General features: G+C 39.3%; 29 protein-coding genes across 53 annotated transcripts in view; 19 read left to right on the top strand and 10 right to left on the bottom strand.

Annotated features, from left to right (window-relative positions):
- Nucleotides 1–3,483: 3,483 nt before the first annotated feature.
- arid3a (AT-rich interactive domain 3A) lies at nt 3,484–44,173 on the top strand. Of its 2 annotated transcripts, none has more exons than XM_058637773.1 (9): nt 3,484–3,737; nt 16,374–17,124; nt 17,633–17,915; nt 35,435–35,507; nt 37,180–37,363; nt 37,673–37,920; nt 39,596–39,883; nt 41,655–41,744; nt 41,981–44,173. In XM_058637773.1, exons 2-9 carry the CDS (start codon nt 16,766–16,768, stop codon nt 42,130–42,132), a joined length of 1,677 nt encoding a protein of 558 aa, XP_058493756.1. In that variant the 5' UTR covers nt 3,484–3,737; nt 16,374–16,765; the 3' UTR covers nt 42,133–44,173. The 2 variants fall into 2 exon arrangements, with proteins under 2 accessions (XP_058493756.1, XP_058493757.1); XM_058637774.1 differs by having other exon boundaries at nt 39,599–39,883.
- A 5,080-nt stretch (nt 44,174–49,253) lies between these two features.
- Nucleotides 49,254–57,444, top strand: ctdspl3 (CTD (carboxy-terminal domain, RNA polymerase II, polypeptide A) small phosphatase like 3). Its single transcript, XM_058637775.1, has 11 exons — nt 49,254–49,533; nt 51,050–51,167; nt 51,264–51,404; nt 52,106–52,220; nt 52,409–52,520; nt 53,202–53,288; nt 53,832–53,894; nt 53,997–54,076; nt 55,006–55,132; nt 56,453–56,548; nt 56,915–57,444. Exons 1-11 carry the CDS (start codon nt 49,411–49,413, stop codon nt 56,978–56,980), a joined length of 1,128 nt encoding a protein of 375 aa, XP_058493758.1. The 5' UTR covers nt 49,254–49,410; the 3' UTR covers nt 56,981–57,444.
- A 2,729-nt stretch (nt 57,445–60,173) lies between these two features.
- LOC131466172 (transmembrane protein 79-like) lies at nt 60,174–70,151 on the top strand. The gene is made up of 5 exons (XM_058639355.1): nt 60,174–60,468; nt 62,849–63,133; nt 65,399–65,965; nt 66,558–66,771; nt 67,782–70,151. Exons 2-5 carry the CDS (start codon nt 62,860–62,862, stop codon nt 68,035–68,037), a joined length of 1,311 nt encoding a protein of 436 aa, XP_058495338.1. The 5' UTR covers nt 60,174–60,468; nt 62,849–62,859; the 3' UTR covers nt 68,038–70,151.
- A 1,653-nt stretch (nt 70,152–71,804) lies between these two features.
- On the top strand, nt 71,805–76,874 carry ndufs7 (NADH:ubiquinone oxidoreductase core subunit S7). Its single transcript, XM_058637406.1, has 8 exons — nt 71,805–71,891; nt 72,392–72,428; nt 72,971–73,042; nt 73,134–73,254; nt 74,695–74,874; nt 76,059–76,105; nt 76,367–76,455; nt 76,652–76,874. The coding sequence occupies exons 1-8, from the start codon at nt 71,876–71,878 to the stop codon at nt 76,747–76,749; spliced, it is 660 nt and encodes a 219-aa protein (XP_058493389.1). The 5' UTR covers nt 71,805–71,875; the 3' UTR covers nt 76,750–76,874.
- Nucleotides 76,875–79,248: 2,374 nt separating this feature from the next.
- On the bottom strand, nt 79,249–82,782 carry gamt (guanidinoacetate N-methyltransferase). Its single transcript, XM_058638439.1, has 6 exons — nt 82,535–82,782; nt 81,184–81,329; nt 80,972–81,035; nt 80,669–80,736; nt 79,906–80,016; nt 79,249–79,484 (listed from the first exon to the last, which is right to left on the bottom strand). The coding sequence occupies exons 1-6, from the start codon at nt 82,710–82,712 to the stop codon at nt 79,344–79,346; spliced, it is 708 nt and encodes a 235-aa protein (XP_058494422.1). The 5' UTR covers nt 82,713–82,782; the 3' UTR covers nt 79,249–79,343.
- An 8,123-nt stretch (nt 82,783–90,905) lies between these two features.
- Nucleotides 90,906–108,856, top strand: dazap1 (DAZ associated protein 1). 5 transcript variants are annotated; one of them, XM_058637725.1, is made up of 13 exons: nt 90,906–91,042; nt 92,434–92,474; nt 93,741–93,907; nt 94,309–94,374; nt 95,343–95,450; nt 95,661–95,709; nt 98,601–98,683; nt 101,479–101,626; nt 101,837–101,869; nt 102,836–102,985; nt 103,705–103,869; nt 106,220–106,312; nt 107,970–108,856. In XM_058637725.1, exons 1-13 carry the CDS (start codon nt 91,011–91,013, stop codon nt 108,140–108,142), a joined length of 1,308 nt encoding a protein of 435 aa, XP_058493708.1. In that variant the 5' UTR covers nt 90,906–91,010; the 3' UTR covers nt 108,143–108,856. The 5 variants fall into 5 exon arrangements, with proteins under 5 accessions (XP_058493708.1, XP_058493704.1, XP_058493705.1 ...); XM_058637721.1 differs by lacking the exon at nt 106,220–106,312 and having other exon boundaries at nt 103,702–103,869; XM_058637722.1 differs by lacking the exon at nt 106,220–106,312.
- Nucleotides 108,857–109,609: 753 nt separating this feature from the next.
- LOC131465249 (dipeptidyl peptidase 9-like) lies at nt 109,610–122,814 on the top strand. Of its 3 annotated transcripts, none has more exons than XM_058637719.1 (21): nt 109,610–109,801; nt 111,140–111,230; nt 111,808–112,052; nt 112,803–112,915; nt 113,114–113,281; nt 113,759–113,927; nt 114,021–114,131; nt 114,288–114,416; nt 114,685–114,746; nt 114,845–114,945; nt 115,825–116,002; nt 116,141–116,300; nt 116,928–117,007; nt 117,476–117,646; nt 118,592–118,727; nt 118,823–118,968; nt 119,806–119,952; nt 120,132–120,284; nt 120,528–120,670; nt 120,873–120,984; nt 121,690–122,814. In XM_058637719.1, the coding sequence occupies exons 2-21, from the start codon at nt 111,175–111,177 to the stop codon at nt 121,780–121,782; spliced, it is 2,673 nt and encodes an 890-aa protein (XP_058493702.1). In that variant the 5' UTR covers nt 109,610–109,801; nt 111,140–111,174; the 3' UTR covers nt 121,783–122,814. The 3 variants fall into 3 exon arrangements, with proteins under 3 accessions (XP_058493702.1, XP_058493701.1, XP_058493703.1); XM_058637718.1 differs by lacking the exon at nt 109,610–109,801 and adding an exon at nt 110,444–110,948; XM_058637720.1 differs by lacking the exons at nt 109,610–109,801; nt 111,140–111,230 and having other exon boundaries at nt 112,027–112,098.
- Nucleotides 122,815–124,375: 1,561 nt separating this feature from the next.
- On the bottom strand, nt 124,376–127,074 carry LOC131465658 (angiopoietin-related protein 4-like). The gene is made up of 7 exons (XM_058638514.1): nt 126,512–127,074; nt 126,285–126,395; nt 126,104–126,188; nt 125,576–125,689; nt 125,367–125,462; nt 124,984–125,259; nt 124,376–124,869 (listed from the first exon to the last, which is right to left on the bottom strand). The coding sequence occupies exons 1-7, from the start codon at nt 127,001–127,003 to the stop codon at nt 124,703–124,705; spliced, it is 1,341 nt and encodes a 446-aa protein (XP_058494497.1). The 5' UTR covers nt 127,004–127,074; the 3' UTR covers nt 124,376–124,702.
- A 35,828-nt stretch (nt 127,075–162,902) lies between these two features.
- kank3 (KN motif and ankyrin repeat domains 3) lies at nt 162,903–191,477 on the top strand. 3 transcript variants are annotated; one of them, XM_058638381.1, is made up of 12 exons: nt 162,903–163,040; nt 179,734–179,806; nt 181,170–181,256; nt 181,524–183,323; nt 183,418–183,520; nt 183,708–183,947; nt 184,073–184,163; nt 184,400–184,619; nt 185,121–185,263; nt 187,046–187,246; nt 188,692–188,856; nt 190,628–191,477. In XM_058638381.1, the coding sequence occupies exons 3-11, from the start codon at nt 181,220–181,222 to the stop codon at nt 188,812–188,814; spliced, it is 2,958 nt and encodes a 985-aa protein (XP_058494364.1). In that variant the 5' UTR covers nt 162,903–163,040; nt 179,734–179,806; nt 181,170–181,219; the 3' UTR covers nt 188,815–188,856; nt 190,628–191,477. The 3 variants fall into 3 exon arrangements, with proteins under 3 accessions (XP_058494364.1, XP_058494362.1, XP_058494363.1); XM_058638379.1 differs by having other exon boundaries at nt 188,692–188,793; XM_058638380.1 differs by having other exon boundaries at nt 181,174–181,256; nt 188,692–188,793.
- A 2,349-nt stretch (nt 191,478–193,826) lies between these two features.
- LOC131465690 (GTP cyclohydrolase 1 2-like) lies at nt 193,827–195,110 on the top strand. Its single transcript, XM_058638556.1, has 6 exons — nt 193,827–194,091; nt 194,213–194,322; nt 194,431–194,486; nt 194,571–194,602; nt 194,691–194,775; nt 194,981–195,110. The coding sequence occupies exons 1-6, from the start codon at nt 193,827–193,829 to the stop codon at nt 195,108–195,110; spliced, it is 678 nt and encodes a 225-aa protein (XP_058494539.1).
- A 4,966-nt stretch (nt 195,111–200,076) lies between these two features.
- Nucleotides 200,077–201,606, top strand: LOC131465691 (GTP cyclohydrolase 1 2-like). Its single transcript, XM_058638557.1, has 6 exons — nt 200,077–200,341; nt 200,463–200,572; nt 200,681–200,736; nt 200,821–200,852; nt 200,941–201,025; nt 201,231–201,606. The coding sequence occupies exons 1-6, from the start codon at nt 200,077–200,079 to the stop codon at nt 201,358–201,360; spliced, it is 678 nt and encodes a 225-aa protein (XP_058494540.1). The 3' UTR covers nt 201,361–201,606.
- A 4,168-nt stretch (nt 201,607–205,774) lies between these two features.
- LOC131465732 (GTP cyclohydrolase 1 2-like) lies at nt 205,775–207,245 on the top strand. The gene is made up of 6 exons (XM_058638601.1): nt 205,775–206,111; nt 206,233–206,342; nt 206,451–206,506; nt 206,583–206,614; nt 206,703–206,787; nt 206,993–207,245. The coding sequence occupies exons 1-6, from the start codon at nt 205,850–205,852 to the stop codon at nt 207,120–207,122; spliced, it is 675 nt and encodes a 224-aa protein (XP_058494584.1). The 5' UTR covers nt 205,775–205,849; the 3' UTR covers nt 207,123–207,245.
- Nucleotides 207,246–212,680: 5,435 nt separating this feature from the next.
- Nucleotides 212,681–220,438, top strand: LOC131466118 (phosphatidylinositol 3-kinase regulatory subunit gamma-like). 3 transcript variants are annotated; one of them, XM_058639273.1, is made up of 11 exons: nt 212,681–212,904; nt 214,339–214,479; nt 214,958–215,060; nt 215,176–215,274; nt 217,133–217,313; nt 217,688–217,813; nt 217,901–218,043; nt 218,220–218,396; nt 218,744–218,815; nt 219,191–219,352; nt 220,236–220,438. In XM_058639273.1, the coding sequence occupies exons 1-11, from the start codon at nt 212,727–212,729 to the stop codon at nt 220,423–220,425; spliced, it is 1,572 nt and encodes a 523-aa protein (XP_058495256.1). In that variant the 5' UTR covers nt 212,681–212,726; the 3' UTR covers nt 220,426–220,438. The 3 variants fall into 3 exon arrangements, with proteins under 3 accessions (XP_058495256.1, XP_058495257.1, XP_058495258.1); XM_058639274.1 differs by having other exon boundaries at nt 217,691–217,813; XM_058639275.1 differs by lacking the exon at nt 218,744–218,815.
- A 5,670-nt stretch (nt 220,439–226,108) lies between these two features.
- On the top strand, nt 226,109–230,580 carry LOC131466120 (gamma-interferon-inducible lysosomal thiol reductase-like). Its single transcript, XM_058639276.1, has 7 exons — nt 226,109–226,683; nt 227,250–227,438; nt 227,536–227,607; nt 227,693–227,782; nt 229,054–229,206; nt 229,659–229,727; nt 230,411–230,580. Exons 1-7 carry the CDS (start codon nt 226,543–226,545, stop codon nt 230,468–230,470), a joined length of 774 nt encoding a protein of 257 aa, XP_058495259.1. The 5' UTR covers nt 226,109–226,542; the 3' UTR covers nt 230,471–230,580.
- Nucleotides 230,581–231,409: 829 nt separating this feature from the next.
- On the bottom strand, nt 231,410–325,126 carry LOC131466117 (cAMP-specific 3',5'-cyclic phosphodiesterase 4D-like). 5 transcript variants are annotated; one of them, XM_058639268.1, is made up of 17 exons: nt 324,885–325,126; nt 315,685–315,724; nt 307,881–308,071; nt 251,135–251,326; nt 249,286–249,322; nt 248,556–248,629; nt 248,422–248,471; nt 248,018–248,130; nt 244,419–244,512; nt 241,255–241,427; nt 241,073–241,171; nt 240,710–240,874; nt 240,477–240,576; nt 239,383–239,537; nt 237,692–237,814; nt 236,002–236,184; nt 231,410–235,626 (listed from the first exon to the last, which is right to left on the bottom strand). In XM_058639268.1, exons 2-17 carry the CDS (start codon nt 315,697–315,699, stop codon nt 235,078–235,080), a joined length of 2,313 nt encoding a protein of 770 aa, XP_058495251.1. In that variant the 5' UTR covers nt 315,700–315,724; nt 324,885–325,126; the 3' UTR covers nt 231,410–235,077. The 5 variants fall into 5 exon arrangements, with proteins under 5 accessions (XP_058495251.1, XP_058495253.1, XP_058495252.1 ...); XM_058639270.1 differs by lacking the exons at nt 307,881–308,071; nt 315,685–315,724; nt 324,885–325,126 and adding an exon at nt 305,076–305,478; XM_058639269.1 differs by lacking the exons at nt 307,881–308,071; nt 315,685–315,724; nt 324,885–325,126 and adding an exon at nt 279,837–280,242.
- Nucleotides 325,127–327,821: 2,695 nt separating this feature from the next.
- LOC131465692 (integumentary mucin C.1-like) lies at nt 327,822–331,764 on the bottom strand (the record flags this gene model as incomplete). The annotated part of the gene is made up of 3 exons (XM_058638558.1): nt 327,822–328,332; nt 330,887–331,050; nt 331,242–331,764. Coding segments are annotated over 3 exons (732 nt in total), but the record flags the coding sequence as incomplete, so codon positions are not given.
- A 7,929-nt stretch (nt 331,765–339,693) lies between these two features.
- Nucleotides 339,694–344,347, bottom strand: mpv17l2 (MPV17 mitochondrial inner membrane protein like 2). The gene is made up of 6 exons (XM_058639133.1): nt 344,071–344,347; nt 342,827–343,047; nt 341,999–342,160; nt 341,635–341,711; nt 340,458–340,586; nt 339,694–340,265 (listed from the first exon to the last, which is right to left on the bottom strand). The coding sequence occupies exons 2-6, from the start codon at nt 343,014–343,016 to the stop codon at nt 340,176–340,178; spliced, it is 648 nt and encodes a 215-aa protein (XP_058495116.1). The 5' UTR covers nt 343,017–343,047; nt 344,071–344,347; the 3' UTR covers nt 339,694–340,175.
- A 989-nt stretch (nt 344,348–345,336) lies between these two features.
- On the top strand, nt 345,337–361,155 carry LOC131466076 (ras-related protein Rab-3A). Its single transcript, XM_058639154.1, has 5 exons — nt 345,337–345,408; nt 352,905–353,129; nt 355,222–355,340; nt 356,355–356,479; nt 357,928–361,155. The coding sequence occupies exons 2-5, from the start codon at nt 352,905–352,907 to the stop codon at nt 358,116–358,118; spliced, it is 660 nt and encodes a 219-aa protein (XP_058495137.1). The 5' UTR covers nt 345,337–345,408; the 3' UTR covers nt 358,119–361,155.
- A 1,002-nt stretch (nt 361,156–362,157) lies between these two features.
- On the bottom strand, nt 362,158–364,135 carry jund (JunD proto-oncogene, AP-1 transcription factor subunit). The gene has a single exon (XM_058637533.1). It carries the CDS (start codon nt 363,886–363,888, stop codon nt 363,055–363,057), a length of 834 nt encoding a protein of 277 aa, XP_058493516.1. The 5' UTR covers nt 363,889–364,135; the 3' UTR covers nt 362,158–363,054.
- A 7,111-nt stretch (nt 364,136–371,246) lies between these two features.
- On the bottom strand, nt 371,247–373,455 carry lsm4 (LSM4 homolog, U6 small nuclear RNA and mRNA degradation associated). The gene is made up of 5 exons (XM_058638636.1): nt 373,337–373,455; nt 372,741–372,782; nt 372,465–372,563; nt 372,056–372,263; nt 371,247–371,786 (listed from the first exon to the last, which is right to left on the bottom strand). Exons 1-5 carry the CDS (start codon nt 373,337–373,339, stop codon nt 371,656–371,658), a joined length of 483 nt encoding a protein of 160 aa, XP_058494619.1. The 5' UTR covers nt 373,340–373,455; the 3' UTR covers nt 371,247–371,655.
- Nucleotides 373,456–374,636: 1,181 nt separating this feature from the next.
- Nucleotides 374,637–381,973, top strand: LOC131465758 (pyroglutamyl-peptidase 1-like). The gene is made up of 5 exons (XM_058638635.1): nt 374,637–374,800; nt 376,636–376,688; nt 377,937–378,053; nt 378,309–378,541; nt 379,591–381,973. The coding sequence occupies exons 1-5, from the start codon at nt 374,767–374,769 to the stop codon at nt 379,784–379,786; spliced, it is 633 nt and encodes a 210-aa protein (XP_058494618.1). The 5' UTR covers nt 374,637–374,766; the 3' UTR covers nt 379,787–381,973.
- Nucleotides 381,974–383,657: 1,684 nt separating this feature from the next.
- On the top strand, nt 383,658–398,565 carry upf1 (UPF1 RNA helicase and ATPase). Of its 2 annotated transcripts, none has more exons than XM_058638036.1 (24): nt 383,658–384,059; nt 384,406–384,548; nt 385,856–385,945; nt 386,701–386,868; nt 387,688–387,868; nt 388,103–388,264; nt 388,345–388,429; nt 388,785–388,883; nt 389,021–389,129; nt 389,602–389,761; nt 389,867–389,985; nt 390,104–390,268; nt 390,544–390,658; nt 390,913–391,056; nt 391,454–391,667; nt 391,810–391,927; nt 392,291–392,447; nt 392,570–392,712; nt 393,024–393,198; nt 393,502–393,583; nt 393,684–393,848; nt 394,126–394,340; nt 395,175–395,297; nt 395,633–398,565. In XM_058638036.1, exons 1-23 carry the CDS (start codon nt 383,889–383,891, stop codon nt 395,292–395,294), a joined length of 3,300 nt encoding a protein of 1,099 aa, XP_058494019.1. In that variant the 5' UTR covers nt 383,658–383,888; the 3' UTR covers nt 395,295–395,297; nt 395,633–398,565. The 2 variants fall into 2 exon arrangements, with proteins under 2 accessions (XP_058494019.1, XP_058494018.1); XM_058638035.1 differs by having other exon boundaries at nt 383,659–384,059; nt 388,345–388,432.
- On the bottom strand, nt 398,563–404,584 carry ddx49 (DEAD (Asp-Glu-Ala-Asp) box polypeptide 49). The gene is made up of 13 exons (XM_058638037.1): nt 404,323–404,584; nt 403,789–403,912; nt 403,405–403,490; nt 403,130–403,251; nt 402,556–402,743; nt 401,552–401,692; nt 401,316–401,391; nt 400,671–400,747; nt 400,401–400,498; nt 400,223–400,297; nt 399,729–399,817; nt 399,463–399,534; nt 398,563–398,823 (listed from the first exon to the last, which is right to left on the bottom strand). The coding sequence occupies exons 1-13, from the start codon at nt 404,435–404,437 to the stop codon at nt 398,647–398,649; spliced, it is 1,440 nt and encodes a 479-aa protein (XP_058494020.1). The 5' UTR covers nt 404,438–404,584; the 3' UTR covers nt 398,563–398,646.
- Nucleotides 404,585–408,081: 3,497 nt separating this feature from the next.
- On the top strand, nt 408,082–447,535 carry homer3b (homer scaffold protein 3b). Of its 2 annotated transcripts, XM_058638794.1 has the most exons (11): nt 408,082–408,537; nt 412,356–412,401; nt 426,644–426,800; nt 429,355–429,486; nt 429,782–429,889; nt 434,422–434,430; nt 435,894–436,033; nt 438,216–438,372; nt 444,079–444,189; nt 445,220–445,300; nt 447,172–447,535. In XM_058638794.1, the coding sequence occupies exons 2-11, from the start codon at nt 412,379–412,381 to the stop codon at nt 447,355–447,357; spliced, it is 1,104 nt and encodes a 367-aa protein (XP_058494777.1). In that variant the 5' UTR covers nt 408,082–408,537; nt 412,356–412,378; the 3' UTR covers nt 447,358–447,535. The 2 variants fall into 2 exon arrangements, with proteins under 2 accessions (XP_058494777.1, XP_058494778.1); XM_058638795.1 differs by lacking the exon at nt 412,356–412,401.
- Nucleotides 447,536–450,635: 3,100 nt separating this feature from the next.
- On the bottom strand, nt 450,636–452,633 carry uba52 (ubiquitin A-52 residue ribosomal protein fusion product 1). Its single transcript, XM_058638517.1, has 5 exons — nt 452,538–452,633; nt 451,998–452,110; nt 451,503–451,589; nt 451,129–451,231; nt 450,636–450,789 (listed from the first exon to the last, which is right to left on the bottom strand). The coding sequence occupies exons 2-5, from the start codon at nt 452,098–452,100 to the stop codon at nt 450,696–450,698; spliced, it is 387 nt and encodes a 128-aa protein (XP_058494500.1). The 5' UTR covers nt 452,101–452,110; nt 452,538–452,633; the 3' UTR covers nt 450,636–450,695.
- A 15,704-nt stretch (nt 452,634–468,337) lies between these two features.
- arrdc2 (arrestin domain containing 2) lies at nt 468,338–478,662 on the top strand. 2 transcript variants are annotated; one of them, XM_058638784.1, is made up of 8 exons: nt 468,338–468,474; nt 469,210–469,464; nt 475,531–475,748; nt 475,849–475,951; nt 476,042–476,298; nt 476,410–476,572; nt 477,015–477,175; nt 477,292–478,662. In XM_058638784.1, exons 2-8 carry the CDS (start codon nt 469,212–469,214, stop codon nt 477,343–477,345), a joined length of 1,209 nt encoding a protein of 402 aa, XP_058494767.1. In that variant the 5' UTR covers nt 468,338–468,474; nt 469,210–469,211; the 3' UTR covers nt 477,346–478,662. The 2 variants fall into 2 exon arrangements, with proteins under 2 accessions (XP_058494767.1, XP_058494766.1); XM_058638783.1 differs by lacking the exons at nt 468,338–468,474; nt 469,210–469,464 and adding an exon at nt 473,834–474,252.
- A 31,897-nt stretch (nt 478,663–510,559) lies between these two features.
- Nucleotides 510,560–516,362, top strand: LOC131465199 (interferon-induced protein 44-like). 3 transcript variants are annotated; one of them, XM_058637625.1, is made up of 10 exons: nt 510,560–510,875; nt 511,897–512,021; nt 512,805–512,856; nt 514,020–514,093; nt 514,235–514,283; nt 514,710–514,905; nt 515,228–515,374; nt 515,472–515,643; nt 515,877–515,977; nt 516,061–516,362. In XM_058637625.1, exons 2-10 carry the CDS (start codon nt 511,910–511,912, stop codon nt 516,259–516,261), a joined length of 1,104 nt encoding a protein of 367 aa, XP_058493608.1. In that variant the 5' UTR covers nt 510,560–510,875; nt 511,897–511,909; the 3' UTR covers nt 516,262–516,362. The 3 variants fall into 3 exon arrangements, with proteins under 3 accessions (XP_058493608.1, XP_058493607.1, XP_058493609.1); XM_058637624.1 differs by having other exon boundaries at nt 510,562–510,875; nt 515,222–515,374; XM_058637626.1 differs by lacking the exon at nt 510,560–510,875 and having other exon boundaries at nt 511,937–512,021; nt 512,805–512,839; nt 515,222–515,374.
- Nucleotides 516,363–517,130: 768 nt separating this feature from the next.
- On the top strand, nt 517,131–527,374 carry LOC131465212 (uncharacterized). Of its 2 annotated transcripts, XR_009241292.1 has the most exons (13): nt 517,131–517,593; nt 518,617–519,033; nt 519,603–519,941; nt 520,385–520,798; nt 521,244–521,657; nt 522,141–522,191; nt 523,424–523,479; nt 523,567–523,659; nt 523,743–523,887; nt 524,526–524,633; nt 524,720–524,768; nt 526,010–526,165; nt 527,147–527,374. XR_009241292.1 is itself a non-coding variant. In XM_058637646.1 (12 exons), the coding sequence occupies exons 1-12, from the start codon at nt 517,195–517,197 to the stop codon at nt 527,227–527,229; spliced, it is 2,568 nt and encodes an 855-aa protein (XP_058493629.1). In that variant the 5' UTR covers nt 517,131–517,194; the 3' UTR covers nt 527,230–527,374. The 2 variants fall into 2 exon arrangements, 1 of the variants encoding a protein (XP_058493629.1); XM_058637646.1 differs by lacking the exon at nt 526,010–526,165.
- Nucleotides 527,375–532,345: 4,971 nt separating this feature from the next.
- Nucleotides 532,346–545,236, bottom strand: part of rabgap1l (RAB GTPase activating protein 1-like) — an 87,154-nt gene continuing 74,263 nt past the window's right edge. For all 4 annotated transcript variants that reach the window (XM_058639344.1, XM_058639342.1, XM_058639343.1 and 1 more), the window contains 7 exons: nt 539,820–539,912; nt 536,593–536,703; nt 536,236–536,340; nt 535,492–535,575; nt 535,314–535,385; nt 534,126–534,326; nt 532,346–533,924 (listed from right to left, as the gene is read on the bottom strand). In XM_058639344.1, the coding sequence (XP_058495327.1) occupies nt 533,769–533,924; nt 534,126–534,326; nt 535,314–535,385; nt 535,492–535,575; nt 536,236–536,340; nt 536,593–536,703; nt 539,820–539,912 (822 nt within the window). In that variant the 3' untranslated portion in view covers nt 532,346–533,768. The remainder of the gene's footprint in view (nt 533,925–534,125; nt 534,327–535,313; nt 535,386–535,491; nt 535,576–536,235; nt 536,341–536,592; nt 536,704–539,819; nt 539,913–545,236) is intronic.

A 545,236-nucleotide genomic window follows, 5' to 3' on the forward strand; every position in this document is an offset into this window, starting at 1 on the left:
TAATGTCCTCTGAAGATAATTTTCGAATGTGGCTGTTGGTTTTTACAGCTTTTCAAAGAATCTCTTCTCTTTCTGAATATGACCCACATTAACGTCCTTGTGCACGTTCAGAGTGGTATTATGATATGAAGGTTCCACTTGTAGAGAAGTGTTGATTTGTAGTTTGTTAAAAGGTTTAAAAATGTAAACCTTGAGGGATTTGGTTTCCTGTTGAAACATAAAATACAGCATGAAATGTTGGCGCACAAAATATACACACATAAGAACATACTATATACTGTATATGTGTGTGTTTTTCTTCTTCTGTGTTTTGATGCGTCATCAACCGATGTTTAAACTCCACTGCCCAGCAAAGCTCAAGAAGAAAACACGGTCACGCTCATCTTCAATTATTATATGTGTGAATTTATCAGTTTCAACATGTCTCACAGTGTCAGGGACGCACTTCTCCCCAGGAGCCTATTACATGTGATGAGGCAGAGGGAGGCTATCATTTTTCTCTTTTAAATATCTTTGAGCTCTTTATTTGCGTAAACAGCTGCAGCCACTCAGCACTCATTGCAAACTCAAACGTGGGAACAGATAATGTGGCCTTTTGGACGCTGTCAACATCTAAGGAGTCATGACAGAGGAGTTTGCAAATAATTTGTTTTCTTTTAATTAAAAACACTCTAATTCTTTTTTTTAATTATATCTGGTCTGGTCTAAGTGAAAGGGGAATCAACCAGTCTTTTGTTTGCACTGTGTTTTATTTTTTGTTTACACTCCAGAATACTCTTTGTATTTCAAACTAAAACGGTCAACATGTGACGCCCAAATACAGGTTTATGTCAATGCAAAATGTGTTGTTTTATGGCTGGATTCATGTCCAAGTGGAGACACTTTCATAATTTCCTCAGCATCCACGAAAAACTACATAAAGAACTAAACTCCTAAGTAGATGAATTCACTAGTTGATTGACAGAAAAATGACACAAATGTGCACAGTTTCTGTTTCTCTCGCACTGTTTGGCATCCTGACAGACAGCTGCATATGTCGCATTTACTTAATACTAATGTATTAACATATGGACTTTAATTTGAAGTGATGTGGGTATGTGTTTCGAAAAGCCCTCATGTTTTTACAAATGTTGTCTTGTTGTGTTTGTTGTGAAACATTAGTGTTGATAAAGGGCCGTAAAAGGGGACATTGTGTTTTTAGAGTGTTTACAGTCTCTGGGCCGGCGCTGGCTGTGAGATCACAGTAGAGTAACTATATTTAAAAGAGGTATTGGCGATGCAGTAATGTTTCTTTACTTAGAAGGTAATGTAATGTGACTAGTTACTTTTACCCAACACTATGTAAACATGACACTGTGTTTCAGGGAGCGGTTTATTGTTCACTATTAGTGAAGTGGTGGATCTATTCTATTTTTATGTTCATGAAATTAAAAACAAACAGCACACAACATGTCCTTTTGTCAAGTTATTAACTGCAGGATTTAAAATATTTCCAAAACCAGCCCAACACACAAGTTAACAAAGCAGCCTCTGGTTCTCTGCAGCCACAAAGCAAATAGTGCTAGTTTAATCAACTCCTGCTGGACACTGCTATTATACAGTGTATTACTTAGTGATTAAACGCTGACTGAAGTATGTGTAAGTGGTTGTGGTAAAGGCGTGTGGACTCTTAAACTTCAGAAGCTGTCACGCAAATGTATCATTTTCTTGTGACGTGGACGTCGTCAAATTTTCTAAGATCGCAGCCATTACCTAAAGTAAGGGCCGCGGAGGGCAGTGATGAGCTGTGGCCACATTCTTACTTTCATTCATGCAAAAATAAGGGTTCACGTCAATCTAGTTTTTTCTACATGCAAATTTGATCTCCTATTCCTTTCCAGTGGGTGTGGTTTCTTGCCAGGAGCTGTATGTCCTTGTATTCCTAATTTAGCGATGTGTGGATACTGCTGGACTTAATCACATAACCTCAAGCATGCAATCTTTTTTTTTGTCCAAAACAACGAGACATGGGCAGATGGCAACATTTACGTCACAGGAACCTAGTGGACCTCTGTGGATGTGGAAAATATGCGAAGCACAAAATGGTCGAAGCAGGTCAGGTCATGGTTATGTCATGTCACATCTCAATCACATCTGGGATCATCTGATGTGTAGAAAGTGAACCTCATAATAGACCAAAAGATCATGTAGTCTGAAAACAGCATTAGCATGTTCCCCTGAGTACAACACGAGACACCTGAACATGTCAGAGAGGATTCTAGGGCATATAGCAACCTCTAAAGCTGTGTTTCCATGGTACAGTTTAGTTTGGTACAGTACGGTACGGTTTGGAACAGTAAAGTGACGTGACGTCACACCCGTGCGATGACAGCCAACAACGACATCTAATCCAACAACTCGCTTTTTCCTGCTCAGTTTGTGGCTGTTTGTCTCAACAAGACGTCAAACTATATGAGAATAGACTGCAGGTGTTGGAGAAACTCCGGTTGCAAGGGAGTGACACCTTTCGTGAGTGGAGCCAGTCTCGCTCCACCTGTACCATACCATTACTCTGGAACACCAAGGGAAGGGTACTGAAAAACTTAATGTTTGGGGCTGGTTATTTTTGGTACTATTTGGTATTATTCCTAATTCCTACGCCAAAAAATACGTACTGCACTGTACCGAACCAATCCACTACTACAATGGCACTACTTTTGATAATAGTAGGTTGTATACAGGCATGTCGATGATTTTCCAAGCAAAAATATTTACAATTAAAACTTCTGTTAGTGTCCTGTCGTCGCCAACAGGATTTGGCATGCATACTTCTCATTACTGTAACTCCTAGACTGTTTGTGATATCAAGAAAATTCCAAAACGTTGGACTGGCGATCTGTCCAGGGTGTACCCCACCTTTCGCCCTACAGTATGTCGGCTGAGGTTGGCACAGGAAGGCAGAGAAATAGAGCTTTGCGGATTGTCGTTTGGCGGACCGTCCAATCACAGACAAGATTCACCAGTGCATCACATGTTTGTGACATCCGCTTGTCAGTTCTGTAGTTCCAAAATGGTTGAATAACTGCCAGAAATTGAAAGGGAAGGGGGCAGAAGCACTCACTCATTGAACACTTTTTGACAATTCTACAGCCATAAAATCAAAAGAAATCCAGGCAACGTGAATATCATGATGCTCATAAGAGGGTCAAAACAGTAAAAGTTAGTTTCTTATGCCACTGGGACTTTAAGGAGGACCAGATCAGATTCAGCGCAGGGCCCCATAAACGCTTGTTCCAGCTCTGCTCACTCACACCCTTTCGTTTACCGACATCCCCCTGCTCTGTGCTCGGGGGGGCGGTGTGGCTGTACGGAGGGCTGGCCCTTGCTGATTCAGAGGTCAGGAATTTGCATCTGATTGCTGTTTGTCAACCAATGATATGAGTTAGCAAGCCGGAGTGTCTCCACGCCTCCCGCCCTCCTCCCCTCGCGTCTGTCTGTCTGAACGATGCTCCCTCTCTCAAACTGTGAAAACACAATCACACGCAAACGCCGAGTGCATGGATATCATGCTGTCACGTGAAACCACATTATTTCTCGCCGATAAAAACACGAATCGCCTCCCCTTGTCCCCGTTTTGATGCTATTTTGTCACGTGTGTAACCCGAGTGGAGACTGGAGTCAGAGAGACGGGGGGCACAACAGTCAGGAATGTTTCTTCCGGTTCCAAAGAGCGTAAAAAGCCAGCGGAAGCTAATGTGGTAAGTTTATAATAATGCCTGCATTAATGTCATGTTTGTGTGTGTTCATGATTTCGCTGGTTCTGGATCTCGGTGTTTCTTCTGTGTCTTTTGGTGCGTGTGTTTTAACCGTCGCCTCCAGGTCACAGTTGTGTGTCTTTTCTTTTTCTTTTTTCTTTTTTTATCGATACGTTATCACGCCGCCAGATCAATTGGATAATGCTAAGTCAGGGAGCGGATGGACATGACTGCAATATGTCACACATCAACGTTAATTCAGACAGGGACAGTAATGGTACTATTTCTTTTGACAGGAGCCAGTGATTTGATTTTTTACGTCGGTTTTTTTGTCGGTTTTACCGAATTACACAATATTTTTCGTAGTAGTGTATTTAGCCAAAGGCTACCGTCGTTAAATTAGTGTCACAATTTTAGCTAGCTACTTCACTTACTATCAGCTATCTCAGTTCATGTTTGTTTTATTGCCCTAGTTGTGGGATAAACTAATTATATTTGCTGACACTTGGGGACATTACCTTACAAGAGATATATCAATCAATATACTAATATTTTGATTTCACACATGATAGGATTGTGGTAATTGGTCTATAATTGTATAATGGGAAAATAATTAATAAGTTGTCAGATGGAAGAATGTGTCATTAAATCAGTTACATATTCATGAAGTTTTGGTTGGAGGAATTGCTTCAAATAATAATAATTTGGAACAGTGCAACATGAATGCACTTGCTGTTTTACGGATGTTGAGTAAGAACTGCTGATTGAAGTAATTTTACAAATGTTCAGGACATGCCAGAACTCTCTCTTGAGTGTTGGCACATCCTGTGCAGTTTGAATCCAACATGGTTGACGGGCTTACTTCAACAACACATTAAACCTTCACAGTGTGATTGAATGACGGTTCACAACTGGACAACTGAAGATAGTTTGGCCAAAAGGACAAGTTGGGGTGGTTTTAAATTTACCAAGTATGAAGCAAATGTCAAACAAACAACAAACAAGTGGTCAACCAACTCCACAGTGTCCACTAACTCTACTAAAATCGAATACGTTTTTATTTGGCCCATTACCTACATCCCTGGATCCATAATTGCCTTTTTGAGTTACATTGCTTACAAACAACAAATAAATCACACAAATGCTGAGTGAAGCATAACCTCTTTGGTGGAGTTGAAAAATGCAGCTCTTCAATAAATCCTTGACAATATTAGTGGGATTTAGATCACTGTTTGGGCAAACAACAGCACTTAACAAACTACAAGAAGATGTTGGAATAAATCCTAACGTCGGAGCAAGTTTCAGTCCTTTCCAAGGTTTTAACAGTCAGCATGTTTCTTAAAACATGTTAAAATATTACAGGTGCAGATTGGTCCCTCTCAATCCATTATTAAATTAATCTTATTTAGCATATGGGTTTTGGTCTGTGCAAGTAAAAGCCTGTAAGTTGTTCAGTGGAAATGCAGAAACAATGGTGGAGTAGGCATTTAAGAGTCTGTCACCGTCTGTTAGTGACTGACAAGTCACTCAAGACAAGTGAGGAACAAAACATCCAGAGGAAAATTCCAACAAGTCAGGGGAGTGCTAAGATTCCTTCAGTACTACAGAGTGATAGAGAAAATCCACCATATGTGTTTCTCTGCATGATGTCAACAGACATTAATACTCTATTTTTGTTTTGTTTATTAACAAATAGATCAAGAGTTGTACAATATTCTTGAGCAGTCAAACATACCTCACAACCAAAACCAAACTGACTAGCATTTGGTTTGTGGTTGATGTAGTTTCTTACCATGTACTGGGGCTGGGGAAAAACGGGCACAGGAAGCAGGTTGGATTTTAAAGCCATATATAGTGCTTTGTCTTAATGACCTTAAAGATATATACAGTACTTGAGAGTCATTTGTCTAACAGTCTAGTTTCAGTGGAGAGTTTCAGTGTCCTGCCCGGATCTAAATATGGTTTATGGGGGTTTTCCCACACTATACAAAAAATGAAATGTGCAATTCAAAGAATGCTAATATTGCGTTGACATTCAGAGACACAACTGCAGTGGTTTTGTCACTAGAATCCAAGATATTGGCCCATCCTTTCTATGTAATGTGTAACAGAGATGCCAGTTGTGACATGTTGACATGAAGAAAGTTTATTTAACATAAGGTTTTGACAGATGTCACTAATAAATGAGGAAGTTAGATTGAGAGTTGAAATTACATGAAAATCTAACTAGGAGTCTGAATGGCAGGATGAAGGGGAAGCATAAAGGGAGTCTTTTCAGTTGGAAGTTTACGTTAAGATTTTTATGGCAAAGGTATTTGAGAGGAGGCTTTTCACTCTGAGAGGATTTACCACCAGTCTTTAGTAGCAAACTGGTAAGGATTAACTTCATGTTATTTCTTCTTAAAAAACAATCCTCTGCTGGTGTTATTAGGTTTTAAATCAGTCTGAAAACATATTTACCAGTGGGCCTACTGCTCTTCAATGCAACTTATCTGTAAGTTGAACTTGTTAAAAGTTGTGGTTGACTAATGGTAAGGAAGTGTGAGATGTTGGGAATGTGCCACCTGTGGTTTCACAATGTGATTATTAAGCACTGAAATTCTTAAGAGATATTTCCAAGCCCCTTTCACGCCCTGTACCTCACCATCATCCAATCACACCGTAGGCCTGCCTAGATATTACCTCACTAATCTGATTGGACCAATCTGGCATATGGTTTCCTCTGACCAGCACCAGCCAACTGCACCAGATAATTTATCCCCAACGGAGAGAAGTATTGCTGCAACTAGTGGGTGGGTGGGGGTAGGGAAGTGTTGCAGATAAGAAATGTATGGCCAGCGATGAAGTTCAGATCTTAAAAGGGTCTCCTCATAATGTAGGCTGCCCTAAAGGAGCAACACCCTTTGTTATGAAACCAGGTTTATGTTGTTTGTTTTAGCTTTTTATTTGGTGTTAATGGTGTCGTTATTTCCTGTCAAACGGGCATGTTGAAATAAACCTTTACCTTGCAATACATTAATAGGATATTAATATTGTAATTTCACATTTCATAGGATTTTGTGGTTATTAGTTTTTCACAAATTAGCTTCTCTATTGTGTCTTCCCAGGCTTAAAAGCTGCATTACTCTGTTGAGGCTTGGCCCCTGGAAGGAAATGTATATAATTGCCTCTCAGTCATCTTATCACGAGCAGCAATAAGGACTACAGGTCTTTTAGATTGTCAATATTGATAGAAGCCGATGTCAAAGTGAATATGTCAATATCTAAAGATACCAAAAGTTGAAAGTTTTGCCTCAAGAAATATGTTCTTTTCAAGGAAGATACCATATGCTTCTGTAACAGTTGACATATTGCAACATACTAAAATTGCTTCCTTTTAAGTAATAATAATAAAAAAAATCTAATTTACAGAAATAATGAAATCGATGTTCAATATTTTGAAGTGATTTTTTTTGTTTTATGTTTTTATAAAAAAAGTCACCATTCAGACTATTAACTGCTTTATTTCAGATTTAAATAATTTTGTTTTGAAGTGGTTACACTGATATTTGGAAAGTTTGGTGGCAATGTGATCTATTGTTATTGACAGTTTAGAAGCCACATTGATGAATAACAAGTTGCAGGCCCATTGCGATCCTTGTTTAGCGGCTTTTGCATCTAGTGAGAAACTACGTCTTCCAATACATAAATCTTTGTTTGTCTGCTTGATATCAGTCATGCTGTAGTTGACACATTTCTGCTTTGTCATCTGTCACATCAGATTTCTTTTGTGGTAGTATGTCTGCATTCTGTCCCGTCATCCTGATGTTGTGTCTTTGTTGTTACCAGTCTCCTTTGGTGTAACCGCTCCTCTCTTCACGTGAAACCTGCATGTCGTCTTTTCTCTTATCAAGCGTTTCAAAATATGCTTAAGAGAGCCGATCACAAGTGGACAGCATTAAGTCACCCCTGTTGTAAAAATGCGTCCTTACTGTGTCTCCTGTGACTACGTGTGGTCATTCGATGCGGTTACACCCGCGCTGTATTCAAATACACTGATGTCATGTCTGTTCGCAAAAACAAAGTAGTGTTTTAACCAGTCTGACTTTACATAATGTGTCCGTCTTCAGTGTGTCATTGTCTGCCCTGTGTCACAGACCTGTGTCTGCATATCAGCACAGAGAGCCATAGAGAGGGGAGAAACGTTCAGATTTCTCTTTTGACCCAAATAATTAACATATGAAAGCTAAATTGTGTAAAATTTGTGTAGTTTTCCAGTGGGTCAGAGGACGTCAGCTGATTAGTCGGTTTCTAATCCGTCCTGAGGACAGATGGTGTTCATGCATGCTCAGGAATGTGGTTACATGCATCTTCAAACCACCAGCAAATGTGGTTTTGTGATCAGATCTGGGGATACACTCAGGATGGATTGGGTGCGTCCAGACTTGTACTTAATGCTTTCCACATTTGGTTGGATCACGTACAGTAGGAGAGATGGCATGTTAATACCATGTCTGAATGTGACCTGAGAGGTTAGCAGTATTTGTCAATTCATAGCTTGGCGTGTTTGAGATGATTAAATGTACATATCAAAATGCACGGCAGACCTTGTTATCATTCAACCGTGTACAAGCTTCCTGTCACCTCAGATGTCTGATCTTGCCTCAGAGGTATTTGAACAACATTTGGAAGTGTAATATGTAAAGAGCTTGCTCAGTTTGCCTCTGAGCGACATTGTGGCGTGAGCGGCAGTCACTCGCAGTTAGCCACTGAACCTGTTAGTGGCTGTAAATTAATGATAGACAAACATGTAGAGACAAGACAGACAGGTCTATTTGTTTTCTTATTCACAAAGATTAATCCTCTACAGGTTTATAAAGGCTGCTTTTATGTTGTCACTGTGTTCAGATCTCTCATAAAGCTTAAGGGTGTGTGCTCAAGGTCTATACTGTGTCATCTGATTGTTTTAGTAATAACCATCTGTAAATATCAGCATGAATTGTATTACTGTCAAAAGTTCTGCCAAACACACCACAAGTTTTCCTGCTATTGAAGTAGTGGGAAGCAGTGTGGCTTGGCTGCCTTTCAGCTGTTCCGGTGCCAAAAGCTACATTTCTGAAAGGCCTGTGCAGCACGTGGGGCTTTAACTTTGTTATCCTGCCAAAAAATGCAGGAAAAAAACCTCACAAGTTACTTCACTGCTTGGACTGGAGCCATGGGGGAATCCCAGCAGTGCTGGAGATGACACAGGCAGAGTGCAGAGTAAGGATGCATCTTGGGATGCCCTACAGTTTCTTATCAAGGCTGCAAGAACAGTTGTAGGGTTTATGTATGCATTCAGCAACTGACACCGTGCCACCACGATCTATCCTGGTACTTGTCTGCCTGGATACCAGCACACAGCTGCAACATGCTGACATGTCCATGAAACCTGAAGCATTTGTGCCTAATCAGATTCACACCAATAGATGCACATCCTTCATGAGCACATGTCACAGCCAGGTTTTATTAGGCAGAGCTCTAGCTCATGGAACTTTAACCTTAGTTTAACACGCAAGTGACCATTTTGTACTGATATTTCCATGTAACCGCGCAGAACGCTTTATCTAAGATGTTCACTCGTTCACCTCTATGCAGACAAAAGTCCTAACCCTTCAATGACGCGACCACACTAGAGCATGGATACACAACCTGAGCCGGGTTCAGTCATGTCAGACATGATTATGTCAAGTTTTTGAATTTGATGAATTCAAAGGGTGTTTCTTTATTGCTTTACATTTTTTAAATGTGTTTGACCTTGAGTTTCTATCTCAAATCGAGTTAAATAAAAAGTCTTTAATGTTGCGTCTGAAATTAAATTATAGTCGTACATGTTGGTGATAACTCATAAGGTGTGTGTCTGTGCATGTGTGTGTTTATCGTGGGGCTATAATGATAACTTTTGTCATTTGCCTCTGTGACAGAGTGACTCATCACTGACAGAGGACACACACACGTATGCCAATAGAGTGCACACAATCTAGCACCCATAACACACTGACGCACACACTTCTCTTCTCCCTCTCACCCTGCTGTCCTGACACCATAAATTAATTAAGGCCTGCTAACTCTGTCTGGCTATTATAAAATAACACAGAATGCATGTTGGGCTCAGACAAAAAATGGGACACCTTTCAGGTTCAGGTTCAGGTTTGGTTAATATTTTAATCAAGTTTTGGCCATTCATGCCATGGTCATGCTCCCCACCCCACCCCCATCTGTTGCACTAGAGATACTATCGTCATACCACCAGTCTAGAGTTACAGTAGCAAATTTATTGAACCATGCATTGTACAAGCAGCGACATGAAACCTGAATCCTCACTTTTTATGGCCTAGTTATGTTTAACACTTTTTTTTTTTCTGCAGGTCACATTTAAAAAGAATACTGAAAGTACTTATTTTAATATGAAGGTGTTTAGAGCTAAAACAGTAGTGTGAGTCATTAAAGTAGTTGAATACACCATTTACAGAAAACTGTAATGTGCATCTCCTCCTATCACATGATTTATTTTTTTGTAAAACTGATATAACACATTTGTAGATAGCTACTGAAATGAGTAATACAGGAGTGAAGAGAAATGTAGAGGTAATGGACATCTGATGTCTGACATGAAACAGCTCAGTGTTTAAGCTCCATTCATTCAGAATAGAATTGACCAGAAGGAAAACTGACATGAACAGTCATTGTTTGACTTCAGTATTAACTGTCCGCCTGTTCCTGCACCAGAGCTGTCATCACATGAGATTTATGTTTGCTGTCATAATAGTGCTGTCTTCATCTGAAGCTATAGATACAGTGGATTTGTGACATGGTGAGGCCAATATCCACCCTTGAGGACTTGAAAGCTACATGCATTTCAGCAGAATTAGAGGCTTTTCTTTAGTTTCATTTGAACATTTTTCTGACATAAATGTACATATATATTCCCCCAAAGCAATGATCATCATGAACCAGTAGAGCTGATCATTTCCCCATGCATTTCCCCATTGTATTAACCCTTAAAAAACAAACTTAAAATTTAATAAACCAAAAGAGTCAGATCACAGAAGTAACAAAAACTACTTTGAGCTTAATTTGCCTTTGCAGCTGACTCCTCTTACTCAATAGAAGACCACAGATTTGCCACTGAAAAGTGGATCAGTGGATTATTTTTGCTATATGCCCACTTAATTTATGGCATAGCTGGGGCTAATCAGATTTGGCTTGCCGCTTTTCTTTGGCTCACTGGAAGAGGTCAGTGGAAAGTGCGTGACCAGCCTGTACAACACTTCCTCAATGATCTTATTGTTGGTGCAGTGGGGCTCAATGGAGCCTGTGTTATTGCCTTGCAAGGTAATAGTGCAAGGAATGTGTGTGTGTGTGTGTGTGTGTGTGTGAGTGTGAGTGTGTGAGAGAGAGAGACTCATAATCAAGACCAGCACCACTTATGAACTTCTCGTTTTATCCCTTTTCCTGTTTTAATGGGGAAACGATCATGAATGGCCACTGTTTTGCTGCAGTGATATTAAATGAAGCCACTGCCATGTATGAGCAAAACCTTTACCAATAAATGACATGGCCTTTATCAATTAATAATAAAGCACATGGAATTTTAATATATTAATATCAATTAAGAAAATGAATACTTGATCATAATGGTGACATAACAATCCAGAACATTGGACTGTATGAGGTGCACAACAAAGCCCTGAACTGCCAATATTTGTCTTTAGAACATTTTCCAGGTGCTTTGTGACAGGTACTGCAATTTTAAGCTATGGTTATTTAATAAGACAGGGTTGTTCAGCATTACTTCTCATAAAATGTAAAAAGAGTAGTGCAGAGTATGCTAGACCAACATGCAGCAATACTGCTTTGACATGAAGCCAGTCTGAAAAACTGACAACAGTGGTGGATATAGCAAAGATCTCTAAAGCACTTTGTGAAATGAATAAATGACATTGTCGTACTTCTCAGGAATTTGTTCATAGATAGCATCTTTACCAAGCCTGTTTTTCTTCTACCAGGAGTATAGTATGTACTGATCCAGGGTGCATGACAACACTGCTGAGTGATTAAATGATACCAAAAAAAAAACACTTGGGTGAACCTGTACACTACACTACACAGTTAAGCTGGCACAAATACAAAACTTGCACAGATTGCAAGTCAGGTTAGGTGTCATCTTTTGTTCAATTAAGGTGAAGCACGACCATCGGTATCAGCAGGTGATAAAACAAACTCAGTAACAGAACTAGAAGTACAAAAAAAATTGCCAGGAATCAAAGAGTGACCACACAGTAACACGCACACTGATGTAGAGAGAAGAGTGTAGTAATACCCATAATGAGCAAAAGAGCAGAAGCAGCAAAAGAGCAGAGGTAAAAGCTATGAATTACTGCAGTCTAGTCCTCTCTCTTTTTTCCCGTCCTGCAGAACAGACAGACATTCATTTTAATACCCATTTTCACAAGGCCTCACCCAGCTCTTCTGAAACTGACTTGGCTTTATCTGGTGTTTGCTCTTTCAGTGCTTATTAAGACATAAGGACTCATGATTTGATCCTCCGCTAATGTTGGCACATGGAAACAAAACTTAATGGTTAGAGTTTGTGTCTGTTTTGTGTTTTTGAGAGGTTGTTCACTGCATTTGTTAAATGTTTTAAAAAAAATTTTTTTGTTTTTTTTCTTATGTATGAATCATACCAGCAGTTTGTTCTCATGCCCAGTTAAATTGAGTATCCACTTCCATGATGCTAGGTGACAATATGGCTATCAGCTTGTTTGTATTAAGTGTTCCCCTGTTGACCAAAACATTAGGCAGCTATTTGTTGGTATGTGTAGCACCATTCCAAGTCTTGCCACCATCTACAGACTTATTAAATTCTTAAATTGTGTAAGCTGACGGAGCATAAATTCGACTCCTCATAAACCCAAAAATGTACCTGCCGAGATTTTGTCACATTTTTCTCACTGCTTCAAAATACTCACCAGTTGTCTCCCTTTTCTTTAGCACTTGGTTCTCCTCATCATCACTGAAGTTTCTGTTATTTCTGGATCAAATCTCATGATGGGATCATTCACTAATTCAGTTTTGTTGTTTTTTTCTAACATCATATTAGCATACATGAATGTTTTTGTGGCATTAAAACGCTTTGATCATATATGGACATACATGCACACATATGTGGGGCCATGTGGATCTCTTTATCTGACTGGAATTAGACCCTTAGCTCATGTTCTTATCACTCAGCCATGTTTGCTTTGACCCAACAGTCTTCCACCTATCTCATATGTTTGTTTAGAAAAAAAAAAGAAAAAAGAATGAAGGATCAAGCCATTAGCCCGAAGAATCTTAATGACAGCTGGGGTTTTCTTCTACATTGTGCAGAATTTGTATAAGGCAAATTCTTTATCACCCCGAGGGGAAACTGAACTGAGCTGATCGTGTGAACACCCATTGCAGGTAAAATGCAAATGTAGTGGTTTGAAATATGAAAGTAGGGAGAAAAGATGAGACAAGATTCATCTTTGTCGTCTCATCAAAGATGAGTCTTGTCGTCGAGTCTTGTCGTCTCATCTTTTCTAATAGATGAACAGGTAGTGTTGAGGCGGAGCAATTAACGTCAGTCAGATAAGAGACACTTTCCTTTCTTTTTTTTAACCAAACACTAGGGCATTTTTATTGTGCATAAAAAATGGTCTTCAAAGTCACTGCAATGGATGGTCGCCTTTAACAGAAAATCACTACATGTCAATCATCACAGCAGGATTTCCATTTGTCCTTTGGTCATTGGCAAACACAAGATGCAGAGTAGCCATATTGATTTGGAGAAAGACTATCGCATTCAGAAACCCTTCATAAAGCTCTGGCAATAAATTGTGCAGCAAAACATCAAGTCCTCTTAATGTCTCCTTTGAATCCCAAAAAATTCTTTCCTCCAGTTATATGTTGAACTTTAACCCTGTGATGAAGCAGAACCATTTAGATTCTGTAATTTTTGACTGTAAGAACAGAGAGAACAACTGCAGACAGACCATTAAACCTGTTTACTCCTTATCATTATAGCGATGTCCTCTCAGAATTTGTTCCCCATGCATTTTGGAAAAAAGCAGGATTTCTAAGTCACAGCAGGCAATTGTCCCAAGAATTTAATGTCAGGCAATGTAAAGAAATTACCCCATGTACAGGTGTTGTCCTGCCCTTGTTACAGTTTAGAGTAGACCCAGCAGGAGTTTTCAAGGCCCTTGTCCACTGAGAGCACATGGGTTCATAGTAAGATATAGTTTAGATATTAAATGCCTTATCACTATGGCCAAGGTCTGGTTATTTGTAAATGTGTAAGAATAAGATACCAAAAGGCAACCTCCAGCCATTTTGCACAGAAGAGGTACAATCGTGGAGGGGGGTGGGGGGAGTTAGCTTCACTCTATCAGTTGTTTATACCTTAAATCCCTGTGTAAATCCATCTCTGGCTTGCTGGTTGTAATATAAACCAGTAAGGCTATGTGTCCTGAGAAGTGATAAGATCCAAAGCTTTATGGACTGTTTGCAATTCATAAATAATTCTGGTGCAGATTCAGAAAATAATATATATTTTTTAATCCTATCCCTGCTATAGTGTTTTGTTGGGATCAAAAACCAACAAACTTGGTCATGATCAAACCATGAAAATCATCAAGCTGGACCTCCGGGCAGCACATGCTCACACACAGAAAAATTTGACCCTCTCTATTTTTGCCATCGCGTGACAATTTTCACTGCCATACCAAAGGTTTCATCAAACGTGCCTCATCATTTAGGGAAGCAGAGTGGTCTAGTGGCGCAATGTAATTTGCACCATCTAGCATATAGGAAATCATGGTGCATGTGAACAACGTCGGTACAAAAGAAATCGACCACTTCTCCTTCCCCCTGCACAGGAAGAGTCAACAGAGCTGCTTTGTTGTCGTCACTTTTGTCTCGAAGACATGCAGTATCAAAGGGCATTTTGTTTTTGGCTCTAACTAAAAATGTATGTCCAAAGTGTGACTGTTCAATATGTAGAGTCCAAATAACATAGTGTGTAAACATGTAGGCAGTGCATGTACGGGCTGGTGCAATGTCACACTGGTGCAATGTCTTTCCACTTTCAGCCGAGAATGTAGAACAGAAAGAAGTTCTCTCAGTCGAACCAGATCCAGCGAGGTGAAATGGTTTAATCCTGCTAATACTGGTGCTGTTATCCATATGACAACTGCAGCCGCTCACTTTTCCCTCTATCGCCTGGCGAGAATGTAGTGAATCAATATTGAATATCTGTCGGCTGACTCACTATATGTGCTCCGTCAGTTGTCACTTCCTTCACACACAGAAGAAACACAAGTTTCACAGCTCTTATTTCCTTGCGCAACATTTTTTCTCCTGCCCGTTCTGTAGTACAAACTTCTGCAGAACGACTTATGCTCCTCTGGGATTCATGTGTCATTGCTCTCCTTTTATTTTTTTGAGGTCATTTACTCTTTAGACTAGAAGTTACAATGGTCAGCAAATCAAAAATAAGGCAAAACCAGAAAATTTTCACACCAACAAATGACTGAAGCGATTCATTCTAACAACACTGTCATTCGGAATCTATGAATGCAAAACAGCCATGTGAAACCAGTAGTGTGTGAAAGTACTGGATCAGGGCAGGCAGGTGCTTACAGAGGTCTGTCTGTTCCTGAATTAGTCAGAGTAGCTGAATGAGTGGTGACATACAGTCACTGCTGCCTCCTGTCATGACTGGCATTTCAACATATGCACGCCCCGCACTCCAGATCTACTTGCCCACGTGCTGATGCATTGGCGTGCAGCTCTGATCCATTAATGGCAACAGATGTTTTGGGGGGGGGGGGGGGGACTCCCTAGTGTGTATTTTTTTTTCCTCATTTAATCTTTTATTTTGGGGAAAACATGCCAGTTATAACTCACCAGTCACTCATCTTAGAATTAATTGTGTGTGTTTGAACAGACAGCGTTGACTCAGTTTTGCTGGTGGGCTCTTTTTTGTTTGGCTGTGAGCCAGTCAGGTGAGGAAAGTGGCAGTTCTTCCTTTGATTTCACTTCCTCTACTCTGAGATTAAAAACTTCATCCTGTGTGAGGTGAGTAGAGTAGTGTGTCTGGTCTGCATTTGTGTGAGTAATCCTGCACATGTTAGATTGTAGACATGACCTCCGTGACTGCTTATTTATGCTTCACGTAGATTTTAGGCTGAAATTTTCATTTTTGTGTGTGAAATTGGGAATTTCTTTCCCTGTCACATTGTCTGAACATGTGATTTGAGTTTAAAAGTGCAGTGCTGTAGTTTTCTGCTCCTCATTTTTAAAGTGATTAATGAAGTTCCTCACATATTAGAAGTTCAAGCAACAAAAATACAACATGCACTAAAAATACATGCACATTCTTGCTTTATGGCTTCAAATGGGATTGAAGAAGATAGTGCTGCAGATGTTGATGCAAGTCCGGTGAATCGAAATTGAAACATGTTTTTTTCTGATCTGGTTCTTTGAGGAAATTGTTTCAACAACAAAGTTTTTGCCCTTCAGCTGAAGATACTGATGTGTACAGACAGTGGGGAAGTAGTCATCTGACACTCTATTATTCTCTCTTTCCCTCAGCTCTTTGTAGACTGCTTGTGCCTCATTGAAGCCTGTACGACTCAGCTCTGCTGCCGACATTGGTTTCCTCCCAGCTGCAGGAATAACCATTGAGACAAGCGAGGGGCCTCTGTCTCCAGAAGTGCAGCTAACCACTGACTGCATGTCTCAGAGCTTTGACCGAACCCAGCTATCTTTCTCCTCCTCCCACTTTTACTCAAGGACCCACATTTTCACATAAACATAACCTACAAACTTCAAACCAACTGCTAGTTGCTTCGTCACAGGCACAGTTGGTAATTTCTCTCCTTGGCCAGAAGGATTGTCCCGCAGCTGGCCCCCAACTGGTGCTCCTTCAGTGGGGGAGGGAGGGGAAGGAGAGCAGCTGAACGTTGTTTCGTTTTTTCCTTGCAATGAAGCTGCAAGCTGTCATGGAGAACCTGCACAGGCAGCAGAGGGCCAAGCTGCTGATGGAGCAGCAACTACAGCAGCAAGCTGCTGGCCAACACACTCAAGTGCGCATAGGTGGAGGAGGAGGGGACGAGCCGATGCGGAGCCCGACCACTGAAGCAGAGCAGGCCCAGATGGCTGCACTAGCGGCCATGCGTGCTGTGGCGGCAGGGCTGCAGAGGGTGTCAGACAGCCCCATGTCAGAGCGCAGCAGCGGTGGTGAGGAGGATGTTGACGACGACGACGATGATGATGATGACGACAACGAGGAAGGGGAGGAGCAATACAAGGACATGATGGGGTCAGATGAGGAGGAGCAGATGTAAGTAATGAATACTTTTTGTATAACTGTAGGTCATACAAAACTAACTATGACTATAAAGGTCTGTTACATTCAAACTATTGTTAAATGCAGATTAAGCCTCAGTATAGCAGTGTTCAGGTCTTGCGTTGCCCTGTGACATTCCTGCGTTGCACAGTAAGGAAGGTGACATTGCATCATTGTGCTAGTAAAGTGAGACAACTGAACGCGTTCATGTACGACTGCAAAACACATAGAAGCACCCATAAAAAGTTTCTGAAGTGAATCCAACTGCTCAAAAAACCTGGTTGTTTAGCAATTTGGTGGGATAAAGATACCTTGCCCCTGCCCACCCATGTGCTGCCCCTATATACACACAAACACTCCATCAGTCAGGTCTGATAGTATTGCTTTAAAGAGTCATGTTTAGATGAAGGACACAGCATACAAAAAATGTTACCTACAACAGAGTTGCAGCATCTAAATGTCTTATCATGACATGCGATATCACTGCGTTTTTCACTCACAGCAAACAGAAATGGGATGAGGAAGACTTTGAAGGCGAGATGGAGGAAGACTTTGATGATGATCTCAGAGAGGAAGGTCTGCCAACAGGCCATGATGCTGTGGCTCCAGGGAAAGGCATCCTCCTGTTGCCCCACCGCCAGCTCCACCCTCACTCTCAGCTACTGAAGGCTCGCCCCAGTGTCGACCAGGAACCCCGGGTTGCTATCCTGCCTCCCCACTCCACACACGGCCATCTGGGCGGACAAGACCATGGAGAATGGACCTATGAGGAACAGTTCAGACAGGTAAGATCTGTTTGTGTCTTTGTGTGCAATAATCATTTTTAAGATCATCTTGTCTCTGTTTACAGGTATGATGTGTATAAGCGCACGTTATTATTTAATGTTGTTGTTGTTATTATTAATAATAATAATAATAATAATAATAATAATAATAATAATAATAATAATATAAATAATATATTATTGCTAATAATATTCTTATGCTGGTTTTAAATTTTAATGTTGTTTTTTAAAAATAGAGATATTGTATTTACAATATAGTGCAGCGGTCTCAGTCCTGACTTGTTCTGTAAAATCTGGGTCTTGGTTTTTGTGGTCTTGAATTACATGTAAAGTGACAGTTACTGGAGATTCTGTAAAGTCAAATTTTCTGCTTTGCCTCCCTCTGACTGTATTGTGTGTATTAGAAATAGACATTATCTGCTCATAGTCATACTGGCTAAAACCCTCTGATGTCAGCTGCTTCCTCGCACTGAGGAGGTGTATAAGTCGGAAATGCTGTTTGTTGAGGAGGGAGCCACATCTGTCCTTCACAACCCCTCTCATCAAAACTGCCACTTTCACAGCTGCAAATGAGTTCATGTGATCAGGGAGGGAAAATAGCATCTGCCACAATCCAAATGTTCAATATACTGTAAGATAAGGCTATAAAGTTGGACTTTGCCACCTGAAGGGAATGGTACTTTGTGTCCATTTTGGTTAGTTTCAGCTCAGTACTGTGGCCTTTAAAGGAGAGAAATACTAGTTATTTCCTGTCATGAACAGGACTGAGATCTGAGGGAGGGAGGCTGAGGGCAGCTGCAAGAAGAGGGGGAGGGGTTTGGGTGCTTTTTAAGTGCTTTACCATGCTGGCGTTTACTGTAAACATGCTCATAGGCTGGATATTATGAGGGAGGCCTCAATGGAATAAGACCGGCTGTTTACATAAAGAGATTTATATCTGTCAACAGACAAATTCAGATGGAGGTCTGCTGCCAATGAAGAGTGAGGGGCGTTGGAAAATTGCTTTGCATTTTCTGCCTTTTTTGCTACACACAGCAATGCCACCTTAAAGTATAACTGGATTATTCCACAAATTAATTTCTTTAACTTTAACAAAAATAGAAAAGGTAAAACACCTGGTGCTGGTACTAAGATCTGTCTTGCGTGATTCAATAAGTGGACATAATCGCTCTCCATGTCTGCCAGTCTGTACTAGAATGGTGGCAGTGTGTGTGTGGGTGTGTGAGAGAGAGAGGCAGAGAGAGGGGGAGAATAGAGCCATGAGGGAAATAAAATCATGTGTTGGCAGGTGTTGATTTTGTGATGTTGGTCATAAATTAATACATTTATGGGAAACCCTGAGAAGTGTATAAATACTTTTGGTTCATGATGAAACAGTAGCTGGTCAGAAGACAACAGCTGAGTGATCCCTCGGTGTGACTCAGCATCTGGCCACAGAATGTGAGTCAGTACGTAAGAGAACACGTTTAGGTTGTTTACTATTTATTGTGTTGTCTTTCTCCTCTCTGACGTTTAGAAGAAGACAGTTTGGCTGTTATGTCCCTCATGTCACAGCTTGTCTGATTGTAAACATGTTATGAGACTGGCAATCTTTCTTGTAAGAGAGACTTTTAACCTGTTATGTCATACTTCTGTAATAGTAATTTTATCTTCACGCAAATGTAAAGTAAGAACATCAAGCTGTATTTTTGAATTCTTAATTAGATTGGTTTGTCAGTGAATCTCTTAAACTGGGACATGCGGAACCACCATTTCATGTGAATGCAGTTTATATGACTTAATGGCTGCCACTATTGCAGTGCAAACATGTTTGTCGATATCACGCTCTCTCATTGTCTCCACCTTTATCCTCCACATGAGGGTCGCAAGGGGCTGGAGCCAATCCCCAGCTGACACAGGGCAAAAAGTTGGGGTGTACCGTGGAAAAGTTGCCAGTCCGTTTATGGGCAAACACACAGAGACGAACCACACACTCTCACTCACCTGTAGCAATTTTTCAAACCATCAAAATGTGCCTGAGTGTAGAAGCGGCAGCTTGTATGTTGTTTTTTGCGGAAAGTAAGTTGGTTTAGCAAGAAACGATTTCAGTCATGTTCGTCGATGCCTTCAGTAAATGTAATTCAGCTTCATGCTGTCCATGTGCTTCATTTTAAAACTCAAACCATAGAATCTGTAATTTGAGGCCCATTTCCTTTTAATTACAGAGCGTTTATTATATAACTTCCCTAAAACCTCTATGTTGCTTCTCTAAATAGCTCTCTCCTCCCTCTGTAAAGCTTTGTGTGAGTGACTTGAATTGATGCTTTCAGCAGATGGTGGTTGGTATGTGAGGTAGGAAACGCAACATTTTTATCATGGCGTGTTTGTCAGCAAGGATCATCAGAGCATGAATTTGCAGTAACTGATGCTGATATATTCAAGCTCAGCCAGCATCTTGGCTGTGTTGCCCAATCCAATTTTGGGGTTTGTACATCAAAGAAATGTTTGAATTTTAAGTTCACTTCATGCATTTCAACTTTTATCAGTGGGCATATTTTAGAAATATTATTATAAGGCAAAATCAGGAGAGGTGGAGTCATCAGCGGTAACAACAATGAGCAAGTCGCCAAGAGGTCTTGACCGAACGCTGAGTCTGTGTGTTTACGCTGTACATCCTGGTGTGTTTTAATAGCGTTATGATGAGATGCCTTTTTTGTTTTTTCTGGGTTATTATCGTCTGCCAAAGGTTCCATAAGCATTAAATCTCGTTGATATGTACGACTGTAGACATGTAAATAAGTAACATAGTTTTGGTTGAGACACATGAGCTCACACTGTGGTTTGCACAAATGCAACACATGATCCTGGTGACTAGGTTGCAAACTCTGGAAAAAAACAAACCCCAACATGTCCTTTAAAACCTCCTGCATATTTATACATTGGATGGAACCACCTTGCTGCTGATAGTTTATATGAATCCAGGTTTTTTGTCCTGCCTATCATTCACACAGGACTCTCTTTGCTCATGGATGATTACAGTGATTAGTAATAATTGCTGCTGTAGCCTGTAATTAGATTCTTCTGTAAAACTGCTGTGTCTGCGGTGTGTATTGTAAAAATGACCGGCCTGTTGCGATGAGCATGGTCTGTGCCTTGGTAATTCCTAACCCCATGCAAATCAAAATCAGTGATTTCAACCTTAATTTATATTTATATTTAGTGTGAGCCATTTTTTCCTTCGCTGCTTCTTTTTTTCCTTGTGAACCAGACATTTTGTGGTTTCTCCTTGTTATTTGGAAGAGAGACAGTTCGTAGATCCACAGACTGGATGTTTAATGCATTTTCAGAGCAGGCTTTCAATTTTCCTTTGCTTAATGAGGAGGTTTCTTGGCATGTCGAGGAAAAATACAAAATAATAACAGAGGCTGGATAAGATCCACAAGTCTCAGTCAGCCTATTTCATCACTGCATGATAGCAGGTCACTGTAGTGTCCCGTGTGCTCTGAAGATGTAGCTCGGGGGCATATTACATCCTTGTGTCTAGTAAATATAACAGTTACATGTGGCATCTTTAAGTCTGTTTTCAATATGAACAAACTGAACATAATGTGCCGTATCACATAGGGCTGCGACGATGAAGTGATTATTAGTCGATCACTAAATTAAACTAATTTCATAATTGGTTTAAATGTTTTTTTTCTTAAAAGAGAATATTTTCTGGTTTCTTTGCTGAGAATACAGAATCATTTCGGTTTGTGGACGAAACGAGATGATTGAAAACATCATAATTTTGAAGTTTGAAAAACACTGGTCAACATTTGACATTTTGTGGACTAAACGATGGCTCAAGATAATAATCGACACATTATTCGAGAATGAAAACAGTCATTAGTTGCAGCCCTAAAACCATATTTAAAGGAGCTTTAATGTAGCAGCATATGGGTCTGTTGGCATAAAAATGTGATTTTGAGCAGAATGGTGAAACCCCCGTAAACTTAAACATACACTTCTGAAGTTTAATTATCTGTAGTGTTTTGGAGGGCTGTGGTCAGGGAGGAAAGGGTTAACGCTGTACAGTTTATTTTAGGCAGGTGGGTGGAGGCTGTTGGAATGTGCCTGAGGGAGGGTGATAATCTGGCCGCTAGGAACCCCAGATTCTCAGCAGAAACCTTGTGAGCCTCTATCAGCCTGCAGCAGCTGGAGCTGCCCTAAACTGTAAACTGTCCTTTTTTTCTGTTCATGTCATATCATTCATGTATGTGTATGTGTATGTGTGCCATGAAGACCCTAACCCTTGTACTACTGTCACAAAAACAGACATCCTCCTTCTCTTGCCTATGACAATTCCATAGGCTCTCCTGGCTTTGAAAATGGCAAAAAGAAATACTAACAGAAGGTTATTGATGTTAGAAGAAATGTACAATGCAAAGACTTATAAACCATACTTGATATACTTGTATGTCCAGAGAAGGGGTCCAGTAGAAAGGGACCAGTAAAGGGTGTCCATTAAAATAGTCCAGGAGAGTCGATGCATAACTATAACTATGGATTCCTCACACCTAACCATCTTTTAAAGCTAAGGAAATAAACTAATGGCAAACCCAGCTTCGTGTTGTGGCTGTGTCTGGCTGAGATTTATCAGCTGAACCCCAAACTACATCTCACAGTCCACATCCTCTCTACCCACTGTGCATTGAAAGGTCAGGCTAAATCAAACCATGCGGAGTCTTCTGATTACACTGTGGTTTGAAATGAATTAATCAAAATATTCAAGGCGCTTTGCCAGCGGTGTCATATCTGCCCATGGCAGAGAGCAGCAGAATTAAATAAAGGCCAAGGATTTATACAGATATCAAATTATGCCGACATCATTGGATATTTTTGTAACCAAAACTGATTAGGTGTGCTGGTGGTGTGCCTTTCTCCACGGAGTTATTTCAGTGATGCCACGACCATCCTCCTTACCCTGATACCCCTTAAGCACACACATGCACGCACACACGCACACGCATCTGTTCCTTGAAAGGCACATATCAATAACACTTTTTGTATTGCACTCTGCAGTTTTATTTTCAGGAAATGTTTATCCTCCATTTGAGGTCAGTCCTACAGTGCCTGTTCCCAACAGTCACCAGTCAAATGATGGAAATGTTTTTTCCAATTAATCGATTATTAAATTAATTACTAACTACCAATTAATCGGTTTGAACGTTTTTTTAAAGAAACAATGGATTTTCACATTTTTAAATGTATATTTTCTTGTTTTCAACTAGAAAAACGTATGTTGTTGTAGGACATCTGAATTGTCAGGTTTAGGAGACATTGATAGATCATTTATATGGACCAAAAGGTATTTGCTCAATGTATTGGCTGCAGAGTAATGAAAAAAAGTATTTCTGATACAGGATAAGACATTTTCCACATAAGTGAAATGATCGTTAAGAATTGCATTGCATTGCATTGTTTCTTGGGCCTATCTTTGTCTTGATACCAACCCCAGATTCAGCCATTTTGTGTTACCAGTTTGCTGAACATTATGAAGGGACGAGAGGTTATGATAAACTGTGCCCCACCTGAGTCCGTCCCCCCTAAACAGTGCAGCTCTTTGCCTCCAGAGCAGCGCTGTGTCCAATAAATGCTTGCGGACGTACAATTACAATGTGGTTTCATTAACGTGCGGTCTCTTAAAAATGCTATCTTATTCATCTGAGATAGCTCCCCTGCCCCCTTTATAAACAATGTCCTCCTCAGGGCAGAAATTGTCCAGAGGCCACGCAGGGCCTTTGAAGTCTCCTCTCCTGTGTCTCTACCGGCTTTAAACACCAGCAGCTGGGCAGATGGAGCCCAGATGGACAGTAAAGCAGGGATGTCTTTAAAAATTCATGGCACTCACCATGATCAGGGTGAATGGGGGAGTTGGCATTAAACATTAAATTGCTCACACACACACACACACACACGCACACACACACACACCGGAGTGGGGGAGGGGGCTGTTAGTGACTACAGGAAGTGTAGCACGTACCAGAGCCAATTGGGAGTGACACTTATTGGGATTGCCGTCAGGTTTTTGCTGATACAGCTGTCTGATAAGTGCTTGTTGGGTTTATATTCCACTGTGAGGCCTTTTGATCTGCCCGAGGGTGGTATAAACAGGTTGGATCATGTTGTTCTGCATTTCCACAGCGGAAGATTTGTCTGTCTGCTCAGACAGGTATTTCGAATTCCTAAATGTCCGTCATGCCTTGTTTTGCACCCAATCTCTGTTCTCAGCACTGTTGAAGTGTCACACACAGTAACGCCATGGAGTAGTTGTTAGGATTCAAAAATTGAAACTTTATCGAGCAGCATGTTTGCATAATAGTCTAGATCTTTCTATGTATACCAATTTGCTTGGAGGTTATTCAATATTTCCTACAAGCAAATAGAACATTAGAAATCATATGGGTCAAATTAGGGCTAATTCAATTACAACATACGTTGCAATGTTTTATTTAACATTCACTCGCAAAAATCTATCTTGAATTATGTGACATTTATCGTGATAATTATCTATTGTGATAACCTTTTCTGGTCATATCGACCATAGGGCTGGTATGAATAATGAGCATGGGCTGGTAGTTTTACTTTATAACTTGTACCTGGAGAAAGTGCTCTGTGCAGGGATCTGTGATTACCAAAGAGGACGTTAATGGGCCCTGTTCATGCTATGAAAACAAAGACCGAGGTAGCAAAGGAAGGCTGCTCAGTCTTCCTGTTAAGAGGAACACTGAGAGGGGAAACTGTAGGTGTGACCAAGGGAAAAGGAAAAAAAAAAAACTGTCAGTTGGCGCTTGGCTTTGAACCATTGCCAAGTGGAGTGTTCGGTGCATGCTCATTTTGTCTGTGACGCACTGTGGAGCACTTGAATTGTGTCCAACACTGAGCGTACAGCATGGAGATGATGTCAGAAAGTGTACAGCCATGGGGTTTCTGGAAATTGGCAGGCGCTAGGTATGGAGGAGGAGAAGGGGGTTGAAGAAGGAATGTAAACAAAGATTGCGTAAAGGCTGAAATCTAGCTCTTCTCTTGTTGGCTTTTGTATTCCATTTGAAGATTATCATTTTATTTGGTTTATTTTGATTCCCCCTACAGCTGCTTCCTCCTGATTTTAATTTGCCTGAATCTCAATATAGAATAAGGAAGTGATTAATATTGTGAGCTGGAGAGACTCATACAAATGCCTTTAGTTATTGCCTTTGCCATCATTAAATGTGAATCCTATTTTTGTTTGCTACTTCCTTCCACACTTCTTGAAAACAAAAGGGTGTGTTAGTTATAGTCATGGACACTAACAAAAATACCTCTCTGCATTTAGCACTATAATTCAACTACACAAACAAAACAGTTTTAAGAGATGTTAAACTTTATAGACTTCATAAAGGCATGGTTTGTTGAAGGGATTTTGCCATGGACGGCTTAATCGCTAGCAGTAATTGTACCTAATAAACTGGGTGTTTATCAGCACTGAGTGATTGGCAGCAAACAAACCGTTTCTGACAATGTTTCCTACAACAACATGATGAAAGGCATTCATTTGAACAAAAGCACTGCATGTGTGACTTCACCTTCACACGCTTTTGAAAAGGTAGAGTGTGTGGAAAGCTTTCAGTCTTGAAAGAATCAATTCAGAAATAGGTCACACATAGATAAAGATTCTTTTCCTACATGTTTCTCAAGGTCTGAATCTCTCTTTGTCCTGCTGTGGGACAAAACTGGATTGGATAGCTGTGGATCAAATCTAATTGTGAGACTCTGTGTTCAATAGCTCAAACATAATGCAGAGCAAGGCATGTCTATCTGACACTGAATCATAAAAGACCCTGTCTGTTTTTAATCCATAATCTTCCAAAAGCACATTTCCCTCTGGTGACAACACTCTAGAGCTGCCCTTTCTTGTATGTGTGATTGTAAATGAGTGTTTACAAGTGTTGATGTGGCACGAGGCTCTGTTCACACTGCAAATACAATGAGTCTTCACTTGAGATATCCTGACATGTCTTAGCAAGAATACTGCAAGAGTTACTAAATGACTAATAGCAGCTGTGTTGGATTTAGATTCAAGGCCTCCATTGTTTTGCACAATGGGTCAGGAGCTAGGCTTATTAGTTTGGTTAATTAAGATAGAGCCACACTATAAAAGCAGATGAAAGCTTGTGTGTGTGTGTTTTTTTAACACAATATTAACTTGCATAGAGCAACACGTCTCTGGCAAATTTTTATTTTGAAAACTTTTCTTCAGATACGGCTATGTTGTATCGTTTCACTGAGTAACAGCTGGTCGAGAATATTACTATTTGTAGTGATGCACCAACGAAGAGAATGACAAAAGACAGAAACAGCAGGTCAGAAGATCTGTAAAAGTAGAGACACTCTTTTTTTTTTTTTTATCTATGCAAACAATACGGTATATTTGATGGGGAACAGTAAAGGTAAACTTGAAAATGCAAACAAAATGATCTCCTTGGGGCAAAACTTTATCACCTGATGTTTTGTCCCCAAGTGTTCCCAAATTCAAATCTAAAGCTAAATGCTTGAGGTCAAACTGTCGTCCTATTGATTGGGGCGGGTTTTGCCACATGGCTACAAGCTACTATCTACCCTCCACAGGGCCATATAGACCAGGTTTATTTTTTTTAGGCCAACCATTCTATTCACTGCCCAGCACATCCATTGCTCCAACTGGCAGGACAACTCCTGATCATGCTTCTGCATTCTGAGCACACTGAGATGCAGCAGCAGTGAAGCAGAATATTTATACACTCATTCCCTTTGGTCAAATGTGTTTAATCAGCATTCACTCCAGGGTCAAATGTTTCTGTAGCCCACATGGGTTTTTAATCAGCCTTGGCTGCTTCGTTTTTAGCGGCGACACAATTCATCTCCTAGGCATTAGCATAGCCGTTACCAGTGTTTCTAAAACTTGGAACAGCACACACTTTATTTATTCTCCCTTCATTTTTTAAATGTTTCACTCACCGATGAGTTTGAACGAGAGACCGGAGTAAAAGATAACAAATAGTATGACGACTGAAACATTGTTCCTGGGCCTCATTGGCTTTTTATTCTTCATTTATTCTTCCTTTGACTCATTTTGTTGTTGAACTGTTGTGATGTCCCATTGATAGCACGTATGAAGCAGGGGTGAAAAACTCCCCACAGGGCAGATCAACTGCTGGCATCCTCAACATAACCACTAATCTTAAGTCTCTCTTGGCCAGATTTAATATCTGTCTTCATCCTATTTGTATACAAAATGAGAGTTCAGGCATAGGTCTGAACAATCTCCGTTTCCATCTTTCTGCCTGGGGACAAAGACCTTATCACAGCATCTGCCCTGGTGCTGAATGAATAACTTTGTAACTAATTATATTAGCCTTTTTTCTTCCATTTTGAGGGAAAGCTGATGAAGATGAATATATGCTTTACAAATGGATATTTGTAAGGGAGATACCACTTTGAATCAGTGCCAAGGACCAGTTAAGCACACGATCATTAGTTTGGCAGCGTGCTTCAAACACATCATTCCATGACATTTCTGAAATCCTGCCTCACCCACTTCCCCTCATTCAATCTGCTCAGCTTTGGGCAGTCATCACTGTGATAGTACTCATTAGCAGAGCGGTTAGAATAGATTGCCAGCAACTACATAAAACTCTCCAGGGCCCTGTGAAAGCTGGCTGCTATTTCTGATTCTTATCCAAATCTACAAGCCATGGCAGCTCACAGTAGCAGGCAGGAATGGCGTGCGTGTGATGAGCACAGGATAGTGCTCGTTCTTGGTTTAATGTCCTGTCTTTATCAACTGCTGCTTTCTGCCATTTTCACATCAGTAGGGGATACTTTATATCCAATTATATTCAACATGAGCTGACCATTAACATCCTCTGGCACAGCCCCACAGACAGAGACCCAATCTACAGCCTCTCACACCATAAACAAAGCATATCTGCCAAGATCATTGAACTTCAAGGCATGGGTGATTTCTCCTAGGTGTTGTCTGGCACCACTAAAGTTCTCTTGTCAGCTGCAATGTAAACTACCCGAGTTTCTAACTCAATCTTCACATTGTTAGTTCAGAGAAGACAATGGCCTTGCTGAAGTTAACATGTGTTGCGTTGGGGATCCGATCACAAGTGGACATGTACATCAAGTCACACAAAGGTTAGAATGTGTCTCCACACCCAAACTCAAGAGAGCACTTACGATCAAATCTCAACTCCTAAAATGATCTTCTCGTGGCCGTTCTTTAATGTGTTTAATGTGTTCACACTGCTAGAAAAATGTTTACCTCCAAGTGTGGTCTGAGTGGTCAAATGTAGCTTCAGTGCAACCTGGGTGCACTTAAACCTGTTCACTTGTGATTGCATTACCAAAGATAGAGGTTGTTGTTCCTTGCATCTACATTTTACAGCCTTCTTTCCTTAAAGGCTAGTGATTTCTTCATTGCAAGCATGATGACTGTGTGTATGTGTGTGTGTGTGTGTGTGCGTGTGTGGTCGAAAAAACATTAGCAAAATGATTAATGACATAAAAACCCCTTTGGTGAAACCTATTGATTGCATGGACATTGAATCATCCTTTTGAAGAAGAGCCATCTTAAAGATGTGTTGCAAACACGCACTACAACAGGCAATGTTGACAAACTAGCAGGCCTATGTTATATGATGTAATATAGGTTTATTATAAGGTTTTCTCATAGATAGTTTGATTAAAAACTAGTACACTTCAATACGACATTGGATTAAAACAAAGGAAAATTAAAATACCCTTTATTTATGTTTGTATAAAACAAATACACTAAACTTTTATTGTTGCATGTCTTAATAAAATCAGTAATACTTATCCTGATCGGTACGCCATGAGTTGTAATTGTTATCAAACCATGATCTTTGAAAATAAAGTCAGTAAATTATTTTAGTGAGCAGAACAAATACCTTATTGTACAGAATCATTTTAACTTACAGTCTCAATATAATGACACCAATAATAAAAAGAAACCCTTCTTAATTCCACGCCACAATGTTGTGTATTTATTTTCCTGAAAAACACACTTTAAATGTCTCGTGTGCACCTCAACATATAAAGGGGGGGTGGGGGACGCTCATCTGTGAAGGGATTCAGCAGCAGTTCTGTTTATGACCTCGCTGTGATGAGTATAATCCACATACTGGCTTAGAATATCACATTTATTGCCGTGCAATTGAATCATGGACTTGCATGTAAACCTGCCCCCATAAACTTCCTTCTGTACACAGAGGAAACTGCGAGGCCAGATTTATGTATATGACGAAGCTTAATGAACCACATTATCAATCCACAGTTAAGTTTAGTGTTGGCCTCAGCCGGTTTCAGCGAGAACATGCTAATGTTCTTCATTTTCATCCGTTCAGCAGATGTGAATAATTGATTAAAAAAAAAAATTATTTGATAATGTTTACTTATTATTGTTCAGCTATTAAAATACGTCTCTTTAAACCATTGAATGCATTTATTGCCTTTCCTGGCGTTACATAACATTTAATGTTTTGTGGACTGTTGGACTGAACATATCATATAAAATAAGAGGCCTGGTGAGGGACACCGTGGTGGGCGTTAATAAATATTTTTGGACTTTGTATACAGATAATATAGATGCAGGCTCGGCATCATCACGCTGGGTAAACGATCATCCTCCTGTGATATGGTAACTAAAACACGCAAAAAGAAATAAGGAGTCATATGTTTTCTGTTAATTCAGTCATATTTTTTTAATGTCACACATCCTGTACCATGAGCTGTAAACTAGAGCTGGGCACTGTGTTGTAGATACTAATTTCCAAGTATGAAGGCAGGGCATTACGATCCAAGAGTGCGTGTGTATTTTCAGTGATACTGTGTGAGGGGCTGTGCTGGCGTTGGTACATTAATGACACTCATTAAAGGGCTTTTGGCCATGTCGTGTTTGAATAAGGCTTATCATGTGTTCATGAGATGAATCAGGACCCTCCCTCCCTCAAACCCTCACTCTGCTGGTTGTAACCTCCCTCCCCCCTTCATATATTCTTTATGTTTATGTTGTGTGTTATGGACTGGCTTTCTGTTATCTTTTTGTGGCAGTCCACCATCATCATATTCCATTTTTAACAGCAGGTATCCCAGGTTAACAGACTTATAACAATTCCATGTATAGTTACTACGCTGTTCACTTGTGCTTCTGCCCTTGCACCAGTGTGCAAGTGCTTTGGAATCGGAATCAATTTACAATTCTTTAAGCTTGCAGCTTCTTGTCCCTGTTGTGTTATTCTTCTGTGAAGTGGCTTCTTTTATTATTTCCTGTTTTAAGTCAGGGAGTGGGAATTGTGGTGCATGCGCAGGGCAGCCAGGCCAGCTTCAGTCCAACTGTAATCCTACTAAAGGTACACATGCGGTAGATGCACGTCTAATTGCATTATCTGTGTGTCTTAACCCAACTTTGAGAAACTCAATGTCGTAAAATTCCACCTGGACTAACATTATTAAATGTATTTTTTTTAAAGAAAACTATTTAATTAGAGAGCAGCCTTTCCGTTCAAGTCAGACAGAAGGGTATGAAAGAAAGTGTGTTCATACTAATCTCTCTCATGAGAAGTAATAACTGAAGGACACAGATTAATCTGAAGTTGTGAAACTGGTCCTTCAGCATTGGATTAAAGGAAGTTGAGTCTCTGTGTAACTAGGTTTCTGCTGCCTACAGCCAAAGGACAAAAACATAAAGAATTATTATTATAAAATACAAAAATATTGTTATCACATACTGTAAATTCACCTCAAAGCTGTGTTGACATATCTGTTTATCTATACTTTCAGTACTTACAATACACTTCACAAAATACTTAACTGTACTATACACAGCATAACGAAGGAATTGAAGCCTGTCTATATAGTCTGCATGATGACCTAAATGTTGGCACACTGGTACATACACACGCGCGTATGGCTACACAGGAACATATAGTGTATGAACACCTGTGTGCTGGAGATATCGCACTTCCTCTGAGAAGTAACTGGATGATCATTTTCAAAGAAAATGGAATAAATTCATCCAGGATTAAATTTACGGGAGAATGAAGTGAGGGCTTATTTGTTGTTGTTTTTTTAATGACCTTCACACTGATTAAAAATGTTTTTTAATACTTTAACCTCTGGTATCAGCTTCACCTAAAGGTGATCATGGTGACTGGCAGGTGTTAAGAGGACATGTCGTAGACGATACCCCGGTCTCCTCACAGTTAAGGTTTTCAGTTGCAAATCCTTTATTATGTGCTATGTGACACTTGACGGCCACTGACTCACTAACTGCCACTTGCATTCACAGAGGTGCAAACCCCTCCCCCCTTCACACAGACACCCACCCACCCCTACAACATTACCTACCACCATTGCAACAGGCTGCTCTTTGGTTACTGAATATATGCTATACAAAACTACTTTCTGTTTATAATTTATTTGTGGACAGGCTGTCGCTGACCTTCATTACGCAGCAAGAGTGGGACTTTTTTTTGGGGATATCACTGAATACTCGTGTTCAGCGGAACACAATTATGTCTTTAATGCTGCCAAAGAGCTCTATAAATCTTCAACTACCCATATAATTTGCATTGACTGCTATTTTTCTCAACTATCTCTTTAGTGCGTGCTGAATAAAGTTCATGAAATGTCCCGTTTTGAAAACCCAGCAGTCTGTTTTAAGGATCGATACATTGGTAGATGTCTCCTCAGCTCTGACGTTTCCTGTTTATTTTAGAAGATTTGGTAAAGGGGTGGTAACTGGCTCCCTGCGTTACCAGTTGGCCCAGTATGAGTCGTTTGTCTAGTTTCTTGTTGTTTATTTGAACAACAGAGCTTTAATCCAGGAGGGGCCCCTGCCCCAGTGTACTTACTATAGACATGAAAACATATATGAGCCTACAACAACCACACCCACCTCAGCCTGATAAGGTCTTTATGTAATGTGGCTGGGTGGGTGGGTGGTTGCAGCAGAGGGGGAGTTATAATGTAAGCTTATAAAGAGGAGGAAAATAAAGGGACAAACTGATCAAATTCAAGGGTCAAAAGGGTAGAAAGGTTGAAAATTAAAAAAGGAGCCACTGGATACTGAGAATAGTGGCGGAAAAAACAGAAATAAAGACAGACAGACAGAAAAAAAGGATATAATGAGGGGTTGGGTGGGTGGCAGTGGTCTTGCTGGTTGGACAGGATTCTGATTGGCTGCCTTTGGCATATGAGAAGCTCTGGACAAACTGGCGTCACACTTAATATCACCCTCTCTTATCTTATTTGTTTTCAGCTACTTTTGTCTTTAGGGCTGCAACTAATGATATTTTTTTTAATCTATTAATCTTCTGATATTGTTCTAGAATATTTTGATAAACCATTGGTATATAAATGCCAGAAAGTAGTGAAAAAAGCCCATTATAGTTTCAGTTTTCATTGAATTCAAAAGTGAGATCATCAGTTTGCAGTAAGATACCAGTAAGTTGCAGCTGCACCCTGAAGACAGTATGTCCTCTGCTGGAGGCAGGGATAACTCGGAAACAACAGCTGAACTGGAAAATCCTGAACTCACTAGTGTGGCAATATTGCTTTCATCTGCTGTGAAGGAGTGCAGGCTGCAATTTGAAGAGGACTCACTAGATTCATGGTTTGATTACATGGGATTAGTGTGGTACATTCGGCACAGATCAGTGGTTATAGCAAACATGACATTGTGTCTTTTTCAAGAGCAAGAACAATGATTATGAAGATTTTTCCAAATCAAGGCTCAAAAGAAATTACATTTTGTCACTAGTGTGTAAAATAAATTATATTTTATCGTTATATACATTTCTGTACTTAGTCAGTTCTCTTTACAGCTATACTGTAAATTTGAGTAGAATAAGATGGCAGAGAATATTTAGAAGTTTATTGAGACACAAAGTGCCATGGTCTGCTCTCAGTTGGGATATCTAAAGCTGCATTATGTAATGTTTTGTGATTTTTGTTGTTGTGTTGCGACTGTTAACCTTTGTGAAGAGGACTGATGTCGATAAATACTATCGGATCAAGCACCACAAATTGTTTTCTAAAGCTATTTCTTTTTTTTATTATTATTTCTTTGATCGTCGGAAAGATCCAAGCATTGGCCTCCTCGTTTCCACTTGACAGCGCAGCAATCATGCCACTAGGGAGATGTTTGTGTGTTTTGGACAGAGAGAGGGATAGAGGAGCAATAAAGCCAGATTGGGGGATGGGAGTTAATGGGGGGGGGTTGATTTCCAAGATTTATGGCATGGCACTTCAAGAAATGCATGCATCCTGTAATTAAAACTCCCCCTTGCCTCCAGCAGTGCCATACATTACTGGCATCCCCCACCACCCCATCCACCACAGCCCATTTCAGGTTAACAGTCCCCACCCCTCTGCTCCCCCTTACCCACGATAATAAGATCATATAGCAGCTTGACATCACTAATGAGCACTGAATGGCACAATGAGGTTTCGCGGTCAGAAGCCTACTGTCACCGTTACACCACACATCAGCTGAAAGAGCCTTTCATTTGGATTTTCTCAGTGCCGGTGTAAAGCAAACACATCTTTCAGTAAGGTGACAGCAGTTTGCTGACTGCTGAACTGCTGTCATTGGGCAGGAAAAGGTGTGTTAATCCCTTTCATTGATATGGTGGCAGAGTGGCTCAGTGCTGAGGAATCAAGTCAGCATTAATCCCAGTATGCAAATTCCACATGTCAAATGAACATCTAGCTTCTGTTTGTTTACGTTCAGCACAAAGAGGCTTCTTTGTGGAAGAACGTGACGTGTGCGGAGTAATCACAGGTCACAGGATGATCATTCAAACATAGAACAAAGCTGCAACAAAAGAAAACAAATTAGAGGTTTTCTCTTTACTACATGAATTTAAACATAACATTTTAGGTTGCGATATACACAAGAACAAGTTTAGGAGAATCAGCAAAGGTTTTGTATTGTATCAGCTTTTTGAGAGCCTTAAAATACTATTTTTGCAATCAAAACTTATTTACTATTTTTAGGTAATGTACTGATTAAACGTTAATTCAATGAAGGAAAATTGTTGTCAGACAAAATGTAGATGATAATTGCTAATGAAATGGATATTGTCAAATATAATATGACAACATGCAGAACTGACCACGCACACTGACAAAACAAAATAAAAGAGGCTTTGAAATTGCAAAATTTGGAGTAATGAATAAAAAGAGACACGTGAGGAAAAAAAGGCCATAGAATAGAAAAACAGAAATAGAAGAGTGTTGGTATAGATAAATGGTGGAAAACTAAGTCACCGAAAATAAATTGCAACAAGAAACGTGTCAAACTATTAACAGAATCGTTGGAGATTTAGATTTCAGCGTTTCCTTTTATTGATGTTTTTTTTTTTTTATCAGCTACATGTTGAGTTGAATGGTTTCCTGTGTTGTGGAGTTTGCGCTCCATTATGTGTACAACTCTTTATGTGTGTGTGTGTGTGTGTGTGTGTGTGTGTGTGTGTGTGTGTGTGTACAACATGACTATCAGTAATGGCCTGGCCTGCTGTCTGTGAGCTGGGTTCTCTGTTCTCTGTGGTTTTGTTTTGTGGCATTCAGGTACAATGTGTTTCAAAATCATTGTCAATAACAGACTGTGAAACCATGTGAGCTCACAGAGCTGTGGCGTGTCGTTGTATGTAGCTGTTGCTCAGAAAGTAACAGAGATTTTACTATCACACAGCAAACTATAGCAAACTATCCTAGAAAAACCACTAGAGGTTCAATGGATTCACTGTACTCCCTGTTTTGGTGCCCCACTTTTACTGCTAACTTTGACTCAACTTTCTTGGGACCTTGCTAGCGACTGGACCAACATCAGGTTCTCATCAGGCCAGACTGGTCACTGTGTTTCTCTAGTTCCCTTGCTTCCTGTGATCAGAAGAAGGGAATCTGCTTAAGTTTACCGTCTTGGCCTTTCATCCACACACAACTGGCGTTTTGGGAGCACTGAAACTTCTCTCATGCACTACACTGTCACTATCTTCTTGTGTTTTATGATAAATTTAGTTTTCTTCTCTTAGTCCCCCTGGCTTGGTGCATTCTGTTTCTGTGTACATTGTAATGTATATTTGTCCAAATAAAGCTTTATTTAGAGTCTTTTTGGGCGTGTTTCGTGTGGATAAAGACATTTCTTGAAACAGTGGCATGTTTTTACAGAAGCCCTTTTAAGAACAAAAAAGTTGTTGAGAGATGTTTCCGTGTGGTTTAAGTCTTAGATGCTGTGGTCATCTTGCTGTTGCACATTTTCACACTGGCTGTCACAGTACCAGCGCTGAGGTTATGGGTGTGTTTTTTTACAAAAGCTCAGTGTGCTGGTTTAGGAAATTCTTGCGTAAGATCTCAAACACATTCTGTGATAGATAGATAGATAGATATATAAAAACGTGAGTTGTTCTCATCCATCTCTCTCCTCCTCCTCCCCCTCCTCCTCTCTGCAGCTGTATGAACTGGATGGGGACCCAAAGAGAAAGGAGTTTCTGGATGATCTCTTCAGCTTCATGCAAAAAAGAGGTACGTAACAGTGCATGTATAAATCACAAACAGCATATTAGTAGAAAACAGATGCTCTCACAAAAAATTCTATTTATCCACAATGTGTAATTTTTCCCCCAATATTCAAATGACAGCTCTCAGTCACATTAGATGTCCTCAGTTGGTGTCACAGAGAGGCTTTTAATAGTTGGTAAAGAGGGAACATATTTTGGTCTTTCTGACATAGGCTACACAGGCTATAATTGGAGGGAACACACTGTATCAAATGCTTGGAAACCTTCCAATCTGGCTCACTGACTTTGTGGCCCTGCCTGCACTTCCAGCACCTCTTCTTCTTCTTGTTGGGATGCTGCATTGACTTTATTTCATTTGGACAGGCTGACCAAAGCCTTATTCCTAATCCTAACCTTGACTGCAGCCTGTAAAATGCCTTACCTCTAATTTTAACCTAATCTGAATTTTTACCAGATCCTCAGAAATTGGGTTCTGCCGCAGTAGAACCAGGCTTCTTGTTCTGAAAAAGTCATTGTTTATACCAGAAAGAGGAAGCCACACACACACACACATACACATATACACATACAGACATACAAACACTAGCACACTCTCAGAAACACTTACTCGGCTACCATGAAGGACCTTCACACTGGTTATGCAAACAATGGCAAAACTGGAAACATAAAGTTAATTGTAGGAAACTGGGACTTGTGCAACAATGTGTATATATGTATTATGTCTCGCCCGGTCGCTCATTACAGAAGATTATTTTATAAAATGCCAAGAAAAGCTTGAGCCATGCTTGATTTATTCAGATCAGAGGGTGGGAGATGACATGCGTGTGCTCACAACTGAAAAAAACAGTAGTGGATATTTACAGCGTCAGAGCCAAGGGGCGGGTCCGCCAAGTCATGTGTGAGAATCTGACAGCGCCATCTGCAGGCCACATTCATAACTGATGCATTAACCTCATTATGTTATGTTAATACTTGCCCTGAGGACTGTATTTAGGACTAGTCTTTATTTGAAGCAATATAAATTGTTGACCTAATTATTGATAGCTTATTGTTTTACTCTGTGGAAACAATTTGTCACAGGTTTGTATAAAAGTGTTGGTGTTGACAGATGAGAAAATAGCCATGACAGGTTATATAAACTAGACAGAGACTTGTAAGCATATTGTCTGAGGGACATTTAAACACTCTAAATTTTTAAATGCTGGGTCTCTAATTATAGATTTATGTGTGGAGTCACTGTGTAAAACGTTTCTCTGGTCCTAATGTTGGGCATGAATTAAGGCTCCGGTATCATGTTTCCCATTTCAGTGAAATGGTTTTATGTTTTGTACAATCCATAAGTCACATGACCAAAGACTCACACTGTTTCGGTACTTGATGTAAATCCTCAGTGTTTCCCGACCTTGTTAAAGTAAATGTCATATTTTTTTAATGTAATAAATAAACACCAGCTAGATTTTAGATTATTCTAAATCTAAATATGCACTGCTACTTATTTCTTTAACACTTATTAGAACTGTTGCTTTTTTGGTTTATGTTATCTTAACTGGTATTATTCATTTACCATGTTTTTAAAAAGTAAAAATAGCTTTTTTTGTTCTCTGCTGCCTGTGTGCACAATGCTGCATTCTATCTGTTGACATTTCCCATATGTGTGTGTGTGTGTGTTGTTCTAGGAACCCCAGTGAATCGTATTCCCATCATGGCCAAACAGGTCTTGGATCTGTACATGCTCTACAGGCTAGTGACAGAGAAGGGAGGCCTGGTGGAGGTCATCAACAAGAAGCTGTGGAGGGAAATCACCAAGGGACTCAACCTGCCTACCTCAATCACCAGTGCAGCCTTCACCCTTCGCACACAGTCAGTACACACACACACACACACACACACACACACACACACACACACACACATTGTGCAGATATTGTTCTTGGCACACTGCAGTAGAAGTACAAGTACGCACACAGACACGCGTGTTATCAGATATCTAGTCTGTGAGTGACCTTAATCTGTTGTCTATCATTGTATGTCTTGTATGAGTAAGAGCTGCTATGCCAGGCATCCCGTCATAGAGACACAATCTGCTTTTTAAAGGGGCCATTCTGCAATGTAGTATTCCATTTTCTATAGAAGAGAAACTAAAGAAACTGCCAAATATGTTCCTCTTAGATACATGAAGTACCTGTACCCATATGAATGTGATAAGAGGTGTCTGAGCAACCCCAATGAGCTCCAGGCAGCCATCGACAGTAATCGGCGGGAGGGACGACGACAGAGCTTTGGAAGCTCCCTCTTCACCTACTCGCCCAATGGGACACCCACCATGCTGTCCTCGCCAAAGCTCCCCACGTCCAGCATGGGTCTGACAGTGGGCACCAATGGGGCCTCGCTGACTGCCATCCATAGGATAAAGAAAGGTGAAATTTGTTCGTTATGCGGCTAATAATGTTTTAAACCGAGGTCCCGGGATACATGAATGAGGTTATTCTGTGACGTCATCATGAGCCATAGCAATTGTTGTCCAGGAATTATTATCGCTGTCTAAGCCGGCTTAATCCCAAACCTTTTAAAAAATGCTGACTCATTTACAGTCAGCAAGATGTTTAGGGTAAATACTAAATAGAACCTACTTTCAGATACAAATGTCTCAACTACTCACTGTAGTTGTGGTTTAAGATGAGTACAAATGTCGAACATGATAAACAAAATAAAAATCCAGTTATACTTTAGTTACAGATGAGAAGAGAAACTCACATCATTCTGTTACAAGAAGAAGAACAAAACGTTTAACTTTAACATTAAAATAAACTTAAACAATAAATGTTTTAACAAAACTCTCATCTGGTATACATTTATTGATTGGTTGCAATAAAAGCTACTTGTTTACATGTTTTAGAAAGGTTTCATTTTCACAGTAGAAGAATTGATAATCACTTAAAAGCTTCTTGCACATCCATTAGGGAGAAATTTGCCATTAATGCACCATTATTTGAGGTCCAACCGCACTGACTGGCAATAACTGATGTAATGCGGATCGAAGTGTAGAAACAGAAGAAACTTTTTGGAGCTTAATGTAGAACAAATGACGGCTGTACAAAAAAATAATAAAAGCACACAGAAGCTAGGGGACAGGACCAGTCCCTGTATCAAAAATTTGTCATAGATTTTAATAATTGATTTTTACTGTCACACTTTATCATACCTCCATACCATATTTTTCAATTCTAAACATTCACAAAATAGTCAATAGCGGCTAAAAATTGATTTCAGAATAGAGTACCACATGATTCAATAAATACATTTGATGTATATTTTTTTAATGGAAGCAGCTCTTTCTGAGGCTCACACATAAAAGTGTATATAACATTTTGTCTCTCTCATGATGTTACACTAGAGGGCACATTACACTGATTGGCTCTTTGCCACCCAGGAACCCGAACAGCCTCATTAGCCACCTTCATACTGCTTTTCCTACCATATAGGTGTGGAGCAGCATATTAGTTTGAGCCCAGAGTTTCCATCATTGGCGATAAATATCTCTGCTATCATTCAAATAAAAATCTTCCACGTCCTCTCTGCTTCTGGCTTTCACACTGCAAAAACTGATTTTCAAGGAAGCAAAGTAAGCCTCGTTTCAGGGAAATATAATCTTGGCAAGCAAGTTTTGCACTAGAAAAATAATCGGATTTTAAGAAACAATATCTACTTTTGTCTTAAACAGATGATACACCTTGCTTTATGCTTTAATCACCAGTAATCCCAACTACAAAGTTAGCTTGATCAATTAAAGTTAGACTAATTTCTTCAACTGACTTTCTTAAATTCTGGCCAGTTTTGTCTAGTTTTTGGTCCGTCTCCTTGTTTTTTAAGCACATTAAGTTCTAAAAGTGCTTCTAGCCAACAAATTTTGTTTACCTCATTGGCAGATTATTATTTTTTAAATCAATATAAGAATATTTGGTTTATTTCTTGTAGGGCTGTTTCTGCAGTGCATGACATTTTTCTATTGGGCTTTTGACTTCTTCATTAACATTAAGTGCAAGATTTCATACTCACGTCCGCCTTCTGTCCCTCTCTGTACTGTCTGACCAGAAGAGGGGGGCCAGTCGCTGCCGGGGGTCGGTATGGCTCGTTTGCCAGCAGGAGCCCTGGTGGGTCACTCGGTGGCTGCCGTGCAGGCAGCGGCAGCCCAGGCGGCGATGGCGGCTCAGGTGGCGGCTCTGGAGCAGCTAAGGGACAAACTGGAGGCTGGTGAGCCTCCAGAGAAGAAGATGGCGCTGCCAGCCGAGGATCACCACCGGCTTCTGCAGAGAGCGCTGCAGCACAACCTGCTGGCCATGACCGCCCAGATGCCCATGAACATACGCATCAACAATCAAGGTACCAAACACACATGCCAGTTTCATACCAGGCAACATGAGCAGAAGAATACAATGAGTCACGCATGGTTTTCATCAAATGAAGTGTCTTTATGACAATGGTGAAAATGTTCATTTAAATCATTTACAACCTTGTCTGGATCAGTTTCTGGACTGGGTTGTTTTACACCCAACTTCTATTTTTCCACTATGTTCTTTTGTCAAGTATTTTTCTCATTGCTGTTTTATCGGGTTTAAATAGAAAACACACTTTCGTATTACCACACTGCATCTGCATTTCACTTTTATTCTCCAGCTTATATGTAAGTGGCATTTCACACATTCTCCCTCTTCCTGGCAGTTAGTCTCTCAACATTTTCTCATAATCTTGTAACAAACCACAACACCCAGAAGTAAGGAAGTTACCCACTGTGAGCCTATACGTTGACCTGCTTAGCTTATAGAAGCACCATGCATGTTCGTCTGTGTGGGGATTCCCTAATGCAAACACGCACTTTGATCTTATAGCAGAGTTTGTCTGGGTTACTGTCTGACTATCTGATTAAACACACAACCTGTTTCTCATTACTGATAATCCAGGTGACTTCAAAGAAAAGGCTAACAGGACTTGTGTGCAAATTCAAAGTGGCTTTTCTGTGAAAGATTATTGTAAATCTGAACGTGTTTGATAAGTTAAAGAGGAGTCAGCATTGGACTAGTGTGGTGCAAGTGTAAAGATTGCACTATATACTGTGTATACCTGTGTATATACTGTACAGTATATAGCAGGAGTGGTCCGTTGAAATCCCGAGAGGCCCAGAACTGTCTGAACTGTGGAAATGTCTAATGTCCAATATATGGTATATTATATATCATATATAAATATGTGCATCAGGATCTGTGTGTATTATTAGTAAACAAGAAATTGAAGATGACTATGACCTGGATGTCTGAGAATCCTCACAGACATATCAAAATAATCTTAGGGACTTTTAGGGAAAAGGTGTTAATTCATTTGACTAAATGAAGTTCTGCACTGTCTACATTTCTTTTCTCAGATCACATCATGGGAAGTTACTTCTCTCTGATTATCAGTCTATTTTCCCTCCCTCGTCCTCTCGTACTAAGGTTTCACTCACCGATGTTCACACAAGGAGCTGCTGCTATGTTATGATAATGCCATTATATATTATGTTGAACCATAATAAACACTCAGTGTGAAGCTGTGCATCTGTGCGTCATGCAAATATCTCACAATAAAAGCCTTGTTTGAAAATGAATAGATACAGGGAACTGAAATGGAAAAGTGCCTTTATTCTGGTACAAAATAGCAAGTGTTGGATTTGCCGCATATATGACAGTTCGCTCAAGTTGACAAGTGTTTCGTCATAACACGGCAGTTACCAATGATTTTAGGAAGTACTGTAGGTCAGGGCACGGATAGGACGGCGCCTGGGTCTGGATCCAGCCCAGAGTCTAGCATGTAGTGACCCCTAGTAACGACAGACTGCTTCTCCGCAGCTGAAATTGGTGACAAAGAAATTCAAGCTACAAATGACCTATGATATTGGCTGCATTTGAAGGTCGAAGTTTTCCACCCAGTCTCAATTATGAGTCATGCAAATAAATCAGTTGTTGTCTTGACTGGCGTTGAGTCAAAATCCAAAGTCTTTCATATCAGAGACGGAGACAAGACCAAGTGAAAATGTGTCCCGAGACGAGATTGGACCAAGACCAGTCTCCAGTAATACAGCACTAACACAAACTCTGTTATTTGTTTGTCTTTATAACAGAAGGCAGACAGGACTCGGCGCTGAATCTCACCACCAACGGCACAAGCAGCATTAGCATGTCAGTGGAGCTCAACGGCGTAATGTACACTGGTGAGTTTAACTCTGAGTTTAACACCAATCACAGGCATGATAGTAGATGGAAAATAGCTCTGGTCCATTTACAGATATGTTATAATTGTGCAGAGATAAACCACTAAATAAATACACCAACCACTTAGTTCCCCCTAGCGAAGACAATTTCTCTCCACGTCAAATCTCAGACAGAGAGCCAGTGATTACATTTAATTGAATTTAATTTCTGTTACTTTTCTCTCTTTTCTCCCCAGGCGTTCTTTTTGCTCAGGCAGCAGCGGGAGCAGCAGTGGGGTCAGCCTCCTCTGGTGCGTCTGGATTGTCTGTGTCCAACAATCATGCCGCCGCTCCTCAGCAGCAGCAGCAACACACACCTACCTCAACCTCCAACAACCTGTTGTCTTAACAAACCCCCGGCCTCCCCCCCCCCCCCCTTTTTTTTTTTAATTACCACGCTAAGTAAAGCCAAAAACCAACCTCATTTTCTATGTTGTCTATGCCAAAAAGAGAAGACCCACAAACCTTACAGGAAGACTCGGATCACTTGAAGTACACTATCTCAGGTTTTCTCTCACAAACTCACCTCTTTTGTTCTTCGTAGCCAAAATCATTTTGGAAAACAAATTCCAACTGCGAGTCAGTATCCACGAAACAATGCACAACTTGTGAATTATTTATTTCTACATAAATGTACAGATTACCGGAGAACAAAAGAGAAGGTAATAACTAGAAAGGGCAATGCACTGTTTACACATATACACAGCTACTGACTGACAGTAATGTTTTATCCTCTAGGGGAGTAGAGTTTTTTTTTTGTTTTTTTTCTTTTAATCTTTTGATTGTCATTATTATCTTTATTGTTATTCTCTATTGTGTTTATCATTTAAATCTTTAACAATCCTCTCACTGCAGGAAAAAAAAGTCTATATATTTAGAATTCTATAAAAAAAAAAGAAAATATGAATATCCTCTATTTTTAATCAGCAAAGCTTTAAAGGTATATATGTTCAGGGCATATAACAATGTACCGCTGTGACCTCATTTTATGGAAAAACCTTATAACCTTATTCACATGGCAGCCAGTTTGTATCTCTACGAGGAAGAAGGAGTCTGGTGCACGTGTGCACTGCTGTTTTGTACCGAGATACGCGCCATATCTATGCCTCAAAGTCACCAAGGAAACGCAAACCAGAAATGGCTGCATGCGCAGAATCTGCATGGATGTTGACTTGTGAATATATTCGGTCCATTATCAGCTGTGTGGTTGTTCTGCCTGAACAGCTAGCCCTTACCTGTGTGTTGACATAAGGCCAGTTGAATACATATCTATGCCAAACATGCAGGTATATTGTATGGCTGTTCGTACCATTAAGGTGGAAAAACGAACTAAAGCCTCTCGTTACACGCTGGACGTCCGGAGCCTCGATGGCGGCATCGCCGACTATTGACGCTTGAAGTTCAGGCTGTATGTGAATATCTCGTTTTCCATTGTTCTCAGGTGTTTCTCTGCGCATCGCTTTGTACTATATCCCGCAGTCTTCTTTTCAAAGGCTCCCCACAGAACGGTCCGTTTTTATCTTTTCTATGACTTAGCCCTCTCATGGAGTGATTGTCTCATGGTCAGATGCATGCACGTGTTTGTCGGTGAGAGCCGTCAGTGCGCAGGAACACACACTTTCCTGCCACGGATTTAAAGGAATGTAGCGTCGCTAAATCCTTGTTTTGGGTGGAAACACTTGTGACAATCAGGGGTCAGGAGATTTAGCTGAGCTGCAAAAGAAACCTCTCCTGACAAATACTTCGGCTCATATCTAATGTTTTGTCGTTTTTATTTTTCTTGTATCTTAGATTACGGATGCTTTTGCTTTTTTTTTTAGCTTTGTGGGTGTTTTTTTTTTTGCATGACTTTAGTGCTTTGCCTGATCCAAGTGCTTCTTATCCTGTGCTGTGTCGTGAGGATCATTTCTCGCTGTCTGTCGGCACAGAGAATGTCTTGTAATCGTCTTTGACTGTTTTTAGATGAATTGCTTAATTGGGGCTTTTGAAGACGTGAGATCAGAGATAATCATAGCTGTGGCTGAGCACTTGTCCGTGCAGTTCACAGCAGAAACACCCTGTCACCTCATACATAGTCGTAGTTGTGTGCCTGCGTTTTGTAGTAGATTAATCATTCAGCTTTTTGAACTTCAACCTGTGTTACCTCTCTGGTCTGTTGGCTGTTAAAGATTGTTACTCATTCTCGACCCCACCCCAAGCAAAGCAGCCTCATTCCTAGCAATGTTAGGAAGTAAATCAGGCTTTGTGTGTGGGTTCTGATGTGAGGCCTTAAGGCCACAGCATGAGATGACCAGAGAGCAAACAGTACCTCCACCTAATCACTTTTATTGACCCTCCCAAATATCACCAGATGGCTGCAGATGCTATGATTGTGGTTCTTTTTCTCTGTGTGAGATGCACCGACTGCACCGACACTGTTCACTTTTAGATGGGGCTCTTGATGCTCAGACAGCCAACAATCAAAACCCCCACCTGCAGAGGCTGTCCTTCAAGCTTAGTCAAATTTTAAATAGAGTCTTAGAGCCTTACTTGAAACAGAAACAGGTTCTCATTGACAGAAAACTACACCTCCATTGTGTTAGAGGAACATTTTTACTGAGAAATGTGACAGAAATGAGTCATCTATTTGTGTTAGATATAAATAAGCCTCAGCACCAGGCTATTCAGATGCTAGACAATGCACAAACTGTCGGTTAAATCAGCTAATAATCATAGGACAAGTGAGCAAGTCTCACAGGTGCACAGAATAACAGTGTTGGTGTTTTACTTTAACCCACAGTGGAAATTAGGTTTAACTCCGCTTCCAGTTGCGCAACATTAACTTTGTTCTTAATTAATTTTTGAACCTTTTCAGGCACCTTGGCCTAAGAGTGAGTGAGCGTAATGTTCGCTATCTTACCAATAAATAAGATCATGTGATACAGCTTAAAGCTCCAGAACAGTCACAGAGAGTAAGATTAGTTTTTCAGCCGTTTGCTATCATTTGCATATTGTTTACATTGATTTCACATGTTCCCACCTTGGAACACACAAGAGAGACCGTGGCTCTCACAGGTGGCGCAGCTACGACTGGTGTTGAGTTCACCGTCATATCTGAATGTGCCTGTTTTTTTTGTGGGTTTTTTTGCATTGCATCAGTGGCACTGTGTGTTCTTGTCCATACAAAAGGGTTAAAGTGACTGCTAATGAATGGGGAAATCAGTAGACCAGCCAGACAACTGAACTCAGTAACCTTGTCACTCATGACCTCTGAGGATGAGCCTTCTTCTTATGCCAGAGAAGCATTTGCAGAACTGAAAGTGACATCTGTGCAAGATTTCAGCTTTCTGTCAGCAGCCTTTCATTGTGGTAGATAATGCAAAGCTCTCTGCATCATTACAACCTTTTTTTTTGTTACATATACAGGTCTGACAGAGACTTCATCAAAAACATTATCGACATCAGTCAGGAGACCAGTCAAACCCCAACCCTTTAAAAAATAGTGGCATTTATGCATTCTTGAATTGTATAATAGGGGTTTGGTATCAACGTTCACGGCCCACTTCGAAATATTGTGCAGGTTCTCGGGGGAGATTTCTTTTAAGAGGAAGTCGGCTCATTTCTACAATGAAAAATGTAGGTAACAGGCCTTGCCTTGTGGCTGCTTCCTGTTTGCAGATGATTGTACAGACGCAGGAAGGTTAATCTGTCTTCTTCGCACGTGACATACACATTTATCCAAAGCATTATGCAGTGAAATTTAATATATCTTGAAATCTAATAGTGTGATGAAAAACAAATACTTGCATTTGTCCTAATCAGCTGTTTAGTAATTGTGAATTAAAGGAGGATTATGATTTAAATAGAAGCTTCTGTAAATGTCTTATATTACATTGTATAGAGCTGTATGTGCCCATGTGACTGGGTAGTCTGTGTCTTCATTAGTAGCAGATGTCACCGTGGCTGGTACAATCAAAAAAAGGCGGAGGGGGGGAGGCTGTGACAGAAAGCAAAATTCAATCCATCCACATCTGAGGGATCAACGTTCTGTCTTAAGATTTGACCCTGTGACCCCTTTGGCCCCTGAGGCAACACTCAAGCACCTGGCACCTTTAGTGGATCCATGGTTATCGTTTATCCATTAACTCAGCTCTGTGGAATATTTGCATTTGAATAGTGGAGGTACTGCAGCTCTCTCTTTCTGGGTGTGTGTGTGGGTGGGTGTGCACGGCAGCATCTTCAGTGAAGGCTTGGTACGGACAATCGGACGATGCTATGACAACACAGTATACCTCCAGACACTTGGACATCCCATCATGAAAGCCCCAGCCCCACTTCTGCCTCTAGTTAGAAGCTTTGAGAGCAAATTTTTGTTATTTCAGCCACAACAGAAATTCCTATTGAAGGCCGTGTTCCCGCAGGAAAATCAATCAAACTGTTGTTGCTGCTGATTTATAAGTAGTTTGGTTTGACTATGAAAGACCATAGACAATCACCGTAAATCAATACCCATTTGAGTAATGTCAGGGCATGGGGTAGTAGAGAAGCTTCAAGCTTTGCAGTAAGAGCTCCCCCCAGTGGTGGTTTTTGTTATGATGCACAATCAGATTTCCTGAATGGAAGGAAGTACTTGGATTTATGAAAGGGTGTATATGAATTTTGTGGCAAAAAATATGCCTCAATTTCAGTGTTCACATCTTCATTCACTTCCAGTGTTTCCAGATTTTTCTTTTTGTTGACGTGAATTGGTGTTTGGATTGTCACAGAACACTGAAATAATCATTTGAGTTGAGCTCTTTTTTTAATGTATTGAAACCAAGCATGAGTTTGATAACACAGTCCGGAAAGAATCACTCATCGGACGTCCCTGTCTTGTCTGTTTCTCTGTATCTGTTCTCAGGCAGCTGTCCCTGGTGTCAGAGGGAGCTGATTTGATATTTAAAGAAACATTGAGACAGTTTAGCTGTAAAACTGTGTCAGCCTTAACTCTGTCAGTGTGAATCCCAAGGTTGTTTTCAGAAGCAGATATTTTTCCTGACTACTGTCAGCTGCATCTGTTTGTCTGTGGCTGCTTCCTCTCGCTGCACACGCACATGGTTTTCATTATTAGATTAACACGTGACTTTGCATCTGAAGCTCTTATTTCTTTAGTTGCATTTGTCATAGTTACTTTATTGTTGTGTGGTATTGTAGTTAAAAGCTTGGATTGATGTCAGTTGTCTGCTTTGGCTTTTGTGCAGATCAGAACAATGATTCAGCCGGATTCATTCGCTCAATGCAAAAAAAAAAGAAAAAAAAAAAGCGTCGCGTTTGAGTGGAGTTTGATCTCCTGATGTTAGAAGTCATAAATCAAGTGGTGTTTAGGAGTTGACTCCCAAATTCCAGATGTTGGAGCTTCTGATCAGCACAAACCCTCTGTCAAAATGCCATAACCGAAGAACGTCAAAACCTTTGGGTGTTTTATCTTGAGTCCTGCTGCTTTTACTCCCACCAGAGCTGTCGCTGAAATGACCTCTTAACCAGAGCACCTTGTGTGGAGAATCGACTGCGACTCACTGTTGCCACACATGGATGTTTTGCCATAACATTTACGGTTACGGTGTTTATGGGTTTCGGGGGCTTTTGACTGGACTTCACCTCTGACTTTTACTTCTATCAAGGACTGTGGTGGAGGGGAAACGATGTCGATAAGGAGATAACAAGATGCCTTCTGCTATGACAATTATTGTATGAATTACCCTGTACTGCTATGATTCATTAAGTAGATTATTTCTGAAACGTGGCCTCTCACAGCTCTGTTGCATATTATGTTAATATGGTTTTGTTTTTGCTGTCTTTGATTTGTTTTTTTTTTTGTTGTCTTTTTTTTTAATATGCTATAGCAACTGTGACACACAGAGATTACATTTAGAGCAGATTTATTATAATAGTGATAATCATGATGAGAAATGTAATTATTTGTAGGGAAGTGCGTGTGTGTCTCGTGTCAACTTCAGAGATGAAAAAAAGGCTCTGTCTTTTCAGGGACTTCTCAGGAAAATCTACCTCTGCCTCCAGTTTGATTCATTTAACCCAGTGAGCACTCACGTTACAGTGTAGTGGGTACACACACACACACACACATACACACACAGAAGGCATGAGGACAAACACCAGGGTCCCAAATGTAGAAGAATATACCAGAATACCAGTTTCTGGGGGTTAGATATAAACACAGCGTCCGATTTTATACACAGGATAAAACATGGTGGTGTATTTACATCATTTTATTGGCCCGATATAAAGATATTATTAAAAAGCCTCAGAGGAAAATCTTTTCACCCTGGTTGGTGAAGTGAAAGGTTTATTGTGGACACAGCGACGGCTTCCTCTCTGTCTCTCTGCTTCTCTCTGTGTTGCATTTTTGTGACACGTCTGCTGTATATTTAAGTACCGACAACGGGTAACCTCACGCTCAACAGTTAAATACTACTAGTGCTAAGACAAGTACTGCTTCTAGTACCGCTGTTCGTTCAGCAAAGTCGTTTTGGTTTCAGTCTGTTATTGTAATGTGTGTTTATTCCTCCTTTTTTCTATAAACAATTACATTTTTACGATGAATGGGATGTTTCCCGGTAACCACGTCTAACAGTAGTGGAGGCGGGCAATGCAACTATTTTCTCTTGTTTTTTGTTTTTCTTGAAGGGTGAAGAGCTGTTCTTCTACACATATATTTACTCAATATGTGTTTGTGTGAATACTTTTATTTTGAATCTGAAATTAATAAAAAATATCACCTTTCTTAAATGTCAGCAGAGCTTTGTGGGATTTCTTTTTTTGTTTTTCAATCTTTAAGCTGAAGTGTGTAAATTTCTCAGTATGAACATATTGTCAAATGAGCTTACACAATGCTGATTAAGTCTTGTCGGCTCCACGCGATTGTCCTGTGTTTCTACTTACAGCAGGGTTTTGTTTTCCGTGTCTGTGGTGACACAGGGTGATGGATGGCGGGAAGGCTGAAGCATAACAGCAACACTAGAAAGGTGAGATGGCAGCGACCCTGAGGCTAACGAATCGTCCCTGGCTCTCTGGAACATGAGTGAGCTTTCGTTTCAAATGTCTTAACGCCCAAAATGAAAGTACATAAATTAAATCAAAATGAATTACTTTAGTTTACATGTTAATAGAAATGGTAAAATAAAAATGTTTGCATTTGCTCCAGAGTGAAATTAAACTTTATCTTTGTTTTTGGTTAAACTGTTGTTATGTTTATTGTTTGTTTAATATGTTGATGAGAGTCGGCGTTTTAAAATTGTTAAAATTGAAATATGTTTGTTTGTTTTTAAGATTTGGAGCACATCAATAATCGAGTGCTCGGCCTGCAACGTGACTCGCGTCTCACGTTGACGCTGGAGTTTCGTGAAGCACCGCCCAACAACGGTGTCCGCAGTGGTGAACCTATCACACCCGGGGATATTTAAACTCACTACGGTTATATTCGAGATGGGTCGAGGCTGAGCGGGGTGGGCGGAGTCAACTTCTAAAACTACTGAACCCAGTCTGGTGTGGTGGATAAAAAGAAAACATCGAACCTCAAGGCAACTGGAAACTTGCAGCGGATTTTTTGGGGGGATTTTTAATGAGTAAAACCCTCACTTAAAGAAGCAAAATGAGACTCCGGTCTCAGAGAACGGTTTCACCGTGTTCGGAGACGCCGAAGAGACGCAAGAGCATAAAAGCGACTCCGAGACGAAGGCGCCTGTCGGTGACCGAGAGCCCGCTTCAAACCAAGGTGATGGACGGTTATTGTTTTTATTTGACTTTGCCCTGGTAGTGTCCATGGATACAGTCACATATTCAGGAGCAGAAATACTCGCCTGGCGTCGTGATGCTCGTTAAACCGGATGGTGTTCGCCAATGCTCCCGTAACAAAACAATGGCAGCTAAGCTAACGTTAGCTCTCTGTTGTGATTGTGGACGATGGGTGGCCTCTAAACTTCACCTCACATGGAAACGAAGACTTTAAATACATGTGTGCCTGTTGTCAAACGCTACTATACCCAGGGCTGCAATGATAATTCGATTACTAAATCAGTCAACTATTTTGATACTCGGTTTTAATCGGAACCATTTTTCTGACCTCAGCGTAAGTGGGAATGTTTTCTGGTTTCTTTGCACCGTATAACAAAGAAATCATTAAAATGTAATCATTTTGGTTCGTGAGCAAAACAAGACATTCGATAACAGCATAATTTACAGGTCTGGGAAGCATTTTCTGACATTTAATGGACCAAACAATTAACTGATAATTGAGAAAATAATCGACAGATCATTTGATTAGGAATGTAATTTGCAGCTCTCTAAACAAAGCATTATCGCTGACTTTAACCATAACCAATGTCTCACCCTAACTTTACCCTCCCCTCGTGTTACACGCACGTGCGGAAATTATAATAAAATGAGAAATGTGATTGCCAAGACAAAAGTGATAACATTAAAATAATAAATTATAATGTGTGTGTGTAACTCGGAAATGGCCAAGTTTAGGGGCAAGATTGTGCTTAGGTAAAGGTCAATGCTAGATATTATTTGGTTCTGGTTAAGGTCAACGATAAGGCTTTGTTTTGGCTGTCCAGATGAATGGGGGTCAATGAACTGCTCTGAGTGGAATAGCTGCGCAAACCTGTGTGCATAATTGCATGTTTTTGTTACTTGTGGAGGACCTGTTATGGTTTTAACACTGACCACAGCCGGGTCCTTCAGAATCTCAGAAATTAGACTGGTTATTCATTCAAGTTATGGGTTGCAGGTACATCTGACCATTAATCTCACTATTGATAGATCTACTCTGCTGATTATTTCCTGAACTTGATGTTTAGTCAATATTTATACTGTTTATACTTAGACATGAGCTTACATTACATACTCACTTGTTTGCTTTATGGTTCACTACTTTTGGGTATTATCCTTTTAGTATGACCATGGCATTACTATGAGCATCTTTTCACTGCAGCAGACATTTAAGATCTGAAAAGATTCAACTTTGTTTAAAAGGTCTTTTTGTGTCTGTTTTGCATTTAAATTAAAGTTATTGGATGACATCAGTCCACGTTACAGTCACGTTTATGATGTGTCTTAATGCAACAGAAAGAAGGAAAGCAAAAAATGGGATGTTTTGGTTATTGCAGTTTGAGATTGAACTTAAAAAATACATGCTAAAAGGTCAGTTTGTCATTCAGACACCTTGATGAAATTGAACAAAGTTTTTTCTTTTTTATGGTTTACTCTCTTTTTTTTTTACTATTTAGGTTGAAGAGGCTAATGATTCCCATCTCTCAGATGATGAAGTCCCTACAATGACAAGGCGCCGGCTGCCACGTCGCCGGGCAAGGAAGAGAGCGGTTGCCGTTGACAACAGTGAAACAGGTGTGTTCAGCAGCGTTAAGTTATTCAGTCCTCAACCTAAACTCTTGACACGTTTCTGCTCTTGTTTATATTTATCGTATTGATTTTCCTCTTTAGATTTGGACTTCAAGACCCCGATCAGGTCCATCATGCGGCATCAGCGCATACTAACTGAGATCAACTCAGCGTCGCCACCCACCTCAACGGCCAGAAACATCTACTCGCCAATCGTACGTTTCCTCACACCCAGCAAAGAGAGTGAGTGCAGCTACTTATTGGAGGAGTTCAAATCATTTGAAATTCATGAATTTAAGATTTGAAATAGTAAAAGTTGTTGTCATCACCGCTTTTGATAAATCCTGACTAGTGGCATAAACTGACTCACCAACGGCATAAACTGTACTAGAATCTCTGTAGTGACCTGTGGTCAATTCCCACTGTAAGTAGGAAAAGTAAGAGCAGGAATTAATTTTATTGGACTAACGCCAAGGTGTGTGGGTTATAGAATTATAACCCACATATAGAATACGATAATAATATGATATAATATGATATAGAATTACTGTATCACGGTGTTGGATTTCCATGCTTGCTCAGAGTTTAAAACTTGTGTTTCTTACAGTTTGTTCTGTTTAGGCCCGCAACTTATCATTATTTTAGTTAATGATTAGTTGTTTGGTCCATAAAATCCCAGATGATGTTGAAAAATGTTGATTGGTGTTTCCCAAAACTTGAACTTGTGACGTTCTCAAAGGTCTTGTTTTGTCCACAAACAAAAAAATATTCAGTTTCAGTGATTTCTTTGTCATATGGAGCAAAGAAACCAGAACATATTATCCCAATTAATTGATGATCAAAGTAGTTTGAATTTTTATTTAATAATTGGTCACTAATTTATTTATTGATATTGAATGTTTCAGCCCTAATGCTGATTATGGCTTGTGTGTTTGTGTTTGCAGATAGGAAGGGTGCGCGACGCAAAAACAGCATTGTGATGAGCCCAGAGCAAGGTGTATTTGGTTATGGCTCCATTGACCTTCTTGCTGGTGAAGAAGAAGATGACGTCTTTGATCCGTGAGTCTGTGGCTGCTTTGACTGCAGATCATCCCACATAACAAAAATAAACATGTGGAAACATGATAATAAAACTGTTCATCTCAATGAAATAAAGATGCTTTAGTCATCACTGAAGGAGCAATTGGAGGCAAATGACTCTATAAACATAAATACTTCCATTCATTAGAGGATTATGTTTTTTCCAGATTTACCTTCATCAAGAACATACCGTCACAGTCTCAGCATTCCCAACCCCGACTCCGAGATATTCCACCTAAGACCCGGAGCTGTCCAGAATCCACGCTGGTGGTCGACCTGGTGAGTGTGTGGCTCTGTGACTTACTGCCACGCAGCACATTTGAACAATAATTCACATCACAACAAATACCTGAACTTTGAGTTGAAGGTTCATCCAATTATTCATCCAACCTTTTTTCTGAACTTTGAAACACAACTCCGTTGTCTTTAAATGGGTTCAGTTGTAGTGATAATAAAATATGTCTATAATAGTAATATATTCCATTTATTTTATTTGTTTTTAACGCATGGATTATCATGATGGCATGTGTCACACACTTGGGATGGTAGACAGAAAGATGTATGAATAATTTACTGTAGCTTATTTATCAACATTAGCAGGACATCAGTGTTTTTGCATGTTTTTACAATAGCTGCATGTTGTTTTTCTGAGTTGGGGTCAAACACAGCAGCTGTTTTTGTCCATCTGTGTTTAATCTGGCTCTTGCACATCAGCATGTTTTCATTTGCTGTCACATCATTCATAAATTATGGACCGCATATTATAATCAGGCCTTTTTGTGAGATAATTTTAACTGGTTTGTAGGTATGCATAAAGTAAATCTGAGAAAAGTGTTGCAGTTGTAGGCAATGGGTGCTTTTCATGACTCAAACTCAGTATTGTTTGTTTTGTGGTGAAAATGTGACGTAAAAGCATTGACAGTGCACCAATAATGAGAGGAGTGATTCGTGTCCTTCCAGGAGGAGACACTGATGTTCAGTTCTCTGAACGTGATCGAGGACGCAGAGTTCACCTTCCTCACCGTGTTCCAGGACCATCAGTACAAGGTGACCACTCACTGCCCGCTACCAGTTGCAAACCTGTCTGAGCAAGCAAATCATCTGTTAGTGATAAAAAGTAAACATAATAACTAGCACAACTAATATGTGGACAGTGTGAACCTGTCCATCCATCTTCTACAGCTTTATCCATACAAAGATGAACGTTTTAACAGTTTGGCAACATTTCTGTAATGTCCCTGGATTACATTACATTACATTACATTACATGTCATTTAGCAGACGCTTTTATCCAAAGTGACTTACAATAAGTGCATTTAAACATTTGGGTACAAATAAGAGCTAGAAGTAAGTAAGAGCTTCAAGTAAGCCAAACTATGAAGTGCTAGTCATAAGTGCGATGTATACGTTTTTTTGGTTTGTTTTTTCTGTATGTTTGACAGTAGTTGACGGCGCTACATGACCTTTCATTTTGTACAATGCTAAGTCCACAGTATGTGTAGATAATTAAGAAGGAACTGAAGAATAAAATGAAGAATTTGTTCATTAACATGTCTGTTTTGTTCTTTTATCCTTCCTTGTTCTAAACAGGTGCACATGATCCTGCGACCACATGTGAAAGAATTTCTGCAGTCCATGGCAAAAGTCTATGAGGTATGTGTTAAATAAGTGAGTTAATCTGAGGTCAAATGAAATTGCCTTGTCATTTATTGTTGTGCGGAATTGGTCCCAGCTGCTGTTTGTGTTCCGTTCCAGCTGTTTGTTTACACATGTGCAAAGAAGGAATACGCTGAGAAGATACTGGACATCCTGGACCCGCAGAGAAAACTGTTTCGGTATGTGTCTCTTGACGTTTCCTTCCACTTGTATTTCGTAAACTCTGAGCTTGGGTTTATCAGACTCAGTCAGTGAGTGTCGTCTTGCTGTTGACCCGTCTGCGGCCAGTTTGGACGACGCTGAAGAGCACCAGATGGTCGCACCATTAGTCACTCTTTGTCTCTGTGTAATGGATTTCTTTGACTGCCACTCAGAGTAAATTAAAATGAGTGCAGATGTGTTCTTGTCACGGTGAGGACTGGAGGACAGTATGAATTACCCCCCCGGCTTGTTTGTGTTTGTAAACACAGCTGCCTCTCTATCAGGTAAACCTCTCTAATCCTGTGTAGGATCTCTCTCACTCTGCCCCAGCACAGACTTCTTGGTGGCATTGATTCAACAACATGCTTGAAAAAAAAAAGCCCTTTAAGATTCTGATCCATGTTCTAATAGCATCACATAAATCCTGCAGGTTTGTCAGGTGCATGTTTGTGTTGTTTACCTCCTGCTCCACCACGTCCTAAAGTTTTTCTTTAAGATCTGGTGACTGTGGAGGCCTCACAAGGTCACGGCCAGTCCGAGACAACATGCCGTGCATTAAAGTGACAGTTCAGGGTCTTTTTTGTGTGTGTGGTTATATAAAGTATCATCACAATCAGCACTTAGCCAGTAACCAGCCTCAGAAACTGAAGCTCAACCTCACTGAAAATGTTCAGTTGCAGTGGATTAAAATCTTTTCTTAATCTCTGATGACATGTCCTGAATCAATACATTTTTAACATACAGCTCCTTTTAAATAGCTAAATACTTTTGTCCTTATTATTCCCAAAGTTAGTGCTGACTGTGACAAATACCTCACACAATCAACACATTTAAAAAAAAAAAGCGGAAGTTTGCTGGAAGGAAATGTTTAATAATAAACTAGTTAACATTTTTGTTTTTCCTACAGACATCGTCTGTATCAGGACGACTGTGCCTGTGTCCTCGGCCACTATATCAAAGACCTGAGTGTCCTGGGGAGGGATCTCTCCAAGACGGTGGTTCTGGACAACGCACCGCACACATACCCGTACCATGTAAGCATCATCAAGTCTGTGACATTTCTGTAAAGTGTGAAGCCGTTTAATGTATGGTGAATTAAAAAATCCTATTTGGACGGGTTTACTTTTACATGGGGGAGTGGGGTGATGTCATTTTACCACACGACATGTGTAATATTAATGGCCAATTTGCACTGGATAAGAAATCTCCGCAAGACTACCGCAACTAAATCGCTCCGCCTGTCCCAGGAGCCCTTAACTAGGCCCAGTCGCAGAGCGGGGGGGGGGAAGACGAGTAGTGCATCCAGCGATCTCCGACGCAGGAACCGGCTACACACAAGCAACTTCACCCCTGACGATCATTGATATCACACGTCAACACACACATCAACATAGCGCCTCGATCCATGCTTGAAAATCTGTGAAAAACTACTTGTAAACAGGAGATGACGGAATATTTATGTGCATACTTCTGGTCTGTTTGCATGGGATTAGTATTAGTCACAGTAATATTTACTGACATTGTCCGGTAATGATTACTGACAGTAATCTCTGGTAATAATTATATATACACTCAGTCACTGAGTCACTACAATGGATTTCTATAGCTGAGATTCCAGAGAGGCTCTGTTTGTGTGAGGTCGCTGTAGATCTGAAAGGAGAAGAAGGTGAGGGGAAGGGATGCAGCTGTATGAAACCCTTTACGTGTAGAATGAAATCTGTGTGAAAGATAAACAGAGCGTTAACGACCCAAATGCAAATATCCACTGCGGCTTGGGGCACATAGCTACATGTCGTCTGCTTTATCTCACGTACAATCCATACACCATAGAGATTTCAGAGACAAAGTCGAGCAACTACTTTTTTATTTAGTCAAATAATGTTCATAGGGTTATGAAAACAGAACAGAGAGTGGCCCTTTGTGAAGCGTTTTTAAATTTAGGATTAAAGGTCCACTGAGCAACCTCTGACCTTTCTTTCTGGAGTTTACTCACGCTGTGTGCCGCTGTCGTCTCACCTTCTGTGTGTGTGTGCCGCTGAAATGTCGTCGCAGACACACAAAAACAAACCGCTAATTTAAGAAATGCAGAGAGTCACGCGGAGCTAATCGACTGAACTCATTTGACAAACAGTTTTGAATGTAACAGACATTTGCTTGTCCAGAAAACTCCAGCTCTGTGATGTGTTTTAATCGTATGTAAATAACAGTGGATCTCTACAAGTGGAGTAAGATCTACACGGCCGTGGATACACAAGGGGTTTTCACGGTCCTGCTTGTAAACAGCAGTGGTATAAACTTGCAGTTGTCTAATGAAAACATCATTTACAGAGGGGTTTTCTGGTGTTTTTTCGCAGCTGATGAACGCGATTCCCATCAAGAGCTGGTCTGGCGAGGCCGAGGACAGAGAGCTGCTCAAACTCATCCCTTACATGGAGAAACTGTCTGCAGCGGTACGTCTGTTACACACACACACACGCACATTTGTTTTTTTCTGAAAAGTCATCTCACTTTCATTAAAGATTAAAAGACAACTGATGATTATTGTATTGTTGTGTTGCATGAAAATGATTCCCAGGCTGTGAGGATAATATATTCTATAAAACAAGTTTTTCCCCCTCATCAAACAAAGGTTATTTGTGCTATTAAAGATTTTTTTTTCCTTTCTGTTATCATGTGGAAGTGTTTTACTCACACTCCCACAGACAAAGTGCGGCTGTGAATGAAACAGCTGGTTATCTGCAGCAGCATCTGCTTGCTGTCTTTTCCTCCCTCGGTTTCATCGTTCTGAGCAAATATCTGCGGCGGTGTTTTTTCAGGAGGATTTTCGGGAGGTGCTGAAGAAGAGGAAGGATCACTTCCACAGGCTGCTGACGGAGGACTGACGGCACTGTTACTGCTCTGTGTAACCTTCACAGCTCCATTTCCTGCTTTGGCTTTAAAGGAAAAAAAGAGAACCGGCAGTCTATCTGGCATTCTCCCACCTGAAGCCCGTTGTGTTGTGTTGTGATGTGTGGTGAACGTGCTCACCCTCCTCTTTTCCCCCTGATGACTTAAGAGGACGCCACGTCGGTATTTCAAACATGCTGCCGGTCATTCATCACACCAACCTCTTTTCTCCCAAGACTCATTCCACAGAGCAATAAAGTGCAGGCCCCCCTCCCGCCCCTTCCCTCCCTTGGGTAATGTTTATTCACATACAAAGCTTTGAAATGTGTTGTTAATAGAAATATTTGTTTTATTTATTGATTATGTTGCTGCTCACTGGCTGTCATCTGTGTATATTTCTAGATAATGATTTTTAATACAATAAAATCATTCTACTAATGCTGGGAGAATGAAACACCTATGTTTTATTATTGTTATTAATAATATTCATATCACAGACTTTATTTAAAGACACAAAAAGGTCCATCGCGCACACACACACATTAAAAATAGCAATGTTAAAAAATGAATAATAGCGCATACAGTGCTTATCAAGTGTATTAGACCACCACTCAAGCTGCCATAAATGAACAGTCTTGGTAATTATCAGAGTCATTTTTTATGTTTCTGTAATGGTTAATACACACCAAAATTATATTTTTAATGCTAAAATATAACTATTATTGTTGTCTATGACTTTTCAAATGTCCAGTTTTACCAAAGAAAACTGAAATAAAAAATAGTAAAGCACATTACAATTTCTTGATTAAGATGTCAAATTATACAAAAAAAAGTTAGGTTAGTTTTAGTGGTTGAATGTTATGCTTGATTAATTTCTGACTTGTCAGAGAAGAAGCCCAGTGAGCTGGTGAATTCAGTTTATTTGCCAAAAAATAACAGCTACGTTCTTAGTTTAAAGCAAGTTTTGGAAAGATTTCTGAAGTATGTTTTCTCGGTGGTTTAATACATTTGTTAATAACTTTATATACATAACAAATCATTTCAATTAAGAAAAGTCTCACCACCTTGTACAACATGTACACAAACAGTAGTGCCAGTGTCTCCACAGCGTGAACACGAGTAAACCTGACTGAGCTAAATCAAGTTAAGGCCTAAATAATACAGTTTTTCTGAGTCTGTCGTGCTGCGCGTAATACGGTAGATGTCAGGTTTTTTTCTTATTGGCATAAGAGGTCGGTACGTCGACACTGACAAATGTTTGGCATTTTTCCATCTTCACAGTTTATGGATCAGTCTCGTGTCGCCATCATAAGCCACATTAAGTCTCTGCATGTTAGTTTTTATTTTGTCGTGGCGCTTTAAATGAAGGAAGTCCACAGAATGCTGTGAATAAGGAGGCCTTCACAACAACACGATAAATCAGATAAATCATTTGCAGTACGGCGGTGATATTTAGTGTCGTCGCACACTTTTAAAACTGGGTAGAAAAGAAATCTTGCACACAGGAGGCAGATTTATTCCCAATAAGATCATTTGCTCTCTCTCATCCTCCTCTTCTTCACATAATATATATAAAGTGAAATTAGATTAAGATGGAGCGAGAGATTAGGTGACTCTAATTATCATCATTTTTATTTTCAAAATTCCTCAGCTCCACTCCATCACATACCCTGATTTATACAGTAGAATAGTATTTTTATTTTCCTCAAGTAGCACCAGAGGACGCTCAGTTTGAGAACCCTGGTTTTAGTTTGTACTTGTGCAGTGAGTGAGTGTGAGAGCAGAGCAGCATTTTGTAAGTCAAATCTGCAACAGTTCAGACTGAGGAGGAGGAGGATGTTGAAGTGAACAGCTGTTAATATCGTCACTGAGGTAACAGTGATACAGCAGAAATTCATTCGTATTCCACTCGTACAGGTCTGCTGGTGTGATTCTCGAGTTTTAGTCAAAGTTCTATGATTGGGACAGAACTGATTGTGACGTGTAAACCACAGGTTACTTTTCCAAAAAAAAAAGAAGATAAAGAAAAATCTTCATGCTGTTTAAACAAAACTCGTCTCTTCCTGTGCAACAGGAAAGCAAACAAACAGACGAGCAAATGGAAAAGATTTGTTTAAAAAAAAAAAAAAAAATGGTGGCGTTTCAGTGAGAGGAAGAAGCTGTGTTAACACAGGAATACCATAATAATAATAACCCCCTCATTCTACATGTCACTTTAAAATACATCTCATTTCACCTTTGCTGCTGTTTCAGCTTCGTCTGGGAAAAACTTTCCTCGGAATTAATTTTGTTTCTGAAGAAACTATTCATATTTTTATAAAAATTAAATTGCTGTGAAACTCAGAAATATAATATACACAATCTGCTGGAACAACAATTCAGTTCTAATGCCAGGATATAAACACAATCGAGTGATCCTTTCAGTATAAGTACAGTGTTATAGTAGAATATTAAGAGATATAACAATATAACAATGTAGAAAAAAAACAATATGTTTTCAAACTCGGCACTAATTGTCACCAAACTTGTTTTTATTTCCAAAACACTTTATGGAGAAATTGTTTGGGAAATAGGTGGTATAAAAATAAAGTGACACCTTAAGCTGCCGATTGAGAAAAGTGTCATAATAACTAGGGCAATGTGAGAAAATTCATATTCATCTAATTCTCCCAGCAAAAATGTAGAATTACAATGGTTTAAATGAGGCCTAAAGTTTATTACATTGTTTTTAATATCTAAGTCTCGTCTTAAAAGTAACTTTATCTATCTATCTATCTATCTATCTATCTATCAATCTATCTATCAAAGGGATAATTTGGAATAGTCTTAGTTCATTGATAAGACATCAGGTAAAACAGTAATCTTAGAAAGAGATGAGTTATCACAGTGTTACAGATGCACGACTACAGTCAAATAAACCAGGTTAAGGATTCTTTTCTTTTTTTTAAAGAAGCCTTTTGTTAAGGTAATAAATGGACTAGTGATGTGATTATTAGAGCCTGAGTGTGAATATCAGAGGAGGAGAGCAGTTTAGTCCTGAGTGTAAATGTTTACTGTTGTGTTTACATAACGTCATGTTGCTGATGAGGGGACTGTTAATGTTGAATGTGGAGGTAAACTCAGATTCTGAGGGAGGGAGGGAGAGAGGGGGAGCCTCCTCCTCCTCCTCCTCTCTGCTGCTGCTGCTGCTCTGGTTTTATTTGCTCCATATGGTGTTTGACATGGTACCCAGGAAGAAAAAAAAAAAGAAAGAAAAAAAGCCCTCGTGTGGGCGGAGGAAAAGCCTCGTATTTTGTCCGTCGTGAAATTTGATTCAGAAGTTCGGGATCCTGGAAGACAAAAAGCAAACGGAGGGGGAGGGAAAAGAAAAAGCAAAGAGACTCACGGAGGAGAGAGAGAGAGAGTGAGTGTGTGTGTGTGTGTGCTTCTTTTTGTTTTTTATTCTAAACTCACCACACAGACTCTGCAGCAGCCCGCGACTCAAGTAAGTCCGTTTCTACGTCTCATGTTGTCTTTGTGTCCACGCAGTGTCCTCGTGTATATGTAGTGAATTCTATGTGTGTGTGTGTGTGTGTGTGTAAGAACTCTGACCACATATCTCCACAATGACTTTTGTGCCCTTTACGCACGCGTTCATTCTGGCTTTGATTTAATGTATCCACTGAGGAACGTTCCCTCCAGCGCTGTGTGCTAAAACCACACATTATTTATTTCTTTTTGCTTTGACAAAGGGAATTTTTTAAAAAGTAGATTGTTCTTGGGAAAGTTGCTCAGCAGCGGGACTTAAGGTATTTTTCTCTCCTGCGCGCGTTTCCACATCCTCGCCACAGGCACCGACATTTACTCCGCTGCTGAGTCTGAGACCAGGACTCTGGAGTCCAGACTGCGCTGTGAACACGGTAGAGTCCGCATTGTTTGGAGAATTGTTTGTTAATTGCGCCCGCAGATAATTTTTTTTTGTTAGTTTTTTTGCGTGCGCCACAGCTGGATGTGCGCCAATAGAGGTTGGAGGGGAGCGGAGGGGAGCGGGGGACGCAGAAGAGAACGCACATGTCATTAAGAAAAGAGCCAGACAGTTCAAATAACGGCGACGTCACACTCTGGTGGTCAAAGGGTCACATGGAAGAAGAGCAGGTTTATCTTCATCTGTAACAACAACACTTGCACAAGTATTAGCAGAAACAGAAACTTTAAAGAAAGAAATGCAAACGTTGCCCCTTTGATTAAAACTACTGCAAATCATGCATTCAAAATTAAAATTCAACTTTCAAGATAGGGGTCTCAAATTTAAGGCAGAGTATTAGGGCCACATGTAAAAAAAAAAAAAAAGACATAATTCTGACCATTTAATCTCAGGATTAATACACAGCCCTATTCTATTCTAAAGTATGAAAGTACTAGTATCCAAGTTACTGGGTCTTACTACTGTTCTGTGTAATGTGGGAATATAAAATAATACTTTTTTGGTACCTAAACGTTTCTGTTCAGACTCACAAACTCAATTTAATGGAATTGTGTTTTTTGTTTTCTCCACTTTACCTCATCCGGCCTTCTGTCATTGATTCATCCTCTTCTACCGCTTTGTCCTCCACATGAGGGTTGCTGGTGCCGATCCCAGCTGTGACAGCCCTATGTCAGCTGGGTCACCAGTCCATCACAGGCAGTGCCACATGTAGACACAAACAACCATTCACCCTCACACCTACTGTCAATTCAGAGTGTCCAGTTTACCTAATCCCCAAATCTGCATGTTTTTGGACTGTGGGAGGAAAACCCACACACACACATGGAGAGAACATGCAAACTCCATGTTGTGATATTATTCCTCCCCATCATTTGGCCTTGGATAACTGTGAAGGGTAATCGCATGATTAAATGAATTACAGAAGAGAGAAAAGAAAACATCTTTAACTGGAACTGTTTCTCTTCTTCTTCTTCTTCTTCTTCTTCTTCTTTTCTCTTTTTTCCCCTCATGACCACAGTGAGGTCACAGCCTGAGTTAAGACTGGGATGAGCCAACACAACATTCAGTTTCAATATCCACAGAAAAACATGAAATGTGATGGGATGCAAAAAAGCTTCACTGAGCACAGGCTGTTTAGAGAAACATGCGACACCAAGGTCATGTGATCTGTGTGGATTTATTGTAAGATAAAATGAGAAAACAGTAAGCGAAACAGATTGAGTGTGATTTTGTAAAATCACTGTACTGGACTGATTGATGGCTGTGATATTGGTATCAGGGGTCATCGTCCGTCACAAAGGTCAGGAACCAGTGTGCTCTCTAGCCTGAAATCATATGTCCAAGCTCCTCCATCATGCTATAGATTTTTATGCATAATTTACATAATCCATCCACCTAAATGAGATCATTTTGTGTATTTAAACTTCAAAATGCAGTTAAATGATGTTCTTTTTTCTTCTTTGTTTGTATCACTGAACATTAAAATGCAGCTTTAGAAGAAAATTATTATTTTCAACTAATTAATCAGCATTGATTTTATTTTTATTCCCTTCACCCGTTGTTTTCTTTGAAAAGCAAACAGAGTGGCAGCAAGAGGCTTTACACGTTTTCAAGGAAAACAACTTTATTTTGAAATGACTTGGCCTCTGCAGCTTCTATGACCCGCTGGTAGGAAGTCAGGATTTGTAGTATCATTTTATTTCAGAGCAGTTTTGTGTCTTTTTTAGTTTTCGTATTTCTGTCCCATTCTATGTTGATGCCTTTTGCATTTTTCTGTGCTTCCAGTTGTTTGAATAGGTCACTTTATTTGATAAAGAGTAAAAATAAAATATTTTTTTATATTTGTAGGTGATTTTATTCATTTTACTAACTGTATTTCTAAACCTCCTGCTTGTTTAAGGCTGTGTGACTATGAGCACCTCAGGGCTTCAGGTCACCAACCGGCAGAACGTGAAGGAGCTCGACAGCATGAAGGAGTCCATCAGTGATATTATCAACCAGCTCCAGGACATAGACCCGGCCAGACTCTCCTTCTCCCCCTTCCTGGACCTGGACACTCAGATCTCTCTGGCGCCGGTGTCAGACAGCCCCGAGTCCTCGATGGAGGAGCTGCACTCGTCCTCCCACTCTGTCACCGGCTCCCAGCGTTCCCTTGAAGCACCACCAACAGCACATCAGCCAAAGAGTGAGTTATTGTCGCTGCAGCATTTTACTGTCTATCTGATGCTGGAGGATTTGAGTGGAGGCCAAAGCAAATTAGCAGTGGGCATGTGTTTGAAAGTCAGGAGACGGTTGTGATTATCCCGTGAGAACGAGGTGGAGCATTCACTGGGGCCGAAAAATTAAATCAAGCCAAAATGTGTGTCAGAATATCATTTTGGATTAATTATTGTCTTGACCTATACAGATCTTGTTCTACAGACTGTAGAGAACATGTTTGTTTATCATTTTAAATGATTAGAATTAGCATTTTAAATTCCTGTTAGAATAATCATTAGATATTTATTCAAAATCCTTCAGCCCTAGCATCCACTACATCAAATCAAAGTTTTCTGCATTTTTGGCGAGGAGGAAGCAAAGTCAGATGAAGTAAAAAAACAAGGTTTTGTATTAAGAAACAGGTTTAATGTTTATATTATTAGCATCACACACAGACATAAGGCGCTGGCCTCTTAAGCCAGGGAGCGATTGTGGGTTCAAATTCCATCTGGCATGATGCGCCCGAGCCAATGACTCTAAAGGCAGAGTGGGACCAAACCAAGTTGTGGTGCAGCTCATGGCCAAGAGGAAAGAGAATTGGACTTGTGACTGGTAATTAGGGTTGCCAGTTCAAATCCAGGGACGGGTCAAGGTCAAAATCTGCCACTAATCCCTGGGCATAGAGAAGGTCCTCTGCTCCTGCGCCTAGTTTATGTGTGTTTATTACTACTGTGTAAAAAATCATTCTAATTATGATTTTACTGTATTGTGTGACTTTATTGAGATTGAATTCCACTGAGTCTTTCATACGATGATTTAGGTGCCACAGGTTTTTAGTAAAATATCACATTTTCTAATCCGTTCATCACAAGAAACGCTGTGTGTGTTACATGACGTTTGTTTGCAGGAAACAAAGTTACATGTTTGCTTTTGTTATGTTACGTGGAAAGAAACTCTTGTTCTTGTTAACTAATGTATCACTGCTGCATCTGTGTGTGTGTGTGTCAGAATCAGAATCAGAATCAGAAGAGCTTTATTGCCAAGTACGATTTGCACATACAAGGAATTTGTTCTGGTGTCATTGGTGCATAACAAGCATACAACATTTAAAAAAAAAATGTGTGTGTGTGTACCTGGGATTCCACATGTTGTGGGGACCGGAATCTTTTCACATTATGGGGACAATCATGTCCCCATAATGTAAATTATGATAAGGAGAAGACATGTGTTAAAGTTAGGATTAGGTCAGGGTTAGGATTAGGCCAGGGTTAGGATTAGGTCAGGGTTAGGATTAGGCCAGGGTTAGGATTAGACCAGTAGTAATTATGGTAAAGGTTAAGGAGTAAGTCTCCAGGGAATGAATGGAAGCCAAATACCTCAAAGAAAATGACTTTGGTAGAAGTTGGAGTCCCTTTTTTATAATATTACTTACGTAAAGCTCTTAAAGTACATAACATTTACTGTTTTTAAGTATCAAAAGTAATTTTCTGATATAAAATGTACTTAAAAAGTGTGGAGTAAAGATTGAACCATGGTGGCTCAGTGGTAGGGTGAGTTTTCTTTCAAAAGGAAGGTTGTGGGTTCAATTCCTGGCTCTGCTAGTCTATGTGTGTCCTTGAGCAAGACATTGTGTGTGAATGGTGATAGAGGAAAATGTAAAATGAAATGAGTAAAATTTGCTAGAAATATAAATAACAAAGTAAAGTACGGATATGTGAATTTTGTACTTCGTTACATTACAACACTGTGTAAGTCAATACTATGTCCTCTGAAGTGTGTGTGTGTGTGTGTGTGTGTGTGTGTGTCCTTGAGACACACGCGTATGTCCATAACACAAAAACTAAAAGCGACCATTGGTTTCAAGTCAAAAAAAGATACCAAACAAACGCGTTTTGAGAAGTTGAGAAGGTTTACTGGTCTGTTGAAGGAGGAGACCTCGTCCCTAACAGGAAATTGGTGAATAAAAATATAGTGAGTATGTAAAGCAGCAGGATGTTGAGCAGCATTGATCAGTTGCAGTGACGCCTGCTCGACTGCACAGAGGAGGAACAAGGCCAGGTTCAGTGAGATCAAGTCGTCACTTGTACGGCTCTCTAAAAAATAAAATCTTGTCACACTTGTTTTTCCAAAGCCTCATGAGAACCTCTCCGACAGTTTACGAGACCCATGGTTCTGCAGCTGAAACCTGCAGGTGAATGTGTGCAGTGTCTGGTTGTGGATGTTGTACTAACATGAGCTCTGCTTTGTGCAGAGTCTGCTCGCTGCCACCAGCAGCCCAGTGACGGCCTCCCACCAGAGCCACGAGTGGATCAGACAGAGGAGGGGGAACTGGATCCAACTTTTTCCAGTCCGATCATCACAGCGCACAACTTGGACGCTGTCACGGAAAACTGCGTCAGCACTCCAAACCCAGCCTCTCAGGGAGACCTTCCCAACGGCACAGACACACCGAAATGGAGTCCAGAATCCACCAATCTGGACTGCACCGTGGACGAGGGTCGCCCGCTGTTAGGCCCGCCTCCAGAGAGTGTGGAGCTGACAGTGTGGAGCGCAGACGGACGGCAAGAGACTTGTGACGCCACAGAGGAGGTTTCAGAGCGGGGACGATGCTGCTGCCGCTGCTGTCAGTGTAAATGCTGTCAGAGCGGCCGAGTTGCCGCCTTCTTCTCTGCCCTGGCCTCTCTTCTTTGTGCAGCTGGGATCCTCTATGCACTCTATTTCTACGTCCCCATCAAACCTCCAGAATGCCCTGACATAGCCAGCCGCATCATCTTCACCTTCTGCTGCTGTGTGGTGGCAGCCGTCCCCATCCTGCTCGGTACGTTTTCAAACACCTGCAGCCCGACGTTCAAAGACAGCCACAAATGAAAGATAAAGATTAAGAGAGGATTTGGTTTTTGTCTGGCCGCCTTGTCTCGGAATGCTTCAGTGTCTCCTGTCCTCTTTAATTTCATGCGCTTTCAACCTCAGAGCAGCAGACGTCTCCTCAGGCCTCTGGAGAGAAGCATAATTTCCTTCTCCTGCACATAGCTCTAAATGGAAACTACTGTAAGACATTGGCTGTGTTTCGTGTCTCCCAGGCTGTGACCTAATTGTTTCAGAATATTTTAATCATTTCCCAACCTGGGCAACCAGAACCAGAGGGCAGGTGGCTTTAAAGCAACCAAAACTAAAGTCTATCCAGACCGTTTTCCTCTCAACTCTTTGTCGAGCTGATGACAGAGAGGGGGATTTGCATGCGGGCTTCTCTGCTGGCAGTTGCTCTGTATTCAAATGAAGAAAATAGGAACGCAAAGTAGACTGTCAGACATGATCAAGTGCAGATGGAAGTGGAACGCTGAGAGTTATATGTGGAGAAGTGACACAGATTCACTATGTTAACTGACCTGTCGCTCTTTTATCCCTCGCAGCGATGCTCGTGGGCACAGTGTACCAGTTCTGCGCTGGCTCCTTCAATCTGCAGGAGCCGTTTTCAGGAAGACGGACACTTCAGCGGCTGTTTGTCACATCATCCTCGGAACAGCTTCTCCTCTATGTCCTCAACCTCGTCGTCATGGCAGCTCTGCTGCCTCAAGACGAGCTGAAGTTGGTGCCAATAGCGGTTGCCATGTTTATGTTTGGAAGGTGAGGCTTGAACGTGGACCAGAGGAGAATTGTGTAAAATAAGGCTCAGAAAACGTCAAATGAAAAGTCAGAGGATGAGAAAAGTTAACTTGCTTCCTGCGCTAAAGTTCAGTAGTTGGTGAGATATTTAATTCTGGCAGACCAACACTGTCGTCTCGTACGGCCAGGCCGCTCTCATGGCTAAAAACAAACACTGCCACTGTCATTAACAAGAAACTTTGGCAGAATATTGTAGATGCAGATTTGACCCAAGTAAAGATGAACTCAGCTCCTCCAGACTCTCACTCTCTCTCTCAGTTTTCCCAGTTAGTTTCAGTGCTTTACTTCTATTCAACCAGTCAGTGTGCATTTAAAGCCAGTGTGAGTCACGTTAAGGTTTGGGCTCCAAATGATATGAAAGATAGTAAGAGAGAAAGATAGTGTCCAACTTGGTTGGTTATTTTACAGGTTTTTTTTTATAAATTAAACACAATAGAATATATGAAATAAATGTTAATGATTGAGCTTCAGAGACCAATAAAGACAGAGCCAGGTTAGTCACGTTTTACCTGTTTACAATGTATCTAAGCTGAAATAGGCCAAATATGATTATGTGACATATAACGTTGTCTAAACTGCACTTTTAATTGCTCATATATATATATATATATATATATATATATACATATGTATATATACATACATACATATATATATATATATATATATATATATACATACATACATACATACATATTAAGAAAGTGCTGTGTAGCATTTGTAGTTTTACTTAAAGTTAAATCTGGTAAATTGGTTGTTTGAAATTATGCTTAACCTATAATCTAGTCTGACCTAACCTAGGCTAATTTGAAGGGAAACGTTTCCATGGTAACCTCGGTCAGGCTTATGAAACAGGATTTGTTGAAGGTAAACTTAATTGGCTGTCCTGTTTCTGAAACTGTGATCAGAGATGTGAGGCAGTGAGGTTTGAACTTGATCGGCTCTGTTTTGGTTTCTCTAATCATCCACAGGCTCGTTTACTGGGTCAACCTGCACGTGTGCAGCTTGTGGCGAGGCTTCGGCTCAGGCCTGACCGTCTTCCCGCTCCTCGCCATGGTGGCTCTCAATCTGTTCCTCATGTATAACCTGAATCTCAAAGCGCCACTTTTCGTCTCTCAGGACGCCCTCTATAATCAGGTCACCCCCTCTTCCTGGTCAGGGGAGACATCACAGAGGCCGAGTGGCACACCAGACGTCCTACCCACAGACATCCTGGACTCTCAGTGAGGAGGCAAGCTGCGCCTTCTTCTGTCAGAGGAGGAGAGCTTTCCAAAAATAGGCCATTCCTGTGGTCCACAGTTCAGCACAGCTACACACGCTGCCACTATAACCTCCAAATCTGTGACGGCTCAACTTGTTCTTTTGCTCCTCCTACAGGACTGTTTTTATTTTTTAATGTGGATTCATGCTTATTATCTGTAATGTAAGAGCTCTTTGCCCACAAGCGGTGGACCAACCTTTTGAACAACGCTGTAGTCCTTTTAAGCTATTCCAGTGCCTATATTTAATGTTTTGAACTCTTAAAGTGCTTAAAGCCTCTGCGATATATATATGTGTATGTATATATACATATATATGTATATATATATATATATATATATATACATATATGGTTGAATTTGGCTTGACCTTAAAAAAACCCACAAGCAATGCAACTTCAATTCTGAGACTTTATTATTATTTTAACTGTCCAGAAAAGATTATACATGATGAAGGAAGAATTAAAGCAATTTGTTAAAAAAAGAAAAAAGAGAAGTCTTTTCATCTTTCCCATTTTTTGGCCACTTGCTTCCTGGACTGAGCAGCTATTCCTGGAGAAGCTGCAGCGTGTGTTTTCAGCGCTGGGACTATCATTATGTGACAACATGCTCTCCATGTTCTCTGGTTGTTCTCCATCTCCACCCTGCTGGCCTCCTCACTTCTGCTGCTCCTCCTCACTTCTGCTGCTCCCCACTGCTGCTGCTGCTGTTTGTGACACCAAAATGAGGCCAAATGAAAAAAACAAAACAAGAAACAAGAGGTTGTTGACAGAAAGATTAATGAGATTTCCAAATTACTGTAATCAAAGGCAAGTCATTTGTCTAAAGGTAATTATCAAGTAAAAATAGACATTTTTCAGCCTCAAATTACATTCTTTCTTCCAGTCTAATGAAAGAAAAGGTCGGCTCCAGTGTGCGCACACACACACAGTGCACAGTGACTATAAGTTCAATCCTTCTTTTTTCACTTGTCTACCAGGTGTTCATAAATAGCACAGGTGTTAGTTCTGGCTGCAGGTCAGATTAGGTCATCAGTCTCAAAGGTTCAGCTCATTACTTTGTGTTCAGTAATGAGCAAAGAGTAACATATTGTAGAACTTTTAATGTTTCATTTTAAATGTGTCAAACTGAAAGAAAATTCACTTCAGTACAAATGTAAGAGATGTTTTTCTCTATATATCTTTATTTTTCTCCATATCTCCTCTGTCGTCCAATTGCTGATCGTTCAAACTGAATGTGTAAGTTGTTATAGTGACAAATTAAAGCAAACACATCAACACATTAAATTAACTTACTGATACATAAGTATAGTGAATTTAGTCAGACAAACAGGAAGAACAACAGCACAACTACCCACTAAGTAATCAATTGAGTAATAAAAACAGTCCATAAAAGGCAGTACAAACTCTGTGCTCTGGTTTTCTGCACCACACCTCTCATCCAAATGTACTTTTGTAATCAATGCTGCAGGACAGAAAGTTTAATGAGACACCTCTTGTTTTTATTAAGTGATTCTTTCAAATCTTTCAAACTGTTGTAAAATAACACTTGAATGACAGTTTGGAGAAAACCACCTCATCACAAGGTCCAGTCAGTAGCTGCGCCACAGTTTTGGACTGAATCATTCTTTATTAAAGGTCAAGTGTGAAAGGATTAGTGACATCTAATGGCAAAACAGCAGAATTGCAACAAGCTCACTCCTCCCAAAGCCCGTCGAGGAACTACAGTGGCCTCCGCATACCATAAAGCTTTTAGCTTCAAAATGCAAAACGCATGCACTCCATAAAGCAAGACCCTTGCCAAGACATACAAAAAGCTAATTCTAATGGCGCTTTTCCACTACACAGTCCCGGCACGGTTCGACTCAGCAAGATTTATTTATTTTTTTTCCATTAGTGATAGTACCTGGTACTTTTTTTAGCACCTGCTCTGGCGAGGTTCCAAGTGAGCTGAGCCGATACTATACGTGATGTCGAAAGACTGGTCAGAGAGTTTTGTTACTGGAAGAGTCATGAGTGCAACGTTCCGACACAAGAATCAAACCAAACAATGCCGAACTGTAGATCAGTTAAAAAGACTTCAAAATCCATTCAGCAGGAAATGTCTAAAAAGTCTGGTGTATATAGCAATATAGTAATGGAAAACCTTACCAAACTGTGTCGTGCCGTGCCATGCAGGAACTGTGTAGTGGAAAAGCACAGTATATGACTAAGAAATCCAAACAATTTTTATTTTAAAGCAATGATAAACTTATAAAACATACTTATGGGGTAGTATATCCAATGTCTACTAATACACCCTCCAAATATTACAACAAGATGTCTACAAATTCTCAGAAAACGGAAATATGAGCATCTAATTTCTGTGAAAATCTGCTGATTGATGATGTCACAGATATTAAACAGACCAGCTTCCACAGTCGAGAATAAACTTTCATTCTCAACTCTGAGTTGTTGTTGTTATTGTTTTTTTTCCTGTTACATCTGTGGCCCTAAAGTAATCTGATCTTGAATTCCAGTTGTAGATTTATTGAGTCATCCAAAAAATAATTGTTGGATTAACCTACTCTTCTTGATAGCTGTAGCTTAACGGGATTTAGGAATCAGATTTTATATCTGAGGAAAGACAGCGTCATGGTTGCTCTCCTCAGCTCTGCTGCTGTCAGCCTCTGATCACTGCATCGTGTTGTTGCTGTACAGCTTGAATATATGAATTATTATTATTGTAAATACAAGTACAAGGTATGCTTCCACCACATTAAAGCAGCTTATGCGGATATTTAACGTTCACATGAAAAAAATCACAATTTTTCAGAAAATCGTTTAAGATAATTATTGCTCTACTGGTCAAATGCAGTCATTCAAACTGATTAAACACATATTAATAACACCACAAAAGAGGTGAGAGGTAGAGATTTTTCACATCAGAAGATTCATATCTGGCCGTTTTGGCTGACATGAAACTGATCATTAGGAGTAAATAAATGTGTTTGTTGTGACAGCACCTGTCTGAATGTAGCTCAACAAGTCGAGCAGCCTTCGCTTTCATTATCTAGGTCAAACTCTAACATTTCTTATCAAAGTGAAAATCACACTTTATGGCGTCTCAATGTTCAGTGCATGAAAAGTTTTGTAGAGTAATAAATGGAATATTCTCAGAACTGGACCACAAAAATCTTTATTGTATTTATAGGACCACATCTGTACTCTATGTGTATACTGGTGGACAGGCACTTTAAAGGGACAGTCCATGTTGTTTGAAGAGTGGTTGTATGAGGTACTGACACATTATCAGCACTGACGTCACCAAGACGTTTCACCAATCACCAATTTTACATCATAGCACACAGGAATTGCTCATCTACTTCTGCTTCCCCCAGTCAACGAATGTATTCTCTTGTGACTTTAGTGTTTTTATTCATTTGTCTAGATTTACCTAAACAAAAAAATCCCAGACCATCAGCTCGTGTTTCTGTGCAGGCTCAAAAAACATTGATTTTCTTCATGGAATTCAAGGTAGTAGACTATAAAATTCAGTTTCCACACAGAAACAGGTGTCTAAGGGTGAGACAGATATCATAGCCATGAGCAGTTCACCTTGTGTCCCTGCTGACAGCCATGGTAATACTTATAGAAAATATCCACATCACTAGCTGTTCACAAAAGTTATTGCATGTAAAGCGAGGTCAGTGTTGCAACGCTAGAGGGCGGTAATCACGGTAAAACCGGGTGTTGTCGGCCTTCACTAATCACCACGAAGAAGACGCATCAAGCCAGGAAGCACGTTGACGTCATCAGGATCCAAAGATGGCGGCCTTGGTCGGTAGGTGATGTTTTGGATTAAAAATAAGACGCGTTAAATAAACATTACAGTGTGTTTACACATGCGCTCTTTATTGTGTTATAAGTATCAGGCACGCAGGCCTGCGCCACCACTTATGAAGAACATGTCGGTAGTCGGGTTTGTAACTTTTACTGAATGCGCAAGCTGACCTTGCTCTGTCTGCGTTAGCATGACGGCTAATCGTGTTAGCTTACATAAATTCCAGCTGCGATTATTTCACATTTATAACGATTACATGTAAACTTCTAAACCACACACAATCTTTGGCCTTTGCACCACTGGTTTTGATTATGTTAGCCAGCGATTGTCATCGTTGTAAATATTGACGATCTTGTGTTAACCCTTGTGTTTACAAACGTCTTTTTCACTACTGAGATATTACATGTACGTTGTTTTCATTATATTCTTCTCTGACAATGAGTAAGTGTATGGTTGTATTAATAAGTTATATTCTTCTTTGTTTGATGGTCTTTTTGCAGCATCTCGCCTGGCCATGTTTGGCTCTTTTTCAACAAGGTAAGAACCTTCCAATTATGTTGCTTGTTTCAAAACGTATCTTAAATAAGCTCCCACTGTATCCTTCATAGGTAAACTCAAATTTCAAAAATGGTTTTGTACAGTTGCAATTAAGTAAAGAAAAACGGTATCAGTAATTTTGTTGATGTTAGTTGAGTTCTCAGTTAACAACATTTCAAGATAAACCTGTTCCCTTCAAAAAACCTTTTCTTAAACATTTGCTGCAATTGTTTTTTTTTATTGTGGCAAGAGCAGAGTGCAGCCTGTCTCCTGTTCAGACAAACAGTCTAGTCAATCCTTTAAAACATCATCATAGGAGGCTCAGACAAACTTCACAAGATTTCATTCTTCACAATGAAATCTGTCCATCACATCACAGTAATACATTTTAATGATTAAATGAATGAGCCACAATGTCAAAACTAGTTTGATTTACTTCAGTGTTGCGTTTTAAATAATCAGAGATTTTATTGTGCTTTATTGTTTCACTGATTGTTTTTCTCTGTTATTTGTTCCTCTAATTCTCTCCCTCTGTCCAACAGACCCATCTCTTTATTTGCTCTTCAACAGAGGAGTCTGCACAACAGTGCTAAAAGTGAGAACACATGCACTAGGTGGGTTGAGCAAAAACTATCCTGGTATAGATAGTGTAGTCAATTTGACATTCTGCACATAGTAAAGCTTCTCTCTCTCCTTTTGATGCAGTGTGGTTCCAGTCAGAGAGAAGAGCACGGCAGTGGCAGCAGCCAAACCAGCATCTGTAGCCAGCAGCAAGGGGGAGTATGTTATAACCAAGCTGGATGATCTGGTAAACTGGGCTCGCAGGGTGAGTTCATGAGTGCCAGCTCATTGGTCATATCCAGCATGTGTGGAATAGATTGATGCATTACTGGTTTCTGCCGTTTCTTCAAAGACATACTATGTGATTCAATCATGGAGTGTTTTGACAGATGCTGGTGGTCTAAAATATCACACGTTGGTCAGTGTTTTTGGAATTAGTCTTTGACTTACATTGCTGCTGTTTGATTGGTCATTATGTGAAACGTTTAGATTTTTTTTTCTCTGTACTACTCTATTGGTGCGGCTGTAGGGGAGACTGGGGTAAGATGAGCCATTTTACATAGTTAGGATCACTACATCAAGGCAATCATAGTTTTGTCACTAACTAATATATCTGCATATATTTTAGGATGTTGGGCATCCGTTCAAACAAACAGAATGAGTGTAAACATAACTGTTTCAATAATATAGCATGTCCAAAAATGGTCTTGTGCCACAACTTACCCCGTGTATGGGGTAAGTTGAGCATAGGAGCAGGGTAAGTTGAGCCGTATGCCTATCCTATTGATCTCCACTCATACAAATGCAGAATCTTGATTTAATATTTAAGACATATAGGCTACAGCTAAAATACCAGTGGCTCAACTTACCCCCACCGGATCAACTTACCCCTGGCCAAATGGCTCAACTTACCCCAGAGCTACCATTTTGACTTTATTAGTCCCCACAGCTAAAATGGTGCACTTTTATGCTAGCTTTATGACCTCGTGTTGTAGCACATAGATACCACAATTGATGTATAAAACACATTTAAAATTATCTGTTTTGGTCTAAACACAATTCTCACGAAACGTATGAAAGACTAAATTCACTTTCAAGAGTGAAAAATGTTTTTTTGGAAATAAATGTCTAACCACTTTACCCATGTGGTTCTTACCTTCACATACTCCATTAAATGATGCCTTCCTCCTAAATATTTGGTCACATGATCAATGTTTTTTTACCGTTTCCTAGCAACAAGGGGTGGCTCAATTTACCCTTTGGCTCAACTTACCCCAGTCTCCCGTATAGTGGAAAAGTGATATATGTTGCTTTCGTACATTTACTGAAGTGCTGGCATTCATCTAAGATTGTCTGTTGAGAGGTTGTTTCTGTGAATGCAAATGTCCACAGACGTTAATCTGGATATTCTCAGGAGATTGTTCTGCTGGCTTTAATCTCCAAATAAGTAAGCCCATGTTAGAACGCAGCAGGAGAGATTTAGGATAATCCATAGTGAGTCTTTCTCTTGCATACTCAAGCTAGGTGCTACACCCTCACTGGGATCCTTTGGACATTTCCTGCTTTTGTGGATGTGACTCACTCAGACGACAATCTCCTGCTGCATCTGCCATTTGTGGATGACAAAGTCTAGAAATCTGTGCACATAATTGTTCAGAGCTCACATCTGTTTTGCTCGCTTATCATTGCTGTACTTCCTTCTCAGAGCTCTCTGTGGCCTATGACCTTTGGGCTGGCATGTTGTGCAGTGGAGATGATGCACATGGCTGCACCCCGTTATGACATGGACCGTTTTGGAGTTGTGTTCAGAGCAAGTCCTCGACAGTCTGATGTCATGATCGTGGCAGGAACTTTGACCAATAAGATGGCTCCAGCCCTGCGAAAGGTGAGAGTCAGAATGTAACAGCAGCAAATGTAGACCTTGTTAAAACTTGTGCAAGACACCGCTGTGTGGACCTCCACAGATGGTGTGCACACTGCAAGCAGCCACGGAGGCTTTTATGGTCGGCGCACACCGGTATATGCTCCAAACCTCAAGGCAGTTCACAAAGAACACACTGGAACCGTCTTATTTTAAATTTTGTTGTCACACACCTCACATATCTAATGAGCTACATCAAAGCAGTAAAGGAGATGTGCGATAGATGTGGGAACTCTTGGTTACTCACACAGTATTGGATGCAGTAATTTCTTACCTTTACGCCTTAAAAATTCCACTCCAAGACCCCAGAGTCATCTGATCTTCTCAAGTCTTCAGAGGTGCACAATATAGCTCAGAACATCACCAACTCCCCAGTATCAGGCCGGAATGTCACCTTTACCTCTCGCAGCCTACAGAAGTCGTATAACATCCTCAGAGACTCTTTTCATCCTGCCCATCACCTTTTTGAACTGTTGCCCTCTGGCAAAAGATACAGGTCCATCAAAACACTCATCACACGATTCCTGAATTACCTCAGAACCACAATCACACTGAGCATTGAACTCCCAACATGAGCATTATGTTTTTTACTGCAGTGCTATTTAAGTGAATTCCCTCTCTTAAATGCATACGTCAGCACAGATTGAATGATTGTGGGGTTAAATGAATGTATTTTGGTGGAGTGCATGAATGGATATATTCATTACTTAATTTATGAGTCCACATCCTGACAGTGTGCTTGAATTTCATTGTATATTCTTAGAATGACAATAAAGTATCTAATCTAATCTATCTCGACAACTTTTGGAGCCCTAGTGCACAATGAGCTTACGGTGATAACGACGTCATTTAGAAAGCCCTGCATTGGATGCGCTGCAGCGAGTATAAACCAGGCTGTAGTCTCTGCAAATAACAAAACATTTGCTGAATCATCATGTTTGAATCAGGTCTGTGAAAAAAGTTTGGACTTGTTTTTTGACATAGTCAGTGCAGTGCTGATAAGAGAACAGCTGTGTAAATGCCAACTGGATCATGAGCAGCCTGTTGGCGGCTCGGTAGATTGAGCTGAAAGGACAGACTTGTTATTGAGCTGAAAGGACAGACTTGTTCTTGAGTTAAACATTATATAACTGCTTTCTTTCCATCAGGTGTACGACCAGATGCCTGAGCCTAGATACGTCATTTCCATGGGAAGGTAAGTTTCCACCAGCAGACATTGATTTTAGTGACAATCCCCCTTCTCCTCCTCCTCACCTGTCAGTCGTTTTGATCTTTAGGCTCTCCTTTACTCCACAAAAAAAATGTTTTGTGTGCATCTGTTACACTTAAATGCTCGACCTTATGATGTATTTCAGAAATTCACTCTGGTTTTGCCATTGTGTGTTTTTTGTGGTGTGCTTCATATTCACAATAATTGTCTTTAAGTAATTTAAGTGTACTTGTGTTCATCTCATAGTTGTGCTAATGGAGGAGGCTACTACCACTACTCCTACGCTGTGGTCAGAGGCTGTGACAGAGTCATACCAGTGGACATTTATGTTCCAGGTGATTAAACATGTTATTTAAAATATTCAGACCATGAAGATGTGTATTTTGTGATGCACAAAGCTAAATATAATTGGATGAATTATACAATTTAATTGAATGTCAGAGAACTGCTTAGACTGATTTTGTACCTTTTTAAACTGCAATAGTTTAAAATCCCTCACTGATATTAAGAGTTTTTCTCTTCTGTCCTCAGGTTGTCCCCCAACAGCAGAGGCTCTCCTCTACGGGACTTTACAGCTGCAGAAGAAAATCAAACGTGAGAAGAGGTTGAAGATCTGGTATCGGAAATGAATGTGTAATATGTATGCGTGTATCTATCTGCTATGTAAATGTTGTATTTGAGTTTCATTTCAAGCTCTGCTCCTCCTTTATGTAGAGCTGCGGGAACTTACTTCATTAAAATTGCTGTAAATTTACTGGCGGCTCAGTGGTGCTTATTTTCAACCAATCACAGCAGCTGCAGTTGATCTTTCCCTCTTTATACCAGCACTGGTATCTACGCTGTTAAAGGAAAATATACAGCATGAAAAATTACTCCCCACAATGGATGTGAGACTTTAAACCATATTTTTTTCTTGTTTTAGTTGAATTTATCTTTATTTAAGTAGCCATGTGTTGTTTTTTTTCCCTAATTTTTAATAACAAACTTGGTCATAATGATAAGCTTTGAGTGGCACACTACAGTATCATCTTGTTCCCAATTTTTTATTTTTTATTTTATTTCTCCTTTATTTAACCAGATAAAAAGACCCATTGAGATCAAGATCTCTTTCACAAGGGTGACCTGGCCAAGAAAGGCAGCAGCACACATCATAGTTAAATAAAAACAGGAAGACAACAACTACAATACAAACATAGAATTACAAAAGTACAACTAGACAAACATAAAGTGCAAAAGTTTTGGTCGCAGTAACAATTTAAGAACACAGGCACTAAATAAACTGAGCCTACATGAAAATACATGCATTATGGCAACATAATTTGTGTCATTAATGATTCAGTGTTGAGGATCTATCAGCAGAAATATTAATCTTATACTATATAAGTTATATAGCTTATTTTAATTTCTACATCCAGAGCCAGTGCAGAGTCTGTCCACTTGTTAGTTTTTCTTGTTAATAGACCCCACACATTCTTCAACTGCCATTCAATCAGTAGCAACTAAATCCACTGCTCTTTTAAATGCTCTAAAAGGAAGTCTGGTTTGAGCCACTAGGTGGCATAAATGGTGTGCAACGGGCTGGTAATAGAAATAAAATCCATTGTTGTTGAGGTCATCTAATGCCATCATTTCTGGCCAAGGGTGAATTTCTGTCAACACAGCCATGTTTGTTTGTTCTTCAGGGCCTTTTTAGTTGACTACTAAATTAATCACAATCAGTGTTTGTGTGACACTTAATCCTTACTTTTCCTTTAAGTTTTTTCCAGATGATATGCTTTTTGATTTTTAAAAAAACAACAACAATCCAGGTTCTGGGACTATTTCACACATTTTCCAATTCCACACGTTTTCCAAAAAGCAAGGCATCATTTAACTACATTTTAAAGCCTGTCAGACTCACTGTGGGTTTAACTGGGATGAGCGCTTATGTATATAAGTACAAGTAATTTGTTAAGAGCTGAAGTTAGACAAATCAATATATTTATTGATTGGAGAAAAACACTACTTTTCGTGTTCAGAGAGAAAAATGCAATACTATTGCCAGTCTATCAGCAAATCACTAAAATAGAACATAAACTATGTGTGATTTGTCCCATTCCTACAGGTTACAGACTACAGTAGGTTAGCACTTGGTAGGTGGCTGCATGTCGGTGTTGTATAGGTTTACAGTAATTGTATTTATCATTATCTAATCATTTTTGTTGATTAATTTTGTTCAACACTGCAAAACACAGCATTCTGTTTTATTCTAGTCCCACTGTCCATTTAAGTACCTGCATCTCTTGTTTTATTGAACCACCAGTCCAAACTCCCGAAGATATTCAGTTGATGACATTACAGGTCAAATAAAAGAAGATTTGCTTCTTTCAGTTTTTTTCTATTACTGCAAACCCACTATCTTGCCTGGTCTGTTTTTGCCTCTTTCCAGTTTCTCTGTATCAGAATTTTTGTCTAACCTCTTAAAAACCTAAGTGTCACATGCTTGCAGTTCAGATCTGAGTGCCAGCAGCAGCAGCAGCAGCAGCAGCAGCTGCTGTAGTTTCCCACTGTACTGCAGCTGAGTGTTGCATCACCCATCCGTCTAATGATTAATGTGACCTCACCAGGTGGGAATGGGTGCCTACGTGTACAGATAACATGCTGTATAATCTACATCCATAAATTAAAACATACTGCTCTGTGCTGCTTCGGTGGACTCAAAAAAACATTTTAAAACGCTTGTAAAAATGATTTTTGTAGGTTTAAGTGTTCTTGTACTTTCATCAATGATGGGAATAAAACAGTGTTTTCCCTTAAATATTGGTGGATATTGTTAATTGAGGGAATTGGACATCATGTTTGGAGAGCTGCCATGCAAACTATCTGACAATTTTGTACTGATTTCTGCTGAATTTGGATTTTGCATGTCAACATACAGTAGATATATCCACATGCATTTAAATATGTAGTGATAAACCTCGCTCAGCCTAAAACTGGGTAATGTGTGACATAAATGATATTAGGCGTTGGAAAGCTTAAACAGATGTTCCATGAGGTGTAAATGCATTGTTGGTGGTTTCAGTTGCTTGGTTGTCTGTTACTGTAAAGGTGTAAACTGCAAAAAAAAATAGAAGCACTGCGAAACAGTGTTGGGAAGGACTACAGTTTATTGAGAGGAGGGCAGGAGGGTCAGGTGAAAAGGCACATTGGGTTATAAAAAAGGTTGCTCCAGTTTCCTTGGACTTTACTCTTTAAGAATGGTGGGAGTGATCATCTTATTGAAGGAATAGTATTTGCAATCACTGGGTGGTGCAATGTCCATGTTTGTGGTGCTAATCTTCTCCTTCTTGAAGCCGGCTTGGAGTAGATGAGGCACCTGGGTCTCCTGCAAATCATTAACAGAGTGTGGATCAGTGTTAAGTGGCTGGATGCTAGTTCAGCCTGTACAGCCTTGAAATTATCACTGCATGTAATAATTCAAGTTGCACTCAATTCAACTCTGCAGTGCTCGCTGCACTGTGGTTCACTGATAAAACATGAGTTTTGACGGTCGTGTTGAAATACAGGGAGAATAACCAAACTCTAAATGCAAAAAACAAAAGTAGTTCAACCAAACTGCCTTTATTTAATAGTGCGTGTCTTTCTTAAGTTGCAGTAATTTTTGTCAGCCAATATTGTACTTATCATGAAATACTCTACTCTTATAGGTTATAACAGAACACTTGATATATTATGATTTTAATATTGTATTGTTCGTGGGCTAACTTAGACATCTAATCCTTGAGGAGGTAACGACGGTGACAAACCTCAAACATCTTTTCAATGTTGTCGTATTTGGTCTTGAGCAGCTCGCCCCAGGAGGTCAGGTTGCAGTAGGTGAGGACGCCGCCGGGTTTCAGCAGCCTGTGAGCATGACCCTGCAGAAACATGCACCTATTAGCAAATCAATCAGTCCACATGTGATCCTAAAGGTCCAGAGTGCAACACTTAGGGGCGGTTTATTGGTTGAATTCTAATATAGTTTGATTGTATAAATGTATGTTTGCTTTAAAATTCAAAATGTTTTTTCGTTTATTTTTTTTTTTAAATGTACTTTAGGAAAGGGCCCTTGGTTTACAGAGGCTACCATCTTGTGGTGCGATTTCTACAGCAGTATGAATAGTCGAAACAGCCAGACCCTGTGTTTCAAAACAGAAGCTTACTACATAACCAAAGAAGAACTGCATCCTTCCTGGTATGCAAAGGCCACCGTAGTTCCCTGATGTACGTAGGAAAGAGAGTGGTAAGTGGAGGAGTCCTCTGTTTGTGTCATACTTTCTGTGTCAACTACACATGCTCCGTGTAGTTCAACACTCTCCACTCTAGTCTAGTTGGTAACACACTCATGTCTTGGTCAAAAGACACAACCCTTATAATCTGCAGCCTAACCATTAGATGTCACTAATGGCGTGTTTCCACCAGCAGTACTCGAACATTGAACCGTTGTTGTACATGCTTTGTTAATGTGAGTATTCAGAATACTAATTAGGCCACACACTGAGGTGTTGTATGCAGATATTGACAACCAACCTTGATGAAGTCAAACTGGTGAGTGTGCCATGTGTCCTCTGACAGAGGGTATGTGTCATACAAAATACCTGAGAAAAGAGCAACGCTGTTAGTCTCGTCTAAAGAACAAGGTAAATCAAGCCACATGGTTATTATTGCTGCTTTAGTAAACATCCTTGTATGTTTGAGTGGGGGACACATACTAAAATGCCTCAAGCTGCTCCCATCTGTTACTCTATTCTTTAGAAAATGAGTAACAGAAAGGAAAACATGAATAAAGTGAATGTTTCCCCAAGTTTGCTGAAGTCTGGATTCAATTCTTACCATCAAAATGGTTGTTAGGCAGAGTGGGCACAACATCTTCCCAGAGACCCTTAAGAGGGACGATCTGCAGTAATACAAACACAAACTTCATTCATTAAGATCTTTGCATTTAAGGAAAGGAACAGTAAATACAGCAGCTGCAGAGGCATTTACACCACAGTCCGATCAGAGGCATAGTGGCCAGCAGATACATGAGTCCAGGGTCCCCTGACCTTGTGTGGCTGAGACTTGGCCCAGTTCTCCAGTCTGGCAAAGACACCGTCGTTACACTCGATGATCCAATGCTCCTCAATGGGGAAAGACTCAATCTTAGTGGCAGCGATGGCCATGCCAAAACCAATCTCCAGAACCCGACCACCTACCAGACAGAAAATACAAATCAGTGCCAGGTTTCCAGGGTTTCTGAGTGAAAATGTCTCTCCCTCTCACTCTCTCCCAAGTCCTTGTATAGTTTGTTTACCGTGAGTCTGTAAGTAAGTGTTTTTATGTGAGAAAATGCAGTTTTGAGTAGTACTGTTATACTGTTGTTGAAGAGAAGGCCAGAAGGTTTCATCTCCCTTGTTCAGATGAGGAATGTTTTGATTTCTTATCTGGATCTATAATCTATAAATTGGTGCAAATCAGAAAAAAACAAACCTAAGTAATAGTATAAACTGTAAAATGTCTGACGTGATATGCTTTATCAAACTTCTGTCGTAGAGGACAAGATTAATATAAAAGGAATTAGGTACAAACACATTTGTGCATGTGTGTGAGTGAGTCTATTTTCACACTGAGCAGATGAGCTCTTTTCCTCAGCCGACGTCTTTGACCACAGTGTGACAGCTGCACTATGCCCCCCACACTCTCCACACGTGTCCTCAAGATACTTAACCGTGTAATTGTAAAGCTATAAGCAAATAAGAATGTATCAAACCCTGATACTTAGAACTTAGTAGACATGTATTATCACTATACCATTGTGCACATACCTTAATAATACTGTGTAGGCGAGGCAAGGTGAGGCGAAGTTTAAGTGTATAGCACTATTCATACACAGGGCAACTCAAAATGCTTTTCAAAGGCATAGAAATACACAAATAAACACAATAAAACCATGACATTAAAATTACATTATTCATAATAAAGGCAAGACATTCAAATCAACATTAAAATTAAAATAGAATTGCTATACTGTGTTTATATACTGTATTTTTGATTGTGTGGTTTCACACTTCAACTGAACTTTTATTTGAATGTTTTTATTCACCATACTGCACTGAAGGAACATTTAGGATCCAGTATGCTGAGTATGTATACAGCTGCAGGAATGTTTTGAATTGTGTATGTGTTTACATTATTTCTCTCCCTATTAAATATGCAAACATAACTATTTAGTAGTATTTTAGAACAGTTTATGACATTTGCTTGCTGTTGTACTTCTCAAAAACAAAATGTTTCTGATGAGCTGTCACACTCGGGTGGAGTGCGGAGCCCAATTTTCGGACATAGCTTCTTTACAGAATGGCTTGTCCGATAATGGACACAGCCTCAGCTTCGCGTTTTGAACACAAGTGGTTTTACCTTTTGAGGCAGCGACGGTGGCCAGGGAGTGCATGTACGGGGTCTCCCAGCGCTCCATCACTGGTTTACCCATGATCTCCAAGTGTGTGTCGGCCTCATTATAACCGGCGCTAGCGTCGTGCCAGGCGACCTTGCAGTCCTCTCCCTTTGAGAAGATGGGATCAGCGGCGGAGGTCATTTTGTGTTGTGATGGGAGAGGTAGTGGTTATTGCTTGATTCAATCAGAAGAGGTTGACGGGCAGGAGCAGACAGTTTATATTCGGCCCAGAATTGCTGACCCAGGGATACACCAGAACTAGATAGGCCTCCGCCCCCTATGATAGAGCACCACCCCCTCTGCATTGAGGACATTTTTTCCCAGTGGCCGCTCATGGTACTGCAACATAAAATACTGATTTGCAGGACCCAGGTGCCTCATCTACTCACACCTCGAGACGTGGTCATAGGCATTTATAGATCTTTATATTCTATGTTTTTAATTAATGGAGTTTCATATCTGTGAAACCTTCCTAAAGGCCATAAAAAGCCCATAAACATATTTTATTATTTCCCAGCGTGACGTCACAGCTGTGCACGAGCAAAGCGCGGCCATGGAACGGCGCTACTGTAAGGGAACGATATGAAAACTTTATGGGAAATGTGAAATAAATTATGCCGATGGAGTGTTTTTCTTTTACATTTTTTTTTTTAAATATTACGAAAAAGCAGGTGTTAGTTATTTATAACGAGCTGCTGCTGTGTCATGTAGGAGAGTTGACAGTTAGGAGCTGTGACCGTGGGAGACCTGCGGTTACTTCACCAGTGATTCCCGGGGAAGCTGGTTGTCTTATCATCACTATCAGTTCATAATTCTGATAAATGTGATGAACACATGAATTAGAGTTGAAGATAAACAGGTTAGGATGAACACATGAATTACAGTTGAAGATAAACATGCTGAATGAAAGTTATAAAAGTTATAAAGCTGTTTTTTTGTGATCATTATATTTATATAATATCAATGTAAGAATGGTATTAATATAATAATGATAATAATAATAATAATAATAATAATAACAATAACAATAATAATAATACTATCAATAATAGTGAGCTTTATTTATAAACATCACAATAATATGCACTTGAATTGTACAGGAGCTGGAAAAGTACTGCTAACACTTTAAAGACGATATCAACAACATCAAAACATCAAAAACATCAAATTCACCTATGAGGATGTCAAAGATAACATCCTTGATTCTTGGACTGTGCCAAGGATCAAAATGGTTAATAACTGATGTGGTTTTCGAGTGATGATAAGTGTGAAAAGTGAATAATTAATAATATATTGTCACTGTATAATGTACTTTATATTTTCGTTTTCATTTGCCATGATCTGTATTTGCTTAAACTCATTTCTTATGGTTTATAACTTAGGTTATTTTATGTGCATATTTATGTTCACTACATTTTTTAAATTATAATTTGTGTGTATTTGTCAGTGTCTAAGGGGCAGTGCTGTCCGCTTCTTATAATACATCCATGCACCAGACTTTACTACGGGTCACACATATCAGTCAGGAGAGGTGAGGGTGTCAGTGGCGCTCGAGATCCTCTGTGGACAGGATGTTTCACTCAGTGACGAATTTCCGACTAATGTTTTAGCACAACATTGGCGATTATTGTTGACGTTAATTCAAGAGCTCAATATTTTCTACAGAGAACTGCTGCCATAGTTAATGGCAGGGGGAGGAATAATCTCTGTCACCCTGCCTTTTATGCTCTAGATGGCATAATTAGAATGTAGGATGTTGTAAATGGGCAGTATATATTGACAGCATTATCATATGAGCAAACAGCTGCCTTATTACACATGCAGGAGACACAGACCTGATTACAGTTGTCCCGAGTGATCCAGTCTCCAGTGGACGCAGGTCTAATAGCTGTTTTCTTTTTTTTTTTCAAGCATGGACATGATCCTTCCCCAGGACACATTAGAGGTCACCTCCTCAGCTGATGTCCTCTGACCTGACTTAATTTCACAGTATTTTCACACTTTTTTATTGATTTATTTGTAGCCAGTTCTACAATATTAACACTTTTCGCCACATGCTTTCTTTTTTATAATGATTAAAATCTTACTTTATGTTACAGGAGTGGGAGTTGTAACTTTGAATTGCTGATATACACATGTGCACCTGTACAGTCAATCTCCTTATACACATAATTTTTGTTTTGTTGCATACCGTCCATGGATGTGAGATTAGATCCCATTTCAATGCCATGTGGGAACAGTCATACTTGGAGCTATTTACTTCTAATCAGATCTCTCTCATTTCAGATTTGTGATATTGGCCACATAATCAATCTAAGAGTTTCAGCTCTTAAGCCGCAAAATGATGCACTACAATGTTCACCAGTTGAGCTGGCATTTGGTGCTCAGCTGGTTTGTTGTTAGTCTGTGCTTTTGCCACTGAAAACAGCAAAAGTGACTAAAAACAGTACACACACAGGCTGTGAAGTCAAGTCTTTTTGCTGAAATTCACAAAAAAAATGGCCATTTAGAGAAAGTGTTCACCTTCTACTCTCAGCCGTGCAGTTTACTCTGGAGTGTTTGTGCAGTACTCGGAGCTCACAGCAGAGTGAGAGCTCTCTGTTTTCTACACTCTTCGTGTTGGCATGAACAGCTGAAGTCAACCAGTGCACTGGATCTCATTCAGACATGTTGTGCATTTGGTCTTATTGCATAACATAACCTGAGCTGCCTGATCAACTGGACAGGGAGCAGAAATACAGCGTTTATTCAACCACCGACAGTATTCACACTTGTGACTTAATGCTACTTTACTTAGGAGTATACTTCCTTAAAATATAACAAGTCAGCTTAGCTATCTTGTACACTTGTTTCATTCCTACAACTGTATGTGGGATGGTTGTATGCAAATATTTATACCTGTGCAGCAAAACTTGTCATTAAGTTTGCAAGTAAAACGAAGACACTGCAATAAACTGTAATAAAAGGTCTAAACAAAAAACACAGTTCACTTAAAATGTATAGACTACCTTAAAATGAGGCCCCCAATTCCTTAGGTTATATTTTTCACTGCTACTTTGCCTTGTGTAATTTCACAGGACAGTGAGAAAGCATGCCACTCCAAATGAATCATCTGATCATTTTCACGACATTCAGCCCTGGTTACCCATCATCCACTTCACTCCCATTAGGTGAAGCTGAGTGGGACTGGCTCCTCAGTGAGGGTCCTCATGGAATTACAGGTTCTCATCCACCTACCACTCTTACACAAGGCTCTTTACTCACTCTCATTTGCACAGGAACCCATTCATGCTGCAAACACAGCTTCCTTACATGGGACACACACGCAAAAAACTAATTCTGTGGCGCTCAAGTGTTGAGTCTTTTGCATCATTTGCAGATTTATGGTCCCTGGAAATGTCTCCATGTCTGTGGTAAATGATGATGATGTTGAATTGCTGAACCACTTAAGCATCTGAGAGTAAAAATATTACACGGTTGCTACAAAATACGACACAGTTGCTGACGTTTCTTGCCAATATTAAAAACCCATACTGTCCTGGAACTGATGACTCAAGGTCTAAACTAAAATATAAAGGTGACCCCGGATCTGCTGCTGTTTTTAACTCCTTGGAGTACACCTTTCTCAAAGCCACATGAGGGCTAAGTCGCAGTGAAAATATCTTTTGAAAAAGCATCCTAAGACTTGACTATTAATTGTTGTGCATATAACCCTGTATTTATTTTTTGATGTGTTCAGTTAGCATGTAGGGTTATGTAGCTAAAAACACAAACTCTCCCTTTATGATGGCTTCAGTGCTGCGTTTGTTCAACTTTCTGCTCAGTTTACTACTTGCATTTGACTTAGTTTGTATTATGTAGTCATCGGATTTTAGTATTTTTATCTACCCAGTCTATTTCAAAGAAGACAGACTGGATTACAGATATCTTCACTAGCACAACACACTAAATTCCCCAAAAACATGTCTCAAAACAATGTATGTTAAACACCATAATCTGCTTGAAGGCCTTATCTTTTATGTCTAGGTTCAAACGTCTAACTTTTTTCATCATTGAAGCAAAATATAGAAAATGAAAACAAATACATTGAAACACCCAAAGGATCCACAGAATAGCTCCTCTTTATCTGTCTTAAAACCTTTCTTATTTACTATAAAAGCATATCAATAACAATATAATATTGCTATACAACGCTCTGTTGATACGTGACCAACTGTTTTATCGCGTGATGTGTCTCTCCCATGTCCTGCTTTGCTCTTTCACAGTTTTGTCACTGATATTAAGAAGGCGCTGGCCTCAGCAGTTCTTCATCAGCCTCGAACTAAAGGTGCCTCCGTGTTATCAGAGTCAAAGGGCAGAAGCACGGGACCATCTTCCACAGGTCAGCCAGATTAATCCTGCACTTCATTATCAGAGGTCCCTCAAGTTTTTCAACTCACATTTCAGCATCAACAGAAGTTGATGCAAAGTGATTTTGTATTTGTACAGCAAGAGAGTCATTCTCTTTGTCCACTAAATTGTATTTTTACCCTTTAATATAAGTTAAAAGTCTAAAGCCACAAGTTAATGGAAAAATGGTTTGAAGTTAAAAACTTATTGCACATCTGAATTTCAACTCCAACTGGTAAATTATGTTCTTAAGCCCCCTAGTGGCATTTAACTCTAATTCATGCGTGTGGTTTCACTGGTTTCCTCTTCAATTTTTGAAAATATGTCCAAAAAAATCAAATCAATGAGCCTAACAGTGAAATGTACCAAACTTAGGAGGAAAAGTTATTTGATAAAAATGATCCGATAAATAATTGATATCAGTCGATATTTGTTTGTAGGACTTACACAAATATAAGTGAATATAAATATTTATAATTAAACATTACAATCAAAATTCCATGGTGCAGCATTATAGTCCTTTGTTTTTATCCATGTGAGTGGACAAGGATAAAAAAAAGAAAGAAGCTTCTTTCATCTGAAATCATTTTACCTAATAAATAGAACAGCCATATCTTAGAGGGAGATTGTCATTATCTTTACTTTAAATAATAAAACAGTTTAAAACAAGTTAGTCAACTGCACTTTATACCATGTTTTTTTTTTTACCAAGGTGAAGTCACCAAACTGCACTGCACCAAACAGAGTAAAACAAAGTCAAATTATTTACATATACTATTTGAATACAAGGTGTGCCACTGTGTCTCTTCACTGCCGCCTGTCCTGCAAACAATTGGACTAGATCATGACACGTTACACTGTGTAAGGGGCTGCTGCAACAGTAGAAGAATAAGCAGCAGTTTGACTGGTATTTATTTGTCTGTTATATCATGTTTGGGCTGTGTATAATTGCCATGAGTTGGTTATGTTTCACTCTCTAATTCATTTTACTTATATATCTAGTTTAGTAAGTAAGACAGTATAGACAGTGATGCCCCATAAGTTAAATCACGTTCTTGCATAACATAATTCAGTTTCTAATTTGGTAGTCTATTGATCAAATTATTTTAACCATAGGTTATAATACATATATAATTTGATAGTGCCTCAGTCTCAGAGTTACTGTAGTTAACCCTGCATCGTAGTTGATGTTGCTCGGATTTGGAAGGACACCTTCCGCATGCTGTTTTGCAGATAACAGGAAGAGGCCGCTGTTCTGTCTGTGCAATTTTCCTTGGCGACAATGTCAAATGACATTGAATTGATTTTCATGGCACCCTTGCCTCTAGGTCACATGCCTTTGGTTTTGTTACGGATCTGTGTGTAGCACAATCTCACATCAGATTTGAAGTTTAAAAATGGGACTCAAACCTTTTAACCCGTGTCACATGAGCAGAATCTGACTCACATCCATCAAGCTAAAATGAAACACATGGTCACAATAAAAAAAGATATACAAAATGAAGCTGAGCATAATTTCAGTCATAATGGCTTAAATGAAGAAGGTAATCACACCATCAGGACATTATTCGTCCTGCTCTGGTTTGGTTTGGTTTGGTTTGAATACAAAGTATAGGACACATTTCTGTTTCCCTCTGAGAAGCCTGATCAAGCTGTTTTCCCCATGTGGTAATTTGATGGACTTCAGTCCCAGTGGAAAATCTCTCATACATCTTGACACACTGATGTGTGACCTCATTTTGTCCTCTAAAATGATATTACAAAGACTTGCCTACATAGCAGACAAACATTACACTGAAGGAGAAGGTGAAGTCATTTTAACACACGATTCCCAATTGGACAGAAGGGAAAGCTTTGGGAATACTAAAATATATATTTGCATTTCTATTTTTATTGTTAATTAGTTTTTTTCCCCAATAATTTCCGGAAGTAGACGACTGTAGACATGTGACTTTGCATATGTCTCAAATATGACACTAAATGTTCAAATGTCACTCTCTAGTTTTCCACAACGCGTTTTTATATGAACTGGAAATTTTCCTCATACATCTTACGGGTAAACTAAGACAACCTCAGTATAGAATCTGTGCCATAAAAGCTGATGTATGAGCCTACAATGAATGTCCTACTTCTCTGAACCAGCAGAGACTGATATGAATGGCTTTTCATGGCAGAATATGCTGTCACTAAATCTCACATAACACGAATGCAGGTATTGTTGAAACGTCAGTAAATGTTGGGGGTTAATTCATCTACGTAGGATATGGATCTCTAAAGCTCTTTTTTTTTAATATGATGTGGGTTTTTCGCAATAATAAATCACAGTTTCACTCTTAAAATGAAAACTAGTTTAGTTTAAGTCATATTGTTGATTGGTGATTACATTTAATACAACAAGAATCAAACCAGGTTAACGTAAGATGTATTTAGTACTAGTAGTAGTAGTAGGCCTTATACACTTTAATAAAGTAAAAGCAACAATGCTACACAATAAACAAATATACCCAATCACTAGTGAAAGTCCTGCATTTAAAATCTTAAATAAAAGTCCAGAGGGATCGACATAAATGTGTTATTCAACTGCTGAATCACTGTTACTGAGCAATACAATCTACAATCACCAGTAGGATGGATGCTGCTCAAGAAGGAGCTTATTAACGGATATTGGGAATATTTATTTGAGACTCAGCTTCATGTTGACATGATCATAACATAATTTAGGCAGATTTATCAGCTGCACATTTAAACTGCCGGAGCTCGCGATTGTTGAAGGATTTCAAAGTTGACCAGACTCTTTGTCATGTTCATGATTGAAACCAGTCTGGGATGATATTGGCATGTGGCATGTGGTGCATTATCAAACTGAAAATAACCATTAAAAAGATGAGCAGACTGTGGTCATAAAAGGAAGTACATGGGCAGACTGCAATAGCCCTTAAATAAGCTGGGGCCTTCAAACAATGATTGGTTGTATTATGGGACCCAAGGGTATGAGAAGTCATCCATGCAAGGGTCATACCACCACCAGGAGCAGCCGAGACAGTTAACACAAGACAGGTGTTCCATCTGCAGCCTTCAAATGTACGTATGGAGGTGGACAGCATTTTCAAGTTACTTCGGTGATATTTTCCCTATTTATTATTATCCTTATAATAAAAATTCAACACGGTAGAGAGCTTTTTATATGCAATAATATCATATCAGGTCATATCAGTATTATTATAGTAATAATAATAGTAATAATAATAATAATAATAATACGTTTATTTTTCCCCCCCAAAAAATTGAGCCTAATATTCACTTCATCCTGGTGTCAAGACTTGATTTTGCTGTTGGTTAAATTTTGGACCAAATAAGTTTGCTAACTGTCCAAGTCGTCCTCATTGTCTTACTAATAGGAATTCATGTACCCATTCATTCATTCATCTTTTATTTAGGGTTGCACGCAGTACACTACTTAAAGTAGTGCAAAATCCTCGTACCTTGAGAAATGAGAAGATAATTGGTCAGACAGTATATGGGGTATAAATGTAAATCAATATGTATTAAAAAATGTGCAGATTTGTATTTATTTTTTTAATCCAAGTAGTGAGTGGTGTTTTATTTTTGAGAAGCAGATGGTTGGTTTAAGGAGGCATTAAGATGTTAAATGATGTTTTAAATTGTTTTTTAATAAAACCATTGTGTTGGATTGGAAATAATGCACTTATAGGATGCTAACACTCTGGGTCTATGTTAGTACTAAATAGTCTCACAGCAGAAAGACACTAACATTTGTTTATTTATCACAGCTTGTCACATAACCCTTTTCCTGAAAGAGTTACTCAGAATCTGACTGAGCTGATTAATACTTGAAATAAAAAAAAAAATTGGTGTTTGTTTGGGTGTAATGTTCCTTTAAAGACTGATTCCCCTGCAGCTTCGTCATTGCGCAGAACAGTTTGAACCAAAAAGCGGAGTGACCTTCCTCCGCTCTCAGTCTGACAGGGGCAGCACTGAAGCGATAAGCCGGTCTCAGCTCCCACCGTCAGCCGCACTCGCCTCAGAATAATGAACAACAACTTAGTCGGAGATGAAATCGGGTAAGAGCCATTTAATAACGCTTTCAAGTGTAAACAGCGTAGTAACGGACATGTAGTCTGCTCTGCTCTGTGGTCAAGCTGTCATCTGACAGCTAACGCTAGCTAACAGGCTAAGCTAACCGTAGAAACTCGCTAGCCCGAGCAAAGACGGGCAAAAAAGTGAAAGTAGTCAGTGAAGTAGTTCCGCGGTTTGTGGTGTCATTAAAGCAGCAAAATGGCACATTTTACTTCAGCGGTGTCACTTCGCTTGTCATTGGGACTCGCGAAAGTGCAGTTAATTGTCTCAGTGTTGTTTTCATTTAGCCGCAGCAGCAGCTCCTCACTAGCATAGCTGCCGCTTGCCAGCGAAGCGAAACTCTCCTCTTCTCGTCTCGGGCACAGTGCGAGGACATTTAGCGGGCACTGCCGGAGGATGGAGCATCGTCGTCCGCAGTGACCCTCCGCTTTTGTCACAGTCGCTGCATTTGCGATGGCTGCGTTTCAGCAGGGAACCAGGCGACACGTTAATAAAAATCGCTTTACAAATGTGGCACCATAGTGCCTTTTAAAGCTGCTGTTAAACTTCCAGCACCGGGTTCAGCGGTCCGCATGCAGCCGCAGAGCCCGAGCAGCCGCTCTCCTCTCCCCCTCTCCCACTGGAAACACTCGGGTTACAGTGGTGGAGGCTGAGTGCTGCAGCATTTGGAGTCCGCGCTCAGTCCTGTGTTAGCCCTCTAAACACTTTGGCTCTGTCCCGGAGTAACTTACGTGGCAGAAGGTTCATAAAAGACCTTTATTGCCGAGGTCATTACATATGAGAACTTAGGTGACAGCCACTACCAGGACTGGATCTGGACGGAAAAACGTGTGTATGAGCTGTGGCTGCAAGATATTTTTGCATATTGCAAATAGTGATAGATCTACACATTGTTTGAACGACTAATCAAGCTCGGTTTTTTTTTTGCCTTTTATTTTTTAGTTCTGTTACAGCTTATTATTGTGTAACTTTATTTTTTCATTTACGAGTTTCCAAAGCTTACCTTTTGATCTTCTGTTTCATGTATTTACTATTTAATTTGTGCATTATTATATTATTATTTATTATTAAGAGTATATTAGTGGACTCCAGTGCAAACAAAAAAATACAGATTGGAAAGACATGGTCAGTCAATACATGCATAATCTTTACAATTATTTCTCAATGCACTATTGGTGTAGCTTTGTTATAATTGGGAAATTGTTAATCTTCACCCCCAGTGCTTTAAAACCTGCCACTGGACAGACAGCATTTCATATGGCTTCTATTTTACCTTTGTGTGAGACACTGTAATGATGCATAAGCGGTTATGTCTAACACTGACTCAGACTAATGATGAATGACTGACTGGTGGTACTTTGTCTATTGTTCCAAGGAAACTTTTTGTGGGTGGATTGGACTGGAGTACCACACAAGGTAAGCGACACTTAAAAGGCTCAGCAACCTCATCCAGTTGTAGTTTCATCATTATCAGACTGGAGAATGTTTTCTTGTTCACAGACTTGTTAGGACCCTAAGTAATTAAACCCTAACTTCAGGTCACATTTGGTTTGCACTTGGATGTGAAATATTGGGTTCTTGGATTATACCTGATTCTGAGTAATATTTTGTTTTATTTAGGGAAAATTATCATATGACTGTGCAGAGACACACACAAATAGTGTTTTTGTAAGGCTTGGTGAATAATGTAAAATGTAAATGTGTCCTGTGGAAGGTCATGTATGCAGCACTTGGTAATGAAGGTTGAAAGAGTCATATTGACGTCAGTAAAATACTGATGCATGTACCTTGCAGGTTACTTTCTGCCACACAATCACCCTAATTACAGATGCTACCAAATGTTGCGTGATTAAACTGATACATTACTATGTCATTGAATGGAGAGTAGCACATCAGGGTTATATATTTATGTTTATAATCAAAAAATCACTGTAGTGATAATGTATAAATATTATGATTTAAAGTAAACAAAATTGCTTATTCTCCTTTTTGACATTTTGTAGTCCGTGATGCTCAGTTGCACTGCCCTTGTGGTAGATTCTATATGATACATTAGGCCTGTGTATACATTCTCCTCTCAATTGGAGCTGCCCAGAGTAGGTCTAGTTTGTATCAAGCCTTCGTCTCGTGCTTGGCTGGACATTGTGTAACTTTGCACAAAGGTTTGTCTGTGAAAAAGCGCTGTTAACAATAAGATCTTACCCACAGCGCTGTGTTACTCTGCTTGTTTCCCTGGCGAAGCCCTGGGGCTTCTCAGCAATGAGCGAAGCAATTTCGATAACTCCAGTGTGAATCCTCATTTGTTCAAACTTGTACACTTGTTTCAGTAGGCGTGTGCAGGCATTACAATAGCTGGTTGCATGTTTGTTGCCATTTAAGATGACAGTGGGCCAGTGCTATGTTTTTATATATGTATCTTTATGAATGTCAATATGTGACATGAACACAGACACAATTCCCAAAATTCTAGCACAAGACAATAATCAGTAAACCTGTAAAAATGTTAGTTTTATGTTCAGTCAGGTTTTGGTCCCAGTTACAGTTTTAGCTCAGGTTGGTGATAAATTAAAAATCATTATGACCCTTCCTTGTCATAATCTTGGATTAAGTTTGCATATTTGCCACATTATTGTTTACATTTTTGTGAAGCTCCTCTCTTACTTCATCTCTCTCTTGTCTCAGAAACACTTAGGAACTACTTCTCACAGTATGGGGAAGTAGTAGATTGTGTCATCATGAAGGACAAAACTACAAATCAGTCACGAGGCTTCGGCTTTGTTAAATTCAAAGACCCCAATTGTGTACGGACGGTGTTGGAGACAAAGCCACATAATCTTGATGGAAGAAATGTGAGTATTTTAAATCAAAGAATAGAATAATCTGTCGGTCCTCTGTGTGAGCAAGGCAAATTAGTAACAGTATTTCATTATTAACAGTAAGTAGAAGTTATTCAAGGAGATATACAAGTTTGAGTTGGGTTGCACCTTACTGCAGTCATTACAGATGATGTTTATTGCCCAACAAGATGTTCCTGTTCACAGTTAAATTAGCAACATTGACAGTTAAATCTAGATTGCCTTGCCTTTGGAGGAGGGTATAAACTCTTGCCACATATGTCAATTAATACAGGCCGTTACATATGCTGACCTGTATTGTGAGGCGAGCAAATATATGTACATGGAATCAGTGACAATGAGCATTTGAAGGTACTTTTACTAAGAGAAAATGTTTTATCTCTCTCTGCTCTCAGATTGACCCTAAACCATGCACCCCCAGGGGAATGCAGCCTGAAAAGTCTCGAACCAAAGAGGGCTGGGTAAGAGGAATCTGATTTCTTCTGGGAAGGCTAGGTATTTCTCCTGGGCTATGGCAAAGGCCACTGTCATATCAACCCTTCCTCCTCTTGAGGTTGAACTCAGGCATCAGTTCAAGGGCGATGAGGAGACCTTGAGCTTCATTCATAAGCTTTGAGGACCTTTGAGGTCTTGTCCATGCGCGTATATAATGTTTATTAGTCTCTATCTATTTGTGACTTAAGCAATGCAGTATCAGCAGATCGCCTGTCTGTTTCACCATGTTAAACATGTTTTAAAAACACATTTGCATTATCTTTTTTAAATGTTCAAATTTTTTCTTTACATTAATGTAGTTGTTCTAGCAAGTGTCTTATTTACAATTACATTACATACATTAAATTCAAGATACTATAATATATATCATAGAAAATATCTTTCAGCAGTGAAGTTTTTGTCAGGCAGAAATCCCTTCACCAACTATGGGTCAATCAGCGATGCTATCAAACCCCTGCAGCTCTTTTATATTCATTTTGTTCCAAGCCAAGTGTTAAGTTATTGCTGTCAATAAAACATTTCTAGAAGTCGCACAATTTGCTGTATGCACAGATTTTATATGTCGAAGGCTTTTTTAAATGAGACCCTCCTCTTCCTCCAGGAATTTAAGTCGTACGGTTGGTACAGAATATTTTTACTGACAAAGCAAAAGATATAATTGGTAAAATCATTGTCGCTGTAAGCAGCCTCCAGCATATATAGCAGCAGTGGAGTGCACAGCAGTGCTTACTAGATGAGAGTAAGTGGAGGAAGCAGTGTTCTCTGATCTGTGGAGACCAGTGTTTGCATTGACATGACATGTTAGGAATTATACCCCAGGGCAAGAGAAGAACCTAATTTCTTCAGCACTGTTTGAATAGATGATGGCTAACTGGCCCCCACCTAAAGTAATCCCTCACATACATTGATATCCATACACTCCGTTTTCTTTCAGAAGGGCAGCAAAGCTGATAGCAATAAATCAAAGAAGATATTTGTAGGTGGAATCCCCCATAACTGCGGCGAGCCTGAACTCAGGGACTATTTCAATAGATTTGGAGTGGTGAGTATTGTCAAGTGCATGATACAAATAAGTTCATATTGTGATTAAATTGCTTTAATGACATAACATTGAACACAGGGTCAATACTACAGTGTTTTTTTAGTGGGGTGGGATAGGACAATGATTTAATTGTCCAAATTCAGGCTTAATATTTAATTGGAATTAGAAGGGAACCTGACTGAGCCACTGTTTCCCTTTGTCCCATTCAAGGTCACAGAGGTGGTAATGATCTATGATGCGGAGAAGCAGAGGCCCCGAGGTAAAAGCTGATCCCATTTTTTTCTCTCCGCTCTCCATACCTTACCATCTTAAATCTCATGACAGACTATTCTTGCCCAAAGAGAAAAATCCATTCAATTAAAACACTGTAACAATTAAAAGGAATTTTCTGTATGACAAAGAAACATAATGTGTTCAATGAAACACAAACAGTCATGGCTGTGGATATTATATAGAGTAAGAGGTGAAAAGATATCACAGCATATTTTTCTTGAAAGTAATGGCAGTACCTTTTGGTTTATGCTAATTTGTTCAGTATTACGTGTAAAAGTCTCACATTAAACAGTGGCAGGTGGTGTCTTTGCACTGTCTTTCATGACCTTGTGGGACATTGTCCCCTTGTTTCATACACACATTTCTACTCACGACTACATTTTCCTGAAAATAAATCATTGTCCAGCCACTGTTACAATTTTTCTAAATCCACTCTGATATAGTCACATCAGTGAATGATTTTCAAATGCTCAATAATTTTCTGTTGCATGGCTTTTCAGTTAATTAATGCCTTTTTTACCATTAGCCTTAAAATGAAGAAATGTCTTTTTCAGAATATGGCATGACAGTTCTAATGTCCATTATAATACTTTCAACTAAATTTAACAACTGCAAATAGGGAAGAGACACACTAACTGAAGCATAGAAGCTCCAAAATTCACAGTATTTTATCACAACATGCAACTGGCACATTGAGAACACTTCCACTATCTATAGACATTAATGTCTGTTGCTTCGCGATGGCTGAAGGTGATTATAATTAAACATTTAAAATGTTTCATGGTCTCTTTCATAGTTCGGACATGACGTTGACAGACATTAGTATCTCGCAGGAGTTTTATGCAAATAAGTCATAATTGTTTAATGAGTGTGTGACATGACAGCATGGATGGCTTCACCGGGAGTCGGACCCATGCTACCAGCAGTGTTCCGGTCAGACTCGGTCTGCTGAGTTCCAGTCACACAGTTGCATTTGTCCTACATAGCAACAATGCAGTGGCAACTGACCCTAAACATGTATTACTGCTTCCATCAAAACACTATCCATTCTCTGTTGGGAGAAACCCAGAATAGTTTGTCATTGATATTTAACATGCTGTATCAACCATTACACAATTTTTAATAGTATAAATGATTTGTCATACTAAAACCATTAGACGTTGAACATTGGTGTAAGTTTTCTTTACCTTGATTTAGATGTACTTGATACATTATCTTAAACCACATAGGGTGTGTTTTCCCATATGTAGAAAGTTAAGTATTTTTGTAAGTAAGCCCTTTTCTATTTTTCTTTCTTCTGTGTCCCTTCTCCTTGTGAATGGTTTGAATGTGATTAACTGTCTCTTAAGATTTGTCTTTTCTCCTTTAGGTAATTGTGCATTGACTGGTAGCACAGAGGTACAGGCCAAACGTAAAAAGTACCCAGGTTTTTTTTCCACTTGATCAAAACGGGGTTTCCACAAAGTTGCATCAAACTATCAATTGGGCTAAAGGCATAAATGTTTCTTCAGAACTTCATATTATTAGAACAATTTCAGTCTGTATTTCTAATCTTAGTATTTATTTTTGATGGAAAATAGACATGTTGGCCAGTCAGTTGTATAAAATATTAAGAAACTTTATTGGTTCATTTATTTTAAAATGTTTGCCATTTTTGCATAGAAACAAACATTTGGAAATACATTTCCTAATTATGTCCTAGTTCTATAAAGTAGCCTGCATGGTAATTGGTTCATAGTTTTATTTGTATGTGGAATTATTTAGAGCCTGTTGGTTCCATTTATAGCTAATTTCTAGTTTGAGTACCATGCCAGATATTAATTTGTGTCGCCAAGCCATGTCTCTCTAACCGAGATATGTCAAAATCTTTTATGTGTCAACTTGGCTTTGAATTTAGATCAAGGACGGGTCAATGACAGATGTTATTAATGGTGCCAGATCCTGAGGTTTGGGAAATGGTTGACTTGTTACTAGACGTCTCTAAAATCTCTGTTGTCTCACAGGATGTACAGTTGGATTGAGGTTAAGTCCCCAAAGTAGAGACTTACAGACAACCCAATTCTGCCACAGAGGAAAGTTAATCAAGTTGAAAGTAGATCACTGCAGCATGCTGTGGCCTGTTGCTAAAAGTTTTGTGATAGATAGAGGAGTTTACTGAACAGTTGGTGCAGCTGCTGGGCTTTACCTGTGTGTTGATGAATGTTGTGTATCCCCTTTGAAAAGTCTTTAGCCAAATTGGCAACTTGTCACATTGGGTAACAGTTATGGCCTATATCTTTGTGTTATTGTTGAGAAATATTCTAATTGTCCATTTTAGGCTTATCCTGGCTGCCTCAAAAGTAAAATACTGAAATTGGGAAAGCTTGGAGAAGGCTTTAGGCATTCTACAGTTTATGTTTCTTCATATTTTGTGATGCATTAACAATGGCTGTTGCGAGTGTGTGCTCCAAAGCAATTTACCAAGGGACAGATCAAGGTGGGGTTTGGATGAAACGGCATGAAGTAACACAATGTAGTACTGGTTCAATTGGCATTTATCAGTGTTGGAGAATGAACGAGAATTGAATTGCAATTGAAGTTATGCATTTCTCTTTTAATCAAATGCTACACCTGTGATTCTGCATGTTTAGCAGGTAAACACTCTTGTATTGTTATCTTTACAAAACATTTCTCTGCGCAGTAAAGAGAAGTTTCCCTCAATTCCCCAGGCTTTAGTCTTGGATTTGTGTTGTTCTGCAAGTCTGCGACATCATCCGAACCCCAGGAGCCTCTTGCTCAGTCTTGACGGATCCTCACTCTGCTGGAGCCCAATACTGTTCTCCATCTTGTGTTGTCACAACCCCCTGCTACCTTGATTCACTCTTGGTCGTTGGCTAGGTTTTGGATTTATTACTTTCGAGGCCGAACAATCAGTGGACCAGGCTGTCAACATGCATTTTCACGACATCATGGGCAAAAAAGTGTGTAGTTGTAGTTTTATTTTACCCTTAATATCAAACAGAGGCTTGGGCGACAGAAAGAATTGTACTATTAAGCTGTTTTGTTTGTTATATCGACTTTTCCAAGGGCTGATTGCAAAAACATATAGTAGAAATTTACCTTTTAAGATGGTAAAAATTATAATAATCAGACTTCTGACAACCTTTGGTACCTAATCGACACCATTCCTTTCATAATTTTTATGTAACTCATCCTCAATAAATGCCGTTATATTACAGTTTCAGCTGTCACCCAAGGCTTTGTTTCAACTGACCACTCCTTTAGGATGAAGTGTATTAGATAGTACTCAAAGCATTTATTGTGGCATTTTATGTCCCAGTGAAGTGAAAATGAAATAAAAGATAAAGCTTTATATTATGTTGAATTTCACAGACTACAATTCACCTAAAGGATTGGTCCACTCTCTCCTGTTTCTTTTTTTTTTCTGATATTTTTTTTTTTATTTTATTTTGTTTTCAGGTCACTTACACATCAACATACACATATATAATTTTTTTTTTTAAAGCTAAAGAAAAAAAAACTCAGTGACCTTAGTTGAATCTCCATACTGTGTCCCCTAGTTTTACCAATACACAAATCAAAAGGGTGTCAGTAAAATGCTCCTTAACACGAGACATTAGTCGCACAGTTGCCGCTACAATTAATTTAGAGTTTACTTTAACTCGCTGTATGCACCAGATGGATGGGGTTTACAGCTCAAAGACAATCCAGATGATGTCATATACAAAAACAAATTAACAAACAAAAAACAATGGTGTAGTATTTAAGCAAACTTCATAAACTTCGAGCATCCTTTCTACTCTTCTGATGTGTGACAAACACCACACACCTGCCTCCTCAGCTGAACAAACTGAACCAAAGGCTCATTGCATATGCAGTTTTCTTGGATACGCTCATTAATCAACAAACCCAAATATTTTCCCTAATAAAGATAGTTTGCACTTGGCAGCTTTTAAACTAAAATACTGAGATACCAGAAGAAAGAGTTTCCATATTGACAGTGTAGTAATTTCTGGGCATAAGAATATGATCTTAGTCAAATGCAGAGTACTTATTTCCACCTTACTGTATATCCTGTTTCTGTCTTTGACCTTTAAATGGTATCAGAAATATTTTATGGTCAGTCTGGCGTGACCCTTGTGTATATATTTTAATATTAATATTGGGTTTTATTTAAAGTAGTGTCCATATTAGGTAGTGATTGTTGTGGCTTTTCCTCACATCCATGATAGTGCTGCTGCATTTCAGTGATTTTTCTTAATGGAGCATGAAGTTCATTTAGTGGTGCTTATGATCATGATTTTTTGGAATATCTGTTCTTTTATTGGAGAGTAGACAGTGGAGAGATGACAGAGAGTCAGATTACAATCCCACTTCATTGGTATATTGATTCAGTCTAACCTGTGTATTCTCCGATGGTATCTCTCCCCCTTGACTTTGTCCTGGTTTTCAGCAAGAATCAAGGCTTGACTTAATCCATTGTTCTTGACTTGACATTACCTTACACTGGGATTTGAGGGAGCCTCGGAGATATAAGTTACAAAATTAGAAATTGGAGCACATCAAACTGTGGAACAAATCCCAGCTCTGCTGTTGGGGACCATACAGAAGTCATGGTATCCATCACTCGTAGCTGTGATGCCCACGGGAGAACATGCGCAGGTAGCTGCCGGCGGCAGCGAGGCCACTGCCGGAAACATGTGCATGTAATTAGGTCGACAGAGAAGGAAGAGGAGGCTTGGGGAAGGTGGCAACACCTTAACGCAGGGAGGAATTTGCAATCCGTTTTCCTCCTGCAAGGTGACCCCAATAACTCAACCGCTCATTCTATTTCGGGTAGGCTCCCCCTTAGTCTCAGCCTGTTTCCTTGCTCTGGTTAACTGCTGGTAGCTTTGCCTAGTTACAGACAAGAAAGTTTTTATAGTGGGGCAAAACCTTAAAGTCTCACTCAAGGCATCAAACTTTTTAATAGGATGCTACAGTATTATTTATAAAGGAGGTAATGATTAAAGTCAGACTCTGAGCAGAATTAAATCAACAGTGTGAGACGTTAATTTTAGTAACAATTTGGCTTTTTGTGTTTTTTATGTGTATATATTTGAAAAGAAACACGAGGTCACCATGCTGACTTTGTAGGCAATGTCCTCAATTTGACATATCACATTTTTTCACCATTGACACAGTATGAATATTCATTTTTACATTTCAAATACAGTTAATTTGTTCTATCTGCATGTTTACTTTGTTCTGTCAGAACTTAGATACAAATTCTTTTCTACAATCCCCTCAAAAACATATTCCAAATAAAATTTTAAAAAGTATATGTTCTTTATAAGCAGTAGCAGGAAAAAGGTAAGTCATGTCCTTCCATTAGATGTCTTAATCATATACAGGGCAGTTTATTTGAGTAAAAAATAAATCTATGTCTCTCAGGTACATCCTAAGAAGCTAAAATCTATATTTAAGAAAAAAAAAAAGCTTTATCATTTACATGTGCTGTCTTTGCAATAGGATTTTATTAACCCTAAAATGCTAAATAATAGGTACCTGAGACACATAGCTGTGCATCTCTCCTGGCTACACAATAATATTAATTAATTTAGTTGCCCCACATAACTCTTATAAACATAAAGTGATACAGTTCAACCTGGCCCAAAATATTAATTTCCAGTAGGTAGGACAGGTCTGTCTAGGTGAGGGACGTCAGGATCCTACACTGGTGTTGCCAAATGTGTCCTCCTTGTCCTTTGTCCAGGTGGAAGTAAAGAAGGCTGAGCCTCGTGACAACAAAGCTCCTGGCCAGCTTGGCCCTGGCCAGTGGGCACCCAGGGGCATCTTGAGTGCAGCTAATGGTTGGACAGCACAGCCTGCCCAGGGCTGGCAACAGGCGTACGGGCCACAGGGTGAGTGGGAACAAGTCCCAGAGCAGAGCGTGTGAAGCTTTCTGTTCAGAGGAAAGCCTAGTAAAGACTTTTGAAAATGTATTTAATCCTCTGTTCTGACATTAACCTTGTTCGTGCTTGTTACTGCTTACATTGTTTGAATGTTAAATTGATTTATATGAACACTTGATGTTTCAGGCACTCAATCCATTTTTTTTCTTCTTTTTACAGGAGTGTGGGTGTCGACTACTGGACAACCTATAGGTAATGCATTTGACTGCACACAAAAGATATTTAGTATTTCCAGTCCAGTATATTTTTTGTATTTTGTTTAACAGTGGATTGATCAATCACACTGCAGATGGATGTGTGCTTGCCATGTGATTGTGGTCTTATCTTGAAATTCTTTGTAAAGGAAAAAAGTGCAACGAGTGAGGCCAAAATGCCGATGACAGTTAACAGCACGTGTTATCACTGATTCATAATGGCTGAGGCTGCTGATAATATTCTGCTCGAGACAGATGGCAGCCTTGAATGTATTCCAGTCTCCCTCTGCTATTGGTCAGACTCAGTTTCATATCCCCACCTCCGGGTCAACCTGCAGGACTTGCTGCAGTATCGGCATTCATGCTCACTCAAACTGTTCCTCATGTACCATTAAGTACTAGATAGCGTCCTGTGAATTCAATTTTTTTAAACCATTTGTGATCTTTTCTGTGACAGCTGTTTAGTAAGACTAAACTAATGCAATTCAGACGTAGTGTACACAGCACTGTTGATCGCATACAGTATGCTGCCCAGCCAAAAAAAAACGCTTCGCTTAGTGCCTGTCATACACGCCTGTGGGGGCAGTGTTATGATCTGGGGCTGTGCCAGTTGGTCGGGGTAGGTTTAGCAACATTTAGTTCCCCAAAATTAGGTCAGCTTACTCTCTAAAAGTGAATGAACTGAATGACCAGGTTTTTCAGCATACATTTCAAAATCACAGTGCTGGGATGCACCACTTGTGTACGGGAGAAGACTGAACACAGCTTAAATATTAGCAAGTTGTCAATGATTCATATATATATATATATATATATATATATGTATGTATATATATATATATATATACATATATGTATATATATGTATATATATATAGTTTAGAACCTGACAGTGTATATAAAGCATGAACTGATGTTTATTTTACCCATGTCTATGAAATGGTTCTGTTCTCTGTTGGTGCAGGCGGATATGGACCTGCATTGACTGCGGGCCGGGGGACACCCACACAGCCTCCATCACCTTTCAACGCGTTCCTGGTCACAACACCCGCAGGTGGCTTTGCTGCACCTCAGGGCTACCCTCAACAGGGCTACAGCACAGCACCTCATTTTGGTCAGTAGTACATGACACACTCACCCATCACACTATGACATTTAGTTGACATTGCTACAGAGTGAGAGTCAGATAACATGGCATATGTAAGGATACACTGTGATTGAGGCAAAATATAATAAGTTTCTGAAAAAAACCATTGAGGTGTTTTTTTGGACATTTCAAATGTGTTAGCTGAGTCAGTGTCAGGTTAGCCTGGCAGCTTTGCTGTTGCTGTGGTCAGGGAGGAACCTTCATCTTATCAGACATGGACAGATACTGTGTGAGCTGCACGAAATGCTGCTAAAAAGGCTGTGGGGAGGATTTTCAACTTTCTCCAATTAAGGTTGTCATCAGACCAAGCTACTGTATTGCATATCATGAACAATATATTATTAAAATATTAAAATAAAATATAACAAAAATGCGCTGAGCAGATAACTAATTAATCTCATAGGTGCTACATTTGGTTTGGTTACTTTTATTCATGCAGACTAACATTAGTTAATTTGTTGGTGAAACTGATCAATATCTTGACTTGTAATGGTTTTCTTCTGTTAGTATGTTTAACTGGATTTTTCTTATGTTTAAAAAACAAAAAAAAAACAATGCCATGTGTTTTGCTTGAGTCTAAGATGACTTCTCTAGTGCTTGACCAAGGTCATGGTATACAACATAATATTTAAAGCACTAACAAAATGTTCATTATTGGTGACAGAAGTTGTATTATTATCCAGCAGGTTACAGTTTTGGCACACCCCAAGCAGACCAGTATGCTGCACAGGTTCCTCCTCCACCCACCACTCCAGGAACTGCACCTCTGGGCTTTGCCCCCGCCACCACACCAACTCAGGACTTGAGCAAAGCTCCCACTGGGCAGCCTGACTTCTCTTATAGCCAGTATGGTAAGAAAAGCTGTGTGCATCAATATGTTTGCTGCCTTTTTCTCTCCCATTTTCAGCTCTCTGCCTTGTCCATCTCCCTTGATATTAATGGTTTCAAGTACAGTCCATTTAAGTTCACATTTACAATCCTAAAACAAACTGGAGGTTGCTCATGGTTCCATTTAGCTTGAACAGCTACACATGCATACATGCTTTTTGCATACATGAACCTCTCCGGCTCTACCTGAAGATGCTGCTCAGATTTCACCACATCCAGGAGTCTTCAGCAGGCATGTCTGTCAAGTGTTTCCAGCTGGGCTATGGATTGGTAAAAAACATTGGTAGGTTTGAATTAGATCATCCTGCCTTGCAGTGTTTTTTGTTTTGCATTCTTATTTCAAATTGTTTTTTAAGGGCGTTGCAACCTTCTCCTGACAGACTGACTTAATTCAAGTACTCCTCCCTCTCTCCTTCCCTGTGTATGACTTTGCCGGTTTCTTTTCCTTGACTTGGCACAATCGCCATAGAAGAGCACCAGCATGACAGTGTTGTGTTGTGTCCAACCTGCCAAGCTACCTATCAAAATGTTTTAACATTTCCATCACTTTCTCACTCGCAGCTTTGCATGCTCTTTTTGCTCTGGAGGTAGGGTCAGATATTAGAGCCTTGTGCAAGTAATTTTTTTTGACAAATTTCTCTGTAGGATTTGTTTTTGTGATCTCTGAAATGTTTTTGGACTGTTAGTCAAAAGATATTACCCTTGACTGTGTTAATGCTAGGATAATTATTTCTCCAGGATTGCCCTTAAGTTGACAAATTGAGCCAAATTTCAGTCAGCATGTAGGGAAATTAGATATTTCTTCAAACCACTTCGATATACATGTAGATAATTATGTGCCTCATTATGTTCTATGGCTTAAAGAAGTCCTATGTTGATTTTCAAGTTATATACTGTATACACGTGCAGAATTAAGAGGCCGAGATCATGCTAAGAGCACAACTGGAGGCTGAAGGTTTTTAGCTCTGACCCAGAACAAAGATCCAGGGATCCTGGGAAAAAGGAACAAGCTTCGTCTTCACTGAACATTTCACCCTTTCAGCAACATAATCACACTTTCAGACGAGAATCAAATACTCATTGAATAGCTACATGCAGTTTTCTGGCTGGCTAGTATTTTTCTCCTGACTTTGCTTAAAGCAGCTTCACACTGCTGGATCTGTAGTCATGTGATCACTGTCAGTCATGATAGGTGCCCATTTTGTTAAGTGTTTCTTACTTGTGCTATCTGCCATCCAGCTTTTCGTCTTTAGGTAGAAAAAAGACAGCAGAGAGTCACGATGGTTTTGTGAAATGAGCAGAAAATCCGAAATTCTAATGTAATCTCACATCCCAACAATAACGTTAAGACACTGTATACAACATTTTCAGTTGTGTAAAGTTAGCAAATGGTTGATGTTAGATAAGATAAGGTGACGTGAGGTAATCCTTTATTAGTAATCCCCATTGGGGGATATTTATAAAGGCAAATTAGGTGAGTTTGATTCAGTCAAGGTTCAGTTTGGCTGATGTAGGTTTAGGCTGTAAAAAATTGGTTATGCGTAAGGATTAAAATCCGTCTTTGATAATGTTTTGTGAATTGTTCCATGAACTACTTTTTTTGCTGGTTTTAACAAAAAAAGATCACTAATGGAGTACATTTGGCAACTTTTGGATGTTTAAATGTCATTTAATGACCCTAAGTTATTGTGCTGCTCCTTTTGATCTCATGCGACTCAGTGAACTATAGACCTGTGCCTTTCCAAGAAACTACTCTCAACAATGCATTTGTGTGATGAAAGAATAAAACTGGCATTATGCCCATCTGAGAGGTTTCAAGATAACATCTTTCGTGCTGAAATGAAAGATAAGCTGTTGTGGCTTGTGAGATCCGAACTGAATCCAAAAATTGATGGTATGCTTTGGAGAATGTCAGTGACATGTATTCAAGACATATTTTACTCATTACAACATGCAGAACTTATGGCGTTGTTGTTTATAGTCTCCTCATAATATTGTGGGGTGGAAAAGCACATTTATCACGTTATTGAAATCTTAGTGCACATTTCATTAGATTTCCTGAGACCAGGCTGGCATGATTAAAAAGTTAGGTGTGCTAGCAGATAGCTCACACATTCACCCTCCATTTTGTTTTGACGTTCCAGATGATGCTGAGCAGCGATGCCTCACCAAGTGTAGTGCAGGCCCATTAACCTAGTATATACCCATTCTAAATGTAAAGCTCTGTTAGCTCAGTAAGGGGGGGGACTATTTAAAGTAGGTGGCCAGCAGCATCTGGGTTTAGTCAACCTGGTCTCCTCATCTCATTGATAGGCTTGGGTAACTACCCACAGGACCCCTCTGCCTACGGACCAACGCGTCCTTCTCACAGTTATGGTCAGGATGAGCAGGGAGTATATAGTGCAGGTAGGTGCCAGCATCGTCTTCTCCACCCACAAAAGTAGCTTTTTCAGTACTGTAGTGTTTATAGAGCAGCAGCCTGGTACTGCCTTTTTTTCTTTTTTTTTGCTCTATGTTTAGTATTTTGCATATACATTTTGCATGTACATACAAATTACTCTCTGTACTCTTGCGTAGTAGAAACACAGCCCCTCTCTCTTTTTGCTGAGTCCACTTCAATGCTGTTTACATAGAAATGAGGCGTTTTAAGCTCTAAGCATGTTATCCATCTTCCTCAGGGGCTGTAGCTTTACTATACCAAAAGTGACCACATCCCCTTTTCTTGTCTTTTTACTCACGCTGACTGCATTGCTTTGCTGATTATAAAGGGATGATCTAATTGTCAGAAGTTGTGTTCATGGTTCGGTTGTCTCTATGCATCAACAGTCCAATCACCCGTTGTTTTTTCCCCCCATGTACTGTCTCCACATTGTAGCTGAAGGGGTGAGAAAGGAAAGAAGATTTAAAGGACACAATGCCAGTAAATTGTCAGCTTCTCTCAGATTCGTCTGACTGATGCTCCTGTTGGGACTGTTCCCTGTTATCAGACTTTGAGCACTCAAAAAGACATGTTTTTCTTTCAAAATGTCTCCCTTTTCTTTCACCTTCTCTCTCTCTTTCAGTTATGTATGACTTTCTGTGCTCCAATATGTATGGTGACATGTCAAAAAAGGCTCTGTTGCTACCAGGATTTTACCAGGGAAGGGAAATAACCGTTCACTTGTAAAATGCTGTAAAGATTAAGCTGCAGCTTGGTTCTGCATTAAACCAGCATTCCCCCCCCCCATTTTTCCAGATAAGTTTCCCTCCCTGGTGTCCCTTTTCTGTTTGCACTGAGGTGGTGCCATCTAGTGTCTAAATAGGGCGACACTGTGCTTGTTGCACAGATTAAAACCTTGATATCATCCTCAGTTGATCCACTTTTAGGTTTAAATACAGATTTTGTCTTTGTACCATAACAGTACTATTCTTATATGCAACAGTACAAGAGTAAAAATCCACCACAAGCCATGCAAAACTTGATAGAAAATCAGCTGAACAAAAATTACCTGAAATGATCACCTTATTTTATTGTTTTATGATTTATTGTTTGATGATATTGATATATTGTTTAGAATTTGAAAAATGTGTGAAAATTATGAAAAGGTGGCTCATGAAAAGTTCCCAACACATAAGGTGAAGTCTACAACATGTTAGATAATAGAATTCTCTATTTACAATGACAAACAAAAGTTATAAATCCTAATTGCTTCAGGCTCTATGTTATGTTTATAGATACAGGAGCATAATGGTAACGTTAATGGTGGTGTTGTGATATTAACAGTAATACTTGAATTTCACATAGATGGATGTCATATCTTGGTACTTTCAGCTGCATCACAATTGTGATTCATTAAAAATAAAAATGCATCACCTGCAAATAACAACATACTTTTCATCATGTACCAGTGGAAGGATACGTGGTGGATTTTTCCTGTACTTCAAACTAGTGAGAATTTGACACTAAGCATGTCATGTAATCCATATTTTAGAGTAAGACCTCTCCTTAAATGATGTATGGTTACTCTTGACAATAAAACCCTTTTTCTCTCCATCCCCCCATCTCTCTTCTTGTCCACCTCAGGGTACGGCCAGGAACTAACAGCTTTCGGCCACAGTTTCGCTGACCCCAGCCAGCCGACAGCTTCGTACGGGCCACCAACAGCACAGCCCGCCGCTGGACCACAGTCTGCAGCCACTGCATTTGGCAGAGGGCAGAATCACAACGTACAGGGCTTCCACCCATATCGACGCTGACCGCCACTTCTGGCCATTGGCGATGTGTAAAATTGAGTAACAAAAAAACAAAAAAAGAAGTCAGGGAAATGTTTGTTTTTTGCGAAAAAGCAAAACTGGAATTCTGGATCGTTCTATGGGAGTGTTGAATGCACACAGTTTGTGAAACGGAACCAATTATGAAAGCAGGGATTCCAGTAAATTCAATGGGGTGTAATGACCCCCACCCTTTTTTTTTTTGCCTAACTTAAAGGAACATTCAGCAGAAAGAAGCTTTTTACCCCCCCTCCCCACCTCCTACCCCATGTTTTGTAGTAGAACTCAACTACTTTGCAATAATTTTGATTGTCTGGTCAAACACTAGCACAGAGACTATGTAACGAGACTTGCATATAAATATGTATATTTATGGTGGACACAAATGAAAACAGGGTCTCAAGTTTCCTCAGCTTTAAATTCTAGGGAAAAATGTTTTTATTTTTCATTTGGTGAACTTTGTTTACTTTCTGAGCCTTTAAAGTTTGTTTAAAATGGAGAGTATGAATATATATATTATACACAAACTGTGCAATTTTTTAAAAAGAGAATTTTGTACTATAAATGTACACTTTGCTTGTTTTTTTATTTAAAGATGTAGACTTCCCTCAGGTGGCTGTTTTGGGTGCATTTTTGCACTTATGCAAAAAGAAAAAAAGGACAAATTATTACAAAAATAAATGTTTTATTGATACAGTGCTTGTTATGGATGTTGGGTGAATTTGCGTCTGGTGTTTTAGTGGAAGGAGGGCTGTGATAATAATCTCTGTAATCAATCAGTCAGTCAGCTGTAAAACTATGAGCTACAACAAATCATCTTCTAATCCAGGCTTTTACAATTACAGTTTTGGGACACCGGTGGCTTTTGGGTGGTTTATTTTTGTTTTAGGATCAACCATTCTACTTGCAGAGTTTAGTCTAGACTTATACTTTAAATAATTGACAGTGATTTACATACCAAACGTCTTGAAAAATTTAAATTTTCAACTCATTAGTTTGGACAGAAATGGCAGCTATTGTAGAAACATTATTGAAGACGTTATGTGTTATTGTTCTAAAGTTATTCTACAAAATGTACTGTTGTCATACATTTAAATGTCCACAGTTCTTGAGCAGTGCAGAAATCACATTGATAATTGCAGTAATCGCATCTGCCAGTATGGGGATTAGCAAGTTTTCTCTGGTTTAGATCATTATTGTTGCTTAGTTATTCATAGACTGAACAACTAAAGTAAAATAATTGATTATTCAAATGAAGATAATCATTTGTGAAAACAATCAGTTGCATGTTTGATGTAAGGAGCTGAATCACTGGCATATATAGTGACTGATCATAACCAACTCCTAAGAACTTTATTAGATTTTTAAAAGTAATTCATTCTACAAATCGAGAAAGACATGACTGCCTGCGGGTAATGTTGAATAATCATATACAGTCCCAAGATTGACGGACCATATCCGGGTTAGAGGTTGTTCTATGTTTGATTCCCCAAGTCATTTCCTAGTTCTTAGCATGTTAGCACCAAGCTAACTACCTTCCCGTATTGAAAATAGTTGACTTCTGCTAATCTTACTGAGATTTCCACACGGGCGTTTCTTCGACACAGGGACAGTGGAGTCTCGACGGGTCTGCGGCTAGAACGCGTAAGCTGTTAGAGGTGTTTTTTTACCTGCATTAACTGAATGTGGCATTAGCTATCGAGTCGTTATTCTCCGTTTAACGAGAAGCTAACGTGTTAGCATCATCACAGCAGATGAGGGATTGATCATGTCAAATGGAAATAAGATTCGAGTCATTTCAGTCACACTAGTGAATTTAAAGGGCATGCACTGTGCATTAGCTGACAGGACGCTGCCAGAGATGATTATGTTTTAAATGTGATGAAAATATCACCAAGAAATCGACTCATTATATTGTGTTAATGCTGCTTTATAACCTCAGCACACTGCATGTATTTGACATCCTTGCTTACTTTGGATGGTATTTGCGTTAATCATACCTTTTTTTCAAAACAAACATCAGCTGAATGATGATGCAAAAAATCAGTCCTGGTGCCAGGATTAAGTGACTAAGGTGGCTTTTAAAATTGTCATAATATAGTATCAATCAATTAAAACAGGATCGTTTTAATAAAGGATGATTACTGGTAAATAATAAATACTGTGTAAATACTTATACAGCAACTAAATAGTTGATTGTGTTTATGAGCAGGGGTGTTGCCCTGTAGGCATAATATGTATCTCATTCCATAATTTTATTGTTCTTAGGTGCACAAAATGGGCCACACGGTTGGTTTAGTGGTTAACACTCCTGCCTTTGCAGCAAGAAGACCTGGGTTCATGACCTAGTCAGAACAAGTGCCTTTCAGCATGGAGTTTGCATGTTCTCCCCGTGTTTTCTCCAGTTTCCACTCACAGTCCAAAAACATTAGGCATTAGGATTAGGCAAATAGGACACACTAAATTGACTGCAGGTGTGAGAGTAAGTGTGAGTGAGTGTGAATGCTTGTTTGTCTCTATGTTTGTCTCTACAAAGTGAAGGGAACTGTGTAGGCATCAAAACATCCTGGCCTACAGTATAAGGTCTGCAGTAGAATTTAGAGTAACAGTGTAACATTTGCCACAGTCATGGCACAGACGTTGCAAGGCCACGAAGAGTCTTGATGCCGTGTCACAAAGAGGGAGATTTCACATCAGAAGTAACTCACAGCTGGATAAGCAGCGGTGAACAACAGCGGCTCATCAATGAAGCAGCAAAGAGACGTCTGCTCTGAATGGGGCCGTCACTTCAGTAATAGTTTCACTGTTGATAGCATGGGAGCTTTGTGTAGGACAGGATCGCATTTTTTGTTGTTACTTTTTGTTTTCCAGTTTTGTTAATGTAATGTCAGTTAGACCAGCTGCTGCCACGATGAGATCTGGAGCTACTGTGAACTTTAAATAGACATTTGTTTCACATCTTTATTTCTCTCCACATACTAGGGTGTCAGATCTGGCCCTGGATAGTTGAACAGTTAATGCACAGAGTAAAGAAGAGGAAAATCGTTGACAACGCAGAGGACGGCGTGGAAAGGTATGAAACATTTTTTACTTGCAGTTCCCTAAACCACATTAATTTAGTTTATCAATTGTCTTTGCTTGATCAAGCCATAAAGAGCAAACACTTTTGGCATTTGGATTTCACTATTTATGTATTGTAAAAAATGTTTTAAAGTTGGAAAATAGACAACTACACAACTACACAAGAACTAACATCCTTTTTTTTTTTTTTTTTTTTTTAACAAAAAAGGGACCTTTCACATGCAGTGCCTAAATGCTTGGAAGACGTCAGACGTTTTTTAACGAGGCGCTTGAGTGTCTTGCCCCTGTTATGTCACTCATCACTAAGCAACCAGAACCTTAGAGCTGCAGAGACGAGCAGACTCACTACATTAATTAACGCATTAAACTAAGAAAAATAATCAGAATTGATGTATAACTCGTGTGAACAAAAGACACTGCATATTAAGGCTGCCAGTGTCAAATCCATTTGAGAATAAACCTCAGGTTTAAAATGTTTATAAAACTAGCTTTGCAGATATTTATTTGGAAAGTAAACATGCACATTCATAGACCTGTAAATCCTGATCAGCGTGAGCGTCTGTCCTCAGCATCCGAGAAGCAGCAGTAGGTATGACAGGGGTGGACGAGCTGTCGGACAGCATGGAGGTGGTGGAGATGGAGGACGTGAACCCCATCCACTTCCAAGTGGGGAAACACACATGGGATGGCCTTCGGAAGATCATTCACAACAGCCGCCAGAACACTGGCATGTTCATCAACAAGGCACCACATGATTTCCAGTGGATCCAGAGGGATGAGTCCAGCTCACACTCTCATCGTATCTACTACCTTGGTGAGCTGGGAGACGTGAACCCAAGGCTCTGTGGATTAATTCACAGGCAAATAATCTCACTTTCTACGATAAATGTCAGAAAATAAGAACGTCGGGCAGAATTTTGTCGTGTAGACGTTTGAATTGTGAGTTGTGGAAACCACAGTCAGATGCTTCAGAAGTAGCATGCTTCTGTGAATAATCTGTGGACACAGCTGGTGAGTCAGAGTTGCCAGCCAAGAACTTTTTTCCTGCTCATTTGAATTCTGAAGATCTGCAGTGAATGTATTCAGTGTGTGTGTGCTGGAGATAAAAATGAAAGTCAACACCATTATACTCTGTACATACTGTATTTCTGTTGCAGCTGCCTTGCACAGAATGTCTGCAGAATGGTCTCAGTTTCTTAGCTTCCACATCTCAAGCAGTTACATCTGATGTGTGATATTAGTTTACAGACCAGTATTGAATTTTGTAATGTGTGCCCGGTAGAGTCTGTAGAATCTGTGATAACTCACTTCCTGACTATACCACTTTAGAAATGATAAGTTGAATTTATTTTTAGCTTAAATCAGATCATCACTTTTTGCTAATCAATCCTTATAAGCAACATTACAAAAGTTATTTGTCTTTATGACCTCGTTTTGACCTGGCATTAACATCCATCCTATGTGGTCTGATCACATGCTGTCTGATCTAAACTCGGCTCAAACCCGAGCTCGTCTACAACACAAAAGCTTAGCTTCACTTGGACTTGTATTTTCTTTCTAACAGGAATGTCGTACGCCAGCAGAGAAAATGCTTTGCTCTACTCAGACATTCCGAAGAAGATCAGGAAAGATGCACTGCTGGTTTTGTCATGGAAACAGATGCTTAATCACTTTCAGGTGAGGAGAATTCTTCCTCCTCGTCCTCCTCTCTGATGCTATTCTCACCAGATATTTCATTCTTTAGACAGTGATTGTGAAGCTGTTAATCATGGTAGAATTTCTGGGTGTGTTTGCCCTGACCAAACTCTCTCTGTCCCTGTACTTGCTTGGCCAACATCGTCTTGTTATGCACCCTCCTGTCATCTCTGACCTCAGGCCAGTCCACACAGCAGGGGGATCTCCCTGGAGGAGGAGCTACTGCGAGAGAGGAAGCGTTTGGGGGTTTCTGGTATCACCTCCTATGACTACCACCGACCCAGTGGCCTCTTCCTGTTCCAGGCTAACAGCAGTCTGTACTACTGCCATGAAATCAGAAACAACATTGTGAGTTAAAGGACAATAAAGTGTTTCCCAACCCTGGTCCTCAGGGAACATTGCCCTGCATGTTTTAGATGTTGCCCTGCTCCAACACACTTGATTCAGATGAACAGCTAGTTACCAGGCTTCTGCAGAGCTTGGTGACGAGCTGAGTATCTGAATCAAGTGTCATAAGGTTGGTATTAGCACACTGTTTAAGCTCTTTTTACACTTCATTAATAACCAAATATTTGGGAATAAATTATTTTTTTAAATACAGGTTTATTTGCTATCTCATTGATTTATCTTTAACATATAAAGCCTTTAATAAGCTAAGAAGAATAGTTCTTAGTTTAGTTTATGTAAAAAGGAGGATAAACCAATGTAAAATCAGTTATCAGTGTTATTTTAGAAGAGGAGTTGATGGGTTATTAATCTTTTTTATGTCGTCATCGTAGGTGATTGAGCTTTGTTTTCCTCTGTTTTCTCTGCATGTATGTGCAGACTGCTCCAGTCAGTCCCATAGAGATTAAAAGCCAAAGTTCCGGCACACGCATGGACCCCAAGATTTGCCCTGGGGACCCCGACTTTATTAGCTTCATCAACAACAATGACATTTGGGTGACCAGTATCAAGACAGGTGAAGAGAGGAGGCTCACTTTCTGTCACAAAGGTCAGGAATGAATCATGTCACTCACACTCCGTCTCATCTGGTATTCTGGGGTTTTTTCACAGTGTTTTCTAATGATCTATTTGTAACGTTCAGGTATCAATAACCCAAAAGAGGACCCCAAATCTGCTGGTATAGCCACGTTTGTTACACAGGAGGAGTTTGATCGCTTCACTGGATACTGGTGGTCACCAGCTGCTTCAGAAGGTGAGCGAGGAGTATAAAATATTAGTCATTAGTAAAATTTATTAGGAATTTCATGAGGGGGGATATAATATTTGAGTCCAAAAGTGGTCTTTAGTGTAACTTGTGTAAATCTTTCTTTTAATTTGTGCCTGTTCTCCTGTCGTGTGTTTGGCTCAGAATCAGATGGAGGTAAGACTTTACAGATTTTATATGAGGAGGTGGACGAGACTGAAGTTGAGATCATCCATGTCCCGTCTCCGGCTCTGGAGGAACGTAAGACCGATGTCTACAGATACCCACGTGCAGGTATGCAGCAACTAACAAAAAAAACTTGGTGTTATGTTTAGAGCTGCAACAATTATTAGTCAACATTAGATTAGTTTGTCAACAGAAAAAAGTTATGTTGTTAATGCAACAATCTTTTTATAAACATAAAGATACTTTTTCCAAAAGGGGGATATGTGTGTTTTTAAATAAACAAGTTAGTGTTTAGGTTTATAACTGTTTTAAAGAATTTACCAACTCCTTTATTTGACAGTTCTTTTTTATATTTGTATTTTTTATTTACTTTCAGGTAGCAAGAATCCCGATATTACTCTCAAACTAGCAGAAATCAGGATGGATAATCTCGGCAAAGTGAGTGCTCATCTGTTGATTAATCCACCTACAGTGAATATAACACTGAAACAGTTTGTGCTATAGTGAGCTTTGTGGTGTGTTGTTTTTTTACTCAGATAATCAGCACGCAGGAAAAGGAGCTGCCTGTATCCTTCACCAGTCTTTTCCCTGGTGCTGAATATATCACCAGAGCTGGATGGACAAAAGATGGCAAATAGTAAGTTTCTTCTTCTCTTAATGCTGGACTCACACATATGTGGTAGAGGTGTCAACTGAAACACTTCTCATTCACTTTGAATGGAACAACACCAAACTGCACTGTGGGTCTGTTGGTTCATATTGCTAAGAAATCACATCACTTCATAATCACTTTAACAAAGCCCACTGTCAAGGATTAATGTGACTCCTACATAAGAGTATGTAATGTTCAGTGTGTCTATGTATGAGTGCCACATCATAGGAAACAAATATTAAATACAATAATAGAATAAATGTTGAATCACATTTAAGATCCATTAAGAAGGCTGATTACTGCAGGAATAAATGATGATTTGAACCTGTTTGTTCTGCACCTGGCCATGGTGCATCTGCACCCCGATGAACATGAACTGGTCCCTCAGGTGATGATTCAGGTCAGCCAGGCTAGAGTGAGCTTTTATCAAGCAGCTGACCAGATATAGTTCTTGCAGGTCATCCATTATCCAGTGACCCGTGCCAGAACAGAGATTCAGATTTGGTAAATCAAGAGTAAAACCTTTTCATAAAAGTAGTGTCCATGTTAAAATGTATGTAATGTAATGTAATATATATTCATTTAGATTCATTATTATTATTATTATTATTATTGTTATTATTATTATTATTATTATTATTGTTATTTTTCATATATATTTTTATGTTCATATAAAAGCACGTCAACTCAACCACTATATTGGTTGTGTAATTAAAAAATTAAAAAATTGGCTGTTCAAAAATCTATATAATTTTCTGTATTGTATCTACTGAATGGAATAAAGTTTGTTTAAAAACAAAAGTGAACCTCTAAAACCCAGACTGAGGTAACATGGTACACATTTCACACCTCTCCCTGTGTCAGTGGGTGGGTGGTTCTTATGGATCGACGACAGCAGCATCTCCAGTTGGTTCTCCTCCCTCCATCACTCTTCGTCCCTGCACATCAGGATGAAGCCAGCAGAAAAAAGAGTCTGGAGGACCTGGGAGACACGATCCAACCGTTCATCATCTACCAAGAGACCAGTGACATCTGGATTAATGTAAGGCTTGATCTTTAACTCCTTACCTGTTATGTCTGACACAGTCTGTTCTTATCAGTGTCAGCTGCAATGACTGTTTTGCTTTTGATAAATATTTATCAAGGGGGAAAAACATAATCATTTCTGTTTGTCCTCCAGGTCCATGACATCTTCTATCCTTTCATCCAAACCAGTGACGACGAGATCACCTTCATCACTGTGAATGAGTCTAAAACAGGCTTCTGCCACCTGTATAAGATTACGTCAGTGTTACAGCGGGGCAGTTATCACTGGGCCAAAGGCTACACACACTCTGAAGGTAACGCTGTGTAAAGAACATGGCCTCACATGGCAGGGTCCCTAGAAATATAGTTGATTGTCCAGTTTTAAAAATACCAACAAAAAATCAGTTTCTACATCTTCAAGGCAAGATGAATGTCTATTAAAGCTGGGTCATCTATGTAGTAGAAATGTGAAATAATATTTGAAGCAAGTTCTTGGCTGAGAAAGGCAGAAAAATGTAATTTAGGCTCATGAAGATGAACGACAACAACTCTCAGCATAGGGCAAAATTGGAAAGGGAAAAACTGATTTTTTTACAACTCACTGGAAAACTGAGGGAGGGAAGCACAATTTAAAAAAAAAAATACTACTGATACAAAGCCACAGGCAAATTGGTGAAGTATTCCTTTAAATTTTTAACCACATTGACTTTAGTACAAAGCACAGTGTACTTTTGAAAAAGTTTTCCTACCTTATCCTATAACGTCATTAACAAGTCCTGTATTTTCTGGGAGTTTTCCCCTCTTCATATTAGTTTTCTGGTCTGTATTATCAACTGATAGTGTTGTGATCCATTTAGTTGTTAATTATATAGTGATTATGGATGTTAAATGGGTGGACTATTACCACAAACACATGACATTTGTGCTGCTCTTGTGTTCAGATGACTTCAAGTGTCCAGTCAGAGAGGAAGTGACTGTAACCAGTGGGGAGTGGGAGGTGCTGGCCAATCACGGAGCAAAGGTGAAGCATTTTACTGTGTTACTGGTTCAACTGAGTAGTTTGAAAATGCACTGCATCATGGGAAAACAAGATGCAGACATGGGACAGGTTTAGGCTGCAGTTTCTAAATGCAGACATTTTGCACATCTTCAATTGACAGTAAAATATTAAAAAAAATACATAATAATACATACATGTTTTTGATGTGGGTGGTGCCTAATGTTTTACATTCTCGCATTTATGTGTGTGAGGAATATCAGAACATTACTATGAAATAAACAAAATAGAACATTTCAATTCATTTGATTTTAAGATAATCCTTTTTTATATTACCCGAAAAGAACATTATTTTTCAAACTGTGAAGAAAGGTAAACATAACATTAGATGTGGATGTACAATGGAACTTATATAAATAAACTGTGCAATAAAAGTGCAGTTCAGAAAAAAACTTACCAACCTTCTTTCTTCCTCTGTGGTGTTTGCTTTAGCGTTCCTCTAGTCCTCAGATTTGGGTGGATGAGGCAGCAAAGCTGGTTTATTTCCAGGGAACCAAAGACTCTCCTCTGGAACATCATCTGTACGTGGTGAGCTACGACTCTCCTGGTGAAATCGTCAGATTGACCAAACCTGGGTTCTCCCACAGCTGCTCCGTGAGCCAGGTATCCAACCACACACACACACACACACACACACACATCTCTGTAATGAGTTATAGTATGGTTTGACACACGTTTCCTCTGGGTTTGACCTCTGCTGAGACGCATGTTTTCACATAGAAGGCTACTCAGGTCACCTGTAGTCTTGAACTTGTTTTAAAGACACTTAAAGGTTAAATATGTAAGAATTAGTGACATCTAATGGTGAGTGTAGACTGCAACAAATGGATGGATGACTCCACTGCCAGGGAATTATGGTGGTCTTCACATAACAGAAAGGTTGTGAACCAGGGCTCTCCTTTTTTTGGAAAAAAGCAACTATTTTGTAGGAGTACAGACGATATAAGCGTAAAATTATATCGTTATTGTACAATTTTACAATATTATATTGCCATATCGCAAATTACATTGCGATATGGCAATGACAGATATTTCACAGAATTTCAGTATAAAAGTGTCTGGGTTGATATTCAGCGACACATAGTTCACAATAACAATGTATTTACAACGCGAGATTAAGCCATTACTAAAAATAAGATACAGAAATAACTTGCATAACAGTTTGAGACCTATGTTGTACACCACTGTGTCCACTCTCTCTTTAGGACTCTTTGGGATTTGTGGGTAAAGCCATTAAGCATCACTTGTGTTGTTTTGTTTGGGCTGCCCTTAAAACACATCAGCCTTAGATGGTAGCCTCTGTAAAGCAAGCCTCTTATTTTAAGTGCATATAAAAGGGGTTATTCTAAGGCTACAAAGGATTTTAAAGGGATTATATACCACCATACAAACTTACTTATGGGCAGTGTATTCAGTTTCTTACAATAAACATTAGAATCTAATGTGCATTAGGCGTTTAAAATACACGTGTAAACACGAAAACAAAACCATTGCAAAATAATATACAGGATATTAATCAAACTGATTTTTTCTGTTTCTTCCACGCAGACATTTGACATGTTTATCAGCCATTACAGCAGCTTGTCCTCCTCACCCTGTGTCCACATCTTCAAGCTGACCGGCTCAGACAGTGACCCGCTACACAAAGAGCCGCAGTTCTGGGCGAGCATGATGGAGTCTTCTGGTACCGAGCGGTTTATCTGTTTATCACGGCCAGCACGGTGTCGATCGACTGTGAGACGTTCTGAAGAAATTCTGCACTTGTTCATCTCATTTCAGGTTTTCCGTTCGACCACAGTCCTCCGGAGATTTTTAACTTCACGGGGAAGTCGGGCTTCAAGTTGTACGGCATGTTGTACAAACCACACAACCTGGTCGCCGGCAAGAAGCATCCCACTGTCGTCTTTGTCTATGGTGGTCCGCAGGTTTGATCTCTTCCACTTTAAAAGCAGACAATTGATTGGTAAATCAACTGTTTGAATTGATTTGCAAAACAATTGCCGTTGTTTTATTTGTAAAATATTTAATTGATGATGGAAAAAAACAGCAAAAACTAAGGACAATTTTACAGTACACTTTAGTGTTTCTGCATCTACCTACGTGTATTCTCTTATTGCTTAAAGTTTGCAAATATGATCCACAAATGCATTACAATGTATTATAATAGACCACTGACACATTGGAAGGGAATCTCACACACTACTGTTTTAATGTAAACATAATAATCCAATCCAATCCAACTTTATTTATAAAGCACTTTAAAAACAACAGCAACAGCTGAAACTGAAAGTGCTGTACATCAAAGATAAATAAAACAAATAAAATATAAAAACGTGAGGTGTATTAATACACCTAAGAACAAACAATAAAATACTGTAGAAAGTATAAAAACATCACAAATAAACAAGTCATACAATGAAACTATAAAAAAGATAAAATCAACGTCTCATCCTGGGTCAAAAGCCATAGAGTAAAAATGGGTTTCAATAATAAGGATTATTATCCAATAATATCCAGTAATATTACAGAATCTTACATGATTGTGTGTAATTTAAATGTACTTACTTGCAGTTTAGTTTCCCTATAGTGCTTGATAACAGTGCTGAACTGACGTTACACACAGATAGAAAATACTGTTCAATTGTTCAACTATGTACAATTAAAGCACTACATACAGTTCAGATGTAGTGCAGGTTAACGATCAGGAGTGTGTTGCAGTGTGCTTTTGTGAAACTGACGAGAGTTCACTCGTCTTCTTCCAGGTGCAGTTGGTGAATAACTCTTATAAAGGAGTGAAATATTTGCGGTTGAACACTCTGGCGTCTCTGGGCTACGTGGTGCTGGTCATCGATGGACGAGGTTCGTGTCAGCGAGGACTCCGGTTTGAAGGAGCTGTAAAGGACAAAATGGTATTTATAGCACATCGAGCGTCTATAGTGATGAAGTCGGAGCAGTTTCCTGCTTCCTAATGTTTGACAGATATAGAATAATGTAAGAACGTGGAGGTTTTTAAGTGCAATGTTGTTGAGAGAAATGCTTTATGTGCATATTGTATGAAGTGAGTACACTTTTGTTTGCTTGTGCGCAGGGAAAGGTGGAGATTGAAGACCAGGTGGAGGGTTTGCAGTATGTAGCTGACAAGTACAAGATTGTGGACCTGAGTCGTGTCGCCATCCACGGCTGGTCATACGGAGGCTTCCTCTCACTCATGGGCCTCATTCATAAACCCGACATCTTCAAGGTCAAAACCATGCACACTTTTTTTTATTAACAAACTGACAGTGGTGTATTACGGGACACGTCAGGACATTTGGTTGGGATTCAAATGCAAACTTTATCAAATGAATAAATGGAAAATATGCATACTTTACGCCTCCAGTTAATGAAATGTGTTTAGTTTAAGGATTTAATCATGTCAATTCTCAACTGTTTGAAGTAAGAAATAAAAAATGGTGAGTTTGAAATCCCTTTTTTCTTTTTCTAGGTTGCCATTGCAGGAGCACCGGTGACGTTGTGGATGGCCTACGACACCGGCTACACAGAACGATATTTGGACACGCCTGAAAAAAACCAGCAGGGATACCAGGCTTGTTCTGTTGCCCTGCATGTTGACAAACTCCCAAATGAGTGAGAGCCATGATTTACACATTCTTATATTGAAGCTTTTGATTCAGTGTCATGTTTGTGTCCATCAATTAGACTGCAACTTGATTATAGTAATTATAGTGCAGTCTTGTCATGAAGGGCAATGTGTGTAAGTGTACATTTAAATTCTGTCTCTGCTGTTCTAACAGTTAAATGTTGTTTTTTTTTCCTCTGTACATCACAGGCCCAACAGACTGCTGATCCTGCACGGCTTTCTCGATGAAAATGTGCACTTTTTCCACACTAATTTCCTGGTGTCTCAACTCATTCGGGCAGGGAAACCATACAGCCTGCAGGTAGGAGGATTTACTTTACTGCTGTTACTGGTTCTGATTCATCGCTCTCTCTAGGTGTGAGAATTTGAACGGGTTCATTGTACCACTGCAACTAACGATTATTTTCATATTTGGTTAATCTGTCGATGATTTTCTGGGTTAATCGAGTATTCGTTTGGTCCATAAAATTTCAAACCTGGAAATTAAGATTAAGATGATTAAATGTTTTGTTTTGTCCACAAACCAAAATGATTCAGTTCTAATGATTTATTTGTTATATGGAGCAAAGAAACCAGAAAATATTCACATTTAATAAGATGAAAAATCAGAAAAATTATAGTATTTATCAATTATCAAAATAGTTGATGTTTAATTTAGTTACTACGTTTAGTTTAGTAATTGATTAATAATCAATTATTAATCCATCAAGTAATTGTTTCAGTCCTAGTTCTTTGCGTCATCAAGCTTTTTGTTTTAATTCAAATAACTTGTTAAAAAGAAGATTTATGTCTGTGTTAATGTGAAACTGATTTTTTTTGTAATTCAGTCCAGAAAAGTTTTCAAATTCAAGCATTTTTTTTTCTTTTTAATATGCCATTAGTCATGAAAAGAACCTTACAAACTTTGAAATGATCATTTCTTTAGAGCTAAAACAATCCCACAAAATCTATCCAGATATTTTCCCACGTTGTTAATCTGTGCTTTTGTGCGTTTCCATTCTTCCAGGTTTATCCCAACGAGCGTCACAGCATTCGATGTCCAGAGTCTGGAGAACATTACGAGATTACGCTGCTGCACTTCCTCCAGGAAAACCTCTGATAAGCCTTTTTACACAATCTGACCTTTCCTTCCTTGCACCCTGACCTCACTTTCCTCGTCTCCTCCTCCTTCACATTCCTCCATTTATTGAAACATTTTTTCACTTGATTTTATTAAATCCTCAATAGAGGCTCTGCCAAACCTCACCACACCTCAACAGTCGTTAAATCAACGGTGATGTTTCTTTTTAGCGTCACTGAATCATGACATAAGATTAGTACGATATAGATGTTAATGTCACTGTCATAAATGAGTGTCTTTTGGTGTTGAAGCTTAGTGTTATATCTGCGGAACCAGCAGAGGGCGCTGTTTAATGTAAACAAAGAGACTTGAGGCTTTCTGACTTGGCGGCAGACTGAGTGATAGAAAACTTATATTATCGCATTTTTTCTAATGCATCTTTCACATATCCAACTTCAACAATGCAAACAAAAAAAAGAGAGAGAGAAGCTGTGTTGAACTTAACACTTTTGTTGACTCTCGCCTTGGTTTCCTTTTTCTGTGAAGAAACACTGGAGCAGTAAGAAAACATAAACCTCCACAAGTACATATATAAACAAGCCTCTTTTGCCCTTATAGATGATTCTTTAAGACAAATGTGTATAATTTTTTTTTTTTTTATTGTGTATCATTCCAAAAATCTTTTATTGAATTTTGATGCATCCATACCTGGTGGAAATATGTTGTGAGCTCTTGTTGTTTCCCCCATGGCTGCTTGCTTTGAATCTGTGGGAACTTCTTTGTTTATCCTCTGCTGCTGACGACCGACTTTTGCACATTATTTGCCCCTGGTGCCAACAGACTGAACTATGAGAAAATAAGTTCCACAGCGGTTGGTCCGAGGTGCCTTGTAAGCGCTTATGGGTGCCTGCTCTTATAGTTTATATCAGGGAATCTATCCGAGGCCCTGCAGTGATTTCAAAAAAAAAAAAAAAAGCCTTTTTTATATGTGGGCGTCTGATGACCATCGACAAGATGAGCTACCATCATCTGTACTGAAATCAAGAAGAAATAAACATGAAGTGAACAATATTTGAAAAAGTGGTCGTTTTGTGGACATGTATTTAACCTTGTGACAACCTTCTGGTGTATGTTTTGAGTTTGGAGCAGGGATTTAAAACTCAAGTAAGTTAGTAAATGAAAATAACCTCAGCAAATGAACTGGAAAATGCAAATGCAAAATGCAAATGTTTTGACTAAAGGTGGTTCTTATCAACACTGACACATCCTGAGTCAAGTCATGTTTATTTCTGCATCCCCGGCCCTGTTAACACAGCAGCTCTTGTTATCGTAGTGGAAAGTGTATATTTTGATCCAAACGGAGGTCGAACCCCGGATGCAACAAAACAACTGAACATTGCATACAAAGAAAAATTAGACGCTGTTTTAGTTTGAAGCAATCCAAGACATGTGGAGGTTTTTGCAATCATTTTTCCAGCAGGTGGCAGTAGTGCTAAAACAATCCTGGTGTTGAGGAAGCGTTAAGGTTCCTCTCTTGTTTGTTTATTTTGACACTAATGAGAAGGATAAAGGATAAGACATTTGAAGTTAAAACCAGCATAAATATTTTTTCTGCCAGTTTGATAGCTTTTGTTTTTAGTAGTAATGAAGACATTTGAAGGAATGAAGAAGAAAAAGTACTACAGTATCTTCTAAATACTTGGGTGTCATGATTGACCTTGCAAATGATCTATTTCCTCTGACGCCTTGGGTCTTTTGGGACAAGTAAACAAGTTGTTGTAGTCTTACAGTACTGCAGAAGACATATAAAACAAATACTTTGGAATCAAAACTCTGACCCAAACCATGTCCTGAACCATGAGTACAGACTAGCACCACCAGACCGGAGGTTCAGGGTTCCTCAGTTTAATAAGGTTTGACTGAAAAACGCCTTTGTACCTTTGAGTCAATCTTGAAACTAAATATGGAACTTTAAGGAGCTGTGACCATCATCTTCTGCTCATCTTATAATGTATGTATTTATGTCTGTGATTGTAATGTTTAATGTCTGTAGTTGTTTTTCTGTAAACAAAGCTGCTGTAGTACAAGGCAAATCACAGCAGACGGTGGTTTGTCCATCTACTGCTACCTCCATCATTTAGTTCATATGTATTATTTTGTGACTTAAGTTCCCAGCTGGAAAAAGGCTGCTTTGATTGTCAGATACAGCAGCAAACACAGGTGTAAGATATCACACACTTAGGGAGATGTTAACCTTATCAGTTGGGCTTTTTGTTAAATGTGTAAATCTGTTGTTTTCAGTGTGTCTCAGGTTGGTTCATAGCATTAGCAACTGAAAATGCACTTTAAAGTGTCCCGTAACCTTGAGAACCACAAGATGCTCATCTTCTACCCCTTTTATCCTTCACATGAGGGTCGCAGGGCTCACTGGTGCCAATCCCAGCTGACGTTGGGGGCGAAAGTCGGAGTACACCCTCCCTGGACACGTCCATTCCATCATAGGGGGATTTGGTGATTATGTTCATAGAATGTCCACTGTGTCACTCATCACTCGTTCACGATAAGAAAATGTCTTCTTTATTTATATGTCATATTTCAAGTAACAGGTCTGTGAGTCAAGAGCCACACTTAATTTACCCTTTTAAAAACTTTATTTTCTTCCACATCATTTAAATGAAATATAGAAAATGAAATTCAAAGTGTATGACAGTCACAAACTCTATTTGAATAAAAACATACAGCAGTATAAAAACAGTATATATATATATATATATATATATATATAACACCCTTACAAAGGGAATAAAGTTGCTTCAGTCAACATGACTCGTTATCATATGGCACAGCATAGAAATATCAGAACCTCAGGAGAGATTATTCATCTTCTTACTACTCGAGTGTAGTCATTTCAGTCTTTTTTTTTTTCCTGTCGGAACATTATTGCGACAGACTGAGCAGCTTATTGTTTTATGGTGACAGGTGTGATCTTCATCAGCGTGGTCCTCAGAGAGCTGCTCTGTCCTCTTGTCGATGTCCAGAACATTGTCTGACTCTGGTCCACGTTTGACTCTCCAGGGAATCTGCCGTTGAGATTTGACTCCCCACAGCTGCTGAACCACCATCCACCTGCAACAAAAGAGCGTCCACGTTAAAAACACGCCGCTACTTTCTCATTTCATTCTCATTTCATTCTCTTTTTTTCCCCAAGTTTTCATGTGCAACAGGATGAGGCATTCGTACCTGAGAGCAGCTCAGCACAGTTGACGCCTGCAGCGAGGTCGTTGTCCTGGTCAGCGGTGGAGAAGGGAAGACCAGTGGACATGACATGTTCCCCCTGATGTCCAGGTGACGTCTCCTGCTCCAGGTGGACGGTGAACTTCTTCTCTTCTCCGTCCAGACGGAACTGATAACGCACCGTCTGTCGCTCTCCCGCCTGATCAGAGAGCTCCACCTGCAGGATGTACTGGCCTTGTTTGGAGAGAGAGTGAATGTTCTCCAGGCCCAGCCAGAACTCACCTGAGGGACGACAAAGGTCAGGTTAAATTTTTGCCGCTAAAGAAACATTAACAACTTATATTTATTATTATTGTTGTTGTTGAACATTTTGATGTAACTATACTGACCATCGACGCTGCCAAAGCCTTTCTTATAGCTGTCCCACTGCTGATTAAACTTCTGGGATCCATCGTGACGTTTCTGGATGATAGTCCATCCTCCTTCTGCAGAGAGAGCAGAGCAAAGGTTGAGTCAAAAAAGCACATCACACATAATTCAGAAAAAGAAACATATTTCATGTGTGTGTTTGTTGTTTTCTTTTCTTTGTCGAACTCACCTGAAGTGATTTCACAGAGGACTTTGAACGGCGGGCTGTTGCTGGGTTGGATTGTGTAGACGCCGCTGGCTCGCTGTCCTCGCACAAACACGTCGTTGCAGTCTTTGGGCAAATCTGAGAAGATCAGAACACAGAAAAACCAGATTAGACTGATCTCAGTATAAAGAATGTGTCCTAAAGAAAAAAACTACATGAGGTGATAAAAAGTCTCGCTGTGGCCTACAATCATAAAGTACAGTAGGTGTGTGTGTATGTTTTTCAGTTGTCCTCATTCTCCTGATCTTTGGACTGTGAGCTGCTCTGCCAGCGAGTCACGTATCAAAGAAATCAGGTGCAAAGGTGAATGTTTTTGCTTTTATGTCACTGGCACTGACTGTAAATCATTTGTCGCTGGCTGACACAAACTGAAAGAGCTGTTTGTTTAATGTGACCTGTAGACTTGTGCTGGTATGTGGTCATCAGTTATTTAACTCTTTGCTTTGTCGCTCTTAAACCATTTCAAATCCCGCATCAGCTTGTCTTTCTTACCTAGTATTTCTTTGATGAGCTCCTTTTCTCCCTGCAGCGCCGTCCCCTCTCTGTGTCTTTGTGATTTCACTCTCTTCTGTTTCACCTGAAGGAAACACAGGTGTTAATTTTAGTATCGATCGCCTCCGTGTCAGACATCAGAGAATGACACAGTGTAAGTCGTGTGATGACTGTGACTCACTTTGCTCTGCAGTGCTTGCAGGTGCAGACTCTGCTTCTCCAGCTTCTCTTGCTGCTGCTTGATTTTCTCCACCAGTTGGTCGATGCGTCTGTTCTGAGCTGCCAGCAGCTTCTGGAAACGGCAGGGAGACAAACAGCTTTTTATTCAAGTGTTCACTGATTTGTTCTTGGCTTTGTCTTCACCTCAGCACATAAACTCATGACACGACAGCAGTCGTTTCCACTCACCTGGATAAATGGAGCTCCTGAGTGATCGCTGTAGTTGCTGTCCAGGTTTGGCATAGTCAGGACTTCATCCACCTTCTCCTCCAGCCTGTCCATTCTGGAGTTGATGTCCTTGTTCTGCTTCTTTACCTCCTCCACGTTCTCCCTCACCTGGTCAGCGAGTCCTGCAACCATCCTCTCCCTCTCCTCCGCTCCTGCACCTCTGGTCTGCAGAGCTTCTTCTTCTTCTTGCTGCTGCTGCTTCTTCTCCAGTTCGTCCACTCTGCTACCGAAGTCTCTGAGCTTGGCGTTGACTTCTCTCATCTGGACTTTGGTCTTGTCCACGTTCTCCTTCAGAGCCTGGCCCAGCTGCAGGAGGCCATGAGCCACCACGTTGACATCGTCCCAGGCGGCATATATTTCCCGGCCTGGCACAGCTCTTCCACCAGAGGGGAAACCAGAAGCTGCGTGCACCAAAATGGTGAAGAGGAGGACAAGGAGCTGTGGCATCTTCATCTTTTTTTTTTGCGTCTGCTGAGAGTGTCAGTGTCTGATGTGATGTGTCTCTCTGTGTGTCTGTTTGCTGATGAGAGACATGGTGAGGCTTTTATAGCTGCAGTGCTGCAGCAGAGGTCCTCTCTGATTGGCTGCTGGAGCTTGAGTGGGGGCGTGGACAGTTTTTCATTGTGGTTACCCTTCTAGGGACGTGTGAGGACATGATGCAATGACACATCTGCTTTACTCGTTACAGGGATGTGATGTGAAGTCAGGTTTTTTATTTTTTATTTTTTTATTTTCAAACTCCATGTACATTTCTTTTATTCCACTCACACACAGCTGGTAAAATGACAATTCCTTGTACAAACGTCTTTTGTTATTGCTGATACTATGAATGTACTGTATGTATGTATATATAAATATATATATATGTACATATAAATATATATGTACATATGTACATATATATACATATGTACATATATATGTACATATATATAGAATAACTGTACAACTCAACATCGATCAATTAGCCAATTATGATCTCATTTGATCCACTGTGTTCAAAATAGGAGTGAACAATGCTCATAAATCAAAATTTGACTCCATAATGATAAATGACAGTTTGTCTTACAGGACATCAGGATGTCCTTTGTTGTGATGGCTCAACTAGAGATTTAATTTACTGTAATGTGAGAACAAGAATTACGAGTGGGTTACTAAATCTGCCTAAAACAGGCTGTATTCACAGCTTTACATGTGTGAATACTAACACGGACACTCTGACACTCTGTTGTTGTTTATCTCAGTGAGCGAGGACGAAGTCAGGACACTGTGTGAGTCTTCAGCGTGAATGAGGAATGCTGGAGAACATCGTGAAATGGAGGAGTGACTGTGAGAAGTAGGGGAAAGTTCAAACCTTGGGCTTTTTAACACACTCACTCCTGACAGTGAAATCAAATGTCTCTCTCTCTCTCTCTGTCTCTCTCTCTCTCCCTCCCTCACACACACACACGTGCCCAGACACAGGGCACGTGATGCGCTGATGAGACACAGATGATTTTTTGACTTTGGACTTTGGTCAAGTTGTATTTTTAGGCTTTTTTTAACAAACAACTTTTTTCACAAACTTTGTACAAACACTGTACACGGGTGAAAAACCGGGCACTTGCACTTTAACCTTTAAAGTCTAAAGTTTAGACTTAAAATAACTTTGGATTATTGTTTTTAACAGTTAATCATTCATTTGAAATGTTATGTCAGTTTCTCCTGCTTTTGAGTGTATGACATATTTGAGGTAGTTTCTAGACAACACTTTTAAATGTGTTCGTTTTTTGGCTTTTTATTGAAGCACACAATCACTTAATTAATGAGCAAATGAATGAATAAATAGTGGCATGTATTTTTGCAGCTCTTATAATCAGTGGCACAGCAGTGACGTCTGCTGATAGGAATAAGAATGTTTGAACCAAGTCATGATCATACACTATTATACTTGATGCAACATTTCACTTGCTCATTTAAAGGGACAGTGCCATTTATTAGTGAAGTCATAGCTCTTTTCAAGTGAGTTAAAAACTCCAACGATGCTTAGTTTGATTTCTGACAAATGTAAAAACTCACTTAAATTTTTACTCACTGGGCCTTTTAAGATTACTACTAAGTAGGGGTACATGAATATCTGAACCATATGTAATCTACATCTTACAATAAGTGACGTTAAGTACATTTAAATACTATTTAGAAATAATCTACTCAACAAATACAGGAAGGACATGTGAACATCACACCATTAATTGTTAATTCCTGTATGGCTGCATGTATTATTTTCTTTAATTTAATAAGGACATAGATTGCGGGATATACTGTGTATTCATATAAAACAAAAATAGTTTATTATATAAACATACAAAGCAGGTGTAGGCCTCAAAAAGGTCTTCCCACAAGGATTTCTCTGTTGTTCTTTTATTGCTCGTCTTGTTTTCATCATCACGTTTGACAATAACAATACATTTATACATTTTTGTTATATTAAATTAAAGGCCTGTTTTTTCTTGTTCCCCCGTCATCACTGAAGTGCAAGACTAAAACAAAGAGTGGCACGATGCCGTAATGACATGATATCATGTACATTTCTGAACATAATTCAGCCCGAGGGACTTGTTTTTTTTTTCATAACCAATTTTCATGACGTTCAGGTCCGAGCTCTGCCACTAAACAAGGCACCGCAGGGCGTACTTTACTTTCCACGTCAGGACAGTGTAAGTGTAAGAACACTGCAGTCAGTGCACGTCACTGAGTTGCAGGCTGCTGATCTGCACGTATCCTGCAAACTCCTGCGCTGAGCTGACGTGAGGCCGAGCACAGAGTCATAGTCTGTGGCTGCGGCCAGGAGCAGCTGCATGACGCTGCTTTCCTTCCTTTTTCTCACTCGTATCAGAGCATAATTCACTGATTCCAATTTGAGACAAAACTTTTGTACTGCATTCAAGCTTCCTTTGATTCATTAGTGCGAGAATCATTGTTAAATAAAGTACCTTAAAGGGTCTTACCAGAAAATTACTTTGTTAGAAGTTTAAAATCAATATTTATAATATTACTTAAGTCAAGTCTTAAAGTATGTGACACATACTGTACTTAAGTATCAAAAGTCCATCCATCCATCCATTTTCTACCGCTTTATCCTTGTGGGGGGGTGATCTGTTATCCAGTTGTCTTTCAACTGCAAGGTTGTGGGTTCCATTCCTTGCTCTGCTAGTCTATATGTTACCTTGAGCAAGACACGTAACCCCACGTTGGAAGTGTGTGATCATTCAAATCAAATCATTTCACTGGCTTCCTGCTCTAACTGGTCTTAGCCTCATTTGAACAGTCAATAACCTTCTGGTCCTCAGGAAGCAGTCTTTTAATTATCCCCAGAACGTTTATATTATTATTTATTTGTACTCTTTTATTTAATTTAAGGGTCTGACACAAGCTTTTGATTCACTTCATCTATTTTTTTTTACATTTTATCTGTTATTACTTATGTTTTTAATTTTCTTGTTTACCTTCTTTTACCTCCTGCTTAGATCGCCCATTAGTATTTTAGTCTATGGTGTTTTTCCCTCGCTGGCTGTTTGTGAGTTCCATATAGTGTTTCCTCACTTCCTACCTTCCATTCACTACGCCTTTTTTTTCTTTCCTTCTTTTAAACACAATACCAGTCATTTGTCGGTGCGTTGCTTTTTTTGATTATGTTTCTATCCTGTGATGCACTTTGAGTTTCATTGCCTTGTGTGAAAAGTGCTATATAAATAAAGTTTGATTGATAGTCCAAATCAAATTATCCACTAATTCTGTAACTGTAACGATGTAAAAACTGCATAAAAATGAACAAATAAATCAGTAATATGTCTGATAAAAAGTGCATTTCTGTATCTTTACAGCAGGGACGAGGATGACACTGAGTGACGGATACAGTGTCTGATAAAGAGGAGATAATGTCCCTAAAACCTCGCACTGAAGATTGTGCAGAGCTCTTCATACTGTGATGTTGACAAGGTAAGGTAGTTTTCCTCTTTGAATGCCAGCGCAAATGTTCCTCAGCTGTTGATTAATCCCGAGCACGACGCAATTGAGCAGATTATGACAACACAACATGTCCCATCAGATCTGCACATGTACAGTACATGAGCTTCCCTGGTGCTGCAGGGTGGTGGGGGCGTTTTTAGGCACCAGTGGGTTAGTGTGTGAAAGGTGAAGCTGGGTTTGGTTGAACACAACTCGTGGGTGTTGTCACGTGCCTGGTATGTTGCATCAGCTTCCTCCTCCCCCGCTGTGGAGCTGTCGGGATCAAATATGCAGGAAACCAAATCTGAAGACAAAAAACAAATAAACAAAGAACATCTACAAGTGCTGCTGGATCTAGAACTGTTTTGTTTCCTTCAACCTTGAGTGTGTTTAGTAATCTCTCCATCTCCAGTTTTGATCATTTCATCCACTGCAGCAGACGTATTTAAGTTTTCGTAGATTTGAAGGTTCAGCCATAACTTGAACACATTATACCTGTAATGGTCACATGGTGTCTACGGGTTTCTCAAAAAGTCAATGTGCACACAGGTTATGTTTACCTCAAGTATGTTTGAAATCGACTTATTCAAACTTTAGTACATGTAGAGAGAGTTGATGAAGAAAACTGATGCAACTCTACAGTGACTGATGCAAAGCCTGTGAGCTGCATGTCCATATCCACAAGTCACACCTCACACTCTTAATTTGGTGAGCTATTTACTCTATTTAAATGTTCATAGCTCTTCTTCCTCTGACTGTCAGTGTTACTGCTGCCCTGCACTGGTGTCTCTGCTTGTATTACTTCACCCCATGAAGTGGGAGTAAAGTATTGTTTTTAGTGGCTCTGTGTGTCTGTCTGTCTGTCTGTCTGTTTGTGTTTCCGCACTTGCCAATATGACCACTAGTGGCCACTAGTTGTGTGAATGGGGTGAAGTCTGCCATCTCTGATTGCCTTATTTTATGCTGCATCTTCACTCAAGCATCCACCTGCAGGCTCTGACTTTTACATCGCATTTTTAGTCGCCATATAAAGTAGCGATAATTGTGCAGAAGTCACACAAAATAGACTGTTTTTCCTTTCTTTTTGTTCATAAAAACGAGCCAAGTGAAGGACTGTAACATATTTCCAAATTTCACAATTTTGAGGACTTTTTTGCTCAGGTGTGTTCATATATTCGATTGCCTATAGGTTGTGCTGAAAAAAAGGACGCTACATAATATATAATATATACACATTCTTACAGGCTCTGTGTGTTTTAACATAATAATGGAAAAAAGCAGCTGAAATGCTCTGTGTTCTAAGAGTTAAACAGAAGACATTAAAACCAGAAGGATGTAGAATATGTTAAAAACAGTCTTCGCATTGTTTGTTGTCTATTGGTACCTGACAAGTTTATACATGTTTAGAGCAGCAGACACTGAGGGAAACACACAACACCATGCACTAACACATTTTTATCACTGTTATTGTCAAGTGTGCATTAATAATCCGGTATTTAATGCTCAGTAAATGTAAAACATGTTGCTTTTTTAAAGATGTATAATAATGTATTTAAACTAATTGGTGAAGGCAGCAGTGGAACAACAACTCCTTTGTGCCATGACGTAAAAATCCCTCATTTTTCCTGTGTGGACTTTGTGGCAGAGTTGATATAATGCATGAGACAAACAAACTTTATTGCACGTAAACATGCTGGTGTTTCTCACAGAGTACAAAGCTGACATGTAGACTTTTGTGATGATGTTTTGTGGAGTAAATCCTGCAGATTTATTGATTTTAAACATTGGAATAATCTGACTTTGCACATTAGACATTAAGATCTCGTCTGTCTGTTTTTTAAAGCTCTTCTTAAATCTCATCTCTATTCATTGGCCTTTGACACTATTTAAGTTGTTGACATTTTATGTTTATGAAATAAATAAGAAGCAAAGTGTGAAAAATAAACATCACAATTCATACAATTCTAAGGAGAAGAATCCTAGCCAAGATATTGAATTACTGGCTTAATTTAGCTGTTTTCCATGATGTTAAATGTGTTTTACTTTCTCTTGCTGTCATCAACAAAACATGGGATACACAACTCTGATCCGTAGTTAGCAGGCTTTTGGGAAACACATCCAATAAACACAGTGTATAGTCCATAGGGAGGTCTGCTGTCTTGGGCACTTCCTCCACTATTTGTAAGTCGTACTGGTTTTGGATGTAAATGTTGTCAGTGGGGTTACCTTACAGTCAAAATCTTTTTTTTTATCAAATGTATACATATATATAATCCCAGTCATTGGTGGAGTGATGTTAATTTGTTAAACAACACATTAATAAAGTAGTTTAATGTTGACATCTTCATGCGGTTCAAAGTGTAGACGTTACTTTGTGTCCGGGCTTGACTCCTCGTGTTGAGTAAATTTGGCAGCACAGAGAAGTGTGTGAAAGGTAGCTCCCGTCTTCGCCGTCTCATGAGGACGGACGTCATGACGGATTCATGAAAAGCAGCTGTTATTTACAGTGCAAAGTTTGATTCGCCACTCATTCCACTGACCTTTTACCCAGATTCGTCATCCGTGTAGCATCTGTATCCATGTGTTCTTCGTGTTTGGACCTGTTGCCTTTTTTCCTTTCATTCTTTTCCTTTTTTTTTTTTTACAATCCAGTTTTTTTTTTGGGGGGGGGGGGGTTTGAACTTTAACCTAGAGAAGTTGTTTTTTCCCATCAACTTTATTACCATCAAAGATATTAACAGAGATAGAGATAATGAGTCAGAGGTCGGCTGCAAACCGCCTCATTTATCTTTTCTCAGCGTTAATGACTAAAGCTATTGCTACTGTAAAACAGGAAGCGTACACACTGTCATTTGTGTCACATTTTTCACAAGAGCATAAACTGTAAATACATTTCAAAAGTACCAAAACAAAACACGTATCTGCTCTGTCTCTGAAAATAGAAACCTCACCAACCTTTTTTTGTTTGTTTGTTTAGGTATAAACCGCTCAGTCCACATATTTGTCCACATGGGTCTTCACTGCTGGACACGCTTTCTCATTCTGTTACTTAACTGGTTTGCATGACCATGACCTGAGCTGTCTGTCAGGTCACTGAGTGCTCAAACACTGTTCACCTTTTACCCAGAAACAGCAGAAAAGCCTGAGGTGTGATGAGAGAGAGAGGGAGAGAGAGAGAGAGAGAGAGTATGGGAGAGTGGGACAGAGAGAGGGAGGGGTATTCTCACATTCTATACAAGAAACTGTTTTCGTGACCAGTAGTTGCAAAAAAAGTATTTATAAAGTGTATAAATGTCTCTAAGTAGTACTTTTTTATTTTTATTTTATAGATGATTTGCATTTGTATAATTATTTATATGAAAACAGGGCCAGTGTTGCAGGGCTGCAGCCAACGATTATTTTCATAATTGTTTAATCTGTTGATTATTTTCTTGAGTCATCGTTTGGTCCATACAATGTCAGAAAACTTGATCAGTATTTGTCAAACCTGGAAATGATGATGTTCTTGAATGTCTTGTTTTATCCACAAACCAAAATTATTCACATTTAATGATTTCTTTGTTTTATGGAGCAAAGAAATGAAGAAAATCAAATTTACATTTAAGAAGCTGAGAAAAAATCAGAGATCTTAATCGAGATCTTAAAAAAACTTCAAACCGATTATCAAAACAGATTAATTTTGTAATTGATTAATTGAGTAATTGTTTCAGCTCTACATTAATCCCACACACGTATGTAAACTTGTTTATTCTAATCTACTGTAATTGGTTGGAAAATATTTATCTTATAGCTCTAATATTATTTTCATGGAGTAGTCATGTTGTCAGCAACATACCAACAGTTTAGTTCTACATTTTGTATTTATTGAAATTGCATTGTTTGAAGTTGATGCCAATCACTGATCCAAACATGGAGTGGGAGTGAAGTATTGTTTTTGGTGGCTCTGTGCTCACTTGCACAATGGAGGCCAACAGAAGCTTGTGGTTAGACACACATGTTGCCTAAGAATTTTCACTGTGGCGTGGATTCGAACACACAACCTTGTGATGTGGACTCAGACACTCTATCGTTGAGCCACAGAGTCTGTTACACCAACAGGCCGACAGAGGCTTGTTGCGTGAATGGGGTGAAGTCTGCCATCTCTGATTGCCTTGTTTAGTTAGTTAGTTAAAAAAGTCAGTTTGTCGTCCAAAATTTGACTAAAAAGTCATAGGTTAGTATGTCGTCCAAAATGTGTCAAAAAGGTCATAGGTTAGTATGTCGTCCAAAATGAGACAAAAAAGTCATAGGTTAGTATGTCGTCCAAAATGTGACAAAAAAGTCATAGGTTAGTATGTCGTCCAAAATGTGACAAAAAAGTCATAGGTTAGTATGTCGTCCAAAATGAGACAAAAAAGTCATAGGTTAGTATGTCGTCCAAAATGTGACAAAAAGGTCATAGTTTAGTATGTGGTCCAAAATGTGACAAAAAAGTCATAGGTTAGTATGTCGTCCAAAATGAGACAAAAAAGTCATAGGTTAGTATGTCGTCGAAAATGTGACAAAAAAGTCATATGTTAGTATGTCATCCAAAATGTGACATAAAAGTCATGGTTTTGTATGTCGCCCAAATGTGACAAAAAAGTCATAGTTAAGTATTGTTATGACTGTAGTCATTATTTTAATTTCAAACTGCTGTGGGTGCTTTGTGTGTGCCCTGTGTTTTTTTCTTCCTTCAATCTCCTAGGCAAATAGGTGTGTGCCATAGCTGTGCCAGGATTAATGGAGTGGTTCTGGGCCCTGGCTCTCGATTGGCTGTACTCCACCACCACCTAATACATAAGGAGCCAATATGGTGGACGTCAGATGGCACAATGGCAGCGTGGCAGATGGCAACACGCACTTCCTTATCCTCCTCCTCTCCCAATCAGCCACACTTCAGTTTTGTTGACCTTTTGTGTAGTTTAGTTCTTGTTCGAGTAGTAGGGGTAGACTGCCAGTTTTGTTGCAGCGTTTTCTCCTGTTTATTTAGTTAGGGAGGTAAGTTTCCTATCATTTAGTTTCCTTAAAGTTAATTAGGTAAGGTTTATTGTTTTCTATACAGGGACCATTTTTGTTTTTTATTTTGGTCATAGTCAACCCTGAAGCCTTTTCCTCAGGTTATCTAATTTTGTCATTTAACTACTTTTGTAAGGGTCACACGGTGGTATAGTGGTTAGCACTCTCGCTGCAAGACCCGGGTTCGAGCCCCGGTTGGAACAAGGGCCTTTCTGCATGGAGTTTGCATGTTCTCCCCGTGTGTGCGTGGGTTCTCTCCGGGTTCTCCGGCTTCCTCCCACAGTCCAAAAACATGCAATGTGGGGATAGGTAAATTGGACACTCTAAATTGACCATAGGAGTGAGTGTGAGAGTGAATGGTTGTTTGTCTGTCTCTGTATGTGGCCCTGCGATGGACTGGCAAACTGTCCAGGGTGTACCCCGCCTATCGCCCGATGTAGCTGATATTGGCACAGCACCCCCCGCGACCCTCTGGTGGAGGATAAAGCGGTAGATGATGACTGACTGAACTACTTTTGTAAATAAATCCTTCTTTTTCTGAATACACAACTAAAATCGTTTGTGGTCACTTGGGACTTGGGGAAGATGAGGTCTTATCTTGTTATGTCCGAGGCTTCCTAGACTGGGGCATAACAAGTATGCTGTCCAAAATGTGAGAAATAAGTCATAGTTTAGTACCTCATCCAAAATGTGACAAAAAAGTCATAGGTTAGTATGTGGTCCAAAATGTGACAAAAAAGTCATAGGTTAGTATGTCGTCCAAAATGTGACAAAAAGTCATAGGTTAGTATGTGGTCCAAAATGTGACAAAAAAGTCATAGGTTAGTATGTCGTCCAAAATGTGACAAAAAGTCATAGGTTAGTATGTGGTCCAAAATGTGACAAAAAAGTCATAGTTTAGTATGTGGTCCAAAATGTGACAAAAAAGTCATAGGTTAGTATGTGGTCCAAAATGTGACAAAAAAGTCATAGGTTAGTATGTGGTCCAAAATGAGACAAAAAAGTCATAGGTTAGTACGTCGTCCAAAATGTGTCAAAAAGGTATGTCGTCCAAAATGAGACAAAAAAGTCATAGGTTAGTATGTCGTCCAAAATGAGACGAAAAAGTCATAGGTTAGTATGTGGTCCAAAATGTGACAAAAAAGTCATAGGTTAGTATGTGGTCCAAAATGTGACAAAAAAGTCATAGGTTAGTATGTGGTCCAAAATGTGACAAAAAAGTCATAGGTTAGTATGTGGTCCAAAATGAGACAAAAAAGTCATAGGTTAGTATGTCGTCCAAAATGTGACAAAAAGTCATAGTTTAGTATGTGGTCCAAAATGAGACAAAAAAGTCATAGGTTAGTATGTGGTCCAAAATGAGACAAAAAAGTCATAGGTTAGTATGTCGTCCAAAATGTGACAAAAAAGTCATAGTTTAGTATGTGGTCCAAAATGAGACGAAAAAGTCATGGGTTAGTATGTCGTCCAAAATGTGACAAAAAAGTCATAGGTTAGTATGTCGTCCAAAATGTGACAAAAAGGTCATAGGTTAGTATGTCGTCCAAAATGAGACGAAAAAGTCATAGGTTAGTATGTCGTCCAAAATGTGACAAAAAAGTCATAGGTTAGTATGTGGTCCAAAATGTGACAAAAAAGTCATAGGTTAGTATGTGGTCCAAAATGTGCCAAAAAGGTCATAGGTTAGTATGTCGTCCAAAATGTGCCAAAAAGGTCATAGGTTAGTATGTCGTCCAAAATGTGCCAAAAAGGTCATAGGTTAGTATGTCGTCCAAAATGTGACAAAAAGGTCATAGGTTAGTATGTCGTCCAAAATGAGACGAAAAAGTCATAGGTTAGTATGTCGTCCAAAATGAGACAAAAAAGTCATAGGTTAGCATGTCGTCCAAAATGAGACAAAAAGGTCATAGGTTAGTATGTGGTCCAATATGAGACAAAAAAGTCATAGGTTAGTATGTGGTCCAAAATGTGACAAAAAAGTCTTAGGTTAGTATGTGGTCCAAAATGTGACAAAAAAGTCATAGGTTAGTATGTGGTCCAAAATGTGACAAAAAAGTCATAGGTTAGTATGTGGTCCAAAATGTGACAAAAAAGTCATAGGTTAGTATGTGGTCCAAAATGTGACAAAAAAGTCATAGGTTAGTATGTGGTCCAAAATGAGACAAAAAAGTCATAGGTTAGTATGTCGTCCAAAATGTGACAAAAAAGTCATAGGTTAGTATGTCGTCCAAAATGTGACAAAAAAGTCATAGGTTAGTATGTGGTCCAAAATGTGACAAAAAAGTCATAGGTTAGTATGTCGTCCAAAATGTGACAAAAAAGTCATAGGTTAGTATGTCGTCCAAAATGTGACAAAAAGGTCATAGGTTAGTATGTCGTCCAAAATGAGACGAAAAAGTCATAGGTTAGTATGTCGTCCAAAATGTGACAAAAAAGTCATAGGTTAGTATGTCGTCCAAAATGTGACAAAAAAGTCATAGGTTAGTATGTGGTCCAAAATGTGCCAAAAAGGTCATAGGTTAGTATGTCGTCCAAAATGTGCCAAAAAGGTCATAGGTTAGTATGTCGTCCAAAATGTGCCAAAAAGGTCATAGGTTAGTATGTCGTCCAAAATGTGACAAAAAGGTCATAGGTTAGTATGTCGTCCAAAATGAGACGAAAAAGTCATAGGTTAGTATGTCGTCCAAAATGAGACAAAAAAGTCATAGGTTAGCATGTCGTCCAAAATGAGACAAAAAGGTCATAGGTTAGTATGTGGTCCAATATGAGACAAAAAAGTCATAGGTTAGTATGTGGTCCAAAATGTGACAAAAAAGTCTTAGGTTAGTATGTGGTCCAAAATGTGACAAAAAAGTCATAGGTTAGTATGTGGTCCAAAATGTGACAAAAAAGTCATAGGTTAGTATGTGGTCCAAAATGTGACAAAAAAGTCATAGGTTAGTATGTGGTCCAAAATGTGACAAAAAAGTCATAGGTTAGTATGTGGTCCAAAATGAGACAAAAAAGTCATAGGTTAGTATGTCGTCCAAAATGTGACAAAAAAGTCATAGGTTAGTATGTCGTCCAAAATGTGACAAAAAAGTCATAGGTTAGTATGTGGTCCAAAATGTGACAAAAAAGTCATAGGTTAGTAGGTCGTCCAAAATGTGTCAAAAAGGTATGTCGTCCAAAATGAGACAAAAAAGTCATAGGTTAGTATGTCGTCCAAAATGAGACGAAAAAGTCATAGGTTAGTATGTGGTCCAAAATGTGACAAAAAAGTCATAGGTTAGTATGTGGTCCAAAATGTGACAAAAAAGTCATATGTGGTCCAAAATGTGACAAAAAAGTCATAGGTTAGTATGTGGTCCAAAATGTGACAAAAAAGTCATAGGTTAGTATCTGGTCCAATATGAGACAAAAAAGTCATAGGTCAGTATGTGGTCCAAAATGTGACAAAAAAGTCATAGGTTAGTATGTGGTCCAAAATGTGACAAAAAAGTCATAGGTTAGTATGTCGTCCAAAATGTGACAAAAAGTCATAGGTTAGTATGTGGTCCAAAATGAGACGAAAAAGTCATAGGTTAGTATGTCGTCCAAAATGAGACAAAAAAGTCATAGGTTAGCATGTCGTCCAAAATGAGACAAAAAGGTCATAGGTTAGTATGTGGTCCAATATGAGACAAAAAAGTCATAGGTTAGTATGTGGTCCAAAATGTGACAAAAAAGTCTTAGGTTAGTATGTGGTCCAAAATGTGACAAAAAAGTCATAGGTTAGTATGTGGTCCAAAATGTGACAAAAAAGTCATAGGTTAGTATGTGGTCCAAAATGTGACAAAAAAGTCATAGGTTAGTATGTGGTCCAAAATGTGACAAAAAAGTCATAGGTTAGTATGTGGTCCAAAATGAGACAAAAAAGTCATAGGTTAGTATGTCGTCCAAAATGTGACAAAAAAGTCATAGGTTAGTATGTCGTCCAAAATGTGACAAAAAAGTCATAGGTTAGTATGTGGTCCAAAATGTGACAAAAAAGTCATAGGTTAGTATGTCGTCCAAAATGTGACAAAAAAGTCATAGGTTAGTATGTGGTCCAAAATGTGACAAAAAGGTCATAGGTTAGTATGTCGTCCAAAATGTGACAAAAAGGTCATAGGTTAGTATGTGGTCCAAAATGTGACAAAAAAGTCATAGGTTAGTATGTGGTCCAAAATGTGACAAAAAAGTCATAGGTTAGTATGTGGTCCAAAATGTGACAAAAAAGTCATAGTTTAGTATGTGGTCCAATATGAGACAAAAAAGTCATAGGTTAGTATGTCGTCCAAAATGTGACAAAAAAGTCATAGGATAGTATGTGGTCCAAAATGTGACAATAAAGTCATAGGTTAGTATGTGGTCCAAAATGTGACAAAAAAGTCATAGGTTAGTATGTCGTCCAAAATGTGACAAAAAAGTCATAGGTTAGTATGTCGTCCAATATGAGACAAAAAAGTCATAGGTTAGTATGTCGTCCAAAATCTGACAAAAAGGTCATAGGTTAGTATGTGGTCCAAAATGAGACAAAAAAGTCATAGGTTAGTATGTGGTCCAAAATGTGACAAAAAAGTCATAGGTTAGTATGTCGTCCAAAATGTGACAAAAAGGTCATAGTTTAGTATGTGGTCCAATATGAGACAAAAAAGTCATAGGTTAGTATGTGGTCCAAAATGTGACAAAAAAGTAATAGTTTAGTATGTGGTCCAAAATGAGACAAAAAAGTCATAGGTTAGTATGTGGTCCAATATGAGACAAAAAAGTCATAGGTTAGTAGGTCGTCCAAAATGTGTCAAAAAGGTATGTCGTCCAAAATGAGACAAAAAAGTCATAGGTTAGTATGTCGTCCAAAATGAGACGAAAAAGTCATAGGTTAGTATGTGGTCCAAAATGTGACAAAAAAGTCATAGGTTAGTATGTGGTCCAAAATGTGACAAAAAAGTCATATGTGGTCCAAAATGTGACAAAAAAGTCATAGGTTAGTATGTGGTCCAAAATGTGACAAAAAAGTCATAGGTTAGTATCTGGTCCAATATGAGACAAAAAAGTCATAGGTCAGTATGTGGTCCAAAATGTGACAAAAAAGTCATAGGTTAGTATGTGGTCCAAAATGTGACAAAAAAGTCATAGGTTAGTATGTCGTCCAAAATGTGACAAAAAGTCATAGGTTAGTATGTGGTCCAAAATGTGACAAAAAAGTCATAGGTTAGTATGTCGTCCAAAATGTGACAAAAAGTCATAGGTTAGTATGTGGTCCAAAATGTGACAAAAAAGTCATAGTTTAGTATGTGGTCCAAAATGTGACAAAAAAGTCATAGGTTAGTATGTGGTCCAAAATGTGACAAAAAAGTCATAGGTTAGTATGTGGTCCAAAATGTGACGAAAAAGTCATAGGTTAGTATGTGGTCCAAAATGTGACAAAAAAGTCATAGGTTAGTATGTGGTCCAAAATGAGACAAAAAAGTCATAGGTTAGTACGTCGTCCAAAATGTGTCAAAAAGGTATGTCGTCCAAAATGAGACAAAAAAGTCATAGGTTAGTATGTCGTCCAAAATGAGACGAAAAAGTCATAGGTTAGTATGTGGTCCAAAATGTGACAAAAAAGTCATAGGTTAGTATGTGGTCCAAAATGTGACAAAAAAGTCATAGGTTAGTATGTGGTCCAAAATGTGACAAAAAAGTCATAGGTTAGTATGTGGTCCAAAATGAGACAAAAAAGTCATAGGTTAGTATGTCGTCCAAAATGTGACAAAAAGTCATAGTTTAGTATGTGGTCCAAAATGAGACAAAAAAGTCATAGGTTAGTATGTGGTCCAAAATGAGACAAAAAAGTCATAGGTTAGTATGTCGTCCAAAATGTGACAAAAAGGTCATAGGTTAGTATGTGGTCCAAAATGTGACGAAAAAGTCATAGGTTAGTATGTGGTCCAAAATGTGACAAAAAAGTCATAGGTTAGTATGTGGTCCAATATGAGACAAAAAAGTCATACGTTAGTATGTGGTCCAAAATGTGACAAAAAAGTCATAGGTTAGTATGTCGTCCAAAATGTGACAAAAAAGTCATAGGTTAGTATGTGGTCCAAAATGAGACAAAAAAGTCATAGGTTAGTACGTCGTCCAAAATGTGTCAAAAAGGTATGTCGTCCAAAATGAGACAAAAAAGTCATAGGTTAGTATGTCGTCCAAAATGAGACGAAAAAGTCATAGGTTAGTATGTGGTCCAAAATGTGACAAAAAAGTCATAGGTTAGTATGTGGTCCAAAATGTGACAAAAAAGTCATAGGTTAGTATGTGGTCCAAAATGTGACAAAAAAGTCATAGGTTAGTATGTGGTCCAAAATGAGACAAAAAAGTCATAGGTTAGTATGTCGTCCAAAATGTGACAAAAAGTCATAGTTTAGTATGTGGTCCAAAATGAGACAAAAAAGTCATAGGTTAGTATGTGGTCCAAAATGAGACAAAAAAGTCATAGGTTAGTATGTCGTCCAAAATGTGACAAAAAAGTCATAGTTTAGTATGTGGTCCAAAATGAGACAAAAAAGTCATGGGTTAGTATGTCGTCCAAAATGTGACAAAAAAGTCATAGGTTAGTATGTCGTCCAAAATGTGACAAAAAGGTCATAGGTTAGTATGTCGTCCAAAATGAGACGAAAAAGTCATAGGTTAGTATGTCGTCCAAAATGTGACAAAAAAGTCAAAGGTTAGTATGTGGTCCAAAATGTGACAAAAAAGTCATAGGTTAGTATGTGGTCCAAAATGTGCCAAAAAGGTCATAGGTTAGTATGTCGTCCAAAATGTGCCAAAAAGGTCATAGGTTAGTATGTCGTCCAAAATGTGACAAAAAGGTCATAGGTTAGTATGTCGTCCAAAATGAGACAAAAAGGTCATAGGTTAGTATGTGGTCCAATATGAGACAAAAAAGTCATAGGTTAGTATGTGGTCCAAAATGTGACAAAAAAGTCTTAGGTTAGTATGTGGTCCAAAATGTGACAAAAAAGTCATAGGTTAGTATGTGGTCCAAAATGTGACAAAAAAGTCATAGGTTAGTATGTGGTCCAAAATGTGACAAAAAAGTCATAGGTTAGTATGTGGTCCAAAATGTGACAAAAAAGTCATAGGTTAGTATGTGGTCCAAAATGTGACAAAAAAGTCATAGGTTAGTATGTGGTCCAAAATGTGACAAAAAAGTCATAGGTTAGTATGTGGTCCAAAATGTGACAAAAAAGTCATAGGTTAGTATGTCGTCCAAAATGTGACAAAAAAGTCATAGGTTAGTATGTGGTCCAAAATGTGACAAAAAGGTCATAGGTTAGTATGTCGTCCAAAATGTGACAAAAAGGTCATAGGTTAGTATGTGGTCCAAAATGTGACGAAAAAGTCATAGGTTAGTATGTGGTCCAAAATGTGACAAAAAAGTCATAGGTTAGTATGTGGTCCAATATGAGACAAAAAAGTCATAGGTTAGTATGTGGTCCAAAATGTGACAAAAAAGTCATAGGTTAGTATGTCGTCCAAAATGTGACAAAAAAGTCATAGGTTAGTATGTCGTCCAAAATGTGACAAAAAAGTCATAGGTTAGTATGTCGTCCAAAATGTGACAAAAAAGTCATAGGTTAGTATGTGGTCCAATATGAGACAAAAAAGTCATAGGTTAGTATGTGGTCCAAAATGTGACAAAAAAGTCATAGTTTAGTATGTGGTCCAAAATGAGACAAAAAAGTCATAGGTTAGTATGTGGTCCAATATGAGACAAAAAAGTCATAGGTTAGTATGTGGTCCAAAATGTGACAAAAAAGTCATAGATTAGTATGTGGTCCAAAATGAGACAAAAAAGTCATAGGTTAGTATGTCGTCCAAAATGTGAAAAAAGGGTCATAGTTTAGTATGTGGTCCAATATGAGACAAAAAAGTCATAGGTTAGTATGTCGTCCAAAATGTGACAAAAAAGTCATAGGATAGTATGTGGTCCAAAATGTGACAATAAAGTCATAGGTTAGTATGTGGTCCAAAATGTGACAAAAAAGTCATAGGTTAGTATGTGGTCCAAAATGTGACAAAAAAGTCATAGGTTAGTATGTGGTCCAAAATGTGACAAAAAAGTCATAGGTTAGTATGTGGTCCAAAATGTGACAAAAAAGTCATAGGTTAGTATGTGGTCCAAAATGAGACAAAAAAGTCATAGGTTAGTATGTCGTCCAAAATGTGACAAAAAAGTCATAGGTTAGTATGTCGTCCAAAATGTGACAAAAAGTCATAGGTTAGTATGTGGTCCAAAATGTGACAAAAAAGTCATAGGTTAGTATGTCGTCCAAAATGTGACAAAAAAGTCATAGGTTAGTATGTGGTCCAAAATGTGACAAAAAGGTCATAGGTTAGTATGTCGTCCAAAATGTGACAAAAAGGTCATAGGTTAGTATGTGGTCCAAAATGTGACAAAAAAGTCATAGGTTAGTATGTGGTCCAAAATGTGACAAAAAAGTCATAGGTTAGTATGTGGTCCAAAATGTGACAAAAAAGTCATAGTTTAGTATGTGGTCCAATATGAGACAAAAAAGTCATAGGTTAGTATGTCGTCCAAAATGTGACAAAAAAGTCATAGGATAGTATGTGGTCCAAAATGTGACAATAAAGTCATAGGTTAGTATGTGGTCCAAAATGTGACAAAAAAGTCATAGGTTAGTATGTCGTCCAAAATGTGACAAAAAAGTCATAGGTTAGTATGTGGTCCAAAATGAGACAAAAAAGTCATAGGTTAGTATGTGGTCCAAAATGTGACAAAAAAGTCATAGGTTAGTATGTCGTCCAAAATGTGACAAAAAGGTCATAGTTTAGTATGTGGTCCAATATGAGACAAAAAAGTCATAGGTTAGTATGTGGTCCAAAATGTGACAAAAAAGTCATAGTTTAGTATGTGGTCCAAAATGAGACAAAAAAGTCATAGGTTAGTATGTGGTCCAATATGAGACAAAAAAGTCATAGGTTAGTAGGTCGTCCAAAATGTGTCAAAAAGGTATGTCGTCCAAAATGAGACAAAAAAGTCATAGGTTAGTATGTCGTCCAAAATGAGACGAAAAAGTCATAGGTTAGTATGTGGTCCAAAATGTGACAAAAAAGTCATAGGTTAGTATGTGGTCCAAAATGTGACAAAAAAGTCATATGTGGTCCAAAATGTGACAAAAAAGTCATAGGTTAGTATGTGGTCCAAAATGTGACAAAAAAGTCATAGGTTAGTATCTGGTCCAATATGAGACAAAAAAGTCATAGGTCAGTATGTGGTCCAAAATGTGACAAAAAAGTCATAGGTTAGTATGTGGTCCAAAATGTGACAAAAAAGTCATAGGTTAGTATGTCGTCCAAAATGTGACAAAAAGTCATAGGTTAGTATGTGGTCCAAAATGTGACAAAAAAGTCATAGGTTAGTATGTCGTCCAAAATGTGACAAAAAGTCATAGGTAAGTATGTGGTCCAAAATGTGACAAAAAAGTCATAGTTTAGTATGTGGTCCAAAATGTGACAAAAAAGTCATAGGTTAGTATGTGGTCCAAAATGTGACAAAAAAGTCATAGGTTAGTATGTGGTCCAAAATGTGACGAAAAAGTCATAGGTTAGTATGTGGTCCAAAATGTGACAAAAAAGTCATAGGTTAGTATGTGGTCCAAAATGAGACAAAAAAGTCATAGGTTAGTACGTCGTCCAAAATGTGTCAAAAAGGTATGTCGTCCAAAATGAGACAAAAAAGTCATAGGTTAGTATGTCGTTCCAAAATGAGACGAAAAAGTCATAGGTTAGTATGTGGTCCAAAATGTGACAAAAAAGTCATAGGTTAGTATGTGGTCCAAAATGTGACAAAAAAGGTCATAGGTTAGTATGTCGTCCAAAATGTGACAAAAAGGTCATAGGTTAGTATGTGGTCCAAAATGTGACAAAAAAGTCATAGGTTAGTATGTGGTCCAAAATGTGACAAAAAAGTCATAGGTTAGTATGTGGTCCAAAATGTGACAAAAAAGTCATAGTTTAGTATGTGGTCCAATATGAGACAAAAAAGTCATAGGTTAGTATGTCGTCCAAAATGTGACAAAAAAGTCATAGGATAGTATGTGGTCCAAAATGTGACAATAAAGTCATAGGTTAGTATGTGGTCCAAAATGTGACAAAAAAGTCATAGGTTAGTATGTCGTCCAAAATGTGACAAAAAAGTCATAGGTTAGTATGTCGTCCAATATGAGACAAAAAAGTCATAGGTTAGTATGTCGTCCAAAATCTGACAAAAAGGTCATAGGTTAGTATGTGGTCCAAAATGAGACAAAAAAGTCATAGGTTAGTATGTGGTCCAAAATGTGACAAAAAAGTCATAGGTTAGTATGTCGTCCAAAATGTGACAAAAAGGTCATAGTTTAGTATGTGGTCCAATATGAGACAAAAAAGTCATAGGTTAGTATGTGGTCCAAAATGTGACAAAAAAGTCATAGTTTAGTATGTGGTCCAAAATGAGACAAAAAAGTCATAGGTTAGTATGTGGTCCAATATGAGACAAAAAAGTCATAGGTTAGTAGGTCGTCCAAAATGTGTCAAAAAGGTATGTCGTCCAAAATGAGACAAAAAAGTCATAGGTTAGTATGTCGTCCAAAATGAGACGAAAAAGTCATAGGTTAGTATGTGGTCCAAAATGTGACAAAAAAGTCATAGGTTAGTATGTGGTCCAAAATGTGACAAAAAAGTCATATGTGGTCCAAAATGTGACAAAAAAGTCATAGGTTAGTATGTGGTCCAAAATGTGACAAAAAAGTCATAGGTTAGTATCTGGTCCAATATGAGACAAAAAAGTCATAGGTCAGTATGTGGTCCAAAATGTGACAAAAAAGTCATAGGTTAGTATGTGGTCCAAAATGTGACAAAAAAGTCATAGGTTAGTATGTCGTCCAAAATGTGACAAAAAGTCATAGGTTAGTATGTGGTCCAAAATGTGACAAAAAAGTCATAGGTTAGTATGTCGTCCAAAATGTGACAAAAAGTCATAGGTAAGTATGTGGTCCAAAATGTGACAAAAAAGTCATAGTTTAGTATGTGGTCCAAAATGTGACAAAAAAGTCATAGGTTAGTATGTGGTCCAAAATGTGACAAAAAAGTCATAGGTTAGTATGTGGTCCAAAATGTGACGAAAAAGTCATAGGTTAGTATGTGGTCCAAAATGTGACAAAAAAGTCATAGGTTAGTATGTGGTCCAAAATTAGACAAAAAAGTCATAGGTTAGTACGTCGTCCAAAATGTGTCAAAAAGGTATGTCGTCCAAAATGAGACAAAAAAGTCATAGGTTAGTATGTCGTTCCAAAATGAGACGAAAAAGTCATAGGTTAGTATGTGGTCCAAAATGTGACAAAAAAGTCATAGGTTAGTATGTGGTCCAAAATGTGACAAAAAAGTCATAGGTTAGTATGTGGTCCAAAATGTGACAAAAAAGTCATAGGTTAGTATGTGGTCCAAAATGAGACAAAAAAGTCATAGGTTAGTATGTCGTCCAAAATGTGACAAAAAGTCATAGTTTAGTATGTGGTCCAAAATGAGACAAAAAAGTCATAGGTTAGTATGTGGTCCAAAATGAGACAAAAAAGTCATAGGTTAGTATGTCGTCCAAAATGTGACAAAAAAGTCATAGTTTAGTATGTGGTCCAAAATGAGACAAAAAAGTCATGGGTTAGTATGTCGTCCAAAATGTGACAAAAAAGTCATAGGTTAGTATGTCGTCCAAAATGTGACAAAAAGGTCATAGGTTAGTATGTCGTCCAAAATGAGACGAAAAAGTCATAGGTTAGTATGTCGTCCAAAATGTGACAAAAAAGTCATAGGTTAGTATGTGGTCCAAAATGTGACAAAAAAGTCATAGGTTAGTATGTGGTCCAAAATGAGACAAAAAAGTCATAGGTTAGTACGTCGTCCAAAATGTGACAAAAAGTCATAGTTTAGTATGTCGTTCCAAAATGAGACGAAAAAGTCATAGGTTAGTATGTGGTCCAAAATGTGACAAAAAAGTCATAGGTTAGTATGTGGTCCAAAATGTGACAAAAAAGTCATAGGTTAGTATGTGGTCCAAAATGTGACAAAAAAGTCATAGGTTAGTATGTGGTCCAAAATGAGACAAAAAAGTCATAGGTTAGTATGTCGTCCAAAATGTGACAAAAAGTCATAGTTTAGTATGTGGTCCAAAATGAGACAAAAAAGTCATAGGTTAGTATGTGGTCCAAAATGAGACAAAAAAGTCATAGGTTAGTATGTCGTCCAAAATGTGACAAAAAAGTCATAGTTTAGTATGTGGTCCAAAATGAGACAAAAAAGTCATGGGTTAGTATGTCGTCCAAAATGTGACAAAAAAGTCATAGGTTAGTATGTCGTCCAAAATGTGACAAAAAGGTCATAGGTTAGTATGTCGTCCAAAATGAGACGAAAAAGTCATAGGTTAGTATGTCGTCCAAAATGTGACAAAAAAGTCATAGGTTAGTATGTGGTCCAAAATGTGACAAAAAAGTCATAGGTTAGTATGTGGTCCAAAATGAGACAAAAAAGTCATAGGTTAGTACGTCGTCCAAAATGTGTCAAAAAGGTATGTCGTCCAAAATGAGACAAAAAAGTCATAGGTTAGTATGTCGTCCAAAATGAGACGAAAAAGTCATAGGTTAGTATGTGGTCCAAAATGTGACAAAAAAGTCATAGGTTAATATGTGGTCCAAAATGTGACAAAAAAGTCATAGGTTAGTATGTGGTCCAAAATGTGACAAAAAAGTCATAGGTTAGTATGTGGTCCAAAATGAGACAAAAAAGTCATAGGTTAGTATGTCGTCCAAAATGTGACAAAAAGTCATAGTTTAGTATGTGGTCCAAAATGAGACAAAAAAGTCATAGGTTAGTATGTGGTCCAAAATGAGACAAAAAAGTCATAGGTTAGTATGTCGTCCAAAATGTGACAAAAAAGTCATAGTTTAGTATGTGGTCCAAAATGAGACAAAAAAGTCATGGGTTAGTATGTCGTCCAAAATGTGACAAAAAAGTCATAGGTTAGTATGTCGTCCAAAATGTGACAAAAAGGTCATAGGTTAGTATGTCGTCCAAAATGAGACGAAAAAGTCATAGGTTAGTATGTGGTCCAAAATGTGACAAAAAAGTCATAGGTTAGTATGTGGTCCAAAATGTGACAAAAAAGTCATAGGTTAGTATGTCGTCCAAAATGTGACAAAAAAGTCATAGGTTAGTATGTCGTCCAAAATGTGACAAAAAGGTCATAGGTTAGTATGTGGTCCAAAATGTGACGAAAAAGTCATAGGTTAGTATGTGGTCCAAAATGTGACAAAAAAGTCATAGGTTAGTATGTGGTCCAATATGAGACAAAAAAGTCATACGTTAGTATGTGGTCCAAAATGTGACAAAAAAGTCATAGGTTAGTATGTCGTCCAAAATGTGACAAAAAAGTCATAGGTTAGTATGTGGTCCAAAATGAGACAAAAAAGTCATAGGTTAGTACGTCGTCCAAAATGTGTCAAAAAGGTATGTCGTCCAAAATGAGACAAAAAAGTCATAGGTTAGTATGTCGTCCAAAATGAGACGAAAAAGTCATAGGTTAGTATGTGGTCCAAAATGTGACAAAAAAGTCATAGGTTAGTATGTGGTCCAAAATGTGACAAAAAAGTCATAGGTTAGTATGTGGTCCAAAATGTGACAAAAAAGTCATAGGTTAGTATGTGGTCCAAAATGAGACAAAAAAGTCATAGGTTAGTATGTCGTCCAAAATGTGACAAAAAAGTCATAGTTTAGTATGTGGTCCAAAATGAGACAAAAAAGTCATGGGTTAGTATGTCGTCCAAAATGTGACAAAAAAGTCATAGGTTAGTATGTCGTCCAAAATGTGACAAAAAGGTCATAGGTTAGTATGTCGTCCAAAATGAGACGAAAAAGTCATAGGTTAGTATGTCGTCCAAAATGTGACAAAAAAGTCAAAGGTTAGTATGTGGTCCAAAATGTGACAAAAAAGTCATAGGTTAGTATGTGGTCCAAAATGTGCCAAAAAGGTCATAGGTTAGTATGTCGTCCAAAATGTGCCAAAAAGGTCATAGGTTAGTATGTCGTCCAAAATGTGACAAAAAGGTCATAGGTTAGTATGTCGTCCAAAATGAGACGAAAAAGTCATAGGTTAGTATGTCGTCCAAAATGAGACAAAAAAGTCATAGGTTAGCATGTCGTCCAAAATGAGACAAAAAGGTCATAGGTTAGTATGTGGTCCAATATGAGACAAAAAAGTCATAGGTTAGTATGTGGTCCAAAATGTGACAAAAAAGTCTTAGGTTAGTATGTGGTCCAAAATGTGACAAAAAAGTCATAGGTTAGTATGTGGTCCAAAATGTGACAAAAAAGTCATAGGTTAGTATGTGGTCCAAAATGTGACAAAAAAGTCATAGGTTAGTATGTGGTCCAAAATGTGACAAAAAAGTCATAGGTTAGTATGTGGTCCAAAATGTGACAAAAAAGTCATAGGTTAGTATGTCGTCCAAAATGTGACAAAAAAGTCATAGGTTAGTATGTGGTCCAAAATGTGACAAAAAAGTCATAGGTTAGTATGTCGTCCAAAATGTGACAAAAAAGTCATAGGTTAGTATGTGGTCCAAAATGAGACAAAAAAGTCATAGGTTAGTATGTCGTCCAAAATGAGACGAAAAAGTCATAGGTTAGTATGTGGTCCAAAATGTGACAAAAAAGTCATAGGTTAGTATGTGGTCCAAAATGTGACAAAAAAGTCATATGTGGTCCAAAATGTGACAAAAAAGTCATAGGTTAGTATGTGGTCCAAAATGTGACAAAAAAGTCATAGGTTAGTATCTGGTCCAATATGAGACAAAAAAGTCATAGGTCAGTATGTGGTCCAAAATGTGACAAAAAAGTCATAGGTTAGTATGTGGTCCAAAATGTGACAAAAAAGTCATAGGTTAGTATGTCGTCCAAAATGTGACAAAAAGTCATAGGTTAGTATGTGGTCCAAAATGTGACAAAAAAGTCATAGGTTAGTATGTCGTCCAAAATGTGACAAAAAGTCATAGGTTAGTATGTGGTCCAAAATGTGACAAAAAAGTCATAGTTTAGTATGTGGTCCAAAATGTGACAAAAAAGTCATAGGTTAGTATGTGGTCCAAAATGTGACAAAAAAGTCATAGGTTAGTATGTGGTCCAAAATGTGACGAAAAAGTCATAGGTTAGTATGTGGTCCAAAATGTGACAAAAAAGTCATAGGTTAGTATGTGGTCCAAAATGAGACAAAAAAGTCATAGGTTAGTACGTCGTCCAAAATGTGTCAAAAAGGTATGTCGTCCAAAATGAGACAAAAAAGTCATAGGTTAGTATGTCGTCCAAAATGAGACGAAAAAGTCATAGGTTAGTATGTGGTCCAAAATGTGACAAAAAAGTCATAGGTTAGTATGTGGTCCAAAATGTGACAAAAAAGTCATAGGTTAGTATGTGGTCCAAAATGTGACAAAAAAGTCATAGGTTAGTATGTGGTCCAAAATGAGACAAAAAAGTCATAGGTTAGTATGTCGTCCAAAATGTGACAAAAAGTCATAGTTTAGTATGTGGTCCAAAATGAGACAAAAAAGTCATAGGTTAGTATGTGGTCCAAAATGTGACAAAAAAGTCATAGGTTAGTATGTCGTCCAAAATGTGACAAAAAGTCATAGGTTAGTATGTCGTCCAAAATGAGACGAAAAAGTCATAGGTTAGTATGTCGTCCAAAATGTGACAAAAAAGTCATAGGTTAGTATGTGGTCCAAAATGTGACAAAAAAGTCATAGGTTAGTATGTGGTCCAAAATGAGACAAAAAAGTCATAGGTTAGTACGTTGTCCAAAATGTGTCAAAAAGGTATGTCGTCCAAAATGAGACAAAAAAGTCATAGGTTAGTATGTCGTCCAAAATGAGACGAAAAAGTCATAGGTTAGTATGTGGTCCAAAATGTGACAAAAAAGTCATAGGTTAGTATGTGGTCCAAAATGTGACAAAAAAGTCATAGGTTAGTATGTGGTCCAAAATGTGACAAAAAAGTCATAGGTTAGTATGTGGTCCAAAATGAGACAAAAAGGTCATAGGTTAGTATGTCGTCCAAAATGTGACAAAAAGTCATAGTTTAGTATGTGGTCCAAAATGAGACAAAAAAGTCATAGGTTAGTATGTGGTCCAAAATGAGACAAAAAAGTCATAGGTTAGTATGTCGTCCAAAATGTGACAAAAAAGTCATAGTTTAGTATGTGGTCCAAAATGAGACAAAAAAGTCATGGGTTAGTATGTCGTCCAAAATGTGACAAAAAAGTCATAGGTTAGTATGTCGTCCAAAATGTGACAAAAAGGTCATAGGTTAGTATGTCGTCCAAAATGAGACGAAAAAGTCATAGGTTAGTATGTGGTCCAAAATGTGACAAAAAAGTCATAGGTTAGTATGTGGTCCAAAATGTGACAAAAAAGTCATAGGTTAGTATGTCGTCCAAAATGTGACAAAAAAGTCATAGGTTAGTATGTCGTCCAAAATGTGACAAAAAGGTCATAGGTTAGTATGTGGTCCAAAATGTGACGAAAAAGTCATAGGTTAGTATGTGGTCCAAAATGTGACAAAAAAGTCATAGGTTAGTATGTGGTCCAAAATGAGACAAAAAAGTCATAGGTTAGTACGTCGTCCAAAATGTGTCAAAAAGGTATGTCGTCCAAAATGAGACAAAAAAGTCATAGGTTAGTATGTCGTCCAAAATGAGACGAAAAAGTCATAGGTTAGTATGTGGTCCAAAATGTGACAAAAAAGTCATAGGTTAGTATGTGGTCCAAAATGTGACAAAAAAGTCATAGGTTAGTATGTGGTCCAAAATGTGACAAAAAAGTCATAGGTTAGTATGTGGTCCAAAATGAGACAAAAAAGTCATAGGTTAGTATGTCGTCCAAAATGTGACAAAAAGTCATAGTTTAGTATGTGGTCCAAAATGAGACAAAAAAGTCATAGGTTAGTATGTGGTCCAAAATGAGACAAAAAAGTCATAGGTTAGTATGTCGTCCAAAATGTGACAAAAAAGTCATAGTTTAGTATGTGGTCCAAAATGAGACAAAAAAGTCATGGGTTAGTATGTCGTCCAAAATGTGACAAAAAAGTCATAGGTTAGTATGTCGTCCAAAATGTGACAAAAAGGTCATAGGTTAGTATGTCGTCCAAAATGAGACGAAAAAGTCATAGGTTAGTATGTCGTCCAAAATGTGACAAAAAAGTCAAAGGTTAGTATGTGGTCCAAAATGTGACAAAAAAGTCATAGGTTAGTATGTGGTCCAAAATGTGCCAAAAAGGTCATAGGTTAGTATGTCGTCCAAAATGTGCCAAAAAGGTCATAGGTTAGTATGTCGTCCAAAATGTGACAAAAAGGTCATAGGTTAGTATGTCGTCCAAAATGAGACGAAAAAGTCATAGGTTAGTATGTCGTCCAAAATGAGACAAAAAAGTCATAGGTTAGCATGTCGTCCAAAATGAGACAAAAAGGTCATAGGTTAGTATGTGGTCCAATATGAGACAAAAAAGTCATAGGTTAGTATGTGGTCCAAAATGTGACAAAAAAGTCTTAGGTTAGTATGTGGTCCAAAATGTGACAAAAAAGTCATAGGTTAGTATGTGGTCCAAAATGTGACAAAAAGTCATAGGTTAGTATGTGGTCCAAAATGTGACAAAAAAGTCATAGGTTAGTATGTGGTCCAAAATGTGACAAAAAAGTCATAGGTTAGTATGTGGTCCAAAATGTGACAAAAAAGTCATAGGTTAGTATGTCGTCCAAAATGTGACAAAAAAGTCATAGGTTAGTATGTGGTCCAAAATGTGACAAAAAAGTCATAGGTTAGTATGTCGTCCAAAATGTGACAAAAAAGTCATAGGTTAGTATGTGGTCCAAAATGTGACAAAAAGGTCATAGGTTAGTATGTCGTCCAAAATGTGACAAAAAGGTCATAGGTTAGTATGTGGTCCAAAATGTGACGAAAAAGTCATAGGTTAGTATGTGGTCCAAAATGTGACAAAAAAGTCATAGGTTAGTATGTGGTCCAATATGAGACAAAAAAGTCATAGGTTAGTATGTGGTCCAAAATGTGACAAAAAAGTCATAGATTAGTATGTCGTCCAAAATGTGACAAAAAAGTCATAGGTTAGTATGTCGTCCAAAATGTGACAAAAAAGTCATAGGTTAGTATGTCGTCCAAAATGTGACAAAAAAGTCATAGGTTAGTATGTGGTCCAATATGAGACAAAAAAGTCATAGGTTAGTATGTGGTCCAAAATGTGACAAAAAAGTCATAGTTTAGTATGTGGTCCAAAATGAGACAAAAAAGTCATAGGTTAGTATGTGGTCCAATATGAGACAAAAAAGTCATAGGTTAGTATGTGGTCCAAAATGTGACAAAAAAGTCATAGATTAGTATGTGGTCCAAAATGAGACAAAAAAGTCATAGGTTAGTATGTCGTCCAAAATGTGAAAAAAGGGTCATAGTTTAGTATGTGGTCCAATATGAGACAAAAAAGTCATAGGTTAGTATGTCGTCCAAAATGTGACAAAAATGTCATAGGATAGTATGTGGTCCAAAATGTGACAATAAAGTCATAGGTTAGTATGTGGTCCAAAATGTGACAAAAAAGTCATAGGTTAGTATGTCGTCCAAAATGTGACAAAAAAGTCATAGGTTAGTATGTCGTCCAATATGAGACAAAAAAGTCATAGGTTAGTATGTCGTCCAAAATCTGACAAAAAGGTCATAGGTTAGTATGTGGTCCAAAATGAGACAAAAAAGTCATAGGTTAGTATGTGGTCCAAAATGTGACAAAAAAGTCATAGGTTAGTATGTCGTCCAAAATGTGACAAAAAGGTCATAGTTTAGTATGTGGTCCAATATGAGACAAAAAAGTCATAGGTTAGTATGTGGTCCAAAATGTGACAAAAAAGTCATAGTTTAGTATGTGGTCCAAAATGAGACAAAAAAGTCATAGGTTAGTATGTGGTCCAATATGAGACAAAAAAGTCATAGGTTAGTGGGTCGTCCAAAATGTGTCAAAAAGGTATGTCGTCCAAAATGAGACGAAAAAGTCATAGGTTAGTATGTGGTCCAAAATGTGACAAAAAAGTCATAGGTTAGTATGTGGTCCAAAATGTGACAAAAAAGTCATATGTGGTCCAAAATGTGACAAAAAAGTCATAGGTTAGTATGTGGTCCAAAATGTGACAAAAAAGTCATAGGTTAGTATGTGGTCCAATATGAGACAAAAAAGTCATAGGTCAGTATGTGGTCCAAAATGTGACAAAAAAGTCATAGGTTAGTATGTCGTCCAAAATGTGACAAAAAAGTCATAGGTTTGTATGTCGTCCAAAATGTGACAAAAAAGTCATAGGTTAGTATGTCGTCCAAAATGTGACAAAAAAGTCATAGGTTTGTATGTCGTCCAAAATGTGACAAAAAAGTCATAGGTTAGTATGTCGTCCAAAATGTGACAAAAAAGTCATAGGTTAGTATGTGGTCCAAAATGTGACAAAAAAGTCATAGGTTAGTATGTCGTCCAAAATGTGACAAAAAGGTCATAGGTTAGTATGTCGTCCAAAAATGTGACAAAAAGGTCATAGGTTAGTATGTCGTCCAAAATGTGACAAAAAGGTCATAGGTTAGTATGTCGTCCAATCTGAGACAAAAAAGTCATAGGTTAGTATGTCGTCCAAAATGTGACAAAAAAGTCATAGGTTAGTATGTGGTCCAAAATGTGACAAAAAAGTCATAGGTTAGTATGTCGTCCAAAATGTGACAAAAAAGTCATAGGTTAGTATGTCGTCCAAAATGTGACAAAAAAGTCATAGGTTAGTATGTCGTCCAAAATGTGACAAAAAAGTCATAGGTTAGTATGTCGTCCAAAATGTGACAAAAAAGTCATAGGTTAGTATGTGGTCCAAAATGTGACAAAAAAGTCATAGGTTAGTATGTCATCCAAAAATGTGGCAAAAAGGTCATAGGTTAGTATGTCGTCCAAAATGTGACAAAAAGGTCATAGGTTAGTATGTCGTCCAATCTGAGACAAAAAAGTCATAGGTTAGTATGTCGTCCAAAATGTGACAAAAAAGTCATAGGTTAGTATGTCGTCCAAAATGTGACAAAAAAGTCATAGGTTAGTATGTCGTCCAATATGAGACAAAAAAGTCATAGGTTAGTATGTCGTCCAAAATGTGACAAAAAAGTCATAGGTTAGTATGTCATCCAAAAATGTGGCAAAAAGGTCATAGGTTAGTATGTCGTCCAAAAATGTGACAAAAAGGTCATAGGTTAGTATGTCGTCCAAAAATGTGACAAAAAGGTCATAGGTTAGTATGTCGTCCAAAATGTGACAAAAAGGTCATAGGTTAGTATGTCGTCCAATCTGAGACAAAAAAGTCATAGGTTAGTATGTCGTCCAAAATGTGACAAAAAAGTCATAGGTTAGTATGTGGTCCAAAATGTGACAAAAAAGTCATAGGTTAGTATGTCGTCCAAAATGTGACAAAAAAGTCATAGGTTAGTATGTCGTCCAAAATGTGACAAAAAAGTCATAGGTTAGTATGTCGTCCAAAATGTGACAAAAAAGTCATAGGTTAGTATGTCGTCCAAAATGTGACAAAAAAGTCATAGGTTAGTATGTCGTCCAAAATGTGACAAAAAAGTCATAGGTTAGTATGTCGTCCAAAATGTGACAAAAAAGTCATAGGTTAGTATGTCGTCCAATATGAGACAAAAAAGTCATAGGTTAGTATGTCGTCCAAAATGTGACAAAAAAGTCATAGGTTAGTATGTCATCCAAAAATGTGGCAAAAAGGTCATAGGTTAGTATGTCGTCCAAAAATGTGACAAAAAGGTCATAGGTTAGTATGTCGTCCAAAAATGTGACAAAAAGGTCATAGGTTAGTATGTCGTCCAAAATGTGACAAAAAGGTCATAGGTTAGTATGTCGTCCAATCTGAGACAAAAAAGTCATAGGTTAGTAAGTCGTCCAAAATGTGACAAAAAAGTCATAGGTTAGTATGTCGTCCAAAATGTGACAAAAAAGTCATAGGTTAGTATGTGGTCCAAAATGTGACAAAAAAGTCGTAGGTTAGTATGTCGTCCAAAATGTGACAAAAAAGTCATAGGTTAGTATGTCATCCAAAAATGTGGCAAAAAGGTCATAGGTTAGTATGTGGTCCAAAATGTGACAAAAAAGTCATAGGTTAGTATGTCGTCCAATATGAGACAAAAAAGTCATAGGTTAGTATGTCGTCCAAAATGTGACAAAAAAGTCATAGGTTAGTATGTCATCCAAAAATGTGGCAAAAAGGTCATAGGTTAGTATGTGGTCCAAAATGTGACAAAAAAGTCATAGGTTAGTATGTCGTCCAATATGAGACAAAAAAGTCATAGGTTAGTATGTCGTCCAAAATGTGACAAAAAAGTCATAGGGTTAGTATGTTGTCCAGAATGTGACAAAAAGGTCATAGGTCATAGGATAAAAAAACCCCCCGCAAATTCTGTTTTTTTTAAAGAGGCAGAACGTTTGGTCTCGCTGTAAGCTGGACTCATTTAAGTGCCGTACCACAACATAATCTACACTGGTGACAAGGTTTGGATAATAGAGAAGTTTCTGACAGAGGCAAAAATAAAACTGTGCAATGTTTCGGAAACTAACAACAAGCCAACGTCAGCTGAACAGAAAAATAATTCATGTCACCCAAAACCCAAGACGAGAAAATGCAAAGAACTCTCTGTGTGTTTTGTCTCAAAATATTGGCAAGGGACAGCATTTATATTGTTAATACAAAAAAATGGCTTTTGCACAGCAAATAACTGATATTGGTAAAGTATTCATTGTTATCCAAATGTATTTATTGTTTAAAAAATGACACTATTAAAGTTATAATTCCACATTTCAAATTTTTGTTTGAAAATTGCTTTCTCATGAAGCAATATTGAGGTTATTTGTATTGCTAAAGCAAAAATGTTACTTGCAGAACAAATTATTGAAAGAAAATATGTAAAAAAATGAGTGACAAAAAGTCATATTGTGTCTGTTTGTGTTTCCACACTTGCCAATATGACCAGAGGCCAACAGAGGCTTGTCGCATGAATGGGGTGAAGTCTGCCATCTCTGATTGCCTCGTTTGGATTGTTTTAATCCAATACAGTCATTTTAGAGCTGTGTAACAAATATTCTTCTCTCATAACGAAGATATAAAAAACATGACAGCTGAAATGCTGTTCATGATTTTTATTTACTTTTTTAAACAGTCTGTGAATAGTGAAACATGCGATGTATGGGATTTTTGGATTTTGTCGGATTTTACATATTTATCTGTTCGATATACGATCCAGTGATACTGAGTATCATATCGGCTCATCCCAAGTTACAAGCAGATTAGGTCCTGGAATAGAAGTTGGACAATCAGTGGACAAACTTACAACACATTTAATTTTGATTTTTGATTTTGATCCATTTGGATCATAAAATATGCACAAAAGTATTGTATTGTATTTACACTACGGTCAATTATTAATAGATTCAAAAGAAAAAAACAAAACAGAATAGACAAGGAGTACACTTCCCTCCTTTAACCACCAATGGAAATGTGTTTGTGTCTCTGTCCCACGTGCCCTCTCCCTGAAGAAAACATGTTTTGCTGCCACTGAGTCTGGACTTTGATTAGTGCTCAGAGGTGATGGACAGGTATCCAGATGTTACGACCACTCACTGCTTTACAGGTCATTGTTCTGATAAGATTCCGCTCATGTTTGGCCTCTAACTCGATCCCCATGTGTCAAGGTTTCGACAAAGTTAGAATTCACCTCAAACTTTACTCCAGTACAAGCACAGCTGATTTCTGGTGCTTTTCTTTTAATGTTGTTTTTGTCATGAACTGGCAACCCAAAGTGAAATTAGCTGTGTCATTTTTTTATCTATTAAAAAGAGAACTACTTATTAAAAAGTCATCATCAGTTAAACATTATAATTTGTATCGACTAATAATTTAGATGTTTTATTTATTTATTTTAGTAAAACAGCAGCCAGATTAATAAGTTCCTGACATTGTGAGTGTTTTGGTGTGAATAAAACAAAAACAATGACTCAGTCATTAGCACACCTCATGTCCACACTGACCACTTTCCTTTTTCTCTGCAGAAATGAACAGGCCGTTCAGTTCTGTACGTGCATGTGAGGGTTCATATGGAGACAAAAGGAGACCTCAGTCCTGAGTTAACATAAGTGGAGGAGGGGGCGGAGTTATTGTGAGGAGAGGTTATGCAAGACCTGGGTGTGTGTTCAACCATATCGTCTTTGTTTGAAGACCACACTGAAGGAATGGTCTGATCTGCAAATCATCCATCCATCCCCTAAACCTCACAATAAATGGTTAAATAGTTCTTGGATCTCGGTCACCTTAAACAACCTGAACCTGATATGCAGTTGTTTCTTATCATAAGGGCGTAAATATGTAACTGGTAAATATAATAGGTTTCATATACGAACAGGATACTCAGGAACTCACTAGCTTATAGAGCAATACAGCGCCACCTATGGAGGCGGAGTCACACATATGCGGCCCATGAATCAATTTTCTCCTCCGGACGGACAAGGCAAGTTGTGCGATTGCCAATGTTAGTTTTATAAAATATTAAAGGGCATGTAATGTGATACAAAGAAAATGTTTAAAAAATGGTTTTCAAATCATGTAAATTAATATAAAATTCCAGTATCCAACCTCCGGTTCAGAAGCTAAAAATGTTCACCTGTTAGTTGCAGTTTTACAACATACCGTGCACAAGCACATTTCATCTTCATGCAACTCACAAAGCCACACGTCAGGATCACTTGAGAAGCAAAACAGACGCGTCCAATTACAACTGTTGAACCCATTTTCGCTGGGTCTGTGGTCGTACGGGGCTGTTGTCAGTGTGGGGTTGAACATTGAACCATTCATAGTGAGATAATATTGTGGGTCAGTGTCCTGTTGTGTGAGCTGGGTCACAATGACCTGCCAGATCCTGCATGGGAACAATGCAGGTCACCGGCAGGAAAACTCGGGCCTTCCTTTTGAACAATGTTGCAAAAGCTGTTGCTGCTGTTGCTGCTGTTGCTGCTGTTGCTGCAGTGTTAGTGTGTTTAGTCACATCCCAACACCTACATTTAAAAAAAAGGAAGGTTGTTAGTGCAGTTGATGTATTTTTCTTCTGCACTAATGAAGCCTAGTGAGATGTTAGTGCTACAGACTACAGAAATGGTCTGTCTTTATTTCGTGCTTCTCTAGTCTTGATGACCACTCAAAGCTGCTGTACACTACAGTTTTCCCATTCACACCCACTCACACAGTGGATCTGGGAATCTAACCCTCTACCGCTGAATCACCCACCATCAAAACAGCAAACATTAAACAATGCAAGCTCTAGTTTGAAAATCTAAATCTAGTCAATCATTGTTTTTTTTCTGAATCTTGGTGTATTATTTCACCTTAGTTTGAAACAAAGCAAAACCAGTAAAATAACTCAAAGATGCAAGCCGCATTAATTAGGCTCTTCCACAATTGTGTGACATGACACTGATCTCACACAAAACATCACATTTTTATTTTAGATTTTGTTTGCATGAAAACATGCTGTTGTATGCTGTAAGAATGTCTTGAGGATTTGAGCAAGCACATCTTAAGCGGTTCCTTTTAACGCAAAATAAAGATTTGAACATTCAAAATGTATACCAAAGCATATAAAATTATATATATATGTATATATATATACATTAGAGCATCAATTTAACACATTTGTAAGACTTTTTAGAATGTGTCTCTTGACGTGTGCAAATAAGACAAGTTAAAGATTTAAAAGTAAAAAGGTAAAGACAATAAAGTACTCTGCAGTGATTCATTCACTCATTCACTAATACACAGATTTTTTAATTTAATCCTAGTCCTGCTGTGGTGACAGTAACAAACAATGACAAACAATGACAGTGTGAGTGCTGATATTATCAAGATTCAAAGTGTTTATTGTCATATGCACAGTAAAGAAACACATTTCCCTGTACAATGAAATTCTTACTTTGCTGTCCACTCAAAAATACCAGCAGAAAGTAAAAAAAGAAATAGTATTAAAAAATAGTATATAAATAAACATATAAAGAAAAATAATAAATATTTAAATATATATATATATATATATATGTGTGTGTATATACATAAAAATATATGTAGATCAAATCTGCCTTTTCACAATGAAATTCAACAGGTCTTGTGTCTGCTGGTAGAAATGTCCTGACATGAATTTCAACTTTGGAGACAATGGCGCCCCCAGGTGCTTTGAGTCAGATAATGCAGTTTTATTATGGTATATAAATTAAAGCTTGAACTATTTGTTTCTATATTAACATGTACTTTATCTCTAACACACAAAGCTGGCGAACACTGAGCGGCCCCAGTCCTCCATGTTTCCTCCACAATATTTAACTCTACAAATTTAAACAAACTTGAATTTCTTATAAATTCAAGTTTGTTTAATATAAACATGACCGAGAAGGATCCCTGTCTCAAAATATAGTTGGATTGTTGTGGTTTATAGGAAGTGGTTATGATTTTCGTGTTATAATAGTCAATAAAAACGTAATTATCAAGTACAATTAAATCAAGAAAACATTAAATTAGCTCTCTTTATTAATATTTAATATTTGATTTTCAATTGTTCTAGCTGTAAAATAACAGGGAATAAAGCAGGGCCGTTCAGTTTATTTATATAGCACATTTAAAACTTAAAATAAAGTTAAAATACATACACAATAAAGAACACACATGTAAACACTGTGACTCAATTTAGGCTAAAGTATCTTTGAAATAAAACCTATGAGCACTGATTGATTTTAATATAACAAATGTGTTATTAAGACTTTATACTTTGCTTTGAAATATATACAGATTAAATGTGTGAGGTCCATGAATTATTATCTCATAATCTGGAGTAAAATGGATTATAGAGTCTTTGTAGTCACTTTGGCGCCATATGAAATGACGGGTAAAAGTCCCGCCCCCCTGTTGTCGTCACCCAGAGGCTCACGATCTTGTTCGTCATTGGTGGATTGAGATGTCTCTCATTGATTCCTTTAAACTTGACTCAGTGGCAAAGTCTCGGCAGCTCAGTCAACTGCAACACATTCAACCAAGACGTTACTGTAACAGGCAAGACTGTGCTGTCACAATAAAAGCACAATAAAAGGACATACACTTTAAATTTTAATCCAACAAAACTGAAACATCTAATTAGTCTTCTAGTTTGTTTTGTGCGTTTGACTTTAAATACCTTAATGTATTGTTACCGTGGTTGACAAAAAATCTTATTCATATTGTTGTGAAACAGAAAAAGTAGAGGTTATTGAAAGATTGGAGAAACTATAAATAATTAAATTTAAGACACACACAACTGGTTTTAAATGTGGCCATGATTAGTATCATGAAGTAATTTATACGCATGTCTACAGGAAACAAGGTGAGAGAAGTTTCCTCTAATAAAGCCACTGTAAAAAGTGACAAAATGATTGTGAGAGTGTCTATTTTGGAAAGTAAATCCCATCAGGACACAGTGAAGCAGAGACCAAATAAAATGCAATTTTGACACTGAAGACAAATGTAAATGGAGATAGACATACGATATACACAGAGACAAAAAACAATAACAAACTAATCAAACGCAGCTACAAAAAGGACCTCACAAGTACCTGAAAAGATTTATTTTCTTTGTTCTTTGTTCCCTTTGGGCTTTACAAAACATTAGTAAAAAATAATAAATTGTACATTTTCTTTTATAAAACAGAAGCAGGAAATGACAGCTAACATATTGCTGTTTACCGAAACAACTTACGAACAAAAAATGAACACAGCAATGAAAATAATTAAAAGAAAAAGAAAATATCATAATTAAATATATTGAAATAAACAAACATACATACTACTTCCACCACCACCACCACTACTACTACTACTACTAGATTTTTAAAATAATTTTAATAAAAAAAATATATGAAATTCCAAGCATGCTCGTGACTTGAAACCCAAATAAGTGATTTAAAAAAAGGTGAATCAAATGAAGCTAAAATTACTGAAAGGTCTGAGTATCTATCATCACGCGTTACATGAAGTTGTTGACGAAAATGGAGAAAAACACACTGAATTATAAACGTTTTAATGTGCCTCACGTGGGACACGTGGCAGTTTTATTTTGAAATCAGCAAACCGGTAATGGTGTTTCAAATGTCGAGTCTCTTGACACTGGTGGTCCGGTCAGTCACTAGGGTGGGATTTTTTTTTTTTCTTCTTTCCTTCTCCTCCCAAACTTTGTCTACCTCCTCCCAAAGTCATGACAAGTCTCAGTGTGACTGAACGAAGAGAAGCCACAAGGTAAGAACAAACAGCCCGAGGGACACACACACACACACACACACACACACGACACTGACACGCATCGATTAGTGGATTAGTGCCTGACTGATCGACTGTCTACGCAAACTTCCGAACGATGTATGGTCCTTGTGCTGTGAGTGCAGCTTATGGTGATAATAAGTGATGTTATTGTCTGACAAATACATACACATTTACGTTATTCTGAGTAGTGACTGTAGAAAAGTTAATATCTTTTTCTAGTACGTTCAGTATTTTTATTTATTTATTTATTCATTTTTACTGTAGTTTTTGCTTTATAGTGTTTTTAATGTCTGTTTGTTGTTGACACAAGGTATTTTCTTAATCTTATTTGTCACAGTAATCTTCATCTCTTCGTTGTACTTAACTCCCCATTTTCCACTGTTATTTAACGTGACTGTCCTGAAACTGGTGTTTTCGGTGCGACAGAGAACAGACATGTAGTCAAATATATAATCCCAGATTGTAATTTCTCCCAGGAGATGGAAAATATTGTGCTTTGTGATTATTTGCTCCTCCATTGAAAGTCCTGACAGAGCCACACATTCTTAATAATCGTCTCAAATCTCATGATATTTGGAAAAAAACAAAACAAAACGTGTTTCTTGATTGATATTGATTTTGCTGTCAGATGTTTGTTTGTTGTGAGATCTGTAGCACATTCACAAGAATGCTTTTATGTTGTCAGACACGGTTGTGGGTGAGGCTGTTACAGAACCTTGGACGGAAATCCCCCCAAACACTGTTGTCAGAAGTGTTTATTATTACACGGAACATCGTCACAGTTTTCCCGAGCATCTGTGGATGTTTAGATGTACTGACACTAGTCTGATGACCAAGATCTTTAGCAAAGGCCACGTCTAAGGCTGGCCCAAGTATGAGAAATGGTATTCATAATGAGAATTAAATATTAAGTTTAGCGCTGATGTGAAAGTTGAAGACAGCTGTCCGTAAACTACAACATTTGTTAAAGAGAAAAATGTTTCACAAATCCGAGGCAAGTCAGTTAATAGTAATTGTTTTTGTTTTTTTGTTGTTGTTTGAGAAAAACAGTGTAGAATAAGCATAATACTGATGATTTGATCAAGGTTAGAATGAAGAGAACATTGAAACTGAGTGATGTTGTTTGACAGTTTTGGAGAATCTTAAGTGTTGACAGCTTGTTGGTTCTGTCAATGAAATTGAGGCAAATATCAGGCTAAAAGCCAGAGATACAACCTGCTGTAAGAGAAGCAAACACTCTACCAATCCTCAATTTCACATTTTTGGATACATACATTGGTACATTGTCCCTGAGATTGACGTTGTTATAGCACAGAGTTAGGAGTGTAGTTACAGTTCAGTTTTTTTTCTTTTGCTGTAGCTTTGATCTTCCCACAACAACCTTAATAGTTGCTTGACCTTGCCTAAACTTTAATCATAGTTTATTTCCCTAACCACCATCTTTCCCCAAACCTTCAGTACAACATACTGTAGTGTTCCTGCACAGATATCGTGGAAGAGCAATCATTTAAAAAAAAAATATTGGTTTTGAAGGCCACAACAGTTAGGTGGGGTTTTGCTGTATCACCCAACATCAACATTCAGCCTTTTGATGGTGTGTTTTCTCAGCTAAACTGGAAGGTTCATAACAATAATAATAATAAAAAAAAAATGAGACTTCACTTTTGATCATCACTGCAGTTTAATGAGCCGAGTCGTGCTAGAACTGTTTAGTGGAAAATCCCAGCAAATAAAGAGCAGGTCACACTAAATACTGGACACTTTACTCTGTTGAGCCTGTTTTTTTCCCCGTGTTTTCTGGACGTGTTCCAATAAAGTGATTGAGAAATATAGAGCGGTCATGATAGCGTTGCTAAAACGACCGGTGATGCCCCTGAGTAAGAGAATAATTCAGGGGATAAATTGATTATTGTGTTGAAATTATCACGTTAAATCGGTTTTAAAGCTCTTAATAGTTTTCCTCAGCTTCCCCCAGGGGAAACTGTATTTTTGCAACAGGACCCCGGGGTTTGACTTACTGCAGTCGCCTCAAAAATAGATGCTCAGTATGAGGTGAGCGGGGGTTACAGTGACACTCCTGTCACGGTCTGGATGTTTCCTCTCTGCAACTTCCCAGAACAGTGTTGGTGCTCGTACAGTTTTTTTTTCTTTTTTTCTTCTCTGACAGACACACTCCTTTCCTTTCACACCTTGTTTACACTTTGGAGCTGATTGAGAGTTTATTAAATTACATCTGAATTAGATTTAGGTCTGCGCATATGCTCATGAGTTCCCCGGCTTAATAAAATACATGCTGCCGTATTTTTAGAGCTATTACAAGTGCATTTAAATTTAGCCCCACAAGACTGCGAGTTACTCCATGTGCTGCAGTGACATGATGCAGCCGGCAAAAGAAAAAACAAAAAACAAGAAATAACTGCTGGACTTGCATTAGGTGCACAGATACAGAAGTGCTAGACTCTAGTCCTAAAGGTAAAGTGTGAGACATTTTCTAGGGTTTATTGCCATGAATTGAATGTTTTACCCATATGTATGCTTACATAAGTGTATATTTGCTTTAAAATAAAAATAGTTTGGTTTGCATAGCCTTTAGGCAAACGTTTTGCTGTGCAGAGGCCGCCATTTTGCACCACCATTTATTTTTTATTTTTTACAGCAGCCCAAAAGGACAAACCAGCCAGTGCCTGCATTTTGAAGCAGAGGTTTACTACACAAAAAAGAAGCAAAGCAACATCCTTTCTGATATGCAAAGGCCACCGTAGTTTTATAGTAGTCCTTTTCCACTATGGTCCCGCTCGCCTCGGCACGGCACGGCACGGCACGGTTTAGGTTGCATCTCCACTACAAAAAAAGTTCCTACTCAACGAGTCATCACTGCACGTGAAACTGCGGTGACTTCGTTTTACACGCGACACACACACACACACACACACACACACACACACACACACACACACACACACACACACACACACACACACACACACACACACACACACACACACACACACAAACTAGTGACTTGTAAAGCAGTTGTTTTCAGTGTAACTGAATCAAATCACTAGAATCAGTTAATTAAAAATATTTATTCAGTACTTCCTCCATGACCAGAGCCCAGACTGAAATCCAGCGGCAGGGTTTGTGATGCCGGTCGCGATCAACAGTGCTGTCACTAAATACACCAGCCCTCTGTTAAATATTGAGATTTTAGACATTTCCCTGGCAGTTATTGGAGATGAACCCACGTTTTTAGGATTGCTAAGTCTTCGTGACTTGAAACTTACATGAAACCAATCTACATTTCAGCACTGTTCAGCTTGATTCATCTGTCGGACGTCTCCGGAGCAGTCCATGGACTGAAATACAGCGGCAGGGTTTACATCTATAATGATTTGTGTCCGTCCATGTGTTTGCAGATGTTAGGTTGCAGTGGCAGCCGTTTGCTCTTTCCATATATTCTTTGTCATCCATTTGTTGCAGACAAATACCTGCAGTATCATCTGAGTTTGTGGTTTGCTTTGGACACTCAACTGTACTTTTGTTGCTTTCTCTACTGTTCCACATGACTCTTGTGTAGGTGATTTCATCACATTTGATGTGAAAGCAGCATGAGTTTAGCTGAGGTTTGTGTTGTTTTGAATTTTATTTTTCCTCCTTAGCTACAGCCCTGCTATTTTCCACTGGTCAAAACAAAACCTACTAACAGCTGCTCACATCTTGCTTTTGTCTGCAGCTGGAATGGATGCAATCAGTATTCACTCCAGGGTCAAATCACTCTGCAAATGACATGACTTTTATTGCATCTGGCACTGATTGTCAGTAATGTGAACCTCACACCCCGTGAGCACGGGCATTTCATCTTCCACGACTCTATTTTGGCAAATGAGCGTTCGCAGTTTGCGCTGGCCTGCACCTTGTCCTTCGTGACATTATGACACACAACTTTCAAGCAGCGATCAAAAGTCACTCAGTTTGAAAGAGGGGCACAAGTGAAAGATACAAAGATATACCATATCTAAAATAGACACAGTATAAGTTTCATTGCTGTAGTTAAAACAGATCTGTTGCACAGTGTGCTAATATAAGAGGCCTTGTTTAACATTTGATATAATTTTTATACTATTTAATGCTTAAATAAACAGTGATTGTCTAACACACCTTTCAGTTAAGTTAACTTTTCAGTAAAAGAAAATAATAATAAAAAAATTTGGTTGCCAGTGGCTGCGGAGGCGTCGTTCAAAAACACAGCCGTCAAGTTGAACACTTTTTGCTCCTTGTTGTGCGTCAGCTCGCTTGGAACCTCGCCAGAGCAGGTATTAAACCTCTCATGACCATCGTGATAATCAGGCCGTCTGGATTTATTTTGATTTTATGGCTGTAGAATTGTCAGAAAATGTTCAATGAGTGAGTGTTTCTGTTCCTTTTCCCAAGATAACTTTCATTTATTCAACCGTTTAGGAAATACGGTACTGAGAAGCTGACGTCTAACACGCTGGTGAATCATTACGTATGACAAGTATATGGGCGCAAAACTCTATTTCTCTGCTTTCCGGTATCCATCCATCCATCTTCTACAACTCTATCCTCCACATGAGGATTACGGGGGGTGGGATCTGTGCCAATCTCAGCTGACAACAGGCGAAAGGTGGAGACATACCCCGGACAGCTCGCCAGTCCATATTTTTGGAATTTGATGGCAATCAGACCTCCATACTGATGAGGTCAAAACCAATGTGCATCAAGTGAGTCAGTCCCAAGGAAAACACCCAACATCTGTTGTGTTGCTGTCAGATGAAGATGTTTCCCAAGCTCGAAGCTAATAATGAAAGTGAGTCAATGCACAATAGACTCTGAGAGTGACGATACCTCTTTTGTTGAGATGTTGGAGGGGCAAACGGGATTTTTACTGGTTGCAGTCTGCAATTAATGTAGAATGTTAAACATGCTAATTCAGCACTGAATGTATATCAAGGAGGTTTGTTTACATTTTCAAGCAGTTCTTTCTCTGTGGCATCAATTCATTTTAAGTGTTAAGCCTCTGGGAAACTTGATAGCACAGGGCCTTCATCGTAATTAGCATGCATTCAGGCTTTGAAAGTGAAACTGAACTCTTTTCCTGATTGGAGTGGCTTCCCAAACTGCCAATGAAAGGAGAAGATCTTTGGAGGTTTAGCTCATGCTTGAGAGCGTTTCTACATGCAGCTGTTGTTTTCCGAGGGAGATGAACACTGGCCTTGATAATGATTTGTCTGGGTTTGTCAGTTTGTGTAGAAGAAAACTTGTACAAGCTCAATAGGAAGTACACAGACATCACAATACAAGGCAGCTGTCCACGTCAAAGTAAGACAAAGGTAGTTGTGGATGATTATGAGATGGTACTGCAGGCAGAACAAGTTCTAGATAAATAAGCATACTACCATGCTTATTTTATCATCAGGCCATTCGTCTTGCCTTTTAAATAAATTCAATCAGTCCTTTTGATATTACACCATTCTGTCATGGTAGTGTCATACAGTCACATTGCACCTCAACAAGATTAGTGTGGAAAAAAACAACAATGGTTTAATTGTTTGGTAAGTGTGTGATATTGCACTTAAAATAAAGAAGAGGGTTCTAAGAATGTTAGTGATTTGAGATAAAGCGACTGAAATTGTCGTTAAGTCACATGACACTTTACACAAGTAAATTGTGGCACTTGTTGCGATTGTTTTATCATTTATTTTATGTATTCACTTATTAGATATTTGATATTTGAGAGAATACAAAGAAACTGATGTTACTGCTATAAAGCTGACAATGGTTAGGATGTGGTGGAACAATGCAAACCACAGCAAATCTTCTTTGTACATACCACAAACTGGCCCACCAGTATTTCAGCCGTTGAAGATGTTTTCTGACAGTGTCTCCACTTTGCTGCAGACACGCCCTTAATACTGTCTTTGGGACACTTGAGTAAATATATCAGCAAAAAGCAGCTTATTTTTGTTAATGAAATTACCGTTTGTTGAGTGTCCCATTTCGAAAGGGTAGATTTTAACCAATACCTCATGTAACCTCATTAGTTTTTGAGTAATCCTGCTAAAAGACAACACCTAAAACACAATGTTTTCAGTTATGATGTATCTTTACTTTAGTGACAAATAACAGGAATGAGCTAAATGTAATGGAAGATGAACTAATTATCTCTCTGAATGAGATATAAGATACAGTATAAGTAGGCTCTGGTCTGCTTATTACACGTACTGACCTTTTTAAACTGAGTGGACGCAACTTAATAAATAGATTATTAGTAGTGACAACATTTATTTATTTAATTTAATTTATTAATGGGCATTTCAGTTACTGGACAACCTTATCATTTGATCCAAACCAAATTACAAGTGACATACTCAGCTTGAAGTTAAGTGTCTTACTGAGGGACAATGTCCATGTTAATTGAAGTACTGTAGTCAAACTCTCTGTGCACCAACACCTGGGTGAGAAAACACCAAAGAAACCAAATGCTGCAACATCTGGTAAACTTCTGTACCAGGCACAAACACTAAAACTTCTTCTTAGTGATAAACTGGTAAAGTGGCAGACAGACAAGTGCTGAAATCAACAGATTCCTACTCTGCCTAACCCAACTTTTTCTTTTTCTTTTTCTTTGTCCAAAAGAACCAAACCACAATTACTTTTGGAAACCGTTACTGCGTGCCACTGTGGTGCCAGTTCATTTTTGGAACAAACAATGAAAGTTTTGTGCTTGTATTGAGACTTTGTGTGTTGCTGTCTTGAAAATGTGCGTATGGTTTCTGCTTATGAATCTGATGCCTGAGAAAAGACTCGTAAGGGGCGAAGTGAGTGCGAGGCCTTGAACTCCTGTTTCCTTCTTCAAAACTGGGGCCTGTTTTCCCAAAAGCAGGCAGCACAGAGATCACCTCTGTTCACTGGCTCATAATGGAACAAATGTTGTGTTTAGTCCTGAAATGCCTGTGGAAAAGCACCCCTGCCCTATGAAGTCACAGAGGAAGCCATGTTCTGTTCCCAGTGCAGCTAAAGACTCTTTATTTCTCTTTCTCTACTTTGCATGTTCTTTCAACTTTTCCTCTTGTGTTGAGTTTAATTGTATGTACAGTGTATCAGTCACTCTGTGAAGTGTATCTTGGCGCAATAATTGATCATGAAAATGATAGTCAACTAATACCTCCTTCCTACTGTAAAGAAAACAGGTTTTTTATCATCTTTGGCTCCTAATGGCATCAGTGGTTCCCACTAAAGATCTGAGTAAACATGTTAATTTCTTTCCTCATCTCATGCAACGCTACACATCACTTTAGTTTTCTGGCAGTTGAAATGGTTGTTAGCCTAGCCATTATTCATGAATGTTTTTACCATATGTTATTTTTTTCCATCTTGGGACTGCACTTCAATTTATTATTTCATCAATCAGATCAGTTGTATGATTGATTGAGAGTGTAACTAAGTGCTGTTCATACACATTTAACACAGACATCATGGACAATGCTATTTGCAAATACAACCCTTTATCTTCAAAACACATTTGTTTTCCAACATAAATCTGAAGCCAAGGCGGTGGTAACAGCGTCTGCAAAACACAGCCTCATGTTCAGAGCGGCCAACTGAATGTTTGAGGGGAACCGAGGCTTTACAAACGTTTCACAAAACAGAACAATAGCGGAGAATGAATATGAATTCAAAAGCTACTACCAAAAAACACAAAACTTTCAAGTACTTAAAGACATTTACCGTTAAGTGTATTGTATTTCAATTTTGTAATGTACTCATTTTATCAATTTGTCATTTATTACAAAGCCATTACTTAACACTAACTATGTGTACAAAGGGTGCTTTAAGACCTAGAGTAAAAGCACCGTTCGAAAATCATGGAACTATAAAAACGAAGATGCAAAACTGGCAGTTTCGTTAATAATCTCAAGCTTTAATTAAGGCAACAATACACTGGACAAAAGTCAAACTTGATGAAAACATTCTCCTGACCATCGACCTTGTCAGGGAAGTTCCGTAATACCTGACACTGAACTGCGTCTCTCTGAGATCACAGCAAGAAAAAGCTGCCTAATTATGATGGGCTAACTAATTTGGGGCATTATAGAAAACTGAATTAGAGCCCACAAACATGGATTTTCCACAGGAGCAGCCGAGTGATGATGGTTTGTTCTCGGGAGACATTTTCAAGGTGTTTCAAAGATGTGTACATATCTTCTGCCTTGTCATTAACCCTGTGCTTCTTCATCAAAGAGACACTGAACTGGTATAATTTCTAACACTGGCGCAAGTAACACGACGACAGACAAGCTTTAAAATTGTACTTGGCAGAAAACAGCAGAGGCTGACATCTGGTCTTGTTCTGTAGTTATGTGAATCAAACATCTGGAGGCTCCAGTTGCTACTGTTGTGATGTTGACAAATGGGTCACAGTCTTCTCCTCGACACAAATCTGCAGAGCAGATAAGTGGGTCAGCTTCACAAACGTTGACATGCTTGAAACTTGTTCCCTTTTGTTATTTGCTTGGCTAGGAAACGAAAAGAGCAGATGTGATCGAAAGAAAAAGGAAATGAACAGTCATTTTTCAGTTGAAATTCTGGTTGAGGCAAAAAAGGCTTCATGAGACAAAATACAAACCTTTATTCTAATTCTACTAAGGTGGGGTTTGTCATCTTGGGCAAATAAACCAGGTCAACTAAGTGCATTTGGTTCGAAAATGCAACCTGACATCAGAGCTGGAAACTGGCTACTTGGATGAATACTTAATTTATGAGCATTTCTTTGTTCCAGGGAGGGACGGCCAGCCAGCAGACATGGGACTGCCTCAGTCTCAGTTTACTGGATGCTGCTGCTGGGATGCAAAATGTGCAGTTTAAATCTTTTTGGGCTGTAAAATGATGCCAGCGTCATTGTTTCCACAAGTCAGGTTGTGTGGTTTTCCATGTTTACAGGATGAACAACAGTGATGCAGTTTCCCCAACAAATGTTCACTGATGGTTTTTACTTTCTTCATCCTTGTAGAGAATCCATACAAAAATACCATCTCAGCATTTTCTGTCTCGGTGATACTGATTTCATGGCTTTGTGGAGGTTGAACGAGCAGCTTCAGGTCTCCTTGTATTTCTTCATGCACTGTCATACTGTGTGATGGATAAGTCTTGTTGGTTGTGGAGCTGCGTGAGTTCTTCATTTCATTTTCAGTGTCACGTCGTCATCAGTCTCATAAAAGAAACCCCTGCTCTGACTCTTCACCTTTCACCGTTAGTAGTACTTTCTGCAAACACAGAAACTAACAATACAGAAGAGATGATACACTTTTTATACATGTCATTGTGGATGCAGATTCGTGCTGACATGGAGCTGAAACACTTTTTTGTTTTCATCTGTAAATGCTGTACTCAAATGAAAACGTAGTAATATGGATGTAGCCTCCGTTTCTAGTTAGGAAATGCTGTCTAATGGTGAGATGAAGTGGCGGAAATATTGAAGTACACTGGTACAGAATTGGCCTGAACAACAGGGAAGGATTATTTTGCAGGGTAACAAACAGTACACACTGAGGGTAAGGGAACTTTATGGGGACAGAGCTTAGAAATACATTTAGAAATGTTCTGAGGGACTTCTGCACTCCACCATGCTGCCACCTTGTGGTAATATATACTACTAATGAGGTGCAACAATAATAAGTGCTGCTGCCTGCAATCACTAGTAAAACATTGTTCAGTTTTGTATTTAAAAAAAATATTTTTATTCATTATCACAGATTCCCCTGTAAAATAGTTACATATACTGTATATAAGCTTATATTGCAACCCACTGGTTTCCTGCTTTAAACTGAATTCCAATTGGTACGACCATATGATCATGGTTCCTGAAACCATGTCCTGTTTCAGAAACCTGATCAAGTCTCTTCATCAAGAAGACACTGATAGACACATAAACCTAGATATATATAAAATGTGGAAGCAGTGTTTTGGTTTGCAGGGTAAAGCTAATCAGGAAGCGAGGATATGTTAAATGGCCACTAGGGGGGGGAACTCTCTTGGTTGCAGTAAACATTTTCCTGAGGAGTTAAAGGTCTCATTCGCTAGTTTAAGGTCTTTTAAATCTTTTAAATTTTGAAAAGGATGTTCCTGTTTAGTGGAAAAAAGGCGATAAATTAGGGCATATATGAGTGTGTTGCAGGTCACGCGTCTGAACTTTCAACATCAATATGAAGCCGGTCAGGTCGTAGGTCTGGGCGCTTCAAAACGTGTCTTTCTGAAGATCAGATTCACGGATGACGTCACAACCAGTTTTTGGATAGGACTTATGACCTATGTGACATAAAAACAAAGAGTTTATGTTTTGGCTAATTTTCTGCCATGTTCATCATCATCATCATCATCATCATCATCATCACCACGTTATGTGGTCAGACTAAAATTAAGACTATGAAGGCACTGGTAGTGATTTACTGACCACTGCAGTAATGCTGATAATAAACTGATTCGCAGCTCTTATTTTCCTTGTCCGGTGATCAAATTAAGAAGCGAAACGAACTATCACAAGACTCGACTTCGTTGCGTCAGATAATAGTTAGTCGAGAAACTGTGAAACTGCGATGTGGTTGGGTTGAGGACACGTCGCCCTGCAGTAATCAAATAAACTATAATATTATTATAATCATGTGTTCAAGTGGATAAGTAACCGTGTTTTTCATATTTCATGCATTGGAGGAATTTAAGTGGATTTATTCACATCATGTGTGTTCACCAATCGCATTCAGTCATCAAACAACTCCTCGATTGTATTAAATATCCGGGATCGGGGCGATTTGACAGCAGCAGGGTTTTCCTGTAAAAGTTGTCACTGCATGTCAGCCTCCATGTTCTGTGGTTTCTCTTTGTTTTCCATTCATAGCTTTGAGCCTTTAACTAGACACTGCCTGCTCATCTTGAAACTGTCCAAGTGCTGGACGTTCTCCAGTAGGTTTGTCGAATTCACTTTGTCACATTTTGTGACATGACGGGGGGGGGGACGGCGAGGCCTCACTAAACTTTCTTTCGAAAAAAACGTTGCCACAAAGAGGCACAATGCCTCATTGTGGAAGCTGAATGTGCCTGATTGTGTTCGCTGGAGAATCTGGAAGGAAGAAGGAGGGGAAGCAGGACACATGTGATGTTTGAAGTCAACCTGATTGTGATTAAGGCAAAAATTAAATCTATTTTTCCCCACACAGTTAGTAGGATGCAGTTGGCTGTAGCGGGGTGGCAATTTGTGTATATGATGATGAGATTAGAGGGAGATGGTGTGGGGTGATCATGTGTATCATGATGTTACTGAATGTGTGAGCTTTATCGCACACAAACCCTCTTAACCTTGAACCTGATGCATCATGTGACCTCTGTGCTAAAGTGTGTGTACATGCCTGTATGTGTGTGTCTGTTGGTCACTAGTTTTATTTGTTCAGCTTTCAGTTTTTTGCTTGTCTTCTCTCCAGTGTTTTCATGCTGCCTTCAGGAAGCAGCTTTCAGGATGGCCTGATGGGTTTCCTGGCAGGACCCCCCCCCCCCCCCCCACCTTTTCTATTGGGAGACAATGGGGGGTCTCCCAAAGGGCATGTATGTGTGTGTGTGGTGATAAGGGGGATTTATTGGGGGAGTAGTATGCTTCCCCTCAGGAAACTGCAGATTTATCCCAGTAGCAGCGAGGCCCTCCTGTGTCTGTGCATGTGTACACTTGAATTTTGCGTCGATTAGACCAAAATGTTCTCAGACATGAAAGAAACATTTTCTTTGTCTCCAAGACTAATGAGGTTTTGGCAAGTGGACGTCTGTATTCCAACAATGGTTAGGACCAAAATACGTTTTTTTTTTCATTTCATTATTTATTCTGTACACTAAAAAATAATATCAGCCAATTTGGTTTTATATTGTTTTTATCTTGTGTTTTGTATGTTTGTTGTTTTATTCAAAAATGTCTATCACGCTGAATCAAAAATATTAGTATAATAATAGTACTATGACATGATTACATTCACTGATTTGCCCAATAAGATTTGAACAGTTGAAGAAAAATATTGGTAACAGTTTAACTGAGGCCTGGGAATTAAAACAGGGAAGGTTGTGTGTGTATGTGGACATGCTGTGAATGACTGTAGGAGGTCTGGGTTTGTTTCTGTTTCTGTGTGTCCAGTTTTCTGAATGGGCTTTTTTCTCATGTAAAGTGGTCAGAAAGTTGTTGACAGTGTGAGAGGATGTCAACTTTCACACTGCCCGTTTCTCCTTCTCTGGTTTGTTTGTCTTCTTGTGAAAAGGGTGGTGTTGGGAATGAGCTCACGGTTTCAAAACAAGGCTCCATGGAGTGGGACAACTCCTTGTCCTCGTCGTTTCTAATATCACATCATTGACTCCGCTCTGTGATTCCAGCGTGCTCGTCAAATGTTCCTACTGAAGGGAAGAAAAACTGAATCAATGACCAGTTATTCTGTTTGATATCTTTAGGGAAATACTTTTGGTCACTGAAATTCCATTCCTGATTAGTTCTAACTCCACAGGTCTTAGTCAAGCTCATTAAATCTTAGATGACAAAGAAAACATATATGAACAATACAATGTACTTACTGTATGCTATAGCAAGTACCAAACCAGTATTTAAATATTGTGTATAAAGTAATCTCAGATGACCCAAAGATTGGATTCCCTGCGTTCAGTTTTCTCTACCACTATCATCTTTAGTTCATCTTTAGTCTAATTTACATCATTTTTTGCATTTGATTCCTTTCCAGTAAAGCTTTGTTCATTTCTCAGAACAGGGAACACAGTGACGATACATCTAACAGGGCAGGAAACACGAGAGTTGTGTGTGCGTCAAAAGTCCTGATTAGCCACACCCACGGTTCCATTATCACCAGGACTGTTGTGTTATAAAGACACATCAAAGTTCACTTCCACGCTTAAATAAGTGTGTCCAAAAGGGTCGATTAATTAGTGGTTTTTCTTGTAGTCACAATTACCTCTGAACTATTACCATTATTAATACAAAACAAAAATAGGGACGACAGCTACTCCTATAATTCACTGCATTTGACAAGTTAGCAAACATGACTTATCACATGGAGAGCCTCATATTGTAGTGCAGTCATTTTACCGATTTTTAATTCTTCAGAGACATCACAACCACAATGGAATTTATTTCTAATGTTAAATGAAATGTATGTGAAGAGAAGTATAAACGCACAGTCAGTGGTTATATGTTGTTTTTAAACCACATGCCATGAAAATACATAATTGAATAATAATATAATGATAAACTTTAACTTAACTTTTATAAAAAAATAAACTTTTATATAGTCCTTTTCTTACCAATGTTACAAAGTGCTTAACATTCAGAATCAAGTAGGCTAAATTAAACCAAACAAGCTGCTGATTAAAAGTACATTAAGACTTTTTTTTTTTATGACACTGCTCTGGTTTAATCTGCCATCAGGTTGTTGATAACTGCTCTGAGTAGCCTCCCACTTTCCAACGTTTAGGGACCAAGTTCAAAGAACTATGATCGTTCCTGTGCAGTGTGGACACATGCGCAAAAAAGGGTATTTTCCCCAACATTTCTATAGAGGTACAAAAAAGGACCTCTGCTGCAAAAGCCCCTATTATGAAACACTCCAGTTTGTGAACGTGTGTTTGTATGAGTGAGTGAGACATTCAGCTGGTCGGGACTTGGGGTGTAGAGAGAAGGAATGCGGTGTCTCACTTCAGTCTGTAATTTGCTGCCTGTCATCAAATCAGAGAGAAAAACAGCGGCTTTTGAGAGGATCTCTGTGTGTGTGTGTGTGTGTGTGTGTGTGTGTGTTACTTCTTTAGAAACTTTTCTGGCTTAAACACTGACCTTGTCAGCACCAGTAGTCCTCATGGAGTCCTAATGAGGCCAAACCTTATGTCTGTGGCACTATTTAAGTTTAGGGCTAATATTTGAATTGTGGTTATTTAAAGGTTAGAGTTAGGCCTTAAGTGGTATGTTTAAGGTTCGGAATAACACTTAGTTTATCTGTGTGTGTGTGTGTGTGTGGAGAGTGAGAGATGAGAGTCATATGAGGAGAGGAGAAATGACAGTCATGTGATGAGAGGGGAGGAAATGTGGAGGGGAGCTGATGAAGACAAAAGGAAAGAGAAGTGAAGAGTTGAAGAAAGAGGAATGAAAGAGAATGGTGTTGGCAGGAGAAGAAGAGCAGAGCAGGGTGTGTGTGTGTGTGTGTGTGTGGGGGGGGGGGGATCGATGTGCTGTCAGTTACTGTTGGTTTACCAGTTAACTGAGTATGATTACATTTTCTCTTTTTTATACCGTGTGTCTCTTGCATTTGTATTGTTTCTTTAACACTGTTGCTGACCACAGACAAAGTGAATTTATGATGCCATTTTAATGAAATAATGCTGTAGATACCATCAGTCTAGAGCGGATAAACCAGAAATCCATCACTGAGAACAGTCAGCATACTTCCCATACCATGAACTTTGAAGAACAGGAGGCTTTGCTGTGAGACAGTGCCCTCTGTTTCCAGTGTTGTTGTGTAGTACTGTCTGTATACTGAAACGCACATCCTGTCTTATTAAATGTGGAATGTGGCATTTAGTACCGCCTTTACAAATGGTGCCAAAATTCAGTTTCATAAAAGACAGAAAAATGAATAGTGGGGGGAAAAAAAGCTGACTCTGTGACTGCGGTTCTGTCTGTTGACACCCAGGTGGCCGTATCAACACTGGAGAACTAGATAAGGTTTTTTTATTTTTTGTTTGCTTCGTAAAACGTAAAAGATGCTGTTTATTGTTAACCGACATTGAGAAACAAAGAAAGCAGAACAGAACAGAACTTTTCCAATAATAAAAAAGGGCTGAAACTGATTAGCAAAACAGTTGGTGATTAGATTATCAGTTATTGACCATTAAGAGTTCTCTTCCCAGGAACACAGGTTTTTTAGAATATAATTTCTTCTGTTTTTTCATAACATGTTGTGACTGTGAAAAATCTGCCTTAAATTCTGTAACTTGTTCTGCTGAAACCTCAAATTGAAAGGATTTCCTGCAGGTTTTCTTTGGATATTATGTTAACAAAGTAAGTATGGCTAGTGGGGTCACAGTGACCTTGGTCTATGACCAGCAACAAATTTTAATCAGTTCTCACAGGAACATCTTTTCCTTATTTGAAGAAAATCAACCAATCTTGAGAAACAAGGATGGGACAGAAGGACAATCCCATGGCCTCTGGCTGTCACCAGGCACACAGGCATAAAAAGGCACATTTGTGTGTCTCTGTTTGATGGCACAGTGAAGGAGAAACAAGAGATGGGGTGAGAGAGAAGGGAATGATAAGCAGGAAAAGGTCTGGTCAAAGAGTCAAAGCACTGACATGGTATGAGGTGTATGCAATGAAAGTTTTCATCCTAACACTTTTGCCTTGGCGTCACCCCAACTTTACATAGTTAAAAAAAATATTTTAACTTCAACATCTCAACAACTGCATGTTTCCTGAAGTGCCCCATAAACACACTACCGGCGACCTGTGTGTGTGGTTATGAGCTCTGGTTTGCTTGTTTTCATACTAAAATTAAAACTCAAACTGCTCCTCTCTGATTTCGACCAATGTAAACCACTCTAGTCAGTTCACATCCTTAACGATAGTTGTGCCCTTGTGTGACCGCCTGGTGTGTGATTAGTCCAGATGCTGCTGCACCACGTTTACTGTGGTCTGACCTGAGGGAAGCTGCTGACACAAACACTGAGCAGCAACAGAGCAGCAACTGATAACAGCAGAGCAGGAACATTGTTTTCAGTTAGAGATGACTTCTTTTTTTTTTTTTTGCAAATTAATTAATTAATCAATTGTCCCTACCATCCCATAATATAATTTGTGCTAATTGGTATTCTGTCTGGCTGAATGCCTATGGTCTTTGACAATCATCTGTCTGTCAGCTGGAGACTGAGATGACAGATAATCTGAATGTGTGTGTGCGTCTGTGGGTTATCAGTAGTGAGTCAGTCATAAGGGCGACCAGCGTGTTGCAGCAGCATGTGTCACTGAAGGAATGTGCCTGAGGCTGCTGAAAATCTGTGCGAGAGTTAGGCACAGAATGAATGATTGCATGTATCTAGGGTATAAAGTGCATGTGTGTGTGTGGAGGAGGTGGGTTCAGGTTACTTTATCTGCGACTGTATATTTTCATGTTTCAAAGACTAAGTGGAGCGTTTTTGTGTAACATACACAGCTGTTAGGGCTGAACCAGAAGAAGTGCCATACATACATACGCACACACACACACACACACACTGGCTTTTTAACAACCCACAAAGACAAAAATCTCTATAATTTTCTTCGTAAAGTCACACACCTGTGATTGTGAAGTCTGTCGCAGTGCAGGTAGAGGTTCACCCCTACTGTCACACTTCACACTGATGTCTTCACATTGAGAGGACACACGATTTGGTGATGCTGGTTGAGATCCAGTAACTGCGAGGAACATGTAAAATGATGTATGTGTATCATTTTCATATTCAAACCGTTCTCTCCATCGCTTTTTGCATCTGTTAAACCACTTTATTTCAGTTCAGTCTCCCCCTCGATGCTGTTCTTGTGTTGTGTTTGCAGTGTTTTAAATGATCTCTTCCTCTGTCTCTCTTACAGGGCTACATGGAGCACTGAGGAGGGAACCGGCGTGAAATCCATCTGCATGAGTCCTTCACTGAGTAGCTGAGAGGTAACCTGAACAAAGCACAAGTTGTTTGCATTTTCGTTATTAATAATATTTCTTGTGATTGCAATACTCTAACCAAATGTCCCGTGGTTCATGCAGTGCTTCATTTTGTTGAAATCATGGTCTCTATGACTCTGTGGTTAAAAAAAAAATCATTCATACTTCAGCACAACAGATGTTTTCTTTTGACATTCTTGATGTGAGAGCACACGTGTTGTCATGGAGATCATATGGGGACATAATGCAATTTAAATGCCTCTTATTCAAGAGCATTTATTTTTCTCAGTAACTGGTTACTATTTACTTCAGTAACTGGTTACTATTTCCTTCATGCAAAGGTTTTCATCTCATGTCAGGGACACTTACTAACTGGTTGTTTTTTTTCCTGCTGTAGAGGAAGTGATTTTAGTTTCCTATTTGGAACAAGACAAAGTTATTAACAGGAGCATATTGCATAATGTTGTTAATGAAGCAGTCTTGAGGTGTAGGTTAATGACCAGCTCTTTGTTTTTGAATGTTTTTCTTGGATATTTCCTATGACTGTTATTTTTGCATTTAGTGTACACACACGCTCTTGAATGCACACATACACACACACTCATTCTTAGGAATGAATTATGTTTCACTCAACATCCATCAACACCTCTGAGGAGGAAAAGCAAACACATGATCCTTTTAACAAAACCTCTTTATCTCTGAAAGAAGGCAATTCACCTTCTTTTGAATTGAGTCATGGGTTGTCACAAGTGCTAACAGGCCACAAGAAAGCACACACACTTCTTCAGCCCGTTCTGCCTTTTGTAGCAAGTTAACAACTCCTGTTAAGATGCAATGAGAGGTGGAGCCACTTTCGAGGTTGTGTAAATCTGTCTCCTATTAACAAAATATGCTGATGTGGAGCACATGATGTTCATACTTTAAAAAAAAGTTATATGTCACCTAAAAGCCTGCATACTGTACATATCAAAATATGTATAAATATCAAAAGAGTTTTTATCCAATATTCCTATTAGATTTCAATCAAGTGCCATGCGATTCCTTCGATGCTCCAACCAGACTTGGATGGATTTGATGCATCTGTATGATACATACAGATGCATCAAATCCATTGAGGGAATGAGCCTGCATTCCTCAGCAACCGCCCCAGCATCAGCCATCAGTTTAAACATATGTCTTCATTCCAGAAATGTCTGTAAAAGCTGTCATGCCCTTTCACTGCTAATGGCTTCTCCAAGCAGGAATCAGTACAGTGTACGGACTCTCCCTTACAGCTCATTCAAATCAGAAATACGTAAATATGTGGGCAATTCTAGTTCTTTGAGAGCCATGTCATAACAATGTATTCCTGTCACTGTGTTTTCTAAAGCCAGGTGCTGATTCAAAGCTGTGCGTGCTAAGAAGTTCCAGTGCTGAAAAATGACTCAGTCGGTGCAAGTTAACCCAAAGCTGCCTGGTAGGAAACCATGAGAAGATTTCTCTCTTTCTGTATTTTCAATTTGTACCCCAACTTTTTACATGTATCTATTTTAAGCAATTAGTGGAGAAGATGACAACAATTTAGGAAACATACATGTAACAAACAAGCAAAGGAACAAAAAGCAATTTAAATGTGAAAATGTCTTATCGGTATTGCAAATACTTCAATGTTCAATAATCAGTTTTATTTATTAGTTGCCAATGGTTTCAGTGTTACCAAGAGATCTGTCTTCTTTCCCTTCAGAGTTGCGCTCTCCATTCATCTACCCCAGTCAGGAAGAGGCTGACCAGCCTGTGTCCTACTCTGTCCAAACACCATATGGTTTCCAGCTGGATCTGGACTTCCTCAAATATGTTGAAGAAATAGAGAGTGGGCACAATCTCCGTCGGGGACCTGTCAACTCCCGCCGCTTGGGCAGAGGGGTCAAACTCTCTCAGAGGAGTACAAGTGTGGGTGGGCGTACCAGTGGCTGGACCTCCACAGAGTCTCTTGCTTCACCGGGCAGTGAAGATGGGAGAGTACCTCCACCTCCACCACCACGCAACCGCCTTGGCTCAGCACCCTGTGAGGGACTTTCTGTCTCTCCTGTAACCCTCCTCACTGTCCCTCCACTGTCTGCTGGAGCCAAAGTGCCACCTCCTCCACCACAGCGCAACCCTAGAGTTGAACGGACTCTCCTGGAAACCAGCCGGCGACTACAGCAGGAACAAACCCACCAGCATCAGAATGGTGGGCGATTCCAGCTCGCAGATCCTCCCAAACAGCTCTTACCCTTCTCATCCACTCAGCCCCTACAGAGTAACTGGACTAAACCCAGTCCTCAGACCTCTGGACACAGCACACCAGCTGCTGGCAATTCAATGACACCGATCCCTCCCAGCCAGCTGCAGACAGTGAGAGAGCAGATGGCTACAGCTTTGAAGCAGCTTAAGGAGATGGAAGAGAGGGTAAAAGGTGTTCCTGCACTGGAGAAAGAGGTAGCCAAGCTCCGTGCTGAGAAAGACATGCTCTTGTTAGCCCTGCAAGAGAAGAAATTAGCCATGGAGGAGGCCCAGAAGAAGCATCAGTCTACAGAGTCATCTACCCAAACCCTGGAGACCCTTCAAACACAAAGTGACCACCGTATTCTCGGCCGTTCACCAAGCTCTCCAGGTCACAAAGGCCTTGGAAAATCTGGTGATCTGAAAAAGTTGTCAGAGAAATTTGAGGTTAAGGAAGAGAAACGTACAGAACCTTCATCAAAACTTTTAGTAAAGGCTCCAGAGAAAGTTTCAGTTATTGAAAAGAAATCAGTGGCTGCTGGGGATGACAAACCAATGGACTCTGTCATTTTCTACCACAGTCAGGGTGTGAAAGATGCTTCTGTTGGCACCAGAGTGAATGTTTGTGACAAATGCACAGGAACAGAGGCCCCTCTGCTTCTTGAGAAGGGGGAACAGGTCACAGTGCAGACAAAAAATGCTGAGGTTTGGGTCATGGAGTCACTGCTTGGACTGACTAGTGAGGCACAACGGGAGATTGACACCTTACAAGACACCATTAAATTCCAGCAGGAGACGATTGTGTCTCTAGAGGATCAGCTAAGTGTAGTTGATAAAGATCTTGGGACGCTGAGAGCCCAGATAGAAGAAAAAACCTGCAAAGTTAAGTTTGAGAGAGGGGTTCTTGCAAAACCAGAGACAGCAGATGCCCAGGTAGAAACTCTGGCCTCTGTGTTAAAGCATGTTGGAGTTTTATGCCAGCAAACGATGACTGATGCATGTGTAGGGGAGAATTTGATGGTAGATCAGATTGAAGAAGGGACCCAGACAGAGGCTTTACAGAAACCAGCAGAACCAGCTCCTGTAGCACTGGTCAGCACTGGGTGTCAATGGGAGAACTTGTTTGGAGAAAAGACTGAAGAGCAGAAAGTTGTAGTGCCAAAAAAGAGACAGTTGACGATTGCAGAGTACAAGGTTTCTCCAGAAGTAGAGGTGGTCAGCACAGCCAATAAGCAAGAAGAAAACCAAGGACATAAGACTGCACCCAGCAACTCCAAGACAGGTTTGGAACTACAGTAATTACTTACTGTTTACATTCCTTTGTGTGAGGCATGTGTTCCTATTGTTTGACTATTGGGCTTCCTTCATGGCAATAGGTATGCTGAAATCAATCATGAAGAGGAAGGATGGGAGTAACCCGGGCGAGAATCGCACCACTGGCAAGAAGAGCCTTCAGTTTGTTGGTATTCTAAATGGAGGGTGGGTAATATGAAACCTACATTTTTATTTTTTACCACAGCGACAGAAAGTCTAGAGGTTCAGAATGTAACTCTGTCCAGGTCACAGATTTGACAAGCAAGAAACAATAGCTTAGTTGTTTTTGGAAAGAGAAGATGGTTAAGTACACATGCAAGAATTCTTGTATGATGTTTGTTACACCTTCCAGGTATGAGTCAACTTCCAGTGAGGAAGAGGAAGAGGATGAGGACGAGGATGAGGAGGAAGAAGATGGGAGTTCCTCTGAAGAAAGTGGAGACGGCGAGTGCTTGGATAGCACAGAGGAGGATGAGGCAGCTCTTGAGGAAGAAACATCTGAGGAGGAGAGAAATGTCAACCTAGACGAGAGTGACACTGATGAGGAAACTCTGAGAACTGCAAGTTATTCACCTGATGCTGTGAAAGAGAAGTAGGCCATTATTTATGACTTGCGTGGCAAAGAGTCATTACCTTTTTTTAAGACAGACACAGACGCACTTAAGGCAGTGACATGTTTTAAGGTAAAACTCCGTACATTTGTGTTTTTTGTCACAGGTTTGAGCTGAGCTCAAAAATGCGTGAAGCTTGCCTCATTCTGAAGAATCACCTGAATGATGACAGTAAATCTCTGAAGAGTAAGGAAGTGGTGCGTTCCTGCATGCTTCTTCAAATAACTATCATTGTGCTTCCTTTACTTCACCACTGGAATAATGGAAAGTAAATGATAGCAATATAATGCCATAAATACTTAATGTTGAATTGATGATAGCTGTGTGACTATGTCTTATTGTTTAAATAATAATAATGAACACTTAGAACTTTGAGAAAAATGCTTAGAAACAAAAAAAAAATAAGATTACAACTTTGCAACCTCACCCTCAGCTCTCCAGCACCCACACTGTGCAGCTCGAGTGGTTTCGAATGTCCAGTGCAAAGATGGCTCAAACCTCACGGGTCTCTGACTACCTGATGGTGTTCTCTGAGGTGTCCTTGGTGCTGCTAGAACATGTAGTCAACATGATTGATGGCAACGGCAACACAGCTCTCCACTACAGTGTCTCCCACTCCAACTTTGGAGTGGTGGGACTGCTGCTAGACACAGGTCAGCGATGAAGAGTCTTCACACAAGAATCATATCATAGTACACAGAAATGGTCTTGACCAAAGTGCGTGACCAAAATCACGGATGGATTCATGAAACAACTGTTTCCATTAATTTGTGTATGTTTGGATCACAATCTGTTCGGATTTTAATTTATGGTAATAGAAAGGAAGTCATTTTATGGTATTTTAATACATTTGGAAAATGCATTAATAAATTACAGTTCAAAAAGTAGTATGAATTTTGATAAAACGTGTGTGTACTTACATATTCTAGTACAGTCAGGCCTACCAAGAGACTGTGGATGAACAGCCACATTTTGGACATTTCCATTGTCATATCAAAACCTCAACTTGTGTTGAGTTACATACTGTGAAAAAACATGACTAGTACTACTCATACTAGTATTGCTAAGAATTAAAAACTGATGATGTTTATGTGGTCAGGTGAGAACTGGACCTTTGTCACTTACTTACAGTAAACAAAGCCTATACTCTACAGGTGTGTGCAGTGTGGATAAGCAGAACAAGGCAGGCTACACAGCCATTATGCTGGCTGCTCTCTCTACTGTGAAGGAAGAGGAGGATATGGCCGTGGTCAAAAAACTCTTCAGTCAGGGCAATGTCAATGCCAAGGCCAGCCAGGCAAGTGAACGTCACAGTTCAAAGTCTCTTCTTTTATACACACATAATGTATCATAATCAGAATGATATTACACTCATGAGATTGGGGTAAACTGATTTTGGCATTACTTAGGTTTTGTTGTTTTGTTTGTTACATGTTTAATTTAATGAGGTGTGTTGGTCATTTCCTGTTTTGTCCTCAAAGTTGCTGTCCAGAGAAATAATTGATTAACAGTTAAATTTGACTGCAGAGCCTGACGCAAAAGTCATTACTGAGAATCTGTTGACTTGTCGTGTTGTCGTGTTGTTGTCTGGCTGATCTAATTTGGATATGTAGTGTAGAGTATGTGCTTGGACATGGTGCCTGACAGGATTCATACCTAGTCATAGGACTTAATGACTTAATTTATTACATCACAAATCAAATTACTGTCACTGGTTATTAAAAAAAAAAACCACTGGGCATGCAATGCTTGTTTAGAGACAGGATTTTAAGTAATAGAAGGTATAATATATAATTTATTAAGTCTAACAATTACCATTTGGAGGAAGCAGGAGTAGGCTTGTGACATAAAGATGAAAAGTTAAATTAAGTGCCTAGGGTGAACTGGCCTGGGTAAATGAATGAATAGGAAAGCACTGCGGTCAGTACTTTTCCAGGAAAACCACTCAGTAAAGCACATTTTACAGTAAAGGTGTATATGTACATATGGGCCCCATCATGCACCCAGGACAAAACGGTGCAAACACAGCACAGCAGTCATTGCTAGTTTTCAACTGGTGCAGTTGTCATTTTCATGCAAAGCACACAATATTGTGAAGGTAGCAAAGGCACTTGTTCTCATCAGTGCATTGGTGGGTGTATGTTGGTCTTATAATTAGGTATTGTCAGGTGCAATGTTGGCGCATTGCTATCTTGAGGAAACAGAAAGCCACTGCACCATTGACCAACAAAAACCTGGTCTAAAGTCATACATAGACAGATTCATGCTTCGCATACACTCAGATAAGTAGAGGGTGGAGATAGAGGGTCCACCAGGGAAGAACCATATGCGCATTAGCGTAAGGGGTGCTGCCTGCTGGGACTGCAACCTAAAGCAGAAAAAAAACAGGCACATCCTTCATCCTCAATGGTGAGATTACAGAACTCATATCTGCTACTGTAGTTCTGTCTCTTCCTCCCCTCCATGACTGAACTGTGATTCAGCTGAGAATCGAAATACTCACATATTAATGCCGATGTTATATGTCCTCTTACATGTGAAACAACAATCATTTGAATCACAGCTGCACATCATGTGAGACCTGTCTCATTACCATCGACTTCGGGCGCTTGTTCTTAACTCAACAAACAAGTTCCTTAAATGTATCCTTTTAAACACTGATTTTCATCTTTTTTTTTGGAAAAAAATTGCATTTATCAAAGCAAAATAATCACTGCCATTTTTTTTTAACCAGCAATGCGCCAGTCACAGGCACACCTGAAACTCTAATTGGCTTGATTGATGTTATGCCCAAAACACACCGACAAATAATTCACATTCACTTTAGACAATGCGCTGTAGATCATCTAAGGAGGGCCCCTAAAGTAGGACAGTGCTGAAAAAGAGAATCATGTTTGCTCAAACAGTCTAAAAATAAGGAACAGAGTAGAACAACAGGACTGATGTCAAAAGATTACTGGTGTTGGAAGACTGTCATATGAGATGTACATGACATTTTCTCATTACTTCTATCCAGTGAAACAGCATTTGAAAAATATGTTCTAAGAGGAAATATGTTTATTCTTTACTTCCTTTACAGGCGGGCCAGACAGCATTGATGCTAGCCGTGAGCCATGGTCGCCAGGAGATGGTGCGGGCACTGCTCGAGTGTGGTGCCGATGTTAACGTGCAGGACGACGAGGGCTCCACAGCTCTGATGTGTGCCAGTGAACATGGTCGAGCTGAGATTGTCAAACTGCTCCTGGAACAGCCTAGCTGTGACATATCTATTGTGGATAATGTAAGCTATTTATATTTTAGCATGTAGATAAAGCTGCCGTTGCGATAAACCTCTAGTGACCTTTTTTGTCGGGGGCAAAAAAAAGAAGGAAAAAAAACCACCATCTGCTCGACCTGACTGCTGAAAACGTCTGAGCATTTTCTCATCTGGGATTCAGCTAAATTTGAGCTCAGGAAATGGCTCCTCATGGGAAACTTATCTGTGCACTCTCCTCGACACCTCTGTCTCGCCTTCTTTTAAGGTCTTGGAAGTGGGAAAGATAGGCTACAGGCTAAAGAGTCAATCGTTTTCATCTGTCTCCTGTTCAAATCAGCACTGTTTACAGGAAATCCAGCCATTGGTCTACCCTACAAGCCCCCGAGGAGTGAATTAAAAACAGCTCTTCTGTTCACAGCCAGACTTACAGATTTGAGACACAGTGTCCTGCAAGCTCTTGCTCTGACATACAGTACATTACCACATGGCTCATGCACAAGGCAACAGCAATTAGGTTAAACAGAAGATGCGTCTATATGTACAATGCCCCACAAACTTAAGCCTTCACAGTGAATTTCCTGTAACGAAACTCCTCTCATTTCCTCTCAACTGCTTTTTAATCTGCGTAGCTGTGCATATAAACTGATTTTACAGTGGAGTGGTTTGAATGCTTGAAGAGAGGCCAGACAGACAAATATTTGTCGAGCATTCACATCTGTAGTAGAATAAGCTGGGCATTTGGCACAGGCAGCTATCCTGGATAGCGTTTCATTTCAGCACAGCTGGACCCAGAGGGGGTGGCAAAATATTTGGAAAAGTCTGCACCTCCTGTGCTACTAAAACTAAGAACAGCACGACAACATGTGACTGTAAAGCACAGTAAATATACACTTGATACAGGCCTGTAAGAATTCTTCAAACATTTTGGTATTAATGGTAATAAAACTATCTGCACCAAATTTGGTAGAGGGATAGGACATGGGCCAATGAAGACACTATTAAACATTAGTCTCAGAAAGTGATGTATGAGTCATGTGCATTTGATATAAATTCAAATTAAGGTAAAAAGAAGTGGTTCCAAACCTGAAGCTTTTTTTTAGTTTACCTTAATTTTAGTCTGTGAAATTCAGTGTGAAGGCTCAACTCTGAAAGCTTTGGCAGTGTAACAGTTAGTTACATGGACGTGAAGACTTTAACTAAATTAAATAAAGGAATTTTTAATTTAATAGGCTTTGCATGAAGATATTATCAATAAAAGCAAGAGCATGTTGATATAATATTGGATATTTGGTTAGAAACTGACTTGGGTCAGAAAGGTAACAACCGTGTCCAATGTGGCTCACATGTCCCATCTCTCATTCTCTGTTCTAGCTGGAAACTCAGTCTCATGTTTTAAGAGTCAGTGAACCCACTCTGCCTATCTGATTGTCCCTCTCTGTCTCTCTCTCTATGTCTCTCTCTTTCTGCAGGATGGCAGCAACGCTCTGTCCATCGCACTTGAGGCATCTCACAATGACACAGCTGTGCTCCTTTACGCCCATTTGAACTATGCCAAGACCCAGCCTGCTCTGGTGAGTCCAGCCTCCCAATGACCTCCACCCTCATGAGGACTGAGACACAGGAATTTAATTTGGGTAAAAAAATACTTGTATCTAATTTGGGTCAGGAAAAGTATTATAGCATAAACTTATCCTATTATTGATGTTATCTTGGACTATATTATGAAACTGACAGAGTCTCTTATGTTGTAGGGCTGGTCAGTTCCTATGCAGTGCTGTTTTTACTCTGAATAAACCAAGAGACAAGAATAAATGGCCACATCTACAGTCTAACATTTCAGCCGATGTTGTTTCCTTTGTTGCATGCCACACTCACAGCATAACTGTTCAGTGAGCTATGTCTCTTGTATTTAAAGTAAGTCAAATCAGTTCCAGGGCATCTCTCCAAGCTTGAGTTTGGGTGTGGGCAGCACTGACTGAATGTGCTCTACTGCCTCCTGTAGCTGTCTTGAATGGGTCCTCACCTTAGGCACATTGTTAATATGTTAATACTAAAATCATTTTTAGTGCTCAGTAATGTCCCACTGTCTGTTCTTCATTTCCACATTTAGCACTTCATCCCCAGTTGTTGAAAAGTGGTTAATTAATAAAAAAAAATGAATTGCTCACTTTAACAGTTACACCAGTTCAGTGTAATACAATCCAATACATGTGTGTATATATATATATATATATATATATATATATATATATATATATATATATATATATATATATACACATACATACATATATATATATGTATATATATATATATATATATATATATATATATATATACACATATATACACACATATACATATACATATATATATACACATACATACATCACCTTTAACCCTCTTATGACCATCATGATATTCAGGCTACCCGGATTCATTTAGATTTTATGGCTGTAGAATTGTTAAAACATGTTCACTGAGTGAGTACTTCTGCTCCTTTCTCCAAGATAACTTTCACTTTCAATATATGGCAGTCTGGCCTTTAGGAATTATGGTACTGAGAAGCTGACGTCAAAAACCTGTGACGTGTTGTTGAATCTGGTCTGTGATTCCTGAGAGCTACACAAGTATATTGGTGCAAAGCTGTATTTCTACCGCTTTATCCTCCAAATGAAGGTCATGCAGGGTGCTGTGCCAATCTCAGCTGACATAGGGCAAAAGGCAGGGTACATCCTGGACAGATCGTCAGTCTACAGTTTTTGAATATTTTAGCTATCACAAAAGGTCTAGGAGTTACGCCAAATCCTGTCAACAACGATGTGATGGTGACAGATGGGTTAAAGGTGATTTATGCAACAGTGACCTTTAGTGTCCAAATTAAATATCCACTGACCAAGTGAAAGAGAGCGGGAGAATGTTGCGAACCTTGGCTGACATTAACTGTTTTGCTTCCCTGTCTGGGAGAAAATGATCCACTCTGGAATGTCTGCCTACAACGTCCTCTCTACTTTCAGCTGTCTAAATTTGAATACGTCTCCACTGCAGACCCTCATTTTGCTTCTACTTGGGTTGAGACATTTTTGAGAGGGGTTAAAGGGAATTTTAAGGTCTGGTAACATTCAGCAGCATTTCCAACGCGTCTGTCTGTCTGTGTCTGATGAAGTGCTATTAACTGTGTTTTTGGGTGGGCAGTGGTGGGTGGTGCAACAGACCAAAACATTTTATTAATTTATTTATTTTTTGAACAGTGGCAGCTCCATTGTTGTCAGTGGAGACAGAATTTAGGGCCTGAACACTCACACAGTGGTGTGAGGACATATTGGAATTCTTGGAATATTTATTTATTTTTTCAATTTGTGTTTCCTTAATCCCTGATGACGTTGTTTACATTGTGTCTTTCAGGGAAGTCCAAAGGCACAGCCACGAAGCCCCACCAGCCCCAACAAGCCCTGGCCTGCATACTGACCTGATCACAGCCACTTGCTGAGGCAGACACATCAGCAAACATAACTGGATATGAGCTGAGTAAAGCTCCACTGGAATTTACTTAGATATATATGTATTTATATATTGCCATATGTCCTGCAATTATAAGTATTGTTAATATGAAAATATTATTTTTCCATAAAAGTTTTGAATGGTATATTATATACTTGACTAATATGAGCTTCTAGCATGTCCAAATAACAATTTCAACACCTGTTTCTACTGTGACAGGAGATATGAGGACTTACATTTATTATTTGCACTCCACCACTTGTGTTTTTGCTGTTACAGTGGTGGCATATAATGCCCCCCCCCCCAGCAAATAATATTGTCCATGACAGCCCACACACACAGTCACAAATACATGCATTATAACATGTCAGTTTCCTTATTTAAACAATGATAATGCTCCAGAAAATATAGTGCTCCACAATACTTAAGGGATTAGGGGGACACCTTAATCATACATTAAATAATTCAGTTCCTTGACAACATAATAAAACCACCATCCACCAACCACTTGAGGGCTGGTTTCAAGGTGACTATGACCTGAATGTCTGAGAATATTCAACCTTTTTTGGCACTGTATATCATATTGACTCCCTGAATCTGCTCCTTACTCCTCTGTATGTAACCTTCATGTGACCTGTTAACATTAAATGACAACAGCACAGCTGTTCACAGTCTGCACTAACTGTCCATGCATTGTATGTTCATATAAATACAGTATATACATATCAAATAAACATATTTACCTAAAAGCTGATTTGAAATGTGTGGGGTTTTTTTTCTGTTGCAAATGATTTACATTCATGATAAACATCCTTGTACTAAGTGCAGGTAGAGTTTGTGAAGTATGAAACATTAATCCAATCTTATCATGAATGAGGTTTAATAGAATGAGCTGGAAAACACATGTTCACTTAAGGGTTGAAGTTAAGATTATCTGGAAATAAACTATTAGTGCAGTGGTTGAACTGTCATTGAAGCCAATATGTATAGCACCAATGTCTTCATTTATGTATAAATGTGTTTTAAAGCAGCTCAAAACACTTTATTTGAACCTCTGTCCTTACACTAATGTTGGTGAGACTGTGTAAAGAGAGTTAATGATGGTCACTAATCAAACTGCCACAATCAGGCCCTGCAAGCTCAAGAGTGACCCCATAAACAAGTAAGTTAATGACTCAGAAGACATTAAAAATATGCCTTAACCAACGTAATGTTGCTTTTAAGTAAGGTCAGTTTTTCTTTTTTTTTTTTCTTTAAATTAATAACATGCTATTTAATGTATTGTTACTGTCACTTATTTATTTTGGTTTGCCAACATCATTAAGGTTGGATTGTTTTAGGGAAAAGAAAAAACACAGCTGTAGCACTTTGGTGCAGAATAACATTCAAACATGTAGAGTGTAGAACTACATCAGAGGCCACACTGTTTATACATTATTAAGGTATTTTATATAACATAACTAATGCAAAAACCTTACTGATTGGTACCTTTCAAAAAAGTTATGTACATTTAAAACGTAATTTAACTGATTAAAAACTAGTTTGTTTAAGAACATTGGAAGACTGGTATAGATTATTTTACCGCATAAGGGCTTTGATGCTTTGGTGCTCAATAATGAAAATGACGTTATAAAAATTGCTGCCTTCGTGATGAATTTAAAAGTAAAGTGAGACATTAGGTCAATAACAGCACTCTTCGCAAGTGCAGTGGAATGAGTTGGGTGAGGTTTGATCTTGTCTTGTGTTGAATAAATATTTTATTTATTCTTTGTTTTATAAAGTAACATTTGAATCATACTCAAGCCAAAAAGTTTTCAGTTTGTAAAATATCAGTTTTTCAATAAATAATAAATTATTTTCAGTTTTCCTAAAAAATATATAGGGTAATATTTATCATTATATAATTTTTTATTTCTCTTGTGAAGCTATACAGCTTTATAATAGTGCAATAAATTATGTTAATATTTTTGAGGTGTTATAGGACTCTGCAGGCAGTTTTGTAATTTGGTAAGTAATACAATGTATACTTTATCAAAATACAGAAGTATAACCAGTCATGACTTGTTTATGATTATCTCAACACTGTGTCCAAGAAAGAGATGTGATGTTAAGCCTCATGACTGAGTGTAAATACATATATAAAGAATACGCATGCAGGTCCATGAAGAATAGATTTTCAGTCACAACAGAAAGACACAATATAACGTTTGAACACCTCACTTCTCACCAGATCTGTTTTCGAATCAATTAGGCTCAGCTGAGGCACTTGAGGTATTCATTTTATACATGTTGACTCGTGGTTTATTTACGCAGCAGGGGTCCACTAGACTGTATGCAACAATATTGGTTGACAAAACCTTCGAGTGAATAATGAGAATGAATGAATGAGAATGGGGGGCGGGGGGTGGGGGGGGGGGGGGGGGGGGGGGCGGTGGTAACACCATCACATCACCTCGAGCAGGAGAATTTAATTTTAAATTCTTGCTTTAACTGCCATGAAACAGCATCTGACTGGTCCCCAAGACACAAGAGAGACACAGAGAGAGTTGTGTGGAGTTTAAAACCTATATACTACAGTTTTAACATATTCATTAAAGTACAACACAATGAGGAATGTTCAATGACTGTGATTCTAGGTGATTCTATGAAAAATAGGTGATATACTGTATGTGCAAAACAACATGGAACAATCTCATAAGGGCCAATGGAATGAGGAAATAATTAAGCTGACAGACAGTTTTTGTTCTTTGCACTACTTGGGTTTCCAATAGATGTTTAATTACATTTATACTTAGCTTAAATAAATTAGCTACTGTAATGTGAATGTTCTTGACAAAACTCACAGGGAACACAAAACAGTTCACGATAGTTCTAGTAAAATCACGGGACCAGTCAAATGCTGTTCCTGGCATTTCATGCAAAACACCTTGAAATTGATTTCTCCTGCATGAGTGTCTTGAGGCTCCCATGAAGCTTCTGGGCTCCTCATCAGGCTTTATAAACCAAGGGGACATCCTTCCTCAGCCAACAGAGTACAACTGAGCTTGCTTCATTGTATTTCATTGCATTGTTATCGTCTCTGAAAGCAGAACTACAAGCCAGAATGGAGTATCACCATGCCTCAGAGATGAACGGAGGCGTAGCTGATTACCTGATCATCGAGTCTAAACGTAATTGTACATGCAAACAGGAAAAGGAATCCAAGGAGGCTGCTGATTCCAAAAAGCTGGCTCTCATTGAGAACGCTTACAGTACCATACTGACTGGGCTCGGAGAAGATGTGGACCGGGAGGGACTTCTACGGACACCACTGCGTGCTGCCAAAGCCATGCAGTTCCTCACCAAAGGCTACAAGGAAACCACACAAGGTAAAGGAAAAGTACTGAGCTGTAACAAGAGTCTCATTGGCAGTTTAACTACACCGAAACACTACTTATTGAAGATGTGCTGATGACCTCATTGTTAAATGTATATTTAATTCCCTGACAGACATTTTGAATGATGCAATCTTTGATGAAAATCACGAAGAAATGGTGATCGTCAAGGATATCGAGTTGTTTTCTCTCTGTGAACATCACCTGGTGCCCTTCTTTGGCAAGGTAACGTCACATCAAAATCACTGAGTATTTAGAAAACTAAAAAGGAACAAAATGGGGCCTGATAGAAAGCGTTTGCACATGCTACATGATTTGTTTTTATCGTTTCAGGCTCACATAGCATACCTACCAAACAAGAAAGTGGTTGGTCTGAGCAAGCTTGCAAGGTAAGAGACACAGACACACACAAGCACGTACGCTCGCACGCACACACACACGCAAATGTTTGATTTATGTTCATGTTCTTTCAGAATTGTTGAGATCTACAGCAGGAGGCTTCAAGGTAAAACAGTTGACTAAACTTTATTTCTTATTTACCCTTTTATTTCTTTTGTTCTTCAGTTTCATTTAAAGTGAATCTCTCTCCACAGTTCAGGAGCGTCTGACCAAACAGATTGCTTCAGCCATCTATGAGGCTTTGGAGCCTGCTGGAGTTGCAGTTGTGATTGAGGCTGTGTGAGTATTCAGCTCTTTTCTGTCTCGACTCTGAGAGCTCATGGAGCTCTTCTCACAGAATGAAATAATATCTAAGCAACCAAAAACTGTAAACATAAGGTTGTTTAGTATTTGTATACATCTGTATTATATGGAATCTGTATTAAACTTTGTAAAACTAAACTTTCACCTTCATTTAAATAACTCTTTTCTGTCACATTTCCAGACACATGTGCATGGTGATGAGAGGTGTGCAGAAGATGAACGCCAGTACTGTTACAAGTGTCATGCTGGGAAGATTTCAGGATGATAGCAAGGCCAGGAAGGAGTTCCTTGCTCTCACACTGAAGAAGTAAAACATTTTTACCTCAACACTCTGTTACAGAGGGAATTGTACAGTGTTTTAACACCAATGTATTCTTTTTTTAATTTAAATTTGACATATATATGTATATATATTCTGTCTGTATTTTATCAAGTAAATTGTTGATTGTCAAATTCATGTCATGTGTATAGATTGAAATATCACATGAAAGAAATGTCCTACTAAAAAACACTGCTATGTAAAATTATTCATTGTCTAATTGATTAAATTATTATAAGATGTATAAATGTATACCTCTTGTGAAAATAAAGGAAAAGCTCAATCTTAAATGTGAGTATTCTGGTCAGTTTTGTAAAAGACTTCCACCTAAAGCAAGTGGTTATAAGGTTATAAGGTTGTTTCTTCTTAATAGAACTGGAGAAATGTGCCTGATTCTTTGGTGTGTTTCAGTCTGTTGTCTGATCCTTGGTAGTTTGTTATTCACTTCAGCACCAACCAACATAAGGTGTCAACAGGTATCAGCAGAAACTCTCATTCACATCTTAGTTAGAACACATTAGTCAAAAGTGGTGCAAGTAATCACCTGAGCAAAAATTCAGAAATTAGAAGTACTTTTGACAAAGTCTCCTCACTGCAAGCCACACAAGGCCTCACTAAATGTTTTATAGTATGTGTACCTATAGTGAGGTTTCACTTTCTTTTAGAGCATATTGGTGGGGGAAAAAAGTGGATTCCTAGATGCACCATACTTCTCTTTTGAATGACTATGACTTGATTTAGAAAATACAATTTAAAAAAAGCTTAATCTCAGCTGAATTTGCTACTGCTCAGGCACACTGATGTCGTGGAGCAGAGTAACTGTTAAATATATGAATGATTTTCCATAATAAAATCAGCTGAGGAAGAAACAGCTCTTTGTTCTCTCGTACACTCCTCTCCCTCTCTCTTCCAGCTCTGTTTCAGACACTGCAGTGTCACGTGTATATCAGCCATTTTGTTTTAGTTGTTCTCATTTTTTTTCAATACCTGCTTGAAGCTTAAAGAAAAAGAAAAACACATCCATGTCTGGGTGTGACCCACTACCACTAGACTGATTTAACAGTGTTGTAAACTCTGCTTTTAGAGCCTCACTGTTGTTGTTTTTTACTGCTTTCCTCATAAATATATTGTTCCATTCTTTTAAAGCTGTCACTTTTAGAATGATTTGTAAAGGACATAAATAGAGCACTCATATCCCTGATTCTCAAGTGACTAGATGATGTGTGCCATCAAGTCGAATGCTGTAGTTCCTATATGTGACATGGACCCAAAACCAGAAGTTACACAGTGCTAAAACAGGTGATCTGCTCAGGCTTTAACAGGGGATGCATTTCCTGTTTTAGGTTGATGCACCATCAAAATAATCTTGGAGACGTTATGTGAAGGTTGAAATCTTACAATATGCCACTTTAAAGGGATCATTCAAGTCTTTGTCACTTTGTCACAAAATACACATGAGATGTGATTTTCCCAAAGTTGAATCAAACCACATACAGAGGTGTCGGAGTTTTACAGATCTGTTTCAATCTGAACGTCTCGGTCGCTCAGATAGGATTTCAAAGTGTCTTCTGCGCCACTCGCAGTGTGACTCGAACGACGATGACAACAACAATGACGTAGATACGGACGGAGAGTCGGAAGTTAATTGGAAGGTATGTTAAAGGATCAACACAGTGGAAGACAGTAGTTTAAAAAAAATGGCATAAAAGTATGTAAGACAACAACAGACTGTGGGTGGACCAGGAGATTGCTCCACTGCCATTGCAGCAGTGACGGCAGCACGAAAGGTAGCAGAACTCAGCTTTGCGCCGAGGCTACACATAACCATTTTGGACAGAAACAGGCCCAGATTTCTATCGTCCATATTATTTATTTTGTTTAGACTACATTTTTTTACGAGCCGTGGCCTGCAGAAATCCATGTGGAAACTAGAATAGACAATGTCAACATGGACACAGGCAGAACAGATCTGATCACTTACAATATGTAATGTGAACAGTTGGTCAGGAAGATCAGATTCTGGTTTGGTCCATATAGTGAAAACATGGCTTCCAGCAAGAACGCAGGGACATTTGATTTTAGAAAATTAACACAAGATTCCCCTCATAAAATGTATGCCAGCTCAAGTGAACACTGTCCTAAGCACTTTGTCAACCACTGTGCTGCAGCAATCATGTGATCATCAGACTGGCCATGAAAAATAATCACATTCCACTTAATTGGTACGGAAATTGAATGTTAAGCTTTGCTTCAAACAGCTCTTGTTGAACATATGGTTGTGGTACAGGTGGTAGGCCACCATCTGATGGAATTTATTTTTCACATTTAAACAAAATTAAAGATATAGTTGGGCAGCTAAAAGAAGTGGCAATGCTCACCACAAAGATGGATTCATGCTTGAAGTGCAATTCACTGAACTGACACAAGAAACCATGAAAACCGAGTTATGCTGATCTAACAGTTTCTGATTGACACGAGACTGAGAGCAGTCGAGGAAGAGCTCTGTTCTTTTCTCCTGTTCCTGTCAGGATATCATTTATGTTGAATTATGCACGTCCAGGTTAGGTAGGCTTCTAGGATTTCTTTTTGTTACATTTGGGATGCTGTGCCATGATTTTTTTATGTAAATAAAATGTGCTGTGGCATAAAAAATGTTGGAAAACACTCATCTTAAGAATATTTTGCTACTTTATCTCGCTGTTACGAAGGATTCTCCGTCAGGAAACTAAAGATTGTGTCGCTTTGGAAATCTCTCTATCACCCACACCAGAGTCCATATAGAAAATTCAATTTAGGATGTCAGACACAGGAGTGGGTCACACAGCATAAAGGTCAATAGTTCGGTGTGGAGTTTGTATGTTCTCCATGTGTGCGTGGGTTCTTTCTGGGTACTCAAGCTTCCTCCCAAAGACAAAGACTTGCAGATAACCCTAACCCTAACCCAGCACCTCCCGTGACCTTCATGTGGAGGATAAAGTGGTAGGAAATGGATGGAAATATGATTTATAGTGGCATAAATTAAATTGTGTGTGTTTTACTATAATTATTTTTATTGTAAATAAACAGATGGATTTTACCAGGAGGCAACAAATGTCAAACTTTGGTATGCTCAACCACAATTGCCAAAAGTTGTCATGGTTAGATTGTTATATGCCTCTGCTTGGATGGGAATTATAGATATAATCCATTCAACTACCACTGTTTACGTCAGGAAATATCACTCACTTGAACCAAGTCAGAGCGTGAAAGTTCAAGATAGTTCTAATAAAATCACGGGACCAGTCAAATGCTGTTCCTGGCATTTGATGCAAAACACCATGAAATTGATTTCTCCTGCATGAGTGTCTTAAGGCTCCTTAAGGCCACACTGTTTATACATTAAGGTATTTTATATAACATGACTAATGCAAAAACCTGAGTGGTACCTTTCAAAAATGTTATGTACATTTAAAACATATTTTAACTGATTAAAAACTAGTTTGTCTAACACTGTAATTTAATAATGGTAGGTTGGATACTGCTGGTCTGTAGTTGTTAAGCACTGAGGAAGACTGGTCTAAATTATTTTTCCACATAGGGGCTTTAAAGCTTTGGTGCTAAATAACGGAAATGACGTTATAAAAATTGCGTCCTTTGTGATGAATTTAAAAGTGATATTAATTGTTTGTTTTATAAAGTAACATTTTAATCATACTCAAGCCAAAACGTTTCCAGTTTGTAAAATATCAGTTTTTCAATAAGTAATATATTAGTTTCAGTTTTCCTAAAAAATATATATGGTAATATTTATCATTATATAATTGTTTATTTCTCTTGTGAAGCTATAAAGCTTTATAATAGTGCAATAAATTATGTTAATATTTTTGAGGTGTTATAGGACTCTGCAGGCAGTTTTGTAATTTGGTAAGTAATACAATGTATACTTTATCAAAATACAGAATTAAGTATAACCAGTCATGACTTGTTTATGATTACGTCAACACTGTCTCCAAGAAAGAGATGGGATGTTAAGCCTCATGACGGAGTGTAAATACATATCATTCTTGGAAGTAAAAAGTGATATAAAGAATACACATGCAGATCCATGAAGAATAGATTTTCAGTCACAACAGAAAGACACAATATAACGTTTGAACACTTCACTTCTCACCAGATCTGTTTTTGAATCAATTAGGCTCAGCTGAGGCACTTCAGGTATTAATTTTATACATGTTGACTCATGGTTTATTTACGCAGCAGGGGTCCACTAGACTGTATGCAACAACATTGGATGACAAAACCTTCGAGTGAATAATGAGAATGAATGAATGAGAATGGGGGGGGGGGTCGTGGTGGCAACAGCATCACATCACCTCAAGCAGGAGAATTTAATTTAAAATTATTGCTTTAACTGCCATGAAACAGCATCTGACTGGTCCCCAAGACACAAGAGAGACACACAGAGAGAGAGTCATATTGAGTTAAAACAATAGAGGAATGATCAATGACTGTGATTGTAGGTATGAAAAATAGTTGATATACTGTATGTGCAAAACAACATGGTAAAATCTCATAAGGGCCAATGGAATGAGGAAATAATTAGGCTGACAGACAGTTTTTGTTCTTTCCACTACTTGGGTTTCCAATAGATGTTTAATAACATTTACACTTTAAAAATAAATTAGCTACTGAAATGTGAATGTTATTGACAAAACTCACAGGGAACACAAAACAGTTCAAGATAGTTCTAGTAAAATCACGGGACCAGTCAAATGCTGTTCCTGGCATTTCATGCAAAACACCTTGAAATTGATTTCTCCTGCATGAGTGTCTTGAGGCTCCCATGAAGCTTCTGGGCTCCTCATCAGGCTTTATAAACCAAGGGGACATCCTTCCTCAGCCAACAGAGTACAACTGAGCTTGCTTCATTGTATTTCATTGCATTGTTATCGTCTCTGAAAGCAGAACTACAAGCCAGAATGGAGTATCACCATGCCTCAGAGATGAACGGAGGCGTAGCTGATTACCTGATCATCGAGTCTAAACGTAATTGTACATGCAAACAGGAAAAGGAATCCAAGGAGGCTGCTGATTCCAAAAAGCTGGCTCTCATTGAGAACGCTTACAGTACCATACTGACTGGGCTCGGAGAAGATGTGGACCGGGAGGGACTTCTACGGACACCACTGCGTGCTGCCAAAGCCATGCAGTTCCTCACCAAAGGCTACAAGGAAACCACACAAGGTAAAGGAAAAGTACTGAGCTGTAACAAGAGTCTCATTGGCAGTTTAACTACACCGAAACACTACTTATTGAAGATGTGCTGATGACCTCATTGTTAAATGTATATTTAATTCCCTGACAGACATTTTGAATGATGCAATCTTTGATGAAAACCACGAAGAAATGGTGATCGTCAAGGATATCGAGCTGTTTTCTCTCTGTGAACATCACCTGGTGCCCTTCTTTGGCAAGGTAACGTTACATCAAAATCACTGAGTATTTAGAAAACTAAAAAGGAACAAAATGGGGCCTGGTAGAAAGCGTTTGCACATGCTACATGATTTGTTTTTATCGTTTCAGGCTCACATAGCATACCTACCAAACAAGAAAGTGGTTGGTCTGAGCAAGCTTGCAAGGTAACAGACACAGACACACACAAGCACGCACGCTCGCACGCACACACACACGCAAATGTTTGATTTATGTTCATGTTCTTTCAGAATTGTTGAGATCTACAGCAGGAGGCTTCAAGGTAAAACAGTTGACTAAACTTTATTTCTTATTTACCTTTTTATTTCTTTTGTTCTTCAGTTTCATTTAAAGTGAATCTCTCTCCACAGTTCAGGAGCGTCTGACCAAACAGATTGCTTCAGCCATCTATGAGGCTTTGGAGCCTGCTGGAGTTGCAGTTGTGATTGAGGCTGTGTGAGTAGTCAGCTCTTTTCTGTCTCGACTCTGAGAGCTCATGGAGCTTTTCTCACAGAATGAAATAATATCTAAGCAACCAAAAACTGTAAACATAAGGTTGTTTAGTATTTGTATACATCTGTATTATATGGAATCTGTATTAAACTTTCTAAAACTAAACTTTCACCTTCATTTAAATAACTCTTTTCTGTCACATTTCCAGACACATGTGCATGGTGATGAGAGGTGTGCAGAAGATGAACGCCAGTACTGTTACAAGTGTCATGCTGGGAAGATTTCAGGATGATACCAAGGCCAGGAAGGAGTTCCTTGCTCTCACACTGAAGAAGTAAAACATTTTTACCTCAACACTCTGTTACAGAGGGAATTGTACAGTGTTTTAACACCAATGTATTCTTTTTTAATTTAAATTTGACATATATATGTATATATATTCTGTCTGTATTTTATCAAGTAAATTGTTGATTGTCAAATTCATGTCATGTGTATAGATTGAAATATCACATGAAAGAAATGTCCTACTAAAAAACACTGCCATGTAAAATTATTCATTGTCTAATTGATTAAATTATTATAAGATGTATAAATGTATACCTCTTGTGAAAATAAAGGAAAAGCTCATTCTTAAATTCCTGTGAGTATTCTGGTCAGTTTTTGTAAAAGACTTCCACCTAAAGCAAGTGGCTATAAGGTTATAAGGTTGTTTCTTCTTAATAGAACTGGAGAAATGTGCCTGATTCTTTGGTGTGTTTCAGTCTGTTGTCTGATCCTTGGTAGTTTGTTATTCACTTCAGCACCAACCAACATACGGTGTCAACAGGTATCAGCAGAAACTCTCATTCACATCTTAGTTAGAACACATTAGTCAAAAGTGGTGCAAGTAATCACCTGAGCAAAAATTCAGAAATTAGAAGTACTTTTGACAAAGTCTCCTCACTGCAAGCCACACAAGGCCTCACTAAATGTTTTATAGTATGTGTACCTATAGTGAGGTTTCACTTTCTTTTAGAGCATATTGGTGGGGGAAAAAAGTGGATTCCTAGATGCACCATACTTCTCTTGTGAATGACTATGACTTGATTTAGAAAATACAATAAAAAAAAAGCTTCCTCTCAGCTGAATTTGCTACTGCTCAGGCACACTGATGTCGTGGAGCAGAGTAACTGTTAAATATATGAATGATTTTCCATAATAAAATCAGCTGAGGAAGAAACAGCTCTTTGTTCTCTCGTACACTCCTCTCCCTCTCTCTTCCAGCTCTGTTTCAGACACTGCAGTGTCACGTGTATATCAGCCATTTCTTTTAAGTTGTTCTCATTTTTTTCTTTTAAAGCTGTAACTTTTAAAATTATTTGTAAAGGACATAAATAGAGCACTAATATCCCTGATTCTCAAGAGACTAGATGACGTGTGCCATCAAGTCGAATGCTGTAGTTCCTATATGTGACATGGACCCAAAACCAGAAGTTACACAGTGCTAAAACAGGTGATCTGCTCAGGCTTTTACAGGGGATGCATTTCCTGTTTTAGGTTGATGCATCATCAAAATAATCTTGGAGACGTTATGTGAAGGTTGAAATCTTACAATATGCCACTTTAAAGGGATCATTCAAGTCTTTGTCACTTTGTCACAAAACACACATAAGATGTGATTTTTCCAAAGTTGAATCAAACCACATACAGAGGTGTCAGAGTTTTACAAATCTGTTTCAATCTGAATGTCTTGGTCGCTCAGATAGGATTTCAAAGTGTCTTCTGCGCCACTCGCAGTGTGACTCGAACGACGACGACAACAACAATGACGTAGATACGGACGGAGAGTCGGAAGTTAATTGGAAGGTATGTTAAAGGATCAACACAGTGGAAGACAGTAGTTTAAAAAAAATGGCATAAAAGTATGTAAGACAAAAACAGACCGTGGGTGGACCAGGAGATTGCTCCACTGCCATTGCAGCAGTGACGGCAGCACGAAAGGCAGCACAACTCAGCTTTGCGCCGAGGCTACACATAACCATTTTGGACAGAAACAGGCCCAGATTTCTATCATCCATATTATTTATTTTGTTTAGACTACACGTTTTTACGAGCTGTGGCCTTTAACTGCAGAAATCCATGTGGAAACTAGACTAGAAAATGGCAACATTGACACACGCAGAACAGATCTGATCACTTACAATATGTAATGTGAACAGTTGGTCAGGTAGATCAGATTCTGGTCGGCTTTGCTTACAAATCCGATTTGGTCCATATAGTGAAAACATGGCTTCCAGCAAGAACGCAGGGACATTTGATTTTAGAAAATTAACAAAAGATTCACCTCATAAAATGTATGCCAGCTCAAGTGAACACTGTCCTAAGCCCTTTGTCAACCACTGTGCTGCAGCAATCATGTGATCATCAGACTGGCCATGAAAAATAATCACATTCCACTTAATTGGTACGGAAATTGAATGTTAAGCTTTGCTTCAAACAGCTCTTGTTGAACATATGGTTGTGATACAGGTGGTAGGCCACCATCTGATGGAATTTATTTTTCACATTTAAACAAAATTAAAGATATAGTTGGGCAGCTAAAAGAAGTGGCAATGCTCACGACAAAGATGGATTCATGCTTGAAGTGCAATTCACTGAACTGACACAAGAAACCGTGAAAACCGAGTTATGCTGATCTAACAGTTTCTGATTGACACGAGACTGAGAGCAGTCGAGGAAGAGCTCTGTTCTTTTCTCCTGTTCCTGTCAGGATATCATTTATGTTGAATTATGCACGTCCAGGTTAGGTAGGCTTCTAGGATTTCTTTTTGTTACATTTGGGATGCTGTGCCGTGATTTTTTTATGTAAATAAAATGTGCTGTGGCATAAAAAATGTTGGAAAACACTCATCTTAAGAATATTTTGCTACTTTATCTCGCTGTTACGAAGGATTCTCCGTCAGGAAACTAAAGATTGTGTCGCTTTGGAAATCTCTCTATCACCCACACCAGAGTCCATATAGAAAATTCAATTTAGGATGTCAGACACAGGAGTGGGTCACACAGCATAAAGGTCAATAGTTCGGTGTGGAGTTCGTATGTTCTCCATGTGTTCGTGGGTTCTTTCTGGGTACTCAAGCTTCCTCCCACAGTCCAAAGACTTGCAGATTGGTTAAATTGGGCTCCAGCACCTCCCGTGACCTTCATGTGGAGGATAAAGTGGTAGGAAATGGATGGAAATATGATTTGTAGTGGCATAAATTAAATTGTGTGTGTTTTACTATAATTATTTTTATTGTGTATTATGTCAAACCTTGGTATGCTCAACCACAATTGCCAAAAGTTGTCATGGTTAGATTATTATATGCCTTTGCTTGGATGGGAATTATAGTTATAATCCATTCAATTACCACTGTTTACGTCAGGAAATATCACTCACTTGAAAAAAGTCAGAGCGTGAAAGTTCAAGATAGTTCTAGTAAAATCACGGGACCAGTCAAATGCTGTTCCGGGCATTTGATGCAATACCCCATGAAATTAATTTCTCCTGCATGAGTGTCTTAAGGCTCCTTAAGGCCACACTGTTTATACATTAAGGTATTTTATATAACATGACTAATGCAAAAACCTGAGTGGTACCTTTCAAAAATGTTATGTGCATTTAAAACATATTTTAACTGATTAAAAACTAGTTTGTCTAACACTGTAATTTAATAATGGTAGGTTGGATACTGCTGGTCTGTAGTTGTTAAGCACTGAGGAAGACTGGTCTAAATTATTTTTCCACATACAGGCTTTGATGCTTTGGTGCTAAATAACGGAAATGACGTTATAAAAATTGCTGCCTTCTTGGTGAATTTAAAAGTGATATTTATTCTTTGTTTTATAAAGTAACATTTTAATCATACTCAAGCCAAAACGTTTCCAGTTTGTAAAATATCAGTTTTTCAATACAAGTAATACATTAGTTTCAGTTTTCCTAAAAAATACATATGGAAATATTTATCATTATATAATTGTTTATTTCTCTTGTGAAGCTATACAGCTTTATAATAGTGCAGGACTTAATTAACAGAATTAAGTATAACCAGTCATGACTTGTTTATGATTACGTCAACACTGTCTCCAAGAAAGAGATGGGATGTTAAGCCTCATGACGGAGTGTAAATCCATATCATTCTTGGAAGTTAAAAGTGATATAAAGAATACACATGCAGATCCATGAAGAATAGATTTTCAGTCACAACAGAAAGACACAATATAACGTTTGTACACTTCACTTCTCACCAGATCTGTTTTCGAATCAATTAGGCTCAGCTGAGGCACTTGAGGTATTCATTTTATACATGTTGACTCATGGTTTATTTACGCAGCAGGGGTCCACTAGACTCTGTATGCAACAACATTGGATGACAAAACCTTCGAGTGAATAATGAGTATAAATGAATGAGAATGGGGGGGGTCGCGGTGGCAATAGCATCACATCACCAGTCATCAGTTTTTGTTCTTTGCACTACTTAGGTTTCCAATAGATGTTTAATTACAATAAATTAGCTACTGTAACGTGAATGTTGTTGACAAAACTCACAGGGAACACAAAACAGTTCAAGATAGTTCTAGTAAAATCACGGGACCAGTCAAATGCTGTTCCTGGCATTTCATGCAAAACACCTTGAAATTGATTTCTCCTGCATGAGTGTCTTGAGGCTCCCATGAAGCTTCTGGGCTCCTCATCAGGCTTTATAAACCAAGGGGACATCCTTCCTCAGCCAACAGAGTACAACTGAGCTTGCTTCATTATATTTCATTGTATTGTTATCATCTCTGAAAGCAGAACTACAAGCCAGAATGGAGTATCTCCATGTCTCAGAGATGAACGGAGGTGTATCTGAATACCTGATCGAGTCCAAACATAATTGTATGTGCAAACAGGAAAAGGAATCCAAGGAGGCTGCTGATTCCAAAAAGCTGGCTCTCATTGAGAACGCTTACAGTACCATACTGACTGGGCTCGGAGAAGATGTGGACCGGGAGGGACTTCTACGGACACCACTGCGTGCTGCCAAAGCCATGCAGTTCCTCACCAAAGGCTACAAGGAAACCACACAAGGTAAAGGAAAAGTACTGAGCTGTAACAAGAGTCTCATTGGCAGTTTAACTACACTGAAACACTACTTATTGAAGATGTGCTGATGACCTCAGTGTTAAATGTATATTTAATTCCCACACAGACATTTTGAATGATGCAATCTTTGATGAAAATCACGAAGAAATGGTGATCGTCAAGGATATCGAGTTGTTTTCTCTCTGTGAACATCACCTGGTGCCCTTCTTTGGCAAGGTAACGTCACATCAAAATCACTGAGTATTTAGAAAACTAAAAAGGTACAAAATGGGGCCTGGTAGAAAGCTTTTGCACATGCTACATGATTTGTTTTTATCGTTTCAGGCTCACATAGCATACCTACCAAACAAGAAAGTGGTTGGTCTGAGCAAGCTTGCAAGGTAAGAGACACAGACACACACAAGCACGCACGCACGCACACACGCAAATGTTTGATTTATGTTCACGTTCTTTCAGAATTGTTGAGATCTACAGCAGGAGGCTTCAAGGTAAAACAGTTGACTAAACTTTATTTCTTATTTACCTTTTTATTTCTTTTGTTCTTCAGTTTCATTTAAAGTGAATCTCTCTCCACAGTTCAGGAGCGTCTGACCAAACAGATTGCTTCAGCCATCTATGAGGCTTTGGAGCCTGCTGGAGTTGCAGTTGTGATTGAGGCTGTGTGAGTAGTCAGCTCTTTTCTGTCTCGACTCTGAGAGCTCATGGAGCTTTTCTCACAAAATGAAATAATCTCTAAGCAACCAAAAACTGTAAACATAAGGTTGTTTAGTATTTGTATACATCTGTATTATATGGAATCTGTATTAAACCTTCTAAAACGAAACTTTCAACTACATTTAAATAACTCTTTTCTGTCACATTTCCAGACACATGTGCATGGTGATGAGAGGTGTGCAGAAGATGAACGCCAGTACTGTTACAAGTGTCATGCTGGGAAGATTTCATGATGATAGCAAGGCCAGGAAGGAGTTCCTTGCTCTCACACTGAAGAAGTAAAACATTTTTACCTCAACACACTGTTACAGAGGGAATTGTACAGTGTTTTAACACCAATGTGTTATTTTTATTTAAGCTTTACATACACACACACACACACATATATATATATCTATATATATAGATATATATATATAGATATATATACACATACTGTATATAAGAATATAAAACTGCAAGTGTTTATGTCAATATTTTATTCAGTAAACCGCTTGGTTAATTGTTGAACTAAAATTGATGTCGTGTGAAGATTGAAATGCCACATGAAAGAAATGTGTCACTAAAAAAACACTGCCATATAAAATGATTTGTTGTCAAATTAATGATTTTTTGAATTAATTACTACAAGATGTTTCAATGTATAAATGTATAACTCTTGTAAAAATAAAGGCAAAGCTAATTCTTAGCTTAGTCAGGAGTCGCTCAGGTAGAATAGCGCCCCCTGTCCATCATCTTAATTACATGTGAGGTCTGAAGAAATAAAAAACAAACCAAAGTAAACATAAATTGTCAGTAATTTGTTTATGTCTCAACAGTATTTAACAGACTATTAAAAACATTAATTATTAACATCACAAATAACTGTTGTTATTCGAGGAGCGGATCTGATAATCTGATTATCTAAGAGCTCATTCAAAACGGATCTGAGGCCAGGCTGCGCTCAGAGTGCCCTCTGCTGGACCATATGGTAATTACTTAAAACAGACTAACTTGAGGTTCAAATTACATCAGTAACTTAGTAACAGACCTCTATCTACAGCAAGTAGCCGAGCAGAAAATGTCAAATAATCATGTGGGACGCACTTTTGTACATTGAAGTTCATGGAATTGAATTAGACAATAAATATTTTTAAAAAGAATTTTAACTTTGGAGAATTATCTTTTACAAGTGTTGAAACTAGCAAGCAACCAGTGTGGCCCTTTTTCAATTGGCAAAAAAAAGGTCACTGCAATAGTGTTATCGTACTCCCCGTCATGTGACATGACTGAGGAACAGATGGAGATGAGACAGAGGTGAAACTAATGAAGGAGCCAGCCAGAGGAAGGCAGAGGAGATAGCTCAGAATCCATGTCAGATTATAATTACCACGCTAATAATAATAATAATGAAGGAGAATATGATGCAAAATAAGTTGCAAGTTACAAGTCCATCTGTAAAAGTTATCATGACAGAAATGTATGGTTCACATTTATGGGAAATGTGATCAAGTATAATTATAGGGTATCTTCAATTTGCATGTCATTGGCTTTCTTGGAAGTGGGTGAGTGTGTTTTAAAAGACAAAAAAATAAAAATATAAAAATATTTTATAGTAGTTATTATACTAGTTATGTTATATTATTATATGTTTTTCTATCAGCTATTTGATGAATCAAGGAACTGTTGCTGTGAGATTGTTTTATTGTTTATATATGTATATATATACATTTTTTTTAATGTATGTGCATTAAATTAGAGCGTTACTTTCTCCACAGTTAAGGAGTATCTGACCAACCGATCTGCTTATCTCTGAGGCTGCATGTGTTATATTGGTAGTTGAGGCTGCTGGGAGTATTCACCCCCTATATCATTCAGATTATACTTCATTTCTGACAGTGTCTTTTTATTATCTTACTCTGTTCTAGATGAATGTGTTTATCATGACTACTTTTATAGTGACGGTAACACTGGCCAAACAGAATGTGGTACATATAATATAAACCCTTCACCATCTTTTCTGTGCGCTTCACAGTGATGAGAGGTGTGCAGAAGATGAACGTGAGTACTGTTACAAGTTTGGAACAAGCTTGGAAGATTTCATGACCACCTGAAGGCTAGAAAGGATGTTCCAGTAAATATTATAATAAACTTTTTTTTACTAATTATTCAATATTATTTAATGAATGAATACTTATATCCAAACAGTCACAGCCCAATATATAATCTAATATTGTTCAATCATTATACAGCGGGCATGTGCTTTACATTTAGTTTATTTAATCTGATAAATATAACTTGCATGATAAAGTGCAGACAGGCACAGTCACTGAAACTGTCATTCAGGTGAATCTGTGGTTTTTTTTTGTTTGTTTTTTTTAACAATTAGTAATACAGACAGTGAAGAGGATAAAAATAATATGAGAGGTTTTAGAAAATCAGGTTGGAGGATAAAACGCCCCATACATCAGCAGAGAAATTACAAGGATGCAATAAATAAATGGCTTTTTAACTTAAAATGCATGGAGGTACATCAAAAACTGTTAGTATAAAATTGGTAGAAACTGGCTTTTTTGTCATCATATTTCACGAAAGCATTTGATAAACTGTATGTTCTACAAACACAATTTTAGTTGAACCACATTAGGTTTGTGTTACACACAAATGCCAGGAATCCAAACAGGAAATGCCTGTCCTCTCCTGGTCTGCCTGGTTATAACTGCAATAGCTGGGAAGGGGGAGGGATGTGTGGGGGCTGTGTCTCCTGTTTTGTCTACATTTTTATAACCTTTAATTCCACACCACTTCTTTCATTATGCTGATCTGTGAAGTGGAACACAACACTGGCAGAGTTGAGAGGTCAGAGGCTCCTGCTGCCTGGATACATACAGTCTAATATTAGAACATTTCTTTGATTTGTTAGTAGCATCTCTGCTGACTCCTGAGCACATGGCAACGAGCCGGCCAATAGGATTTCAAGAGACCACTAAGCCCCTCGCTCTGTATAGCAACAGTGGCATCCTTCCATTATTTATTTATATTGGACTTTTTTTTCCCACAGACTCATTCGCATGCTTCTGTCCCACCAGTGAGCATCCACACTGTGCTGGCTTGAAACAGTGAAAAAAGGAGGAATGGTGTGAGGAATAGTGCTTTGACTTTTGCTTTTCCTTTACCTGTAGAAGCTCTAAATCTTACACAGGGATTCAGTTTTTTCATCTTGATAGGTTTTTACAAAGCACTTCCACAGAGCAGAGGAATTATATCAATTTGAAAGAGAGCAAGTCAAAGTAAAAAACAGAGTGGACAAATGTCTTGGAAAATGCTCGATTTCTATGAAGACATGAGATGTATTGGTGAAGAAGGGAAATACGGAGAGGAATGGCATCGTGGGAAAAAGTGCCACTCAGGGGATGAACCAAGTTTACAGGACCTTTAAAAGATGGAGGACACAAGAGGCGGCACGGAATAGGAGGAGTGGGGAAGGAGGGAGGGGACACAGGATGGCGTGAGGACTGAGACCGGTGGTTGGTTTGATGTGAGCCACGTGTGTGTCCAGCCACATCTCTTCGCCGCTTTATGGACATCAATGAACTGTTGGCTTCCCCTATCGCCCAGTCGATTCGCTTTTGGCCCAGGTAGGTGCCTAAAGTCCTGTACTGAGATTCCTGATGTTTCATTTTTCAGGCTGTTTGGATTTTATCTACGACAGTTCTTTGCATGTTCAGTCGTCATATCGCTGTCATTCCAAGCTTTGGATGATGATAAGCTTGAAGCTGGTTCAAATATGGCGTAGGTCAACCATTAATTAAATTTTTTTTTTAAATGCAACACTGATAAACAAGAAACTTATAAATTTAACAAACACACGTTCAGGACAGTCACCATCAGCGAAATAAACACCCTCAGCATTAACAACAACATAGGAAAATAATGACGTTTCCAACTTCTTCGTGAAATAAACAGTTTACTTTGTTTTGATTAGGTCGTCAGTAAACAAACCTACAGAACAACATGTTCGACTGACTTAACAAAAATGTTGATGCCAACCATTTTTTCAATGACTGTCATTACGAATTAAAATTTTAATGATTGAGGTTTTTTTGCATAAAAATGGGACTGTTACGCGAGATAATGTTCACCATCCCACGTCGTCTCAACAGGAACGGGACGACTGTATGTACTGTGAACATCAAGCTGCAATCGTAACTAAACAGCTGCATAACATTGGAAGCATTTTGAAGGCGACGCCATTTCTGATGTTTTGATATCTGCATCACTCACATCACATCACACTGAATTTATTTATGACCATCGCCTGCTTTATTTTTCGGATCATTTTAAGACCAGTATAATTCACTTTATTTTACCATCATTAGTGGTTTTAATTTATTTCAACAAACAATTAGAGCAAGTAATATTTTTCTAAATGTGTTTTATATATACACACACACACACAAACACACACACACATTATTATAAATATATCTATCAGATTTTATTAAAATATTTGAGATCATCATTTTTCTCCGGTAGAGCAGCTGATACATTTACACCCTTCTGGTCATCACATGTAGTAGGGATTTCTCTGCAGTCAAAAAAAAACATGAAATGAGATTTTTCATTTCACCCATTTTCAAAAAGCTAAATTAGAAATCCCAGAATTAGGATTTTCAACATGATAAAAATAATCTGCTTTATCTTTTTTTCCGTTAAGCATATTGTGTCGGTTGCGCTAAAGAATAGCAGATGTTATATAACAAGATTAACCTCTTTCATGTTTAATGTTTACTCAGAAGTAAACACAGTCATTTCTGACTTTAATTAAGCCACCAGCTGTGTCAAATATTCATTAGTGGTAACAATGTGATGGAACAATTGTTTTTTACGTAATTATCAAATGAAAATGGCAGATATGTTGCATCACTGTTTTATTCTATGACGAAAAATTTTAGGAAGAGTGCCGTTTAGAAAAAAAACTGCACATTTATGATTATGACCTTGCATGCTAGCAATTTATGCTGCATTTTCTGTCATTTTATAAAAAAGGTTTGTAGATTAATTGAGAACTTATCAGCTGCAGTCTTCGGTCTTGTGATTTTGTGCAAGAGTGGTACAATTCATTACAACATCAGTGTTTATGCCAGAAAATATCCTGAAGATGTAACACACGCAAAAAGGGTACAAAGATAATCATGAAACGGTGACCAACACAGGTGTCACTGACGCCCCGAAAAATGATCAGTAAGAGAGAAAAGAGAAAAGACTTAACGTTCTGTATTACACAATTATAGTATTTGGTGCAACTTGCAGGGTGTAATAAATATTCAATATATAAACTATATAAAACATTCAAACTCTACACCTTTTCTGTTTCAGGTAGGCAGACATGGAGGTGATGCGCAAGACCTTGGCGAAGAGTCATGTTTGAGTCTGTCACTTGCCAGTGGGTTTACAGCACAATAACAAGAAAACCAGGCACTCAGCTGCTCAGTAAACAATGGTGACTGCTGTAGGTGACTTCCAGGTGTGGATCCATTTAAGCAAATGACTACCAAGCAGAGCAGAGCTCAAATACCGAAAACTCCTCATATACAAGTAAAGGAAGGAATATAGGTGATCTGCTTGCAATGTCATCACTAAATCTGGGAAACATGCTCCATCACTACAACACTGGACATCCATGAACTCTGCACAGTCACTCTTTTCTCCACCATGAATGTAACGGTTAGTTGATAGAATGTGATAAACAGTGCGGTGGTATCTAGCAACTTGCCGTTTCACCCCCTCAATAAAACCAGGTCTGAGGTCTGTGTTGTGAAAATGGCAGAGGAGTCTTTCCAGCTGTTACGTGTCGACAGCAAAGACCACACAGAGGACGACAAGCTCCATCCAGCTGATACTCCAATGCCATCACTAGCATCCATCCAAAGTGACAAGGCTGTGGTCATCAAGAAGAGCACCATTAAGAAGGGAGATAATCCCCCATCTGTATTTCCTGTGATGATGTCATCAACTGTTAACCAATCACTAAAGAAGAAAGACATATCTATGGCTATGAGGCCTGAGCTGTCACCAGATCAAGGTAAGATTAAAGGTGCTCTATTAAGCATCAGTACAGATAATCCTAACTGTGTAAATGTTCGTGCTCTCGTACCTCTTACCCAAAGTGCCTGAGCAAACTATGGTGGCCTTCACATACCAGAAAAGATGTCATTCGTCCATTTATGTAGTAAGCATCCACTTCAATGTTGGTTTATCCACTCAGGATAAACCAACACATATTAAACATATTAACGAGAAGTACATTAAGTTTAGGCCAGGGGTGTCCAAACTCTTTTTAACGAGGGCCAGATTTCCAGGGGCCAATGGTCCCTTCAGACCTTTTTTTTTTAAACACTAAAAGCTATCATTAAGCAACGTAACCAAATCTAAGCCACGCAGGAGTGAAACAATTCTGCCTTTGTATCACATCTTGAGTCAGATATCATAATAACAATAAAAGATCAATGGATGCATCTGTCTGTCACGGCTGAGATTCAAACACAGGACTCTGGTTTGTGCAACTCCTTATCAAATAAGCTATTAAGGATGACATGTAATTTGGGTCGATTATCTGTTTGACTCCGTCCCATGACTCCGCCATAAATAATACATTATAAAACCGAAGCTGTGGGCCATACAGAATCTGACACGGGCCGGACTTTGGACATGCCCGGGGGTTAGGCAAATAAACCGTCCTAAATGTGACACACTGGACCTTTAAAATGATGACGTTTTTCACGATGCACAGGTTGTTATACCAGACAAGATTTGACAGTTTTTGAGTTTCTGCCCCTCCTAATTTTTACAACGGTACACAAATGATTCCTCCAACATATAACTCTGTCTGCAGCAGCAAGTTAATGCACTCATGCCATCGGGTCACAAGTGTTGAAGAGATGATTTAGATCACGTACCCGCATACCTCTCATGTTCGCTTGTGTGCATGGATACACACTGGTAAACACAAACAATTCACAAAAAAATGCCATGCTCTTGGGAAATGCTCGACAGGCAGGTCCTCACCTTTCCCATTTTCCCGAATGCCACATTCACACATGGACAATAAACATAAAGAGAAACACTGGAGAAACACTCAGCTCCACTCCTTCGGGGCTGACATGGCATCTCTCTGCAGACAGCTGTTGTTTGTTAAGCGAGGCAAGGCGAGGCAAGGCGAGGCGAGGTCGGGCACTAAGCAGCACTGAGTCTGGCTGAATGTGCCTGAGTGTTGAGGAGTGCCAATTCTGGTATTTTAGGCAGTCAGACAGTGTCACCTGTCAGCAGACTAGTCTGGACAGAGTCTCCCACATGGTGCAAGACTGAGCAACACAACAGTATCTCTCTCTCTCTCGAGGCCTTGTCAGTGGGCCAGCAGTGTGTGCTGAACAGCCACAAAGTGCACATAACCACATACACACTGGTCCAAAACTGACATCAGGGGTAAAACTGGGACGTTGTATGGTGGATGTTTCAGAGTCCTTGGAGTCTGAGGTGGACCAAGTCGACAGCGAGGTTCAGTCTCACACTCAGACAGCGATTGTGCAGGATCTTTCTTCCCTTGTTGATCACAATGATGTTTATCCTGCCCTGAGAAACAACACAGCGATGGAAGGAGGTACTCTTCAACATATTTTGAGACTTATTTAACCAATTTTGCTCAATAAGAGAAAAAATGCACAACCTTATGTCATGATGATTTAGTACCCTGCATTTTTCTAATTATTTACTCTTTTTTTTCTATACTTTTGTAATTTTTACAAAAATAACTTTAACTCTGGTCTGTAAATTAACTTTAAGTGCCAATTGTCCTTCCATTTGGTTTTAGCTGATCAACAAAAACATGATGCTGATGTTGATTATGATAGCTGTATTTTAGACTTAAAAAATAAATATATGTATATATATATATATATATATATATATATATATACATAAAAAAATACCTTCTATGTGCAGATTATGCAGTCTAGATCTAGATTGTCATCTTACATTGACCAACAAAAACTTGGAAACCAGACATTTTGTTAAAAAGAAAAAAAAAATCCCAATATTTTAGCAAACAAAAATAATTTTGTTTCTTTCTTTGTACTCAGAAAAACCCAAGAGTAACACAACCAAAGTAATGGCAGCATGTGAATGCAGTGCCGATGACAACCAGCTGTCCAATGCAGACTGGTACTGGGGCAGCATCTCAAGGTATTTAATCTTTTAATATTCATCAATGTGGGATATCTTGAAGCATGTGCACCTCATTTTGTTTGAGTTCTACATGAACTGCTAGGAAACCTCAAGTCCTTTGTGTGCCATCTAGAGAGGAAGTAAATGAGATAATGAGAAACACTCCTGACGGCACATTCCTGGTCCGCGATGCTTCCAGTCGGGTTAAAGGGGAATATACTCTTACACTAAGGTAAATATGGTTTGAATTATTTACTCTTCGTTGAAGAAAGTCACATTTTTCCCATCAGGATTTTGTGACCAGAGCACATTATGTGTTCATCACAATCAACTGTGTTCATCAAAAAGGTTAGCCAAAAGTTTTAATTTAAGGACATATAACTCTCTGCCTCATCAGTCATCTATATTTTTATGGGTACAAATATCCTACATTGAAAACATGCATCAGTCCGATATCCTTTATTTCCTTCTTTTGCATTTGGTGTCTCTGGTTCTGAAGTCAAACTTTACACATTTCTTTTTTTTTATTGAGAAAAAAAGCACTACACACACACATATATATATATATGTATATATATATATATATATATATATTTATTTATATATATACATATACACATATATATATACACACATATATACATATATATATATATTAAACTTAAACTACATTTCTGAAATCTGTTTAATTTTAGCAGAATGAGGACAGACGGGTCCTGAGGTTTCAGATATTAAGCTTTGTTGATTAGAATTTGGCATGAACTCCAACAGTAAGCAACATAACACCGTCTGCACAGTCAAGTCATCCAGTCATCTCTCTTAAACTGGTCTGAAGAAAAAGACACTTCAACTTAAATCAATGCTGTCTATTCAGACACTTGTCTCTTTCAAAACTGTGACCTTAAGTTTGTATTCAAATCTCTAATCTGTTTTAGTAATTTGATCAAAACCTGATACTTTGAGTACTTATTACTTTATTCACTGTGGATGACCAGATGCACTATAGAGTGTCACAGATGACTACTACATTCATACTCATACACATACTACATACACTTCACAGCTGATGTAGACCAGGTGTTAACGTGGCTTGAGACATAAAACAGGCTTTGTTGGATGATTGTATCCAGATATAATTCTTTGCAGTACAGTGGTTAGATGTTGAAGACAATGCACGCACACCAACAGTAAAACCTTGCAAGGGATGTATATTCATTTCATATATGTAATTTCATTCTACATGCTTGACTGACTGCCCCTGCCTACATCAGAGTAAATATATCCCACTCCCAGAACATTTGTGAGTCCAGCAGTAGATATGGGATCTCAATCATATTCCAAACCCTTGAGATTTTTGGATCACACACTCACACAAGTGTAACTAAACACTGGTAGGACTTGATGACCACTTGGAATTTTACTTGCCACAACGTTAAAAGCTGCTGTCAGTGAATTACTTAAGTTAAAATACGTGTTAAATAGTTTTTTGACAGCTGTCACTAAGTGTTTGGTCACTTTATCCATCTCAGGAGCTAACACTCCACAAAGAAGCAGTGCTCTCTGCTCATTAGATTAGGCTGTTAATCTGTGAATAAATGCTCTCCCTCATCAAATGTATTCATGAGGTGACATGGGAGGAGGGGTTATAGTTCGAGTCTGTAATTCGTTTATGAAACACTTCAACTTACTTCCATTTTTCACATTGGCATTGTTTAGTGTTTTCTTACGGGTGAATCAGATATGATGTAGTCCTTGTCAACACGCCTGAACTCAGCTTCTAGCAGCTGTCAGCCAGTGTGTGATCAGGTCGAGGCTTTGACGGGAAGGCAGTCAGATGGGGGCGGGATGTATTGGTTGCAATTTTTCTGAGTATTATTTTTAGCTTTAACAGAAACATGCATTGTACTGAAATATAAGCCTGTCTGACTGAACGCACTCAAGAAAAACTAGGTTTATCGAAATTTTAGCTCTGCTTTCTGATTTGTTAAAAAAAAAAGCAGGTGTTGTATTATAGGTGGTGAACGATAACAGTGATCTGAAGTACTGGTCTATATGCTTTCAGTAAGTCACTTTTTTTAAATATTTTACAGAAAAGACGGTACAAACAAGATGATAAAGATATGCCATCATGGGGGGGACTATGGCTTCTCTGAGCCACTGCTCTTCCCCTCAGTGGTGCACCTGATCCAGTATTACCAGAACAAATCACTAGCCCAGTACAACACCAAGCTGGACACACGACTACTCTACCCCATGTGCAGATACCAACAGGTGAGACCTCTAAGAACGTGTGTTGTCTAATCTTCATTGTACTTTTATGTGTACGACTAGAATTACGCTCTTGCAGCTGTTCATGTTTATGTTCAATGTTGTATAAATCCTTAAGTTATGGCCATCAAAATCCTAACATTTGTGCCAAAGAAAGAAATTAACTTAAAGGGTTCTTGACTCTTAATGTTAAGTGTGAAGACTTTTGCTGATATCAGACGAGTATCACTTATTTCAGGTTCATTTCAATAATGCTATTAACACTTTATCAAAAGGTAATGAAAACATGTTATGGTTCCAAATAGAGTGTAACTTTATACCAGACCCATATATGGTTGAATTTGGTCCTAAATCTCCTTAAATTATTCTCTGTACAGCAGCAGGTTGGAATGGAAGTTAACATTGAAGCAGTTGGAGAACAGCTGAGGATATTTCAGAATCGATTCAAAGAGAAAAGCAAAGAGTACGACCGTTTGTTTGAGGAGTTTAACCAAGCATCCCAGGTATAACAACAGTGAATATTTGTTGTTGTTTTCAAATGTTGGCAAACTTAAGTAGGAAGGTAAACATTTGTTCTTTCATCTTCCCAGGACCTGCAGAGCAAACGCACAGCCATTGAGGCTTTCAGTGAAATCATTCGGATCTTTGAGGAGGAGTGCGAACCTCAAGAACGCTACAGCAAGGAATATATCAACATGTTTCTAACGTTACACAGCAGTAGAGAAACTGACAAGTATGTTTCAAATAACTCTCTTTTATACAGTCTAAACCTGAAAAATCACTGTGATTAATAATTCACAAAAGTGGGAAAAAATGCCTCCAACAGGGAGGGCTAAAAACACTATGCTCATTAAGCAGAATAAACAGGTTCTGAATCTCTACGAACATTATTCTGTCTCTTACTCCTAGGATACAAAGCAATTCCGGTGAACTGCAGTTGAAAGTGGAGGAAATCCACAACAGCAAGAAGAAGCTGGAGGACGAGCTGAGAAAGAAGTCGCTGGCTCACATGGAGGTTGACAGAAAAATTAACAGTCTGAAGCCCGACCTGATAGAGCTTCGAAAGATCAGAGATCAATACCTGCTGTAAGTTTTTAACATTAGAACATCATGTTCTCAATCATGACTAGTAGAGGTTTTTTGTATAATGGAACGACTACATAAATCTTATTTGCTTCTAAAAATAAATGTAAATGTACAGATGATATTTAAAACCTGTGCCAATGGGTTACTGTCACTGCAATCTCACTGCTGTGAATCAAACCAATATAAGGCACATTGTACTGCTTTGTATATTGCTTTTTGTTCAGCTTTCCTATTTTGTTAGTAAAAGCATCCATCATATTTTGGTAATTCAGAATGACATTAAACTCACACTCTAGTAATGAGGATCCATGTACTGCAGTTTACTAACTGTTATGTCCATGTTTCAGCTGGCTCACCCAACATGGCACGAGGCAGAGTCAGATTAATGACTGGTTGGGGGTCAGGAATGAAGACGAAGAGTGAGTGTGATCATTTAAGCAGGCCAACTGAACTCACTGTTACACAAACCCAGAAAGGTGCAGAATATGCACAATTTCATGCACCTTATGAAAGCCAAAAATATGTTTCTACGGCATGTGCCCATGTCTGTGTTAAAATCCCATGCCACATGTATTGTAAGTGTGAAGAAGAATGGCAGCCAAATTTCAACAAAAAAAATGGCATTCATTTAGACATATTTTTCATGTAGCTCTAATAATGCTACAGGCCATGGCACTCACCCATCAGTCGTGATTGATAACCATGAGCTGCAAGAATATTGTTTTTAGAATCTGTGCATTTCTAAAAATGTCTTCTAACTAATCTAACTGTCTAACCCTCACATTGTCCCTCAGCCTGTACACGCTGGCAGATGATACACATGAGGGGGAAGGGACCTGGTATGCTGGTGGTATGAGACGAAAGGAGGCAGAGGAGCTGCTGAAGGGCAGAAGGGATGGGACTTTCCTTATCAGAGACAGCCAATCTCAGAGAGGCTCTTTTGCCTGCTCTGTTGTGTGAGTACTTTTACATTTGTATATTTTAGGTATTGAGGTCATATATTTGCTGCCTTTTGAATGTCTTGGTTTTGTACACATGGGTCGAGCTCCACAACACCACTGCATTAACAGGAGTTTTGATGTCTCATCTATTTTTTACACACGATGCGCTCATTTCTGAGCAAATACACAAGAAAAAATGGCAGCACATGACCCAGAAATGAAAAGTGTAGATGAAATTGGCTATAGGGATGTCCAGATCAGAAAATGCTCTGATGTATTACCTCGATGCAAAAACACAAAGAAAAGTTATGCCACTTTATTTTAAATTCCTAAAGATAAGAAAATGAAGCACAGAAGAACAGACAGACGTTTGTTCACAGTCAATTCATCGCTAACAATAGAATTATAAAATTATAGAGACGCAAGCCAAAATTTCAAACACTGTATATTAGCTGCACATAAGTTATGTCAGACTAATAAAACAACGAGGCGGTTGCTTGAAAGAGATACTCACGTCGCCCTGTAGTTACATTAGGTTGTAGAGAATCTTATATTGTGAACGTTTAGTTTAGTAGAAGTGTGTGGAGAAAGTGGAGGGTACAACTACAGGAAAATCCTATGTAGATTATAATTTTCTCTCTCCGACTAAACAAAAATCACCTTTTAAAGTCATTAACAAACTGGTGGTGTTCACCACATGCAGACATGCTGCACGTGAACGTGTGCCCTCTGCTGGAATAAGTCATAACTACTTATGTCATGTAAATAAATTAATAGAAGGCAAAGGGCAGCTGTCTGCTTTCTGGTATTGCCCATCATTTAACACAATGCCAAAAAAAAAAAAAAGATAGGGCTGGTTAAATATGGAACAGGAAGTGATGGGTCTCTTCTCATGCAGAGTGGACGGGGATGTGAAGCACTGTGTGATCCACAGGACGTCCACAGGGTATGGCTTCGCTGAGCCCTACAACTCCTACTCATCACTGACAGAGCTGGTTCTCCACTACCGACACACATCCCTGGTCCAACACAACCAGCAGCTGAATGTAACCTTGGCCTGGCCTGCTCTCAGCCAGCAGTCCAGCTGAGAAACACCAGCATGTCGCACTGATGGAGCTTTTCCAAAGCTCCACTGTGCACTGAAAATGCACCTTATTGAATACTGCTACCAGGCTCCAAGACTACAGTACTAGTTAGTATCATATTTTAAGTTTCATGCTGCACTGGTATGACATCATAGCAAATACACAGCATTATTAGGTTGATCATGTCTGTCATTGTCAGCTGTGTTAGTTCAATACAATAGTTTCATATTTAGATCCTGGTACCAGTCTGTCAACTAATTCAAATGAACAGGGATGTAGTTTAATATACAGAGAATTATATAAAAATGAAGCTCTGTTCTAATCCATTTTATTTTTTATGCTTATTACTGGGGTGGCAAGAAAAAGTATGTGAGATATTATGACTTTTTGTACATTTAGTGCTCATAAAAATAAATCACACGTATAGACGAATAGATGGATATTTGTATTAAGATGCAAATATTAAGACCATTCTGAAGGGTTCACTACTTTCATGCCACTGTGTTCCTACTGATAAAAATCCTATTTACTTTCCATTTAAAGTTTGTGAAACTGAATAATTTACAGAATAAACACTGAACTGAATCTTTTACAACAAATCTCTCAAAACTGTGCTGATAATAAACTAGTTTATAAAAGCAAAACTATGGAAAGACAAGAACCTAGCATCAAACATTTAAATTATTATTACAAACTTAATAAACACAATCCAACATGATTTGTTTTGCCCATTTCTAAGATATTAATGGATTTTATCTATTAATCTAAGAGTTCCATATATTTTTATAATACTGAATTTGTTTTTCCTCAAAGAGAAGCACAAAAATCATAATTCTCTAATGCACCTCAAACACTTAAAACATAGTTTTCCAACAACCCACATCAACACTCCATAAACATACATAACATTATACTCGTCCAAATATTCAGTATAGTAGTAGCACAAGTATACAATGAGGGAAGTAGAAGCTGAAGACATGCAGCACTTTATTTTAAACAAAGACAACCAGCCTACATAGACGTGGCTAGTTCAGAAAGGTAGATTTGTGAAGATTCACTAGCCGTGATTTAACATTTTGATCGTTGGTTTTCTGGATTTCTGTCATTAGAAAAATACTAGTTAGATTCTTGTTGGCACTGACCGAGAACACATTCTCCTGTATTTTTCTTTCTCGCACTTTTAAAATGAAAATTATTATTATTTTTTGGTTTGGAAAACATGTGACAATCAAGGCACATTTTGCCACTGTATGTTGCTTAAAGCTCACTCATTAACACCTCAGTTATTTGAAGGGGTGTTTACTGCCACAGACATTGCTTGCAAATAAGTGAGTTGTGTACAAGCAAATCTATGTTAACAGATGTTAAGTGATTATATACTTGCACACTTGCAGTTCTGTACAAAGTGCCTTGAAGCACTTCTATTCCAGTGATAGTTATTGTATGCAGCAGTTATGATAAACCAGGCAGAGAAAGTATCGAGCTAGATTTAACGCCACAATAGTGTGTTACAATGCCACTTTGGATTTACATCGTGTGTGAAGAGCCAAAATGCCAGAAATTCAAACTTTGAAAACATTTTCATAATGGTGCAAAAATTACTCTCTGCTATGGAAATGTAAAAAATTAAGTTAGCAAATAAATGATGTACAAAAACTATATGATTTAAATGCCCTTCAAGCTTATGCTAAAGGAAGCATTACCTGAAAACGAACTGCAAAACTGACAACAACATTCCTTATATTAATATAAGGAATAAACGTATGTGTTCTCCACCTACCAAGCTTTTGATCATCATAGTACATACTGTCGATGTTTTTTCTTGGCGTTACCTCATAATGCTTTCTTTTTGTACCATACTGGAGAATTAGTGCCACCTATTTCACCATATGCTAATTGTTGAATGTCCTTTCTTACTGAAAATTCAAGCTAAACCACACATTTAAAACATAAAATTATTTTACATGAAATAATTACAAAAACAATTGCACTCACCTGTCACTTTGGGTCTATTCTGCAGCAGTTGTGAAGTCCATCTATGGCAGAAAAAGAATAATGATATTTTATTATTACATTTGCTTGTTTGATAAAATGTTGACAGCAGTAGAACATACATTTTTCTTCTTTCATAACTGCAGAACATTTTCTTTTTTGATATGTGTGAAGTATACATGGTGATCAGAGAGTATAATAAACATCACTCTTATCAAGAGGATATGAGTGAGGGACCGTGGTGCTTATGGGTTACAGTGAATCGTTAAAACTCATTAACCTAAAATAACACTGCACTTTTTTTTTTTTACTTTACGTTTCCCATCAAAGACAACCAAATAAGTTAATTTTAACATTTTGTTATTGGTTTGATCAAAATATTGTATTGTATTTTGATCTGTTCAATAGTCACTTAATGCACTTATCGCTTAGTGATACAAGTTATCCATTTTGTTAATTGCCCTTGAGGGAAATTGTCCTATTCTTATACTTTGTGGCAGTGAAAAGGTGTACAGTACATGTTTGATTCTGCATGCCATCATTGTGTAACAAGTATTTGTATATTACTAATATCTTTAATAGAGACATTGTGGTGGTTCTGGTACCAATTCCACCACCCGTTAAGCAAATGTTTTGCTACCCACTCTTTAATGGGGTTTTTTTTGTTCTTGTTTTAGTAACATTTTTATTTTCTTTGTCTCAATGTTTGTTTCTATAAATGCTCCTCACTGAGATCAAGGGTTAGTCACTACTGCAAGACTTCTAGTAACTCTTCTATTACGTCTTCTTTTCCAAATCAAATGGAAAAGCTTGTCTGCAGTGCTTGAATCTACATAAATATGTGATATAGTGTTGCGGTGAAATGTCACACTTTGGAGCAGTTCATGCAGTTTTGTAACACCCTATGTAAATGGACAAAAAGTCAAAGAAATTACAACTTAATTACGATTAAAAAGTCAACTGAGCATGCTGTCAATTTAGCAACAGAGAACCTTTAAATTATTATCAACCCTACACTGTTGCTCTTTCATCTTTCATTTCAAAGCGTCACTGTATGGTCCAACCAAAAATGTTTGTCTCATCATTCAAGCTGTCTTTTTTTAAACTTTGCACAATGAGTAGATTAAGTGAGTGTTTTCGTAAGTGCATCATGATATGGAGACGTTTATTTATTATTGTGGATTTATTTTCTTGCTTTCTTTTTAATGAGACATTACTGAGTTAGTTTTGTAGTAGGAACAGTAAAGTTTAGAGTGAAAGCATAGCATTTGCACATACAAGTATCTCATATGAGCTTGAGATACAATGACGGTCTTCATGTCCATCCACCCTTTGACTGAAACAGGTGGACATGTGGTGGTGCTACATATAGACATGATGTTGATATAATGAATACAGTATGTTGTAGCACTGATAAAAGCACTGATGTGTTTTGTTTTGTTTTTTTCCTGTGTGGTATCTTCAATGAACTGACCTCTTAACAGTCCTTCCCGTATGTGCAGGACATATTTTAATTATTTGTGCATTATCTGGTCTTTTCCTGTTACTGTCAAAATTAGATAACCTTTGTGTTTCATCACTGTGGAAACAAAACTGAACAAAAAAAATGCCAAAAACACTTTAGAATGGCATTCAATGTTTCATAGCAAAGTTACTGGTGTCTTATGTCATCAAGTATGTGTCATTGTGTAATTTTAGTTTATTTTTTTAATTATTGGATCATTTTATTTGGAGGGCATTTGTTTTCAAAGTTGAAGACGTAATGTCAGGTAGCTCTCTGCATTAAGTAACTTTTCATAAGTCTCTCAAACACTGTGCGTATGGAAAAACATGGAAAAACGTGACATGAAATTGCAGCGAGTCAACTAAAACTTTCCTACCAAGGTGAAGAAATTTAAAAAAAAATATTTTTTCTTTAAAAAGCACCTAGATTTATTAAAAGAATATGCTGGATGCCATGGGTTTATGGCCTTTATTTTGGTTAAGATAAATTAGATCAGGTCAAGTGATTTAAAGAAAGACTGCACAACTAGGAGTTTTAATTTAGACAATTAAGTTGGATTGAGGAGATTGATAGAACAGATAAATGTGTTTAGGTCAGTTTCTCTGTGGTGAGGGATATATTTTGACCTTCTGTCTCTCCAGAATTTACCGTATTTTCATATTTGACGATTAAACAGTGTGTACTTGTGGGTGGGATATTGCGGTAGCACTTGTCAAACAATCTAGCTCAAGTTACATAAGACATATTAGTTAACTTTTTTAAATGTTTGCAGTCGTGTGACTTGATGTATTCAGAAAGGTTTATTTCACTTTGAGTTGTGCTTATAATGAAATACCTCTACTTGTCTCTGCATTGCACTTAATGTACCTGTAAAATCATGTTTCTGTAGCTTTGACTTTCATTTTTGTTTTTAATGTGACTTTATGGATCAGACTTTGTGCTTTAGTTATACTTTGTCTGTAGCTGTGAGAAAATAACTATTGTAAATGTTAATTTGCTGTAATGATTATGCATCAACATTCAGTTATTTGTGTTTAATCCACAAACCATGTATTCACTGTAAGTTAACAATAGTTTTACTTTTTTGATGTAAGGCCTACTTTCTGCACTTTGAGATCCTAAAATAAATCTGAGATGATGGTTTAAACGACATTTGAGTGAGTATTATTTTATAATCTGAAGATTAATATTTTATGGCAAAGCCAGACATCTTTGTCTAATTCAGATTTAAATGTGATTAAGACTGTAAGATATAACAGACTACAATTTGAAGATTAAATCTTTGACACTGATATAGTTATAGTGGAAGATATACATATAAATATAAGGTTACTAAACTTTCTCCAAAGTCCAAATTTCTTTGAATGTTTTGAAAGTCTCCTATTTATTAATCTTGACACATGTTTTACAATGATTGCATTGATGAAAGAACATACAGTACATTCTATGGTTGATTCACCATAAAAGGAAACCATATTTTTTACAGTAGCAAATCATAGATATCATTTATGAAAACACTGCTTTGTAAATGTACAGTTAAACCACCTTAGAAAATAACATAGAAAATGTAATTTCCACTGATAAACGGAACATCTGTAACCGGTACCGTACCGTTAGACCTCAAATGAATGAGCATATTTTTTTCTAGTAGCTAAAGCTAGCTTGATCGTGGTTCACTTCCTGGCATCATTTAAACTCAATTGACCACAGTTGTTCAAGAGCATGATTTAAAAAAAATAAAAAAATATGTGGATAAAGTGTGTGTAGATTATGGTTTATGATTCAGATAAAGCAGCTTTGACAGGTAACGGTAACTTATGGGCACAACTCCTAGCAGCAGCGTTAGCATCATAGCTAACTTAATGCTAATAACAGCCTGGCTTCTGCCCACAGCACCTAACACGGATTTATTACTTACTTACGAGTTTAGCCAAACTGAACCGACGTGGAGTGAGTGGTCGCGTTTGATTCCTACAGCTGTGACAGGTTGGTGTCCTCAGCTGTGTCTCACTGTAAAGTTTGACTCGAGTCTAAAATCCCTCCACAACACGGTGTATAGAGCTGTGCAGTATGGTTTAATTGTTTTTATATTCCTATTTCTCGATAGAGCTCTGGAGTAGGTCAAATTCTGCCTGTCACTGTGCTGCCGTAACCCAGGGAGTGAAAACAACTATCTATCAGTGGCGTTCACAGACATTTGGAAGGGCAGATGCGAAATTAAACAGGTGGAGCAGGTGCCACTCGTAAGCATAAGGCAGGCATGTCCAAAGTGTGACCTGAAGCCAAAAGCAGCCCGGCCCTAGGGACTGAATTTTATATGGACCTCCACACATTATTGTTTAATTAATTTCTATCACATCTATATACACATATGGCAGCCGGTCGGGCACTTCCTCATGTTTTTACCACTCTAACGCGTACTTCTGTGTGCGTCTTGTGACTAGAGAGTGAACATTTTTGTCCATTAGGGTATGCCACTGGTGGGAATTGTCCGAGGATCCCTGAAGGCAGCAGCATTGATTCAAAGCTGAATTTAATTATCTGGTGATGAGGCAGAGGATAAACTCTAGTCTTCTCTCTCTGTGCTCAGTGTTGTTTGAACGCTCTCCTGTTTTCAGACAGATATGAAGTTGTCAGTGCTTCTGCCTGTGTTTTTATTCCTCTGCATTGACAGCAGAGGTTCTGGGATGTCTCACCCCAAACCTGCCTGCCGTTATCCTCCATCTCAGTGGTGTCGATCACTGGAGATAGCGATTGAGTGTAAGGTGAGAAATAAAAAAAACACTTCTTTTTTTTCTTAGGTGAAAATGCTTACATGCCTATCTTTTACTGTAATATATTCTTTTTATGGAATTAATTTAGACTTGTAGTGTTTTTCAAAATTACTGTAAATGTCCAGAATTCAGACACATACTTGCATTAACTTGTGCCCTTATTTGAATTACCAAATGTTTTTTTTTTTTTTTTTTTTTATTATTATTATCAGGTGGGAAAAAAAGGAAATTCTTCAAACTGAACTGTTCTGTGTTAAAATGGGCAAAGAGTATTATCAACAGTGACATATAGAAACCTTGGGAAATTAAAGCTTCCATGGTTTACATCTAAATGAGAGTCAGGCTTCAGAAATTAAACACCAGAGGTTTTTCATGTGACTGGCAGAGTTGCTCTGGGTCACAGTTAATCAGTTTAAAAATGTCTGAAGGCTGAAAAAAAAAACCAGGGCGTTCTGTCATACTTTGTGTTATAATACCTAATATTCTATATATCATAGCTAATTTCATCCATCAAAACTTTATCAGCACCACTGTCTATTACATTGTGTGTGTTTTAGGTTCAGAAGCAGTGTATGGAGGTGAATGCTACCAGACCAAAGCAAGACGTCCCTCCTGTATCTTTGACTCTGTACTATGAGAGTTTGTGTCCAGCCTGCAGAGTCTTCATCACACAGCAGCTGTTCCCCACCTGGACGATGCTGCAGGACATCATGTCGGTCACTCTGGTGCCCTATGGAAACGCTAAGGTGTGCTCATCCAAGATTTGGTGTCATCTTACCGACTGAGAAGATCTTGACTTGTGTTAAATACAGATTACACTTTGACTTTGTCTTTCTCTTGTAGGAGATTCCATCAGGAAATTCTCCTTTCACTTGTCAACATGGAGAACCAGAATGCAGAGGAAACATAATTGAGGTAGTTTTTCCATCACCAGTTCTTCTGTGATTATTTTTTCATTACTAAGGCACAGTGAGTTTAGATGAACTGTTGTGCTCCTCAGGCCTGTATCATCCATTTAACAAGACACTCGGCGCTTCACATCATCTACTGCATGGAGTCGGCAGCAAATGTCCTCAGTGCTGCACAGTCTGTGAGTATCTGCAGCGTGGGGGTCACTGAGTGTCTAGTTTGGTCAGATGGGGGCCGGACAAGTGCAAGGAAAAAGTCTGACTTTTTCAGAATAAGACATTGAAATAATTATGATATTTCAGAATAAAAGTCTTTTTTGCTAAGGAATGATCAATGGTTAACAATATAACCTATTAAAACAAACACAGAAACATTTCTATTAAGTGGTGGGCCACATGAAATTGATTGATGCATAGATTAGCTGCTAGAAAAAAAATTGAGGACAGATCCTCAATGTGTAAATTGAAGAGGAGTAAATGACTTTTTTTTTTTTTTTTTTTCTTTTTAAGGCAGATCCAGGTGCAGCAGTTGATCAGAAAAAAAATTTCAGTAGCTTTCAGTCCATCTTTTTTCAAAACCTATAAGATCTTGTGATGATTTCCTGCTGTTTTAGTCTCTCAGTTCATTGAATCAATAAACAAGTCCAGACAATATAATCTATACATTACTGGACTCTTACGATTTTTAGAACCACTGACCCATTTAAAAAGATGACAGTGGGAGAAAGACTTCGAATTAGAACTTTCTGACGTTATATGGCAATTAACACTAGACCAGATACAGTTTATGGTTTTTCACAGACTACACTGGTCTAAAGCAAGGTTGAATTTACACCAAATATCAACCCTAACTGACTGCTGTGGATGTTTTGGTTCTGTCACATTAATAGACTCCTGGCAAGCTATATTTCTTTTTGTTTTTCTAACATGTTAAACATTCATGGAACCCAATGACATCACAGCATCTACATTTCAAAAATTGTGGCAAAAATATAATAGCTTTTGTGAGGAAAAATCCCCTCAAACTTTCTATCTATGGATTAGAGATTTTATGTATCATCTGACTCTCGAGAAAATTCTGTTAAGCTACAAGAGGCTGTGCTCTTAAATTTGACACCATCTGACAACCAGTTCTGGATCAGGTAGAAGAGATGGATGCTGTACACACATAAAAACTAATAAAGACACCCTGAACACAAATATTCAGATTGAAAAAGCTAAAGCATTAAATTCCTAATGACTCGGATGATTAAATGGGTATCAAGTGCCAAATTATTTTGTTATGCAAATAATCTTTTCAGCTCTAAACTCAGTTTATTTACAACAGCCGAAAGAGGAGAAGTGTGTTGGAGTTTTTACAGCAAACGGAAGAAGTGACTGATTTTCACACTGATGTATGAATATTGTGTGTATATTCTGGATGAGCTTGAGCTTGTCTGTGCTGTTGTCTCAGTGCCTCCAGCTTTACGCTCCCGCCGTCTCCTGGTCAAGTGTAGACTCCTGTGTGACAAACGGACTGGGAGACCGGCTGATGCACGCCAATGCTGCCATGACCCGAGCTCTGAAACCACCTCACACCCACGTCCCCTGGGTCACTTTCAACGGGGTAAAACAATTGTTTTTATTTTTTTTAAACTTATTTAAATACTTAACAGTATGCTTGATGTACAATGTTAATACCAATATAATTCTGATTTACATGAGTTGGCTGCATAATAACTGCAATGTACATATTTTTGAATCACTGATAATCTAATCCAAGAAACCATGATTTTATTTTTTTGCTTTTCCTACACAACTAAATTTAAGTTCTTTGTAGTACTACACAGGTTTAATAATTTTTACAAACTTTTCTTCAGACTTGTACTGAAGTTAATTTAGACGAGTGACAGTTGGGGAAATTAACAGATCTATAAAAGCATCGACTAAATTAATTCTATTTCTGCTGATGGAATGATTGAAAGACTTAAACTCACTGTTTTGTATTTGTACATGCATGGATAGCAACGCAGGTCCCAGGAATTCTGCTAATGTTTAATAAAAATAAATAAAATGCAGGAATACACAGAGGAGAATGAGGACATGGCGATGTCGTCCCTTTTCCACTTGATCTGTCAACTTTACAAGGTGAGGACTTGTTTGCGAGTTGTGTTCAGTATAAGTTCATGTTGGACGTAGGCATGGGACGCTGTATGAAAATTTCCCACCATTATTATGCTGACCGAAATGATTGCGATTCACACTATTCTTGTAATGACTCAAATTCAAACAGGCCTAGCCTTCCGTCTCCACTTTCGGTGGTCAGAAACATCACAGATGGGATTTATTTTTTCTTTTTTTTTTTTTAGGCCTGAAACTAAATTAATCGTCAGCTATTTTAAGCATTAAACCTTTTCATGTTTTTTTTAGCTCCTACATGTGAATATCTTCTGGTTCTTTGCTCCGTATAACAAAGTAATTATTAAAACGGAATCATTTTGTTTTGTAGACGACACTAGACACTTCGTTTTCAGGTGTGAGAAATGCTGATAAACTTTTTTTTTTTTTTTTTTGAACGAGTACTCGATTAATTGAGAAAATAATAAACCGATTTAATCAATTATGAAAATAATCGTTAGTTGCAGCTTCAGCACTTTTTATCACAATGAGCGATAATCTCCTACATCCTCCCATCACTACTTGTAAGTGTCTCTTACCTTGGCTACCATTGCTTCTACATAACTTAAGTCTCCATTTTTGCACTTGCTCCGTCACTTTCTTCTGCTTTAATGAGCCACGCTCCGGTTTTGACTGACTGTTTTCATCCACAGGGGGTGAAGCCTCCGGCCTGTAATGGAGCCCGGGTCAGACTAGATCGAAGTTTCTGCTGAACACAACCGTAAAACCTCTGTACACTTACCGCCTGCAAGAGAACAGCAGATTATATTACATATACAGGACAATATACCAAATAACACCATTAAAAACATGTTCAGTTTTAGAGGATGTCTGTAGTCAGTGATGTAGATGTGGCTTTTTTCCTGTCTCTTTGATTGGACTTTTGGGACCAGATTTGATAATGGGAGTATTATTGGTTTATCAAAAATGTAGTTTTATATTTATTTGAAAACTGTTCATTGGGAATAACTTTGTACAGCATTTCCATAAATTAGACCACCACAACAAATATTTTAGAAATCTTTCTCCAGAACTTATTTAAAACGAGGCAATCAGATGGCAGACTTCACCTCATTCACACAACAAGCCTCTGGTGGCCTCTGTTGGTCATTGACAAGTGCAAGTGGGGAAGCACCAACAGACACACAGAGCCACTAAAAAAAAAAATACTTCACTCTCGCCGTGGGATGAAGTGACTTGGTGGCTCTGTCTGTGTTTCCGCACTTGCCAAAGTGAGCAACAGACGCTTGTTAGAATTTGTGATAGACACGGGCATGTTGTGCCACAGAGTCTGTTACACATATAAAACATATCAGAAAGGTTAGGTCTAAACCCAGAATATTTAACTTTAACAGCAGAGGCCGACAGAGGCTTGTTGTGTGAATGTGGTGAAGTCAGTCATCTCTGATTGCCTTGTTCTGTTCAGGATTGCAAGTAAATGACTTAATGTGACATCTTAAACAAGAAATAATGTGCTTTACTACTTGACACTTGAACAATATTATCATTAAAAATTATTTTGGTTAAAGAGCTTCTACATACAGAAACAAAACATTTTGATAACTACCAGTGCTGATAAATTTAGGGCAGCTGTGGCTTTGGGCAGTGGTCTAATGAGCACTGTAAGTTAAAAATAAATAACCAGTCTGATATAAATTTCCATATAATTTATTGGCATTTTCCACTTAAAACTCTCAAACTCCTTTGGCTAAAAATGAGAAACAAAAATATATTTGACAAAAACATTGGAGTGGCATACATCTTTCCATACTTGTAAAGTATACTTGATTTTTAGGCTCCATGACAAAGTCAATTGTCCAATGTTACAGTACTTTGTCTCCACAGAAGCATTTTGAGGAATAAATAAAGATTTTTTTTTTTTTTTTTTTTTACAAGACGCACATATGCTGAGAAAATGAGACGGCTTGAACGTTAATGACGGGGGGGGGGGGCGGCAACGACAACGCGACACATTAACGGAGCGCAGAGCAGCGACTTTGCGGCTGCTCGGCAACACATTTAACACAGTATAGCACTGATGACTTCCTGTGAAGAGCCACAGTTTAACATGCTGATGAAGACAAGTTCAAGAAAATGGTGAGGTTTCTGTTCAGGGTACTTTTAAGAAGAAAAGAGCATTAGTGATGATCACGTCGTCCTGGTCTTGATGTTCACTTTATGCTTTTCTGGTCACGGCGTGTACAAAATATCCAGTGCTTCAGTTTGTTTCATACAAACTGGGGAAGTTAAAAACTCCCTGTGCTGCAGGTTGTGTTTAGAACAGAATAATCAACGGGAAACAAAGTACACGATGAGGAAAAAGCAGATGAGGTTCACTCTGAAGAGGCAGACATTGTAAAAGGAAGAATTTCCTTTCCTTGTTTCTTTTTATATTGCTGAATGACTGCCTTGATGTTTTGGACTGAGTGTAATACATGTTCATTTCATAATATTACTAACTTGCTGGTGTTTGAGCTACTTTCCTTCCTAATAAATATCACCACAATGTCAAATATTTTAAATCACCTGGGGATTTTTCTATAAAGACGGCGTTGACTAGAAGTCTACACACAATGAATTCTTTAGAATTAAGTTGTAACTTGATGGTGCAGTGATGATAAAGACATCACTGAGCAGCTTTTCAGGCAGTGAACATGGAACGCTCCACTCGGCTGCAATATGACAACATGATGAATGTAAAAAAAAAGAAAAAGGTTTAGTCAGGCAGGAAGGCCACAGAGCATTCATCATAATTGCTTGACATTTCTTGTGTGTGCAAGTATGAACTTTGTCCTCTTGATGGCGCTACAGGAAAGTCTGATAACCCAGCTGCTGAGGTCCACATGGTGTTTTCATTACATGAAGGCATCTACGGTTGATTCATCAAATAAAGTGTGCGATTGCGGACATGAAAACTAAACGGGAAACTGAATCTCTCCAACGTTTTCATAGCAAATATTTATTCTGTCAAATGCCAGAATGTCACTGCTGTCACGAGAAAACCCCCTTTTTTCAGCTACGGTTTGATGAATTTCCAAACCATTGAAGGCTCTTTATGGATGAATGACATAAAATGATTATGCTAAACACTTCTCCAGTTTCCAGAACTGAAGGAACCTACGAAACATGAAGACAGAACTGTGAATCAAATGGCGTTCTGAGACTATTAAAATCGGCAAAATTGTCTTCTTTTTTTTTTCCTCTTTTTTTTTTTTACATCAGGTTCCAATCACATGTAAGGCTTATCATTAAAGCTTACTAGCTGAGTTCATGTAATACTGTTAGACTAGTGTTTTCTACCACTGCCTGACCAGGATGTACATCATGTCCTATCCTAACTAGTGCTTGTTTACTTCCTGGTCAGTTCTAACTCAGTGACGGCGACTAATCCTGATCTAGACGGAACATGTACTTGGTACAGAAAGAGTCATGGAACTCCTGAAACTAGACACATTCTCTGGTCGCAGCTATCTGATTATGAAAGGGCTGAACCGACGACGACGCCTACGCTGCACAAAATCTATTAAAATTGTCTGCTTTAAATAACATCGTTGACATCTATCATTTGTAAAACCTAACACTACAAAGTCTGAGACTTCGATATACAATCATCGCGTTAAAATCTCTAGTGTAATAATGTACATTAATCATAGGCTGGCAGGTGTTTTGTGAGTTTTCAACACTCGTGGCACACAGTTATCCCAGTCGAGATTTCGTGATGACATGAAGTCGGCTTAGCAACTACAGGCGAGTGATTTCTCTCAAAAACATCTGAAAGTGTGCTGCTCCTTGTGATGCAGATCCTGTGGTCAGCGAGTAACACGAGTCAACTGGGAGCGATTTGTTTTAGTTAAGGAGTTATAAATGATGTCATAATTGCTTAATTCAGATTATTTAAAATAAAAGGTTGTTTTTTTTATGCAGGCATTTACCAAGTGGGGAAATTAGTTTGAATACAAGGATCAAGAGTGCAATATTACATTACTGGATTACTCCTTTAACATTAGACTGAGGTTTGATATTTAAAATCACTGCAGCTTTACTTATAGGGTTCAGTCAGTTTAAAAATGTATTTCCAAAATAACTGAACCCTGGTTTTCTGGATGGTTGAATATCATATCATATAAGTTTCTTAAAACACAGACCGCGTGTTAGCTGACCACCAGATCCCCGGCTTTCCCGCCCTGCCTTATGGTAGCCAGCATCAGAAACCCTCTACTGCTGCTGATCACTAGGTCTACATTGGGTGAAGCCCTTAGTATGACTGAATGAAGGAGCTGTACAGCAGAGATGGTAAAGTGCTACTGCGGACTGGAGGCACCCTGATAAAAAAAGAGAAGCTTTTTAAGCTCATAAACACAGATGAGACCAGCAAACATACAACAAAGAACTGTCCACAAATCATTTAAAATCATCTTGGGTAAAAAAAAAAAAAAGACGAAGAAGCTTGAACATACCATACAGGGGGTGAGTCTTTTGGTTTTTAAACACATGGGATTGGGGGTATGCCTTCAGTCTTTTTCAATGTTCCATCCTTGTTGTGCTACGCGTTGGTTTTAATCATTTATCTTTGATTGCTTACTTTGCCAAATCGCTCATTAAAGGGTTTTCCATTAAACACAGACACACGGGTTAAACATGTTTGGAGGTAACTCAGAGAGTTAGGTCCAGGGAATCGACTACATTCATGCTACATTAGTTTGTTTTTAGTTTCTCTTCATACCCTGAGCTTTTTAATTCTCTCGCCGCTCACCTACATCCGGTATTTGGTAAAAGTGTCTGTTTCTCACATCATTCTTGAAAAAAAAAAAAACTTTTTCTCCACTTGAACTGACCTAATAATTTCATAAATTAAACTAAAAACTAAACTAAAAATTTCCAAGACCCTGTTCGACCACTGTGATGCGCCTCCGCCGCTCTTGTCCAAAAGTGACAAAGAGTTGCTGTGCTGTGTAGAAAGACGTTTCCTTTTATCTTGTGTAGTAGTTAGAATATCGTGCCTCAGCTCCACTCTTCTTCTTCTTCTTCTTCTTCTTCTTCTTCCAGTCAACTGCAGCAGAACTGAGGCTACAACGAAGCAGGATGGGACACAAAGGCCTATCAGGCACCCGAAGAGAGGCTAAAACAATTCATCTTCTGCTGAAAAATCAAATAAAGCAGAGGGGGACGGGGGGACATCCCTCTGTTCTCCAGAGAGGGTGTCTCCAGTGTAAAGGGACTGTGGTGATTTTACAGACCTTATTTGAAAATGCCTGCCCTGCCTCCTTCTTCCTACACCCAGTGCTTTGTGTATATTAGGCAGGGCAGGTTGTGCTGGTTGTTACGTGTCCATTCGCAGACAGGTCACACCGTCGCCCTCCTGGCTCAGTTCATTGTCCCTGTCTTCGGCCAGCTGTCTTTGAGAAAGGGAGCTCTGCACCGACATAGCGGCTAAACTCAGGGTCCGTGGGGGGTGAGGCGAAGGAGGGCGGTACCTGGTGTTGCTGCTGCGAGGGTCCGGGGACAGAGAAGGGGAGGAGGAGTCCTGCTGCTGCTCCTTACCCCATTGGGACTCATCCTCTGTGGGGCTCTCTGAATCAGACTCCATCACCTCCTCCTCCTCTTCCTCAAGTGTGAGTTCAAACTGGAACTTGTCCCCTCCACCTCCTCCTCCTGAATGGACAGATCCTCCTGCTCCCAAGGCTCCTCCTCCAGGCTCCCCCTCAACAAGGTGATCCTCTGGGCTGGAAGGCGACGGGCTGTGGGGGATCATGCTCTGGTACCACTCCCTGTTGTCCTCCAGAGTGTCCAGGATGTCCTGGGCATCCGGATGCACCAGGTCTGCCCAGGTCTCCCACAGAGGATGGACAATGTAGTCGATGAACCCCACCTGGTCATGAAAATCAATAATAATGACCAAACTTACGTTACTGGAATGAAATATAAAAACATTTGACAGATGCACAGCTGGAGACAGACGGTGTTAATTTGAAAATGTTTTGGCTGAAGATGGAAATTAGCCACTGGCTATAATCGTGTATATTTACATGAAAATGTCTAGTAATATGCCTGGTCACAATTTTAAATAGGGAGGTTTCAGAACTTCTGTTAAAAACCTAGACTTTCAGCAGTTTGATGGGATCAATGCTTTTTGAAACAGTGTAGAAGGAGGAGGGTGGTGAATACACCTAGGCACCAGATGTGTTTTGGTAATTGCCCAAAATTCCAGTGTTCCACTGTTTCTCTGTGCGTCGGCGAGTGTTACCTGCGTCTTCTCTATGGAGGCGTTCTGTTTGTCACACATGGGACTGATCTCCATGCCCTTGTCCCGCTCTCGGTCTCCCTGGGTAAAGAACTCCACCATGATGCGGTCTGTCCACTGCCGGTACAGCTCCAGCGGCTTGGTCGGGTTGCTCAGGTCAGCACAGTGGACCATGTTCTGCAGAACCTGCAGGGGAGACGACCTCAGTGAGGCTCTGCTGGTTGTGTTGTTACATGGACTTGTGTTCAGGCCATTACCACTATGTGGGTAGGACTGTGAGGTTCTGTTGATGATGACGATACGTTCCTCCAGACTTTTGTTTGTCTTTGTCTATGAAGACTGTATACAATATAAAGTCCAGCAGGGGCAGTTACAGTCGCATAATGATTTTTATATCAAACAAACTGGAAATGTAAAAGGAGGTGATTCTTAGCAGAAAATATTTCGATTTTACTTTTACTTTAGAAAGTGTCCTGCAGTTTGGTGTTAATAACTGGAAAGTGTGGCTGTTATTAGGCTTAGTTATCTATTTTACAACAAATAAGCGATCAAATTTAAACACAAGTTAACATGTATTAATCATAACATTATTTAATAATGTAATAATTAACAGAGAATGACAAACTGAAACCGGGGGACATTTTTGCTTCATTTGATTAAACAGCAGCAAAAGACAATTTTCATAAACGTATTCATAATTCAGCTGATAAGTTATCTGTGTTTAGAAAGTGCTTTTCGAGTGTCGATGACGACTCAGCAGCTTCAAACTACAACTTCTGCCATTCACTCATTCACACCAAGTTCATAATAGTTTGGGATTTTTCATAAGTTTTTATTTCATTTGACTTTTTGATAATAATAAGTATTGTGTCTCAAATACAACCTCTCAAAAGGATTATGTATGAAATAAATTTACAAAGACAAAAACTAAGCACACTTTTTACTACAATTTGAGTTTGTTTTGTAAAAAACAAACAATTCAGTTTCAGTTATTGATTCACACTTTCACTCTCATTCACTCTCACACGCTGCCGGCACAGCCACCAGGAGCAACGTGGGGTCAAGTGTCTTGCCCAAGGCGGACACATCTGCATGTAGCCTAAGGAAGGAGGGAATCTAACCCACTACCCACACACTGAAAGACAAACCTTGATAACACTCGGTAACCACTACAGCGGCACTAACACACAAACTCCCCGGTGGATTCTGCACTGACCTGCTCCATGGTCAACAAAACAGCTGCTCAGTGTTTTGTGTACAATGGAGCAGTGTGTGGGAACACGCTGTCAAATTACTGCCTTAATAATCATTTTATTGTTAATAATATTTTTTTTTGATTTAGGTATAAATCCATCCATCTTCTCCCGCTTTATCCTCCACATGAGGGTCACGCTGCCAATCTCAGCTGACATCGGGTGAAAGGCGGGGTACACCCTGGACATTGCTAGTCCATCATAGGGCCACATGTAGAGACAAAAAACCATTCACTTTCTGTCTGTCAATTTAGAGTGTCCAATTCTCCTAATCGCCATTTTGCATGTTTTTGGACTGTGGGACGAAACTGGAGAACCCGGAGAAAACCCACGCACACACGGGGAGAACATGCAAACTCCCTGCAGAAAGGCCCTTGTTCTGTTCCCACCTACATTGATAAATCCCTGGATGTGAAATGGCCAGCAGGGGGAGCTCTCACCTGAATGCGGTCAGAGTAGTTGTCGAGCAGCAAGACTCCCAGACTTGTCACTTTCTTGGTTTCCACCATTGTCTTCATGTCCGCCAAGAAGTTCATGTGTTTGGACATATCTGTGGCCAGCACCTGAAGAGTACAGCACACGTTCAGCCGCTCATTTTAACCAGAGGATGTGTTCTGAGTGTGTTCGCTGCTTTTCTGTAGTTCTACAGGTGTTTAAAGCTTTCTCTGTGTGTGAATGTAAATATGATATGATATCTTTTTTATGAATGACATTATTTGTCACCAAATCTGATCACGACAAAGGAAAGACACGCTGTCGTATCATCTATCTGCTTCACTGCAGAAGTCCAGAGCTGCTCTGGACCTCAGTAGTGATTCAGCAGTGATTAAATTATAGAAATAGGATTGTCTGTTGTCTGTTCTGCCTGCTCATCTCATAATATAATAAATCCTCTTACACACACACACACTGACCACCTCTTTAGGTATTATGGCTACCTAATAGTGTCTGGTGTAGTGTTCTGCTACTGTAGACCTTCTGCTTTACGGTTGTGACGTGTTGTGTGTTCAAAGATGGCCATCAGCATGCCTCAGTTGTATGTTACCGTGCCTTTGCTTCTATGATTTCAAACCAGTCTCTACTGTGTATATGATTCTCCTCTGACCTCTGGCATCAGATAACTGCGGCTCACTTATCAGCAGATTCTGAAAAACTCAGAGCAGTTTGTCTTGTCACGTTCAGAGTCACTTAAATCACAGAAGGTCGTCTTGACCGTAGGCATGTAGACGTGCTACATGCCTACATGCTAGGCCTGAATGGTTTTGAATAAATATCTCATTGCGATTGGGACATTTTTATGTCATTATTCTCATTTTCATTTCAATAAAATATTCAAAATGAATACTGTGTGATATTTGAGGGGATCTGTGAGAAATAAAGATGTTTTCTTCAGTCTTTCGATCTAAAAATGGTAATGTGACACACATTTTTGGCTTTAACCCTCTTATGACCATCAAGATAATCAGGCCAAACTTCATCTGCAAGGTTTTGTATTGTATTTTTTTTGTCATTTCTGGTGTGTTGTTTCTTTCTTAATCCTATTTGACTTTGCACTTTGTTTTGTCTCATCCAGCTGAACATGTTTTTAACAGCCCATCAGTCATAATGTGATGTTTTGCCAGCAGCGTTTTTCAAACTAGGAAAAAGGAAAGCAACTTTATTGTCATCATACTGGTATTGTACAACAGATGTCGAGGTCAGATGGAGGGTTGATCAGAGAGCCGCTGCGACTGAGCGCGCCGCCACAAGGGACCAACCTGACCGAACGTAACTAACATTCTAACATGTTTTGATGGTGGGAGTAAACTGGAGAGCCCAGGGGAAACCCACGCAGACATGGGGAGAACATGCAAACTCCACACAGAAAGGTCCCAGACCAGGAATTGAACCCAGCACCTTCTTGCTGTGAGGCAACAGTGCTAACCACCACTACTAACCACTGCGCCACCATGCCGCCCTCTAGTCTGTTACCAGAAACATGAAGCTGCTCCATCAGCATATTTTACTGTAAATCGTGTGCAAAAATGCAATAATGATAATACTGTTATCATTATTAAGCTAAAGTTCGAGTGCAGTGAGATAGTGAGAAAAGGAAATCCCACTGCTGTATGAAAAGGCGCAGAAGGCTCACCATGTCGATCACCATCTTGCGGAGGGAGTCTTTTAGTTTCTTGTTGAGGTTTTGGAAAATGTCACAATTGTCTTCCTGGAGCAGTTTAAAGCCCACAGCGAGGTGGTGGTTCTCCAGCACCGAGGTATCGTTATACATCAACGCCAACTCTGAACCTGTGGAGATGTAAAGTGAAATGTTTAACAGGACATTTAAAATGTTATGCGCGCTTCTTTAATAGGGATGGGTGAAAGTGCAAATATCGATATTTTCACTCGCTGGGCGTCACAACCCCATGTCTCCTCACAGCGGCGCTGCTCAAATGAATGAGGGAAGTTACCTGGCTGAAGAAGAGGGAGCTTACGGCGGCATAATGGTGGTTAAAAGCTACGTTAAGAGATGCCCCTTCCGTGTTCAATAAATAGACTTTATGCCCTTTGTTCTCTATGTTGGGAATAAATAGAGAAGTCCTGCACTTTTAACTTTTGACAGACGTTTTGTTTTCTTCAGTTAGGACAGATATTGTGTCGTATCGATATATGATTGTCTTGCAGTATATTGATTATCACAGAATCGTTGCACCGTGATATTATTGGTATTGTGGATCATGTATCGCGTATTGCATCGTGAGGTACCTCCCTATTATTTATCATTCTGCTGTCTAAATGACATCATTTATTAAATAAACTCTGCAAAGCCTGAGCCATAATGGGTACAGCATGAACCAACGCCACCACTAAATATGCGCTTTAATAATAGCTTTACTTATAATTACTGATTACTTAAGAGACTGTCCTTTAGACACAATGTCCTTTAGACTCAAACCACTGTCACACAATGCTGATGAAGCCTTTTACTACCAGCATAACTCTCCGTGTTTCTGTTTTTAGTGTTTTGTTGTCAAGCACAAGGGAATTGGGCTTGTCTAGGGTTCAACACGAGCAGTGTTTTAGCGCCAAAAAGTTACACACTGAGGCTTTAAAAGGTCTATAGTTTTATATCGTGTTTGAAGAGGTGTCGCAGTGTTAACATATTCTTTGCAATGGCAGCAATTTCTGCATTCAAATTCTAGTAAAACTGTGCTTTAAATGAATAAAAAAAAAAAAGGAACCTACTGGTGTTTATTAGGAACTGGTTTGTGACTCCTGGGTGGTCGACATCATGAATGGCACTTGCAAAGAGAGCAGCCATAATCTCCAGGTCTGTAAACACGGCCTGTGTTCAACAAGACAGGTCAAACATTCATTCCAAACCATTTTCATTGTAAATAGCATTTATTTTTAATGCGGTACTGAAAGAGGGGAGTGTCAGTCATGTTCACATTCATATGAAAGTAACCAGAACTTGCCTCTAAAGCTGGGGTGGACAGGAGAACATGGGTGGACTGCACCACGTCAGCTGCATGGATGTTGTTGTGATAAGCTACGTCAGCATGGTAGTGGTCCTCCAAGGTCATCATGAAGGTGATGAAGGTGTCGACTGGGATTTTAAAGGTTTTTAAAAGATCTCTCTCCTGGCAGGGCGAGGAGATAAACACCACAGTCACATCAACACCAAACTTTCTATGAACTATATTTCTATAGTTCTATAGTTCTCTTGTACTGTGCTTTTCATTTGGCTGAAGAAAAAAAAGTTCTAATCACATCATTTCATTATTACTTTTCCTCTATCAGTTAAAGTGGACAGATGTCTCGCTGAGAGATCCTCCTACCTGGAAGACGGAGTACATGATCACTGTCAGAGGACGGTTTCCCGAAAATTCTGCTATCTTGAAAATATCCAGGCCCCAATGATTAACGTTCTCGATCTCCTGGAGAAGTAACACAGAGCATCTATGGCTGCTTTTGTGTGTGCGAGCGTGTGGATCTGTGAGTGATTATGAGCTGAACCCACCTTGGCCAGCAGACTCTCTTGCGGTGTGCTGACTCCGAAGCGAGGGATACAGGTCGGTGCTAAGCTGGGACTCTGCGTGGCCTTTTTCACACCACTGATCTGAGACATTGGCCTTTTCTTCTTCTCCTTCTCCTTAGAAGGTGGAGACAGGATCTCCACATCATGTTGTTTCTCTGTAACATGGACACACAGACAGAGGGGTGCACTGTTAAAGGCTGATGAGTGATTAATTATTCAAATCCCATTACTGATGGCCGACTTCCATTTAGATTGCTCAGTGATGTCCAGCATACACTGTATGATTTTAGACTGTCCCATATGGAAGAGGATGAGCCACTTCAGTCAGTTTAGACAAGTTTAGATGACAATTTCACAGTGTGTGTGCAGCCTTGAACTGAAACTGCCTGGTACTACATTTAATCTTGTACACTAACTTGCATCATAACCTATGATTCAACAGGTGCTATTATTGCACAGTCTACAAACATCACATCTCATGTCGCATCCGGCTGTATTGGATTGGATTTGTGATGATTTCATGCATTTATTTTTTATTTTTAGCAGTGACACTTGTGCTTTTCCTGCTCAGAAGTGTCAACACATCTGCTGCGAGAAAGGTCAATACCCGTGACTGCTTACGAACAGAGTTCATTTGGACGTATTCCTCTTAAATATAAGACTTTTTCTAAAAAAAAAAAAAAAACATTATGGAGATTGGTCATAAAATAAGCTTTTTAGGTTTGTAAGTGTCTTAAAGTGTTTACTCTTGCAATCATGCATAGGTATGAGTGTGAGAGTGAATAGTTTGTCTCTATGTGGCCAAGTGATGGACTGATGGTGTCCCCCCACATCTTCTTATAACTATTATTATTTGCCAAAGTCAGGTTCACTTTGAGTCACAGCCTGTAATTCCCTCAGACTAATCCAAGACTGTAGGAATAATACGGTTGTGCTTCTTCAGCACAAAACAATAAGTGACCTTGTGATAAAGAGGACTTTGCATCGCTCTCACAGGTAAAAATAACATTTTCAACATAAATTAAATTCGAAAGACATCATAAACACATTGAAATGCTCTATATTGAGAAAGTTAAATCATATTTCCAATTCAGTCAGTGCAGAATAACCAGCAGTTTCAAACTAAGCATCATGGGTAAAACCTTTTTTTTTCTTTTTTCTGCTAATTCAGCATTGTTTGGAGCTTGATGATGACGCACATGTCATGTCTTTAGGGTTTCTGATGTATTTTCCAGCCCTTTTGAAGCATTTAAATCCATACCCAAAAAATACAAGACAGTAAAACACTGACAGTATCGACACAATCGACACAATCTCTATTCGATCTTTTTACACAGAGGTGCTTTCGCCCCGGACATGACGGTGGTGCTGCTGAAAATGACTCATCTGTTTTTGATTGGACTCCAAATAAATGAATAAATAAACAAATAACCTGCTTTACCTCACATCCATTTGTATTTCCTAGCTCAGTGGAAACAATTCCTTAAGAAGATCCAGATCTCAGGGCGAGATATAAACACCAGCCGTCATAAGGAGGCAGAGCAGCCTGAGTGACAGCGTCACACCAGGCGCTGTCTGGCCTCTCTCACCTCTCTCACAGTGCCTCCTCTTCCTCACACCCAAAGCCATGGTGTTTGTTACCAAACGCAGTCATGCTCGACTCTGAGGTTCTCATAAGAAAACGGCAACCGGCCGACGGCTCCATCGTCATCTGTCTGGACCTCCATCTTGCCAACAGGGCTGGTGAAGACTGAGCCTCCTATTGATGCAACACGCTGTCTAATAATATTGCACCCTGTTGCTACGACAACGCCACACAGTGTGTCAGGGAATGCTGTCTTTGCACCTCCTTCTCTTTTAAAGACGGACAAATCCCCCGCCTTCTCCGTCCATCCTCCTCTTTCTAAAAAAAAAAACAAATCTTCTATTCATATTTAAAAAAAAAATATCCCCTCCTTTGTTCCAGTAAAAATCCACCGTCCTTTATGTTTCTGTCTCTTTCCTATTTTACCTCCCGTCTTTCAAAACAGGTTGTAATTTTAAAAGATATTTAGCTTTCCAGCCCATGTATACGAGTGAAACATCCTTTAATTGAACAGTTGAACAGCACAATAGACATAAAAATGACCATAAAGTTGAATCAACCACTGTAAAAACCAGCTAATCAAACTGAAAACTGAGGATATTTCCATTAATACATGACATTCATTTAAATATTTATTCCTTTTTTTAGGCTTGCAGTGAGCAGCAGCAGCAGCCTACATTCTTTCATTTGTTCACTTCTTTATAGCTGCTTTAAGACCAACAGTTAAATGCAGGCATTCAGACAGATTCTCCAGAGGGGCAGAATGTCACAATGTGAGAACACACATGTCTGCAGAAGTTGCTCTAGACCAGGGGTCTGCAACCTGTGGCTCAGCCTCTCTGCAATGGCTCCTTTGAAGCTTGTTTTTTTTCCTCAAAGTGAACACCAAGTATTTTGTGCGTCACATCCAACGTCTATGTCAAATGTTATTTTGAAAACCAACCCAAACCCCAAATGATTATGGGAGGTGACTTAGAGTCCTTGGGCCCACATGCTGTATGCCAGGCAGGTTTTCTCAATCATGAACTACATAAATACGAGTCAAATATTACTTGTGGGTTACTTTCAATTTCATTAATTTTGAAATGACAAACAATGGAAGGACTCGGTCTACATAATTCTGTGAAGTAGTTTTTTCCACAACGTTACGTTTTCTTATTGTAGTTCTTAAATGTCATAAATGCAACAAACCATTCTTTTACACATTGTCTATCTGTATGAAAAACGTAATATGCGATATTATCTTAATTTTATGGGTCAAGTGGGTTTTGCGGGTCCAGATTCATTTTATTTGGGGTGGAGAGGCGACAAAAATGGCTCTTTCCGTACGTATGGTTGCAGACATTCACAGGAGATTCTCCCACCAATGTCCCAGTGAGCTCATGTGAGAACACAGCAGGAGAGACTCTGGACAATCCACAGGAGATGCACAAACACGTCTCGCTCACTGACAATCCCCAGCTGCATTTCACACAATGTGCACGACAAACCTCCAGACTCACGATGCGGCGTTGGTATCTGAAAAAGGGCTTGTGTTGATTATTTGTGTGTGTAAACTCACCTAAGAAGGTGTTAGCAATGAACTCTGACACTTGATTCCCTGAGCGGCTTGTCTCTGAAAGCTGCGTCAGCTCACGGTTCAGCATCCTCTTAAACTGTGTGGACACACACACACACACACACACACAGATACAAGCAGAGATGTGGTTAGTCCTTGTAGAAGTCAGATAAACATGTTAACATTCATACACTGGCAACATCCATACAAAGTCAATATGCTAATATTAATATAGCAGTGAAATTAAATCAAATTACCTTCATGGAGCAGTAAATAAATAATGTGACACTTAGTGGTGGAGACGACGCGCATTGTGGTTTTGAAAACGACTCTAAGACCACAATAATAGGATCCAGAATTACCAATTAAAATAGCCTTCTATGTGCATTCATCTTTGACCATGGTGTTTTTGATCAACAAGGATTATCACTTTTCGTTTACAGGTAGATTATAAAATTATAAATAAATTGGGTTTTATTCTATTATCAGATTAATTGTCAACTTTAATTTAAACGGAAAAACAAACACACTCTTGTCTGTTATTTTATATAATTCACGTTCACCAAATCTGAAATGCTTTCAAAGTGAAACTGTGCAGCATTTCTGTACTTGCTTAAGCCTGTTTTCAAACGATTATTAATATGTTTTTCTTTCAGCTGCTCTTTCTCGCCACAGCAAACATGCGCATCTGCATATTTGATTTTTGAAATGACGATTAGGTACATTGCTCAGGGGTGGCCCAGCCCTTGACCTGGCAGGGATTCAAACTGGCCACCCTCTGGTTACCAGCCAACGTCCCTTTCCACTTGGCCATGGGCTGCCACACACATTATGTTTTCTCAAATAAAGGGAAAAATGCTCTGACGCCTATGTGTTGTTGCAAGAAATTTACAAAGCCAGAATGAATTACACACACAGGCACAAACGGAACGAAAAAAAGAAACAAACAAAACACACAAAAGCCTGCTCAGTGTTTCCCCTTCTGACTTTTATCGCAGCAGCTTCCACACTGATTATGTAACAGCCTTGGCACATGGAAGCTGAAGGTGTAGGGAGGGGATCTGGGAGAAAGAGTGATGCTGCAGTGGGTCCACACACACACGCACACACACACACACACATACTGACATAAAAGGAGGTGGAGCTACAACCTGAATTATCTACTGATTATAGCTTCTCACCACAACAACTGAACATTATGTTATTTCACCTTCTCTCTCTCTCTCTCACACACACACACACTCTTTCTCCAACACTTCACCAGATCCCTCACCATAACTGCCAACTACTTGCCAGTTCCTAAACTTTAACCTAATGCTCCAATACCAAAACATGTGTTCCCCTTAAAATCGAATGATTTTAACTTGTGGACAACTACTTCTGTCAACCATAAGAAAGACAATACTAAGAAGTACTAAACAGATTTAGGTCCTCACAGTAATGAGTAAAACCTCACCACATACACACGTTTGCGCAAGACATCCAACATATTCCTGCTTCTATAAACAGAGGCAGTTTTTTTAAGAATCTGCTTGACTGGACCTGGATCACAGCTGTTACCATGCTTTGACACACACACACACACACACACACACGCATGCACGCACAAATACAATTTTCAACATTCACCCGTTGTTGCAGACGCAGTCCTGACTCCCGAGTCAGATCAGACCCACTCAGCATTCCACCGACAGAGACCACGCTGCCAATCGATCGATCCCAGTGTAAACAAGGAAGCACCGACAGAACTCCCTGTCGCTCACTCGCTCACCTGTCCGAGTCTCCAGCACAGACAAACCCAGAGCAACGACGCAGGCATGTTAACCTCCGCATGTTGATGTTGGAGGTCGGTAAAATCCCCCCCAAGAAAACGTCAAGCAGACAGCCTGCTGGCTCAGCGACAGGGTACAGTCCGCTCACTTGGGCACTTGAATCGGAAAGAAGGTCACTTTGAAACGAAGTTCCCACAGTCCCATGTGTCATCCTGAAGGTGGCGGGGGGGAGGGGGGTGGGAGAGTCGGGGGGAAGGGGTGGGGCAGGGTGAGGCTGGGAATGTGGTCAGCCATCGGAGGGAAGACGGGGTGTGACTGCAGACGCTCGTCCCACTACTATCACACTCTGTTAGTGAGAAACATGAGGAGGGAGACGGGGAGGGAGAGGCTGCGAGAAACCCCCTCCTCCAACGCCCCAGACGCTGTTGCCTCCTCACTGTCCAATCAGATTTGTCTGGCTTCAGGGGCTGGGTGGAGGAGAGGCGTGCGATTGGCTGACGGAGGGATGGAGGAGGTTTGAGTGTAGCAGCCAGACGGTGCAGAGAAGCAGGAAGGAGTGAAGCGAGCAAAGAGGAGACGCTGATTAATTATGCCATTCATGAATCCTCGTTGCCGTCGTCACATTTTCTGTACACACAAACGGTGTCTTCCTCTCATACCCACGTCACATATGTTTCAGTGGTGATCTGCACATTCCTGTTTAATGTTTAAAAGGTTTATCAAAAGGGAATTACAAGTGATGGGCAACAAAAAGGCTTAATTAAGAAAACATTTTCTGCATGTTGAACCTATTCAGTTGTACAAAATACTGCAATAGTACTAAGTGAATGCTAGTCTTAGGGGGTTAGAGGGGTTAGGGCAGGAGTTGCTCTGAGAAGAGCTAAAAAAGAAGAGCCGCTCTTTAAGACAGAGAGTGACGTCCTTGTGCTGACGGCTTGTTTCACCAGCGAAGAAACCACAAAGAAGTAGTTATGATTGCTTTGGTGCAGGGGCAACGACTTTCCGACAGAGTCCAAGAGTTGCTATGAGTTCAAGTAGATTTGTGCAGACCCAGAAGATCACTCATCTTTTGACACTTTATCCTCCACATGAGGGTCGCGGGAGGCGCTGGTCCCAATCCCAGTCCTCACACTCACCTACAGTCAATTAAGAGTGTCCAATTTGCCTAATCCCCAAATGTTTTTGGACTGTGGGAGGACAACCCTCACACACACGGGGAGAACATGCAAACTCTGTGCATGCATGCATGTCTCGATGAACCTCAGTGACTCAAAATTTGATTTAGGTGACCATGGTTAGGTGGTGGGTTTCAATGAGCTACAGAGTGGCGTGTGATCTGGAGCTTATCATGGTGACAAGATACAACAATGACATAACCACGGCTTGTGCCAGGAGCTGGACACAGATGCACCATGTTCAGAGAACAACCCAGTTTTCTAATGTGACTAATAAAGATTATGATCCTGACACTGCCTTGGAATGACTATGAGTTAAGTTTAAAAGAGGTGAGGTTGAAGGTAACACTTGTTTATCCAGGTAAATCTGTCATCTGGCAGGAATGACACATAAAGTTGGATGGCATCTGCATATCCATGAGCTTTATTGCTTATATGATTTGCCCCATCTGACAAAGTGCCATCAAGCGTTTAAACAAAGGTGAATCCGTCTTTAATCACCTTATTATGTCAATATCAGGTGATGGCAGAACAATGTCAGATAAGCCTTCTGGCATTATAGTCAATCACAGGGGCTGAACACCACTCACACTCACACACACACACACACAGTGATTATGTCTGGAGACAACTTCTCAAGCGCAGGAGTCCTCACCTTATTGGACGCCATCTCGCTGACAGAGTGTCTCGTCTGCAGCGTCTCCAGCTGGTCCAAACACCAGTCCAGCTCTTCCAGTGTCTCCATCGCAAGCTTCTGGTAAGGCTCCTCTGAAAGGTCAGGGGTCACACAAACACAGGTCATATGCTGGTACGTAAGTGTGCGTCACCATAACACATGACAACTTGTGCATATCTGTGCTACTCGGAATACAACTTAAAAATGCCACTCTGCAGCTACTCTACAGAGCAGTATTGACATCACTGACTGTAATCTAATCTTCAAGAAATGATAGAAGATTAAATGTACAGCCCCGTGCACAATATTTCCACAGAAACACAAACACGGTGGGTTTTTAATCCCTGAGAGTCACGTCATTATACGTCGATGTTCACACTAACCTGCGAGACATGGCTTACACATGGACGGCTGGTTGCTGCTCGAAGGCCGCCTGTAACGGGGAAACAGGTCAGGTGTCAGTAAACCAACAAGGAAACGACCGGTTAGTCATCTTCTGTGTTTTTCCTGCTCTTACTTGCTTCCCACGCGATCTTGCAGATGTGTCAGAGCGGCAAAGTTACTTCGGACTGTTCGCAGACTGGCAAGAACCTGCGAGGAGGAAACACAGTCTGACGCCCAGAGGTACGGATAAAGACACCTTTAACCAACTGCTGGAAATATTCAGCAAAGGTAAAAAATACTACATCCAAATGTTTTATATCGGTTTTGAAACACATTATACGAGTGGATTTTGTTAATGGACTGACATTAGTGACAAATAAAGACTCAGAATAAGCTGTTCAGATCAGAGAGAGGGAGAGTGTGGGTGTTTTCTGTGAGAAATGATCCATCTCTTTTTTAAGTAAGGGACAGTGAAAGGTCATGTGAATAGCGTGGACAGACGCACACACTTCAGTTCATTTCAATGGGAACACGTCACAAATGTGTCCCCCGGAACACACGATCGATTTCGAGATCGAAGGATGACTGCCAACGACACCGCGCACGGATAATAGCAAGTGACAGTGCATGAGACCGATTTGGTTCTCTACTATATTTTGACAACAACAAAAAACAAATGGTGAAATCCTGGAGGGACTGGTTATATACGTTGAGAAGGGCTTGCAAACCTACACCGTCATGCTTGCCGCAAACCTACACCGTCATGCTTGCCACAAACCACTACGTCATGCTCTCACATAATAATGATATTAAATACAACATTAGATCAACACTCTTGAAGTACATGTGTAAATGCCACTGACCTGTGCAAATGGAGTCACGATCATGTCTTCTCCATGTCTGCAAAAGCACAAACAAACTGTGACACGATGTCTTACAGAGAAAACCACCTTTAACCAAAGTCTCAAACATACACAAATAAAACACACCAGCAGTGACAACCATTAGGGTTTGTTGTCTCTGGTATCTTCGAGGACTGCAGAGAGAGATTATGCTCATCAGGGTTGGTTTTCAAAGTAAAAGTATAAAAGTATACAAAAGGAAAGTAGAGTTTTTGTTTTTGTTGGAGGCAAAGATAGAGTTTGGAGTTAAACCTCAATGGGGCATAGCTATAGATCCACTAGATTCAAATAGAAATGAAGTCTAGCGGAGAAGAGGAACGCTAATTAAGGAGTACAATACATTAAAGGGAGTCAAACCTAAAACTGGTGAATGCCATGGAAGGAGTTATCTATTTTGCATCCCATGAGGTTTAACTAACCCAATCTTTAAAAATCTGCATTAGGTGAAACCTTTTTTTATTATTGTAAATACATTTAAATAAAATTACTAAAATTCTAGGACACAGTATTTGTTCTCTGGCCAAAAAAAATAAAGCAAATACTGAAAATCCCCACAATAAGAGCTAATGGAAGAAATGAGATGCTACAGTTTTAGTATAACTATAATTCAATGATGTATAAGGATTAAAATATCTGCTCATAACATGATGATGATGATGGTGACAACTCGGTGTCAAAATCACTTAATGCAGATTAAGGTATAGTTTTGCAGGACGCCTCTAAGATATACGTGCGTATTGGTATCACTGGAAGTGTACGCAGCCCGGGTAAGTAGCAGTGTTCATGCATCAGGTGCGGAGGGAGCGAACTGTTGGAGAGACACAACTCTTTGGCAGATTTAAGGGCACAGCATGCACCTCATAACCATCCAGACTCCAGGGGAAACCCATGCTGCCAGTGAGAAGGAAAGAGCCAGTCAAGACTGAACGTCCCTGTGTCCAGCAAACATTTTAACTTTGAATTACTACAGATATGCCAGTGTTACTGCGGCACTTGTTTCAAAATACGTCAAATGTGTGTGATGCCAGATCATCTTCCGTCAAATGCTTGCTGGGACTTTTTAGCATAAAACTTTGATAGTGATGTCCACAACGCTCAGTTCTCAAAGTTGTGTTCAGGGTAACGTGGGGGGTGGGGACGGGGAGAAGAAAATGGAACACGTTGTAAAGAGGTGGACGGAAAATCCTTCACACTTTCTCTCACCGAGGCAGCCCATTGACTTCCCAATTCTTCAATCCCTCCTCCCTTCAAAACAAAGGAGCAACAGCGATTGGTGGCTCCGTTCACACTGTGGCTTCAAATAGACTGTCAGCTGCACGGAGAGCTCTTTAGTTGTATCAACACAAGTTCTGAACTTTGGACTGCAGTTCAGTTTTTGTGGACAGTGAATGAATTTGATTTCCCTGACGTGTGCACGAACAAAGGGAACTGGAACGCCTCTTTGAAGCCAGATGTCACAGATTTACAGTGTGAACGACAAAAATAGCTACACAGAACAGGTAACGATATAATCCACGAGTTCTGACGCTGAGCACAGATACATGTGCATTTGAATCAAAAGGAGGCATGAAGTACACAATAAAGATTCACCACATTCTATATTTAATATATAATATTTGTTTCCATCAAATGGCCATTAATAAATGAAACACTACATTATCATCATCTTTCAAAGTGTGTGGTGGTTTCTACTGGACCAGCAGTGGCCTTTTGTGCAAAGAAGCATATCAACACAAATGCAGAAGTCTAAAGGTGAGTGGGTTTATTTGTGTCAAGAAAAAAAAAAAAGAAGGATTTCTGAAATACTCACAGGTCGCTGGCAGTGGATGAGTTGCGTGACATGGTTTTGGGCGAAAGGTCGAAGTCGGAGTCTGAGCGGTAGAGAAAAGACTCACGGCGCTGACTGTGGGGGAAGTTGGCCTGAAGTACCAGACCAGATCCCGGACTAGTCTGAGAGTCCAGTGGACTGCGACCCACCGACAGGCCATTCTCCAGGTCAAAACTATAGGGAGACAAAGAAGAAATACATAAATACAACTGTAAATTCCTTATTGTCAGTCCTGATACTATGGAGATCCCCCACTGATAGAAAAATCACACAGACATACACACAACGCTCACTTCTTCTAATCAAACACACTCACACCTTCACTACATCTGTGTGACGGCATCACTGACTTCATGCACGTTACGTCAGTGGAGGTTCTTACACCCCCCCCAGCTATTCTCTTCTTCTCCATAACAGCTAGAGAAAAAAAAGCAACCCTATGACTTATGTGGGTGCACATCATTATTACGATTTAGTGTTTTTAAATTGATTTCATTTGTATTGTCAAAACAAAATCAAAAATTCCCGTCTATTGTCCCGCTGGATTTACTCTGGCTGAATCACAGTTGGACTCGATCCGGATTTTAATCCCATTGACATCCTTCCAGCCATGAGGTCAGACTGCAGCCTCTGAATTGCAGGGTTCAGAATTGCCAACATTCATTCACTAAATTCCCTTCGAAATCCAACATTTTCTTTGAACCAAACTAGATTTTGTTTTTTGTTTTTTTACCACAAAAGAGCAAAGATGGACTTGGCACACACACACACACAAGGTTTGTAGCGCGTTAAAGCTTATCATCCAGAAAATGATCCACATTCCCTCTGTGAAGCTGTGGTTGTGGTTTGCACCAGGACACTATGACTCTGCAGGTCAGTGAGTGTGGTCACTATTCCCTCTGATGACAGGACTTAAGACTCTAAAGTCATCCACCAGAGTCTTCTGAATGATTTCATAAAACGTGGATATCTCATGAATGAAATTACACTTCAAACCATGATACACCGTAAACAACAACAAGAGAAAACAGAGCACCTGCAACGCAAGGTGGCCTCTGTGTCTATTTTTAGCTCGGCCTGTCTCCGGTGCTCCAACAATAGCGCCGTCTGATAAATGAGACATGACTGTTATGCATTCGATGCTGAATGAAACAGACCCGATTCACAGGAGCTGAGAGGGAGAAGACAGCTCGAGGAGGAGGAGGAGGAGGAGGAGGAAGGCTGTATCCAGCACAGTGATGTGGTTCCACATCTCGCACCTGATTGGTGTGACCGTGCAAAGAGAGAGAGAGGGCTACAGCGGGGCTTACCTCAGCAATGACAAACCCCATCTCCCCACCACCACAACGCCTCACCCACCTCACCCACCCACATTTTACCCCCCCCCCCCCCAGCTCAGTGTAGTCGGCTGTGACGAGGCTCTATCAGAGGAGACCAGTGACGTCAGAAGCTAAAAATAGATTTTCCTGCCAGGAAAGAGGGGGGGAACTGGGAGACTTATGACAGAGCTTACATGGACGACCCTCCTCCCAGACAGGGTGCAGATGATTTGGCCCCCCTTCTCATGAATATATATATGTTGCAGTCATACGTCGATGGAGAAGAGCTCCCAGCAGAAATATAGTATTTCACATCATTGTACACAGATCATTCTTTTTATCTTTTATTCTGGGTGAGTGCTGTATAGCAAGTATGTCACAGACGAAATGCACATAGTATATATATACACATCCTTAAATAATATAAAAATGTTACCGTAAAGGATTAAAAAAAAAAAGTATGAATTAGTGTGATTCAATTTAACCCCACCTCTCTGTTTCCCCTCAGACGTTCAATCAAAAACAGAAACTAGAGCATTAACAGGAGAGAAAAAAAAGAAAGTAGAAAGAACACAGTAATCAACATGCAACTCCATTATAATGATATTAAATCAGCTCATTATCACATCAGATCAATAAAACAGTAAATTCATGGGACCGTGTCATCACAAAATGTGAGAACTACCACTGGTTTTACTGGATTATTATTGTTTATAACAGACTCCCCACGTTTTTACTTTCCACAATCTCTCAAATCACAATTTAAAGCAGGTGCCGTTCACTCCACCTTGTTGCTCTTCACTTCACTGCTTTATGAATGGGAATGAAAACCCAACAGTCTTCTGACAGGGAGACAGCTCCCACTACTGGGGACAATGTGATACTGCACCGTCTGTCACTGAACAAGTAAAGGAAGGGTCCCACAACACAGAGAGCGGCAGTGATTCTTGTTAGCAGATCATTGTGGAGAAACAAACATCTATTCAAAATAAAATGTGATTTTTAAGACGACAAAGAACACCACAAGTTAAACTGGATTCATGCTTTAAACTTCAGCCACACCTCTGACAACGAGTGAGCAGCCAGAGAGTTTGTTATGGCGAGACAGAGAGATGGATGACTGAAGGTGGATCTGCTCATGATGACAGGAGCAGCAGCTCAATACGCTGGGAAATGCAGTTACTATAAGCTGTACTGAGCTTCCCTGATGGGAAGTCCAAAAAAATGTAAACACAAATGTGAATATCTGCCGAATATATTTCTTATTAATTTCACATATACAAATAAAACAATGAACCAAAAAAAAAACACAGTTATTACCCACAAATAGATCAATTTACATACACAAACTGCACGTACTCATGAAGCCTACATACTTTAAATTGGTGAGATAACGAATTACAAGGAAGTTAAGAAAAAAAATGATATCAGGAAGGTTAATCAAGTACAGGTTACCAATTATTATAAAACGAATTGGTCTTACTCTTTAATGTTTATATTTGATTAGATTATTTATTGTCATTGTACACATGGACATGGAGCTAAAGAATTTTTGGAGCACTTTCGCTGAAGGTGCATACATTCATTCATCCATAAACACATTTAAAAGAAGTAATAACAATAAAACTATGTACTAAATCGTAATAAAATAAGAAATATAAATAAAAAACGGGGTATTTACATGAGGACATTACGACATGAGGGAAAAAGTAATGAGGTGCTCCATAGGAAAAACTATTGTTAATGTCAATGTGTGCCTATTTTAAAAAGACTGTGTATGAGTATTTTCTGAAGTGTTTTACTTTGGACTAGACTTTTTAAACAACATCAAACTGTTGATCTACTTCAGCTCATTCTTTCTGATAACTACCATTCTACTATTGACAGACTGAGACAGATATTATCCCTTCAAACAGACAGACATCTTGTTCAGTCGCGGGCACACACACACACACACACACATACACACAGTTGACCTTGGTTTGCCTCCTGCCTCCAGCATTGTTCTCCGTTTCTCTGACGTAAGTGACAGCTCCCTTTTCTCTCTTTAACTGTTTTACTGAAACTTTTCTCACACACATCCCCTAACACCCACATCCTAACCTCCGCTTTTGTTCGCAGGATGTTTAGTTTGTGCCTCAAAACCATGCTGAAGATGAGGAATCCTTAAAAAAACACCCCCACACAGACACAGAGCAAACTGTAATTTAACAAAGTTTTCCATTACGCCATGACTCAATTCTAAGTGTTTGGGCACAAGTCCTCCCTGGAAGATAAGTGATTAGACAGAAATTGTAAAACAGTTTAAAGAGAATTGGCCAAATAACGCAAATTAGTCAACTGACAGGAACATGAATGACCAACTAATTTAACAGGTTATGAGTTGTTATGGTCATTTCAAACAAAAGGGGCAAACAATGAATATGAACTGTTGGTCAAACAAATCAAAACCACTGTTAATCACTTGGCTAGCCGTCTATTTTCTATCATGGTTTATTAAAATGCTTCTCAGAACAATAAACTTCTGCGGCTTAAATGAACACAGGCGACTTCTCGCTGCTGTTCGTGCATGTGTGGCGAGCGCTCTGTGCCGGGAAACGGAGCCGAGGGATTTAAGGAACTTTTGATTATGTAAGTGAGACTGACACTGATACAGAAAACAACTATCAAGGCCAGATGTTTTTGATTGGCGATGACACAAGGCCCAGGGTTAAAGTCAACGCACACACACACACACACACGCACACACGCACGCACACATGCCCCCCTCCTGTTTTTCTCCTTGTAGCGTGGGAATTGGCCGAGGGGCCTCAAACATCACACCAGGAAGGAGGCGAGAAGTGAGGAGGAGAAGAGGCTAGTGTGTGTGTGTGTGTGTGTAAACCATTAATACAGAGCAAGAGTGGAGAGCTTAAATATACAAATGACTTCTCTGAAATGAGAACAAAAACAGCATAATGCAGCTGCAACGGCATTGTGTGTGTGTGTGTGTTTGTGTGAGTGAGAGAATTCAGGGAGTGAAGAGGGTTTGTTTGCTTTGCACCTCAAGTCTATTGTACATTTGAGCTGAAAGCTCCAAAAAAACAACAACAACCCCCTTCCTCGCCCCGTCTCACCCTGCAAAGCAGAGCTTTCCTTTCGCCGTCACTGTGTGAGGTTTTTGTACGTGTATGTGCATGTGGCCGTGCATACACATCCCTCCACGGTCGAGTGGACACAGTTTTTTTTGCCTGGAACCATCGCTGTGAGGGCTGTGAGGGCGACTTGGCCCATCTTCACTGCCTCAAAGGGGCTGTTTGAGGAGTAAGACTTGCACTACGTCAGTGAATGTCCTCACAATCAGTGTTGTATTGTAAAGTACAAATACTGTGCTTTTGTACAAAATTCACATATCTGTACGTATTTGTATTTCTGGCAACTTTTACTTTTACTCCACTGCATTTCCTCTAACTATCTTTGTTACTACCAAATAAAATCAGAAGAAGAAGAGTTGGTCATGGTCTGTTTTACACTAGAGTTTTGCCATTCACACACTGCAACATGAGGTTACGTGACACATATAGACTAGTATAGCCAGGAATTGAACCCACAACCTTTCAGTTTAAAGACAACTCGCCCTACCACTGAACCAATATGGCTCAATCCAGTAAATGTACAGTAAATGTCATGAACTTTAAGACTTCTACTTAAGTAATACTATAAAAAGTGATTGCTCACAATCACAGAGAGTGTCTGCATGAGTGCGTCTCATGCACATGTCCTTCTGACGACACATGATGGGGAGAGGAACGAGCAGGAAATGTATCCATGAAAAATGCGAAAAGAGAGAAAATCTACTTCCTGTATAAAATAAAAAAATCCAGACCCCATGTCTGCACTGTGTGGAATTAATCCACAGAGTGGATGAGCAGAAACATACACGACAGCTGAGCCTTTTTTTGCCTCAGTCCTGTGAGGATTTTGTGAGGGTCTATCAGTCTGCAGAAAGATAGCTGCTCGTTGTGTGTCATTTGCGCGGTGATATAGATCATTTTCATTTGTACATATACACTATACTCTTTCAAAGACCAGCAACTGCTACTGGTACTTTTGTAGTGCATTGCTATGTTCTCACATTTCCACACCCTGTTCAGTTTCCTTAATACTGTACACGCATTCTTCTTTTGACATCAGCTGTGCAGCTTCCATCCTGAGATAAGGAACTTTCACTTTCTCTAATTCTTCTCCTCTGAGCTGTATTTTTAGCATTTTCCCATAGGCTTCCATGCAAATGGAGATGGAGTCGCCTCCTGGTGGCTTTTCAGTGAATTCTTACATTCTGATTAACTTCACCTGCCAAAATAGCAGACTAGCTCCAGCTCTTAGATATGGTGTATGATCACAGCTGACAGTGGACATGAGGTGACAGGGTGCCTGACCACACGTGGGCTGACAAACTTTAAGAGTTTCATTCATGCTCACACCTATGATCCATTTATCTCCTCCCATCTCTCCCATCAAACTAACCTGCATGTCTTTGGACTGCGGGTGGAAACCCAAACACACACACACACACACACACACACGATGAGAACATGCAAAGTCCACAGAAGAACAGACAAAGGCCCAGGTCACTCGGCAGGTTTGACCCTGCTGCAACCCTCTTCCAGTGACAGGTTGTGATTCAACCATCAAACATACAGTATCACATGGAAACTGTATTTGATTTGTAATAGAAATGGCAGTAAAATAGTCACAAATTTGCCTTTGTCATAATCGGGAATTGTCATCTTTTAAAAAGTGGATCCCCATTGAGAAAAAGGTTTGGGAAACACATAGAGCGCTTGAGCTGAAGACCGCGCCTCCCCGAGGAAACAGTTGCTGTTTCCCTTCACCTGACCGGCCACTGTGGATCCCTGTCCAAACAGCAAACTCTGCATCCAACATCAACATCTGATCTCAGAGCAGCTCATGTCCCTCTAAATATAGCCAAGGGGAGGAGAAGGTTGCACAGAGTCAAGTCAGCTGGTGTGTTTATTATTTTTCTGCGTGACCTCTGACCTACAGGCAGAGGAAGGACGGCTGCCTTCGAGAGCAGCAGAACTCTATAGAGAAAGAAGAAGAAGAAGAAGAAAGACGGTGAAGGCACAAAAGTTACCAAGGCCCTGATGTCAAGTGTCTGAGCGCATCTGTCTGCGGCGTGTACATTACACACTGCAGACGGAAGGAAAAGGAGTTCTATCTCCCATCAAATATGAACGACATCCACTGAGCTTTTCTTTGCTCATTGGCGGGGAGCTTGTGGAGCGTCTGGTATGGTTTTATCACAACCCAGAACGGAGCAAACACTCACTGAACCTTTTTTCGCCATGTTCGAAATTCGCCAGTGACGTAATTAGTCAACGAAAGTGCCTTTCCGCTTTGTAGAGCTCAGGAAAACAATCCAACCCTGCACTCTCAGCAGTGGCTGAACTGTTATGGACTTTTAGGGCTTCATAGACGAGGTAATGACGCAGATACACACACAAATGCAGCGTTAATTGGCACTTCCGGGCTATGGCCTCTTTAATATTATACATAAAATATTCTGTTAGCATAGGGTGTTTCAACACTAGCTTCATCATCATTTGTCATTTATCATATGTTGTGATAGATTCTGGGCTAAAGCTCCAACTCTATTCTACTGCCAGGTTGACTTTCCCTTCAAGTTAAGATACATTCTGGTTACACTGAGCACAGTAATCAACGTACTACCTTTTCTGATTCATGTGCCGCAGCTACGGAACTACAGAGAGAATTTGGGGAGCCTTTATTTGGGGAAACAAAACGGTCACTTTGCTTTTGGATTGAAATATCGGAAAAATATTTTTACCTGCTACAACGGGGCAGATGTTTTTACCGTGCGAGCGCCTCTGTGTGTGTGTGTCACACACGATCACCTGTGTGTGACACGTCCTGTTTTGAGTCATTTGGAAGGTGTTGAGATGTCAGCGTGTCTGTGGACACAACAGCGTCCCAACAGTGCAAAATATCACGGTACATTACAGGTGTGCATTTGTTGTGTTGCTGCAGTTTAAGAATAGCCTGCCAACGTGACGAACCATGAAGTAAAGTGACCATAATATCAGACTGACCCTTTAGATGTCAACGCTGTTATGAATATTCTAGGGATGCAAGATATTGGACTTTTTGACAATTTATTGGGAGTGTTTGTGCCGATTTCTTTAAATACTTTGCCTACTCATGGCACAGCAGACTCTTGCCTTTGCAGCAGGTTAATGTTTATAAATGAATGTACAGCTGGGTGAGAGGGGCTTCTGTGTTTGTCATGAGCTTAAGTGTTCTCCTTATGGACTCAAATCTGTGCTGTACACTTTTTGTTTGTTTGTCTTATTCTTGTATCCATGTTCTTAAAATGCCTTATAGAAAACTTGTCAAATCTCTGGTACAGCGCTGAAGAGGTTAAATTTTTGGAGTCCAGGGTGCCTCAAAGGTTGATTCACAAGCTGGAAGAGTATTGATCCTGGAGTCTATGTGCAGTGGTTAGCTCTGTCCGTCCAGCCAGGGACAAATCCATACAGTGGCTGATCAGCATTAACATCATTAGAAACTGGTTAGAGGAGATAACACACTGGGCCAGAACCACCAGAACCACACACACACACACACACTCACACACACACACTCAGTGTATGATTACTGCCCCAGCAGTAGAGATCTAGATTTGGCTCCAGCATCGACCTGAAAATCGAACCACCTTACATCACACTAATGCACAACTGGACAGGCTGGTTTAGGACACACGCACAAGCACGCACACACACACACATTCACGCACACACACTCCTGTCTTTGCACAGCAACAGGCCATGTTGTGTGTTGTTCTAATCATGTTCATATGGCACTAACTGGCGCCTTTCAGTGATTAAATCCAGAGGTGAGGCACGAGTGTGCCACTTCCTCCTTTAATTAGGCGAGGGCAACCCAGGAGCAGCCAATCAGATCACTGATCAGTGGGACAGGACAAGATGGAAACAACAGAGTCTGTTTTTAGGCTCTTACTTGATGTATAGCCTTGAAGTTCTACTCATCGTTAAAAAAATTGTCGGATTAATATTGAATAGAATAATAAGGCACTGGATGAAACACTAGAATGGTGAAAAACACCTTTTTCTCCCCCGGGTGTCACGTTGTGCCATTCAGTGTTTGCGTCGCCACTGAGTTACTGTGGTCTAGTCGAGCGTGTTGGTTTAAGTTTGGTGACACAGGAATCTGTGTATTCAAAATGATGAGGGGTTTCATGCAGTGAGGTCTGCTAAAAATTACACATCTGGAAAAAGTGTTGTAGTGATTTTGTTTTCTCTACGAGCAGATGCCATGGATTTTGTAGTGTAGGAGAAAGAGCTGCATGACCCGTACATGATATTTAAACACACACCGGGTAATAACAGGGGGTTTTATAAAGATAGAGGTTCAATGTGTAAAATTTAGAAGGGTTTATTAGCAGAAATAAATACACTACAGTTGTTTGTATAAGTGTATAATCACATTTTCATTTTCATAGCCTTATAATAAGCCTTTATGTATTTAGGGAAGGGCCTTTACAGAGACAGTCATCATGCCAGCGCGTGTGTTGTAAATGTAACATTTTAGAACACAAAGACGAATAACAGTTTGCGTGCTTTAAATAGTTCTTGATCCATAAATGTACACTGACTAGAATGGTTTTTTTTTTTCACTGTTGATATTTTTGTGCCTGGATGGATGGATAGATAGATATGTACCTGTCATAAAAGTGAGAAAATATTGTTTAGAAATCTTCCAAAAACCTGCTAAAAACTAAAAATCTTATCGTTACTTATTTGGCAAATAAAGTGAATTCACCTTTTCACATCCAAATTTAAGCCGGCTCACTGAGAAGTTGGGAATTAATCAAGCATAACATTCAACCACTAAAACTAATTTAAGTAAACAACTATACTTTGACATCTCAATCCAGAAATGATAATATGCTTTACTATTTTTTTCAGTTATTTTGTAAAACAGTACATTTCAAAATTCATGGATAACAACAATAATAGTTATATTTTAGCATTAAAAATATAATTTCACTTAAAGAGCGTCTACATACTGGTGTATTAACTACCTAGAAACTAGAAACTGACTGACTTTGATATTTACCAATGCTGTTAATTTAGGGCAGCTGTAGCTTTGGGGGGTGTTAACAATAACAACAATATCCCAACCTGGCAACCTGCTGTGTGGGTGGAGCCGTGAAGTCGATGTGAAGCTTTGCCTGAGGGGGCTACATTTATTTACATTGTTTTTTGTTTCATTCATTCAGTTCAGTCCACTGAATGTTACTTTTGTCCTAAAGCTACAAGAAAATGCTAGAACACAGCTTCTAATGTGGAGCGTCTGTCCTGTCCCTCAGCTGATCATCATTTTGGGAGTCCCAAAGACGTCAAGATTGCATCCAGTCCACTCTTGCAACACAAGCACACACAGTCACGGTCGCGCTCGTCTACTGACGTCAGTTGTGGTTTCACGGCAGTCACCGCGCTGCCAGCAACGCAGGCCTGCAATTACTCCCAGCCCAATGCCGCTCGCTGCAGCTCCTCGCATTTTTTCCACCAAATAAGAGACTAGAGAATGCAAAGGATGCTATGAAACACGCTATAAAGATATGAGCCGGAAACCAGCTGGCTGAGCTTGTGGACGCAGTGGGACTTGTGTTGAGACATGTTTGCTGAAGGAGCCGAGCAAATGTGACTCCAGGGGGAAGGAGCAGAGGCTTCCTGTGGTTCGGTGGGTTGAGGCGTTAACTGGGATTTGTCAATGATTTGGGATCAAGTCCAGGGAGCAGCCACTGACACATCAATAGTTTTGTCCTCACGAAGGGTCAAACATTTCTTTCATTATTATTGTTAAAGGACAGATTCCTGTTAACGATTTAGTGATGTTGACCTGCTGGATTGGAACAGCTGGATATGACAGACTGTAGAATCACAGGCATGTGCGGTGACAGGAGAGGGGAAAACTAGCTGTATACATCTTCTAATAGGACAAGGACCCTGGACAAGAGACCCATCATCAGTTGTCTGAGAACAGAAGAGTACGACCAATCACAGCATACACACGCGAAGGGTGAAAGTCAGTGACACGCAGCCAGTGGATGGGAAAAGAAGATCAAGGAGGACGTTCACGTCTGACGCCAGAGACACAGATCTGTCAACATACTGCATGTTTTCAATCAGCTGTTAATTGCTCAAAAATCACTCATAAAAACTCAGAAAACATCTTTACTGATATAGTAAAAACACTTTGGATCCTGCATCGAAGTAAAAATCAGTTTATCTGAATGTATTAATAATAGGTTTCTTTGCACCGACAGCTTCAGAGACAATAATAAACCACTGAAATCTTTATATATCAATTTCGTGGGTACAACTTAAAATTATTATCGTCGTCCAACCTAATCCAACAACCTAATGCCCACCGTTATTCACTTCAGCATCTGTTCTGACAAAGAAAAGCAAAGAGTCGGCACATTTGTCAAACAAGAACCAGCAGATGCTTCAAAATAACAACAACAAATCATTGCAACTGTGGTTTCCACGGCAGGGACCATGCAGATAAACATTGTTATGTAACTATATATCATTAAAGATGTAATGCACATTGGGAATTTACATGTAAAGTGTGACCTACATGACCTAAACTTGACGTTTTAATGGATCAGAACATGTTTTTTAAATCAAAGGAGGAATAAGAATAGCTTTACCATGTTGTTGTAGTTCAGAAATCTCCAGACTATTTCCCATCTCTTTATAAACAGAAACAAGTGAAGCTGTGCCACAAATCCCATCTTCACATGTAACCTACTCCATTAGCCAGCCTCTCTACGAGTGGAAGCACTTGCATCAGAAAACACAGCCCAGTGTGCTGCACTGACAGTTCTGTGGCAGATGATGCACAGTTCTGGTCCCTGCACTGAATCAATGCTATTGCACAACCGCCATAACCAAACCAAACCCCAGAGACACACATACTGTAACAGCGAGTGATGCAAGTGAGTTAAACAGATGCAATGCATCAGCGCTGTCAGGACAGGTGAGTGAAGTGGACAGCACTCACAGTCACAGTGAACGTGACTCTCCATTTACAGTATGTTGCAACATTCTGGCAACCCGCAGGGACCTTTGACCCCATGGAAGTGAGCTGTGCGTCATGTTGCAGTGTGCTGACACGGGCTGAGGCCCCGAGGGCTAGTCAACCTGCTGTGACACCAGCAAAGGTCAGGTGTGATTCCTGTACGTATGGAGGAGCCGGGCTGTGAGCAAGCACAAAGAGGCAGAACATACCTGTGTGGAAACGACGACAGAGAGTGTCTCAGATGCTTGGCTTCATTCAAATATCCATGCTGATCTGATATGATGGAGGTTTCTGTCAAACAGACTCAGCAACAACCTGTCCTTTCTTTGTTCATTAGTTCAGGTAAATAAACAAGGGACGTTTCGATCTCAAGTATCAGATCAGAGCCGATCTGAGTAGTTTCTCACTATTTAGAAATCGCCAATCAAACTCATGACCTCTCTCTAATCTTCTGACGTATTTCCACCATGATACAGTTCAGTTTGGTACAGTATGGTACACACAACACACAACAATGGCTGTTGGTTTGTGGCTGTTTGTCTCAACTTTGTCAAACTTTGTATGAGAATGGACTGCAGGCGTTGAGTAAACGCCTGTCGCAAGGGAGGGGCGCTTTTCTGTCGACGAGGGTCTAGCTCCACCTGTACCGTACAATTACTCTGGTACCACAAGGGTATTTTGGTTATTTTGGTACTATTCTAACAGAAATGCAAAAAAATTACGTACTCATGTGCGACAGAGCTGTGCACATGAGCAGGTCCTTCATGTAGCTCAGCTGTAAACTGCAGCAGCGGCTTTATTTGGGTCAGACTCATCTTGGCATTCACTTGTGCTTGATATAATTGGCCCAATTTTTAATACGGGGCCTTCTTTTGATCAGCTCCTTTCTGTGCCCAGTGCACTGCAGCGTGTGCACACACACACACATTTACACACTTTAGTGGGGACCGTAGCAGGTGAACATCACTGCAGCTCAAGTTTACAATGAAACTCATCCATGTTTGTACAGAATATAAACGTAAATGATTTGAATGAAACCGCCTGTTTTACAAACATGTACAGAAGTGACATTTTTCACTATTTTGGTGCCAGTTTAACAATATGCTGTACACACCCACCCACACACACACTCTCTACCTGTAGGACCTAAATCCTAAGAGCAGGATTTCTCTCTAAACCTCAGTTAGAAATATTAGTGATTTTAACGACAGTAAGCATTTTTCAAAAAAGCAAAAAAGTATCTCGGATCAGGACACATTATCTGCACATACTCAACATGGAACAGGGGCCAAAAAGCTGAAATCATCAGAAGTCTTTTATCACCAATGATCAAATCTCAGAGGGGGAAAAAAAATCGAACTCTCTTCACAATGAAGTGCAACGCACAAAATGTGTCATTTCAAACACAATTTGTTGTCCGTTGTATGTCTTTTATGTTACATGTTGTATTGATCTTTGACCTTAATAGTGTTTTAATGTCTTTTTTGTGATTTAAATAAAAACTAATAAATATAAACTATATATGTATATAAACTAAACTGTATATGTATATATGTATATATATATATATACACATATACATATATATTTACATATACATATATGTATATATAAATATATACATATATAGTTTATATTTATTAGTTTTGATTTGACCAGGAAGTCACATTGAGATCAGAGAGAGCGAAATATATATATATATGTATATATATACACATATATATACATATATATGTTTGTATGTATGTACATATACACACATATATGAATATATATCTACATGTATATATTGTCATTCCCCAACCCTAATGACAAGATGAGCAGAGGGTTTGTGGGACATGACGTGACAACCGTTCCTACACAGATGTTTATGAAACGCCTCTTCTGCCAAAGCTAACCATCTAACCTCTAACTTCTTTATGAGGTGAATCTATGACGAAGGAGGCGGCGGCGGCGGCATGTTTTCATCCAAATGAAAAGGAAACTACAAGGGAGATAAAAGAGAGTATGACGGTTACAGCGCCGTAGACGCTCCTCTCTGCTGCTCTTCTTCTGCCAGTGTTATTACACACATGTGGTTAATCTATCAGTCCTATAAATACAACTGACTCGCCGTTCATTAGCAATCTCTGTTTGAAGATCTTTTTTATTGGTGGTTTGACATTATAGAGACACTTTGATCCCCCCCCCGCCACACACACACACACCATCCCACCCTCCCCCGTCCAAACAAGCTGACGCCGGCATGTCTTTCTCAAAATTAGTCCCTTTTTTTATCTCTATGCGACTCTTGATGGAACAGTGCACTTTCACGTACACTGAAAATGTGAATGTGGTGTTTGAACTGAACTCCAGCTCATCTTACAGTATGTTTTTGATGTACTGTGTATTCTATACGCAGGCTACTATTCGCCTTTGGCACTGAGGGGTTACACATAACACAATCAGCTCAAGAAAAAAGAAACCATTAGCAATTGTTCTCGATACAAAGAACTGGCTGAAATCCAGAGGGGGGGAAAAACTGTTTACAGTATCCATTGAAAAACTGGAGAAGTGAGTTTAAGGTTGTGAAACCCCAGGAGCAAAAACAGCGATTAAAAAGTAATGTTTAAAAAATATATATATACATATACATATACATATATATAAAGTCACTAAGATTTGAATGCTGATTCATATCTTCCTCTTGGAACACATCAGTGTGTCTGACTCACCACTCAATAAGACAAAAACACTTAAAAAGCCAAACTGACTCATTATTAAGTCAGTCTGAGCTCAGCTCGGCTCTCTGTCAGCTTTATTTCACGGCAGATAAACAACACCCTGGATTAAAATAATTCTCTGACGAGTAAAGAGCGGAGGCTTTGCCCGAGTACACATTCTGTCTCTCTGACCTTCTTACACCTGACACACTGTGTCAAAGAAAAGTGGCTGGAAGTTTGTTTCCTGATCACAATCAGTGTTGGATTAAGGAGTGGAATTACTTCAGCTGCTGGCACCTACATGAGCTGTGATTTTCAACACGTTAGGGGATTAAACCAACACATTAATACATATTATTAAGTACTGTACTGTAAAAATGAACATCACATGGACATGTGCTGCAGAAGCAGTCACGCTCTCAAAGTGTAATTAAAACAGTGCAGTAAAGTTGGGGTGACTTGTTTTATATTTGAATAATCACACGATTTGCGTCAGAGGACGAATTGTGAAACTCTGCTGTAAAGGAAAACAGACAGCAGTGTGTTATAGTTGTGCAACATCTGGACTGAAACCACATCTGGCCTACCGCCTGCGCTTCTGCACGATGTCGATGGGTCGGTTGACGGCGCACGGAGAGCCGCAGATATTCCCGTTCCGCGCTTTCAAGTAGCGATCCTGGGCCGAGAAGGCCGGAAACATACAGTTAGTGGGCAAACTCATGTCTGTAGTTTGTTGGGTTGTTTTGTTTGTTTGTTTGTTTGTTTTTGTCTCGCGGCTGCTTTTGTTCCTGCGCGCTATTCTTCCTCTTCCTCCTCCCCCGTGCGCTCCTGTGCTCCTCGGCTCTGGTGCGATCTGTCCTCTCCCTTCTCGCCGCACCACGTTTCCATTGACGCGCGGACCGACGGAGGAAAGCCCTCCTCGGCGTATTCCAGCGGCATAGCCTCGACTCCGAGGCGAAGAGACGGCGAAGAGGAGACGAGGGGATCGAACACAGAGAGAGAGAGAGTGAGATGAAGAGAGGGAGAGTTACTTCCTAACTTGCACAGTAGGGGCTGGCGCAAGTCGTGGCTGTTTGGAGATCAAATCCACATGAAGGAGTTCAGGGCTGGACGCTCTCTCTTCTCTGGAGACACACTCCTCCCTCTCTCTCTCTCTCTCTCTCTCCCCCCCCCCCCTCTCTCTCTCTCCTTCCAGCACATGGACTTCTGTGCCTTTGAAACAGACACGAGCCACGTGCGTGTGTGTACAAATGTTTATGAGCGAGTAAGAGCGACATGGAGTGGGTTTGTGTCTATGTGCGTCTATGTGTGTATTAAAATACAGTATATATATCTGTGTGTGTGTGTGTGTGCAGTATATAATATACAGTGTGTGCAGTGTATCAGGGAGGCCAGCTCTTTGAATAGGGGAACTCCCTGAGGCTGTGCCATGGCCTCCTGAGAACATTTTAACTATTTACTTGCCCACTTTACCATCTTACACACACACACAAACACACAGGCTTAAAAGACATAGAAAATAAATGTATCATCAGTTTAAAGTCCAGTGTGAGAGATTTAAGAGGGTTTATTGGCAGAAATGTTATGTTTGGACAAGGAATGGGACATAGCACTTTTTTGTGTCCAATACCGATATCACAAACTCGAGTATCGACTGACGGTTCACACTCAAACTATACGTTAGTTTGATTGATCGTTGGCTACGGGAGCGGGAGCAGTGAGCAGAAGGGTTCCAGGCATCTGATAAAACAGCAAAGCTCAAACGGTGACGTGTCATTACTGATTTATTTTTTTAGAGTCACACCAACTGTGAGTTCACTGTAACTTATTCACATGTTTCTGCTGTCACACACACGGCGTGTATCCCTCACACACTAACATTCATAAATACAACAACTTCATGAACGCATGAATATGAACGTACATGTTTACAGTTGCCTATAACGTCACGTGTACAGTAGTTGCATCACCTGCAGCAACAGAAGCATGGACTCACCATGGACTTACTGGACCCAGTGATATTATCAATGGACTGTCTCACTGCTGGTGACATCACAGACAAATATTTGTCTTCTGAGACTCAGGCCAAGCAGTGGAGTCGGATATGTTGGCATGAACATGGAAGTGTGGGGGACTTTGAAAATGCCACATAATTTAAAAACCGAGTTGGCAAAAAAATCCAAGCAGAGGTGAAGGCGAGAGTGATGAGAAGGTCAAACATCCTGGACTTCACTGCAGCTTTACATCCTCATTTATCATTATTAAGTTCTCGCTGACACACTAAAACGGTTGCATTCCGTTTTAATTCAACATTGAACTTAATTCAATTACATCAAACGTAAACTTGCTTCCATTTGATTAGCAGTGCATGTTGTTGGAGCTGTGATCTGTTATTGGCTGATCTTTGTGCCAGCTGGGTAACATCAATTAGTACCAGCTGTGGGCTCCGATAATTCAATTTCCACAGTGAGTGGGGCACAGTGCCCAGATCTGCACCATAATGTCCCAGCTGTTCACAGATATGAAAGAAAATTAAGGTCACCTGGCAAGGATTCCACGGAATCTGTGGGGACAAACGACGCTCGCTGCCCGTTCTAAACGGACTCAGGCCTCTCTGCACCCCACGACCGGTTTTAACTGTTATCCTGAACTCTCTGTCCTCCTGTGTGACTGTACTCATTCGCACTGACTCCCATCTCACCTTCAGAGAATCTTAGTCAGACCTCGACAGTAAATCAAAGTGAACAAATCATATACAAGACGTCTTCATAAACTGGACCCTGAAACGTGTTCACTTGAGGTGAAATTGTCTGGTCACCATCCCAGCAGAAACAGTCCAGAGTGTTGCAGCCTCGTCCTTGGATTGGCGTCATCAAATGCAAACAAAGAGTCTGCATACATGTTTTCCCTGCAGTGTCCCACAGTGTCACGACACCAGGATTCTCCAGGCGCATTCAGTTCCAGAGTGGCAGCCAATCCCAGATGGCGATAGAGCGTGACACACCCCAGATGAGATGAAACTAATAGTGACGATGATAATTGTTATTAATGTTATTGATTTTTGCAAGTTTTATTGATTCAAGACTTGTTTTTTTTTTTTTTTAAAGCTGCCTTTGGGTCCTCCATTTTTGCACCTCTGTTTCACACAGCAGCCGGAGTTAAGTCACTACACTACTCCGTATCGCAATCAGTCCGATAAGTAAATTCCTATATGATAAATGAACTCTTACAGCAAGAAGGTCGCTGGTTCACGTCCCAGTACGAGTCTGCCTGTGTGGAGTTTGCATGTTGTTCCTGTGTGTGCGTGGGTTTTCTCCAGGTTCTCTAGTTTCCTCCCACATACACATAACATGTAGAGATTAATTGGACACTCTAAATTGCCCGTAGGTGTGAGTGAATGGTTGTTCGTCTCTATATGTCTATTGTCTGTCCAGGGTGTGTACAGCATTATGTTTTTCAAATGGCGCATTTATCACCAAACTAGTCATTTCAAAAACACAAATGTCTTATTAACAGCAATTTATTTAAAAGAAGATATTAGAGAAAAGGTGTTTTCATACCTGTATTTGTTTCCGATTCAGGGAGTTATGTTACAATACAATAATTGCACTTTAGTCCGATTCATTTTCACACTGCCATCTCGACTCGACATGCCCTCAACGCTACATGTCTATAAACAGTTTTGTAATTGGTCAGAACTTTGTGGGAAATTTGCCATTTGCCGTTATCTGGATGGTGATATATACCAGCGTTCCATATATGTGAGCGAGCAAATAGGATACACCGAGGAAACAATGCCATATATCCGACGATAAGAAGACGCACTCCTGTTGCATTCAGACACTGAAAAACTGTGTCTGAAAACTGGTTGAGTCAGTTTTGCTGAAGCCAAATATCAAATTCAGTTCAAATTCAGTTGCCACCACCAAGACCACTGCTCTCACCTGAATCCTGTGAAAACTCACTGCACGCACCGTCGCTTTGATTAATGTGCGCATTATTATTATTATTATTATTAGAATAATTATTATTATCAACCACTTAATCTTTCTGGATGAGCACACGTTACTGGCCCACATTTCACTCTTTAATGACACTCATTTACAAACCTTGATTTGTTTCCTAAATGGGAGGAGGAAGCTCTAACGGAAGTAAGCGCCTCGACAACACGTAAAAAAAAATAAAAAACGAGGACAAACAAGGGGTGATTAAAGTTTAAAACCGCAGGACTCATGACAAAAATTGTGCTCAAACCCCACAATACGGTTAATTATCTGCTGCGTGAAACACAAGCACATGCCTGTCACACACAGTCTTACTTGTATACTTCCTTGTGGCCATTTTTACACTGAGAAACAAATGTTTTGTTTATCTTGCTGTGATTCGTACTGTCATATTTAGATATTTTCACCCTCTGGTAAACCACCCCCCTCTCCTTTTGCAACACGACCTCGAGACAGATGCCACCGCTGAGGTTTGCTGGGAATGAAGTGTTTGTAAGGCCGCTGTGTAACAGAATCCACCGGCCACATGACGTCTTCAGTCCAGCTGGCTGCTGGCTCCTATGACAACATTACCCCTGCTAATGAGAATAAGCTGTGAGGGAGGAGTGTAGAGTGTGTGTGTGTGTGTGTGGGGGTGGTACAGAGGGAGTTCTGACAGATACAGTTTGTGTGTCTGTAACACATTCATATTTGGGCATTCACTACTTTTTTTTTATTCTGCTTTTTGTTTTGTGTTCGTCTTACAAACCTGCATTAAAGGTTCAGTGTGGGCGAAATACTGACATCTAATGGAGAGACTGCAGAGTGCAACAAATGCTTGACTTTCCCCAAGTGTGTCAGGTGCACGGCTATGATGGCCTTCACATACCAGAGAGGATGGGAACACAAGTGACTTTTCCTTCTTCTCCGTTGGTTTATGCATCATTTAGGTTTGTTTGCATTATAGACTGCAGCTTATAAATGTGAAACACAAACATCCAGGCTACTGCAGACACATGACAGCGTTTAAAGCAAGGCCTTTACTTACTTCAAAAAAAAACATACAAAAGCCTTTTATGATTAAAGTAATCTAATACTTTTTTAAAAAATAATACAATATTCTTATACAAACATACTTTTCTGCCAAAACAAACTATTCTGTCTGTATTTTTCTGAGTATAAACAGTCCAATGAGGCAGAAAGATTATTGCATGGTCACACAAGGTCACTTATTCTCTTTAGACTATGAGCTACCATGCTTTCTGTCAGACTTCACTTATCCTTTTCCCTCTGGCTAATGAACAACCATCCACATTATGCAACCACAGCAGCCAGTGTGACACTGAAACAAACTTGACACCATGTGTTTTCAACACAATAAGGATACGTTTTCAGTCAGTTCAGCTTAACATTTCACAAACCTCAACATCCTGTCAGTACAAGCAGTATAGTAAGTGGCATCAGATGGTCAATGTGATGCCACTGACTTCAAGGACAGAATGTTATTGGCTCTAAAATGATGCCACACGAGTTATGAAATGATCCATAATTGTGACTTCTTTAAAGAGCTGGCAATCACATTTACTGAAGAGGATGTAAGATGAAGGTTTAGAGATGGTCTTGCGACACCTTGTGGAGAACTTGTATTACTACTTTGTATCATTTCACTATGTTTACAAAACCTTTATTTAACCAGGAAATAAACCAACAAATTGAGATTAAAATTCTCTTTTTCAAGTGTGCCCTGACCAAGACAGAGAGCAGCACAGTGAACATGTTAACATTGAAATATCATCATAGAGCTGCTGCAGTCTCTAAGGATTTGCACCAATAACACACACTGCTATCCTAATCTTTTATACATGTTTAATGACTCAGTGTTACCGTAGCTTTAAATCACTCTAAGGTCTACAAGAGGAACTACTGGCCTCATGCTGATGTGTGTGTGTGTGTGTGTGTGTGTGTGTGTGTGTGTGTGTGTGTCGCGCGTGTGTCCAAGATATGATGAGCAAGCATGCTGCAGATTTTTTGCAGATTCCCACTCACTGGGACTGATAATATTGATATTTGGCAAACACACAGGTTAATACTGCTGCAGACAGACAGAGGTCGCTCTTTGCCAGTTCACGAAACTGACACACAGCAGAGAGCACAACTACATGGGCTCCTGTGGCCACAGTTAACACCATCATAAAATCTCTTAGGTTATTGTTTCTCTGTGTTTTTGTTTTTTAAACTCCGATGGATCAGAGGGAGGGTGTCATGAAAGTGGAACTTTTTCACTGGTGGTGAATAGGTCGCAACTTGCAACAGTAATTCTCTGGTGCAACAATCAATATGTATCCTGTGAGTGTGTGACTGGGGGAGGGAAGACAGTATACATGAGAAACAAGTCACATGTGTCACAGTCACGTGTTAAGTGTAATACATGCAGCCATGCTGGCGAGGTGGGAAAGTATTCCAGGCATCGGAGGTTTTATTTTGGGGTCTGTTGTGTTATTGTCCCTCTCCAGCTCCTCCTCTGCTCTCCTGCTCTTGTTTGTACTCAGCTGTGGCTGCACTGAGTCAGAATTAGTCTCTCACTGTGTTTGCACTGCACTGTAATTGCAAATAAACTCTTTAGCCTGTGTCACACTTCATTTTAATCTCTCAGAGCTGGCATTTTGGAACACTTTCATAACACATCGTCGTTATGATGTCAAAACTGGTTGCTACCGCAATGTAATTGCGGTAGAAAAACAACACTATCTGAACTCATAACAGACTTTATAGCCTTTCCTGTTTCACTGTTGTTCTCTTTCACCGAGACATGATCACTGAGAATTGATTTATGACCCAAAAGGAACGGTGTTGTTCTAAATATCACATAAATGCTTCCCTATGCACAGGTTGTAATGGGATACATGCGTCACCAATGGCATGTGACCAGAAAGTGAGTGAGTGATGCACACGTCTGACATGCTACAGTAATATTTTGAGCTGTGAGGACTGGTTTTAGGATAAAAGAAAAAAAACAATTTAAACGAAAAGATTTTGGTAGACATTCAACGCTGTGATATCGATATCAAGTGGTATTGAGCCAATTCTGTTGGAAGAGCTGGGGGGACGTCCACTAGTGTCCCAGCGCAGTTTAAAGCTGAGCAGCATGAGGACAGGAACTGGCATGAGCTGGTAGTAAGAGTAAAAACAAAACACAACACACCACATGCAGGATCCCATCCAGTCCCAGCGTGTGCCTGATCAGGCTTTGATACGTGCAGCTGGACTGTATACATGGAACGTGACCATGAAGAGATACATCAAAAAGCGGAATAATAGTCACCATTAATGTCAGAACTTCAAAAGAAGGTATCAAAGGAGGCCAGAGGGCAACTGGGTTTCATTTACCCATTCCAGATATTGTACAAGTTCATATATATTTTGTCAAGTTTGCATGATCGCAATTCTCTAGAACTAAGATGAAGAAAAAATGATCGAACCTCAAAATCGCCACCACTGAGCCAGACTGAGGAGTGTAGCAGCACTGAGGAGGGTCTGCTTCAGTGTCGGGCATAAGTGACAGAGGAGACACGGCACAGAGGCCCAACCTGTGTCTGAGCCAGTGATGGTAGATATTTAAATTTGCCAAATGTGCCAGCGTTCCAAAAATGAGGAGCAGTATGTGCTTGCCACACATGCAGAGACACAGAGACACACAACAGGGTGTGTGTGTTTCTCAGTGTCACATCACTCGATGTGTCATCAGTTCGGGACAGACGAGGGCTTCCCACAGTATACACAAACACTGTCCTTCTGCTCTGTCTGGCATGTTTGTCGCCAGTCTTGTAGGCTACATGTACATCTGTTTTTTATGCTCTTTTTATGCTCCAGTAATTGTCTTTAGGCCATCAAACTGAAACCTGTCTCAGGAAAATCCATCCATCGCTTTATCCTCCACATGAGGATCGCGGGGCTGCTGGTGCCAATCTCAGCTGACGTGGGGTAAAAGGCAGGGTACACCCTGGACATGTAGCCAAGGACAACCATTCACTCACGTACTCACACCTGTGTCCAGTTAACCTGGAGGAAACTGGAGAACCTGAAGAAAACCCAGGCACACACAAAAGGAGAACATGCAAACTCCACAAAGAAAGGCTCGAACCAGGACTACAGTGCAAGCCACGTGCGCTGCCATCTCTTCTCTTGAAGATGTTCAGCGAAAACAGGAAGTCTGATGTATAAAAGTTGCCACAAACATGCTTCCTCTCCGAGCTTGTTGGGTAAAATGTCAGCAGTACTGGTCTCATCACTCACACACACACACACACACTCAAAAAGATCACATGTCAACTACCTTAACATGTGACCTTGCCGTGCGTCTCAGTGAAAACCGTGCAGCTCACTAATATTCGTGATAAACCAGACTCGACCTAGCTCCTGCTACTGCCACATGCCACGACAACATTAATGCAATTATCCGTTTTCGGCTGGCGAACAGCTGCCATGTCGACATGTAAGTTATAATTATAAACCCGTGGATGCCTTGTTCATCTGACGTTCAAGGTCGTGGAAAGCTAAATGGACAGGTCCAGTGTCAAGTATTTAAAGTCTCACAAGACAAAGGTTGCAACAGACACCACAGTCCGATCAGGTGAATTCTTCGACCATCCATCCCAGAAGAAACGAACGATGGAGGCGGTCACACAAATAAAGCTAATACAGTGTGAATAGAAACACGCTCCCCTGTATACAAACTGGTTCACTAAGCACCCCTTTTGAACTTTATGTACTGATGTAAACAGTTCAGATTTCCTCAGGATTAATTAACCAAGTCCATGTCTGTTCACCTTGTCAATATCACATTTAGATTTGTTTTTCGGGCGAGTTACCAGAAAACAACAATGAGGCTCATTCTGCGTTATATTATCTTCTTAATAAAAGATAAGGGATGTACTTTTGTAATAAAATGCTTGGCTTCAGTGAGGAAATCTATAGAGACATTTTATTTGTGAAATCGAGGAGAAAAGGCAGAATTCTGTATGAATGTGAAATGTAAAGAAACACAGGTTTTAACTCCTGACACGGTCATCTTTCAGCCTCAGGTCTATAAGCAGTGATGTAATATAACAAAGTAAATGTACTTTACTGTCATTTCTATTTCTAGCAACTTTTACTCCACCACATTTCTCAAACTATCATTGTCACTCATTACTACCAAATAAAATTTAGAAGAAGAAGAGTTGGTAATGGTCTGTGTTTATATAGAGATTTTCTAGTCTTGATGAGCTGCTTTACACTACAGTTTTGCCATTCACCCATTCACACACTTCAACATGGGGTTAAGTGTCTTGCTCAAGGACACATTGCAGAGCCAGGAATTTAAACCACAACCTTCCAGTTGAAAGACAAATCACCCTACCACTGAGCCACCACGGTGCAATCCTAACTCCTCACCTTTTCAATACTTCTAAAACGTATGAACATTTTATATCAGAAAATAACTTTTGATACTTAAGTACAGTAAATCTCATTTACTTAAGTAATATTATAAAAAAAAGTGACTTCAACTTCTACCAAAGTCATTTTCTGGTAAGATAAGGTACTTTTACTCAAGTATCCCTTCCAGGTACTTTATATAAGACTGTCTATGAGGCACCTTAAGGTCCAAAAATTAAACCTATATAAAGTCAGTCACAGCAAAGACCAGAGCTCAAGTATAAATGGTGCACGACTCACTCAACGCAAAGTTTAAAAACAGCCGCATACACTGTGTGTTTTCACCGCTGTTGCCGGGACAGTGAGTGGAACAGTGTTTGTGGAACAATGCTCTGGCGCAGCGTGAATGAACGTGAGAGCCAAAAAGATGCAGCTAACACAGCTGAGAAACAAACATACCCCAAGCACGAGTGTCTCCGACCGTGTCCAAACCCAGTCAGCTCCACTTTCCTCATCAATCGCAGGTCTCTGTCCATTGTCCTTTGAGATCCTGACTTACATATGAGACCGTAGACAAATTAAGTAACACATCTTCCAATGTCGCTTGAGCTGTTCTTGTTTACCAGCGTGGACCACCAGCTGATCCTACGTCAACTCCAGTAGAATCCAGTGAAAACAAAATATTTACAGTGACTCGGAGGATGGATCTCATTCACGCTCAGCGCCTCAGGGTTCAGGAAAAAAATCATTGAAGGATGGTGGACACAGACGAGCGAGCAGTCTACGATATTCGATTAGTCTGTCCAGAAGAAAGCAACGGTTGTGACTGAGGAGGGACTGCCTTGAAGGATTTTCCACAGTTGTCTGTCGGCTCTCACTGGTATGTTGTCGTTGTTGTTGTTGTAAATACCCAAACTAATCCCAGACATTACATTGACGGAATTTCCTGAAGGGATTCCTCGCAGCATACAGTAGCTTCAACTTGTCCGGGAGCAAACAGTAGAGAGAAACTTTTACAGTGTTATTCTGCTCCTCACTCGCTCTGCCCTCAGAAAAAGAGGAACAGCTGAGTCGCTGCTGAGAGAACTAACACTGCAGGGCGGTTTCAACAAGGCTTGACCTCTTCCTCTAGCAGTTTGAGAGTTTTTTTTTGGTCCCCTGAGGTCGGTGTGGGTGCTGACAACAGTCCACTAACGTACATAAGGAGCTGTCACGGTGTCTGTGTTGTACAGGCCTTTACATAACGCAACACCGGAGCTGCTGCAAACTCTCTGCGGGTTTGTGAGAGTGAAAATAATGCAACATTTAAGAGGAAAATTGTGTTGTGTGTGTCCTAACTGTACAAAGGGAGATATGACTCCAGTGTGTTTCTGTTCGATGGCACGTCACATCAACAGGCCACATAGACCCGACACCTGCCTCCTGCTGCCCCACAGCTGCATAATTACAGAGGGATATTGTTAGAGTCGCTGCCGGACATGGTGGCACTAGGGGTGAGCGGGGTGATAAGTGCACGCACATAAACACATCTTGCACAGAAAAATTACGACACATACAAATAAATATTTCCTATGTCGCACGATGGTCTAAATTACCAGTGAAAGCTATTTTTAATTAAAGTGGGCGTAAAGCAAATACAGGGATTCACCTCTTTATGTTGGAAAATAGTGGCTGGATACACAATTTCTCTCAGGATTTATTTTTTCTTTTTTTAGGCGAGTCTAAAAATATGGCTCGATGATGCACAAGAGCCATAGTTAGCGTCAGTCCTCCTCAAGTGCCGTAACAACATGAAGACCCTCATGAGTAACTGCACCTGCTCCGACACTGCTGCCTCAGGTTTGCCAGCTGGCTGAGACGTCTTTGTCTAAAACCTCAACACTTTATTTTACATCCCTAAAGATGAGGGAATTTACAGAACAGAAAAAGAACAGACTGAAGCTGTGAGGCTGCAGGTACCACAGAGAGAGAGAGAGAGAGAGAGAGAGAGACAGAGCTCACGACTGTAATATTTGTTTTGATACCAGAGCGTTTACCTTAACATCCTGTACCAACACTGACTAACAGCAACGTTCGCCTACTTTGGTCCCCACCTACAGTATGTGTGTGTGGGACCTTTTCCAATTTTCTGGCATAAACACTGACCTTGTCAGGACAAGTAGTCCTTAGAATGACCAAAACCTGGTCCTAATGAGGCAGAATCTCATAACTGAGAAACTGGTTTACATGTTTACAGCTACAACTTGCATTGTGGTTAGGGTAAAGTTGGGGTTAGGTAATTTACTTGATATGGATGATGCTTTTTTTAGGATGTCCAAATGAATGGATGTCAATGCAGTCAATTTTTTTTCATTCATTCATTCATTCATCCATCCATCTTCTACCAAATTTTTTGAGGTATGACAAAAGAAGAGAAGAAGAGATCTTTTTTTCATTACTTTACCAGGACAACAAAATAACACATTGTTTAGTGTGTATGATATTACAAAAAAGCCTTATTCTGTTCAATCAACAAACACACACCTCCTTTTAGGCTTCAATACTCTCGCTTAACTAGTAAATAGCTGCTCATCTCACAAAATAGTGTCACGACTCATGATAATAATAATCACAATCTTTCAAATGTTTTTTAAGAACCTTGGATGAAAAATTAAAACAGGAGAGAGAGGAAGGCGAGGAAAAGTGTGAAGGTACATTTCACAACTCCTTTTCACTCATTATATGATAATTCATGCACAAAAAACCCAGCAGGATAGTGTTTAAATCACCAGATTACAGTCTCTCAGAGGTGAGATTAAACCCCTACTGCTCACACGTAACACATTCTCCATTTGAAACCTGACAACAGATCTCCAGCAATGACATGTTAACCTGAAAGAGACAGCAGAGCTGTTTAGGTTATGAGCTTGGAATAAAGTTTTACGGTTTAGCTGTTCCGTAAAATCTAAACGGTTTCACAGCAGCTAATATCAGACAACACACTGTGTACTGAAAACTCTGATAGCCATGCTGCCTGGTCGTTGGGAATGCTGTAGTTGCATTTCAAAAAAATATTTTAGAGGCTTATAATCCCTCTGCAAAGAACAAAGACCATGCTCCAGGCAGCTCCAGTTTTTTATGCTTTTACCTAATTATTTTCCACTGTGCTGAGTAATCACGTCTTATTGGTTGGCGGTTACCTGCAGGGTAAAAGTAGTCGACTCTGTTAAATCGATGGTGAAATCTGGTTGAATGCGACGACTTTTTCTCAGCGCTGCCCGCGAGGCGATTTTAAAGAGGAGCTTTTCTATTTAGAGTTTAATAAGAAATGTGTTGGTTCACCGAGCTTACGCTTTAACTGGATTAATTAAGAGTAATGAGATGAAACAAATAAGATTAGTGTTCCTCTGGTTTCTAAAGATGGAGTAACTGCACTCTTGTGTGTGCGTGTGTGTGTACTTATTTCAAAACTGAAAGTGCACGACATACAACTGCGGTTTAAACCCCAGAGAAAGAAAACATCAATTTCTACATGAAAGAAATCTCCTGAACCACATTAGCAATAAAATATAAATAATATAAAAAATAAACTTGGCAGTGGCCTGAGATGAAACAGCTATCTGCTCACTGACACGCACCAACGCTTTACACAAATATTTGAATTGAAAAGTTGTTTATAAACATCAGTCCACACTTGGCACATAAACATGCACTTTCATGACCCTAAACATACTTTTTCCTGTGTTGAACTTATCCTGTGGCTTCAGACAGCAGGGGGATTTTCCTTCCCTGCAGCGTTCTCACAAGTTTGCTTAAATGACCTACAGGTTGTTATTGGGTGTGTGGAACATCTACGACCGACGTCACTATCTGGCAACACTTCACTGACACCGATATGGTTGGTTTCTAATTTTTATCAAAAGAAAATGACTTTGTGAGTTCCTTTGACGTTTATAATTGACATTTAGCTCAGGAATGACTTATGATCTTCATCTATCACCTCATAGCTTCACTGCAGAACCTCTATCACACCCTGTTAGCGTAGACTAATTACCAAATCAGTCTGTGGTCTCTAAGACCCTGCGGTGTGTGACCTAGTTTCCTGTCCCGCACCCCAACCCAATCTCATACATGTACACGCACACATACAGAGCGCGTGAGAGAAAGAGAGACAAAAAAAGCCTTGCAGTCTTCTGATGTGTGATGTGTGTTTCCAGGAAACCAAATTGGAGCTGCTTTGTGAAGGAAACAGCAGTAGCCTTGACTGACTATGCAGGCATATAGTTGGGCAGCAGTTCAGGGAACAATTAATTGCTGTTGGGGGAGCATTCATCATCAATATTACACTCAGGCGAAGGGGCCACACGGTTGGTGTCGTGGTTAACACTCTTGTCTTTGCAGTAAGAAGACTCGGGTTCCTGACCCGGTCAGAACAAGGGCCTTTGTGCATGGAGTTTGCATGTTCTCCCCATGTGTGCGTGGGTTTTCTCCGGGTTCTCCGGTTTCCCCACAACAGTCCAAAAACATGCAGATTTGGGCTACATTGCATTTCAGCATAACATCAAAAGTAAGAAAAACAACCTGTTTTTGAGATTATAAGACAATATAATAACTCCTTCAGTGACAACAGGGTCCTTCACAACCAAACCCTAATCATGAAATAACAAACCGTTAATTAATTTTCAGATTCAATTCAATAAAGAAAGAACAAATGATACATAGATTAGGGACACTACAAGACTTGTGTTTAGCAGTGTGTCTGGTGTAATAGAATCCTCTCTCCTCATACGATTTGACTTCTGCCCGGGGGAATGCAGCAACAATGAACACCTTGGGCCCAAAACAAGAGCGTCTCTTTCATAATAAGAACAAGGAGATTCATTGAGATGACACGAGCCCTGACGTCAACAAAACCACGAGTTCCCACAGTTACCTTCTCATCAGAGAATACAGCTTTATTTTCCACAGTTAACCCATGGCACACGTGTTGATAATGTAGGACAATTTCATTTAGCATTTTATTGTGATAACTTTTTTCACCTCGCCCTAATTCTGAGCATTCAAGTCAGAAAACTTGAATCAATTTATGTGCAACATTAAAACACTACTACTATGTGACACCCATGCCAAAGGATTCACAGCTTAACTCAACCTGGGTGTGTATGCCACGGTGAAGCGCCTCTGCAGGGCGATGCTTCGGTTCATCAGGAGTTTGCGGAACAGCAGAGGAGAGTGGGACATCGCGGGGGACGCGCAGGGTGAGCTGGACGGTGACTGCGCACTCAGCTTGACGGGCTGAGCGCTGCTGCGTGGGAAGACAGCAGCTTCCCCAGAGTCGTCCCAGGGGGCTTCACTCATGTTGTCGTCCAAGGGTTTAAGAAAAAGCCTGACGCTCCAATCTCTTGTGGTAGTCCAAGTGTTCCATAACAGATGTATTCCTCAGGGGAAATCCTCAGACAGCTATCAGGTCTGGTTTTATAATAGTGCTGTGCATGTCCACACAGACACTTGAGAACATCTGATCTTCTCCAACCCACTTTTACTCCACAGCTTGATGACTTTGAGTCATCACGATTCCCAATAGACAGTTTTGAAATGTTGTTGATGGACACGGACATGAGTGTAGGAGTGAGCCCTGCCCTCAGCACTAAGCTCTGTTTACACAGCATTGAGCCCAGTCTAAATATGGCCAGGCCTGAATTATAACATTGTTAGCTCATATCACTGGTGAACTAATCATGTCCAGCACTCCCTCCACGCAGGAGCGCACTGGCAATGACTAAGCACCAAAGTGTTTACATTTTTCCTCTTCCTCAGCCCATCAGTGTGCAAATATTAACCAGTGATTAGTCTTAGTCCGTGTGTAGACAAATACCAGAGCTGTGCTGCCGACACAGGCTGCATCCTGGACTGATTTTCATTTCACTGAGTGGGGGCCCCACTCTAAAAACAGAGCCTGCTTCTGATCAAAGATAACAGCAATCCTGGAAATGTCACTTAAACTTGTCCTTGTATCTCAAGTGAATAGTGCTGCTTTCCCAACAGAGCTGGAGTGTGATGGAAAAACAGAGCTCAAACACGGAGTTGCATCTTTGACCCACAGATTATCAGTCTCCAAAAAATTCCAAAACAAAACCCTGTAACTTCAGCCAAAACAAACTCCAGTCTTAAATCTGCTTGGACTGAAACTATATTGTAAGTAGAACGTAGCTGCTACCATTCAGAGCTAATTCAGTCAGTCAGCAGACTTTACATGGAAATACCTGCTCAATATCAGACATCAAAGAAAAAGGTTCACGGTATCTTCATTTTCAGGGATTCAGACAACGTGTCTAAGATTCTAATATGCATACATGTTTTGATGGTGTGATGTTTTCATTACATCAGCACATTTCCAAACCCCACATCAGCTGAGAAACATTATGCAAAGGTAATAACAATATTTCATGGCATGATACTGTATTGAGTCTCTGAAGAGCTGAATCTATGTAGAAATATCTTTAACGGCGGTTTTTCCGACGGGGGTTCTGTGTTGTAGTTAACCCTCTGACCACTAGTTCGCAGCAGGCTTTCGGCCATTTGACTCTCTTCCTCCCCCTTCCTCTAACTACACAAAGAAAACTGTTTATTGTTCATACAAATTAGCCTTACACTGTCACTGTATCTGGATGTGTATTGTATCACCAGTGTGTGCTGTGTCGGCATTGTTATTATTACAATGATCACCTGTCAATCAAAGAGTGTGACTACAATGTCTTAATGCTGGGGTTTTATGTTGACTATGATGAAGTCTGGGCGTGTGTGTGGGAAGCGCTCGCTCCTTTGTCTTTTCAGTTACAGCAAAATGAGAGCTGAGCCGTTCACAGCAGCAGATGCTGAAGCTTTAAATCACTAGTTAGTGGCAACATGCAGTGTCAGCCGGGCTCAGAAACATACTTATACTCAAATAACCTTCCTTTTAAAGATCATTAACCTCCTTACATAAATCACAAAATGATTTTCCAATTCCCTGTCATTGGGTTTTGGTGTCACTTGCAAAGGTAGACGAACTCTTGAGCCTGAGGGTCCGAGTGCCAAGGTACCGATTTAACTTTATGAGGAGTCACTGCACTGAGCTCACAATCAAAAACACAGTTGTTGTAGGACGTGCTGCCGAATGAGACCAGCAGATGGTGCCCACACCAAAAAGAAAGAAAGAAAAAAAACAGACATAAATGCTGACAAAATGTACAAAGTAAAGCTTGGGAGGATGTCCAAGGCTTCTGTGACATTTTGAATGGTTTTTTTTTGGCATCAGGGAGAAATGTTTGTCCACATTTCAACTATCTCACTTTACCCTCAGCTGCAGAGTCGCAACTCCAAACAGTCAACACATCATGTGTGAACATAGTTATTAGTTATTAAATGGACAATTTTGTTCTCAGAAGTCATTAAAACAATTTTATTTTTCATTCAAAGTTTTCATTTTTTTGAAGATCTGTTTAATGTTTCATGTATTTAATATTTAGGTATACATATTTTTTATTGAAAATCCTGTATATGATTGCACTGCAGTGCACACATTAAGTGTGCATTGGAGCGACAGACCATTAGTGTTGATTAACAACTGTATTTTTCCTGTATTTGTTATCATTAAAGAGTTATATCTAAACAGATGGTGAGAGAAAAAAAAGAAAATCAGCAAACTAACAATAATAATAATAATCCTCATCAATTCTCAGCCATGGGCTTCCCTGATGTAAAAAAAACCAAAATGATATCAGTCAATCTTGGCTACAGTAACACATAATATGACTCAATAAGGGATTGACTGAGTGGGAGAGAAATAATAACGTCTGCATTGGCCAAGAAAATCCAACAGCTGTTATTATGAGTCAGTGGGGATGAAAGACAGGGAGCTGACTCCCATATCGTTTCTTTAAAACGACAAATACTGTATACGTTCAAGTCACATAATGTTCTTCCTCCCACCTATAGCACTAGCTCAAACACACACACACACACACACACACACAGATCAATTTTAAAACACACACAGGCAGAGCCACCATTAGAGACCTGAGCAGCCTTGAGAGTTTACATAACAAAGTGCAGTTTGCTGTACCATTAGTCTCCAGTATCTGTAGGAGTAGCTGTATTATACTATCTGTCACATACTCAACCAAGGGCATTAAATAAATAAAATTAAAAAAAAAACGTGCAACAACATAACTATATAAGTGCGATTTTAATTCATGTCCTCCTGAGCATTGACACATATCGACAGCGGCTTCTCTCTCAAGGCTTTGTTTTTTAATAAAAACAGACTTCCCATTGAGGTGTGTGTGTGTGTGTGTGTGTGTGTGTGTGTGTGTCTGCTGTTAATCACACAAAGTGAATGACACTTAAGTGACAGTGCGGTGAGTGAGAGCGACGGTTTGACAGAAGGCGAAAGCAGATTTGGCGATTATATTATATTATATGATAATATAGGATAGGAAGGGCTTCCAGCGTACACGTCTCTGCTAAATTTAATATGCAGATCATCTGCTGTGGCGACTCCTAGAGAGGGAGAAGATTTTATATTATACTATATTATATTATATTATATTATATTATATTATATTATATCATATTATATTTAAATGCATGTGGATGTACAAGTTTAGGCAGTACATCAATACAGAGCAGTTTTCATATTGTATCATATAAAACAAAACTACTGAGCATTATTCTTACATTATGTATAGCATCTTTTTATTTATTTTTTCACTAATATTTCTGGTTTTCAGTGATTTCAGTGTAGCTTTTCTGTGATATAAACAAGCACAAGTGGTTGTTGTAGAAGATTCTTAAATCTCTTAGCATACTGTATTTAAAAATCATTAAAACCTTAAAACCATTAAACATTAAAAGCAATTTTGAGCTATGAGGAATGACATTGACTGAGGAGAGGTCAGAACAGTCACGTTAATAAATATCTCAATAAATGTCTGAGTGAGTGTTGAAGAAACCCGTTTATTGTGATTTCAAACATCTTTTGCATAAATGCACAATCCTTATCTTGATACTTCTTGAACATTTCTTTTATAAATATAGAGGAAACCTTTATCACAATATATTGTCAATGCAGCCCTAAATATAGCTATTTTATACCACAATTTCCTACAGAAATCAAAGAGGACACGGTATACCAAGCACCAAAGGACCCTTAAGTGCCTTGCTGTGTATCCTTGAGGTTACATGCAGCTGTAAAATAAAAAACACTCCATACGACACGTCAACCATCAACCACCAGGTTATTTTAAAACTATTCTGTGTTCACTTGAGCGGGTAATTGCAAAGTGTGCTGCGTGTAGGCAGCCGTATGTATGATCATCAATGTGACTAACAAGTGATGGGAGTGAGGAATGAACTTCTCCATGAAGGAGGGAAACTGCACCAAAACAATATTTATTATCACACCGAAGTACACTGAACATTCATCTACAGGGTCTCGCACTGTAAATGCTTCTGATGCTGTTGCTCAGACTGTGACTGTAAACAAATCACTAACTATCATTAGAGGACTACTTGCATTTAGCTTTGTATTACTAGAATAGGGGCAGTATTTTTGAACAAGTGTGCTTCCCAACCTCAGTTTCCCCTGAGTCGAGAAATATCTCCATTCTTGTTTTTTGTTACGTGCCCACAAGTGACACTTGGTTCGAGCCTTGGTCCAGGGCTTGAAGCTGCAACGCTGACAGAACCCCATTCCCAGAATGTAAACAGTGTCCGCCATCTTTGCTGACAGTTACGCTAACAGAACCAAGTGTCACTGGTGGGCACGCAACAAAGAAAAGAATGAAGATATTTCTCAACTCAGGGGAAACTGAGGTTAGGAAAGACAATTTTTTCAAAAAATACTGCCCCTATTATAGTAATACCAGGCTAAATGCAAATCCTTTAACATTAGCTGGAGATAACCACAAGGTTGTTACCGAAAAGATGACATTGACATTATTAATGAGATTCAAACACTGTGTCCATAAAACCAAAGATAAAAAAAAGATAAGTTATTATTGTTGTTGTTGTTGATAATAATGATAATGATAATAATAATAATAATAATAATAATAATAATAATAATAATAATAACAATAATGATAATGATAATAATAATAATAATAATAATAATAATAATAATAATAATACTCTAATAAAAATAAAATCCCTGATGATAATACTGTATTTATTTATCAAGCAAAAAGCAGAAAGTCAGGGTAAATGTCTTTATCCTCCTTTTTCCAGGGATGGGAAGAAAACCTTAACATGCGGTCACAGATCACACCATGTGCATGGTGCTGTGTCTGAAAGAGCACTAAAGGAGGACTGTAATTTCACTCATTTATTGTCAACCACTTTATCTTGACACAGGGTGAAAGGCAGGGACAGTGCAGCCTGGACAGGTTGCCAAGTCCACCCGACTGCAATCCGTAATCGTCATTTTCCAACATTGTTCACCTCACCTTTAGTCAATAATGAAAATCACTAGCTGGTTGGCCCATCTACTGTGTATTACATTGCTACTTCTTGATCTGCAGATGAACTCCTTGAAAATTACTTAAATAAGGCTATATCCAGATTCAGGGCTGTAACTAAAAGCTGAGTATTTTCATAAACAATTATTTCTTGGTTAATCAATACCTCGAAATGATGAATTTCACAAATGTCTTGTTTTGTCCACAAACAAAATGATTTTGTTTTTATGATTCTTTTGTAATATGAAGCACAGAAATCAGAAATATTCACTTTGTTTAAGAAGCTAAAAAACCCATATACATATGTATTTAAACAACCAATGGAGGAGAGAGACGTCATCTGGAGCTAAATCCCAACCGAAAACCTGCTGCTATAGCATCCATTTCTGAATTTCACTACAGGGAAACAATAAAGGCAATTTTATCTTTTATATGTCCTGCTTTTAAACAGAGTTATTTTTGTTTGAGTAGATGATGCATGTAAGAAGGGTTTTTGTTTGCCTGTGTGCTGTTTGAGCCGGCATGTTCAGATACAAGTGATCTAATCTGTAATTAATCAATTGGATTTGGTTTGTAATCTAAACGTAGCCCGAGTCCAACTATTGAATCTGTTAAGCATGTTCAGATACAAGTGATCTGATCTGTAATTAATCTGATTTCAATTGGATTTTGCTTGTAATCTAAACGTAGCCCGAGTGCAACTATTGAATTCCGGTAATGAAAAGGTGAAAAGGGAAAAAAAACACATAAGACTAGGTTACAGTGTGAGGAGGAGAGAGAGGCACAGAGCTGCACGGTGGTTAGATTGTCCAGATGGAAATGTCCTTGCCAGCTCCGAGAGGAAGAGGAGCCAGGAACATGAAGAGGCTCATTCTGGACAACTTCCTCTGGAAAAGGCCAGGAGCTAGGATCAAAGCCAACATCCCATATTGTAAAAGCTCTCCAAAGGCTTTCAACATGTTCCTGCGATCAATTAACTACGGCTCACATCCTCCAAGCAATATCTGTCGGTGTCCGTGTTCACATCAACCACAAGCTTGACTTGTTTTGGTCCACAAGGCAACCGTCGTTTCAAAAGACGTCAATAGTTCAGAGAAACACAAAGTTTTCAATTTGATATTCAAAAACATCTTCAGGAAATTATGTTCAATCACAGTCACTTTTTATCCCTACGAGCAGCGTATCTGTGTGCTGAAGGATTTTTCGGAGTCATCGGTCACATGTGAAAGCGATGTTTGCATTAAAACAACAGGATGTTTCCACATCAGCACCGACTCTGCAGCACAGCTCTGTTACCGGGTTCATGTTCCGTCCAAACTTTCATTTTGAGAAACACTGAACACATGTGAGAAACTTTCACTCAACACAAGACTGGCTCCCTTTACGCCTGGCATTAGAATGTGTCTTCTGGGATCAGATAGCGCTTCACCGCATGCATTTACACCTGGTATTATCATGCATCTCCAGTGTCTACATCAAGATCCAATTGCTAGGCGATCACAGTCATCCCTCCCCTTATGTCACCTCTACCTTTTCTTCTGCAAAATATTTCCAGCAGCAGACTACAGCGTCACATCCTGTATGCCGCCGTATCAGCAACAGCGTTAGCTGCACGTGAAGAGGCGCTATTGTACCGACTCATCTTTGCGGGGGAAGAAGTCGCCTTCAATGAGAGGGAAACAGACGAAAACAAAGGAGATTGTGCAATTTTGTCGCTGCTTTCATGTTATCTGTGCTCGGAGCCACCAACGTATTTCTACTCACTTAATTGTTGTGAGTGGTGCGGAGATACATCGGAGAATTATTGCATTTACACTTCTGTTCAATGTGATCACAATGCGTCTCTGACCACCTCCCGAAGTGGTTTGGTAGATCGGATAACAATCCGTCCTTAATGCATCTCAGATGTATTTACACCATTACTTACAAATGGTCAGGTGTGATTCGATTATAATCCGATCACAATGTTTTATTTATTTTTTTTGCCAACAACTTATAGCATAAAGTATAATATCCACTTCCAGTGTCATTATTAATAGTGGGATACCACTTTTTTGTATCAGATACTGATACCGATATCAAAAACCTGGGTATCTACTGATACCGATATCAGTCCGATACAGTCATTTTTAGACTACTTAGGAACATATGAAACTGTTAACAACGCATTTGTGCTGAGTCATTACAAAGACATAATTCTCCAACTGTGTAACAAATATTGTTCTCACAAAAAGAAGAAATAAACAGCCCAAACATGACTCAACTAAAATGGTTTTGTACAGTGAAGCATGCGATATTAAGAACTTTTGGATTGTATCTGATTCTACATTTTTAACTGTCCAATATCCGATCCAGTGTTTTTGATCAGTATCGGACAGATACTGATACCGATACTGACCGATTCCAATCCCTAATTTTTAAATATTTAGTCAACACCAGACTTGGGTGTGGACCTTCACATTAAATTATGTTATAAGAAAACCTCAGCAGGAGGAATGTAAATGCAACTGACCCATTTTCTCTGACTTCATCTTTAGTGTGAGCTGAGGTGACTGTGATGATAAATGCCTGGGCGAGACCCTCATCCAGGAAGAGACTGAGCCATCAAATCCTTGATCACACAGCATATAAATCTATCTCTGTCAAGGTCCAATGCATCACCAAGGAAACGGGGAGCTCCTCAAAGGCAAACAGAACCTTGTTATTCAAACAGGACATCAGTTAATACTCTGCCTCCGGTTGGTGACCTTGCCAAACCCCTGAGGCTGCAGGCACAGAGGGTTAAAAACAGATGATCATGGGATTATTATCCAGGTGAGCACAATCAGAACATACCATCAGTGAGGTGGGAGAATCTTTAAGAATGATTGTGATTATACTGACTGCGTAAGGTAAGATGTCCCACAATTTGAGTTATAACCCTCCTGGTAGGACTACGTGGGACAATGACTCAAGATATCATAATAAAATTTTCTTCACTATCAATTTAAGGAGACACAGGGTTCACAACCTGGTCCTATCAGCATGTTCTCCCTGTGTGTGCGTTTCCTCCCACAGTTTAAAAACATGCAGATTGGGGGATTAGGCAAAATTGGACACTCTAGGTGTGAGTGTGAGAGTGGATGGTTGTTTGTCTCTATGTGACCCTGTGATGGACTGGTGACCTGTCCAGGGTGTACCCCACCTTTCAGCTGGGATTGGAGCGCCCCTCGCAACCCTCATGTGGAGGGTAGAGCGGTAGAAGATGGATGGATGGATGATGGATGGACATCAAAAACAATGAATATCTTCAAGTTCTCAAACTTGCATTAGAATGTCCAGCTGTTAATACTTAGATATTACATCGCAAATCAAACTGTGATTGGAAAATTCAATATTTTAGGTCCATACATAGTTGTTTCTATTTCTATTTCTATTGGTTTAATCAACAAACATGGCACATCTACTACTGCAATCACCAGGCAGAGGACAACAACCACAAAAGCCTGCACGATGATTGCACGATGATGAAATGGTGACTCAACTCAACCACTCGCCATTAAGCCTTGTTCTGTTCATGTCCGATCCCATGAAATGCTGTTATAATTGTTCCTGTCAACAGAGTGTGATCCTTCTCAGCCTGCCTTGTGGAACACGTTAAGATTATTATAATTGTCAAGACAAAATCCGAATAGTACTGCAATAAGAAATTACACCCGTCTTAACACACTCGGTCAGTGGTCTGTCTTCTTTGTGGCTCTGCTATAAAAGAGTGTTAAAAGTGTTAAAATATTATACAACTTGTAAATGTGATGTTCTGCTGCTCCACTCACCAAACCCAACGGTGTCTTTCCTTATAGCTTATTATCTTTTCTCTCTTTGCAAACACATCTGAATTAATGCCAACAATTCAAAATGTTGTCGTCACATAATGCGACAACAAACAAAAGCGATGCAGACCAAAAACCTGTGAGGACGTTTGCGATAAAGCACAGGAGGACCACCGTTAGAGAGATAAAGAGAAGCTCAAACAGTTAAAGATACAATATGTAACACGTCTGCATTAAAATATCAACAAACTAAATATATATACACACACATCTCGTTGAGTAGTGCACTTAGGACTAGCCAAAACATTTCCAACACTATTTAAATATACATTTAAAATCACTGAGTCAGCGCCACATGATTCTCTCTCTCTCTCTCTGTTTCTCATTACTGAGGTGTTTTGTTTCTGTGTCTGTAAAGATATAACAGAAAGATATAACTGATGTAAAACCTGATGTTTAAAATGATGTTTATAGTGTTAAAGAATTATCCATGAACTTTCACACTGTCTTAATTTATATCCTTCACTGCTGGGAGGTGATCTGTTTGAACACTGGATAGTGAGGAAATTAACACCAGATTGTGTTACTAAAGCTGAGGAGAGTTCATTAACACATGTCCGAGCTGCCACAGTGACTCTTCCACTACACTGCTTCATCAGTTCCGGCTGTAATCAGACGACGTTTTTCAGAGACTGTGACATTACACAGACCTTACAAATTTACAGCAGACAGGATTAGGGATGTCCCGATACAACTTTTTCACTTCCGATAGGATACCGATATTGCAGCCAGAGTATTGGCTGATACCGATACCGATATCGATACGATATCAGCACGAATCATACATACCATAATTACTTATTTTGTAGTGTGGAATGTTAGAATAGGCTTGATCAAGTGATATTACTTAAACAGAGAACAATAGTCAGCAACATGATTTTATTAACAAACTCATTGGTTAATAATAAATGGGTCAGTTTTTCTCATGCCTACCATGAGAAAAACTGACCCATTTATTATTAACCAATGAGTTACATAAATTTAAACCTTCAACATAAGAATATTCGATTTTTTGACCATGTTAATTTCATACAGTCTATGGTTAATTTCATCAGGAGGAAAGTACCAAGTGCTAATGGGGGTGTTTTCAGAGAACACCCCCCTTGTTTTCACTATTTTGGATTAGCCCAACCCACACACAGGGTGAGTGACTCGTCCCACAGACGTACTTAGCTCTGTGTGTGGAGCTTCAGGACACATTTAAAACTCAGAAAGCTCTTGGCATGTCTGGTTTTTGGGGTATAATTAACAAACTGAGGCTGTTGAACAGTCGACAGGTGGCGCTGGTTTATAAAAAATAATGTTGTTTTAGCAGCTCGCCTCAGGATGAGCTAGCATGGTGCTAACAGTTAGCTCGCACTCACTGTGCAGCTTGTAGCCTCTGATTTCAGAGGTTCAAGAAAAAAGTTTAACCTCTGAAATAGCAGTAGCACACACGCTGTTGTTGTGACCATGTGGGCTCTACATCCAACACATAGAGCCCACGTGATCACAACGGGCGCTGCTGGATAGAAGTGCTGGAGTGGAATGGACTGCTTGTATCGGAGAGCTTATATCAGAGAATTTAGAGGCAGTCCAATAAAATCTGATACCCGTTTTTTGGCTGATATCGGACCGATATCAATATCGGATCGGGACATTCCTAGACAGTATTAAATTGCGTCAGAAATGATCTCTATAATTAGTGCTTATGTGAGTTGAGTTAATCTTTATATGCCAACAGAGGGTACAATTTTATCCAAAAGGAACATGAACAAAGGCATGTCGGAGTACAACTTTGCAGCGGTTTGTGCTCTCGGAAAAATTCCAACGGTTTCTGAAAGCTGAGAAGTTGCATGTGAAAGCCAACATTGTGGTTATTACGATCATTTCACTCACACTTTGCAGGAAGATGGCGAATCAGCATCTTTGTCGCCACACAGGAGAGGGTTGGAAAAACGTGTGTACATAGTTTCCACAAAAAATATTGCACAAAATATTTATAGTAAATGTTTTATTGTGTTCAGAATTTTATTTAACATGCAAAATCTGTTGTTCATGAACAACTGCAGTGTTTTTCTCTAAAAGCAGTGTAAATAACTGCCGGATATTAAAAATTATTCTGGTAAAATCACGTTTTGAGGCTTCGGGTTAAGGCATCAACCTTTGAGTGTGAGTGTCTTGTATCTTGTTTGTCTAAATGTCTCAGTTATATGCGATGTTTGCCATCCATCAAATCCAATCCTTAAGCATGTGTTCTGTGCCAATACTCCCATAAGTGAGCAGTAGGCTCTCAATATAATTCACAGTAAAGGTTAAGAACTCATTCATTTGCTGATGCAGCAAAGACACAGCAAACACGAACTCACACTGAGTATGAGCGAACCCCTTTGATGGCTCCAAGAGTGGCAGGTCCCTTGATAACATTTCAAAAGTGAAGGTCACATTTCTGTTTGCCATTCCAAAATGAAGTTCATGGATGTGACTGTGAATCCAACTGTCATGGAAAGGTCAGGACGTTAGAGGTTTCTCAGCCTTTTGGGAGAAGGATTTTTACTCCACCATCACTTCCTTAAGTTTGATGGATATTTCTGTAGTTTCTGTAAATGAACAAATTTGGGTTTTAAAAAAAATGTAATAAAACAAAATATTTTTGTTGAACATATCTTCAGGTGTCAATGCAAACTTACACAACACCAGATCCTAGTGGATACACCATGTTATACAGGGGGGGGGGGGGCTCAACAAGCCACACACCACGACAGACCAGCGTGAAGACGAAACAGTAAAACATAGAAGAAGTCACTGCAAAGTCACAATCCCCAGCTGAAGAACAACAAACACCTGCATCCATCATGTAGACACTATTGTTTGATCAATTACAAAGACTTAAAAATCCTGTAAACATGCTAATCTCCAGTGAAAAGACCCTTTCCTGATGTATACTGTGGTAATGAAAACAACGATGCACATATTCAGCTGAATGTACACTCAAAAAAATAACATCAAAAACAAATACATTCACCCAAATCTTACACACTGGACAACTTCCATATTTCAACAATATCTCTATGTCACCTTATATTAAAATGTATTGACATTTGACTTTTCCTCAAGAGATAAACCTGGTAAACCTCTACATGTGCACTGTGGAGAACATCATTACTCACCACATCACAGCATGATATTCGAGCTGCACCAGGAGGGAGCAGATGGTTCTACAAAGACTCATTCAGATGGCAGAGGACATGATCGGGATCCCAATACCTGCAGTCAGGGGACATTTACCAGGCTTGGTGTCAGGACAGGGCCATGACCCGACACACCCTGGCTACCACCACTTCCAATTACTCCGCTCCAGATGCGATATGGGACAACTCAGACACGCACCACAAGATTGAAAAACGGCTCATTCCCTCCAGCTGTTAAACTAATGAACAAGGCCTGAGACATCATTTCTGAGATGCCAAGGCCAGCGCAGTTACCTGGTCTGTGTGGGAAAGGGGGGGGACGTGAGTTAATGATTTCTCTGTTAGATGGAGCAAAGAAACCAGAAAATGTTCACATTTAAGGAGCAGAAAAATCAGAAAACTTCATGTTTAATAATGGATTGATGGAGTAATTGTTTCACATCACAGGTCGTTAATTCTTGCATACTGTACGTTTATTTCGATCATCGAGGCTTATGCGGTGAATAAAAAAGTTTCTAAAATGAAAGGTATTTACTCTACATCGTGACGTAAAATTAATACAGTTTGTTGATACTAGTATCAACAAAGAAGTAAATCAACAATTGCAACAATGTAAAGATCATTTCCAGGACAGCATGGTTGATAAATAACATAAAAACACACACTGTAGTTTTACAGCACAAAAAGGTTTAGGCTGCTTTTTCCCCATTACTATGTTAAAACGCAATTTACCAAGAGTGTGCCTGCGGCATGGTGAGAACTAAGGGTTAAAACACAAAAAACTATACGTTTCCCTTTTCCTTTGTTGTGAAATATAAAGAGAAATGAGAACAGACACTGTGAAGAAGATTGTGTTTACATTTTCTTTACATATGTCATTCTTCTTTCTTTGTGACATACATTACATACATTAGTTATCTGGTTTTAACGCTGTGGCTCATCAGTATATACATTATCTTGTGTAAAAGTCCTCTTGTGTGTGTGTGTGTGTGTGTGTGTGTGTGTGTTCCGCTTTGTTCTCCGCATGCTAGAATTTAATTAGATCTGATTAACAGCATTAACCAGGGGCAAGGTCCAGCCTTCCCTCTACAGTGTGACATTCAGGCTGTTTATATATCTAACACACATTTTAATTGCTCTTTTAATTCTGTTTGGAATAAAGGAAACATAACACAAACATTACTTTCCTTAAATGTAAACAGCCTCTTGAAGCAAAAGGCTGTCAGTGTGATTGCTATTAGTGCAAAGACCATCTGTGGATACAACACCATCTCCAGTTGTGCCCACAGTTGTGCCCACATTTTTAAGTCTTTGAGTGACACTTAAAAAACAAGAGCTACATGTAGTTTTGCTTAGATTTTTATGCAGAGAAAAAAAAACAGCGTTCACTATTTTGGCCCATGAGAACATTTTTTGAATGAGACACAAGACGGAGGTTATTAATCATTTTCACCATCACCTCATTGTGTGTGTGTGACAATTAAACAGATGAATCTCGGTTAATATGGCTGTAATAAAAAGATAATTAACACGCTGCGACACGACTGTTGACGCTGCGCTGCCCGGCGAGTTGACCAGACCTCCCTCCTCAAACAGGATGATAAATCCCACTCAGTGGTTGTTTGACTAATTGCCATGGAGATTCCTCCTGACTCAACACACCAGCAGATGTGCATCGGTGTGATGAATCAGAGTCATTATGTCCAACCCGCCTCCTGTTTGCTCCTGTAATGAACCTGTTGTCCTTGCCTTGCCTCTTGTATTACCTGTCAAACTAAAGCAATTACAAAAAAATTACAGATTTATTCTCTCTGTGTGAGGCGACAAGAGGTAGGGCATCGAGGGAACGAGGAGGTGAAAACGAGCGAAAAAGCGGGTGAGGAAGCGCGGCATTCATCAGTGATGTTGCTCACAGTAGTAGGTGTTTCTGTCAGTGCACGCATTACTGCCAGACTTTTCTTTTATTAAAAATGTCAAAAGCCAATGCAAGTAAATGCAATTTGTATTGACCAATAACTGCTTTCTGCCTCTTGAGAATAATCTTCTCAAGTCAAAAACACTTTCCGTTTTTAGACTTAAACCTGTTATTTCTTTTTGTAGGATTGTTTTTGCTTCAATATTTTTTGGAAAATGTTGGAAAATGTTATTTACTCAGACTCGACTTCTTTGCATTGTTGAGTCAAATTTATAATGTAGCATTTTTAGTAGTGATATAAAGTAGCAATAATTGTGCCAAAAATCACAAAATAGACATAAAAAGGAGGTTGAAGTGTGACTTTTATATAGTTGCCTAGGTTGTGCTGAAAAAAAGGATATAAGAAACTCTATATTGCACATTCCTTTAGCCTCTGTATATACTGTCCGTTTAAACAGCAAAAGGCTCTGTGTTCTAAGGATTAAAGTACCTGTTTTAAACTCTAGTTGCATAACTTACACACAGCCCATTTAAGACTAGCACAGCACTTTAATTATAATTCACATGTAATTTAATGTTCTGTATCTCGGACGTCATTTCATTCTGTTTTAATTAGTATTGGCATGAGTTATATCTGGACCATATCTTTATTTTAATATGCTCACATACTCAATTAAATGCCAGGACTACATGCAGAGTCCTGGTATTTTAGTATTTCACAACAACAATAATAATAATAAAAAACCTACATAACAGACGTGTTCTTTGAGTTTAACACCGCTATAAAGACTGTGGTGAAAGATAGTTTTGACTGAAAACAGAGCAAATAGGCGGGCGCTGTGTTCTTCAGAAGAGCACTGTGGCTCACTCACAGGTGATGCACTTGTCATGCAGGCAGAGTGGCCGCTCTAAACTGATAATGTATGCCTAAATTAACAGCAACAACTTTACGTGCTTAGAAAGAAAAGACTTACTATTTTCTGAAATGAGATGCAAAACATACGAACACACTCCTTCCAAAATGATTTAAAACATACCTGTGTTTTGTTGTAATATATATGTCTATTAGCTGAAATCAATCCCTGCTTTTTCTGTAGTATTATATACAGTATGGGAGTTTGCAGTGTGGAGCTACAGCTATGAAACAGACAGATCAAGTGATCTTTGCATTATAAAGAGTTTAAACCATTGACGATTACTTTAAGACAACAAGTGAAGCTTAGCTTCCTCTACACTACATTTCAATATTAAACGCACGCTAGAACACGATTAGAACGCGTCACTAGTTCGTTCAGAATCAGCTGTTTATCGCGGATGGCGGATCGTCTTACGTGATTTCCACTTGAAGCTTCAACTATGTGACGACACAGAATAGCTTTATTATTTCACTGCAGTGAGCTCGGCGGTTATTGGACAAAAACTCCAGGGAAGCTCAGCTTCTGTGGGAGTCAATGGAGTAGTGGGCGGGCGCGGACGCTGGGCTTCTGCATGACGATTGAAGGAACTGTCTGAAAGGCAGAGCCAGTTTTTGATTGACAGCGTTGCATAAACATACACGACAGAGGAGCCTTTTTTGCCTCAGTCCTGTGTGGATTTTGTGAGGGAAGACTGTAGACGGACAGCTGCTCATTGTGTGTTATTTGCGTGTGATATAGATCATTTTCATTCGTGAGAAAACTATTATAGCATTTCAGCTTTACATAATTATTGGGCTTCCTTGTTCTTTTGTTGTTGTTTGTTTGCAGAATATATGTAAGAATTTATGCATAAATAAAGGTTTCAAACACCAGCAATCACCACTGGTTTAAATGTATCCTGACATCAGCTGAAAGTGCTGGGATTTGGCACACGTCTGTACCATCTGAGAGCTCAGTGTGGACCGAATGTTAAAAATATTAACAAGGGCATGGCATCATTTCCCCACTACTGGTCCACTTAAAGCCACAGTGACACAAATGGAACTTGCACGCACACAAAATTAAGGTCAGCGCAAGGACAGGGGTACAAATCTCTATGCTCTTCACTGAATATTGTTTTGTAATACGATAGGGTTTATCATGTGGAAGCATATTTATTTATCTGATCTGCTGTATATCTTGACTGAATCAGTGGACCATCAGTCCACCTTGAGAGGAAGTGCTTTCCTCATCTCCTGTAGAGTTCAATCACCAGGATACTGCAGTGCTGCTGCCAGACAGATCAGAAACCTTATTTGCTTTTGTTCCTGCCTCAGAAACGCACGACATGTCACGTCACAGCCCACACTGCTGCACAAAAAAGGGCATAAACAGCCTTTAGACTTGTCTATATAATAACAACGAGCTTGTTTAGAGGCCAAAAATTAATCGAAATTTTATGGAAATCGCAACACAGCCTACTGCAATTTCTCAAATCGCAGGGGGCGCAGTATTTGTTAAAGCCAAATATCTGCTTAGATGAATTATTGTCTCCATCTACACACATCTTATTCTACAGACTGTAGAGAACAGCTTTGTTTCTGACAGATCTGCACAAATATCACACAGTAATCAGTAATGATTCCCATTCCCTCCGATATCGGGAATAATTGCAATTAGATATTTATCCAGATATTCCCTTCCTAAAGCAGGAAATTGTCAATTTATTAACAAAGCGGACCCATTTCTCAGTTGTAGACTGGGTTTGATAAATCAGTTCAATCAATTGATGCTTTTTATTAACCAAAAATGTAATTTTGATTCCAGATACTTCATCTACCCACCCATCCTGCACATGAGGGTCATAGTGGAGGCCATATCTTTGAATTTGCACTGCCAGGTTTGCTGCTAAGAGGGCAGAGACTCATCCCTCCAATAAGAGTTGTTGCATCGGAATGGTACGTTAGGCTGTGTCGGGGCATTGAAATAATCATACAGTGCTTGATTGGATGTAACTACAAGTACGTATACTCCCCCAGAGTACAAGATGAGTCATTTAATACTCGATTCAAGGTCAATGCTGCCTCTAAAATCTATTAGGGATATTAGAAAACAACTCTTTTGATATTATTAGGTTGTATATGGGTGATTCAATCAATATAATTTGTATTTTGTAATCATGGGGACTTTAAAGACAGTGACTCCGTCAGCCAACTTACTGTTTGTGTCTTTTGAGAGCGTGCCAATTACTGACACCATGATTAAACCTCCTGTTAATGCCATTTAGATAAAGTTTACTTTGCCTCTCATGAGTGGGATGCCACCAAGGAGATTTGTTTTCATCACAGATTGTGTCTGGTGACTCATTAATATTATTCCATATCCTGTTTTCTTGGCATCAGTGGCATTCATGATTAACTGTTACAGGCTGTCTGGGAAGAATTCCACTGGGTGCCTTACCTTTTTTTTCTTTTTACACTAACGTAGGTTAGAGTGATTTAGATCCTTTTTTTCCAGCACAACATATAGGCAATTTTTTCACCAACTATATAAACACATCTGAGCAATTCAAAATGTTTAAAATCGGATGGAATTTATGAAATTTGTAAATACGTCACAGTTCAAAGTTCACATGGCTCGTTTTTATGAATAAAAACAAAATAAAAACGGTGTATTTTGTGACTTTTGCACAATTATCGCGACTCCTGTTTTTATTTGCGTTATAAAATGACATAAAATGCATTTTGTAAAGCCTGAAGATATAACCTACAAACACACACCCCCAGGATGTCCATATACTGAGTTGTGTATTATTACTGTGGCAATTTACCAAGGGTGCACCTGCAGCACTAATCTGTCCTGTGTGATGACTGAGGGTTACACAAAATGTCTGATCAAAGAGGAAAATACTTTGAAAGCATTAAAAAGTGGAGCCAAAGTTGGTTGTTTTGTTGAGTAATCCTTGAGGAAAACTATGTATTAATCATCTTCACTATGATCTCATTTGTGTCTGACAAACTTTTTTTTTCCATTTCCCTCAAAATTAAATTACATCACAGTTGCCTCTTTTCTTCAAACGCAACTTTTGAAAATCTGGTGCGATCGCAACTCGGCGTGAATCACTCTTGTACAAACATGTGCCCGTGAGGATTTGACTTTCTGATGATTCATATCAAACGATACGGTCGTGCTGAGCTTTCGACGGTGTCATTTATTGTTCTGTTGCAGCCGGAGAGGCAGTGACATTTATTCTATTAAAAAGAAAAAAAAAATAACAGGACATCACCATCAGAGCCACATCGAGTATCAATCCGGAGGAAAATTAGCAAACAAATTTATAAAGCAGGCAGCAACAGCAGTTCCCATGACAGGCCTGACTTTTTTGTTTGTTTGTTAGATAGATAGTTTGATTGTTTTTGCCACCGGCGACTGGTCTGCCTGGGAAACGTTAAACACTGTCAATTCTAGATGACTCTTGCTACCAGCTGCCGGCAACTGCACAGACTGCAAGAAAACACATATATTTTAAAGTTTGTGCATTTATATCAAAGCTACGTGTAAAGTTTCAAACAGTTTAGAGAGTATACAATGTCCTGGATGTCAGGCTAACACAAAAGATAATCATCTTAAGAAATGCTTGAAATCTATTGATAATGTGTATTAAAGTCAATTGACATGATTAATGCTTTTGTTAGATATTACTTTGTTTTAGAGTCGTCCATAAAAGCATCAGCAGTTTGTTTTTTTTAATAACGCTGTTTCACAAACCATACTTTCAGTGATACTAATTTATAATGTTCTCAGTTTATTACTTTTTCTTTTTCACGTTTAAAACCATGTAAACATTGATCCTCTTCCAGTAAATTGCCTTCTTTCTTTTCTTTTTTTTTTTCAGCTTTAAACTATGATATTGGCCATGATGACATATGCTCAATACTGCATCTAGATGTTGTTGCTTTAGGGCGTAAGCCTCGTATGATGGTAGACATGCTTGTTTTCACAGCAGATCACGGTGAAGTTGATGTAAAGGTGACAATAGACGATAAGATAACTGGTCAAATATAACGTGTCAGTCTGAAAGCACATGCACTGAAAACAGCAAAAATGCAAATGCAGGTATGCAAATGGAGCTACGCTGCTTCTCCTGAGTGGTTTGGAGAGCGACTGCATGCACACACACACACACACGCACACACACCGTCACATACAGTCAACCGTAGGTATTTTGCATGTGCACACTCTGTATTTGTTTGCTGTACTGGTTATATTGCTTGGTGAAATGGCCTGTGTGTTTTACAAAGGGGAAAAGTCATTATTAGTTGAGCTAAACACAGGTGGAGCAGCTGGATGACGTGTTTAAGTCATCTCAGAATATCCATCCACCCATTTTCCACCGCTTCATCCTCCACAGGGTGCTGTGCCAATCTCAGCTGACTTAGGGCGATAGGGGGGGTACACCCTGGACAGTTCGCCAGTACACCGCAGGGCCACACATAGAAACAAACAACCATCCACTCTCACACCTACGGTCATTTTACAGTGTCCAATTGACCTAAACTATATTGCATGTTTTTGGACAGTGAGCGGAAGCCGGGGGACCCGGAGAAAACCCACGCACACACGGGAGAACATGCAAACGGTTTAAATTTTGATGTGTGTTGCTCTGTTGTCAGCAGAGACAAATCAAAGCTGTTCATGAACCTCACGAGTCTGGTTGAAAGAACATAATGGATTATCACGTTTTCATGACTCAGCAGAGTTGCATCGTAATGTCTTCAGTGCGACTACGCCTCTCTGACACAAGTCATATTTGTTGTGTCGCTACCATGCGAGGAGCATTTCTCTTCTGATGTGTATACGTATATGTAGTATTATGGGCTACAGTACATACTATATACATACTATACTGTTTACTGTAGTACAACTGCATGTTTGACACAGATGGCAACAGTGAAATGTAAAATTCATGTCAAAACAGGAGAGTTGGAGTTCTTTAGAAATCTATATTCAAAAATGGAATGACAGCTTTTCAACTTTCTGATTTTCTATCTCAACTCATGAATGGATATTATCAAAACTACTCACTAATACCATGTGACATTGACACTTTTTCACTCCTCGCAAAGAAAAATACACCCGACTGACTGCTTCAGCTCTCTGTGAAAACATGATCCACTATAAAACCACACATTAAGACTACACGTGTGATGTTTGTGTTCACAGCGGCTCTGCTGAGGAAAGATGTACCGTACGTCTGATCAAGTGAGGAACGCGGGTATTGAGTTTCACTGCACTCCTCGTTCTTTCACTTCCATAAATCTTAGGGTAATGATTTCTTGGCCTAGGATTCCATTAGAGAGCTGAAGTGTTCCTAATGAGGTTTTGTACAAATAAAACCAGACATAAACTAAAATCCAGGGTAAAAATAAAGGCCTGCTCTAGGTGTATTAGATGCCAATCATCTAGAAATGACCAAACAAACACTACCTAAACTATGGAACAAGTATTATACTCAACAAAATCTCTTTGGTACGTTTATTGTTGCCTAACCATTTTCATTTTATGAGAAGGATGCCGGCAGAACAGACAGAAACTATAAACGGTCTTTAATTTACCTCCCCTGCCGTGGTCACAGCGGCGTTAAATGAATGGATTAAACTTAATAAAAGCGACAGCCAACAGCTAACACCTGCAGGTCACGCCAGCACATGAAACACGGCGTTTTAATCCTCCCTCAGCGAAAAGTGTTGTCTTTTCTTCATGTGAGATTAGAGGTTTGATAACATTATGCACATATGTCTCAATAGCTGCCCCACAACCCTTCCTATCAACCTACTGGGCAACCATTGAGGTCATTATCGCTGAATAAACAGATGGGCTCCATAGCAACAGGGGTGATTTTGTGGAACCCTAATTAATGTTACTGATAAAAACTCACAGCATTCCAATCCAAACGTCAATGACCACAGACATAAAAACAACGAAGCTGTAATTAAACCTTTGTTATATTGACATTGAAGAAAATTCTTTTGAGATACATACACTTATTGACTTATTTCTTAGCTCCGGGCCCTGATTTAAACCCTTAAAACCGTTGAGGTGTCCTTGAGCAAAATAGTGAACTTCTGCTGGGTAATTTCGCTTTGCAGTTTGCCTTTTGCCAGCGTGTTATGTGACCTTAATAAGCCTGTCAGCATGCCTGGGGTTACACACATTAACATGCAGATAAAACAAGGTGGATATTCTGCAATTCCAGCTCTTATAAGTCTTCTGGTCTCAGATAGTTGTTTCTATAAAAATAAAGCTATATAAGACAAACAAAATATCATTAAATTAATTGTTTGGTTAATCCAAATGTAGACAACCCCCAAAAAATGCAAGAATGTAAAGTGGCTGTTGCATTATACTGTATTTGGCGGAATAGATCGATAATATTCACGATAACCTTTCAACATAATGTCGATTGGGGCTGGGCGATATCTCGATATTTTAATATATATCGATATATTTCTAAACGAGATATAACACGGGACAATATCGCTTGTATCGATATAGTTCATTTTGCGTTAAAATGACAACACACACACACACACACTAAAATTGTAACATTATTGTATTTTTTAATTAATGACTGTATATTATTGAGCATTTTTATTTCAGTGACCTCTGACATTTGGCATGTGGCTTAAACTTATAATGGACTGTTCTAATGTGCTATAATGCTTTGGGGGAAACCCCAATTACATCACAGAAAAAATATCGAGATATATATCCAGTATCGCCATTCAGCTAACAAATATCGAGATTTTCAGTCCATAACGTCCAGCCCTAATGACGATCAAGTGATCCGAGAGAGAGAGAGAACTACACTTCTGCACTTATTCCAGGCCGTTTACTCCCTCACAATTCCAAATACAGATAGATTGATTATGAAAATAATCATTAGTTGCAGCCCAAATTATATTAAAACTACAATGTGTATGGCCTATAAATGTTACTGTGAGATTTTTAAATAAAAATGACACAGACTGTCGGATGAAATATGTCACACAGTTATTTTTTGCACTTTAAGATGGAGTTACCGTTTATTTTTCAACGTTCCTGTTTTGAGGACGATCTATATTTAACAGTCATATGAGTAATCTGGAGTGAGGCGTTCAGTGAGGAATAAAAATACTGTACGGTGCCAGCAGTGGTGCTGCTGCCGTTGGTGGACATGAACCTGGGTGACTCAGTGCTCTTACTCCTACTTACAGCTCAACAACATGTTTCCATTTCAACGGTCGTCATTTGGCAGCATGATTCACAGTGGCTCTAATAGTGTCCACAGAGAACTGAAGAGATGAAATTCAAGAATCAAACTGACGCAGAGCCGGAGGGAATACCTCGAGTGGAACGACGAGTTAATATGGATTTTTATTCAAGCCCATTCAACTAAATCAGTCAACTCAGACCATTTATTTGTTCGTCTGTGGTCACACTGTCCCTGTAGTCCATGTATATTCTTCTCTTTTATTATGGTTTTCCTACACTTCTTCATGAAACGTGACGTCGCGCACACACATCAAATTGACGTCGCTGATAAGAAAATCTTTCCATATTGACTTTTTTTGTTGAGTAAAACTGTGAACTCTCGACTTTCTACCATCTCTTTACTCTTTACCTTTATTGATTTTTCCTTCAACGTGGGCCTCTTAATTTTCCCTCGACAACACTGACACTGTCCAAATGAAAAAAAAGGTCAGCATTTGTTGATAACGTGTTGTATTTTTCGGACACGTCGACAATGGAAAAGCAAAGAATGACGCTGTGAAACAGAGGGAGGTTCACTCAGTTATTTCAGGGGCTTTTTCTTCCAAAATACCCTGCAGTGCAGTGTCATCATTAAATTTGCAGCCTCTTTCGTTTTGTTACATGTCGGAAATGTGATTCATTATAATTCATAATATTGAATTACATGTTTGCTAAGCTGTGGTATTTTCCAAGAATGTAGACACATGACAGTAAGGTTACTGCTCTCCTCTGCCCCGCTGAGTTACACGTAAACAGGTCAGCATGAACAGCATGAACATTAAATGTTACCTGAACCTAAGCCTTCTGCCGTGTTGACACAACACATCAAGCAACGAGACGTTCCCAAGGATACAGGTTCACGGCTGCAATTTGTGCACAGTTTCATCAACAGCCGAAACCGGTGCTGGTCAATGTCCACCGAGAGATAACTGATAACTGGTAACTGGTAACTGATAACTGATAACTGATAACTGATGATGGCGATGATCTCCGAGAAGACTCGCAGGTACACAGAGACTACACAGAGGTACCAGACACGACCACTCGTAATGAGCGCGGGTGTCACGATGGCAACCGTAAATCAAACATTGATAGAAAATGACGTCACAAAGGTGGTATCGAGGATGTAACCACGGTCGTAGCCTTTGTAGCACGACGACACGTCACTTCCTCCTGCTAAACCAAAACTGCTGCCAACTAATGGTAACCATGGCAACTGCTGTTTTGGGCGACACATCGACCCACATTGACCCACTCTCGATTCTCTCAAATCGTGGTGTGGAAATATTTTTGCGTTCCCCGTCAATTCTGGCAACAACATTAGCGCGTAAACTATGTTGTGCACGTGTAGCAAAGCACAGGACATCCCCGCATACGTCACAAGGACAGAGACGTAACTACGAAGACAACTCCGTGAACAACTCTTCTGTCCTCATTTGGAGCGAAACATCCTCAAAATTCAACTAGCACTATGGGCGTGTTTGTAGCATCAGACATGTGACCTTATTCAGTGGTGGAAATCCCTGGATTTAAACATTTAATTAAGGGGCCAGAACCATGCTACTGAATGCCAAGCAGGTCACATCTTACAATGAAGTGTTTTCCTCCATGTATGATAACGTTACAGGAGGTCAGAGGTCAGATTTAATGACCGTAACAACAAATTGCTGGACCTTCAGAGCAACACAGAGAATCTCTGTGACTTATCTTCTTTATACACTTAGATTCCAATTGACTGGTTATTGTTACATTCATATCATAATTATTATTATTGTTATTATTATTATCATTGATTACTATATATTAAGCCTAGACTAAATTAGACTAATACAGCGTCTCAAGTGGCGAGAAGAGGACAGGTTGGACCATCGGTCCCTCAAAGAGAAATTGACTCCTCTTGCACTCACTGGTCAATGTCAGTAACATTATACAACATAATCTCGTGGAAAGCAGGAATTATAATCAAACTGGCCGTACTTTCTGTCGTGACTCGGTTCCCAGATCAGTCATTAACTGACGGTCACGATGACACACGGTGCAGAATAATGCTGCGTGTCTCGACAACCTAGGTCTGTCAGATAATTGTGCTAAAAATGTGCAGTCAGACCTCGGCATCAGGCACATCTGTTCATCTGCTAGATGAACTCAAACACATACTCAACCAATCACATGACAGCAACTCACTCTAAAATGCAAGATTTTTAGGGCCAGTTAACGTCAGCAGCACTGCATTATTTCACCATTATTTTTTTTTCATTAAAATAATTGCAGTGTCTTTCAACTGGGAATGGTAAGAGAAAAAGAGTGAATTATGGAGTAAGCAGCAGATTTCAGGGAGAAAATGTGCCTTTTTGATGCCAGAGTCAGAGAAGAATCACAAACAATATCATCTGCACATCCATACTGGTAGCACAGGACCATTTATTGTTCCTGCTGTGCTCCAATAAAACAAAAAACGTGCTGAATGTTCTTGAATACATTTTTAGAAGAAAGGAGAATGAAAAATTTAACAATTTCTGGCAGGTATAATTAAAATATAAACTATTTCATGGACGTTATTCCTGTGTTTATTGTTCATGTTGTCTGCCATACCATGTGAACATATATGCATATGAATGAAGTAAAGATAGAAGGTTTGTAATGTCACCATGTCATCCTACATTACTTTCTCTCCACTCTTGTTTTCAAGCAAAAACACTGACAGTTAAACCAGAGTTTGGTTTACTTGACAGGGGGAAATGCGGTTTACCGTTTCATAGACGAGGGCCAGGACATGCGGGGTTTCCTCAGCCCGGGTCGCAGCTTCTCCAGAGTCCGGTTGCGGCACAGGTAGCGCTCGGTGTCCGAGTTGAAGCGCTGTTTGATGCGTATGTGAGTTCTGGGCTGTCGCCACAGATGTTTGGGCGGTTTGGCGAGTCCCGCTCCGTCTCTGTTCAGCGCGGCACACTCCATGTTTTTTGTTTTTTTTCCCTTTAACAGCACTTTGTTCGCTCTTCTTTCTTTTGTCTTCTTCTTGTTTTCTGAGTGGACGCGGTTTCAGCAAGCGTGGAAGTCCACGAGAGAGGAGGAAACTCTGCGCTTCACACGTTGTTAACGCACACAGAGAGAGACATAGTGGCGCACTGTTCACGCTGCTGCTGCTGCTGCTGACGTCCACGAGCTTCAACTCTCACTGACAGCAAACCACTCACGCTCTGAGCCTCTCTTCAATCCCACCTCCCTCTCCCCCCCCCCCCCCCCCCCCCCCCCCCTCTCTCTCTCTCTCTCTCAAGCCTTTATCATTGAACCAATGGGCTGAAGGAGGAATATGTGAATATTCTCAGTCACTAAAAAGTAGTTTATACCAATAAAAATATTTAAGCCCGAGCCTTTATGGGGCCCTAAGCTGAATTTGATTCATTCAGTGCTTGACTATTATTGATGCAAATGTCACACTATGAATTGCGTTAATTAAATGTGCATTATTTACACCGAATCTGTGTAGAGGGCAGTAAAATCACAAAAGAGGCCGAGTATTAATCTGCACATAGAGTAGATACTTTATTGATCCTGAGGGAAATTCAAGCATCCAGTAGCACTTTACAGCAGCAGTGTAGTAGGTTAGTCAGAAAGTTAACAGACAAACAAGGCCTAACTGTTAGTAGGAGAAATTTTAAAAATAGCCCAAACATTAACTAAATAAAAACATATATAATACATAAATATAATAGAATACAAAGTAGACTACAGAATAAAAACAAATAACTTAAGATAAACGCTATTTAGATATCTAAATATGTCTAAAGATATTGAGATTTCTGTAATTTGTTAAAACGTTTTTGGGGTTTTTTCTATACACACATTATTGGGGGCCCAAGCAGCAGCTTAGTTTGCTCATGCCTTGGCTCTGCAGGAGTCTACTCCTCTATTGTTACTGTCTGGGCAGCACACATTTGTCACTTCAATCAGCTGATCATACAGAAACCCTTCAGTTTTCACGAGAGTCTGACTGGACTTAGACAAACACGGAGCGCTAATGAGCGAAGGTAACTCTGACCTTACCCTGAGGACTAATGACACAATGTCACAGTCGTTACACACAAACCGACTGTTATCAGACTGTTATTTTTTTATGACGACTGAAAGACTGGGCATCACACATTTCATGACTGATCACAGACTACGTGGAGAGCGACAGTTTAAAGGATAAACAAACATTGCCATCGTTGTTTTGATATTCCCGCTACCTCCTGTTGTCTTTGTCTTCTGACGCTATTTCCTGTGTCCTACCAACTCTTTTTAATTTTTCATTGGCTATAATCCGTTGTCAGTCCTCACTACCCAAATGCGTCCAGAGTCGGCTCAGAAAATTCAAACATGTTTGATTGACTGCGACTGAGGTCGGGTCGGGTCCGTTTCCCCCTCACACACTACAACAGATTTCTGTGCCGAGCAGCCATGCCGACTGTCCCTAACTAGTGCTGACTGGAGCATACTCTGCCCAACTGTGAATCGTGGGTAAAATTGGATAAAAAATCTTGTAGTGTCTCTCCAGCTTTAGAGAGAGAAATAAACAAAGAAAGAAAGAGGGTTTCTGAAGTCACAAACAAGAGGAGTCTAGTCTTAATGGATTTCCACTTGATTGAACAACGATCAACCTGCCAAATACACCACACACACCAGAATAACAACACCCGCTGATGCATTCTAATGGATATGGGGACAGCAAAGAAAGACAACAGGTGGAGACACAGCAGCTCCATCTGTTTGACAAAAAAACAGCATGATTGTGCACTTCTCATCATTCTCCCCAAGTGTCAAAAGATATAACACATCAAAAATGTCGTCCCATATCCCTTTAGTCGAAAAAAAACCCAAACAATAAGAAAAAAATAAGAAAATCCTGCTGACAGTATGGGCAGAACACTGACAGTATGGGCTACTGTGGCGTCACAAGCACTAAGAGCACAGAGAATGACATGAAAATAAAAGTACTTACCAGGGACGCAACAATACCACTTTTCTGTGTGCGATACCGATATCACAAACTCGATACCGATATCAGTCATTTTAGACCATTTATGTATGACTCTGTTAAAAACACATTTGTGCTGAGTCATTCCAAAGACATCATTCTCCAACTGTGTAACAACTATTGTTCGCCCAAAAAAAGAAGAAACAAACAGCCTAAAGATGACTCAGCTAAAAGGCTTTTGCTGATTTCTATTTACATTTTTATAGTCCGTGCACAGTGAAGCATGCGATATATATATAGGATTTTTCGATCCAGTGATTTGGACCGATACTGATACCCATCCCTAGTATTTACAGTACACTATCAGTATTTATTTTGTAAGGGCCAAATGTAACCTACAAAGAGAGTTGAGGAGAGAAGAAACCCACAGAAAGAAAGCCTTACTTGGTCTGGACCTCTCTTCACGCTGCAGCCATGCTTGCCAATGACATTTCTCACTCAACATGTCATGTGCCAACCCGCTTAAACCCAATAAAGAAAAAGGCAAGAAGAGAGAAAGAAACAGCAGAGAGGGGAAAAAAAACAAACTGCGACACTAACCGGTGCTCGTCATGGCTGGCCAATGCTCTTCTGTACAGCACTTCGAGTTGATCCAACGGCACGCCGTGTGCCGTAGGCAGCCGCGTGTGCTCCTGGCACGAGTGTCTTCTCCTCAATGGAGGCAGCACCAGCGGGCCGGAGAAACGCCGTCGCACTGCCTGGTTAACCAGAGGGAGAGAATCCCGGCGACTCTGTGTCAAGAGAGAAGAGGAAAAAGATCAACACAACATAGTCGTGAACTAAAATAAAGGAAACAAGCTGATAACTGAATCAGCAGAATACACATCTACCTGGTTCAGTTTTGGAGGCTGAGACAAAATAGACTAAATATTATACTTCAGCCATATATTAAAAACACAAATAATACATGCTTTGTATTACTAGAATAGGGGGAGTATTTTTTCCCTTGAGTTGAGAAATATTTTCATTCTATTTTTTGTTACGTGCCCCCCAGTGACACTTGGTCCGAGGCTTGAAACTGCAACGCTAATACTGCACTTTTTAGACCCACTCGTAGGGGGATGGGACCTCATTCCCAGAATGTAAATAGTGTCCGCCATCTTTGCTAACAGGTACGCTAACAGGACCAAGTGTCACTGTTGGGCACGTAACAAAGAAAAGAATGACGATATGAAGATAAACACTGTGACAGGTGATTCACATGAACATAACAAAGAAAAGTGTGCACTCCATTATATAAGTAAGCGAATGATAACACAAATTGCTCAAACGTACATTAATAAAACATTCGCGATGGGTCTTTACTGTGCAGATGTTTTGAAATATCACCTAATGACCTACAATTACGACCACCGCGGTCGAAGCGTGTATATGTTCCGCACACATACGTGATTTAATAGTGCTGCCATGACAAACTGACTGATGAAATCATTTTGTTGTCTCAGTTGGTTCCACACAAATCAGCCTGTGTCATTACAGGGACATGTGGCAACCGTCCGATCTATCTGCCCCGTGGGCATTGCAGTCGTGGAGCATACACTTTTCACATCTGACACAACCAAAGTCATTTGTTTGATTTCACTTCTCTGAACATTCAAGTCTCGCTTTTTCTTTCTTTTCTTTTTTTTGCGTGTTCTTCTTGTAAATCCATTTAATACCCACTGATGCATTAGCGATGAGAAACAACAGGTGGAGACACTGCAGCTCCATCTGGTTGACAAACAACAGCATGGCAGTGTGCGCGTGTGTGTGTGTGTGTGTGTGTGTGTGTGTACATGTCTTACATAAGCTGTGTGGACTAATTGTCAAATAAACCGATCTTTGTGAGGACATTTTTAACAGGCCTTTTTAGGATTAAGTACTGGTTTTAGGGTTACGGTTAGAATTAAGTTTAGGTTAGAGTTAGGCATTCAGTTGTGATGGTTAAGGTTCGGCTAAATGGCTAGGTGTGTGTGTGTGTGTGTGTGGAGGTATGACCCGTGTTGTGGGGACCTAAATCTGTTTCCACAGGCGCACTTTTGGGAGTTCCTTATGGGGAAAAAAGCAAGTCCAGACGGTGTGTATGCGTGCATGTGTGCGTGTGATACTGAAGCAGCAACTTAAATTCCAAAATCCATGTCCATTTTGGCCAAGGCCCCAGCTTTATCGAGGAGTATGTGTTCAAGGAGTCACTGGCCCCTTGAGAACTGATGGATATTGATCTTCCAAGAAGGAATTTAATTTCCCTGATTGGTGCTGTAAAGCATTAAAAACTAAACATGCCTGACAGTCTCAGACAGTCTTTGTCCCCACCTGTGCTCCTGGACATGGACTTTTCCTTGTGAATCTAAAGATTTTGGGTTTTTTTGCCTGCTACAGCTGCTGGTCCCAGTTAGTATAAACAAAGGATTTCATGTCATGAATTGTAAATAATGCAGCAGAAAATGCAATTGTGGACTTGAAATTGCATGTAAAGGCTGGTTAATATATTATTATTTGATTTTTATTTAATTAATTGGCAAATGAAAAGTAAAAACACAGCAGTTCAGCCCATTTGTAGTAGGAAATCTAAGGTGATTATCTGTGATTTGTGTGGAGACACTCAAAGAATGTAAATCTGGTGTTGCATCCAAATTACTCTGTGATGAGATTATACTGTCCAACAATAGAGTGTGCAGATTTTCCACATATCCTGGCCTGCTGAGATTAGCAGTACAAATGGGCATCGAGTTGTGGCCAAGAAATAACTGTGAAGGCTCAGCTCATTGAGTGTGTTGAATAAGAGCTGACAACTCTACTCTATAGTATTCACTGTTTTTACATTATAATTTTTACATTAAACTGTAATTTAACCCCCTTTTGCTGCAGCTAACTCCGCACAAAGAGTTTGAAAATGCCAAAGATTTGCATCTGAAACGACAAATAGCATTACTACTTTACCATATACACTGGTTTTTACCTGAAGAAAAGTGGTTTATTTACACTTTAATTGGCAGATGTGGTTGACACTGTTGTCATCTTCTTAAAAATGTGTGATTGGTTGATCCAGAGAAAATGGACAATGGACATACTGTAATTCACATATTTTGTGTTTTGTTTAAGTAGCCTAAACACATAAATGTGCCCGGTTCTCCTATTGATAGTATTTTTAATTATTATTCATATTATTTACTAGAGTTTAGGCAAAGGCTTAAACATTTTAAGGAAAATTAAGTCTCACTCTGATCTTACAGCACATAGAGGAGATAGTAGAGTATTAAAAGTAACATCATAATGCTTTTCCTCCTTTACTTCAGATTCTCTTAAAGCCTAGAGCGAATCCTTTTCTATTCCTCACAGTTTTCAGGAGGGATAAGATGCTTTGTGAGTATTTTTTCAAGACTCAATCTTAACTGTGAGGGTAAAATCCAAACTAAAAACTGCTTGTGAATGAATACGACCCAGGCAAGTGTATGTTATTTTCTTTCTGTTGTGGCCACTATTAACACGTTTTATTCCTATGTTGTACTGTGTTCAGACAGAAACCAGATTACATAGAGTAATCAGATAATACCTAGTTTTTTATGCAACCAGTCAGTAATCAAATTTCTTCCCAACCCCAGTTTATGTGTGTGTGCGCGTACTTGTATGTGTTACCTCTTTCGGACCTTTTCTGGAGAGTTTTTTTTTTTTTTTTTTAATTTGTCACATTGCAAGTACAATTTTTTTCATTTAATTTTTTCATTTTCATTTAAAAGACGACCCAGTTAACCGAGTGCACACAAACAATTACAGTGTTTACATCCACACCTGTAAGAGGAAACTAACTTAATCTTACGCACTATGGAGGCTGTGAAGTTAGACTGGATTTACAAACTCTACATGTCAAAAAGTCCAAAAGCAAGACACTAAACCTCATTTCATAAAGTTTATTTTACTAAGTTGCATGAGAGCTCCACTACAATCTGAGAAATAGGTCAGTGACAAATGACAAACTTTACTACTTGTCTGTTAAAAGTTAAAACCGTTTTCTTCCCCACTGTATCTTCAGTACGTTGCTGATTTTTAAGCTTTTGCATTGATCATATTATTATTTATTTGTTCATTTGCTTCAACAGCCTCTGTCGCTCTCTCTTCTGAATAGACACAGTTTCCTCCAGCCAATCAGCAGCCAGCAGAGAGGAGGCAGCTGTCTGTGTTATCACCTGGCTGTGGTCCCCCCACCATGTCATACAGGAAGTGCTAATGAGATGGAGGCCGTGGGGCTGGTGTGTGATGAGGTGGGGGACGGTGGAGTCTCAGCAGGCCTCTGCTCTGCCTCTATAAAAACCGAGCGCGCTCGTCTCTGCCACACGTTTCTCCGTTAATCAAGAGCACTGAGCGGCAGTCAGTGACTCGCGCGATTTCAGACATCAGTGTCTGTCTCGTTTTCAACACGGTGGGACAGGAGGACACAGTGACACGCAAACGCATTCACACCAGCCCTTCTTAATCGAACCCTAGTTCGTTTGGGGAGGTGTGAATGTGCAACTCAACTCTGAGGCGCACCAAAAAAAGTGAACTCTGGTCAGCCTAAAAACGTAGGTCTCGGTCCGCTACAACACAGGGCATTGTGGGTAAACACAGCCAACATACACGCGTGGAGAAATAGCTGAGCCCATTGTTGCAGCATATATGTGACGTACGTTCACATAAAATAAAATAAAAAGTCCACGGATTAATTTTGACGCAGCTCCCTGTTTTGCTCTTATGTGGAGGAAACAGAAGTTGCCCTGCATTTGCCAGTAGATGAGTTGTGATGATAGTTTTCTTGTTTATTGTTTGTCTCGTCTTCTCCTTCAGTAATTCTTGATGGTTTCTCTCTCAGGCTTCCTCTCACAGTTCTAAAAAAATAACATCTCTGTACGTCTCTGTAGAGCTAGTAAAGCGGTTCAGTTTTGTTCAGTACATATTTTTTTTCGGGTTTCCATTAGGAATAGAACCAAAATAACTCGCCCCAAATCTTTGGAACCTTTCCATTGAGGTACCAGAGTAAAAATGGTACGGTACCGTCAGGGTGGTGGCTAGACTGGCATCGGGCACAGCCCACACCCTGCCTACCAAATAAAGACACCGTTCTCAGGATTTGACTCCCCCACAACCCTCATGTGGAGAATAAATCAGTAGACAATTAATTCATTTCTCCGTATTAATTTGTTGTCTTGGATTTAGTGATTTGGTGACTCATTTTCTCTCTCCCAATCTCGCGCCCTCTCCAATCTCATTTCTGCAAATTGGTTGATTAGTCATGTGAACGTGGCATCTGCACTCGCCTGCATCAATCAAAGCTCTTATGTCATTAAACAGAACCTTACAATGGGACTCACGGCTGATCCCCTTCTCGTCTTAATGCTCAGAAAACAAACAACATGGTACACTTGTACGTTCTCTGATACTGACACGATACAGTCTCAGAGGCTGTACCTCTTTAGACCTGTAGTCCTCATACGGCAGAACCTCACTTCTGAGGAAGTGGTTAAAGGTGGGGCTAAGATTTGAATTGTGGTTTAGGTTAGGGTTAAACATTAAGTCATTATGATTAAGGTGTAGATGTGAGATGTGTTGAGTGTGTACAGTGGGAGCTCAGACAGTATTTTGATGCTTTACAGAAAAGTTCAACACAGTAGGTATCCCACAATGCACTGCGCATCCATCTGCTGTATCCTCACACATATGTTTTCACACGAGTGCAGGAGGAACAGAGTTGACACTTTTTTATGGGAAAAAGGTGTCAAACACACACACACACACACACACACACACACACACACACACACCCACAGAGCGAGACACACAGAGAGACAGTGCATTTCATCAGGAGACACTGCTCCTTCATAAACTCATGAGACAAAACACAGCTGCTGCTGATTTCCTAATTGGCAAAATGAATAATAATTCTTCATAACGATGCTGGATAAACCAGCCCGCTGTGTGAGCGATGTGTGATTATGTGTGAATGTTCCCCATTAATGCAAAGCTGTAACATTTACCTAGGGTCTAAAGTGCATAATGACACCCAGGACCGCAAAGACAGTGATTGGCATTGGTCTATAAATAACCGGCATCTGTAGGTGTGCTGTGATTAACTCCACAGGCACACGGAAGCGCAATGTTTTCACGAAGGCTGAAATGTTCTAAAGAATACTCAAAATACCACGGAGGAAGACTGTGGGTGAGGGTGATGAATCAGAGAAGTCAAGAGGTGACTTCACCTTCGGGCATCTGATCTAACAGATGATGGTTTTTTTTTCTTCTCTTTTCACATTCAGTACTAATTTTAGACGCTAAAATTTTAAAGCCCACATAGACCGGAAGCTCCAATTAACGCTGCGTTTGTGTGTGTATCTGCGTCATTACCTCGTTTATGAAACCCTAAAGTTTCAGAACAAACAGTTCAGCCACTGCTGAGAAAATAGTGTTGTATTGTTTTCCTGGGCTCTGCGAAGCGGATCGGCACTTCCTTAAGTTGATGTCGTCATCAGAAATCCTCACCACTCCTCTCACCACCGTAGCGCCTCCTGGTGTGGGCACTAGTCCGGGCACATCCGGTTGCGTACATTCAACCGCAGAAGAAGAAAAACTACTCTCGTTGTAGCTGCTGAGATGCAGAGCATCCACCGTGCCAGAGGGGGAGCTGTGTATCTGAGAGCTGGCCTATCTATTACGTCACTTCCAGGTACCTGGCCAATCACAGGACAGTGGGAAAGCTCTCGTTGGCTGGCCAATCACAACACAGTCCACGTTCTGCAGGTGTGGTTTTGGTCTGAAACAGCGCGGCTGACGAGCGCGTCAGTGAGGAGATATTTTGATCGGCTCGTTTGCAGCGATGAGGACGTTTTTAACCGTGAAAACAAGTTAATATATGTAAGTAGACCTCCATAACTAACATATATGTGTGATACAAGCATTCGATGTCACCTTTAAGTGAGGATGCTCAAAAGTACTGACGTTCACTTTTTAAATGTTTCAGTTTATTCTGGGCAGGTATTTCATAGCAGAGTGAAGTCACTCATCATCCGTTGAGTGCTACATTCACTTTCTCTAACTGTGTCAGTCGGTTTTGGGGCTGACCCGGTGGCATTTTTTTGTGGTAAAACAGCTGCTTCTGTGTCGGAACACTGAGCTATAGACTCTTATAAAAATGGACATAGCCCAGGAAGTAAGACAGAAGTAGCGGTTAGCCACCAGGGGGCGAATCTGCTTGCTGGTTACAAAAATAACTAGACTTGAATTATAATCTCAACAGCTGGTTTCAGGTCTTCTCCAGTAGCACACAATGTCAATTTTATAGATTTTGTTTTACCATTTAGAGAAAAATCATACACTAAAGCATGGCACATAAGAGTGAGAAGAGTGTTACAAAACTATCAAGGTAATAGTTAAATCACAAATCTCAAGGCTTTAGACTTTTATATACAGTCTGTATATAGTAAGTAAAAAAAAAAGGTGATAGTTCTCTACGTTCACCACTGTGTGTCACCACTTTGACAGTGTCATCTTTCTTTTATTGTCATTTGAGGATGCAATAAACATCTACAGTTGCTCATGTCCTGCATGCACTGATGAAGAAAAACATTTACGTAACACGATAATTGATGTAATAAAACAGGCAATCATAAAAACAATGCACTATGTAGCACCATTTACAGTTGTATAGAACATTAACGTGCATCCATAACCAGTGCTTAACACATTTATTAGACCACCACTCAAAGGCACAGCTGCTTTAAATTAACCGCATTGGTTAATTATCAAAATCTTTTTATATATATATATTAATCAATTAAATCATATTGGTTTTATATTTGCCAAATAAATAACAATAACAGTTTTAGTTTCTCTTTAAAAACCACTGTAACCTTTCTATAAGAACACATTATATACCACGTGTACAGTATTTGTGTGTACAAGTATTACTAATGTTATGGGGACCTAAATCTGTTTACACAGTCACATTATGCAGACTTGTCTTCCTTATGGGGACAAAAAGCAAGTCCCCATATCGTAAATGACTAAATTTTTTTAGGATTAGGCCAGTAGTAATTATGGTTAAGGTTAGAGGAAAGTCTCCAGGAAATGAATGTAAGTCCCCTGAAGTCATGTAAACCTGTGTGTGTGTGTGTGTGTGTGTGTCTGTGTGTCTTAATTAATGTGAACAAAGCCCTGAGTCAAGATTAAACTTTAACAGCTGTGAGGTAATCCAAGTCCAAACAGAGTCATCATTTGACAGTGGAGCTTATCACCAAACTAAATGACTTGATAATAAAGGAAGGGAACTGTGTGTGTGCGTAACAGCGTGTGTACACATGTGTGTGTGTGTGTGTGTATGTGTGTGTGTGTTATTTACCTCAAGCCAAGACATGGATGTTGGTTATTTGTTGCAGCAACTGAAACAAAGGTAAAACAAGGCAATCAGAGATGGCAGACTTCACCCCATTCACACAACAAGCCTCTGTCGGCCTCTGTTGGTCATATTGGCAAGTGCAGAAACACAGACAGACAGACAGACAGACAGAGCCACTCACACTCCCACTCCGTGGGCTGAAGTAACAACAGAAAGAGGAGGCTTTAACAATGTAAATCACGACAAGACAAGTTATTAAAAATGCCTTTATCAACTAACTGAACAAACTAATCCCTTAAAGGGAAACGGGGACAGCCAGCATCTCAAAGGACTGTCACTTTAAACTGTCACTTTGACTAACTGAGTGTGTTACATTAAACATAAGAAGAAGCAAGAAAAAGAAGCAGCAACATCAGTCTCAAAATCAAATCATAAAGTTTTTAAAACTCATCCATAAAGCTTACACAGACAGATCTAAAAGGACACAAGAAAGTCCAACGAGCCTTTTTATCCAGAGAGAAAAGAACACGACGAAGCACTTTTATTACTTCAGTGAACAGATTTGTTTATTTTCAAGTCACTCACAGAGAATAAGTCCACACAGGCTTATAAGATGCAGTGATTAAACAAACACTGATATAATATTATAATAATAATAATAATAATAATAATAAAATGCTACTTTTAATCAGCAGCCCGGACCAAATGTGCTGTCTTTCAAGCTAAATTAAATATGGAGATATTTCCATGCTTCATAGAAAAGATAGTAAAATGTAATTTCTTTCAACACTCTCTAGATAAAACTTTGTCTTGTAGACACGTAGCTAATATGTCTGGTAGTCAACAGTGTTATCAAGTAAACATTGTGTTTTGACTTCAAATTTAAGAGAATGCAATTTATGACAAACGTATTACTGTTTTACTGACATTAACGTAATGAAGTTTTACAGCCGTCGTTTCATTGACACTCACTGTTCAAATCAAGACTCATAAATGTGCACTCGTGCTTTCTGTGCTGCCGTCGGCGTCTGTGATTTCATGTCACTACAAGTCAAATAAAATTGTTTATTAAAGCGATGAACACGTGATGCTTGAATGTGATGTTACCTGCACCTTTTTACAAGAGAACATTTGAGTTTGCTCACACATATTTGACACTGTGTTTTTCTTGAGTGAGTGGAGTCTGATGTAATGGACGCTGGGAGAATAATTTGAGGAACATTAATTTGCAACATTATTAGAGATAAGTTAAAGGGGAATATCTTTAGAATCCCATTTTTTATTTATCCTTTATTTAGCCAGGAAGATCTCACTTAGATACAAGATCTCTTCTTCCAGGGAGTCCTGGTCAAGATAGCAGCACAGACAGATACAAATAGTTACAGAGACAAGACAATTTCAGATATAAAACTCACTACAGGACATAAAAGTTAAAAGGAGGTCATTAAAGGAGAGTAAAAAAAAAAAGATAACCTTAATCCGAACGCCTCAAAGAGGTAAAACAACATGTTTCTTTTTATGACAGTACATAAAATGCCTTTGAACGTGTTTAAAGAAGGCAAGTGTCTGTCGTGAAATTATGTTTTGCAGCTCATTCCATGTCCATGGTGCAGAGAAGGAGGAAGCAATTTTACCAAATTATGATTTCATTCTGGGAACATTTAAATAAAAGTCGACATTTAAAATGAATGAAATGTGCCTGTGTCAGTAAGCTCTGAACTCCAGCTCCAAACTAATCTACTATCATTCAACAGTCCTGCAATATTTTAATGAAAGTTATGTTGTGGGGTTTTTTTTGCTGATTGAGTTATACGGTTGTTCTGGGGGGTTTGTGACATATGTAAACGTGGAGGGTGTTTCTAATATTCTGTTGCATTCCTGTACTTTCCATTTTATCCAGCTCCTCTGATACCAGGACTGTTAAAAAGCAAATCTGGATTACCTTTACAGTTTATGATAACATTTATCACTGCTGATGACGATGTGCAGGACGTGTGTGTGACTCATAAACATCTTTGACCAAGTTAAATGCTTACAGAGGACGTCTTGTTTTGTTGAAGGACTTTGTCTGTGCTGACTTAACACAACTCAGAGCCGAGCTTGTTGGCTGACTGTTGATCCGGAGTTTATCTGCCTGCACTTATGACTGACTGTGGGAATGGAAAACAGGCTTGTGCACCTGCTGCCTATTTATCTTGTCGTATATGACGTTTATCTGATTCATAAAACCGATCTGTTAATGTCTGCAGTCTACATATTTGTACGAATGCCTCTGAAGACTATGGGCTGATCACGTCAATAAAGGTCCAGTGTGTTAGCGTTAAGCCGTGTTTCCGTCATGGTACAGTTCGGTTTGGTACAGTGCGGTACGGTTTGGAACGTTAAAGCCCTCGGTAAAGCTTGTGTTTCGACTGAGAACAGTTCCTTTACTTGGTAGGCGGGGTGTGCGCTGTGCACGCTGGCCACGACAGTGAGATATATAGCGTGACGTCGAACATGAGCTCAGTACTTCTCAAATAGTGGAGCGGGCCCCCCTGGGGGAGCGCGGTGAGGTGTCAGGGGGGCCATGAGAGGCAGGGCAGGACAACGCATACAGTGGTTTATACAGATAAATAAAAAATGATCAGGTTCTCAATAGTATTTCAATTCAGGGGGGGGGGCGTGAAAATAATAGAGAACCACTGGTCTAGCTCCACCCGTACCATACTGTACCATTGCTCTGCTACACCAAGGGAAGTGTACTGAAAAATGGAACCGTCAAAGGTGTATTTGAATGACTGAATAAATGAATGAATATCTTCATCAATCACTTAACACAAATTTGCCAAAAACCGAAAAAGGAATAGGCTGAAGCTTGTGGCTTCAATTTCAATTCAATTTCAATTTTGCATTGTAACTTTTAATTATTTTACATTTCAAACTTTTTTTGAATAGTTTTACACAATTTCAATTCACCATTGAGCTCATTCCATAACTCCACCCCCAAAACTGACACAACTTTTGCGAAGATTATTTATGTTTTCAAACTGTCAAAGTGAGAACCAATATGAAATAATATTGGTCCTCACTTTGACGGTTTCAAAACATGAATAATCTTCGTAAAGTTTTATTCACCACACACATAGAAAAAAGTTTTAGATTATAAAATGTCTAGACATTTTTAACAGAAAAGATGCTATGAATTATTTTTGGTACTATTCGGTTCCACTCAGTGGAAACACGGCTATTATGACATCTAGAGGTGAGACCGCAGATTGCAACTACAGTGGCCTTCATATGCCAGAAAGGATGTTGTTTTTCATTTGTCAATGGTTAATGGTTCATTTGCACTTTCCATTTGAGCTGCTGTAGAAACATGGCAGCACAAGATGACTCAGAGAAGAACATCAGAGAATTAGTTCACCCAAAACTGCTGCTCCACACGCTGAAGTCACATCCTAGACTGCACTTTCTCATAATATTGGCACAGGGGATTACCAATGAACTATTCAAGGGATGTGGTTGGTTATACACTAACAAGTCTTACTAAGGAAGGTGATGGGAAAGTACCTCTGTACAGCCACAATGGCTTATTATCAATAATAAATCATCTGTAGTTAGACAACTCCACCTCAAATGCTGAACATTTACCGTTAACTCATGAGTTAACGACCTGTGGTTTGTGACAGCTGAGATGTCTTTGTCTTGAAAATTACTTTTAGCTTTACACACAGAAAAACTCTGACGCTTTATTTAAAAACATCCTCAAGATCAGGAAATGAAGTCTAGTCTGATTTTAGACGAAGACAATAATTTGGTTTTCTTTATGTCATGTAAACAAGTTAGTCCAACTAAAATCAAGCTAGTCTTAGTCGGACTAACGTACCTGGATAATGGGAATCATAGTCAGATTACTCCTGCATGTATGCACTTAGTCGGACTTGGCGTTTTCAGCACTCGCACCAGAATTTCCTCTCCGGACTTTGACCCGGAAGTAGAAGGAGAAGTGTATTTCGTACTCAAGTACAGGAACAAAGTATTTGTACTTAGTTACATTACAAACACTGAACATAGTTAGTAGCCAGGAGCAAAGGCAGGAGACAACCAGATTTTCTTGACTTTTTCTGAAAACCTGAGAAATGGCACACGAGGAAATCTACAACTACAAACTGCTTAAGTATATCACCACTATTTTCAATTGATTCCATTCGGCTTGAAAATAATAAATGCTCTGTATTTATACAGCTTTTAGTCTCAGTCTAGTGATGATCATTCAAAATACTTTTCCCTAAAGTTCTGCCATTCATTCGTCAGTACTTTCTCTGTCATACATCATTCATACATTCATCATCCATTCATTCACGTGCCACCAGCAGCAGTTTGGGGTTAAGCCCAGGTCGTCCACATGATAATCATTTAGTCATCTGCACATTTCTACGGTCGTCCACGTAGAGACCCTTTGGGTATGAGTGTGTGCAGACTGACTGTCCGTGTAGGACAAACGTTTTCCTGTCCACGTGGAGACACTTGTTCTGTTGAAAAGAGACGGACTCCAGATTTCTGAAAATAAGAAATCATAATTTGTCATATTTTCAGTACAGCAGGTGAGTTACATCTGTTTTATTTAAGATGAATTAGCAGTAAAGTGAAAACATTCTAGTTATAACTATAATACATGAACTCTTACAACATATTTTTGAGGAAAATAGGCTTTTTTTTTACTTTCCCTGAAAGCCTCTGCCTCCTGATGTGCTCCATTACAGTCTGCCACACTTTAGATTTTTGATCACGACTCTTCTCACAGCTTTATAATGCTTTCTGGATGTGTCAGCCCCCAGCGCTGTTACAATACTTTGAAATGTGGGTCTGGCTTTTTTTTTTTATCACTTTTTGCAGTATTGCAAAGTGTGTGACAAGTTTTCAGTCAACTTTTTCTTTTCGTTCTAACCAAAGGCAGAAATCTGTCCCGAAATAATTTAAAATAGAAGATATTTTGACTTTCTGTTTCTGTGCACATGAAAATTGTAGTTATTAGTATCTACCCTTTTTTTCCAATGGTAATTTATGTCTGCAGTGTGGAGAGTCTCTTTAAGAGCCTAATTGTTGAGTTCTCAGGCAATGATGAGCGTCTGATTAGTGCTTCATTAACATAGGCGTACTAAGGTCAAACCACTACAGCCTTAATGATAAAAACCTGTAAACAACAGTGTTCCCATCAACAAATACACACATTTATTGATGGTATATTCTTAAAAAATAAAAAAACGCTCCTAAATTAGTATTGTATTGTATAAAAGTATTGATTGCCATAATGTTTTATTTCAATGATAAAACAATGATCAATGATCTCATCATCGTGAGCTAGACCACCTCTTCAGTGTGGACCTGGAGGAGTCTGTAATGATTAACTGTCTCAGCTCAGCAGTGGTGTTCTTGTTTAAAATTCTCCAATCCAACGTTGTAAAGTGAAAACCCAAGGCATCTTGTGATGCATGTGGTGACGCACGGCTGATACAAGATAAGGCTTTTTGAGCTGATAAGAAAAGCACCAGAGTCTGGGCAACGTTCAAGCAGGCTTCAGTGTAGAAATGGCACAATTGTGATTCACAAGCATGATTCACACTCGCCCCTCATTATACACACACACACACACACACACACACACACACACAGGCTTGTGGAGCTATTCTACTTAGGACTCTTCAAGACTCATTTCTAACCTTAACTTAATGGACAGAGAAAAGCTCTGTGACATTTTACTAATGCTAGTTGTTAGGAATTGGCCATAAAATAGATAACTAAACACATTTGATTTTTATTTCCTGCTGAAAACACAACAAGATAGCATTTTGTAGACATCTCCAACACCAGTCTAGTTGGTGAATTACATCAGACACTGATGTAAAAGTCAATGCTAAACAATGGTTGGTTGCTTAAAAGGATAACTGAAAATTGTTTTGATAATTTGGTGTTTGAGACCACCAAAATGTATCATTTTTTGAAGACTAATTAAGCATCTAACTAGTTGTTAATATTTTCCTAAAGGGATGAAATATTTTATTCCTGACTTAATTCAGGGTTCCCATTGGTCCTTGAAAGTTTGTGACTTAACTCTGACCCAACTATGTCCAGTTAATGTCAGGTGTGGAAAGAGTACTAATCATGCCAATTCACTTGTCCGTATCATTCAATCACCTGTCCTCAACATTGACTCACCTGTCCTCATCATTCACCTGTACTCAACATTTACCTGTCCTCATCATTCGCCTGTCCTCATCATTCACTCACCTGTCCACATCATTCATTCACCTGTCCTCACCATTCATCTTTCCTCATCATTCGCCTGTGCTCAACATTTACTTGTCCTCATCCTTCACTCGCCTGTCCTCAACATTAACTCACCTGTCCTCACCATTCATCTGTCCTCATCATTCACCTGTCCACATAATTCACCTGTCCTCATCATTCACCTGTCCTCATCCTTCACCTGTCCTCCTCATTCACCTGTCCTCATCATTCACGTCCACACCATTCATCTGTCCTCATCATTTACCTGTCCTCATCATTCACCTGTCCTCACCATTCACCTGTCCTCATCATTCACCTGTCCTCATCATTCACCTGTCCTCACCATTCACTGCCTAAGTTTCCGGTGCGTGATTTATTAATAATTTTTTACTAAGTAACGGATACAAAATGTACATAAAAATCCTACTCAACTACAGTAACGTGAGTAAATGTGTTTCATCACTTTCCACCTCTGGTAAATCCCTACGCTAACCACAATTCAAACCTTTAGCTCTGAACTCAACCATGAGGTTCTGCCTCACGACCAGGTTCCATGAGGTCTACTGGTCCTGACAAAGTCCATATTTAATCCAATGGCAAGGAGACTCCTGCACATTGTCTGAACTTGCAAGGGAACTTATTGAGACGAGACCTAACCGTTGCAGCAGTAAAAGTATTTCTGCAAGTTCAGACAGTATACAGCGACGTCAGTGTTTATGCCAAAGTTTCCTAGACAGCTAACAAATACAAGTATACACGCACAGACACACACTCTTACACATAAAGTAGTTTTGCTGCCCTGATCTCCTTGTTTTAAAACCTTATATTTAACCAATGACAACTGTCTTGGGCCATACGCTGAACCCAGGATGCAACAATGGTTGCAAACACCTCTAAAACTTTTTAAAACGGTTGTTTTCGCTCTAGCTTCATGAACAGAAACAGTTAAAAGCAGTTGCAAATTTACTTATCAATTTAAATTTGGCCTTGTATCTTATTTTCTTTTCTTACAGCACTCGATCACTAAGTAGGCAAAGATTATTATTAGCAGGGGCAGCAAAATGTAGCACAAAATGTAGCACACTTACAGTAACTACAGAAGTAACAACATTCTAGTTTACTGTTATTGTCCTAATTTAGATAAATGTCAGACGTGAGATGCTGAGTTTGGAAATATGACTCATGAGTTAGTGACTCAAGAAATGTATCGTTCAATTTTGGTTTACGGAGAAAAAGATGACAGTGACAAAAGCATTTTGTCTCTAAAGGGACTGCTCCAAGCCAAGACTTGTACAAGTACATATCATTTATATTTATATTAGAAGTAGAGCTGAAACAATGAATCAGTTCAAAGCTTTTTTCATGATTAAAACAAGATTTCCGATTGTTTAAGCTTGTTAAATGTGAGTATTTTCTTCATTTCTTTGCTCTGAATAACAAAGAAATCATTAAAAGTTAATCATTTTGGTTTGTGGACAAAACAAGACATTTGAGAACATCGTCATTTCCAGGTTGTTGACCAACACCGATCAACATTTTTTAAGGTTTTCTGATATTCTATGGACCAAACGATTAATGGAGAAAATAATCGACAGATGAATGGATTATAAAAAATTTCGTTAGTTGCAGCTCTAATTATGAGGCAACGGCCACATAACATTCCAAAGTAGAGAAGAACACTGGCAGTGCCTCTGCTGTGTCGTTCTGTATTTCAGTGATGTTTTCTCAAGGTTTCTTTTCTGTCTCTGTCTGCATTCTAAAGAACCTGCTCTTCAACACTGATTTCTGGGGAAGAGACAATTCAAAAGGGGGGGGGGGGACGGATGTAGGCACTGGCTCTGCAAATGTTTGCCTCAGATAAACCTGGGGGATAAAAGATAAGACGAAGAAAAGGTGTCTCCAGGAGAGGGACACTATCTAATGGTCACTGACAGGACAGACATGTCTAGTTCCCCGTGTCTCCTTTTAACCTGAGGACACGGACCGAGTGTCACTGTTTCCCACAACACAGAAATCTGGTCCGACAAGGCAGATTCATCCCTGATAAGACAGCGAGAAGCTCCTGTGTTTTTACAAATCTCCCTGCAGAAACCTTACACCTCTATCTGATGGGATGGATAGACAAAAAAAGGAAGGCACAACAAAAAAAAGGGGATGACACAGGATTAAATGAACTCATGTTTTAGCCAAGTCTTCAAGAAGACACATAACAGGTCTGTCTGTGGGGGGGTTATAGAGACAGAATGAAGGAAGCAGATATGGAGGAAGGAAAGAGATAAAGACAGGAGGAGGGTACACATAAATATTTGGGGAAATACGTTTTTAAAATGGTTTGGAAGCTCAAAATATCCCAGCAGCTAAACGGAAATGTCGATGCATCTGCGAGAGGGAAAACAACTTCAGAACACATGCTGCACTGCTCAGTAGATAAATACTATGGAGTATATTATACAAATATTACCACAGGGCAGGTCCATGTGGGAGTGCTGCAATGACACTTTAACAAATAATAATAAAATTCACACTATTGTGTTTTTTTAACAGGCCACGTCGTGGGAAAGTTGCAGAAAACATAAAGTTATAGCATTATAGTGATTCATTCATTCATTTGAACATTTATCCCTTAGCAGTTAAAGCCTAACCGTAAACTTAAAGGGCGGTTTCATACATGTGTTTCCCCCATTGGATCACATCCACTATCTGACGATAGAATAACACATTTATCTGTGGAAATTAATTAAAAAAATTTATTTTGGGTGGGTGAAATAGCCCTTTAGCCTGATTACAATTTAAATTTAAGTCATATACTTTAAAAGTTCCTCAGAAATTAGGTTCTGCTTCATTGAGACCAGGTTTTGGACTCAATGAGGACTACTGGTCCTGACAAGGTCAGTGTGTATGACAAAAAGAGCGAACAAACACCTCGTTTCACTCACCTCAGCAGCGTCTCGTCTTTTCCCTCGTTGTTGTTTTGTTGTAGGAACAGAAAAATGCAGCCTCGCCAGTTGTAGGAAGCTGTGTGGGTCAGTGTGTGTCTGTGTGTGTGTCTGTGTGTGTGACAGTGTGTGTCAGTGTGTGCGTGTGTGTGTCAGTCAGGTAACGCTGCAGCAGCTGTCGCTCTTATCCATGTTTTCATTGCTGTAAACTTTTTAAAGTTGTCTCGTTAGTCAGTCAGTCAGACTTCAAACGCCTGCAACCCACACGCCGCTGCGCGAGCGCCCGTCACCGTGACGTCGACCGCCGGCGTCACGTGACAGGACATGTTGCTGCGCGAGTATAAACAACTTTACTACACCAAGCACGAGGTTTGCTGAAGCCGCCTTTTCTGCCGCTGCTGCTGCCGCTGCTAGTCTGCAGTTACACAGTCGGAATGTGACACCTCTCACACACATTATCTATTTATCTGCCCATCTATTATTTATTTATGTTATGCAGCAGTATCAATGGCCTGCAGTGTTGTAATATAACAAAGTACACATACTTTGTTACCGTTTCTAAGTACAAAATTCATGTATCTGTACTTTGCTACTCATGTTTATAGCAACTTTTACTTTTACTAAATGTCCTCTAACTATCTTTGTTACTCGTTACTACCAAATAAAATCAGAAGAAGAAGTGTTGGTAATGGTCAGTATTTATATAGAGCTTTTCTAGTCTTACACTACAGTTTTGCCATACACACTCATGCTCAGGAATCAAACCCACAACCTTCCGGTTGAAAGACAATCCATGCGCAATCGTAACTCCTGCCTTTTTTATTACTTTTACTTCTAAACCTTAAGTACATTTTATATCAGACAATGACTTTTGATACGTAGGTACAGTAAATGTTATATACTTTAAGAATTTTACTTAATTAATATTATAAAAAAAAGTGACTTCAACTTCTACCAAAGTCCTTTTCTGGTAAGGTACTTGTACTAATACCTTTAATTATCCCTTTTAGGTACTTTATACAACACTGATAACCTGTCCTAGACACTACTTGTCCATTGCCTTGTACAGTCTCACCATTATTCATCGCTTCTAATATTTTCTCATGACAAAACTCGTTTAACGCCAGTAAAAAAAGACATGAGCTCAGCTGCGGAACTCAGCAAATACTTGAGTGTTAACAAAATCCAAAAGATGAGTCCACATCACAATTAAACCAAAAATGAAAAATCTCTAAAACAAAAAATATGAAACAATATATGAAAACAATCTTTCACTGTTGTATGTGGAAAGATACAAGGAGAAAACTATTTAAATCTGTGAGTTTTAGCCAAAATATGCAGAATGAGTTTTAACAAAATCCAAAAATCTCTAAAACAAAAAATATGAAACAATATAAGAAAACAATCTTTCACTGTTGTATGTGGAAAGATACAAGGAGAAAACTATTTAAATCTGTGAGTTTTAGCCAAAATATGCAGAATGAGTTTTAACAAAATCCAAAAATCTCTAAAACAAAAAATATGAAACAATATAAGAAAACAATCTTTCACTGTTGTATGTGGAAAGATACAAGGAGAAAACTATTTAAATCTGTGAGTTTTAGCCAAAATATGCAGAATGAGTTTTAACAAAATCCAAAAATCTCTAAAACAAAAAAATAAACAATCTATATCAGTATAAATTAACTATTTATCTACTATATCACCATTGTATGTGGAAAAATACAGACTATTTCGTTTAGGATCTGTAATCATTTATTTCGTAAAGTCAATAAGCAAAGTAAGTGGTTAAAATGTAACAGTTTAACTCAAAACCGTTTTTAAATCTTTAACCAAAGGATGGTAGAAGATGGGTTAAATGCAGGCATTTCACTAAGATATATAAGATTGATTTAAAAAAAGCACAGGTAAATATTGTATTTCCTGTCTGTCAAAGAAATAAGCAAACACTATTTTCTTAACATGTCAGTTTTCAGGTCTGATATGCAAACAATGTTTGAAGTCGTGCAGGAGACAAAAACCGTTCACCTACATATTTTCCATCTTTGTGTCACAGGTTTGCACTTATTAGACAAAGCAACCTTGGTCAACCTGCGTCACTTCCTTTTCACACCTGCGCCTCTCTGCTGTTTTTACTGATAAAGTGTTTGAGTGGCGAGGTCAGCGCGTGATCCATAAAGTCCACGGTCTTACTCAGACACACGTTGAGTGAGTTTAGTCGCCGCGTGATGTCATCTCTGCGTCTCTGACCTTGCTTTGTTGACTGTCACCATCAAACCCCCGCTGACATCGTGCTTCATCTCTGCAGACGCAGTTATCTGTGTGTGAAGTGTGGCTGACGAGACAAAGGATGCCAGAGTTTGCAGGGCTTGCTGGACGGTGGTTCTCCTCAGTGTGACATCGATATGCGTCAGGTGTCACAGCAACCACAATACCGGCATACAAGAAATTTAAAAAAATATTGTGCTCTGGGAATTTAATTGCATTTTAATCTACTTTGTTATTTATATTTCTAGCAACTTTTACTTTTACTTCACTACATTTCCTCTAACTGTCTTTGTTACTTGTTACTACCAAATAAAATCAGAAGAAGAAGAGTTGGTAATGGTCTGTACTTATATAGAGCTTTTCTATTCTTGGTGCAACATGGGGTTAAGTGTCTTGCTCAAGGACACATATAGACCAGCAGAGCCAGGAATTGAACCCCCAGCCTTCCATTTGAAACAACTCACCCTATCACTTAGCCACCATGGCTCAATTCTTACTCCTCACCTTTATAATACTTTTACTTCTAAAACTTAACTACATTTTAGATCAGAAAACTGCTTTTGATACTTAAGTACAGTAAGTGTACACATGAATTGTGTTAAATGATGTAATCTGATAAATGATTGCGTGTCACCATTGTACGTGGAAAGATACACAGCAGAAACGATATCGTTTAGGGTCCGTAAACGTTTATTTCATGAAGTCAGAAAGCATATAATTGGTTAAAATGACAGTTAGACTGGACTCAATTGAACAAATTTGTATGTTTAGCCAAAATCCAATTGCACCACCGCCTGTTGATGTCCAAAGGATTATAATTATAATTATTATTTAAACACAAAATAATGTACTTTTAGTAGCAATACCTGAAGTGCTTTGGACATACGGTAAAGCACCAGTTTGGAAGACATTACATTAGCATTTTCACCTTTGAGGCAGAAAAGAACGAATTAAATGATAAGCAGATAAGCAGAAAAAAGTGCTTTTTGAAAACAAGTTTGAGCTTGACCAGAAACATATAGAAGCATCGTTGTTGTTTTTTCTTGTGTGCCTAGAGTTGGAGTCCCAGCTGCTTCCATGTCTAAAAGCATCAGACCACGATCCTCCTGAACTTCGGCGACTGAAATCTCCTCCCTCACTTGGAGTAATGAGCAAACGGAGACTGCTCGCTGACTTTGTTCTAGAGAGAAACGAACAGCAAAGGTGTTAAAAGAGAGAAATAACAATTCATATAACTATAAGTACAAATACTTTGTTACTGAACTTGAGCACAACATTCTCTTATCTGTACTTCACTTTGTTATTTATATTTCTAGCAACTTTCACTTTTACTCCACTACTTTGTAACTCGTTACTACCAATTAAAATCAGAAGAAGAAGAAGAGTTGGTAATGGTCTGTATTTATATAGAGCTTTTTCAGTCTTGAAATGAGCTGCTTTACACGACAGTTGTCACACATTCACACATCTTTCACACGCTGCAACATGGGGTTAAGTGTCTTGCTCAAGGACACTTATAGACTAGCAGAGGCAGGAATTGAACCTGCAACCTTCCAATTGAAAGACAACTCGCCCTGCCACTACCATCCTAACTCCTCACTTTTTTAATACATTTACATCTTTTACTTCTAAAACGTAAGTACATTTTATATGAGAAAATTACTTTTGATACTTGTACAAACAGTACAGTAAGTATCATATACTGTATTGCTTAAGTAATATTATAAAAAGTGACTTCAACTTCTACCAAAATCATTTTCTGGTCACATATTTTTACTCAAATATCCCTTTTAGGTACTTTATACACGACAGCTTGCGACCAACGCGCAGTAATGCTCTGTTTGTATTGGACATCTGGTTCCACAGATCTAGAACGTACTTCAGTGATGTTTCAGTGTCGCAGTGACACATTCTCATCTTCCCTTTTCTCTTATATACATAGATTGTGAACCATTATCTGTCAGCTCATTTCAGCTTAGCATAACCAGAGGCGTAACGCTCGGCTAACTCCCCCCCGAAAAAAATCAAGTGTCTATAGCATTCATATGCTAATTTGGTGAATGTTGAAATGTGAACATGCGTGATCCTGTCAGGCCGCGCCACAGGCATCCACGATGAGTCATGGCACTGAGAGGCACAAATTGCCTTTGCCTCTTGTAAGTTATGGAGGACACGATTATTTATTTTTATAGCTACCCTATAATTTGTATTTCTTCCAAAGGAAAAAAAAAAACCCACACAAATGTACTTATTTGCTTAGAGAATAAATCAGGCATTTTGAAAAGGAAATGTCTTGGAAGTTCTCTTCATTCTGTCTCCACTTAAATCAGCTCAAATCAGCTGTTTTGACCTCATGTTGTGGACCATTACAATCCAACATAATATCCTTTACAGTGGTGTGGCTGTAAAGATTTAAAGATAGAAGTCACCGTAATAATAATTCTCCTGTTTTGCTTACTGCGCTCCAAAAACAGTGTTTTTTCACACGGTGGAGCCCTGATTCTTGGTTACACTTTAACCTAAAATGTCATCTAAGGACTCGAGGAAGCGGTGCGTAAATACCTGCTGACACACTGACGGAGTGTTAATGATAAGCTTTCATTTCTTAAGGAAACTAAAAAAAAAACTGTCCCGTCAGTAACACTTGTAGTCAGCCTTCCTGTTTGTGTCAAAAAAAAAGAGCAGAAAACCACGAGTGATGACGAGAAAGAAAGAAAGAAAGAAAGAATACAGAAAGAAAGAAAGAAAGAAAGAAAGAGATGACTGGCAGCTGAACACACTTCAAATGCAAGACCTTTACTCACTGCCAGTGTTCAGTAGCCTGTGGAGTGAGACATTGCTGCTGCAGGGGTTCTGCTGTCGTATCATTGTTTACTATGTGTTATTTTCTCTTTTTAATATCATGCATTTGATTGTTTTGTTCTTTGTGTGGAAGTTTGTGACCCATCTAAATGTGGCATAGACCCCGCCCTGACTGTGTTTACACATGGCAGCAATAATGTCCGTGTGTCCACTATCTTGGTATGTGCAAGACAGTCTGCCCCACACAAGTACACATCAAAACTGTGTTGTTTTGTTTTTTTGGACTAAGACGCACTATCATTGACATTTAACTCATTTTGAATTGTTTTTATAATTAACAATTTATATTAATTTCATACTCCACAACAGAAAATAATTATTATTACACAGGCTACTACTTGCCACATTCAACCACTTTTCATGCATATATGTATGTATGTACAGTATGTGTATATATGTATGTATGTATGTGTATGTATGTATACATATATATATATATATATATATATATATACATATATATATACATATATATATATAATGTTTGTGTGTGTGTGGGCACGTGTGAGTATGAGTAGGACAGTTTCAGGGGAACTGGTTGTCAGTAAGGTTAAAACGTGCTATTTCCTTTCTGAGTCTATAATAGACGTATGTTAAGTCTGAGTAATAAACATGAACCCCAGCAGTTTGTCATATTACCACAGAAACAACGAACACCAAGCCCATAAGGTTGATGGAAAAGGTGTTATCTGCAGATCTCGACCTTTCAGCCAAAACTGTTACTAAAGAACCATCTACCAGTACCAGCATATCTAGAAAATTAAATAAGTTACCTACATTTTAGTTTTATTCACATGTCCCCTAACAATTAAATGGTTAAAAATGTTATTTTACATCTCTAATAAAACGCCAAACGCTCTTTTCGACCTCACCAATGGCACACCGTCGAGCCTCTCAAAGTTGGACCTCGACGATTTGAAACATTTCATGATGAAGACCACCACCGTGAGCACCAGGATGATGCAGAAGATGCAGAGGATGGCCACGAGGCCGGGGTTCTTCACAAAGCTGTCATTTCCCCAGTCGTGTAAATCGGCTGAGGGACACACAGACACAAATGTGAACTGAAATTTGTCATCGTCAGTTACTGGCAAATCATTTTCAAAGTCACCATACTGCATATTTGGTGTTGAACATCAGCTCATGGTTAAGTCAAGGGTTGCCAATCGTTTTGATCAATTTTCTATGATTCAAAATAAAACCATAAACCTTCAGCTATAGTCTGACCTGGACTGGTTGAATTAACAGTGGTTTCCACAGTGACGTTTGGTAATCCTGTTGTTGTTGGTGGGAGTGTCAAGCCGGTGGAATCTGTCTCGTTGGACGTGGGGTTGGTCGTTGGAGCCTCAGTAGTGCTGTTGAAGTGGGGTTGAAGTGGCGACGTCGTGGGTGGAGCTGGAGACGACGTTGTGGGGTTCTGGGGTGTTGTGGTTTGACCCTGTGCCGAGTTGTCGGTGGTTTTCCCAGTGGGCTGTGTAGCAAGTGTGGTTGACTTGCTCGTCGGTGGTGCTGCAGTGGTGATGGTGGTGGTGGTGGTGGTGGTGGTGATGGGGTTGATGGTGGTGGTGGTGGTGGTGGTGATGGTGGTGGTGGTGGCGGTGGTGGTGGTGGCGATGGGGTTGATGGTGGTGGTGGTGGCGATGGGGTTGATGGTGGTGGTGGTGGAGATGGGGTTGATGGTGGTGGTGGTGGCGATGGGGTTGATGGTGGTGGTGGTGGAGATGGGGTTGATGGTGGGGATGTCTGCAAAGGATCATATAGCAGAGACTATATGATGATGCACATCATTCAGACCTATGGGGTCATAACTGTTGTTTTTTCCAAGACCGATAACAACGGAAACTCCACTTAAGATAGCTTCACTGGATGACACAGCAAACACATAGAGTGTAAACACTAATACAGGGGTGTATAAAGGCCACAGAAAACAACAACAACAACAACAACAACAACAACAACAACAACAACGTGCAAGAAAAATAAAACAAGGGGTTTGAGAGGTTTTTTGGTTGAGTAGCCATTCTCGAGCCGGTCTTGTTTCTGCTGCTTATTGCAGGAGCAGCTGAGACTTTTCACCACCTCATTTTTACTCTCCCAGCTTTATTCAACTTCATCCTGTCAGAGTTCACACCACAGCAGCAGCAGCAGCAGCAGCAGCAGCCTTGATACAGACACCCAGCTTTTACCACAACAACAGATAACACCATGTGATTTTGTTGCAGTGACCTGAATTACCATCCTTTTCATGTTTGACTGGCACTCCGACTGGCATAGTACCTTTGGGGCTGGGACGCTGCCCTTTTTTTTATCTTATCCCACAGAAATACTAATTCTTTACCTTCCAAATATCTGAAAATCCATATAGTTTGCTTGTTTTACATAAAGTCAAATAAACTAGGGGGAAGGGAAAATAGGGAAAATACTCCTGCATGGTAAAACCATGACTGCAAATGTGTACATAGGGCGGTTAATGAATGAAAAATTCAAACATAACACATCAGAAAACCAGGATTCACAAAAAGCTCTATTTGATAGAGAAAAAACCCAACTTTTTTATATGATTAGAAAAATCAATAAAATGTTTTTTCCCTCTTTCGTATTTACCTTTAGTCTAAGTATCGCCATCATCTGCAGCCGAAAAGGTCACAATCTGCAACGACTCGGAAACTGAGCAGTTGTGAGTCAGAACTCTTACTTTGTTTTTTGACATAGTTAAGGACATATTTGAACGAAGTTTTGCATGTTTCTTACGTTCATTTCTACCTGATTTAACACATGCTTTCAAAGCACTTGAAGTCTCAGCATTAAGCTGTTTTACATAATTCAATCTCACCTTTTTTTTTTCCTGTTTTCAGTGTTGGTTTGACTTGTTCTGACCTAAGTGTGTTTGCAGGGGGTCTCCGACACATGGATTTGTTCATCTTTCTTCATTATCAGTAGATCCCCCCCCCACACACACACACACACCATCACCTCAGCCATCTTTTTCTGTATTTTGCATTTTAAACCTCTGGTGTTCATTTCTGTATTGAATGTGTCCGTTTTATCTTATCTTAAATTCTTTATCATTGGCTTTTTCATTTGTTCCTTTTATTTTATCTTAACTTTTGTCTCTTTGATTTATCTTGTTGTATAATATGTAAAGAGATTGAGTGAAAGGCGCTTACAAATAAATTATATTACTGTATTGTTATATTATATAGTGGTAGTGGTAGTAGTAGTAGTAGTAGTAGTAGTAAGAGTAGTAATAGTAGTAGTAGTAATAGTAGTAGTAGTAGTAGAAGTAGAAGAAGTAGTAAGTAGTAGTAGTAGAAGTAGTAGAAGTAGAAGGAGTAGTAGTAATAGTAGTAGTAGTAGAAGAAGTAGTAGAAGTAGTAGTAGTAGTAGAAGAAGTAGTAGAAGTAGTAGTAGTAGTAGTAGTAGTAGTAGAAGTAGTAGTAGTGATAGTAGTGGTGGTGGTAGAAGTAGTAGTAGTAGTAGTGGTAGCAGTGGTGGTGGTAGTAGTAGTAGTAATAGTAGTAGAAGTAGTAGTGGTAGTGGTAGTAGTAGTAGTAATAGTTGTAATAGTAGAAGTAGTTGTGGCAGTAGCAGTAGTAACAGTAGTAATAGTAGTAGAAGTAGTAACAGTAGTAATAGTAGTAGAAGTAGTAGTAGTAGTAGTAGTAGTAGTAGAAGAAGTAGTAGAAGTAGTAGTAGTAGTAGAAGTAGTAGAAGTAGTAGTAGTAGTAGTAGTAGAAGTAGTAGTAGTGGTGTGTTAGTGTCTCACATTTCCCCAACAACTGAGACATGAGTGCATTTAAATGTTTCCTTATCTACAGTTTCCTAACCTCTGTTGTGTTTCCTTTTTGCAGTTATTGTAAAATATTTCATATTATCACGATAATCCACTATGTTCACATCCAGTTTGAAGAGAGTCAAAGCTTGTGTGCTAGTGCCCCCCGTAGGCTGTGCACAGCCGGTTTTTTTTAATTTTATTGTATTTTTTAAATTTAAATGCACAAGAACTACATTTACTGGGGGAAAAAACATTTTCCTTCTTACTTTGATTTATCTTTATTAAGAGATCTGTACATACCACCATATTTATTTATACTCACACCACTCCATAATCATTTGTGTTTGATTAGCACATTCTGCTGCCATATTGATACTCCTATCACTTCATAAGCTCTTTTTCTACCTTCTTACTCTTGTCCATAATCTCATATTTTATACGGCCATATTTGTACTCTTTCATCACAACGATATGTACATATTTGCGTCTATACCTCACTGCTATGCCGTCTGTATTTCGTTGCCTTGTGACACGTGTAATGTCTATAAAGTTGAATCTAATCTAAATTTAGTTCCAACCTCACTGATCCTGAATTTCTTGTCGACACACACAAAGGGCAAACCATCAGGTATGCTTATATTTACATAAAGGGCAACAATCTAGAATACGGTAGGGATTAAAACTTGTATAAGAACTTTCAAAAGCTTAAATTGTACTGTGTATCGCTATCAGTGGATATGTGTATAATGTGCTATATATACACATACATAAACTGACATGTTTTAGTTTCAGAACAGCTATTGTAAACTTCGAATTTCAAGTTTTAAACTAAAAGATATGATCATTTCCTTAAAGTTTATAGCAAAAAACATATACACGACAACCAATCAGTGCCCAGCAGCTGCTGTGGACTGTGTTTGACGGAAAGATCCACATCAGCCTCTAATTTAATGGATGTTTGATCAACTAATGGAGCTTCTGTCTCCAGTTCAGTTGAGTTTAAGTTTCAGATGACGCTGATGTGGACTCTGCAGTGTGTTTTGGAAAAAAAAAAAAAAAAAAAGGATCAACAGTCAGGAAGTGTTCTGTGCTTCGTGGTGATGCTGGGAGAAAAGCTGAATGTCAGCTTGCAATGTGAAGGTGTGTGTGTGTGTGTGTGTGTGTGTGTGTGTGTGAGAGAGAGAGAAAAGAGAAGAGAAGAGGAGTGTTTGCACAAGTAGCAGACATCACAACAGGTTTACACACTCTCACTCTGCAAATATTTGCTGGTTTCCACCCAGACGCATCTTTCCATTTACATGTACTTCATGATTTACTGACTGGGCTTCAGTATCTCACTGTAATTTGTGAACAAATGAATACATAAAGTAGAGAAACACGACACAGTAACACAGTCACTCATGTGGTGTTCTAATACAGATACTGCTTCGGTACATACAGCACATTTCAAACACTACAAATACAACATTTCCTGCCTGCACAGACACAAACCCCGCTGAACCTCTTGTTTCACATTATTTCACACCTTCACAACATTTCAATGAAACATTTTTGGGAAATACTTGAACAGGGAAACACGTCATCAACATGAATTCATGTGGAGAAAGCTGACTTACGTGTACAGACTGCCACTGCGAACAGGGACACCACCAGGGCGGTGAGGCGCATCACTGCAGGCATGTTACGAGAAGACTGGCACTCATGACGAGGACGACGACGACATTAAGGCACAAACACACACCACATCCTTGACCACAGGATGTGTTGAATGCCTGAGGCGGAGTGCCCTGACTGCAGGGCTGGTGCAGGTTCAGCCCTTCAGGCGGCTGCTGCTTAGTCAATGTTTGAACAGGAGCTGTTATTGTTATTGCTTTGCAAAGCTGGGCGTGAACTTTTACTTTGTTCCTTCTAAATGCCACTTCACTGCGACGACTTCAGTGCAACATCAAAAACGATGAAGTTATGTCTTTTCAGTCAGATTTGATGTTTAAATGTTTATCGTGCGGATGATCTAGAACAGGGGTGGTCAAGTTTGTTTGTTTTTTAACGAGGGCCAGATTTGATCATGTGAATATTTCCAGGGGTCAATGGTCCCTTAAGACCTTTTTTTTTTTTTTACAGTAAAAGTACATACAAATACATAATCGTTTTATTTTCATTGCCACAATTTTCATTTTTAAATGGCAATGTAACAAAATCTAACTCATGCAGGAGTGAACAAAACAAAACATTCTGCCTTTCTTTCACATCTGGAGGCAGATATCAACATGTTCTGTCCCAGGCCATCCCTGGACATAAATAATACATATAGGATTGTAATGCCTTATAGGTCATACTGTGTCGAAATTTGTGTTTACACTTGGATCCTATAATTAAACTTCAGAAAAGAGCAACTAGAACAATAAATACATAAAGCTGGACATCTGGAATCCACTCATCAGTTTTTCATAGGATATTCATTGTTAAAATTTCGAATTTTTACGTGTGGTGAATACAATTCTGTTTGCATTCAGACATTCTTTAAACTATGAGGAGGAGATTGTAATTTACCAGGATTTATTTATGTTTGAAACAAGTATTAGACACAGACATGTGTCAGTTTTGGGGGTAAAGTTATGGAACAAATTGATGAAATGAAAATTGTGTAAAAACTCACTTACAATGCAAATTGAAAGTCTAGTAGTATAAATGTAAGTGCAATGTTTTATATTTTTTAGCCTATTCCTTTTCCGGTTATTGGCATAATTGTGTAAAAATGATCTCGCTTTATGTTTACATTTTTTTATGAACGTAACCAAAATAAAGATATTCATTCATTACAAAACCAAAGCTGCGGGTCGTACAAAATCTGACCGAGAGCAGTGATTGTCCCGCGCGCTGGACTTTAGCCATGTCTGCTCCAGAAGAGAAACATCTTTGACATTTCACATTCTCTTAGGGTGATATTGATGTGGCGCTTTCTCACTTAACTTACATGACACAGCTGAAACCCCAATGAAATGCTGAACAGTCATTCTTGTGTAAATACAATCAAAACCTTTTTACGCTAGAATATACCCGGGGTATAATCTAGCTTAAGCTGCTTAAAACCCCGACTGGACTGGGGGTATACTATGGCCTGTCACGCCAGGTCTTCTTGTTCAAGAGTAAATATAAAATGAACATTATTCTAAATTAGGAGCAATTAAAAATCACGTACTGGACATTCGGTTGAATTAGTTTTATTCAATTTAAGCACATTATTATCTATTAAATAAATGACTGTATTTTATACACACATTAACAATTCGATGGCACCTAACGTACAGTATGTTGGACAATAAATTAAAATTAAACACTGCTCTTTGGTAGTTTCACAAAAAAATGTTTTTAATCTTTCAAAATGTCCCGATCAAGCCTTTTTTTTTTTTTTTAATTAGTAAGAACATAATAATAAGTTACCCCAAGAAAATCATCACATACAGAAAATAGAATTTCTCTTAAATTTGTTTTGTATTAATAATCGGTAAAAAAAAACAAAAAAAACCACTGATTCTATATTTATAGAATAGTATGTTAATGACACTGGCGGCTCAGATTTCCCTGCAAATAAAAACAGCAGCAGCATCAAAGACGAAGTCAACACGGTGAAATAATACACATTCGCCGAGCACTTTATCAGGAACACACCTGCTTATTCATTATTCATGTGAAATATCGTGTGGAGACACTGTGATGTGACCGGATTTGATACGACATGATTGTCGGTAACCAAAGTGTTTCTGAAAGAGTCTCTGGAGTTGACTTTGACTGAGTTTGAAAAATAAGAAAAACAGTCTGCAACCACTTTATGTTCCTTTTGTGCGTGGAACTACAGGATGGGTAGAAAATATTATTGGTCACTAAAAGAGGAAAAACCTGGTTCCAGTGGATTTTATGAAGCATTTGGGTGTCTATTCCTGCAGTGTAGTTATAGACGGCAGGTTCTTTCTAGGTCAGACAGTTCCCACTGTCACTTCCTCTGTGTTTGACATGTGTTGACAGCTGTTGGAGCAGCTTTCAAAGCATGAAACTGGATTTTCACGCAAGCCAATAACAAACAAATAAACACAAAAAATAATACACAAAGTGAAGCCACTGCTGTTAACTTTGTGCAGCTTAAGTTAAAAGTGTGTTGATGTTTCAGGATACGTTCAGGTTAATAACGCTCTTCCTCAGTTTTGAACTGAAGCATTCTCGTTGCTTCTAGCTGCCCCTTTCCCTAACTTTCTCAGAACGAGAATATGGAATGTAGAAATGTGTCACACCAAAAATAAATAAATTCAAAATAGCAACTGCTACCCAGTAAACAAGACGCCCGTCAACAGCTCGTTCTGCAAATATCAACTCTATTGCCAGTGTTTGCACAGGTATCCTTTAGCACGATGGTTTCCAAACTTGACAAAACATTGAGCTCTCGAAGTAACACCATTATTAACCGACGTCAAAATACAGTGGATATAAATAGGTCGAGCAAAGTCAGCTACAGACTTTTCACAGGAGGCAGATTTATTCCTCAAGTATACTTCACACACTGGTGTAGTGAAATTAGATTAAGATGGAGCGAGAGATCCGGTGACTCATTTCATTTCGTTTCATTTTCTACACACTCTGATCAAAAGGCCTCAGCTTGGTATATAACAGTAAACAATACTTCTGATTTTCCTCCAAGCACCAGCAGAGGAAGCTTGCGTACCGTACAACTGTTTGAGAACCATGGCTTTAGAACATAAACCCACCCCGGGTGAGAAACTGGAAGACAGAGATCATGTTCTAAATTCAACAAACAAGAGAAACGTGTAAGCAAACAACAAGCTTGTAACCGAACACTATAGAAATCCCTCACACTGGGTTCATTTAACCCATTAAGTCGTAACTAAAGCATTTTGAACAGATTTGCTCTTGTAAAAATGTTTATAGGTAAATGTACCAACAAAAACACGGTCAACTTTCACCACAGTGTCTTTAGCCATCTGGCTAACTAGTCAAAGGTGTGGAAAAATACAGTAGAAAAGACATTCCCCTTAAACAGCAGGCGTACTGTTCATATCCTGATTACATCATTAAACAAACTTAAAGCTTATTATACAGTCGTATATTGTACAATGCTGTGCAAGTTTTATGTTGGTCCAGTCTTATTATACCCCTTAATGTTCTAGTGTCGAAGTTAAATTATAATGATATTTTGTTTGTGTCACTTTTGTTTGTTTGTAATTGTCGTTTTCATTACCACAGAATAAGCCTCTCTGTTGGATCACCGTGTGTTCAATGGACAAACTTCTCCAGAGAAATTCAGCTGCAACAAACAACATCACCAGTAGATGTAGCCAAATCCTACACAATGCAACTTGAAGCAATATCCAACTCTTGTTCCAGGTCAACTCCACCAAAATCATATGTCAACAACACAGACTTCATACATCTGATCTGTGGCATTTAACGGGAGTCAGGCGAGCAACAACAGGAGAGCATGTCAGGTTCCACATCAGTCAAACCAGCACAGACATCTGACACTGGAGTGTGGACTCACTAAAACTGGACAGAAGGCGGCTGAAAAAAGCAGTCTGGTCTAATAAACGTGGTTTCACAAACTTCAGTCACCAGACTCGTCAGACCAGAGTCTTTAAATCCATGTCGGGAGGATCTGAGGCCATTGTGAGGGAGAACCTCCTCATTGTTTGTAGGGTGTTCCTAATAAAGTGATAAGTGAGTGTATACAGTGATTCACAAGCTTCCACTTTCATGTTGACACCATCTAAATGCTTGTTCTATCATTTCACACACTGCTCTATCACCTGAGCCACCACAATAAATAGTTATTTATTTGTATATATATATATATATATATATATAAAAAAAAAAAAAAATAGAGTACAGCATATCATGTTAAATTTCAAGTCCCTTGCTGTTTACTCACTTCAATAATATTTGTTCCATGTCTGAGAGAAATTACACTCTTCTGATTTCTGGCACTTGAAGGTTTTGTGTAGAGTAAAACAAAATAACATGATATCGTAGAGACGTTTTTGAAATGAACTTCAAAACTGGACTGCTGGCATTCTGAACTTCACACTGCAACAATCTCAACACGAGCAAATGTGGATTCACATGTATTGCTTTAGGGCAGTGAAACCGTTTTTCATCCCTAACTGGACAAACGAGACATTCGACGCATTAAAACCTTTGCTGATACAAAGGAAAGGAGTGGTGTGTGAAAAAAAGTCATCAGAATAAAACAAACTCCTGTGCACGTGATGGCCTCACGGCATTTTGCAAAGTCGATAAATGAATTGTAGCGGATTAAAAAACAGCTAAATGTTCTTTTGCCTTAGATGTGCGATCCAACGAGCTGAGCAGGAAATCCGTCTTTAAGTTTTCTCCTTCAGAGGTTTGGGCACTTCCTGCTGAACGTGCACAGCACTGTTGTCCGACGTCAGGTGACTTTGTGGTCGATCGTCCTGGCGGCACAACAGAAAACAGTTAACACAACATGTTTTTTTTTGTTTTTTTTTAAATCCTAAACTAGTGAGCAAATTAAAATCACACAAGCGCACAATAAGCGCATGCATACACACACAGACTCAAATATGAAACACTTGGTGGACACAATGAGCAGAATATTCTTTTAAATCCCTGTGTGTTTGACTTACTCTGTGTAGGAGGTAGGAGATGTAAGTATCCCACCCTAAAGTGATGACGTTGATGTATAGGACACGGAATTTGGGCGAGAGGAAGTAGAAGTTGATCAGCTGGGCGGCGGGCCAAACACACAGGTCCATCTGTTCATTAAGAACAGAACAGAGCAGCATTGCAAACTCAGATTACTCAGCACAAAGAAATTGATTTGTTTAGAGTGAAACTGTGAAACATTGCACAGCACAAGCACTACTGAAACTGTGAGGAAACAAAAGAGGCCTGCTTTCCAGATCACAGTAGCAAATGTAGTTGTATTTTCTCCATCAGTCAGTGTAAAAGCAACCTAAAGGTTTTGGCTTTTTCAAATTAATAAAAAATTACCAACAAATTATTCTCTCAAATATTTAAGTATGTAAGCAAACTCACAGTCCCAGAATATTATACAACAAAGAATTAAGTTTTGTATGATTATTAAACATAATCTATTATAGCTGAAACAATTAATCGATGAATTGATTATTAAATCATTACTAAATTAATTGACAACTATTTTGATAATGGATTAATTGGTTTGAAGCTTTTTTCGTGATTAAAACAAGATTTCCGGTTCTTAAAGCTTCTTAAATGTGAGTATTTTCTTCATTTCTTTGCTCCAGATAACAAAAAAAAATCATTAAAAAGTTAATAATTTTGGTTTTGGACAAAACAAGACATTTGAGAACATCATCCAGGTTTGATGATCGAACACCGATCATCATTTTTTAAAGTTTTCTGATATTTTATGGACCAAATGATTAATCCAGAAAATAGTCGACAGATTAATCGATTATGAAAATAATCGTTAGTTGCAGCTCTACAATCTATATCAATTTATGTAAGGTCCCCAAAACAACAACATGTGGATAAATGTCACAACACTTGGGAGAAATGAAGTCAAGTGTTATCCAAGTTAAGACACTTTAATTAGCCTGAGAACGACCTAAACTTAGCAATTGAGGGAATAATAAAGTTTAATTGAACTATACAAGTGTTTGTTTTAAAACATGACCATGCCACTACATTAAAATCATTTTAACAGTTTAAAAAGGGAGTGTCTAGGAGTTTTTCTTCAAAAAGGTGATGTGATGATTGAACAGTAAGATGAATACATGTGCACTGATCTGCAGCTCTGACACCGACACGATTACTTGCCTTATAAAATTCCCAGAACTTCCCTTTGAACTCCTCCCATCCTCTGGATAACGTGTGACCTTCTGTGAGGTTCACACCTGCAGTGAGCACAAGTAAACAGTCAGATGTGCGTCAGAGCTACATGAAAATAAACTTGGAGAAGTGTTGACCTCATACAAAAACATGATTACTGATCAAAAACAAACCCTCAATCAAATTCACAGTTTATGGCAGCCAACCCTTGAACTTCACCTCTGATACTGACAGAGACAGTCTATTGTTTCACTCCACCCACAACCTTTGACTGCTTACATGTATGTGCACTAAAGGCTGAAAAGACAACATTCTGCTTAGCGCCAATAAACTCTTTAACATTTTTCCTCACCTAAAAAAAACCACATCCCAATTACTGGCGACGCCACCACTTGGTCCACCAGAACCTTCTTGCCGACCGTGCGCATGGCTTTGCCCACGAAGGCTCTGTCCAACCAAGAGTACCAGTAGTGCATTAGAGGGCCCATTGAGCAGCCTACCAAAAACATGGAACCTTCCGGGAGGAAAAGAGAATGTGTTAAATAGTTAAAGACAATAATCAGTCATTAAAAACATCTTCTCAAAACTACCGTTGTCACACCCCTTCTCTAGGGTGCCTTTAATGATGCCCATGAAGGAATTTCACAAGTCACAGATAGGGTTGGCAAAACACCACTTTTTTTGTGTCTGATAAAGTCATTTTTATACACATTCACATTTGTGCTGAGTCCTTTCACGTAATTTCAAAGACTTTTCCAACTGTGAAACAAATATTATTCTCCCTTTAAAAGAAGAAACAGCCCACAACATGATTCAGCAAAAATGCTGTTGCTGAATTTTACAGTCTGCGATCTACAGGATTTTTTTGGATCGTATCAGATTTGACATGTTTATTTGTCCAATATCCGATCCAGTGATTTTGACCGATTTCGGACCGATAATAAGCATTGCATCAACTCATCCCTAGTTACTTTGGCTCTGTACAGAATAAAGAACAAGTTAAAAAAAAAGACAATTAAAGCTATCAAGGAATAAAAGGTCTATAATGCTAATAATTGCAGAAAAAAAAGAGACAGTAGCTTAAAGAAAATTACACACAGAATCACTCAAAGACACAATAAAATACAGACCACTCGCACACACAAGTCCCAACACCTCACATGTCACACATAAATATCACCTGTCCTCTTCCAGTTGCGTACTCTGCTGGAGTCTTTGCTGATCTCCCGGCTCTGCTGCAGAGAGTCTCCAACCGCCAGCATGCCCCCTGCACTCACAGTATTGGTGAGCAGCAGGTACCGACCCTGAAAAAACGGTCGCCAAAAGAACCGTACCCTGACCAAAAACTCTTTACTGGCCTGGGGAAGCATGGTGTTTGGAGAGCACAGAGAGTATGATCATCTACGAAAGGAAAAAAGAAAAAGGCTCTCCGTCACTTTCTGTGTGAAGACTTATTTTCAAAACAAGGCAGCCGTGTCTTGTGCTACATACATTAGATGAGTTTGATTCAACTTTATTACACACTGTATACCTGTACTGTGTGTAATTATATGCAGTTTGGCTTTTTTCTCGTCATTCTAAAGAAATGTATATGATCTTGTTTAGGGAGCAAACTACATCTGATCAATGACAGTAAAATAAAAACTTGATGAATGATTGTTCAGCTGTCTGGCTACACACAAGTGTCTTATAGTGAGTGATTATTCTGCCAGTTATTTTTGGAGTTATCCGGTCAATCCTTTACAAATCTATCCATCAAACATCCCAGAAGTATAAAGTGACATCTTAAACCCATTTAATAAAGCTCTAACATCAGCAAACAGGAATTACGCAGACTTCATCAAGTCAAATGTTAAAACATGGAATGTCAATGGGTCCATACACTGTAGATACTTTAAAACATGTGTGCATTTAGCTTTTCCTTTGCATCTTTATAGAAGAATACACAATATATCAATCATTTTCTTCCAAGTATTTGAAATAAAAACACAAGACAGGTTTTAACTACCGACCATATTCATTACTGATTAATCAGAAACAAAAGCCAATCAAAGTTATACAGTGTTAAGAGTTAATGTTTAAACAATCTGAAAACCACACGAACATAAAACATAGGCGCACTGTAATTAGTGTGTGGTAGAATTATGTTTTGGTGTTAATTCACAGTCACAGAGAAATCCTGGTTTAAAATGTTCACTAGACTGTTTCATCATCTAAATCACGTTAGCCACATGTTAGCTTTCAGGGTAGTTAAAACCAGTATCGACAGCTCCGATACTCTGACTGTGAAGCCGGGGACATCAGTGACATGTACATTTCTTTCCATGACACACAATTCAATTGTTGACATCGAATTCTACATACAAAATTATAAGAAACCGTTTCTAAATGATTTAATATGAAAGTCACATGAAAAAGACTGACCGGTAAACCTCACGAGTAAGCGTCGATGTCTGAGCGTCTGTTGTGAGTGCCGAAGTCCGTTTCACAACCGACGACCGTTTCCTCCCCGGCTGTGGTGGAGCCTAACCTTATCCCAAACACTAGCTCGACGTTATGCGGCCCTTAAACCAGATCACAACATGAATTCAACCTCAATCTGTGAAAATATATAACCCGTATTCTTAAATTTACGTGACCATTGACCACAGTTTACACGAGGAAAAAAAACCCGAAGGTGAAGCCGACTTTAACCAAGACAGACCAGATTAACAGAGTATAACAAACGTTTGTGTGACATCTGGTGGCGCGGAGGAACAACGTTCACACACAGTGACTTCAGAGGCTGTACTGTACTGTACTATAGGTGTATTTTATTTTCTGTCTTCTTTTTTAATGTTGTAATGGGTGTCTTTGTACATGACGCTTTAAAAACAAATAATAACGTTTGGGTTGCCAGGTTGTGGTGACTTCTCCTTCAACCTGATGCTTTGCATTTTCTTTAGCCTACTATTTGAGTCTCTCTCTACTGGGGAAAATGCTGGACGTGACATGATCTATAATAGACATTAAATGTGACCAAAATACTGAGCAAAAATGTAGATACGTAATTGAAAACCGGAATGGGAGTGTAGTATGTACATGTTTATGCAGTTATATTTTTGCAAACATAAAGAAAAGGTCTGTTGTTTGGCAAAAATTAAAATTAAAAAAATGGCAGCAGTGGTTACTGACGACTTCCTTATCAATAATTCAGTCTCTCCGGCAGCGGTCATCAACAATTAATGACAGGTTGAGCATTAGCGGTGGGACGTTTCTGGACTTTTGTAATGACGGGTCCTCGGATTCGTCAGACGAACTGTCAATCTTTCACGCAGTGCCGAAGCCCCGCCCATCGGTCATTCACAGTAGACCCGTATTTCTGCCTGCGTAAAGATAACAGAGTTACAGAGAGGCACTGATAATTTCAAAATAAAACGCGTTGAGCCCACTTCCGGTCTCAGATTTGACACATCACAAGCGGTGGCATGTGATGTCCAAGTCCAGGAGACCACTGGTCCTCCAGGTTTGATAAAACACTATTTTAGAAAGAAAAAAAATAACACACACACACACACACACACACACTGTCTCTAATCAAGAAAACGACAAAAACAACATAACAATTCGCATTTATTCTTGTTGGTAACGGTTCGTAATGATGATTTTATTTTTGAAATCCTTATCCGGATATTGTGATGCACAACCTTTCTGACTTGTTTGTGGTAGTGTTTCTGCGGGTGGTGGACGCGGTGGACAGTAGCCGGATAGAAATTTGTAAAGGTAGGGATTTTCGTCGGATTTTATTCATCTATTACATTGTTAAATTATTGTATGTGTACACACACACATATATATAGATAGCATACATTTATATGAAACTGTAGCATGTTGTATCTTGTATCCATCGCTGGTTTATTTAGTATTAAAATATCAAGTGAGGGATTTCAGTAGAAAGAGCCTCTGGCATTTTGCCTTATGGTGAAAACTATGCATGACATCTTCACAGATGTATGAAATAGCTTGTTTTGTCGTGTGTGTGTGTGTGTGTGTGTGTGTGGATGTGGATGTGCAGGCTGCTGCTGGTTTGGTGACTCAGGGCCTGTCCTGCAGGAAAAGGCGTTATCGCACCATCCGATGTCTAAAATAAAATATATATGAATAAATAAATAAATACATGGTCCTGGGTCAGGACCCGTTAGATATAATTTAAACACCTTTCTCTCGATTCATATATAATATCATATGTCATTCAATGGCTATTTTCTATTTTCACGAGCAGCCGAATATCATCATTATTATTATTATCATCATCGTCATCATTATTATTATTATTATTATTATTATTGTTATTATTAGTATCAATAATAGTAATAACCATAATAATAATTTAGATTATATAGACTTTGAATTTTATGATAATAGGATTATCATTAAAGTGGAACACAGCCACATGGAGGAGAGGACTGTTGTGTTCATGTGGTTTGGTCAAGATAATCTTGCTCAATGATGCCTACATATATTATGTGTGTGGGGAAATTATGTGTTAAACAACAAAAAAATTAAATTTATGTCCGATACCAATACCGATATTATTCCTATACGGTCATTTTAGACCATTTATGAACATATGAAGCTGTTAACAACTCAGACATAATTCTCCAACTAACTAATATTGTTCTCCCAAAAAGAAGAATGAACAAACCCAAACACAAGTTAGCTAAAATGCTTTCCCTGATTTGTATTGACTTTTTCACACTCGCATAGCGAAGCAAGTGATACATAGGATTTTGGGATTGTATCAGTTACAGATACCGATACTGATACCAATTCCCATCCTTAAAAATACCACACACAATATTTATTGTTGACATCTCACATTGGTGAGTTATAAGACACAATCACAAATACCATGAAGAATTTCAAAATGGGGGAAATTCAAAATGACAAATTTACTAAATAAAAAAAACACAAAGTGGACAAACACTATATAAACAATCCAACTTCATGGTATCAGAGTGATTCTTTGATCTGTCTGTGCCCAGCACATTCTTTCATCATCCCTTCCCTCCATTCTTGTGTAGATGTTTTATCGTATTTAAAAGAGAGTGTGAACAGTAGCTCACAGTCTGCAGGATGAATGTGCTTGTCCTCTGCTGACAGTGAAGTCATGGCAAGTCAGTCCTGAAGGCAAGCGTGACGCATCTGCTGTTTCTCATGGAGGAACACGTGGACGTCCATGTTACATGTGAGGAGCTGCTGCAGCCACAATCACACACATTCTAAAAGGATTGCATTTTTGAGGCAATAATGATGTTGCGAAATGGCGAAAAATGTTATAAAATAAGGGTAGTATGTAAAAATGAATGCAGAATAGCTCAGTAGTCCCCCCCAAAGGTGAAACCCGGTAGCACTAAGTGAAAAACTAAGTGGGACCGGGACAAGGACATCGACTCGGGAGATGAAGTGAAAAAATAAACAAACCTTTATTTTCAAAGTGCATACTGGCAGGAAAACACAAGGGGAAGGGGCAAGTTACCTGAAACGAGAGGAGAGAGAAATTTCAAAATAAAACGGGAACCACGAGACAACATTGACACAAGACAACAACTAAACACCACCTGCTTTCTTGGCCATGACAAGCCCAAGACAAACAAAACAGTTTCTTAGGACCACCTCAATAGCAATCGGCCATTTTGAATCTGGCGTCCATCTTGGCGATTTGTGCGTTTTGTAAATGAACAAACTCGTCTGTGCACGTCAATCTTAAACAAAAAAAAACTGCAACGGCTTCAGACAGTGAAATACTTATCTAAGTCTTTCTTGTGTTTCTTACGTACAAGCTTAAAAATCACATCTCTATGAAAAAAGTGCATGAAATGCTTAATGCATGCAACACACGTATATGTAAGTTATCATCAACTGACTTGAACTGGATCTTTAAATAACTTAAAAGTCAGTGTGTTATTATTATTATTGTGAGTCATTACCATTTACAAGAATCTGTTTCTGAATGAAAACAACAGACAGACAATGGATTCCCCTGTAGACTCGACCAAAAACACCTCCCGTCTTCCTGCTCTGAAAAAAAAGAAAGATGAGATAGAAGAGATATTTTTAGCTTTTCCTCTGCTCATCTGCATCCCATAGCCTCCCTGAACTGGAGACACGTCATTGGAGCAAAAAAAAGGGGTGGGGGTGGGGTGCCACCTCAGGAAACTTGGAAGCAGCTAAACTGCTTTGCCACTGAGGAGATATCATTTTATCTTTTGGTGAGTGATGAATAAGTCGGGTGATTATAAGCCTCCACTTGACTGGAGAGAGGAAGATTTAGTTTCTGCAGTAATTCAGTAAGTTCTGAAGATATATTAGGTTTAAACGTTATGTACTACAGCTTTAAAGTCCTGCATTTAAAACACATACATAGCTACATAAGAGGAGGAAAAACGATGGCATTCATCTCCTTCCCGCGGTGGTTCAAATCTGTTTGACCTTCACGCTGGGACGTAATGACACTCATAAATGTCCAGACAATTTGAGACCGAGGGTGAGATTACAAAGTATTGATGTGTGTATCTGAGGCAGACAGTGGATCCAGGCAAATGCTGCATGACGACGGGTGCAAACGTAATTCACAGCAGATGGAGAGTAAAGTGTATGATCTGAAGATTTATATTCTTCACGTCATCTTAATACTCTTCATTACGGCTGCAACTATTATTCGAGTAATGGCAGTGAACCTGGTTCGGATTTTTCAGCTCATTAAAACTGAATAATAAAACAAGACATTTGAGAACATCGTCATTTCCAGGTTTGGTAAACAACATTTTTCAACATTTTATGACATTTTATGGCCCAAACAAGTACTCAATTAATTGAGAAATAAACTGACAGATTAATCCTATATGAAAATAATCGTTAGTTGCAGCCCTGTCATGCAGTTACATACCGTCTGTTCTCTGACAGACAGTCAAATCTGGACAGAATTGCTTGATTTGGTGTTTGGTGTGGAGCTAAACAATATAGTAAGTATTTTATGAGTGTTTGGAAGGAACTGGTATATAACAAAGACTTAAGTGGGTAAATTATGGTGGAAATACTCAAGCTTCAGAGACATTTATCCTTCTTTCAGGACTCTAGATTAAGGCTGACATCACAGATTGAAACAACAGAATTAATCAATTTCAATTTCAACAATCTAATCAATACGTAATCCATAAATGAACAGTGAATATCTTAAAGTTTCATCCTTGTACTAGGGCATAGTAGTTCATATTTTGATGTCACCTCAGGTCGTCATGGTCCATCTTGTCTGTAGCAGGTTTCTCTTGAAGCAGGAAGGTGTTTGGGTGATCTGGGATCAGCTGGAGATAAGCTGTGAGTCTGCAGGAAGCTGATTAAATGTGCCTGACTCGCTGGCCAAAGCAGCACCACTTAGCCGTGGATCAATTCAGCCTCTGTAGGTCGTCAATCCTCTTTAGGTGACAGGTTTAAATGAGTGTGATGACGACACTGCCCAGCACTGAAACTCTCTTAGTCATGATTAAATTAGGAAGAAAAAAAAAAAGAGACTCCCCTCTGGCTAAAGACTGAATCCAGATGGAGATTTTAACGATATGCTTTGTGCTCAGTAAATCAGATAACACCCAAGTTTCCTTAAATGAGATGAGTGGGTGGTTCGTTGATGACAAAGAGCAAAACTGGAGCTCACTGCTAGCTCCATTGAGTCATTTTCAGGACCATGGGTGAGAGAGATGTCATTTTACAAAGCCACAAATATTTAAGGCCTGATCTTCCTTCTCCTGCTGCCACCACATTGTCCGGGCACGACTAGACTCGCCTCAGCGCGGCTTTTCCATCAGCGATAGAACCTGGTACTGTTTTTTTTTAATACCAGCTCTGGCGAGGTTCCAAGCGAGCTGAGTAGTTACTACGTGTGACGTCATCAGGCTCCCGGCCACTGATTGGTCAGAGAGTGTCGTCACTGGAAGAGTCATGAGCGCGTCGTCCGACACAAGAATCAAAGCGGACGATGCCGAACTGTAGATCAGTTAAAAAGACTTAAACGTCCTGAAAACTTGCGTTAATAGCCAACATTTAGCACGGAAATGTCTAAAATGTATAGGAGTCTGGTGCATTTAGCGACAGCACTGCTGAAATCACAACCCCCTTCCGCTGTATTTCAGTTCAGTGACTGTGTCAGACGGAGTCTGTGCTCCAGTTATGCAGGAAGTACTGAAGTCATCTTTTTAATTGACTGATTCTAATGATTCAGGTACACTGAAAACAACTGCTCTACAAGTCACTAGTGTGTGTGTGTGTGTGTGTGTGTGTGTGTGTGTGTGTGTGTGTGTGAAACTAAGAATGGACCATTTACCGTTCTAATATCATTCTTTCTTCTTGTATCAACACATGTACAATGAACATTATGTGAAAAATAAAATAGCAAAGAAGACGAGGAGAGATGCAGAGTGAGATTTAGTTTGAAACATGAAGAACAGAACATGAAAAGAAACGACAGTAGTTGTGGCTCAGCAAATGAAAGCGTAACAGTAGCATCCTGCAGGCTGGAATACATGTGTGTAATGAGAATTGGTTCATTTACGGTTAAGCTCAGAGGCCTCAGTCTGTAAGATTCTGTGTGAAATGAGTGTCAAGTGGAGGTGAAGCCAGCTCTGCTAATCTGTGAGACACAGAAGAGAAGGCTGCAGTAATCTCACCACATACAGGAGACACTGAACAGCCTCTTCTGAATAAAGACAACAAAGGCTTGACGAAAGACAGACTCCCAACACGACCCTGCTTATTTTAAACCTCTTTCAATCACTGCCACTGCTAACTTTTTTTAGGTGCTTTAGGCAATCGATATTCCTGAAGTATAGAGACATAAATGAACAAGAAAAGAAAAGGAGATTTAGAAAAACTCAGCTGACTCAGCTGAACGGACACTTTGGTGCATCAGTAACAGAAGAAGATCCATTTTTAATAAAGCTAGAAATCCAACACCACACTCTGGCTTTGATCAAGTGTGATCTCGAGAGCATTGTTTGATTTGTGCTAAATACAGTCGACGAGCTCAAGACATACAATATAGATACGCTTATAAATACACTATGTCCTACTTCTTTTAGTCTCAAGTTCCAGTAGTCGGTTAAACATTGAGTGATTTTCGGAAACGTTCCTGCCACGTGACACCGTTCAATAATACTGATCATATGTGTAAAATATAAATGTTAAAAAAGTGTTGTTCTCTCAATCAGCTCCCACTAATAAAAATACATGGTTTTTTTTTATTCATACAAATCAGACCCCAGTGGCAGCTAGTTAAGTTAACTCTGTTGGGTTTTAGTGCTAGTTTGAAGTCACAGGAAGAGGAAGAGTCCCAGCTTGTTTATTATTTAGCGAGCATCTCTCCGTTCCTCCGTGTAAACTGATAGGCTGCAGTCGTGATGAGGACGATGCACTTGTTGGTGTTTGTGCCTCATTCCCTGAGAGTTGCAGCGTTCCACTGCAGTCCAGTCGAGATAAAGGTCTAAATATAAAGCAGCCGCACGTGTGTGTGTGTGTGTGTGTGCGTGGAGTCCAAGTATTGCGTTTGCGCTCGAGTCACTTCAGTTCAGATTTTTCAAACGTTTAATTAACTAATCTGAGAAATTTGTATGATGCTGTGCAATAACTGGACAGATCAAGCCCTTAAATTGCTCACCATTTAATATAATGCGTTTGAAGGGGGTCATGATGATCAGAATTGTTGTTGATTTATAATTTTATTACAATTATGAGGGCACAAAGGTGTTTAGAGGTGTTTTTGTTCAGTGTGAGCATCCGTGGCCCGTCACAGCATTTTGGTTAATGCAGAAAAGAGAGTTTTAGTCGTCGTGTGCACAACAATGAACAAGGTCTGGGACGATTTGAGTTTACGACAGTGTGATCACCCCAAAGTTAAATATTATAGAATGACAGTATTGCGATTACAGCTCTAAAATCTCTCTTCCTTCCACCATCATACGTTTGAAAACACAGCCTCAGGGATCTCTCTGTTTTTGTTGAGTCTTTAAAAGCAAACCTTAGGCACAGTATGACAGAATTTTGTTGTTGTTGTTTTTTTTTTTTACCATCACATTTAGTTAATTTACTGTATATGACTTTTTAATACTTTTTGGACCATGCCTACAATGTACAAGATTAATATAAATGCCTCTCCAGCAGTGTTTTCTTTCAGAAAGACCCTTCAGTTTTCACACAAACATATTGAAAGCATGACTCAGGTCTGAATATAAGGCAGAATGACCTTTGGTCACAAGAACAGTCACAGTCACTTCTTCCCTCGAATGTTTAAAGCTGTCTTGCAAACAGATACATGTTCTGGCTGATTAAACTAGGGGATGGGACAATACCACTGTTATGTGTCCGATACTGTCATTTTAGACCATTTATGAACATGTGAAGCTGTGAACAACACATTTGTGCTGAGTCTACTGAATCCAATCCAGTGATTTTGACCAGTATCTGACCGATACTGATTCCCATCCCTAGATTAAACCACCTACCATAGTTGTAAGTGAGTGTGCAAGTGACTAAATCTTAAGTTACCACAGTCACGTATACTTACCTCTGGGCGGTGTTATTGTTGGTGTAGATGTCAGACTATGTCAGTGATCTTGTCTCGTTTGTAACCCGAGCTGTGAGCATATGATTCCTGCCAATAACAACATTTATTAGGCCTGTGGAGAGCAATAGTGCACACAAATATAATCAAGCTTTATTTGTGTCTCACTTAGCGCCTTATGTCTCAAATCAACTCAAAAACAAACCCAGAAGAAGCAACAGAAATTGAAGAAACTGACTAATCCCACTGGGCGATGTTACAATTACAGTCAACATTTTTTAAAATGGTGATTAAATGTGTTACCTTTTTGTTCCACTCCTGTTTTTGTTGTGATGGTTTTCTTGGTTAAATTAAAGAAAACAAAACATGGTGGTCATTCATTCAAAAGTGCTTATAAAGTGTTTATACACAACCAATTTCCAACCAAAAATGTTTTGTGGGAAACCAGATTATATTTTCTAGTAATGCTATGAGAATATGTTAATTTGGACTACATGTGTCCTTACGTCCTGTCATGGTCCATTCATTATCACCAAGGGGTTAAAATTAGGGATGTCCGGTAATATTGGCGCGATATTAGCCTATTATTGTAATATCGGTTTGTATCGGCTCTTTGCAGTATTCCAGGTCTGCAATTATTTAATTTAAGATTTTGTTTTTTTCTCAATAGATGGCATCGGCAACAGCAACCTATGGGCAGAAGGAGTCTTCAGACCAAAACTTTGATTATATGTTCAAGATCCTCATCATCGGAAACAGCAGCGTGGGCAAAACCTCCTTCTTGTTCCGCTACGCCGACGACTCCTTCACACCGGCGTTTGTCAGCACAGTGGGCATCGACTTCAAGGTGAAGACCATCTACAGGAACGACAAGAGGATCAAACTACAGATCTGGGTAAGGAGTGTCAGGATATTCAGAGTTTTTTGTACTCATGGATTGATTGGGTATAATCTTCAATTTCAGCCACTGAATGAATGTTACACACTGTGCCTTTAAATCATTTACATCTTTACTAATCCTGTGCATGTTCTGCAGTAGTAGTGAGCAGAGAGAGTGTGTGTGTGTGTGTGTGCTCTGTTGTCAGCCTTTGCCAGGTCTTGCCTCTGGTCTACAGAAGATGACACCGACCAATCAGATCACGACAAACCACTGCCCGGTGTGCTGCTCTCCCCTCCCCCCCATTACTACACATCTATGAGAGTAGATGTCTCCTCCCCTCTGTGCACACACACACACACACTTTTCATACAAACATGCAGTAAAAAATCCCCCATCCCCCACTATGGACATGTGTTTCGCAGTACAGAATCTAGTGTATACACTTGTTTGTGTGTGTGGTACACTGTCACTTCCTCTGACATCCTGCAGCAAATACTGTGGAGTCGTTATGCTGCATTTATACAATTAGGTGTTGGGCTGCAGCTAAAGATCCTCTTTTTATTATCAAGGAACGTGCTGACTGTTCTTAAAACAGTCATTTAATCCCGGGGGGTGAACAAAAACAAACTATTACTATTACTGCTGAGAAATGTACATTCAGAGATCCTCACGGACACAATTCTTTCGCTGTTTTCATTATGTAACCGCTTTCAGTCAGTGTCGAGGTAGAGATGATGCGGCACAATGAGAAGTGGACGCACAGAGCGGCAGAGCAGAGGAGTCACAGAACATTACTAACAGTGTACAGAGTGAAAAGGTCAGCGCTACAGGATTCTAGTCATACAACGTCCTCATGACCTGAGTGATGTGAACAGTCATGTGTGATTGAATGAATAGACACATTGATTGTTAGAAAAATAAAGTCTAAGAGGTGATTGTGCGTATATGTGTGTGTGTTTTACTTTGTTAGGACATTTTCTTGCATAAACTTTTGGTCCTGGAACTGGTTGAGGTTAGGGCTAAGATTTAAATTGTTGTTAGGGTTAGTCATTAAGTGGTTATTTGTTATTGGTAGTGGAGATAATGCTTTGTTTAGGCTGTCCAAGTGGACGGAAGTCAATGCATTCACCTGAGGACAAACCTGTGTGTGTGTGTGTGTGTGTGACAGAGAGAGAGAGAGAGAGAGATAGAAAATGCACTGGAGAGATACAGGGTGTTGGGTATCAGAAGTGCTGAGCTTTAATTCCCCGAGCATTCATTAGAGTTTAACGCTGAAATTCAACCTCACCGGGCTTTTGAGCCAAAGAGACAGAGCAAGAGAGAGACAAAGAGACAGGATCACTCTAGTCTTTTGGCAAAGCTCAAAGTTTTTATTGAAATTGGGAAGCCGTAGAGTATGACCTGGAAACAGAACCTCACCTTTTTCCACTATCCTTCTACTATTGTTTTTCTTTTGGTCTGTAAAACAATTATTTATTCAGGACAGACATTAGGTATACAGTCCAAGGATTAAGAGAGAGTGCAAGGATTCATGAAACTAGTCTTGATAGATGACATTTGCCAAACTGGCTGATGTATCTGAAACTTTACTTAAATCGAACACAATATAAGCCACTATTTCTACAATATTGGCTGAAATGCCTTTGCTGATGCAGTAAAACTGTAAATGTGGGGCACAATTTATTGTCAATTACTGCACTGTATTGTTCAGCAGCTCTCCAGCAGCTACACTGTACGCTGTATTGTTTTCATAGCATAGTTAAACTTAATCATGACGCTGAATCAACATAACTGTCAGCTGCTCTCAGCTTTACAGTCTCTCTTCAATAGAAGAGTAACTAATGCACATATTATTGACTATTTTATGTGTATGTTTTAGACGTTTCCCTGCTCCAGGACACCTGATACAAATGAAGGTGTGCTGGCGCAGGGAAACGTCTAAAAACATGCAGGGCAGTGAGTCCCCAGGACCACTATTGAGAAACCCTGACCTAAACTAACTTCTGCACAAGACCTACAAGTTTATCTTCACCCATATTTATCGAAGGTGAGCGTGCAGTGGCGTTATGACATGTGAAGACTTTTTGTATTCCTCAATCTGTTGCAGGACACGGCGGGTCAGGAACGTTACCGCACTATCACCACCGCGTACTACCGAGGAGCCATGGGCTTCATCCTCATGTACGACATCACCAATGAGGATTCCTTCAACGCTGTCCAGGACTGGTGCGTAACTGGGGGTGCATTAATGACCAATGACGACCTAGAACTTTGTGGATCATGGATCAAGTGGCACCAAGTGCGGCAGGGATCACTGTCTTTTAACCTTATTGTCCTCTGAGGGGACTTTGGCTCAGACACAAGACCTTCTGTCTTATGTGAACTGTATCTTTAAATGCATGGTACTTCACTTTCCTTATAAGTATTGTGCCCATAATTTTACAAAATGGACAAAAAAACAAAGCTAAGACAAGCAATTTAGATCATAAACCCCTTGGAAGAATGTTTACTGACATTATATATGAAGTGAGTCACTATCTTATACTGTTTTGTTAGCCGACTAGTCATTAATTATGATCCTGACATTATAAGCATAGAAACACATCTGAAGCAATTACCAAGTTGTCCAGCAGAAGGTGCTGTGACTGGAGTCTTGGCCTGCGTCCATGTCCAGTTGAGCAAAAGCAGCATGTGGAAGACGTACTTCTGGTTCTACAGCATCAATGTCTGTCGTCACATAATTATGTCTCCCTGAGCAGAGATGGGTGGACAGCCAGATGACTCACTCTGTTAAATGATATGGTTGCCAACTTATTTTGTGTCAAGACACTTCCATGTTGGCTTCAACCTCAGGACTGAGAGTAGACCACATCCATTTTGAGTATTACGGTCTGTGCTTGTGATCTCACTCTGCACCCAAAAGCCTGCTCTTGTATAATCTGTATAATTTTGGTGCATTGGATGATCCCCTGCAAGAACTGGAGGACAGTCAGCAGAAAGATGGAGTGAATCAGCGGTGACACTCATTAAAAATGCTTAAATTAAATTTCTTCCACTGAGTTAATGAGGATGAGGGTGTTTTATTGTAGAGATCATCATTTTTTATTCAGTCTGACTCCACCTGGTGTGATTTCATTCACGTTTCAGGATCATTGTTACAACTTTTTCGTTGAATCAGTGCAATCTCCTCCTGTGCACACACGCGTTTCCTCTCTGACGGCTTGCGTGTTTGTTTTCCAGGTCCACTCAGATTAAGACGTACTCGTGGGACAACGCTCAGGTGCTGCTGGTGGGAAACAAGTGTGACATGGACGACGAGCGGATGGTGAGCGCAGACAGAGGCCGGCAGCTGTCTGAACACCTCGGTGAGTTTACACACGGACGCTGTTCAAACACGCGATACGTATCTCTGACTCACAGTCGTGTGTACTCACAGAGTTTACTGGAAGACTCCTGTTCCTGTTATCACGTAGTTTATTTAATACTGTACGATATATAAACCTTCCAAAAGTCATTGTTTTTTTAAATAATGTTGGGTAGTTCTGTAGTCATATGCTTTAAAGGCCTAGAGTGTAAGAATTAGTGACATCTAGGTTATTCTCTGCTTCAAAACATTCACAAGACGACGGCCTCCATTCACAAGGGCCCTGCCTAAGGTACACAAAAAGCTGTGTTTCCACCAAGTGGAACAGTTCGGTTTGGTGTGTATTTTTTTGTAGTTTTACAGCCCACATGTCGCAAAATGCAAACCTGACCCAGGGCTTTACCATTCCAAACCGTACCGTACTGTACCAAAGTGAAGTGTGCCATGATGGAAACACAGCAAAATAGGCTTATATTAAGGCTGTGAAAACCAAATGTTTTTTTATTATTATTTAAAGCAGACATCCTACTTATTAGTAGATCAGAATGAAGTCTGAATTCTGCCAACAAAACCTTCACAATTTTACTCACTGGGACAATTTATTAACGATTTATTTGATTTCAATCTTGTGGTTTCCAGGCAGAATTGCTGGGCAATTAAGTTATATGAAGTAAATAATTACTTTTGATCGGAACCATGCTATGCTAAGCTAAGCTAAGCTAAGCTAATCACCTGTTGATGATTCCAGTCCTGTGTTTAAGGCTTAGCATACACTGTATGAATTTAACTTGTTTTTGACACAGTTCTGAGTCAGAGTGACTCATTTTAAACAGAGGTTTACTTTGTTATTGCTGTAAGGTTAGGCTAAGGGGTGAGATAAGTGTCTGTCATCTTTGTCAGTATGACATTTTCAATCCAGGACTCATGATAACATAATTTGTGTTTGTCTTACAATGACCCTGACTTATTGCCCAGCTGTTAGATGTATCATCTCAGAACCTGCATGCGTGTTAAGTACATTTCTCACAGTGTTCTTTTGTGTTTTGCCTAAAATAACTATTTGTACACAGTATGTTAGGCTCAAAGAATAAGCAGTAATTCTTAAAATTGAAATGATGAAAGGACGATAAATAGTACAGTACAACAGTATAACAGTACAAGTATGTATCTCACACACATTTGTCTTTGTAACAAGCTGCTGATTAACGACAACTTCCACATTACTGTTAGCTTAAGGCCACAAACGTGGCTTTTTGTTTGCGACTGAAGACGTTTTAACGCACTTTGCCTGATGAAGATACGACATGTTTCTACCATGGCCAAAAACATTTGTATTTCACTAGATTTGCTCTGCTACAGCTCCGTCCCTGTACTGCAGAGATCCATGAAGATCCATGTCCTGATTCCTAATGAGACCTCTCTGATCCTCATACACTGTTTCCCCTCCAGGCTTTCAGTTTTTCGAGGCCAGTGCCAAGGACAACGTCAACGTGAAGCAGACCTTCGAGCGCCTGGTCGACATCATCTGTGAAAAGATGTCCGAGAGCCTGGACGCTGGGGATCCGGCTGTCACAGGGGCCAAACAGGGGCCCCAACTGACAGAGCAGCCCGCTCCACCACACCAGGACTGTGCATGTTAAAGCTGACTACTCCCTCAAAACCCTTTTTCCTTCACCCTCTCTTCCTCTTCTTCTTCTTCTTCTTCTTCTTCTCCTCCTTCTTCAGCTGGATCTTAAGGCCCCCAGATCTATACTCCATCAAACCGTTTTCACTTCCTTTCCTGCTTTTCTGTAACTCAGTTAAGGATCATTGAATGATGGTCAAGAGAATCGGGTTGAAAAATGTCTGAAATGCTCTGAGATTCTCGTGGACCGGTGCGTGACATGTGTTTGCCTGTGGTTCCTCCGCATTAAGAGCTTAAATTTGTCTGTTGTTTTGATCTGATGCCAAAGCAAGTCCAGTTAAGTGTCTCAGACTCTTTGCAACCTGTGTTCTTCCTCAAGTTTTCCCGTTCCACCGCCCTGTTGTCTGCCTGTTCCTCGGTGTGGCTTTACAAGAAGGATTTGACGGCGTCCGTCCTCAGAGTGCCATTTAAATCCTTCCAATGTTTACAGTGCTTTGTTTCATGTCAGTCAACCGTTTTGAGAAGATGTCAGTCTCGGTTTTAGTGACCATAAAGGTTGCAGGGGAGTTAAGTGGGTGGTTTGATTCAGCTGAAAACTGTTCCTTACTGATGTGTTTTTGTTTCTTTTAAGATTCTACAGAATCTATAGAAATCAAATGCATACATGGGGTTTCTTTTTGTTGACTCACCTGGTATCTTCACATAGATGCTGCCGGTGTTATAGTTGTGTGTGTGTTTTTTTTATTATTCATCTTTCCATTTGACCTTTTTTTATTTTATTTTTTACAATTCTTCAGCAAACCTTTTTGTAGTTTGATGCCCCATTTATTCTTTTCTTACATGAAACACCAGGTGGGGAGAAATACGAACAACATATAGCTAGGTTAAAATTGTAAAAAAAAGAAAAGAAAAAAGAAAAATGAAGAGACAAGTTTTATTTAATTATATTTATTTCAAATGTACATTTAAATGTTGTGCAATACATATATATATATAGTATCTACAGGTATGCATTTCTGGAAATGAATTTTAAAAGGTATGAACTTCAATGAGGATAGCATCAAATATAAAAAAAGGTATCTGTTGTTTGGAAGATGTGTGTGGGTTGTGTGTTATTTTCCTGTTGGTTTGAGCTCATGCTGCTTCCCAGTCATGTTGTCACAAGTCAGACATTCAAAATCCCCACTAAGAAACAGTGTGATGGATGAGTGTAAAATGACAAGGTCAGAAAGTTAGTAACACCGTTGTCAACCGCCCACCCCCCCGTGATATTCCACGTGTGATATCCCAGCCGTGTTTCTGATGAAATATTAGAGGAAGGTGCTTTTTGCAATTGATGTCATTTTGGCCCAAGTGTCGTGAAGCTGGTGTAAGGTGTCATCTAGGTGTCATCTAGGTGTCATCTAGGTTTAGCAATACAATTGTAACTAGGATGATAAAAAATGTTGGTGTGAGGATATATCTGAAAATCACTCGATGCAACACAGTTCAGCTGCACCTGCTAACAGTGTTCATGGTGATGTTACAGTGTTTATGTGAGGCAGGGAAAAGAATTTGATCAAATATCAAAATTACCTTTAACATTTGTCATTCAGGGATTGTAATGTTTTCAAAAACGTGGAAATGGGCTTGAGGGAGAGAATGCAAACGGGTCATTTGTATGGTATTTATCCTTTATGTGAAAGACCATTGGGCTACTACGATGTGCAGATGTGATTTCAATATTAAATCCACCACAACAATAGCAGTTTCTTTCTAAATGAATTCAATTAAAAACCAGAACCACTCTGATCAACAACTGCATCTGTTACTATTTTAAGATCTATTCGCCCACATTTACTTTCGATGTCATCTATCTAGTCTGGACGTCATGTAATATCAGTATTACAGAGCAGCTTCACTGGATGCCATTGGCTTCTTGTGTGTGTTTGTGTGTATAAATGGAGAGGAAAAAAAAAAAGCATGTGGTGGCTGACTGTTCACAGACCTGACAACTGCTGAGTGTCCACCACACACTTGTTCTTAATCAATACAGGTGTTAAAGGTTCTGCTCTAAGGTTGCCGTGGTTCTGACAACAAAGCAAACTCTGGACATGCATCGCCCTGCTTCCTTCAGAAACTGTTTAAATGGTTCCCATGGCTTCTTCACACAGGACTGCCATGTATTTCTGCATTTCACGTCACCAAAGATTGCCGTAGAAGCAACTCACTGTGCTGTTTGGACACTGGACCAGTTTTAAATCTGTAATACTGAAATGAACACTTTGAAGCAATCTTAAATTTTGTAGTAAAATCAGTGATCAGTGAAGAAAAAAAAAGGAATTCTCTTATGGATTAAGAGGGAAAACGCTACTAACGTTACTAATTCAGCGATTTATTCGAAGAGTAAAGCAAATCTGGTCAAACGGTCAAATAACTTTTGCAATAGTTAACTGTCAAGAATAAAATACATATGAACCACTGGCTTTTAAAGTTGAGTTAAAATGAGGCCTCAGTCAAAGTACTGACACAGGAAGTGATGATTTGGGGAAAAATGATAACAACAAACCCGGTCAATGACTTTTTTTCTGCATTTATTTGACTTCTGACTGGTTGTGACTGAAACTGTTCACCAATGAAATATGTCTTCCTCTACATAAACCAGATCTGTAAATATTGTATCTCAGAGTTGTGTGTGTGTGTGTGTGGATTGTGTTGTATCAACTCAGGCTTGCAGCGACAACAGCAACAATAAACAGAGAAAGAAGTGATTAAAAACCTCAAAAGAGCCATGCTGGACTGCATCTGCGTTCATTTCCCGGGCCTGCTTGTGAATGAATGTGTCAAAGCAATACACGATATACACAAAAAGAAATGTCATCAAAGCTCGGTAGATGTTGCTGCCTTTAGATCTGCTACTACATGAAACGTCTAACTTTACTTGGTCTCACATCACTGCCTCTTTAAATCCTCCCCGGTTTTAGTCATTAAGATGAGAGAATAATGCTGTGGATGTTTTTATCTATACTTTGTGGTAAAACAAAAATAATAAAAAGAAAAGTTGCTAACAATCAGCTGACTAGTGTTTAAGATGATTTTACTTGAGGAGTCGTGGTGTACGTGTTCAGTTGTTACTGACATTCTGAGAAACACTGAAGCACATGCATTTTATTCTTAAAATTAAATGAAATAAGTGAAAACGTACAATATTTTATGGGGAATCCAATCTGAAAAAATGTGTTACTGACCTAATAAAAAAGTCAAACATCTTTATTACATGCTGAATTGTAGTAAAAGTGACACAAGTCATGTATCTGTACTTTACTTTGTTATTTATATTTCTAGCAACTTTTACTTTTACACCACTACATTTCCTCTCACTATCTTTGTTACTTGTTACTACCAATTCAAATCAGAAGAAGAGTTGGTAATGGTCTGTATTTGTATAGAGCTTTTCTAGTCTTGATAATACTTTTACTTCTAAAATGTAAGTACAATTTATATCAGAAAATTACTTTTTTGATACTTAAGTACAGTAAATGTCATATACTTTAAGACTTTTACTTAAGTAATATTATAAAAACAGTGGCTTTAACTTCTACCAAAGTCATTTTCTGGTAAGATACCTCTACTTTTACTCAAGTATCCCTTGCTTTATACTAGACTGGAGATATTGATGAGAGATTTAGCAATCTCACAAAATTGTCACCGAGAGGCTGCAGTTAAAAAAAAAACATCCAGCAGAGGGCGACATACACCATGGAAGATACCAGGATACAGAGGAGAGCAGAAACAGTGCATTCCAAATCCTGTTATTGAGCAACACTGGCTTCACAAATTCATGCTACATAACCTAACCTACAAGACATTTGTACTGTCTTGATTCTAATACACTTTTATTATTATTCATGAGACGATTATAGTCCAAGCAAATTCATCAGTTCACCCACTTTACCTTTATGTAACTTGACATATCCGTCTTCACAATTATGGTTTCACTGGATCTGCATCTAAAACCTGACACCATTTATTTGGATCAACACACTGTGAACACAAACACTAAAGATTCACAAAGATAGAGGGGAAAACAGTTTTATTGTCAAGCAGCATTTAATTAAACACAGTGGCATGAAACCAAATAACTGGAGGTGACACAAAACAGTCAGTGCAACTTAAAAAAAAAAAAAGGGCATGACTCTCCACATGAGGACACACTGGAATGGACCAAAGTAGAGTAAACAATCAAGTTTGCAAACTGTTTACCTCCTGAGATGTATGGTAAATATGTCAAACATGTTGATTAGCACATATATATATACATATATATATATATATATATATATATGCAGCCAAAATAACAATGTTCTTGTCAAAATCAGCTTGGTCCACGGTTTAAGACTAATTATTTCCCCAAAAACATAAAACAGAAGTTAAAGTATATAGCCCATCAACGTGCTAAAGACCAAATGTCAATGAAAAAACAGCAGTTTAAAGGTGCCTTGTTCACAGATCACCAGTAAACACAGAAGTAAAACACAACCATATATAAATAGAATATATCAAAGGCAAACGCTCTTGACTTCGCCATAAATCCAAGACACCATTTTTATTTTTTATTTTTTGTAAATATCACATACTTGATGCCGACGTGTTCTCTCTCAGGCAGTGGAGGAATATGGATTATGGTTAATTTGGAAGAAAATCTGTCCAAATGAGCTGCCGAATTAAGCAGGAGGGTCTCATTAAACAGTATCTGACAGTGTGCCGTGCCATTGTATGTTTACATTACACCGGTACCCAAACATTTATAAAAACAGCTCATTATTGATACAGTTGTTGGCCTACGTGGCCTGGCATTCATCCCACCAACCACTGCAAACATGATGGCTACATACAGAGAGAAGAATAAACGACAATAACAAAGAAGTCCATGAAGCTTATATGCTGGTCAGCAGCCACTGGAAACTCTGTCCCTAATGCACTTGAACCTCGTGTGGCAGCAGCTGACAGCCGCTGTTCACGTGCGACAGGACTTTCTGTTTGAGCTGAGACACTTGCTCTCTGAGCAGACCGGCCGTCGACGCCAGGTCGGTGTTGTGGCTCTTGAGCGTTTTCACCTTGTCCTCCAGCCTGGAGATCCGCTCCAGTTTGCGCCGCCGGCACTTGGAGGCTGCGATGCGGTTCCGGAGCCTCTTCCTCTCGGCTTTGACGTTCTCCTGCGTGTCCATGTCAATGGGGGAGAGCGGCGGACTCTCCCCGAAGCTCTGCACGTCGGGCACTGTCTGAGGCTCCTCCTTCAGCAGCTGCAGCGGCGGAGAAAGCTCCGTCTGCGGCGGCGGAACTGCTGCCGCTGCCCCCAGGTGATGAGGCGGAGGCGGCGGGAAAGGGACCGTGTCAGTGGAGTAGTTCACAGTGGTTCCTAGCGGCCCGGTGCCGTAACTGTTCAGGTTCGTATACACCGGTAGGTCCGGCTGGATAGTGACCGGAGCGATGTTGGCGCCCAGGTCCAGGCTGTTCGTCTGCGCTTCTCCGCTCAGCTGGTTCTGTTTGTGCAAATCCTCCAGCGCCTTCACGAAACCCTCCGCGAACTCCTGCTCCTCCGTCACCGTCTTCGGGTAGAGGAACTGGGAGCTGGTGGGCGTCGTGGTGACCATGCCGTTGGACTGGATGATCAGCCTCTCCAGCTCCGGAGAGGCCAGCTTGAGCAGCCCCAGGTCCGGGGAGCTCAGCATGCTCTCCGCGTCACGGAGATGGGGCTTGAGGTCCGCGTCGTCCTCCAGACTCAAGTTAATATCCTTCTTCATCATTATTATTATTATTACCTCCGTGAATAAAAATGAAGTAGATCTGATGGACACTCTCTCACAGCGACGTCCTGTCCATAACCTCACAGAATCAACCACGCGTGTTAAATATGCTGCTTTAAATTATTTATGCAATTTCTATAATCGTCTAATACAGCGTGAATTCAGAGACTGAGGACAGTCTTCTGCTCTGGAGCTGGATCTGAGTGAAGCGCACACCCGCGCGAGCTTTTCTAGCCTCGCACGTTCCATTATGTCACGTTAGAGCGCGCACGCATTGGGCAGAAATGATATTTTCCACAATTTTATAGAAATCAAAAAAAAAAAAGACAGAGGCAGAGAGAAGACAGGAGCTCTCACTCTGAGCCTCAATTCAGTGACCCAGTCTTAAAAACAGTGTCCATGATTGTAGATTAATAATAATTTTGATTTTATTATCTGTATGTACGCTATATCTGTCCATCTACATCCATGCATTCATACAACAATTTTAAATTAAAAGTTGTCACCATCAATAAGGGATCATGGGACATACCACTTTTGTGTGTCTTATGCCAACACCGATATGACAAACGAGTATCTTCCAATACCAATATCACAAATTGAATATCTACCAATAATGATATCAAAAACTCAAGTATCTAATGGAGTATCTACACATACATATATCACAAACTGGAGTATCTACACATACAGATATCACAAACTGGAGTATCTACACATACAGATATCACAAACTGGAGTATCTACACATACAGATATCACAAACTTGAGTATCTACTAATACCATTATCACAAACGCTGTCATTTTAGACCTCTTAAGACTCATCACAGGTGGACTGTCAAAGGTACGTGAGGCTTCTGGGCCTGAACTATTCAGAGGTTTATGGAGAGTCAGTTCTTGTAAACGCTCATGAGTAGTGTGGTAAGTAGTGAGGCTCCGTTTTTTTTAGACTTTATTAGCACCGGCAGTGATCGGGATCAAGTGGATTTGACTTCACTTTATTTTTCATTTGGTCTTGGTCCTGTTTACAGCCGCAACTAAGGAATATTTTCATCTGGCGAATATTTTCTCAATTAATCGAGTATGTGATTGGTGAGTAAAATGTCGATCAGCGTTTCCCCCAAACCTGGAAATGATGTTGATGTTCTTGAATGTCTTGTTATTGTTCAAAAAGATTCAGTTTTATGGATTTCTTTGTTATACGGAGCAAAGAAACCAGAAAATATTCACATTTAAGAAGCCTAGAAATCATACTCAACACTCAAAAATAGTTGACGTTACATTTTGTAATCCATTAATAATGGAATAATCATAGCAGCCTTAGTCCTGATGCCATTGAGATGAAGGACAAACTACAAACAGGGAGACGATACATCAAGGTTTGATGTGAAAGTGACAAATGACTGCTGGTCATGATAGAATAAAACCTATAGTTACAGAAAGAGCAAGAGCTGGTGTTTTCTCTGGAAAGGTTGGGCTCACGTGAGTTTCCTGCTAAGACGCTGCTGTATCAACCAAATATGGAGAAGTTGAATCTGAAACTGATGAGATTTCAACACTTCCTCTGGTCGGTTAACAATCTGGATCTGCCTCTGTCTGCACCATCTGACAAAACACATGATTATTGCGTAGTTTGTGCGTTTTAGGTGCATTTTATTTTGTCTCTGTGTCTCTTAAGAAGTGTCTTCAGTTCAAAGTTGATTTTGTCAGGATTTACCAGACTTTTCCCTGATTTATGCTCATATAAACCCAATACCGTTCTACACGCTCACGTAAAATCACCAAAATGTGTGTCGAAATACATGAAATAATACACATAACCTGTTCCTTTGCCCCTGTTTTCCCTCCCATATCATGTGATAAATATGCAGATCCACAGAGCAGGGCAGCAAATCAATATACAAGGAAGTGATCTAAAAATAATCAGTCATCGTGTGGTGATAATGTGATAACGCACCCTCTGGCTCGTAAAGGGTTACAGAGAGGATGTATGTGCGTCAAAGGAAGATCCTATCCATCACTGCAGAGCGCTCTGCGGGTGGATCACATGACACAGACCCTGTGACGTCACATCTCCTTATGCTGTGGCGGAAATGGAGGTGGGTGGAGGTAAACCAAGAAAGGGGAGATATTTTTGTCTGAAAGCTGAATATTAAGTGTAGAGTGCACGTGGGGTAACTGAGAAAAAGAAACTGATAATGGATTTCATTCTCCCATTCATTCACTTATTTAAATAAGAAAAATTATCTTCTGTGTGGGTTATTCATGACTTTCAACCGATATTTGTGTCTCTGTGAATAAAGGTGTACAGAATGTTAAAAGGCCCAGTGTGTAGGATTTTGGAAGGCGACTATCAGAAATAAAATAAATATTAAACTCAGAATGATGTTTAAATCAGTATATACTGTAATTACATGAAACTGTAGGAATTGTATTTTCGTTCCTCAGAATGAGACTTGTGTGTACCACTACTTTCGGAGTGTTGCCTCTCCTCGTTATACTATACAGTACTTAAAAGGCATACTTGAGTAAATGAACAATCTTACCAGAAATTGACTTTCGAAAAGCTCTATATAAATACAGACCATTACCAACTCTTCTTCTTCTTCTTCTTCTTATTGTATTTGGTAGTAACAAGTAACAAAGACAGTAAATGTAGTGGAGTAAAAGTAAAAAATACAAATAACAAAGTAAAGTACAGACACATGAATTTTGTACTTAAAGACAGTAACAAAGTATTTGTACATGGTTACATTACAACACTGCGTTTCACACATGTACAAGCTCACTGTACATATTTACATTGTCTTTTTAAGGTCACCTTATGACATTAGTCATTTTGACAGAGACGTAATGAGGAAATTTGGGTCGTTCTCCTGCGAGCAGGTTATGTTTTTACTTTTTCTATTGTCAGTTTGACGACATGTGAGCAAAAAACCCCTCACAAATTATGATTCTTGTGAAATTGGGAAGAAGAAGAAGTGATTTTAGCGGTTATTTGGGAAACTGAATCGCCTCGGTGAAGGTCTGCACTCACACGTTGGTATCTTCTGTTACAACAACAGGTCTTTTGTTGTTTTTGTTGTGTCATGAGTGACATATTATGTGATTCATGGAGAGCAAATGAAGAAGCTAAGTTGAAGGTTTTAAGAGTGAAAAACGTCGACAACTTCATCAATGCAGACGTGAAGCAGATGCCAAACAAAGCTTTGCACAATCTCTTAGTTTTCTTCTGCGGCACTCATTTATTGAGAGCCTGTGATGACTTTTGAATCAGAAATATAATGTCAGGAAATACATCTGGAAACGGTCCCAGGGTTCATGTGAAGTATTTTATAGGTGTTGAGGTTCAGGATTTGCTCTCTCACTCAAGCTCTTATCATTCTTTAGCTGCTTCTGTTACTTGTTGTTACATGTTTTCCCTCTCACCCGAAATACTTTAATTATTAAAGGAGAGACAAATACTCAGATCTCTTCAAAGAGAATGAAATCAGTTTATGGTTAAATCTATTTATTTTTGAGCGTTATATAACTTCATGCTCACTTTGAGACTATGTATATATATACATATATATATATATATATATGTATATATATATATATATTTGCTGGTGTTTAAGTGCATGTGTTTGTGGCAACCCACCAGGCTGCTCCACTCAGCGTGATGACGTACTTTCACTATGTAGGTGAGGTTCCACACTCATGAGGGACGTAGAAACCCAGGATGTGAGTGTGTGTGTGTGTGTGTGTGTGTGTGTAAGAGGCTGTGAGAACACATTTTGATTCAAACCATCTTTGTAAGGACATCCTGGCAGTTCGTCATAACTCTAAAGAACTTTTTCATGGTAAAGACCTGGGTTTTAGGTTTAAAGTTACAATTAGATGTATATTAGGGTTAGGTGTGATGTTGTTATGGCTACAGTTAGGGTAAGGGGCTATGGAATTCATTATATTTATGAATGCATGTGTGTGGGTATTTATCCCACCATACCTTTACTGGTGTAAAAACACATGTGCATGTGAAATAATACAGATAGACCTAAACATTTATGATCCTTATGACTCAGTTAAGGCCAAGAGAGTGGTTTCAGGATATGTTAAATATGTGAAATATTTGTGCAGAACTTAATTTTGCTATTTAATGATGTTTCGCACATTTACAGGACATAGACCCCAGCTCCAGTTTGTTACTTGTAGAGCAGGGGTCTCAAACTCATATAACCTTGGGGCCACCAAGCATCTGGTCTGGCCAGTCAAGTGTAAAAAAAGTCAATTTCATGGAAAAACAACTGTTCAGTCGGGGTGGGCAACTAATAAAATTATATCATAATCCATCATGATATCTCTATTAACATGTTGGCAGAGTTTGCTGAATTTCAAAATAAAAGTGTCTGTGTTGATATGGAACAATATATAGTTCACAATAGAAATGTAGTTATGATGCTAAATCAATCTACCACTCAAAAACACCTCATAACTTGACATGTTAACTATTGAAACATCATAAGAAACAGCAGAATTTATTGTGTTACTAGTTGGTTTTTTTTTTTTTTTTTAATATGAGTAGATGTTGAATATAGGCAATTGAATTATGGCTGATTGTGGCAACGGCATGATTAAGTACATTAACCTACTATAGGTGCACTCAGTATACTGTTGATATATGGTAAGGGCAAGTGCAATAGTTTGGAATATTACCTCAAATTATTGACCCCTATACTTATGACATTGCACCAACAGGAAGTACAATAATCCTGATTTCCAGTCTGAAACCTGTAGGTGAATTCATGCTGACTTCCTTTACAGTTGTTTTACAACAGGCCTTGTGTAAGTAGTTCTGCCAGCTTCCGAGCTGTGATTCTCCCTAAGGGACTGGGATGAGTGTGAGTGTAAAATATCACACACAAAATCAAATAGAGCAACAGACAAATGCTGCCATTTCATTTCAGGCGAAAACAAATGAATCAAAGAGAAATACGATTTTGAGATGAAATGAATGGAGAGAGAGGAACAGTGATGCAACGTGTCAGGAGAAATGTTTTCCGGGCAGCCTGGGATTATAGACGTGGATCCATAAATATGCCGGGTAGCTCGGTATGCTTTGTACCCAGTGGTAAAAATAGGCCTCCTTCCCAGGGGAAGTGATGACGTCTGCAGCCCTGCCTGCATCACCAGCCACAAGCCAGCCAGCCAGCCCTCATCCTCAGACTGGAAGCAGCAGAGAGGCAAAATGTGGGGGGAGCATCAGTCATTACCATGGCAACACATGCAGAGTGACGCAGGTAAACGCAGTAGAAAGGGAAAGGGGTGTGATTGGCTGGTCAGTGCATTGTGTGTGTGTGTGTGTGTGTTAGAAATGTGTAGGCGGTAAAGAAAAGGAGGAGGACTCAATGAACACACACACACACAGTCCAAGCCTGTTACCATGGTCAACAATACAGAAGTGAGATGATATGATTTAACACGCTCTCTGAACACAGACCTCAGAGGAATGGGAAATAATGTTAATTTCCCTCCTCACAAATGCCATTTTGGATTTTATGCATGAATGTATTTTTATGTTGAAATTCATGCCCTCATATAAATGTAAACTATCTTGATGTTTCACTTCATTGACATTAGAAAAAAACAACCTTTGGGCATTGCAGCTGCGCTGGCAAAGACTTAATGTTACATTTGAATAAAATGCAAATGTTATTCTGCCCTCTGGTCTTGTCCTTTTCTACTTTACCACATATTATTCCAGTTGTCTTCTCAACGTTCCAGTTGTTTTGTCTTTACATACCCAGAGCTTACTTGTCACTTGTGAATGTCTTGACGCAGATTGAGTATGTACTCAATTTTGTGTTAGATTGGACAACCTTTGGAGTGGTGCATCAACATTTACTCCCAGTCAATCATATTTGGTGAATGATTGGGGATTAAATTGGAAAAGTGATGTATTTGAGTGTGAACTCATTAAGTATAGTTTTACTCAAATGTCATGTGCAGTCTGTAGGAGTAGCATCTCATGCCGGCAGGCACTTACATCATGTGTCCTCATGTGTTCAGGAAAAACATTTTAAAGTCACTGCTTTACAGTGTATGTGGTTTAACACGTCTGTCCTGTTATTAATGCACCAGTAAACTTTAACAACACTGTCATCTAAATCTGTAAATCTAGAACTTCACTGCAGGTTTGGAGGCAAACAAAATCTGAGCAACAGCAGTCAAGTCCAAACAAGCAGCAACACAAAGACACTAGTGAGGAACACATGCATGTGCTGTTGCGGATGACTGAGGCAGAGAAGCTCAATAGTGCCATCTGCTGGGCAAACAGAGAACAACGGGAATTAAAAGGACAGAAACGAGAGAAAGGACACAGAGGAACAGAGACATTTTCATCATGTCTGTAAAATGTGTGAAAGCCTGAATGTGGGACTGTTATTCACTGACATTTTCCATTATCAAAACATATAATCTTAACTCAAGAAACAGGAGCAAAACGTCTCCCAATTCTTATTAATTTAACAACTTAACATAATGTGGTACTTTCTGCCACAATCTACTTTCATGGCTGACTAAAGCAGATTGTGGCACAGATATCTGATTTGGTGTACACAGTACACAGCTTATTTTTTGTATTGTATTCAAGTTTCTAGACAGATTTCCTAATTCATTTACTAATTGATTCATTAATATCCAGTATATAATGTGTTTTTTTTTTTGTGGTTTTGTCCTTAAATGCTAAACTTGTTACGGTATCAATAAATAAAGTTATTTTTGGTCACATCTGGACTTGACAGACTAATCCAGTTCAACATTTAAATGGGTTTGAAATTATTTTAATTTGTTAGAAACTTTAAAGTAAAAATTTTCTGAGCTGATTTTGAAAAATCCTGTACCTGGATTTGTTACTTAAATCCTAAATCTCCAGAAAGTTCATCAAAATATGTGCTTTAATCTTGACTTTGGCTGCTCACAAACGTGGTCAAAAGCAGAACCTCATTGGCAGAGATAAAAAAATTATTATGAGCTGATATTTTAATGTATTTAAAATTTTTACAATTAAGGTGATCCAAAAATTCTTTATACAGATGATTTCTTAAGAAACACTAATGCTTTAACAAAGTTCTTTTATTCTCATGTTTTTGTGTAAATAAATTACAACAATGTTTTTTTGTTACAAAAATAAAATGAAATCCAACCAACGGGACAAATGTTGGATTGATTCATATCAGACTAATGAACATGAGACACGTCATCCACATGAACCATTATTAAACAGAAGAGTTTGAAGAAGAGGACTGAATTCTCATCTGGTGACTGCTCGTTTAAAAGTTCACCTGCTGCGATTCAAGCCCAACAAAAAATGTTGCAAACAACAGAAATAAAGCGCAAATTTAAGGAATTAAAAAAAGTTGGGGCTGTGCAGTCCTTTTACCAATCTAAACTACATGGAGGAGAAAAAAGAAAAGCCTCATTCCAGTGTACCAACTGACCAAAAGCTATGTGTTGAATAACTGCATGTGGTTTATGATATTTAAGGACACATGTTACAGATTGATACTGATCCCCTGGTTTAGGGCCACAAAAATGTTCATACCAACATAAAATTGCTAAAAAACAAAATTCAGTGCAAATGCACAGCTTCTCTTAAGTTCTCCCTGTGTGGTTTCTGCAGCCGTCAGTCCTGACAAACATCTGAGCGGAAGAAAACACGTCATGTACTGAAGGAATAAAGGACTGAATAAAAGGATGTGCTGTTAAAGGTGTAATGTCATCGGTCAGTGCTGGTTCTTCATCCCCTGTGGTTTGCCTGGTTTCTTATCAGACTGCTGCGGCTGCTGCTGTTGCTGCTGCTGCTGTGGTGGACCGCGGCCGGTGCTCATTCCTCTACCACGGCCACCAAACAGACCTACAAAGAGACATTTCAAAGCAATTGAAATTGATATCTGCGACAAATGTTGTTAAGGTAGAAGCTCTTTCAATTCGTTCTGCTATTGTATGAAAAATGTCTAACATATATAAACTATTAAATAGAGTCACATTGTTGCCATCTTGCCAACACAATCTCGTATTACTTCTGAGCATTAGTGTGGCTCTGTGCGTCTCTTTTGTAGACAGACCCGTCCAACTAACATCCATGCAGAATTCAGTCTGATCAGTAGTCGAGTTATCACTCACCTCGGCCGCCGCCGCCGCCTCCTCCTCCTCCTCCTCCTCCTCCCCTTCCTTTGCCCTGCTGTTTGTTTTGTTGGGCACCACCACGCCCACGGCCCTTTGACAAAACCTCCTCCTTCACCATGTCGATGATCTCATCTGGGATTCGCAGATACTTGATGGTGCTTCCTCTGATATAGCACTCAGGCATCCTCCAGAATTTATCTCCATCCTGTCAGAGAAAAGAGAAACCCAACAGTTCACAATGGGCAAGCGCTAAGCGTCAGCGGAGAGAAAAAAACAACTCAAACTCAGAGATTCAAAGAGTCAGTTAGGGTGAAATGAAAAATGAACCACAGCAAGGTCTTCTATGCCCTCTTTCATTGCGGAAACATTGTCAACAGTGAAATACGAAAGCAGAGGTTAGCTTTACCCTGGAGGTGCAGATGACTTCTCTCAGGTTGATGTTCATCCAGTTGTCACAGCTGACCAGGTGACCGTTATACGTTTCCCCGTTCTTCAGCTCCACCAGCTGAGCACAAAAGGTATGCAGTATAAACATTAACATGCATGGGTTTATAAGGGTACCTGCTTTACACCATGTTGTCAACTATTTTAGTTGATACAATGAAATCATGCTAGATTATAAATCATTTAATGTACATATATGCAGGTTTTTGACAGCAGAAACAATTCAGAGTCTCCTTACCATAGGATGGTTCTGGGCGGTCTTAAGCAGAGATAGAGGAAGCTGCAAAATGTCAGAAAAAAGGATTCACTTTCTATCAACATTTTGGAAAACCAGGACTACAATTAAAACAGGGCAGTGGTCAACCCAGCTGTATGACACAAAAAAATAAATATATAATACATTTAATTCATACAAGTTTCTGTTCTGTTCAAAGCAGCATTTAAAAACCGAAACTAGTACAAACCAAACATAGGGTGATAAAAACCAATAATAAGAATTCAGAATTATTTTCAAGGACTCTCAATAGTCTATAATTTGGACCCATTTAGTGATTATTAACGAGGGTCCGGTCAGCTAACAAAATTAAGGCACTTATAATTGTATATTATTGACGGAGCTTAATTACTAGAATATTAAGACAGGCATGGTACTCAAGATCTGTTTTTAAATTAGCTTTAGAAGCTAAAGTCACTTAGCTCGCGTAGCGTTACCTGGTACCATAAAGACACGGGGGTGTAATTAGGACCCATCCCTTCAATCGTTATGCGCTACGGATAATCAAAAAGACAACAATAACCGTCTTTGTTTGTACTCCCCACCAGTGAAATACTCACCATTGTGATACGGTATATTAATGTGTTTCTGTCTTGGCCTTTTTTCCCGACACGCTTTTTTTTTTTTACCACCGTTTTCCGACTCACAGTGAGCTTCCGGCGCTGCAGTGTAAAAATAATGCACTTATTTGAAGATGCTGCCCCCTACAGTCAAACACACGCAACATTTGTTTTTGTGTGAGTTATAATGGAGGTTGGTAACAGCTAGGCTGGGGTGTGGAGCAGGGGTGAAAAAAATAGTAACAATTCAATTTGTATTAGTTTTAGTTTTATTAATGCTATATTATAACTCAAATTTGAAATCAGTATATTTACTGCAATTCAGGCTACTGCTTAAGTAAAAGTCTTATATAACATTTACTGTACTTAAGTATAAAAAGTAATTTTCTGATATAAAATGTACTTAAGTTTTAGAATTAAAAGTATAAAAAAAAGTAAGGCATTAGAATTGAGCCATGGTACTCAGTGGTAGGGCGAGCTGTCTTTCAACTGGAAGGTTATGGGGTTCAATTCCTGGCTCTGCTAGTCTTTTGTGTCCTTCAACGAGACACTTAACCCCATGTTGAAGTGTGTGAATGGGTATAAAAGATGGGTGAATGGTAAAGCTGTAAAAGCTCCATATAAATACAGACCATTACCAACTCTTCTTCTTCTGACTTTATTTGTAAGTAAGTTGTGAGTATGAGTAACAAAGATATTTAAATGTGGAGTAAAAGTACACAACTTATTTCAAAAGTAAAAGTTGATATTCATACAAATAACAAAGTACAGTACAGATTTTGTACTTAAGTACAGTAAAAAAAAAAGTATTATATACAGGAGGAGACATGGTAGCTCAGTAGTAGGATGAGTTGTCGTTCAACTGAAAGGCTGTGGGTTCAATTCATGGCTCTTCTAGTCTATATGTGTCCTTGAGCAAGACACTTAACCCCATGTTGCAGTCTGTGAATGGGTGAATGGCAAAACTGTAATGTAAAGCAGCTCATCAAAACTGGAAAAGTTCTATATAAATACAGACCATTACCAAATCTTCTTCTGATTTTATTTGGTAGTAACGAGTTACAAAAGACAGTTAGATGAAATGTAGTCGAATAAAAGTTGCTGAACACTACAAATAACAAAGTAAAGTACAGATGCGTGAATTTTGTTCTCAAGTACAGTAACGCAGTATTTGTACTTCGTCACATTACAACACTGAGTATTTGTGGGGTAAGAAGAAACAATTTCTCCTGGTCTCGCGCTCCTCTGTCATTGCTGACGTCATCACGTCACATCTCACGCAACCTGCTGAAACGGGGGGACACCGGGCGATTCAGCAGCTTGTGCTCGAAGGAGCCGTCAACTGTGTCGCCCGTCGAGCCTCTTCACGGTCGTGGATCAAAATAGAGACCGACAGCAGAAGCAGCGGACGCTCTGTCACGGGACGGGAGATGGACAACAATAAACGAACGGTGGTCGTCACAGGTTTGTACGTTTCTCTCACGCGGCGTTGTGGTCTTTTGTCGCGGCCGAAGTGGAGGAAAAGTTGTGGAGATGACAGTAAATGGCGTCAGGCAGTCACTGCTTCTTCCTGCTCCTTTTCATAAGACAGCTGGAGAAACGCGCTGTGTGCTGTGTTAATAACGTAACACCGCTGTGTTCAGGTATGTTGTTTGCATGTCGACAGGCTACTGTCAGCCATTGAGAAATCCTTTTTTTTGTTTTTCCTCCTTGTTTCCTGTCTTTTCTGAGAAAAGGCCAAGTGAAACAATGCAGTTGACAGAGGTAAACACACTGCGTGTGTGCAACAATAAACGTGTAACATGATTCGCCAGGGTTGCTTTAACTTTGTGCTGCATCTGAACGTACGTTTTCCCTCACTGATATAATAAGAAAGCTGTAAATTCCAAAATCTCAATGGAAAATCTCAGTTATTTGCTTATAGCGTAAAAGCCACAATTTACAACTATATATATTATGTACGTGTGCATTAATGTCTACAAAAGACAACGAATACAGGAGAAATTGCATTGTGGGCTTTAGTTGTTAAGCTGACAATAGTTACAGTCACATGATAGTGTAACTAGAACATTTAATAACTTCTAACAAAGTATTCTTTCACTGCCTTGCATTGAGACCTTTATCTATTATGGCACTTGCTCTCAACACTCTTCAACCAGTGTCCACAGAGCTGTACACAGTGGTTAATAAGGCTAATAACACATGAACCAATAATAAATGAATTGTTGTGCCCCCCAGTATTGATCTGCCATTGTTTCTTATGGATTACTATAACTTCTGTAACTTTGCACTAAAATATGCAAAACCTGTCTCACAATTGCCAGTTGTGTCGTAGCAGTATGTTTTTATACAAGCAGTTTGGATTTTTAGAAAGAATAAACAGTCAATACTCAAACAGAAGTGAATATCCAGAGTTAAGTCTGCCCCCACACAGTTAGAGACAGTGACTTGGTGTTTTTCAGACACAAAGGGGTGCAGAAGCTGGCAGTCCCAGCTGATCGAAGATGTGGAGATTGCCTGGGAACAGCACCTTCACAATAGCTGGCCGCCTGGCAGCTGCTGGCCCCTCTTTCTGCTCCTTTTCAGCAGCCTGTCAGACAGACTGATCCCCCTCCACCCAGCCCCTAGGGACCTGCTGACCCTAGCAAATGTGGCGGTGGGGGGATCAGTTATAGATTCCTGTATAAACAAGCCTTGGTGAATGTCCATCGTCTGCTGCCGCCACTGCTGCTTTTTATTTGGTGTGTCAAATAGAGTTGTGCAGAGAGAGAGAGAGAGAGAGAGAGAGAGAGAGAGAGAGTGAATTTGTTCTGTTAGTAGTTGATTTCACACTGAATGTTCAAGAAGAGCGACATGCTTAAGTAAATATCATGTTGCAGCAGCTCAGTCTATTTGAATAGAAAACAATAAGGATATGTTAGTGATAAAATATTGAAAGAGACATGCAAGTATCTGGCTTCTGGATAAAAGATACAGCATTGCAAATGCCTTTGACAGTCAAATTTCTGACTTCATCGGAAACAGTAAAACCAAAACATTTAAATATCCCTAACAAGCCAAGAGCTCTTTCAGCTAAAGTCAACAGTGGACTGGGTAGAATTTGCGTGCTCTTATTACAACAGAAAACAGAGCCATTGTGCACATAATCCTTTCTGCAGAATTAATGTTTTTGTATTTGCAGTAAAAAATCATATTTTAGTTTGTGAAAATATGTCCCCCTTAAATCAACGGAAACTTTACCTGCACCTGCACAGTATGACAGCATTTCAGCTATTGAATTAACTCCTGTGTTTTTATAGGTTTTGGGCCATTTGGAGAGCACACAGTCAACGCCAGCTGGGTAGCAGTACAGGTATGTTTAATCCCTCTATTTCTGTCTATTAAATAACGACCTTGACAAACAAACAATATCATTTATCAGTTTACGGTGAAAATGTCTGGGGATTTGAATTTGCAGTCAGTTTATTGGTAATCCGCTCTAGACACGCTCAAACTGGGATATTATTTATTGTTTTTAAGGGAAAATAATTCCACTAACCAGCTCCAAGATGTTACGCACACAAAATATCAAAAGTCTTGTCTGTAACATTATTAGTAAGATTTGATAATGCACAATGTTTAAATGATGCCCCGATGCTCGCTGGCTTCACACCACGCAGCAGTGCGTCTCAGAGGCTCCCTGTGCTCGTGCTGGGGAAACTGCATGTGGGGGATGATGGTGGTTGTCAGGGTGTCTAGACGGACTTGATAAGGATATTAAACGCAAACAAAAGGCCGCTTTGTGACAGGGGGTCACAGACGTGGTCAGACAAGCCTCTGTTCAATACAAGTGGGGGTCAGTGTCCAGAGCTATGTGTCCTGCAGGGAGATTGGGGGATGTGTTGGTCAAATGGCTTTGATTTAGATACAGATTAATCTTACTTATACTATGTATGATTGCATCTTTTATTTGTTGCTTTTCTCATCCATAAATGTGGTTGAATATTTAAGTTTAAGATTTTTTATCATATTGTTTAGGTTAGAAGTGCAAAAATAATATTTAGGAAAAGAGCAAAGCAACTGACAGATATCAGTCTTTTTAAGAAGAAAAAAAGACAGTATTATGCTGTTTGAAGTCTTGAGATATAATGCTAACATAGAATTTGGATCAGAATCAGCTTTATTTGGCCAAGTTTGTGCGCACAAACAAGGAATTTGACTTTGTTCGGCTTTGCCCTCTTTGTACACAAAATAAATATATAAAAGAGAAGACAGAAAGTTTTTTGATGGGGTATGCATAAAAAAACCCAAAAAATGTGAAATCAAATACATAGTTGTTCTTGCAAACATAACTAACAACAATATCCCATCACAGCTTCTGACTTTCATTTCTGAAGCTTTAAACCACATGTCATAACAAGGCGTTCTCCATGTCATAGAGAACTATACTCCAATGACATCTGGGTCACTCCATCAGCTAAAAGATGTTTTTTATTTTGTCTTGTTTTTCCTCCAAAGGCTGCAAAGATAGCCTTCATCCTGACATTTTGTCAAAAATGTCATATTTGTTATTGTTAAAGGACTTTTAGCTTTTTATTTGTTCCCCTCTTCACACCATTAGGAACTAAAGAAGCTTGGACTGGGCAGTGAAGTGGACTTGCATGTGTACGAGGTTCCTGTAGAGTACCAGACAGTCCAGAGTTTGGTACCATCATTATGGAAGCAGTATCATCCACAGGTAAGAGGAGAGCATTAGTTTGAGCTGTTCACATTGTGTGGTTACTGGTCTCAGGTCTGTGTAAAACTGTTACCGACAGGCCCAGAGAAACTGACTGTACGAAACAAAATGACCACATGCTTTATTTGTCATGATTGAGCTTCATATAATGAGTAGAAACAGATCAGAAAGAGCAGCTGCAATTTCAAGTGTGATTGATAACTGATATTTTAGCCATTCTGACTGTGTTGTTGTTGTTATGGTGTCTTTTGCAAGTTGGTAGTTCATGTTGGAGTCTCGGGCATGGCCACCACTGTCACATTGGAGAAGTGTGGCAGAAATCATGGCTACAAGGGTCTGGACAACAGCAGCTTCTGTCCTGATTCGCAGTGTTGCATTGTGGGAGGCCCAGACTGCATCGACTCAGTTATTGACATGGAATCGGTCTGTAAGAGAGTGACCGCCTCAGGGCCGGGAGTAACTGTGTCCGTCTCCAAAGATGCTGGAAGGTAATTTTATTTTTCTAGTTCACAGCGTTTTTGTTTGGCACTTCACCCTCTGAACCACACAATTCAACTGTCAGGGAACAGAGGCTGTTAAACGGAGGGATATTTAACACACGAGTCAGCCAGACACAGTATTTACTGTCCAAATTGAATTACATGGAGTAGAAATAATATGTAATATTGCTAATAAGGCGAAAACCATTGAATATGTCATCTGTATTAAATCAGTGTAATCACTCTGAGAGTGTGAAGGCTGCTCGTTTTTCCCCATTGGCATTACATTCCCCTAGCTTGCAAGGTTAACCTTTTGTTTTTTTTTTAAATATTGAAGGTAATAATATCTTCCTTGGGCCATAACATATTGTATATCCTCCGGTGGAGGTAATGAAACAAATTGAAAGAACGTCGAGTCATAATTATTAGCGGTGTCATGGACACTGTCCACTGTCTCTCTCCGCCGTTGACAAGACGTGATGTCTGGGAAATGCAAATTCACGTGTCTGTCAACAATTGTTGTCTTATTTTTCTTACAAATAATAACATAACATCAACAGACATTTTTGACGAGACAGTACCACAAGATGACACTAAAAACAAATATTAAATGGGACAGCCGTGAGCATGACTAGCATCATTAGCAATGCCACGCCATGCTGCATGTAGCCTGTAAAAATATGATGTAGCAAACCTGAAGGAAGGATAAAGAATGAGGGAGGCAGTTGTGCAACATTACAGAAGAAGAAAAGAGTAAGATGTATGTAGCTGTAGGGAAGTGTGACTTCAGTCTCTGCTTGGGAAAGATGTAGAGAAAGAGTTGTTGGCTGCTGTGCTAATGCTAATGTCAGTGTGACATCCTGTAGTTGGACTATTAATGATGCACTCAGGTGTCAAGGCAACATTTGTAAGTATACTCCAAGCAATGTACTTTTGGCTCATCTGCACTTGTTTCTTATTGGTTGACATGTGGTGATACTGATACAAAATGAGCTACAATCAAAAGCTAGCATCTGCCATGGTTCATGTATGTAATGCTCTACTGTCTTCCCTGACAGATATCTCTGTGACTTCACCTACTACACGTCTCTATACCTGAGCCGCGGTCGCTCTGCCTTCATCCACGTGCCTCCTCTCGGAAAGCCTTACAGCGGGGAAGACCTGGGTCGCGCACTGAAGGCCATCGTCCAGGAGATGCTGGAGCTCCTTGACCAGGCTGAGGAGAAGATACACTGCCAGCAGCATTTCCACTAAGTGACCTCCAGATGCCAACGAGCCCCTCCAGCACTCGCCACACAAGAGAAATTGCACTTAACCACAAGTAGCCAAACTTCTTTCTATTTTTTAAACGTTTGTTTCAATTAAAAACGTCAGCATATTGGGTGTTTTAAGCTTCTGTTAGTCTTAGGTTTTTCCTTCTTGTTTTGTTTAGCCTGATTTGGTTTTTGTTTTATTGTCTCCCGATAGTTAGAAAATAAACTGGGAGTCTAAAGACAACCTTTTGGTCACACTGTAACCTAAGCTTTCCTCCCACTTCAAAGGAACATGAAACAGCATGACTTTGGAGTTTTAAAAAACATGGAAAATACAAAAATAGGTCCATACGTAAACACAGCAGCAAAGTGCCGATATTATGACGTGTAATCCCCAAAGTGGCTGCTATTATTGCACCTTATAGGGTTAGGGCTATTGAAAGTCACATTTGGGGAACCAGCAAAATGTACTCCATCCTCTGGTCCATAATCTTTCAGTCAATGGGTGTTTCTATGTGGATGTCTATAAATGGTTAATGTTTATGATACATTGTTGTTTAAGTAGAAATGTTTAGCAGTAACCTGGTAGTGTCAGTTCCCTCCACATGTCTTTCCAGCGGCTCTAAAGCCTACCTGTGCTGTTTCACAATTTATGTTGAATTATTTCTGGAGTCCTTTTTCTTTATAAGAAGTTGTGAATTTGCCTTCTTTTACAAAGGTTATTTTAATCAGGGAACGGGTTGGTTCCAGCTCATTCTCCTCTCCCAGTTTGTCAGCCCAATTCTGACAGAGAACCCCAAAGTGACCTCACTGAGATCTGGCCCCAGGCTGTGCAATGTTGTTTTAACAGATCTCAAGTCGGTCTGATCAGTTCACATCATGGTAATGTCAAATATATGTCGCTGCACATTTACCTTAGAGATTTAACGATTAACTGCTTTAAAACAAACGGCTCCTCTGTGTGAGCCGTTTCACTTCATAATCTTGTTTTTTTCATTGCAAAATTCAAGCTATTGCAGGAAACTAGGTTTTTCTGTATTCAGTAATTGTGCAGTCCTAATTGGCATCAGTAGTTTAAAAATTTATTTTGCTTCTAGCATTGAATCAAACGTAGTGTGGTGACTTTAAACTTGGTTCAGTCAGAGTTGGGCCTAGACTTTAGTTTCTGCACTTAGTTTTTTTTCTCTCCATTTTTACTAAATCTGGAATTTGGACATCATTTGAATAGCATTTATTTTTATTTTTATTTTTCCCGTCACTTTAACTTTAAGATATGTAGCTTTGCGGACATACACACACCCATTCCATTTTGAACTCCCCTCCCTCCAAGAATGATCATTATGCATGTGTGTTATGCTTTATAGGTGACTTGTGCTTTATTTTCCCTGAGCTTTAGTTTGTTCTAACCTGTTAAAACAAACAGTGTGTATTATTTTATTGTGTCTGACAGTGCCACGACAGATTTAGATGTTCTCCTTACTGGCATTGTCCTTTTCACAGCATTTCTGTGGCTGCTGAGTCGTCACTGAGGACTGCCAACAATGGTGGCATTTAATTGTCTACAAACTCTGTGTATCCCCAACCAAACTGTCTGTATCTACAGTAAACTGTGGGAAACTGTAGTAGTTAAACTGTCAAAGCTGTATAAGCTCAGATGACATTTTTATCTTAGCCTTACTCGGCTGCGTGGTTTAAAACTAATGGAATTATTAAAATGATGGGCGGGTTTTAGATTTAGAGTATGCAGGTGCTGATATATTTTACCGTGTGGCTTTATGAGTGCTGAGAAATGACAGGGTTGTGGTAGAGTTGCTCCTAAAATGTCTGCTCTCAAATGTGAAAGCCTCAAGTTTACATATAAGGTGAACTCTGGCCCTGACTCTTTCCTGTGCCTTGCCATTGTTTATGTATGCTATGAAAAGGCCTTAAAAATGCTCAGTGGGTCAGTTCAGAGATATATTACTGATGCTGTCCAGTCAGATGTGTGGCTACCTCAAAAATACTTTTTTAAGTGTGCTCTGTTGTACAATAACATAATGGCTCTGTGATTATTGTTAGTTCCTGTGTTTCGGGGTATCCTGGGAAAAGGTGTCTCCTACCTCTGACATTAACAAAGCATTGTTACAACATGTAATCTTGGCTTTGTAAAAGATACGTCTTTGAATTAAAGAGAATCAATGGATCACAACGTGATGTCTTTGTGTCTTTAACTAAATTATAGGAAAACATCCAGGTGGTCTGTGTCCGTGTGGGCATCCAGAGACAAATTAAACATGCTTTATTTCCATGTGGTTGTTTTTTAAACCCGGCTGACCTAGGGCTTTTGTGTTTTTCCTTAAAATCACTTTTATTACTTATTGCTTATTGTTGATTATTATATATATGTATATATATGTATATAAATAAACATCAAATAATAGCAAAATAAACACATAATCACATTTTAAACACTAAACATTGTATATATTAGTTTTAGCTGCCTTTTTGTCCTTTTTTTGCTTCTTGTTTGCAATTAAGAACGTGAAATTTGGCAAGAAGTTTTTTGTGATCATAACAGTATAAGTCAGAGAAAACATTACTAATAACGTTAAATTAGTTATTGTCTTTACAAAGTAAAATTAAAATGTATGTAAAAGTACTTTTTTGAGGAGGTAAAAACAACTCGAATTGGACTTCTTTAGTTTTATTTCGTATGAAAAACTTTTTTAGGGGGGATAGACCACAGTTTTCCCTTAGCTAATGTTATTGACAAATGTACTTTCAGACGAAGTAGAGATTAAATCAGCCTTAAAAATAAAGACCTAAATATAAGAGTTGCATAGTTTATAGAAGTAAAATAATAATATAATTTATAGTATCGTCAAATTTGTGAGTTTCTCAGTGGTACCCTGGCCTTAGTAAGAGCTGTTTGAATTCTCTGAATGCAAAGGAAGACAAAATATAAATATATAAATATAATAAAAAAACTACAGATATGGCAAGGACACCCCACAATTCCTTTCGGCAGAAAACATTTAAAGTGACGCAACTGCCACATACAAGCACACAAGAAGAGCGACAAAGGCAATGGTTGTGTTTTATGTGACTAATAATATTACTGTTTTTGTTATTATTATTTATTTAGTTTACTTCATAAACACAAAATTGCAGTGCAAAAACGAGTTAATCGTTCGCTTATAAAGCATATTCCGTCCCATGTCATATTAATATGCTTGTATATTGTGGACTTTTAGCCATAAATCAAAAACCCCTATCACAATTAGAAAATGGGGGAACATGAGGTGTAATCTTCTCCTCTAACAGCAGAGGGCGCCCTCAGCCCAGTTAAGATCCACTGTTGACTGTTGACGATCTTCAGACAGTTTGAGATACAGTATTTCCTCAACCTTTTTTTTTAACCACATCAGTATTCAGAACTGAAGCTTTTATTTTTGCATAATCTCTGATTAATTACACAAAAACAGTCAACCTGCTCGCCTGTTTGTGTTTATAAACAGTTGTTATAACCTAATTTCTCACACCAGTTACTTTGCTGCCAAAATGTATTGAAAAGACAAGGAAAACCTAGATAATACGTGGGAGCTGAAAGAGAAGAAATAAGAAAGCAAAAAAAAAGCCTTTGAAGTATGTTCTACTTACCCTGACAGCCTTTGTGCTGGAGAGATAATGCAGAAAAACGTGGAAACATCGGAATTCTGCTTTAGAATACATACATTTATAGGGTGCAGTGCATCAACTTTATTCGTTTACTGGTGTTTCTTCTTTACCTTCCACTGGTTGGCCTGTCGCTATTTCCCCAGTGGTTCCTGAATGTGGTTTGAAAAACTATCAGAGTGAGAGGTCTTCCGTTTACTAACCTGTCTTTGGTCTTCAGCCTACAGTGTGCGCACGTCACACGTTGAGTGGCGGCGCAGGAGTCTGACCGACGCCGCCTCTGTTGGACCTGACGGATCTTTCGAGCTGTTGGTCTGTTCCGTTTGTGGGTCCAAATCCAGACCCTGAGCCTAGGCCCGTTGACCGATTTTCGGTTACAGAATACTGAACTAGTTCACTTATAAGCGAATACCGGAAATCGTTCAGTAAAGCGAAAGTATAGAGCCGAGATGAGTGTGGAGGCGTACGGGCCGAGCTCCCAGACTCTCACCTTCTTGGACACCGAGGAAGCGGACTTGCTCGGAGCAGATACCCAGGGCTCCGAGTACGATTTCACTGATTTCACCCTGCCAAGTCAAACGCAAACTCAAGGCCACACCCAAAGCCAGGTGGACAGCCAGGTCAGAGGCATTTATTTTTACGGGAAGTCACGTTACAGGGCGATTTACTGGTGTTAGCTGCAGTTAGCTTATCTGCCATCCCGCTATTATTGCATGTTAGCATCTAGCGGTTAGCAGCTAGCTCGCTGCTGCCCAGAAAACCCGTCAATTAAACACCTCAAGTGATGCCATGCATTTAAGATTGTTGTTTTCAAGTCGCGGACACAAACCCGGATGTCCTTAAATACGCCCCAGGAGCACTGACACCCAGTCAACTCACAGTTTAGTACCTGGTTCTCCGCGCCCCAGCGGCTAGCTGCTAACCGCTAGCCCCAGTTTGTTTGCTAATGCCTGTGTTGTGCTTTAGGTAAACGGTCCTGATGACGGACTCCTCAACGGTGGAATAGAGGACTCTGTTGCTAAAGCCAGCCAGCTGTTGGCCGAGCTTAACTTTGAGGAGGATGAAGAAGACACATACTACACCAAAGACCTGCCTGTTCACGCATGCAGGTACGAGAGCCACACCATGTCGGTGTGGGTCATATTATTAATATAAAAGTTGTGCAGTAAGTTCCCCTTTCATGAATCTTACCATGTTCACTTTGTTGTGATGTGGTTCGAGTAGACTGTACGATTGTCATCACTGATATAATTAGGTTGAGATGTTGTGAGTCTCATCCTTATGCTGATACACTATTCAACACCACCACAAACTACAACCAAGACTGTCGAGTTGGGAAACAGTTTCAACATTGATTCGATTATTACAACCACCAGGGAGGAATTACTTTATATGAAATATCGATTTGATCCACTCATACGTTGCAAATAAAATGTCAACTGAGTGTAGATTACTGAGGAAATACTGCAAGTAACGATTATTTTCACAATTTATTAATCTGTAGATTATTTTCTCAAGTAATCGTGTGGTCCATAAAATGTTTTTCAAATTAGAAATGATGATGTTCTCAAATGTTTTGTTTTGTCCACAAACCAACACGATTCAGTTTTAATGATTTCTTTGTTATATAGAGCAAAGAAACCAGAAAACTTGTATTCAATCTTTTTAATCTAATCTCAATGTTTTGTCAAAGGCAATGTCATATATAATATATAAACTTTACTGGTAACAAACCATGAACCTGTTTAAAATACACACATGTACTGTAAATCATTATTCAACAAACTTTTATATTACTTAACGTAATTAAAGGGTATGAATACTGTTTTAGAAGATATGAAGAAATGAAATCAACCTTGAGGACTCAAATTCTCACATTTGAGAAGCTGGCATTTGTGCTTGAATGTAAAGGGTTAAAATGTGTCAATTAGTATATAGTAATATACATATGAAATAAATGTGTTCTTGTTAAAGTTCTGAGGTAGTCTTAAAATAAGTGAATATGTTTTTAGTGTATTAAAAAAAATGTGATCGTCTATAAGCCTTGTGATGGCTGCTGTGGTTAGATTAAGAGTTCCTAAACAGATCTAGGAGTGTCTACAAAATAAGTGTCTGTAATAAAGTCACATTTTTCATGCATGATCCTGTTCCTAAGATGACATCATACGCCACTAAGTCTCAACAAGTTGTAATATTGTTTAGAAAAGACATGGCAGAAATAAAACCAGCCATGTGTAAAAGTCCTGCCTTGTTGAACGTCCTAAAATCCCATTGATTACATTTAATACAGTTATACTCACCGTCTTCTCTGATACTAACTCAGACTGGTGTTAGACAGTTTGACAAGGCTTTCCTTGACAGAGTTTGGATTAAATACTGCAGTAACTTTAACAGTTTTGAATGTGCCCTTTTTCAGCTACTGTGGTATCCATGATCCAGCATGTGTGGTGTACTGCAATACCAGCAAGAAGTGGTTCTGTAATGGACGTGGCAATACATCTGGCAGGTGTGTAACCAAACCCCTTTCATCTGATCATCTCATCTACACATGTCAAACAATATGAAGCCAATGAGCAGAATCAGGAATGAATAAACAACAAACACTGATTCTGAAATTTTTATTTATCTTTTTCATATTTTTTTAAGCTTCACATTACAGTATTACATTTTTCAGTCACGTCACAATCAGCCAGCTGTGGGTTATGTTGTACGGGCAGGAAGAGTGATCTGTCTGGTCAAGAGTAAACAAGGCCTTTCACTGTATTTTAACCACAGGCCTTTTCAGTTTAACAGAAAAGTAGATTTCCTGTCAGCTGTTGAAGTACACTAACCCATTTGTTTAAAGCTGTGAAATAGTCAATGGTGCGTACAATTTTAACTGCGTGTAAAGTGAAGAAAATAAATAAATCTGACTTTGTCACCCCACAGGAAATGTGTTCTTTACCATCATGGCAATTTAATTGATTGAAAAAAGTTGTGTAGGTTTCAAATCATAAACTTCAGTAATATTCTATCTTCTGAAATGTTGGGTACATGTCCACTGGAGCCAAACACACACACACGCTTTTCACAGGTTCGGAGCTACTATTTTCAATTTTCACGTGTGAAAAGAAGAATCTCTGTAGTTGCTTTACACGCCCTTTAAGTCAACACACAGTGTAAACTAGATGATGCTGTGCAACGGCAAAAAAGTGTCACAGTGGAGACTGGACTGTGTTGAATTTTCACTTTTTTCACTAACTCTCATTCTCGTACTCACAGCCACATTGTGAACCACTTGGTGAGAGCCAAATGCAAAGAGGTGACACTGCATAAAGACGGCCCGCTGGGCGAGACTGTGCTTGAGTGTTACAACTGTGGCTGTCGAAATGTCTTCCTGCTTGGTTTCATCCCGGCCAAGGCTGATTCTGTGGTGGTGTTACTCTGCAGGTAAGTGCTGGAGGGCCAGCAACCCGGTTACCATTGCTCACAAATCCACTTTGTTTGGTCAACAAATGTCCTTAAGAACAGTGTAAGACAACATAAAACCTGCATGAAAAGTATGAAATAAGAGCAAATCTGAGAAAGTCTTGCTTTATGACAGAGGGCCCTATTTAAACGATGTATAGCGCATGGTTTCAGGGCATGAGCAATGCGTTCGTTACCTACACGTCGCGTGCACTGGGTGGGAAAATGACAACAGAGTCTGTTGTAAACTAGCAATGACACTTGCACTGCTTGGTGCCTGGTGTGATATGGAGCTCAGAATGTTTGTTATGAAATTCAAAAACTATCACCAAGGTTGACTTTTAAGTTCAAGTACTTTGGATGAGTTGTTGTGCATCTTGGTAGTAAAAGCAGTTTTCCTCCGAATTTTCGTCTTCAGTGAAAGCAAGCAAATATAAATTACAAATATAATAATTTTTGTTGAAGCATAACTCTTCTCCATAACAGTTGTGCTGTACATTTTCTCACTTAAAATCTGATTATACACCTTGTTATACATTACAAGATATCTATGCAGCCTGACCTATGAGAAATGTGTGAGTTCAATTGAGAAATAAACTTGTCTTAAACTGTGTTGCTGTAATATTTTTGTATGTTGTTGCTATTATGTCAAAAAAAAATTTATAGTTCTTGCTCTTCAAATGTATACAAGAGTGTTGTATGTAGACAGATTGTGATAATTCTGTTTCAGGCAGGGAAACCTGTAAAATCCGGTTTGTAATATTAACATTTTGTCTCTCTGAACCTTGTGTTTTCTTGCAGGCAGCCATGTGCCAGCCAGAGTAGCTTAAAAGACATAAACTGGGACAGCTCTCAGTGGCAACCACTGATCCAAGATCGCTGCTTTTTGTCCTGGCTGGTTAAGATCCCGTCAGAACAAGAGCAGCTACGAGCCCGTCAGATCACCGCTCAACAGATCAACAAGCTGGAGGAGCTCTGGAAGGTATGCACCTGACATGCTTGAAGGCTGTTTTCCGAGCAGTGTTGTGACCAGAAGATTGCAAACTAGACATAACTAGCACAGGGTAAAGGGCCATCAGTCAGAGCTGCTTAGCAGGATTTGTATCAACTTGTTAAATTCTGTTTTTAAGAGGTATCCACTTGTGACCGATTGAGAGTTAAGAGTGTCCAATATGATTATAAATAGGGCTAATAGTTGCCTTGACTGTCCTTACAGGACAATCCCACTGCCACCTTGGAAGACCTGGAGAAACCGGGCGTCGATGAGGAACCTCAGCATGTGTTGCTGCGCTACGAGGATGCCTACCAGTACCAAAATATCTTTGGCCCTTTGGTCAAACTGGAGGCCGACTACGACAAGAAGCTTAAGGAATCCCAGGTAAATGAGCACCATTTTTAAGCTGGAAACTGTAAAATACATAGATTGCACTATGTTAAGCTGTCGTTTTTCATTTACAGACCCAAGACAATATAACAGTCAGGTGGGACCTTGGGTTGAATAAAAAGCGGATTGCCTATTTCACACTGCCCAAGACGGATTCAGGTGGTAATTCTCTTAGTTTGACTTCCTCCCTGTGGTTCTGTGGTGCAGATAGAGAACTCCTTCCCCGTCCCTCTTCAGTTCTCAGAATTGCACGCAACCTCCCCCAACCCTGCATCTTTTGGCGGCATGTGTGTTTGGTTGTATTCTTGCCTCTGTTTTTTTGGGGGGGGGTGGGGTTGTGTGCTTTTTTTTTTTTTTTTTTTTTAACATATTTATTTTTGTTAGCTTTTTTTAAATAAATTTTTTAATTTTTTTGCATTTTGCAAGTGTAAAATATAGAATAATTTGGTTTTTAATTCACCTTAGTTTAGGAACAGTTAAGGCTTTCCACCTGACTATACTTTTGTCATCTCAGATATGCGGCTGATGCAGGGTGATGAAATCTGCCTCCGGTACAAGGGAGATCTGGCTCCACTGTGGAAAGGCATTGGCCATGTCATCAAAGTCCCTGACAGTATCCTTTACGATCATCTGTCTTACAGAGTCCTCAAGTCAACGCTCTAACAGAAAAAGATAACAGACAACGTTGGTCTGCTGTGATATATGATTTACAGATGATGTTTGACTTCTTTAACAGCCTGTGTTTTTAAGACTATGGGGATGAAATTGCAATTGAGCTGAGAAGCAGTGTCGGAGCACCTGTAGAAATCCCGCATAACTTCCAGGTGGACTTTGTGTGGAAGTCCACTTCCTTTGACAGGTAAATCTTATACTCTTATACACATTTAACATTTTACTTAAATGTACATTTTTAATTGCATGGTGCAGCTGAATATCCCTATTACCCAGTGTGTTGGATGTACGTAGCCTCCGAATTAGCATCAAAACTCAAAAGATATTTAGTTTGTCCATTGTGGGCTACTGTAAATACATGGTGGTCCACAATGGGGGGCCCTCAGTAGAGCTGATCAAGCTCCTGATGTATAATGCAAAATGGGGTAATGCAAAACAACAACTCATACACTAATAAAAAAAATAAAGTATATTATGTTTCTGTCAAAAAAATTATTCTGCCTAAATTTTCCTGTATACTGCTGTCAGTTAAATGTGTAAGATTTCCACAAGATCGTTTTCACCCCTTTTGACATTTGTAAACCCAAAGATGTTAATGGCAATGTACACTTTGGTGAAGACAGGTTTCCTGATGATACGGCTGACATTTGTGTTTGCAGGATGCAAAGTGCCCTGAAGACATTTGCAGTGGATGAGACCTCTGTGTCTGGCTACATTTACCACAAACTGCTGGGCCACGAGGTGGAGGATGTCACCATCAAGTGCCAGCTGCCTAAGCGATTCACTGCCCCGGGCCTGCCCGACCTCAATCACTCACAGGTCAGACCTCACTGACCGGATTCCCCTCTGATTTGAAAGATTCCCATGGTAGGTAAGATTCCTCTGTATTGTGCAACAGCTCATAATTTCTACTTGTGTATTCAGGTGTATGCTGTAAAGACAGTGCTGCAGAGGCCTCTCAGTCTGATTCAGGGTCCTCCCGGCACTGGGAAGACTGTGACGTCTGCCACCATTGTTTACCACCTGTCCCGACAGGGAAATGGGTAAGACAGCGTTTTTACAGTGGAACACAAAACCCCCAGTAATTTAACTTTATTTTCCTTTATTCTGGTAACCATATTTGACCAGTTTTTAATGGTTTGTCCCGATTGTGTCCTGCAGCCCTGTTCTGGTGTGTGCTCCCAGTAACATTGCTGTGGATCAGTTGACTGAGAAGATTGACAAAACTGGGCTGAAGGTTGTCAGGCTGTGTGCCAAGAGCAGGGAGGCCATCGAGTCACCAGTGTCATTTTTGGCACTGCACAACCAGATCAGCAACATGGACAGGTCAGTTGTACACACTAGACCCGAAGTTGTTTTTGCATAATTGTTGCTTTGCACAAAACCCAATTTTTGTAAGGAGGAGGGCAGCTGTGCTTGGCATACTTTATTATAATTATTCTTGTCAATTTGATGTTATATTTCACCTGGTTTCACTACTCTAACTGAAAACGTGGCAAACTGGATCAATGCAAATCGCTCAAATTATCCATCTAGGGTAATAAATAAAAAAATATATAAATATTAACCCTAACCCTAACTGATGTGTCTTTGTGTCATAGTATGCCAGAGCTTCAGAAACTGCAGCAGCTGAAGGATGAGACTGGTGAGCTGTCATCTGCTGATGAGAAACGCTACAGGGCTTTGAAACGCACTGCTGAGAGGGAGCTGCTCATGGTGAGGAGCTTCTTTGTATCTCAAGAGTTGTGACTTGTGCTGTATGTGCAGGGTTATTTATTTTACAAGGCAGTGAGGTACACTGACAGGCAAATGGTTTCAGCCAAGGAGTCAAAATACATTTTATATTCTGTGTTAAGTATTTTGTTAAACGGTACAGACATGTGTTTGTAATTCTAATATAAACAACACTATCTGACACTATGATCTGGCATCATTGAGGAGTGTCAATTATTTTCCTCTTTGTTGTCCAGAATGCTGATGTGATCTGTTGCACCTGTGTCGGGGCTGGAGACCCCCGCCTTGCCAAGATGCAGTTCCGCTCCATCCTGATCGATGAGAGCACCCAGGCCACCGAGCCAGAGTGTATGGTGCCTGTGGTGTTGGGAGCCAAGCAGGTAACATACCATTTCTGATGTTAAAGTTGTCAACCCCTTAATGTTTAAACAAATGGTCATGCTGGTCATATTCAAATATCACTTTAATTGCTTCATTTGTAGCTGTAAAGTAGAAAACTTTGAATCTTAGCTACTTACCTACGTGTGTAGCTAAATGTAAATCAGTGCATCAGTCCTTCCAAGCCCTAACATGACTCCATATTCAACAGTAAGAAACCATAGAAACTGGAATGCTCATGTCAGTGTAGTAACAACCCGAGTAATGGCAAGTTATAAAAGTAAACGTAGTCATATAAGAACAAAAAAGTTAGTAACATCTACTGTCTACATACATTTGTTAAACTGTGGCAATTGTTTGGAAACTTGTTGTACATTTGCAACTTGTGTCTCCTCTCAGCTCATTTTGGTTGGTGACCACTGCCAGCTGGGTCCTGTGGTGATGTGTAAGAAGGCAGCCAAGGCAGGTCTGTCCCAGTCCCTGTTTGAACGCCTGGTGGTTCTGGGGATCCGGCCAATTCGCCTCCAGGTCCAGTACCGTATGCACCCAGCTCTCAGTGCCTTCCCCTCCAACATCTTCTATGAGGGCTCCCTGCAGAATGGTGTCACCGCAGGTTTGTCAGGATTTAGCACTTCATTATTTGGTTTGATGAAGGAGCAAATGAAATTTCACTCGAGCTGCTTCATCGCCATGTGAAATAAATTCTACAAAGCCTCATGTAGGCTAAAAATGTAATAACTTTTTGTTCTCCCCAGCTGACCGCATTAAAAAAGGCTTTGACTTCCAGTGGCCACAGCCGGACAAGCCCATGTTCTTCTATGTGACTCAGGGCCAGGAGGAAATTGCCAGCTCTGGAACCTCCTACCTCAACAGGTAATTTTAATGAATTGGATTGTTGAATAAGCCAGGATTGAGCTGTAAAGTAGATTTTTAAAACAGAAAACAAAAAAATTTGAATCTTAGCTACTTACCTACGTGCGTAAGTGTAAATCAGTGCATCGGTCCTTAACCAGTGTGGCAGGCAACATTTTAGTAATCAAAGAAATCAAAAGTAATGTCACATTAACTTCCACTGTTCATTCAAAGGGAATTTTGTGTTCTGTTCAATGAAAGCTGAATTAAAATCACGTAAACAGGCAGGTGGTTGTTTATTTGCTGGTATAGAAAATTAAAATCTTTTGCTTAAAACAAATCCCATTCAGTTGAATATTAATATTCCTTGTTGATGTTTTAAAGGACTGAGGCTGCAAACGTAGAGAAGATCACAACCAGGCTGTTGAAGGCCGGAGCCAAACCCGACCAAATCGGCATCATCACCCCTTATGAGGGTCAGCGCTCTTACCTGGTCCAATACATGCAGTTCAGTGGCTCCCTGCACACCAAACTGTATCAGGTACCACACATAAAAACCAAAAACAGGCATCTCAGAGAAAAAAAAAAGAACCTTTAAATCCTGTAAACTGTAATTTCACTGTCTCTTGCACTTTCCCCTTTTTGTGTCATGTTGCACTGTAGCAAGTGGAAATTGCCAGTGTGGATGCCTTCCAGGGAAGAGAGAAGGACTTCATCATCCTGTCTTGTGTTCGTGCCAATGAGCATCAGGGCATCGGCTTCCTGAACGACCCTCGCCGTCTCAACGTGGCGCTGACCAGAGCCAAGTAAAAACCTCAATAAAACTGTTTTGAACCTTTGAACCAGATGACTTGACACTGCACTCAGCCAGCTCGTTAGTTTGTGATGGATAGATTTATTTGTAGAAGCTCATGAAAAGTTAGGTAAAGCTGATGCATAGGTAATTATCTGTGTAGAATGCAGCTTTTAACTTGTGTTCATCATAGGACAAATGAAAAAAAGAGTAGAATCAAAGTCTAATCAAGACCATTTGAAAGATGCTGCACAATCATTTCAGAAAAAAGTCTCATCTCCACCATCCCTAATCAGTGTGTGTGTTTGTGTAATGTGAATGAAGGTATGGTGTGATCATCGTGGGGAACCCCAAGGCCCTCTCTAAGCAACCGCTGTGGAACAACCTGCTGAACAACTACAAGGAGCAGAAGGTCCTGGTGGAGGGGCCCCTCAACAACCTGAGGGAGAGTCTTATGCAGTTCAGTAAACCACGCAAGCTGGTCAACACCATCAACCCTGTGAGTAGGGACAAACGTTTTGTCAAGTGGAGACATTCATTTATTAGATATGATATTTATCAGGCTTAAGTATTTGTTTGGTGCATACATGTATGAAATAATCCTATAATTTCTCCTCCTCAAGTGTGTGTGTTGTTGAACATCTTCCACAGGGCCGACAAAACTAGACTAAGGGAAATTGTGATGAAAAATGTTAGATTTTATAGATCAACTGACCGCGATGATACGTCCTCGTCAGTAAAATTATAGTTGTTATTTCAATTCAGTATTCTGCCACTGAATTGTGATGTATGATGTTTCCAGGGAGGACGCTTCATGAGCACTGCAATGTATGATGCCCGCGAGGCCCTCATCCCTGGCTCTGCTTATGACCGCAGCAACACTGGTATTTATTTAGTATTTTTATAGTACGACTCAAGACTTTAACCAAATAACTGTTTTACCAGTAGCCTGTATTTACGCGAGATGTGTATATTTTCTTTCAGCTGGACGTCCATCCAACATGTACTTTCAAACTCATGACCAGATCGGGATGATTGGGGCGGGCCCCGGTCACATGGCTGCGATGAATATCCCCATACCCTTCAACCTGGTGATGCCACCAATGCCTCCACCCAGCTACCTGGGTCAGACCAACGGCCCCGCTGCAGGTAAAGAACCACACTGAAATCAACCACCATAGAAAGCAGAGGTTTGCAAACCTTAATCCGGCTCTTAACGATGGAAAAAGTACTACATTCATAGTCCAGGAGAATAACCAGGGGTATTTAGTCCTTTGATGGCTGATTGAAGCTAAATTAAGTATATTTAGACTGTTATATGCTATGAGTTCAAGGGGAAACACATTCAAAATAGACTGAAATCACTTTTTCTATCACTCAGCAATGATACCCAGCTTCACATTGTCTCTTTCCTTTTTCCATCAAGGTCGAGGCGCTATGAAGGGTAAACCTGGACGTGGCGGACGGCAGAAGATGCGTGGAAACCACGGTGCTGGTCAGGGAAACGGACCCAACAGCCAGGCCAGCCAGGATGGGGCCTCGCAGTCCTTCTCCCAGGGACCATTGACACAAGGATACATCTCCATGAGCCAGCCGTCTCAGATGAGCCAGCCCGGCCTCTCACAGCCAGAGCTCTCTCAGGTAACTTAAAAACTATTTTATGATAATTATGGTAGGTTACGTCCACTACTACTCTTATTTTCATGCTCCCTGTCATCCACACCAATCAGCTGTGAATAAAAAGCTCACGGTCACTTTCAGCTTGTTGTCGGTGTAATGAAACATTGATGTTTCTTGTTAGTAACGTTCTCTGATACTAAGCAAAAGCTGTAGACAGGGAGAATCAACTTCCTGTTTACACTGGCATTCGCATGCTCAGTGTACCTGAATGATCATGTGATTAGAGCTGAAACAATTACTCGATCAACTATTTTGATAATCAATGATTTGGTTTGAAGCCTTTTTCATTATTAAAACAAGATTTCTGATTGTTTCAGCTTTTTAAATGTGAATATTTTCTTAATTTCTTTGCTCCATGTAACAAAGAAACCATTTAAACTGAATCATTTTGATTTGTGGACAAAACAAGACATTTGAGAACCTCATTATTTCCAGGTTTGACAAACACTGATCAACGTTTTATTTAAGGTTTTCGGACATTTTATGGACCAAATGATTACTTGATTAATTATGAACATAATCATTAGTTGCAGCTCTACATGTGATATACATGTGATATACATGTAGAGAGATTATTAGATATTAGTGTGGATGCAGATTACTTCTGAAATGTAACAATGTAGAGGACACATCATTTTTATCTGAAAACAAAACCCTGAAACATCTCAAGTGATGGTCACTTAAAGTTTTTTACCAAATTATTACTTGGCCTGTGTCCCTTTTTTTTGAATGTGTAAAGTGTTGTTGGAGGGAATCTCCTGTGTCTAAACACGTCTGTAATGTGTTGTTTTCCAGGACAGCTACCTTGGCGATGAGTTCAAGTCTCAAATTGACGTGGCTTTGTCCCAGGACTCAACTTACCAGGGTGAACGTGCATACCAGCATGGTGGCGTGACGGGACTGTCACAGTATTAATGTGTAAGTACATTTAGGGTGTTAGGGTGTCAGTTTTGGGTTATAGATAGATTAGAACTGTAAGATTTTAATGTCAAGTTGTCCTGTTTTGTTGCTTTCTTTTAATTGCTGCTGCTACAAAAATGTGTTAAAAAAAATAAAAGTCCAAAATAAACCACAGAGATCATATTAATGACATATGCTGTGGGGCTTTTGTTACTCGCCTGTAATCGATGTTAAAATTCCTACGTCAAGGAGGATAAAGACCTGACGGGTCAACTTTCCTCCTGTGTGCTCTGACTTAATTATTGAACTGTTCTTTGGACAAAAAGTGATGAACCCTGCTTTGTGTCTTACAGGATGCTTAAAGACGGGAGCTAGGCTTGAGCTGAGCTTAGTTCATCAGCTTTTTAATCTGGGAAATAATAAAAACATAAAATGGATACCTGTTTTCCTCTGCTACAACCGAAGCACCACCGAGTGAACGCGACGGGATAGCGAAACCAAACCAATGACCAGTGAGAGAAATAGGAGGATAGAAGAAAAGGAGGACACCAACAGATGGGCAGGGAGAGAGATGGCAAGAGAGGCCGAGTGAACAAGCGAGAGGCGGGGACCGGTGCCCGCACAAAGTGAAGGAGGGTAGTCGTAAAGACGGCGGCGTGTCGTCAAGCTGCAGAGGGAAACAGGAGAGACCTAAGCGGTCTCTCATGGGAATCCAAATGAGGCTCAACTCCTAACAAAATAATCCACCCAACCCCCTTTACCTCACAGCCTCCAGGAAAGACAGGAGAGCTCTTGAAGTTCTTACACTCGTCTTAAAGGGGGACCCAAGCCTTTCAACTGAATGTGAGGAACTAGTTCTTCAAACCTGGATTGACATGGTTAAAGAAGGCCTTTAAACGGGCAACGCTAAATCCCCATGCTCAAAGTCGGTTGGTTGGCCAACCTGTATGATGTCCCAGGCTTTTTTAAAATTAGGTTTGTCACGGGAGGAGAGCGGTACAAACGTTCATTTTCAGGGCCCAAAAACCTCACAGCAGCCTCTGGAAGAAGCACCGGTCCACAACCTCTTGGAGAGGAAATATAAACATGGTTTCTGTGCTTGAGTCTTGACATTGAAGGGCCTTGAATTGAGATAACTTTTCATTAGCCTTGAGAACCACTGGCTCATTCACAAGGTCTTCAATGAGGTGGTTTCAGCCACGCGTCAGTGGTGCAGTGGCACAAGGAATTTCGGACTGTTTTTTCAAGGCATGAGGTGCGAGTCCCACCGATATCACAATCACCACGGGACGTTTTTTTCTTCTCTGAAGTACCTTTCTTATCACAGAGCACAAAATTGCAAAAAAAAAAAAAAAAAAAGGTAATTGAAACTATCAAATGTGACCAGCATTGAATATTCAGCTCAGTGTCATTTGATATTTCAGCGAAGGCTTTTTTTTTTTTCCTCTTATTTTAACTTTTCAAAAAGAAGCCGTGTTTGATGTCCAGCTGTGCGTCATGACCAGATGTCTTCTTTTTTTTTGTCTGTCCGTGCTTCAATTTGGCAAGAGAATGCTTTGCATTGAGTGATTCCTCAGGGGGATTGTGGGCTGTCCACACCTGTTAAACACATCCCTGCATGAGGTAAAAGAAAACTAAACAAAGAGGGAGGGGAGTGAGGAAGGTGGATGAAGCAATCAAACCACCACAGGTAGTGAATAGAAAAGGAAGGTGGCTGAGGAAGAGAGGGCGTGAGAGTCAGAGGGATGTGTTGTTGCCAGGCGTGGATTGACTTTGGCATCTTGAGTTTGTGAATGTAGCTATATAGCCAGCTATATAGCATTGCTGATGGCTTTTTTTTTACCGTCACAGAACACTGCTCATCTGACCAGTGACCAAAATCTTAGACGATGGATTGAAAGCTTCAGATTATATTAAGAAAATGAGTTAAATATACCTTGTAAAATAAAAAAAAATCTGGATTCAGATGGATTTTTTTATTAATTTAATCCTAGTGACACAGTTGAATTGCCATCAGCACTAACGGAAACATTGATGATGGTGACCGTGAGATAAATGAGGTGAATGGAAAAACCCTGAGTCAGTGCCTATAACCACCTTCACCTTCAGACAAACAGCTGCAGCACAAGCATGAATGTAGTTCTGTGGAGGCAGCGTTTGCACCTCTTCATACACAGCCCTGCCTGAACTTATTGGAAGAAGTAACTGAATGTAGTTAAAAGTTAAACTACCAGCATAAAAAAAAAGACAAAAACCCTCCAGACACCAGAGGGCTTAAGAAAAGCCACAGAAGATGACGCATTTAATTTTATTTTTTTAATAAAATCAGGCGAGGTTCTGAGGTCAGTGAGTTCTGCAGCTGGGTTGCTTTAAAGATGGACTGGTGTGGAAAAAGCCACCTTCCTTCTCTGTGGAGTAAAACAAATGGCGGCTGCTTGAGTTTCTTGTGTGGACTTTTGTTTTTTTTGCAAAGCTGTTTTACCCTCATTATATATTCCTTGTAGAGCTCCTATGTGGATCCTAAAACTTCCCCTTAGAGAACTATGAACCAGAGCCCTTCAAACTTTGCTTTTGTCTCTTTTTATTTTTTTGATTTGCAGCTTTGTGTATCCTGTTATCCACTTCAGTTTTTGGGGTATTTAGTTATTCTGTGTACTTTTACTAAAAAAAAAAAAAAAATCAATTATTTTGTAGCAACTTGCAGACGACGGGAATGAGTCTACAGCTGTTTCCTTTCATTAGTTTTGTATCTCCTCCTTGCAAATGTACGAGGACGTGTAGTTTTGTAACTGCTCCTGGAACGATGCTTTCTGAACACAGTAAGAATGTACTCCATTGTTTCTCACCTGCTTCTCATTTCAGACACGTGTGACAATCATGTTGTGAGTAGACACCGCTGTGTTTAATGGACGTAGAAGTAGCTCTGTTTTGCGTTGACATTGTGCAATGAATTCTTTTCACACATCAGCCTGTTCCATAAAGTCCTCGTAACATGGTATAGCTTTAAAAAAAAAAAAAAAAAAAAACCTGCTACCATTATTTTATTGCTTTGTTCTTTTTTCCACCTGAGCCACGATAAGTTGCAACATGTCGTAATCATCGAAGAAGCATTTCAGTTGTAATTAGTTTGAAAACATTTGCATCCAAACCATTGAATCTCTGAACACGGCAGAGATGTCACTGATGGACAAGAGATGTAAATATCGATCTTATTTGCAGTGACGTTTCATCACAATATGGTGATTTCCTTGTTAAACTTAATAAAGGCTGTCAAGTTAAGCAATCATTTTATGGTATGAAGTTTATTTGTTAATATTACATATTGCACAGAAATAAAAACCTGTATTTACATGAAGGTGAGCTGTTTTCATGCCGTTGCCTCAGCTGCTTTTTTCTTTTTCATCTGTTTTCTCTTCTTTAGTTTCTTTTTCAGCTGTCCATGTTTCTCTTTCTCAATGCTCTCCTGGATTTTCAGTTTGAACTTCTTCTTCTGGCTCCTGATCTTCTCCAGCTCAGCCTTCCTCTTGGCCTCCAGGTCCGGATCCTGGAACAGCAGTTTGACACAAGTCAGAAACACTCACTTCTTAACTTCGGCCATAGATGTCAGCCGACGTTCTCAAGCTACTGAAATAATAACCATGCAATGTTGAACGACTAATAACAAGGGTGGATACGGTCGTATTTTACAATTCCATAGTCAGACATTAGTGAATGTTGCAGAGATCATTTGGTCAAATTTGGTGTGGATCCAGATTTTGTGAATGAAAATCATTGTATTTAGGACGTTTTAGTTGGTGAACAGTTGAGATGAAGGCAGAATGTGAAGAGCAGCTTTATAATAGCACTGCAGAGACTTGGTATGAAATCTCACAGCACCAGGCACCAACTCAAAACAACACCCTGAACTGGGACAGTTTGTGAGAGCAGCAGATAAGCAGATGATTTTTCTTTAAAGGATGTTGCATATTTATGGCCTTGTGCACTGCTGTGACTCTAGGTAACAATCTCCAGCTTCCCTACAGTGCAAGGCCAGAGTTCCAGACATACTACATTTACAGTTGCATATTAAAACCACAGGCAACCAGTTGGGCCTGTAAAAAAAAAAGCTGAACCTTTGAATTTCTGTTGCCTTTATACAAAAACGTGATTTATTTAACGTTCTAGTTAACAGAAACCAACTTGCCTTCCCCTCCAGGATCAGCTGTTTCCTCTTGTTGATCTCCTTCTTCTCGTCAAAGTCTGTTGACTCCAGTTTCTACAACATAGACAAGAAGGTACTGCCATCACATTCATAACATCGGACTGGTTTAATTTTTCTTTTTTAAACTCATGAAGATAAGGAGCAATGTTTTAGTGTTTAAACAAATGCATAATTAATAGAAACCCTGAACAGTGGAAACATTCATAAAAAGATCAAGAGGTGAGACAGAAATGAGGAGGTGAACTTACTATTTCACACTCTCGCCTGGTCACGTTGACTTGGGTGAGGATCTTCAGGACTTCTTTCTCCTCCACAGGATATTCCTTCAGCTTCGCCTCTGTGGAGAGCAAATGGTAGAAATAAAGCATGCTTTAATACTCGGGGAACATGTTTCTCTATGTCTACCCCAAACTCTACCTTGTTTCACCCTGACCTGAAAATCAACTCTTAGAGCTCAAAAAGCCCTTTGAAACATTCCGCCCTTGTGTTTCAGACTATAAATTTATGTATTAGACTGAATTCTAATCAGCCATTTTAATGCTTTGAAAGCATTGAATACACTGCATACTTTTTCTTAAAAATTATGCTCAAATTCAACCACCAACAACTTTCTGTTTAATCAGATGTTTATCCTGCAGGAACTGAACTGAACTAGGCTCTAAGGACGCTCACGTTGGATCAGAATTCATTAAACCAAAAATACATGATGGAAACATAAGATTTTTCAATCAATGTGACTTACGAATCTGTTCTTCGATGGAGTGGACCAAGTGGATGTCGTACTGTGTCACCAGTGTGATGGACACTCCATTTCTCCCTGCAGAGGAAGACAACCTGGTCACACACGAGCTGTATTCATTTAAGACACAAAACAAAATAAATAATAACAAATGTTGGATAAATGCAGACGTTGACTGAACCTGCTCTTGCCGTCCGTCCGACTCTGTGGATGTAGATCTTGGGAAGACCCGGGGTGTTGTGGTTAATGACAACCTGGACTGTTGGAATATCCAAACCCCTGTTGGTCAAACAAAACAAAAGGTGGTCCAACTAAAGTGAAGTCAGTTCATCTGCAGCTGCCTGTATGAACACACTCAGGCGACATACTCAGACTTTAAGACTTAAAAGTATATGAAAGTAAAAGGTTTTAAAAGAGGTGATAAACACCTCAGCTCAGCAGAGCATCTTACCTGGCAGCTACATCTGTCGCAATCAGGATTTTGTAAACACTGGCCTTGAACTTGGCGAGGCTTGCAAATCGTTGTTTCTGAAGGAGATAAAATTAGGTTTATTCTGGAGACCATTTTATTTGGTTTAAATTGCTTTTATCTCTAACATTAACTCTTTCTAGTAACCCTAGAACAAAAAAACATATTCAACTGGAAAAGAAACAAAATGCACCGTGGCAATTGTCACCGGAGTACCCTCTGGAAATTCACTGATAAATAATGCACACTTCTAAAATCTGAAGGTACCCATAATGTTAAAACTGTAAGTATGAATATGAAGCAGAGGGAAAAATAAACATATTTCTTTTGTTAACATGTTCTTTTCAACACATGTTTAATGTGATACTCAAAACTTTACCAAACTGTATAACAACTAAACTCAAACCGTTCTAATTCACAGTCAGTGTTTTTTTTTTTAAATGGTTTTCATTTGGTTTTGCTTTATTTATCTATTGGTTTTTACTCCATCACATTAGCGGTCTATGTAAATATGCTTTCCACATACAGGACAAAGCTTGTCATACAGCTGTGATGGCTGGTGATAAAAGTGTGGTATGATCAAGGGTCACAGCTGTGGGGGAAAAGAAATGGCTGCATCAGTCTCACCTGTTTCATCATAGAGTGCAAGGAGATTGTTGGGAAGTTAAATTCCCGCAGCATCATGGTGAGGATTTGACAACTCCTGAAAAAATAAAACAAATACTTTATTACTTCATCAACAAACCCAAAGATTTCACCTTTAAAAAAATCATACTTTTCTTTTTCATCTTCTTGGCCAAATACACAATTCACAGTCCTGTGGAGTTCATGTATGGCGTCTGAATAACTTGAGTTCTTCTTACTTGCAGGTGTTGGTGAAGACGATCATGGACCAGTCGTCGTGCTCGTCAGTGATCGTCTGGATCAGGTGGACCAGGTAGGCGTCCTTCACCTTCTCTGGAGTTAGGATGTACCTCTGGTCCAGCTCCTCCACTGTTCGTGTCCTGTTGACAACAGTATACTGATTATTGTGTGCCACAAGCTACAGGAAGCACAGATTTTCTGTGAAGTGGATACTGACATGCTTTGTCACTAACAGTAATCACCAAAAAAAAATGCAAGGTTTGCTTAACAGTACAGCAAAGTTGTTGCGTCATGTTCGTCCAGATGAAAAGTGTCCATATCATGTTTATCCAGAGGGCGATTAAATCACCATCAAAATCTCACATAAATCACAGCTGTGTAAGGTTCTTTGACAGGAGACGCAGACACAAGAAATTAATGAAGCATGCACATTTTAAACTACACGTACAGGTTAAGTACAGCAAGAAATCTTGCTGTGCTTTCCATTTTTGTTGAAAGACGGTTATTTTCCTTCTTTACCATCATTGCTACATTTGAATGGGCTAAATTAATACTTCCCTGCATATTGTTTCATGGTCGATTTACTCTTAATATCCTGAAATGGATGAGACTGCAGGGGTTTTTAGTTTTCTATTCCACGTCATAACTTTTATGAAATATCTGCACTTGTTTGAACCTACTGTCTGAACATATTTAAACCGAGCAAATAATTTAAACAGTAGTAAACCCAGCAGAATATTGGCTCAATCACACTTGACTGACACTAAAATATGCACAAATTCTGTCTTCTTCTGCTGCTTCATAAAGATTCACATTATTCAAAGAAATAAGACAATAATACATTAAATCTAGCCTTAATAAAAGGTAGTAGTATACGTCTCACCACAGTAAGTTTAAGACGGCAGTAATATCTGATTACACTGCCAATTAAAACGTGTACCTATATGTTCATCTATTTGCTAAATGTTGATGAAAATAGCCTGAGAGCAGCAGGGTTACTCACTCCGACTTGCTCTCCCAGAAGAACGGTTTGTTCATCGCGATGTTCTTTAGGTCCTGCAGTGTGTCGGTGAGTGTGGCGCTGAACAGCAGCGTCTGCCGCTTGGCCGGTATAACCCCCAGGATCACCTCCAGGTCTTTGGTGAAGTCAGTGCAGCCCTGCTCCAACAGCCGGTCTGCTTCATCCAAAATCTGACAAACAGGCAAGCAAACCAATGTTGTCTGAAGACTGAAAAGTGTCGAACCATCCATCTCTGACCGTAATAATTTTATTGGTCAATGTAAGAGCAACTATAAAACCATGTTTCACATTACAGAAGTCAAATGTTATTGATAGATACATTTTTTTGGTTTTGCTACATAAACAGAAGCTTTGTTTTAGCTCCATATTTTCTACACCTTCACATTAGCACAAATCCTGCCTTCTAAGTGAATAGTAACACTTGAAAACATGGCTAAACAATGAAACCTACTCTATGATGACGATTGTTGAGGTAAACTGCACTGTTTATCAAAGTACTGAGTGACTGTTATGTAGTAAACTCATCAATATGACTTTTTTATGACTTAAAACCTACCAGGAACTGGATCTTGCTCATGCTGAAAGTGTTGGAGCTGCGGATGTGATCGGCCAATCGGCCAGGTGTTGCTACGACGACGTGCGGCTGGTTAGAAAGCTCCAGAGCCTGACTGATCATGTCTGTCAGGACGAGCAGAGACAACATGAGCACACGGAGACGTTTAAATCCAACATCTTAATAACAACAGACTACTATGCTATACTCTTCTACTATATTAACTTAATAGTTTACTTTAGTTTCCAGCCACACTGGGCTGTGATGTGTGTACTTACCCATCCCACCAACAACAATGCAGTCCCGCAGACCCAGAGGCTTCCCCAAGATTCGAAACTGCTCAGCAATCTGATAGGCCAGCTCCCTGCGTGACATCACATTTACATCACCATCATGTATCATGTATGTTACATGTATCGATTATTGTATTGCACAAGGAAGGACGACGACGACAGATCACCAAATAGATATATTTGACCCAAGCCTACTCTTTATATCTCTGGAATATCATTTAGAGTTCTGTGGCTTGTGCGTGTCATGAGCAAAACACCTGATTATTTTCAAGGTTTCAAAGAACAAAGAACCCTGTTGTTTATCACGGATGAATGCTGTATTAACCCATGACATCCAATATTTTTACTGTGTCTCGACAGAGCCCTGACCTGGTGGGAGTGAGCACCAGGCAGAAGATGCCATACGGATCCTCTGACAGTTTCTGCAGCACTGGCAACACAAACGCTGCCGTCTTCCCACTTCCAGTCTTGGCACACCCCAAACAGTCCCGACCTGTGAGTGAGTGAAAAAAACACATAAAATAATAACAATAATAATAATAATAATAATGATGATAATGAAGAGGCTATTGATAATAATTTGTGGATATAGCTTTTGCTTCTACTGGCGACTATGGAATGCTCTTCCCTGTGTTATTTGATCTGCTGACAGTGTGGACAATTTATAAGGAAACTGAAGACACATTTGTGCTCTTATTATTTTAAATTCAATTTGATGCATGCTCTGTTTTTATGTAATTGTATGTACTTTTATTGGAAAGCACTTTAAGTGATATATGGAAGTGCTTTAAATAAAATGTACTTACTTACTGCTATATAATAATATGTTATTAGAACAAGCAGGTTAAAATACTCTTTAGATATATTAAAAACAGTGAATGTCTGGTAAAATGTGTCTCTTACCTTCTAAAATAGCAGGCATGCAGTTTTCCTGCACTGGAGTCGGTTTGTTGATTCCCAGCTGTTTACACTGTTTAACCAGCCAGTCTGAGAGTCCGAGCGATGAAAAGTCACCCATGTCTGTGTAGCCTCGTTTCCTTTAGGGTTAAAGACGCTTGTTTGTGACTTAAATGACAAAACAAGTGCGCAAATATTTGACTTTTTACTGTTGTCTAAATCATCCTCGTGTGTTCGGTAAACGGTCGCTGTGTTACTGCGTCACTCAAGCGACGTTTGTCTTCTTCTTCTACAGACTGCAGAGATGTGTGTGCTACTGCCCTCTGCTGGTCAAATATTGCTATGGCGTTGTTGGGATAACAGTTTTTACCAGTTTTCACCAGAAACTTCAATAAAATGTCTTCCACAATTAAAAAAAAAACAAGTTAAGACAGGTTCAGTTAGCAGCACCATCATGTATAAAGCTGGACAACAACATTAAAAACAACAAATAACATCAGAAAGCAATCACAAACTATAATATCGACTAAAGTCATTCCAACACACATTAAGACATGAGGTCAGAACGAAATTTCAGAAAAACATAGCACAAGGCAGAAATTATTAGACATATTTTTCACTGAATTAAAGTAACTGCAGCAGTACTCTACATTTAAAATAATTTAAGGGGTGAGGCTATCACGTTTGAATTAAAACTGACGTTTATCCATATAATCAATATGTAATACAGTTACCATATAATCCACCACAGTTCTCATTGCATGGATACTATTTTCTGTCACTACTGTTTATATTTGCACAAAATGGATGCAACACATCATAAAACAAACAAAACAAAAACAGGAAAAATAATTGTTTGAGTTGAATTGTATTTGAGATACATTTGAAAATGTATTTAATTATTCCCTGTATTCCATTTATAAAAATACTTTAAATGAACATACATTCTTTTCTTATGTACATTCATTCAACAGAATAGAAACAGTAGAATATACACAAAATACTCACCTACTGTATGTAAAAGAAAAGTACAACTAAGAGTAGAAAACTATATATATGTAAAAGGATAAAACACACAAATTACTGTTGAATGCCAGAGCTTAAAATAAATATTGTTTCCAACATTTTATTTTACAACAACAATAGATAAACTTGGTCTGTTTACTGTTATTGATTATATCACATATCATTTGTGCACGGAAATCTTCACACTACTTCCCAATGTTTAAATCAAACTGTATTCATGCCATTTTCCAGATGTGATTATAGCACTCTTTTTGTGATGTTTTAATAATTAATTCTCAACATTATTGTGCAGGTTTTGTTTTTGTCTTTTTGTCCCACTGAGCATCAAGAATAATGTGCATGTGTTTCAGTCACAGCTTGACTGTAAAGGGGAGATAAATGAGGAGCCATGTGTGGCTGCACACTGTGCTGCCAGTGTTGATAACAATCCTGTGTGTTACAGGCAGAGGCCTGAAGGTCCAGCATCAGACTGTCCATCCACAAAGTGCCTCAGACGGACAGAGAAGTGTCCTTCTCGCTGAACGTGAGGGTCGTTTGTATGAGATCTCCTCGTCTTCCTCCCTGCAGCACAGAGGAGCAGCTGCATTGCTGTAACAGGCCACTGAGCAACGTGATTGGTGAGCTGCTTCTTTCCTTTCCTTTCTCTTCTGCCACATTTGATGCTCCACTCCACCACGGTCTGACCACTTTCATGCAAAACAACTGCCTTATTTTGAATTAATAGTGAGTGAAATCCCTAGGCCTGTGTGAACTAACGAGGTGTAGAGAAGCCCTGTCAAAGTGATTTTCACCACATTTAGTCTGTGAAGTGAGTGAAGCTTTTAAAAGGGAGAAAATAAGTGGGAGACTTTCTTACTTTCTTTTCTTGAGAACCAATTATTTAAAAAAACAAAAAAAAATATTTAATAATGTCTCACCTCTATTTATCATCAGTATCCCACCTAGCTGTACTATGATACACTCACTGGTCACTTTATTAGGTACACAGGAGTTGTAACCAGTGTGGTCTTCTGCAGCAACATCTCAAACCAGTCTGGCTCCTCTGACGTCCGACATTAACAAGGTATTTTCACCCAGAGAACTGACACTCGCCACTCTCTTTAAACTCTAATGATGGGTGTGAATGAAAATGCCCATAGATCCACAGATTCTGAAATAATCTGACCACATTGCCTGGCACCAACAGCTATGCCATGTGCAAAATTGCTTAATTTCTTCCACATTTTGATTCTGGGATCATCTTGATCATTTCTAATAGGTTACTATCTTGCACAGATGCCACTGCCATGCCAGTACTGGTGTACCTAATAAAGTGGCTGGTGAGTGTTTACCAAAAAGCAGAATTGGTATTTATTGCTAAGTACATTTACACAGACAAGGAATTTGACTTGGTGTTTTGGTGCATTTAAACAGAATAAAATTTGAAAATAAAAGCAGTAACACAAACACAAAATATGTACATAAGGTGCGTTTATATGATGCATAAATCTGCATTCGTTAACATTGTTATTATTATGATTCTTAAGTAATATTATGAAACAAATATGTATGTAACTGTTTAAAGTTTATATTTTACAAACAGTCATTTTGGTCCATATGACATTTAGTTTTTTCCCTCTCTCACAAACAAACAAAATCATAATATATGAACATACACATAATATCCTTGTGATAATTATCCCGGCTTAGTGAGTTTGTTCAGCTTTTACAATTAGATTTCCACTGTCATTATTTCCCTCTTTCTACCATGAGAAAATATGTGTATAACAGGATTATCATACATCCCTTTTACACGTAGCAGGTTGTTGCAATACAGTATACATATACAACATCTCACGTTCAATCCTGTTTATACAGGAACCCTAATGTCAAGCCTGTACTGCAAATATACTGCTAACTTAATGCCTATTACGTACATTTTATTTTAACTTTTTATAGTCTTATTATTAATATTTTTCTATATTGTACTTTACCATATGTGGAAATTATTATTTATTATCTTTATCTTTACTGTTTTTGCTGTTTTGACAATGTAAATTTCCTTATCCTTATCTTTTAAACCGCTGCATTATCAATAGTTTAAGGTGAGACAGTGGGAATAACCTACTGAAAGCTGCCTCATAAACAAATATTGCATTTCGTCAGTGTTGTAATGTAACACAGTACAAATACTCACTTACTGTATTTAAGTACAAAATTCACGTATCTGTTCTTTACTTTGATAATAAGATTTCTAGCAACTTTTACTCCACTACATTTCCTAAATAAATTGTGTACATTTTACTCCACTAACGACCCTCTAATGAGCTTTATTAGGACACATAGACTAGCAGAGCCAGGAATTGAACTCAGAACCTTTCCAGTTGAAAGACAATTTGCCCTACCACTGAGCTACCATGGCTCAATCCTAACTACTCACATTTTTAATACTTTTACTTAAAACTGAAGTACATTTTATATCAGGAAATTACTTTTGATACTTAAATACAGTAAAACAGTCATATACTTTAAGACTTTTACTTAAGTAATATTATAGTAAAAAGTGACTTCAACTTCTACCAAATTAATTTTCTTGTAAGATACTTGTACTTTTACTCAAGTATCCCTTTAAGGTACTTTATACAGCACTGTATTTCATATTGTGGGACATAATTTGTAGTTCGCATTGTGGCCAGAAGGTGGTGCGGAAGCGACTCCTCCCTACGATTCAGTGGGATCCCACAGTGTGATCTGGCAGAGAGAGAGAGGAGAGAGGAGCATTTCTCAAGTCCTGTACGGGGTTTGAGCTGAAAGTACTCTCTGCTGCTGCTGCTGCTGCCGGACTTTCATCGACACTGTCCGGCTCTCAAACCCGACAGAACCGCACGGTTTACGGTGTGTAATCACGACACACACCCGCGGTGGTGGTTGCTGTGGTTATTGGCGGACAGAGGAAAGAAAAGCTGGAGAACAACTCCAGCTTTTCAGAGGAGACGAGGAGAGGAGAGAAGGAGAGGAGGAGAGCTGTTGGAGGGGAAACGAGGGCTCTGGAGTCGGAAGTGATTTGTCTTTATTCCTCCGGTCAGAAATGTAACTTCGGTTCAGGATTTCCACGAAGAATAATAGTCAAGTTCGGAGAGCGAAGACTAAAGTACAGCAGGAGTTTTCTGAGCACAAGATTTCTATAAAACAGCATCCAAATCCTCGGAGTATGGGGTAAGTTGGACATGTGAGTGAAAAATGTCATATTTGTTCAGCTGGGTGGGAAAAATGCGTGAAAAGTGAACTAAATTTGCGGAAATGTGCCAGCTGTGCACTGGTTTAGTCGATGAATGAACCAATTTTTGTTCGTTTAAAGCGTTTTTTTGGGGGGTCAGAATCGACTCACGAGTGTGGATTCTGACAAACCAACAACAACAACTACATTTGTCAACCGTTGACCTTCTTTTCTGATGTTAACGCTGTCTCTCCTTAATGACATGTGTGACGGTAACGAGGTCACATTTACACCGTCACAGAGCTCGACTCATTTTGTCATTTTGTGCTCATGTGATGAAACACTAACAGAGGTCACTTATGCATCTGCATCCCTCAGTTATTGTAATTTCCTGTCTGTCTGACACACACACACACACACACATTAGTTTAGCATTCTTTGTGTGGACATTCATAGCCACAATGCATTCTCTAAAACCAGGTCTTAATCCTCAAAAAGCCTGTTAAATTTGTGTGGAGCAGCCAAAATGTCCTCACAAGGTCAACATGTCCTCACAAAGACAGGTTTGTAGGACAATTGGTCCACACAGCTTAGTTACTATAAGACACATAGACACACTCTGGGTTTACATTCTTTGCGAGGACACTCACAGACATAATGCATTCCCTAACCCCTTCCCCTAACCATATAACTAAACCTGCCTAAGACCTAAAACCAGGTCTTAATCCTCCAAAAGTGAGTTAAAATTGTGTGCACCAGCCAAAATGTCCTCACAAAGATAGATTTGCTTGACAATTAGTCCACACAGCCTACCTAAGACATGCACACACACACACACACACACAGATGTAGAGACTCAGCCTCACACCAGCAGCCTCCCAAAACAATGCAAACGCACTAAGAGCAGAATCCCCTGCACAGCAACTGAAGTGGACAAGGTCCAAACCCTCTTCTTTCTCTCTCTGTTTCTTTCTATCCCTCTCTCTCTGTCTTTCTCACTCTCTCTCTCTCTCTGAATAATACATGCAGTGTTTTCAGCTTGTTTCAAAAACACCTGAAATGTCCTCACATTTGCTCATAATCCTTGCTCTCAGCCTTTCCCACTCCGGTCTTAGTGATGCTCACACGTCGACATCTCAAACCGATGTAAATACTGAGTTTCTGGACTCCCTCCGGAAAAGTCCAGATACCTATTACCTTTACACTCCTGAGGATACAGTGACCTAGGTGAGAGTCTGACCGGTGCTGCACAACAGTTAATTATTCAAATCGCAGGTGCCTCCACAATCAGTGGGCAGATCCGTGTAGAGAGGGCAGTTCATGGAGCTTTTGTGTTTCAAATATTCTGTAGATCGTGCTGAGTAGTTATTGTTTCCCCATCACAAGAGGCACACAAATTCACAACATGCTAAAAATGTTACCAAAAATTAGAGTTGCTGGTTTCCAAGCTGGCCATTTTGACAGGTTTTTAGCAGGAAAAGCACAGGTGTTTCTAATCACATTAACAATGGTTCTTCTTTTCAGTTCATTTAAGTCGGCACAGTGAGAAGGTGAACCATCAGGAGGCTAAAAATTGATTGGATTGTTAACACCTGTGATTATCTTACTGTGACCTGTCAAAATGGCTGCTGTTCATAGACGCTGGTGATGTCCATTATGGATATTTGACAATCTCTAACTAATACTAAACAACAAAGAGATAAGTAACTTTTCTGATACTGACCTGGGAATGTTTTCTGGTTTCTTTGCTTCTCTTAACTTAGTTCACTCAATATCTTTGGTTACGGGGAACTATTTTCACCAGTTTATGACGTTTTACAGATCAAAAATCTGATATTTAATTTGAAAAACGATTTATAGATGATGTCACACGGCTTTTGAGCACCTAACTCTCAGTGGTCACAGATTTGAACAAATGGATCGAGATGTCACCTAAGATTCTCCACTACTGTTCACACTTTTCAGTGTCCCATAAGTGTAGAAACAATTTGAAGCAAACCACAAAGACACAAGAGTCGTGAAATCTGTAAATGTGGACGTGACTGTCCGTGCCACAGCATGTGTATCTCAGTCTGTGCCATCGATGGGTAGAAAATTACAGGCAGACTATATATTTTCAGCTGTTAGCACATCGGCATCAGATCTTTTCATGGGACATCTGCTGTAGTAGGAAAGCTTGCAGTGTGACAGTAAGCTTGAAACAAACAATTGGTTTGCATATTTATATTTGCTGGCGCCCTAACTGAGCATATCAACTCTGCCTCAGTGTGTGCTCACTGCTCATAGAGGCTGCAGAGTGCGATCACTGTGTGCAAATAAAAATCAGGAAAAGAGCTGGATTTAGGTGTGAGGCCATGCTACAGTCAGAAATAAACCTGCATTGGTAGACAGCCTGCAGCGCCTCTGCCCTCTTAACTCGAGTGAACACCCAGAGGAGGAGAACCATGATTAACAGCTACTTAATGACCATAAACAAGATGTTCTAATGCTGTGTGTGTGTGTACATTTAGTTGTTGAGCCCTCATGCTTGTCATTGGAGCTCTTATGTAAGTCTGTGTTCAAATCAAACATTAAGTATAATTGTGAAACATTGATGATGATAAAACTGGCTGCTGGTGAAAGAGACTCAACAGAATGTCTTTTATTGTATTAAAGTGATAGTTCACTGATATCACTGAACAGGCCACCATTGCAAAGAAACAAACTCAGACATGGACTACTCTCACTGATAACGTGGCTTACAGAAGGTGCACAGGAAAAAATTGCCATCTTCAGAATATGTTTCCCACTAGGGGTAGGAGTCACAGGGTAATTCACGATGTGATACACGATACCTGGCCCACGATACTGATAATATCAAATAAACAAATAAACCCAGTGAAGGAGTGTGCAATGTTAACTGCTCTCATGGACGAAAAAGGAAGCTTGGCTTTAAACATTGCATCGAGGGTTGCAGGTTTACTTGGGTTAGCATTAGCCGCTTTCTCACCGGTGAGGTCAGGGTGGTGGCGTTGCAAGTGGCTCTGCGTGTTCATGGTGTTGCCCGTGTACTTTACTACAGACAGCATATTGTGTAGTCTTGGTCAATTATGTGTATCCCGTTGATGGACACACAGACTTAAACGTGGCTGGACACGTGTCTTAACATGGATTTTTCCCACTGTACACACGACAGCGCGAGTGAAACTGGCAGAGACCGTTCATTTAATAATTAAAATATCGATATTGGCGCCGTCGTGTCTATTATCATATCGCACGAGGAAGGATGACGATATATCACCAAGTTGTTATTTTGTCCCACTCCTGTTTGCCACCTTATCTTGCTGTCAGATGGCCTTGTCCAACTGGAAAAATGCTCTCTCCCCGCACCAAAGTCAGAGAAAATCAATCTGAGTCAGTCACAGGCTCAGCAGCTCAGTCTTGACAGTCCTGATTAAGTATCAATACATACAACCACACTTAAAAAACACCCTGAACTCTCTCCCTGCGTTATATATTAATTAAGAAATGATAAAGTAACAACAAATGTCTGCTAAACTCAAAGACTGGACTAAAGGACCCTTTCTGACATGGTGTTCAACAGTATGTCAATGAGGCAGTTGACAGGTATGTTTTTAAGAGGAGCTGTGATGTCATTAACTTTTGATTGTATAATTGTATTTGAAAGAACTACCTTGATGTTTTAGCAGAGAAAGTCATCACAGCAAAGCCGTGCATCAGTGCACATCAGACTTAAAACCAAGTGTGTGCTATGTGGCTGTGAACCTTGTTTCCCTGTGTAACTTGGATCCTTTTCCCCCTCTTTCTCTCGCTGCAGAAGAGTTGTTTGTGAACTGTAAAATGTACCCGCTACATCGAGAGAGGTACTGACACGCCGTCATCTCTGTGTTGTGGCTCTGCATGGCAGGGATGGGCAATGCTGCAAATGTATTTTTTCATCTGCTACCATTCATCATCGTTATTGATTCCTGGGTATCTGTCAGAAGAACTGAATGAGAAATAACCAAGACTGGGGTGTTAATTAGTCAGTGTAGTGGGGGTAGGTGTCAATTGGCTAAAATGACACGATCAGTGTCACCTACTACAACCCCTAAATGTCAAGTAGTGAAGCTTTTACTGGAAAGTCAGAATTATATCATGAAACTGAGAAACAGTTTTTGTGCCTTTTCTGAGAATGCATTTTATTTAGTGTGATATTTAAAACAAAATACTTTTGGGATCAATCCGCCCATCCCTACTTCATCAATCATTTGTTTGCCTCAGAAGCCGTCATCACGTCCCCCGACGTTTATCCTCCCTCAGCGTCTGTGAGATCTGATTCACACAGTGGAGGTTTCATGTTTGTCATGGTGTGCGGATGTCGCGTGTCTCTTCATCATATCGTCCAACTGTCATTTGCTCTAAGAATTTTGGTATTTTATGACAGGTTTTAGAAGCTGTTGGTATGTTCTGCATGTTCAATCTTTGTGGTTCAAAGTAGCTTCTTCATCTGTGAAGCAAATGTGATGTGGTTTGTGCTGGAAAAGGCAAAAACATTCAGTGAAAATGTGTTTGCACGGTAATGTTGTTGAAGAAACGATATTGTGAAGCATTTCTCATCCATGTTTGACTGGTTGAGTGAAGGAGCCATCGTTGAACACGGCTACTCTTAAGTGACACGTTCACTCTCCTACATGTTTGTTTTGTGTTGTTTTGATGTATATCTCCAGCCTACCTCAGTGTCATTTGGAAAATTGCGAACCATTGTACAAACGATGAAAAACACATGTGTAGACACTCTTTTATGAAAAAAGAAAAAAGATGTCGCACAAGATGAAATAACAAATTATTTTTCATCATCACAGAGTATTGTACGATTGGATGTCCTGGTTGTAATTCCCTCTGAAACATATAATGTTGCAGTGAGTAAACAATTTGCAGTGTGTGGCAGGACAGGTCACTGACAGTATGAGTTTAATAACACTGAGTAATGCGTGTGTGTGTAAGGTCCAAAAAAAACCTCCTATCTTTGTGGGGACATTTTGTCTCGGCCCCACAACTTTAAATGGCTTTTTTTCAGGGTTAACACAGGGTTAGGGTTAGAATTAGGTTTATGTTAGGCTTAGGTTAAGGGTTAGGGTAAGGCACTTAGTTGTGATGGTTAAGATATGAAAACAAGTTTGTGTGTGTGTGTGTGTGTGTGTGTGTGTGTAGCAGTTGGATTTCATTTACTGTAGAAAACTGTCCAGATAAACTTTAGCTTTTACTGGGAACATATTCAATTAATCTATAGCATAATCCCAACATAATCTACTTTCTGTTGTAAGTAAAAAAAAATCTGTGGTTTGCAGTCTTGAATGTCCATGTTGGCAGAACTAAATGCAAATTGGGGGCAAGATTGTTTGAACATGAACATGCAATAAGAACTGGCAACTCCCAGTATCCTATGGTAGTCTTACAATCTGGATTTATACACTTCAAGCCACACAATATCCAGGTTTAATAACCCTAACTTGATCTTTCTTCTTTTCTGAAAGTACTTGGATGTATTTATTATTATTTTTTTTAAATTGTCTATTAATGTATAGATGTTCTGAAGTATAAGCATATTTACTTAATGGAGTTGTTTGTCTGTTTGTTTTCCTGTTGGAAAATGTTGCTATGTGAGCTGTGTGATCATGTGACTGCCATTGTGATCACATGACCACAGGGTCTAAAACAACCCAAGGATGACACATTTCTATGCCTGCCCTGGTGAAGGCCTTGAAGGCTGACACAGCTGACATGGCTTGTTTTTACTGTTGATATGATTTAATATTTGATAAAAAAAATGACGTGTTAACTGTCACCCTCTCGAGTGCGTCTGAATTCTCAAGTTGTAATAAAAGGTGTTTGGTGACAGTGTCACTCTGGCCAAGGAGAAACCAGCAGCTCTGTGAGTGTAGGAGCTTCTTCCCTGTTGTTTTTGGGCCACATCTGCACATGCAGTCAAGTAAACAGTCGACTCCATTTGTATTCTCTTCATGTGACGTTTTTTATTAGCATGAAAGTGAGTAAAGGTGCCGCTGGAGGATTGAGCTAAAATATCAGCTGTGACTCTCTCTCTCTCCTCTCCCTTTCACTGACCTTCATTTTCTGAATACATTAGACACTCTGGCTTTGTGTCTCACCTCGTCAGTGTGAGACAGCATTAAGTAACCACTCGGTCTTGTGCAAGAGGAGCTGACCTTTTGAGATAACTTATGTGCTCTGTTGTCGTCGAGCACAACCAGAGCTCGCATTGCTGGCATTTTTCCAAGTGTTTTGGAAGTTTAAAGTCTTGTGATCGTGTAATAGAGTGAGTCAAAGAGATGCTTTGTGAGCTGATCAATATCTTCTGATCAGAGAGAACATAAGACTGACAACCTCCAATCATTGTTAGACTCCAAAGGAGAATCCGACTGTGTATACAGTATGTGGGGTTGTGATTTTGTGCTGTGGATATGGTGACTTGTTGAGCAGTTAGCATGTGAGTTAGTGTGTACCCCCCCCCCCCCCCCCGCTGTACTATTTTGGTATGTAGTTGTAGCGTGTTGCTTTGCCAAACTGGATCAGACACTTCTGCTGGCTCAGGAATGTGGACGTGATGCTTTCTGGCTCTCGGAGGTTGGAGGAAGCCTACCTTTTAAAAGAGAAATTGTTTCAGCTTTCAGATTAATGTTGAAACCAGGACAACCACACGCTTACAGGTCAACACATTCAACCTGACAGGCTGAACATCGTTCAACATAGAATTTCCATTATACTGCAAACATTACAGTGCTGTTTTATCAAATGGAAAGATACCTCAATGCGACATAATGCAAGTTCTTGTGTAACATCTTCATTAAGTGACTGAAATTGGAAAACCATCTTATGTCCAAAAAAACAGGCAACCAGTTGTGACTTCACCCATAAAAATCTTAACTCCAGTTTGAAGCTTTCAGAATCACAATTTGGCCAATGCCATGTTGATGTTTTGCAACCACATGTTGAGACGTCACCTGCAACCAGACACCTAATGGACGAGACCAGCTGGTGTCCACCCATATGTGCTGTACTTTATTGTTTGTTTTCCTCAAAATGGGAACATTTTACAAAATTGACATCATCTGCTATTGAAGAAGACTTAAACGTCTTCAGGATAATGTTCACTGACGTTAGAAATGAAGTGACAAATAGAATCATCTTCCCAACCAATTTTTTTATGTACAGTTTATGGAAAAAAACTAAACAAACAAATTAGATCTTGATTAATCAGCAGCTGAAGGGGGGGAGGAGCATGGAAAGTTGATGCTTTATGCACATATATTGATATCAATATTATGGTTTGAGATATTTTAATTTTTAAGATGAAGCAATGAATTTGAGATTATCTGGCCATGTTGTTTGGCATGTTTGCTTGGAGAATTACCCAAATATGGATATACCATCAAAGTATTTGTTGATTTTCTGTCATTTGAACTGAATTACACTCGAGGAGAAGCTCAAGCTTAACCTTGGAGGAATAATAATGTGCTGCATGTGGTGCAGTTAGATGGCCAAACACAAATTGGGCTAACATTTCTTCTTTTCACAGCTTCTTTGGTACGGGAGGGGTAAGCTCAGCCAACCACAGCATTACTTTTCCATTTCTCTCTCTGAAGATGCGAGGAAGTGAAAGTCACAGCAATTTGAATCCCTGCAACTCTCTTGGGTGTTGAATAAGAAGAAATAGGAACTGGATTCCCAGCAAGTTCATTTGTATACGTCTCTATGTAGGATGTTCTCTGCTTTCACTCACTCCTTCCTTATGTCAGACTTTTTTCTGTTTTTGCCATTTTTTTAAGTGTGCAACTTTGGATTTTAAGTACAACCGACAGGATTCTTTTGCAACGAGGTCCACAGATTAACCCCAACCATCCACACAGAGCTCACAGGCTCCATCTTTGTCAGTTTGAAGAGCAATTTTTATATTACCGTGGAGGTAACTGCTCACATTTGAGTGCAGAGACAGACAGGATCTTCTGTTTCACACATCTGGGATTCTGTGTGGTGAAAGGGTGCAGAGGTTAAGACGAAAGATGAAGGAAGCTGCATGAGAGGAATTAATGAGGGATGAGTCGAGGAAAAGACGCAAATGTTAAAAACACTCAACGTTTAGAGCCAATTAACATTTTCTTTGTTACCTCTGCCTAGGAGATCTTTTGCTGCTTTTGTCTGTATGTCTGAGGACGGATTGGGATGACATTTTCTGGGGAATAGGTTGTGGCCCGAAGAAGAAATGGCAACATCTTGGTGATCTGGATATGGATCAAGATTTAGGTATTCTTTTAAAACATTGTAAAACATAGTGTTATATAAATATATAACTCTACTCTATGTATATACTCATATATATATGTATATATATGTATATATATATATATATATATATATATGTGTGTATATGTATATAGGGCCTCACACAGCTTTCCCAGGTTCATGTACAGTTGGGAGAATTGATGCAGCTTTAAAGGGACAATATGTGCGTTCTTATTTTTGCTACGTAGCCAGTGTCTGTTTACTTACCAGTCTAGCGGAAATGTTGGGAGTCTGTCAAACTTCATTCCTTTAGGAGCTTATGGTAGTGATGGAAATCAAGCCAACACTTAATTTAATATTAATTAATTGGATTTCTTTGATTTTCTACTATTGGCACATTTAGCAGTTTGCCTCGTCCCAGCTGTCCCATTTCCACGATGACACACCAATTTTTCCATGGGCGCAACCCACATACTCAACTCTGCTGCTCATCCCACAAATGCATTTTCCTTACAAATGTGGCACCATACAAAAGGGAAATACAGCCTTTCCAACGGTATAAGAGTCATTGCCAAAAAGCATTGTTACAACAAAGAAATGATCAACCAAACACAAATTTCCTTACTTTTCGTGCAAAGTTTATTTAAATCCCTGGATGAAATGATTTCCTATGGACATCTAAAATAAAGATTTCGAAACTAAAAACTGAATGGAACCCCCCCGTTTAGTCTAATGTAAATCATTTACCACTGTATAAGTGACGGCCGCTCGACACAACAGATAAAAAATGAGCTTGCCATCAGCTGTGATCACATGGTGTGACACAATCATTGAGGAGAAAATGTGTTTTTGTGGCAGACTGAGTGTGAACTGTGAACTGCAGGGATAAAATGACTTATATTAATGCACTTTTCGATCATGGCGGTGAGTCACGCTGCTGTCAGTGCTGGCGGCCTCTCTGCCTGTTCACGTCTGTTATGGTCGACCACAAATAATGGATCAAGTCCAATTATTCTGGAGTTTTTTCCACATCTGGTGTGTCTGTTGTCCTTGTCAGGTCTGATCTGTTTCCCTTTGTTTTGAGAATTAATTTATGCATGCTGAGATAAGATTCTGGTTCTGAAGGCGATCCAAGATTTGATACTCGTGAAGACTGTGCAGCTCATGCAGCTCTTACTCGGTCAGTTTAGGATTTTGTCAGTGCGATATTTTATATCAAATGTTTCTTTTTGTCCAGCTTCACTTGTGACAATTTAATGCTGCTATCCCAAGAAAGTGAATGTCTTTTCTTCACACTGTTGTGTAAACAATTTGAAAATGTCACATTGGGCTTCAGGAAATGATGTATATTTCAAACTAACTTTGAGATTTGATTGTTTTTCTAACTAATGTCCTACTTTATTGGCTCATTCACTTTTCTTGATTCTCAATACTCGTGCTGCCTTTAGGTTGAGTTAAACATTTCTATTGACACAACAGCAGCGACAATAATATTTAACATTCGCATTCAATCCATGTTTAAGGAGGTGGAGAATAAAACAAAAAAAAGATTGTTGTGCTTCAATTAAACCGAGCATGTGATTTTCCTAAGGCACTGACATATTTTCTATGTACAACAGTTGTTGCCTACACAGGACGCAGTGAACCTTTAGTAAATATATCTGGTGGTGAATTGAAATGGAGCATGAAGCCCTGCAGTAAATGCAGCCGTGTAGCTCAGAGGAAGTGCAGTCAAGCCAACTTGTTTTCTGATGGCTCCCCGAAGAAAGAGCTCAGCCCTGCACTCTCTCTCAGTCTTTCAGTGCGTCAGTGTAGAAGTCAGTGTGTTTCTGGCCTTTGCTGCAGGCAGCATCCAAACACTGCTGTCATATTTCTTTGCTTTTTCAAAAACGGGCTCGCCCGCTCAGTGTAAGCTTGTTTGCTTCAGTCTTGACATTTCTTTTTCATGGCGTGTACTCTGTGTGCACCCATATGCTTGAAATTCATCTGAATGCTTGAAGGCTATTAATTTATCATGAGGGTGTGGTGTAGCTCATGGCCTTAGGGCCTCCTCCTTTAGGCTCACTGTGCTTTTATGTACAAAATGGTTTGTAGATTTAAGAAAAACTCCTCTGGCGTATTCTCTGGTCCTTTTCCACAATGATCAAGTAAATGTTTTATTTGGGGAAAATTAAAAGATATAGGGACTGCAGTTTTATTTGTGGTTAGCATTACAACATGAGACGCCACCAACATATGAACTTTAATGCAAGGATGACATCTTATAGACTTGAATGTTCCCAACATGTATGCATTCCAGTTTTTTAAATTGGCATAGAACATAAAAAGGTCCAAACATAGAACAATTTAATTGATGCCTTTGCAATTTGCTAATTGCATTGTTTCAAATTCAAGTCATTAATAATGCAGCCCTAGTTTTTGTCAGGCAAACTTTCAATTTATTTGAGGCACAGTGGAGTTTGTTGGCTTTGCATCAAAATCATCGTATGATCTATTGCCATGGTCGTCAAACCAGTGATACGTGAGCTTCCTCTGGTGGTACTTTGTAGAAAATCAGAAATACTGTTCTACTGTATATTTTTAAATTACAATAAATTAATGAATATGTTTTAATAAGCTTTCTTTCCCCTGACCCTCTGATGTTTTGGCTACCTACTTTTTCCCCTCGTCCCCTGCACACTGCACTGAATGTACAAAATGATACAAAAAATATGTGAAAAATAAAACAAAACAAAAGAGAACAGCTTGAGTTCTACTTACAGTAAACAAAAGGGACTTTGTAACAGTCCACTGTATTTCATTATGCTCTCAACACCTGGCTCAGTCTAGATTTATCACATCTCTAAATATCTTCAGCATCTCTTAAATAGTGTTTCTATTTATTTTTGGCAGGTTTTTAAATCAGATTTTACCGTCTGTGACACTTTTTTTCTTTAATATAGTCTAACTTTTTTTGTTTTTAAAGATGAAATAACTGTTTGTAAAGACAGTTTACTGAGACACTGACACTGGTGTATTGATCATTTGCCATCAAGTACCACCTGCATTTTTTTCTTGATATAAGAACCAAAGGTAACATTTATGCTAAAGCTAAATCATGGTACATTTAAAATAGCATTATCTAATTCTCCTGTGCATGTCTGTGGTGAGATGTCTTGTTTTTTTGTTTGATCCTATAAATTGTTACACAGTTGTTGTTTTTTTCTTTGTGATTAGTACGTACGACAAGTAGTTTGGAAGCAAAAGACTTGCACACAGTGCTCAGCTTGACTGTAACTACCACAATTTGGATTGAAGGATCAAAGATGTCTGTGAGTTGTGAGCCAGATAGGAGGCGAAACATTTCAGCTGCTCTAGGAACAATTTCTCAATTCATCGATTATTAATCAATTACTAAATGAATCATTACTATTTTTATAGTCGATTAATCAGTTTGAGTGTTTTCAGAAATCAGATTTTTAGCTTCTTAAATGTGAATATTTTCGGCTTTATTTGCTTTATATAACATAGAAATCATTAAAACAGAATCATTTTGCGCGATTACTTGATTAATCGAGAAAATAATCGTCAGATTCATTGATGATAAAAATGATTATTTGCAGCCTAAACTCCTTCACATGAAAATCAAGAAAACAAACAGTAACTGAAATATCAAAAGTATCGCATACCTTTTACGATAGTCATTGGGCAAACGTCATGTTATGTCTATTATTTGCATGTTATCATGACATTATATGAGGATTAAAGCAGTTACTCATGTATGTAAACCAGGTTGCAGTCGGTGATTTTGCAGATGAAGATTTCCGTTAGGCATCCACATTAGTGCACCCTCACTAGTTCAAGTCATTTTATTCTGGAAACGAGCCTGGTCATGCGTGAAAGTGACCCGATGACACACATGTAATTTGCCCATTCATTCCATTAGGGCAGAGCGAGCTAAGTGCACTGGGTATAATGGTATAAAAAGTCATATAGCCTCTATAATTTCCTTAAAGAGTGAATGTCATGATGAAAACTTAACTCTATCAAGTTGCACTTTGAAACACATATAATTATATTTCTTCTAATACTGAGCTGTATGTAATTTGGACACAGTTCTTTCTCCACCACACATGCATGGATGAGATGAGTGAGTTTGTATGAAGGAGGGGGAGGGTTTGCGCGTTCAGTATGTATATTTACAGCACGTATGACCTGGAATAGATTAACAATAATTGATCCAGATGACGCCTCACTGGATTCAGGCTGACTGCAGGAGGTGGAACTCTGCTGCATAATTTTCTCCACCACATCTTGTATTGTATGTATTTACATTTTATTTTACCCTGTTATACTTTTATTTGTGGTAAATATAGTTTACTGAGAGGAATAACAGCAATGATGTGATTAAGCAATAAAATACAGGGCTTTGCACAAACCGATTGCAAAAAGTTTTAATTGGCTCCACATTAAACATTTAGATTCAGACCTAATTTTTTTACGTTAGGTAGTTTTAGCTGATGCACTTTGAGCCTCAGCTTCTGATCCAACATATACAAGAACAAAAATAAGTAAATACATTAATACATATTACATTTATTATACTGGGCAAAGGTAATTCTGAGACTCTGACCCAGTACCAAAAGAGATGCTACTTAAGATTATTTTGCTCGATTTTAGTCATTTTACCCATGATTCAGTTTGACCAGTCAGCACTAGTTGGGGACAGTTGGCATGGCTAGATGACACAGAAATATGTTAGTGTGACCCAACCAGACCTCAGTCGCAGTCAATCAAATATGTTTGCATTTTTTTGAGCTGACTCTGGACGCAAGCGGGTAGTTTGTACTGATTACCGACCCAACTGCAAACACATGCTGCCAACAGCCAATGAAAAAGAGGAGTTGGACACAGGAAATAGCATCAGAAGACAAAGATGACAGGAAGTAACGAGGATATCAAAACAAAGATGGCGATGTTTGTTTTTCCCTTAAATGTCCTGTGTCCTTGAGGTCGTGTTGCTCAAATGAATGAGGGAAACTTAGGCAGAAGTTAGCCGGTCAAAGAAGAGGGAGTTTACGGGGAGATAATTGCAGAGAAAGCTATGTTAAGAGATGCCCCATCCACGTTCAATATATACTTTATGTATTTTGTTCTCTATGTTGTGAATAAATAGATAAATCCTGCACTTTTAACTTGTTTTCTTCAGTTGGACAGATATCGTGATGTGTTGCTATGCGAATATCTTATTTGTATCGATTATCACAGAATTGTTGTATCGTGATATTCTTGTATCTGGTATCCAGTTATTCCCACCCCTAGTAATTATTGTAACTTTAAGTTTGATTTACAACATTTACAGCACTTTTTTTTTAACAGCTCTTCAAGCAGCCAGGTTTGAACATGTGTCTCCTTCCACACAGTCATTTGCGTTTTCACTCTCAGAACAGCAAATTAGATTCAAGGCTGCTCAGTTTCATCAGGTTTGCGTCGCGTTTACGTCACTGAAGCTCATGTGGCTCCTCTTTCCTTTAGTAACACCCAATAGTTTAGACCAGGCCTGTGTGAGTGTTGTTTGCTCCTCCTCACCTGAGGGTGACATCACTCATTTTGTGCTGCCCTTATGATCAAACCTTGACTTGTCTGAGCTGATTAGCCTGACGGACATTTCAGACAGCAATGTAATGTTGGGCCAGTTGAATGATGGGAGGTTCGTTTCTGTGAGATCCACTGTGACGAATGTGAGATGATGTGCAGTCAGTCATCATTTCATATTTAGATGGTGGGAATGTGATAAAGAGGGGAGTGAAGCGATTTTGCTCTGAAGTTCTGTTTTGGCTTATTTGCTGCGTTTAATGTCATGGTTATTGGTTATGGAGGGAGATAATTAGTTTTATTGAGTATAATTAAATACTTTCACGGTGCTGTTGCTGTACTTGATATGCGCCTGATGATATTACCCCCTGTCGACGTTCACCACAGACTCCTTCTCACGAAAAAGCTTTATTACAGTATCCTAAACATTTACTTTTTCTCTCCTAGCAAAGAAAATCGTTGTGCTGTCATCATCTCTACAATTGGTCCCGACATAGTTCACTGGGTAAATGGTTATAATGATTACCCTCAAGTGCACAATACATTTTTAAGCAGGCAAATATAATAACTCTTGCACTGAATCGCTCAGCAGAGAATTCATTGTCGTGGGAAAAGCATTCACGTCACCCTACCTAGAGCGAGGTTTTTCCTCCTGTCAAGGACACGGTGAAGATACTGCAGGGCCCTGCATCTGTTACTGTTTATTTTTAGTGGTGTGTTGTTTTTGTTTGAATTAAAATGAACCTGCAGATGTATGAAAAGCTATTTTTGTGATCATAATAAGGTGGAATTACAGAAGCAGATTCAAAAAAAAGTTTTTGGTCTGCTGTCACCTGCAAATGTTTGTTGCTAAATTTATTCCCCCCCCCCCCCCCCCCTTACTTGACTGTCAAATACAAGCTAAAAATGCCACAAAAATATCTTCTATCTAAATATCTAAATAAAACAAGAAAGTGACAACGTTTTTTTTCATGCTTTCAGTATCTCTTGTTGTGAAACGCACAGTGCCTTTGCAGACGTAAACCTGACATGAAAACATGAATTATGAAAAAGAGTCATCACTACAAGTGGACGTCAATTGGCTGCTATAGCAACGTGTTGCAACAACATGTCAATAAATGCAGCATCGTGTCCGTAAATACCTGAGGGCTGCACTGAAAGCTTCTCTTGACATGTTTTCAGTGGAAGAAAATGGAACAAAGCAATTATTCTTTATAACAATTGCACACATGATTTCTAGCTAAAATATGTCTGAAAGGCAGGAACAACCTTGTGGAACAGGTAGCTTTGATTTAAAGAAAAAAGTGGCTTCAACATATGAATGAATTGGATTGAAAAGGAAAAATTGGTGTCCTTGGTTAGCTGCCTCATGACAGGCTTTCCAATATTTTTCCTTTTAGGCCTCATGGGGAGACCTGAGCTAATTTTAGCTGTTTGGAGTCGTAACTGAGCGGCTACACATCAGGTACTGATTTCAGAGGAATTCTGACTTTGAATCATGCAAAGATCATGAGAGTAAAATTCTAGAGCCTGACATGAACATATTAACCCATCAAACAGATCAACTTATTTTTGCGTTCACAGAAACATTTGTGAAACAGTCAGCAAACATGTAGAACAAGAAAAATAATGTTATAACAGAAATCCTGTTTATGTGACAACAACCAAACGGTGTTACAGTATTTATCTGTGTGGAGGAGAAAAGGTAGCTTTTACATCGTTTGAATTAAAAGTAGGGCTACAGCGATAATTTGATTAATCAATTATTAATTGATTACTGATTACTGATTTTTTGATAATTAAAACAAGCTTTCTGAGTTTGAACACTTTCAAAATCAGAAATTTGAATGCTTTCTAGTTTCTTTGCTCCAGATAACAGTTTGATTTGGATTTGAGAAAATCATAATTTCCAGGTTTGGAAAACAACGATCAACATTTTATGGACCAAACATTATAATTAAATAATTATGGAACTAATTGTTAGTTGCAGCCCTAATATAAATAAACAATGCGCATTCTGAGAGCCGAGTGTTTGTATTCAATTTTTATCTAGTAACCTTTTCTGTTTACTTGGATCCATGTTCGGTCGGTCATCATTATTGTCTGTCCATATCTGCTACCGTATTGGGCCTGGGATGGCACCTAAATCTCGCTGTTATTCTCCATTGTAAATTGTAGCTTCAGCAATGTGTGTTGCAACGGGATCAACCATTGTTTGCATGGAAATGTACTGTAAGTCCAACCAAATCGAGCAGGAACAATGCCTTATAGCCAGAGATGACCTACATAGTAAACGGTTATTTCTCTTGCTTAAAGAACAGGCTCTCCTCCAAGTGTGTACACCATCCTCATTAATACTGGTGTTTATATATATATATATACAGTATATATATATATATACATATATGCTCTGCAGCGGGAACTGCTTATTGTGTATATTAACATTATGCAGACACAATTAGCAGTGTAATGTTGCACTAAATTTCACCAAAGTGCTTGTGTATTTCCTCATCGTCCCATGAGTGTCCTTCCACCGTTGGAAGCAGGACGGCTAATTGCCAGCACTGAGCAAATCAGCTTAATTTGCATGATTTGCCCCATTACTTCAGGAAGTCACCAGTGACCTTCAAGTGTTTTTATAAAAAAACAACAAAAAAAACAACAACAGTCACATTTGGAATTTTGAAACGTGTTTGTGCTATTTATAGCTTTAGTAGAGTTTGTGCACTTGAAGGGATTGTGGAATCATAAAAAAACAGGGTTTTCACTCGGGCAGTTTATCAAAAGGAACGATAATGACATCCAATTAATTTTAATGATGTACAGAAGCGTTAGCCGTGTGACTTTGATCATTTCTTCTATGTTTTGAAAAAAAGACATAGCTCATTGTTGCTGTGAAAACACTTTTATGTTATGTTACCCTATTTTTAAAAATAACACCAAGGTCATATATTTCTATACATGCTGTAACAAATACTGTATATTGAGAAGGTTCAATAAAAATCACAGGTTTTATCATTTATGTCAGGGCTGTCAAACTCAATTACAGAGGGGGCCCAAACTAAAATCTGTGTCCCAGTTGAGGTCCAGACGAGGTCAAATAACAAAACAACAGAACAAATGATTTTCCATTGTCCATTTCCATCCGTCTTGCCTGATTCCCTCTGCTGTATTTCAGTAGAACAGCACATATCAAATGTATCTTAGCCAATAACTTGCTGTACTCAGTTTTTGCTAGATGTATAAAGCTAAAAGAGAGGGAGCCAAACACAAATGAGAGGCCCCCTTATGACACCTGTGACTTCTGTTTTCAAGTATTTGTTTGACATTGACTTAGAGCTTATTAATTAATGAAATATGAATTAAATACATGAATTAAATTGTATGCACACTATTAATTGTTATATTAAAATTTGCAGTGTGTAACATTTAAATATAAAAACACGTTATTCAAACATTCAATCCAATGCTGATTAAGCCTTTCAGCTTCACACGACTCTCCGTGTGCTTCTCAGCACCGCAGAGTTTTGTGTTTGTGTCTGTGGCAACATCCCTGTGCTGCACACAGAGTGATGCATTTTACATCACACCTGACAGAGGGAAGGTGGAAGCGAAACAACTCCACTAGTTGTTGGCAAGACGGGAACAGGCAGCAGTTGGAATGCGGACCAAGTGTCGTCCTTTCAGAAAGCAATGCAGTCTCACCTGAGGAGTGGGTAAAGTCGATGTCACCGCCACCCACTACTTGGCTGAAAATACCTAGAAGCACCAACAAAATGTGTGAGTGTGTCACATATCTGCAGCAGCGTCTGTCACTCACTGCAAAAGCTCAGTCATCTGTCGCCTTCAGTTCAAGTGAAGAAGAAGCAGCTGGGAGGAGAGAAGCCTTTTGAAACAACTTCAAAGAAACTATAAATCCAGTTGCTATTGATTAAATGACCCTTTTGTCATTTTAATTATGTTCGTGTTTGTACATTGTGGTTTTGACATCCTGTTTGTCATGTAGACGTGTGTGCTTCTGTTTTGTACATTGTTATTCCGCCCGTACATTTTCATCATGCAAATTTAATGAGGTAAGATAGATACTGCTGATAACCACTCGTGCGCTTGTTCAACCACACAAACACGCAGAATACTTTGGACACTTGCAGCTATAGCCAAGCAACTGAAACACCCTGCTCATCTTTTCCACACTCAGTCACCAGCGGCATCAGGTTAACGCACTCTCTTCCTCTGTTGTGTGTTTTAAAGGGAGCAGCCCATCTTCAGTGCCAAAGCTCATGTCTTCCAGATTGACCCGGCCACCAAGCGCAACTGGCTGCCAGCCAGCAAACACGCCGTCGCCGTGTCCTTCTTTTACGATGCCAGCCGCAGCGTGTACCGCATCATCAGTGTGGGCGGGACTAAAGTAAGACACACACACACACACACACACACACTGGTTTCCATGACTTCAGAGGCTTCAGAGACTTAAATTCATTTCCTGGAGACTTACTCTAACCTTAACCGTAATTACTACTGGCCTAAACCTAACCCTGACTCTAACGTCTTCCCCTTAAAATGTAGTCATTTACATTATGGGGGCTTAATTTTTGTCCCCATAAGGAAGACGAGATCCCATAATATGACTGAGTAAACTGATTTAGGGCCCCACAACATAAGGAATACCAGGCACAAACACACATCCACACACACACAGGTTTGCACTGCTATTTTTCTTTGGACACGGCATTGATTTTCATTCATTTGGACAACCTAAACAAAGTGTTATTCCCTAACCATAGTAAAAACAGTTTGAATGCATACACTTGAGTTAAATCAAAATCAGTTTTGTTTTTGCATGACTTCTATACTGCAATTTGTGTCACTCGGCAGAATGTTTCCTCTGTAGTATGTGTCATCCTGACTTTCATGTGATTAAGCCCACTCTTTGCATCCAGAGGTTCTTAAAATAAATACAAACATAGGAGTGCATTTGTAAAATATGCACATTGTCAGCAGGATATTTATAATGCATTCACGTAAACAAGATTAAAGCCCTAACGGGTTATCTTGTTAGCACCAAACTGAAACCCAGAGAAAGTTTGTTGTTTTCAGTCGAATGTGTCTTTTTTTTTTATTGTACAAACATTAGAGGCTTTGGGAGGAGAGACTAATGAAATCTACATTTGGCAACAAATCCACGTCATCAAACCATTTTACCGATAGATATTTGCACACCGCCACAAATTTTCTTTTTCTCTGTAGCCTGGTTGATAGATATATATTTTTATTTATCTGCTCACGGCAAAGTCTCCAGTAGATTTATGGCATTAAACTGCAAGTGACACAGCAATAAAAGGTCCAGATTCTGCATAATTTAAATTCAAGTAACTGTGTTTATATTTTAGTCGAGGCCTCATTAAAGTGCACAGTATCTATTGTTGCTAATGAGTGCATTTAAAAACGTCAAACACCAGCCTCATGCATGATACAGGCTGCTGCACAGTGGCCTCTTGTTTATCAGACGAAAATCCTCATATTTTCTTGTCAAGTGTGTACAATGGAAAAATAACGCTCTGTAATGAATTTGGCACTTAAAGGTGACGGGAATTATTTATATTCTTCCTCGCTGTCTTTGGATGCTGTGAACTGCTCATCCTTGAAAATTACTTTCTTTTGAAAGCGGGCTTTTGTGGTGTGTGAGAAGTAGTTTGGTGAATGCATCTGTCTAATGGTGCATAATGTGCAACACACCAGCTTAACCACACTCATTGTAAGTCCTCAAAGCTCTGTCCATCAAATCGGGACAGGTTTTTGTAAAACTCCATTTAGTTCTTAAAGGGCCTGTTTGTCTGTCTTTCCCCCATGAACTGAATGCCTGTTCAAGATTCACTATTGAAAACATTCACCGCTCTCATCTTATGCTTCTTTACCCACAACAATGAGACCGGGACTCTCTCCTTTTTTCTTGGTAGAGTTACTCCCACACACACACATATGTTATGCTGTAAATTGAGCCATCATCATATTGGAAGACTTGGGGACAGATAAATATGCGTAATATGCCTGTTGGGTCACTGTTATGTGGCATCCACATTTTATACCCAATTATACTTCCCCCTGTGTCAATACCTTTCATTCATCTCTCAAAATTAACAGTTTACCGAAAAAAAAAAACCAACCGAATCTGGGACCATAGGGGCGACAGTAGCTCAGTGGTAGAGTGAGCTGTCTTTCAACTTGAAGGTTGTGAGTTTGTGGGTGCTTCCCTGTATGAAAGTGTGAACCACTCTTGCCTTTTCGAGCCCCGGTTGGAACAAGGGCCTTTCTGTTTGCATGTACAGTTTGCATGTTCTCCCCGTGTGTGTGTGGGCTTCCGCCAACAGTCCAAAAACATGAAATATGGGGATTAGGTCAATTGGACACTCTAAATTGACCTTAGGTGTGAGAGTGAGAGTGAATGGTTGTTTGTCTCTATATGTGTCCCTGCGATGGACAGGGCGATCTGTCCAGGGTGTCCCCCGCCTATTGCCCTGTGTCAGCTGAGCACAGGGCACAGGGCCCCCCGCGAACTTCCTGTGGAGGATAAAGTGGTAGAAAATGGATGGATGGATGGATTTCTTCCTTGTATCATAACCCACATCCACCACCCCCCCAAATTATCATCCAAACCTGTCATTGCTCTGCTTAAAAACAAAAGTGGGCAAAAACTTAACCTCCTTTGTCGAATTATGGAAAAAGTAGTGAAATAGATCACACTGAGTATATACAACGTTGTGAAGTTTCTAACGAAACATTGATATTCATTTCAAAACGTCAAATACTAAAAGAAAAATGTGTATTGTATCACACGGTATCTCCCCTCTATAATTTTGGTGGAAAACCTTCCTGTTCTTATTTGAAAACACACATTTATTATTTGATAATTGATCCACTGTTTACTTCTGTCCGTTTATTAATTTTACTCTCTGTGGTGCCAGGCCATCATCAACAGCACCATCACTCCCAACATGACGTTCACCAAAACCTCGCAGAAGTTTGGCCAGTGGGCCGACAGCAGGGCCAACACCGTTTATGGCCTGGGCTTCTCCACAGAGCAGCAACTGCAGCAGGTAAACAAAAGGAGTCTCTCATTAATTACTGAGTAGAAAGAGTCCCTTAATGACGCGGCAGAAGAGGACAGCGATGGGACGATCGGGGCGCTGTTTTCATGCAGGTTGGATCAGCTTCTAATGCGGCTGGATTATATTCACATCAGCTCATTATGTCGCGCTTATACAAACGTACTCACGTGTGTTACGTCCACTTTCTGCCTCCTGAATGTAACACACAGGTAAAGAAGATTTGAGAGAGTGTGTGGTTTCTTGAGTGCTGTAACTCGCGTCTCCTTTCTTCCTCCACCTGCAGTTCGCAGAGCAGTTTAAAGAGGTGAAGGAGGCGGCCCGTTTGGCCAGAGAGAAATCCCAGGAGAGGTTTGAACTTGCCAACCCTGCACTCAGCATTGCAGCTCCCCAGGTAAAGAGCACCGCCGCCCCTTCCATGAAACATTAGCGTATTTATCTACATATATTTCTTTTGTTATTTTTGTCTGAAAACCCAAGGTAAAAAATGAATCTGATGAAATTATCAAAAGGTCAATCAGGCAAAAAAATTAAATGAATAATAAGGGAGCTTTTATGTAGTAATATATGGGTTTTTGCTGGGTTTTTGTATTAATAATTTTATAGCATAACAATAAAACTGTTTTTATTTGCTATTTTGGAAATTAACTTTCCGAAATCCTCACTGTACAGTTTCACTGGGAATATTTTTCTCCTAGAGGGGAAAAAAAGCAAAATTCAAAAACGTTTTTCTCCCAAGAGGAGTCTGTGGTTTTTCCTCCGCAACTGGGACATGGTCTCTGGACACATGCTGCTGTTAAATTTTGTGATGCTTATAGCATCTAAATCAAGGAGACTAGACTAAACTCTGTGCATAAAATTGAGGCGAGTTGTTCCCCGTGTGAATTCAGGGCAATGAGATGCAAGATATATGATTTGTCAGTACTTAGTTGAATTGCCACATTTACACCCTAATTGGAGAAGGCCTTTGTCTTGCTTGCTCCCCTTTGGGAGTACAAAAAAGATATGATATCTGCAACTATTTCAACTTTGTGTGTTATATAACGTGATCTAAAAAGAATGTTGTTGGAGGGATGGACGGCGTGAAGTGATTAAACTTGTGGCATGATGGTATTTGGCCAGTACAGTGACTTGGTTTGCCATTTTAACCTGTACAGAATCATCAGTGATTAGATGAATCCCCACATTTTTTACTTAACCTTCTTTCCCTTGCGAAGCCTGCACCTCAATGACACTGAAAGTCAGAGTTATATTTACTGGTGCAGTTCTTCAGACATTTACTGGGAGGACGGGACTCAGATTTAATTGCTCTAACTTTGGGGGAACATGTGTCACATATAAATCTTTTCGAGACGCTCTGTCAGTCTTTTTTTTTTTTTATTATTTTTTTTTAATATTTGGTTCCTCCACATATTAGACTTAAGAGTCTGTTTATTGTTGCTGTGGTGACGGGCCAAAAACACAGTAGTGCTTGTTAATGCGATGCAAGTCCACTGTGTGTAAATCTTTACAAAGCCAGTCAGTGATTAAGACCGAGAGACTGCAGAATCATGACGCCGACGCTGAGCCAAGCACCGAGACACTTTAAGAATAGCTGATGCTTTGTCTTGTCAATTTATTTAGTGCAGCCAAGGGAAAACACCTGTGGTGCCACAAAATCAAGCATTGATACCAAGGAGGTCAATGACGAGAGAATTCCAAACAGGCAAAAGGACAAAAGCTCCTCAAACTGTCTGACGTTTAACAATAAACATGTAATTCACTACAATTCATGCTACTGCTAGTATAAACGACACTGTTATAGTATAAAAATATTATAGCGGTGTCTTTACAACTGTGATAGGAATTTATACAACTGTGATATATATCTGCTCCTGGTTTCTCTCTACTGTCTCTACCCCCCTTTCCTTTTTTCTCCCCTACCTCCCTTCTCTCCCCTGTGTTTCCTTTCACCCCAACCGGCCGAGGCAGATGGTTGCGAGTCTGGTTCTGATGGAGTTTTCTCGCTGTTAAAAGGGAGTTTTTTTGGAAACTGTTGGGCTTCTCTTCTCTTGTTTCTATAGTATTTTAAGGTCTTTGCCTTACTACTGCCTTGAAAAAATGTATGCTTTGGTTTGGTGCGATACACATACATTTTTATCCTTTAATATATAATCAAACTCATAACTAAAGCGTTCAAATGGATGTGGTGTGGAGTAGAGCAGCAGTAGAGTGTATGTACTCGGACACTGTGTGATGTACTGGTCGTCAGTGACACAAACAGCAAGCAGGAGTGTTACTGTGGTAACTAGAGTCCTTGATGGTTGTTGTTGACTTTAAAGAACAATTAAAGTCAGTCAAGGTCAGACGCAGCAGCGCAGCCTGCACTGATTTTTCTGGCTAAGACAACAGTCATTGATTTTGTGTCAGACGGTAAACTCGGTGGTGGCGTTGTGGCTAATATCACAGCATCTCACCTCTGAGTCGCTACAGCTCACTATAAAACACCTCACTGCTGAGTGTTAAAACCTGCGTGATAGAGAAATAATATCCCGTCAAAGCTATTGTGTGATGGTACTTTATGTATGAGGACGAAGCCAAATAAATGGGATCCAAAGAGCTGTAATGCCAGTTAAGAGCTTGTTAGAGTTGATGTTGTGTTGTGTTTTATAGATGTTGTCTGTGGCCCGTTATGCTCATTCTGAACCGATTTGATTTGAAAAGTATTTTGTACTTTTCAAATCAACTAAATGACATCAAAAACCAGCCACACTTTGGCTGTTCAAGGTGTATATATACATACAATGGTGAACACCAAAATGCACTTTTTTAATCTTTTTATAAAACAGTGGAACAGGGATGTGTATTTAGCATAAGTACAAAATGAAAATGAAAGGTTAGTAAATGGAACTACAGTTACATACAGTGCTAACAAATGTATTAGACCATCACCAAAAGCCATAGCTGCCCTAAATGAACAGCATTGGTAATTATCAAAATAATTTTTTATGTTTCTGTAATGGTTACTACACCAGTACGTAAAAGCTCTTTAACACAATTAAAATATAATTATTGTTAGCCATGAATTTACAAGAAACTGAAGAAAAAAAAAAATAGTAAAGCATATCTTAATTTCTTGATTAAGATGCCAAATTATAGTTATTGACATGCATTCCTGCACAGAAGAATGGACAATACCATTTGTAATAGCAGTAAAACACAGGTTCAATAAACTGAACATCTCTATAACATTACACTAATGCATTTTGAGGCATTATGTACTGTTACTTTGACCATTTTGCCTCTTTTATCCTGCATGTACCACAATAATATTGATATTATCTATCATAAAGTCAAGGTATAAATTGAAAATATAGAAGAGGAATATCGTTTTTGTGATAAGAGGAAATAACAACCAAAAAAAACAAAAAGCCTTGGCATCCTGATCCACTTATAATCCGAGGGATGATGATGGTTTAAACAGTACTACAGAGAAGCTGTTCTCCGTCACCCAGTGTGTACGTTTTGTTTGTTTCGCCTCCAGCTGGTCAATAACAGCCCTGCTGCTTACAGAATCAGTCCACAGTGTTGCAGAGTTGCAGCTCTGCAGCCTCGAGCTTCATGAAGCACATATTCAGAGTGTGATACGTGGTTGGCAGCAGGCGATCTGCAGGCAGTAAAGCCCGAGCTTTCAGGCTTATTTGCAGAGCTCAGTGATCAGATGCAGGAGGAGATGGTGGAGTCGATGAGATGGAGTTCAGGAACGATAAACGGAGCGATGCAGCGAAACGTCGCCTGATTGACAACAAGTGCAGAGATAATAAACAAGATTTGTGCTAAAGATAAAAATTATAGTAGTCACAGACAGGAACAGAACACAAGCGTCTACGATTAGCACTTTGGTGTAAAAGACAAAAACAAAAACTCCTAAAACATAATTTAAATAAGGCTATTAAAGTTGTGTTCCTCCTGTTTCGTCTGGCTCAGCTACTAAAAGTTCTTTATTTTTATCTTCTATACCATTATCTTATTTTCTGGAAATAGGGAAATAAGTATTGTCATGCATCAAATAAGACTTCACTTGTTCACACCATTAAATAAAGGATTAATGTGACAGATATCAGAGTGACCAGAGTAGAGAAATCTTAAAAATATGAGCTATATCCTCCATCGTCTTGTTTTGTCCACAGAGGAAAGACATTCCATTCAAACCAGGAAACGCTCACATTCAAGAAACTCAAACTGATTAATCTGTTATTTAAACAGTTGACGATTACTTTAATAATGAATTAATGAATTGAAACTGATAAATGATTGCAGTGAGGGAGTGGGCGAGCGAGCGGTTCTAAGCACATACCTCTGATGCATTTCACACATGAATTAATAAATCGGGTTAGTGGAAAAACTGGAGCTTTAGGGAGCAAATGGACTGAAGCTCGGATAAATAAGTAAATATCTGTGTGAATGTACCAGAGATGAACAGTGGTGCAGATGCATCAAGATGAAAAAGCCGCTAAATATTTTAAATACCTGGAATACTGTCGATTACAGTGTCTTCTCCGAGGTTTGAGGTGTTAAAAAAACAACCACACATTCACACATACACTTCTATTTGGCAGGTTTTTACTGAGGTGTTTGTGTTCTTACAGTTTATGATCATCCAAATTGTGCTGAAGATCAAAAAAACAAAAAACATATTTATTCCTTTTTGGCTAAGTACTCAATGTTATGTGATCACCTGTCACTCTCTCTTCCTCTCTTAACTCGAAACAAACCACAGATATAAAATCCATTAATTCCTGAGTGTAATAGGTGAAACTTTCATGAACGGGGAACAAAGCAGAATTACTGTAAATTCATGCTGCTCAGTAACTTTTCTTTTTCTCCTCATGTTCTCCTCCTGCTCTCTGTTTTCCTGCTGCATCATGGGCCGTATTCATCTCCCAGCTCTCCCAGGTGAGTGAAACTCCACCCCCTAATCAAAAAGGAAAGAAAATTACATCTTCTAAGTGACTGTGGTGTTCACATACTTGCTATTGTATGGACTAGTGTGCTCAATAATTAATTCCAAGTTGACTTCAGAACAAATTTAGCTTCAGAACTTTGCTGCCGAAAGAGAAAAGCCTTTGTTTGTGACGCCAGCAGCAACGCACCTGCACGTTTTTGTTCTGAGCGCAGAGAAAAGCACAGGTCATGGCAGCACATGACTAAATTCAGCCATTTTCTTCTTTTCGTTCACTGATATTATCGATATTCCACACGGCATAAAAAGAGACAAGTGGGAATTTGTGTCAGTTCCCTTTTGAGCTCAAGTTAATTAGTAGTTGGTTGTTTTGCAGGTTTGTGCTTTCATGTCTCTGCCGTGTTTTCACTCCGCTTGTTAGTGAACAAAATGCAGAAGGAAAAAAAAAAGAGAGTTGTAAATTTGTAATCCTTTTTATGACTTAAACATGATCCACAGTATAAATAATTCAGGGATATGCTTAGGCGATCCGTTGACTTGACTTTGATTCTCCCTGTTCTCTGGTTCCTTCTTCTGGACACAGTTCTAATCCACAGTGTGGGATAAGCCTGGTGTTTTATTTACATATCCATCTCTGAGGTCGGAGAGAGCAGATGAGCTGCAGATAATAAACTGTTGTCCTCCGGGGAACACAGACAGCCTGCCTTAAATGAATAATACAAGCTTTTTCTACAGTAAGTGCAGGGTTGTAAAGCTTCACTGAGGAGGCCGGTGGTCGTTGACGAGCTCAGGTTTTGGTGCACAAAGACCAAAACAGAAGGCAACAGCACTACAGAACCCTTGTCTGAACTAATTCATCTGTACACTATAAAACAAAAAAAGGGAGGCTGAGCACACGCATGCAGCCTCCAACTGAGGGGAATGGTTTGTTGGGAAAGAAAGATTGAACCCATTTGTGGGCAACAGTGAAGGAAAATACCAAAGCACAAAGCAGGTTAGAGTCAAGACTTCTACGAACTGAAATGTTCATTCAAAGTTAGTTTTTTTTAATGTGAGATGACGATGAATGATTCTACTAATACTGTACTTAATTTGAAATTAAAAAAAAGAAGGGAAATATAAACAAACATTAAAACTCAACTTCCAAATCTCTCAACAAGTTATATTACATTGGATATTGATAATTATCGTGATACATTTGAGATACATAAAGATTATTTATGGCCAAAAAAAACCAGTTGTCAAACATGATGTCAACATTTTACACATCAAATAATAATTACTGTTGGATATTTTAGTTGATTGAATTAAATTGAACTTTCTTTTTTATTCTTCTCTAAGTATACTTGTGGGTCACAGAAAAACACGTCAAATCCTCATTTCTTAAAAATTGTAGTCGACTAATAACTGGACTGATACTGATGTGTTATTTTTTTCATCTGTCATTGACCTATAGGAGCTGTCAGAGGAGCGTCATTCGCCGCCGCCGCTGCTGACGGTTAACGGTCCGGGCGAGGAGAAGCTGTTTCGAAGCAAGAGCGCTGAGGTGGAGCTGACAGTGGAGAAGGAGCGGGTGAAGAAGATGTTGTCTGAAGGGTAATGATGGTGATTTTTCTTCTTCTTTTTTTTTTTATCTCGTGTGAAAGTTTATCAGCAGAACTTTCTGACATTTTTGAACGTGCAGCGGACAATGCAGCATAGCAATAAATACAACAATCCTCTCCAGTATTAATAATACACAAAAACATATATAACCATATTTAAATGAAACAACAGGAGCAGATGTGTGTGTGTGTGTGTGTGTGTGTCAAATGCCACAGCTCTGCTACGTGAGAAGATGTAAATGCCTGAAGCACTTTGTTGAGCTGTGCACAGTAAATGAGGCTGAGGATGAAAAACACTCAACTCCTGTTCTGTTAAAGGGAGGAAGGCAATGACCATTATTAACCATTAGATTAAAAAAGTATTTACAGAGCAGGTATTTGTGGTGATGCTTTTTTCCTCATTGCTTTATTGAAACGTTATTGACGCAGGTGCCAGAAATAGCACATGTTGTCTAACTCATTGCTCCACTTTTCACCACATGTCACTGAAGGCTTTTCATAGGTTTTTAGAGAGCTACTGAGCTGGTAATCTGAGGGGTGGAGAGGTTTCTTTAAAAAACAAAACACACAAACTGAATGAATGAAGAACAGACAGCAGAGAATAAAAGAATGGAAAGGTTTGTGTCTGTGACCTCGTGGCTGCAGCAGAACGGAGCCTCACATCTCCTCACATCCCATCCAGATTTACAAATAAAGGTTCACTTTTGGAGCCATTTCTTTCCTGTTAATGCCTTATGTTTGTAGGAGGTGTTTTCCATCTTTCCTTGCTTGACTTTGTCCTGACATGTTGAATGTGGTTCATACACAACATCCTGTTAAATCAGAAACTTTGATGAATCCAATTTCTAGGATAAACAGATATGGTTTGCACGTGTAGACAGGACTAACAAATGTGAATTCAGAATATGGACAACAATGTCGAGCATAATCTTCAGTTTGGGGACATAAAACAACGTAACAAGTTTATTGTTAAGGTTTGAGTTGAGAGTTTTAAGCAAATGAACGCAGTGAATTTGTGCAGACAGCCGACTGCTGCTGAGTTTAGGACCTGTTCTAACGGTGACCATTATTGATCACTCAACCTTCCATCTGAGACCAGGGAGCAAAAAAGCACTTGTCCTTGGCTGATTTACATCCCATTATCCTCGGCCCATTTTATTTTATGATTGTTATGAGCCTCTATACTACAGACTCTCTCTCTCTCCTCTGTTATGACGAGTAGTTTTATGGTTGCCAAGGTGTTGGTGTGGTCGCCATGGCAAAGACTCCACTTCCTAAACTCGAAGTCTCATCCTAAAGCTCCCCGGATTTATTAAATATCTCCTCTGAATCCTGACCTTTATCGACACGCAGGACGTAATCTCTCTTTCCCACACTGCAATAAGAGAACACCTTGTGTTCGTCACTTAAATATTTTATTTACAACTCTATGGTGGTGAGATTTTTCATCGTTGCAGGTGATTTTGCTTATTTTCTTTCTTTTTTTTCTTAGTTCTTTTTTTTTATGTGAGATGAATGATGCTACTTATACTGTACTTAACTTTGCACATTTGAAATAAAAAAAGAAAGAAGGGAAATTATAAACGAACATTAAAGCTCAACTTCCAAATCTCTCAAAGAGTTACATTACATTGGATATTGATCATTATCGTGATACATTAGAGATACATGAAGATTATTTAAAGGATTAAAAGGAGAACACCTTGCGTCCATCACTTAAATGTTTTATTTACAACCCCATGGTGGTGAGATTTTTAATTGTCGAAGGTGATTTAGCTTCTTCTTTTCTTTTTTCTTTTTAGCAACTTAGAAGCAAACCACCACTACATTCCTATTTTCACTTAGACATCAAAACTGAGTGTGAGAATCATCTCCTGACTCTGCTGTGCACATTATTCTGGTGGTTTTACAATGGCAGCTGGCACACATATACACAGATACTGTGTGCTACAATATCTGGGCGCAAATTATAACCAAAACAAAGACATGGTAGAGGCCTCAAATGACCATAAAAGTTATGTCATTTCATTTTTTTTTGTTTTTTTGTCAAATCATTGGTGATAGTTCATTTCTATCAATTTAGTAGGTGTAATCTATTTTATCGACTGATCATATTAGCTATAGCGTATTGTTTCTGTGATTCAATCCTAATTGCATCGTTTTTTTGACTTCAGGTCCATGTGTGAGATAAACCTGGAGGCTGAGCTCTTCACACTGCAGGACAGTAACGCTAAGCTGGTGGAAGCGCTGCAGGAAGCAAACAGCAGCGTGGAGCAGTGGAAGAAACAGCTGGCCGAATACCAGGAGGAGACCGACCGCCTCCGAGACCAGGTGACCATGCAGACGCTGTGTACTAGGGATTTTGTTTTTACAGGAATTGTGAGGGAATGGTCATTTTGACATCGTTATTCTCATTTTTATTCAAAAAACATATTTAGAATGATGACTGTGTGATATTTGTGCAGATCTGTGAGAAACAAAGTCTTCAGTCTGTAGAGTAAGATGTGTGTAGGTCAGAAGAGGATTAATCTAAAATGATAATTTGACACACATTTTGGCTTTCACAAATATTGCACCTCCAACGATTTGAAAATTTCAGTAGGCTGTATTGTGACTTTGATATAATTTCGACTAATTGTCCAGCCCTATTGTGTACATTGTAACACATTTATTATTAATGTTTGATAACATACGATAATGTAGTTATGACATAATATTGCAGTGACAATATTACTTGCAATAACTATGAAAACAGTTCAACATCAAATAAATGTAAGCAGAATCATTTACACTGTCACACTGCAGATGTTTAACAAATTCTCCTCATTTGGAATGTAGGCTGCCATATAGGAAAAAATGACAAAACAAAAACCGTTATCTATCTTTATTGTAAGTTCTTGGTCAAACAAAACTAACACAAGGATTTGTCAATCTATATCTTTTATGATATTTACAGTGTTTTGAAAAATATGATATCGCAGTAACAATACCTTTTCTAATATCATGTATTTTGACTCATCTGTAACCTCCCGATTTTTTTAACACTCTACAAAATATTTAGTCTCATAAGCTCATCGCTTTAAAAAAAAAAAAAATTATGTAAACACAACATCTGCCAATTGCTTAAGAAAAATAATCATATATGACATACTTATGGCATAAATAATCTTATGTCCAGTCTAAATGCCCCAAAAATGATTAGTATCTTGCAACACTTTGCCAAAAGCAAAGCAGAAATAGTTCCTGTCATCCCAGAGTGATTTCTTATTTTATATAGAAACTGGGTGTGATGAATTGATTTTAATCGTACGTCTACAGCAAGTGTCAGACTAAATTCCCCTCACAAACTTGCTCTGTCCCAAACTGCAGATGCATTCATCATCCAGCCCCCCCCCCCCCTGTGTGGATATTTCTGTTGACAGGCCCCCGTGATGATCACTGGGCCAGAATGCAGACATTTCATCTTTAATTTAGGGAGAGTATATCATGCCCTTGCTCATATTTTATAGCGCCTCTTCACAGGACAACAGAATTGCCGCGTGCCGCGTCCAACTTCCATAAAACTATTGTCTTCAGTGACGTAAAACCTCTTTGTGGTTTCATCTTTGTCTCCAAGTCTGGGTGAAGGTTAACCACACCTAATACATGTACACGCAGCTACAGAGACACTGCAGCAAAGTCAACCAGGTGGCTAAAAGTAGAGCAGGCCTCAAGGGTTTGGCAAAGGGTTTTTTTTTTTTTTGAGGGGGGCAGGGATGTTTTTTTCCCTCCTTCTTTCTAGGGACAGGACACCCTATACTGCCCACCCCCTCCACTCTCTGTGGCCCAGTTGTAGGACGGAGATAAATAACTGTTGGAGCAGCAGACGGAGCGAGGTTGGCATTGGCTGATTTATTTTTTATTTTTTTCTTCTCCCTCATCACATGCTCAGATTCAGCCATGTTGGTGTTCATCAGCGACAGAAAGACGCCGGGTGTATTTTGGTCTTCCTGGGTTGGGTACGACCGCAGCTCGGGTTTAATGAGAATTGTTAGTTTGTTCCCGAGACGAGGTTGTTTTTATTTCTTATTTTCCTTCAAAAAACAAAGGAAATCAAAGTGCTTTGCATAAAAGGTGAGGGCGTGGACTCAAAGAAATGACATTAAGTTTCCTGTTAATTCTTCATGTTGGGTATTTTCTAAGTAATTAATTTGACTTAACATTACATTCTTTTAATTTAACCTTTTATTTTTATGAGGAAGTCCCTTGAGATTAAATCTCTTTTTCGAGGGAGACGTGTCCAAGAGGCACGCTGATACAACAAAAGAGCAAACAGAATAAAAACATATCAACACCCAACACTAGGAATGGAAATCGGTATCGGTAAGTATCGGTATCAGTCCGATTTCGGTCAAAATCACTGGATCGGACAGATAAAAATGTATAGTCCGTCCAAATATCGCATGCTTTTCTATGCACAGACTGTAAAAATATATAGAAATATCAGCAAAAGCATGTTTATTTTCTTCTTTTGGGGAGAGCAATATTTGTCATATCTTTGAAATGACTCGGCACAAATGTGTTAACAGCTTTAAAGTTCATAAATGGTCTAAAATGACTGTATTGGAATAATATCGGTATCGGTAGATACTCGAGGTTTTGATATCGGTATCGGTATCAGACACAGAAAAGTGGTATCGGTACATCCCTACCTAACACTGTAACACCGAGTGTATTGCAGACGACACATTTGAACAAGCGCACTTTGCATTACCATAAATTACATGACGGTTTGTGCTATTGGAGAAATTCCATCGGTTTCTGAAAAGCCACTATGTGGTTATTACGGTAATTTAATTCGCACTGTTGCAGGAAGCCGGCAAATCAGAATCTCACCAGAGAGGAAGGAGCTATTTTATACTGTTCAAATTTCAAAGTTAACACAACATCTGGTGTTCTTGTACAACTACAGTGTTGTTTTTCTTCATTTTGAATTGTAAATGCACCATTTTAACATGCAGTAAATTGTAAATACCTGCCAGATATTGAAAGTTATGCAAAAGCACTTAACTCACGGGACATTTTATGGTTTAACTTTTATGGTTATGGTGAAAACAAGCAAGAAATTTTAGGAGTAGCAATTACACTCTTCTGTCGGTACAGTTTTGAATTCGCCCAGGGAAATAAGATGCTGAAGCTGTAGCGAATTTTGCACAATGTTCCATGACCGTGGTGGAGTGTAGGAAAAAAGCCGTTTTTATCAAGTTCTGAGTGGATTTTGGGAACTGTGAAGAGGAGCCGATGTGATGAGCGGGAGTTGTAAAGCTGTAGAGAGCCAAGCAGTTTTTGCAAAAATACCGAATATGAACAACATTAGCTCCTGCGGGTTTGCGTATAAACCGACAGTTCATAGACGACATTTTAGTGAAGCGCAATTTTACGTTCTGAAATCTGTTTCGATGAGGAAAAAAAATACAAAACGTTCTTTCAATGCCAATAGATGGATTATCATGAAATGACTCGCCCAGATTGAGGCACAAATCTCCCATATCACAGCTGCTCACTGAACTGCAACACTGCGTACAATGGACTAAAACATCCACATACGATAGCCTGTTTTTAAAGTGATGGATAACACAGTATGATGCATTTACAATGTTTTCATCTCACCAAGCCCTTTACGCACAACCCAGTGCACACACCTGTGTCGAGTCAAAGATGACTGAATAAAAAGAACTTTCAGCTTTTTATTTCTGCAGTGAAACAGCGTTATAATTAGATTTAGCTGTGCTGTGAATCCAAAGTGAGCAAAATACGTGGGAAAGACGTTCCTAATTTAACTGTGCGGAATAAAGGGAAAGGAAAAACAAACTAAGAAGTCATTGTTCAAAGCCTCAGAATAAGTGAAGAAACCCTTCATGTCTTTATTTTGAAAAAGCTGGAGCCAAATATCATTTTGCATTGGTTTAAAATGTATAGTAAAAATAAAAAAAGAAAATACCCTTTTGTCAAATCATTGGTGATAGTTCATTTCTATCAATTTAGTAGGTGTAATCTATTTTATTGACTGATCATATTAGCTATAGCGTATTGTTTCTGTGATTCAATCCTAATTGCATCGTTGAAAAGTTTATTTTGTGTAAGTAACTGAGTAAAACTTGAACAGTCGAGTGCATTGAGAGTTTTTATTATACTGTACGTCAGCTTTCACCTTCAACATCTGGCAAAGGCAGTGACAGACTATAATATATTTGTAACATCAGAGCCTTTTATTTTTAGTTTCTGCTTTAAAATGTATAAACTTGAATACGCGTTTGCTTATGTGGTTAACCCTGTAGCATGTTTTTATTTGTGCCACTAATCCTGTGAGGTTTCAGAGCTGTGAAACGTCTCGAGCAGAGTTACACAACGCAGTACAAGCTTTAAATGTCACTGAGTGATTTAAAAAGGCCGAACAGCTTGTCCTGGTACAGACAAACATTCACTCACCTACTTCGTTTTTCCGACCAGGAACATTTTTTTTTATGTTTTTTGGTGATTTTTTTACAAGGTCACTTTCCTCCAGCAATTTTGGAAAGGTCACAGCAGCAAGAGGTTTCAATACTGCGTCCATGGGCAGTAAAGTCTTATTTTTTACAGAGGCATCACAGTGTGTGCGTGTGTGTCTTTTTGTATGGGTGTCTGTGATGGTCAAGCTAATTAAAAACCATAGGGAGTGAGGACATTTTGGGAAAGTGAGGACACTTTGGCTAGTCCCCTAACCTAAAAATGGCTTTTTGAGAATTAAGACATGGTTTTGGGGTAAAGGGTTATGGTTGGGGTTAGGCATTTAGTTGTGATGGTTAAGGTTAGGGTAAGGGTAACTTTTTGTGTCATAAAAACTGACCCATAGTCTTCATGGAGACCAAAACCCCTGGTCCTAATGAGGCAGAAGGTAATGTCTGATTGTTTAGGGCTAATATTTGAATTTAAGTTAAGTTAAGTTAAGTTAGTATGTTTGGCATTAACTGGGCATGATTAAGGTCAGTGTGGAGTCCTGTGTGTTCCAGGTATGACTTGTTAAGGACTAAATCCTTTTACACATTCACATTATTTGTATTTGTTACCACTTGACGACCTTTTCTGCCATAAAAACTTGACCTTGTCGGGACCAACGTGTGCATGTGTGAGTGCTTGTGTGTGCGTGCGTGTGTGTGTGTAGTGAGGACTCGACGAGAGACGACAGAGTAAATGAATCAGGAAAGTGTCATTAAACACATTTGCAGATTGCACAGCAGAGTGATGCATGATGAACGCTGCTCTTAGTTCTGACTGTATCTGTGCGTGAGTGTGTGTAGGCGGGGAGGTGGTGACCCTGTTTTCCATCAGTAGTAATCATCAAACATGCAGTGTGTGTGTGTATGTGTGATTGTGCCTGTGTGTTTCCTTTTCAGTGATTATATTTCTGCATCTTTATTTTGTTGTTGTTGTTGTTGTATAAAAACCTTTTGCTGATATTCATGTTTACTCTGGAAGTGAAGGCTCCTTTGTATTTAGAAAATTACACCACAGCCATTTCACTATCCATTCACTGTTTTTTTTTACCTCCACCAGACAAATCCTTCTTTCCTATCTTTGTCAAATTTAGACTGAGGAGTAACTGGTTTAATTTATGAAACTAAAGCAGCCAAAAACTTGTAAAGTGGTGTCTGCATGCTCCTTGGCGGTGATCCTCTGACCTGCTAACCTCCTTTTCTTCCATTTTCCATTTTGAGTGACAACAGTCACAACAGCTGTTGGATGAAGTGCTGTGTAATTTTGGTTCCGATGTCAATGAACCCTCTCCAAGACTAATTGGAATACTTGTGGTGATTGAGAGCCACCACAAGGTCACAATTTCAATTTGTGTGATACTTTGATGAAAAAACAATGATGTTGCATCTACTACTTTGTGTTTAGTGCTAATTAGTGTGCGGCTCAGGCTGTGCCCGCTACGTTAACGTCATTGTGAGCATGTTGGTGTGTCCGCATTAACTCTTTATGTGTTTGCTTGCATGTGTGTGTGTGTGTCTGCTCCAGGTGGCAGATCTGGAGGCCCAGCTGGGACATCCTGCTGCTGGTCAGACTGCTAGAGAGGAGCTGAGTCGCTCACTGGAGGAGCTCGAGGCTCTGCTGAGTGCCAGAGAACAGGCAAGGCGCCCTGTCCACACCATGTATTGTGCACTTGTCTAAATGTATTCACCTTTTCAAGGGACGCTCGGTGAAGAAAGCGAGAACAAAATACAACAGCATTTCACAATATAGCGACCGCAGTAAATAATAAATTGTCTGGAAATGAATATTGGATATTTATTTAGGCTGCTGTGAGGAAAAACAGAAAGACAACAACAATGGTAAATCTAAGTGAATTGATTTATTTGTACATAAATGCAACCAGGAGGCAAGAAAACATCAGTTTGATGATTTGTTCTCTGAATCATCTTTTAAGGATTTGAATGAAACCTCTGTGGTGCAATAAGTTCAGTGTCTTTAAGATACGTGTTTAAAATTCAAGTAGACACAGACAAGAGGAACAAGTTCCCCTCAACTGGACCACAGTTTGTCTTTGAACCATTATCACTTGTCTTATTGTTGATTCATTCATCATTCATCATTCACTTGGCCTGAAAAGATCCTTGATAGAATGCTACACACACACACACACGTACCAAAATGAATGTTAAGTCTGAGATGCAGATGTCTCGAGCTGTCACCTACATGTTAATTAGGACCAAACAGGACCGTTCTGAGTCACCTTTTTCATTGATTAATCTTTAATGTGAATTTTTATAGTGCACAACTATAATCTGGTCAATTTATCTTGTACCCAGCATGCATTTTCTTTCTCAAGTGCATGCTGGGTGCACTTCAGCCAAAAAGCCATTTTCACCGTAAAAATAAATAGGTTATTAAAATGAAATATACATTGAAGGCAGCTTGCTGCTGCCCTTCAGCCTCATTAACATAACTATAGCTGTCCCGTCATTTACACCAGCTCCGTTTTTGGCAGCAGGATGGTGGTGGTATGTTTCCCTGGAGGCGGAACAGCCCCCCCCCCCCCCCCCCCCCCCCACCTCTCCACAGAACAACAAGGTGTCCTGTGCATGATAAATGACTGCGCTGTGGTGGTAAAGAAGGCGGTGGGCTGTTGAGTTGATTTGAAATCATTTGTGTTTTTTAGGAAATTCACAATTTGCAGAGCAAGAAAGCAAATGTGGGCAAGTTAGAGAAGGAGAGAGAGGAAGCCATGCAGCAGCTCCAGGTAAGCACATGAGATTTAATGCTTTTTTTTTGCCTCCTTAGATTTGTACTTAAACTCAACACATCACAGCCAACGACTCTGAATCTACTTGTTTTACTTGAAGATGACACACATCTCATACGATGGTCAAAGGACATATTTAAAGCTGTAGTATGCAACTCCTTAATACAAATGTCAAATGAGTTCACCCGACGCTGATTAATCGTGACTCGAGTTATAGATTATAATACTGTACTATATATAACAGTGTTTAGATCTTTTGTTGCCTAGCAACGTTTCAACGTGTTTTGTGTCGAGACAGATGGAGGCAAGAGCAGCGTTGCACTAGTAAAGCGAAACCTCTGCAAACAGGTTTGAGTTTGACTGAAAACACAAAGAAGCTCCCACTAAATGTTCAGAGTACATTACAGAGATGGGAGTAAGTCGAGTCCCTGCTTTAAATCAACCATGTTACAAGAGAAGTGTATTTCCTAGATATTCCATCATTTCAAATATTAGGCTAAAAAAATGGCACGTTTCGCACATTTATCATAACCAGCTTTGATCCACCAAGACATTAACTAGTGTAAGATTAAAATAGCAAACAACTGACTTCCTGTCTTACCTTCCTTTGTGGGATTTTAAGTGTCACGTAGTGGTGTTGGTGTCACACAGTGGCCAAGTCTGCACGCAAGGCTGCAAAAACAGGCACCCGATGTTTTCAGTGTTTCAAAAAGAAAATGGTAACGTTTAACCCCTGAATTTTTGAGAAAATGTAAATATTCTATAAGTCAAGTCATTTTAGTCAAGTCGAGTGTTTTGCCAACATTAAAAGCAAGTCTCAAGTCCCCCAGCTTTCCCCTCCAACATTCCACTGCTCAGAAAACCCACATGTTCAGCAAATGCTGCTACTGAATATAGACAAACGCTCCCTCAGTCAGGTCTGATAGTATTACTTGACAGAGCCTCCGCCTGTATTCAGATGACGGGTGTAGTATGTAAATAATGTTCACTTGGACCAAACAGAGGCAGCAGCATAACATCATGAATAACAAAGATCACCTCAAGTTATGCACTGCAGCTTTAGCGATAGACAATTATATTCAAAGTCATATGACACTGACTATAAAGATTATACCGATAAACAAAATACAAGTTTCAGTTGTAGTGTGAACAGAGTCTCACTATTTTCTTTTTGGTTGTTGTTGCTCAGACCAGCAGCAGTGATGCAGACGTCAGTAGAGGTGAAATGAGGGCTTCAAGGAGAAATGCATCGCCTTGATTAGGTTCTATACCAGTGTATTTTCATTTTTGACCTTAGCTGTCCCCGTGTTAACTCCTTAATCTATTCACCGCTACTTTTTTTACAAACTGCACCGTCTGCAATATAAAGCTCAAATTTACAACTGGTTGTTGTTCAAACTTGCTCTTCTCATCAAGTGGATTGTATTTAGTAGTGATGGCATTGTTTAGTATAAGCTTGATACTTGTACCTAATCAGAAGCTGCTGTACTGCGGTCGCCCTCTGGGTAGTGTTGAATACAACACATTCTTTTAGCACTTAAAAGACACAGAAAGAGTGTTGGCACATATAATTACAGATTTTGCTTCAGACTTTAGACAAAGGAACCACACAAACCACACACAAATAAAGCCCATTATAAAGCATTATTGCCAGTCCTGTGTTCGACTTTATCATTCATTCATGACATTATAATGGACTGAGGCGGCAAAAGTAGCGTGAATTACTGTCTTGCAATTTGCCCCTCATCTCTCTGCCAGGTGTGCCACTAGAACACTAGATGCCTGTGGTGGTGATGTCACAGAAAGAATATGACAAATACCAACAACATATTGAAATGCATAATGCTAACCATGAAACTTGTCTGCAGGATATGGAGAGACGAAACACTGAGCTGGAGGATCGAGTTCAGAGTGCGGAAAATACGCTGGCGTCCAGCCGGGAGGAGCGGGAGCAGGCGGAGGTCGAGGTCCAGCGTATCATCGAGGTGCTGGACGTCAAAATCTGCGACCTGAAGGACCTGAGACAGAGCTTAGCAAAGCTCGTAGATAACTAGCGACAGCAGCAGCCGGGCTGCATCTCCACAGTCAGAGCTCGTCTTCGTCGCGTGGCCTTCGTTTGTGTTTCACTGATGGAGGAATCAAAGCAGCGTGGAGGAAAATGCTCAAGTGTTTTCTCTCACGGATTTGTTTTGTTAGTTTAAGATCAGTGCAGAATAAACACAATTCACATCAGCTGCATGTCCATCAGCCCATCAATCCATGCTTTTAACTGACTACTCTGACGAGACAACACTGGGCCCAGTTTGATGGTTAAACAGCGCCCTCCTCCTTACTTTGGTGCCATTGCAATTAAGTGTATTTGTCAGAATCTGGAGGCGGTGAAAGTCTTTTATATCTTATCACAGCAGATATGTGGTGATTTATTAAAATAAATCGAGAAACCACTTTTAAAAGACAATTTGCCATTTCCAAGAGGCATCAAAGTATTTTTTTTCTCTTATTTTTTGAGTGATTTGTCTACATTTTACACTTTAGAGATGAAGTTTGAAACAATCAAATACTAAGGGCCTGACAGTGGCGCTCTGATTTTCTGTGGAGCTACAAATCCCAACCACTCAATGGTGTCTGTGCGAGAAACTAAGAGCATTAAATAAAGTTAATGAGTAATTATTTTTGATACCTAAACAACAATATTTTACCATAACTCCAGACATTTGTCTATAGAAACCTATGTTTCTGTCCCTAAAGTTCTATTTTAAGCAGACGCCCCTTTTAGTAAAAGCTTGAGGCCCACACATCACATCGTAGTCCAGTATGAATACAGTGAGAAAAGTGATAGTATATAGAACAAAAAAGTATATAGTTTTATACCAAAAGTGAATTTCTGGGCTGTAGAGACTGTGGAGATGCACCCTGTAGGTGTTAGGTCGGGGCTTAAGACACATAGACACAAAGACCCTGATAAAATCAGTTTCGTTCACCATCAGCAGCCTCCCACCAGCCGGAACATGCACACAGAGACGCAGCAGCCTGCTCACATTCTGTTTGTGATGATCGCCAGCCCACGGCCCTGTTTTGCTCATGTACCATGAGGACTTTATTTTTTCTCACCACTTAATTATTCACAATCTCTGATCTGAGTTAATCACGGGCAAGAAGGGACGTCAAAGGAGACGTTGAATTTAAGCAGCAGCTTGGTAGATTTGTCCTCTCTTGCTTTTCCGACGTTCGGACATTGAGATGAGCCTGAGAATGCGCGTCTGTGCCATGTTGTGTTTTGTTTACGTTGATGTTAACACGTTTTTGTCTGTGTTCACTAAACCTAGTTCTTCGTCATGTACTATGCTTTCGGGCAACACTACAAGATATTATCCTAGTAATAATAATAATAACCCTCAGAGAAACTGTGGCGCATATAGATCATTAGGAGAGCACTGCATGAGCCCTGCAGTGTGTGTGTGTTACCTCAGACTGCTTAAGTTACAAAAAAAGAAGAAAAAAAAGCACAACTGCAGTTTTAGCAATTTGGTACGTAATTGTCTCTCAAGCTTTGGATGTGCATTTCTGATGCACACTATTGATCTTTGCATCTCACCCACTGGTGGGTTATGGATTTCTTCTCATGACAATAGGTACAACTAAGGTGCAGCTGTTGAGGCCGCAGCTGTCTGCATCATAGTAACGTGTCAAAATGTTATTTAAACGGGTCATAATGAAATCTGTTGATGAACTAATGTAGAAGCGTTATTATTACAGTAACCAGCAGTTATTACTAAGGGTTGTTCCATTTTCACATGGTGGTGTGTTTGTTAGACACGTTTAATAGTTTGGGTTTCTTGGCTTTAAGTTGAAATGATCATCTCAGCTTTTTTCCAACAATCAATATAGTTATGATACAACATGAATATGATATAATGGTACTGCACTAATCACACTCACTCAGTCTAGTTAGACTTGCATACAGCATCATCACAGACCAGGTCAATGGTTTTGTTTTTCTGGCATTGTACATCATCAGCTACATGCAACTATCACCATATTTGCAATAAATTCTTTTTCTTTTTATAGTATTGTTAGAAAAAAGATTTTGGGAAATTGTAATAGCACAGATACATGACACTATTGGGTGTATTACAATTTTAGAATAGGTAGTGAATTAAATCTTAAATATTTTTGTGTTTGTGAGAATTTGGGGGGGGGGGGGGGGGGGGGTCTTTGGTTACATCATTTTTCTCCATACTGATTTATGTCTTGCAGACATTACATTTCAGTAGAGCAATTTTATTTATTTCCTACAATAAATGACAAACAGAATGTGTTTTTATTGTCATCATGTTCTGAAGGCTCATTAACTGGAATAAACGGAGAACTTATTGTATAATGCTTTACCTTCATCTCCATTTGATTATTTTCAATTACACTGTCCCAAAACATTTAACCTTTCAGTAACGATGCAAAAATACCTCAGAATACTTCAGTTAGTTGAAGTCATGTGAGAACTGGTAAATATTTACTGACTTGATCACACAGTCTTTTCCCCCCGCAAGATTTACAGAATTTAAAGGTATTTAACTGGTGTCGAATGGTATGTGACATTGTGAGATAAGATTCTTCTATTTGTACAGACCTGTTTTTTAGAAATTCTTTTCTTTTGTGATGGTGGGTCTAAAAACCTGTTCTTGAGCATTCCTGTTTGCACCTCCATGTGATTAAATATTTGCTTTCTATCTGTAATTTTCATTTTTCCTGAGCTGATAACAATATTACATTAATATCTACAACTTGAGGTCATCACTCATTGGACTGGCAGCATAAACGACAGTAGCTCCGATCTATTTGCTCAAGGATTTTGGTGAACAGCAGCTGGTGTGAGGGCAGCTATATAAATGCAATACAAATATTATACAAAACAGGTCATTAACGGTATACAGGCAATGGAAATCAAATTCTGTGTTTGTGGAAATGCAGAACAGTACTTTTTCTTTATTGGAGAGGCTATTATATGGCCTTGTGTTCAACTGCCAAGGAAGGCTTTCAATTTGAGCCAACTTGAACATGCATAATTTTGCAGGCCAAAATTTAATACCAGAATTACACTGGTTCAACCTGCATGGTGGTTATGTTCACCAAAGGACAACTTTGATAAGCAGTTAACTGAAATGAATTAAATCCAGTAAATTATTAACCAAACTCTTGGGTATCTTTAATCTCCAGTTATCTGATAATTTTTTCCTCACCTAATAACTCTTAAAGGCCCCATGACCACACTACATACATGAATTCAAACTTAGGGATTACAAAAGCTCTTGAATAATACACAAGACAAGAAGCATCATTTTCTTATTTTTATTTCAACACAAAATGGCACAAGGAGCCAAATCAGCACTCGCGTCTACTTCAGCTTCTTCTTGGGGCGAAGGTTGTTGGTGTGACCACACTTCTTCTTGCGGCAGTTGACGGCACGTGGGTGCAGACGGGCATAGCACCTGTATCACAAGTCAGAGATTAACTTCAAATCCTCCTCAACCAATATTTTAACTAATAATGGACTAAGATATTCAGTTCTTATAATATACATTTCAATCAATTAACCAAATAAACCACAACACCATGGAACTAAAACAATGCTTAATCTTCTCATAGTACAGTTGTGGGGTTTAATATTTATTATTACAGAACATTTATTTATGTACTTAGTTTTATCATACCCTGGCTGTCCAAAGCAGGCCATCTGCAGTCTGATAAACAAGTATTCTAAACTAACCAATCATTTGACTGTACATAACACGCCTTGCACAAGGGCATCCCTGCAGGACCGGACTTACTTGCGGCAGATCATCTTGTCGCAGTTATATTTCTGGGCCAGCTGTCTGAGTGAAGGCTCGATGAGACCACCACGCAGACGCAGAACCAGATGCAGAGTGGATTCTGGTGGACAGAAGAGACAGCTTGTTAATATTAAGTAAGATTTCTAATTACACCTACAGGAAGGCTTCTTTAACATCTCAAACACTAAGGAAAAAAAACTCACATGAGATCTTTCTTGGAAAATAGAAAACAATATAAAATCCATAACCTTAAACTTAACATTATATGAATGTATTTGAAAATGTTAATACTGAAACGGCAAGAAACAGTACATTGATTTGTAACTAGACAAGACACTTTGTGGACATCTGACCCAGTTACGAGTTGCTACCTTTCTGGATGTTGTAGTCGGACAGTGTGCGTCCATCCTCCAGCTGTTTGCCAGCAAAGATCAGACGCTGCTGGTCAGGGGGAATTCCTACACAACAAAAAAACAACCAACATTTTTAAGTTAACAGCTTCTACATTAACACACATTATGGAGATGACAATTTGTGAAGCTTGTCCATGACAATAGTCTAACAAGATACTATTTAATGCTTGTCCATTTTCTTAAATGGAGCACAACTTCAGTAGTAAGCTGTGGGTTTCATCTCTCATCCAAGAGACTCGGTGAAACGTCAACTCAGGCAAGTCCAGTCGCCTTCAGCTAACGACTGAAGACGACTATGACTTGGATCACTGAGAACCTCCAACAAGACTCTTACACATGATTGTAATCTGGCTCGTCAAAGATGGCCAAGAAAAAGAGCAGTTAACATTCATCCAAGTGGTTTGCGACAGTTTTTTTCCACAGGTACAAAATGACGTGTCCGCCGTGACTCACCTTCCTTATCCTGAATCTTAGCCTTGACATTTTCGATAGTGTCGCTGGGCTCAACCTCGAGGGTGATGGTTTTCCCCGTCAACGTCTTCACGAAAATCTGCATGTTTGCAAGGCTGAGAGAGTAGTGACGTTAGCTACAGCGGGCCAGCAGCTAGCCGTCGACACTACATCAAACAATTACAATTGTCAAATCATCTGAGACACATAAGTGAATAAGAGTTTTGACAACAAACGGAGACGTTTATGTTATGTTTTATGTAAACGGCTGTATTGGCAGTGGTAATGTGAGCGTGTTAGGAACGTTGCTAGCTAATGTTAGCCGCACGGTAGACTCGGAGCGGGGCCTCGCCACATGCGTGATGTTAGAGCGTGGAGCTCTTGTCTCTATTTTCTCTGTTCATTGCCCTTAAATCGACTTAATTATACTTAATGTGGTGCTGTTACATATACCACGCTAACACAGTTGTGCTTAAACGACATTTGAGGACTCAGAAATCGGTACAAATCGACAAAAATAAGATGGAGGAACCGTCTACTCACCCGGCCGATAGCTAAGCCCCAACGAAAAGAGAGCGGAAGAAGCCCCGTGCGCAATTACGTCACGTCCGTCTATACACCCGAACGTGAGTGTATATATTATTTTTTATTTTATTGTCCGTTTTAATTGTTTTAAAATCAAAGAGTACTATAAAATGCAATTAGATACATTTCTCTGGTCATACATTTATATAAATAAATCGATGTATCCTCCACACGGTGACGGGTCTATAAATAAAAGTATTACAATAAATAAAACAACAATAGTAAATCACAGTAAGGTAGTCTGAAACCATACCAGTATGTAATAAAAACAACGCAATATTTAAAGCATCCATGATATAAAAAAAGAGAGAGCTAAACAAATAAATAATAATCCACAGCACATAGATTCATTTATGTGCCATTGTTCAGTAATCTGACAGGTACAAACTGTCTCTGGGGTTTAATCCTGATATAAAAACAAACACACAAACATTGTACTGACTGAGAGAGGGTGATAACTCACATTTTCACGGTAGGATTGTGTTGAAAAGGACTGAACCAAAGTGAAGTTTGACTGACACCTGCTGTCTTATGATGGAAGTGGTTTTGTACTACATTTTGAAAATGTACCACAAAAAAGTAAAAAAACAAAGATGTTAAATGCTTTCAGAAATAATTGCAACATGCATCCTATTGGCACTATTCATGGTCAGAGTTTATATTGTATTATAAGTTAAACTTATAGTACAATACAACTTATTAAGTTTATACTTGTGAAAAAGGTGACAGTAGACTGATCTGACAATCATTTTTAAACTGATTTGTTGACTGATCTGAAAATCTTTGGAAAATAGTGAACAACTTGTCTCTTTACCAAGGAGGCGGGGCTGTGCCTTTAAAGCCCAACAGTTCAGCCGTGCTCTCTCTCTCCATTTCCAGCCTGGCGTCCTGCAGCTCACATTGTTTTGTTCTTAGTTTCACATCCAACACTCACACACATCCATGCACTTGCATTTACAACTGATTCACCTGATTACAGATATAGGTTATGTTTGGTTTAGGTTATTATTTTGATGATTATTAAATGTTAAATTGCGGGCATCTCTCTTGTACCTGTTGTTTTTGTCAAACCATCTGAGCCAGTCTTGACAACTTTCTCTCAAGCAAAACTATAAATCTATTTACCTGACATTTACCACACGGTCCATTCCCCCCAATTTGACCAGAGGGGGAAATCAGATATGTTATATTAACGATTTATTTCATAAAATAATAATTAAACAAATAAAAAAACAACAACAACACAGGATTATGTTGTAATAAATAGCAGTGAATCTGGATCTGTGTTAACTGCAGAAATGATTGTGCAATTAAAAATGATGTATTTCTCTATAGAAGTACAACAGTACAATTTGACCTCTCAGGGAACCACAAGGTAAAACAGCAGCAGCAGTTGCTTCAAATGACGAACAACACCACATGGCTAGAATATTGTTTTTTAAACATGGATACAAACATGCTTTATTTTATTGTTTTTTACTGTTTCCTCCTGTATATTACACGTGCACTCATGCTGTAATTTATTATTTTTACATGGAGCAGCCAGTCAGCAGTTTAGCTGCATAGTGTACTTTTTTTCTTTTAAACTGAAAGTATAAATAGCTGAAATACTTTCATATTTTCACTTCATTGATTGCATGTTCTTTCTGTGTGTTCTTTCAAAGATGCCTCACTTTGATGCCACACCATGACTCGGAGGATCAGCACTGCCAGCTTTAAGTACGAGAAGGATATAATCCATTTTATGATGCTTTCCATAAAATAAGTGTTATCAGCACGAGTGGCGTGACTGCCACTGTTTTTATCAAGTCACTCCTCAGTGACCGTGTGTGATGCTATGGAGATTAGAGATCAAAACAACCCACAATGTGTCATTCAGCAGATCTCCTGCCCACAGGTGTGCAGCTTTTCTGCTCCGCTGGAAAAACTCCTGCCACATGACTCAGTTTACATCTTATACAGAGAGGTGTCACACATTAGAGGAAACTGCGGGGCCAAGGCTGCAGGGCCAAGTGTCACTCTGTGTGAGGGCCGGTCAATAGCTGAAATTGTGGTCTGAAATGCAACAGTGATGATTCTATTATCTGTGTTTATGTACAAAGAGCATTTGAAGCTCAGTCTTGGAAATTTCTCCAAGTACTGATTCCTTATCACACGGTGGGCGTTTTCTTTATTTCCCAGGGTGGAGCTTTGTAATGCACAAAGTAAAAACCCAAGTCATAAATAAATTAAGTAGCTAGTTAGAGCCTCCAGGACTCCACTGGGCAAAGTGCACATGTGAAATCATTAATTACATTACATGTCATTTAGCAGACACTTTTATCCAAAGCGACTTACAATGGAATTGAGCACAATCAGCCAGGGGTGGGATTGAACGTGCGACCATGATGTCTTTTGCACACAGGGTAGGGTCTTAACCACTGAGCCACAATACATGACCTTGTGTTTCTTTTGTGCAGTTAACATTTGAGGAGATGTTATGGAGCTGATACTGTTTAGTGTTAACTAAATTTTTTTTTTCTTAAACTAATGCTGCTCTTTATTGAATGATCTGTTGATTTACCATTTGGTCACAACTGTAAAAATGCACTTATATAACAGTTGTAATTTCTCAGTTGGATGGTGTGTTTCTCCACATTATATTAAATTCACTGACGGGAGCAGCCACAACAAGGTCCTATTAGCATGGAGTTTGCATGTTCTCCGCCTTGTGTGTGTGGATTTTCTCCAGGTTCTCCCGTTTCCTCCCACAGTCCAAAAACATGCAACATGGGGATTAAGTAAATTGGACACTCTAAATTGACTGTAGGTGTGAGTGTGAGAGTGAATGGTTGTTTATCTATTCTATGTGTGATGGACTAGCGATCTGTCCAGGGTGTCATATCCAGAAAGTTGTGTTAAGTTATGTTTAGTTTTGCCTTCTATTTGTTTTGTGACTTCCTGTTTTATTTTGACATCTCTCTTTCCTCTTGTTTCAGATAACTTGCCCTTCCCCTGTAGTTTTCCCGCCAGTCTGATTATCTTCCCCGCCCTGATTGTTTCCACCTGTTCCCCATTTACTTTGAGTTACATATAGCCTGTGCTTCCCTCTGCCCTGCGTCAGTTCGTCTTGTCTGTCATGCCAGAGAACCCACGCCAATCCATGCCACGTCAATTGTTTGTAAGGTTTTTGCTTTTCTTAGTTGCTACTTTGTTTTGTCCCTTTTTGAGCCATCAGAGTTTTTTCCTCGTGAAGAGTGATTTTGATTTGGCACCTTGCCCAGACCTTTTGTCTCCTCCCAGTGAGTGATTATAATTTGTTACTTTTGCCTTTTGCTTATCTAGTGATTCCTCGATAGAGTGATTTTCTGTTGATACTTTTCCTCCTTTTGAGAGTGATTTTTATTTGTTACTTTGTCCAATAAATTGGAATATTTTTGGAAGTTGTCTCTGAGTCGTGCTATTGGGTTCAAGTCCTTGTTCGGTTGTGACACAGGGTGCACCCTGCCTTTCACCCTATGTCGGCTGGGATTGGCACTGCACCCTCATGTGGAGGATTAAGCGGTAGAAAATGGATGGATGGATGGATGGATTATTTCCCTGTGATGCATTTAATTTATCTGACTTTAGACAACATGATTAGTCATTCATTAATTCTTTATCTTTTAACTAACTAACTCTACTAACCACCTTATCCTCCACATGAGGGTCGCAGGGGTCACTGGTGCCAATCCCAGCTGACATAGGGGGATAGGTCGCCAGTCCATCACAGGACCACATAGAGACAAACAACCATTCACTCTCACACTCACCTCTACGGTCAATTTAGAGGGTTCAATTTGCCTAATCCCCAAATCCGGAAACTGGAGAATCTGGAGAAAACCCACACACACGGGGAGAACATGCAAACTTCATGCAGAAAGACCCTCGTTAAGACCGGGTCGTGAACCCGGGTCTTCTTGCTGCAAAGGCAAGTGTGCTAACCACTATTGGGATTTTCAAAATATCTACAACAGCTGAGAAATACCACAGACAAAAATAATAAACGCTGTTGTATATTATGTTACTCTGTATCAGTCACACAGAACAGCAGCAGTCTGTGTGTTTGGGTTTGACCCGATGACCAAAAGCCATGTACAAATCAGAGCCCATGACTTGGGTCAGGCCTGTGCTACACAACCATAGAAAAAAGGACAGACAACCATCCGGCTGCCAAGCAACACACCGAGTGGCCCAAGAGATGGATTGGTCCTGTTAGTGTGTATTTAGGGATCTAGGTATTGTAAAACCGGTTTGGCACACACCAGGCTGCTGCTCAGCCTAAATGGACACCTTAGCTGTCACAACAGAGGGTCAAAGATCACAAAATGAACTCAAAAACATTAATCTGTTATCCACCAGCAATTGTAATTGTGAAAGTAGAGTCAGAGGTAGAAATAACTGTCATAGTGTGAGGTAATAATGTCAATAGAAGGATTAGGGTTAGCTTTTTTACCTAACACTGCTGCACACATTCTCTCATTTTGTCACAAAATATCTCTTTTTAAGTCTGATTTTTACAGTTTGGGTTTCTGAATATGTTACCGAGATCTTTATTGAATCAGCAGTAATGACCATATGGACTATGAGACATTATTTAGCATGTGCTCTTATTTATAAAAACATTGAAACATCAACAAATCTTATGCAGGTTGACCGACTGAAGGTCAGCTGTTGCTGCAAAGACTGAAAGTTGTGCTCACAACCATTATGCAGCTACAAAGTTATGTTTTCTTTCTTACAAGTGTTTCATTAAGATTTTTTTTTAAACATGTATAATGAAATCCACCGCATTATTACTTTTCATTCATTAAAGTGTCTTGTGGTCATCCGACCAAAGCCACTCTGTCACATGTCAGCTCTCAAAGTTGTGTGTGTTTTCAAATGATCTGCATATGGATTTTCATAAGTGACCTTAACAAAACAAAATATTTACCCAGAGCAGCATGCAAGCAATCTGTGAGTGTTAAATACTGAAACAGTTTGCCATAAATTTCGCCTTGCATATTTAGACCAGGGAGGAAAAGTGGCCTGAACTTGACTGACCTACTTCTGGACTGTTTACACTGTCAATGCTAAACTGCTAAGAAGAAGGTTAACGTCTTTCACAGAATGATCAGTCCCTTCCTTCAAGCATGACTGACCAAAATAATCCACAAAAACAATCCATGTTGTAGCAATAACACGGCCTTGACCTGAGATGCAGGTTCTGCTGATAAAACCTTGGCAGACAAGTCGATGTAAATGCAAATAAACTGAATCTGGAGTTGGTTCAAACACAAAAAGAGATTACACATATTAGTCAGAAGACAGACATACAACAGTATAAACTCAAATGTATTTTAACACACACACACACACACACACACACAGAAAAGCAAAGCCATTTGTTAGAAAACATTGACAATTAAAAATGATAATTGTGACAATGAAAATAAAAATTTAATTAAACAGTGCATTTGTATGTAAAAGTTACTGTTAAAAAAAAGGTGTGAAGTGACCATTGTCTCCCGAACATGTTCACATTATTAAATCTGGCCCTCGTTAAAAAAAAGTTTGTATACTTCAAGTTTTAAAGGTTCAATCCACCAGAATCGGCACAAAGAAGCAGGCACAATCAGAATATGCCGTGGAATATTCTAGAGCGTTCTCACTAGTATGCCTTGCAGGAGCAGGCACTCTATGATATTTTTGTCACATTTTGGACAGCATACTTAACTATGACTTTTTGTGACTTTTTGGACAACATACTAAACTATGACTTTTATGGACTTTTTGTGTCATCCAAAATGTGAAGTCAGAGGTAAATCATAGTTTATAGTATGTGATCCAAAATGTGACAAAAAAGCCTTAGTTTAGTATGTCGTCCAAAATGTGACAAAAAAGTCTTAGTTTAGTATGTCCAAAATGTGACAAAAAAGTCATAGTTTAGTATGTCGTCCAAAATGTGACAAAAAAGTCTTAGTTTAGTATGTCCAAAATGTGACAAAAAAGTCATAGTTTAGTATGTCCAAAATGTGACAAAAAAGTCATAGTTTAGTATGTCGTCCAAAATGTGACAAAAAAGTCATAGGTTAGTATGTGGTCCAAAATGTGACAAAAAAGTCATAGGTTAGTATGTGGTCCAAAATGTGACAAAAAGTCATAGTTTAGTATGTGGTCCAAAATGTGACAAAAAAGTCATGGTTTAGTGTGTCGTCTGTTACATGCCCAGCAGGGGCATTAGGTTTGTTGTTGTTTTCTTGTTCTCTTCTCTCCTCTCTCCCTCCCCTATCCTTCCACAAGATGCTGATCAGGATGAGCTGCACCTGAGAGGACATGAGGCCACTGCCTCCTTTGGCCTTAATTTCTGACATGGCCAATCACCTGACTGGAGGCCCAATAAAAGGGAGCCTGCTGGGGAGCGCGCCCTCTCTCTCTCATTTGTCTTCACATGACAGAATTGCTGGCAGTCAAAGGTTATGGTAAAATGTGTATGGTGGGGAAGGGAGTTAATTTAGTTTGGGGTACCCTGTACATGTCATCACGTAGTCAACACTGTGTAAATATACACTAGGTTAGCGGGGGAGCGTTGCGACCCATGTACCATTTTGACAGTTGTTTTGAACTCTTGTTTTTAGAGAGGACAGTGTTTTTGTTGATGACAAAGATTTAGTATAGGACTGGTTTTGTTTTATTGATTTCATTTATTTGGCACTCCACCTCCCTCCTTTCCTCCCCCACCTTGTGTAAACCAGGCTGTTGTGTTTAAGTTTGTCAATATTAAACATTATTTCTTTAAACCGTCAACTTTGCCTCATTCAAATCCTTGGTTTGTCGTGTTGCTGTTCCTGTTTCCCCTAGACAATAACTTAGGAGCGTAACACGTCCAAAATGTGACAAAAAAGTCATAGTTTAATATCTGGTCCAAAATGTGACAAAAAAGTCATAGTTTTGTATGTGGTCCAAAATGTGGCAAAAAGTCATAGGTTAGTATGTCGTCCAAAATGTGACAAAAAAGTCATAGGTTAGTATGTGGTGCAAAAAGTGACAAAAAAGTCATAGTTTACTATGTCGTCCAAAATGTGACAAAAAGTCTTAGGTTAGTATGTGGTCCAAAATGTGACAAAAAAGTCATAGGTTAGTATGTGGTCCAAAATGTGACAAAAAAGTCATAGGTTAGTATGTCGTCCAAAATGTGACAAAAAAGTCATAGGTTAGTATGTCGTCCAAAATGTGACAAAAAAGTCATAGTTTTGTATGTGGTCCAAAATGTGGCAAAAAGTCATAGGTTAGTATGTCGTCCAAAATGTGACAAAAAAGTCATAGGTTAGTATGTGGTCCAAAAAGTGACAAAAAAGTCATAGTTTACTATGTCGTCCAAAATGTGACAAAAAGTCATAGGTTAGTATGTCGTCCAAAATGTGACAAAAAAGTCATAGGTTAGTATGTCGTCCAAAATGTGACAAAAAAGTCATAGGTTAGTATGTGGTCCAAAATGTGACAAAAAAGTCATAGGTTGTATGTGGTCCAAAATGTGACAAAAAAGTCATAGTTTTGTATGTGGTCCAAAATGTGGCAAAAAAGTCATAGGTTAGTATGTCGTCCAAACTGTGACAAAAAAGTTATATGTTAGTATGTGGTCCAAAATGTGACAAAAAAGTCATAGGTTAGTATGTCGTCCAAAATGTGACAAAAAAGTCATAGGTTAGTATGTCGTCCAAAATGTGACAAAAAAGTCATAGGTTAGTATCTCATCCAAAATGTGACAAAAAAGTCATAGGTTAGTATGTCGTCCAAAATGTGACAAAAAAGTCATAGGTTAGTATGTGGTCCAAAATGTGACAAAAAAGTCATAGGTTAGTATGTGGTCCAAAATGTGACAAAAAAGTCATAGGTTAGTATGTCGTCCAAAATGTGACAAAAAATCATAGGTTAGTATGTCGTCCAAAATGTGACAAAAAAGTCATGGTTTAGTATGTCGTCCAAAATGTGACAAAAAAGTCATAAGTTAGTATGTTGTCCAAAATGTGACTAAAAAGTCATAGTTTAGTATGTGGTCCAAAATGTGACTAAAAAGACATAGTTTAGTATGTGGTCCAGAATCTGACAAAAAAGACATAGGTTAGTATGTGGTCCAAAATGTGACAAAAAAGTCATGGTTTAGTATGTCGTCCAAAATGTGACAAAAAAGTCATAGGTTAGTATGTCGTCCAAAATGTGACAAAAAATCATAGTTTGTATGTCGTCCAAAATGTGACAAAAAAGTCATGGTTTAGTATGTCGTCCAAAATGTGACAAAAAAGTCATAGGTTAGTATGTTGTCCAAAATGTGACTAAAAAGTCATAGTTTAGTATGTGGTCCAAAATGTGACTAAAAAGTCATAGGTTAGTATGTCGTCCAAAATGTGACAAAAAAGTCATAGGTTAGTATGTGGTCCAAAATGTGACAAAAAAGTCATAGGTTGTATGTGGTCCAAAATGTGACAAAAAAGTCATAGTTTTGTATGTGGTCCAAAATGTGGCAAAAAAGTCATAGGTTAGTATGTCGTCCAAAATGTGACAAAAAAGTTATAGGTTAGTATGTGGTCCAAAATGTGACAAAAAAGTCATAGGTTAGTATGTCGTCCAAAATGTGACAAAAAAGTCATAGGTTAGTATGTCGTCCAAAATGTGACAAAAAAGTCATAGGTTAGTATCTCATCCAAAATGTGACAAAAAAGTCATAGGTTAGTATGTCGTCCAAAATGTGACAAAAAAGTCATAGGTTAGTATGTGGTCCAAAATGTGACAAAAAAGTCATAGGTTAGTATGTCGTCCAAAATGTGACAAAAAATCATAGGTTAGTATGTCGTCCAAAATGTGACAAAAAAGTCATGGTTTAGTATGTCGTCCAAAATGTGACAAAAAAGTCATAAGTTAGTATGTTGTCCAAAATGTGACTAAAAAGTCATAGTTTAGTATGTGGTCCAAAATGTGACTAAAAAGACATAGTTTAGTATGTGGTCCAGAATCTGACAAAAAAGACATAGGTTAGTATGTGGTCCAAAATGTGACAAAAAAGTCATGGTTTAGTATGTCGTCCAAAATGTGACAAAAAAGTCATAGGTTAGTATGTCGTCCAAAATGTGACAAAAAATCATAGTTTGTATGTCGTCCAAAATGTGACAAAAAAGTCATGGTTTAGTATGTCGTCCAAAATGTGACAAAAAAGTCATAGGTTAGTATGTTGTCCAAAATGTGACTAAAAAGTCATAGTTTAGTATGTGGTCCAAAATGTGACTAAAAAGTCATAGGTTAGTATGTCGTCCAAAATGTGACAAAAAAGTCATAGGTTAGTATGTCGTCCAAAATGTGACAAAAAAGTCATAGGTTAGTATGTGGTCCAAAATGTGACAAAAAAGTCATAGGTTAGTATGTGGTCCAAAATGTGACAAAAAAGTCATAGGTTAGTATGTGGTCCAAAATGTGACAAAAAAGTCATAGGTTAGTATGTCGTCCAAAATGTGACAAAAAAGTCATAAGTTAGTATGTCGTCCAAAATGTGACAAAAAAGTCCTAGTTTAGTAAGTCGTCCAAAATGAGACAAAAAAGTCATAGGTTAGTATGTCGTCCAAAATGAGACAAAAAAGTCATAGGTTAGTATGTTGTCCAAAATGTGACAAAAAAGTCATAGGTTAGTATGTCGTCCAAAATGTGACAAAAAAGTCATAGGTTAGTATGTCGTCCAAAATGTGACAAAAAAGTCATAGGTTAGCATGTCGTCCAAAATGTGACAAAAAAGTCATAGTTTAGTAAGTCGTCCAAAATGAGACAAAAAAGTCATAGGTTAGTATGTCGTCCAAAATGAGACAAAAAAGTCATAGGTTAGTATGTGGTCCAAAATGTGACAAAAAAGTCATAGTTAGTATGTGGTCCAAAATGAGACAAAAAAGTCATAGGTTAGTATGTGGTCCAAAATGTGACAAAAAAGTCATAGGTTAGTATGTGGTCCAAAATGTGACAAATAATCATAGGTTAGTATGTCGTCCAAAATGTGACAAAAAAGTCATGGTTTAGTATGTCGTCCAAAATGTGACAAAAAAGTCATAGGTTAGTATGTCGTCCAAAATGTGACAAAAAAGTCATAGGTTAGTATCTCATCCAAAATGTGACAAAAAAGTCTTAGGTTAGTATGTGGTCCAAAATGTGACAAAAAAGTCATAGGTTAGTATGTGGTCCAAAATGTGACAAAAAAGTCATAGGTTAGTATGTCGTCCAAAATGTGACAAAAAATCATAGGTTAGTATGTCGTCCAAAATGTGACAAAAAAGTCATGGTTTAGTATGTCGTCCAAAATGTGACAAAAAAGTCATAGGTTAGTATGTTGTCCAAAATGTGACTAAAAAGTCATAGTTTAGTATGTGGTCCAAAATGTGACAAAAAAGTCATAGTTTAGTATGTGGTCCAGAATCTGACAAAAAAGACATAGGTTAGTATGTGGTCCAAAATGTGACAAAAAAGTCATAGGTTAGTATGTCGTCCAAAATGTGACAAAAAAGTCATAGTTTTGTATGTGGTCCAAAATGTGGCAAAAAAGTCATAGGTTAGTATGTGGTCCAAAATGTGACAAAAAAGTCATAGGTTAGTATGTGGTCCAAAATGTGACAAAAAAGTCATAGTTTACTATGTCGTCCAAAATGTGACAAAAAGTCATAGGTTAGTATGTCGTCCAAAATGTGACAAAAAGTCATAGGTTAGTATGTCGTCCAAAATGTGACAAAAAAGTCATAGGTTAGTATGTAGTCCAAAATGTGACAAAAAAGTTATAGGTTAGTATGTGGTCCAAAATGTGACAAAAAAGTCATAGGTTAGTATGTTGTCCAAAATGTGACAAAAAAGTCATAGGTTAGTATGTTGTCCAAAATGTGACAAAAAAGTCATAGGTTAGTATCTCATCCAAAATGTGACAAAAAAGTCTTAGGTTAGTTTGTCGTCCAAAATGTGACAAAAAAGTCATAGGTTAGTATGTGGTCCAAAATGTGACAAAAAAGTCATAGGTTAGTATGTCGTCCAAAATGTGACAAAAAAGTCATGGTTTAGTATGTCGTCCAAAATGTGACGAAAAAGTCATAGGTTAGTATGTTGTCCAAAATGTGACTAAAAAGTCATAGTTTAGTATGTGGTCCAAAATGTGACTAAAAAGACATAGGTTAGTATGTGGTCCAAAATGTGACAAAAAAGTCATAGGTTAGTATGTGGTCCAAAATGTGACAAAAAGTCATAGGTTAGTATGTAGTCCAAAATGTGACAAAAAAGTCATAGGTTAGTATGTCGTCCAAAATGTGACAAAAAAGTCATAGGTTAGTATGTCGTCCAAAATGTGACAAAAAAGTTATAAGTTAGTATGTCGTCCAAAATGTGACAAAAAAGTCCTAGTTTAGTAAGTCGTCCAAAATGAGACAAAAAAGTCATAGGTTAGTATGTCGTCCAAAATGAGACAAAAAAGTCATAGGTTAGTATGTTGTCCAAAATGTGACAAAAAAGTCATAGGTTAGTATGTCGTCCAAAATGTGACAAAAAAGTCATAGGTTAGTATGTCGTCCAAAATGTGACAAAAAAGTCATAGGTTAGCATGTCGTCCAAAATGTGACAAAAAAGTCATAGGTTAGTAAGTCGTCCAAAATGTGACAAAAAAGTCATAGGTTAGTATGTGGTCCAAAATGTGACAAAAAAGTCATAGGTTAGTATGTGGTCCAAAATGTGACAAAAAAGTCATAGTTTAGTATGTGGTCCAGAATCTGACAAAAAAGACATAGGTTAGTATGTGGTCCAAAATGTGACAAAAAAGTCATAGGTTAGTATGTTGTCCAAAATGTGACAAAAAAGTCATAGTTTACTATGTCGTCCAAAATGTGACAAAAAGTCATAGGTTAGTATGTCGTCCAAAATGTGACAAAAAGTCATAGGTTAGTATGTCGTCCAAAATGTGACAAAAAAGTCATAGGTTAGTATGTAGTCCAAAATGTGACAAAAAAGTTATAGGTTAGTATGTGGTCCAAAATGTGACAAAAAAGTCATAGGTTAGTATGTTGTCCAAAATGTGACAAAAAAGTCATAGGTTAGTATGTTGTCCAAAATGTGACAAAAAAGTCATAGGTTAGTATCTCATCCAAAATGTGACAAAAAAGTCTTAGGTTAGTTTGTCGTCCAAAATGTGACAAAAAAGTCATAGGTTAGTATGTGGTCCAAAATGTGACAAAAAAGTCATAGGTTAGTATGTCGTCCAAAATGTGACAAAAAAGTCATGGTTTAGTATGTCGTCCAAAATGTGACAAAAAAGTCATAGGTTAGTATGTTGTCCAAAATGTGACTAAAAAGTCATAGTTTAGTATGTGGTCCAAAATGTGACTAAAAAGACATAGGTTAGTATGTGGTCCAAAATGTGACAAAAAAGTCATAGGTTAGTATGTGGTCCAAAATGTGACAAAAAGTCATAGGTTAGTATGTAGTCCAAAATGTGACAAAAAAGTCATAGGTTAGTATGTCGTCCAAAATGTGACAAAAAAGTCATAGGTTAGTATGTCGTCCAAAATGTGACAAAAAAGTTATAAGTTAGTATGTCGTCCAAAATGTGACAAAAAAGTCCTAGTTTAGTAAGTCGTCCAAAATGAGACAAAAAAGTCATAGGTTAGTATGTCGTCCAAAATGAGACAAAAAAGTCATAGGTTAGTATGTTGTCCAAAATGTGACAAAAAAGTCATAGGTTAGTATGTCGTCCAAAATGTGACAAAAAAGTCATAGGTTAGTATGTCGTCCAAAATGTGACAAAAAAGTCATAGGTTAGCATGTCGTCCAAAATGTGACAAAAAAGTCATAGGTTAGTATGTGGTCCAAAATGTGACAAAAAAGTCATGGTTTAGTATGTCGTCCAAAATGTGACAAAAAAGTCATAGGTTAGTATGTTGTCCAAAATGTGACAAAAAATCATAGGTTAGTATGTCGTCCAAAATGTGACAAAAAAGTCATGGTTTAGTATGTCGTCCAAAATGTGACAAAAAAGTCATAGGTTAGTATGTGGTCCAAAATGTGACAAAAAAGTCATAGGTTAGTATGTCGTCCAAAATGTGACAAAAAAGTCATAGGTTAGTATCTCATCCAAAATGTGACAAAAAAGTCTTAGGTTAGTATGTCGTCCAAAATGTGACAAAAAAGTCATAGGTTAGTATGTCGTCCAAAATGTGACAAAAAAGTCATAGGTTAGTATGTTGTCCAAAATGTGACTAAAAAGTCATAGTTTAGTATGTGGTCCAAAATGTGACAAAAAAGTCATAGTTTAGTATGTGGTCCAGAATCTAACAAAAAATACATAGGTTAGTATGTGGTCCAAAATGTGACAAAAAAGTCATGGTTTAGTATGTCGTCCAAAATGTGACAAAAAAGTCATAGTTTAGTATGTCGTCCAAAATGTGACAAAAAAGTCATAGCTTAGTATGTGGTCCAAAATGTGACAAAAAAGTCATAGCTTAGTATGTGGTCCAAAATGTGACAAAAAAGTCATAGTTTAGTATGTCGTCCAAAATGTGACAAAAAAGTCATAGTTTAGTATGTGGTCCAGAATCTGACAAAAAAGACATAGGTTAGTATGTGGTCCAAAATGTGACAAAAAAGTCATGGTTTAGTATGTCGTCCAAAATGTGACAAAAAAGTCATAGGTTAGTATGTTGTCCAAAATGTGACAAAAAATCATAGGTTAGTATGTCGTCCAAAATGTGACAAAAAAGTCATGGTTTAGTATGTCGTCCAAAATGTGACAAAAAAGTCATAGGTTAGTATGTGGTCCAAAATGTGACAAAAAAGTCATAGTTTACTATGTCGTCCAAAATGTGACAAAAAGTCATAGGTTAGTATGTCGTCCAAAATGTGACAAAAAAGTCATAGGTTAGTATGTAGTCCAAAATGTGACAAAAAAGTTATAGGTTAGTATGTGGTCCAAAATGTGACAAAAAAGTCATAGGTTAGTATGTGGTCCAAAATGTGACAAAAAAGTCATAGGTTAGTATGTGGTCCAAAATGTGACAAAAAAGTCATAGGTTAGTATCTCATCCAAAATGTGACAAAAAAGTCTTAGGTTAGTATGTCGTCCAAAATGTGACAAAAAAGTCATAGGTTAGTATGTGGTCCAAAATGTGACAAAAAAGTCATAGGTTAGTATGTGGTCCAAAATGTGACAAAAAATCATAGGTTAGTATGTCGTCCAAAATGTGACAAAAAAGTCATGGTTTAGTATGTCGTCCAAAATGTGACAAAAAAGTCATAGGTTAGTATGTTGTCCAAAATGTGACTAAAAAGTCATAGTTTAGTATGTGGTCCAAAATGTGACAAAAAAGTCATAGGTTAGTATATCGTCCAAAATGTGACAAAAAAGTCATAGTTTAGTAAGTCGTCCAAAATGAGACAAAAAAGTCATAGGTTAGTATGTCGTCCAAAATGAGACAAAAAAGTCATAGGTTAGTATGTTGTCCAAAATGTGACAAAAAAGTCATAGGTTAGTATGTCGTCCAAAATGTGACAAAAAAGTCATAGTTTAGTATGTCGTCCAAAATGTGACAAAAAAGTCATAGGTTAGTATGTGGTCCAAAATGTGACAAAAAAGTCCTAGGTTAGTATGTCGTCCAAAATGTGACAAAAAAGTCATAGTTTTGTATGTGGTCCAAAATGTGACAAACAACTACTTCAGTAGGTCTTTATTCATTTCTGCCCAGTGAGGCAACTTAAATTTGGGTATAAAAGGTGAATTCTGTTTGTTATTTGACAAATAAATAAAAATGACATTTTTGATTTTAAACAAGTTTTTTTGGAAGATTTCTAAAATATTTTCTCGTTTTTTTTGACAGGTGGGTCCATTTTAGGCTTGTTAAGCTCTGTATATGTATATTATACAGTATTAATCATTATTACTTTAAAACAGGAGTCTCAGACTCAAACTACCTGGGGGCTGATCAAAAAAGGTCACCGTGGGAAATTACCCTGAAAACATATTACATTATTCCATCACGATAACGCAATTATGATATTGCACAGAATTTCAAAGTAAAAGTGTTGAAAATGGAACAATACACAGTTCACAAAAAAAATTTAAGATGCATAGTGAAATCAAAAATCTTATATACAGTATTTATACAGGCCACGAGGTTGACATCTCTGCTTTAAAGAACACAGGACATAACAGTGTGACCCCAGTCTTAAAAGGACTTACACACAAAAACAACTAACTTCTTCTGTGAAGAGTTGCTTTTACTCTATGTGAGATTCTGCTCATTCAGAGACTTTCTATTTATTCTGCTATTTTAAGACATTAAAAGTAAAATAATGGTCCAATGACTTGACAGAAACAGCTTCATATTAATCAATGTCAACCAGGACAACTGATAAATAAACAATGTCTAAGTACTATTATGAAAAACTCTTATTTATGTATTTATGTTTAATATTTTACTGTGTCGTCTCCTCTCTGTTATGAACTCCCACTCCGATGAATTAGCAGCCATTTTGTTTGTTTCGATGCCAGTGAGCTGTCACGTGCTAACCCGTTCAAACACAGTTTAATTTTGAAAGGTGCGGTTGAATAATAATCACCTTGTGATTCTGTCACTTGACCTACGGTCTGTCCTCCTCGTCTCCTTCTCCTCCTCTTCCTCCTCCTCCTCCTCCGTGGTAAAGTGGGCAGGCGTGACTCGCATGTGCTCCTTGTCATTGGTGAAACACAGAGAGTCGCTTTGTTTATGGGCGTTTAAACGTCCACCGCTGACAATGACCGGCGTCCACTGAGCTCGCACACGGAGTGGACACGCGCAGGAGTTTGTTTTTGTCTGTCGTGACCTTTGAGGAAATCACCACGTTTGCTCCACCTCCGCAGGTAAGTCTGAAACTACGTTTCTTCTTCTTGTTGTTTTTAAACGTAGTCCCACTTCAAACTCTGAAAAAGGCTGTTTATAAAAATGTGCCTTAAACGGAGACCGTAAATATAATAGACCCACAGAAACAGCTATCAACTAGAACAGCACTATTTATTTATTTATTTATTTATATTTTACATATTATTGATAGAAAGTATGTTCACTCTCATTTGATCCCATTCAGTGTACATGAGAAGTGGAAACTAGCCACTGGCTCTAATCTTGTATATTTACATGAAAATGTCTAGTAATATGGTCCCTATTATTAATAAATAAATACATAGGGACAATAAAGAGATAAATATAATTCAATGATTATGTGGAATGCTTGATTTTATTGTGAAATTACCTCATGCAGTTACACAAAATGTCTGTGTGCACTGAGCAGTGTATAACAGTATGTTATTATATGTCATAAAACACTTCTAGGCCATGTTTCACAGGGTATTACAGACTTCACACTCAGTATCTCCTCTCCCAGGGCTGGTCCTGACATGTTAGCAGAACCACCCAACTCCACCCTAAAGTTCCCCAGAAGAAAAACACTGCAAGTTAAGCACAGACTGTGCAGTGACAACTGCAAATACTGGAATTGTGCTTGTATTTATTTGTCATTCTGGCTATTTAAAGGTTTTTAAACACTATCGTCAGACATAGCCAGACATATTTGTTAGTTTTGCTGTCCTCACTTGTAGGAATGGCACTGGGCTCCATAAAGACATTCACACTGGAGCTGGATAGTCCGGTGGATGCGGCATTCACTGGGGGAGAGGTGGTGTCAGGTCAGGTGGTGCTGGAACTCTGCAGGGACACGCGAGTGCTCTCCATGAAGGTGCAGGGGAGAGGGGTGGCCACGGCGCACTGGCTGGAGAACCGTGGCATGAACTCTGTCTACAATGACTACACCTCCAAGACCACCTACTTCAGAAAGAGACAGCATCTGATCCGAGGTCAGTGGTGAAAGCTGTGGACGGGTTTGTCCCCTGTACAGTTTATTCTTCATACTGTCTGGCCATACGGTCGTCCTGCAGTTTTCCATTTTAAATGTACACTTTGAAAACAAAATGTCTCTGATTTGACCAAAAAAAGTTAGATTCTAAATTCTAGCTACTTTAATCAAATTTAATAGATTATATTAGTGCTTTTCCTGTCTGAAAAAGAGCCACAAACTGGGTCAATTAGGCACTGACTGGAGTATCAGTTGTCCAAATATGACTAGTAATAATCATGGCTATTTGAAGTATACAATCGTAGCTTCGCTTCTTAATAACAAGGGATTTATCGTATTTCTTCTGTGCGTATTTTGCAGCTTTGCTGGTACAGTGAGTTGTTTTGAGTATGCATTGCAGCTGCTGCATGACAAGTTGTTGCTCTCTTTTGTGAATTATGTGTGTGTAAAAAGTGCTGAGGTGTTCTGTCATGTGCCAGCTGGGAGACACTGTTTCTTGTAGTCGCTGCAGTTTGTAAAATGAAGCCAGCTGGCTGGGCCAAGTGGGTTGCATGGAAACCTGGGAGAGAAGTTGACACTGGCTAATGTGGATGCATTTGCAAGATAACCTAATACTAACATTAAACACAAAACCAGTGTGCTGAGTCCAAACAACTGTCCGTGACTGGTGGGTGGTGTGTGAGTGAGTGAGTGGGTTTAGGACGTGACAATGTAAAGTGTGAAATTCCACTGGCAGGGAATGAAGCAGGCAGCTTAAAAGCAGAAGCACAGAATACTGACCATCGTGGCTGAGTAAATGACTTGTAGATAGTGGTTAATATTTAATTACATGCTCTGTAAACAGTTCATCTAGTCTGGCTGGATTGGTAAATGTAACGATAAATGGGTCATCTCAGATATTAAAGCTGTGTTTGTTGTTGGTTCAGCAGAATACGCACAACGAAACAAGTAGCTGTAGCAGATTCAAAGCAGTTGGCCCTAAAACGTCGTTCCATGTAGTGTGACATATTATTTACTGCTGCAGCAGCTGCATGAACAGTCGGCACTATGGTCAAAGGTGCACAAGGGACATTTACACATTCAGCTCACATTTCAGGCTAAATCATACACTGTGGCACATTAGCCATTAACTAAGAAACTGTACTGTATTGTGGATCTGTCAGTCAGTCATTTTCTAGTCATTATTTTAAAATACTGTAAAGGTCATTGACAGTTAACCAGTTACCACTAAGCAAAAATGTGTTTTCTACTCACTTTACAGTATGTTAATACTGTAGTCTGAGCAGCTACAAACAAACAAACAAACAATAAACACATTCATTTGATAATAAAACTGCAACTTTCTGGTATTTTTACTAGAGAAATTACTGTTTGTATATATCATAATAAGATGTATGTTTATCAATGACTTGTTTCAGTGTTATGGATACTTCTTCCTTTTTTTGTCAGTTATTATAAGTACTGACAGTACACGTAAGTGTGGGCTAATTTTGAAAAATAAAAGTAATATTACCATATATACAAACGTCTCTGTACATAGTCAGATACAGTGTGTCATACATAGGATTTTAGGTTAGACGTAAAACAAACATGACTGCACTTGCCAGCATTTCACAACCTTCTTTATCAGTATTCTGGATCTACATTTATACTTGCTTGATTGAACCTCAAATGCAGAAAGTGTAGAACTCAGTATAGCCATTACAATGCAGTTCATTCACATAAATGTTTGTTTACTCGATTTAAATCAATAAGAGATCATTTCCCCCAAAACCTTTGCATCCTTAAGTTATTATAGGTTGAATATCTGTTGATCTACCTTTCATGTTTGCACATAAATAACTGCATGATGCAGTAAAAACACATGTGAAGACAAATAGGAATGTTGTGTTTGGTTCTGTTTGACGGAAACTGCAGCAGCAGCAGCAAGAAATGGGGGAGAGGGTGACAGATGGAGGAAAAAGGAAGGAAATGGGGGGGGGGGTTGGACGTTTAAAAAATGCAGCCTATACTACCATGGTAACCAAGAAAACAACATGTGGTTCACCTTGGCCCCACCCTCCTCCACTTAACTGCCTGTTGCTGCTGTCCATTCATTTTAAAATAATGTGACATTAATAATAATAAAGTACATAGAGCTCTGATGTCAGTGTGTCCATGTGCATGTTGCTCATGTTGTACAATTAGAAATGGCAGTTTGTGTACATAGCAGCTCATCTGGTAAACAATGAGGAAGTCACAGAGCTGGTGTGCGTATCTCAGCATTTGGCCAACATGTTGGAGTCATTTGCACCGTGGGGGGAGGGGGGGCTTTATCAGGCTCATCGTTCTGTGCAGCAGGGAACCACATGTTCACCTTATCAGAGACCAACGGCCCCCTGATAGAGTGATAGAGTGATAGAGTGTTGCTCCTTGGCACCACCAGGTGACGTGCTAGGCTTCAGGATTCACCCAGAAAAAAGGGGCTTTCATGAAACTACCTGACTGTTAAAGCAAGCAATACCCAAAAAAACCTCTCCACAGGTTACACCAACCAGTGGGAGCCAGGAGAGAAAAGCTGTCATATCAACGCAAACATTACCTTTCACAACCTTTCTTTTACAACTTTAGTAGTCCTGCACTTGTGCACACTTCCTCTGTGTCACCAGTTGGTGGCAGCAGTCAGCTAACGCATCATCCTAGGGAACAAAGGAGTAAACAACTTTGTTTTTCTCAGATCAGACTTGACTAAAATAACTTTGAGGTGACTAGTGTCTGGGTTATTGATTACAGAAGGACATGGTGGAAGAGAAGAGCACATGTTGGTGAAAGTTAATGTCAGTGGCTTTAGATTTTGCATGGGCGCTATGAAAAGTGCAAATAAAACCAATGATGTGCAAGGTTCAGTAAGTGGTGATTTGTAGTTCCCCGGTGCTAATAATAGAATATCTGGAGCTGTTTAGTAAGCTTTGAGGCATAGCTATGTGTTTTCCATGTGTGTGCTTGATCCGAGCAGCGAAACAGTACACTCACTTCCAACATAGAAGCAGTGGAGTAAACATCTCTGGCCCAGGGTGAAACTATTTTTCCTCAGCGCTGTGCAGGGAGCACCCCTGCCAGACTGAGGCATGCTCAGTAGGCCTGTTTTCTTCTAAGAACCTGTAACCATTAATCATTTTCAGGCTTGCCTGTTTTCCTCCCAACTCTCTCCACACCCAGTCTGCATGTTTATTATGGTGCGTTTGTGCTCAGTCTGGAAATATGGATGCTACAAGTAGAATTGTTGCTTAGTGAGATGGTGAGAAGTATCAAGTAATGTGTATTTTATATGACACTCTTATCACTTGTCGTATGACTATCAGGTGATAGATAGTCATACGTCAGTCATAGAAGATTTTGCAAGTGAAAGTAATATGTTTGCACTTTCATTTTCATTATGATTGCTGGCATTTTGAGGTAGTTCATGTTCTCACATTACTGTTATTGTTGTCACACACCAACAGACTTACCTGTAAATGAGCAGGTGACTTTTGGTAAAATGAAGTAAAACATAATTTTGTTGGCGAATTTCTCTGTGTGATTACAAAATATCAGTGCACCACAAAAACCTGCTGCAGTGTTTGCAACAGTCCTGATGAGTATGTTGTTTGACCAATTTTGCCCTTCTCTCTTCTGGCTTGATTTTAAAAACTTCACTGATCACTTTAAAATCTGGTACATGTCTGGCTTTGAGCTACAGAGCAGAAATATGTAAAGCTTTTACATCCTCAGGTGGGGCCCACCTTCTGTCTGTTGCAAAGACAGAAAATATAAGGGTAACCACGCTAAGACTAAGTGTCTTGCTCAAGGACACATATAGACTTGCAGAGCCAGGAATTGAACCCACAACCTTCTATTTGTAAGACAACTCGTCCTACCATGGCTCAATCCTAACTCCTCAATTTTTAAATACTTTTACTTCTAAACTTTATGTACAAATATGTAATTTATATCAGAAAATTACTTTTGATCCTTAAGTACAGCAAATGCCATACACTTTAAGACTTTTACTTAAGTAATATTATATATATATATATATATATATATATATAAAAAAGTGACTTCAACTTCTACCAAAGTCATTTTGTGGTAAGGTACTTTATACAAGACTGAGTATAAGTATATGAACGTTAACATAAACCATCCAAGAAATATCAAGTTGAAATGATCTAAATCTACTGCATTATTCTTCAGAAAAACAAGAGTTATTGTGACTTATTTAAAAACACGGAACAGAAAATTCGGAGCCGGATCAGAGCACGTGACGGCACCGTCCAGCCTCCGTCTCTCTCCTCAGGCTTTACATAATAAGTTTCACAAAGCCCCGCCCACTTTCCAGGCTCCAAATAAGTGCGATCTGTGGTGGCGTTCATCACACTGAGCTTTAAACCTGTAAATCGAAAGTCGTCCGCAGCGCGAACACTCACTGCTGCACACTTATACACGCACCGTGGGACGCTTTAGAGGACTTACTGGAAGAAACAGCTGAGCACGAAAATGATTTTCGACAATTTGAAAAAGTTTGACATCGTCTTCGACTCACCGGAGTTGGACTGTCCTCCGGTGTACAGCAGCGGGGACGTGGTGTCCGGCCGTGTGGTGCTGGACCTCTGCAGGGAGAGCAAGGTGGACTCACTGAAGCTCCACGCCGAAGGTTTTGCCAAAGTCCACTGGACCGAGTCCCGGTCCGCGGGCTCCAGCACCGCCTACACCCAGAACTACAGCGACGAAGTGGAGTACCTGAACCGGAGAGAGGTGCTGCTGCAGGCAGGTCAGTCAGTCCGCTGTGAGGATGGAGGACAGGCGGCTGCTGCTGCTGCTGCATCCTGTCCCCGTGTCCTGTTGTAAAGGATCAAATCTGCTATTTCATATGAATACAAGAAGATAGAGACTGTTTTGGTCTGTGCTGGAATCACGGTTTTCACGGTTTATTATGAGAGTGAAAAATAGTTCTGCTGACCCTGTTTGTGTCTAAGTGCTCTGCAAGCTTGAAACGACACAACCAGACACTAATGATTTAGAAAACAAATTAAGCTTAAATGAGTGAGTGCAAATGACTGAGACATGAAAAATGATGTTTACTCTCTTGGTGTAAACTTTGTTCAACAAGTAAAGCTGCTCGTTCAGACTGAGGAAAACACCTCATTCATGCATCCAAACTTATCCACTGACAAAGTGATTTGATGTTAAATATTTTCTTTGTTTTAAAAACACCAAAGCTGCACATGCTGCTGCAGCAGCTGAGTCTCTACATGCTTTTTGGTTTCTGGGAAAACATCTGCTGAAAGAGACTATAGTCTTGATGTCAGACGCTTCCTGGTCTGAAGAAAATCCTGGGTTGTTTTTCTTCTCTGAAATGAGTGGGAGAGCCTCGGGTTTCTGTCTCCATTCATTGGGCACAGACTTGTTTTGGTTTCATGTGTGCTCAGTAAATCCACAGTCAGGGCTTTTGTGGAGTTTTATGGTGTTTTTCGCTGCTTGGTTTGGCCTCTGTTTTAAACCAGCAAATTAAAAACACAATACAATGTATAGTTGTATAGTTTCTGGAGATTTTGTATTATTATTTTTTTTTTTTTTTGAGGTGTGCCTGTGTGAAAAAAAACAAAGGATTGGACTGAGACAATATTGCGATTAAAATCAAACTGCAGCTGACAAAAGGACAAAACACGATGCAAACGTGTGCATTGAGAGGGTGAAAAACAAGAGGAGTTGAGATGGTGTAAAATACCGCTTGAGGAAAAACATGTTCTCACTCAGCACAATGGAGCTAGGACCGCCCCTCTGAGCAAGCACAGAGCAGAGGCCATGTGATTGCAAAGAGAGACCGATTTCTCTTTCAGCAAAAGTCACGCTACAACAATGTGGTCATACTCTCTCCATGTCGACTACATTTGTACAGATTTCCAGAGAAAACTTTGTTTTTTACTGCGGCAATCGCTTTATTGCTTCATGGTCTTTTCCAGGAAATAATGTGACACACCTTGTTCTTGAAATAAAACGAACAAAACAAAAGTAATAAATGCTTTTCTTCCCTCTGTCTTTATTCCAGATAATGGAGAAGTAACCGTGCTCCCTGCAGGCAGACATGAATTTCCATTCAGCTTCCAGTTGCCCGAGGAGACGCTGGTCACCTCCTTTGAGGGGAAACATGGCAGCATCCGCTACTGGGTTAAAGTTAAGCTCCACAGGCCGTGGGCCACCGTCAGGAAGCTGAAGAAGGAGTTTACAGTCATTGAGCCCATTGACATCAATACACCAGCCTTACTGGTGAGTCTCAGCTCTCACTGTCCACAAACATTTCATTACACACTTCATTGTTGTGCCGCATGGTCCGAGGCTCTTGCTCACCGGCTCCCACCGTTCACAGGCGCCACAAGCTGGAACAAAGGATAAGATGGCCCGGGCTTGGTATCGCAACTTTGGACAGGTGTCGGTAACGGCAAAGATTGACCGCAAAGGCTACACACCCGGTAAGAGTCTGGCAGTCGAAACGACAGCCTCCGATAACAAGGCCAGATTGGAAGTGTGTGTGGTTTCTAACGTGCTTCCTCTCGCCGCAGGTGAGGTGATCCCTGTGTTTGCCGAGTTCGACAACTCTACCTCCAGATCAGTTGTGCCCAAAGCCTTCATCACGCAGACGCAGACCTTCATCGCTCGCGGCACAATGAAACAGAAGCGCTCAGTGGTGGCCACGCTGTCCGGTGACTTTGTGGGCGCCAGACGCAGGGAGACTTGGCACGGGCGGGCCATCAAAATCCCACCCGTGGGGCCTTCCATCCTGCAGTGCCGCATCATCAAAGTAGAGTACATGCTCAAGGTGAGGCTTCGTCAACAGCGACTTCCTTCTTGTGATTTCCGATGCGGTAAAGGCATCGTTCTGTGCACGTTCCTGTACCTAACAACAGTTTGCCTCTTTTCCTCCCAACAGGTTTGTGTCGATGTTCCTGGAACATCAAAGCTGTGTCTGGAGCTGCCGCTGGTCATCGGCACCATCCCCCTCCACCCCTTTGGCAGCCGGACCTCCAGCGTCAGCAGCCAGTACAGTGTCAACCTGGAGTGGCTGCGTATGGCCATCCCTGAGCAGCCTGAACGTAAGTGTCCTCTGTATAAGCTGAAATGTTATAATAAATAGCACAGTAGGGAAATGGCTCTCATCATTTCTGCTTGAATTGGCTCGTTAATAGCAAAGAATAGAAGTTTTGTTCACCGACTTTGGTGAAAGAGATATTGTCTTTAATAATCCAGACAGTGTTCAGGGATGTTTGCACTCGTTGTCACACGACACAGAAGTTGCTACTTTTAGCTTTCAAAGAGCTTCTCTAACCTCTTTTACTTTGTGAGCTAAGTTTGATCACTCTATTGCCAAAGTACCACAGGGCCAGATGCATAAACAAATAAAGGGTTTGATTTAGCTGAGATTTATCTCTGCTCAAATCAGTATTTATTAGTGCAAACGGCAACTCATGGATTACTGAATCTTTAACTACACTGGTGACTCAGTAGCTCAATGTTTGGACCTGTCTTTCCCTGTAGCTCCCCCAGATTACAGCTCTGTGGTGACAGAGGAGGAGGCTGAACAGTGCAACAACACCGTGCTCTCACAGCCGGCTGAGGACCTGAGTGGAATCCTGGAGCGCCCCCTCATGGCTTTTGTCCAAGAGTTTCGCTTCCGACCTCCACCTGTGTACTGCGAGGTGAGTCACGGCATGCTTGAAACGACACTGAACCTCACCCACAGTTTCACCTTTGATTGAATAAATTATAAATCAGCCCATCATTAATCTCATTTCTTTTTCTTTCCTACCTACAGATTGACCCCAACCCTCAGCCCCTGAACATGAGACCTCGCTGCATGACGTGTTGAACCATGCACTCTGCAAAGTCAAAGTCAAGCGAATGAAAATGAATGAAACGAATCAAGAGATTTGTCTTCTCCCAGATTACTTCTCTGATGAACGGCGCCAGGTCCCAACAAGTGTTGTGGAGAGAGACTGGATGCCACGGAGCGGTCCGGAGAGGAGGAGCTCACAGGAACTGGGTGTCAGTGGAGAAGCTGCCACTTCATTTCAAATCCATAAAGTAAAGTGGACGTGTTCCTGTTCTGTTTTTCGGAGGAAGCAACTTCTCTACATCAGTTCCTGTTCTCCCCCGGGTGAATTTGAATTCACAAGAAAGAGGGCTGCAAGTATGTCCCAATCAACGATTCCCTCGTGTGAAGTGAAGCGATTTTTGAAGAGATTGGGACAGTTTGGGGTGGAAAATTGAGAATTTAAGTCGCAGTTGGTGTACAAATGTTTGAAACAAAGATCACTCTTGAGAAGTTGACAGAATGTTTACAGGCACATTGTCATCTCTGAGTGTCGTAAAGAAAGAAGTGCAATTATTCTTATGTTTCCACTCCCCTTTGAACACCTTAAATTGCTATGCAGTGTTTGACTCATTAGCAATGTGCCTTTTATGATTTCTACTGTTCCTTAAGCTACATACTGTATCTGTAAGTGTGATGGTGAAGCAGACGAGTCAAATAAGCAAAATGTATTTAATGCATGCAGGTAACGATATGTAAAAGGGAAAATATTTATGCCTTAAATATCTGCAGTAGAGTATTGCGTGAGCGTTTCAGGGAGTTGTTCTATCTTTTGAGATTAACGCATCCTGAAAGAACTCGGAAGAACAAAAAAAACGGTTTGACTGTACGTGGAGAAATTCCACTTGTTGACGAAAGGTCAGGTAGCAGTAGTTGTTGATTTAATCACAACTAAGCAAAAATAGGACAAGCAGTTTGTGTATAAAGCTGCACGTGGGCTCAGATGAGCTCTCTTGGCTGCTAAAACAAAAGGAGGAGATGGAGACCGGAGCCTTGTGCTCTGAAGCTTTTGATGGGAGCCAGATCGGCTCGGTGCTGTGGTGCTTTGTGACGCTCGGAGTAAAGACGCTCGGCGTTACGTGAAGCCTTGAGCTGGAGATGCCACTGAAATGTATGGATAAAGAACATTCCAAAAAAACTCATGAGGACTATATATTTTTTTATCCTTAACTTCCAAAAAACTGGTCTTCAGCTGTGCCACTTCCCTGGCGTGCACTGAAAAACCAAATGTTTTTTTTTATACAAATGCAGTTGTTGATTCATAATCTTGCCAAAGTTTTGTTATTGTTTTTTCTAATAAATTCTTTGAATGAATGTTTGTCTCCATTGTTTTCCTTGACTGGCTGTAAACTACTGAGAAACCAATGTTGCGTGCCAGTGGATTGGTACATCATGTTCAACAGTGTGAGTCAAAACTATAATGATGTCAAGGGCAGGATTCACTGAGGAAACAAGCTCCTCAATGGAAAAACAATCATTACAGACACAAGCCTCTGACAGCTCAGATATTGTTGACTTGCGCAATTCTGTTCAAGTCAACACCGAATGATCTATCGCAAGCTGGCGTTAAATACCTGGATCTCATTGAGAGTTTATATTGTTTGCATGAATTTCCAAACAAAAAGTATCTCGGCTATTTGGAAATTCAACACATCACACATAATATTACGCACATCTGTAAACACACGCCAACATGAAGGCCAGCTGAAGAAATTCTTCAACAAGCAGAAGGTAAAAAAAAAGAAGATGTTCAGTGCAGTGCTGTGAAATAAGAGCTAAGTGCTTCAGGAAGAAGTGTCACACATAAAGAGAACAACATAAAATTCACTTAAATCACTTCTAAATAAAAAACAAACAAACAGTGTGTGAGGAGATAAGATAGGTTCTATAGTTGTAAGTGCCTTTATTAATCCCCCTTAGAGGAAATTCAAGTTGACACAGCAACAAAAAGTAATGAGAGATAAATAAGAACAGCAATACATTTTGGCCTAATATAAATGTAGTAGAAATACTGAACAAAGTGACAACAAACAATATAAGGTGCAAAAACATTTTGTGACTGGGTCTGAGCTTTAGCTTCAGTCTCATCCTCCTCACTGTCCAGCTCCATCCTCACCTGTGTGTGTGTGCGCAGTTATTTACAGACTCCTCAAAGCAACGTTGTCATTCTGTGATGATCTCACCACAAATAATACAGAATTGTGTGTCCAAGTTAGCATGGAAGCAACTTAAGTTCTCGTCATCCAAAACAAAAAGAAACCTCACTATCACTTCCACCGAGTAGGAAGTAAAAAAAATCAGAATGTATGGACCAAACAATAACTGAATATAATGCTCAATAGAATATTGGTTCTCAAACAGTGGTACGTGTACCGCCAGTGGTACGTGAGTTTCCCCTGGTGGTACAGCGTATGTGATCAGAGTGGAGCTGAGGAATTTTGGCCAGAGTGCGTAGAAAATTAAACAAATGACAAAAAGAATATGGGATAATGGTGTTACTCCGAGAGCTCAGTATTTTCTCAGTTGGTGCGTGATATAAAAACAGTTTGAGAACCACTGCATGAGAGGTCTGGACTCTATAACTGACACCAGGTCTTTCTCTGGCCTCTCTCCACAGGTTGTTCAAAGGTCAAGCAGAGCAGCCGACTGTAAAGGAAAGCAGTGGTTATTAATATCGTCCTGTCTAAGTAATGACCCAATTCTGTTGCGGCATCCTTGTGATCAAAGAAATGAGTGTTTAGTATAAGTATAAGTGAGATGGATGATTGCTCCCACAATAACAGAGTTGATTGTGTTTGCAAGGGACTGAAGTGAGAGTCGTCAATCACCAGGATGACACACGCATTGAACCTGTTTATTAAAGAACGCAGGCATGATGAAAGGAGTGAGCAACATGTTTATGACTTTTTAACCTTTACAAATGCCTGTTGTCAAACCTGCTTGTCCAGCAATGGTGTGAGAAACCATAGTTTGAATACTCAGTTTTTTTTAACATTTTGTATACTGTCACACTACATTGTCCTCTCTTGAAAACATACTTTCACAGGTTGTAACCTACATACCTCCAGTCTTGCCTCAGGCTAACCGTTGGCCCAGATTGATGGTGGACATGCACGACACATCGTTTTGTAAACCTGCTTTCTCCACTGTACGTGAAATGTAAGGGAAAAGCATAAAAACCTTGAACTTAAAGCTTAGCATCGTAACTCATGGACGACAGGAAACATAAAACACAGTGTACACACTAAGTGTTTAATGCCTGAAAAAAACAAAGTAATAACATAATCCATTCTGTTTATTCTCTCATGTGAAACCTGTACAACCCCAAACAAATGATTTGAGAAACAAATCATTTTGTTCCCCCTATTCTTGGGGAACTTGCTCCTGCTCCCAGTATTTTAATTTGTTTGTTCGCTTACTCGGCACTTTGCACATCTTCTTTATTGTTGTGTTGTCTGTGTGTGAGTCTGTGTTGTACTGCTGTGTTGTCTCTTGGAAATTAGACCCTGTGTCTCAGTGGGGTAACCTGCATAAATAAAGGTGAAATTTGAATGAAATACAAAAGCGAATCTCCTCATCGAATCTCGTGTAGACCCCTGTCTGTCTGTCTGTCCTGTGCAGTTTAATCTTAAAGTGATGGGTGCAAGAGGAAAGTTACACTGGATTGGACCATGATGTTATTATAAAATCCTGACTTCATTGTAGCTGAGCAACAGCAGCCAGATTAGAATTTTAAAGGAGTCCTCGTTCATTTGGCCATAGAGTGTGTTTACTGAGAAAACTAATATTGGGCTTCCTGAAGCACTGCACTGGTTACAACTTATACAAAACATTATGAGAAGGAAAGATTGTCCATTTGATTCATGTGATTATAATCCCCTCAACCCTGGTTTAGTCCTTCCACACCAAACTCACCTCACACTGTTCACAAGAACAGAATCACATGAATGATTTCCATGACTGTAAACTGCAAAACTATCATACACAAGAGTATGTGTACTTAAAGTAAGCACAAAGGTAGTTCGAGGGGTTGTTGTTGGTTTAGAAGGATATTTCCAAGAAGGAGCCTAGTTACAGGAATCCTACCTTGCCTCCAAGCAACAGTTAGAACTCAGACACTGTTGACAGGCTGCTGAACTCTTTTTGGCTGATCACGCCACCAGACACACACAGAAACAGCCAGGGATTACTAATTTTGACTCTGCCCCAAACAAGCTCTGGCAAATCACAGTGCAGCAGTGACGGCATCATCAGCGTAGCACTCCAATCCATTCACTTGTCTCACCTCCAGCACACAGGCCGCTGAGCTTTCAAGTACAATGAAGCGGACAGCGTTTAACACTTAATAACAGATCGGGTTTCAGACACCGTGAGACGTGTAACATGAGACTCACAGTCAGACTTTTTCAACGCTAATGGATGAAGATTAGCCGATATGGCACGATATGGCTCCGTGGAGAGGCACGCGGATGATGCGGTTTTCGCACACAAATGTCACACAAATGACATCACGCGTGGTCAATGTCAAAGGTGTCAAACTATGTTCCAGCTTGTAAGAGATCAAATGTGTTTCTCCAGTCTATTGTGTCAACTGTCATTATCAGCAGTCATTATTATTGTGGATTTAGTCACGGAGTTTTGCTATTTAGGAAATAATGATTCAACAGAGTGTATAGTGAGTCGAAACTTTAGATGTTGACAAAATAGTCAGACAGTCTTCCATCAGGAAAGAGAATTCACACATTTACAGGTAAAATAATATGCTTGTCACATGTGCAGAGAAATGCAAAGCGACAGATTAATTAGACCGTGATTATGGAGACAAATACAAATGAGAAGCTGCTGAAGAAAAGCAAAACAATTGACTGTGTTTACCACCTTCTCCAAGTCTTCTATGCCCAGACATGTCCTGTTATGACGTGTGAGAAACTGGAAAACACCTTTGTCCTCATTTGACCTCACAGTTCTATTCAGTGGAATATTGTACACTAAAAAATACATCATCATTTCATTTCTTTATTTATTTTTATTGTTTTCTTTTGTTATTTTTTTGAGTGTCCAGAAAAGTGCTTTAGAAATGTGATGTATTATTCATATTAATATTATTAAAATGGGAGATATTTTATCAGTTCATAACTATGTTACTCACACACTGGTGGGACGTTAAATGGATGTTGAATTTGTGTGGGTTTTTTTTTTTTTTAATCAGTGTTGGGCCTTCTGCAGATCACCAGCTCAGAGAAAAACAGACCGACCAAAACAAAACAAAGATTATTTTCCTCCAGTGTTGAGTTAATTAAGCGACAAGGCCATATCAGAGTTTGTCAAAAACATCCTAACACCTTGACGTGTTTGAGGGGAAGGCAGTGAAACCCCCCTGCACGTCGTCGAGTGTGCAGATTTGTTCATGGCCAACTATGTTTTGTCTTCCCCTTAGCCTGTGTTCCATATTTGCATTTCGGATGTTGGGGAGCCACGCGGTTGGTGTAAGGGGTTAGCATTCTTGCCTTTGCAGCAACAAGACCCAGGTTTGTGACCCTTTCTGCCTTTCGGGCCTTTCTGCATGTTCTTTGTGAGTGAGCTTTCTCAGGGTTCAGTGAATTCCTCCCACAGTCCAAAGACATGCAGATTTGGGGCTTCGGTAAATTGGACACATGACTATAAGTGGATGGCTGTTTGTCTCTATATGTGGCCGTGTGATGGACTGGCGATTTGTCTAGGGTGTGACCCCGCCTATCGCTCTATGTCAGCTGAGATTGGCACAGCACCCCTTGCGATCCCTGTCTTTTACATCCAAGGGTGACTTTGCAATTAGTAACCGACTGAATATCCTCTTCCAAGTATGTAGGCTGGACCTGTAAAAGCCCTTTAGCGACATAGAATGTGAGACCCAAGGGAACTTATTCACAGACTACATACAATACATGGTTGATAGAATAGGCTTATGAGCTTTATAATGGCGTTGTATGCACCTGCTTGTGTTGTTGGGGTGGGGATCTTCTTGCAGCAGCCCACCCACCCACCGCCCCCTTCCAAGTCTTGAGAGAAAACAGTGTAACTGTATAGGGCTCACAGAGCGGAGCACTGCATGAAAAAAACACCTCAAGTATATTCTGAAAAACATTATGTTAAAAACATACCAACCAAAAAAACACCAGCTTTGTTTATATCTGCTCCTCCCCTGTTTAAGGCTCCCACCAAACCCATGTGTTGCTCTGTGCAGCTCATTATCTGTCTGTTATCTCTTTGTCTGTGCACTGAGCGATGCTCTTTGTTTGTGAATCTTGCTCAGTACAATGGAGGCTCCACAAAGAGCCCAAAAAGTACATGACGTGATAAATCTCGACACGTAGGAATCACCCTTCAATATCTTGAGGCGCCATCACAGCACACGTCAAGTATCATCAGATACCTCATCAGCTATAAAACAAACAATCAAAAAAAAGCTCTAAAATAAATACCTAGTTTGCAAGACGAGTTTAGTTTCAGGCATTACGTATTATTTGCATGGAAGAAGTAGGAAAATGTCTTAATCCATTATGCACTTATAAAACTCAGATTGACTAATAATTTGTGGTGTAAATCTATGGTTGCCACAACAAGTTTAAATTTAAATCTAAGTAAGTATAAGTAATTAGTAATACTTATATATATATATAATGTATATCTTATATAATACTTCTGACTGGCAGCAATGACAAATGAGTAGTTTTCCATCCAAGTGAAACTGCTATGCTTTAAAAACACAGTGAACTGGTCTTATACATTATTCCCTGTAGATGTATCGTATATACAAGCTGTTTCCCCTTCGCACGTGACGGTGCACGTGGCCGGGCTGTTTGTTTGAGGGAGCTGGCTGCCTTCCAGCAGCGAGAAACTTTCTCCTTCAATAATGTGACAAAAATGAAAGCAGCACTCAGGAATGTATTTTTCTTGGAAAGAGTACAAGATTAGCACATCGTATAGCTCTCCTTGAGCTGCAGAGCAGGAAAACAACAGCAGCACTGAGCTGGAGAGAGGAGTGAGTCATGACTTGAATGTATTGCACAATCGGGCCAAAAGGAACAGTATGTCCCAACAATGCAAAACAAATCAGATTGAAATAAGTCATGAACAAGTCGTCAGGACGGTGTTAGACTCCAACTCAAGTGACTCCTTTTGCAGTTTTCCCCTCTACAAAGCAGTAGTCTCAGCAGAGTAAAGTATAAACATATGAGCATGATAAAAAACTTAGCTCAAAGTATTACATCAAATATACAAAGCTCTATCATCCTGTGGGAAGGTTATAATATTTGTTTTTTACACACTCTTGACTCCATGTGACATAGGAACAGTGGACTGACAGAGGGTGAGAGTGCAGAGGAGGAGGTGGAGAGAGGTAAGTGCCAGGACAGAAGAGCAGGGTCTTCAAGAGCTGTCTCCAAATCACTCATTAAATCTGTTTTTAATAAACCAACCAGATAAAACCAGAGGATTAATCAGGCTGATATTCATCTTTTTTTTAATTTAATTTAATTTTTTTTATTGCCTGATTATTAAATCACCAATTATTATTACAAATTGGGCATTTTGTTCTCAGGCACTTGATATTTTTTCTCATCCAAATGTTTTGTTGTTGTTTATAAAACAAACAAACAAAATATGCAAAATATATGAGCCCAATATTTAGAGATTTTTTTCCCCTCACTATTTTTAATATTCACAAGGAAAAGGATGACAAATGCATGTCAGTGTGTGAGGTTTGTGATCATCTCATAGATGATATAGTGATGAAAAACAGAATACCTGGATGAATTGAACTCAAATTTAAAAAGTGGTAATATTAGTCTTATATTGATAGAAGCTGCAGTGACTGTGTTGATTCCTGTTTCAGTCCATCCATCAAATGCTTAAGAATGACTATCATTCAATTAAGGAAAATATATATACAAATATTTTACATTACCAATAAAATCCATTTGTTTTTTTCCCTTAACTTTGCTCATGGTGTCACTTAACAACTTTCTCTCATCAGTCTAGTCAGTTTATTGACAACTTGTGACCTTAGACCTCTCTACCACAGTTTTTTTTTTGTAACTGACAGAGCCAAAGCTCCTGTGTGCTGCCAGTGGCTCAGGATAAGTTGAGCTCCAAATGCTTGAAATGTAAATGTTATTGTGAGTGTGTGAGTTTTTGATTCGGCCTGTCTAGGACTTGTTGCCGCATCACAAGAGGCTCCTTGTTTGGAGTGATCTGATCTGCTGCAGCTCCCTGGAGCAGATCAGATCACAGATCACAGATCACTGATCTTTTTGCCTTACAGCAAAAAAGACCTTCTGTATAGAGTTTGCATTTTTTCCTCTGGGTACTCAGGTTTCCTCCCACCGTCCAAAAACATACAGTGGTTAATTGGACATTCCAAACTGTCTGTCGGTGTGAATGTGAAAGTGAATGGTTGTTCATCTCTCTGTGTGTTGGCCCTGTAATGACTGATGAGTTCACCTTGTCTCAGCTGGGATTGGCTCCAATGAATGAATGAATGTAACTGTCACATGTGTTACTTATGTAATGACTCAGATTAATCTACATGCAAGATTATCCTTCCAGCTACATATAATTACATTAATTAACAGTGTCATACTTGCACTAATGACATATAAATGCTAAATAAATGAAGTTAGAGTTAAGTCTTACAAAAGTAAGCCCCCTTTCGTTTTCTTACACCATGTACCCAGATCATCCTGGTCACTTACATAGATCAGTTTTTTTCTCTCCATCAAAAAAATGTATGGATTATGTAACAACATTTCTATATAATAAACTTTCCCTCTGTGGGTTTTTCACTCATGTTCACTTCTCACAGTTCATCCTCTTCTGGTCGTCCCTCAGGAGGAAGGGCTATCTCGGGCTCTGACGTCAGGCTTTATGGGTAAGTAAACAAAGACTAATTGAGGGAAGAAGTCCCATATAAACAGAGATGTTGTCACTGTCAGTAAGATGTAGATGAAGAAATAAACATTGTCTAAGGTCAAGTTCTGAGATTGAAGGAAAAAAAAGGGGGAAACTGTAGATAGAAGAGAATGGTCTCCATAAAGAATAGAGTTATTTCAAATGCATCAGTTGAGTCATGTTTAAATATTTTAAATTTAACAATCATTTAAAATAAAACAACTGGTTACAGTAAAGTGTATATTTTGGGCATCACATTAGATTAGAACTCTAGCTCTGATTGACACAAATCTTTCCCCACTAGTCATGTTTTCTATATGTGGTCGTAACGCACACGTCAACAGGTTATTTTTATACACTGTGCTAATTTGAGGATGTGTTGAGAACTTGATGTGATGTTCTGGTCATGACCACAGTCCTCTCCAACATCACCTCAAGTCTCCCTTTTACTTGTCTCCAAAAGTTAAATTTTTAGACCTGTAATTTTACTTGTACTGAAGTAAAATGTTATCCAAACAGTGATACTTTTACTCAAGTAGAACATTTCAGTACTCTTTCCAACTCTGTCAGTTAGCTAGATACAGTACAGTACCGCATGATTTGTCTTTTGTTTAACTATTACAGTACCTGTAAACGTTGTTTTGCATTTCTTACAAAAACAAACCACAGCACACACACACACACACACACACACAGACTATCAGCCTATCCAAGACCTTTTCCACTACCCTCAAAGCTACAGTAAGTAATTTAGGGTGTTTTGTTGTTGTTGATGATGTTATGATATTATTGTGCCTTTGTTTGGTCTGTGTGAACAGAAACTACTTCCATCAGAAAACAAGCTCTGTCAAGCAAAACTATCACACTATCACTCAGTGAGGGAGTGTTTGTGTGTATTCAGTGGCAGCACAGGGGTGGGAGGAGGTGCGAGAAGCATATTTGTAAGTAAGTTTCTGTCAACATTTGCATAATATTTAAAAGTTACACACTATCATTTTGACTATAACAAGTGTATGCTTTACACAGGCCTCAACATCACCACTTTCACAAATTAATTTTCAACCACAGCCTCAGAAATGAGAGCTCCTGGTCCTGACAAGGTCACCAGAAAATATCATACACAGAGCATTCAGAGTATATTGAGTGTGTGTTTGATATCTAGCCACAAGCAGTCCTGGTATGTGAACCTCCAGGACCGCCTGTGCTTCTCTCATTGGCTCATATAGGATGAGGTGGTGCACAGGGATATTTACATGTGTATGTGGAGCTGGCCTGCATCAGCTCCTGTATAAATGTTAGTTTCCTGTGTCCCTGTGAGGTTCTAAGTGTGGGAGGTTCAGAGAGCCGACGTGACATAGACTTGATAAAACCGTTTTGGTTTTTTTATTCCCACTGTAACTAAACGTTTCCCAGTCCTCCCTGTCCTGTGACTCAGGTCTGTAAGCAGAAAATCTGCACAGAGACACTTTGTTCAATTTCCTTTTTGGATAAGTGGACGATCTGTGAATCCAGCTTCTGTTTTCCGGGCCAGTTGCAGGAGGCAACTGAATTTGACACAGTAAATCAGAGCTTCTTTTATGGGAAACATTTGATTGAAGTCTAAAAGTATTTCCTGACCACCTACTGTTAACAGTATCTGGTTATACATCCAAGGCATAATAAAACAGAACATGTGGGAACCAACAGGACTTGATCATCTTCAACCATAAAAAAGTCAAAAAGAGGTAGAATAACTATCAACATTTAACTGAAACTAAGATCTCTCTTCAACCGCAACCAAACTGCTTATTTTGTCAAAATCTAATCACAAGTAGAACATCCACAAACAACTCTCTGCAAGTCATCTCCTGTGCTTCCTTCACTGGGGACACATTTTCCTCTGACTGATTACAGTGCACTCAGAATGAACAGCACTGTGTACAAACAGAGTGTAAACAACATTTCTCTGAGCCACAGAAAAAAAACAATAGACTGCAGGAAAATCCAATTCAATTCACTACTGTCTGTCCTGGGAATGTCCACAATTAACCAAGGGAAAATATACTCAGTTTAACCAGAGTAAACATTCATTTATTATAGATTGAACAGAATCATTTGGAGACAGAATTTAACCTTTGTTAATGAAACTGCTGTGACTTTGTTAATGACCTTTCCTGTCTTGTGTAAGGACAGGAAACGCATTTATTCTTAAGATATTGTCGACGTAAGCAGTCACTTTCAAGTAATGACCTCTAAACATGTTCTGTTGGACACAATAGAAACCAAATCTGAGAGGGTTTTTATTATGTGCCCTGTCTCAGGTGCTTTCCACCCTCTGAGAGGCTTTCAGGTTATAAACTTGGCTTTAAAGCGCAGTAAGGTTGACTGGTGTGTGAAATTGAAACACTCTACGGAGGGAGATAATGAAAAAAAAAAGCAGATTTAAATGCCCAGTTAAGCTCTTTTAAGCGTGACAGTAGAACACGTCCTGTGTTCATTTTTAATTTGGAAGCTACACACTATTTTTAGTCTTTGGGTGAACAGAGAGAACGTGTGTGTCATGACCTAACTCTGAAGCGTCCACATGTGAGCTGAGGAGGATGAAGGCTGTGCTCACTGTACATTTAGTCCTCGGCTCTAACCACAGCTTCTCTCAACAAGAGGAAGTGAACACACACACACACACACACACACACACACACACACACACACACACACACACACACACACACACACTGTGTGCAGACTCAACCAAGTCAGCTCAAATGTAGGTGTTACACACTTTTATAATTATGTGTTTACGATCGTAGAGGTTTCCTTTACTCTAAAACATGCAACAACAACAACAACAACAAATAAGCAGCACACTTTACATTACAGTGCAGTAACAATATGGTAGTAGTGTGGTGGTTGATTTTGTACTAGGGATGATATCATGGTCATCCTATAGTAATCTATAGTAATATTTATAAAGTAATCACCAAGGAATAGCTTGATAATAGCAGAACAACATCTGATTCACAAAAATGTTCATGTGAAGGTGTCACACTGATGGTGGCTGACAGTCAATCTCATTAAAAGCTATTCCCTAGATATTACTTTGGAGATAAAATGATATTACTGTTATATTGTCTCCCCTTTTCCATAATATTACATAAATTACTATTATTATGTTTTCGGTATAGTCTCACTTCTCTACTCAACCTCTAATTCCCAGATGTGTTTAGCTTTGGCAAACTGACTGTCCCGCACTTAATGACAGGAGGACAAAATACAGCTACTAAACAGAGCGGGTCAGCAAACGTCAGTAAAGTCAGATATTTCCTACAGAATGTGGTGGAGACCAAAAACAGAGGCAAAAGAGACTAAAGGTTGGACTCACATGTGCTAATTTTATTTTTCAAGTCTTGTTTACTCTGACTCATGTGTCTCTGCTGCTTTTAAGAACGACAACTGAAACTAAAAGTATTTACTCTTCTGAGATCTGATGATATGAAGACAAATCTGAGGTCAGTCAGTTCTTTTGAGACAAACATGTTTGTGTAAATATTGAATAAAGTCTAACTGAAACTGTTGACAACACAAACAGACTTCTCATTAATCGTCTCTGAATCTCAATAAAAACCCTTTCTGATTTGGTTTCTATTGTGTCCAACAGAACATGTTTAGAGGTCATCACTTGTAAGTGAGATAAGACTTATTTTTAAGCTGATGTGACCGAGGAAAGCATTTGGATTATGTTCACTGCAGTACTTTCACTTCAGTTTGTGTTGCTCTACATTACATGTGGTTATGGATGGTGTCAGGAAATAATAATAAAAAAAATGTCTGCAACTACACATTTTCAAAATTTGTGGATAATACTTTTAGCATCTTGATTTCATTGCAGATTTCTTTTTTTTTGTCACATTGACAAACATTGGACGATGTGCTTGTCTGATAAATACTTAGTATTTTATTACAGTGAGATAACTCCTGTGTAGCATAAACCATAACCCCAAACCTTACCATAGCCCACTTTTCTCATTTACCCGGGATTTTAAAAAGCCTTGGTGCGTTTCCACTGAAATTACCCAGGGGAAAAACTTTCCCCTCGATCCCAAATATTAGAAAAAGTACGTACTCATGAGCAAAGGGAGTTTTCAGATTAACAGGAACTCTAGAGGGACGGGGCTGTGCACTGAAGAACGCTGATTGGTGGAACACATTTTGCAGCTCTTTGAGGCAGTGCCCCTGCAACCCACCTTTAATCAAGACGTTTGAAAGAGGACAAAGAAAGAAGAACTTTCGACAAGTGGACAGACAACAAGGTCCATGCTCTTTTGAGTGCATTTGGTGAGGAGGAGGTTCATCAGGACTTTGAGTAGACGTCACAAAACGACAGAGCGCTGTTTCCTGGAAATGTCGGTGGAAAAGGGCCTCATGGTAACATGCTAAAATGCTTGACCAAAATGATGAATATTAATAAGTATATTATAAGTGTATGTATTAATATTACCATGTGAGTATGCCATCTTCTTTATGTATCCCCATAAAGTGCAGCCTCAGCTTCAGTGAGCAGTTAACGACGAGTGTTGACTGTAAGTGTTGTTGTTTCGGAACATGACCTCACTAATTGTCGCTGTCTCTATCGCGCAGGCCTTTAGTCACATGGAGCCTCAGTGTTGAGAGGGTAACAACTGGCTGTGATGTCAGGATTAGAGCAGTGAGGTGTTTTTGTTCAGCTCATCCCCCTGGAGAGGATACAGTGTCAGAGGATTGTTCTAGCGAGCAGGGTTGTTTTTGCAGAGCCAGTAAATCACCCTCAGACTGAAGCACAGACTGTCTGTTTTCATTTACAAAAAAAAAAAAAACCTTTTAGTTTCAATGTGTTTTTTGTGCGGGAAAATAAAAGCACCAGCTGCTTTTTATTCAGAGACGTGCAGGAAAGAACATGAGATGTGTGTAGATACAGTTATGACGATGCATGCCATAACATGATATAATTACTTTCATGATTGCTGTACAGAGGATTTTATATCAGTATATATATATATATATGTATATGCATTAGTATAATAAGTTTGACAGTAGTTATTTTGCACGTGTTGCAGCGTGAATGTATCTTTCTCTGCTGGCACGTGCGGAGGTGCTGATTCCTAGAAAAACATCGCCTCAGTGTTTTGGCGAGGGGATGTGACTTTGTGGAATTGTGGCCTGTTTGCCTCCAACAGACAGGGTTACAGAGAGGACAACCTCCCTCTACCGCCACCTTCTTCCCCCCCAAACCCACCCACAAGCTCTCAGCAAACTGCTACTTCAGAGGAAGTCCTACTGGTCCCATGTCGAAGGGCAACAAAACAGTCCCGCCATCCTCACCGCTCTCTCCTCCCCTGTGTCTCTGTTTGTTCCTCTGTCCCTCCCTCCTTCACCCCCCCCCCCCCCCCCCCCCCCCCCCCCCGGGTGTTTTTCATTGAAAGGTAAAGCAGAAACCTGTCTGGTGTGTTTTTCTCCTTCTCTTGGCCAAGTGCCTGCCTTTAAAGCCCAGGTGTTGCCGCACAGGGAGTCATCTTTCACAAAAACACGAGGTGGATCGTGAGGTCACGGGGAGGAGTGGAGGCGAGCGAGGCCAAACAGGGAGGATTTGATGTCTCCGTGAAACTGGTTGGACAGTCTGTCAGTCTCTCAAAACACATTGTTCTATACTGACTTTGAACCTCCTGTCAAAGCAGCATGTTGTTATTCACATTTGTCACGTCAATATCTGTCCTACTTCACCCTCTGTAAAAATAAACAAAAACTAAAAAAACTGAAATAGCATAGAATACACTTAACAACAACATAGAAAAGCATAAACTGTCACACCTCTAATCCTATAAACACAGAAAATAACACAGCATTTAGTTTGTATCTATCTTGGAGTCCACGCCAAACAATGAAAATGTTACAATGAAACAACAGCTAAAACTGGAAAATAATAAAAACAAATCGATTAAACTCTCACAGCTAAAACGAGATGTTTGTTATTTTTGCGTTGACTTGACAATTTGAGTAAATAAATAGTTAAATTATTTTAGCTATAAACATCATCATGGCTTATTTTTTGTTTTGTTTTGTTGTTGCTTTATCTCAACTACTGCAGCTTTGGTGTAATTCTTATTTTTTTATAAGGAGCAAACAAACTAAATGTTTGAACTATATGCTTTGCCATCCGTGATGTGTCATAAATCGTTGCCATATCTGTCCAAGACTGCACAGTGAACACTTGCCAGTTGCAACACGTGATTTTTCATGAATGGATTGGCAGCTGTAGTAGTTAGCACTCTTGCCTTTGCAGCATGAAGACTCAGGTTCGCGACGTGGTCAGAACTCTGCATGGAGTTTGCATGTTTCTCCGCATGTGCATAGGTTTTTTTCCGAGTTCTCTGGTTTCCTCCGCAATATGGGGATTCGGTAAATTGGACACTAAATTGACCATAGGTGTCATGTGTCCCTGTGATGGACTGGCGACCTGTCCAGGGTGTACTCCGCCTATCACCCTATGTCAGCTGAGATTGGCACAGCTCCCCCACGACCCTCATCAGGATAAAACAGTAGAAGATGGATGGCTGGTTGGATTGATGGTAAAAGTGGATCAAAGGATATTGGAGACCAATTCCCCTGCACAACCTGTGGCTAAACAACTGTCAGGCCCCAGTGTTTCATCTCAGGGTTAACAATGGCTAATCATAAGATGTTATTCATGTTATTTAAAGACATGTGACTTTTATTGTAGGAACTATACACACTATAGTGTGTATACTATACTGATCACATACTCTTACATTACTATTACTATTGGTGTCTCTCCTGTCTTTTTTTTCCTCTTCTCTTCTGTTTTGTTCCAACCCCATTCAATGATGTTGTAAAGTCAGGGGACTTTTTTTTATGTCATGAGGTTGAATTTAAAAGAAAAATAACACAGCTAGAACAAAACAGAAACTAAAAGCACACTGATACCATTGTTTCCCAGTGGAGTCCTCTTAATGCAGTATGTGGTGGAAGTTCTGTGTCTGTCAATGTCCTTCCATAGATGGAACTCAGTGGGGAATATTTTTAGAGAAACAAAACTAGAAAAACAGACTGACCCCCTGATGTACCCCTGACACCCATTTACCAGAGCCCCATGGAAAACCACATAGCCTCCTCCTCCTCCGCTTTTCCACTCCTGCAGCTGGAGAGTCATAATGTCACCCTGCTGATTTAATCCCCAGTCTAGGTCACATAAACACACAACACTGGCAAATCCAGCAGCAGAAGTTGAAGCTGATATCATTAGAACGTTTTAATCATCATTTATCCTGAAAGTGGCACCCAAAATAAAAACAGCAGTCAAAATAATAACACGCTGCAACTATGTTTGACTTCGTATCAGGGAAAATAGTCTAAAATTGTGTTTTAACCTCACAGAGTGGTGACAAATACAGGTGGTGCACCACGAATTAGGGACAGAAAGTAGAACTAATCATGTTTATTCACTAATCATGCTCACCTTTTCCTCTCTGTTTAAATCATCTTAAAGCCAAATTATCTTAGCGCAGCTTAACACAACGTTCCATAGAGTTTGGCCGCAGAGCATCTGTCACGCATTACATTTTAACCACCGGGCCCCCGCCCCTTTTTTTTGCTCGTCAAATGTACAGAAAGACATAAAACTTTGCAAAACAACTGTGAGGGATTATGTAAGAAATCTCCGGCCTCACAATAGCAAGCAGACCAAGCAGTGGAGAGAAAGATTAAAGAAAAACGGTGCAAGATGGTCATGCTCTTTTTTGAGAAAGAAGTGTTGAAATAAGTAGAGATGAGAACATTTGTGTTCTTTAAAGTTCTTTAAATACTCAAACAAAGTGAATTCAGCAGTTGTACAATGATCCCACTGGGCCGTGTCTATGGAGACGTCATGCGTTGTGTCATAAAACAGTGTCAGAAAATGTGAACGCCACTCTGTAAACTGTGTGAAATGGGTTCAGTGAACAAATGTGCATTGAAAGCGTTCATGCACAACAGGGAGAAGGTCAGTGAAAACTAATAAACTTGTGGATATGGAGGCCAAATATAGAACTTTGAAAACACAGCAGTACTCAGAAGGCACGGCAACTGATAAGGTAAAGCACGACAAATCTCATCTTTGATCAAAGAATTAGAAGTGAAAGAGAGAAGAAGGGGCAAGAATCTGGAGCGTGTTTGCTCTGTAGGTCTTTGTTTATCAGCCTGTTTGCACGTGTCATGAGGAGCCATGTGCAGGCTGACTCTCAACAACAACGAGTGCCTGTACCTGTAACCAGTGAGGTGTACAGTATGAGTCCCTTCTGACACAGACCAGCTATTGTGAGACTTATCTGATCTGAAAAGGACAGAGTGACTCTTGGGTGAAAGAAGGAGTGGAGACAAATGTACCAACTTGGTGAGCTGAGGTGAAAACTTTTACAGGTGAATGAGCTGAGAGAAGATCGGCCCTTCAAACAAAACCATTAAGTCCTTCTGTAGGAAGAATACATGGTAAAACACAATAAGTAATACATGGTAAAACACAATAAGTAATACATGGTAAAACACAATAAGTAATACATGGTAAAACATAAATCACAGAAAAATCTAAGCTACACCTACACCTGTCACCGTCATTCTCTTTTTTCATTTTAGATTATTGTTGCATAATTGTGAGTAATAACATAACATGTTTATGTGCATATATGTTTTTCAAATGAAAACCGTCTCAAATAAATCTAAACCTCAGTATCTTGAAATTTAGTTTGATTGAATGGATTGTAATGATTTTAATGCAGGAAATGTATATGATTAGTACAAATCTAATATAATTTAAACGATTTGTACTAATTACAAGTTACATGCATCATCAGGGAGCCTTAATCGAAAAGGCTGTAAGACGTGAAGCATACAAATCCGATAATAGGACATCTTGGAGTTTATAGACACAAATGGCCACAAAGCCACGCTGTGTTCAGTTCATCAGCAAGTAACGTACCATGTTGTCTGACCTACATAAACAACACCGTGTTGATACAGCTATGAAATCACACACAGTCAGTCAGTTGTACACAAAAGTCACACACAAAGATGTCATGCTGCACTTTGATGTGGTGTGACGCGATGGTGATCATAACACAATATGACCTCAGGTGACATAGACACACACAGGTATTCTAATAAGCCACTGTGTTAGGGTATTGGAGAGGTTGTGATTCTGCAAACTACGGTGGCCCTGAAGACTCAACACGAATGGAACAAAGATGATGTGGTTTAGGCCTAAAATACATTTGTGACCTGCTGGCTCACTATGAACCATCCAGACCACTGAGATCATCTGGGTCAGGTTTGCTCCGTGTCCTCAAAAACAGGACTAAACATGGGGAAGATGCCTTCAGTTTTTATGCCTCAAAACCAGTTTGCCATTACGTTTGAATACAAATATATCATCATCCCTTCTGCACCTCAGCCATAACTGCAACTTTTAGTTTCTTTTCATTTCTTTTTCCCCACTTTCTTTTACCTCTCTATTTAAATGGTTTTATTGTGTTTTAATATGCTTTTTATATCTTTAATGCTGCTGCTGCTGCTGTATTTATCTTTGTCTTTGAAACACCTTGCTGTTGAAATGTGCTTTATGAATAAATGTGCCCTGCCGTTTTAATAACGTTTCAATGCAAACATGAATGCACAACACAAGTGACACTTACATTGATACGTTGAAGAACATGCAATTAAAATACAGCATATGGAGCAACAAATGTGACACAGACACACACACACACACACACACACACGCACACACACACAGGCTTCCTCTGTGCAGCACCAGCTGTGTTGGGGCTCCAGACATTTAAGCGTAATAACATATGGAGGATGTGCACGCATAACTCTTTCAGTGTGTGTGTGTGTGTGCACATACTGCAGTTCAGCGTGGCTCTTGGGCTGTTTGGAAAGTCTCACAGATTTTTATCTGAGGACATGTAGAGATCAGACTCTGGCAGAAAAACAAGAATAAAGACAATGATGTCAAAGCAAAGTACAGAATAAACTACACATACACTTACACTGTGTGTTTTTTGTTAAGAGTCAGTGTTCCCTCTACAAACAGAATCTAAAAACAACCTTTATCAAAGAATTATTAGTAGCCAATAAAGCACTGCATCTATAATATGGATATTCTCTCTGTGCCATTTTTTGGGGGCAGAATTATGAAGCTTCATAAGTCTTGCTCTGAATCACGTCATTTGAAAGCCATTTAAATTGCACATACACATATGCTTCCTTTGAGGTTGTCATACTTTCGATGCTTGCTTTCACTGTTGACCACAGATTATCCATCCATCCATTTTCTTCCGCTTTATCCTCCACAGGAGGCGGGGTACACCCTGGACAGATCGCCAGTCCATCACAGGGCCACATATAGAGAAACAACCATTCAATCTCACATTTATGGTCAATCTAGAGTGTCCAATTTACCTAATCTAATCCCTATATTGCATGTTTTTGGACTGTGGGAGGAAGCCAGAGAAGCCGGAGAAAACCCATGCACACACAGGGAGAATGCAACCTTCATGCACAAAGGCCCTTGTTTCAACTGGGGCTCCAACCCTCTCAAATCTTCTTGGTGCAAAGGCAAGAGTGCTAACCACAACACCAACCGTGTGGCCACCACAGATTATATTAGCCTTTGTCACAGCATATTATTGCTGTTGTACATTGTCATTTTTCTATTTGCATGGAGCACAAATTTGGCAATAAAATGATGTCTGTAATTATCATACATGCATACATCAAACAATATTTAGCATCTATGAGACATATTAAGTTTTCTTAGGGCATTTCACAGCTGAAACAAAAGCCACAAAGTCAAAGAGCATCACTGAACTGACTGTGATCAAACTAATAACAGAGCTGTGACACTTTGCAAAGTACTGAACAAACTTGCTTTCAGCATCAACCTCAACAACAAAGAGGAAGTGGAACTAAAAGCTGTGTGTGTGTGTGTGTGTGTGCATGTGCGTGTGTGTGAGGACGCAGACAGCTGGGAACATCAGGCCCCACCCACTGCTCTCATTGGCTGAGCTGTTGTCAAGTGCCTTTACGAAGGAGAGAAAGGAAAAACAAGTCGCCGTTCAGCCAATCAGGAGCAGCCAGATTTTCCCCTGACACACCACAACATCTTATTTATGGTGACATCGCATGGCTCTTTAAACCGTCAACCGCAGAGCGAGTTTAAAGAGCCTGATGAGACACAACTTTACAAAAAAAAAAAAAAAATGTTCACAGGTGTGTGTCTTTGTGTCTCTCACTCTCTCTCTGTGTGTGTGTGCAGCTTTTGGCATAAACACTGACATTGTCAAGACCAGAAGTCCTCATGAAGACCAAAACTTGGTTCTAATGAGGAAGAACCTCATTTCTAAGGAACTTGTTAGGTTTAGTGTTAAGATTTGAACAGTGGTTAGGTTAAGTTTAGGGATAAGGGTTTGTTTAAGCTCTCCAGATGAAGGGAAATCAATGCAATGTCCTAAGGAGAACAGCTGCTACACACGTGTGTGTGTGTGTGTGTGTGTGTGTGTGTTTGTGTGTTTGTTTTTCAGTTATAGTTGCCCTGTAGCATATCTGGCTGCTTTTAAATGTCTATACATGTATCAAATAAGCTTGGTATGTGTTTGTTTGGGGCCCACAGCTGGAGAAGACCAATAAAAATTCCAAAAGGATTATTATTAGATTACTAGAAAAAGTTGAGAAGAGGACGGGGAAAAAATATGTTTCCCCGGTGAAACAAACACTGGTCGCTCTGGCCTGAATCTAAGAGTCTAAACTAACTAAACTGATGAAATGGTAAGGTGATGTTGATTTTCACGCTCAAACTGGTCAAACTGTTTTTTATGAGATTAGAACAGATTGCACAGTCTTACATCATGATATTGATGTAAGATTTGCTATCATCAGAGCACAGTGGCACAGACGACTTCATTTACGGCAAAAAAACAGAAGAAGCTCCATTATTCCATTTACCCAAAACCCCTGCAGAGAATAACATTCACACAATGTCTTCTTTTTCCCACACAGAGAAGCTTATTATCATCACACAGCATAACATCAAAGCATCTCACTGCTGCTGCATCACCAAACAGGAACTGCCAAGAAAACTGTGTAAATATCGCCATCAAATGATCTGTACCTGTCACCTGTGCCATATCACGCTAGCCTCAGTCCACCGTGATCTGACTGAAACATTGTTATTATGTTCTATTCTAGTGTGTTTTATTAAACAGGTGGACATAAAAAATCAGCTGCACATGCTTACATGCTTACAAACCTACTGTGACGCACACTGTGCACTTGGTAGTATGTAGAAGACAAGTTTCCTGTGTTTCTCTGTTTCGGAGCATGTGACTGATCTGCTACTCGGTGTGACTGGACGCGCTCACTCGACTATACTGTTTATGTGAACTATGACTATGTGTTAATAAATAGTATTATTATATATGTGGGTGTGTGTGTGTGTGACAGTGAAGAAAACAGCAGTGAGAGAGTCAGAAATGAGGTTCTTCCTCATGAGAACAAAGACACACACACACACTTCTGAAAACTTTTTTTTTTATAAGTTGTGTCACATCAGGCCCTTTAAACGCACTCTGTGGTCGACGGTTTAAAGCAGGGCTGTCAAACTCATATTTAGTTCAGCAGCCACATATACAGTTTCAGCCATCAAGTGGGCCGGACCAGTCAAATAATAGCATAATAACTTAGGAAAGACCTACATTTGTCCCTTTGTTTTACCTTTTATGAAATATTATGCCTAAGTGTATCATTTACAAAGGCATGAAACATTTAGCCACAGGTATCTGGAACTGAAAAATATCATATGGCATTTTCACAAATTCATCCTGGGCGCCGGATTGGGACCACTGATGGGCCGGTTCGGGACCGCGGGCCGTATGTTTGACACCCGTGGTTTCACAGAACAGTCACTCTTGACAAGCCGTGAAACACAGCTAGCACAAGTAACGTCCACCACTTTAATCTCGTTTTCTCAAAGTGAATAAGGTTATTTTTGTTGCCAACAAAAACCTAACCCAGTTCCTTCCAAATTAATAAAATGTAGTCATGTTGTCACTCTTCTAAATGTCGGTGGGTTCAGACCCAAACACATGATAACACTTTTGTTTACCTGAAGTGACCCTAAAGAGTGTGGTGGGGGGCAGGTTTGCTGATGATATTTGTGCTCTAATGTGAGGAAACAGTGTCACATTTTCCTTTGCAGACTCAAGAAAAGGCCTCAAACCAAAATAAGTGTCCTTGAATAAGTGGGAACTAATGGGAAGTTGGCCCAGCAACACCCTTCACAACAGGAAACGGCCTTGTAAACTTGGACACTCTCGGTAAACCTCCCTCTGAAGCTGAACACTTCTCACACTATCTGAGAATGAGTTTCTGCTGCAGTTTAAATACAAGCCTGTAGTCACTTTGCTATAAAATCCAAAAACTCTAGGAGTAAAAAATAGAACCATAATGTTTAGGTTTAGAGGGATAATGATCACTTTCACATCATGTTACACATTTATAAGAATAAAATGAAAAGTTATCAGAGAATGAAACCTTTCTGGTCCAACACTGGTGCTCATTTAAGGCTGCAGCCAGGTCAGAAAATGACATTTAGTTTAGGGTCAGATATTACACAGTCATAACAGACAATGACAGGCCCTCATAAGTACACTAATCCTTGTACGTTTGCACATATGGAAGGAAGAAGTTGGAGGAAGGGGGGGGGGGTGCAGCTCCCAGCACTGGCTCATGCCGGTTCTTGCTGCTTCTCACTGGCCAGACGCCACAGTGAAGTCAGAGCGGCAGCTGATTTGGAGAGGAGGTCAGTTTGCGCCTCGGCTGCCCTTTGCAGCATCGAGGGCCTTGGCAGGAGCGTCCTCCGACATGCCAGACAGATATCTGCGCGCAGAGAATGCAGACCGATCCCTTCACCAGGAATCAGAGATACTTAGGACCATCACATGAGTATTTAGTGTCACACTCTCTGTATGCACGCATACACATACATTCACCACATGGCATCTTTCTAATCACATCTACAATTGACTGTATGCACAGAGCATCATTTATAACCACTGAACTATAAGCCAGCTCCTTTACGTCCAGTCGGTTGTTGTTAAGGGGAAACTTGGACTTTTTAAGGTAATGTTAAATGTTAGTAGTGAGCCCGGCTTATTGAAAACTAGGAAAAGACGTGTAGTCATTTAAACTGTGACTACATTCACACAACACAGGGAAGACAGGGTTGAAAGTTCAATAGACGTTTTGTGAGGAACAAAATGGAACAAAATTGCAAAACTGAAGAAAATAATCCTTCAAATTAGATGTGTGCAGAACGTCTGTAGAAACTGATGTTATCCTCTCAGGCTTCGGGATCAGAGGTCAAACTGTTCATTTTGCCAATTCAAGAAAAAGAGCATGTTTTCACCAGGCAGATCATTCAGACAGCATACTCTATGGGCCTTGTTTTCTGTAGCTAGTATGGTGAAGTTTTACTAGAGAGTCTCTTTCTATGTTTGGCATGTGAAAATAAGGAAAATGTTTCTGGCAGATGCAGTAACATTCATTTGCAGCTGGAGAGTTATGCAATGGAAAAACTCGGTGGTACCGCCTTGCCACTGTCCAGGTGGAAGTGATTTTCAGCTGTGGCAGAGAAAGTCTCACCAAGTGTGCTTGGACTAAAAAATGCACATTTTTCCAATCAGTGAGGGGGTGAGGATTTGGAGAGGAGACACTCTTCCAGGATTGAACTCTTTTACATTTCCACATATTTATATGTACATATTTTATATTTATTTTATACATATAAGCGGCAACATTTTGAAAGTTTTTCTCAAGGGCACCTTGACTGGGAGTGTTTGGTCTTAATAAATGTGCTATATATGTGCCACATTTGAATTTCGTTTAATTCTAAATAGTAGCGGCTGTACCATAAACTCAAGACCAGGCCTCTCAAATTCAAATGACCTGGGGGCCATTGAGTGTCTAGTTTGGTCAGTGGGGGGCGGGTCTAGAGGAAAAAAAAAGGTCCACATTTTTGAGAAAAAGACATCGAAATAATAATCTTTATGATGATATTTCACATAGTTTCAAAATAAAAGTGTTTTTATGATATGGAACTATAAATAGTTTACAATATAAACATATTTGTAATGCAGGATGAATCTTTTAATAAAAAAAAACAACTTACAGGAACAAATTGATTTTGGGGCCAATTTGGGGGCCGCGTGTGGCCCACGGGCCACGAGTTTGACAATCACTGAGAGCATAAAGTGACCACATCTCTCCAGGATCTCCAGTGTACCACATTCACAACACTCTGAAACTAGGATTTTTCTTTTGTTTAGTTATAAAAAATAAATTATAAAAAGGAACATTAACCTGCTTTAACAGTGAAATTAAAACATAAGATTCTGACATTTGTTTGTGCATATTCTCATTTGAATAGTCAGTCACAGATTTGCACAAATATTGGAAACACGCAGAGAATTTTCTTCACTACATTTCAGGTGTTGAACGGTCAGACATAACACCTTTGTGTTCTCTTGGTGCTGTGACTGATGTTGTCTGATGTTTGTACAGAAACACAGATCTGAACACAGCTGCCTTTGGTCATGAGTTATAAACCCTGTGAAACCGCACAGAGTGGTCACTATCTCACACCGCAGTGGAGTGATAACTGCTCTGCGTGTAGTGTAGCTCCTGGCAGAGTTATGACCCCTGAGGTCAGGGGTCAGGAGTCAGGAGTCTGACCTCTAACCGTGTCATCCTCCCCTGCTTCAGATGGCTACTGAGGCTGTTGACCCGCATGTTCCTCTCTCCACACATCGAGTCTGTAACATGATTTGACTTCAATCACACATATTCCTCAGACAAAAGCAGGTCATTTGAAGTCGTTTTAACTCAAATTTAACTGAGAAAGAAAACACCTGGCACTTCTTGTTAGTGCGTGTGTTGTCTTTTGTTCTTTTCATGTTATTGTGTGTGTACACGGCGTGGCAGTGGATCAGTGATAGAGCGGCTTTCATCTGGAAGGCAGTGGGGTCTATTTCCCCAGGCTCTGCTAGTTTGCTGCAACAAGCAGCTTTGAGTGATCATCAAGACGAGAACAGTATTGTATATAAATATACAGACCATTTATTGACCTAAGAGTCTTTACGTTTCCATAAAAAACGACAAAATGCCATTGTTCAGTAATTAAAGCTAGAGAAGTGAGGGCTTTCTGGTTATTCAGAAAATATTGTGATATTGTTGTTGTTGTTTTTGCTGCTCCTTTTTGCACCAACAGAAACATGCAATTATCAATACGTATAGTGACAAAAAAATTCAGCTAGCAAATTTGACTATTCGGACACACCCACAGTATTTCTCACAAACAGTTTTTTTAGAATAAAAGATGCCTCATCTAGTTTTTCTAATAAGAATAAAACTCTGATGTGAAAATTAAACCTAATTAAAGAATATTGGTCATATTTGGGATAAGCAAAAATGGCTGAACATAGTAACATTCATCTGAAACTTGTGTAAAATTGTGTTTACAGCTTTTTTTACAAAATGTAGACAGGGGCAAGTGCAGTGACTCCATGTTTGCGCCGGTGAGTGACGAGGACTAGTGTGTAGTGTGTATTAATAGCCAGTGTCTGATCTTCGGTGAAGACTACAGGCCAACATGTGCTGGTCTCAGAAAATAAGTTAAGTTTAGGTCTTGGCCGCAGGTTGAGCCCAGGAATAGTTTCAGTTCTCATGAGCTCTGTTGAACGACAGCTACATTAGACAGAGTGTGAGACACCGCTGCCTCTGACCACAGTGACACTGACACACCGTTTTCAAGGTTATATATATATATATATATATACGACTGCTCCCTCTGACCACTAAAAAAAACAACGCAGAAAAACAGGTCACATTTCAGTCAAAAGACAACTAAGGGTAGTCTAATAATCTGTGTCCACTTCCAAACCAATCAGTTAAGCATGTACAGTATGTTCGCCCTGCCCATTAACGAGCACATCGTCATCGTCTTCATCAGCTGCATCTTCTCCTGCTCTCATCATCCACAGTTATGACTGACTCAGCAGTTCTCCATTCATCATTTCACCAAGTGTTGCGTTTTTAAAGCAGAGCTGTTTTAAGCAATCCAATTCAATCCGATCTGTACATCGCATAAATACATAAAACATGATAAGACAGGATATGAAATAATGTAAACTAAAAGCATTAAAACACAAAAACAAAGTCAATAAACAATGCAATGACATATTGAATCTAATCATTATTTATTAAATATTATGAAAGAATACTGTATACATGTGCAACATTCTGATGTTAATAAAATGTGGGGTTTCCCCCAAATAGATCTGATTCTATATCACTTCCGCCGAATTCAATTTAAAGACGTTTTATTTTCTTTAGTCAAGTCAACTTCATTTCCAGAGCACATTTAAAAACAACCAGTGTTGACCACAGTTATATAGGAACTGCCCCTCCCTATACATTTGAATAAACAAGACACACATCACGCAGCTTATGCAACAAGGCTAAAAGCAGATGTACTCCCTTGAAAGTGTCTCCACTCCGAGTCAACTTATTATAGTAACCACGTGTAGATGGACATCCTATAGCCACAAGTGGTTGCCCTCTGATGCAGCACTGGAACAAACTGTCTTCACCAAAGTTCTGCCTGATCGTCAGTGTTCCCAATCTGACTTTCTTGGGAAACCCACTTATACAACGTGTGGGAACACAAGAAACACATGTTGCCCAAACTAGCTCACATGGCGGGATTAAAACAGCTCAATAATAAAAACCAACAGGAACACAGAGTACATTACTCAACTTGACAACCTAGAAATAAAAAAGACATTAAAAGGCCAGATTAAGATGACAGGTCCTGAGTTTCCAGCAGAGTTGCTGAGCTACCTCGTACTCTCTAGATCATCTTACACTTGTAAGGAATGTGGCTCCAAATTGTTCCTGGTGACGGAAAGCACATGACGAAGCGCAAAAAGAAAAAGTTGAGCCAGTCTGAGTCAGAGGAAAGATGAGAGGAGGACAGAGAGGGAGGGAGGTGAGGAGGGGTATATAGCCCAGAGAGTCAGCCTAAACTGGTTCAGACCGGTTCCAGGCCTCTTACCCTTCTCCTCCTCCTCCTCTTGTCTTAGAAATCTCTCCCAGATTTTTTTGTATCTTCTGTTTTTCTTCCTCCCTTATTTCCTCCTCGGTTCTTTACCCCTTTTTCTCACTTCCTGTCCTCCCTTTTTCCCTTTTACCAATACATAGCAGCAAACCTAAACCACAGCACATCTACATAAGGAAAGAGTTCATGCATGGTTAGACTGACGTTTGAATGTCTAAAGACTTTTTTTTCATTGGCAGGTCTGTTTCTGACGGACAATCATGGAAAGGTCATGTGTCTCAGAGGCTTGGCAGTTGGACCGGGATTGAAATAGAAAAAGCAGAGACAGTCAAAAAGTGTTTTGCATGAGTAAAAAAAAAAATCTCCCACAGGAGTCTCCTGACAGAAGGATTATGTGCTGCTGTACAGTAAGTGTGATCATTTTGTAATATTATGGTAATGACATCTTAATTCTAATGCACTTTTCATTGCGATAAATACAATGGTAATGATGTGCTAATATGGAGATGAAATTACGTAAAATACAGGTAATAACTCGATAAAAAGAGAATTTCTCATCATATCATAAAGGAAATTCTTCCTCCCTTATGCCCCAAATAGATTTTGACTTTTGACTAAGCTATTACAAAATGATCATACTTTTACCAAGTTACCAAGTGTCCATCAAATATATATAGGTGAACTTAAGTTTAAATAAAACACTCTCTAGATGATTAGAGACGATGGCGGTGAGGACCAAACACTCTGACGTGAGGCGCGTCTGACGTCTCAGCAGAGATGGACGACGTTGCGGACCCTCTCTTCTCCACTGAGCTGCAGCGTTTGTCACTCTGAGGAGGCCGCAGATGTGAACAGCGTTTGAATGAACGTTGTTTTCCTCTCCGGGGCTGACAGCCAAGAGGATTAGAGACGGTGAGCAGTGAGATCTATTCATATTTCAATTCAATTCAATTTATTTGTATAGCGCCAAATCATAACATGTATTATCTCAAGGCACTGTCCATAGACAACATCAAGGAGTGCAGAGAAAACCAATGAGCAAGCACTAGGCATCAGTGGAGAGAGAAAAACTCCCTTTTAACAGGAAGACATCTCTGACAGAACCAGACTCAGATGTGCAGACATCTGCCTCGACGGGTTGGGGTGAAAGAAAAAAAAGGGGACAGAGAAGAGGAGATCCAACACGATCCACTAACAAGTCAGCGGAGATGAATGTCTGAAGCAGAGATGTTCATATATGTCTTCAGTGCAGCATGTCCACGCACCACCATTCATTCACCTTTGCTCCATTCAAAAGACGGAAGAAATGGAAGCTTCCCTTCGACCAGTGACCAACCTTTTCTTACCCTGCTCTATCTTTGGCTCTCCCCATAATATTCTTAACTACTCTCAGAAAAGACATTCAATCTAAATGTTGTTTGTGAAAGTTATTTCCGGGATCCGGTGCCAAGGTCCCAGGAACATACAAGCAGCTCTGGTGACGGCGAGACATTTGATAGCTTCACGTACTAATTAAAGGCTTGTTTACTGTCTATGTGAAGCACAGAGGGCAGAATCACATGTTGACCAGACACTGACACGGCGTCTGATAATCTCACTGAACTCACAGCTTCAGGTGAATGTGGCACCACAAATGCAGACTTTTTGATCTGTAAAAACAATACAGAGAATATCAACACGGATCAACACTAAATCATCCAGTCCAACATGAACGGGTGGCCAACATCGAAAATATTGACTATACTGACACTGGTGTTTGTCTGTCTGCCACCCCACAACTCAAGAGTGTTGAAACATAAATAAATAACATTACAATTGAACTTTTATTCCCCCAATTGCCTTTCAATATGATCGTGTGCTAATTACAGACATGAGGAAACATAAAAATGAAAGCAAATAGAAGCGACAAGTAAAAAAAAACTACTTTCTATGAGGTGACAGACTTCCTGTGCCTGTCCTCTACCTGCAGCGACAAAAACATCAGAGTCATACGTTCAAGATTCTTTCATCTCTAACGTAATCTAAAGTTTAGCCACAAATCAAACCTAAGATTTAACCAACATGAAACACATCACTGTCACTGCAGCAAAACATATACACAAAGATTTTGTTTCCCTCTATGCTGACAGAATCATCACAATAACCTGTCACTTCATAAACTGATCTGTGAAAATCAGATTTCCACAATGTTTGATTTCTTGTGCCAATCTTAGCTGACACAGGGCGATAGGCGGGATACACCCTGGACAGTTCACCAGTCCATCACGGGGACACAACCACTCAACCATTCACAACACATTCTCACTCTCAATGCAAAATGCGTTGAGAGTATCAAAAAAGTGTCAAATATATATATATATATATATATATACTGTATATATATATATATATATATGTATAAACATACATATATATATTTCTATATATAGATATATATATGTATATAAATAATTGTATGTGGTTAAATGTATCATGGTCTGCTTGACAAAAGGGTGTATTTTCCCAGTCACATCTGGCATTTTAAAGTGTTTTTAAAGTGTTGCATTCTTGATGGTACAGCTCATCCTATTATTGACTGGCCTGAGGGATTTCTGTGTCTTTCAAATGTGCAGGAAACGATGAATAACAATCATTTCTACTAACTGAGCATTGTTTATTTTTATTTTATCCTGCAATTCACTTTTGCTAATCGTTTCCTCATCTGTTTTGTCCAACGTTTAGCATCATCATTTTGTGTGAGATTATTTGTATTTGTAGTAACTTTTACTTTTACTCCACTACATTTTCCTCTAACTATCATTGTTACTCCTTACTACCAAATAAAATCAGAAGAAGAAGAAGAGTTGGTAAAGGTCTGTATTTGTATAGAGCTTTTCTAGTCTTGATGAGCTGCTTTACACGACAGTTTTGACATTCACACACTTCAACATGGGGTTAAGTGTCTTGCTCAAGGACACATACAAACTAGCAGAGCCAGGAATTGAACCCACAGCCTTCCATTTGAAAGACAACTCACCCTACCGCTACCATGGCTCACTCCTAACTCTTCACTTTTTTACTTCAAAAAGTAAATTTTATATAAGAAAACTATATTTGATACTTAAGTACAGTAAATTAAAGTACTTAAGAAGTATCATAAAAAGTGAATTCAGCTTCTACCAAAGTTACTCAAAGATACGTGTACTTTTACTCAAGTATCCCTTTCAGGCACTTTATACAAGACTGGCAGTGGGAGGACCAGTGAGAGAGAGATGAGCCAAGCACATGTGTCATCCAGAGTGGATAGATACGGGTGTTGATGGGGTTTGCCCGTAACAGAGTGCTGTGTCACACAGATACATAGTCAACATAGCTCCATGTTTACACGTCGTCTCTTCCCCTCCACCCACCTGCAGCTCCCCACTCCACAGAAATCAGCTGGAGCTGCTGAGTCAGACCTCAAGCTGCACAAACCTCCGAAACTCGCAATCCCAGGTGATAAAGAGGAGCTGCTGCAGGTGTTATTTCCTCTTACATTAATAATGATATAATTAATCACTGAAGATTAAGTGGACGACTGGGCTCCACCCACCTCTGCACTGTAGGTTATGGGGGAGAAGCTCATGTATTGTTTTTACTTAAATCATGTGTGTGAAACTCTTGTTGTTCCCTTCCTCTGAATGCACATCATTGCCGTGTGTATATTTATAAGACTGATCATTTACTACAGCTGCAAAAGAAGGAGATAGTCATATTTAACCAAACATAATAAAAAAAACATCCATCATCAGATTATTGAGGCAGTCTTGTGTAAAGTACCTTAAAGGGATACTTGAAGTTGAAGTCACTTTTTAATAATATTACTAGGCTAAGTAAAAGTCTTAAAGTTTATGACACTTACTGTAGTTAAGTATCAAAAGTTATTTTCTGATATAAAATGTACTTCAGTTTTAGAAGTAAAAGTATTGAGTCATGGTAGCTGAGTGTAGGGCGAGTTGTCTTGCAACTGGAAGGTTGTGGGTTCAATGTGTCCTTGAGCAAGACACTTTAACCCCATGTGAAAGATGTGTCAAGACTAGAAAAGCTCTATATAAATACAGACCATTACCAACTCTTCTTCTTCTGATTTTATTTGGTAGAAACGAGTAACAAAAGACAGTTAGATGTAGTGAAATGTAGTGGAGCAAAAGTAAAGGTTGCTAGAAATAGAAATAACAAAGTAAAGTACAGATGCGTGAATTTGTGACTAAAGTACAGTAACACAATATTTGTACGTCGTTACATTACAACACTGTGTCGAGGCAAAGCATTTCTTAAATCCTCGCCACAGCCGGTGGATAAAAAATAATTATCGTGTAGTGAAATGTGGTTTTTAGGTGCACATTATTTATAGATACATGGGTTTGGGTTTGAGGGAGTTCAGGGAAAACACAGTCCATCCATCTACAGAGTCACCGTGTATATATAGTGTCTGCTGTCAAACAAGCCAAGTTACACTCAATTTTAATGACACGCAGTCATCACCTCAAGGCTACGATGCTTCTATTCCATAACAGCGGGTTACTGATCTACCTCATACCTCTGTCTTCATTTTAGCCGAGGAGACATTATCGTTACTCATGCAGCTAAAGCCTTGCATGGCCACAAGGCCACAAGGATACTGAGCTTTACCTCGATGGTGTTGTTGTTGTTGTTCTTTTATTATGTCTCTTCAGTTGCAGGCTGTTAAAGGTCACATATTGATGTATACAATATTACAATATACAATATAACTTTGCAGCAGCGTGGTTGCAAAATGTCCTGTGATACGTGCAATAACTGCTCAGTGTTTTTTAAAAACGGATATGTCTTGTGTTTCTTATCCAAACAACGTCAAAGTTGCCACTGCACACACTGGTCACCTCAGGAAATCACCTGCCAAGTTTTGTGATTAACTGTCAGACAGACGTTGCTTGCATTTATAGACTGATACTGAAATACAGAGATACTGAAAACTACAGTATATGCAGTGTTACATTGTTTATGCACAAACACATCCACATTCACAGCTGAACTGGACTTTACTTGGAGTGTTTCCTTTGATCTTATTAGACAGACAAAGAGAAAGCAGTGAACAGTGTCTGTGTTTTTATTTATTACTGCAACCTCAGCTCCTGCACTTTAAATGTCATGCTAACATTATACATTGTTACATTACTGTTTTGGTCAAAACTGTTGTTTGGAACCAGTGTCCTATATCTATTTTTTAAACGGTTAAATAAAGATTAAATAAAAAAAATTAATAAACTGTCCCATTGTCTGTTTTATTATATAAGACAGCTGTTTAATTCCTGAGCAGCTCACTCCATGTAAACAAACCCTAAACTCAATTCTAACCCTAACCCTAAAACCAGGTCTTAACCCCCTAAAAGCCCTTTAAGGGTGTGAGGACCAGCCAAAATGTCCTCACTCTCTATGGTTTATACACTCTTTGGTCCTCACAAAGCAACAAATACATGAAAACTCACACACACACACACACACACACACACATCACCACTTTCAATAATACTACTAATAATATTCAGCTAAAAAACAAACATTCTCAGAAGATTAAAAGCTACTAAACGATGTTGGTGATTGTGTATCAGACATGTTTCCCTCTACTGTGGGAGGATGCTTTGCATATCAGGCTAAAGGGCATCCCTGTCCAGGGAAAAGTGCAGCGGTGATATGTGATGTGTGTTGACCTCTGCTGTCACACAGGTGAACAACCAACACAATTTCAACTCAAGACTACACCGCCATCTAGTGGATACAATGAGTAGAAGCAGTAAAAGGCATGGAAATGTGTTTCTGCATGTTATGATTACTTATTCACAGAAACAGAAAGATTAACAAACTCGTAACTACTTAATTATCAAAAGACTCTTTAAGTAAAAATGCTTGCTTAAGTCTACAATATCTTTACATATTCACCACTTTATCTGAACCAAAACATTTAAAAGGTAGGGCTGGACATCCTGGAAAAACTGTACATTTTGAATTCAAAGGTCCAAGCCGCTTTCCTCAGACTTGATTGTCACACATGGATTCAAGAGCACTGTGCAGCATCTGTGCAGCATCGATAACTTTCGTTTCTTTCCGGTGACGCTCGGTTTTTGGGATGCTACCGAAGAGGAGGGGGACGACGCCAGAGACGTTTAACCTGCATGTCTATTTGCATTAATGCTCTTAACACACACACATAGGACACGCCTCCTTTCATTTCATATTAATATGAAACAAACAGACTACACTGACTCCCAGTGACATTTTGTTTGTTGACTTTGTTTTAATCTTTCTGTGACACTTTAGGTTTCACTTTCTTTTCCTCAGAAAAGGGCAGTTACTGTGTCTTCCACAGTGTTGTTCGTCTACATACACCAACACGGGCTACAATCGAAGCGGCTAGAGATAAGTAAAAGTAATGTTTTGTCTTTTTCATCAATAATTTACTACTTACTACTATTTACTACTAATTGCATACGTTAGAGGATTAGGATTTCTCAGAATTCTGACTTTAATCTCAGAAATCATTCCATGGTCTGGACCCACTGTGATTATGTTTTTTTGTTAATCTCAGAATTAATTCTGAGATTAATTCTGACTTTATTCTCAGAATTCTGATAAAGTCAGAATTCTGAGATCAAAGTCAGAATTCTGAGAATAAAGTCAGATTTCTGAGATTAAAATCAGAATTCTTAGAATAAAGTCAGAATTATGAGATTAAAGTCAGAATTATGAGATTAAAGTCAGAATTATGAGATTAAAATCATAACTCTGAGTTTAAAGTCAGAACTCAAATATTGTTTTCCTCTGTTACCCTAATCCTCTTCCGTACTCATAAAAAATAAGGATACTTAAATACAAATTTTAGATTGGCATTTACTTTACTATTTATTTAGGTTTCTTAGAACCTTTTTTTGCCAAGTGCCACCCGAGAAAATATGGAACTCTTGATGTAACTCCATTATCACCAACGTTAGAATAGAGGGGTGTGAAGAGGAGGCAGATTTATGCATTTTGTTCATCGTCCTCCTCTTCCTCACATTATACTTCACACACTGGTATAGATTAAGATGGAGCAAGACATAAGGTGACCCTATTTTTGATTTATCTATTATATATTTTTTTTTTGTTATTTGTTCCTCAGCTCCACTCCAGTCACATAACCTGGTATATAGAGTTACAGTCCTCTGTCCTCCACATTATAAAATGCATAAGTGGCTGTTTCTATAACCTACTGGAAGCCAATGTTATGTTTCACGATCATTCACAGTAACTGCTATTAAAAGTTTCACAAAACATTATAGGTGATTTTGGGCACAATTGGGTTTACAAGGTACCATTTTATAATTTTAAAGTATAAAGACAACCTCATTGGCTGCTACTTGTGTTTTATCTGTCTATCTGTAATGCCTTCCTGTGATCTATGTTTCCTGCAGCATCATTCCTCAGATGTCATTTGGTGGTTTCGCCTTTGCTTCCAAGCGCCTAACTGATGTCAGTGCAGCATTCACACCTCCGGTGGTCAAAGATGCTCCAGAAACATCTACTTTAGGTTTTCCACGTAAGCTACAATTCCTTACCTAGACCGCCCTCCTTACAGTGTCTTACTACTACTGTTTCTTTTGGATGCTTCATAAAACAAAAGTCTAGTTATTGGCAACAATGTCAAAACACTTTACAGCTGTGTACTGATGTACCAAATCAGGGGCCTTAAACTCAATGACCTTGGGGCCAATGAGTGTCCAGGCTGGTCATGTGAAAAAAGAAATTTAGACTAAAATCACAATATGTCACAATATTCCATCACAACAATGAAATAACAATTTTCACACTATTATTCACAGAATTTCTAAGTCAAAGTGTTTTTTCACAATTAAAATATATTTATGATGCAAATAGAAATCAAAAATGAAATAATAACATATGAACAACTGTGATAGAAACACTAAACATGCTCACACACACTCAAACACACAGCTAACGATCATATTTAGTATTATATTTTGTCTATAATCTAGTTTTAGGTGGAGGAGGGCATGGGCCAGTTCTCATTATAACTTGATATTAAAGGGCAGGCCACATCAAATCGAGTGGGGGGGGGCCAAGTTTAAAACCTCTGCCTAAATTATTAAAGTGATTTTCAATGTGGTTGTTTTGTTTTTGTTCTAATAAACTCATTCATATCTGGATGGGACATCACAGTGCGTTTGACACTGAACTGGATAAATACATAAACACATATTCAAAGCTACATTTTAACAGCTGTAAGTGAGCGTGACACTTTTTTTTAAGGAAGAGAAATACAGCAAAGACTGAACGTTTGACGACTGGCTTTGTTCAACAGTTGGGTCGAAGGTCAACGATCAAGTGAAAAAGCAGGTGATCTCTACAAAAGCGTGAGTAAAGTTGTGATATTTCATAAAACAATCTCCAATCTAGTTCATGGAGGAGTAATAGCTTTATTTATCACTACATTGTATTACTTCTAGGAGATTATGGTTGTCTGTTTGTGAGCAGCGTCACTCAAAAAGGAAACGATTTTGAAGTCGAAGATGTGATTATATCTATGCTGTTCACATGGACGTGGATCTGGATTCATATTTGGGAAAGGAAAACAAAAACAAAAAACAGTTAAAGTGCAAAATATAGAAGATATACAGTATATGATGACTTTGTCACCTCACAGAAAAATGTGTTACTCAGCACCTTGCCAAAGGAGCTGAACCAGTTGATCTGTTATTTATACATAAATTCTTATATAAATTCTGCAAATGAACAACTAGAACAAGGAAACGCGTTAATTTTGTAAAACTGAAATGCTATAATAGCGTTTTCTTTTACAGTCTCTATGTACAAATAAAAATTATCTATATCGCCGAGCAAATAACACACAACGACCAGCTACGTGTCTATAGACTTACCTCACAAAGTCCAGACAGGACTGAGGCAGAAAAAGGCTCCGCTGTTGTGTATGTCTCCGCAACACTGTCAATCAAAAACTGGCTCCGCCTTTCAGACAGTTCCTCCAGTCATCATGCAGAAGCCCAGCGTCCGTGCCCCGCCCGCTGCTCCATTGACTCCCAGAGAAGCTGAGCTTCCGTGACGTTTTTGCCGCATTGGTCTAATCACCATCGAGCTCACTGCAGTGAAAAAGCCCATTCTGTGTCGTCACATAGAGAACAGTTGGAGCTGAGCTTCAAGTGGTTTTAATGCGGAGGCTGCTACGGGTATACGGAAATCACGTAAGATGATCCATCATCCGTGATAAACAGCTGATTCTGAACAAACTAGTGACACATTCTAGCGCACGTTTAGTATTGAAATGTAAATACAACACATTTTAGAGGAAGCTGAGCTTCCCTTGTTGTCTTTGAGGAATCACTGCTGATCTGAACACACAGAGATACTCTTTAGTGCAGACCAAAGCAGCTGCAGTTTCTGTGGGCTCCTATTATGGAATCAGTAGCGCGTTATGCTGCCAGTTTACAAGAAAATCATTTGCATGTAGGTGTTTGCTTTTTCTATTGTTTTCCTCTAATACTTGTGTTTTACTTATCAGTTCTGGCAATCTTGGATCTGGGGAAGAAATGGACGTTTCAACAAAGCAAATGACGAACGGATCTTTCAGTTTCGGTGACAGTTAGAGGCCATGTTTTTTTGGCACTTTTCCATAGAATCAGAAAAAATCTTTTACATTTTGATAGTCACTTTTCAGCAGATGTAAAAGTTTGCGTTCAAAATGAAATCTAATCTACTGTTAAACTCTCTCTTTAGGAACACCTTCCTTGGAATCTCCATGGAGAGATGTGGAGTGGACAGAGGCGTGAGTACAGCTGTAACATTCAATTAAGCCAAGTTTGAAACTATTTTAAATCAATGTTGGGCTGAAGTCTCCCGTTGAACGGGTGTCTGTGTGTTTCTCAGAACTTCATTCAATTGTTTTTAAAGCTTGGGGCTTTGAGTGTGAACACAATGGAATTGGCAACTTCCAATTTTATGTTTTACGGATCATTGATTTAGATCATTTATGTAAAGTGACCAGGTAAGTTTAGCTTAATTGGGTTTAGTCATTTTTTCATGAGTTTAAATTCATGAGAAATCGATTGTTTGATGAACTATGATTACAGACGACTGTCAACCAAGATTTTCTGAGGTGACTACAGCCCTGTACATTTACACTATACGAGTCCTGCTGATACATTTTGTCTTGCACAATCAATAAGTGAGAATTTTAAATTCCAACCCATAGACGAAGGAGCAGCCTGATGAAGACCGTCAGCTCCCACAGACCGAGCTGTAATGAGGTGACTGAGACCAGGGTTCTCCTCCTGGGCCCAGTTGGTTCTGGAAAGTCCAGTTTCATCAGCTCAGTCCAGTCGGTCTTCAATGGAAGGGTCACCAACCGGGCCATGGTTGGCTCCTCCCCAAACAGCTTCACTAAAAAGGTTAAAGAGAAACAGCAACATGTAAAACAACTGAGAGAAATCACAAAAGCTTCATGTTGATGTTGAAAGCTAGAGACTTTTCACACACACGGAGTTGCGACCAACTCTAGCTGTCCTTGCCTGGTTACCTGTGAGATTTAGAATTGATTGTATGATTTTACTGCTTGTTTACTGCCTATATTTATGATCTTTTGAAGCCATATGAGCCTGATCGCTGCCAGAGATTCTCCAGCAGGGCTGGACTAACTGTTCTGAAAGCTAGAGTTGTCTTTCAGAGTTTTCGCTCCCATTACCTTTAGTGTTTTTTTTGTGTCAGCTGCAGTCTTTCAACATTCGTGGTCAGAAGGGAGAAGATGCCCCCAGACTGGTGCTGTGTGATATTATGGGGCTGAGTGAACAAGAGATGACCGGACTGACCCTCCATGACATCCTGTCCGTCATTAAAGGTCATGTACCTGAAGGACACAAGGTACAGCAAGGCCATATGCTCATTTGCAATGACATCTCGATCTGGTTTATCTCCTCATTTTTCAGACACACAATCTCTCATTATTGGTCTCCCCTAGTTCAGCCCAGATCAGCCAGTGAGACCCGAGACAGAGGGCTATGTGAAGTGGCCTGGACTAAAAGACAAAATCCATTGTGTGGCCTTTGTGGTGGATGCCTCTAAAATCCTCAAATACCCTAAAGGCACCAGCACCATCTTCCAGCAGCTCAGAGAACACATCAGTGACCTGGGTGAGTAAAAAATTAATTCAATTTGGTAATTTCATTCTCATCTTATCTTATCTTCAGATTCTATTGCAGATGTTGTTTGTTAGATTAAGCTCTGGCCCAAACTGCAGAGACAGTGATAATAGTTAGTAAATTGTCAGTCATTTAAACTGGTTTATTCTGATTTGTCAATAATGTTGTCAGTTTTGTTTGTGGTGTATTTCTCGATAATGTAATGCCTCGTGTGTTTCTGTCAGGTGTTCACCAGGTGGCTCTGCTGACCCACATAGACCAACTTTCTCTAGACACTGCCAAAGACATCACCCATGTTTACAGGAGCAGCATAATCCGAGACATGGTAGGTTTAAACAGACCATACGCAGTTCATCTTCTGTAAATGTCCTATAGAAAATGTGCTCTTCATAGTGTTTGTGGTTGTAGATGAGTAAAGCCGGAGAGCTGCTGGGTATGTCCACGTCCTACATCGTCCCCGTGAAGAACTACGCCTCAGAGCTGGACGTGGACGTGAACATGGATGTGCTTCTTCTCAGTGCCGTCGACCACATCATGCAGTATGCCGATCTGTATTTCCAGGACCACACAGGGAAGGTTGAGAAAGACACTTTTGAGGACATGGCCTGAGCAGAACAGTTCATCTACAAATGAGCTTATTGATGATGAGTGTACTTTTTGAACATCACAATATAACTACTTTCCGTTAATCATTAAAAAATGTATTTTGAACGCAAAAACTGCATTTTGTATATATAGTTTGTTTATTCAAAGACAACCACACACACAAAATAGATGTGTCTCCCGGCTTGCATTAACTGTATAACCTCATAAATGAGACCCAACAGGAAGGAAGAATCAGCTGAAGGAACCCAAACAGACACCAATACACTGAGGAGCGATAATAAGCCAGTAATGCTGATCCCTGAAGAGACAATTCATTCAATTCATTTATTTACTTACTTATCAACAAAATAAACAAATGAATAAATTGCTTTGAACGTGAAAAAATATAATACATGGGAGGAGGCAGTAAAATACCAAAAAAAAGCACATAAACGACAGTAATTCAAAGAATACTGATTCGAAAAGAGAGAAGACACCAATAATAACAAGCACACATGCTTTACTCAAAGAAACTGAAGGCTACAACTGTTACAGCTCGACACAGGGAAATTACACAATGTCAAGCTTTGAGGACTGTTTGTCCTGATGATGCAGAGATCATGGCTATAATGAAAAGTTAAAGTGTTCTAATGTAATAACGCAACGTTATGGCTGACAGTAATGCAACGTTATGGGTGACAGTAATGCAACGTTATGGACGACAATTTCCATTAAAACACCGAGAATGAACATAACAAAGCAAAGCACATGTACATGCAATGACGATTAAACCCAGGAGAAGGGCATTTGGTACGCGAGTAGTGAGAAAGCGAAGCAGTAATGAATGATTAAACCTAGAAGAAGGTAACAATGCAACATAATTCATGTCAAATGTCTTCAAGCTCGACACAACCAACATTCCAGGACAGAATCGCTTTGAACTTGAAAGGATTTGATATGGAGGTAAGCAGTAAAACACCAGAGAAGAACAAAATCAGCAGCACGCGATGTGACTTTAGTCCATCTTTAGAGTCATGTCCTGGCTTTTGTACATATATGTTCAGGCTGGGGACAGACATAGGAAACTCATCCCAGACCATGGATATCTGTGATGATGTGGAACCTTTTAGTCAAACTCTGTTGACGGTTGACTATGGGGTGCTCTGTGAAATTTTGGGAGGATCCCCCAACCCTTCATCCCCGGCTGTCCCTCCCGCAAGAGGGTTCAACAGCAAACTCCAGGCGATGGAGAGTGGAGGTGCTCAAACCCTGTGCCAACAACCACTGCATAGTCAAACTATTGTGCAGTCAAGGAGTCACCAAAATGGACAGGCAGGTGCTCACAGTCAGGGACAGGTAAGACACTATGTTGGAGAGGCAGTCGTGTCGAAATGTGTGTAACTGGCAGTGGAAAAAAAGCCCATATTCCCTGGCAGAACACAACGGAATTGCGAAAAAAGAAAACAAATCTGATCTTATTTACATCAAAAATTCCCGGCAAACACATATGAGGCCTTCATCTAACAAGAAAACAAAAAAAAAAAATGTATTCAAATAAGGAAAGGTGAGTACCACTTGCCTGGTGTATGACACTAAGGGAAGAGGTAAAGCTGGAGTCACCCATAAGATTCCAAACCCCTGTTTGGACTCCTTTAGCATCTTGGTGCCATGTTGAAGTCTTGTTAAGCGAAGTTCAGAGCGGTGAGGAAGTCATCTGCAAGACCAGGTGTCTGTCAGACAAGACCAGGTGCCAATCACACTGGTTTCCACTCACGTGTCGTGCTTTGTTGTCTATGTTCCCTCATTTTTTTTGATAGAAATACTTAAAATAATCACTGTGGGTGGGTGGACGGATGGACAGACAGACACATGTTCGAAATAGTAGTAGGTAGAAGTATAAACTTAGATGTTCCTATAACACACACAACTTTGTCAGTGGGACTACTTTATCGCATCGCCAAATATTTACACAATATTTTATGCAAAGTTCTTAATGTTCTCAGTGCATCAGAAGAATATTTCTTTATTTTTCTAGAGCTGAAACGATTAATCGATTATTAATTGATTACTAAATTAATCGTTTAACGTTTTCTGACATTTTATGGACCAAACGATTCCTCGATTAATCATGAAAATGATCAACAGATTAATCGGTTATGAAAATAATCGTTAGTTGCAGCTCTATATTTTTCCTTTTAATGGCAATTGATGGTGACACCTAGCAAAGGTGTATGAAATTCCCTACCAAAACTTGCCATGGCAACCCAGATCAAAGGTAGACTGGAGATATTCAGTCCAAAAATGTCTAAAAATTATATTTTTATTAATCAATCACTGTCTAATCACTGTCTAAAAACCAGGTCTCTTTTACTGTCACAGGACCTGGGCACAGCACATCAGAGTCTGAGCAGACTAGAGACCGAGCTGAGAGCGTCAATGCAGTCCATGGATCCACGTAATGATTTGGAGCTCATTATTCAGAGGATGTCAGGGGGAGAGTTGCCGGACATCGACTTTGAGGTGCTCCATAAAATTTTGGGAGACTCACCAAACCCTCTACATCCTCTGAATGTCCCTGCGATGATGGGGTTCAGCACCCAATCTCAGGGAGTGGGAAGTGGGAGCAGAGGGAGCAGCAAACCACAAGGAGCAGATCCATCCAGCCTCCATCAACCGTCAATGACGGCTGCTGGACAGGCTGCTTCCACTCTGAGCCAACGCTTGCTGCATAATCAAATTATGATGCAGTCAAGGGGTCACCAAAATGGCCAGGCAGATGCTTACGGCCAGGGACAGGTAAGATACGAGATTAGCGATTCACGAGTCATGTAGAATTGTATCAATATTTCTAGCAAGGGACAAGGTTAAGGACGGCAAATGGGAAAGCAAGGCTTTGCTTATCAGTAAGCTTAAAGGTGTTATATGTGATATTTAGACACACAATGACCATGATAAGGGCCACACGTTTAGTGTAGTGGTTAGCACTCTTGCCTTCGCAGTAAGAAGACCTGGGTTTGTGACCTGATCGGAACTAGAACTGACATTTTGGAAGACCTAAAATGCTTCTTCTTTGCTCTAAGAGCAAAAAAGAGCAGATCAGGAAAGTTTCCATGTAGATATGGCCTCAGGTCACCTGCTCTGCTGAGTTGTGTTTTCTCCTGGTTAATGTAGCTGTCTTCTTTTACTCCTTTTTCAAACCATCTGTCTTTCCCATACAGATCCTCATCCCATTGCATTGCATAAACCACACTACTGTGTGCCACTGTTTCATTCAGTCAATTTTCAACACCCACAGATGTCATTTGTACTTTAAACTGTTCAATATAAAAGTGTCTAAAAAAAACAGCTTTCTGTCAATGTCATAGGAGCACAGCACAGCAAATCAGAACAGAGTAGAAAGAGAGCTACACGCGTCAATGCAGGTGATGGATCTGAGTGAGGATTTGGAACTCATCTCTCAGAGGATTTTGAAAGGAGAGTTGCCAGACATTGACATTAAAGTGCTCCGTAAAATTCTGGGAGAATCACCCAACCCTCTACCTCCTCCTAATGTTCCTGCTGCAACAACACTGGGAGCAGCTCCATCCAGTCTTCATCAACCATTAATGTCTGCTGCTGAACAGGCTGCTTCCACTCTGTGCCAACAACTGCTGCACAGTCGAGCTGCCGTGCAGTCAGGGGGTCACCAAAATGGCCAGGCACAGGTAAGACACTTAATTAGAGATGATAGAGTCATGTCAGATGTTACATGTTAATGTATTCATTAAGTGTAAGGTTTAGGCCAACACAAGAGAATGAAAAGATTTGTTTTAATCTAAAATCTTTAAAACAAATCTTCACTTTGTTAGGATTCTTCTTCCCACATCATGAAAGCTTAAAAGTTTGAAGTTGAAACTTAGTAAACATGAAACATTTAATATGAATGCTTAAATACTACTACTTTTTATACAATTAATTAATTAATTCATTCATTCATTCATCTTCTACTGCATTATCCTCCATATGAGGGTCTCGGGGGGTCCCAGCTGACATAGGGCAAAGGGCAGGGTCACACCCTGGACAGGTCGCCAGTTCACTCTCACACCTGGAATTTGAATTTGATCCTTGATGCTGTTCAATTTAAACCTGCTTTCTGTTCCTGTCACAGGACCTGACCGAGGCAAATAGGAGTTTGACCAAACTAGAGAAAGAGTTGGGAGCATCCCTGCAGGGGATGGATCTGCGTGAGGATATGGAGCTCATCACTCCGATGATGCTGAAAGTAGAGATGCCAGACATCGACTTCGACGTCCTCCGTACAATTTTGGAAGAATCACCCAACCCTCTAGCTCCTCCCAACGTTCCTGCTGCGACAGGGTCGAACAGCCAACATAAGGCAGTGAGAAGTGGGAGCAGTGGGAGCACACCACTGGGAGCAGCTTCACCCAGCTTCCACCAGCCATTAATGTCTGCTGCTGAACAGGCTGCTTCCACTTTGTGCCAACAACTGCTGCACAGTCAAGCCATCCTGCAGTCAAGAGTTCACCAAAATGGCCAAACAGGTTCCCACAGCCTGGGACAGGTAAGAAACGAGATTAGAGATGGAGTCATGTAGAAATGTCAATCAATATGGGTGATACTTAGAGGGGCTATATGTAAGAAATGCATCATTAAGAGAATAAGAAAAACAGGCGTCACTGGTAACAATGTTGCAGCCAGTATTGCAATAAAACAAAAGTTTGCTTGCAGGCCACAATCTCTGTTTACCAGTCACCCATTAATGCAGATAATAGCACTTCAAAACATAGGATGCAAAGCATTGTTACTCAAAATAGTGAGCTGCAGCTGTAGGTCTGAAATACCAAACGTTACCAAACCTAACAAGTCTCACTACTCCTCTCAAAAACATCTGGGGGCAGGCAGGGACAGTGGCCCTAACATGGGCTAGGAAATCTGTTCTACCCATATCATCTTGTAGTCTACAGTTTATAATAGTGTCTAAAAGCAGCTTTCTGTCAATGTTACAGGACCTGGGCACAACACATCCGACTCTGAGCAGACTGGAGACAGAGTTAGGAGCATCAATGCAAGCGATGGATCTACACGAAGATTTAGAACTCATCACTCATAGGATTTTGAAAGGAGAGTTGCCGGATGTTGATTTTGAGGTGCTCCGTAAAATTCTGGGAGAATCGCCCAACCCTCTACCTCCTCCTAATATTCCTGCTGAGACAGGGTTCAACAGCCAACCTCAGTCAGTGGGAAGTGAAAGTACTGGGAGCAAAACACTGGGAGCAGCTTCATCCAGCCTCTATCAGCCATTAATGTGTGATGCGGAACAGGCTGCTTCAAATTTGTGCCAACAACCGCTGCATATACAAACTATTATGCAGTCAGGGGGTCATCAAAATGGCCAGGCAGGTGCTCACGGCCAGGGACAGGTAAGTCAGAGATGGATTCATGAAGAAATGTATCTATCATCATGAGAAATATGAATGGTGTAAGGCCAACACGCGGGAACTGATAAGGATTAAGATTGTAGGTTAAATATACAAAAAAGTAAGTAAAATTAGAAGACAGAGGTATTTTTATTATAATTTTTTTTTTTAGATACTTTATTAATCCCCTTAGGGAAATTATTCTCTGCATTTTGACCCATCCTAGAATTAGGAGCAGTGGGCTGCCACACCGAGTAGCGCCCAGGGAGCAATGGGGGTTGGGTACCTTGCTCAGGGGTACCCCAGCCCTTTCGAACTGGTAGGGACTTGAACCGGCGACCTTCCGGTTACAAGCCAAGTTCACTTTCCACTTGGCCACAGGCTGCCATTGATAAAGTTTTTGTAACATTTACAGCCTTCCAATGTGACGAAATGTTCTAGAAAACTAACTTCCTTCCCTCTTCCTCTCTCTCTCTTTCCACACAGTTCCTGCCATATCAGCATCCTGTTTACCACCCTCCAGGAATAGATCCCTCAGTAAGACCCTGGTTACAGTTACACACACACACACACACCATGTAGACCTTCACATCTTCCACAGGAGGCAGATGAGTGAGCCTGTACTGTTCACTGGGTTGCCCAGTTGGGAACCACACACAAGCACACTCTCGCCTCAATTTACGTAATCATTTGAGTTAATCAATGTGAGTTAAAAATGAATATTTTCCCTGTTAAACAGGAATGCTACAATGCAATTCCTATCCACTAATATGTGCGTGTGCACCTATTAGAGCCCAAGCACAAATGCCAGGGGCCGAAACAGTGGAGGTCAGGTCTGGTGAAAATGCGATATTGGCATAGTGCCCTACACGATGCATTGCACCAGGGCTCAATACTGCCCCCTAAGGGGGAACGTGGATGGAGCAAGCCAAGATTAAGTTGCACCAAATTTCTTAAAACTTGGTTGGAACTTGTTATTGTAACGGGTCGGGGGAGGACCCAAATGCACCACACGTAGGCAGACAGACGGTCGGTAACGACTTTCATTCTTCATCTTTTCAACGGACAGTTCAAAGACGGCACAATCATATAACCTTGCTTCGTGGGGTGCAGGTGATCGTAGGTGATCCCTATGGCTGAAGCAGCAAACAGACACTGAGGAGATAGCAGGAAATGGACCTGAGGCTGAGCTGTTCCGTCACAGCAAGCAAACCGAAGACAGGCGGGGAGCAGGCAGAATCCGTAGTCAGGGGCGGAAGGCTGGGTCGATCGCCGGAAGACAAACAGAGCAGACAGGTCGGGGACAGGCAGGGTCGATACTGGGGAATCAGTCCAAAAAACGCTGGAGAGACTAGTGCAAACGACATAGAACAATCTGGCAGTGACTGCATAGTGGAGAGGAGTGTATATAGTGCGCTGATTAGTGATCAGGTGCAGCTGCTGTGAACAGGTGAGTGGAGTCGAGCTGATGAGGAGGGAGTGGCTGATGAGGAGGGAGTGGCTGGTAGGTGATGAGAAGGAGGGAGAGAAGAACCGTGAGGGGGAATCATGACAGTTATAGCCCAAGAGGCTCAAAAAAATAAATTGTGACCACAGCCACAACTCAACAGGAAGTCGGCCATCTTGTTTTCTATTATTTTTTTGGGGTGAAAAAAACTATAGCACCTGTCTAAAAGCTGTACACAAGCTATATATTTAACTTTGTGGTTGAATATGTATATGATATTGTTTGTGTGTGTGTGTGTGTGTGTGTGTGTGTGTGTCCACAGTTCCTTTCATTAAGGCTAAATAACGGGGTCTTGCAAATGCCTGCAATTGGAGTCGTGTAAGTAACATGAGTCTACTCAAACTGTGGTATCTTCAAACACAGTGTTTCTGCTTCTTACGTATCTACCTGATTTTGTTTTTGTAGAAATGGAGAGGTGGTCTATGGGGTTCCACCAGATGTAAAATTAACAAGTTATGTGAACCTTTTGCCGCCGTCCCAGAACAACATCATGGCAAAGTAAGTTGCACCTGCTTCATTGCTGTTTCTGGAAGTCTTTACAGCTCACACTCATCTCGTGTTTTCTGTCTGTATTACTACAGTAAGCGAAGGTGTGGGAGCAGTGAGGACGACGGGCGGCCATACGTTAAGAAGCCGCCTAACGCTTTCATGCTGTTTATGAGGGAAAACAGGGCAAAGGTCGCCGCTAATCACAGTGCAGCCGCCAATTCCCTCCTCGGACAAATGGTGACGCTCACATTTCATCACAGTACACTCAGTCTTGTATAAAGTGGCTAAAAGCGATACTTGAGTAAAAGTACAAGTATCTCACCAGAAAATGAGAAGTAAAAGTCTTAAAGTACATGACACTTACAGTACTTAAGTGCAATAAAAGTAATTTTCTGATATAAAATGTGCTTTTCAAAGTAAAAGTATTAAAAAAGTGAGGAGTTAGGATTGAAGGATTAAGCCATGGTGGCTCAGTGGTAGGGCGAGTTGTCTTTCAACTGGAAGGATGTGGCCTCAATTCCTGGCTCTGCAACTCCAAAAACTATAGAATAAAGCAGCTCATCAATACTAGAAAATCTCTATATAAATACAGACCATTACCAACTCTTCTTTGCCAGAAGTGGTGAATGAGAGCTACTGAGTACAGTATTGTCATGCATTGGCAGTATCTAGAAAAAGAAAACAACATGTCATTTCTTCTTTCCATATATTTTCACATCCTGAAAGAAGAGGATTTCCACCGTTTGAACCTATAAATGTGCATCTGTTCAAATCTTTTTGCCGTCACGTTTGTTTGTGCCTGTGCAGTAGCACGTTTCTGCACGTGTGTTTGTGTGTGTGTGTGTGCACTGACAGCGTGTTGTCTGAGTCCACAGTGGAAGTCGATATCAAAAGAGGACCGAGTCAAATATAAAGAAAAGGCAGAAAAGGAGAAGCTGCTCCACATAATGCGGTTTCCCGACTGGTCGTGCAAAGACAACTACGTATGAACACTACACACAACTCACACAATCACAGTCGCCCCGATCACCGCAATGAGGTTTTTATCCGTTGATTTTTCTTTTTGTAGGGAAAGAAGAGAAGGAGGATCAGGAAGAAGCTTCCCAACATAACTATAGGTAAGACAATATTTCTCCATCAGTGTGTTTTCATGTGATATGTGTATGTAAAAATATACAATTTGTTCCTTTGTGGGCTTTTAAAAATTAATGTTTTATAATATGAAAATGTATACATGTGTAATCACAGTATATCTCTTTACTATGATAACAATTCTTTCTATTGCAGAGCTTGTGTTGAATTTTCATCAATTGTTTTCCCCTTTTTGTGGCTTTTTTCTTTGATTATGTCTATGTCTTATTATTACATAAATGACATTCATATTATTGATAATCCATGGATAAAATGAGGAAAACTCTTAATTAACCAAATACAAATTAGAGATTACAGTGCAGTTGAGTACAGAGTTCATTTAAACTAGATTTAAACTAGACTGGGCAATTAAATACAAAGCTCTTTTATGAAATATAATTAAAGAAGGATCATTGCTCAGTTCTGAAATACTCAAAAAAAACGTTACTTCTTTTGATATCTGCAATCAAACAACATGTTGTTATTCAAAACGTGAACATTATAAATGATTAATTGTTGGAATTGTTCAGCATACAAGCTATAGAGTGATTTCCTACAAAATGAAATATATTAGATATTACTATTAAATGTTAAGACACACCCGACCTTGTATCAGTCCCTCCGCGATTTCATTTTGCAAGCTGTTTGTGATTGTTTGGACAAGAGAATTGCATAAATGAGGTTTTCCAAAAGAAAAAAACAAGGAGCAAATCATGTTGCTGTGTTTTTAAGGCATTTTTGTGATAAAATTGTTCAAATAAATAGTTGATAAAAATATATAAATAAATAAAGGCTTACAACAGGCCTATCCTGTCAGAGCCAAACACCTCCTGTTTCAGTGTCATCATGTTTTGGTTAATAAAAAATATCTTTCAAGCCAGAATTAAAGTTCTAGTTAAAATGATGTTGTTGATTTATGTAATGTTGAATGTAGAGTTCTCATCGTCCTGACTGAGATTCAGCCTGTGTGCGTGTGTGTGTGCGTACGTGTGTGTGTGTGTGTGTGTGTGTGTGTGTGTGTGTGCGTGCGTGTGTGTCAAAATGGTCAAGTTTAGGGCTAGGATTTGAATTGTGTTCAGGTTAGGGTTAGGGATAATGCTTTGTTTAGGCTGGAAGTCAATACAGCGACGCAAATCCGTGTGTGCATGCATGTTTGTGTGTGTGTGTGTGTGTGTGTGTGTGACTGACCAAGTCCTCTGTTCATTAGAAAATATTGTGTTTTGTGAAGACATGAGCTGGACTTTCACCAAAAGGGGGAGCCTCTCAGTAAAATTGCGGGTACATCGGTTGTGATGAGAGTGTCCTGCAGCTCAGTGTGTCTGTGGAGAGGAGAGACAACAGCTGCAAGCAACTTTTTGGACGACCCTCCATTTGAGAAAGGCCGGTAAGTGCTAGTATGTTAAAGAGGAAAAGTCAGCACCTTACAGGATATATTCCAAATCCCTCTAGAGAGTAAGTGAGTAATATTTAGTAAATATAATGCTGGTTGCAGGGGAAAGGAATGTGATAAGGCAATAGCTATCACAGGAGAAGCCAACCTAGATTCATGTCTGACTGGGACAAATGGGTTAACTTAACTGTTAAACCTTGTGCTTCTGTTTGTTTGTTTTTTTGTTTGTTGTTGTTTTTTTAAATTCTGCTCCCTATTTGTGTTCTGTGTTCAGCATTACTGTTTGTGTATGGATATACAAAGACATGAATATTGGTGTTTAAAGGTACATTTATTGTGGTTGGAAACTTAAAAATGAGACTTCAAGACTCTTAAATGTGTTCACAATAAGACAAACGGTAGAAGGGGGAAAAATTACAACAAAAAAAGTGCTTCAATATCTATATATATATATATATATAAAATGCATTTGTTTAGTAAGCATCATCCAATGATTTAAGCGGCATTTACACTGAGCGGTGCAAGTGACCCAATTCTGAAATGTTCCAGATATGACCCATGACAGTGCACACAGTCATGGGTCATAGATACAGAAATTCTCAGATCAGATTCGGGCCTCGTTACAAAAATCAAACACGACTGCGAATGATGTACAAACAAATGTATACTTATCTAAATTCCCAAGACTTTCCTTCAACCAGTGCAATGGAGGACGAGGGCTCAGGACAGTGGACTCATTCTGAGATGTCATGCCCTTTAAGCCTTTCCAAATTGCATAATAACACAACTTTCACTTCCATTTCAGCCTGTTAACCATTTTCAGCCACACCCACCCTGTGGTGGGTTTTGTCCCAGTGTAAATGTTTCAGATATGGGTCACTTTTGAAAGACAATGGGCGTCAAGACCTACAGTTTTTTAAGTACAGCCTAAGTGAACTCCCAGTGAACTGACCAGTGTGTTTGTTTGTGTTGCAGCGTCACCATCAGACCCTGACATCAACCAGACGGTGGTTATGGACACTTCTGCCCCAGACCTCAGTGACGACACAAGTGTGTAGTGAGGGGTCCATCAAAACAGAAATACAGCACTTTTTGGGGCCAGATGGTTCAGACCGGGTTCAGACTAATATCCACAAATGATTTGTCGAGCTCGGGGTTTGGCTTGGACGTGACAATGTTCAAATTTTTTTTTTTTTTTTTTAATGAAACATAGAATAAAATAGGGAGAATTTAAATAGCTATTTTTAACAAATTTTTAGAAATTTTATTGAAAGTAAATGAAAAGATTTACTAAATAGGTGTGTGACGAGTGAATGAGTGTTAATAAGTAGAAAGTGATTTGTGATTGAGCCAGTGTTTCTGTTTAGAACCAGAGTAAACTATTTGCAGCAGCACATTGAACGCAACACACAGGCTATAGATGTTGTGATATGTTTAGTGGAACTACAGTGCATCTGGAAAGTTTTCACAGCGCTTCACTTTTTCCACATTTTGTTATGTTACAGCCTTATTCCAAAATGGATTAAATAAATGTTTTTCCTCAAAATTCTACACACATGGGAAGCGTCGGTGCACAGCCATTTTCAGATCTCTCCAGAGATGTTCAATCGGCTTCAAGTCTGGGTTCTGGCTAGGCCACGCAAGGACATTCACAGAGTTGTCCTGAAGCCACTCCTTTGATATCTTGGCTGTGTGCTTAGGGTTGTTGTCCTGCTGAAAGATGAACCGTCGCCCCAGTCTGAGGTCAAGAGCGCTCTGGAGCAGGTTTTCATCCGGGATGTGTCATCCGACGCTTCCCATCCAACCTGATGGAGCTTGACAGATGCTGCAAAGAGGAATGGGCAAAGCTCCCCAAAGATAGGTGTGCCAAGCTTGTGGCATCATATTCAAAAAGACTTGAGGCTGTAATTGCTGCCAAAGGTGCATCAACAAAGTATTGAGCAAAGGCTGTGAATACTTATGTCATGTGATTTCTCAGTTTTTTTATTTTTATTAAATTTGCAAAAATGTCAAAAAATGAACTGAATCCATTTTGGAATAAGGCTGTAACAACAAAATGTGGAACAAGTGAAACGCTGTGAATACTTTCCAGATGCACTGTATATCACCGCCCTAGATGGAGTGTTATGCTACTACGTTAGCTCAGCATGAGTGTGTAATGTGCTCAGGTTTACATGGAGTAAAAAGAAAACGTTGAAACTGATCCTGCAGTCCTCATCATTGACTCCAGATAACACTTAACGGTGGCAGCTATGAAAATGACACAAACACCTGCTCTGTGACTGACGTGAGCCTCAGGCAGGATTGTCTGAGGATGATTTTTCTTTTGCCGGAAGTGGTGAACGAGAGCTACAGGCTATAGCAATAAGTAGCTAGAGGGGAGGTAATCAGAGCCGAGTGTGTGCAGACACTGGTAGACATGGCATCACATTTACTGATGATGATGAACTGTCCAATCTGGATCTGAGAGAGGCTATGTCATTGCTCACAGACAGAAAACGTGTCTCTACATAGAGGATGAAAGCTAAGACAGCTCGGAAGATTAGTCGTGTCATTGGAGATGAAGGGATAAAACGACCAAGCAAGGATGACAAGAAACACCCTGACTTGACCTGAATTCAAAAATAATTCCACAGTGTTTAAGTAAATGCTTCACAAAAAGGCTTAGGCATGGTGCCAGTCAAGATACAGCAACACCCATCCCCTATGCAGCAGTGTATATGAAGTCAAGTTCTCACCTGAAACAGAACAAGACGGTCCTGGCAGACTTTCCCAGCCGGTTAAAAAAACCTGTAAATGGAGGCGACATGGAGCTGAATGAGTGTACACATGGAAAACGATACAGAGAGTGAGGATCCAGACAGGCCACAGCATCGCTATAATAAACATCTCACCAAAAAAAAAACACAAGATGCTCTGCATAATGGTAACACTGAAGATCCAAAGCTCACAAAGAACTGATTCACCTGGGATGGCCAGAAGAGCTGCCAACAATACGCTGTTCCTTCAGGGGTGAACTTGAAGTGGAATCAGGAGTCATTTTCTGAGTCATGAGTGAAGCATCCTGAAACAGCTACATGTTGGAAAAAAAAAAAACAACAAAAACATGAAAGTGCATATTGAAAATGTACATGTCTCTATTTGGATGTCCTGAACCACACGACAAGCTTTTTAAGACACATCACCAGTTCAACCCAATATCGCAAATTAGTGAAAGGCATGTGCGACACATCAAATCAACTGTGAAGAAAACACAGCGGAATCAAACAGAACTTTACTGCAATTCACCTATTGTAACAGTAAACGGCCTTCACCTGCAGAATCCATCTTTGGAAGAACTGTTATCACCTCAATGCCAAGCCGAGCCGAGCAGACCCAGGTAAAGAGAAACCAACAGCACCAGGATCACAGAACAGCTGCCACAGAGAACGAGTTGATACACCAAAAACACACAACTGTGACTGATATCAGGTTAGGCAAAAGCTTAGCAATGACAGAAACATTGCTGTGACTGTTTTAAATAACACATTCACTAATGATTAAGTGTACTCACAGGTCGTGGTCCCAGATCCGCTGTATATCCTGATTGGCCAAACACATCTTTGATGACTGAACACTGCGAGCTGTTAATGAGGCCGACCTCTGTGAAGGGCTGTGAATACAGGAACAGGTTGGGGTTTGTTTGTTGAGTGCTACGGTTAAAATAAAACTGTAACCACTGGCTCTTGTCGTTTGGTAGTGATTAGAGACCACAAAACAGTGATTCTGATACCCAAACCTTTCTTACTCCCCTCAGTCAGGGGTTGTGCCTCATCTCATCTGAGTGTTCATCACATCTGTTACATTGTGATGTCATCAAGTCTGAAAACTGTGGGCAATGCATCACTTCTGGTCAGACTTCTCTGGACAGAAGATGGGTGTACCTGGGTCCCACAGGTTCTGAGTTGATGGTACTACTGGACATCTTCTGATTGTGAAGGGAAGTAAGCACAGTGTCTAAGTCCCTCAATGGTGCCTGGTACTCTGTGACGCATTTTGAAACCTCAATGCTGCTTTGCAATCTTTGCCTGGAAAAGACATTGCAGATGTAGTAGAACTACCTTGTTTTGTTGCTGTACTCAGTCTCGCCATGATGACATGAAACTGACTTCCACAACCTCACTCAGTATTAAGCCTCCTACACAGCTGTGTCTGTATTGTATATACCTACATACGAAAGTGATGATCAGTAACACTGTTTGCTATGAATAGTTAAACATACACCTACGTCTATAACCTATGTGAAAACATTCTTACAGTATATATATTTCTATCGTTTTTGTTTGAAACTTTTTAACACTGTTTTTTTCTTCCTTTCTTAAAATGTTTAAAATAAAATGCACTCAATCAACCATTAACCGGCTAAGAAGCAGAACACCGACTCGAACAATCAAGTCGGTGTTCTGCAGTTCAATAAAATCCCAACATGAATGAATGAACAGAAAAACTGATTTATTAATGCAGGTCAGACAGTTACTGTACAGCAAACTGTGTTGGAGTTTGTCCGGTTGAGGAGCATTTCTTCCACCATTGTAACAGGACTGTGGCACCACAACAATCTCCTTTCTCCAAACACATTTCCATCGCTAACCTCAATCACCTTCTGCTCACCACCAAAAATTAATTGTGTATTAGAAATTGGCAGCTGTCCTCTTAGCAACAACGACAATCATCCGTTAAAAAAGAATTACGCTCTGTGCTCAGGAAAGAAACACACTCACATCTTGAAATAGTGTTTAAAACATCAATGTTGTGTTAGTGCACGTTGAAAATGGAGAACCCCCCCCCCCCGCTCCAACTTGGCCACAGTTTACATGACACTGTTGATGAGAAAAAAGGAATGTCCCGGAATTGCAAAAGAAACCTGGATTTCAATGATGTCACCTAAGTCTGCATTGTCTTTCTTGTTTTTGGAGAGATTAGTGCTTTTCTTGCAGTGGAGTTGACCCGTGTCCACCAGTGAGAAGCTGGTGGTTGTACTGGGAAGCAGCTCCTGGTAGGAATGTGTGAAACAGGGCAGAGCTGAAAACAAACGCAGCAGATACATTTCTATTACACCAGCTGTTGATCACGAAGCAGGTTCAGACCATTGAGGACGGAGGAATAGTGCCACCACTTTCTGACATTTCAAACTGACGTCTTTCATCTCACCAGCCAATGGCTTCAGTCATTAACAGAAAAGGCAGCCAGGTGAGGACGGAAAAAAAACCTTTTTAACTTTGAACAATCGCAGCGGAAAACACACACGCACATTCATACCTCCAAACACACACGGCTCGAGTCCAAAGGCTGATTTCAGTGACGTGAAAAGTGGCGCGCGCGCACTCACACACTGCAGCTTTGTGTCTCTTTAAACAGCATAAACATAGTTTATAGTAGCACTGAGCGACACTGCCATCAGAACACCAGACGGCCACACAGAAGGTTTGGCACCCACAGTTATGTCGTCATGTCAAAGACGACATTAACAACAATAACAAAGAAAAGCAAAAAAAAAAGTGTTGGTTTGGCGCCGCAAATGGCTTTGTCGTTTATGCTACAATTCTATTAGAAAGGAAAAAATTTAACTTTTTTGACATTTGAGAAGATTGTAAGACTTCCAGTAATTTATGGATTTTACAGACAGATAAACTCCATCTTTGTCACCACTGTTCTCTGGCTTTCTGCAGGTCATCTGTTATTTTTACCTCCATCCGTCTGACAGTGAGCAGCAAAACTCCAACAGAAAAAGAAACAGGGTTCCCACACCTTGGTTGACATTCAATTCAAGAACTTTCAAGACTTTCCAGGACAGATTCCCTCAAAATCAAGGACCGAATGTGCTTACACAGCTCGAGATAGGGGGGAAACTCCTAAGAGCCCATGGCGTCTCCTCATATTGATTTACAGCACGCTCTGCATCTGGACAAGTGATTGTCCTTGGGATCTTGGTCAAAGTCCGCCTTTGTAATTTTCTTTGGTGAGCCAGAGATCTTAGAATTTGCATTTCCCAGACATCACATCATTTGCTCTCTGTTTCCTCATGTTACTTGAACATTGTTCTGCATGGAATCAATGGTGGAGAGAGAGACAGTGGACTGTGTCCACTTCGCCGCTAGTAATTACGACTTAGAGTTTGTTCTGCGTGGGGTACATCAAGTAATGTAGGACATGAAACAGTAGGTGGCGCCGTAACAAACAAGGGCACATCAGCGGTGGGAGACGTGTACCTACATATCAACATAACTTCTTTCTTGCACAAAATTCAATCTCTTTAATGACCAATGTCTATTTTTGGCGATTTTTTTTTTTTTTCTACGGGACTTGAATTTTCTTTCCCAAATTCAGAAACTTTCAAGGATTTCAAGGACCATTGGGAACCCTGACGACATTTTCTAAGGATGTAGGTTAAGGCTAAAGAAAATAATGATAAGATGTTGGTGGTGATAGGGATATGGATCCAGACACAGGATTTAATATTTTGTTAACAAATATTAACAAATATTAACTTAGTGACACTGTGTGAAACTCAGTTTGGTATAAAATGACTTGGACAAAACAAATTAAAAAAGGTGAAGAGTACCCATTTCTGTTGGCATTTCAGCTTTTCATAAAATAATGGCTGAATGTTCGACATCTGCATGGTCTCACATCCCACCTGGAAAAAGAATATATGTAGAAAAGCCAAGTAAATACAGATTTGGGTTGGACTTTAAAAGAAATCTAAAATCTGTGAAATCACAGAAAGTTCAGCTTAAGCAATGACTGGGAAAAGTAGCGAAGGCAAAATAACATTGCGTGTCGTCACTTTGGCAGCTTTTGGACTCAAGCGGATCCATCACACACTGTGCTTACGTCAACATCGAGAGAGACGACATTCAAATTTCAAACAGTAGAAAACAAATTAACAAAGAACTTTTCCTACTCTTTTTCTTCTCTGAACTGTACAAGAATATTAAAAAGTCAATATTACTTATACATATTTATATGACAACGCTGTTTATATTACTATAAAGAAATACAACTTTTATGCTATTTTTTTTTTTTATGCAGTATTCCTTTTTCAGAGAGATGTGGCTTCGCCGTGCTGAGGATTCATCAGGTAACTGAATATCTCTGCGTCGCTATAGCTGAAAATATTATCCAGATTGAGCATAGCTTTAAAAGTTTATCTAACTCAGATAAACCAACACTAGACTAATGATGTTTGGCCACAAGATGGAGCTACATTACTGACTGACATGCAGGATGACATTCTCGGTTCAATCATTGTAATTCAGCTTTCATATAATGAGTTAAGAAATCCCCTGACTCTTTAACCTCTACTACCCTCACTTGTGAAGCAGCGGAGGTTTTTTGCTCACTCAAATGTAAACATTAAAAGAACAGACTCCCCTTCCTTTTTTCAACCCTCATCTTTTAAGCCACTTTCAGTCAAAGAAGCTTGAGGGGGTTCCATGTTGCCACTGGTTGGAAAAGGAATACTGCATTTCTTTGCTGCTTGTTTTTTCAGCTTGTGTTCGTCAGCTCTGGAGTGCATCCTGCAGGGGGAATAAAGGAGAGAGGGAGTGGGGGGCGCCTAGGCAGGGCCCTCCTTTGGAGAGGATGGAGTCTGGGATGTGGAGCTCGAGGAGGAGGAGGCCGAGCTCTTTAGGGAGCCCAGAGTCTTACTGAACCAGGAATTCTTGGCCGCCTGGACCTCATTCATCAGGACTCCCCGTTGATGTTCAAGCTCCTGCAGAGCAACAAGTTTGTTTGTTAGACTAATAAAGAAAGTAATGTGCACAAACAACAAATTACAAATTACCTACTAATTTTTCAATCAATTTCCTTGAGAAAACTAAGGTATATCGCCCCATATCTCTGCAGAAGTTATTATTATTATTACTAATACTGATGTAATTGGTATCACTCTTCAATCTCTGATGCTGCCCACCTGGATGCGACACTTGGCCTCCACCAGCTGCAGCTTAGTCTGGGCCAGCTCCAGCTCCAGCTGTCGTAGCTGGTCCTTCAGGCCGTCCTTCTCCTCATCCAGCGGCTCGGTGGATGCCTTATCTCTGCCGGGGGAGGACACCTGAAGGGCCCCCGCCGTGCTGAACAGGTCCCGACAGCGCTCACAGCCCATTATTTTACTCTGCATGGCACAGAGCAGGATTTAGTTGTTCCAACATGCAAATATTAACATGTAAAACGTTACGGTTTGTTTTCTATCCTTGAGTGTACAGTGTATCTAATAAAGGCCAAAGGAAGTGCTGCACCTCTTCCAGTGTTGTGTCTAACAACAACGTCCTGCCTCGATGTGATGTGCTGTGCTGTGCTGTCTATCACACATTACATCTTTATCTTTATCAGGCATGAGGCTTATGAGGCTTGTTCTCATTCTCTGCTTTCAGTTTACAGCTCTCTTTCTCTCACTCCAGCCACTCAGCATTAATTGCCGTTTCGAGGGATGCATGACATTATCTGCACCATATGGGTATCAGCAGATATTGGCTTTAAAAAGTATTATCGGATATCGGCAAACACAGGCTTCTACCTCCTTGACTTCTATGCTGGCGCCGTCTACAGTACAATTATTTTATAATTATTATTATTTATTTTTTTTTTGTTCTATGAAGGAAATGAATGCCATCATCTGCTGCAACATGGGTAGGCAAAAATATTATATTAATTTCACTACAAAAGAGACTTTATGATGATCTCTGCAATTGCGGGCAGGGAAAAAAACATATATATCAATACCGGTAATCAGGCCAATCATTTCTGATATATTGCCATATGGGATGTTGGCAAAAAAGTCCAATATCGGGCATCCCTAGCAGTTTCACTTAAACGACAAACGGACTGAGTTCAATGCTCATTTATTTAACATGGTTTTCTGTAAGGACACAAGAACATCACAGAGTAAAATCCCCAGTTGTGCAGCTCAAGTGTCTGTTGAGAGGAGCAGCTGATAGCGCCACATCCTGGTAAGTATTATCCAGTCCCGCATGGTGATTGGGCAAAAATCATAACTTTGACCACACTGTTAAAGTTGCACACTTTGGCATTAGTTAGAGGAGCTTCCATGTCTTCCAACCTGCATGTGGTAACAGTAGATGTGTCAACAGTGTAACCTCACCCTGACAATGTCCAGCTCTTCTTTTGTTGCCACCTGCTGTTTTTCAAGTCTGGTGCTCAGCTGGGAGCAGATCTGAAAAAGAGAGAGGAGGGCTACTTATAAAAGAAATGGGATGATATGTTTGTACTACAATTCACTCAAGATGGATGATGGATTTAAGGTTATTTAAATGTCAAACCTGTTTGTACTCAGCAATGATCGCTGTGGTTTTCTTGATCTCCAACTCTGCTTTCTCCAGCTCCCTCCTGAACACTTCCTTCAGCTGGAGGAGACACAACACAAAAAAACCCATTAAGCCATACACGAGGAGGACGAGCTGACAGGACATCACTCTGATTGATATGTTTGAGAGTCCAGGAGGATCCTGCAACTTGACTGGTTCTGCACAGAATGTTTCAGTTGAAGTGAGAGGTTGGCTCATTCGGGCTACAGTGGACGTCCCTTGAACCACTCATAGACAAACATCTTGTGTTTTTTTTTTTTTTAATAAATATTTAGGACATTTAAGATTTAATTTGTTGCTGGTAGTTTATTGGAAGCTCAGAAACCAGAGTCTCATGTTCTCATCATTCTCACCTTTGAGAAATTAAAGTTTGCATATAGTAAGCTATCTCAAAATCTCCCAGTGAGAAAATACTGACCATGATTTGTTTGGTTTTTGAGAGTTAATTAACCTATTGAGTAAGTCACTTAGTAAGTACCAAGTATTTTACAAGTGTAATACTTTATGTTTGACCATACAAGCCATAGAATACTCAAAAGAGCCCCAACGCTAAAACACAGAAGTAAAACACATATGGTGTTGCATCAGGTGTTGTGTTTGTCTTGATATTAATTTGAGTACAGTACCAGAGTAAAGCTGTGACTAAAACCTTTACACTAGTTGGCCCCTGAGGTCTGTTGGCCGCAGGGCAGATGTTACCTGAGCCGTCTCCTCCTCCTGTCGTCTCTTTTCCTCCTCAGTCTCCACCAGACGTTGCTTGGTGCTCAGCAATTCTTTGTTCAAAACATCGGCTTTGTCTTCTGCCTGAATCCGAGTGTACACAAAAATAAATTACTAAAGGTTGGTAGTTCCAGCATCTAAGTGCTGTTTCTTATATATGGAGTTTCTAAAATGATCTTTCTATAAAAGCACCAACGTTGGCTTCTGATAACAAACAATGCATGTAAACATAACCTTACTAATGCATGAACAAAAACAATTACTTCCTCTTCAGTAAGAACCAAGGTTGTCAGAATTTTGCATGTTTAAAAAAGTCATCTTGATGTGCTGGGTTACCTGGTCAAGGTCGTTTCGAAGGGCAATCTTACTGGTAACCAGTTCATGGGCCAGGTCATCGTTCTCCTGTTCGAGACGCATACTGGCTTCCTGAAGACGACGGTTCTCCCTCTGCACATACACACACACACACAAACACACACAACAAACAAAGTAGTTATTAGTGTCTACTAAAATATTGAAATGTGCTCACTACCTCCGACACAGTGTGAGAGAAAGATTAAGTGGGTTTGGATGAAATTGTCTGGAGAAATAAGTTATGGCAAGGACAAAAAACTGCACTGTGTCACATTTAAATATTCAAGCATTCAAGCCATTGTCAAATGAGATCCACATGGTGCTCTCTGTTGTGTTCCTCAGGGGGGGGCAACAAAGATACTTACTGACAGCCTTAACCTTGCAAGATAGAGGTAAAGTTAAGTATTGCACTGAAAGAATCAGGTCATTGTACCTCTTATTGGTCTAAGCTACAGTAATTTGGTCGAAATCTAGATCTTGATCCATATTGACACTCTGGAAAACTGAGTGGCCTTTGAGGTTTGCACACTCGGAGTGCTTTCTCCAGTTTTGTATATGAGATGCACTTCAGACCTCCATTTTAATCACTTCCTTCTTTCTCATTTCATGAATTATTTCAAACAATTCTGTTAACACTGAACATTTGAAATTAAAAAGAAGCCAAATTTTATACTTGAAAATATAGATTTTTCTTTCTTTTTTTTGGTGCCTGCTTGTATGCCTACACACACACACACACACAAACTATTGTCCCCAACATAAACCATTATTGAAATCTCATGACTGCTTGTCTGCCTGTAAACAATCTCACATGATGGCCATACCTCAATGGGACACTGCGAAGAGGTCACATGACTGTGATGACCTCTGCTATGCCTAATTAACCACATCAACAGTCAGTCAGGAAAAATAATTCAAATAGATTGCATAAGTGGCCTGGAGTCCTACATCATATTTAATATAATTATGCATACACCATATGAACTTGCATGTTATGAAGTGACATACACTTATTTGTACAGCACGTTCAGTCACATGCTGCACTCCGAGTTCTCACCTCTGTACAAAATGTTCTGTCCATCGAGTTTCATGTGAACAAATATAAACAGTTAAAAAGAGGCTCACTGTAACCAGCAACCTGATGCATCAAGCGCCATACAAACAGATACTAATAGGATAAAGGGGAAAATTAAATTAAATTAATCACAACTGTGTGCAGTTACATGGTGGATTTAATTTGGGAACAAAGAGGATTGACCCACTTAAGTCTGAGTTTGTAGGAGAGAGGAGGTCTCCTCTGTTACAACTGCTCCACAGTGTTATGTTAAACACTGATAAAACATCGAAGAAATTACAAGCAAATTCTTTCAACTATCAAATATCGAAAACAACGGAATATCATTAGTTAATGTCAGTATATACAGTACAGAAGTGGTTAAAACCCAGAGCATGTAGAATAAATAATGAGAGCAGAGGCAGCTTACCGTGCTGCTGTCCAGAGTCACAACATCCTATATCAAGCCTGCAGCAGCACAGACTAAACTTTAACACATGATCCTGGCTGGGATGTCCCTTCTCTGTTTGACACTTCACTCTTTCTCCTGCACTGTCTCCCGTCTTTCCTTTAACACATGCTTTTTTGTATCACTATAAATATTGTGAAAGTGCCAAGAACAAAACAAAGGAAGTACATACCTAATAGTGGGGTATAAAACCACAAAAACTGGTGAACCGTTGAATTATATGTTATTCCTTCATGTACAGTTTAACCCTGTGTGCATTTACAAGCAGCGGCAGCATTTCTGTCTTGTGTCTTCTTGCTCCGTTACAAAGTATTTCCACAGGCTACAGAAGAGCTGGCTCTGGTCCAACTCCTTATCTACACTAAAAGTCTTCCTTCCTTCCCTCCAGAAGCCAGCAACTACTACAGGTCTGCTGTTTACACCAACATATCACTCCTGCCATAGGGGAAAATAACAATTACTGTTCATTTTTTTTAAAAGGACAGTTTTATTCATTCATGTCATTGTTTAATGCAACCATCTGTTTTATTCTAACCCAATGAATCTGCTTTATGCATGCACAATTACTACATTCGTGGTGTGACATTAAAGTTTTAAAATACTGAAAAGAAGGCTGATTGATTGTTTGTACCTAAACGTTAAAATTGACCCGAGGAAAGAAGCCAAAAAAAGTCTTTACATTAGGTTTTTTTGTATTTTATTGGGGGCTAAGATAAAATATATTTACCTTGTAAGATGAGCCTAAACTAAGCAAACCTAGTTTGGAATGTTGACATTAATCAAGAACATAAAAATAGTGAATTTAACAGTTAAAATTGGAGCAAACGCCTCACCATTATCAGAGAAGGTCTTACTTCAAATGGTGTCATCTCAAATATGAACTGCTCTGTTCTCACTTAACTAGTCTGAAATGAACTACTTTTAATTATAGGCCATTATGTGACAGCACCTTGCAAAGGACAACTTGAGTTACATGCGTCAGTAATTTACTATGCAGAAAACAGTTGCAGTAGTTTTGAACTGTGTTCCTGTTGGACCTGTCGTGACAGCTCTGATGACATCACTTTCTACTCTAAGACAAGATTTAAAAGAGAATCAAACTGTGCCCTGAGAGGATTTAGGTAAACCAACGAGTTTCAAACCAAGAGGAGGAGAAAACAGACATCAAATAGAACACATAAAATCAAGAGATCTCGTCTTGTTTGAGTTTTTATAAATCTTTAAATATCTGCCTCACATCTCAAATCTGCAGTTAATCCTCTCTGACAACATAGCGACAGCTTTGCCTAAAAATACGCTTTCACTGACGTTTGGGTCACCGACAATAAAAGTCAGCGCTGTCTGAGAAGCCACATTTGGAGCCTAAGCAGCAGTGTCAGTTTGAAGTGTGCTCACATGAGATTTCTAATCTTAGAAACATGGTTAATTTTAACAAAACAGATTTCATGTTCTTACTGCAACAAAATAACAGCATATTTATCACAAACAAGAAGAGAACTGTGTTCATATAATCTCCAAGGATTGAACACTAGCAGAGAGATTATTTAGCTAAAGTGACAGTATTACCTTTATGTAGAATGTGTTTTAATTTCACCTGTTTAGAAAATGAAAGGATATACCACAAAAGCACAAAGTACAAAAAGCTAAAACTGTTATATCTGTGTATGTGTGTGTTCTTTTTTTTACCTGGTATCGGTCAATGGGGTCCTCTTGTTGCAGCTGGCTCTCTCTCAGTGTCTGATATTCTTTCTCAAATTTCTTCAGCTTTTTGGTTGGAACCTGAAACAACAACAGCAAAGTTAATCATATTAGTATATTTTACTTCACTTATATCAACACATCCCAGCTCGTGGTAACGACATTATGAGGAACATGTATCAATTTATTTGAGAGAGAGAGAGAGAGAGAGAGAGAGAGAGAGCATTTTCATAGCATGAGATTCTACTAAACCTTTGTTAATGAAGTTGCTGGTTTTCTTCTTTGTCTCTCACTGTTAATGTTTTTTTTCCCCCTGATTCCTGTCACCTACTAACTTGCATTTTGCCAGAGTATTTAGTCTTCACCTGCAGCTCTCAAAACAACATCCAACCTCACTCATTTAAGTATGTTACATGTCAGAAATGATGATGGTTTGTTATCTCAACAAGTTAGAGGGTACAACACAGTGACAAAATGAACACATTTTTATCAACAGCAGGACGAAGCTAACGAAATATCTGCTGAAATACTGTGGCACTATTTTCACACTAGATATGATGTACACATGAATACACATAACAAAAAAAAGCTTTTGTACATAAAATAATAAATGATGCACAAAGCAAATCTGACATCACATGTATCACTTCATCCCAGCGATCTGTTCTTAGACACCAGACGCTATCAGTTCACACTCATTCACTGCAATAGAACACAATATATACACACAGATAAAGTTGGCTTTAATCTGATGAGGTCACTTGCATGCTCTTCATGTATTCCAAATGTTAACACAAAGGAGAAAGAAGTCTTCTGCTGAACACAGGACTGCCACAACAAGCCAAAACTATAGAGGTCCGGTAGCTGACGTCAATGCCATCATGTAACAGTCAGAATAAAAAACAAAGCCATTCTGCAGTTGTGCAATTTTGAAACCAACACTGGTGCTGTTCAGAAACCTTTCCTGCCAATATGGTGGTGACGTCTTGAGCTCTATATTTGAATAAATAGGGTGACTTTTACCCAGTTCTAGTAATGCTGAAAGATGAAACAACCGTATAACAATTAATTAATTCATTCATTCATTCATTAAATAATTAAATAAATAAATGTTATGGATGTAAACTTTCCTAAAAAACAGATTCTCTGAACTGCACAACACTCTTCTGTGTGGTGAAATAGACTCAGAGACTCACTTTCAGATGAGCACATTGAGCCTGAGGATCATTTATATGAACTTATCACAAAAATGATACAATGACTCTCAGCCATAGAGTGGAAACACCTAAAATATGAGCTGGTTGTTGAAACCAAACAGCAATGAAATAGTTGATGACACTACGTGTGTGTGTGTGTGTGTTTGTGTGATTCAGGTGAGTGGTAACGTTATCTCTCCTGAGTAGAAACAATGTTGCCATAGTGCCCAGCATTAGGACTAGGGATCCAGGTCATTCTTCGTCACATGACCCCTCCTCTGAGACTGTGTGGTAGATTTGCGTGTGTGTCCGTTCATGCGATACAGGCTTTACATTTCACTTGTGTCTGTAGTGATTATATCGTTGTGTGTTAGTGAAGTAAAACTGAATGCAATTTGATTTAATCAAATGCTAATTCAGAAGAAAACAAAGTCGGTGTTTTAAGATTCCATTTTTTGTTGCTTGCAAGTGCTACAGAACAGCCAGTGTCTAGAGCAGCTGGGTACAGAACTGATCACTGACACATTTCAAAGCAATCAGAGGAACACATTGTACAGTCATCTGATAGGGGATGTTAGTGATTATGATGAAGCCTTAATTGTAGCATTTGGTCTTCAGTACTTTGCTTCAGCAAAAAGATTTTAATCCTGAAAACACACTTGTTTCAAATTAAATCCATACTTTCAGTCAAGCACTAACTTTGACGCATATTCACTGGAGTACTATTACATTTATTTATATTGTAACATTACCATTTTTGAATTTCACTCCTCTCCCAGTTCAGCGTGCAAACTGCCATTTTGCCCTTTTCTCCCCCACTTCTGTTAATCATTTATAGGCCTTGTTAAATAAAGGTCCAATCACAACATGACAAGCGATGAAATGGTGACATTAAAAAGAAGCAGACATATTATCATTCTCACAGAATTACAAATGTCCACATCACACATGGGCTTCATCCTGGAAAACAAGTCAATAAACCACCCAAATAAATAAACAACACTGAGTAGCATACTTCCTGTTGAGATAAACAAAAGCAGATGAGTGAAACTGAAGCAGCTCCTTGTTCAGGATGCCTAACCCTGACCTCCTCACTGACCTGTGGGTTGACCATCAGTCTTTAATGACCTAAGAACAAAAGCTGAATCAACGTCACATTGTAAGCAACCAATGTGACACACAACACCCCAGAAGATACTATAACTCAGATCTGTTTTGTTGTTATCTGTGTGGGAAGAAAGCAGCTTGATGTCTGCATGCTGGTTAATAATCGCTATGGTGAAACACAGTGTGCTCCTGTATCTCCTGTGCTCCATCAACACTGCCAGGATTGGGAGTTTGATTTTTATTCATAGCAGACTGATATGGTGATGGTACAGTTAGGTGTTCTTGCTATATTTGTTTACATAGTAAAGTTTAAATCAACCTCAATCTATAGTTGGTTTACCTACAGCTATAGATTGAGAAAGTAACCAGTAGTGAGGAAAGTATTCATCTTGGTGGTCAACCTGATGAAATTGGAACTTTCAGCTCCTGAAGGTTGATATGCAGGAGGAGAGAGGAAAAGTTAGGGTCTAAGGATAGACGGTGTCACTTTCTGTACGGACTGTAAAGCCCTTCCAATTTAGTACAATTTAGTCCAACCTTAAATGTGCATAGCTCACAACCCTGTGGCTCTTAGGAGTTAGGAGGAGCAGTTGTGCCATGACACAATTCTGTCTCTGATCACTGCAGCTGTGTGAGACATCATACAGACAGCAGTGAGTCTTTACAAATCATGTCCAGTCAACTGAATTTATAGCAGGTGGACTCCAGTCAAAATAGAGAAATGTATCCATCTCCAGGCAACCAAGAGAAACATTTGTGACACCCGACATAAATTCCAACCTTCAAACCAACGGATCTAAATACTTCATTACATTAATGTGATAGATTTGTTTTTCTTTGCTTTAAAAATCATTTATTTCTTAAAAGTCTACACTGATAAGGATTGGTGATGCTAGTGTGAGTGTGAGCACATTCTGAATATACTACTGTATAAGGAAAAACATCCCTCTTAATCTACTTGGGCTTGTTTTGAAACCTTTGTATGAAAAATAAGAGACACATGAAGATAAGAGATGTAAAAAGAATGAAGGAGAAAATGTACCCTCTTGATTTGATCTTTTACTGTGGTTTTATTTTCACCTCCTCTCTTATTCTTTCATGATGCTTTTAAATCCTCCATCACATGAGTTGCATCATATTTCTCAGCTTCCTGTATGTGAGACAGTTAGTCACATATTTCTGAAAGTAAACAAACACACACTGACATGAATGATTGTTTTCCTCTACAGTGTTCAGCTTTCTACTCATCCTAATTCTTCTCTTCCAATTATTATTTGTTGAGAGAGATTTTGGCTCAATATCAGAGGAATGTTTGTGTCTATGAGTCTGACATGATTACACTTTTCTGTGCAAACTGAATTAGTTAAACTCAGTTAAATGTAAGACTCTTCACAGCAGTGAAGTTTCAGAAAGCAGAGGCAGCTGGAGAAAATGAGCTTCCTAACATTTCAACATGTTAGGAATTTAAACCCAAGTCTCCTGATCCTGCAATTTTGATTATTATTACATTTGTTTTGTGCAATGAAGAATTCAACCTTGTATAACCAGGGGAGATTAAGTGTTTTATTTTCCTGAGTTGCACATTACAACATAAATATTCTACAGACAAATCCAAGTCTGGCTACTGATTATGCAGCCTGCTGCTTTCTTACGCCCCTTACACACACAAATATTGCATCATGTCCGTGTAATGAAATGCAAAGTAAAAGTGGGTAGTGCTAACCTGACAGAGGCAAGCCTTTTTTAATCAAACACCCATACTCACTGCAGCTGCAATCACACAGAATATCCATGTCCATGACCTTTGAAGAAAAACTGCACCAAAGTGCTGCCATTCCTTTGACATTCACAGCACTCATTCCTGTCAGTAAAACATCTCAAATCTCATTTAGTAATATTCCTGAAACTCCAGGGGCAGAGCTAAGTCTGCTCAGCTTAGATACACCTTGTAAGCATGTCTCAGTGTCTTGCTCAAGGCCAAGTCAATAACACACATTGTTGCCGATACACTCACTTAAACACACAGGTTTATGCAGCTATTCTCCTAAGGACACTGCATTAACAGCCTAAACGAAGCATTAGTTCTAACCTTAACCAGAACCAGTTCATACCAAACTCTTTAACCTAATCACAATATAAATCTGTGCCTCAGAAAATAGGTTCCAACTCATTAGAGCCAGGATATGGTCTACGTGAGGACTACTAAAGGTCCTAAAGAGAGAAGAAATACATGTATATACACACACACACACACACGGCTCAAACAAGCTAAAGCATCACCCAACCTCAATTGGACTTTGCACAAACTTTCAATCTCAGTGTTTGAAGCCAGTACCAGGACAGAGAGGCATCATTGGTTCAGCTAATGCGATTAAAGACACCAGGTGATACAGGAAACGGTTAGTGGTCCACTTTTAGATTCCTGACCTGAATCACTGCAGCAGAAAATGGAATTGGTCCCAAACCTCTTAGCAAAACTCAGGCAGTAGTGCCACAATGGTTACTGTATGTATATATGTATATATGTGTGTGTGAGTGAGAGAGAGAGAGAGAGAGAGAGAGAGAGAGAGAGAGAGAGAGAGAGAGAGAGAGAGAGAGAGAGAGAGAGGTGTCCAGTTCGCTTTGTATTTATTTCAATATCTCATTTTATTATTCAAACTTTTGAGCATGGTGAGAGCAGATTACTTATTTTTTCACGCGCACACACACACACACACACCCAGGTTTCTATGTCTTCAGAGGACATTGCATTGACTTAGATTCATTTCCTGGAGGCTTAGTCTAACCATAACTATATTACTACTACTACTACTACTACTACTGACATAATCCTCCATAATGTGACTGTGTAAACAGATCCAGGTCCCCACAAAATAAGGAATACCGGATACCCACTATATCAGTAATTTAAACAAACTGCTGGCCTTTGTTTAGAGAGGAAGGCTCTGTAACCTCAAATGTCATACAAACTACGGTAGGAACACAACACACAATCCTACTATGCTCAAGCCCACATCATTAACCACATAAAAGGAATGGTAGTTCCTGTAGAGTCTACATTTTCCACCAGTGTTTATAAACATCTTCTCAAATGCTAAGTGA

The sequence above is a fragment of the Solea solea genome, chromosome 9 (genome assembly GCF_958295425.1).
Source record: "Solea solea chromosome 9, fSolSol10.1, whole genome shotgun sequence".
Classification (NCBI taxonomy): Eukaryota; Metazoa; Chordata; class Actinopteri; order Pleuronectiformes; family Soleidae; genus Solea; species Solea solea.

What these genes read in the sequence shown, in the direction of transcription:
- homer3b (XM_058638794.1), top strand. Translation starts at nt 412,379, where the DNA reads ATGTACCCGCTACATCGAGAGAG. An exon ending in TACCCGCTACATCGAGAGAG is followed by an intron (nt 412,402 to 426,643) that starts GTACTGACACGC and finishes TGTGTTTTAAAG; the next exon opens with GGAGCAGCCCATCTTCAGTG. An exon ending in AAGCCATGCAGCAGCTCCAG is followed by an intron (nt 445,301 to 447,171) that starts GTAAGCACATGA and finishes ACTTGTCTGCAG; the next exon opens with GATATGGAGAGACGAAACAC.
- LOC131466172 (XM_058639355.1), top strand. Translation starts at nt 62,860, where the DNA reads ATGAGCACCTCAGGGCTTCAGGTCACCAACCGGCAGAACGTGAAGGAG. An exon ending in AACAGCACATCAGCCAAAGA is followed by an intron (nt 63,134 to 65,398) that starts GTGAGTTATTGT and finishes TGCTTTGTGCAG; the next exon opens with AGTCTGCTCGCTGCCACCAG. An exon ending in GCCATGTTTATGTTTGGAAG is followed by an intron (nt 66,772 to 67,781) that starts GTGAGGCTTGAA and finishes AATCATCCACAG; the next exon opens with GCTCGTTTACTGGGTCAACC.
- mpv17l2 (XM_058639133.1), bottom strand. Translation starts at nt 343,016, where the DNA reads ATGCTTCCCCAGGCCAGTAAAGAGTTTTTGGTCAGGGTACGGTTCTTT. An exon ending in ACGCAACTGGAAGAGGACAG is followed by an intron (nt 342,161 to 342,826) that starts GTGATATTTATG and finishes TCCTCCCGGAAG; the next exon opens with GTTCCATGTTTTTGGTAGGC. An exon ending in TGGGATGTGGTTTTTTTTAG is followed by an intron (nt 341,712 to 341,998) that starts GTGAGGAAAAAT and finishes TGCTCACTGCAG; the next exon opens with GTGTGAACCTCACAGAAGGT.
- LOC131465691 (XM_058638557.1), top strand. Translation starts at nt 200,077, where the DNA reads ATGGAGTATCACCATGCCTCAGAGATGAACGGAGGCGTAGCTGATTAC. An exon ending in GGTCTGAGCAAGCTTGCAAG is followed by an intron (nt 200,737 to 200,820) that starts GTAACAGACACA and finishes ATGTTCTTTCAG; the next exon opens with AATTGTTGAGATCTACAGCA. An exon ending in GCAGTTGTGATTGAGGCTGT is followed by an intron (nt 201,026 to 201,230) that starts GTGAGTAGTCAG and finishes TCACATTTCCAG; the next exon opens with ACACATGTGCATGGTGATGA.
- LOC131466118 (XM_058639273.1), top strand. Translation starts at nt 212,727, where the DNA reads ATGCCATCACTAGCATCCATCCAAAGTGACAAGGCTGTGGTCATCAAG. An exon ending in CAACACAGCGATGGAAGGAG is followed by an intron (nt 214,480 to 214,957) that starts GTACTCTTCAAC and finishes CTTTGTACTCAG; the next exon opens with AAAAACCCAAGAGTAACACA. An exon ending in TACTGGGGCAGCATCTCAAG is followed by an intron (nt 215,061 to 215,175) that starts GTATTTAATCTT and finishes TGTGCCATCTAG; the next exon opens with AGAGGAAGTAAATGAGATAA.
- LOC131466117 (XM_058639268.1), bottom strand. An exon ending in GCCAGCCATGACGAGCACCG is followed by an intron (nt 251,327 to 307,880) that starts GTTAGTGTCGCA and finishes GTCTCCCTATAG; the next exon opens with TTTTGACCTGGAGAATGGCC. An exon ending in TGTCCACCCCAGCTTTAGAG is followed by an intron (nt 240,577 to 240,709) that starts GCAAGTTCTGGT and finishes TGTTGAACACAG; the next exon opens with GCCGTGTTTACAGACCTGGA.
- LOC131465658 (XM_058638514.1), bottom strand. Translation starts at nt 127,003, where the DNA reads ATGAAGATGCCACAGCTCCTTGTCCTCCTCTTCACCATTTTGGTGCAC. An exon ending in GCTCATCAAAGAAATACTAG is followed by an intron (nt 125,690 to 126,103) that starts GTAAGAAAGACA and finishes TGATCTTCTCAG; the next exon opens with ATTTGCCCAAAGACTGCAAC. An exon ending in CCTCTGTGAAATCACTTCAG is followed by an intron (nt 125,463 to 125,575) that starts GTGAGTTCGACA and finishes CTCTCTCTGCAG; the next exon opens with AAGGAGGATGGACTATCATC.
- ndufs7 (XM_058637406.1), top strand. An exon ending in TGGTAAACTGGGCTCGCAGG is followed by an intron (nt 73,255 to 74,694) that starts GTGAGTTCATGA and finishes CTTCCTTCTCAG; the next exon opens with AGCTCTCTGTGGCCTATGAC. An exon ending in AGTGGACATTTATGTTCCAG is followed by an intron (nt 76,456 to 76,651) that starts GTGATTAAACAT and finishes TTCTGTCCTCAG; the next exon opens with GTTGTCCCCCAACAGCAGAG.
- uba52 (XM_058638517.1), bottom strand. Translation starts at nt 452,100, where the DNA reads ATGCAGATTTTCGTGAAGACGTTGACGGGGAAAACCATCACCCTCGAG. An exon ending in TAAGATTCAGGATAAGGAAG is followed by an intron (nt 451,590 to 451,997) that starts GTGAGTCACGGC and finishes TTTGTTGTGTAG; the next exon opens with GAATTCCCCCTGACCAGCAG. An exon ending in CGACTACAACATCCAGAAAG is followed by an intron (nt 451,232 to 451,502) that starts GTAGCAACTCGT and finishes TCTGTCCACCAG; the next exon opens with AATCCACTCTGCATCTGGTT.
- dazap1 (XM_058637725.1), top strand. Translation starts at nt 91,011, where the DNA reads ATGAACAACAACTTAGTCGGAGATGAAATCGG. An exon ending in GGAGAAGCAGAGGCCCCGAG is followed by an intron (nt 95,710 to 98,600) that starts GTAAAAGCTGAT and finishes GTCGTTGGCTAG; the next exon opens with GTTTTGGATTTATTACTTTC. An exon ending in CTTCTCTTATAGCCAGTATG is followed by an intron (nt 103,870 to 106,219) that starts GTAAGAAAAGCT and finishes TCTCATTGATAG; the next exon opens with GCTTGGGTAACTACCCACAG.
- LOC131465199 (XM_058637624.1), top strand. Translation starts at nt 511,910, where the DNA reads ATGTCATTTGGTGGTTTCGCCTTTGCTTCCAAGCGCCTAACTGATGTC. An exon ending in ATGTACCTGAAGGACACAAG is followed by an intron (nt 515,375 to 515,471) that starts GTACAGCAAGGC and finishes GGTCTCCCCTAG; the next exon opens with TTCAGCCCAGATCAGCCAGT. An exon ending in AGAACACATCAGTGACCTGG is followed by an intron (nt 515,644 to 515,876) that starts GTGAGTAAAAAA and finishes TGTTTCTGTCAG; the next exon opens with GTGTTCACCAGGTGGCTCTG.
- gamt (XM_058638439.1), bottom strand. Translation starts at nt 82,712, where the DNA reads ATGACCTCCGCCGCTGATCCCATCTTCTCAAAGGGAGAGGACTGCAAG. An exon ending in CACCGTCGCTGCCTCAAAAG is followed by an intron (nt 81,330 to 82,534) that starts GTAAAACCACTT and finishes TCTGTCTGGTAG; the next exon opens with GTGGTCGGGTTCTGGAGATT. An exon ending in CCAAGTCTCAGCCACACAAG is followed by an intron (nt 81,036 to 81,183) that starts GTCAGGGGACCC and finishes GTATTACTGCAG; the next exon opens with ATCGTCCCTCTTAAGGGTCT.
- LOC131466076 (XM_058639154.1), top strand. Translation starts at nt 352,905, where the DNA reads ATGGCATCGGCAACAGCAACCTATGGGCAGAAGGAGTCTTCAGACCAA. An exon ending in GGATCAAACTACAGATCTGG is followed by an intron (nt 353,130 to 355,221) that starts GTAAGGAGTGTC and finishes AATCTGTTGCAG; the next exon opens with GACACGGCGGGTCAGGAACG. An exon ending in GCAGCTGTCTGAACACCTCG is followed by an intron (nt 356,480 to 357,927) that starts GTGAGTTTACAC and finishes TTTCCCCTCCAG; the next exon opens with GCTTTCAGTTTTTCGAGGCC.
- ctdspl3 (XM_058637775.1), top strand. Translation starts at nt 49,411, where the DNA reads ATGAGACTCCGGTCTCAGAGAACGGTTTCACCGTGTTCGGAGACGCCG. An exon ending in CCGCAGAGAAAACTGTTTCG is followed by an intron (nt 54,077 to 55,005) that starts GTATGTGTCTCT and finishes TTTTTCCTACAG; the next exon opens with ACATCGTCTGTATCAGGACG. An exon ending in TGGAGAAACTGTCTGCAGCG is followed by an intron (nt 56,549 to 56,914) that starts GTACGTCTGTTA and finishes GTGTTTTTTCAG; the next exon opens with GAGGATTTTCGGGAGGTGCT.
- arrdc2 (XM_058638783.1), top strand. Translation starts at nt 473,979, where the DNA reads ATGATTTTCGACAATTTGAAAAAGTTTGACATCGTCTTCGACTCACCG. An exon ending in AGAGGTGCTGCTGCAGGCAG is followed by an intron (nt 474,253 to 475,530) that starts GTCAGTCAGTCC and finishes TCTTTATTCCAG; the next exon opens with ATAATGGAGAAGTAACCGTG. An exon ending in CCGCAAAGGCTACACACCCG is followed by an intron (nt 475,952 to 476,041) that starts GTAAGAGTCTGG and finishes CTCTCGCCGCAG; the next exon opens with GTGAGGTGATCCCTGTGTTT.
- LOC131465690 (XM_058638556.1), top strand. Translation starts at nt 193,827, where the DNA reads ATGGAGTATCACCATGCCTCAGAGATGAACGGAGGCGTAGCTGATTAC. An exon ending in TGGTGCCCTTCTTTGGCAAG is followed by an intron (nt 194,323 to 194,430) that starts GTAACGTCACAT and finishes TTATCGTTTCAG; the next exon opens with GCTCACATAGCATACCTACC. An exon ending in CTACAGCAGGAGGCTTCAAG is followed by an intron (nt 194,603 to 194,690) that starts GTAAAACAGTTG and finishes CTCTCTCCACAG; the next exon opens with TTCAGGAGCGTCTGACCAAA.
- jund (XM_058637533.1), bottom strand. Translation starts at nt 363,888, where the DNA reads ATGATGAAGAAGGATATTAACTTGAGTCTGGAGGACGACGCGGACCTC.
- upf1 (XM_058638035.1), top strand. Translation starts at nt 383,889, where the DNA reads ATGAGTGTGGAGGCGTACGGGCCGAGCTCCCAGACTCTCACCTTCTTG. An exon ending in AAGTCCACTTCCTTTGACAG is followed by an intron (nt 389,130 to 389,601) that starts GTAAATCTTATA and finishes TTGTGTTTGCAG; the next exon opens with GATGCAAAGTGCCCTGAAGA. An exon ending in CTGAGAGGGAGCTGCTCATG is followed by an intron (nt 390,659 to 390,912) that starts GTGAGGAGCTTC and finishes TTTGTTGTCCAG; the next exon opens with AATGCTGATGTGATCTGTTG.
- LOC131465732 (XM_058638601.1), top strand. Translation starts at nt 205,850, where the DNA reads ATGGAGTATCTCCATGTCTCAGAGATGAACGGAGGTGTATCTGAATAC. An exon ending in CTACAAGGAAACCACACAAG is followed by an intron (nt 206,112 to 206,232) that starts GTAAAGGAAAAG and finishes ATTCCCACACAG; the next exon opens with ACATTTTGAATGATGCAATC. An exon ending in TGGTGCCCTTCTTTGGCAAG is followed by an intron (nt 206,343 to 206,450) that starts GTAACGTCACAT and finishes TTATCGTTTCAG; the next exon opens with GCTCACATAGCATACCTACC.
- LOC131466120 (XM_058639276.1), top strand. Translation starts at nt 226,543, where the DNA reads ATGAAGTTGTCAGTGCTTCTGCCTGTGTTTTTATTCCTCTGCATTGAC. An exon ending in TGCCCTATGGAAACGCTAAG is followed by an intron (nt 227,439 to 227,535) that starts GTGTGCTCATCC and finishes TTTCTCTTGTAG; the next exon opens with GAGATTCCATCAGGAAATTC. An exon ending in TGATCTGTCAACTTTACAAG is followed by an intron (nt 229,728 to 230,410) that starts GTGAGGACTTGT and finishes TTTCATCCACAG; the next exon opens with GGGGTGAAGCCTCCGGCCTG.
- LOC131465212 (XM_058637646.1), top strand. Translation starts at nt 517,195, where the DNA reads ATGGAGGTAAGCAGTAAAACACCAGAGAAGAACAAAATCAGCAGCACG. An exon ending in GGTCGTGCAAAGACAACTAC is followed by an intron (nt 524,634 to 524,719) that starts GTATGAACACTA and finishes TTCTTTTTGTAG; the next exon opens with GGAAAGAAGAGAAGGAGGAT. An exon ending in GCTTCCCAACATAACTATAG is followed by an intron (nt 524,769 to 527,146) that starts GTAAGACAATAT and finishes TTTGTGTTGCAG; the next exon opens with CGTCACCATCAGACCCTGAC.
- ddx49 (XM_058638037.1), bottom strand. Translation starts at nt 404,437, where the DNA reads ATGGGTGACTTTTCATCGCTCGGACTCTCAGACTGGCTGGTTAAACAG. An exon ending in GCGACAGATGTAGCTGCCAG is followed by an intron (nt 400,499 to 400,670) that starts GTAAGATGCTCT and finishes TTTGACCAACAG; the next exon opens with GGGTTTGGATATTCCAACAG. An exon ending in AGCTGATCCTGGAGGGGAAG is followed by an intron (nt 398,824 to 399,462) that starts GCAAGTTGGTTT and finishes CTGCTGTTCCAG; the next exon opens with GATCCGGACCTGGAGGCCAA.
- arid3a (XM_058637773.1), top strand. Translation starts at nt 16,766, where the DNA reads ATGAAGCTGCAAGCTGTCATGGAGAACCTGCACAGGCAGCAGAGGGCC. An exon ending in CATCCATAGGATAAAGAAAG is followed by an intron (nt 37,921 to 39,595) that starts GTGAAATTTGTT and finishes CTGTCTGACCAG; the next exon opens with AAGAGGGGGGCCAGTCGCTG. An exon ending in CATACGCATCAACAATCAAG is followed by an intron (nt 39,884 to 41,654) that starts GTACCAAACACA and finishes TCTTTATAACAG; the next exon opens with AAGGCAGACAGGACTCGGCG.
- kank3 (XM_058638379.1), top strand. Translation starts at nt 181,220, where the DNA reads ATGACTCAGTCGGTGCAAGTTAACCCAAAGCTGCCTG. An exon ending in ACCCAGCAACTCCAAGACAG is followed by an intron (nt 183,324 to 183,417) that starts GTTTGGAACTAC and finishes TCATGGCAATAG; the next exon opens with GTATGCTGAAATCAATCATG. An exon ending in TCAATGCCAAGGCCAGCCAG is followed by an intron (nt 185,264 to 187,045) that starts GCAAGTGAACGT and finishes CTTCCTTTACAG; the next exon opens with GCGGGCCAGACAGCATTGAT.
- lsm4 (XM_058638636.1), bottom strand. An exon ending in AAGTCATCTGCACCTCCAGG is followed by an intron (nt 372,264 to 372,464) that starts GTAAAGCTAACC and finishes TTTCTCTGACAG; the next exon opens with GATGGAGATAAATTCTGGAG. An exon ending in AGGCGGCGGCGGCGGCCGAG is followed by an intron (nt 371,787 to 372,055) that starts GTGAGTGATAAC and finishes GTCTCTTTGTAG; the next exon opens with GTCTGTTTGGTGGCCGTGGT.
- LOC131465249 (XM_058637718.1), top strand. Translation starts at nt 110,903, where the DNA reads ATGAAGCAGCAAAGAGACGTCTGCTCTGAATGGGGCCGTCACTTCA. An exon ending in TGAATGGGGCCGTCACTTCA is followed by an intron (nt 110,949 to 111,139) that starts GTAATAGTTTCA and finishes TCCACATACTAG; the next exon opens with GGTGTCAGATCTGGCCCTGG. An exon ending in GGAAACCATACAGCCTGCAG is followed by an intron (nt 120,985 to 121,689) that starts GTAGGAGGATTT and finishes CCATTCTTCCAG; the next exon opens with GTTTATCCCAACGAGCGTCA.
- LOC131465758 (XM_058638635.1), top strand. Translation starts at nt 374,767, where the DNA reads ATGGACAACAATAAACGAACGGTGGTCGTCACAG. An exon ending in ACGAACGGTGGTCGTCACAG is followed by an intron (nt 374,801 to 376,635) that starts GTTTGTACGTTT and finishes GTGTTTTTATAG; the next exon opens with GTTTTGGGCCATTTGGAGAG. An exon ending in GGAAGCAGTATCATCCACAG is followed by an intron (nt 378,054 to 378,308) that starts GTAAGAGGAGAG and finishes GTCTTTTGCAAG; the next exon opens with TTGGTAGTTCATGTTGGAGT.